The 439,110-nt window shown below is 41.0% G+C and overlaps 1 protein-coding gene and 1 long non-coding RNA gene across 2 annotated transcripts; both read right to left on the bottom strand.

Moving 5' to 3' along the window:
* Positions 1 to 70,763: 70,763 nt before the first annotated feature.
* Positions 70,764 to 82,318, bottom strand: LOC140125700 (uncharacterized). Its single transcript, XR_011854700.1, has 3 exons — positions 82,242 to 82,318; positions 76,551 to 76,629; positions 70,764 to 70,952 (listed from the first exon to the last, which is right to left on the bottom strand). It is a non-coding gene; the product is annotated as an uncharacterized lncRNA (long non-coding RNA).
* A 117,487-nt stretch (positions 82,319 to 199,805) lies between these two features.
* SLCO3A1 (solute carrier organic anion transporter family member 3A1) lies at positions 199,806 to 434,978 on the bottom strand. The gene is made up of 10 exons (XM_072148553.1): positions 434,521 to 434,978; positions 410,439 to 410,904; positions 302,324 to 302,422; positions 300,303 to 300,566; positions 252,259 to 252,423; positions 250,099 to 250,297; positions 236,397 to 236,535; positions 231,527 to 231,702; positions 219,140 to 219,204; positions 199,806 to 206,351 (listed from the first exon to the last, which is right to left on the bottom strand). Exons 1-10 carry the CDS (start codon positions 434,689 to 434,691, stop codon positions 205,972 to 205,974), a joined length of 2,124 nt encoding a protein of 707 aa, XP_072004654.1. The 5' UTR covers positions 434,692 to 434,978; the 3' UTR covers positions 199,806 to 205,971.
* Positions 434,979 to 439,110: the final 4,132 nt, after the last annotated feature.

The following is a 439,110-nucleotide window of genomic DNA, read 5'->3' as shown; positions in this document are numbered from 1 at the left end:
TGATTTAATTGATGAGCCTGGGAAACTAGGTGTTTTCTGACCAATGTTAAATCTTACATTTTTTATGGCGGACGAAACGGAAACGCAACACAGAAGCAAAACGGAAGCGACACAATGACAAAACAGAAGGGATGAACAACTGACACACAATACACACACCAATAAGAAACAACCCTTAGGGCTTTTTCACACTGGTGATGTTTTTCTCATCTGTTATTCCATGATTTTTACTGAAGCCGTTTTTTAATGCGCATGTTCGGCGCATGCTTTTGATGCACAGAACTTGCATTGTAACTCTGACCCATTGTAGTCAATGGGGATCATTTACTAAGGGCCCGATTCGCGGTTTCTCGACGTGTTACCCGAATATTTCCGATTTGCGCCGATTTCCCCTGAATTGCCCCGGGATTTTGGCGCACGCGATCGGATTGTGGCACATCGGCGCCGGCATGCACGCAACGGAAATCGAGGGGCGTGGCCGAATGAAAACACAACGGATTCGGAAAAACCGCCGCATTTTAAAAAAAAATGTGTCGCGAAAATTGCACTTACCTTCACTCAGCCCGGCTCGGTGTATTCCAGTGCGTTCCGATGCTCTTCAGCGCAGCAGCGCCACCTGGTGGACGGCAGAGGAACTACCTTAATAAATCCCCTCCGGACCCGAATCCAGTGCAGAGAACGCGCCGCTGGATCGCGAATGGGCCGGGTAAGTAAATCTGCCCCAATGAGTTTTTTTAGACTTGCTTTCTTTTTCGCTCACACAAGCACATTTTTTTTAAACGCGCTTTTAAATCTCAGCATGTTCTACTTTTGCAAGTCACGCACATGGAAAACGCACCGTACAAGACTATGGAGATGCATCAAAAACGCATTGCACTCTGAGCCACATACAAGTGCAATGCGTTTTTCACGCATCAATTGCCATAGAAAAGATAGAGCTCAGTCCTGAGTCCTTTTCACGTACATTATCTGCGTGTGAAAAGCGCATTGAAAACATCAAAAAAGACTCATGAAAAACTGAGACACTGAACAAACTCTGACTGAAAACTGATTGAACTCTGATGAAAAATGTCAGTATTTCACTGACTAAACCCTGATCACACCCTGATCAAACTCTGACGTGATCTGCAAGGCGAGTGTGAAAGGGGTCTCACTGAGCCATTGTTCTCTATGGGTGTTTTCACATTTTAAGTGAAAACACAGTGGCCCACATTTACTAAAGCCGCTTGCACGTTCTTTTCAGTGCAAACTGCTTATATATAATAATAATTCTTTATTTATATAGCACACACAGATTACGCAGCGCTGCACAAGGCGCGCTGCACACACTGCACAACAGTATGGGGTGTTTTCCTGCTGATCGCGGGTGTTTACCTGCTGATCGCCGCCGGCAAAGCTGCCGGCAGCTGCAAAAGGATGGCGGCGCATGGGCGCGTCATCGGGGAGCGGCGATCTGTCGCCATGGTAGCCTCGGGTCTCACGAAGGCCTGAGGATACTTCAGGTTAACCCATGCATTACAATGTGCTGATAGTAGTATAGCAGTATATGATAGGATCTTACAGACAACCTACGGTTAAAGTACCCTAGGGAATTTGAAAAATTGTAAAAATAAAAAGAAAGTTTAAAAAAAAATATATAATAAAAAAACCTAAAAACTCAAATCACCCCCCTTTCCCTAGAACTGATATAAATATAAATTAACAATAAAAATCATACACATTAGGTATCGCCGTGTCCAAAAATGCCCGATCAATCAAAATATGATAACTGTTTTTCACTGCGTTTAACCGCGTAACGGAAAATCGAGTTCAAAGTCGAAAATGGCACTTTTTTGCCATTTAAAAAAAAAAATTCTATAAAAAGTGATCAAAAGGTCGCACAGTCCTAAAAATGATAGCATTGTAAATGTCATCAAAATCCGCAAAAAAAATTATTAGCACAAGAAGATGGCAAAATCCAAAAAAACTTTTTTGTACAGGAGGTTTAAATTTTTTTAAATGTATGAAAACATTATAAAATCTATTTAAATTTGTTATTAATCATACCGACGCAAAGAATAAAGTAGACGTGTCATTTGGGGCGTACAGTCAATTCTGTAAAATCCAAGCCCACAATTTCACTGCATTTGGAATTTTTTTCCTGCTTCCCAGTATAGGGCATGGAATATTAAATACCACCATTTTTAAGTGTAATTTGTTACGCAGAAAATAAGCCATCACACAGCTCTGTACATAGAAAAATAAAACAGTTACAGATTTTTGAAGGTGGGGAGTGAAAAATGAAAACGCAAAAACGAAAAAGGGCTGCGACGTTAAGGGGTTAATATGGTGCAATCTGCTCTGCCCGGGAAGTGTGTGCTAACGTTTTTTGGTGCACCTCTAACATAGAGTGTGCAACACAATTCTGTCAAGTGGCACTAATAAGTATGGCGCACGGACTAACTCTGCATCGGAACACCCCCTTATGTGCAGAATTTTTGTTGCACGGTGGACACAGTGCACCCGCGACACAATATTTGTCTCAAACACTTCTTAAATAAATGTGCAAGCAGTTTGTTTGCTCTTACAGTAGAGCCAGGCACTTAGGCCTCTTTCACACTTGCGTTGCAGATCACATCAGAGTCTGATCAGGGTGCAATCAGGGTTTGGTTAGTGAAAAACTGACAATTTTCATCAGTTCAATGAGATTTCAATTAGAGTTTGTTTGTGTTTCAGTTTTTCAAATATTTTTGGTGTATCCAATGGATTTTCAATGCGTTTTTCATGTGCAGATACGATTGTTAAAACGACTCAGGACTGTGGTCTATCTTTTCTATGGCAATTGATCAGTGAAAAACGCATTGCACTTGCACTTTAAAGAGTGCATCTCCAAGACTTGTATGGTGCATTTTTCACGTGCGTGGCTTGCAAAGCTAGAGCATGCTGAGAAATGCTGAAAAATATGCGCACATGCACAAAAAAAATGCAAGTCTGAAAAAAAACATTGATTACAATGGGTCTGAGTGCAATGCAAGTTCGCGCATGAAAAACGCAAGTGTGAAATCAGCCTTATTCTCCAAAGTGGTAGCCTCCTTGGGCTAGGACAGTGGGCCCTAATGCTGAGCCCCTCAATCTGTCACCTATCGGCATATTGTGTCCACACTAAACAATGGGAAATAACTGGATGTTGTTCCCTTCTTAAGCTAAGGTGTAAACAAGTAACAAGAAAGGAAAAACAAATAACACAAAGGGGACGTCAACAATCCGAGCCACAACTAGATAGTTCGTAAAGGAACAGAATCAAATAGATGAAATAATAGTCAAGGATGTAGCCAATATAAAAAATTCAGAATAACAAAGGATAGCAAAAGGATAAACAGGATGCTAGATACAAACTGTTTCACCACAGAGCTGAAATCAGAGAGCTCCAGGTGAGAGAGACAGAGCTCTGAAGGTGTGTGAGCCTTAACCTTTGCTGGTCCAGGTCAAGGGTTGCAGATTTCTAGTAGTACAGAAATAAAAAGCTGTTCAGACTGGTGACTGAATAACCACAAAAAGAATTCAGTGCCTTCTCAGTCGCACAGCAGTAGTCCAAGACACAGATATAAAGTGATTTGAAGTTTTTAAGAAAATATTGAAGCAAGATATAAAGGCAATTTACTAGAGAGTCTACATATATTTATATTTACCATTTGCATGGTGTTTTGTTTCTTTCTATGAGCAGTCGCAGCTGCTTCCTCCTCATGTTGTTCTAGCCTGGTCTGTCTTGGTTTTTCATCCTGGTGGACTCTTGTCCATTAAGTATAGAGCAACAACGTCTCCTGGCTATGGTTAATTGTCAATGAATTTGATGCCTGGTTGCATATCACCACACTATACCCCTAAAGATACCACAGTCACTTACAATCTAAAAATTATGTCCTTATGTTCAACACTAGCACGCCCTCATTTATTTATATGCAGCACCTGCACCCTGCATCAGTACTCCGCCCTATTGATTAATATGAGTAACAGCACTCCATAATTGAATACTATGTAGTACTGTATCCTCTCAGTAATTAATAAGTAGCACAGCATCCCCTCATTTATTAAATGTATAACAGCAGCTTCCCCATTAATTAGTATGTAGCACAGCAGCTTTCTAAATCATATAACGTTCAGCATTAAAGTTAATACATATTACAGTCCAGCAGCCCTCCTATTAATTAATATTAAGTTCAACAGCCCCTCCTAATAAATTTAGTAAATATATATGTAAATATAGGTTACAGAGGCCCTTTTATTAATACATATACTGCTCAGCAGCTCCCCTTAGTAATTGACATGCAGTAGAGTGCCCCTCTTCATCAGTACTAGAACAGAAGTCAGTCAGAAATACTAAGAAAAAAACCTAAACAATGAAATAATTACTTACCTCCCATGCCCCAGTGATCTCGGGCCTCCTCATCTGCTGAGGCTTCCAGAGAAGATGGCTGGTAGCATTGTGATATCATCAAATCACAGAGAGTGGTCAGGCAGATGTGTGTCTGCACTAATAATAAATTGTATGTGTGTTTTAAACACTCTCAGAAAGATTGATTCTCTTCCTCCATCACGGACCCACAATCTTCAGCCTGGCAGTTGCACCACCCCCCCTCCCTCAGACCCGGTCACAGTCGCACAAGCCCTGTGAATGCGATTGTTACACCCCTGGTCACAACACATACAATGTCATATCCAATCCTACCAGAGTCAACAACTTCTTGTCACACATCGATCTTGTCATCTCTTGCCACACATCGATGAAAAGTGGAAATGTATATTGTAATTGTGAGTTCTTTTGTTATTTTTTTAAGCTACATTGTAAGATGGATGAGAAAACTAATAGTCTTAAATTAATATTAGGACAGTTCCACAAGAATTAAAACAGTTATTAACACTGGAAACTGCCAAGAAGCAAATTCTTGAAGCATATGTAAATGCAGAAAGCATTAAACAGCAACATCATAAAGCATGCAACACCATCTGAAAGATAACATTTTAATGCCAAGCACAGAGCAAGTATCTTTTTTTGGATGCAGCATATTTGCTTTAAGATCAGTGTTGGGATTTGTGCCTTGTGTGTAGGACTATTTTAGTATAAAATGAAAAGCTTCTAATCTGCTGAGACACTTTTGAAGAGCTTTGTCATCCCTTTACACCAATACTAACCTTCATTCACCCCAAGTGGTGCAAATCTTGTCTTTATACTACCCTAAAATGGGTAAATGAAGACTGAAATCTACACTAGTTATGAACTCATGACCCGAGAGGCATAAACTGCAGGAGGAACAGCCTAATTTATGTAATGATGAGGTGTGCACTTCTTCCTAAAACAACTCCTCTTAGGCCACTCCACACTTGCGAGTGTGATGCAATAAACTCGCATCACACTCGCAACGCATTCTGCCCGGATCACACGGCCCGAATGCTGCAAACCGGGGCTGAAATGACATGCTAAGTTCCGTTCCGGTTTGCAGCGTTCGGGCCATACAGCATACGTTGCGTGTGTGATGCGAGTTCCTCACATCACTCACGCAAGTGTGGAACGGGCCTTAGTGTTGCAGGTGATATTAGGATTTGTGTCGTTAACTCTTTCTTTAAGATGGGGAAATGTAAAAAATTGTAATATTTGAGGTCTTGATGTTGAATACCCAACAATCTGTAACCCAAATGGCAACAGAGTTCTATGACCCTACATTTTTCATGTGCTCTGGACCTACTGCTCACCTGTTGCTCCACTCTCTGGGGGACATGTATCATAGTTTTTTCACGTTTCCTGAAGTTGTCCTACTTATTCATTGCAATGTATCTTAAGTTTTCCCCTTTGTGATACATGTGATGCGTTGCCTGTTTAGTCTCACTTTTGTGACTTTTTGTGGTGTGTGACTTTTTAGTCCCTAATAGGATTTTACCAAAAGTGGGTCTGGGCTGCACATGTATCCTAGCTTTACGGTTGGCACTTTTTCAAGTTTCCTGAAGTTGGCCAACTTAATCATTGTAATGTATCTTAAATTTTTCCCCTTTGTGATACATGTGATCAGTTGCCTGTTTAGTCTCACTTTTGACACTTTTTGGGGTGTGCAACTTTTAAGTCCCAAATAGTAGTTTACCAAAAGTAATTCTGAGTCTAGCATGCTGGGTTTTGCAACTTATTAGGTACAAGAATGGGACAATTCCAAGCCCAAACCTCTCACATGTTGATCAAACATCTGGGCTACAAAGATACATATGGCCACTGCATTACATCATTGAGGCTGCTAACTTTGGTACACTGCTTAATTCTGCGCCTAAAAAGTCGCAAACTGGAAAAAGTCGCACAAAAAGTCACCCAAAAAGTCTCTCAAAAAAAAAGGAAGCAGTAGGAGTGATACATGTCCTCCTCTGAGTAAAAGAGTAAAGAGCGGATCTAAACCTATAGGACATTATACACAGCCCATGTCTGCCATTTGTTTGAGGTCTCAGCCCCTAAATCTCCATTTATGAAAACCTGTCACACGTCCTGTTCTAAAATTGACTATAAAATAGATTTTCATTCTTAGAAAAATGAACTTGAAAAGAAATGAGTCTTAGTTTTGGTAAACTAAAAATAGGAAGAATATTATGGCACATTAACAGTAAAACTATATTTAATTTATAGTTTTTAAATCCAATAAATATTATGTGACTATATTAAATTTCAAAGACAAATTGCTGAACTATAAGCTAATGAGTTACGGTAACATCTACTGTCATGGCTCAGCATAGTTTCTTATTAATAATAAGAAGAAACCATCAATATTTTATCAGTAATTTACTCTACAGTCTACAAATGGATGAATAGTTGGCAGTATATGTATTATGTTAAAATGCATATCCAATAAAGTAATATATGTTTTCACATATGTTCTTTGTCTGAATTTTAGAGTTTTTCATTTATCGGATGGTTGAGATACTTTGAACTCCAGTGCGGTTCATACTTCAATAACTAGGAACAAAAACTTGCAACCAGAATTATCCTCTTTGTACTGTAGTGATAAAAGATATGGTCAAAGATTTGCAATAGAAATAAAAACCTTTTTTTTTTTTGCTTTTTTTAACCTTTGTGAACTAGTTAGTTTTGATGTTTGCTATAATGTTTATTCTCCTCTATGTGAATCTTTGAATCTGTGAAGGTTGCACAGTGACTTCTCAGCCTTAGAGAGTTAAATAGTAATTGATTGAAAACTGAGAGGCTGCAGGACAATTAAATGCAGGCAGTCTCTGAGTTTACAAGTCTACAAGATAGGTTCCTTGGGTTTGTACTTAAGTTGAATTTGTACGTAAGTCAGAACTGTAAATTTTATCATTGTAGCTGCAGACAAAATTTTATTTTGCCCCAATGCCAATTGAATTTTCAAAATGTTTTGCTGTAATGAGACCAAGGATTATCAGTATAACTTCATTACAGACACCTTACAGCTGATCATTGCAGCCTGGAACTAAAGTAAAGCATTCAGAGAGCTTCACCAAAGGTCACAGTGGGCAGAGGGGTCCGTCTGTAGCTAGTGGTCGTCTGTAAGTCAGGTGTCCTTAAGTAGGGGACCGTCTGTATATGTGACTATGGTTCTATTCACATTTTGTTGAATCCTCAAGACATATTGGGGCACATTTACTTACCCGGTCCGTTCGCGATCCAGCGGCGCATTCTCTGCACAGGATTCGGGTCCGGCCGGGATTTGTGAAGGTAGTTCCTCCGCCGTCCACCAGGTGGCGCTGCTGCGCTGAAAATCATCTCAACGCACCGGAATGCACCACCTCGGACCAGGTGAAGGTAAGCGCTTCCCGAGCGACACTTTTTCGGTTTTTAAATGTGGCGGTTTTTCCGAATACGTCGGGTTTTCGTTCGGCCACGCCCCCCGATTTCCGTCGCGCGCATGCCGGCGCCGATGCGCCACAATCCGATCGCGTGCGCCAAAAACCCGGGGCAATTCAGGTACAATTGGCGCAAATCGGAAATATTCGGGTAACACGTCGGGAAAACGCGAATCGGGCCCTTAGTAAATGACCCCCATTATGTTATCCTGGTAATGTAAGGTGTAGAAGAAGAAAGACTGTGGGGTCACCAGTAGGTATGGTCAACGCCTGAAGCACCAGGAAGCTAATTTGCATTAAATACATAGGACATTTTCTATTAAATGACAACTATGGGGGAAAAATATATAAATACCTTATATTTTCCATTCATGTGGTAATTTGGAATCTGGAAATCTTATATATTTTAATACACTGCAAACAAACCCATAATATATGGATGTATACATACAGACTGACTATTTCTAGAGTCAAGCAGGAGGTAAATCAAGAAATTCTTATTGGATTGTCTTTTCATCGCCATCAACAGAATACCAGGCCTGTTATCAGCGTCTCTACAAGGTTGTAAAGCTACAGAGATTGTGCATCAATTTATAATAAAAATCACTCGCTTTCCTAAAATAAGAGATTCCAGTCTTAGAAGCAAACTGGAAATGAATGTATATATATTCCATATTAAGTACACCGTTTCATCAACAAAGAACCCACGCTATAATTTATATGTGAACCTGCTGAGATTAATCATGGCTCCTGCAGCAATGTAACATTGAAGTGACACAGAAATATTGATCAGGTCATCTGTATGCCATCATTTCATACACCGCTCATCAGCAGCTAGCTAAAAAGTAACATAAAGCCCTATGAACAAGCATTATAAATACAACAGAAAATTCATATATCACTTAGAAATTCTCATTTGTTTTCACCATACCAAAAACAAATAGTTACAAATGTCTAATTGTCTACAGTATTGAAGACATTGTACAAACAATCCCTGATTGGATTTGGAAAGAAGTGTCTGGACTGTCTGTGATGGGGAGGGCAGAGCACCCAGCATGTGGTGAAGATAAAAGGCTGTGTAGGTTAGCTGAGGTTCTTCAAGCCTATTCCTGGCTAAGAGATTAGCTCAGATCTCTTACTGGGACCTGCTAAAAATTGTCTGGAAACATTCACCAGTTTGGAGGGGTGGTACCGCTCAGTATAGAATACAGCCAATGTGAAAACACAGCTGCGCTTTCACAGGAGCAGATAAAAGACAAATTATAATTGCAGCCATGTTTAGAGACCATTCTTTAATCTAAGATTGGGACAAAGCTCTCATGCCTCAAAACAAAGGAGCTAAATACATTATTCTCAGTGGAGGCAGCACCACTGCATGTTCAACGAAGAGGTTTTTATGAAAAGATATTTTGCATAGAAGCATGGTTATTTTCCCCCATTGTTTGGCTGTGTAGTTGCCAAGAACCACGCTTGATGCCCTTCTAGAACATCTGAAACAAATCATTCTCTAAATAGATAAAAGGAATTTATGCAGGCAGTCCATCGTGTCGTGTCCAAAATTCCTCCTCATTAAATATACAAAGTGCTTTTTACAGATACCTCCAGGTAAATGAGTAGCTTTACAGCTGTACAACTACTGGGTATCACTATATAACAGGACAATAGAAATTTGTCACATTTCTTATAGCAACTGGTATTACAGTGTGTTATTAAGTGCAAAGATGTATTTATATATCAACAAATTTCAGCATTTTAGGCTATTGTGCGTCAGATACTACAAATTTGCAACAATGTACAATAGAAACAGTAAACAGTAAAAAAGGTTATAAAAAGACATCAGTTTAAAGTATAAACTATAAAGTATATTTTGGTTGATGCAGAAAAGGCAAAAACCCTGCAAGACCCTATGTCAATTGGCCCAAAGAAGGGAAAAATTCCTTCCCGACCCTCAATTTGGTGGTCAGAATAACTCCCTACATCAACAGAAAATACTTAGAAAAAGTTTTATTCACATGCAATGTAATATTTTTTCTCTCCAGAAAGGCATCCAGGCCTCTCTTGAACATGTACATAGATGTGAATGAAGTAAGGGTTAGAAGGAGCACCATTACATTATCAACATTGTTAATTACTTACAGTTGGGTGGTCACTAGTGAACTCTAATAGCCTTTGTGGTCACAATGTAAGTAATTAATTGGTGCATTGGCGCATTGTGCATGCCAAAGCTCTGGACCGGTCATCTGGGGTTTAGCAAAGTACTCTTACAATAAGGCAACAACGAGAACAATGAAGAAAGAGTATAGACTTACTGTGCCTGCTCACATGGAGCATGAGATGGCGCCATATTTATAAAGGGCATACCTAATGCAGTAGTGGATAGTAATAAAAAGATCTCAAAGCCAACTATAAAGAGCATACCTGGATGCAAAAGTAGATAATGATAATGAAATACATCTAAGAACCAACTATATTCATGCATTTCTCATACCGCATTCAGGCACTAACTGGGACCTATATGTACCGTATATACTTGAGTATAAGCCTACCCGAGTATAAGCCGAGACCCCTAATTTTACCACCAAAAACTGGGAAAAACTACTGACTTGAGTATAAGCCGAGGGTGGGAAATGCATTGGTCAAACCCCCCCCAGAAGTATACAGCCTGCCATCCCCCAGTAGTATACAGCCTGCCAGCCCCCATGTAGTATTTAGCAGCCCCTAGTAGTATACAGCAAGCCCCTAGTAGTATACAGCAAGCCCCCATGTAGTATACAGCAGCCCCTATGTAGTATACAGCAAGCCCCATGTAGTATACAGCAAGCCCCTAGTAGTATACAGCAAGTCCCTAGTAGTATACAGCAAGCCCCTAGTAGTATACAGCAGCTCCTAGAAGTATACAGCAGCCCCTAGTAGTATACAGCAAGCCCCTAGTAGTATACAGCAGCCCCTAGTAGTATACAGCAAGCCCCTAGTAGTATACAGCAAGCCCCTAGTAGTATACAGCAGCCCCTAGTAGTATACAGCAGCCCCTAGTAGTATACAGCCAGCCTGCCCCCACGGCCCTTAAAAAAATAAACTTATATACTCACCCTTCGATGTCAGCACGGCTCCCCGATGTCCCCGATGTCAGTGCGTTCCTTCTTCTTTCTTCTCCGCAGCTCCTCTTCTCTCTTCTTTCTTTCGGCATGGACACGGCCATGTTTTCTTCTAGCATGTGCATACTATGACGCGGCCACGTATGCGAGTATGCGAGGCCACGAAGAAAACATGGACGCGTCCATGACAAGCAAGAATAGAGAAGAGGAGCCACGGAGAAGAAAGAAGACAGGACGCGCTGACATCGGGGACATCGGTAAGCCGTGCCGACATCGGGGAGCCGCGCTGACATCGGAGGGTGAGTATTTAAGTTAATTTTTCTAAGTGGGTAATTTTTTTTGGTAATAGACTCGTGTATAAGCCGAGGGGACGTTCTTCAGCACATATTTTGTGCTGAAAAACTCGGCTTATACACAAGTATATACGGTAATACACCAGACAGACCAGACAGTCTATTAGGAGTTCCAATTCATCACAATATGTAGAGGATATAATATACATTATTGTTCAAAGTAATGTCATTAAACCAATAATAAAGATGTTAGCTACAATACCATATGCTATATTTCAATATACTATAATATATATATGCTACAAAGTCGCTTCTGCCCGCCCGGCCAAACTGAGCAATCATGGGAGAAGAGCCTTGGAGAGAGAGGTAAAGAAGAACCCCAAGGTCACTGTGGCTGAGGTCCAGAGATGCAGTAGCGAGATGGGAGAAAGTTCCAAAAAGTCAACTATCACTGCAGCCCTCCAACAATCAGGCTTTACCCCCTCTGCTGCTAGTATGTATTTTTTACAATAAGGTACATTTTGGAACAGTGGGTTATTGTTTTAAATTGACTCATGTACTCAACTTTTTCAGCTTCAAAAATATCCCTTAATTGTTTCATTGTTAGGGTCAGGAAGTAAGAGTTCTCCTGACAGTTAAGGTCATCTTATAGGCAGTTGGAGACTTATAGTCATTGATGCTCTACCATGGTGATTCTGCGAAATATGCAAATACATTTTCAAGGATGGGACAGGGAATACCTTGAAAACGTATTTGCATACAGTGCTTCCCTTGTTCCCTGGATAAACTCGTAAATCGTGTGAGGTTAAAGGGAACCTGTCACCCCAATTTTTACAAATACAGCTAGTAGCAGGTTCTTATACAGTGTGTGCGGGCAGAGTGCATGTCTCTGCCAATGTCTTACATGCATACAATTGATTGGAGTGGAAGTCGAAGATCACTGTCATTGACTGTGGGCCTCCTCTATTCCCAGGCCTGATCTTGGTTGCACACCCTGCAACTGCCATCTTTATGTCCCAATGTGCAAATGATTGTACAATTTGGAGAACAAACAACATACATAATTTGAAAAACATTTTTGAATAAAGACACTTTCTGTGCCTTGTCTGAAACTTTGGTCACTTGGTAAGAAGCAATGACAATAGGAAAGGTAAAATAGATGTGGCACCAACATTTAGGCAAGCATCTGCTGGTGTGAAGCTAATTGTGCTAGGTTCATTCTGCAGCATGAGCCTCTAATATATATCTTCAATCTGTTCGTTAAGTATGTGGCTTTCTGCAGGATTCATTCACAGGTATAGGAAAGCCCCAAACACTTCCACATAGGATGAACTTGCAGACTGTTAACTGCCATGAACTAGTTTGATTTTGGGTATAGAAGACCTGATTGACCTGTCGTGTAAGTTTTCCATCCATTGTGGCCCGAATATAAAATGTGTTGTGTGCCAGTTTTCTTGTGTTCAAGGCATGAAAAAGTCACAAATCTATTCGCATGCCACAGATTTTGCAACTTTGGTGCCATGCATGTCCATTTTTTAAAAAGTGGCTGTCCACAAGGTCCACATGGTTACCATAGCCATTCAGATTTACTATAAATATATTTATGCAAATTAAGTAAGTCCGGTGTGTTGGGCCCTGGATGGCGCACAACACTCCAATCCACATTGAACTCAGTGGGGCACATTTACTTAGGCTTTGCGCCGCATGCACCACTTTTTTCGTACTGTGCCCTATCTTCAATGGGAAATGGCTTTCTCAAGTATTTAAGTAGTGGGTACCTTGCGATTGTGTCGCACACGACCCTTCATTTGGTGCAGCTGTGCTGGCTTCCATGCAACACAAATTAGGAGGCGTGCCGTCGAACAATCTGACTAATTTCAACTGAGCGCAGGATTTAACTTTCAAATTGTCGCAAGCCCTAGCCCTAACATGCACCACTAAAAAGATGGTGAACTCTGTCGGACCTGAGTGGGGAAGCGACGCATGCAGGATATCGGGCGCACAATCTTTCTATGAACTCTGGTGAGGGGGTAAGTAAATGTGCCCCAGTGTGTCACTTCATGATGCAGTTTTGCAATGGTCAAAACCCTTGGTGGGACAATGTTAAATACATGGCAATCCCACTGTGGCCCCAAAACATCAGGCTGTGGATTTTTACTATCTGTTCCTTTTGCAGAAATCTTTCATTTATTGCTCAAGCCTCTATTTTACAATAATTTCAATAAATTATTTTTAGGTGATGTAGTTGGTATTTTCCATGGTGATGGATTCCCTCGAGCTCTCATATTATTGTCAAGCTTCCCAGAAATGCCCCCAATTTGTCTCCTCCAAGGTGGCATTTTCACCAGCAGAATGAACTGCCTGCCAGCAATGCAAATGTATAGATAATTGAAAAGTGGACAGAACAGCATGAATCTCAACCGGTATTCTTAGAGAAATCATCACTTCATCTCTCTGCAAATTGGTGCCAAACACACTACATACAGCGCTCCCCCCCCCCCCTCACGCACTTTCTAAATAGAAGTGCTATTGAACTCGTTTCTGTCACCAAAATGTCATTATTGACAAACAAGGCCACAGATTTTTTTTTATTCAGCGAAAAGAGCAAAGCTATAGTCTAAACACCGGAGTAGCAGCCTACCCCTCATATGAAGAACTACTTCACCCGGGGTTTGTCTGCTAATTGGCTCTGTAGAAGAAAAATGGGTGCGAAATAGGGAAACAAGTGAAATATAATTTAATAGTTCTGAAATGCTTCCTATACCAAAAGGAAATCAAAATATATATATATATATATATATACACACTCACCGGCCACTTTATTAGGTACACCTGTCCAACTGCTGGTTAACACTTAATTTCTAATCAGCCAATCACATGGCGGCAACTCAGTGCATTTAGGCATGTAGACATGGTCAAGACAATCTCCTGCAGTTCAAACCGAGCATCAGTATGCGGAAGAAAGGTGATTTGCGTGCCTTTGAACGTGGCATGGTTGTTGGTGCCAGAAGGGCTGGTCTGAGTAATTCAGAAACTGCTGATCTACTGGGATTTTCACGCACAACCATCTCTAGGGTTTACAGAGAATGGTCCGAAAAAGAAAAAACATACAGTGAGCGGCAGTTCTGTGGGCGGAAATGTCTTGTTGATGCCAGAGGTCAGAGGAGAATGGGCAGACTGGTTCGAGCTGATAGAAAGGCAACAGTGACTCAAATCGCGACCCGTTACAACCAAGGTAGGCAGAAGAGCATCTCTGAATGCACAGTACGTCGAACTTTGAGGCAAATGGGCTACAGCAGCAGAAGACCACACCGGGTGCCACTCCTTTCAGCTAAGAACAGGAAACTGAGGCTACAATTTGCACAAGCTCATTGAAATTGGACAGTAGAAGATTGGAAAAACGTTGCCTGGTCTGAGGAGTCTCGATTTCTGCTGCAACATTCGGATGGTAGGGTCAGAATTTGGCGCCAACAACATGAAAGCATGGATCCATCCTGCCTTGTATCAACGTTTCAGGCTGGTGGTGGTGGTGTCATGGTGTGGGGAATATTTTCTTGGCACTCTTTGGGCCCCTTGGTACCAATTGAGCATCGTTGCAACGCCACAGCCTACATGAGTATTGTTGCTGACCATGTCCATCCCTTTATGACCACGATGTACCCAACATTTGATGGCTACTTTCAGCAGGATAATGCGCCATGTCATAAAGCTGGAATCATCTCAGACTGGTTTCTTGAACATGACAATGAGGTCACTGTACTCAAATGGCCTCCACAGTCACCAGATCTCAATCCAATAGAGCATCTTTGGGATGTGGTAGAACAGGAGATTCGCATCATGGATGTGCAGCCGACAAATCTGCGGCAACTTTGTGATGCCATCATGTCAATATGGACCAAAATCTCTGAGGAATGCTTCCAGCACCTTGTTGAATCTATGCCACGAAGAATTGAGGCAGTTCTGAAGGCAAAAGGGGGTCCAACCCGTTACTAGCATGGTGTACCTAATAAAGTGGTCAGTGAGTGTATATATATATATATATATAATATGGGATTGAACAAAATAGGTGCCTGCATCAGTGTAGCTACAGCATTCTCAAGGTATGTTTGGTTCATAGTGTAGTGAATGAAATCAAACGGTAGATTTCCTTTAAGGGTAAGTTTTTTTTACATAAACTCTATAGTTACCATATTGAGTAAGTCCATATACTAACTGTAATTAGGCAATTGTCCATTATAAAGTTAAAGGGGTATTGCCATTTGGATATTCACATTTCATTTAATTAATCTCCGGTACTGATATTTTTCTTCAATTTCATGTTATTAAAAATAAATTACCAGTGTGAAGATAAGTTCCCATTAATTTAGCCGTATTGTCTCTTAGCAACAAGATAGCTGTCCTTGGATACGACCCCCACATACACATTTGTATGCCCGATGCAACACAAAATTCTGCACTGAAGGGGGTGTTTGGGTGTACAGTTGTACCATGCAACACATTTATCATGCAGTGTCTGACAGAATTCTCTATGTTAAGCGTGCACCAAAAAAAATTGGTGCACTTTGTCGGAGAAGTGCATGGAGCGCCAGATTCATGAAGAGCATGAACTCATGAATCTGTTGCACCCTGCACACTTCACAGTTTGCACTGTTTTTGATAAATGTGGGCGATTAATCTTGGGGGAGCACTATCACTATGGCTTGGTATGTAAGTGATCTCCATTCTTTATATATTGCTAATCCTTCCTTCATTTATTAAAACCATGTGAATTTAGAGACCCCAGACACAGCATTACTAGAGATACACTACCGTCCTGCCAGTGATTGGCTCTAGAGGAGGCAGAACTCGCTACATGCTCTGAATGGGATCAGAATTCAGGCTTCTCTTTTTGAAAACCACATAATTATCAGGCTCTTATCAGGCTTAGGGAAATCTGAGTGTGAGATTGAGCTGGTTTTGTCTCCAGCTGGGGCTTCAGTGATGGATGGCTGAACCAGTCAGTGCTGTGGGCAGTGTCCATTAAGCCCCTTCTACACTGACGTTTTTAACGCGCGAGTTCTGCGTGTGCATTTGACGCGCAGAACTCGCATTGCACTCTGTCCCATTGTATTCAATGGGTCTTTCTCCATTAGCGTTGTTTTTAACGCGCGTGCTTGCGTTCGTTTTCACGCGCGTCAAAATCGCAGCATGCTCTATTTTTGCGTGTCACACGCGTTTTTCACGCCCCATTCAAGTCTATGGAGATGCATCAAGAACGCATTGCACTCACAATCATTGCAAGTGCAATGCGAGTGCAATGCGTTTTAAACGTAAGGGTTGCTAGGTGACCAGAATAACATTATTTCCCCTGCTCGCGATCGAGCATTTAATTAAAAAAACACAATGAAGAACAGTGAAGAATATAATAAAATCATTGTACACAGTGAACACAGTGACCACAGGATCATTTAAGATAAAAACACATTGCAGAACACAGTGCAGAATAGATTACAGATGTTCGGCACATCTGCTTACTTGTCGGGAGATACGCGCGGAACGTTGCGCCCAAAATAGCATGTGAAGAACAATATATATGTGTGAAGAACACATTGCAGATGTATTTAAACATCTGCAATGTGTTATTCACACACATATATATTGTTCTTCACATGCTATTTTGTTCGCCATAGATAGATTACAGATGTTCGGCACATCTGCTTACTTGTCGGGAGATACGCGCGGAACGGCGCGAACAAAATAGCATGTGAAGAACAATATATATGTGTGTGAAGAACACATTGCAGATGTTTAAATACATCTGCAATGTGTTCTTCACACATATATATTGTTCTTCACATGCTATTTTGGGCGCAACGTTCCGCGCGTATCTCCCGACAAGTAAGCAGATGTGCCGAACATCTGTAATCTATTCTGCACTGTGTTCTGCACTGTGTTTTTATCTTAAATGATCCTGTGGTCACTGTGTTCACTGTGTACAATGATTTTATTCTATTCTTCACTGTTCTTCACATCTGCTAACTTGTCGGGAGATAATATACGCGCGGAACAGTGAAAAATAGATCGCAGATGTTTGCAATTTATCAGAAGACATTATTTTTCAATTAAATAACACATTTTAATCCCAAACCATGGTCCCTTTGAAAAATGCTCGAGTCTCCCATTGAATCGCGCGTGAAAAATGCGCGAAAACGCAAAAAACCGCTAACAACACGCGCGTGAAAAACGCAAAAACGCTAATTACTCCAAGGAAAAATGAAACAAAAACGCATTGCACCCTGACGTGAAACGCAACGCTAGTGTGGAAGAGGCCTTACTCCCTTTATATTCTGTCCAGTCCTTTCAGGGTATGCTGGTTATTACAGTGCTTCTCCTTGCCTTTGCTTGTGCTATTGCTATCTTTGTTATTCTGTGTATCCAACTTCAGCTACGTTTAATCAACTATTCTATCACTTTTAATTATGAACTGTACAGTATAGTGTCTTCATCTCGGTTTTTACCCAGTTCTGTCTGACTCTGCTTGTCTGTATCTACCTGTTGTTTGGCCCTCAGTGTCATGTATCTTCTAGTATCACCCCGCTTTCCTTGTCTCAGACTTGTTTGTTATTGGCTTGAAACTTTACTAAGCATTAATGTTGGGCACCAGCCCGTTCTGTGCCAAAATAACAGGTGTATATCTGTGTCTAATAAATGCTGATTCACCAAAGATTTGTAGCTTGTATTACAGTGGATGTGCTGCAACATCTTTACTTATAGTATGTGCAGCATCCACAAATCTCCTGCATATCCTTCATGTGTGCATCTACCCCTTAGGGTACACTGGGTGGCAGCGAATTCCAAAGAATCCTACAGTAGAATTTTCTATGCAGACCATTTTGTCAGGAAAGGAACCTAACTTTGAAAATATCTAGATTATAGTTTTCACATGTCTGAATACCGCAGGAAAGAACAGGAAGAGAGAGGGGGGTGAATACAGTCTGTAATAAAACTCCAAAAAAATCTTTTCATGCAGAGAAAATGGATGTTAATCGTGCCCACACAGGTGTTACAAGAGGCCACCTCTACATTGTATCCATGTACTAAAGGAAACAAACGCCTGGGTGCAAGGGTTGCATGACACGAAATGACAGGAGTGCTATGTGCAGCAGACAATTATTTTCCGGTTTTCTATTTCACCCATCAAAATGTTCCCACGGAAACAAACATAATAGGAAAACCAAGACTGCATTTGAGCACTTTGGAGACAGCAATTTCAGTTGTCTGCACAAAATGCAGACGATCCTGTGATGCGTCTTCACCAGTAAAGTACAGTTCCATTAAAACGCAACATCTGAAATCTCAGTTTCATGTGAAAAGAAGCATTAGTCATTGCTCCGTATTATGTGTCAAGTTCACCTTTCTAGTTGGAAGCACTGAGTGGCACCTGGAGTTGTCCTACAGCATTGTGTATTTGTGATGAATACATCCTTTTAGGTAATGCCTTCATTCCGCAATGCCAGACAGTAATGGAAACACAAATAACACAGGCATTGTCTAGTGTTTTCTATTAGTGCTTTACTATAATGAGAAAACGAATCCTTGCAAATCTCCAGGCAATTCAGGAGGATTACTCTGTCCTGACTTTTTAAAAGTTCCCTTTGTGCTATTTTATGAGCGTGCGATTTCGGTAAAGCTGACAGTTATTGAAAACTCTCTGTGGAATTGGTGTATCATAATGAAGTGAAGGTCGGGGATATATGGGCACTGTTGTATCACTGGATGACTTTCCACCAACTTTTTAGTATAATTGCAAAAACAACAATGTAACTTTCAACAAACAACTATATACAACTCCGCTAGAGTAACTGATTTCATTGAGATCTCCAGTCATAAAATAAATTCATAACTGCCAATAACTGCTCAAAATTGATGTTTCGTAAGAAGTTATAGGAAGAGCCCCCTTTTCTCCTCAATGCTGGATCTTCCAGAGGAGTGGGGGTGGTAGTGAGGGGTCGGTGCTGGGAGGAGTAATAGAAAAGTGGATAGATACCAGAGCTATGTTTGCCGCCCTACATTATTTGAGTAGAACTTTTGGCAAGGTATTTTGCACTGCACTTAGTGCTTTTGAGAGTTTATGGGTGCTAACTGATGTATATGGTGTTCAGGGGCAGATTAAGGTTGCCATGGACCCTCGGCTGTGTTGTGGACCCCTAACGTCCCAGATAAAAGTGCTACAGTACAAGGCAGTTTTTTACACCTTTTTTTGGTGTAAAAAAAGGTGCAAAGCACCGATATGTGCCCTTTGCTACTCAATTTGTGCAAAAACAGGAAGTGTTAGTGCTCGACTCTCTAAAATGTCCTTATAACACAGTTCCACATGATACTCTCATCACGTCCATAGTAGGTTGAAAATTGAAGAGTTCTCCAGTAATTCCTCCTGTTCCTCTGTATATTTCCCGTATTGGGTTCCACTGCAGACCTCGTCCACCTCAAAGTGCCCGACGTCCAAAGGAAATCCTATGCTGGAAATCAGCATAATCCGCGTGCGTATTCCCGGGGTAAATAGTAAAAGTTCATTTATTCTCATGTAATCACAAACAAAAGTTTAAAATCACGAGTAACAAATCTAAAAGCTTCTAGCAAGCATCAAACACCTTGCCCGGCCTAGGTTTCACCTTTTTCGGCTTCTTCTGGAGACCCCGGGGATTGTGTTGCACGCGATCAGATTTTGGTTCATCGGTGCCGGCTTTCATGCAACAGAAATCGGGGGGCGGGCCATCGGACGATCAGATGGATTCGGACAAACCGCGGGATTTAACTTTGAATTTGTGTCGCAAGATCAAGCACTTACATGCACCGGGATGAAAAAGGTGAACTCTGGCGGACCTGATCGGGGAAGCGACAGATGCAGGATATCAGGCCCACAATCTTAGTGAATCGCAGCAGCTGTGCATTGGAGTCGGGGAACGCACCTCGGGGATCGTGCAGGGACGGGTAAGTAAATCTGCCCCAGTGTCTTAAATTTGCAGACTAGAAGAGATGAGAGCTCTCTGCAATTGGAACTATGGAAACTATCAGAAAGTGCAAACTTCCTGGGTTGACATCTTGCACTCTCCCCCTTCAGATCCTACATCCCCATTTAATGTCCTTTTTGATGAGCTTTCTATACACACCCATGAAACCCCTTATCTCGGCTTGGAAGCCTGCATGACAGAAGGTATGTTTGGTAAATAGTTTCTTCTTCATGTCTCTCCTTCATAATTACCCAACGGAGAACAATGGCTTAAACCTTTTGGTTCATTTGATGGGTGAGACATTTGGGATCTATTGATATGGTGGCTTCTACACCACTGGGGTGATTTGTAATTAATATGTATACTGAGGTTGGTAGATTAGGAAGCATTTGTGGCTGAAAATTCCCACAATACTTGCCATTTAAATCTGACTTCACATTAAATGTACTGTTCTTGCTGTTCCTACATTCATGGTATCCCATACATACTTGAATAGAGCAACATAGGAGACTTAAAGGGTAACTAATGCTTTCTTTCTTTTCTTACATACCATTTTCTGCATTTAGTTAATTTAAAGTGTGCACCAGTAGCTCCTCTTGTAAACTGACGTGATCTCAAAAGTAAAATAGAAAGCCATGGGTGCAGCACAGTTTTGGCAGCATCCCAGCAACCTGTCGACGAGCTACAGACTGTTTTATCAGCTTGCACTCCTTAGACAAACTCTAGAAAGCTGCAAATAGTGATGCATAGTTTGTGGATGGTTTCCAGGTGCAACCGTAGGGAAGTGGCCCTGCTTGACTGCTGACCTGCTGAGTGCCTCCATGGCTTTATGATGAACAGCTAAATCATGCTGAGAAGACTTGTTTTTAGAGATACATTGCCTAACTACAGGCAGCATGTTACCAGTCTGTCTTAGATAACTAAGCCGTTCAGTTAAAGGCCAAGGACAGAACAAGGACAAGGGAACCTAAAGTTTTTTTATTAAAGTTTACTAAAGTTTATTTCCAAAAAATAAATAAAAAGTCTGTCCCAAGTCTGTAGTGACATCTGGCTGTTGAGTATTTTGGAGTGGCCTGTGTGGCTGCCCACCACAACTGTGGTAGCATCCCCTGCAACTGGGATCGTGGCATGTGGTCACACAGGGAGAATGGAAACATTGGTAGAGTACAAGCCAGGATGGCTCCTGGCTTGTGCCCTGTAGCTGATTGCTGTTTGTGCTGGGGCAGAGCCTGAGTAATATACTCCCTGTTCTGCCACTACAAACAGCACATCTCCCAGTGCTGGCAAGGTACGTCACCATATGTCACCACTTACTTCAGCACCGTGGAGAGCCGCCATTGGAGAGCACAGCCACCGCACAGATATTTTTTATTTATTTATTTTTTTTGCAAATGGAGGATATAAGCAGAGGAGGAATTATAAAAAAGGGACATAAGGAGAGGGGGTCACTATTAACGGGGGGCATTAGGTAAGGGGGCCATTATAAATGTGGGCATTTTAAATGTGAGAGGGGACATTAAGTCTTTGAACTTTCACATTTTTTTTTGAAAAGCAAAGTCATAAAATTACCTCTATCCTCCATGGCCTACGTAACTTTAAATCTTGTGGACTTGCCGTTGCAGTGGTTTTTAACACCTGCCCTGCAGCAACAAATTGGCACTGTCACCCTATCACCCTCCCATCACCACCAAACGATTCATCAGCAGCAGGAGCTCCATGTCGCACAACTGGGTGCAACAGAGTGCCAGAACCAGGACTTGGCAGCCAGGAACACCAGAGATGGCTTCATTGGAGCACCTGAAATGTAAGTGATTTACAACCATTGCCTTGCCGCAAGTCAGTAGAAATGCTATACCAAGGCTTGAGCTTTAGTGCCTGTAGTTGACGAAAATGGAGCCACAGGCAGGATCTCTTCTGTCAAACCAAAGCACAAAAGGGGGAACAATCCATGTAAAAAATACTCCATATGGGCACATGAAAAAACTCGTGTAATGAAGACAGAAAAAACCATGTGCTATACCAAAATACAATCTTTATTAATGCGTAAACAAATCACACCAAAAAACATTAAAAACATTTAAAAAGGATCACAATTAGAGATGAGCGAGCACTAAAATGCTCGGGTACTCGTTATTCGAGACGAACTTTTCCTGATGCTCGAGTGCTCGTCTCGAATAACGAGCCCCATTGAAGTCAATGGGAGACTCGAGCATTTTTCAAGGGGACCAAGGCTCTGCACATGGAAGCTTGGCCAAACACCTGGAAACCTCAGAAAAGGATGGAAACACCACGGAAATGGACAGGAAACAGCAGGGGCAGCATGCATGGATGCCTCTGAGGCTGCTTAAACGCACCATTATGCCAAAATTATGGGCAACAGCATGGCCATGACAGAGTGACAGAATGAAGCTAGATAGCATCTAAAACATCCAATAATTGACCCTGACACTATAGGGGACGGCATGCAGAGGCAGCGGCAGCAGCGGCAGGCTAGAGAGTGGCATGGCGACATACCCTAAATGGACTCAGGCTTCAAACCAATGGGTGGCAGAGAGGAACCAAAGGAGGTGAGCAAGAAGCGCTCAAATAATATCGGTACATGATAAAAGTTTGCCAGTATATTTTGTGGATTACACAGCAGGGTGGCGACAAAGTTAACAACTTTGATGTGGAATCCATGAAAACAACCCAAATTTGTGCCTGACACACCTCGTTTGATAAGGGGACGATGTATGGAGGCAGCTATATGGACGACTTTTGGAGGTAGCAATGGAGACAACGTGTGGAGGCTGCTATGGAGACAATTTAATTTGGATAGTGCCTGTATGTGGCAGTCCAAAAAAGTTTTCAAACCAGAGGAGCAGGTAGGTGGCCCTCCAGAAAAATGAAATAGATTGAGTGCCTGTATGTGGCAGTCCAAAAAAGTTTTCAAACCAGAGGAGCAGGTAGGTGGCCCTCCAGAAAAATGAAATAGATTGAGTGCCTGTATGTGGCAGTCCAAAAAAGTTTTCAAACCAGAGGAGCAGGTAGGTGGCCCTCCAGAAAAATGGAATAGATTGAGTGCCTGTATGTGGCAGTCCAAAAAAGTTTTCAAACCAGAGGAGCAGGTAGGTGGCCCTCCAGAAAAATTGAATAGATTGAGTGCCTGTATGTGGCACTCCCAAAAATTGTTTAAAACAGAGGACCGGGTAGGTGGCCCTCCAGAAAAATTAAATGCATAAAGTACTATAGCTAGAGCCAGTGGGCCCTGTCAAAAAATAGCCAGTTTCCTCTGCTTTAGTGTACAAAGAGGAGGAGAAGGAGGACAATGAGGAGGAGGAGGAGTGCATAAATTATTCAGGTTGAGCTTCCTTCACCTGGTGGAGATTGGAAATTATGAGAAATCCAGGCTTTATTCATCTTAATAAGCGTCAGCCTGTCAGCGCTATCAGTCGACAGGCGTGTACGCTTATCGGTGATGATGCCACCAGCTGCACTGAAAACCCGCTCGGACAAGACGCTAGCGGCAGGGCAGGCAAGAACCTCCAAGGCGTACAGCGCCAGTTCGTGCCACATGTCCAGCTTTGAAACCCAGTAGTTGTAGGGAGCTGTGTGATCATTTAGGACGATGGTATGGTCAGCTACGTACTCCCTCACCATCTTTCTGTAAAGATCAGCCCTACTCTGCCGAGACTGGGGACAGGTGACAGTGTCTTGCTGGGGTGACATAAAGCTGGCAAAAGCCTTGTAAAGCGTACCCTTGCCAGTGCTGGACAAGCTGCCTGCTCGCCTACTCTCCCTCGCTACTTGTCCCGCAGAACTACGCACTCTGCCGCTAGCGCTGTCAGAAGGGAAATACTGTTTCAGCTTGTGCACCAGGGCCTGCTGGTATTCATGCATTCTCACACTCCTTTCCTCTCCAGGGATGAGAGTGGAAAGATTTTGCTTGTACCGTGGGTCCAGGAGAGTGAATACCCAGTAATCGGTGCTGGAATAAATTCTTTGAACGCTAGGGTCACGGTATAGCAGCCTAGCATGAAATCTGCCATATGCGCCAGAGTCCCAACGCGCAAGAATTCACTCCCCTCACTGGCCTGACTGTCCATTTCCTCCTCCTCCAACTCCTCTTCTTCTGCCCATACACGCTGAACAGTGAAGGACTGAACAATGGTCCCCTCTTCTGTCTCGTCAACATTCTCCTCCTCTTCCTCCTCATCCTCCTCCACCTCCTCTGATCACCACTGACCATCTGTGTTGACTCCTCAAAGTTACTCAGCACCTGACAGATATCAGACATCCACGTCCACTCCTCATTGTAGACTTGAGGAAGCTGACTGACCTGACTACCAGTTCTGGTGGAAGTTGACATCTGGCAGTCTACAATCGCTCTGCGCTGCTGGTAAACTCTGGATAACATGGTTAATGTTGAATTCCACCTCGTGGGCACGTCGCACAACAGTCGGTGAGCGGGCAGTTGGAGGCGGCTCTGCGCTGCCCTGAGAGTGGCAGCATCTGTGCTGGACTTCCTGAAATGCGCACAGATGCGGCGCACCTTCGTGAGCAAATCTGACAGATTGGGGTATGTCTTGAGGAAACGCTGAACTATCAGATTTAACACATGGGCCAGGCATGGCACATGTGTCAGTCTGCCGAGTTGCAGAGCCGCCACCAGGTTGCGGCCGTTGTCACACACAACCATGCCTGGCTTCAGGTTCAGCGGTGCCAGCCACAGATCAGTCTGCGCCGTGATGCCCTGTAATAGTTCTTGGGCGGTGTGCCTTTTATCGCCTAGGCTCAGCAGTTTGAGCACCGCCTGCTGTCGCTTAGCGACGGCACTGCTGCTGTGCCTAGAGCTAGCGACTGATGGCGCCATGCCCACGGATGGTAGTTCAGAGGAGGAGGTGGAGGAGGGGTGGGAGGAGGAGGAGGCATAGTAGGCCTTTGAGACCTGGACCGAGGTAGGCCCCGCAATCCTCGGCGTCGGCAGTATATGACCAGCCCCAGGGTCAGACTCGGTCCCAGCCTCCACCAAGTTAACCCAATGTGCCGTCAGCGATATATAGTGGCCCTGCCCGGCAGCACTCGTCCACGTGTCCGTGGTCAGGTGGACCTTGTCAGAAACGGCGTTGGTCAGGGCACGGATGATGTTGTCTGACACGTGCTGGTGCAGGGCTGGGACGGCACATCGGGAAAAGTAGTGGCGGCTGGGGACCGAATACCGAGGGGCGGCCGCCGCCATGAGGTTGCGAAAGGCCTCGGTCTCTACTAGCCTATAGGGCAGCATCTCCAGGCTAAGCAATCTGGAGATGTGGACATTAAGGGCTTGGGCGTGCGGGTGGGTTGCACTATATTTTCTTTTCCGCTCCAGCGTCTGGGGTATGGAGAGCTGAACGCTGGTGGATGCTGTGGAGGATCCTGGAGGCGACGATGGGGTTTTTGTGGCAGGGTCCTGGGCAGGGGGCTGACTATCAGCTGACACAGGGGAAGGAGCAGTGGTGTGCACGGCCGGAGGTGAACGGGCTTGGTGCCACTGATTCGGGTGTTTAGTATTCATATGCCTGCGCATACTGGTGGTAGTTAAGCTAGTAGTGGTGGAACCCCTGCTGATCCTGGTTTGGCAAAGGTTGCACACCACAGTCTGTCGGTCATCCGGTGTTTCCTTAAAGAACCTCCAGACTTCTGAAAATCTAGCCCTCGCCGCGGGAGCCCTCGCCACGTGACACATTTGGCGCTGATGCACCAGCTCTGGCCCTGCCTCTCCGTCTGGCCCCACCACTGCCTCTTCCAACCTGTTCTGGTCGAGGACTCTCCTCCGTCTCAGAAGCACTGTGTTCACCCGGCCTCTCAACCCAGCTTGGGTCTGTCACCTCATCATCCTCCGATCCCTCAGTCTGCTCCCCCCTCGGACTTCCTGCCCTGACAACAACTTCACCACTGTCTGACAACCGTGTCTCCTCATCGTCGGACACCTCTTTACACACTTCTGCCACTACGTCAAGAAGGTCATTATCACCCACAGACTGCGACTGGTGGAAAACCTGGGCATCGGAAAATTGCTCAGCAGCAACCGGACAAGTGGTTTGTGACTGTGGGAAGGGTCCAGAAAACAGTTCCTCAGAGTATGCCGGTTCAAATGCCAAATTTTCCTGGGAGGGGGCAGACTGGGGGGGAGGAGGCTGAGGTGCAGGAGCTGGAGGAGTGCTGATTTCGGTGACATGGGTGGACTGCGTGGAAGACTGACTGGTGGACAAATTGCTCGAAGCATTGTCGGCAATCCACGACATCACCTGTTCGCACTGTTCTGGCCTCAACAGTGCTCTATCACGAGTCCCAGTAACTTCAGACATGAACCTAGGGAGTGTAGCTCTGCTCCCTCATAAGCAGGTGGTGTCTCACCCCGCCCAGGACCACGGCCTCTGACCCCTGCAGTAGTTGGACGCCCACGTCCCCGCCCTCGTCCTCTACCCCTAGCCCTCGGGTTAAACATTTTGTTTTTTGGTTTTTTTGTGTTTTTTAGTTTTTAAAACCAAACGATGCTATCCTATTGCTATGGCTATTTTCTAGCCAACTATGAAAGCACACTGCTATGCCAGATAAGATGACGCTGAGTTATGAAAAAATAAACGTAAAATAAAAAATAAATGGCAGACTGTGCCTAATTGAAATCCAACCCCTAATAAATTATCCCACTTCGGTCTTTGCGATGGATATGTGCGTCACTAAGCGCTAAACACAGCGGTCGCAAGTCTCACTCCAAATTCCTCACAATTGGCTAGTATATGCACTGCAGCAAGGACAGCCACCAGCAGATCAACCAGAAATAAAATATATATAACGGTATTGTAGGCGTAAGTAAGCTGTTTGGATTCTCCTTTGGCTATTTTCTATCCAAGTATGAAAGCACACTGATGAGATGACGCTGAGTTATGAAAAAATAAACGTAAAATAAAAAGTAAATGGCAGACTGTGCCTAATTGAAATCCAACCCCTAATAAATTATCCCACTTCGGTCTTTGCGATGGATATGTGCGTCACTAAGCGCTAAACACAGCGGTCGCAAGTCTCACTCCAAATTCCTCACAATTGGCTAGTATATGCACTGCAGCAAGGACAGCCACCAGCAGATCAACCAGAAATAAAATATATATAACGGTATTGTAGGCGTAAGTAAGCCGTTTGGATTCTCCTTTGGCTATTTTCTATCCAAGTATGAAAGCACACTGATGAGATGACGCTGAGTTATGAAAAAATAAACGTAAAATAAAAAGTAAATGGCAGACTGTGCCTAATTGAAATCCAACCCCTAATAAATTATCCCACTTCGGTCTTTGCGATGGATATGTGCGTCACTAAGCGCTAAACACAGCGGTCGCAAGTCTCACTCCAAATTCCTCACAATTGGCTAGTATATGCACTGCAGCAAGGACAGCCACCAGCAGATCAACCAGAAATAAAATATATATAACGGTATTGTAGGCGTAAGTAAGCCGTTTGGATTCTCCTTTGGCTATTTTCTAGCCAAGTATGAAAGCACACTGATGAGATGACGCTGAGTTATGAAAAAATAAACGTAAAATAAAAAGGAAATGGCAGACTGTGCCTAATTGAAATCCAACCCCTAATAAATTATCCCACTTCGGTCTTTGCGATGGATATGTGCGTCACTAAGCGCTAAACACAGCGGTCGCAAGTCTCACTCCAAATTCCTCACAATTGGCTAGTATATGCACTGCAGCAAGGACAGCCACCAGCAGATCAACCAGAAATAAAATATATATAACGCTATTGTAGGCGTAAGTAAGCCGTTTGGATTCTCCTTTGGCTATTTTCTAGCCAAGTATGAAAGCACACTGATGAGATGACGCTGAGTTATGAAAAAATAAACGTAAAATAAAAAGGAAATGGCAGACTGTGCCTAATTGAAATCAAACCCCTAATAAATTTTCCCACTTTGGTGTTTGAGGTGGATATGTGTGTTACTAAGAGCTAAACACAACGGTAGCAAGTCCCCCTGCAAATTCCTCACAATATGGTACTAGCTGCACTGCTAGTGCCAGCAAGCCCAGCCACAAGCAAACAAAAAAAAAAAAGTATAACGTTATTGTAGCCCTAAGAAGGGCTGTTGGGTTCTTGGAGAATCACTCCTGCCTAACAGTAATCTACCTGCACACTAACGCTAACCCTGAGCAGCAGCAGCTCTCTCCCTAGCGGCATCCAGACACAGAATGATCCGAGCAGCGCGGGCAGCGGCTAGTCTATCCCAGGGTCACCTGATCTGGCCAGCCAACCACTGCTATCGACGTGTAAGGGTACCACGTCATGCTGGGTGGAGTGCAGAGTCTCCTGGCTTGTGATTGGCTCTGTTTCTGGCCGCCAAAAAGCAAAACGGCGGGAGCTGCCATTTTCTCGAGCGGGCGAAGTATTCGTCCGAGCAACGAGCAGTTTCGAGTACGCTAATGCTCGAACGAGCATCAAGCTCGGACGAGTATGTTCGCTCATCTCTAATCACAATCCTCCATCCAAAAACAAAGGGAGGGTAGGGTATATGTACCCATAAAGGCGACACCTCCCTATACAGCCCCCAACCCTTTAAACCTGTCCAGCTATTGTAATACAACAAGTGGAAAAAGAGTATCAGAGATAACAATGAAGTATGCTACCCTAATGTAGCAGGGCAACCAATGTATACAACCAGGTAGAGCAATAAACAATAATTACCAATAACCGCTGGGCTGGCAGGAAAAAGGGGGGGGAGAAGGGGCTGCAAGAGGCCCCATGCGTATCGCCACACACAGTGGCTTCCTCAGGGGTAACTGGTGTGATGCGTGACACCATATAAATACCTGTATAGGTGTAATCAACGGTGGCAGGTGTGGAGCGCTGTGATGGAAACATAGGCACTCGGCGTCCTCCCTGGTGTAGTGCGCATGCGCCATAGGCAAAGTGTCATGTGACCCATGTCGCGGCGTCCAGCGCCGCATTGATCTAATACAGAGGAAATAATTCCTACATGTGGAGCGCCCATGGTAAGTATATATATATGTGTCCCACCTAATTATTATGGCATTCTACATAAGAATATGTGAATATTAAAAGAGAAGGGAAGAAAACGAGGCAAATAATACAAATGGGTAGAGATACCTCCAAAGTGCAAAATGTAAGTATGGGTGGATAAATGAACAAGTGAAAAAACCAACCAACCAACATCAGCACAACACTGTTTCACCTCAATCACCGTTAGCGCCGCACCAGCACCCCTACTGTAGTGAACCCTATGCATGTCTGTCTGCCCTGTGTCTATTTAACACAATCATTTCCCCATGTAATGTCATTTGGTCATGCTAACCAGTATGATGCAGTATTTCAATGTCCTGTAACTATGTTTGTATGCAATTAAGTAACTAGCAATATGTAAGAATGTTCCTTTAATAGTGTATGTATGTAACTGTAACGTTAAGCCAATACCTTACAGTGTGTAACAATTGCCGGGACATTATGTACAAAAGAATTTCCCTCCAGGGGATCGATGAAGTACTATTGTATAGGAGAGGGGCTACTATAAATAAGGGGCGTAATGGGGGCTTATGGAGAGGGGGCACAATAAATGGAGGCATAAAGAGAGAGGGCACTATAAATGGGGCCATAATGGAAGGGGCATAAGGAGAAGGGGCATTAGTAAATAAGTTATTAGGAGAGGGGGCTTTATATATTGTGGCATAAGGGAAGGGGCATAAGGAGAAGGGGCATTATTAAAGGGGGCATAATGTAGGGGTATTATAAAAGGGGGCATTAAGAATAATGAGAGGACGAATTAGGTATTGGGTAGAACTAAGTATATTAGTCCTGTCCTTTAAAACTATTCCACATGGCCCCATGGGGAAAATAATTGTTAGCCCTATGGCCTAGGGAGAAAGTAGAAGTTGTTTATCACTTCTGCCTTCTCCTTTCTGCACTGCTATGCATTGCCGTTGGCTCCATAGACCCTGCTGTCACATGACCAAACTCAGTACAGCTCTGCCCAAGACATTTGACTCTCCCTTGGAGAGGAGAGGATTGTGGAGTGCTTACCCCATGCTATGTTCCGGTACAACCTAGTTGAGCACTTGGCCGTCTACAAAGGGGCCTACATTTAATATCTATCTGTTTGGGTATGACCACAATTGAAAAACAATGGAAAATCTATAATATATAACAACATTTATATTGTTATAGGTCAGTATCATCTGCACTGATTTGCTGCATTATCGTTCATGTTTAGTCTTAGGGCATATAACCTCAAATTTGATGAAGTATTTGATGTCTAATGGATAGAGGTCAATAAGATCAGTCAGTTATGTGATGTGGCCAATGCTTGGCTAAGTAGATTGAAAAAGGCAGAACGATTGGGTTCTTAAGGCTCAACAGCATGGTCATACTACAGTTCTTTTTCCAAAACACAATATAGACTATAAGATAATGTGACAAATCAGTGCACATAATTCTGACCTTTTGCTGAATTGAAAGGTATATATTTAATACGTTTTATGGATTTTCCATTAAATTGTAGTCAGTTTATATATATACAATTATAGTTTTGTCAGATATAAAATAAATGCATACAACATATCGAACCTGGCTCAAAGGAAAATGGATAATCATCACGCTGTGGTGATTTCCTCATCTCAAACAATTTATTGAAACAAAAGCCAACAACCTTAGTAGGTGCACCACCACAACTCAGCAAATCCCGAAGGTTTTAAATTGGATGAAGTTCTGTAGGTACCTCAGTCTCCAGGAGACATTGGGGCAGATTTATCAAGCTGTCTGAAAGTCAGAATATTTCTAGTTGCCCATGGCAACCAATCACAGCTCCCTTTTAAAATATTCATGAGCACTGATAAAATGAAAGCTGAGCTGTGATTGGTTGCCATTGGCAACTAGAAATATTCTGACTTTCAGACACTTGATAAATCTGCCCCATTGACTATTATTGCAACCTCATTTGGCTGGCGAATTGTCAACAATAAAGATGATTTTAGGTCTGTTTTGTTCAAGCAGTCACAAAATGAGAGTGTAAATGAGGTTATTCAAGTAATATGGGCTTTTAATTTTCAAAAAGTGTAGGGTGGTTTGGTATTGCATAGACACATCTGTCCAATCTGTAACACCATCACCAAAAGCTCATCTGGTGACAACAGTGTCTGATGCATAGCACTCTCCATGAAATCTCCAGCATCATTGGCAGTCATCATTAATGATCAGCATGAACTGACATTTATCCGTAAACAAGACACATTTAGGACTCGTACCTATGTAGTCAGTAAGTGTCTATAATAAATATGCATGTAATTGAACATATGCTTTGAAAATAATAAAACCAGAGAAAATTCCCATGCCCCAAACCCCACTTTTAGAAGTAAATTGAATGGGACATGATCATGTCTTTTTGGGAGTGCCATTCTGTGGGGCCAGAAAACAAATAAGAATTTTTTAAACCTTTACCATCTGGTAGCATAAGGAATATAGCAGACTCCACATATGGAATAAGTAATTGAGGTAGGGTGTTTCTTATTACTGAAGGTTGGGGAAAAGGGAGCAGATTGGTAACAGGTGATTCAAATGCATGACCGTACTATGGACATTGTCTTTGCTATGGAAAATGCTAAAGTGTGGCCACAGCTGGAATCTCTCTTTAGGTTTAAAAGCAAACTGTGTTTAAACCCTTGGTGCATTGAGAGGTACATGTACGTCAGGAAATGTGGTCCGTTGCCGCATATTGATGTATATATACGTCTCAGTAATCATTCGGGCTCTGCTACTGCGATCCCATCTGTTTAACCCTAGAGATGCCGTGATCATGGTGACCACGGCATCTATGTAGCAGTACTGGGTACTCACCCGGCAGGTCGGCATCCTTGTAGACTGCTTCCATGGCAGTCCTGAGGTCTGATGAAGGACCCCACGGCTGCCAGCAGTAAATGCCTGCTTGATTGTGCCTAAACGATGATCTAACAATGCTCCTATCAGCCTGACTATGTAATAAAACTACATAAGTAATGCAGTATATTACAATGAAAAAGTGATCAAATTACCACTTGTTTATGTCCCACCCTGGGAGAAAGTAAAAAAGACCAAATAAATTTTTTTAAAAAAAGCTAAAATAACCAGAAATTACTACGTATTTGGTATCACCACGTCAGTAATGACCTGTGCAATAAAATAAAATTGTTACTAAATGCTGTAAAAAAAATGTAAATAACATGCAAAAATTGCAATATTTTCACATCTTATCTCATAAGAAAAAACAATAAAAAGTGATAAAAAATGGCGATGGAAAAAACAAACAAATATCTCAACAAATGAGTTCCATATTCTGCAAAACAAGTCAACTATAAATAAGCTATATAAATGGGATATCACCGTAATCGTGGTGACCCATAGAACAAAGATAATAAAGCCCCTATATGTCCACATTACAAAAATATAAACATTTTATAGCCTAGAAAATATGACAATGACAAATCTGCTTTGAATGCCCAGCCGTGTGCCAATACAGCAGTTCACACATTTAGGGTATTAGCATGTTCATGAGAAATTGGGTATCAATCTTTGTGGAGCTTTTTGTCATTTAATCCATTGTGAATTAAATTTTTTTGGGCAAAAATGAATGTATTGTCCAAAAACAAATATAAAACCCCTGGTTTGGTTTCTCATACTTCAAGGGTATAGTTTGTATGTTGGGATAATTTATGGGGTTTTACCGTCTCAAAGTCACTTAAAAACTGAGTAGGTTGTAAATATAGGTTTCGGTAAATTTCACGAAAATGTGAAAATTTGCACCCACAATTGTAAGCCACATGACATCCTAGAAAAATGAGAGGATGCATAAAAACCATGCCAACAAAAAGCAGAGTTGGGTCAGTTGGGACATATTTTCCATAATTCATCATGTCTGTGTAAGTGATGGAATAGCCTTGCTAGGAAAATAACGCCAGGTGGTGGGGATGGTCCAGCGAGGAGCTGCATTCACACAGCGCTTCATATTCCCAGGAGAGTTCGGATTCCATAAATTTAAAAGGCATCATTTCAAAGAGTAGCGAACGCTGGCAAGTTTATCAGATCACTATCCAGGGAAGACTGCAGATACTGTAGAAGCAGACAGAGACTGCAAGACTTTCATCCACATCACCTCACATATTTCTGACATCTGAGCATTTGGCTTTATCTGATGCCGGTGGGAAATACTGTCCTGCCTGGTTGTGCTCTCCATGGAGTCTTATTTCAGATGGTATGATGTATTTGCATGTAGGAAATGTGCGCACTGCCTTAATGTGAATGTCCTCAGAAGAAAAAGAAGAAAGATCATAAAAAAATGCAAAGAGATTAACGACATCATAGCGCGATGTGCAGATGTTAGACAAGACAGTCCTAACAGTATTAAAATATGAGACATTGCATTAGTGACAGCTCATCTTGATGTGTAGCTGGATATTACAGTTAAAACTAGGATTAAGATCATTTAGAGTCTGATTTTTAGTCTTTCCATAATTTTTGAAGATGAATTTTCCGCCCACTTGTCAACGCTTCAAAAGTGAACAATGTATATTGTCTGACCACATGCTAAAAGAACATATTATTGGCTAATGCATTCTAATTATTACCTCTGGCAGTATTACCCTTAATATCTATTATTATTGTTATGGGAAGTGAGAAGGAAACTGTTCTAGAATTAAAACCATGAGAATATTGGGAGACAAATTAATTATAATTATTAACTTAGCAGATCAAGTCCTAGTCTTTTGCTAGCAATGCCGAAATCTTTGCTATAAAGCTATCTTGATTTCTGGTGTACTTTTATTAAGACTTATAGGAAGAATGGCGCTTTCTGAGATAAACCGGCTTGATTTATTTAGTGTACAACTCTTCTTGAATGAGGCACATCTCCTATCAAATCTATCAAATACACACCTGGTGCACAGGGGAACTCTGCTGACTCCAGAGAAGTAAGTAATAGTCAAAGGAAAACATACTCCAACACCATACTCCAGCATTTTGGATGAAACCCTTAAAGGGGACCTACCACCACGAATCTACCTATAAAGGTGGATCGGGTGGTAGGTGGATCAATAGGACGTGAGGATAGCCCTTTTAAAGGCTAATCCTCACGTCCCCGCACTGTTTTGTGAACTTATATAAAAGGTTTATGCTAATTTTGTTATGTGGCTACTGGGGCGTGGAGTAGCCGTGCAGCTGCGTGCCTTCGTCCGGCGATCCTGCCGTCTGCGCAGGCGCAGAACAGCAGGCCCACGCCTGTTTCGGAGCAGTGACCGCACAGGCACAGGCCTGCTGTTCTGCGCATGCGCAGACGGCAGGTTCGTCGGACGAGGGTGCGCAGCTGCAAGGAGCTGCGCACCGAAGATTGTGGGTAGAAGGGGTTAAGTGGCTACTGTGGCTACACGGCGCGGCTACTCCACGCCCCAGTAGCCGCATAACAAAATTAGCATAAACCTTTTATATAAGTTCACAAAACATTGCGGGGACGTGAGGATTAGCCCTTAAAAGGGCTATCCTCACGTCCTATTGATCCACCTACCACCCGATCTACCTTTATAGGTCGATTCGTGGTGGTAGGTTCCCTTTAAAGGGCTATTTCTGGAATTAGCATAATTCATGTACAAATGGGTCATTAAAATCTGAGCTAATATATAATTAGTTTCTATTTAAAATTTTGCTCCCTTTAGTAGAAAAATACAATGTAATGAAGAATGAAAACGCTACTGGCCCTTTAATCAGTCCTCTGACTGAAGATGGCCGCTGGTCACATGTCCACATCACATGTCCTGCTCCTGCCTGGGCAGGACATGTGATCATCACTATGTTTGGCTGTGGTCGGTTGGTTGCAGTGCATCCATTATTGCCAGTGTTGTGGTGAGACGTCATCTTGGTGAGGCAATGAGGGTCATTTACTAAGGGCCCGAATCGCATTTTACCGGCGGGTTACGCAAATTTTTCCATTTTGCGGCGATTTTCCCTGAATTGCCCTGGGATTTTGGCGCACGCGATCGGATTGTGGCGCATCGGCGCCGGCATGCACACGATGGAAATAGAGGGGCGTGGCCATACGCAAACCCGACAGATTCGGAAAAGCGGCCGCATTTTTAAAAAAAAGTGTCCCTGGACACGCACTTACCTTCACTTGGCCCGGCTTGGTGACCTCCAGTGCATTCAGCGCAGCAGCGACACCTGGTGGACGTCAGAGGAACTGCCTTAGGGAATCGCCAGAAGATCCGAATCCACCGCAGAAAATGCGCCGCTGGATTGCGAATGAACCGGGTAAATAAATGTGCCCCAATGTGCAGTGATGGTAGTTACACACATCATTACTATGGTAACAGAGCAAGACAATCTGTTACATCATCAATGGGAGCAGAGCATAAGAGGGAGGAAGGATCATGGAACTTGTATTTTCTAGTGGTGGCCATCTTGGAGATAACTCCTCCTACTTTAGAAAACCTATAACATTTTGTGAATCATAAAATCAAACTATTTAAGCTCCATTTTGTGACTAATGTCATTGAGTTTTGTTGTTATCATTTATTTATAGCATTATGGGTTTTTGTTTCAGACGTTCATATTCCCAGAATACCCCTTTAATGACTAATGGATGATTGTTATATAATGAAATAAGTTTTTGAAACCTAATGGTGCAGGAGTAAATTTTCTTTGAATATCAAATCTATGTCAGCTAATAGTTGCCCTCAATTTGTGCTATAATTTATGTTTTTATAGATTTATTTTTGTAACTTTCTGTTCCCCTATCTAACTACATAAATAACAGTATCATGGATGAACACCAGACAGTAGAATTAAAAAAGGATGTGAATTTAAAGGGATGTTCCCATTTCAGCAATTAATTGATATTGTCCATTAGATAATAAATATCTGACCGGAGTTTAAAAGCAGGTTTTTCAGCTACCCTTTACAGGGTATTCAGATCCAGTAGGATAATTTTGGGAAAAAGTCTCAAAATGTAATTTATAAAGCAGGTTCTCATTCAGACTCCAAATGCTATGCAGTATACATCCTCTATCCTCTAAAATAATAGAGGATTTGCTGTAGAAAATAACACAAACACATTTATCAGAAGTGTATGAGAGCAGAACGGTTCTGGTTGTACATTGCGACCAATCAGAGCTCAGTTTTCATTTTCTTATAGCTGTTTTTAAATGAAAATTGAGCTCTGATTGGTTTCCATTGGCAACTAGACTAGTTTTAACTCAGACACTTCTGAGAAATCTCCCCCCATATATTTATAGTGTGACCTGTATATAAAATAAGAATTTCCATCTTTGTTGTAGTATACTCACATCTCTGCATAATAAAATGAGAATACAAAATCAGTCATGCATGCAGTACATCGGTTATCAATGTTTCGCCTCCAATAAATCCCTCCTTCTGATTTATACAACCCACACACATTCTCTAAACATATACATATTCATAAAAAAGAGCTATAAAGCCTTTTAAGACAAAAAGAAAAGAAATTTATTTTCATTTTTTGCATAGTACTACAAGTCTGTTCCTTCTATAGCCTATCCGCCATAGTATCCAAACAGTCACGAGGCTCCTTCAGGCAAGTACAGTAAGAGGATCCGTTTTTCTTCCGATAATTATGCAGCATGGACTACACAAATACACCCAGTAGGCTTGTCTGAAAAAATTCCCTCAATACATTTTAAATCTACATAGACCAGACATTTCTATTGAACAGAAAATCCCCAAATCCACAAGAGTATAAGTAAAAGAAGGAACCCTGCATGGTATTAGAAGTCTAAATAAGGACTTGTTTTCCAAGTGAAATTTGGAAAGTTTTTCACAAAATCTTCACATTGGCTCTCAACGCCCTCTAAAGTGGCTGAAAAACCAGTTTTTTATATCCAGTCAGATATCTATTATCTTTTATCAAGTGGATTTTTGGAGCAGCCTGAAACTGCATCTCCATTTTTAAAGTTAGTAGGTACATGCAAATGCATATACCCTATATATATATATATTGTAAAAAAAATGTACAATGTTTGTAAAATGAAATGTTATAAAATTTTCCTATATACTGTATTTACTCGAGTATAAGCTGAATTTTTCAGCATAAAAAATGTTCTGAAAAACCAAACTCAGCCTATACTCGAGTCTATAAAGAAATACACTCAGTATTCACCTTTCACCAGGGCCTTTTTTTGCTTCCTTTGTGCCAGCAGCAACAGGAGTATACACTAGTAGCCAACTGACGTCATAGTTTGTAGTTTGTGCACAGTCAGCGGATGTCAGAATAGTGATTACTGAGTTTTAAATAGGCGGAGCAAATTGGGTGCAGAATTTTTTAATGCTGTAAAGATGTATGACATAGTTTATTGAATATTGTTTATTATATTGATTGATAGTTTATGCTATTTTCACCAAATATTTGTCTGAAATATCAAAGTGTACTCAATGGGGGAAACTTATAGATTTTTTAGGTCTATGTGTGACATTGTTTTGGCGCAGTTGTGGTACAATTGCTGTTTGGTGAATTTCCATTGTGCCAAATGAACATAGGACAGTGCAAAGTCACTGCTTGCACCAAATTCATTATTTGCATAGACTAGTTTTCACTATTGGACTGGATTCATGATTTAGCAGCCTTCTGTTTAGATGCAAATTTTGGGGCAAATTGACGCCAGTCCACTTGTTCCTTGACTTTTGATGTTTTTTTGCAACTTTTTATGTGACTGTCACAAACAACTCACAATCATAAGAACACTGGCAACAGATTTATCAAGGGCCAAAGCCACGTTAATGAATCTGACAGCAGCAGAGCTCCAAAGAAAGACATAGAACTGTCGTAAAGAGCCGCTCTGATGATAAATTACCCAAAATAAATTCAAATTGAATACAGTGATGTCAAAGTATAGCGACAATATGAAAAGTGATAAAAGAAAGAGGAACGGCAATAGATATCGGGACTGTGAATTATTTGCCATGTACTTACTGACTAAGCCTTAAAGATAACTTTATAAAAAGTTAAAAAAACGATTCGTTTCTGATTGTATAAACCAATACTTCTTCGATGACTTTGTATGTTTCACAAAAACTCCACGTTTTACCAAACACCATTGTCTATAACATCATGGAAATCTTCCTTCTTTTGAGCTCTCGAATTGTTCTTCAATTTCCAGATAAGATTTGTTTCTGCGGCTTAGCAGTACACTTTAAAAGGAATTCAAGTCTTCAAGTGGTTTTCTAGCAAACAAAATGAAGTAGACTTCTGAAAGACATGTGAAAGGTGATGCATTAATGTTTGTAAGTAAGCAGACATTCAGTCTGCGATATGACTTTGTAAGGTTTGCCGAGGATCTGATGATGAATAAGCCAGACGGATCCACTGCCGAGTTCAGCATTACACTAATCTCAAGCAGAAAAGCCACACATACTTTCTAATGCTAATAAATTGTAGTTTATGGGTTCAACTTACATTGACCCTCTTGCAGCAGGATATGGATATGTATTTTTGAGACCTGACTGTATTAACAATCTCACACAAGTTTTACATATTAAGAAATGTGATCAGACGATAGAACATTATGCTGTTTACTGCTTTGAAACATGTTACACAGTAGTATGGGAGCAAAAAATGTTATTAAAATTATATTTCTGTGCAAAATGCAGAGTTATGGTCCAAAAAAATGTGATGTGGATGCTTCGTCATTTGTTGGTTCTTTTTTCTACACTAGTTTTTTTCAATTTTCATAACTTAAAAGAATTTATCACAAAACTTTAACAGGGTTAGTATAAGAAACTAATAGAATCACTCATATGGTGCTTACCCAGGTAAACTTTTTGTAAAGCTGCTGTATTGGCCAGTCACATGACATGCCTTATGTAGGACTCAGGACTTCCTGTGATGTCCCATATCTTGCTTCCTTCCGGCAGATGCAGTAATGCATTCACACCCCTTTCCTCATAACTAGTGTTATGTGGACCTGAACCACAAAGTGCCATACTTTTCTGCCTTGGATCCCCCTAACCCCGAACTTCGGTTGTCGGGGTTCTGCCCACACCCCTACCTCTTGGACAAGCTAACGGTGGCATTTAAATCAAGGTTGCAACCTGATGATGTCATCGGGAGCAACGATCCTCCCAAACATGGCAGAGTGGCTATGGAAAAAACTATGACAACCTGCTAGAGGAAAGCTTTAGATTTCATTTGGTACTCATAGCTATGCTATAAAGAAAACCACCTATTGTCAACCAAACCAATGGAAACCAAAGTCTGGGAAATAATTCTTTATTTTATATAATTCTTTATTTATATAGCGCCTACAGATTACGCAGCGCTTCACAAAGCATGTCAAAGTGTTCCCTGTCCCCATGGGGCTCACAATCTAAACAACGTAACAGTATGTTTTGGAGTGTGGGAGGAAACCAGAGGACCCCCACAACAAACACGGAGAGAACATACAAACTCTTTGTAGATGTTGACCTGGGTGGGATCATTCCTAACTTCATAAAATCTTTCTAGCTTTAATAAATGTGTGCTTGTCTCTGCCTCTGTTTGTCTAACCTCCTTTTGTTTACTTTGATGTGGCATGACTACCAAAGGCACTTATTATACCATTAGATACAGTTGTGTCCTCAGAGACCAATAATTGACATGTCACATTACCATGAACATGTATCTTTTCCGGATGCAGACTGGAGCCTGAGACCTCAGTAATAAGTTTAGTATGCAATAACAAAGGTATGAATTGTAATTTATATTTGTAAATTGACACATTACGTCATGAGGGAAGCTCAGCAATTACCCATCCAACATAATCTAACGTAATATCATTTATTTCTTTATGGCTGAAAATAAAATATTAGATTCTTTGCAGAGCTAAGCACTACTTGTTTTGCTGAGAGCATGGAGGCCATTGAGAAGTCAGGCAACTATCGATTGAGCCATCTTCTTAAATCTCCAGGTCACATTAAATAAAATAGTGGTCAGTTTATATAGTGGTTGCTATTTTTAACTGCAATAAAAATGTTACTATAGCAGAGTTTTGTCCTCTAGACTAGGACTCAATGGCCCAACATCATTAAAAGATAGCCCAAAATATATTTTCACGCTGAAATGATGCATGTATTTTTATGATTTTCTATACTCAATATCTTATTTATTTTTATGTCTTGATGTAGTTGAACCAGGGCTTTTTTCTAGAATTGATTCTATTAAAAGTTAGTTTTCTGCATCTGTGTTCTTAACACAAGTCATTTTTGGCCATGCGCTGCTACCCATTAATTCAGCAGCAACCACTCTGTCAAATGTAATTCAATGGGGTTGCACACATGGCTGTGGTTTATAACGCCTATTAGTTAACTGACTGTCTGCCCCACAACTCTCAGAGAAGGTACTATTCCTGTCTGGGTTTGCAGTTCAGGCAGTATTTTCTACTATGATGGGCACAGGAGTGGTCCTTTGCAATCAAAACATTTTAACGTAAACTTTTATTGGGTAATGCAATAATTATATAGCCAAATATTTTTATTTCTAATTGGAGCAATTAACTTATTGGGGCATATTTATCATACGCTGCCACTCGTGCAACAGTGTATGATTGCCCCGCTGCTGTATTTTCACAGCGGCATACATCATAAGGCTTTCGTCTCATGACGTGAAGGTGGCGGAGAGGATAAAATATTCCCAAGTGGCGCAGAGGCCCTGATAAATATGCCCCATTGTGTCTGTTACAGTTTTTGTCCTGGTTTGCATAAAAAAGTGTATTTGCTGCTTTCACATGTATTTATTATGATCATGCAGCACAATTGTGTTGCGATTGCATTGTGTCTGACACTTCAGAATCCAAAGCACCTAAAGGGGTGCGGTAGTGTGTCTTCATAGATTGCAACACATTTATAGCTAAAATCTGACACAATTCTCTCACAGCAGCATTGAGCAAAGTGCACCAAGAAAAAATAGATGCAAGTGTGTGCACATCCTGCAAAGTGACTGGAATAAAAGTGTGTGCAACACTAATGTGGCACAACTTGCACAAAGGAAGTGCAAAGAAAACTAATGTACAGTGCTCCCTTTTCCCTGCAGCACCCTCACTCACCTGTCCATGATCTACTGACAATCTCCTCATTCCGGTGCACATGTCCACGGCCCCAAGATTGTGTGCGCCAGCGATCTGAGATTTAAAGGGCCAGCACACCAATAATTGGCACTGGCCGGCTGCCATACCTGTTTAAATCCCGGCCCTTTCCTGTGTCTCCTGCTGGATCTTCGTGCCTTGTGCCCTAGAGAATGCTTGTCCCATATGCTCCTTGTGTCTATTGTGATCTCCTGTTGTGAACTACGACCCCATGCTGTCTGTCCTGACCTTCCGCTAAGTTCCCCACTCTTATCCCATGCTGCCTGTCCTGACCTCCTGCCTGTCCCCAACTACAATTCTGCTATACAACTTTGTACTTTGCATTGGCCGCCACTGCGGACAAAATCGCGTCTGTAGAGCAACCCAGTAATACCATGCCGCAGTAAGTCCAACCCACTTTACTGCAGGCTCTGGTGAAAAATTATGGTCCGGTGGGTCCACTACCCCTGGTGCCTGACACTTGCGCCTCTTCTGTGTGTTTGCCCACTCTTGGTTTTGGCTGTAAATAACTGAAGACCTAACAGAGATGTAAACTGTCCCTAAGTGATTATTTGGACATGAACATCTCTTATTCCACTCCTTACCATAAGAAGTCAGCTGTTAGTTAAAGCCAGCACTTGATAACATCACCACATTCACTCAAGTGAATATTCTTGACTTTTGATGGTTATTTAGTAGGTTACACATAATCCCATTGTCCTCTCTGGAAATGAACAAGAATACATGTGGAAGTATGCCATTAAATGCATCTAATTTTAAGATGATGATTGAGACATTCACAGTTAGAGGTCACATGGATTTATTCCTTGAATCAATTTTACATAGATGTCCAATTTCCATATCTAACATTATGTTTAAAGATGCCACTGAGCTCCAATCCCAGCCTTCAGATGATTGAATACGGGTAAAAAAGTCTGATTCTTATAATATATGCTTCTTATTGAAGTGCATGAAAAGTCATTAAATCAAAACATAAATCACTTTGCCTACTAGTTGAAAGAAACTGTCCTTTTAACTTTAAGTGACAAGGTGTTTAGAAACCCCAAAGACGGCTTAAAGGAGTTGCCATGGCATGCATTTTAATGATAAGATTAGCTATTAATATGTGACAGATGCTCCCCTAAGATAAAAACATTGTTAAGAAATTCTGATCTTTCAGCCTGACTTAATATAGCAGAAAACCTGAAACGCTGGAGGCCAAGATAGAAAAGAAATAAGAAAAATGTAAAGCCCTCCCAGGAATATTCAGACCGATAAGGATTAAGCAGCTTAAACTGAGACCATGCTGATAAAAGTCAATTAGTGAAAAATAAAACCTGTGGTCTGCCTGTATTTACCTGCTCCATTGTCAGCAAATCACATCTACTTACATTGCTTGTTGTAATCCCGAACCACCAGCTACAAGCACATAGGAATGTCATGTACGACGCCTGGAATCTTTCTTGTATTAAATTACATAGAAATATGTTTAGTAACAAATGATGTGTTTTTATTCTAAATGATACTTGCCACTGACCTCAGATGACCTCTTGTCAAAATCAAAATTTATCCAATGTCAAAATGGAAACTTCAAAGGATGATTTGGTAATTATAAATGACAAAATTAGCTGTTCTAAAATTACAGCCGAGAATATTTCATGATCTATGATAAATAAGAACAGCAAAATGATAGAGACAATGACTAGCCATGGAGTAATAAAAATATCACAGTATATTACATCTACACTATATATTTAGAGTTTTTTTGGCTCCAATACTGTAATGTATTTTAATTCAAATTGGTCCACATAATTGTAAAAAATAAAAAATACTATAAAATAAATAATTTACAAAAAGTTAATATTAAAAATTCAAGTTGACTCGTCACAACCTCCCAGTTTACCAAATAGAAGATTTTAAATAGTTCATGTAAGTTACTTTTCCACTGCATTGTGGTTGGCTGCTTGGTTCTTTTTAATATGGTACCACATTATCATGTGTCAGAACAGCTTGGCTCCGATTGGTCATCACAAGCTGTGTAATCAAAGGGAGTATCGGGTGCATTTTGAACTTGAAAAGAAAACATAAAGTACCTGGTTAAAGTCAAATTGAAGTTCTGCTCTGCTTTCTTGATATGTGGAGTGAAGCCTCCTGTCTTTTACCTCATCAGCCAGATATTCCTGTCTACAAAATGGCTGCAGATGGAGGGTCATGTGATCTCTAACTGTCCATGAGTAATTGCCTGTTAGAGATCACATGACCCTCCATCTGCAGCCATTGTATGGATAGGAATATCTGGCTGGTAAAAGACAGGAGGCTTCACTTCACATATAAAGAAACACTAGAAATAACTATTAATAGTTGTATATTGGTAAATTACCTAATATCCTGCCATTCCACACTTATTACAAAATTACACACATATTACAAAAAACATAATCAAAAGGCAACCCCTTTGAAGGAAATTTACGCTCAAAGTCAAGCATGATAAACAATGGGCACTTACTCATAGACCCAGGGACTGTGAGTGTGGTATTCCTATATTCCTATATTTGTTATCCATGTTCACCTTTCTTCTAAAATCATCTTTTTCAATTATGCTAATGAGCCCAAAAGGCTCCTGGGAGTGTTACCCCTCTACAGAAATGAAGAAGGCCATGGATAACAAATATAAGAAGATTACTAAGAATACTTGAATCAACCTTATCTAAGTTTGACATACAGTTGTGTTGTCCTATATAATAGTTTATAAAATCACTTGTACAGTAATTTTTTTGGCTGGTGCATTTTTGGAGTTGTCTCCATTCCATTTTGTTTGCCTTGTTTATACTCTCTGCATCAGAAGTGCCTTGAAATCAAAGTTCCACATGACAGAGATACATTTTTTGTTCCCTTCACTCATCTGTAACACCAAATAAAAGGCTTAGTTGTTGAGACTGACTATCTTCAAACCAAATGTGTATCCAGAGAATGTTCTGTTTGCACTTGTCAAGTTAGTCGGCTTCGCAGGCTCTCTGACAGCTGAGTTGCACAGATACTTTTTACAAATTAATCTCCGCTGCATTTTCTATTACATCCCAATGCAAGTTCATCTCCTGCAAGTGTCATTTATGATGAGAATGCCATTGAGAAGTCGCAAAAATAATAATAAACTCATTTGCATTTTAATGAATTTTTAATTGAAGGCAAATCTGTTGTTTCGTTGTACAGACATAGTGTTGACTTTCTGGTCTGTGTTGTTGAGAACTGAGTGAGATCTTAATGTGATAAAACAGTGACAGCATTAACCTTAATGAGGTATGAAACATTCACTAGTAGGAAAGGGGGGAACAAGGAGGAAACAAGACACAGGCCAATTAATGGAAATAGATCTGCTACATTGCAGACATGGATCTACTTTTAATTTTTATAGATTCCTTCCGATACCCTGTGAATGTTAGAGATGAGAGAAGAGAATGCTACAGGAACATCACAAAATTAACTAGGTAAATATTGGATAGCATTGTAGAGGGCCTCATATCTCTGGGCACCATTTACATATTGTGCCAACACCAGTTCTGAATCACTGTAACGTGATAGCACAAGCTACAATGGCAAGATGCTCAATATCTCTCGAGTTGGAATGTAGCATATACAGTTTTTTGTGTTCTGCAAAGGAAGAGGACCAGGAAATCTTTTGAAATGCTATGATAGTCCTGTGAGTAGTATCCCATAAGTGCAGCGGGTGAGCCTGCTATGACTAAGGGCATTTGTATACACAAAACACGTAGGTTGACATAAGCACCACATGGATATCTCATTGTAAAACAGCAATGATAAAGAGGAAGATTTAAAGAAGATGATGATCTGCCACGGAAGCACTGTACCTTAATTACAGCCATTTTCTGATATGCTAAGTATAGAAGAGTCAATTTCTGAGTAGAAGAGTCATGTTTTCTCCCAGCTGCCAGTGAACCACACCTGAACCACAGCTCAGTGTCTATTCAAATCTCAGCCTGAGCAGACATGACATCCTCTCCCTGTCCTTATGAGACTGCTGTCCCTCTCACTGCATGGTGTATTAAGCAGTGAATACTGTGTGGGAAACTGCAGGTCTTCTCACCATTTCCAGTACCCTGTGATGGGCGGAGCCAAGCAGTTGTGGGCAAAGCTAATATAGACAAAGCCAGTAAAGGTTTGGTAAATGATTTTACTGGTAGGAGGAAGCAGATTTAAACTGGGTTGCCTATGCTACACTTTTCAACAAAAGCACAGTTGGGGGGTAAGTATGGTTTATTGTGCCTGTTTTTAATGACAGGTTCCCCTTAACACCAAAGCCCTTTTTTGTTTTTGTGTTTCCATTTTTCATATTCCATGCTGTGTACTGGAAAGTGGGGAAAAAATTCCAAATGCAGTGAAAATGGCGAAAAAATGCATCTTGTGGGTTTGGAATTTACAGCTTTCACCGGGTGCCCCAAATGACATGTCTACTTTATTCTTTGGGTCAGTGCGATCACGGGGATACCAAATTTGTATAGGTTTTATAATGTTTTCTTAAATTTACAAAAATGAAAACCTCCTGTACAAAAAAAAATTCTTTAATTTGCCATCTTCTGGTGCTAATAACTTTTTTTTGCAACTTCTGATGACATTTTCAATGCTACCATTTTAAGGACTGTACGGACTTTTGATCACTTTTTATTGAATTTTTAATATTTTTCAAAATGGCAAAAAAGTGGCATTTTCGACTTTGGGCAACATACAACAAATAGTTTTAATGTTTCCCACTTTATAATGTTTCCATATTACAAACCCTCTTTGACCAAGCCTGTCACAATCTGCTCTACTAATTTCCACTGTTTGCTGTTTTTTTCTTCATAAATCGCCTTACAAAGCTGAGTAGTATAAACCCAGTTATTAGCATAAACCCAAGAGCCTCTCTTATTTCCCTGCCAGTATATTTTTATAGGTTTTTACTTCTGTGTTTGAAATGGAATTTTTTTTTTTTTTTTTAAATAAATGATGTATTCAATTCCCAGTGGCTGTTTGAAACCATATGTATGACAGACCATAATTTACAGAGAGAAGTCACACTTTGGCATTTACAGAAAGGCCACAAAGTAAATGTCATAGGTTGGTATTACAATGCTGGAAACAAGCAATCTACATTTGCCATTTTTAAAGCATAAATATAGTTTTACATATGTCAGGCATGCAACCCAAAGTGAATATTATGTTGGTTTAAAGGGGTTGGCCACTCTTTTACATAAGTTGTCCATGTTCCTTTACTACTGTATCTTAATAAAAATCCCTGAATTTTCATCAAATGATTCAGCAGCCCTGCTACTTTCTTTTGTGCTGTCTGCAGACTCCCTGTGATTCTTTGTTTACATGTGTAAGCTCTGCTCAATAGGAGGAATCTGCAGGAGGAGATTGTGACTCAGGCCCCTTCCCCACTTGCGAGCACGGCCCGAACGCTGCACCGCGGGAGTGAACTGACATGCTGAGTTCACTCCCGCGGTGCAGCGTTCAGGCCGTGCGTTCCCGACAGCTTGCGTTGCGAGTGTGATGCGAGTTCATCGCATCACACTCGCAAGTGGGGAACGGGCCTCATCATGTTCCCTACCCCTCCCTTCTTCGTGTGCCTGTCAGTGAGGACGGACTGTAAGGGAAAGACACACAGTGGGAGATGCTATGAGGACAGGTTGGAGCAGTGAGAGAAAGAAAATTGTGTTTATAAGCAATTGGCAGCATGGTGAGAACAGGGAAAGGCTAAAACTATCAAAGGATGCAAAAGCACAGTTACATACACATACAGATTTCTCTGTTTTTGCCAGAATTCTGTCAAAATGTGTACCAAAATTGGACTGAAATGATTTGCACTCTATTTACAAAGAGCTTAAGTCAGTTTTTAGATACTGTTAGGGTAAGTAAAAATAAAAGGGCATGACCTCAAGAATTTTGAGGCACTTTTCTGATGTATTAATGCTTACTTATTGGAGGTTCAAGGTTACACCAGATAGTCTTAAACTACAACAAATGTATCATTAGCCAAATAATAATAGAAAAATAAATGAAAAGTCTCCTTAAGTAAGAAGATGCAAATATATATATATGCTGGGTGATAAATCTGGAATAGTGTAGATTACTTTGCACCTCCTTATCATCTTAGATTACACCATATAAATCATACTAAGATTCTGGTACACTTAACATCATTTTTGGGGCATGCCTTTTTTCTAATATAGCCATGCCATAAGATATGCACCTTATGAGAGTTTGTAGCAGGCAATTGACGGTCCAGCCAGGATTCTCGGTCCAAAAAACTTTCTTTATTTGAGCATAAATAGCAATAACAAATCCACTCAGAAAGACGGTGGTCGCCTACGCGTTTCAGACAGTCTACCTGTCCTTAATCATGGCTAACAAACAATGGAAAGACATACACTTTATACATGAATAAACCCCTCCCTAGGTCTCAACTCCCAATGAAAACTTAGTTCCGTTAACTCCTTCTTAGCGGAGGGAAAGGTATTGAACTGAATAAGGCATTAAACATTAACAATTGAAAACAATCCTGATAGATAAAGCATACAGATCGCGTTTGTGAAAAAGAAAATATATACATGTTCTTGACTTGTGTCAGGTGTTCACATAAGCAATTGCTTGTAGTTTCAGTGACCGTAATCACAATCACGTGATCGGTCATGTGGTGGGGGCTCGTCAAGGGTGTTGCGGTCATTGCTATGCAGCGGATGGGCGGTCTTGATGACGTAGTTGGAAGTCACATGACCCATCATGTGTCGGGAGCTCCCCTGTGACAGCCGGAGCCATCGCAGGACAGCATACGGTCCGCCAAGCCCGAACAGGAAAGTGCCATCATCTAGCTAGCCCATCGGAACAGGTAAGTGGTATTCCATGCAGGTCACAACGGCGGTGCAGCAGGGATCCAAATTTGTATAGTGAAATAATAGATATTGTTGTAAGGACGGGGGTTCCCATGCGGCACAGTGGAAGCGGCCCGATGGAATAGAGGTAATGAGACCTAGGGGTAGCATAGAAAAACAATATGTTAAAAATGCATTAGAATACAATACTCGAGGTTAAAATATACTCCCAAGAAACGGAGTATAGCAGACAAAATGACTGCATGACAGGTCTACAATTAAATTTAATCACACATATTGAGCAATAAGAGAACTAGAAAACACGTAAGAAGTGATAGTACAGGCTATGCACAACCCAAGTTGGCCATCAATTAGTAATGATACATTAGTTCACTTTTAAGATTGAGGCCTTGGGGAGAACAGGTCTCTAGTGAGAAAATCCAATATGCCTCCCTATTGGCTAGTCGTGTTTTGATGTTGCCCCCTCTGACGTTATTTTTCACTTTTTCAATTACATAAGTGTTCAATGTGTTGGTGTCACCTTGATGGATTCTAATGAAGTGCTGGGATGCACCAGACAGATTCCGACCTTGTGGGTTTAAAATGTCATGGAGGTGTTCCATAAAGCGAATTTTGAATTTACGGGAGGTCTGACCTATGTACATTAAGTTACAGGCTGTACAGTGGATAATGTAAATTACATTTGTGGTATTGCAGTTTGAAAATCCCTTAATCGGAAAGGTACGAGAGCCCTTACTATCAGTGAATTCTTTCTTTTTATTCCAGGCAAAGGTGCAGGTTGTGCATCTCGTGGCACCGCACCTGTAAAAACCCTGGGAACTCAGCCAAGTTGTCTTCGACTCTGTAGAGAATAGGGATGGAGACAAAAGATTACCTAGACTTACTCCTCTTCTGGAAACAATTCGACATCCTCTATCCAATATTTGTTCCAGAATAGGATCCGCTTTGAGTAGCGGTATATGATGTTGAACAATATTTGAGATGGCATTAAACTGTGGGCTGAACTGGAGAACAAGTGTGGGTAATTTATCCGGTGTTGTACTCAGTGTGTTGGAGGGTTGATTCGGGTGGATAAGGGAGTGTCTGTCTTTATTCTTAACCCTGCTATAGGCTCTGTCTAGGGTCCATTGTGGGTAACCCCTTTTTTTAAGCCTAGTATACACTTGTTTCGCTTCTGATTGGAAGAGGGCATCTGTACTGCAGTTTCTTTTGGCCCTAGTTAGTTCCCCAACTGGAATCCCCCGAATAATATGGAGCGGTGATGTGCCTGCCATACCACTCTTTGTTGAGTATCTTAATGATAACACATTAAATTTACGTTTTACTTTCACAGCACACCACAAGGAAATTTCATTCCTAGACCTACATCTCGTGGGCGCTGTGGATGAAATTGTTGTTTTTGACACGTACAGAAAACCTACAGCCGGCAATACGATACTACACGCCAAGTCCCAACACCCTTCACATACTATTCGGGGGATTCCAGTTGGGGAACTAACTAGGGCCAAAAGAAACTGCAGTACAGATGCCCTCTTCCAATCAGAAGCGAAACAAGTGTATACTAGGCTTAAAAAAAGGGGTTACCCACAATGGACCCTAGACAGAGCCTATAGCAGGGTTAAGAATAAAGACAGACACTCCCTTATCCACCCGAATCAACCCTCCAACACACTGAGTACAACACCGGATAAATTACCCACACTTGTTCTCCAGTTCAGCCCACAGTTTAATGCCATCTCAAATATTGTTCAACATCATATACCGCTACTCAAAGCGGATCCTATTCTGGAACAAATATTGGATAGAGGATGTCGAATTGTTTCCAGAAGAGGAGTAAGTCTAGGTAATCTTTTGTCTCCATCCCTATTCTCTACAGAGTCGAAGACAACTTGGCTGAGTTCCCAGGGTTTTTACAGGTGCGGTGCCACGAGATGCACAACCTGCACCTTTGCCTGGAATAAAAAGAAAGAATTCACTGATAGTAAGGGCTCTCGTACCTTTCCGATTAAGGGATTTTCAAACTGCAATACCACAAATGTAATTTACATTATCCACTGTACAGCCTGTAACTTAATGTACATAGGTCAGACCTCCCGTAAATTCAAAATTCGCTTTATGGAACACCTCCATGACATTTTAAACCCACAAGGTCGGAATCTGTCTGGTGCATCCCAGCACTTCATCAGAATCCATCAAGGTGACACCAACACATTGAACACTTATGTAATTGAAAAAGTGAAAAATAACGTCAGAGGGGGCAACATCAAAACACGACTAGCCAATAGGGAGGCATATTGGATTTTCTCACTAGAGACCTGTTCTCCCCAAGGCCTCAATCTTAAAAGTGAACTAATGTATCATTACTAATTGATGGCCAACTTGGGTTGTGCATAGCCTGTACTATCACTTCTTACGTGTTTTCTAGTTCTCTTATTGCTCAATATGTGTGATTAAATTTAATTGTAGACCTGTCATGCAGTCATTTTGTCTGCTATACTCCGTTTCTTGGGAGTATATTTTAACCTCGAGTATTGTATTCTAATGCATTTTTAACATATTGTTTTTCTATGCTACCCCTAGGTCTCATTACCTCTATTCCATCGGGCCGCTTCCACTGTGCCGCATGGGAACCCCCGTCCTTACAACAATATCTATTATTTCACTATACAAATTTGGATCCCTGCTGCACCGCCGTTGTGACCTGCATGGAATACCACTTACCTGTTCCGATGGGCTAGCTAGATGATGGCACTTTCCTGTTCGGGCTTGGCGGTCCGTATGCTGTCTTGCGATGGCTCCGGCTGTCACAGGGGAGCTCCCGACACATGATGGGTCATGTGACTTCCAACTACGTCATCAAGACCGCCCATCCGCTGCATAGCAATGACCGCAACACCCTTGACGAGCCCCCACCACATGACCGATCACGTGATTGTGATTACGGTCACTGAAACTACAAGCAATTGCTTATGTGAACACCTGACACAAGTCAAGAACATGTATATATTTTCTTTTTCACAAACGCGATCTGTATGCTTTATCTATCAGGATTGTTTTCAATTGTTAATGTTTAATGCCTTATTCAGTTCAATACCTTTCCCTCCGCTAAGAAGGAGTTAACGGAACTAAGTTTTCATTGGGAGTTGAGACCTAGGGAGGGGTTTATTCATGTATAAAGTGTATGTCTTTCCATTGTTTGTTAGCCATGATTAAGGACAGGTAGACTGTCTGAAACGCGTAGGCGACCACCGTCTTTCTGAGTGGATTTGTTATTGCTATTTATGCTCAAATAAAGAAAGTTTTTTGGACCGAGAATCCTGGCTGGACCGTCAATTGCCTGCTACAGTTTCTCTTATACCCCAACAGAGGGTTGGCCCGTGCCGGGTCCGGTCGCTCAAAAGGAAGGTGAGCTGGCATTTTTTTCCGCTATATGATGTTACCTTATGAGAGTTCCAGTGAACCAAAGACGCTCCCTACAAATGTGCCAATCACTTTATACAGATTAAAGGGAACATGTCACCACATTTTTACAAATACAGCTATATTAACTGACACCCTTCTTTGAGCTAAAAATTGTTTCCCTCATATACCCTTAGATCAACTTTATCTTATATTCCCTGGCTTCAGAGAAGGTTTGTCCTGCTCGACAGGCCCCTTCCATCTACACTTCCCTACATCCCATACTTCTTCTCAGCATGTCATATAACCAGGGTGACATAATCACATCAAACATTAGCAAACTGCAAAGGATGCATATATCTGATGGCAGGATCATGGCATGATTACAGCAAGCCTCTCTGGACTTCTACTCCGCCCCAGCGTCCTTGGAGGCTATTGTAATTTCATGTGATCAGTTACATACATGTGGTAGACTGTGTAAATGTAACAGGACCTTAGATGAAGTGGCCAATGATATAATAGAGCTCTAACTCAATGTTCCACATAGCAGCAGTTCTGTAACTGAGACCTGTCAATCAGGAACTAGGAGGCAGAGCAATACAAGTAACTCATGAATATGCAGTTTCATTGGACTCAAGTAGTGACATTGGACTCACGTCAAGTGAGTTGCATTTAAGTTTACAAACTGATTTTTTAACATTGCAGCCAAGAAAAGGAACCATTTAGGGACAAAGGCATTGCTTTTAATCATAGCTTTTAATGAAGTATTTATTTTGGGTGGGTTCATTTGCATGACAGGTTCTCTTTAAGGGGAATTTTGACATATCCAGAACTACTTCTCTGCAATTAGCAGACACTCCATGGGTAACAAACAAGATAGGTTTTGTAATTTTGTTCTTAAGTTGGGTTTGCCCAGGACCAAGGATCAATAATGCAAATTTATTGCAAACACCTTTGACAACTCTTTAAAGGGGTCTTCCCAAGAATTCAAGCTAGTGATGAGACCCCCACAGATGACGAATATGAGGGGCCCGATGGGGTCTTATGTACCTCAGTCAGACCCCTTGTTGTTCCATGAGAGCAAGCATGACCATTCTGCTCCATTAATTTCTATGGAGCTGACAGAGATTACCGAGCGGGGGATTGCAAGTTGATTGCAGTATTTGTAGCAGATGATTTGTTTAACAGTTACTTTTAAATCGCACAAGGGATCTTGTAAATATCAGTTTTTGAAGGTCTGAGCTTGTCCATATCCAATAGGTTTTATGGTATAAAATAATCCAGAACTGCTGCCTCATTTATTATAAGTGTGTCAAAAATAATACTCATAGTTTTTTGCAGTGTGCCAAATATATTAGGTCTGTGAGCCAAATTAATTTATTGCAGTGTACAAGCCAAAAGCTAGTCGAAAACAACACAGACATGTCCTACAACACAGCTAATAAATTCCATCCAGTATGACCTTGGTCCATTTGTGAAAAATTGTAAAGGGGTAAAGACTTGTAAATACTTTCACTTGATGTTGGTTGGACTTGTCAGAGTATGTGCTCAACTTTTAGCCACCGCTCTGTCATAGAGAGGTTCCTAAGTATTTTTTACTTAGATATACAACAACTTTAATGTACGTTACATTTATATTGATCTTCAATCAGGGGTTGATACGGCATTTCTGAGGCCAATTCTGTGCCAAATGGCAGGAGTCTATACAGACACAAGGCTGTTTATTTTCTGATCATTCGTTACTATGTGCCAGTGACACATTGTAATAGATCATCAGTAAAATACCCATATACTGCCATACTGTAGTATGGTAGTATATGGTAGGATCAATCAGAAAACCTAGGGTTAAAGTACCCTAGTGGTCTGAAAAATAGTGAAAAAATAAATAAATTAAAAAATGCATACACCCCCTTTCCCTAGAACTGATATACAAATAAATAAATGGTAAAAATCATAAACACGTTAGGTATCACCGCATCCCAAAATTTGTCAATACCTATCAAAATATAATAACGGTTATTCCCCAAGTAACCTCATAACGGTAACTAGCACCCAAAAGTCCAAAAAGACGATGTTTCACCATTTTGCAAAATACTAAATAATAAATGTAATAAAAAGTGATTAAAAAGCCGTACAGTACAGCCTCAAAATGGTTAGTAATGAAAACGTCACCCTGTCTTGCAAAAAATAACATATCACTGCCTACATCAAAGTATGAAATAGTTATTAGCACCAGAAGATAGCAAAATGAAAAAAGAAAAAAGAATTTTTTATATAAAATGTTTTCATACACATTTAAAACACAATAAAACTTTTAATAATTTGCTATCACTGTGACTGTACTGACCCAAAGAATAAGAGACATGTCATTTGGGGCACATAGTGAAAGCTGTTAAAAACCACAACAAAACACTGTAAATGCATTTCTTCACCAATTTCGATACATTTGAATTTTTGTGCCAACTTTCCTGTACACAGCATGGAATATTAAATAAAATCACTATAGATTGCAATTTGGTACACAGAAAACAAGCCCTCACTCGGGTCTTTATGTGGAAAAATAAAAAAGTTGTAGATTTGTGAAGGTGTGTAGTAAAAAATGAAAACGCATAAACGCAAAAAGACCTGGTCGATAAGGGGTTCATAACTAGAGATGAGCGAGCACTAAAATGCTTGGGTGCTCGTTATTCGAGACGAACTTTTCCAGATGCTCGAGTGCTCATCTCGAATAACGAGCCCCTTTGAAGTCAATGGGAGACCCGAGCATTTTTTTAATAAAACTGAACAGTAAAAGAACAGTGCAAAAAAAAAAATTCCAGATGTTTGCAGATGTTTTACTTGTAAGAACACATTGAAATAACACTATTCTTCACTTTGCAGGTGTTCGCGCGTGTCTCCCGCTAAGTTAGGAGATGTGCACGAACATCTGGAATGTGAAGAATAGTGTTCTTTCAATGTGTTCTGCACTTAAATGCTCCTGTGTTCACTGTTTTTAATGTTTTAATTCTATTCTTCACATTGCAGGTGTGCGCGCGTGTCTCCCGATAGGTTCGGAGATACGCGCGCACAGCTGCAAAGTGAAGAATAGAATTAAAACATTAAAAACAGTGAATACAGGAGCATTTAAGTGCAGAACACATTGAAAGAACAATATTCTTCACATTCCAGATGTTCCGAACATCTCCGAACCTAGCGGGAGACACGCGCGAACACCTGGAAAGTGAAGAATAGTGTTATTTCAATGTGTTCTTACAAGTAAAACATCTGCAAACATGTGTAATATTTTTTTTTTACAATAAAAATACTTTTATTCAATTTATTTTATTAATTTACTGCTCGATCTCGAGCCCGCGAGATACTCGTCCGAGTAACGAGCCAGTCCGAGTATGCTAATACTCGACCGAGCAGTATACTCGGACGAGTATACTCGCTCATCTCTATTCATAACCAATCTGGGAGAATTGTCTGCAATTCACTATAATGTGCCCTTCCCCTTTGTTAGGGAACTAAGAATTTGCACAGTGGGTAAAGCCAAGACTGTGTTCTTGACACAAGAGTAAGCAAAGCTCTGAACATGTTATTATTTCAGAATTTTGTGTCTTTTAAATTTAAATGTTGGCATAATATTCATTGATTCTATACCCCTAATATAGACAGAACGCAAGGAGGTTTGTGAGTACAACAATGACATACAATTCAATCTATAAGATCTATAAGTATGATTTCAACCACTTTCCTATTCCACGTTCCTTTTCTAAACCTAGAAAGACATTTACATGGGTAAAATAATAACATTTTAACCTTACATTAAATAGCGATAAGGTCTAATGCCTAGATGTATAGCTATATCGTACATCGGCAAATGCAACCATTCCTGTTAATGAATCTAAGCTGCAAACACAACCTATGGTTTTATTATATAGAATTGGTAAGATGAAGTTGAAAAATGTCCCTGAAGTACCTTAAAAAGCAGATCATTAATCATGAAGGTAAAAAATGTATATTACAGTGCACTGAATATTCATTTTGGTGATTTTATACCTCCTAACATCCATTTTCCAAAACCCCTTTTGACTATTCATTGCTGCATTTCAATTAATTAATAACTGTGTATTGCTTTACTTTTTATACCTATATTGTGTCATATTTTGCTTTTTTATCTTTTAGTCTATTGCTCCATTCCCTTTTTTTGCTTACTACCATCAGCAATCATCAGTCATCAGCATTTGGCCTCATAAAACACTACCAGTATATTGTTAAACCACGTAACACATTCTAGTTTTTGTATCTTGCATGGTTTAGTATGATGGCATGAGATGTAAGTTGGTTGCATGAAGTAAAGGAGGCGGAAAGTTTGAAAAATACTGAAACTGATACTGTAACATAACATGTTATTGTGCAAATAATACTAATACAATATAGTAACATAACACTGTATTATGCAAATAGTGCTAAGAGCGGTCCTTTTAAGGTATTACTATATGAAGCTGTAATTGCAAATAGTACTAAGATTCCTACTGTAAAGTACCCCTGAATTATGCAAATAGTACTAAGACTGATAGTGTAACGTAACACTGTATTATGCTAATAGTACTAAGACTGGTCTTTTAATATATTACCATATGATGCTGTAAATTCAAATAGTACTGAGACTGGTCCTTTAAAGGAGTATTCCCACAAAGACAAATTTCTTATAAGTACTCAGGATAACAAAATAACAGATTCTCTAATCCACTGTAATTAACAAAAATACAGCATTTCACAGATATAAGTCCAACTTGTCTCTATAAGTCCTGCTGTACACAATTTCAGTTTCCCCTAGACCTGTAACTTCTGACTTAGGGTCGGCAGCCATCTTGTATTTTTGTGTGAGAACGTGCAGATGAGATTTCTTTCTGTAGCCACGCCCCCTGCACGGAGTTCAGAGACACTGACTATTTACATCCTGTTAGCACATGGTGAGCAGAGAGAGGCTGCAAACTACATGCTACAAGGAGATAAGTTATCCAGGGCAAGGGGGATGCAGGCACATGTCTGTGAGATGTAGCAGAGCCCACAGTGTAACAGTGTAATGGTCTATCAACAGTGTAATGGTCTATTTAACACTGGCCCATTAAGGTATTGCTGTATAATGGGGTGAATGCAAACAGTACTGAGACTGATTCTTTACAGTATTGCTGTAAGGTGCTGTAAATGCAAAAAGTACTAAGACTGGTCCTTTAAGATATTGCTATATCATGCAGTAAATGCAAATAGTACTAAGATTGGCCCTGCACTACAGCAGCTTTGAGTAACATGTAGTTATTCAGAGTACCCGAAAAAGGGCAATTATTTCAGATTTATATCTGTCCCTTAACACAGCAGCCACCTAACTGTCCTGAAAAGGGCAATTGTCTGTCTGACTGACCCTATCTTAATCAGCAGTCTCCACCTATACCTACCCTCTCTGTAATGGCAGTGGATTATGTGACCCTCCCTGCCCAAGAATGTCATGGCTGTGATTTCTAAGGGGCTGAAAGCTGGTGGTTTGGCTGCTCAGCGGTCAATTAACCAGCTTGCCACATTTGTCCGAACACAAAATGAAAGCCTGAACAACTGCCTGAGGTTCGGTTCTAGGTTAATGGGTGCCAAACCCACAATTTTTAGTATGGTCCCGAACTTTGTACTTCAGGTCCGATTAACACTAGTGGGGAACCAAAAAAATTTGTGGGTACGATATTTCTGAGACTAGACTTGGGAGAATTTATCCCATGGCCAGAAAGTAGCATTAAAGCTGACTTCAACCTGCTTAACATCTCAATGTGACATGAATGAGACTACTTTCCAGTGCCGTAGGAAACAAATGACTGCTCTGGATGAGAATTAATAGAGTTCAGGGGTTGCATTTCTGTTTTTCTTATCACATTTCTAGAATTTCCTATTAATAAACCATTTCTGCTTCCTTAGTTTTACGCGTATAGTTAAAAATTAACTTGCCCTGTACAAAAGACATTTTGGGATTGGTTGTATTGATTTTTTCTGTACGGTACAGTATGCCCAGGCAATTTCCCATGTAAAGCTTGAAAGAAGGACAGTAATTAATTCCAGAACCTGACATGTAGGATGCTATTTTCAGTCCACAGCTGATGAAGAAAAAATAGAATTTTGCTCTTAATGGTTGCAATGTAGCGCTGAGCAGCTGCAGCTTCCTTCCTATCCACGGGGTAAAAATTATTAACACAGTTAGAAATTAAAGTTCTTTTCCATTTGTTCTATATACTGATGAGTTGTGGTGACATCCCAGGGAAAATACTATGTGGGTGTAAGAATTGGACGGTTAATGTTTAGTTACAGGAAACAGGAATCATCAGAAATTTACACAATAAACCAGTATGTACTAAAGAAAGACCTTCTAGATCATGGCTCAGTGTGGGGGCATCATCCCAAAAATCAACTTTGAAGTGCGATTTAAAGTGGTTGCATAAAGTCACATGATCATCTTTCATGCTTCCTCATATTCATTATGAGCAGAAGTGTAAATGGATAAACAAGTATGTTTAACAAATATATTTATATTGCACGGTGGCTGAGTGGGTAGCACTTCTGCCTTGCAGCACTGGAGTCCTGGGTTCTAGTCCCAATCAGGTCAACATCTGCAAAGAGTTTATATGTCCTCTCTGTGTTCGCGCGGGTTTCCTCTGGATTCCTCCCACACTCCAAAACATACTGGTAGGTTGTTTAGATTATGAGCCCCATGGGACAGGGACCGATTTGTCATGCTTTGTGCAGCGCTGCATAATCGGTGTGCGCTATATAAATAAAGAATTATTATTATACATATTCTTATTTTTTTTATTTTTTTTAAATATACACTTTGAACTGCATATGATGAAATACTTTGCTGCCATAACACCAATGCCGCTAAATTGGTGATTGGTGATTGGAAAGTGACACAGCAGTTGAAACCCTTTGATGATAGTGGCATGTTTGTCATAAAACAATAATTTAAAGTATTTCAGCTCTTTTCTATATGATTAAAAGGGATCTACCACCAGGATGAAGGACTGAATGCAAATTAGCTGGAGGGGCTCCTGGCTCCATAGGTATTAATGGAGCCAGGAGCCCTTCAGGCTTATTTGCATACAGTCTTTCATCCTGGTGGTAGATGTCCTTTAAAGCAGTAAAACATGAGCAGTAAAGATAAAACAAAATAAGCCACTTACTATATATTCCGATAAATAGGTGAAGTATGAGCTGTACTACGATACTGAACACTTTCTTGCAGGCTCTGCTGAAGCAGCATTTTCACTGCTCGCCTTTTGCTTTATCTATTTCAGAAAAAGGCAAGAAAATTATGTAGGATAGTTGAAATTTTATTAAAAAGACATAAAAATGTTGACAATGCAGAAGTGATATTTGCGGCTCACTTCTCTTGTTTATTTTAAAAGGGGTTCCATGTTAAAACACAATTCATTATGTAAAGACATGCAAAACATTTGTACAACACAACTAAATTCTCGTTAGTTATTTGGTTTCTCTGGAATTTATTTGATTTTAACTCATCTATAAAACAACACTTCTATTGTACAGATTCCTATTCTCATCTTTAATATGCTACTGGGTTCACCATTGTAGCTGTTGTATAGTTGGAGTGAAAAAGCCACAATGGTCAATTGGTTGCTGGTGGTATATTCAGTTTGCACTCATGACACCTCGAGGTGTAGCTTTACTCTTTCATGCCAGCCATCTTAAAGGAGAAGATCAGGGGACCATTAGGGTATCTACAGGGTCTTCAAGGATAGGAAGCAGAGAGGCTGTAGGTGACACCAGGAGATAGGGTATTAACCTGGCTACAACAATTTTTAGCTCAATCTGATTGAGCATTTGTAGGATGTAGTGGAAATAGTCAAAGACGTCATGGACGTCTCAGTTCCCACTTTACAGGGCTAGAAGAATCTACTGATCTTGTCTTGTCAGTCAACAAGGATCTATCACCATATCACTATATCAATATGTCATGTAATTGCCAATATCCTTTATATATTTAATATATTTAATATATATAATATATAATATATAATATAATATATAATATATTTAATTAATAATAATAATTCTTTATTTATATAGCGCACACAGATTACGCAGCGCTGCACAGAGTTTGCCAACGGGGCTCACAATCTAGTCAACCTATGTTTTGGAGTGTGGGAGGAAACCAAAGGACCCGGAGGAAACACACGAAAAACACAGAGAGATTTTTAAGCTGTTGAAAAGATATGGCCCAGGTAGATCTAATAAGAGGCCATAGAGTGTTTCAAGTTCTATGTTAACCCCTTCCCGACATTTGACGTAATAGTACTGCATCGCGGGAGGTGCGTTCCCGCAAAATGCAGTACTATTACGTTCTTATTCCTGAACGGAGCCGGCGCCAGAAGCTGCGGGTGTCGGCTATATGTTATAGCTGACACCCGCCTCTAACACCCGCGATCGGAGATTTCTCCGATCGCGGGTGTTAACCCCTAACACGCCGCGGTCGCGCAGACCGCGGTGTGTTAGAGGCATTTAAAGATATTTAAAGCTGAATCGGACCCCCCCCCCCCCCCGCGGCGCTTACCGGGGGGGGGGGGCGCTGCTCCGATCGCAGCCCCGGGACTGCCGGTGCCCGGGGCTGCGCGATCCTCCTCCCGGTGCCGGGTCCGTGCCTCCTGGCAGGACCCGGCTGTAAGACACTGGGCATGCGCAGCATCTGTATTGCACTGTGTAACCTGTAAAAAAGCTTGAACAAGTGATCAGAAGAAGCTTAGATGTCATTAACTGTAAAAAAAGGAAAAATAAATAAATAAAGGTTTTTTTACAATAAAAATAAATAATAAAAGAAAGTGAAAGTCCCCCCAAACACCACATTTCCCTTTACACAAGTAATAAAGTATAAAAAACCCCACTTATTTGGTATCGCCGCGTCCGTAACAATATGTACAATAAATCCTAATCATAATTGGACCCGCTCGGTGAACGTGGTAAAAAAAAAACCAAAAACTTGCCAAAAATTAAAACTTTTTATCAAATTGCTTTACAAAAAATGTTTTAAAAAGTGATCCGAAAAAGTTACAAGCACCAAAATGATAACAATAAAAAGAGCAACTCGTCATGCAAAAAATAAGCTTACAACCAGCTCCGTAAACCAAAAAATACTATAATTATGCCACTATAAAAATGGCAATACTAAAACAAATGCATTTTTTTCTATTCTAGTTTTCCTTCAATAAAATTGGACAAATAAAAATAAAACTATATAAATGAGGTATCACCGTAATCGTAGTGATACGTAGAATAAAGATAATATATTATTGTTATGCTACAGTGAACACCCCCCCAAAAAAAATGCTAAAAATCCAAAACAAGAATTGATGATTTTATTTTCCTCCACACGTAAAAAATTAATAAAATTGCTTCAATAAACTAAAATCCCACTAAAATTAAGGTTTTTTTTACAGTGCATCTCGTCTCGCAAAAAAAATAAGCCCTTATTTGTCTAAATTGCTTAAAAAATAATTAAAGATTGTATAGCCTATTCCCAACGAGCGTTGTTATAGAACGGTGCGGCGAGTAGTGACTTTCCAACACCGGTCAGGGTAAGACGGCGGCTGTTCACTGATCGGGGTAAGATGGCGGCTGTTCCTCACAGCCATCCATCCTGCCCCATGGACCAGAAGGGTTACGTCCCCCCCACACACCCCCAGTTTATTATCGCTGCTATTGGCTCATCAATTCAGACGAGCCAATAGCAGCGAATTTACTTATGACATCAGTAATACCGATCACCATGTCTGTAGACACGGTGATCGGGGCAGGGTGGCGGCTGTTCCTGACAGCCACCAATTTTGCCTTGCGGTCCAGAGGGGTTTTGTTGCCCCCCTCTGTCCATGTTTGCCACTATTGGCTGGTCGATTTGGTCCAGCCAAATGCAGCAATATTCGTCACAATGGGCATCGCTAGGGAGAATAAGAGCAACACTTGGCGATAATTTCCCTACTAAAACGAAGATTTGGTACAAAAGCACTGGCTGTGCACATTGTACAGATTACGCTGTACAACTCTTACGAGCTGTTCCAATGTGCAGGTCCTGCCGTATCATTTCTCCGTTTTCAAGAGGAAGATATAAGGAAACTAATATTGGGACAAGAAGGACGGAGCCCCAATACCTCTGGTTTAGATGTTCCTGTGTTTTGCCAGGACAGCATTTTCCCGGTGAATTCTGCTGCTTCTAAAGATAAGACTCAATAAAGAGTCTGTTCCAAAAGAGAAGTTAGGATGGACACTACATACTACTAAGAGACCTGCGACAACTCCAGAGTGACAAAAGTTTAGTTGGTCCCTTGATATATTCTACCTCCTTATACACTAGACATTCACAATTCACGCCCAACCTGTTGTGAATTAATTTCGGTAAAATGAATAATTGTAACAACTGTTATGTCCCGTTGCTCCCTATACCCCTCCACTATTTCATAAGGGGTGCCACATAACGGGCACTGAACTTTCCAGAAATAATTGAAATTTCCATCTTGGACTCCATTGCACATCATATTTGGAAACCACCTATATGTTCAAAATGCTCATTTCACCACGTGTATTACACTACACCACATATTACACCTTGCTATATTCCCCATGGGGTGTACATTCAACAATTAGGGTCACTTTTCGGGTTTTCCTCTGTTTTGGTACCACTACGGCTCTCCAAATGTATCCTGACACACGTGAAGGATTTCTGTCAAATTTGGCCTCTAAAAGACAAACATCCCTCTTTTCCTCTACTGTGCGCCCATAAAGCATTTTATATGCACATGTGGGGTACTTCTACACTCGGGAGAAGTAGTTTTACACCTTTTTGGGGGTTATTAAATATATTATCCCTTGTGGCTTACATAAATTAGGGGTAAAGTGACATTTATAGGAAAATTTTCACCTTTTTAATGATTCGGGCCTAATTGGATCATTCACCTGTAGGGGCAAATACATATATTACACATTGCAAAATTCTCTAAGGGGTGTGCGTTCAAAAATTAGGGTCACTTTTCGGATTCTTATCTGTTTTATACCACTAGGGTTCTCCAAATGCATGTCAAACATTTCTGTCAAATTTGGCTTCTAAAAGGCAAACATTCCCCTTTCCTTTTACTGTGCGCCCATACAACATTTTATATACACATGTGGGGTACTTCTACACTCGAGAGAAATAGGTTTACACATTTTGGGGGGTTATTACATTTTTTATCCCTTGTGGCTATATAAAATTAGGGGTACAATGACCTTTATAAAAAAATGTTCACCTTTTATCTGTTTAAGTCCTAATTAAATCAAACACCTTTACGGACAAATACACATATTACACCTTGCTAAATTCTCTAAGGGGTGTGGTTTCCAAAATGGTGACACTTGTTGGGGTTCCCCTCTGTTTTGGTACCACTACCGCTCTCTAAATGCATCCTGACATATGTAAAGGATGTCTGTCAAATTTGGCTTCTAAAAGGCCAACGCCCCTCTTTCCCTTCTGAGCTTCACTGCGTACCCATACAACATTTTATTTGCATGTGTGGGGCAATTTTATACTCGGGAGAAATGCTAGTACACATTTTTTGGGGTTGTTTCATCTTTAATGCCTTATGGGATACAAAAATTAGCCGTAAAAGTGACTTTTTTGGGAAAATGTTCACCTTTTTCCTTTTAGGGACCTAATTGAAGCAAACACCTGTAGGGGAAAATACACATATTACACCTTGCTAAATTCTCCAAAGGGTGCACTTTCCAAAATGGTGACACTTGTTGGGGTTCCCCTCTGTTTTGGTACCACTAGGGCTCTCCAAATGCATCCTGACACATGTAAAGGATGATTGTCAAATCTGGCTTCTAAAAGGCCAAAGCCCCTCTTTCCCTTCTGAGCCCTACTGTGCACCCAAACAACACTTTATATGCAAAAGTGGTGCAGTTCTGTGCTTAGGAGAAATAGTTTTACACATTTATGGGGTTGTTTCATCTTTTATCCCTTGTGGCTTACAAAAATTTGGGGTAAAAGTGACTTTTTTGAGAAAATTTTCACCTTTTTTCCCTTTTGGGGCCTAATTGAATCAAACACCTGTTGGGGAAAATACACAAATTACACGTTGCTAAACTCTCCAAGGGGTGTACTTTCCAAAATGGTGTCTCATGTTGGGGCTTTCCTCTGTTTTGGTACCACTATGGCTCTCCAAATGCATCTTGACACATGAAAACTTTTTCAGCCATATTTGCCCTGCAAAAACGAAACAACGCTCTTTCCATTCCAAGTGCCCCCCTGTGCCCGTACAGCAGGGTACAGTGACAAAATGGGTATTGGCATGCTCAGGAGGAATTGCCCTAAACATTGTAAAATGCATTTTCCTTTTTAACCCATTTTGAAGGTGCAAATTTTAGTGTTCAATGAATCTATAGTAAGATAAAATTACATTTCTGTAATTTCACTTTCATTTATCTTTCACCCTCATGAAACGCTCAAAGGGTTAACAAAATTCCCAAAGGTTGTTTTGAATATTTTGAGGGGTGTAGTTTCTAAAATGGTGTCATTTGTGGGGGGTTTCTGTCATGTGGGCCTTATAAAGTCACTTCTAACTAAATTGACCCTCCAAAAGTAGGTTTTGATGATTTTCGTGGAAATCTGAAAAATTGCACCTAAAGTTATAAGCCTCCTAACATCCAAAATAAAGGAAAAGATGTTTGAAAAATGTTGCCAAGTTAAAGCAGACATATGGAAAATGTTAGTTATCAAGTTATTTTAGTGATATGACCAACTTTCCAAAAAGTAGAAAATTTTGAATTTGGAAAACATTGTTTTTTTAAAAATTTTTGCCAAATTTCCATTTATTTCATAAATAAATATTAAATATATTGATTAAATTTCTCAACCAGCATGAAGTACAATGTGTCATGAAAAAACAATCTCAAAATCAACTGGATATGTTAAAGCGTTCCAAAGTTATAACCACTTAAATAGACACATGTCAGATTTTAAAAAATGGGCCGTGTCAGGAAGGTGAAAAGTGGCTTCAGCGTTAAGGGGTTAAAAATGTTTTTGTTCATGTGAAATTACTTGAAACTCAGTAACTAAAATTTTAGGGCTTATACAGTTCCAGACGAAATAAGAGCTCATTGGCCACCCCAGTTCCACACAGAAGGAACAGAGGGGGTGAACACACTAATAGGGATGGACGGTCAGTAATTAATGTCAAGATGAAAGAAATGTATTAACAGAAACATTGTGATATATGTCCGTCAATCTCACTCAAGTCTGGCCTGCGTGCCAAGGATGTTTGGCTCTTTGTGTCAATTCAATGTTAATGTGGACAATTTCCAATAAAAATGGTTTTAAAGAGAAAAAAGAAAAGATATGGCCCCACAACATTGATATGTCAATACGCTCTTGAAAACCAAGCAGATGTTCACCTTTAATTTTCTATGATGGTGTGTATTTGTGTATGTCATTAAATTAAATGTTGTCACCCCCTTGACTACCGTAGTTCGTAAGCCAAAAGGGGCATTATGTTTTGAGTGGTGGGATGTATTTAAAAAAAAATTACAAATACAGCAATAAAATATTGGATATACCAATCAGCATTCTGCCCTTGGTCCTCTTTAATATAGGGCACCATTAGAGGTTTTTTGGGTCCAAGCCTCCCAACGTCAGACCTGTTTGAGCAGAATATAAGGCTTTTATTGGATTCAAATTAACAATACACCTGCTTATTTACAGGTTAAATAAATCCCAAACCTTACCACTCAACATGAATAGATTGTCAAGTTTAACCTTTAAAAAGTCTCCATTGATCTCTGCCACCTTTATGTCTACAGAACCTTTGCTTAAGTGTGTAATTTCAGTGTAATTATTGTAATTCTCCAAGGTACAATGTTGTTAAAAATCATTGTCTACAATAAATTACAAAAAATAATCATACCAACAAGAGAATTGATGGGCATGATTGTAAAATGATAATGTATTTAATTAATGAATCAATTATCCTTCATTAACAGCACTAAGCTCCCTATGAAAATCTCCCAGCATGTAGCGTTCTTTGTTCTGATAATTTGGATCTTTCTGGGGAGTTAATAACATTTCACAATTATGGAAAGTAAAGTGTGAGGGGAAATACAGTCTCAGGTACCAATGAAGGTGAGGGGTGAGATAGCATTTGTCTCCTCCGGGGGACTCTATTTTACTTATTGGTCTATTACTACTCTGTTAGTAAGTCACTACATTAGTAGGTCATAGCATGAGGATGCTTGGTTTTCCTGTTACTCACAGAGAAGAGTCTTTACTTGTACCCACCAGCATTTTTATTGTGACTTTCAGTAGAGCCTGAAGAGATTCAAATTGTTAAAAAGTATAGATGCGTAAGTAAATACAGGCAGTCCCCAGGTTACATACAAGATAGTTTCTTTAGGTGTGTACTTAAAATGAATTTGTATGTAAGTCGGAACTGGAAAATTTTATAATTGTAAATCCAGAAAAAAAATGGTCCTTCTGAGTCATCTGCTACCGTTTTGTTTGTTTGGAGTCATTTCTGGACAATTACTTCATATGTAAGACATCAAGGGGTTAAATAATTGCAAGCAAGTGTCTATGATTTTTTTACAGAAGCGTTCTCAAATAGTTTCCTTTTACATTTGCCTTTATTGTAGTCTTTTTATGGTGCTAGTTTATCATATGCCTGTTTGATCCAGTAATTCTCTATAAACTTTACAGTACAGTTTTTAGTTCATTGTTATCTCTGCTTGTCGGATAAATTGACTCTTTAAAGTTTTGAGGTCATTGTATTCTTCTGCATCTGTGAGATACAAAATGCAGATTCGTCCACAGGAAGATGCCCGAGCAAAGGCTTTTAGCTTACTAGCGTTCTACCAAAGTGATTACTATTTATCTATGTTCCTGTTGTTACTCTCAACCGGTTTATTGAACTAATGCTTCTCCAATGACCTAAGTTTGCTCACTGACCATATCCCTGCACTACTCACTGTCCTAAATATTAGCAAATCATCTTTGCCAGCCACCAATAGTGCCAAAACACTCTGGTGGTACAATAGGTCTGTTACAATGACATTGCTTGCACCCTTGATCAAGAATAGCTATAGGGGATTTCTACAGCTGCAATTACAGGTAAGGAAGGTTTCACATTGGCATGTGTGTCTATTGCAGATCCGTTGCGTTTTGTCTCAGTTTTGCTTCGGTTTTTTTGTCTGTTTTACGTCAGTGTTGCTTCCTTTGTGTGAAAGAATCCTAAGTCTGGATCACTACCGAAGTCCTGTAAAAGTTAACAATGGTTTTGCTTTCCTAAATGTACACTAAAACTGTTCAAGATGATTACTCAAAAGTTTCTGTACCTTCTGGTGGTGAGGTCTTCTCAAAGAAATATACATAGGATATAAGGTGAAAATAAAATGTAAGGTCTTATACATTATTCTGTATATTTAACTGTCTGCTTGATATAATTCTGCAACAGTTTTGCTTTAACTACAGTAAAAGTCACAAAGTTTTTATTCTGAGCAGCAGAAATCAGCTTGGAGCTGAGCTGCACATTTACCAAACATTTACATATTCCTGTTCACAAACAAACTTCAATTTAGACACCATGCACAAAGGGCGCTAAATGGCAGTACCCTCTTTAATCATTGCCCTATTCATACACTAATCAAAGGAACATATGTAAGCGCCATGGGTAGTGTGAACACGCACTGCCAACAGATTCTCTCTCTAATTACTGCCCTGTTCAAATGCTAATTACTACAATGATCAAGGGACATTAGTGAAATCACTTGGACATCTGATCTCTACCATGGTGTCTTCACAAAGACTCTCCAAAGTAAAAATACTGCAACTGAGTCAGTCCCAATGATTAAACATCATTAAAAAGATTGTACCTGCTGTGAGTCTGGCTGTCCTGGAACAGTTGGCAGAAATTACAGGATTGCTGAGCATTGTACATTTGTGTATATATATATATATATATATATATATATATTCGTGTACTCACAAAGTATGGCTAAAAGTTCTATTCCCATGAAAGGTTTACCGATACATGATCTTTCAGCAATGACATGTTTAGAACTGATATCACTAATATGTATAGAAATATGGCCATGCACAGGGATAGAACGATCCTCTTGCCTTTGGTGTAAATTAGAGATGAGCGAGCACTAAAATGCTCGAGTGCTCGTTATTCGAGACGAACTTTTGCTGATGCTCGAGTGCTCGTCTCGAATAACGAGCCCCATTGAAGTCAATGGGAGACTCGAGCATTTTTCAAAGGGACCATGGTTCGGGAATAAAATGTGTTATTTAATTGAAAAAGAATGTCTTCTGATAAGTTATCAGATGTATACAAACATCTGCAATCTATTCTTCACTGTTCCGCGCGTATATTATCTCCCGACAAGTTAGCAGATGTGAAGAACAGTGAAGAATAGAATAAATACAGTGAACACAGGATCATTTAAGTGAAAAACACAGTGAAGAATAGATTGCAGATGTTCGGCACATCTGCTTACTTGTCGGGAGATTTGATGTCCCGGGATCCGCTGCTCTTCTTTCACTGAAGTCTCCCCGATCTCCGTTCGGCACCCCTATGTCTCCGTTCTGCTGCTCCCCGATGTCTACGTTCTGCTGCTCCCCTATGTCTCCGTTCTGCTGCTCCCCGATATCTCCGTTCTGCCGCCCCATGTCTCCGTTCTGCTGCTCCCCTATGTCTCCGTTCTGCTGCTCCCCTATTTTCGTTCTGCCGCCCCATGTCTCCGTTCTGCTGCTCCCCTATGTCTCCGTTCTGCTGCTCCCCGATGTCTCCGTTCTGCTGCTCCCCTATGTCTCCGTTCTGCTGCTCCCCGATGTCTCCGTTCTGCTGCTCCCCTATGTCTCCGTTCTGCCGCCCCATGTCTCCGTTCTGCTGCTCCCCGATGTCTCCGTTCTGCTGCTCCCCGATGTCTCCGTTCTGCTCCCCTATGTCTCCGTTCTGCTGCTCCCCGATGTCTCCGTTCTGCCGCCCCATGTCTCTGTTCTGCTGCTCCCCGATGTCTCCGTTCTGCTGCTCCCCGATGTCTCCGTTCTGCCGCCCCATGTCTCCGTTCTGCTGCTCCCCTATGTCTCCGTTCTGCTGCTCCCCTATGTCTCCGTTCTGCCGCCCCATGTCTCCGTTCTGCTGCTCCCCGATGTCTCCGTTCTGCTGCTCCCCGATGTCTCCGTTCTGCTGCTCCCCGATGTCTCTGTTCTGCTGCTCCCCGATGTCTCCGTTCTGCTGCTCCCCGATGTCTCCGTTCTGCTGCCCCATGTCTCCGTTCTGCTGCTCCCCTATGTCTCCGTTCTGCTGCTCCCCTATGTCTCCGTTCTGCCGCCCCATGTCTCCGTTCTGCTGCTCCCCGATGTCTCCGTTCTGCTGCTCCCCGATGTCTCCGTTCTGCTGCTCCCCGATGTCTCCGTTCTGCTGCTCCCCGATGTCTCCGTTCTGCTGCTCCCCGATGTCTCCGTTCTGCTGCTCCCCGATGTCTCTGTGCTGCTCACCGTGTTCTTCAATGTGTTCTTCACACATATATATTGTTCTTCACATACTATTTTGTTCGCACCGACAGCAGAACGGAGACATCGGGGAGCAGCAGAACGGAGACATAGGGGAGCAGCAGAACGGAGACATGGGGCGGCAGAACGGAGACATAGGGGAGCAGCAGAACGGAGACATAGGGGAGCAGCAGAACGGAGACATGGGGCGGCAGAACGGAGACATCGGGGAGCAGCAGAACGGAGACATCGGAGAGCAGCAGAACGGAGACATCGGGGAGCAGCAGAACGGAGATATGGGGCAGCAGAACGGAGACATCGGGGAGCAGCAGAACGGAGACATAGGGGAGCAGCAGAACTGAGACATCGGGGAGCAGCAGAACGGAGACATAGGAAGATACGGTCCAACAAAGATGAAGTCCGGCACGATTCACGTAGCTCGTGCGCCCGAGTTCCTGCATCCGTCGCTTCCCCGCTGAGGTCCGCCGGAGTTCACCTTCTTCTTCCCGGTGCTTGTAAGTGTGTGTCTTGCAACACAATTTGAAATGTTAAATCCCATGCGTATTCCGAATCTGTCGGGTTGTCCGACGGCCCGCCCCCCCGATTTGTTTCGCAAGGAAATCTGATCGCGTGCGCCAAAGTCCCCTGTTAAATGCGGCACAACTCGGAAATCACTGGGAAACCGGACGAAAATGTGCTCCGCAGACCCTTAGTAAATAAGCCCCATTGTGTCCATTTCTACAATTCATTTGTCCAAAATTGTTGAAAAGCTACTTTTGACTTACATTTTGCCTTGGAGTATTCTCAATTTCATAATTTAGAGGGGTCATTATGGCATGTATACCAGTTTCCTGGTGTAGAAGGAGTGTTGTTATTGCAATTTCTTGTGCATGACAGAAATTCCTTGGTGACATGTGGTCATGGAGGGGAGCGGTCTCCAGCAGAGTGGGCTGGCATGGGGCACTCCTGCCCTATGTCTGTGCAGTTTAAAAAAAAAAAAACAGGTTTTTACTCAAATCTATGCCAGGTCAAACCTGGCGTAGTTTTCTCCGCCAGCCAGAACAGCCGGCAAATACTTATATGTATTTGCCATGGTGGCCGGGTGGGTGGGGGATGGGGTATTGTCATGCAATGGTGAACAGAGCACCAGCTTATGATAAATCTCCCTCTTAGAACTTTCAAATTCCTCCCACTCCTTTTGCAGACTTGTACACTTGACTTTTAACCTAGATCTGTGCCATAAATGATACCCATTTACATCATATTTTTTACTATATGTCATATCAGTAACAGAGTGTTACACAGAATTGGATAAAAAGCAAAACATTGCAAATTGGTGATATCTGCACAGCTACTTGCTTATTGTTTTATATAGCTCACATTGTATTGCTTAGGCCCCTTCCACACTAGCGAGTGTGATGCGATGAACTCGCATCACACTCGCAACGCAAGCTGCCGGGAACGCACGGCCCGAACGCTGCACCGCGGGAGTGAACTGACATGCTGAGTTCACTCCCGCGGTGCAGCGTTCGGGCCGTGCATTCCCGGCAGCTTGCGTTGCGAGTGTGATGCGAGTTCATCGCATCACACTCGCTAGTGTGGAAGGGGCCTTAAAGTGGACCTTTCATTACTTCTATCTATTCCATCTCAATACATCCTATAGAATTGGCCATTTCACTGATTTCAACACATCTAGAACTTTCTCTGTTTCTCCAACCCATTTCAAAGCAATCAGTGAGATTATTTCAGTTCTTCACGATGGGTGGGGACATAGTATCTGCTGTGTCCAGGGTGACCTATCTGAAAGAAAAGAGACAAATTAGCATATTAGGTGCTGAAAGTACATTGAACTTATGTAAATTAGGCTCTTTGCTGACAGGTGGGTTCTCATGGAATAAACTGGATATCCTAAACTATTGACACTGATAACTGGGATAAAGAGATCTTTAAATTAATTACAACTGTATCCACTTTCCAGCCAACTTCAGGACTGGATAACACTGGACAGCAACATACGTATATAACCAGGTTATATATTCAGGTTCTTCTTCCGGATTCTGTTGAGTATTCCAGAATATAGGAGCACATCATTGTGACCCTGTCTCTGTCCCCAAATTCTCACAACAGGTTGTCTTTGAGATTCATTTCTGATGAGGGTTCATTCAATGTTTTTCCCTTAGGTGTATATTAGTGTACATTATATGATATTCAGGGTTGTTTTCCATTATATTCCACAAATAAGGGAGTGATTTCCAAGAATATACTTTCTTTTAATCTATTAATAGCCATCAAATAAGCGATCAATGTCTCTCATCTTTTCCAAGTACCTCACCTACTGTAAGCATCAATAACACTATTTTAGGTCATGCTGTCTACTGAACTGGTTAATGTATCATGACTCTACCATAGCTTGCAATGATTTCAGCAGCATGATCCTTATTTATAGCCTTCCAGCCTCAACAGCATGAAAAGTTTTTTTCTTCGTGTAGCCACTTCATTTGGTTTGTTAAGAGAAGACTTAGAGCAATCTGTCACTGTCTTTATGTTCGCTCTATAACTTCCCCATCGCTGCTTTACTCTAAACCCAACACTCATTAAACCTTTGTGATTTATGCCCTGATTTTCTGGCAATGTCACTGTTTGGCCCTGGAGCTCAGTTTCTTCTTATGATTACATGTATTTTGCTAAGGTTTTATTTTATTGATTTCTCCTAAGATGTATTAGCTCGCATTGTTACCTTTTATCATATCAGTGAAGAAATATGTTTCAATGTTACTCGTTGGCCCTGGTATTTATTTTTTAAAGTAAATCTTTATTTAACTTGTAATGAGATTGTTTCTGAGATTTACTCTAAGTCCCTATGTAGTATAGTCTACTTCCTAATAGCTAGGTCAAGATGACTGAAGGTTCATTTCCATGGCAATATCTGCAGTTTGTATTTTCCTTTTATATTTCTTTTACCCAAAAAAAGAAACTCACTACAGAAAACAGCCATCTGTTTGGGGGCTAGATGTGTATGACAGGTCCCTTTAAAGCCCCTTGTTAGCATCAAATGGAGGTAGGTTCCTTTAAATCAAAACCTAGCATTCAAGAAACCTTGTGGCATTACTTGACTTGGCTATGAGCCAAACTGGTAGATCATTTCTAAAAGGGAAAAAACTCCTAACTTCATACAGCTGTTTAGAGTTTTCTCCATATAAGTTCAGAGCTGGAAACTGCTTTGTGTAGGTGAGAGGTCAAAGAGATGGGTCTGGAAGAGTTTTGATGGTTTGGCTCATAGTCAAAATGATGTCATAAGATTTCTGACATGTCTGACTGCTTTCTTTCAAAAAGTTTGCTTAACTTTAAATCGTAATATCTAATTGGCAGTTGTAGCAGTAAGAAATAGTCATTAGATAATCCTGCTTCAACCTTACCCTCTGACAACCCATATCAACTTGTTGAGCAAAGTTGTTATTCTCCTAAAATAGGCCTCTTCTATCCATTTAGATGGAACCAAAAACAAATATGTTATTTTAGGTAAAATAACAGCTTTTATTAAAGATATATTTTCAGCTTTTGAGTGAGATAAATTTTTGGATTTCTTTTCCTTACACAAACCATATCAAATATTTGCTGAAAGTGGACAACCCCTTTAAGTGCCAGTGACCAAGCAGGGGGGAGACAGCACAACCTTGTCTTGTGCTTCTTGATAATGTGAACTTTTCTGAACTTTTCCCATTCATTTTCAGTCTAGCTTCCAGGTGTGCACACAATAAACATACAATTTTAAAGGGGTTCTCAGGAGGTGGAAAAACATGGCTGCAGTCTTCCAAAAACAGCACCACACCTGACCATGGTTAGTGCTGGTATTGCAGCTCAGCTGTATAGAAATGAATGGAGCTTAGTTGCAATACCACAAACTACCCATGGTCAGGAGAGGCGCTGTTTTTGGAAGACTGCAGCCATGTTTTTCCACCTCCAGAGAACCCCTTTAATATAATTTTCCCCATCCCAAACTGACCCATTACCATCCAAAGATAGACCCACTCTGTCAATGCTTTGACTGCATCCAGAAATAGAAAGGAGTAGGGGCCCTTCCAGGACAAACTGTATATTGCCCAGCACTTGAGTAGTGTCTTTTCCTGGAATAAATCCATTATGTATTATCTCACCCAAAACTTTTGCCAATCTCCCTAACAGCACTTACAATGTTAATGTCAGTGTTAAACAGGGAAATAGGCCAATGGAGTCCAGGGATCAACAAGGAATCAACAAGGGATCTTTATTAGAGATGAGCGAGTATACTCGTCCGAGCTTGATGCTCGTTCGAGTATTAAGGTACTCGAAACGGCTCGTTGCTCGGACAAGTATTTCCCCTGCTCGAGATCGAGCATTTAATTAAAAAAACACAGTGAAGAACAGTGAAGAATAGAATAAAAACAGTGAACACAGTGAACACAGGATCATTTAAGTGAAAAACACAGTGAAGAATAGATTAAAGATGTTCGGCACATCTGCTTACTTGTCGGGAGATACGCGCGGAACGGTGCGAACAAAATAGTATGTGAAGAACAATATATATGTGTGAAGAACACATTGAAGAACATGGGGAGCAGCACAGAGACACCGGGGAGCAGCACAAAGACACCGGGAAGCAGCACAGAGCCACTGGGACAGCAGCACGGAGAGACATCGGGGCAGCAGCACGGAGAGACATCGGGGCAGCAGCACGGAGAGACATCGGGGCAGCATCACGGAGAGACATCGGGGCAGCAGCACGGAGAGACATCGGGGCAGCAGCACGGAGAGACATCGGGGCAGCAGCACGGAGAGACATCGGGGCAGCAGCACGGAGAGACATCGGGGCAGCAGCACGGAGAGACATTGGGGCAGCAGCACGCTCGCTCATGTCTAATCTTTATCTGTTTTTTATTAGCATAATTGTTGCTGAAAAAAATCTAAACAGTATGGGAACCCATTTTTATCTTTTATAAAAATCAAATGGCAGACCATCTTTCCCAAGTGATGGGGTTTTTTTTATTCCCTTCAGAATCGCTTCTACCTCTCCAATTTGAATTTGATTATCTAACATACCGTATATACTCGAGTATAAGCCGACCCGAGTATAAGCCGAGACCCCTAATTTCAACACAAAAAACTGGAAAAACCTATTGACTCGAGTATAAGCCGAGGGTGGGAAATGCATTGGTTACAGCCTCCCAGTATATAGTCTGCCAGCCCCTGTAGCATACAGCCTGCCCAACCCCTGTAGTAGGAAAAAAAATAACACTGTACTCATCTTTCCGATGTCCCCCATAGGTCCTCTTCTGTCTCAGACAGAAGAGGACCTATGGGGGATGTCAGAAAGGTGAGTTTTGTCTTTATTTTTTTAGTTGACTCGCGTATAAGCCGAGTTAGAGTTTTTGAGCACAAATTTTGTGCTGAAAAACTAGGCTTATACTCGAGTATATAAGGTAATTCTTTTTTTGTCTGTCAGTTTGGTAAATTCTGTTGTATGAAAATGCTTAATAATTTTTTTGTTTATCATGTTAATATAAATAAAAATCAAGAAATTATTTTTCTATTATTGCTGGATTACTAGTAATTTTTCATCCTCAACCACTTCTATTCTAGAGGAGTCCTTCTGATTTTAAATAACAGTTCTTACTTTTATATGTTATTCACCACCTTCACAGTATTTCTCCTGAGCCCCCAAAAAATGTTATGCGTTATCTTTTCCTCCCTTCTATTATTCCTAGAGCAACAAACCAATAAGGATTTATCTTAATATTATATTTTTGTTTTGTTCCTTACCACCTAATTTTATAAATATAGAACTATGCTCAGAGATACATCCTACTGCAAAACTGACTTGCTCTATTAAATTCATACATTTGACTGAACATAAAACTAGATCAATTTGAGATACAGTTTTATGAGATTTACTATGGCAGGTATATAGGGTTATTTTTAGGGTTTTTACTCTCCATGAATACACCAATCCCATTTCAGTGCAAATTGTAGCTAGTGGGTTAATATTACCTTGATTTCTACTTCTACTAATTGGTGTGCAAACTTTATTTATATCATCTGTCACCATCAGTGGACAATTTTCCTTCCCTAAACAACCTCTCAAAAAGAACGGGCAAGAATGGAGTCAGGTTGTAAATAAACACCAATATAAATGCATTTTGTTCAATTTTACTATACAAAAATATAAATTTCCCTTACATTTCTCTATTTCTACAAATTGTAAACCCTTTCTACTTAATACACTAATCCCTCTGGATTAGGATGTATGGAATAAGTGATAATATTTAATCACCAAACACTTATTGGACCTATCCTTCGTACCCATATTTGAGTGCCAAACCCTAAATATCTTGTGTTAATTTCTTTAGTAAATCAATTACTTTTTATGTTTTTACTCTCAAAAAAATCTCAAAGCCCTCTTATATTCAAACATGCTATCCTAACTGGCATTCACTGTTTTACTATGTCACCTATACGGTTAAATAGTCTGACTGTGCACCTGAAAGCCCATTTCAAGGATGACATTGTTATCAACTGAAGTATAGTGCAGTTGTGACACAAAAGGGTCGCATGTGACACATATGTGGCATGGACACTTCTTAAATACCTTTGCAAGCAGTTTGCACATAAAAGAACTTCAAAGTCCAGAAAACTGGCACAAGGGCCTTTGTAAATGTGCCCCAAAACATTTTTCTCTATAGCAATTCCCATTCCTTCATTCCATACAACTGCCTCCGCCAGAGTAGAGAAAAAATAAGATATGATTTTATTATTATTATACTTTAAATCCTCTAAATCTCTATCAAAAGATATCTCGATATTTTGAACAAAGGGTCTAACATAGGACATTGTCTGCTGTCCTCCTTAAAAGGCTCCTTAAAAGCCGAGGAGCTCTTTCTACCACAAACATCTTGGATGGTACTATTCTCCAATAGTCTTTTTTAACCAGGCATAAATAAATCCCTCTGGGTAATTTTTTTTTTCTGTTCCCTCTAGGAACCCAATAATTCTCAAATAATATCTCCTGGACCTATCTTCTAAATCAATAACTTTGTCCTGAAGTAATATTTTCTCTTTCAGGGGCTGTAACACTTCATTCTGTAAGTGAATTATACTGTCCTCCATTGAACTGACTCTACCTTCCATCTCTATGCATCTCTCTGAAACTTTACTTAATTCTGCTCTTATTAGGGATTTATCTTTTCCTAATTTTCACACTTTTATACCTACTTCTTGATCAGATTCATTATGTTTTGTCCCATTTTTAGCCTTTCGCATAGGGTTTACAGATCTTCTTGCTTTAGGAGCCATTTTTGCTTCTTTTACAGTTAGAGAAGAGAAATAAAGAGGACAAAAAGGGGGAAAAAATTGGAATTAACTCACCTAGTCTGGTTCTTATGGTGTTTTGCAGAAATTGTTTATAAATCATTGAACCAGGGTAAACCAATTACATGTCCACAGTCTAAAAAATTGAGAAGGGAAAGACAAACCATGTAAAAATTTCGTTCAGGATTTCCTTATATATAGCTTTTTCAAATGCCAATAGTCTTTATGTATTATATAATAAAATATGCAGCTTTTAAATACTGTTTTTATTTTTGACACAACTTTCTGCTCATTCTTCCCTTTATCCGCAACATTCTACTTCTCCAGTCATCTGACATAGTCTCTGAGATCATACATTCCAGAAATAAATTTATTTTCATAAAACTTTTAATGAAGGAATATCCCTGAGATAATCCAGATGTCCTAAGACATGTTTAATTATTTTTCAAATATAAAAATAGTATAACCCTCAGCGATCACTAAAGAAAAGTGATTGTCCATAGGGCAATGTGCTGGATAAAACCTACTTCTCCTCTGAAACAAATTAGGTATCATCTTTTTCCTATAAGGAGCTGTAAGAAAATTTTCAATCATGAACTGAGAAATGTAAAATGAAGAAGTCATTAAACCTCTAAGCCACCCTGTGAAGATCAGATTTCTATTACAGCTAGATTCTCATTGAGAGATTCCTCATAACCTTCCCAGACAACAGTTGTCATCATCAATGCATTCCTCTGTCTATTTTATCTCCAATATGAAAGGGTCATAAAAAGGAAAAAAATTCCACTCACACAGGTAAAATGATATTCAATGTCCTCAGAGTCTTCCCTAAAGAAACCCCCGGAGCCATAAGCAAAGGGGGACATGACTTTGGCATGGGGGGACCCAGAACGCTGGAAGTTTTTATGTAGTTGTATTCATTTAATATAGGTGGGTTCTGCTTTGAGAGGGCAGAGTGTAGGGTAGGGTGGTACTATGAGAGGGTGGGACCCAGCAGTAGATATCACTTCCTGTCCTGGGTCTCTCTTCCTCTTTCTCTCACCAGAAGACCATGGAGAAACATGTCCCTCCCACCCGCCCTGTACCATTACTACTCTACAACTGTTTACCTACTTTATGTGTAATTAAGAAAACTTTATTGTACATTATTTGCTGGATCGTGACATTGTGTATTTTGTACCATGTAATATTGCTTTGTACTGCATAATGATGAGATAAAGTTGGTTTTATCCTTCTAAGCCCAGAGGAAGGGCGATCCTTCAGCCATGGGTTCCCTAGAGGTTTCCTCCACAGGGGGTTTTTCCTCTCCTGAGTGCTGTGGGATGACTCTTTGTGAGTCGGAGGTTAGCCAGTTTTTATGGTTGCCTGGACATTAATTCATATGTATATGTTCATGGCTTTAGTTTAAAAAAGAAACATACAAATGGAAACATATATTTATAAAAAAAAAAAAGGGAGTCAATTTTAAGTAATAAAGATTAGCAGGTTTTGCTATCTGTCACAGCTTTGAAAATGGCGGTGGAGGAGTTGGGTGGAAGTTGCAGGTGGACTTAATTTTAACTCATAGAGGATGTTAAACCTCATGGTGGTGAACAGGCTGAGCTTTGGAAGTGGCCAGCCTGAAGGATGTCTTAATGGTAATGTCATCCAGGGGCGGGCACGGTGGTGAAGCACAGGAGTGAGGATCTTCACAAGGGTCATTGGTGCCCCTTAAGTGGACTGGCTCTGCTAGAATGGCAAGCCAGAGCGTGCCGCCCCTTTATTGCTGCCTGGCCGGTGGGCTGTATGTCAGGCAGCTGGGGATCTCACAGTATAGGTGAATCCCATTCCTAGCAATTCACCCAACTCCTCCTTTAACTGTTTTAGTCTTGTGATTTAAATAAAGCTGTGGCCTATTTGACACCATACAATGAAGTGTTTTGTGTTTATTTATACCCGACACAGTGTTCCCCTTTTCTTTTGAGCTGTTATGACGAAGTGAGGGTCCATCCCATATCCAAAAGTCATGTCCTAGCACACAAAGAATCAATAAATCATTACATGCGCTGTATTGAGCCCATTAAAGCTCAAACTTTAATTTGACATTGTGGAATATAGTTTTTAACTCCATGGGAGTGCCAAAACTACAAAATTTTGCAGTAAAATTTTGAGAATTTTGTTGTTTTTAGAGATGTACAAATTTTGCCAATTTTGACCAATTTGCCAATTTCAGGTCAGAATTTTATCTTTTGATAAATAAGAGGTTGTGAAATATGTGACTGAACTCCTGGAGCCCAGTTACTTTTCCCCATCACAGAGGAATATCTGCAAAGACTGGGAACAACTCAAAAAGTAGTTGGATAGGGATCCAGGATAGAAGCCATGGTTGATGATTTGTCCTCGTGGTTCAGAGTAGTGATACAGATTCCAGAGAGCATCCACAATTCAGGGCCCTACCTTGAAGTCTAGGTGTGGGAGGACCCAGTCCCTCCGGGCCAAGTCAGGGCTGCAGATGGGTGGCTACTTTTTATTAGCCTCCCAGTATTTGCAGAAATTCTGTTGCAAGCAGGGCCATGCGCTAGAGCTCCAGGAGGTCAGAAAGGGCTTTCACAACCTTGTGGTCCCATCATGAAGTCCCACTCTTTTTCTCCTGTTAAATCTATGCTCAGGATGTCCCATTTCTCTCACCAAGTCCATGCTCAGGGACTTTTGGAAACTCGGTGAGGGATATGGGACCAGTTTTGGGCTCCATGGCAAGCCTGGGAAGTTGTGGAAGCACTATTCTGGGCTTCATGATTGATTTTCCAATTAGGATTGAACTCTGCTTTGTCAAATTTAATTCTGATATCTCTAGTTGTTATCATCATACAGAATTATACCGCTGAAGTTGTGATGGCGGGGGATGGCCTTACAATTTAAAGGTCTGCACAAACCATTAGTGGCTATTAAAAACCGATCAGGAGCAGGAGTAGAAGGCAGGCTAACAGCCTGTGGATCTCCAGCATGGAGGGCCTCTGGGAACTGCCCTGGTAGCCCTTCAGGCTCATTAACATGATTTTAAAAGTTTATTTTAGAAGGATGGCGATCATGGATAACAGATATAACAATATTACGACAGTCACTGTGCCAGGGTATAATAGTATGTGTCCCTGGTTTGCCCATGCTTGATTTTTATGGTAAATTTCCTTGAAATATCTCAGATTATGTTGGGAGAAGTTATTTCTATAGGTATTAAACCGCTTTCACACGTGTGTAAATGGCTGAATGCAACCTGTACCGCACCGTTGATACAGCAGGCTTCTCCTCCTCTCCAGTGCACTGCCGTGCGAGCACACATCATGTTAAAGGAGCCTTAGGACTTTAAAAAAAAAAAAAAACACCCCCAACATGTACAATATTGCTATTGGCATATTTGGGACAAGCTGGAGGTTTAGTGCCCTACCAATTACTAAAAGACATTGGCATTTTGCTAATTACCTTATATACTCGAGTATAAGCCTAGTTTTTCAACACAAAATTTGTGCTCAAAACCCTAACTCGGCTTATACTCGAGTCAACTAAAAAAATAACGTCAAAACTCACCTTTCTGACATCACCTGTAGGTCCTCTTCTGTCTGAGACAGTCTGAGACAGAAGAGGACCTATGGGGGACGTCGGAAAGATGAGTACAGTGTTATTTTTTTCCTACTACAGGGGCTGGGCAGGCTGTATGCTACAGGGGCTGGGCAGGCTGTATGCTACAGGGGCTGGCAAATTATATACTGGGAGGCCGTAACCAATGCATTTCCCACCCTCGGCTTATACTCGAGTCAATAGGTTTTCCCATTTTTTGTGTTGAAATTAGGGGGGTCGGCTTATACTCGGGTCGGCTTATACTCGAGTATATACGGTATGTTTTTAGGCAGCATTTCATGCCATGATAGCGTCAAATTAATGAACAATAACAATATCCATTATGAAGTCAAACTTTGACCTCATAATACTGTTGTCCAAACTTTGGGGTTTTATGGAAAAAAGATGGCTACTTTATATTAAACAAAAAGGGAAAAATCTACATAATATTGCTGAACTGCAACATGCAGCCTATAGACAAGAGCGGCTGAGTGTCTAGAAGAAATCAGCCATGTTTTGTTTACTCTAATCTCATATTTCCTATATAGAAGAGATTAAATTATTTTTGATGTGTATATTATTCTGAGGTGTTGGATAAACTACATATAAATTGGGCAGAACAACCTTCTTCCTTCTTTCTCTCGCTATATTTAGATTTTAGCTGATGTATTTGTATCTGCTTCAAGAAAGGTTGAGTGTAGTCGCTCTAAAGTTATTTAAGAAGACTTCCCCAGCATGGATGAAATGCCATTTCAGTTTTATCACACAGAATTTTAAAGTCACGCTTGTGTGCACAAGTAGAAATTGCTCTCTCCATGCCAATACAATTTAAATGAGCTTCCTCCCCTTGAGCTGACGATGAACAAATGTCTGTTTAAATGTCTGCTTCCATGAGCACAATTTACACTGTCACTGTCAGTTTTTGCCACCAATATGCTATTATTGCTAATTGTTGTGGTATTTCACTACAAATCGCATGGCTCTATTTCTTCCACACAAAGACAGTAACATCTGTTCGGCACTTGGTATGTATCACACAAGAGACTGGAGCTGTTTAACCATATTGTTTTAATTCAATTTAATTTGGCATTGACTTCTGGCACTGCGTGAAATAACACTACATTCTAAGGCCCCTTTCACACGAACGTATGAAAACACTGTATGCTACCCGTAGCTTACCGTTTTCATATGGGTAGCATACAGCCACATTCATTTCAGTGGGCAATACGGACATTCATTTACATGGTCGTATTGTCAACCAAATGGCATTGTTAGGGAGATGTAAAAAAAATAAAGTGCTATTTTCTCCAGTACCTTCATTCTGTATGCCCTATATAAGTCTATGGGTACATTTAAAATAAGTGTTGCATACGTGCCGCATATGGTTGTGCACCACATGCTGCTGTAAATATGTACAATATCCAGGGGGACCAGAACCGGTGGGAGTTGGATTCTGTCTGCCAACCAATAGAGAACCATCCATCAGACAGTCCAGTGTATTTTATATGGATACGTACAGATAAAGTGACATGTGCCTAAGAAAATACGGAAACGGATACTGTATGGATAAAGTGACATGTGCCCATACAGATGAAAAACGTCATATGTATAGTGATTCATATGGTACAGAAAAACAGGACTGGAGAAATCATATGTTTGCGTTAAAGGGGCCTTAGGGTGATAGTTCACCATATATTTACCTTGCTATACTCGTTACATCTTATGGCTATTGTCCTGCTTCAGTAGCTTGGGGTTTTGATCACATGCAGTTGCACTAAGATATCACTATGAAATTTTATATGGCAAGATGACCTCAGCAGCAATTTTAATATTATTAAAGTTTAACCCAATTTATGAATGAATGAATTAATTAATGAAGTTTAGAGCCACAAAAAAAAAAATATTAGGGAATTCCACAAAATAGCAATGCTATTATATGTCAGGTTCACATAGCATTTAAAATGGGCGGTCATCTGCCACCAAGTTCAATCCAAAAACAATACAATGGTATGTGTGCACATCCCATCATGGTTTCAGAATCATTTATGCTACAGCAGCTGTTCTACCACAAGGCATGCCTGTAACACATTCTCAAATTTAAAAAATGCAGTGTGAACACACCCATAGCGTCCAAGAGAAGAAGGTTTAAGCCCTTACTGATGCATGACATTTCTGTACGTCACACGTCGGCTGTGGGTGCTTGAAGAGGCAACACCCACGATTGGTGCCACTTTCTTTGCCATTCTGAAAAATATCAAAAATTCAATAAAAAGTGGCCATACAGTCCTAAAAATGGTAGCATTGAAAACATCATCAAATATCATCAAAAGTCGCAAACAAATGACACCCCCCACATCTCCGTACACCGAACTATGAAAAAGTTATTACCGCCAGAAAATGGCATAATGATGAATTTCTATTTTGTACCAGTATTTTCTAGAAATGTATGAAAACATAATGGGGCACATTTACAAAGAATGTGGAAAATGGCACTAAAAGTGCTCTGCCTGTGTATAACACTTGGTTCAACAGAATTATTAAGAACGCGTGCCAGAAATCATCTGTCACTTCCCTGCACTGGCTCGACAGAGCCTATCAACTTTATTGTGGTGCACCTTTAACATAGGGCGTGCAACAGACTTTGCATGTTAAATCAGGTGCACAGTTTGAGTGAGCGCCGGAACACCCCCTAAATTGTGCTGCATGGTGCCTAGTGCAGCTGTGAAACAGTGCGGTTGCGTGCAACACATTTGTGGTGTAGACACTTCTTAAATACCTGTGCAAGCAGTTTATACCTGAAAGAACGTGCAAAGTCCATCAGAAAACTGGCGAAAAGTCCTTAGTAAATTTGTTCATATAAAACCTACATAAATTTTGTATTCATGTGATTGTACCGACCCAAAGATTGTGTGGAGTATTCATGGAAAACCATAAAATCCAAGCCCACAAAAATGCACAAATGCATTTTTTCACCAATTTCATTACATTTGGAATTTTTTTCAGGCTTCCCAGTACATGGCATGGAATATTAAATACTGTCAGTATGAAGTGCAATTTGTTACGCATAAAACAAGCCCTGACACAACTCTTTACATTAAAAAAATAAATAAATAAAAATAAAAATGTTTTTTGGATTTTTGAAGGTGGGGAGTGAAAAATACAAAAACGAAATGGGGCCTGGTCATTAAGGGGTTACACTGCAGATTCCAGGCAAGAAAATCATGTAACATAAAACAAATGCTTTATTTAATGAGAATGAAAAACATCAAAGCGTCACTTTACAGTCAGCCTGACACATTTCAAACCCAACATGGCTCTTAATTGTAGAAAAAAAAAAATCTAGTACTATGAACCTTTGACTTGGAACAATGTAAGGTTGGAAACGCGACAGCTCACTGTATAGAGGGGCTTTGATGTTTTTAAGTCATTAAATACATTTTTTCATCTCACATGATTTCTTTGGGAAGCCTGTAAGCTGGACTTTAAACCTTTTTTCTTGGATCTTCTGCTGGCTCTGATATAGGACCAGTCAGCACTTACTAGGAGGAAGAAAAGTGAGCTGGAAAATATTTGAGATACTTTTTCCTAGCATACCCTTAAAGGTATTTAACAAAAATCATTGCCAAAACAAAAAAAAACTAAGTGGTTCAGGAGTTATCTCCTGAAAGCAGTCTACCATATGAAGCAAAGAACTACGGTTAGTAAGCAAAGTAGAACATGAGCTAATACCTGAAATGCTGGTTGTAACATTTGCTCTACCACTGTAAATTAGGAAATCTTAAAACAAATATCCAGTGATAAAACTTAATGTAGAGATTGCTGATACACAGAACCGAAAGTAAATAGACAAAAGGGCAGATTTTGCTATTTTGGAATAACAAAATGCTACATGACATATTACCTTATTTTGTGTCCAAGTTATTTTTTTATTTTTTTTTTTTTGCTCTCGGAAAATTGGCAGACTGGGACCAGAGAGAGAGAGAGACGCAAGCTGTGGGTTAGGGTCTAAAACTGAATCCACCAGAAGGTCCCTACCTAATTATTCGAAAAACCACTCTAGGCGGTGGCCAGTAACTGAATGACAGCCCCTGCTTAAGTGATAACAACAGAGGAGGACAAGATAAAATAATAAAATAAGTCAGAAACCTAGAAGACAATGAACAAGCCAAGGGGTGAGAAGATACCACATGTGAGCAGACAGAATAAATGCAAGTGTGAACTGTAAAAAGCACTTAGGTTAGATTCATAGGACCTTGTATGTGATGTCAGAATCCTGGTTTCAACACTGATAGGATAAAGATTCTGTCCTCCACTGCATCTTGTAGGCTGTAGATGATGGTGGCACAGATATTTCATGAAGTTTACAGAGTAGTAAACTTATATTATTTCTGTTGGTGTGTTGGCACAGTGGCAAAAAGTGATATGCTATTGTTTTTGGTGTTGCGTGCAAATCAATGGCATGAGAAGGTGTCTATTTCAGTCAATTCTTGTATTACCTATGGGATCTCTTTCTTAGAACTTTTATTGTGCCATAACTCTTGCAATAATATGAATAACTTGACAACTCCCTTTGTCCATGGGCTACATCCATATTGTACAGTCAGACACTGTTCATATTTCTCTAACTGCATCCAACAGTACTTAGTTATGAACCACAGCTAAATCGATATACTGTAAAATTAATAAATAGTTGTACAAAAACCCTTCATGAAGGGTACTTGGAATTATAGAGGAATTTGACAATAAGAACATCCAATTCTGTTATTTCTCAGGTAATGGAAAGATTACTTCTACACAACTCTACATAATGGGGCACATTTACTTACCCGGCCCATTCGCGATCCAGCGGCGCGTTCTCTGCACAGGATTCGGGTCCGGCTGGGATTTAAGATGGTAGTTCCTCCGCCGTCCACCAGGTGGCGCTGCAGCGCCGAAAATAATCTTAACGCCCCGGAATGCACCATCCCATAGAAGGTGAAGGTGAGCGCTCCCCAAGCGACACATTTTCGGTTTTTAAATGCGGCGGTTTTTCCGAATACGTCGGGTTTTCGTTCGGCCACGCCCCCCCCGATTTCTGTCGCGCGCATGCCGGCCCCGATGCGCCACAATCCGATCGCGTGCGCCAAAAACCCGGGGCAATTCATGTACAAGCGGCGCAAATCGGAAATATTCGGGTAACACGTCGGGAAAACGCGAATCGGGCCCTTAGTAAATGACCCCCAATGTGTTCAATCTGACTGTAGCTGTATTCTTTAATTTCATGAGGACAATGACAAATTATTTATAATGTCCTTTATTCCATGACACACACTGTTATGCAGCAAAATAACTTTGTTGTGTTAAATATTCTTGTAAGGAGTCACAGGGGTGGAGATGAGACTCTGGTGTTAGAGAATTTTAAGATAAACGACAGAACCAGTACATCATTATAAGATACCTTCCATAGCTGCCACCCAGTTATGATGTTTCTGGCCTATGAGACCCCAATGAAGCCAGGCAGCGACATCTCAGCATATCTCATTTAACCCAGATCATTCTTCACCCTAATACTAAATCTCTCAGAGATATGAAGGAGGCCGTAGGAGGGAAACAATCCAGCAACAGGACCAATATCTCCTTCTCCGTGCAAGGAAGAACAGAAAGAGAAGTACCAGAGCCCTGCAAAATGACCTCCAGCAGGCCACTAATATCCATGTGTCTGTTCAAACTGTCAGAAAGACTCTATGATAGTGGTATGAGAGCATGATGTCCACAAGTCAATGTTAGGCATTGACAACATGTCAACATCTGACACAAAAACCCATGATGATATAACTAAATGAATACAACAATACTCAATGTCATTAGTCACAAAATTGAGCTTAAATAATATGATTTTATGATTTATAAAGTTTATGGCCTCTCTAAAGTAGGTGGAGTTATCACTAAGATGGCCGCCACTGGAAACTACAAGTTCCATGATCCTTTAGTTCTCAGTAACTCCTCCTCCCTCTTATGCTCTGCTCCAGGTGTTGATGTAACAAACTTTCTTGCTCTGTTACCATAGTAATGATGTGTAACTGCCATCACCACAACACTGGCCATACTGGATGCACTGCAACCAACCAACCAACAACAGCCAAACATAGTGGTGATCACATGACCTGCCCAGGCAGGTACAGGACATGTGATGTGAACATGTGACCGGCGGCCATCTTCTGTCCTGCAACGGACCGCACGGAGGAAATTAATGGACTGATTAAAGGGCCAGTAGCATTTTAATTCTTCATTACTGTCTATGTCACCAGCATTTTCTGCTGAGGGGAGCAAAATTTTAAATAACAACTAATTACACATTAGCTTATATTTTGATTGCCCACTTGTATATGAATTATGCTGATTCCTGGAATACCCCTTTAAAGCCCAAAACTGTGCAGGGCAATTGGCATTTGCAAAAAGCACCTAAATTGGGAGATTCTACATTGGCACCAGTGCTCTTCACAAATTAGAGCAGGATCACACTGAGCACATATGACAGACGTTCCTAGAGTCTCGAGATCCCGTGGAAAATTCTGCTGCCTGCAACATCCTCCAGCTCAACCTGTTTGGCAGTGGGTCAGTGAAGGTGTGGGTAGGCATTTCTTTGGAGGGCCACACATTATTCCTGACTGCCATTAGGAAAGGGATCCTCAGACCCCATTGTAAGACCATATGCAGGTGCAAAGGGCCCTGGGTTGTATGACAAGACTAGGTCTTATGTGGCTGTATTGTGTTGGAAATTTCCAGGAGTTGACTAATGCTATAGGTCAGGTCTGGAGAACATACACCACCTCATCAGGAGCATGCCCAGTCATTGTATGGAGCCCACACACGCTACTGAGCCTTCTCTTGAGGAATTTCTTCTGAAGTTGGATCAGCCTAAAATTTGTTTTTCCACTTTGATTTTGAGTAACATTCCAAATGTTGACATTCATGGGATATTCAGTTTTATTGATCAATTTTGTGTTTAATTATTTTTAAAAAATAATTCAACTATGTTATGAATAAAAAATTGCAACTGCAATATTTCATGCATTGAAATGTGATATTTTAGTGTTAGAAGGACATCATTGTGAAGCAGTCATTGTCCGGTTAATAGGTGGTTGGTGGCAGTTTGTGGGCCTTATTCATTGGTTCCCATTGGTAATGTATTACACACCTGTTTTGGTAAAGGTAAAACAAATCTTGGTAAATCTAGACTTTTTTGCAAGCAGTAAAAGATTTTGCCAGATATGGATTTGTCCTTTTTCTTAAAACCAATCCTTGCATACGTTTGTTTTGAAATAGTACATACTCTTGGCTATTCCTAGCATGAAATGTGTTTAAATGTTGATTTTTACTTGCTGCCTAAATTACAAATGCTCAGTCTTATTCATTATGGCAACTGTGGGCATTCTGCAGACTTATTTCCTCAATTAAATGTGAGCATCTGAAAAGGCGGCCATAAAATCAGCGCATATTGTACAATCTATATTATTTGTGTACTTCCCTGTCAGTGTTCTGCTTTTTAACTCGGTAATGCTTGTTAACACATGTATTGTGAATTTGTAGTGAATGTGATTTGCTTTGCCTTTCGAGAAGATTTTTTCATCAGCATGAGTTCAGCAAAGCCAGTTCAGTATTGATGTGGTATGTACCTGTTTGCTATATAATGGATTATAAATCAAACCTGGCCAATGAAAATATCCAATTTATGGCTAACAAAATTGTGTCATTACTCAAGGCAACAACTGCTCCTCTTAAAGTGTCTTCATAGAGGTGCCACTAATCAAACGATACACTATCCTGATTTATAGTACTATATTTATATTGTGCACACAGATGCAATTGCAACCTTATAGGAATATACTTTAAGGTGGTATTGTCATCTTCTAAATGAATATGCCATCACTTTGTAACAGTAGACAAAGGAGCGGGGCTGTATTATATTCCATCACTTTATTAGTTGGGTATACCCAATGAAATTATAATTCAAGGGTGGTTAACCAGCCCTTTTTATGAAATTGGTAAATTTCGCTATCAATATCAATGAGGGTCCAGCTCTGTTCACATGTGGTCCCCCCGGATACTAGTGTTGCGTTTGAAAATGCAATGCTAGCACCATGTGTGAATGCGCCCAGAAACTACTTGGGGTTGTAGACCTTTCTGATACTGCTATCATTGTATCAGATTTACTAAAGCCTGCGCCCTACATGGGATTGTGGCTAAAAATCTCACATAACATATTCTAATTTACAATGTCACAGAAGAAAGTTTATGGGGCTTATTAACTAAGGGTCCGCGGATCACACATTTGTCAGATTTTCGAAATTTTGGGGATTTGCACCGCTGGGACAGGTATTTAACTCTGGATTGTGTCCCACGTGATGGGATTGTGGCGCTGTTTTTCATGCGACAACAATCGGAGGGCGGACCAACTGATTTGGACTGAGCACAGGATTTAAGATTCAATTTGCGTCACAAGATAATGCACCTACATATACCAGGAAGAAGAAGGTGAACTCTGTTGGACCTGAGCGGGGAGGCAACACATGCAGAATATTGGGCGCACTATCTTAGTGAATCACGGCAGATGTGCATTCAGGTCGGACAATGCACTTTCGGGGATCGCGCAGGACGGGTAAGTAAATGTGCCCCTATGTTTATCTTCCTCGTTCCATTAATACGGAACCAACTAAAGCATGTTCCACAAATGTGTATACTCTTGCCAAAGTAAAATTTGGCACTACTGGCACTATGTGTCAGTCTCCTTCACAGCAGAGGTGGCACAATGTTCTTCTGCTTTAAGAGAATAGAGTACCCCATTAACTCTTCTCCTGCCAGGCTGAGTACTATTGCTGTTCTGAGTGCTGGATGACAGCCTAGCTAAGTGGTCCCAAGCCAACAGTACAACAGTATAATACAGCTGTAGAACAGCACCCCCCCCCCCCACACACACACACACACATAAGGCTCCCTACTGTTGGGAAGCGACTGGATCTGATACCGACACAGTTGTGAGAGTGAGAAGTAGAGGGGTTGGCTAGAAAATGGAGGATCATGTACAAAAGTGGCATAGTCTGAGTGGGGGAAGGGAGACACTGCACTTCTCACCTATTCCTTTGCACAACTTTTTTCTCCTACTTTTCTCTGCTACTACTGACAGCATTTTCTAGATGCAATAGATGGTTGTATTAGGTTATCTGCACAACATTGCAGAATACCTGCAGATTTGCTGTGCAGAATTACCTTGTGGTAAATCCCTTTATGGCAATAAGGTTGATCTCCATCCACCGGACATGGCAGAATGGTCTAGGCATCCATATCAACAACAAGCCATTTGCCTTGTTTCGGCTTGCAGCTGGGGTAAAGAAACCCTCATAAGGGGTTATTTATCATGAGCTATCACTCTTTTGCCAGCCACAACCATGCACCATCCACCCCGCCTCAGCATCCCCCTTCCTGTCGCAATGGATACATCACAAGGCTCAGAACAGTTTTCAAAAGAATCTGCAGTGAATGTTCACAGGTTTAGAAAGTGCCCAGGCACAGGGCAGGAATGTGTAGAAGCATTAATAAATGTCCCCCATAGTGGTCATTAAGTGACATGACAAAATATTTTGTACTAATACATATTATTGATGCAAAAATTACCAGTTACAAACAAAGGTAATTTGTGTTCCAAGTATAATCTTTTATAGCACAGAAAAGTAAAATAATGGAACCAATCAATAGTCAAAAGAAACGCTAAAAAAAATTATATTTTTACATAGTAAAGAAATTTTATTTTATTTAAAAAAACTATAAACCATCTTTAGAAGTAAAAAATACTGCAAAAAAAATAAAAATAAAGTGGAGAGACTGTGAACCAGTTAAAAACAGAATGTCTATTCATCAAAGAAAATGTGATGGCCCCAGACTGATCTATTTGGACTAATGTTCATGCAAAAAAGACGTCCAACATCGCCTTTCAATGAATCTCTACATTACAGACAGTTCCTATTTTAATAAAACATTCTTTGGGATTTTGCTATTATATACGGGTTGCAAGTGAATTAAAAAGGTAGCCAGCTAGAGCAGTTACTAGGCAACACTATGCCCATTCTTATAACAGGTCTAAGCAGTGCCCTCATACAAGGGCTCACTAGTGTAATTTCCCTTAAGTAAAGAAAATTGAAAAAAAAAACATACAAAAAATGTAAATGACATTCTCAGAATGAGATAAAAAATATATATATATAATAGTTTACCATAAGTAACAAAATTTAAAACAAAAATGCATTTAAACTTAAACTTTCTTCAAATAATATATTGGGGCACATTTACTAAGGATTCGCACACCGTATTTCCGTTGTGTTTCCCAACTATTTCCATTTTGCGCCGCATTTTTGGCGCATGCGCCAACTTTCATGCAATACACATCGGGGGGCGTAGCTGTCGCACAACCTGACTGATTCGGACTAAGCACGGGATCTAAAATTCAAATTGTGTCGCAAGAAATGCACTCACATACACCGGGAAGAAGAAAGTGACCTGAGCGGGGCAGCGACACATGCAGGATCTCGGGCGCACAATCTTGTTGAATTGCGGCAGACTTCATTCTCGTCGGACAATGCACTTCGGGGATCGCGCAGGGATTGGGTAAATAAATGTGCCCCATTGTATCACATATAGAATTATTTACCATAAATAATGTAAAGAAAAAGAATTCAATACTAATATTATACATAAAGATGCATATATGTGTAGCAAATATACAAAATCCATTAGTCCAATATAAATTAAAGGCAAGTAGCCATCACACAGAATAAAAACTTTTAGAATAAAATGTAATGAAGCACCAACCTCCACACACAACAGAAATTGGCTATTGTTATGCAGATTTAATTGAGCTGGAGTCAACAATGATTAATATAAGCACAAGACAGAACGGGTCAGGCTTGAGTCCTGCTATTTTAAAGCAATTACAGCATTGTGTCCCTTTTTCATTTCAATATGTTAATGGAACAACTGGAATGGTAAGCTGTTGACCTGAAATACCTTGCCGGTGAAAAAAAACCTAATACTCTACAAGGCCGACACCACACAATATAAGTGGAAAATTTCCAACATGATTTATGTTTCACGCTATTGTATTGGCCCAAAAAGGGAAGATAGAACCATGGGTGTGTAGAAATATTTACTTGGATGCATTCGGAGCTACAATTTGGTGTAGAGATTGCGCGTAACACCATCCATTATATACTGTGATACATTATCTGCCAGGGTTCTTTGTATCTTTTAAATGCATGCTCTGTCTTTCCGATTCAGCAAGGCCCAGACCAATTTGATCGGACATATAATGTAACTGGTGTGGAGCAGCTATTTATAAAATGAGGACATATTCAGTGATGATCTGCAGTAAGTGAGCTTCACGGACTAGGGGAGGCTAGGAAAAATGTTCCTGCAAGAAACCACTTTGTAGGTCTGTGGTATTGAATTATATAGTTTTATATATTTTACAACCATATTAGAGATGAGTGAATCTATTCATTGGTTCGTGGATTAGGTATGAATCTGCCATTTCTTCCTGCACCAAATCTAATCCGCTCTGCTACAAATTAATCTTTCAATATGGTGGCTAGCTATTGCTATAATTCAGAGCTTTTCATGATAAATCAGACTAGAGGTACTATATACAAAACAAATGGAACAACTTTGGTTTGTACTGAATAGAATAAGGCCTGAATCGAATCTTATGAAAAATTCACAGAACCTGTCATCAAGAACAGGTACAATAAACCTTATTCATCCCCCCACTTGTGCCTTTGTTGAAAAGTACAGTGCATTAGTAAAATAGTAAAATCGTTCTCCAAAACTTTTCTGCCTTCCTTTAGGTTCGCCCTTCCCATCTTCACTTGGCTCCACCCATCACAGGATTTGTGAAATGGTGAGAAGATCTGCAGTTTCCCATGCAGTACTCACTGCTGTATATTCCATGAATTGAGAGGGGCAGCATTCTGGTAAGGACAGGAAGTGGACAGTGAGAGGACTTCCTGTCTGCTAAGGCTTAGGTCTGTAGAGACACTGAACTGTCAATCAAAAAAAGGAGTTGTGGTTAGCAGGCAGCATGGAAAAAACATGACTCTTCCATTCAGAAATTGACAAGATAATTTTATGTGATATGGCGAGTTTTACCCGCAGGTATTACTATTGTGAAGGTGTAAAATTTTGGTGACAAGTCTTTTGTAAGTGAATATTGGATGATTCGCTCATCTCTAATCCATAAATTTTATTTCAAAATTTACAGATTCCATTAGCGGTAGTTCCCTTGATATTCAAACAACAAATTTTCAGTCAAAATTTATGGCCAGTATTTAACTTGAAATTGTTTTAAGAGGATCTAAAAATATATATCATCACATATGTCTGTTGGTGCAAAAACCCATACAGTAATATAATATATTTCAAATATTTATGTAATCATAAATATAATATATTTAGGAAACAACAATTCTAAATAATTTTAACTATTCCACGGTGGCCCACTCCAAGCCAACTGACCCCCCTTCCCCCCGTCCTTCAAGCCCCTTCATGCCCCACTGGCGGATTTGGGCAAATAATCACAAGTGCTAGCAATACGCTAGCATTTTCGATTATTTCAGGGCCCCTACGCCCCTGATAAATATGCCCCCTTGTGTCAGGGGAAGCCCTGGGGGAAGTAGAGACTCCATATATGGACTGATGGTGGTATTACCCTGATGATGTGGTCACTTCTCTGCTGCTAACACAACACATCTACATAAAGGATTCACTGCCTTATGTCTGCTCTGTGGAAGTCATTCAGTACCGCAAGTAACAGAAACCTGGTATTGAACCATTCTGGCTGTTAAGTACTGAGATTTCGATGCATCGCACAACCCTTGTAAGGACATATTTGCCTTTCAGCAGAGGGCTAAAAACGCAATATGAACATAGCCTTACACAATTAAGTGAAAGGAGAACTGGTTGATTACATGCACCAACACTCCCATTACACGGGACTCTCTTATTGGTTATAGTGTCTAGAACAGTTCTGCTCTCAGAAACTTCTGTTTTAAATGTCCCCTAATTTTTTCAGTTTTGTTGAATATTTTTAGCATGTGAACTATCATCTATACTTTCTCTTGACTACAGCCCTGGCTCAGGACTCAAAGGTCAGAACATAACCTACTAATATCTAAAATTTAAGCATAATGTTGGGGGAGATTTATCAGAAGCGTCTGGGGTAAAACTGTTCTAGTTAACAGTGGAAACCAATAAGGGCTCAGCTTTAAATTGATAAACAACTTTGGGAAAATGAAAGCTAAGCTCTGATTGGTTAGGGTGCCTAGAACAGATCTGCTCTCAGACACTTCTGATACATCTCCGCTAATTTTTTTGTTTTGTTGAACATGTTTAACAAATATCCATAGCCATATACTGTGTAAGGTTTCCAATGAAGCTAGAAAGCTATGCAACAGTGGAAAAAAAGCTTTTTGTATAAAAGTGAATGCATGCTGTATGAAAATCATCAGAAGCTGAATATAATGAATAGGCAATAGTAGTATACAGTAGGGTTTGCTGGGTGTATGACGTCTGCATGCGGGAGATAAAGAAACATCTGGGATTGCAGAGTAAAGCATCTGTCGTAACATACTGAATGTATGAAACAGACTCGCTGTGCCGTGTGATGGACATCCCTTGTAGTAAGGAATCTTCTTCCCCACAGACTCCTGCTAATCACACAGATACGGGGAGCTCATTTCTGTAAAGAGCTAGTAACTGAAATAATAGTAAATTGTGTCGAGTGGGAAGAATAGAAATAACATGTAAAATGGAATGATCTTTCATTTTAAGAGACAATTGCATAAAGACTGTATTCCCTACATAGCAAATCCATCACTTTATTAAAAGAATAAATCCATATCCTGTACATACTGTACCATTGTGATGTCTAGTGTGAAAGCCAGTTTACAAAGAAGATAGAGATAGGCGAATTTTCCTAAATTCGATTCGACCCGGTTTACCGAATTTTCAGAAGAAAATTGTTTAGAACCGAATTGAATCGAAACAAATCACGACATGTGACATAACAATACGTCATATGCCGGGCATGGGTTCATGGAGAGGGCTCAAGGGCTGAGCCCTCTCTATAGCCGGTAAGTCTATGCTGCATATTGTAGCAAAGGCTTACCGGTAACACCTGCGGTCGGTGCTAGCATGGATCGCGGGTGTTAACCAGCAGATCAGGGCCGTCGGCTTCAAAAAATGGCGCAGCATGTGCGTTGCCATCTTGCCAAGGATCGTCGCTCCCCCGTGAAGTCATCGGGGAAATCTACCGAAAACCCAAGGCTGCCTTGGTTTAACCCCATTATTACAATGTGCAATTGTAATGAATAAAGAGGGGAATTCCCATATACTGCTATACTGTAATAGGGAAGTATATGATGGGATTGACCCATACACCAAACTATGCATACAGTGAGGAACACTATCGCCGTACAGTTGAGGAACACTACCGCCATACAGTAAGGAACACTACCCCCAAACAGTGAGAAACACTACCGCCATACACTGAGGAACAGTGCCCACATACAGTGAGGAACACTACTGCTTTACAGTGAGGGACACTACCTCCACACAGTGAGGAACTCTACCGCCATACAGTGAGGAACACTTCCTCCATACAATGAGGAACATTACTGTCATACAGTGAGGAACACTACCCCCATACAGTGAGGGACACCATCGCCATACAGTGAGGAACACTACCCCCATACAGTGAGGAACACTACCCCCATACAGTGAGGAACACTACCCCCATACAGTGAGGAACACTACCCCCATACAGTGAGGAACACTACCCCCATACAGTGAGGAACACTACCACTATACAGTGAAGGACACTTCCGCCATACAGTGAGGAACACTACCCCCATACAATGAGAAATACTACCGCCACACAGTGAGGGACACTACCTTCATACAGTTAGGAACACTACCCCTATACAGTGAGGGACACTACCGCTATACATTGAGGAACACTTCCTCCATACAATGAGGAACATTACCGTCATACAGTGAGGAACACTACCCCCATACAGTGAGGGACACTACCGCCATACAGTGAGGAACACTACCCCCATACAGTGAGGAACACTACCCCCATACAGTGAGGAACACTACCACAATACAGTGAAGGACACTTCCGCCATACAGTGAGGAACACTACCGCCATACAGTGAGGAACACTAGCCCCATACAGTGAGGAACACTACCCCCATACAATGAGGAATACTACCGCCACACAGTGAGGGACACTACCTTCATACAGTTAGGAACACTACCCCTATACAGTGAGGGACACTACCGCCATACAGTAAGGAACACTACCGCCATACACTGAGGAATAGAGCCATACAGTGAGGGACTCTACCTCCACACAGTGAGGAATACAGCCATTCAGTGAGGAACACTGCCCACATGCAGTGAGGAACACTACCTACATACAGTGAGGGACACTACCGCTATACAGTGAGGGACACTACCGCCATACAGTGAGGGACACTACCGCCATACAGTGAGGGACACTACCGCCATACAGTGAGGGACACTACCGCCATACAGTGAGGAACACTACCCCCATACAGTGAGGGACAATTAATATATGAGTATTGTCAGGCTTTTATCTTACCCTATTTTACTGTCTTTATATCTGCATAGTCATATGTCCAATTCCTCAGTTCACAATATTATGTCACATTTTCCTGTCACATTACCCATTGGATGCCAAATGTAACATCATCTGTGTATCATCCTATAAAGAGAACTCAACTGAAAGAAATATGACCTGGCTTTCTACGAGCAGTGCCCCCTATCATCATCATGTATTCTTCCAAAATATGTGTGGTCTGAATGAGGAAATTCTTCACATTTACATATTTTATCAATAATATTTTGTGCCACATAGGTACAGCCTCAAAGTCCAGTGTGCCATTGTCTGGTCCGAACTTCCACCCAGCAGCTCCATCCCAGGCTTGATTGAGCCCCTCCCATGAAACAGAGCAAGAGGGGGGACATGGACTTTACCACCTCACCCATCGTGAACTGAAATGTTAATTTGTCTGAATACATATTCATATATGACCAAGCAGCTGACTCCTTTTATGTGACTTGCAGTGAAATATACCAATCATTTCCATAATGTTCTAAGATATTTCTTGCTTGAGCTGAATGCAAGACAGTGGCCAGAAATCTGGAAATCGGAGCTAAACTTGCATCCAGATGTCCTTATTTGCAATAATAGAAGTAGAATTATGCAAAAAAAGGCCCTTTAATCCTTGCACATGTCATATGCTAATTACCTTTCTGAAATAAACTGATGCAGACATTGAAAGCCAGTGAAAATGCACCCGCATTTACTGCCCATTCATCAAAATTAAGAGTTAAAGGTTGTATTCACAAATTTTGAACAGTTCCAAATGTGTTTTGGGGCTAACCAGAAAACCTACTATTGGTCTGGGTGTTTTTTTAAATATAGAAGCAGTGATGGACTGAGGTTCCTGGGGAGATAAAATTCTGTGGGCCTTTAACATCTCCCACGAAATAGACTCTACTAGCTTACAAATTACATTGTCTACTGCTGTCACTGTCGGAGGAGGTTCAGGCTCTTGGCCAGCTCCAAAGGGTGTCAGTGATGAAATATTTAGGTGTTTGTATTAGTAAAGATCCGCAGGATTATATAGCTTTGAATGTCATACCTTTACTACGTAAGTTGAGATTAAAAGTTGATATCTGGAAGAAATTAAATTTGTCCGTAGCCTCAAGAGTAGTATTATGTAAAATGATATTTTTGCCACAAATTCTTTTTCTTTTTCAAAATTGTCCAGTGATAATACCCAAAGGTTGTTTTAAATGATTAGAAGTATAATAAGAGAATTAGTATGGGGAGGAAAAAGGGCACGGATAAGTTTAAAGAAATTGTATGCACCGGTGGAAGAAGGAGGGTTAGGCCTCCCTGATTTTAGGAAATACTTTCTGGCAACACAACTGCTAAATATAAGGGATTGTAATATAGAGAATATCTATTACACGTTAAGGGAAAGATATAATTATTTGAAAGGGCTTGGGGTATGGAGTTTGCTTGAGTCAAAGGTAATGGTTAAGGAGGAATTTAAAATGAACTTTACTTTATTTAAATAAATAATATTTTATACTAATCTGTATCACGACAGCTCTTGAATTGTTAAGGAAAGCTAAATTATGTAGTGATTCTGTAATGAAATGTATATATTCGCTGTGTTTATTGCTGTTATGGTAACTATTAATTTCATGTATTTTGTATATGATGATTTGTTTAAATAAAGTAAAAGGGGCCCGGGGAGACCAGGAGTGGAAGGAATGAGGGCCATAGCACTGATTTTTTAAACTCCAATGGGGTTTTGGATTGACCATAAAATGTAGGTCTCCACAACATGGAAAAATGGTCAAGTTTTTTTTTTACGGAATGTGCATTGGTTCCATTAAAAAGTAAGGCAATTCCCTCATTGACAGAAAAGGATGACACTCAGATGGTAACCAAGTTCTATTTATGACATACCGATGGTTGCCAAGATACACTCTAACAGTAAAATTTTAATAACAGACACAAGGATACAAAGGGCATGCAAATCTGCCGAGAATTGTCTCAGCAAAGGTCGTAGCAATTTAGCCTTTAGATTAAAACAAGGGCATCAATCCAGTCCGGCTGGATAGGATAATGAATGGTCTACTTGATTTCTTTCCACCTACTTGACAATAGAAACATAAACACTAGGCAGGGAATAAAGTGATTTTCAGGCAAAAAATCCTACTTGTCGTTTCATAAATAAGGCCACAGTGAAAACATAATAAACTAATATATCAACAATTAGCAGAGATTTTGAGTGGAAAAACCTTCTAACTGTATTGTGACAGCTCTGATGTACGTATTCCTTGATAATTATCTTATATTTTACAATATAATCAATACATCCACATTAAATCAGTAAGGAAAGTAGGAATCCTTCAGCACTGCCTTCAATAATCTAGCTACCAAATATATGAAAAACTGTTTATTACATTGATCTTGCTCCTCTCAAAAATGCAAAATAAAATCAATGGTATTTTTGATTAAATTCCAAGAAAAAGTTAAAAGATTCTTCAGGCTGTGGTCATTGCAATTAGTTTTATTCCATAGATTTGGTTTACAAGCTGCAGATTAAGCCCAAATCAAAAGCAAGGTAACCTATTTATCTGTATATTATGCTCATTTTTATTCACAGGAATGTTTTGCTGTTATTGAATATTAGCTGAAAAAAGAGTTTAATAATAGAGATTATTGTGTACAGAATGAAAGTAACATAAACATACCAGATTGCAAATGCTGCTATACAGATCCGATAATAGGGCTAATGTATGGTGTGCACCAGAAATGCTTTTTCCCTTGAAGGGGTTCCTTGTGTTGTTTGTACTTGTACTTGTAAGTGTGTGTGTGGGTGGGGGGAGGGGGGCAGGATATTAGGTAATTTACCAATATGCCTAATATCTATTACTAGTTCTGCACTGCTTTATTAATAAGTAACGTAAAGCCTCCTGCCTTTTTGAAAAAAAACTGGTATGATCCAAAATTATCAAGGCAAATTATTGCAGAACAAATAAATTGCGTGATGTTTTGGTAAAAATATATTTTGTAAAGTAGTGATGGGGGATAAGCTGTACCACCTGAGGGATCTGCTAGCGTTTAATAGGCTGGGCTGGTCACCCTGCTTTCATAAGAATGGCGCTCCTATGCACACCTGCTGTTAAATCAAAGAGCAGCACTGCTTCTAAAGAAGATATGGTGAGACACTGTGGGACACATTGGCCTGCCAGATTTAGGCTACATTCACATGAACGTATCAGGGACGTATATACAGCCAGAAAACTATTTCAGGTTAGGCTATATTCACACGAACGTATGGGGGACGTATATACGGCCGCCGTATATACGGCCGATATACGTCCCCCATACACTTCTATGGGCGCACGGCACCCTACGGGAGCGGTACGGTGCAGCACACGTGCGGCACCCTACCGTTCCGTACCCGGGAAAAAGATAGGACATGTCCTTTCTTTTCCCGTAATACGGCGCCATGCGCCATAGGTTGCTATGGAGAGGGGCGGGGGTGAGCTGCGCTCACCTCCTCGTCCTCTCCCCGTACACTGCCGTTGCCCGCTACGGTACGGTACGGGCGGGCAACGGCAGTGTGAATATAGCCTTACAGTTACAATGTACACTTCCCAGATTTAATTCCTGGTGCAAACGTATCAGCATTAGGCATACATAGGACATGTCCTATCTTTTTTCCCATGTACGGAGCGGTACAGTGCCACATGTGTATGGCATTGCATAGCTCCATGAGGCAATGGTCTATGGGAAACATAAGTATGGCTGCAAGTATGTGGCCATACATACGCCCCCCTACTGTCGTGTGAATGCGGCCTTACTACGAGATTCCATATATTGTAATGTTAAATACAGTATTACAGTATGAAATATTTTTTCACCTTCAGGTATAATGATTGATTCTCTATTAGAGGCAATCTCAGAATACTTTCTAATATTTAATAGAGTCTGCATTGTGAGATTTGTCTCTATTTACCTGAGAACCTTTGTAAAACAGAAGTTAATAATTTACCAGAATATAAGGATAACGTTATATTTTCTGTGTGTAAATAAAAAAATGACAAGGAAGGACTGAAGCGATCGAACAAAGAATCTTTGGACAAATCTGACATCTGTTCATGAAACTTGTCACAAAAATATTGGGGATCGGAGGACAATTATTTTTCTCAACACTAAGGTATCAGTATTGTTTTATGTTTTACTATATGTTAACATTATATAATAGTCAAAAATGGAAAAAAAAAATATGTAAAAGATTGAGTGAAGAATCCTTGGCCAAATGTTTGACAGCAGCACATGAGACATGTCACAGTATAATGCTCACATCAGAAGATGCTCTTTCCTGGAATCTCTGTATTTTCTGCTGTCTATAGCATTTTTCTATGTCAACTTTTTTTAGGCTTGGGCATAAATTCAAAGATGCTTTAATAAACAGCTTTTCAAGGCTGTAAGATTACAAGGTCATGGGAAATCCTCCATCACATTTCAGCTATTTCTGTTATGTTTCTGACATTCATGATGAAACTTGGTAACTTTATTTATGTGTATTTACAGATTTTCTTCTTTTGAGTAGATTATTAAGCATTATACAAACTCACAATATTTCCTAAGATCTAGTTCACATCTTCTGCATGATAAAGTAGGTTAAACTTCCACTCATCGCCGCCTTTTTTCTCTGTCCTATAACTGTAAACCTTTAAAAGGGTTGTTCCAGGTTTGATTGCCATCCCCTATTCAAAGACCTGCACGAGATCACGAATCATGAGAGTGGACCCCAGCAGTTTGCGAAAGTAGTCCTCCATTTTCACTAATTTAATTAAGCAGCAGTTACATTTAGCGTCCTGCCTCTTCATTAAATTCTATTGGTGAGCATAGAGCTGGGGTATCTCTAGAGCTCCCATTCCTATTCGATGAGAGTGCCAGATTACAGTGATCCCCTTGGAGCTATTGTATATATATCTTCCTCTCTCTATTATACCACCGGGATAGGGGATACCAATTACATTTGGGATAAACCCTTCAAAAAGTACTTGCCTGATTGTACATACAATCTGCCAGCATACAATCTGATGGTGATCTGGTGGTACCACGCAAGTCCAACCCGCTTTGAGGCGGGCTCTTTGCGGGTGCCTCTTAGATTCCACTCCCAGGTGTCGGCTTATGTCATTGTCCATGGTGGTTCAGTGAGTCCACTACCCCTGGAGCCCGACAAATTTGCTGTATAAGAGAGTGATGGAAATTGCTGGGTGCTGTGTCAGTAATTTCCAGCTCTCTAATAATAATGAATGGAGCTGATCTTGGCTTCCCGTTCATGGTAGAATGCCCTATTATACCTTGGTACACATTCTGTGAATATGAGGAGATCATTTGTTAGTGTGAACTGAGTATTTTAGAGCATGCAATGCAACGTTCACACAGGGAAATTCAAGGTGACTTTTAGTAATACATTTGTGTATTCAGGTGATACATGTATCATTTTTGTTAGTGTTTTATTATAGAACAACTAATAATATCCCAGATGAATAGAAGTTACAGGATATCGTATAATGACAATGTCATGATTTTACATGACCTCCTTTAAACAAAATGTTGAAGAATGAATTAGCAGGATGCTTCGTTTATTAGACCTTAGGTTAATGAAATTCCTTCTGCTTTAGTTTTGTGGTGACTCTAGGAAAATGAATTAAAAAAAATACAGATCTAAGAATTGCTTGTAAGGCATGGATGAACTGTATTGAATGTAACATATAGGTGGTGTTGATTTCAGTTCTAATGCTAGGGGATATGCCAAGCATATTGGATCCACATTTCCAAGTGGAAATATATTAAATTGGAATGCAACATTTCTAATACAGAATTCAATACATCTACCATATACAGGCAGTCCCCGGGTTATGTACAAGATAGGGTCCGGAGGTTTGTTCTTAAGTTGAATTTGTATGTAAGTCGAAACTGTATATTTTATAATTGTAGATCCAGACATAAAATTTTTTTAGCCCCAGTGACAATTGGAGTTTAAACATATTTTGCTGTAATGGGACCAAGGATTATCAATAAAGCTTCATTACAGACACCTTACAGCTGATCATTGCAGTCTGGGACTAAAGTCAAGCATTCAAAGAGCTTCACCAGAGGTCAGAGGGGTCTGTCTGTAACTATGGGATGTCTGTAAGTCGGGTGTCCTTAAGTAGGGGACCGCCTGTAGTACAATGGCATATAATACCTGTATCAACAGTTTATACATCAAGTCATCCACAAAGATTGTAGCAGTGACATCACATTGACGCCAAGCAGTGTCGGCAGCCTAATGCTAATGTCAAACTTGACAAAGACTCAACAATTGAAACGTGTTGGTAAGATGTTGTTTCCTTGTGTATTGCTGTGATATATGGCTTTTACTATTTGTTTCAATGAAGTAAGGGAATTTTGAAGACCGTGATGTGCCGGTTCTCCTTGCAGTTGTCCAACCGTTGTTCCAGGCCTGTGAACCAGTTCCTATGCACTGGGAGTCTTCTTTGAAATGTTTGGTAAGCTGAACTGACCTGTTTTCTGCAGCAAAGAGCTGGCCTCAAAAAAAATTCTACTGGGGCCACAGATAGGCTAAAGCAGTTACTTGCCGTTGGCATGCTGCCACCGCAGCAGCCTCTCTTACATTGACTTCACAGGCTTTTACAGTGCGGTATTATGTCCAAGTTATGAATGTCTATATCCGAAGCACACAGAATACAATACAATATTTTTTTTCTTTTATTATAAGACATGATGAGAAGGAATAAGCTGGAACAACATTTGTAAAATCTATAACAAAGTTTTCCTTTATTCTAGGCGCCGGAGCTGTGGGTGTTCTTGTCTTTTAGTCGTAAACTTAAAATAAAAGTATCAATGGCTCGAATGACATGAAGGATATAAAGTGGGGAAAACAACATCTTACACCCAGCGTCTACCAGAGGAGACTTTATGAAGGATTAAATATATTTGGAGGTATTTGGAGAACGGAGCAACCAGCGACTTACCTCACTGTTGGAGCATGGAGAAATGATATCAGGCTAATCTCCCTCTTAACACAATCTCCTCACTATTGTACAAGCACCAATGTCATTTGCTGTTTAACTTGCCCTTTACTTTTTTGTGCACTGCCCCAAGCAAACAGATCCTGTCTAAGAAAAAAATCATATTAATGATGTAAGGGGGAAAAGAACAGCAGGAGAAGTTTTAATTTTGTTAGTACAACATAAGAGGGCAATAAAATCACAGATGGCTTGTGATATAATAATCCAAACCTGCAGAAAGTAATTGTAATGAAAATATTAGTTGCTTTTTGACAGAGTGATTTGGGATTTATGTATGAAATGGATGGCGTAATAAAATCTATTATTGAAAAAAAACACAAAAAAGTAAATTAAAGTGATAAATTAATTGGAGCATGCGTCAAGTGTTTATAAAAAAAAATGGCAGCAAGACAATGGCTGTGTTTCAGATATGGTCCTCAAGGCAATCCTTATTTTCTGTCTGCCTCTGCTTCATACAGAATTATTCTGTCCTTTTTATCACAGTGTATACTTCTGTTCTTCTGCATAGACTAAAAGATGTTATCCAGAGATTTGAAAAAATAAAAAAATTCATTGCCTTTGAAGGAATGAATAGAGTTCCCTAGTTTGTACAGTGTACAGTGCCACGTCCAGGCACATGATTGAAAGCTGTTGGGTATGAGATGGCAAAGAAAGCCAAGTGCCAGCTCCAGACAAGAGAGCATAGTCCTGAAGCACAGCCACTCCCTCCTCCCCTCTGAAATCGAAGGGCACTGAATAGGCTTGGAAATTACAATGTAACCATGATGTGCCTGTTATTATCTGACACTGGGACAAATGAATAGCTCATTTTCTGTCTTGTGGTCACATGATGTGGGGTCAAGATACCATTGTAACCATTGTAACTAGCAACAAAATGGCTTCCAATAACCAACAGACCAAAACCAGTAATCAATGTCATATAACAATCTTGTTAGATCTGGTGCAAAACTGGACTGTATTCAAAAAACTTGAACTTACATTAGTAAATTGCTTGTAATTTGAGTTTATTTTCATAGGGTGCATCAAGGTTATCCTGGATAACAGCTCTAAGGCTGGCGATTCTAAAATGCCAGAAGAATCTACCATGGGGAATCTACTTTCTGAGCAATTTCCAATAGTAGATTCCTCATCCGGGAAGCAGCTGCATCCCGTTTTTCACATATCCATGGATTCAGCTGCTGTAGAAATAAAGTTTACTTCATAAATATGCAAATTAATTTCTAAGGCTACTGGGGGGGGGGGGCGTGTTTTAGCCCAAAACAGCTCTGGGGATTGCTGGCTACTCCATGCCCCCAATAACCACTACTGACCGCCTCTACTCTCCCGCATCTGGTATTCCGCCCATCTCCAGCATTATTTGTTCTGTGCACAAAGGCAGTATCTGCTGCCCCTGCTGAAGGGGAACTTTGCGTGTGGGCAGTAGCTCCCATTCATTTACTGATGGTGCACCGTCAGCGAGCTGTTGTACTTGCACACAGCTCAAATAATGTTGGAGATGGGCCAAATGTTAGAGACGGGAGGGTAGAGGCAAGGCATTGGTGGCTACTAGGGGCGTGGAGTAGCCTGAGACCCCCAGAGCTGTTTAAGGCTACTCCCGTCCCCAGTTACCTCAGATTTGCATATTGACAAATTAAACTTTATTTTTATGCAGTAGCTGCGTCCCTGGATTAGCGAAAAACAGGATGCAGCTTCTGCCCGGATGGGGAAGCTACCATGTGGTAGATGTCCATTAAGTACTTGTTTATTGAACTGCATGCTCTGAAATAGCCCAGAAAGGAGTATCTACAAGTCAGGGTTAATTGTTTTTGCCTCCATATTGCAGAATAGCTGGTAATTCTTTTAATTGGCATGCCTGTTCAGCTATGTAATAGATGAAAGAAAGTTCTTTTCCATATTGTTTTTGTCATACTCTGCCAACCCCTCCATATCAGAAATATAAGAAATAGATTACATTCTGTTTGCTCTATTGCCCTACTATACATATTGGGGGTCATTTACTAAGGGCCCAATTCTCGTTTTCCCGACGTGTTACCCAAATATTTCCGATAAGCGCCGTTTTTTCCTGAATTGCCCTGGGATTTTGGCGCACACAATCGTATTGTGCCGCATCGGCGCCGGCATGCACGCAACGGAAATTGGGGGCGGGGCCGAACGAAAACCCGACGGATTCGGAAAAACTGCCGAATTTTTTAAAAAAAAGTGTCGCTGGACACGCACTTTCCTGCACCCAGGGTAGGACGGTGAACTCCGATGCAATTCGATGGTCTTCAGCGCAGCAGCAGCGACACCTGGTGGGCTTCGGAGGAACTGCCTTAGTGAATCCCGTCCGGACCCGAATCCACCGCAGAGAACGCACCACTGGATCGTGAATGGACCGGCTAAGTAAATCTGCCCCATTATGGCCACATTTTTCACCTACTCTATTTGTAATACCATATTATGAGATTAACAGAGTAAATCCTGAAGATCCTGCACAAAAGTGGGTGACTGGGTAATACTTTGCCTCCCCCATGATGGCACCGCAAGGGGATATAAAACCAGATACTTAGCAGCTTATTACAGGTGCCTCAGTTTCCTTCCAATGAAAAAAATGTTATCTAAATATTATAGCCCTTTAAGAAAGCTTAGAAATGTATTCATATTATATCATTAAGCTGGGTACATAATATATCTTTTTAATAATCCAAATACCACTGGCAGTCATTACCCATATTCATTATGTTTATGGAATATTGAATGCTCCAAACAATACAAATCAGCTCCATTTTTGGCCCGTGTAGTAGTTCCAGAAACGTGGCGGCACAAAGCAGTATTACTTTTCACATCTTAACATATTATGACACTATAAAGACTAAGAGACTAAGGCTAAGAGTTTCTCAGAATTAGCTGACTGGCATAAATGTAACACTTCTATAACAGTTATGATAATGATTATGGTATGTTTTATATGTATGGCTACATTTACAGTGAGCTAATGCCCTGCTCAGTGAGGCAGAATTAGGCATAAGTAGCAATGTGATGTTGAAGGAGATTAAGGGTAATGTGAAAGACACTGAGACCAACATATATTATGTCTGATGGTAGCAAAATCTCTCCTAGATAAGGCAGTTCCACATTCACTACCCTGAAATACATGGAGCAGACGAAATCAGGGATTTTCTAATAGCCTTACATATGGTATGAAAATGTTAAAGCATTGTACAGAGAGAGTGTCAAGCCCATTAAGGTTATGCACAAAAGCAAAAAAAAGACTGACCCCAGACTTTATAGCGAAACCCACAGTGCACCAAAGCGCTCATTAGCACTATTAAATTAATAGTTATTTTTAATGGTAGCCTTATGATTCGGGACACTTCCCTATATTCAATTTATATGTGACCGGGAGCTGACAGATGCCATATACAGAGGGAAATGAAAGTATTCAAACCCCCTTTAAATTTTCACTCTTTGTTTCATTGCAGCCAAATGGTACGATCAAAAAAGGTCTTTTTTTGCTCATTAATGTACACTCTGCACACCATATTTACAGAAAAAAAAAATGAAATGTAGATATTTTGGTAATTTATTAACCCCTTACCGACATGTGATGTAATACTACATCATATGCCGGGTGCTTTTGCATGGAGAGGGCTCACACACCTGCGATCGATTTTGTACAGGAGGTTTTAATTTTTGTAAATGTATGAAAGCATTAAAAAATAAATACAAATTTGGTATCCCCGTAATTGTACCAACCCAAAGAATAAAGTAGACATGTCATTTGGTGCATACAGTGAAATCCGTAAAATCCAAGCCCTCAAGAATATGGCACAAATGTGTTTTTTTACCGATTTCACTGCATTTGGAATTTTTTTCCCGCTTCCCAGTACACAGCATGGAATATTAAATGCCAACATTTTGAAGGATAATTTGATACGCAGAAAATAAGCCATAACACAGCTCTGTATGTGGAAAAAAATAAAGTTATAGATTTCTGAAGGTGGGGAGGGAAAAATGAAAACGCTAAAACGAAAAAGGGGTTAAACAAGCAAAAATTACATGTATAAGTAAGGTCCAAAAGAATTATTGTTTGTCTTCTGCCAGGTGTGCACCATCAATAATGACTTATTATCTTATGTGTGTAAAGGGAAAGTAGAAGGGAATAGAGGGAAGATAAAATATAACTTTTACTCTTATTAATTAAAATCAGCACAATAGACGCTAAAATCTGAATACAGACTAATAGGAAGAAATGGAAGTGGTATCCTCCTACATGCAGATATAGACCCCTTATTCTTTATTGTTCTGCATGTAATCCCTTATACTGAGGGAGTGTAGGAGAGTATAGATTCTGGTTGTGAATGGGTTTAGTTTACACTTCTTTATTTGTAAATACAAGGCATAAACCATATTTCACATTATAGATCTAAATACAAAATCGTTACAACCTTGTATTTACAATTAAAGAAGTTATATTTTATCTGCCATCTATTCCCTTCTACTTTCCCTTTCCATACATAAGAGATTGAAAAAATTACATGGTCATAAGTATTCAGTCCCTTCGCTCAGTATTGAGTAGAAGCACCCTTTGAGCTAGTACAGCCAGGAGTCTACTTGGGAATGATACTACAAGTTTTTCACACCTGGATTTGGGGATCCTCTGCCTTTTCCTTGCAGATCCTCTCCAGTTCCCACAGGTTGGATGGTGAAGGTTGGTGGAAGCCATTTTAAAGTCTCTCCAGAGATGCTCAATTGGGTTTAGGTCAAGACTCTTGCCGCACCAGTCAAGAATGTTCACAGAGGTGTTCTGAAGCCACTACTTTCATATGTCTTGCATTGAGGAGAGGCTTCTGTCTGCATACTCTTCTATTGTATACTCTTCTACTGTCTGCATGCCATAAAGCCCCGACTGGTGGAGGTCTGCAGCGATACTTGACTTTGTAGATCTTTTTCCAGCCTCTTCCTACTGTATCTCTGGAGTTCAATCACAGTGATGTTGGGGTTCTTCTTTACCTCTCTCACAAAGGCTTTTTTCCCATGATTGCTTAGTTTGGCTGGACATTCAGGTAGTGCAAAAGTTGTGGTTGTCCCAAACGTCTTCCATTTAAGGATTATGGAGGCCACTATCTTCTCAGGAACCATGAGTGCTATAGAAAATTTTGTACCCTTGGTCAGATCTGTGACTTGCTACAATTCTGTCTCTGAGCTCCTTGGGCAATTCCTTAAACCTCATGATTCTCATGTGCTCTGATTTGCACTGTGAGCTGTGAGGTCTTATATAGAAATGTATGTGCCTTTCCTAATCAAGTCCAATCTTTTTAATTAAACACATCTGGTCTCCAATAAAGAAGTAGAACCATCCCAAGGAGAAAATGGACAGCATGTGAATTAAATATGAGTGTCACAGGAAAGGATCTAAATACTTATGACCATGTGATACTTCAGTTTTTCTTGTTTTTAAAACATTAGCAAAAATATCAACATTTTAGTTTATTTATCAATTGAATCAGAGATAATGCAGGAAGCATAGACAAATCAGGTGTACAATGTCTGATTAACATTCAAATTAGCTGAGTTTATTTGTATTCTGACAACACAGGGTGTCTCCGGGTGCATGGACCTCCTTTTGCAAGTGGTAGAGAATAAGTGCTCCTGGAGAACTTGAGTACTATCGCCCCTGTGTCAGGTGTTGTGATGTCAGACTATGAAAATTCTTCTACCAATTTGAATATTGGTCAAACATTGTGAACCTCCTTTTTTGACACTACAATAGCTTTAAATTGACTATACTGGTATCCTGGTCTTATAGTTATCCAAACAGGTATATTTTATCATACTGATGGGCCAGGGTACAATGGTTACATTGTGCACAAGGGTGTCATGGCCGCACCTGCGATCCTCGGTACACCCATGCCCTTCCATGTGGCGCAGCACCACCAGCCCGGACTTACCCCTCCAGTGCTCCTGCTTCCTGACTAGGCCACATCCAGTGGCGTAACTAGGAGAGTCTGGGCCCCACAGCAGATTTCTGCATGGGGCCCCCTTCTCCTTAAAAAAAATATATACATATTTGGCGCCAGGTGGCATATTCATGATTTTAATTGCAAATTCTTGCTTTGTGCAAGAATTCACAATTATGTCACTGCTTCTACACCAGAAAATTGGCATAGAAGCTGTGATAAATCTCCCCCATATAGAATTTATGTACATGATATACTTATACATAAAATATATACAAACCCTATATATACACATACATACAGTATAAACACACCATATACACACATACTGCATAAACATACATGTAGCATAGAAATCATGCATATAGTATATACACATCATACATCGTATACACACACACATATACAGCATATACAGACACACATACAGCATATACACATCACACATCATTTACTCACACAGATACAGACACACATACAGCATACACACATCATACATCATTTACACAGATACAGACACTCATACAGTATATACACATCATACATTATTTACACACAGATTTAGACATGCATACAGTATATACACATCATACATCATTTACACAGATACAGACATTCATACAGTATATACACATCATACATTATTTACACACAGATATAGACATGCATACAGTATATACACATCATACATCATTTACACAGATACAGACACTCATACAGTATATGCACACCATACATCACTTACACACACAGATATATACACAGATACAGTATATACACATCATACATCATTTACACAGATACAGACACACATACAGTATATACACATCATACATCATTTACACAGATACAGACACTCATACAGTATATACACACCATACATCACTTACACACACAGATACAGACACACATACAGTATATACACATCATACATCATTTACACGCAGATACAGACACGGATACAGTATATACACATCATACATCACTTACACACACAGATACAGACACTCATACAGTATATACACATCATACATCATTTACACACACAGATACAGATACACATACAGTATATACACATCATACATCATTTACACAGATACAGACACTCATACAGTATATACACACCATACATCATTTACACAGATACAGACACACATACAGCATATACACACCATACATCACTTACACACACAGATACAGACACACATACAGCATATACACATCATACATTATTTACACACAGATACAGACACTCATACAGTATATACACATCATACATTATTTACACACAGATACAGACACTCATACAGTATTTACACATCATACATCACTTACACACACAGATACAGACACTCATACAGTATATACACATCATACATCATTTACACACACAGATACAGATACACATACAGTATATACACATCATACATCATTTACACAGATACAGACACTCATACAGTATATACACATCATACATCATTTACACACAGATACAGACACACATACAGCATACACACATCATACATCATTTACACAGATACAGACACTCATACAGTATATACACATCATACATTATTTACACACAGATTTAGACATGCATACAGTATATACACATCATACATCATTTACACAGATACAGACATTCATACAGTATATACACATCATACATTATTTACACACAGATATAGACATGCATACAGTATATACACATCATACATCATTTACACAGATACAGACACTCATACAGTATATGCACACCATACATCACTTACACACACAGATATATACACAGATACAGTATATACACATCATACATCATTTACACAGATACAGACACACATACAGTATATACACATCATACATCATTTACACAGATACAGACACTCATACAGTATATACACACCATACATCACTTACACACACAGATACAGACACACATACAGTATATACACATCATACATCATTTACACGCAGATACAGACACGGATACAGTATATACACATCATACATCACTTACACACACAGATACAGACACTCATACAGTATATACACATCATACATCATTTACACACACAGATACAGATACACATACAGTATATACACATCATACATCATTTACACAGATACAGACACTCATACAGTATATACACACCATACATCATTTACACAGATACAGACACACATACAGCATATACACACCATACATCACTTACACACACAGATACAGACACACATACAGCATATACACATCATACATTATTTACACACAGATACAGACACTCATACAGTATATACACATCATACATTATTTACACACAGATACAGACACTCATACAGTATTTACACATCATACATCACTTACACACACAGATACAGACACTCATACAGTATATACACATCATACATCATTTACACACAGATACAGACACACATACAGTATATACACATCATACATCATTTACACAGATACAGACACTCATACAGTATATACACACCATACATCACTTACACACACAGATACAGACACACATACAGTATATACACATCATACATCATTTACACGCAGATACAGACACTGATACAGTATATACACATCATACATCACTTACACACACAGATACAGACACTCATACAGTATATACACATCATACATCATTTACACACACAGATACAGATACACATACAGTATATACACATCATACATCATTTACACACAGATATAGACATGCATACAGTATATACACATCATACATCATTTACACAGATACAGACACACATACAGCATATACACACCATACATCACTTACACACAGAGATACAGACTAGAGATGAGCGAACATACTCGTCCGAGCTTGATGCTCGATCGAGCATTAGCGTACTCGTAACTGCTCGTTGCTCGGACGAGTATTTCGCCCGCTCGAGAAAATGGCAGCTCCCGCCGTTTTGCTTTTTGGCGGCCAGAAACAGAGCCAATCACAAGCCAGGAGACTCTGCACTCCACCCAGCATGACGTGGTACCCTTACACGTCGACAGCAGTGGTTGGCTGGCCAGATCAGGTGACCCTGGGATAGACTAGCCGCTGCCCGCGCTGCTCGGATCATTCTCTGTCTGGATGCCACTAGGGAGAGAGCTGCTGCTGGTCAGGGAAAGCGTTAGGGTGTTCTATTAGCTTACTGTTAGGCAGGAGTGATTCTACAACAGCCCTTCTTAGGGCTACAATAACGTTATCCTTTTTTTTTTATTTGCTTGTGGCTGGGCTTGCTGGCACTAGTAGTGTGGTAGTAGTACCATATTGTGAGGAATTAGCAGGGGGACTTGCTACCGTTGTGTTTAGCTCTTAGTGACACACATATCCACCTCAAACACCAAAGTGGGAAAATTTATTAGGGGTTTGATTTCAATTAGGCACAGTCTGCCAGTTTCTTTTTATTTTACGTTTATTTTTTTCATAACTCAGCGTCATCTCATCTGGCATAGTAGTGTGCTTTAATACTTGGCTAGAAAATAGCCATAGGAGAATCCAAACGGCTTACTTACGCCTACAGTAGCGTTATATATATTTGATTTCTGGTTGATCTGCTGGTGGCTGTAGTTGTTGCAGTGCATCTACTAGCAAATTGTGAGCAATTTGGAGTGAGACTTGCGACCACTGTGTTTTGCACTTAGTGACGCACATATCCATCGCAAAGACCGAAGTGGGAAAATTTATTAGGGCCCGGGGTTGGATTTCAATTAGGCACAGTCTGCCATTTCCTTTTTTATTTTACGTTTATTTTTTTCATAACTCAGCGTCATCTCATCTGGCATAGTAGTGTGCTTTAATACTTGGCTAGAAAATAGCCATAGGAGAATCCAAACGGCTTACTTACGCCTACAGTAGCGTTATATATATTTGATTTCTGGTTGATCTGCTGGTGGCTGTAGTTGTTGCAGTGCATCTACTAGCAAATTGTGAGCAATTTGGAGTGAGACTTGCGACCACTGTGTTTTGCGCTTAGTGACGCACATATACATCGCAAAGACCGAAGTGGGAAAATTTATTAGGGCCCGGGGTTGGATTTCAATTAGGCACAGTCTGCCATTTCCTTTTTTATTTTACGTTTATTTTTTTCATAACTCAGCGTCATCTCATCTGGCATAGTAGTGTGCTTTAATACTTGGCTAGAAAATAGCCATAGGAGAATCCAAACGGCTTACTTACGCCTACAGTAGCGTTATATATATTTGATTTCTGGTTGATCTGCTGGTGGCTGTAGTTGTTACAGTGCATCTACTAGCAAATTGTGAGCAATTTGGAGTGAGACTTGCGACCACTGTGTTTTGCGCTTAGTGACGCACATATCCATCGCAAAGACCGAAGTGGGAAAATTTATTAGGGCCCGGGGTTGGATTTCAATTAGGCACAGTCTGCCATTTCCTTTTTTATTTTACGTTTATTTTTTTCATAACTCAGCGTCATATCATCTGGCATAGTAGTGTGCTTTAATACTTGGCTAGAAAATAGCCATAGGAGAATCCAAACGGCTTACTTACGCCTACAGTAGCGTTATATATATTTGATTTCTGGTTGATCTGCTGGTGGCTGTAGTTGTTGCAGTGCATCTACTAGCAAATTGTGAGCAATTTGGAGTGAGACTTGCGACCACTGTGTTTTGCGCTTAGTGACGCACATATCCATCGAAAAGACCGAAGTGGGAAAATTTATTAGGGCCCGGGGTTGGATTTCAATTAGGCACAGTCTGCCATTTCCTTTTTTATTTTACGTTTATTTTTTTCATAACTCAACGTCATCTCATCTGGCATAGTAGTGTGCTTTAATACTTGGCTAGAAAATAGCCATAGGAGAATCCAAACGGCTTACTTACGCCTACAGTAGCGTTATATATATTTGATTTCTGGTTGATCTGCTGGTGGCTGTAGTTGTTGCAGTGCATCTACTAGCAAATTGTGAGCAATTTGGAGTGAGACTTGCGACCACTGTGTTTTGCGCTTAGTGACGCACATATCCATCGCAAAGACCGAAGTGGGAAAATTTATTAGGGCCCGGGGTTGGATTTCAATTAGGCACAGTCTGCCATTTCCTTTTTTATTTTACGTTTATTTTTTTCATAACTCAGCGTCATCTCATCTGGCATAGCAGTGTGCTTTCATACTTGGCTAGAAAATAGCCATAGCAATAGGATAGCATCGTTTGGTTTTAAAAATTAAAAAACACACAAAAAAAAAAAAACACAAAAAAAAGATAAAAAAAAAATTTAAGTTATAACTCTCATTTTCAAAATGTTTAACCCGAGGGCTAGGGGTAGAGGACGAGGGCGGGGACGTGGGCGTCCAACTACTGCAGGGGTCAGAGGTGGTCCTGGGCGGGGTGAGACACCACCTGCTGATGAGGGAGCAGGGGAACGCCGCAGAGCTACACTCCCTAGGTTCATGTCTGAAGTTACTGGGACTCGTGGTAGAGCACTGTTGAGGCCAGAACAGTGCGAACAGGTGATGTCGTGGATTGCCGACAATGCTTCGAGCAATTTGTCCACCAGTCAGTCTTCCACGCAGTCCACACATGTCACCGAAATCGCCACTCCTCCAGCTCCTGCACCTCAGCCTCCTCCCCCCCAGTCTGCCCCCTCCCAGCAAAATTTGCCATTTGAACTGGCATACTCTGAGGAACTGTTTTCTGGACCCTTCCCACAGTCACAAACCACTTGTCCGGTTGCTGATGAGCAATTTTCCGATGCCCAGGTTTTCCACCAGTCGCAGTCTGTGGGTGATGATGACCTTCTTGACGTAGTGGAAGAAGTGTGTAAAGAGGTGTCCGACGATGAGGAGACACGGTTGTCAGACAGTGGGGAAGTTGTTGTCAGGGCAGGAAGTCCGAGGGGGGAGCAGACTGAGGGATCGGAGGATGATGAGGTGACAGACCCAAGCTGGGTTGAGAGGCCGGGTGAACACAGTGCTTCTGAGACGGAGGAGAGTCCTCGACCAGAACAGGTTGGAAGAGGCAGTGGTGGGGCCAGACGGAGAGGCAGGGCCAGAGCTGGTGCATCAGCGCCAAATGTGTCAACTAGTGAAGCTCCCGTGGCGAGGGCTCCTGCGGCGAGGGCTAGATTTTCAGAAGTCTGGAGGTTCTTTAAGGAAACACCGGATGACCGACGGACTGTGGTGTGCCACATTTGCCAAACCAGGATCAGCAGGGGTTCCACCACTACTAGCTTAACTACCACCAGTATGCGCAGGCATATGAATGCTAAACACCCCACTCAGTGGCAACAAGCGCGTTCACCTCCGGCCGTGCACACCACTGCTCCTTCCCCTGTGTCAGCTGATAGTCAGCCCCCTGCCCAGGACCCTGCCACAAAAACCCCATCGTCGCCTCCACGATCCTCCACAGCATCCACCAGCGTTCAGCTCTCCATACCCCAGACGCTGGAGCGGAAACGCAAATATAGTGCAACCCACCCGCACGCCCAAGCCCTTAATGTGCACATCTCCAGATTGCTAAGCCTGGAGATGCTGCCCTATAGGCTAGTAGAGACCGAGGCCTTTCGCAGCCTCATGGCGGCGGCCACCCCTCGGTATTCGGTCCCCAGCCGCCACTACTTTTCCCGATGTGCTGTCCCAGCCCTGCACCAGCACGTGTCAGACAACATAATCCGTGCCCTGACCAACGCCGTTTCTGACAAGGTCCACCTGACCACGGACACGTGGACGAGTGCTGCCGGGCAGGGCCACTATATATCGCTGACGGCACATTGGGTTAACTTGGTGGAGGCTGGGACCGAGTCTGACCCTGCGGCTGGTCATATACTGCCGACGCCGAGGATTGCGGGGCCTACCTCGGTCCAGGTGTTTCAGGCCTACTATGCCTCCTCCTCCTCCCACCCCTCCTCCACCTCCTCCTCCGAACGACCATCCGTGGGCATGGCGCCATCAGTCGGTAGCTCTAGGCACAGCAGCAGTGCAGTCGCTAAGCGACAGCAGGCGGTGCTGAAACTGCTGAGCCTAGGCGATAAAAGGCATACCGTCCAAGAACTATTACAGGGCATCACGGCGCAGACTGATCTGTGGCTGGCACCGCTGAACCTGAAGCCAGGCATGGTTGTGTGTGACAACGGCCGTAACCTGGTGGCGGCTCTGCAACTCGGCAGACTGACACATGTGCCATGCCTGGCCCATGTGTTAAATCTGATAGTTCAGCGTTTCCTCAAGACATACCCCAATCTGTCTGATTTGCTCACGAAGGTGCGCCGCATCTGTGCGCATTTCAGGAAGTCCAGCACAGATGCTGCCACTCTCAGGGCAGCGCAGCGCCGCCTCCAACTGCCCGCTCACCGACTGTTGTGCGACGTGCCCACGAGGTGGAATTCAACACTGACCATGTTATCCAGAGTTTACCAGCAGCGCCGAGCGATTGTAGACTGCCAGATGTCAACTTCCACCAGAACTGGTAGTCAGGTCAGTCAGCTTCCTCAAGTCTACAATGAGGAGTGGACGTGGATGTCTGATATCTGTCAGGTGCTGAGTAACTTTGAGGAGTCAACACAGATGGTCAGTGGCGATGCCGCCATCATCAGCCTCACCATCCCGCTGCTTGGCCTGTTGAAAAACTCTCTGGTCAGCATGAAGTCGGAAGCTTTGCGCTCCTCACAAGAGACGGGGGAAGAAGATTCCCTTGTTGATAGCCAAAGCACCCTTAGGTCTGTTTCTCAGCGCATATCGGAGGAGGTGGAGGAGGATGAGGAGGAAGAGGAGGAGAATGTTGGCGAGACACAAGAGGGGACCATTGTTGAGTCCTTCACTGTTGAGCGTGTATGGGCAGAAGAAGAGGAGTTGGAGGAGTTGGAGGAGGAGGAAATGGACAGTCAGGCCAGTGAGGGGAGTGAATTCTTACGCGTTGGTACTCTGGCGCATATGGCAGATTTCATGCTAGGCTGCCTATCCCGTGACCCTCGCGTTCAAAGAATTTATTCCAGCACCGATTACTGGGTGTTCACTCTCCTGGACCCACGGTACAAGCAAAATCTTTCCACTCTCATCCCTGGAGAGGAAAGGAGTGTGAGAATGCATGAATACCAGCAGGCCCTGGTGCACAAGCTGAAACAGTATTTCCCTTCTGACAGCGCTAGCGGCAGAGTGCGTAGTTCTGCGGGACAAGTAGCGAGGGAGAGTAGGCGAGCAGGCAGCTTGTCCAGCACTGGCAAGGGTACGCTTTACAAGGCTTTTGCCAGCTTTATGTCACCCCAGCAAGACACTGTCACCTGTCCCCAGTCTCGGCAGAGTAGGGCTGATCTTTACAGAAAGATGGTGAGGGAGTACGTAGCTGACCATACCATCGTCCTAAATGATCACACAGCTCCCTACAACTACTGGGTTTCAAAGCTGGACATGTAGCACGAACTGGCGCTGTACGCCTTGGAGGTTCTTGCCTGCCCTGCCGCTAGCGTCTTGTCCGAGCGGGTTTTCAGTGCAGCTGGTGGCATCATCACCGATAAGCGTACATGCCTGTCGACTGACAGCGCTGACAGGCTGACGCTTATCAAGATGAATAAAGCCTGGATTTCTCCTAATTTCCAATCTCCACCAGGTGAAGGAAGCTCAACCTGAATAATTTATCCACTCCTCCTTCTCCTCATTTTCCTCCTTCTCCTCCTCTTTGTACAGTAAAGCAGAGGAAACTGGCTATTTTTTTTACAGGGCCCACTGGCTCTAGCTATAGTACTTTATGCATTTAATTTTTATGGAGGGCCACCGACCCGGTCCTCTGTTTTAAACAATTTTTGGGAGTGCCACATACAGGCACTCAATCTATTCAATTTTTCTGGAGGGCCACCTACCTGCTCCTCTGGTTTGAAAACTTTTTTGGACTGCCACATACAGGCACTCAATCTATTCCATTTTTATGGAGGGCCACCTACCTGCTCCTCTGGTTTGAAAACTTTTTTGGACTGCCACATACAGGCACTCAATCTATTCCATTTTTATGGAGGGCCACCTACCTGCTCTTCTGGTTTGAAAACTTTTTTGGACTGCCACATACAGGCACTCAATCTATTCCATTTTTATGGAGGGCCACCTACCTGCTCCTCTGGTTTGAAAACTTTTTTGGACTGCCACATACAGGACATACAGGCACTCAATCTATTCCATTTTTATGGAGGGCCACCTACCTGCTCCTCTGGTTTGAAAACTTTTTTGGACTGCCACATACAGGCACTCAATCTATTCCATTTTACTGCAGGGCCACCTACCTGCTCCTCTGGTTTGAAAACTTTTTTGGACTGCCACATACAGGCACTCAATCTATTCCATTTTTCTGGAGGGCCACCTACCTGCTCCTCTGGTTTGAAAACTTTTTTGGACTGCCACATACAGGCACTATCCAAATTGAATTGTCTCCATAGCAGCCTCCACACGTTGTCTCCATTGCTACCTCCAAAAGTCGTCCATATAGCTGCCTCCATACATCGTCCCTTTATCAAACGAGGTGTGTCAGGCCGAAATTTGGGTTGTTTTCATGGATTCCACATCAAAGTTGTTAACTTTGTCGCCACCCTGCTGTGTTATCCACAAAATACACTGGCAAACTTTTACCATTTACGGATATTATTTCAGCGCTTCTTGCGCATCTGTTTACATTCCTCTCACCCGCCATATCCTAAACTTATAAGAACGCTACTACACTTGATCTTATACAAAAGGTTCTTAGAAGTGCTGTTTGGGGAGTAGCCTAGAGACAGGGGCTTGGATTGGCGAAAGCTCGCCTGGCAGCGGAGCGCCAGCTCCATGCCAAGAACCAACTAACATAGTTTTAACTGCAGCACCTTTAATCTACTACTAGTTCACTGCCTCCATACATGGCCGCCTTATCAAACGTGCTGTGTCAGGCAGAATTTTGGGTTGTTTTCATGGCTTCCACAACAAACTTGTTAACTTTGTCACCACCCTGCTGTGTAATCCTCAAAATATACTGGCAAACTTTTACCATTTACGGATATTATTTCAGCGCTTCTTGCGCATCTGTTTACATTCCCCTCACCCGCCATATTCCAAACTTATAAAAACGCTACTACACTTAACTTGGTGCAGGCTGGGACCGAGTCTGACCCTGGGGCTGGTCATATACTGCCGACGCAGAGGATTGCGGGGCCTACCTCGGTCCAGGTGTTTCAGGCCTACTATGCCTCCTCCTCCTCCCACCCCTCCTCCACCTCCTCCTCCTCCTCCGAATTACCATCCGTGGGCATGGCGCCATCAGTCGGTAGCTCTAGGCACAGCAGCAGTGCCGTCGCTAAGCGACAGCAGGCGGTGCTCAAACTGCTGAGCCTAGGTGATAAAAGGCACACCGCCCAAGAGCTATTACAGGGCATTCCGCATCAAACTTGTTAACTTTGTCGCCACCGTGCTGTGTAAGCCACAAAATATACTGGAAAACTTTTTTCATTTACGGATATTATTTCAGCGCTTCTTGCGCAGATGTTTACATTCCCCTCACCCGCCATATCCCAAACTTATAAGAACGCTACTACACTTGATCTTATACAAAAGGTTCTTAGAAGTGCTGTTTGGGGAGTAGCCTAGAGACAGGGGCTTGGATTGGCAAAAGCTCGCCTGGCAGCGGAGCGCCAGCTCCATGCCAAGATCCAACTAACATTGTTTTAACTGCAGCACCTTTAATCTACTACTAGTTCACTGCCTCCATACATGGTCCCCTTATCAAACGAGCTGTGTCAGGCAGAATTTTGGATTGTTTTCATGGCTTCCATGTTAACTTTGACGCCACCCTGCTGTGTAATCCACAAAATATACTGGCAAACTTTTATCATGTACCGATATTATTTGAGCGCTTCTTGCTCACCTCCTTTGGTTCCTCTCTGCCACCCATTGGTTTGAAGCCTGAGTCCATTTAGGGTATGTTGCCATGCCACTCTCTAGCCTGCCGCTGCTGCCGCTGCCTCTGCATGCCGTCCCCTATAGTGTCAGGGTCAATTATTGGATGTTTTAGATGCTATCTAGCCTCATTCGGTCACTCTGTCATGGCCATGCTGTTGCCCATAATTTTGGCATAATGGTGCGATTAAGCAGCCTCAGAGGCATCCATGCATGCTGCCCCTGCTGTTTCCTGTCCATTTCCGTGGTGTTTCCATCCTTTTCTGAGGTTCCCAGGTGTTTGGCCAAGCTTCCCTGTGCAGAGCCTTGGTCCCCTTGAAAAATGCTCGAGTCTCCCATTGACTTCAATGGGGCTCGTTACTCGAAACGAGCACTCGAGCATCGGGAAAAGTTCGTCTCGAATAACGAGTACCCGAGCATTTTAGTGCTCGCTCATCTCTAATACAGACACACATACAGCATATACACATCATACATCACTTACACACACAGATACAGACACACATACAGCATATACACATCATACATTATTTACACACAGATACAGACACTCATACAGTATATACACATCATACATTATTTACACACAGATACAGACACTCATACAGTATTTACACATCATACATTATTTACACACAGATACAGACACTCATACAGTATATACACATCATACATCACTTACACACACAGATACAGACACTCATACAGTATATACACATCATACATCATTTACACACAGATACAGACACACATACAGTATATACACATCATACACCATTTACACACACAGATACAGACACACAAACAGCATATACACATCATACATCATTTACACACACAGATACAGACACACAAACAGCATATACACATCATACATCATTTACACACAGATACATACAGTATATACACATCATACATCATTTACACACAGATACATACAGTATATACACATCATGTATCATTTACACACACAGATACAGACACAGATACAGTATATACACATCATACATCATTTACACACAGATACATTCAGTATATACACATCATGCATCATTTACACACAGATACATACAGTATATACACATCATACATAATTTACACACACATATACAGCATATACAGACACACACTTATAAATATACTTACCAGTTTCCTCTCTGCAGCCTCCTCCGATGATAGTTTGTGGTGCTGGGGAACTCCCTCCTCCTGGAGCCTGGTCTCTCTGCTCCTCACTATCCGGGAGCCCATAGTTCTCTGCCCGGCCTGTGCTGCATGCTGTCTCCCTGGGGCTGCTGCTTCCTCGAGGCCCCAGAGGCTCAGCAGCCCTGTACCTATGCAGTACAGCAGCACTGTGTGCATACAGTACAGCAGGGAGCAGCCCGGGCCTCGCTGCTGCTGTATGAGCACTGGCCGGGAGAACAGTACTCTAGGGAGAAGAGCCGGCTGCAAGAACTCACGGGGACTTCCGGCGTAGGGACCGCCGGACCTGTGCCAATGTATGTAGCAGGGCAGGGACCATCATCCACCTCTGCCTGAGGCTAGAGGTGGAGCACTCCCTTCTCTCTGTGGTGGATCCCAAAGTGAAGTTGCGGCAGAGTCAGGCACGGGAGCGCGGGCCCCTGGACCTCCCGGGCCCCGTAGCAAGCGCTACGGCTGTAGTTACGCCACTGGCCACATCCTCGCTCCAGGCTAGGGCCATCGTCCTCCTGATTGGAGCTTGTTACCCTTATAATCCGGCACCTCCCTTCCTTCCTGGCTGGATCTTCAGCATTCTTCATGGAACTTTCAAGGTTTCCATGCCTCACTTCCCACAGCGATTCCTGTTGAAGTGATTGCCCATCAGCGTTTCCAGACACTCCTGTCCTCCAGTGTTTCCAGGCGCCTCCGTGTTTACTGTATGTCTTCCAGCATTTCCAGATGCCTCTGTGTTCCCTGTGTTCCTCCAGCATTTCCAGACGCCTCCGTGTTTCCTGTCTACAGCATTCCCAAATGTTCCTGCTGGCTCCTGTGTTTCCAGCATTTCCAGATGCCTTCAAGCCACCAGCTCTCCTCCAAGGACCTCTCCGTTCCGGTCTGACTGGGTCCTGTGCCAGCTTCTGCCTGCTTGCCTGCCGTGAGTTCCAGGTCATCCTGTCAAGCTGTATACCTGCTGTCGTCCCAGGCTCGGACTGTGTCCTATATCCCTGTCATCCCTGGCTGCCACCTTGGGCCTAGTCGCACCCGTGGAAGGACCTGGTGGCACCTCTGGTGAAGACCAGTTGCCACTTAGGTCCTAAGTTGCGGCTAGTACTCTCTCCATCTTCCCTTAGAGACTTTTAGTTCTGTTGTCTGTGGACCAGGATCACTGCCCATATATACATCATAATAGTAGCAGTAATGTGTTGTACCCACACTTTGTATAAAGGATAGTAGCTGTAAGAAACAAACACAAAGAACACTTTTATTGCTACTGTATTCACTTTTGCAAAATCAGATTTCATGTTGGGACTGACTGGGGTTTCCAGTAGTCTCATGGGCTGTTCACTTTTTGCCCTACGGAGCAAACAACGCTGTATCCCAATCTACTCTAGGGAGATTAGTTGATAACACCTATGGCACATATAACCCAGTAGATGAATCAAGAAGTAATTATATATCTAGCTATCTGTCTATCTGTTATATTATTATATTTATAAATATAAGTACAACAGGTACATGCAAAATGTAATCATTTACATGTAGAAATAGTAATGATTTTCAGTGATACTTGCTGATTGTAGTTAAAATTAGCCAAATGCACATGCAGGCATAATATTGCCTATGGGGTTTACTAATGAAAGTGCAATGATGCTGACCTGACACTTATATAAAGCAAGTCCCACTGGTTTTCTGTCTGTTTACCAATTTCTGATATGAGCTTCCAAGCTAAGTGAATGATCTTCTTATCTAATTGAATGGCATTAAGTCAACACATTAGATGATAAATTCCCGAATTCAGCAATATCCATGTGTACATTGCCTTGTATTTCTATTTCTAGGAGTTGAGCGACTGCCTAGCATGTGTTAATAGAAGCTCCAAACACGATCCACATAATGTAGGCTTCTGTTATTTCTCTATGGGATTGAAACCTTATCTAGTGATATAAAAAATCGAGTTCCATTAGCGGGATAAATGAAAAGATGTGTCTAATCCTCCTGGGAGAAGTCTAACTTTTCAAATGAAATTTCTTAATGAGAAGAATCTTTTGTTTCGAGCTACTTATTATGAAAACGACTCGGCCCACATTTAAAATAAAATTACGGCGAGAGATGAAGACATCCCGACTCCTGCTGGCTTAACCACTAAAAGGCTGCACAATGAAATGCCATCCTCTCCGGCACCCGAGGCAGATCTGTATATCTGCACAAAGGGCTTATGTCTTGCAACTGAAATGAATCTATAAAGATTGATTTTGGAATGAAGTGCCACTGGTTTATTTGTTGGTAGGGTAGGCTTGGCAAAGCCGTATTCTTATTTACTGCTATGCCGAGTGGCTATGGCTTAGTGATAAGAGACCAGTTTGCTTTGATGCACAAATCGGTGGAAGCAGTCTGGAATTGAAGTTATGCAGAGACTAGGTATCAAGCTGGCTGTATTAACACCATGCAGGGCTGGTGATTTACTGCCTCCTACTTTAACATCTGCTGCAGAGTAAAGTTTTTATACGGTTTGATACATTTCATGCAGGGAAGCTAAAGAAAGATGTATATGTCACTATACCGTGTTTATCAAGCAACAACTCACTAAGGATGAGGACACACGGGACAGGTCAGGAGAAAACATCAGCAGTGGCTTTGTCGAAACTGTGTCCAAAAACTCTGGTAATTCTTATGGAGATTGCAATGTACATCATATCCTACTGATTTTACCCTTCGCTAAAGATAACATCTAAAGTGTAATTCTGCAGCTCAAGAAACTGCACTGCAGTTACATTGGCATGTGACTTATTAGAGGGATTTATCCATCAAAGAAAATTCTCAAATTTCAATCCCCTAGTGATTTTTACACATTAAATATCATTTTTAACTCCTTACTTTACAATTTTACTCAGTTTATTGCTGTTTTAGCTCCTATCACTCAGTGATGGTCTGTGTAAAATCCCAAGGTGTCTCTCTAAGCAGACACTTCATGATCCATCTAGTTCTGTGAGCTGACAATGTGGTTAGATACAGGTTTATATACACTTTTATTTACCTTCTGAACATTGCACTAGTATCAGACTCATAGCAAGAGAGAGGAGACAGATCTGAGATGATGAGATCGATGACATGCATTTAACATTGTCAGCACTTCTACATCTCAGCTACACACACTATCCTCATGCTATGATGTGTATATTCCGGAAGGAAGTTAGTGTTTGTGCCTCTGTGTGACAGCTGTCCTGGAATGCAGGGGGGAAGGGCCGCTGCATGGAGCAGAGGGTCCGAACCCAGGGGCAACTGAAATTGTGTACACCAGGACTGATAGAGACAGGTTGGAATTATATCTGTCAAATGCTATATTTTTGTTTATAACATTGAATTAGAGAATGTGTTATTTTGTTATCCTGAGTAAATTTAATAAACTTGTCTTTGAGGGAGTACCCCTTTAAGTGCACATTAAATCCCCAGCAAGAGTGATCCATGTCTTATATTGCAAATAAAAAAGGAGAACAGAGTAAGACAAAAAAGGTGCACATAGGGGCTCATTTACTCAAGGCTTTGCGCCGCACATCTGTCAGACTTTGCTCATTCTTCTAGGCTAAAATGGCTTGCACAGGTATTTAAGAAGGTGTTGCACGCGACCCTTTTGTGGCGCAGCTGCACTGGCCTTCATGCAACACAAATTTGTGGCCCCACTGATTCAGACCGACCGCAGTATTTAACTTGCAAATTGTGTTGCACTCCCTATGTTAAAGGTGCACTACAAAAAAGATGGTAACCTCTGTTGGGCCACTGTGGGGAAGCGACAAATTCATGATTTCTGGCGCAAGTTCTTAGTGAATCGCAGCACCCAGCATTATACACAGAAATAGCTCTTTTCCACAGCAGTAGCACAGTTTCCGGCTTTCTAAGTAGATATCCAGTATAGTACAGACCTGTTGCAACCACAGTTTATCGGCCCTTTTAATCATACAGAGGCTGCCTGTGGAGGACCCTATGTGAAACTCCAGGTTGGGTATTTAGTGCACTTAGGGCCGGTTGTAGACAAAGTGGGGCCCTGGGCAAAACAAAAAGTGGGGCCCAACATCTGTAAAGTGTTTGCATGGGTTTCCCCTGGGTTCTCCGATTTCCTCCCAGACTCCAAAAAATTACTGGTAGGCTGAATAGATTGTGAGCCCCATGGGCCCAGACGATGCATTTGCCAATTAACATTCAAAATTTCCTCTAAAATCCATAATACTTAATATAAAGAAAATATACTTTCCTAAAACAGTAAGATTTAAGGAGGTCATACATACCCCACACCGATATATTCACCAAAATATGCAGCAAAAGGAACCTTAAATCTACAGGGGACACCAAACAATTTTTGCAGAAAATTGCACTGAGCGTCACGCAGATCTATTATTTTATGCTTCCTTACAAAATGGTCACCCAAATAAATAACTATATATCCATAAACAAAGCTAATGACATAATAAAAGTCACGTTTAGATGGGCGCCAAACAATAACAGAACCCTCCACGCTTCATAAGAATTTGAGTGAGAACATAGGTGTAAATAATGGAGGATAGTGTGAAATAAAAACTTTATTCCAGAACATGTGCATGTTTTTGGTGTTACATATAACTTTATGGACATATTCTGGGTCGCGGTTGTTAATATATAACAGCAACATTAGGGGAAGAGGATTGAATGTTCATTGTATCAGTCAATTTTCGAGAAAAAAAAAATCTAGCATGAAATAAAAGGCAATGCGAGAGAAAGTGTGTTCTTAGATAGTTCTGCATAGAGAAGGGTTAAAAACAGGAATATTAGTTGATATTATCCCTTCTCAAAATGTGGTAACATATAAAGTTCATATTTCCATTATCTGTGAGGTGCAGCAGCTCCTGTGTCCAGCAAATTCTCCCTGTAGCTGTCGGCTAAGAATCTGGCGGGGGGGGGGGGGGGACACTTCAGGGGGCTGTATCTCTGGCTCTGTGACACATAGAACCTCACTTCTTTTTCCTACGAAAGAAGAGAGTCTCCTCCTCTTATGAATCTAAATATGTGTTTCTAATTGTCAGGAAAACCGAGCTATTAACTGTTAAACTGCCATCAGGAGTGATTTTTATATATAAAAATGGCACCTGATATTCTCACTTTAACCCCTTAAGGACGGAGGGTGTTTCGGCTAATTTCTCGCTCTCCAACTTCAAAAATCCATAACTTTTTCATTTTTACGTGTACAGACCTGTGTGAGGGCTTATTTTGTGCGTAACAAATTTTACTTTCCCGTAATGTTATTTATTTTAACATGCCGTGTACTGCGAAGCTGAAAAAAAATTCCAAATGTGGGAAAATTGAAAAAAAAACGCACGTTCTTGTGGGCTCAGTTTTTACGACTTTCACTTTTCGCTCCAAATAACATGCCTACTTTATTCTTTGGTGCGGTGCGATCGCGGTGATACCAAATTTATATAGGTTTTATTGTGTTTTAATACATTTTCAAAAATTAAACAAATGTGTACAAAAAAGAAAAAAAAATTTTTGCCATCTTCTGAGGCTAATAACTTTTTCATACTTTGGCGCACGGAGATGTGTGAGGGGTCATTTTTTGCGAAATGAGGCGACGTTTTCATTGCTACCATTTTGAGGTCTGTGCGACATTTTGATCATTTTTTATTTCATTTTTTATGTTATGTAAAAAGGTGTAAAAGTCGCATTTTGGACATTTGGGCGCCATTTCCTGCCTCGGAGATCACCGCCGCCCATAACCATTTTTATATTTTGATAGATCGTGCATTTTGGGACGCGGCGATACCTAATATGTCTGTGATTTTTACTGTTTGTTATGTTTTATATCCGTTCTAGGGAAAGGGGGGTAATTTGAACTTTTAAAATTTTATGAATTTTTTTTCTTTTTTAAACTTTATTTTTTCTTTTTTTTTTCACTATTTTTTAGACCATCTAGGGTACATTAACCCTAGATGGTCAGATCGCTCCTACCATATACTGCAATACTACAGTATTGCAATATATGGCATTTTTGCAGGTCATACATTACAATGAGCCACTGGCTCATTGTAACGAACCTGCATAAACCATGTAGCCTCGTGTCAAAAGAAGACCCGAGGCTACCATGGTAACCGATCACCGCCCCCCGATGACGTTCGAGGGCGTGGCGATCAAAAAAAGATGGCGGCGCCCGCGCGCTGCCGTCTTTTAAACGCCGCCGTCGACTTTGCCGGCGGCGTTTAGAGGGTTAATAGCCGCGATCGGTGCAAGCACCGCCCGCGGTTATTAGCGGTGGGGGTTTTGTGTAAAATGCAAAAACCCCCACCTCTGTATGAAGAGGACTCAGCCCGTGAGCCCTCTTCATACATCCCTTATACCTCTGCGCCGTAGAGCTACGGCGCAGAGCGTTAAGGGGTTAAACCTGAATATCTTTGGATCCATGGCACCTAGAAACAAAGTTCAAGATTCATTTGAAAGAAGAGATTCTGCCCTTTCAGCGGGCCCTGGGCAATTGCCCACTTTGCCTACCCATAGCGCCGGCCCTGAGTGCACTGCTTGTTCCCCAGCAGGAGACGTTGTTCGAGCACGAACCTGATGACCAGCCAAGTTTAGGCTTGAAATGTGTCTCCTTGAACTTCTTTAAACTATTTATTGTTGTATTGATCATTATATGTGATCCTAGATGATTTTATGTACAGTATATGTTTTTTATACAAAGTAGAATAAAAAAGATATTCCTTTTAACGGATTTGCTCCTGAGAAAGTGGATTTTTCCTCCACATCTCCCCTGCTGGGGAACAAGCAATCCATATGTAATTCTGGATTTCCCTCACGTGTTGAGAATTTCTGTCCTTGGTAGCTGTCATGTCTGTGGGAGGCTTCCATCTACTCTTACAGTTCCTTCTCCACAGTGAGTGCCGCATAAATGTAGAATGTGTATGTTATTAATTTGCCCTAATACGTTTATATGAGATAAGCCATTTTATCATAAAGATGAGGTATCCTGGCATATCTTATATGTCTCCAAGTCTCCTGGGACAAAAGCGCTGAGCTTAGACATACTCGTAGACTGTCAGCAGATGTGTTTTTTGAATACTATGCAATAGTTTTCTGTTAAAAGCTGTTTCAATAGTAGGGATGAATGGCCATCTTTATACTTCAGTATGGAGCTTTGAGTGCCAGAAATATGTTATGAAACAAAGTGGACATCCTCATCCAAATAAACTTACTGACTACAAAAAACTTTTAAATGAAAACCTGTGAGTCGTCTTTCCCTGGCCGAAAAAATAACTATTGGTGAATAACACACAGAAAGGAATGTCAGAAATACTGGTTAGGGGAAAAGAAGGCATATGGGAATATTTATCAGGGCCTCTGCACCACTTCAGTGGCATAGAAGTCCTGAAATAATCGCAAATGCTCACTTATTGCCAGCACTTGTGATTATTCTCCCCTATCCACCACCTGGAGAGGGGCACGGCTGACCAGGAGTGGGCCGGAGCGGGGTGTTAGTGTCCCCACGCCTGTGCACTGGCTGCATTTGTTGACTTTTCACACGTAGCCTGGCCTGGGCCTGGCGTAGACATAAACGCTGCGCAAGCCCCCCCCCCCCCCCCCCCGGATACATCAAGAGGCGGAATATATCCTCCATAGGCTTAGAATCCTTAAAAGCTTTTAACCTAAATTTTCTATTATAGAAAATAATAATAATAACTTCTGTCACAAGATGAAATAATCTGGATTTACAAAATGAAGTGACTAATTAGTCCTGGCAAAGTAAATTCAAGGAAACTAGAATGGGATCTGACTGAGTATATATTAATATGAGCACTGGATGCCTTCCAAATCCACAATCGTTTTAATCATGGTCACTGACCTTGATTGAGGTAACATAGTGAGAGCAACAGGGGTGTGAAAATTATGCTATGTTTTTTATTAGGAAATATATTTTTCAGAGCAATTGTTTACAAAACTTTTAATGTTTTAACCAGAATCCACATTGTTTTAGTCTCCTGAGATATACCTTACAGGGGTTTTTATCAAGTATTAAATGTTATTCTTTATCCTTGGGATAGATCCATAGGATCAAGTCTGAATACAGGAACCTGCCCCATTCTTGAAAATGGGGGTCCTGTTCTCACTAATTGATGGAGTGTCAGGTTGAGCATGGGCACTATCCCTCCATTCATACTATGAAAGCAACTAAAATTGCTGTGCAAATAACTTTGATATCTTTGGCACACTTATAGACAGTGAATGGGAGTGCTGGAGGTAGCTGACCGCTGCTCTCTGCTATTATATGACACTCCAGTGGTGAAACCTTGCTGAACCTACTGCTTCATTTAATTTTTGAGAATGGAATCCTGTTCTCGTGAGCATTTGGGGTCCCAGCTTGTTATCCCATATACTGTGTATAGTGGATAAAACAAATATTTGGTACAAGCCTACCTTTACTCCAGGCAAAGAAGATCAACCTTAAATTTGACCAAAGGGGTTCTCAGCCCTGGGCCATCCCTTGACACTAAGTTGACCTGAGCAACCAACTGTTTCTGCAGCATTAGGCATTTCACATGTTTGGATTTTGTGTATTGCGGGGCAAGGCCAATCTTCCAGGTTGAAGGATACTTTTTATAATGTCTCAGAATATTACCATTAATTAATGAGGACAATGTGGTTTTAATGGTCAACAACTAGATCAGCTTCTAACCAAAAAGGATTTTATGTAAACCAAATTATTTAAAGCCTAAGCAATGATGCATAAGTTATATACAATGGCAGCAACTGGACAAGTTGCTCTAGAAGTTTTCCTTTAGCAGCTCAGGATAATTGGCTCAGAAAACATTGCCCAGGATCAAGGGTGTCGCTAGGTCAAAAGATCCAGTGATTGCCTATTACTGAACGAGTGGGGGCTATTAGTGAGTGTGTGGGGGATATTTCTGAATGTAGGGGCTATTAGGTAGGAAATAGGTGCTAATACTATGTGTGAGGGGGCTAATAGTGAGTGTTAGGGGGGCTATTTGTGAGTGGCCATTAGTGAGTGTGGGGAGCTAATAGTGAGTTTGGGGGGGCTAATAGTGAGTGTGGCGGCTATTTGTGAGCGGGTGACTATAAGTAGATGTGGGTGGCTAATAGTGTGTTTGGGGCCTATTAGTGAGTGGGTGACTATTAGTAGATGTGGGTGGCTAATAGTGAGTTTGGGGGCTATTGGTAAATGTGGGGTCTATTAGTGATTGGATGGCTATATGTAAATACGTATATAAATATGTGAGTTTTAGGGGCTAATGCTAAGTGTGGGAGGTGGAGGGATATTTATGAGTTTGGTTAGGCTCTTCCTGACTGTGGGGTCTATTGAGTAATTGAGTATATGTGTCATTATTACACATATACAGACTTCTTAGATCAAGCCAAATTCCTGAGTGCGAGACTTTTGTCTAGGGACTATCCTCAATGGTCCATCAATAGGGCATTTAATATAGCCTCATCGAAGGACCGACAAAGTCTTTTAAAGAGCAAAAGTAGATCTACCATACGTAAAGTTCATAACCCCAAGGTCACCTTCTCCACCCAATACAGTGTGGACTTCCCCCACATTGTGAGTATTCTGAAAAGTAATCTACCCATTTTGTGTCAAGATGATAGACTGAATACCATACTCAAAAACGGCTGCAACTTTGTGTCCAAGAAAGGCCCCACCCTGGGCACGAGATTATCTCCTAGCCTTTTTCAAAATTATGCCAATAGTGATAGCAAAAATACTTGGTTAAGCACAAAAGGCTTCCACCATTGTGGCTCTACGAGATGTAACATATGCCCATATGCCATACAGACAAACTCTTTAGCACTTGATAGTGATGACAGACCACACATCATAAAAACGTTTATCAATTGTGATTCTAAATTTGTAGTCTATGTTATCAGATGTGAAATATGTGATGTATCCTATGTAGGATGCACCACAAGAAAATTGAAGACACGTATTGCAGAACACCTCCGGGATTGCTCCAAAAACATTGAAAGTAACATGTCGGGAGCATCCAGGCATTTTGCCACTATCCATACGGGGGATGTTTCTACTTTTCGTTTCTTTGGTCTTGAAAAAATTCATAAGGGCAAGAGAGGAGGCGACAGACATAAAATCCTTTTGAAACGAGAAGCCTTCTGGATTTTTAAATTGGGCACTAGGGCTCCTGGAGGTTTGAACCTGAGATCAGATCTTTCGTTTCTCTATTAGAGAACTTGACCATTTATTATTATTTTTTCAACTTATATTCTTCTCTTGCTGTTCTCCATATATCCTTACATATTTTTGGCAGACATTACAACACAACATTCTGTGACATTATCATTTTTTGTATGTCATTCCTTCTTTTGTTTTCTACACTAATAACTATTATCTCCCAAGGTTTTAGATTAACGTGTCTATTTTGCAAATGTTGTTATTATGTCATTTTTTTGATATTTAGGTAAATCACATACGTGTAGCACCGCCGCAGGAAGTCCACACCTCCGGTGAGGTCATTCGTCACGTGGGTGTTTTTTTCTCCCTACTTTGTCATGCTGACATCTAGGAGATCCACACAAGTGCGGCACCACCGCAGGAAGTTCACACCTCCGGTGACGTCACCTGTTACGTATGTGCACACACCCCCTCCACGGTGATTGGTGGTTTATGGTTTTAAATATTTTACCTGTGTATTGAAGTGTATGCCATGACTAAGAGCACAGACGTGCTCGAAACGCGTAGGCGATTTCACTACCACCCGTGATGTTTTAAAGAATCTTCAATAAAATTTCAACATTTTAAAAGGATGTGCCGTGTCTTCTCACCTTTTTGAAGTCCAAGAATTTCGCCCGCAGTCCAAGCGGCAGAACGCGATTGCACTCCCACACGTGCCAGCCACACGTGTTTGAATGTAACCTCCCGATGTGAATCGTTCCTAAGAAGCGTGATGAGCGGGTGAGCTGCATACAAACTTTTTTTACTATTCACATTTCTTGTTATTGGTCATTATTACATATCAGGCCACATTTAGGGTTCATTTTGAGGTATGTGGTACAATGTGAGGGCCACAAGAGAGGGATGCGATATAAAGTATGGTCCCCTACACTGTGTGGGGTCATAATTGGGGCTTAATTGTAAAATGAGTAAAAAGGGGTATATTACAAAGTGTGAAGGCAACAATTGGAACATTGTATACCAGGATAATGCTGTGTGTGGGGAGATTATTAAGTGAGAGTGTGAATAGAAGTGGACGCAAAAGAGAATTTAGTACATATGCATTGGAGGACGTGGCTCCAATCTTTTGTGACCCTATGCCCCTGCCTATGATACTAGTATATATGCACTCAAGAACAAATATGCTCTCATTCATTCTTTACAAAGTGATTAGAAGTCTTAACACACTGGACCTGTGGTCTGCATTATTATTTTTTGTCTGAAGTCTGGATTATTATTTGTCTTGTCTGGGACTGATTTACTGTTGTCTGACTGCAGGTGTCAGAACTGTCCAGTTCTGCTGTTTAAGTTCTTCTAGCTGAATACCACACCCAGGTGTACACTCCACATCTTGCTGCCTCTCTGGGATTGGAGTGTATCACAGGTGCCAATTGGAGTGATGGACAGCCGAACCAATCAGCTGCTGGGGCAGCGTCCATTTAAACTTACCTATGACTTTATTCAGTGCCTTCTGGTTCTTGGTGATCTGTATTGTCTACTGTGGTTTTGCTTTTGTACCTCACCACTCTATTGGTTTTGTCTGACTTTGTTATTTATCTGTCTTGTCCCTATTGCATGCTTTCCTCACTGTTCTGTCTACGTACACAGGGTAGGAAGCGGCAAGTTAGGGAGGGAGGTTGTGGGAAACACAGGGATTGCACCTCTTCCCCAGAGATATGGTCGACTAAAGTCACCTTTGAGAAGCCAATTCCAAACGTTCCTTTTAGATTTCAAAGAGAAGATTTTTATTGTATCATATCTAAAATTTAGTATGACACCAAAAGCATGCTTCAAAGTACAAGATATGGGCAGCTGAATTGACGTTCATCCTTCAGCCTTTAAAAGTGGCTCATGTCAGGTTCTCTTCAGCTCTTTTCAGCTGCTTTGCATATGACCTTGGAGGAGATTAATACAGGGAATTGAACAAGTTTTAACATAAAAGAGAACGTCCCTACCTAAGGATGCTGGTAGTTTAGCAAGATAAAAATTAAATTCTTGTGGATAGTTTAGTAAAGCACGTACCTGTCCCATAGTCCCGCAGATATGAATAAAGAAGAAACAATGCATTTGCCAGACCTGCCCCTTCAGGTAATCATTCTTGAAAAGTTCATGGACCCCCATTACTGTGGTTGTTTGGGGTCCGAACTGACAGACTCTAATTGATTAGCAATGTATTATCTGTCTAATGGTTAAGTGAAAACTTTCTAACTTGGTCAAAGCCACGTTAAGGTCTTGTGATGTGCGATGATATATGATAGTAAAAGGAGATACATCTTTAGGGATAAGTAGAACATAATTCAAAGACAATATACTGCACAGTTGAACTTTATAGCCATTATTATTCTTCCCTTTTTTTCCAATGCTTCTCTGGTCACAAAGTCAGAAAAAGCCAGCAGAGGGAAGACAGAGGTCACTTCTGAGAAACTTCCTTCCAGGTCATCTTAAAAGCTCTTTTTGGTTGCTTTCAGTCACTTGCTTGTGGCTCCTGCCTGCTTTTATTACATCATATTAATATTCTGAGCTGAAAATATATCTGCAGGGAGCCCGGAGGGAAATAAAGTGTGAATGCTTTAGCAAGTGATTGGGGTGGCTGTATTCATTCAGAAGGACACTCTGGTTTTATAGCTGATGTTGATTGCGTTACATTATTGGATAGATTTAGATTATAGCGTGTTATGAGCCCTAGGCAATATTCACACTATTGAAACAAATTAACCAAACATCTTTGCATCACATTTGAGATTGTGCAAAGAAAATAAACTTTGTCAATCTTACTCTGTTCACCGGATGAACGAGATTAACGCTGCGCTAAAACAGCTCTGAACTATTCAACTATCTGTCCTTCACTTCAGGAAATAGGATTGGCAAACAGCTGCTCATAAAATGCAATGTACACAGCTAATGGAAGACATAATGTCACTTAAAGGAGCGCCGCTGCTTTTTATACGTATGCAATGTTTCTACAAAACATTGGGTTTTAAGTACTTTTGAAAGGCAGCGTTATGGATTGTAGAGTAAACTAGCGCCCACACTTCTCATTAGGATGTGAAACAGAACAATGCTGGCTAATAATTTATGAAAAATGAGTCTTCCTTTCTTTCCTTCGCAAACAGAAATATTTCTCGATTCAAAGTAAAATAATGAAAAATAGCTTGCATTGGCTTCTATGGCTACATAAAACGGGTTTCAGACCTAAAAGATAATCAGCCAGTTAAACCATCAATTGTTGAGGTTTAGGGCTCCAAACATATTTAGCTCATTTCTGTCCAATACCGTCAGGAAGAGAAATCTTTGGGGAAAGTAATAATAATAATAATATATATTTCTATAGCATATTCATATTCTGTAGCGATTTGCAAATCATGGGGGACATATACAAAAAAAATAAGACATTACAGAGTACAAACAGTCATATGGAATAATAGGAGTGAGGGCCCTGATCACAAGAGCTTACAGTCTATGAGGATGAGGGAGTGACACAAGAGCTTACAGTCTATGAGGATGAGGGGGTGATACAAGAGCTTACAGTCTATGAGGATGAGGGAGGGGGGGCACAAGAGCTTACAGTCTATGAGGATAAGGGGGTGACACAAGAGCTAACAGTCTATGAGAATGAGGGGGTGACACAAGAGCTTACAGTCTATTAGGATGAGGGGTGACACAAGAGCTTACAGTCTATGAGGATGAGGGGGGACACAAGAGCTTACAGTCTATGAGGATGAGGGGGGTGACACAAGAGGTATAAGAGCTTATATACAGGCAGTTCCCAGGTTATGTACATGATAGATCCTTTAGGTTTGTTCTTAAGTTCAATTTGTATGCAAATCGGAACTAATATATTTTATAACTGTAACTCCAGACAAAAATTTTTTTGTCCCAGTGACAATTGGATTTATTACATTTTGTGCTGTTATGGGAATAAGGATTATGAATAAAGCTTCTTTACAAACACCTTACAGCTGATCATTGCAGCCTGGAACTAAAGTAATGCAACCAGAGAGCTTCACCAGAGGTCACATTGGGAAGTGAGGTCGCTCTAACTAGGGTTCATCTGTAAGTCGGAAGTCCTTAAATTGGAGACCACCTGTAAAAGTTCTGTCATTCTTTATAAGGGAACAAAATGAAATAATTTAATAAAAATGCTTCTGCTTGAACCAGCCCTCAGCCGCCATCTTATATACAAAGCCCAAGATCATTAGCCATGCGTTGGATGGGCAGAGTGATGGGTGAAGCTGAGAGCTGTATATTTTGCTAAACGGTACAGCTAGCCAGTAACCAGAATGCCAGAACTCACGTGAACCCATCTCATCAGACCCATAGTTACTTCATATCTGAATTCTGCTATTAAAAGCAACGGACAAATAGGAGATGAATATGTTTGGAGCCCTAAACCCCAGATGTATATAGGAATTCTGGAGGTTTAGTGGTCCCAAATTGGCTGACAGATCACCAACAATTGTTTTCCCTTGAAACATCCAAAAGATTACAATGAAATAGGTTCCAAGTTTATGCCTTGAAAATGTATAGAATACATGAAGATGAACACAACTTATTGTGATTTGGTAGCCAAGAGATTAATAAAGCCAGAGAGGTCTGGATCACCTAACGGGAAATAAGGCACATTATTATTTTTATTATGTTTAATCTGAGCCATGGGGGAAATGTATATTAATATATATGTGTGTGTATGTGTACATACCCCTTTAAGCCAAAGCTGTCTGTAGCTAAAGTGACTACAGACAATGGCAGGATGATGAATTCTCCCCACTAACTTATTACTCCTAAAACCCTTGTTGAGAGTTGTCAAATAAAAGCAAATGTGGTGACAGCATTGTGACATTGCTTGTCTGAAAATCTATATCCTTTTGGACTAATAGCATATTTCTTGAGTTTTAAGAACCCATTAGGCAAGGAAAAAAAATCACAAACGTGAAGTTTAGGACGTAAATGTCTCAAATATACTATGAAGACAGTGAGGAATTATTTAGTTTGCTAGTCCTGCTGCAATTCTGCATTTACAATAGTCCAGCTCTAATCATTTTACCAGTTGTCTAACACAGATCTATATTTTATTAACCAAATCCAGATGTGAAAGTTGAGACTTTTTTAAAAAGTTACAAAAAAAGTCGCAAATTCTAGTTCAAATCTTTGGCTCCCCCTTACCAGGCATAGAAATTAGCTTAAAATTGATTTACAGCTTTTGGGGACGTTTTTCTCTAAAGATTTTACACCACATGTATCAATAAGGAAAAACCACTAAAATACATTTGACCAGCAGAAATGCCAAGAAAAGTCCCAAAAACAGACAGAAAACTTAGTACACATGTGCCCCATTTTAAGTATTCCTGAGTAAGACTTTTCGTAATGAAATGAAAACTGGAGCTGAATGAGCTGTATATATCCTAAAGGAGCAGGCTTCATTTATAGACAGCCTAGCTTGAAAAATCAACTTTCCTTCCGTGCTCCCCCAGAGCAACTTACAATAGAAAATGAGGTAGTAGTTTGGGTTTGGAGGGCTAGATGTGCTTGACAGGTTGCCTATAATGCCAGCGATCAGTACCAGCATTGATCGTTGGCGTTATCAGTGGTGCCAGTTGAGCCGGATCCTAACCGACAAAATTCAGCAACAAAACAAACTTTGTAATTTGGGTACGCTCCTCTTTATCCTCAAAGAGTTCCTCCAGTTGCTGAGAATCTAATCGATCAGGATTGTGAAAGTGCTGCATTTACCATGGGTAGCAAGGCAGTAGATGTTCCCCTTTTCAGTAGGAAAATGTAAACTGTATCCAGCATCTGTCAGACAATACAAATACTTCAAGGCATCAATTGGTACAATAAAGTCGATGATTACTGGAGACTATCATGTATGGCTGAGGATAAAAGGTAGAACAACAAAGAAATGATACAGCACTGGGAGAAAGAATACTGAGCAGTGAGTAGGGACCAACATGCATTTTATCCATGAGGTCACTTTCATAATGGATGTACTGCTTAATGTATTTATTCACGATAGTGGATACAACATGCTTTATATATATATGTTCAAGGTGAGCACAAAAAGAACATTTTAGATAAATAAATGTTTTTAAAACTGCTTATATTCTGAACTCTATGATAAGTGCTATACAGTAGATCATTCTAGAGTAAAGACTAAACATTGTATAAGAATAAACAAATCAACTACAGTGTTTCTCAATCCAGAGATAATGCAAAACCATAAAGGAAAGACCCATATGTGGCAATAATGTGGGGGCCGGTAAACTCCCTTTTTGGGAAGTAATTATCATCTATCATTAGAGCAGTATGAATGGAACAGCATGGAAAATGTTCTACAGCACTAATTTCAAACGTTATTTAGGTCTCTATTTGCTAATGGGGTGGGAAACTTTTTGCAATCTTTGAGGTTTCCAACAGTCATCCAGTACCTCCACAGATCTACCAAATATCACCTATCCAGTGTATGATTGATAAATACTTTCAGCAAAATATATATTTTAAGGAGTTTACCACCTAATAATAATAATCTTTATTTATATTGCATCATCATTTTCCGTAGCACATTACAAATCATAGGGAACATATACAAATAAAATAAGACATTACAGAGTACAGCCATATGGAACAAAAGGAGTGATGGCCCTGCTCACAAGAGCTTACAATCTGAGGATTAGGGGGTGACACAATAGGTATAAGAGCTTGTATAATGGTCCAGAAATTCTTTACAAGAGAACAGATAAAATTATATATAAAGACAAAGTCAATGTAACTGCAGAGAAGGCTGGATCTGGGTATCTATCTGGTGTCAGATAACAGGAATGTGATAGAATTGTGCCTCCATTTGTAGCTGTCCTGTAAGATATTGCTGTCTGTGGACTGTGCCGACCCTATGCAATTGCTCTTGGAGGTAATTTGATAGGAGCACATTTGAAACTTTGGAGGTTGGGAATTGGTCTGTTAGTCCAGGGAAGGACATTCCAGAGAATTGGTGCAGCTCAGGAGAAGTCCTAAGTGAAATGTTTGAATTAAGGTAGAGGTCAATCTATGATCACTGGCAGATCAAAGAGCATGGGTTGGGTGATAGACTGAAATGAGAGAGGGGAACTAGGGAAGTGCAGCGATATACATAGCTTTGTGGTTGAGGGTGATTATTTTAAACTGTATTCAGAAGGAGATGGGCATCCAGTGCAGTGACTGACAGTCTGTAGTGTTTAATCTGAAAGACAAATCTGGCTCCTGCATTAAGAATAAGAGTGGAGAGGAGAGAGTTTAGTGAGTGGAAGACTGTTAAGTAGGGAGTGACAGAAGTATAGTTGAGAGCGAATCACAGTGACAATTACTATTTTAGAGGTTTCAATTGTAAGAAATGGGCAAAATCCAGAGAAGCAGACACTGAAGGTATGGTCAGAGAGAAAGGAGCCTAGACACTTCTTCCTCTGTGCTCAAAGGAAGAGAGTGAACAGGGTGAGGTACAGGATGAAGGGAATTAATGGACTGAGTGGATTGAGAAATTATATCCTGAGGAAAGCAATCAATGTTTTCTTTAAAGTAGGTGGCCAGATCTTCAGCCCCAAGACCCGTGACAGGTGGCGGCACCTTTGGTGTTAGTAAGGAGTAAGGAGTAAGGGCCTTTTGCGGTTGTTAGAGAGAGAGGATATTAGATTAGTGGAATAGACCTTTAGTGAAATTAAGCAACCAACAAATAGATTCGCTCATCACTAATCTGAATGTCAATCCCCACCAGACTGATATTGACGACTTATCCTATGGATAGGTCATCAATATCTAAAGGATGAGTCCCACCTCTAATTCCAATTAGACCTGATTAATGTCTCAGATTTTCAACAAATAAACAAGCAGGAGATACAGCATTTGGAAAAGTCCATTATCCGGCAATGTCCGTATTTATTTGCAGCTCCTGATCTTTTTATTAATTGGTAAAATTTCAGCAGCGGCTCAGGAGGCCAGTGAATTTACTGGTGACAAGAGCCTACGCTTCATCATTTGCCTCGTTAAACATGAATATGTTAGTTGGCAGACGATGGGGAGATTCCCATCGCCTGATGTAGTCCTCAAGTTCTCAAGATTTATAATGAACGAACTTGCTGTTGCTTAGCACCGCGGTGAATTAAACTCCCTTATCTCCTCATACCTAAAGTATAAAACCATGAATAGTTTATTTCTCCTTAAATATTAAACATGAAATGGTTAAAAGTAGAAAACCTGTCTTTCACAGGATTGTATTGTTAGACTCAATTCTACCATGTTATGACACAATTTATGTGACATTTTTACTTTGTTTCCTTCAGTGTTGTTTTTTGTTCTTTAGGATTTTACATTTTTAAGTTACAAGTCTATAGTGAAATCTGAAATGACATACGTAATGTTTTAATACTGTTGAACCTTAGAGACAGCTTGGAGTGAGAAGCATTTGCAGCATGCTACACATATCTCATTTTAAGGCATTTTTCTGCACAGGCTTCTTTATAAATTGAAAAAAACCCTGGATCAATGGTTGAACAAAAGGATATACATTTATAGGGAGTCTACCAGCCCTTTTGACCATACACAGCTACAGTGTTAGGTCGCAGCTCTGAAGATCTGTGTACTCATATAAAAATGATAATCCCATGTGGTGACAACTGACAAATCAAACAAAGAAAAGCATCCAAATCATCACTTTTTTTTCCCGTCACACTTTAAAATTGGAAAAAATGTGATCAAAAGGTCCTACAGTCCCCAAAAATAGCAATGGAAATGTAAGGTCAACCGCCCCCCAAAAAATTACATCTTACTCAGCTCAATAAACCAAAGTATGAAAAATTTCTAAACACAGTGAAATCGATGGAACAACGCATTTACGCCCCTTTATTCTTTAGGTCGGTATGATCACGGGGATACCTTATTTATACAGTTTTTATTATGTTTTAATAGATAGTAAACAAAAACAAACTTTTTTATTTCGCCATATTCTGAGGCTAATATTTTCCAGGTGTAATTTTTGTGGAACTAGGTGTAATTTCCACTGCAACCATTTAGAGGACTGTTATTTATTAGTTGCAAAATTGTGAAAGTGGGAAATATTACATTTTGGCGCTATTTTCTGTTAAGGGGTTCACCGCCAAAAATATTTTAATAGAACAGGCATTTTCGGATGCAGCCAAACCTAACATGTTTATAATTTGGGCCCTCTCTATAAACCCACAATATGCTGCACCATAGTAGCACGCCATGTGTCGGGAAGGGGTTAAAAGATAATAAACACAATAGGAACACTATAAATTTTCCTGCTTCCAAGTAGGAATATTAAATACTGACACTAGGAAGTACAATTTTTCCTGCACATAACAAGCCCTGCTACAAAAAAAAGGCAGATATACAATGCAAAAAATGCTAGTGACCAATGCCGCATTCACATGGCAGTCGAAAGTTAGAGCGTTGTTTCCCTCCTCCTCTCCAGCGTGCTACCATCTTCTTGGCGAGAGAGCTTGCCCGGCACTTATCAGTGTGAAAGGACCCTTAAAGTAACATCTAGCTGTTACTGCAAAAATGTTACAACAAAAAATATTCTACAACAAATCCCCAATGTATGAACGCTGAAACTTTAAGGCAACGCAACCATATTTATTCAATTACATTTTAAAATCTGTACATTTTAAAATCTGCAGAAACATCAAAACAAAAACAAAAGAAATCAAAGGACACAGCACACAGTACCACACAAAAATATGAATGCCGAAATTATCGAAATGTATGTGTTTCAATTTATGTCAAAACAAAAAAACAAAAGGGCCTAAAAATACATTCATGATGGATGTGATCTCAGTAGATAGACCCACGCTATTCACCTTTTAATTTCCTATCTTGTACCTAGGGCAGTGATGGCGAACCTTTTAGTGGCCGAGTGCCCAAACTGCAACCCCAAACCCCCCTTATTTATCGTGAGTTGCCAACCAAAAATTAAAGCAGTAACTTATTGCTCCCTGTTCAACAACTTTCAATCATATTGGCCTCCTGAGAACAGCAACACAGTAGAAAGATGGAAATTTTTCATAATTTTAGCTTCTTTCCAGTGTCCCTATGTACAGAGAAAATCGTGGGGCCGGCAGCAGGTCCTCCAAAGATAATTCGGCCCTGTCTGCACATTCTCCCTCTTCCTACAGTCCCTAGTAATGAAGTAAGTATCCAAATATGACTGAAAGCAACATATTTTAAGTTGCTTGGAACTGCAGGAAGATTCTTTGAGTTCTGTCTGGTGTGCTGGGGAGATGGCCCACAGAAAGGGCTCTGAGTGCCGCCTCTGGCACCAGTGCCATAGGTTCGCCACCACTGACCTAGGGGATAACTTGGGACAATCCCTTCCTCTGTAATCATTTGCAGTCCTCTCTGAGTAATAGCGACTGTTTCCACACACCTGCACACTTATCCCTTCCCCGTTACATGGAACTTGTGCTCTTCTTACTAGCAGCACAGCATTCAGCAGAAATTACCAAGAGAAAATCAGACTAGGACGGAGGATGATAAGAGCTGAAGTTAGTAGATTCTATATCATTTTGCAGCCATCATTGTGGTAATAGACCTAGCTGCTGCTACTTACTGTTCCCATCTGCACTGAACTTCCATGTAAGCTAAGCTAAGTACATTTCAATCCCTATTGCAAGCTTGTTGTTTTTCATAAAAAAAAAAATAAAAAAAAAAAATCTCATTGGTCAAATAGCCATATACTTTATGCTGGAACAATTTCTGCATTTGAATTGGAAATGGCATTAAAATAGCTGTAAATAAAACTGTGATAAGTCAAGGTCCATACAAGACTGTATGCTCCTGCATTTCCATCGCTGGCCATCACTCACTACAGTGAATCTTCATCTGTATTCCAGCTCTGCGTTACATATTGTGGGTTGAAAACTTCCAGTCATTGCAAGTCATATTGCACAGTAGGTTTTAATCCCAGCATGCAAATCACATTTACTTAAACTTGGACAACTCTACACAAAGCACCAGCATAGCTACCAATGACTCCATTGGACCACTGGCAGTCCCCAGGTAACGTACAAGATCTGTAGGTTTGTTCTTAAATAGGGGACCGCCTGTATTTGAAAAATTCTATTCCTCCCTATAATAAATGTCTATATGAGTATAATGAGTTAAATATGGTATATCAGCAAAACAATTGCTGTATTAGAATTTGTAAAATACCTGTCATGTGTGCATCATTGCCCTCCTCTATCCATGCTAATAGGTTTAGGATACTTGAGTTTTACTCCAATTGTCTTAACCGGCAGTCTGAACTGGGCTCTAGTGGCTGACTGACCTTTTATCTGCCACACCCATCACTCTAAAATCTGCCTTGATCGTGCAAGAGTTAACTCTGTGTGCCTCTGATTGCTTGCTCTACTCACCTCCGGCAGGGACTAGCCTCCCTATAAGTGTTTAGCACAGGCTACACTCTGCTGGTCAAAGGTCGGTCAAGCCTGTATTTGTCACTTCTCTTTTGGATTGCTATTTTGTAATTGTTTACTCCTGCTGTTGCTGACCAAGTTTGCACACACTGGGGCAGATTTACTTACCCAGTCCCGTCGCGATCCCACGATGCGTTGTCCGATGAGGATTCAGGTCCTATGTAGAGATGAGCGAACATACTCGTCCGAGCTTGATGCTCGTTCGAGCATTAGCGTACTCGAAACTGCTTGTTGCTCGGACGAATACTTCGCCCGCTCGAGAAAATGGCAGCTCCCGCCGTTTTGCTTTTTGGCGGCCAGAAACAGAGCCAATCACAAGCCAGGAGACTCTGCACTCCACCCAGCATGACATGGTACCCTTACACGTCGATAGCAGTGGTTGGCTGGCCAGATCAGGTGACCCTGGAATAGACTAGCCCCTGCCTGCGCTGCTCGGATCATTCTGTGTCTGGATGCCGCTAGGGAGAGAGCTGCTGCTGGTCAGGGAAAGCGTTAGGGTGTTCTATTAGAATAGTGTTAGGCAGGAGTGATTCTACAAGAACCCAACAGCCCTTCTTAGGGCTACAATAACGTTATACTTTTTTTTTTTTTATTTGCTTGTGGCTGGGCTTGCTGGCACTAGTAGTGCAGCTAGTACCATATTGTGAGGAATTTGCAGGGGGACTTGCTACCGTTGTGTTTAGCTCTTAGTGACACACATATCCACCTCAAACACCGAAGTGGGACAATTTATTAGGGGTTTGATTAGAATTAGGCAGAGTCTGCTGATTTTTTATTTTTTTTTACCTTTATTTCATTTTATAGCTCAAACTCATCTTGCAAAGCAGTGTGCTTTCAGTGTAGGCTACAAAATAGCCATAGGAGAACCCCAACGGCTTACTTAGGCCTACAATAGCGTTATATTTTCCTTTTTTTTGTTTGCTTGTGGCTGGGCTTGCTGGCATTAGTAGTGCAGCTAGTACCATATTGTGAGGAATTTGCAGGGAGACTTGCTACCGTTGTGTTTAGCTCTTAGTGACACGCATATCCACCTCAAACACCGAAGTGGGACAATTTATTAGGGGTTTGATTAGAATTAGGCAGAGTCTGCTGATTTTTTTTTTTTTTACCTTTATTTCATTTTATAGCTCAAACTCATCTTGCAAAGCAGTGTGCTTTCATTGTAGGCTACAAAATAGCCATAGGAGAACCCCAACGGCTTACTTAGGCCTACAATAGCGTTATATTTTCTTTTTTTTTGTTTGCTTGTGGCTGGGCTTGCTGGCATTAGTAGTGCAGCTAGTACCATATTGTGAGGAATTTGCTGGGAGACCTGGGACCGTTATGTTTAGCTCTTAGTGACACGCATATCCACCTCAAACACTGAAGTGGGACAATTTATTAGGGGTTTGATTAGAATTAGTCTGCTGATTTTTTTTTTTTTTTTTACCTTTTTTTCCAATTTATAGTTCAAAGTCATCAGGCACAGCACAAAATCCAGTTGTGTGCTGTCAGTGTAGGTTAGAAACTAGCCATAGCAATAGGATAGCATCGTTTTGTTAAAAAAAAAATAAAAAAAATTAAAAGTTTACACTTTAATTTGGAAAATGTTTAACCCGAGGGCTAGGGGTAGAGGACGTGGGCGTGGACGTGGGCGTCCAACTACTGCAGGGGTCAGAGGTCGTGGTCCTGGGCGGGGTGAGACACCACCTGCTGATGAGGGAGCAGGGGAACGCCGCAGAGCTACACTCCCTAGGTTCATCATGTCTCAAGTTCCTGGGACTCGTGGAAGAGCACTGTTGAGGCCAGAACAGTGCGAAGAGGTGATGTCGTGGATTGCGGACAATGCTTCTAGCCATTTGTCCCCCAGTCAGTCTTCCACGCAGTCCACCCATGTCACCGAAATCAGCACTCCTTCAGCTCCTCCACCTCAGCCTCCTTCCCCCCAGTCTGCCCCCTCCCAGCAAAATTTGGCATTTGAACCGGCATACTCTGAGGAACTGTTTTCTGGACCCTTCCCACAGTCACAAACCACTTGTCCGGTTGCTGCTGAGCTATTTTCCGATGCCCAGGTTTTCCACCAGTCTGTGGGTGATGATGACATTATTGACGTAGTGGAAGAAGTGTGTAAAGAGGTGTCGAATGATGAGGAGACACGGTTGTCAGACAGTGGTGAAGTTGTTGTCAGGGCAGGAAGTCCGTGGGGGGAGCAGACTGAGGGATCGGAGGATGATGAGGTGACAGACCCAAGCTGGGTTGATAGGCCGGGTGAACACAGTGCTTCTGAGACGGAGGCGAGTCCTATAGCAGAACAGGTTGGAAGAGGCAGTGGTGGGGCCAGACGGAGAGGCAGGGCCAGAGCTGGTGCATCAGCGCCGAATGTTGCCCGTAGTCAAGCTCCCGTGGCGAGGGCTAGATTTTGAGAAGTCTGGAGGTTCTTTAAAGAAACACCGGATGACCGACGGACTGTGGTGTGCAACCATTGCCAAACCAGGATCAGCAGGGGTTCCACCACTACTAGCTTAACTACCACCAGTATGCGCAGGCATATGAATGCTTAACACCCCACTCAATGGCACCAAGCCCGTTCACCTCCGGCCGGGCACACCACTGCTCCTTCCCCTGTGTCATCTGCTAGTCAGCCCCCTGCCCAGGACCACGGCCCACACACCTCCCGTGCAAAAACCCCATCTTCGCCTCCACGATCCTCCACAGCATCCACCAGCGTTCAGCTCTCCATACCCCAGACGCTGGAGCACAAAAGGAAGTATAGCGCAACCCACCCACACGCCCAAGCCCTCAACGTCCACATCTCCAAGTTGCTTAGCCTGGAGATGCTGCCCTATAGGCTGGTAGAGACCGAGGCCTTTCGAAACCTCATGGCGGCGGCGGCCCCTCGGTATTCGGTCCTTAGCCGCCACTACTTTTCCCGATGTGCCGTCCCAGCCCTGCACAAGCACGTGTCAGAGAACATCATCCGTGCCCTGACCAACGCCGTTTCTGACAAGGTCCACCTGACCACAGACACGTGGACGAGTGCTGCCGGGCAGGGCCACTATATATCGCTGACGGCACATTGATTTAACTTGGTGGAGGCTGGGACCGAGTCTGACCCTGGGGCTGCTCATATACTGCCGACGCCGAGGATTGCGGGGCCTACCTCGGTCCAGGTCTCAAAGGCCTACTATGCCTCCTCCTCCTCCCACCCCTCCTCCACCTCCTCCTCCTCCGAATTACCATCCGTGGGCATGGCGCCATCAGTCGGTAGCTCTAGGCACAGCAGCAGTGCCATCGCTAAGCGACAGCAGGCGGTGCTCAAACTACTGAGCCTAGGCGATAAAAGGCACACCGCCCAAGAGCTATTACAGGGCATCACGGCGCAGACTGATCTGTGGCTGGCACCGCTGAACCTGAAGCCAGGCATGGTTGTGTGTGACAACGGCCGTAACCTGGTGGCGGCTCTGCAACTCGGCAGACTGACACATGTGCCATGCCTGGCCCATGTGTTAAATCTCATAGTTCAGCGTTTCCTCAAGACATACCCCAATCTGTCTGATTTGCTCCCAAAGGTGCGCCGCATCTGTGCGCATTTCAGGAAGTCCAGCACAGATGCTGCCACTCTCAGGGCAACGCAGCGCCGCCTCCAACTGCCCGCTCACCGACTGTTGTGCGACGTGCCCACGAGGTGGAATTCAACATTAACCATGTTATCCAGAGTTTACCAGCAGCGCAGAGCGATTGTAGACTGCCAGATGTCAACTTCCACCAGAACTGGTAGTCAGGTCAGTCAGCTTCCTCAAGTCTACAATGAGGAGTGGACGTGGATGTCTGATATCTGTCAGGTGCTGAGTAACTTTGAGGAGTCAACACAGATGGTCAGTGGCGATGCCGCCATCATCAGCCTCACCATCCCGCTGCTTGGCCTGTTGAAAAACTCTCTGGTCAGCATGAAGTCGGAAGCTTTGCGCTCGTCACAAGAGATGGGGGAAGAAGATTCCCTTGTTGATAGCCAAAGCACCCTTAGGTCTGTTTCTCAGCGCATATCGGAGGAGGTGGAGGAGGATGAGGAGGAAGAGGAGGAGAATGTTGGCGAGACAGAAGAGGGGACCATTGTTGAGTCCTTCACTGTTCAGCGTGTATGGGCAGAAGAAGAGGAGTTGGAGGAGTTGGAGGAGGAGGAAATGGGCAGTCAGGCCAGTGAGGGGAGTGAATTCTTGCGCATTGGGACTCTGGCACATATGGCAGATTTCATGCTAGGCTGCCTATCCCGTGACCCTCGCGTTCAAAGAATTTTTTCCAGCACCGATTACTGGGTATTCACTCTCCTGGACCCACGGTACAAGCAAAATCTTTCCACTCTCATCCCTGGAGAGGAAAGGAGTGTGAGAATGCATGAATACCAGCAGGCCCTGGTCACAAGCTGAAACAGTATTTCCCTTCTGACAGTGCTAGCGGCAGAGGGCGTACTTCTGCGGGATAAGTAGCAAGGGAGAGTAGGCTAGCAGGCAGCTTTTCCAGCACTGGCAGGGGTACGCTTTACAAGGCCTTTGCCAGTTTTATGTCACCCCAGCAAGACACTGTCACCTGTCCCCAGTCTCGGCAGAGTAGGGCTGATCTTTACAGAAAGATGGTGAGGGAGTACGTAGCTGACCATACCATCGTCCTAAATGATCACACAGCTCCCTACAACTACTGGGTTTCAAAGCTGGACATGTGACACGAACTGGCGCTGTACGCCTTGGAGGTTCTTGCCTGCCCTGCCGCTAGCGTGTTGTCCGAGCGGGTTTTCAGTGCAGCTGGTGGCATCATCACCGATAAGCGTACACGCCTGTCGACTGACAGCGCTGACAGGCTGACGCTTATCAAGATGAATAAAGCCTGGATTTCTCCGGATTTTCATTCTCCACCAGGTGAAAGAAGCTCAACCTGAATAATGTATGCACTCCTCCTCCTCATTGTCCTCCTTCTCCTCCTCTTTGTACACTAAAGCATAGGAAACTGGCTATTTTTTGCCAGGGCCAACTGGCTCTAGCTATAGTACTCTATGTATTTAATTTTTCTGGAGGGCCACCTACCCGGTCCCCTGTTTTAAGCAATTTTTTGGACTGCCACATACAGGCACTATCCAAATTAAATTGTCTCCATAGCAGCCTCCACATGTCGTCCTTTTAGCTGGCTCCACACGTTGTCTCCATTGCTACCTCCACACGTCATCGCCATAGCTGCCTCCAAAAGTCGTCCATATAGCTGCCTCCATACAATGTCTCCTTATCAAACGAACTGTGTCAGGCAGCATTTTGGGTTGTTTTCATGGCTTCCACATCAAACTTGTTAACTTTGTCGCCACCCTGCTGTGTAATCCACAAAATATACTGGCAAACTTTTATCATTTACCGATATTATTTCAGCGCTTCTTGCGCATCTGTTTACATTCCCCTCACCCGTCATATCCCAAACTTATAAGAACGCTACTACACTTGATCTTATACAAAAGGTTCTTAGAAGTGCTGTTTGGGGAGTAGCCTAGAGACAGGGGCTTGGATTGGCGAAAGCTCGCCTGGCAGCGGAGCGCCAGCTCCATCTCAAGATCCAACTAACATAGTTTTAACTGCAGCACCTTTAATCTACTACTAGTTCACTGCCTCCATACATCGTCCCCTTATCAAACGAGCTGTGTCGGGCAGAATTTTGGGTTGTTTTCATGGCTTCCACATCAAACTTGTTAACTTTGTCGCCACCCTGCTGTGTAATCCACAAAATATACTGGCAAACTTTTATCATTTACCAATATTATTTCAGCGCTTCTTGCGCATCTGTTTACATTCCCCTCACCCGCCATATCCTAAACTTATAAGAACGCTACTACACTTGATCTTATACAAAAGGTTCTTAGAAGTGCTGTTTGGGGAGTAGCCTAGAGACAGCGGCTTGGATTGGCGAAAGCTTGCCTGGCAGCGGAGCGCCAGCTCCATCTCAAGATCCAACTAACATAGTTTTAACTGCAGCACCTTTAATCTACTGCTAGTTCACTGCCTCCATACATCGTCCCCTTATCAAACGAGCTGTGTCGGGCAGAATTTTGGGTTGTTTTCATGGCTTCCACATCAAACTTGTTAACTTTGTCGCCACCCTGCTGTGTAATCCACAAAATATACTGGCAAACTTTTATCATTTACCAATATTATTTCAGTGCTTCTTGCGCATCTGTTTACATTCCCCACACCCGCCATATCCTAAACTTATAAGAACGCTACTACACTTGATCTTATACGAAAGGTTCCTAGAAGTGCTCTTTGGGGAGTAGCCTAGAGACAGGGGCTTGGATTGGCGAAAGCTCGCCTGGCAGCGGAGCGCCAGCTCCATCTCAAGATCCAACTAACATAGTTTTAACTGCAGCACCTTTAATCTACTACTAGTTCACTGCCTCCATACATCGTCCCCTTATCAAACGAGCTGTGTCAGGCAGAATTTTCAGGTGTTTCACCAGATACATAGTGGAACTCGGCCCATCTGTCGCCGCCATGCTGGAGACCTGAAGTTGCAATCATAGCAGCGCAATATGGATGCCCCATACTGTCGCTCTTAATCATGGAACCATTTCCGTAAAAACAATTAAAAATAGAATCACTATGCTATTCCATTATTCCTAGGTGAAATATTCAAACGATCCGGCCTGATTTAAAAATTATAATTTTTTCAAAGTAAACGCTTCTGGCCCCCAGGCCCATTTTGGGTGGGGAGGAGCCGAGAGACAGGGGCTTGGACAGGCAAAAGCTCGCCTGGCAGTGGACCGCCAGCTCCATCCCAAGATTAGGCAGCCTCAGAGGCATCCATGCATGCTGCCCCTGCTGTTTCCTGTCCATTTTGCCTCCACGATCCTCCACAGCGTCCACCAATGTCTCATTTCAACTCTCTATACCCCAGACGCTGGAGCACGAGAGGATATGCAGCACATCATCCCCTTATCAAACGAGCTGTGTCAGGCAGAATTTTCAGGTGTTTCACTAGATACATAGTGGAACTCGGCCCATCTGTCGCCGCCATGCTGGAGACCTGAAGTTGCAATCATAGCAGCGCAATATGAATGCCCCATACTGTCGCTCTTAATCATGGAAGTCGTCTCCATGGCTGCCTCCACATGTCGTCCCCTTATCAAAAGAGCTGTGTCAGGCTCATTTTTCGGGTGTTTCACCAGATACGTTATGGAACTTGGTCACTATGTCGCCACCATGCTGTGTTATCGACTAAATATACCGTCAACCTTTTGTTCACATAGGAAATCATTTCACCTCCTTTGGTGAAACCTGAGTCCATTTAGGGTATGTCGCCATGAGACTCTCTAGCCTGCCACTGCTGCCGCTGCCTCTGCATGCCGTCCCCTATAGTGTCAGGGTCAATTATTGCATGTTTTAGATGTTATCTAGCCTCATTCGGTCACTCTGTCATGGCCATGCTGTTGCCCATAATTTTGGCATAATGGTGCGATTAAGCAGCCTCAGAGGCATCCATGCATGCTGCCCCTGCTGTTTCCTGTCCATTTCCGTGGTGTTTCCATCCTTTTCTGAGGTTCCCAGGTGTTTGGCCAAGCTTCCCTGTGCAGAGCCTTGGTCCCCTTGAAAAATGCTCGAGTCTCCCATTGACTTCAATGGGGCTCGTTATTCGAGACGAGCACTCGAGCATCGGGAAAAGTTCGTCTCGAATAATGAGTACCCGAGCATTTTAGTGCTCGCTCATCTCTAGTCCTGTGCGATTCACTAACATTGTGCGTCTGAGTTCCAGCATGTGTCGAGGTCTGCTGGAGTTCACCTGCTTCTTCCTGGTGCATGTAAGTGCTGATCTTGCGACACAAATCCTTTTTTAAATTCCGCGGGCTGTCCGAATCCGTCAGGTTGTGTGACGGCCACGCCCCCCAATTTCTATCGCGTGCAAGCCGGCGCTGATGTGTCAAAATCCAATCGCTTGCGCCAAAATCCCGGGGCAATTTGCCGCAACCCAGAAATTTTTGGGAAACCTGATGAAAGTGCGGCGTTCGGCCCCTTAGTAAATGAGCCACAATGCCTTATTTTGTTTATGACATAGGAGGGATGGTCTTCTAGTTCTCTACCCACTGGCTGGGAAATGGGTTTAGCTTCAGGGCCCAATGTCTGTGTCGTTTGTCTGTTCCCGGGTCTGCCTTACAATACCTTTATCATTGTTTTTATTACATACTGGTGCAAGAGATGTGACAATTTTATCTTTTTATCTCATATTTACAGATAACATCTCTTATCAGTTGTATGTATTACCACAAAATACAGTAATTGAAATACTTACTTTCAATAAGGTTTTTGGTGCAATTACCTCTTCTCTTAGAGATGGATATTTGAGCACAGTGTGAATATGACATGAAAAGCTTCCGCAGCGAAATAATTAATGGTAAGAAATTGATAAGATGAATGAAACCCACAGAAAGCACTAGTCTTTCTGTCACTTAATTCTTTGTAACTGGTGTCAGCAGGATTTGCTGCATCTAGTTGCTCACAGTTCTAATGAACCAACATGTCAATCTCAAAAGGTATTTGTTGCATAAGCTTTCGAGGTCTAGAAGGTTGTCAGATGTAATCACACTACCCTCTCAAAGATCAATAAAGCGGCAAACCAAATTGCGTCCTTTTTTTACTTGAAAGGTTTCTGGACCGTGGAATTAATGGTAGCTTGTATCCAAAATGACATCATACACTCCTTCTTGTTCCTCTGAATTTCTAATTATACTGGTAAAAATAAATAAATAACAAACAAGGACAATTTCCATTACGGAAATTCTATGTTTCTTCTGATCTAATTAAGCCACTAACAAGTAAAAAGAATTGCGCTTTTTATGCTCTTCTTAATAAAATGTTGTGGTTTGGTTTCTATGTTTTCTCACATTTAGTCATTTGTTATAGTGGTCAGTAAATATAAGCAGGAATAATGAAGAAGTAATAAGTAACATTTCTACTCCTTAAAATTGGTGTACAACACACTAGAATTAGAGGCAGGATCAGACTGGGACTTAAAAGCAGCCCTGGCAAACAAAGCTTACCAGGCCACATACAATATTGGATTCCATAAAAAAGATGGGGGTCAGTGTGTCTGCAGGGGGAGGAGGGGGCAGTGTGTCTGCAGGGGGAGGGGGGGGGTCAGTGTGTCTGCAGGGGGAGGGGGGGGTCAGTGTGTCTGCAGGGGGAGGGGGGGTCAGTGTGTCTGCAGGGGGAGGGGGGGTCAGTGTGTCTGCAGGGGGAGGGGGAAGTCAGTGTGTCTGCAGGGGGAGGGGGGGTCATTGTGTCTGCAGGGGGAGGGGGGTCAGTGTGTCCGCAGGGGGAGGGGTGGTCAGTGTGTCCGCAGGGGGAGGGGGGTGGTCAGTGTGTCTGCAGGGGAAGGGGGGTCAGTGTGTCCACAGGGGGGGTCAGTATGTCTGCAGGGGGTGGGGGGATAGTGTGGCCACTATAGGGAAGCCCACGAAGGGGCCCACTAAGGCTCTGTCGCCAAGGGGCCCACTAAAACCTGGAGCCAGCCCTGAGTAGCAGCCTATTTACAGACCTAAGATTACTGCTTAGGGAGTAACTGATTTATGGTACAGGTCAGGGCTTGAAAAATACAGAGAAGCCCACCAATTGAGCAACCCACTCATAAGCTAATAAGTGGCCAAGCAAATAAATCTCAAGAAAGGGCTCATCATCACCTATGTTCAAACTATTGCCATTCACTCATTTCTATATCTGAAATACACAGAGTGGGTGGCATTCAGTATTGGCTTTCTGACTTTTTTTTTTCTTCCTTACTGTTCCTGTTGCACTTTTTTTATTAAACAATTGTACTTTTCTGACACTCACAGCTTTTATGGGGGGTTTGGCACACCATTTGGGCACAGCTTTGAAATCACAACACTTTTCCTGCACTTGTTGTTTACCGTCAATTTGTTGGTGCATTTTGGTTCATCAATCCCCTGCGCCAAAATCTAATATCCCAGTATAAATTACCACACAATTTTTGTGCGAAAGACACAGACCCTGAGCCACAATTAATAAATGCCCCCCATTGTCTTTACAAGTCAATCACATCCAGCCATCTTTAATGTGCATATACACTCATGGAGAAGTGAACCATCTAAAAGTTATACTAATACCTCTGCTCTCTACTGTTCCTTATACTGGTTACCACATTTTTATAATGTTGGGAATGTCAGTACATTTCTTTACAACTTATTGCTTGGAGATTAAAACACTTATGGGATTTGCTATACTTTTTTTTTGCATTTTCGGGTTCCTTTCCTTTGCAAAGTGCCTAATGCTGCTATTTAGCAAATAGTTTAGCTTAAAATTAGCTCAACTTTAAATTCATGATTGAAGTAAGGAAAATTAAATGCCATCAACCAGCTCATATTTAATGCACTTAGCACACATTAGTAGCAAGCGGACCACAATATTGATGCATAAAGTCCCATGTCTAAAGGCTTAACTCTTAGCTCCTGGACCCCAATCCATATATTTTAAAAGGGACCCCACTTAGTATATGCCATTTATAATATTAGTTTATTCTTACAGTACAGTATGTAGCAGAAAAGTCTTTTGGCCCCCTTAGGCTTCAGGGCGGGATAGCAACCACAACCTTTGAACTTTCTATTACATCTTCCCAGTCCATCCTGTTCCATCGACAGAGAAAATTAATATTTCCATATATTAATCTAAAGGCAGGTGTTGAAAAACTAATTTTATCATTTTTGAAAAAAAGAATTTAAAGTTGTGTTTTATTAGTTCTGTATTATATTAAATTGCATAATGCTTGTTGACAGCTCCATCTGAATTAGACTTGGTGTACAGTGTAGTAAAGGAGAGGGAAAGTTTAAGGATCTCTTGTATCCAAAGACATCTCAATTACATGTGTTTGAGATTCTCACAATTCTGTCAGGCATAAACATCATTTCTAACAGCTTTTCTTACAAAAAGACCAGAGGACCCTTAAAATCTGGCAATTTAATTCTATTCATCTAGTCTAAAGAGGGCGACACTTTATCTCCTCTTGTCTCCAGCTTCGGAGATTGGCCAATGCAGTCTAAACCCTTATGCTATGCACATTAGCCGACTGACTTGTTGAAAGAGATATAATCATCTGATCAAAGCTCTTATTCTTGTTACACAATCTACGTCCCTTCTTCATCTCATTGCCGGCTGATTGAGGACATACGTTTGAATATGCTAGTGGATGTACTAGTGGCAATATGCAGGAAAATAAAAGATGAAAACAGAACCTGATGGTCACAAATCAAGTTAGTGGAGTGTCAAGAAGCTCAGTGGTAGAAAATCCCATCATACCATTCCCTGAGGAGATATCCAGAATCCTGCTTACAAATGAGGTCATTCTTTCTGTAAAAGCTATAGCTGTTATATTCAGACTTAAGGCCAGTTAACACTTAGCTACTATTGTAAATGCAACTTTAGGAATATTCCACTGGCAATATGGTTACATAAAAGATAAGTTCTTTAGGTTTGTTCTTTAATTAAAATAAGCATTTAAGTTGAACTGTATATTTTATAATTGCAGCTCCAGTTAAATTAGTTTGCTGTAATGGCACCAAGGATTATGAATAAATCTTCATTACAGACACCTTTCAGCCGATCATTGCACCCAGGACTAAAGTAAAGCATTCAGAGAACTTCCGTCTGTAACTTTAGGTCGTATGTAAGTCAGGTGTTCAAAAGTAGGGGACCTCCTGTGAATATACATTCAGTGAACCAAGCATGTTGTCTTAATATGTGGTTTTCTAAGCAATGTGTTGATCTAAGAAAAGTGTTTGGAAGCTTTAGTTTATTGTATACTAGCTGTAGCTCCTGACATTGCCCACAACAGTAAATAACTGCTCTTAGTGATAACAAAATGGAAATAAAAAATATTTTATCTGTTAGTCCATGTCACTGCCTGTCTGTCAGTCCATGTCACAGCCTGTCTGTCAGTCAGTCCCTGTCACATCCTGTCAGTCTCTCTGTCTCTACCCATCTTACCTCAGAGCTCATACTAATGACCTGTGGCAGAATAGCAACCAATCACGGATTGCAAGGTATAAGTGGAAATGGAGTTGAGGTGCGGTGCTATGACCCCTGGAGTGCAGATGGAAATGAGTGCTCATCTCTCCAGCGGGCGCACCCGCTTTTCCTCCTTTCCATCTGCACTCCAGCAGTCATAGCACCGCATCTCATCTCCATTTCCGTGCCTGATGAAGGTCTGAATTTAAAAGACCGAAACATTACTAAATAATAATTTTTGTTTGATTGCTATACTGTTTATTCTAGATTAAATAAATTCTCCTCAATTTTTGACCTAAAAGGAGTGCCAAGTTCTCTCTTTTCTATAAATATGGCGTAGTAGCCTACTTGTGCACCCATTTACTCCGAAACATCGAGTGATGAGTATTTTCTCCAATATAGAGCAACCAATCAAGGCTCAGCTTTTAAGTGCCACAGGAGCAGCAGACAATGGCTCCTATATATGGTGGTTAAAAAGTGGATTTTGGAAAGCGTGGGGTGAAAATTTTGGATCAAAACCAAGTCTAAGACGTTCCCTGAGTCACTGAGAACGGCTGTGCAAAATTTGGTGACTGTAAATACGACGGTGCAGATTCCTTTAGCGGACACACAATATATAAACATAGTATGTATGTATATTATTTTTACGCTACTTTACAAACTATAAAGACTGTGATTAGAGATGAGCGCGCACTAAAATGCTCGGGTACTCGTTATTCGAGACGAACTTTTCCCGATGCTCGAGTGCTCGTCTCGAATAACGAGCCCCATTGAAGTCAATGGGAGACTCGAGCATTTTTCAAGGGGACCAAGGCTCTGCACAGGGAAGCTTGGCCAAACACCTGGGAACCTCAGAAAAGGATGGAAACACCACGGAAATGGACAGGAAACAGCAGGGGCAGCATGCATGGATGCCTCTGAGGCTGCCTAATCGCACCATTATGCCAAAATTATGGGCAACAGCATGGCCATGACAGAGTGACAGAATGAAGCTAGATAGCATGTAAAACATCCAATAATTGACCCTGACACTATAGGGGACGGCATGCAGAGGCAGCGGCAGCAGCGGCAGGCTAGAGAGTGGCATGGCGACATACTCTAAATGGACTCAGGCTTCAAACCAATGGGTGGCAGAGAGGAACCAAAGGAGGTGAGCACGAAGCGCTCAAATAATATCGGTACATGATAAAAGTTTGCCAGTATATTTTGTGGATTACACAGCAGGGTGGCGACAAAGTTAACATGGAAGCCATGAAAACAACCCAAAATTCTGCCTGACACAGCTCGTTTGATAAGGGGACCATGTATGGAGGCAGTGAACTAGTAGTAGATTAAAGGTGCTGCAGTTAAAACTATGTTAGTTGGATCTTGGCATGGAGCTGGCGCTCCGCTGCCAGGCGAGCTTTCGCCAATCCAAGCCCCTGTCTCTAGGCTACTCCCCAAACAGCACTTCTAAGAACCTTTTGTATAAGATCAAGTGTAGTAGCGTTCTTATAAGTTTGGGATATGGCGGGTGAGGGGAATGTAAACAGATGCGCAAGAAGCGCATGATGCGCATGGAGCTGGCGCTCCGCTGCCAGGTGAGCTTTCGCCAATCCAAGCCCCTGTCTCTAGGCTACTCCCCAAACAGCACTTCTAAGAACCTTTTGTATAAGATCAAGTGTAGTAGCGTTCTTATAAGTTTAGGATATGGCGGGTGAGGGGAATGTAAACAGATGCGCAAGAAGCGCTGAAATAATATCGGTAAATGATAAAAGTTTGCAAGTATATTTTGTGGATTACACAGCAGGGTGGCGACAAAGTTAACAAGTTTGATGTGGAATGCCCTGTAATAGCTCTTGGGCGGTGTGCCTTTTATCGCCTAGGCTCAGCAATTTGAGCACCGCCTGCTGTCGCTTAGCGACGGCACTGCTGCTGTGCCTAGAGCTAGCGACTGATGGCGCCATGGCAACGGATGGTAATTCGGAGGAGGAGGAGGTGGAGGAGGGGTGGGAGGAGGAGGAGGTATACTAGACCTTTGAGACCTGGACCGAGGTAGGCCCCGCAATTCTCTGCGTCGGCAGTATATGACCAGCCCCAGGGTCAGACTCGGTCCCAGCCTGCACCAAGTTAAGTGTAGTAGCGTTCTTATAAGTTTGGGATATGGCGGGTGAGGGGAATGTAAACAGATGCGCAAGAAGCGCATGATGCGCATGGAGCTGGCGCTCCGCTGCCAGGCGAGCTTTCGCCAATCCAAGCCCCTGTCTCTAGGCTACTCCCCAAACAGCACTTCTAAGAACCTTTTGTATAAGATCAAGTGTAGTAGCGTTCTTATAAGTTTAGGATATGCCGGGTGAGGGGAATGTAAACAGATGCGCAAGAAGCGCTGAAATAATATTGGTAAATGATAAAATTTTGCCAGTATATTTTGTGGATAACACAGCAGGGTGGCGACAAAGTTAACAACTTTGATGTGGAATCCATGAAAACAACCCAAATTTCTGCCTGACACACCTCGTTTGATAAGGGGACGATGTATGGAGGCAGCTATATGGACGACTTTTGGAGGTAGCAATGGAGACAACGTGTGGAGGCTGCTATGGAGACAATTTAATTTGGATAGTGCCTGTAAGTGGCAGTCCAAAAAAGTTTTCAAACCAGAGGAGCAGGTAGGTGGCCCTCCAGAAAAATGAAATAGATTGAGTGCCTGTATGTGGCAGTCCAAAAAAGTTTTCAAACCAGAGGAGCGGGTAGGTGGCCCTCCAGAAAAATGAAATAGATTGAGTGCCTGTATGTGGCAGTCCAAAAAAGTTTTCAAACCAGAGGAGCAGGTAGGTGGCCCTCCAGTAAAATGGAATAGATTGAGTGCCTGTATGTGGCAGACGGCAGTCCAAAAAAGTTTTCAAACCAGAGGAGCGGGTAGGTGGCCCTCCAGAAAAATTGAATAGATTGAGTGCCTGTATGTGGCAGTCCAAAAAACTTTTCAAACCAGAGGAGCAGGTAGGTGGCCCTCCAGTAAAATGGAATAGATTGAGTGCCTGTATGTGGCAGTCCAAAAAAGTTTTCAAACCAGAGGAGCAGGTAGGTGGCCCTCCAGAAAAATTGAATAGATTGAGTGCCTGTATGTGGCACTCCCAAAAATTGTTTAAAACAGAGGACCGGGTAGGTGGCCCTCCAGAAAAATCAAATGCATAAAGTACTATAGCTAGAGCCAGTGGGCCCTGTCAAAAAATAGCCAGTTTCCTCTGCTTTACTGTACAAAGAGGAGGAGAAGGAGGAAAATGAGGAGGAGGAGGAGTGGATAAATTATTCAGGTTGAGCTTCATTCGACTGGTGGAGATTGGAAATTATGAGAAATCCAGGCTTTATCCATCTTAATAAGCGTCAGCCTGTCAGCGCTGTCAGTCGACAGGCGTGTACGCTTATCGGTGATGATGCCACCAGCTGCACTGAAAACCCGCTCGGACAAGACGCTAGCGGCAGGGCAGGCAAGAACCTCCAAGGCATACAGCGCCAGTTCGTGCCACATGTCCAGCTTTGAAACCCAGTAGTTGTAGGGAGCTGTGTGATCATTTAGGACGATGGTATGGTCAGCTACGTACTCCCTCACCATGTTTCTGTAAAGATCAGCCCTACTCTGCCGAGACTGGGGACAGGTGACAGTGTCTTGCTGGGGTGACATAAAGCTGGCAAAAGCCTTGTAAAGCGTACCCTTGCCAGTGCTGGACAAGCTGCCTGCTCGCCTACTCTCCCTCGCTACTTGTCCCGCAGAACTACGCACTCTGCCGCTAGCGCTGTCAGAAGGGAAATACTGTTTCAGCTTGTGAACCAGGGCCTGCTGGTATTCATGCATTCTCACACTCCTTTCCTCTCCAGGGATGAGAGTGGAAAGATTTTGCTTGTACCGTGGGTCCAGGAGAGTGAACACCCAGTAATCGGTGCTGGAATAAATTCTTTGAACGCGAGGGTCACGGGATAGGCAGCCTAGCATGAAATCTGCCATATGCGCCAGAGTACCAACGCGTAAGAATTCACTCCCCTCACTGGCCTGACTGTCCATTTCCTCCTCCTCCAACTCCTCCAACTCCTCTTCTTCTGCCCATACACGCTGAACAGTGAAGGACTCAACAATGGTCCCCTCTTGTGTCTCGCCAACATTCTCCTCCTCTTCCTCCTCATCCTCCTCCACCTCCACCTCCTCCGATATGCGCTGAGAAACAGACCTAAGGGTGCTTTGGCTATCAACAAGGGAATCTTCTTCCCCCGTCTCTTGTGACGAGCGCAAAGCTTCCGACTTCATGCTGATCAGAGAGTTTTTCAACAGGCCAAGCAGCGGGATGGTGAGGCTGATGATGGCGGCATCGCCACTGACCATCTGTGTTGACTCCTCAAAGTTACTCAGCACCTGACAGATATCAGACATCCACGTCCACTCCTCATTGTAGACTTGAGGAAGCTGACTGACCTGACTACCAGTTCTGGTGGAAGTTGACATCTGGCAGTCTACAATCGCTCGGCGCTGCTGGTAAACTCTGGATAACATGGTCAGTGTTGAATTCCACCTCGTGGGCACGTCGCACAACAGTCGGTGAGCGGGCAGTTGGAGGCGGCGCTGCGCTGCCCTGAGAGTGGCAGCATCTGTGCTGGACTTCCTGAAATGCGCACAGATGCGGCGCACCTTCGTGAGCAAATCAGACAGATTGGGGTATGTCTTGAGGAAACGCTGAACTATCAGATTTAACACATGGGCCAGGCATGGCACATGTGTCAGTCTGCCGAGTTGCAGAGCCGCCACCAGGTTACGGCCGTTGTCACACACAACCATGCCTGGCTTCAGGTTCAGCGGTGCCAGCCACAGATCAGTCTGCGCCGTGATGCCCTGTAATAGTTCTTGGGCGGTGTGCCTTTTATCGCCTAGGCTCAGCAGTTTGAGCACCGCCTGCTGTCGCTTAGCGACGGCACTGCTGCTGTGCCTAGAGCTACCGACTGATGGCGCCATGCCCACGGATGGTAGTTCGGAGGAGGAGGTGGAGGAGGGGTGGGAGGAGGAGGAGGCATAGTAGGCCTGAAACACCTGGACCGAGGTAGGCCCCGCAATCCTCGGCGTCGACAGTATATGACCAGCCGCAGGGTCAGACTCGGTCCCAGCCTCCACCAAGTTAACCCAATGTGCCGTCAGCGATATATAGTGGCCCTGCCCGGCAGCACTCGTCCACGTGTCCGTGGTCAGGTGGACCTTGTCAGAAACGGCATTGGTCAGGGCACGGATGATGTTGTCTGACACGTGCTGGTGCAGGGCTGGGACGGCACATCGGGAAAAGTAGTGGCGGCTGGGGCCGAATACCGAGGGGCGGCCGCCGCCATGAGGTTGCGAAAGGCCTCGGTCTCTACTAGCCTATAGGGCAGCATCTCCAGGCTAAGCAATCTGGAGATGTGGACATTAAGGGCTTGGGCGTGCGAGTGGAGTTGCACTATATTTGCGTTTCCGCTCCAGCGTCTGGGGTATGGAGAGCTGAACGCTGGTGGATGCTGTGGAGGATCGTGGAGGCGACGATGGGGTTTTTGTGGCAGGGTCCTGGGCAGGGGGCTGACTATCAGCTGACACAGGGGAAGGAGCAGTGGTGTGCACGGCCGGAGGTGAACGGGCTTGTTGCCACTGAGTGGGGTGTTTAGCATTCATATGCCTGCGCATACTGGTGGTAGTTAAGCTAGTAGTGGTGGAACCCCTGCTGATCCTGGTTTGGCAAATGTTGCACACCACAGTCCGTCGGTCATCCGGTGTTTCCTTAAAGAACCTCCAGACTTCTGAAAATCTAGCCCTCGCCGCAGGAGCCCTCGCCACGGGAGCTTCACTAGTTGACACATTTGGCGCTGATGCACCAGCTCTGGCCCTGCCTCTCCGTCTGGCCCCACCACTGCCTCTTCCAACCTGTTCTGGTCGAGGACTCTCCTCTGTCTCAGAAGCACTGTGTTCACCCGGCCTATCAACCCAGCTTGGGTCTGTCACCTCATCATCCTCCGATCCCTCAGTCTGCTCCCCCCTCGGACTTCCTGCCCTGACAACAACTTCCCCACTGTCTGACAACCGTGTCTCCTCATCGTCGGACACCTCTTTAGACACTTCTTCCACTACGTCAAGAAGGTCATCATCACCCACAGACTGCGACTGGTGGAAAACCTGGGCATCGGAAAATTGCTCAGCAGCAAACGGACAAGTGGTTTGTGAGTGTGGGAAGGGTCCAGAAAACAGTTCCTCATAGTATGCCGGTTCAAATGGCAAATTTTCCTGGGAGGGGGCAGACTGGGGGGGAGGAGGCTGAGGTGCAGGAGCTGGAGGAGTGCCGATTTCGGTGACATGGGTGGACTGCGTGGAAGACTGACTGGTGGACAAATTGCTCGAAGCATTGTCGGCAATCCAGGACATCACCTGTTCGCACTGTTCTGGCCTCAACAGTGCTCTACCACGAGTCCCAGTAACTTCAGACATGAACCTAGGGAGTGTAGCTCTGCGGCGTTCCCCTGCTCCCTCATAAGCAGGTGGTGTCTCACCCCGGCCAGGACCACGGCCTCTGACCCCTGCAGTAGTTGGACGCCCAGGTCCCCGCCCTCGTCCTCTACCCCTAGCCCTCGGGTTAAACATTTTTAAAATGAGAGTTATAACTTTAATTTTTTTTTAACTTTTTTTTGTGTTTTTTTTGTGTTTTTTAGTTTTTAAAACCAAACGATGCTATCCTATTGCTATGGCTATTTTCTAGCCAAGTATGAAAGCACACTACTATGCCAGATGAGATGACGCTGAGTTATTAAACAAAATAAACGTAAAATAAAAAAGGAAATGGCAGACTGTCCCTAATTGAAATCCAACCCCTAATAAATTTTCCCACTTCGGTCTTTGCAATGGATATGTGCGTCACTAAGCGCAAAACACAGCGGTCGCAAGTCTCACTACAAATTGCTCACAATTTGCTAGTAGATGCACTGCAGCAAGTACAGCCACCAGCAGATCAACCAGAAATCAAATATATATAACGCTACTGTAGGCGTAAGTAAGCCGTTTGGATTCTCCTATGGCTATTTTCTAGCCAAGTATGAAAGCACACTACTATGCCTGATGAGATGACGCTGAGTTATTAAACAAAATAAACGTAAAATAAAAAAGGAAATGGCAGACTGTGCCTAATTGAAATCCAACCCCTAATAAATTTTCCCACTTCGGTCTTTGCAATGGATATGTGCGTCACTAAGCGCAAAACACAGCGGTCGCAAGTCTCACTACAAATTGCTCACAATTTGCTAGTAGATGCACTGCAGCAAGTACAGCCACCAGCAGATCAACCAGAAATCAAATATATATAACGCTACTGTAGGCGTAAGTAAGCCGTTTGGATTCTCCTATGGTTATTTTCTAGCCAAGTATGAAAGCACACTACTATGCCAGATGAGATGACGCTGAGTTATTAAACAAAATAAACGTAAAATAAAAAAGGAAATGGCAGACTGTGCCTAATTGAAATCCAACCCCTAATAAATTTTCCCACTTCGGTCTTTGCAATGGATATGTGCGTCACTAAGCGCAAAACACAGCGGTCGCAAGTCTCACTACAAATTGCTCACAATTTGCTAGTAGATGCACTGCAGCAAGTACAGCCACCAGCAGATCAACCAGAAATCAAATATATATAACGCTACTGTAGGCGTAAGTAAGCCGTTTGGATTCTCCTATGGCTATTTTCTAGCCAAGTATGAAAGCACACTACTATGCCAGATGAGATGACGCTGAGTTATTAAACAAAATAATCGTAAAATAAAAAAGGAAATGGCAGACTGTGCCTAATTGAAATCCAACCCCTAATAAATTTTCCCACTTCGGTCTTTGCAATGGATATGTGCGTCACTAAGCGCAAAACACAGCGGTCGCAAGTCTCACTACAAATTGCTCACAATTTGCTAGTAGATGCACTGCAGCAAGTACAGCCACCAGCAGATCAACCAGAAATCAAATATATATAACGCTACTGTAGGCGTAAGTAAGCCGTTTGGATTCTCCTATGGCTATTTTCTAGCCAAGTATGAAAGCACACTACTATGCCAGATGAGATGACGCTGAGTTATTAAACAAAATAAACGTAAAATAAAAAAGGACAAATGGCAGACTGTGCCTAATTGAAATCCAACCCCTAATAAATTTCCCACTTCGGTCTTTGCAATGGATATGTGCGTCACTAAGCGCAAAACACAGCGGTCGCAAGTCTCACTACAAATTGCTCACAATTTGCTAGTAGATGCACTGCAGCAAGTACAGCCACCAGCAGATCAACCAGAAATCAAATATATATAACGCTACTGTAGGCGTAAGTAAGCCGTTTGGATTCTCCTATGGCTATTTTCTAGCCAAGTATGAAAGCACACTACTATGCCAGATGAGATGACGCTGAGTTATTAAACAAAATAAACGTAAAATAAAAAAGGAAATGGCAGACTGTGCCTAATTGAAATCCAACCCCTAATAAATTTTCCCACTTCGGTCTTTGCAATGGATATGTGCGTCACTAAGCGCAAAACACAGCGGTCGCAAGTCTCACTACAAATTGCTCACAATTTGCTAGTAGATGCACTGCAGCAAGTACAGCCACCAGCAGATCAACCAGAAATCAAATATATATAACGCTACTGTAGGCGTAAGTAAGCCGTTTGGATTCTCCTATGGCTATTTTCTAGCCAAGTATGAAAGCACACTACTATGCAAGATGAGATGACACTGAGTTATTAAAAAAATAAACGTAAAATAAAAAGTAAATGGCAGACTGTGCCTAATTGAAATCAAACCCCTAATAAATTTTCCCACTTTGGTGTTTGAGGTGGATATGTGTGTCACTAAGAGCTAAACACAACGGTAGCAAGTCCCCCTGCAAATTCCTCACAATATGGTACTAGCTGCAAATAAAAAAAAAAAAGTATAACGTTATTGTAGCCCTAAGAAGGGCTGTTGGGTTCTTGGAGAATCACTCCTGCCTAACAGTAAGCTAATAGAACACCCTAACGCTTTCCCTGACCAGCAGCAGCTCTCTCCCTAGCGGCATCCAGACACAGAATGATCCGAGCAGCGCGGGCAGCGGCTAGTCTATTCCAGGGTCACCTGATCTGGCCAGCCAACCACTGCTATTGACGTGTAAGGGTACCACGTCATGCTGGGTGGAGTGCAGAGTCTCCTGGCTTGTGATTGGCTCTGTTTCTGGCCGCCAAAAAGCAAAACGGCGGGAGCTGCCATTTTCTCGAGCGGGCGAAGTATTCGTCCGAGCAACGAGCAGTTTCGAGTACGCTAATGCTCGACCGAGCATCAAGCTCGGACAAGCATGTTCGCTCATCTCTAACTGTGATGGAGCACTTACAGCTCATTAGCATGATTATAAAAGTTGATTCTAAAAGGATATGGGTCATGGATAACAAATGCAAGAAGATTACCACAGTCACGGTGCCTGGATCTATGAGACACTGGATTTTGGAGACATATAGATATTTCCATACTATTTCCATATTATTTATGCAGAAAGCTTTTACATAAAAAAGGATATTAATAAAATAATATACTTTTAATTCCTCTTCTTGATTTGAACATGATTTTGTTTTTAGTGGCGGCTTTTAGCCACTAGGAAATTGATTAGTAGCTTCTACACCCGCTTATTGACATTATTATAGCATGCCATACTTCATTGGAGCTATGTGTACAGGTTATGGCTTCAATCCATCAACATGTACTGTATAATTTATTTACTGTTCTTAGTCAACTACTAATCTCAGCTTTTACATATGCATTTGCAGAAATATGTGAGATAATTAGGTAGGCCTTTTTCATGGGAATCATTTATGGCCTATTGGATAGACTGTGTCAATGGAAATAACATAAGAACATAAGTGACACATAGCTTTTAGCCGAACAGCATGGTTAGATGTTATTGACATCTCTGCAATGGGGATGTCCGCCTCTTGTTAAGGGACACCCTCTGGTGCCTAGTAGATGGAAATCACTACACACGGCATCTTGATCTAGCTCTCAGCAAGAGCTGTCTACAGCAATGACAGAACTGTCAGAGTTGGATGGATACTTAGCAGTCTATATAGACTCAATCTTTATAGTTAGCTGATGTTGTGCTATCAACCATTTGTCTTCTGCACAGAGGCACATACTTAACAAAATTTAGTTTTTATTGTGCAATGGAAACATTTCCACATTTAATTCCCAAAACCAGGGAAGTTAACCAAATTTAAAAATATATATATTTGTGTAGATGAGCGGATACAAACTTTAAATTCAAGTCCGGGGTTCAGCTGCACACTGCAAAACCTTAACATATGGCCGGATTGGTGGCTGTGCAGTCAATCACGCAAATTGAGGCCCCTAGCCACTAGCTGGGCTGTGATTGATCTGGGGGAGCTACTAGCCAATTTGCCGGTTTGGCTGCATGGCCACCAATCCGGCAATATGCCCTGATATGTCCTGGTAGAACTTGGTAAAGGGCTTTTTTTGCCTTAAAAACATATATGCTGTAAACTAAGAGAAATCCTGTTTACATTAACATAACCAAACATTCACTATGCCCTTTTTATTCCTTATTCATTTATACCAAAAATAAAACTGATCATTTGCTTCTGTTTAACCCCCTCAATTCGGTGCAGTGAAATTGCAGATAGGGTTTGGGTTCAAAACGCAACTGTGCATTATCAGAAAATGTGGTCAGGAAAAGTGGAGATTCCAAAGAGAGAAGGGGGCAGTCATCAATTTTGGCACATGGTCGTGTTTTTTGCACACAAATCGTCTGGGACTTTAGACTGGGATGTTAGATTTTGACTCAAGGACTTAATGAATTGGAGCACAACCAAAAATGGTCTGAGCTAACTTAACATTCATGAATGTGAAATAGAACTTTCTAGACCAGCTTTTGGCAGTTTTTACTGTTCACCAAATAGTGCACCAAAAAAGTGTCGGGAAACTAAAAGCTCAGAAAAAGTGTCAGAATTGCAAAGCTGCACCCAAATTATGCAACCAAAGAAAATTCTTGTAAAAGCAGCTATAATGTCGCTCCGACACTGAATAAATATGCTACGACGGGTGTAGCTAGGAAAAATAATCAGCCAGAAACCTGTCGGAAAGTCAATAATAGATTCCCCCTGAAGTGTCTTAGCTATAAAGAATGAGCAAAGAAGTGTGATGTTGCTTTGCTTTTAGAAAACATTTCAGGGGTTGGTCACACATAAGAAAGTTACAAGGGTTAGTACAAGATCCTAAAAGTATAAAACCCATATTGTACCTTCTCTGGGAAACTTGCTCTTACTGGCTGTCAGAGCTACAGGGTTGTGTGACACACTAGCAGTTGCTTTCAGGACTTCTAGTGTGTCCTATGTCTTGCACCCTTCTCATGGGTCTAGGTACAGTAAACCCATTATTGTATGCATGCTGTATGCATGTAAACACCAATTCCATGTCGCTTCTTGGTGTGGCGTGCAAAGAATATCCCCACCCATCCATGCACGCTTCATTGTTAAGCACCCCTCCCAGTCCTCTCTGCGGCCAGAGAGCCGGGTAACGTCAACCTGTCCTCCGCATATGACGGATCACATGGCTGTGATGTCAGTAAATGTCCTTTAGCCTACAAGTGGCCACAGTGTGTTCTGCTGAGCGGCAGCCTCTGCCTATGTGCTGCTGTAAGGTATGGCTGTCCGCACATCCTCTCATATCTTATTATAATCATAATTACCCTCCCAGCACTCTCTTGTGACAGCCGGCTACCACTTAGCACACTGTGGCCATTATTAGGCTAAAGTACCTTTACTGCCATCACGGCCATGTGATTAGTCACAGGCGTATCAGCCAATTACGTCACCTGGCTGTCTGGCTACAGAGAGGGCTGGGAGGGGTGCATAGCAATGAAGCGGGAGAGAGCATAAATTAGGTATCGGAGGAGCCAGGAGGCGCTCAGCCAACAGGACCCTGAGCACCTCCGGCTCATTTGAATATTTTTATAACCTTATTTTCTGGCTCTGAGAGAGGCCCCGGAGGAAGCTAAAAAACGTTCAATCATCCCCTGCAGGTAACGAGGGTGCATTATAGGACAGTCTTCCTCCGAGAAAATGGTGGTAGATATCCTTCACACATATATTATTTTGGAAAAGAAATAAAATATAACAAAACATATTGATATTGCTCTGTTTTTACAGCTCTATAGTTTTTACTGCATTTTACTCAACTTTGTTTACAACGATTTCAAAAGAAGTATGCAAAAATGATGGGCTAAAATGTGGAAAAAAAAATCAGCTTGGACTGTAAAGCCTGAAACAAGGCTTTGGTAGTTCACCCATAATGTACCTTCACAGATCTACTTTGCTCCTTCTGCGTCATGAGGTCACGAGACCCGCCAGCAGACTTCTGCCAATTTATAACCTACGCACACACTATATACTATATTACATATACTGACTATATGGTAACACTGTTTGAAGAAGTGTGCCTAGGGGTTTGGACTGCATTTTTTAAAATTTTCACTACAAATTACAAAATGGAAGTTAATGTACAGTTTATTTTAACCCCTGTCCCGGTGCATGGAGAGCCCTCTCCACAGCCGGTAAGTCTTTGCTGCATATTGCAGCAAATGCTTACCGGTAACACCCTGCTTTCAACAATCGCGGGTGCTTTCATGTCGATCGTATGGGCGCCGCCATCTTGCCGTGGATCGTCGCTCCCCGGTGACATTACGGGGACCGGCGATCTGTTGCCATGACAGCTTCGGGTCTCACGAAGGCCCAAATCTGTCTCGTTTTAACCCATTCTCGTTTTAACCTAGGGTTAAAGTAGTGGTGAAAAATAGTAAAAGTAAAAATAAAAAAAGTTTAAAAAAAATTATAATAAAAAAACCTAAAAATTGTAATCACCCCCTTTCCCTAGGACTGATATAAATATTAATAAACAGTAAAAATCATAAACACATTAAGTATTGCCGCGTCCGAAAATGCCTGATCTATCAAAATATAATAACCGTTTTTCACTGTGTTTAACCCCGTAACGAAAAATAGCGTCCAAAGTCCATTTTGAAAAATATAAAAAAAATTAAAAAGTGATCAAAAGGTCGCACAGTCCTAAAAATTAAAGCAATGAAAACGCCATCAAAAGTCCCAAAAATGACACCACCTACAGCTCCGTACACCAAAGTATGAAAAAGTTATTGGCGCCAGAATATGGCAAAATCCCCCCAAAAATTTTTGTACAGGAGGTTTTAATTTTTTAAATGTATGAACCCATTATAAAACCTATACAAATTTGGTATCCACATAATCGTAGCGACCCAAAGAATAAAGTAGATATGTCATTTGGTATGCACAGTGAAATCTGTAAATTCCAAGCTCACAAAAATAGTCGCAAATGTGTTGTTTCACCATTTTCACTGCATTTGGAATTTTTTTTTCCTGCTTTTCAGTACACGTCATGGAATATTAAATACAGTCACGACGAAGTGCAATTTGTTACGCAGAAAATAAGCCATCACAGAGCTCTTTAAGTGGAAAAATAAGAAAGTTATAGATTTTTGAAGGTGGTGAGTGAAAACTGGAAGAGAAAAAACTAAAAAAGGCCAAGTCGTTAAGGGGTTAAAAAATGTATTATGGTCGGAAGCATTAATATAGGGTATCATGGCTAATGTGCATAAAAATATTCATAGATTACTAGGTCTTTTACAAGCTACACACTTAATATAAATTAAAATATTACATTTTGCTTAATAACCACAAACCTTTTGCAGCAATATAAGAGTTTTACCACCTACATACTACAACCTCTAGTAACACTAGCGCTGTGTCACTTCTGTATAACACATAGAATATAAATATCACTATATAACAAGCATGTTAATCATTTTCTTTACAACATACTTGTAATACTTGAAGAAGGTCTTATCATCCTTGACTGATACACACATCGTGAACCAAGTCAAGCTAATTATGTTACTGAATCAATAAAACATCTTAGTTTTACTGTAATTATTTCTTGTTTTTAGGCTTTGCACTTAACACACAATATGTAACGTTAATTAGACTTGCACAGCACATAAATTTAATTGGCATTTACACACATAATATGTATATAAATATTTCTAATAAGGAGGAGGCTAATTATATGTAATAATGCAGACTGCGAGATTTACCTTCGACTTATGTAGTAAGGTGTTCCAGTTTACAGAAAAAATGTATTTAGGCAAAATGACATCGAAAGTGTAAAGCAAGTGTTCCATCTGATATGAAATTTGTATGTACAGGCGGTCCCCTACTTAAGAACACACGACTTACAGACTACCCCTAGTTACAAACAGTAATTTACTGTACTTTAGCCCTAGGCTACAATAAACAGCTATAACAGTTATTACAGGATTCTGTAATTAAGCTTTATTGCTAATCCTGGTTCTTATGACAACCCAACATTTTTAAAATCCAATTGTCACAGAGACAAAAAAAATTATGTCTAGAGTTACAGTTAAATAATATACAGTTCCGACTTGCATACAAATTCCAATGTTGTACGTAATTCGGGGACTGCCTGTATATGTATTATATTAAACTAGGTTAATTGAAAGAAGGAAACTAATAAAATAAAATAAACCAACAGAGAAAAGTCCTAATAATCGCCACCTTAGTTGCTGCCCTTTGTTCCTTGGTGTTTAGTGAATACAGACTCCACAAAAACCTAAAGAAAACAGATTAACTACACCAAAAAATATACAACCATCCAAAACTTAGGAATAAATATAGAAAATCCTTACTGAGGAAATATGGACCCATGGATACATCCAGATCCCTGAACAGAAACTGTAAAATAAATATGAGCCCCAGAATGAAAATTATTTCCCGAAAAAATACCAAAAAAACTGGATTCTTTAGAATTCAGACCCAAGATTAACTATGTAACTGAAAATAAATATAAGCCTTGCCTGCTGCCCCTACTCAGAAGGAACATAAACTAGACAAAGAGGAGGAGTCAAACCAAATCAAACAAAACCAATGGGGGGAATGGCAAGATGCAGGTCTCCATCTCACTCCTACGTATTACCCTGTTTCCCCTATAGGACATCCCCCGAAAATATGACCTAGTACAATTTTGTTCCATATAAGGCCTTCCCTGAAAATAAGACCTAGTGGCAGACATTGCTATCTACCCTCACGCCGTACATTAGTATTAGTAGATCTTTTAGATGCTGCAATAGGTTGTGACATTGCTTAAGAATTGCAGAATAAAATAATTGACTGTTGCAGGACAAATGTGCTACAAGCAGCTACATGGACATGAAGTGGTCATTTAAGGAAAGTGCTATTGATAAACATGAGAGATTGGGGCCAAATATTCCAATAGTTCAGAGTGTGGAGAGTTATAAGGATGTTTTAGAAGTAGATTTTTTGTTCACCAATAAATGTAAATTCTTGTTCATGGAAAAATAAGGCATCCCCTGAAAATAAGACCTAGTGCATCTATAGGGGCAAAAATTAATGTAAGACACTGGAGGTCATTTACTAAGGGCCCGATTCGCGATTTCCCGACGTGTTACCCGAATATTTCCAATTTGCGGCGATTTCCCCTGAAGTGCCCCGGGATTTTGGCGCACGCGATCAGATTGGGGCGCATCGGCGCTGGCATGCACGTGACGGAAATCGGGGGGCGTGGCCGAACGAAAACCCGACGGATTCGGAAAAACCGTTGCATTTAAAAAATATAATCTGTCGCGGAGCTGGCACTTACCTTCATTCAGCCCGGCTCGGTGAACTCCAGCGCGTTCCGATGCTTTTCAGCGCAGCGGCACCACCTGGTGGATGGCGGAGGAACTACCTTAATAAATCCCGGCCGGACCCGAATCCACCGCAGAGAACGCGCCGCTGGATCGCGAATGGACCGGGTAAGTAAATCTGCCCCACTGTCTTATTTTTGGGGAAACAGGGTATGTATAACAAGGCCGATTTACATTCATTTCACTTCGATGTTTTTGCAAGATGTCCCCCTGTTGGGATTGTTTATGTACAGAAAATAGACATAGAGAGCTTGATAAATTCCTCCCTGCAGTCTGCACACATCAGTGCCTTGAATGTTGCCTCTTAGTGGAACAATACATGTGGTCAAATTTGTATTATACTTAATGTAATATAATAGGGCAGCCTCTTGAAGTAGTGCAATCTGAAAAGATGGCCTTCAGATCATAAAAGCGTGTGCACGTCTTCTCTAAGTGAACTGTATTCACATGTTCCGAAGAACTATCACAACGCTGAAGTGTTTAATATTTTATCCAATTCGCTTTTCCATTTTGCTATCTGAAATATTTTATTTACTTTTCACAGATATGGCAATCCTTTTCATCAGCGCTTCTTTTCAAGGTAGACAAGGCCATCTCTAGAGCCTGGAAAAATAGCTGCTTTCATCTTGAATTCCACAGACATCTTAAATACACACAAAGATAGAAATGCACATTTTCAGCTAAGAGTAATTACTAGCAAAACCCAAATTAATGGTAATATTTTCTCGATTGAAATTGGATTTTAGGTGTCTATACATGGCATGGTCTAGTAGCCTGCATCATGCAATAATTGCTACAAATGTACAAGCTATTCGACAGTACCGGTGTGGTGCCACATTTAATGCAAAATACTCCATCTATGGACTCCCTGATGGGAATCCTTCTGGATTTTAAAACCAAAATAGACAATAAAATATTTTGAATAAATAATTCTTTATTCTGTAATCTGCCCATCACAAAGATTAGAAGATATTCACCTTCTTTGCATCTTTTACATTATGCTGATACTATGTAGGCTGCTATGCTAGCTCCATAGGATGCCGTACTTGAAGACATCATCTACTCTAGAAGTATTGATTGTAGGGGAAATTACTTACTGTAAAAAATGTCATGAGATGGAGCAAGACATATATGGATTGTCATAAAAACTTTTCATGTTTTATAAAGAGGCTTCATACGCTTCTATGGCATTCCTCATTATGGTCACCGCATAAAAAGGGGTAATTCAATGACTGTGTGCTGGGGCACCAAAGTAGATGACATGGTATCAATAAACTTCTTTGGGGAGATTTATCATTAGGCAGTCGTCTTGTGCCAGTCTTTAAACTGTTTTGCAGAACTGTGTTGCAGGTCCGATTGATCATAGTGGCTTGATAAATATGGCATATGAGGTGTTAAAAGGGGCTGGCCACTTTACATCATGTTGTTTGTAATCTGTGTATAAGTGTGTGTGGGGGGGGATATAAGGAAATTTACCAATATACATCTATCAAATGCTTTGCTCTACTCTCCTGAAATGTAAAGCAAAGCCTCCTAGTTCAGAAATGTCTTTTCTCACGTCAGCCAGACATTCCTGACCATAAAATAGCTGCAGATGGAGCGTCATGTGTCCAAAACCAATCTCCCTTCCAAGACCTTATGATAGTATTCCCCCAAATAAAGGAGTGATAAACCATGGAAACTAACTCATAGATCCAGGGACTATGTGTGGTATCTTTAGCCTCTTTTTTTGCAAAATCAACTTTTAAAATTATACTAATCCATCTTTCAGGGCTCTGAAGGCATTACCAAAGCCCCTCAGGTTGTTACAATAAGCAGTACATACAAACCAGAAAGTAAAATGAACTGGAAACAATCAAATAAGTGCATAGAAACTTGTAAAAGAGCCAACATCCCGACCCAAAATACACCATAATCTGTCAATAAGTACATCTTTATTTGTCACATAATATTATAAAACATAATTAAAATCATGTAACAAATCCAAACAAAATGTAGTTAAAAAAATCCCCCTGACACAGGTGGTAGACATGATCTGAGAGAATAATAGTAATAATAAAATATATATCAGTAAAATGCATGGGGAAAACAATATCAACCCAGGTCATATGTTTTCAAAGGCCAAAACTCAATTACAGTCATGATATCCTCAAATAGATGACCAAATACAAAACATAGTACTACAATAAAAATCCCTTATCCATGTATATCATTTTAGACCCCACACATATGCATGTTTATTGGTAAATTACCTTATATCCTGATCTCCCACACTTACACACAAATTACAAAAAATATGAGGTAAAGTGGTTTTCTTCCATAAGCTGTGATAATGAAATGTAATAATATGAAGGAATTAAGCAGCAACCAAAACAATGGAAAGAAAAGAAATTATAAAAAGACCAAATAAATCCACTGTTATTATTAAAAGTTATTATCCTGACCCCAGGGGCATTGCTAGGGTCACAAAAGATCTGGGGCACAGGCCCCAAAGCATACGTACCAAATTCTTAGTTGCGTCCTCTTTTGCACTCCCTAAACACCTGAAACAACTATACTTAAAAACAACTGTACAGCTACAGAAAACACAGTAGATATGCTGATCTGTTATATCCAGGGACTTCAGTAGTTGTTCTTCATGTTCTCCATTAAGCCCCCAATCACCATTTCTCTTCTTCCAACCAAGCGCTGTGCCTATGGAGATTACTACACTTATCTTATGATCTGCAGTTTTCTTTTGTCCCTAAAACGTTGTCCCCTAACAATGTTATCATTCTTCTACCCCTAAAGCTCTTCAACCAAAAAATGTGTTACAGCTACATACAATGTCCTCCTAAATTACTGATAATGCCCTCTAGTGTAACATGTTATAAAATCCACAGCTGTAAAACACAATTTCCAATTAAGCCACAATTATGGCAACAAACTTAACACCAGACCCCTTCCTTGTGCCCCTCACATTTAAATTAAGCACCCACATTGTGCCACCAACCTAATAATGATCCCTAAATGTGGCCTGACATGTAACAATGCCACCTACGCTCTATAATAGACCCCCACACAGTAAGTGCCCTCTATACTCCCTAATAACCCCCTACACACTTAGTAATATCCCCCACACTCAAGCTCCCACATTTAGTAATAGCCCCCCACACTTAATAATATGCTCTTATATGCTCACTAAAAGCCCCCACATTCAGTAATAGCCCCTCACTATTAGCCCTCAACACCCACTAATAGCCAGACAATCACTTAGAACCCCCACACTCAGTAGTAGCCCTCCACTTGCTAATGACACACTAAAAATAGCCCCCACACACAATAATAGCCCCCACATTCAGTAATATAGCTCTCCACTTTCTAATAACCCCCTAGACTCAAACGTAGCCTCCCACACCCAGCAGTAACCCCCCACACTCAAGCTCCCACATTAAATAATAGCCCCACACTTAATAATAGCCCTTCTATGCTCACTAATTGCCCCCACATTTAGTAATAGCCAACCACTTAGAACCTCCACATTCAAAAAAGATCATTTAGTAATGATAACACTAATAGCCCCCGCATTCAGAATTATATATAATATTAGTAATATTCACTTTCAAAAAGCCCCCCACACTCACTTATAACCTCCACAAACACACTCAGTAATATAACTAAATTATAGCCTCCCCTACTCACGGATAGCCTTCACTCCTACACTTTGGAATAGCCTTCACATGAATTAATGACCCCAAAACCCCATATGCAGACTGTATAATGAAAATATACGAGTTATACTTAACCCTCTTCACTCGTGATTTCCTCTTATCCTCCATCTGCAGGACGTGATGTGGTGACGTCACTACACAGCGCCTCCTGCTCCAGGCTGCTGTAGGGAGGCTGCTTGAAGCAGGAGACGCGATGTAGCAATGCCATCGCCTCCTGCACAGCAAACTACTACACAGAACTGCCGCATGTGCTCTGTAGTGGAGCAGGATGCTGACGGCACCCAGCTTCACTACAGTAATCATCTCTATCTGCATCCAGAGGATACAAATAGAGATGACAGTGGAGAAAGCCATCAGACAACATTCGGGGCACCAGATCTTTTGACCTAACTACGCCCCTGCCTGACCCTAAGGCACAGTAAGTATTGTATATACTTGGGTATAAGCCAAGTTTTTTAGCACAAAGAATTTGCTGAAAAACTCAAACTCGGCTTATACTTGAGTAAAAAGAAATAAAGTTAATACTCACCTTTCTGGTGCCCCCCCACGGGTCCTCTTTTTACTTCCGGGAGTGGAAAGTCCATGCACACCGGTTGCGCACACACTTTGACATCAGCCATCACACTATGACATCAGGCATCGAAAAGGTCAGCATTAACTATATTTTCTTAAGTGCTGGGCATACTGGGGGGTGGCTATATACTGGGGATGGCTCCCTGGCTATATACATGGGGCAGGGGCTGGCTGTATACTGGGGCAGGCTGGATATATACTAGGGGAAGGCTGGACAGGCATGGGCTGGCTATATACTGGGGGCAGGGGGATGGCCATATACAAGGGGCTGTGCAGAATAGGGAGCATAGGCTGGCTTTATACTGGGGACATGGGCTGGCTATATATTGGGGGGTTGCTGGCTGACTATATACTGGGGGAAGGCTATATAGTGGGGGCTGGCTGGTTCACAATTTACTGGGGGACATGGGCTGGCTATATACAGGGTGACAATATATACTGTGGGGCAGGTGGCTGGCTATATACTGGGGGACAGGAAGCTGGCTAGGTAGATAGACTTCGTGTAAACTTGCAAATGGCACACAAATACAGCAAGACACATAAACCAGTCCCCTCACAAAGCCTGCCATATTTCCTCCACCCGAGGGCTTATGCTATGATATTTTTATGTATTTTTTTTTGTTTTATGTACTACTTATTGATTGTTTGATTACTTTTATTGTTTAATTGTTTATACACATCCGCTTTTATGTAAATAACAGTATCTTATTTGTTGTGTGATAGTAATTATCCCTATTCCCCCTCTTTGACAATTGACTTATAAAAGGAGCAATATTGTGGCACCAACACTTCTTAAAATGGCGCACATGGTGCAGCAAGGGAAAGTTATTAATGAATATTCCTGATGTGTGCAGTTGTATAGGATGCAAACAATGAACCCATGTGTCATCCACAGTTGGAGTCCTCTTAAGCAGTGATGACAATTGAAAATACCTGCTCTGGGCACAAATATGAGCAGGATTAGGACCTTCTCTGTATTAAAGGTTTCGGGCAGTCGGCTCATGCACATAGTCTCATGAATGAGCCTAGAAAAGTGAATCTGAAAATGGCTAGCAAACATTCTCATTTCCCCATTGTGCAGGTAGCCTTAGTCAGATGCTTAATTTTGGACTTGTAGGGAAGAATTAAGTTCACCTGATGTTTCTAAAAATGGAGGTAATTTCCGACAGCTCCATTGAGATGTATGAAGCAGAACAGTCATGCGTCTGCTCCATTAATCTCCGAGAGCGACAAAGGGTCTCACTGAGGTACCTGGGACCATCAGACCCCTTGTTCTCGTGACCTGTGGGGGTCTCATCATTGCCCACATATTGGGGCACATTTACTTACCAGGTCTGAGGAGTTCACAGAACTGTCTGACGATAATGGCCTCTGCCACGATTCACAAGGATTGTGCACCTCATAGCCTACATGTGCCGCTTCACCGCTCAAGTCCGCCGATGTTCACCTCTTTCTTCCTAGTCCATGTAAGTGCATTGTCTTGCAACACAATTTGAAAGTTAAATCCCCCGCTCAGTCCGAATCAGTCGGATCGTCCGATGGCACGCCCCCCAATTTGTGTTGCATGGAAGCAGCGCAGCTGCGCCACAATCCCATCGTGTTTGACACAATCCCAGCGCAAACCTCTGTTAAATATCTGTCAAAGCCTTGCAATCCTCGAAAAAGTGAGCATCGCGACCCTTAGTAAATAAGCCCCATTGTGTCTATATTGAGGCAAACTGGGAAACTAAAATTATTGTGGAGAAGGAGTACAGCATTACTCATTAGTGTGTAAAAGTAGCAAATATCTGCTACTAGGACATCATAAAGAATATCCAGATAATATTACATTAAATTGTGTAATAATCTGCTGTATTTACAGAGAAAATCTAAATCTGTGAGTCAGATGTATATAAACTGTGCTTTCAACACATAAACCATGTGTGGCTTATAATATTATTTATTTTACAGTTGGGGGTAAATTATTTCAGATAAAATTACAAGTTCCTTTTCCCCAAACCTTTTAGTTTTGCTACAGTGAGCACAGTGGCTCTTCAGTGTAAAAATTGTCAAATATTCATCTAGAACAATGGATGCAACCGGAAGAAAAAACCATTCTGATTAAGTAACCAGCGTGACTTTATTTGTATAACTTTGGCGTTGCATAAGACCAGTCTCAGGCAGCCGTTATATGGCTGTATTTTACTATCTACAATATGTGGCTTCTCTTCTATTTTATCTATTAAACCTGCTGGAGTAACAAGTAAGTGAGATATTGGGGGCATTTCATATTTTTGGCGCTAGTTTTGTGGCATCCAATTTTAGCAGTGATTTGCACTGTGGTTATACATTGTGGTGAATGCCATTAATATATGTTTCACACTGGGGCTCATTTACTTACCCGGTCCAGTCGTGATCCCGCGACGCGTTGTCAGACGCTGATTCGGGTCTGCTGGTATTCACTAAGGTCGTGCGCCCGATATCCAGCAGTTCACCTTCTTCGTCCCGGTGCATGTAAGTGCTGATCTTGCGACACAAATTCTTTTTTAAATTCCGTGTTTTTTCCGAATCCGTCGGGTAGTCCGGCGGCCACGCCCCTGATTTCTGTCGCGTGAAAGCCGGCGCCGATGCGCCACAATCCGATTGCGTGCGCCAAAATCCCGTGGCAACTTGGGCAAATCGGAAATATTCAGGAAACCCGACGAAGGTGTGGCGTTCGGACTAGAGATGAGCGAGCACTAAAATGCTCGGGTACTCGTTATTCGAGACGAACTTTTCCCGATGCTCGAGTGCTCGTCTTGAATAACGAGCCCCATTGAAGTCAATGGGAGACTCGAGCATTTTTCAAGGGGACCAAGGCTCTGCACAGGGAAGCTTGGCCAAACACCTGGAAACCTCAGAAAAGGATGGAAACACCACGGAAATGGACAGGAAACAGCAGGGGCAGCATGCATGGATGCCTCTGAGGCTGCTTAAACGCACCATTATGCCAAAATTATGGGCAACAGCATGGCCATGACAAAGTGACAGAATGAAGCTAGATAGCATCTAAAACATCCAATAATTGACCCTGACACTATAGGGGACGGCATGCAGAGGCAGCGGCAGCAGCGGCAGGCTAGAGAGTGGCATGGCGACATACCCTAAATGGACTCAGGCTTCAAACCAATGGGTGGCAGAGAGGAACCAAAGGAGGTGAGCAAGAAGCGCTGAAATTATTTCTTCTGTGAACAAAAGGTTGACGGTATATTTAGTCGATAACACAGCATGGTGGCGACATAGTGACCAAGTTCCATAACGTATCTGGTGATACACCCGAAAAATGAGCCTGACACAGCTCGTTTGATAAGGGGACGACATTTGGAGGCAGCCATGGAGAGGACTTCCATGATTAAGAGCGACAGTATGGGGCATCCATATTGCACTTCTATGATTGCAACTGCAGGTCTCCAGCATGGCGGCGACAGACGCGCCGAGTTCCACTATGTATCTGGTGAAACACCTGAAAATTCTGCCTGACACAGCTCGTTTGATAAGGGGATGATGTGCTGCATATCCTCTCGTGCTCCAGCGTCTGGGGTATAGACAGTTGAAAGTTGCGCATGGAGACATTGGTGGACGCTGGGGAGGCGAAATGGACGGGAAACAGCAGGGACAGCATGCATGGATGCCTCTGAGGCTGCCTAATCTTGGGATGGAGCTGGCGGTCCGCTGCCAGACGAGCTTTCGCCTGTCCAAGCCCCTGTGTCTCGGCTCCTCCCCACCCAAAATGGGCCTGGGGGCCAGAAGCGTTTACTTTGAAAAAATTATAATTTTCAAAGCAGACGGGGTCGTTTGAATATTTCACCTAGGAATAATGGAATAGCATAGTGGTTCTATTTTTAAGGTAAGTGTAGTAGCGTTCTTATAAGTTTGGGATATGGCGGGTGAGGGGAATGTAAACAGATGCGCAAGAAGCGCTGAAATAATATCGGTAAATGGTAAAAGTTTGGCAGTATATTTTGTGTATTACACAGCAGGGTGGCGACAAAGTTAACAAGTTTGATGTGGAATGCCCTGTAATAGCTCTTGGGCGGTGTGCCTTTTATCGCCTAGGCTCAGCAGTTTGAGCACCGCCTGCTGTCGCTTAGCGACGGCACTGCTGCTGTGCCTAGAGCTACCGACTGATGGCGCCATGCCCACGGATGGTAATTCGGAGGAGGAGGAGGTGGAGGAGGGGTGGGAGGAGGAGGAGGAGGTATAGTAGGCCTTTGAGACCTGGACCGAGGTAGGCCCGCAATCCTCGGCGTCGGCAGTATATGACCAGCCCCAGGGTCAGACTCGGTCCCAGCCTCCACCAAGTTAAGTGTAGTAGCGTTCTTATAAGTTTGGGATATGGCGGGTGAGGGGAATGTAAACAGATGCGCAAGAAGCGCTGAAATAATATCGGTAAATGGTAAAAGTTTGGCAGTATATTTTGTGTATTACACAGCAGGGTGGCGACAAAGTTAACAAGTTTGATGTGGAATGCCCTGTAATGGCTCTTGGGCGGTGTGCCTTTTATCGCCTAGGCTCAGCAGTTTGAGCACCGCCTGCTGTCGCTTAGCGACGGCACTGCTGCTGTGCCTAGAGCTACCGACTGATGGCGCCATGCCCACGGATGGTAATTCGGAGGAGGAGGAGGTGGAGGAGGGGTGGGAGGAGGAGGAGGTATAGTAGGCCTTTGAGACCTGGACCGAGGTAGGCCCGCAATCCTCGGCGTCGGCAGTATATGACCAGCCCCAGGGTCAGACTCGGTCCCAGCCTCCACCAAGTTAAGTGTAGTAGCGTTCTTATAAGTTTGGGATATGGCGGGTGAGGGGAATGTAAACAGATGCGCAAGAAGCGCTGAAATAATATCGGTAAATGGTAAAAGTTTGGCAGTATATTTTGTGTATTACACAGCAGGGTGGCGACAAAGTTAACAAGTTTGATGTGGAATGCCCTGTAATGGCTCTTGGGCGGTGTGCCTTTTATCGCCTAGGCTCAGCAGTTTGAGCACCGCCTGCTGTCGCTTAGCGACGGCACTGCTGCTGTGCCTAGAGCTACCGACTGATGGCGCCATGCCCACGGATGGTAATTCGGAGGAGGAGGAGGTGGAGGAGGGGTGGGAGGAGGAGGAGGTATAGTAGGCCTTTGAGACCTGGACCGAGGTAGGCCCGCAATCCTCGGCGTCGGCAGTATATGACCAGCCCCAGGGTCAGACTCGGTCCCAGCCTCCACCAAGTTAAGTGTAGTAGCGTTCTTATAAGTTTGGGATATGGCGGGTGAGGGGAATGTAAACAGATGCGCAAGAAGCGCTGAAATAATATCGGTAAATGGTAAAAGTTTGGCAGTATATTTTGTGTATTACACAGCAGGGTGGCGACAAAGTTAACAAGTTTGATGTGGAATGCCCTGTAATGGCTCTTGGGCGGTGTGCCTTTTATCGCCTAGGCTCAGCAGTTTGAGCACCGCCTCCTGTCGCTTAGCGACGGCACTGCTGCTGTGCATAGAGCTACCGACTGATGGCGCCATGCCCACGGATGGTAATTCGGAGGAGGAGGAGGTGGAGGAGGGGTGGGAGGAGGACGAGGTATAGTAGGCCTTTGAGACCTGGACCGAGGTAGGCCCGCAATCCTCGGCGTCGGCAGTATATGACCAGCCCCAGGGTCAGACTCGGTCCCAGCCTCCACCAAGTTAAGTGTAGTAGCGTTCTTATAAGTTTGGGATATGGCGGGTGAGGGGAATGTAAACAGATGCGCAAGAAGCGCTGAAATAATATCGGTAAATGGTAAAAGTTTGGCAGTATATTTTGTGTATTACACAGCAGGGTGGCGACAAAGTTAACAAGTTTGATGTGGAATGCCCTGTAATAGCTCTTGGGCGGTGTGCCTTTTATCGCCTAGGCTCAGCAGTTTGAGCACCGCCTGCTGTCGCTTAGCGACGGCACTGCTGCTGTGCCTAGAGCTACCGACTGATGGCGCCATGCCCACGGATGGTAATTCGGAGGAGGAGGAGGTGGAGGAGGGGTGGGAGGAGGAGGAGGTATAGTAGGCCTTTGAGACCTGGACCGAGGTAGGCCCGCAATCCTCGGCGTCGGCAGTATATGACCAGCCCCAGGGTCAGACTCGGTCCCAGCCTCCACCAAGTTAAGTGTAGTAGCGTTCTTATAAGTTTGGGATATGGCGGGTGAGGGGAATGTAAACAGATGCGCAAGAAGCGCTGAAATAATATCGGTAAATGGTAAAAGTTTGGCAGTATATTTTGTGTATTACACAGCAGGGTGGCGACAAAGTTAACAAGTTTGATGTGGAATGCCCTGTAATAGCTCTTGGGCGGTGTGCCTTTTATCGCCTAGGCTCAGCAGTTTGAGCACCGCCTGCTGTCGCTTAGCGACGGCACTGCTGCTGTGCCTAGAGCTACCGACTGATGGCGCCATGCCCACGGATGGTAATTCGGAGGAGGAGGAGGTGGAGGAGGGGTGGGAGGAGGAGGAGGTATAGTAGGCCTTTGAGACCTGGACCGAGGTAGGCCCGCAATCCTCCGCGTCGGCAGTATATGACCAGCCCCAGGGTCAGACTCGGTCCCAGCCTCCACCAAGTTAAGTGTAGTAGCGTTCTTATAAGTTTGGGATATGGCGGGTGAGGGGAATGTAAACAGATGCGCAAGAAGCGCTGAAATAATATCGGTAAATGGTAAAAGTTTGGCAGTATATTTTGTGTATTACACAGCAGGGTGGCGACAAAGTTAACAAGTTTGATGTGGAATGCCCTGTAATAGCTCTTGGGCGGTGTGCCTTTTATCGCCTAGGCTCAGCAGTTTGAGCACCGACTGCTGTCGCTTAGCGACGGCACTGCTGCTGTGCCTAGAGCTACCGACTGATGGCGCCATGCCCACGGATGGTAATTCGGAGGAGGAGGAGGTGGAGGAGGGGTGGGAGGAGGAGGAGGTATAGTAGGCCTTTGAGACCTGGACCGAGGTAGGCCCCGCAATCCTCGGCGTCGGCAGTATATGACCAGCCCCAGTGTCAGACTCGGTTCCAGCCTCCACCAAGTTAAGTGTAGTAGCGTTCTTATAAGTTTGGGATATGGCGGGTGAGGGGAATGTAAACAGATGCGCAAGAAGCGCTGAAATAATATCGGTAAATGGTAAAAGTTTGGCAGTATATTTTGTGGATTACACAGCAGTGTAATCAACAGATGCGCAAGAAGCGCTGAAATAATATCGGTTAATCATAAAAGTTTGCCAGTATATTTTGTGGATAACACAGCAGGGTGGCGACAAAGTTAACAACTTTGATGTGGAATCCATGAAAACAACCCAAATTTCTGCCTGACACACCTCGTTTGATAAGGGGACGATGTATGGAGGCAGCTATATGGACGACTTTTGGAGGTAGCAATGGAGACAACGTGTGGAGGCTGCTATGGAGACAATTTAGTTTGGATAGTGCCTGTATGTGGCAGTCCAAAAAAGTTTTCAAACCAGAGGAGCAGGTAGGTGGCCCTCCAGAAAAATGAAATAGATTGAGTGCCTGTATGTGGCAGTCCAAAAAAGTTTTCAAACCAGAGGAGCAGGTAGGTGGCTCTCCAGAAAAATTGAATAGATTGAGTGCCTGTATGTGGCAGTCCCAAAAATTGTTTAAAACAGAGGACCGGGTAGGTGGCCCTCCAGAAAAATTAAATGCATAGAGCACTATAGCTAGAGCCAGTGGGCACTGTCAAAAAATAGCCAGTTTCCTCTGCTTTAGTGTACAAAGAGGAGGAGAAGGAGGAAAATGAGGAGGAGGAGTGCATAAATTATTCAGGTTGAGCTTCCTTCACCTGGTGGAGATTGGAAATTATGAGAAATCCAGGCTTTATTCATCTTAATAAGCATCAGCCTGTCAGCGCTGTCAGTCGACAGGCGTGTACGCTTATCGGTGATGATGCCACCAGCTGCACTGAAAACCCGCTCGGACAACACGCTAGCGGCAGGGCAGGCAAGAACCTCCAAGGCGTACAGCGCCAATTCGTGCCACATGTCCAGCTTTGAAACCCAGTAGTTGTAGGGAGCTGTGTGATCATTTAGGACGATGGTATGGTCAGCTACGTACTCCCTCACCATCTTTCTGTAAAGATCAGCCCTACTCTGCCGAGACTGGGGACAGGTGACAGTGTCTTGCTGGGGTGACATAAAGCTGGCAAAAGCCTTGTAAAGCGTACCCTTGCCAGTGCTGGACAAGCTGCCTGCTCGCCTACTCTCCCTCGCTACTTGTCCCGCAGAACTACGCACTCTGCCGCTAGCGCTGTCAGAAGGGAAATACTGTTTCAGCTTGTGCACCAGGGCCTGCTGGTATTCATGCATTCTCACACTCCTTTCCTCTCCAGGGATGAGAGTGGAAAGATTTTGCTTGTACCGTGGGTCCAGGAGAGTGAATACCCAGTAATCGGTGCTGGAATAAATTCTTTGAACGCGAGGGTCACGGGATAGGCAGCCTAGCATGAAATCTGCCATATGCGCCAGAGTCCCAACGCGCAAGAATTCATTCCCCTCACTGGCCTGACTGTCCATTTCCTCCTCCTCCAACTCCTCCAACTCCTCTTCTTCTGCCCATACACGCTGAACAGTGAAGGACTGAACAATGGTCCCCTCTTGTGTCTCGCCAACATTCTCCTCCTCTTCCTCCTCATCCTCCTCCACCTCCTCCGATATGCGCTGAGAAACAGACCTGATGGTGCTTTGGCTATCAACAAGGGAATCTTCTTCCCCCGTCTCTTGTGACGAGCGCAAAGCTTCCGACTTCATGCTGATCAGAGAGTTTTTCAACAGGCCAAGCAGCGGGATGGTGAGGCTGATGATGGCGGCATCGCCACTGACTATCTGTGTTGACTCCTCGAAGTTACTCAGCACCTGACAGATATCAGACATCCACGTCCACTCCTCATTGTAGACTTGAGGAAGCTGACTGACCTGACTACCAGTTCTGGTGGAAGTTGACATCTACAATCGCTCTGCGCTGCTGGTAAACTCTGGATAACATGGTTAATGTTGAATTCCACCTCGTGGGCACGTCGCACAACAGTCGGTGAGCAGGCAGTTGGAGGCGGCGCTGCGCTGCCCTGAGAGTGGCAGCATCTGTGCTGGACTTCCTGAAATGCGCACAGATGCGGCGCACCTTTGTGAGCAAATCAGACAGATTGGGGTATGTCTTGAGGAACCGCTGAACTATCAGATTTAACACATGGGCCAGGCATTGCACATGTGTCAGTCTGCCGAGTTGCAGAGCCGCCACCAGGTTACGGCCGTTGTCACACACAACCATGCCTGGCTTCAGGTTCAGCGGTGCCAGCCACAGATCAGTCTGCGCCGTGATGCCCTGTAATAGTTCTTGGGCGGTGTGCCTTTTATCGCCCAGGCTCAGCAGTTTGAGCACCGCCTGCTGTCGCTTAGCGACGGCACTGCTGCTGTGCCTAGAGCTAGCGACTGATGGCGCCATGCCCACGGATGATAGTTCGGAGGAGGAGGTGGAGGAGGGGTGGGAGGAGGAGGAGGCATAGTAGGCCTGAAAGACCTGGACCGAGGTAGGCCCCGCAATCGCAGGGTCAGACTCGGTCCCAGCCTCCACCAAGTTAACCCAATGTGCCGTCAGCGATATATAGTGGCCCTGCCCGGCAGCACTCGTCCACGTGTCCGTGGTCAGGTGGACCTTGTCAGAAACGGCGTTGGTCAGGGCACGGATGATGTTGTCTGACACGTGCTGGTGCAGGGCTGGGACGGCACATCGGGAAAAGTAGTGGCGGCTGGGGACCGAATACCGAGGGGCGGCCGCCGCCATGAGGTTGCGAAAGGCCTCGGTCTCTACCAGCCTATAGGGCAGCATCTCCAGGCTAAGCAATCTGGAGATGTGGACATTGAGGGCTTGGGCGTGCGGGTGGGTTGCACTATATTTCCTTTTCCGCTCCAGCGTCTGGGGTATGGAGAGCTGAACGCTGGTGGATGCTGTGGAGGATCGTGGAGGCGACGATGGGGTTTTTGGGCCAGGGTCCTGGGCAGGGGGCTGACTATCAGCTGACACAGGGGAAGGAGCAGTGGTGTGCACGGCCGGAGGTGAACGGGCTTGGTGCCACTGAGTGGGGTGTTTAGCATTCATATGCCTGCGCATACTGGTGGTAGTTAAGCTAGTAGTGGTGGAACCCCTGCTGATCCTGGTTTGGCAAATGTTGCACACCACAGTCCGTCGGTCATCCGGTGTTTCCTTAAAGAACCTCCAGACTTCTGAAAATCTAGCCCTCGCCGCGGGAGCCCTCGAGACAGGAGCTTCACTACGTGACACATTTGGCGCTGATGCACCAGCTCTGGCCCTGCCTCTCCGTCTGGCCCCACCACTGCCTCTTCCAACCTGTTCTGCTATAGGACTCGCCTCCGTCTCAGAAGCACTGTGTTCACCCGGCCTCTCAACCCAGCTTGGGTCTGTCACCTCATCATCCTCCGATCCCTCAGTCTGCTCCCCCCTCGGACTTCCTGCCCTGACAACAACTTCACCACTGTCTGACAACCATGTCTCCTCATCGTCGGACACCTCTTTACACACTTCTTCCACTACGTCAAGAAGGTCATCATCACCCACAGACTGCGACTGGTGGAAAACCTGGGCATCGGAAAATTGCTCAGCAGCAACCGGACAAGTGGTTTGTGACTGTGGGAAGGGTCCAGAAAACAGTTCCTCAGAGTATGCCGGTTCAAATGCCAAATTTTCCTGGGAGGGGGCAGACTGGGGGGGAGGAGGCTGAGGTGCAGGAGCTGGAGGAGTGCCGATTTCGGTGACTTGGGTGGACTGCGTGGAAGACTGACTGGTGGACAAATTGCTCGAAGCATTGTCAGCAATCCACGACATCACCTGTTCGCACTGTTCTGGCCTCAACAGTGCTCTACCACGAGTCCCAGTAACTTCAGACATGAACCTAGGGAGTGTAGCTCTGCGGCGTTCCCCTGCACGGCCTCTGACCCCTGCAGTAGTTGGACGCCCACGTCCCCGCCCTCGTCCTCTACCCCTAGCCCTCGGGTTAAACATTTTGAAAATGAAAGTTATAACTTTAATTTTATTTTTACTTTTTTTTGTGTTTTTTTTTGTTTTTTTTTTGTGTTTTTTAGTTTTTAAAACCAAACGATGCTATCCTATTGCTATGGCTATTTTCTAGCCAACTATGAAAGCACACTGCTATGCCAGATGAGATGACGCTGAGTTATCAAAAAATAAACGTAAAATAAAAAGAAACTGGCAGACTGTGCCTAATTGAAATCCAACCCCTAATAAATTGTCCCACTTCGGTCTTTGCGATGGATATGTGCGTCACTAAGCGCTAAACACAACGGTCGCAAGTCTCACTGCAAATTCCTCACAATATGGTAGTAGATGCACTACAGCAAGTACAGCCACCAGCAGATCAACCAGAAATAAAATATATAACGCTATTGTAGGCCTAAGTAAGCCGTTTGGATTCTCCTATGGCTATTTTCTAGCCAAGTATGAAAGCACACTGCTATGCCAGATGAGATGACGCTGAGTTATCAAAAAATAAACGTAAAATAAAAAGAAACTGGCAGACTGTGCCTAATTGAAATTAAACCCCTAATAAATTGTCCCACTTCGGTCTTTGCGATGGATATGTGCGTCACTAAGCGCTAAACACAACGGTCGCAAGTCTCACTGCAAATTCCTCACAATATGGTAGTAGATGCACTACAGCAAGGCCAGCCACCAGCAGATCAACCAGAAATAAAATATATAACGCTATTGTAGGCCTAAGTAAGCCGTTTGGATTTTCCTATGGCTATTTTCTAGCCAACTATGAAAGCACACTGCTATGCCAGATGAGATGACGCTGAGTTATCAAAAAATAAACGTAAAATAAAAAGAAACTGGCAGACTGTGCCTAATTGAAATCCAACCCCTAATAAATTGTCCCACTTTGGTGTTTGAGATGGATATGTGTGTCACTAAGAGCTAAACACAACGGTAGGAAGTCCCCCTGCAAATTCCTCACAATATGGTACTAGCTGCACTACTAGTGCCAGCAAGCCCAGCCACAAGCAAATAAAAAAAAAATGTATAACGTTATTGTAGCCCTAAGAAGGGCTGTTGGGTTCTTGTAGAATCACTCCTGCCTAACACTATTCTAATAGAACACCCTAACGCTGTCCCTGACCAGCAGCAGCTCTCTCCCTAGCGGCATCCAGACACAGAATGATCCGAGCAGCGCGGGCAGCGGCTAGTCTATCCCAGGGTCACCTGATCTGGCCAGCCAACCACTGCTATCGACGTGTAAGGGTACCACGTCATGCTGGGTGGAGTGCAGAGTCTCCTGGCTTGTGATTGGCTCAGTTTCTGGCCGCCAAAAAGCTAAACGGCGGGAGATGCCATTTTCTCGAGCGGGCGAAGTATTCGTCCGAGCAACGAGCAGTTTCGAGTACGCTAAATGCTCATCTCTAGTTCGGACCCTTAGTAAATGAGCCCCACTGTTTAAAGAACAAATGAGCATCAGAATTTAAAGTTTATTTTTGGACTTTTTTGCAGACACTCTACCAGATAACGGTCCAGCTAGGTGGCTGTAGTGTGCTGCCTGGAGGATAGACAGGCAGCACACTACAGCCACCTAGCTGGACCGTTATCTGCCGGTTGTATTATCTGTCTATTTTGGTCTGATGAAGGTTTTTATAACTGAAACGCGTTACCTAGACTTTTATTTTTATCACTGTTTGTTGTTTTATATAATAAAAGATTTTCTATACAGATTATTTCCAGCTATTTATCACTATTGTAGATATGATTTGGCCTATTAGCGCCCCACGATAGCTTCTTTCTCCTGTTTTTTCCGTTTTTTACTCCACTCTCTACACCGGCCTCTGTTAGAGGTCTCGGTATTTTGGAGCTGTGGGAGCTGCTTAGAACAAACCATCCATCTACACCTGCTATTGTCTTCAATTAGCCATACGATCCGGAACCCTTCCCCAGGGTGGGCTACAAACTGCACTGTAACAAGGTGCTTTCAGGTGAGCAGTACTCTCTTCTCTCACCAACCATTGATCCCAACAGTATTACACGAGGCGCCGTCCTCTCTTGTTGTTTTTTCGTTCTGTTTTCATCCTGTAGTCAGCAAAAATACATTGTGGAAAGTGTATATTAGAATACATGATTACTGTGAAAAGTCTATCAATTTCATTTCATTATTTTCCTGTTTGTTAACCTTTAGATTTCATTTGATTTTTGTGGTTACCCACTTTAATTTTGCAGCAAATTCATATGTTTAGGATTTATCAAAATATACTGTGAACAAAAAGTGTTTGATTTCTGAAACCCGATAAACACATTTCTTGAATTATACATGGATTAGTATTTTACTTACCTGCAGTTTACAGATAATGCAAAAAAAACCATAAACATGAATCCAACCAGCACAGGCTCCATTAACATACAGAGAACAGACACGAAAAAGTAAAGATTTATGTAGTTGTTACATCCACACTTAATAATACACAATTGAACAATTCTTATACATACCGTATATACTTGTGTATATAATGTGCTGAAAACCTCACCTCGGCAATTAAAAAAAATGTCCGGATGTCCGGATCGTTGGCTCGGCTCCCGATCTTCGGCACGGTTCCCGGCGGCTCCTCTTCTCTATTCTTTCTTCTCTAGCTGGCAGAGTCACGTCCATGCGATCTGCCGGTGGGCGCTCGCTATGATGACGTCATCAGTGGCGACACCGCCGCATCATACTGTCCGCCCACCGGCAGATCGCATAGATGCGACTCTGCCAGCTAGAGAAGAAAGAAGAGATCAGAGGTGCCGCCAGGAACTGCGCCGAAAATCGTGAGCCTAGCGCCAAAGATCGGGACAAGCGCCAAGGATCCGGACATCGGAGGGTGAGTATTAAGTTTTTTATTTTTTATGCGCTTGGCAGGGGGCTGGCTGTATACTACATGGGGGCTGGCTGTATACTACATGGGGGCTGGCTGTATACTACATGGGGGCTGGCTGTATACTACATGGGGCTGGCTGTATACTACATGGGGGCTGGCTAGCTGTATACTACACCCTCAGCTTATACTCGAGTCAATAGTTTTTCCCAGTTTTTGGTGGTAAAATTAGGGGTCTCGGCTTATACTCGGGTCGGCTTATACTCGAGTATATACAGGTATATTTTGTTTTGTGGGGGGGGGGGTTAAGTTTTTGGCCATGGCTGCGCAAATTTTATCTGAAAAGCCACACAAAAGTTTCAAATGTTTAAGCAACCACTTACCTGTGTCTGCTCTGGTTATTTGAGCAAAAATTTGCAATTTTTTCTAATGTCCACCTCTGGATTTTCATAATAAGTCAGGTGCAGCAGTGGAAAACTTGTGACAAACTGCAAAACGGGTGTAAAAGTTGTATATTTCGGCACAATTAGGTTTGGCAACAATAGGTTGGAAAAAGCGAGAAAAAAATGAAAAAGAGTTTAAAAAAATATACCCTCACTATGAGCCAGCCTTGTTTTTCACAGCTGCAGTGCACCAAAAATGGGCAAGAATAAAACCGGGTTGAGTTTTTTTTTTCAGGGGGATTAGTTTGAATCATCTGGATGAGGAAAGGGTGTGTATGAGCCCATAGTAATACATGGAGCAGTGAGACACCTGCAAAATCCTCAGTCGTATCACCAGAGGAAGCAATGATCATGTACATGATCCCTAAGGCTCTGATCAAATCTCCATTAGATCTTCAGTTATTGTTAGGCAAACCAGTGCAAATCTTTCTAACGATGAATGGCCAGCCTAAAGTCCTGATTTAAACCCAATAAAAACTCTGCGAAATCCTCTGTGACAAAGTTATGGCCAAGAAACTCTCAACAGTCACAAACCTGTGGAAGAGACTGGAAGAAGAATGGACCAAAATCCCACCACAGCAGTGTGTGAAAGCATTCAAAGCAAAGGCCTGTGCACTTTTGATTGGTGACTGATGTAACCTATTTTTCCACAATGTAGAGCAAGAGCTGTTTAGACTTAGTAACAGAACGGATGCCATACTGGTAAGGTTTTGGTACATAACTAAAGCAGTTTTAAACTAAAGTTTTAAAAGGGGTCTGGGCGTCTTACAGTTGCCTCCTTTTGAATGTCTAAGACTGACAGCCCTAAAAATGGACCTTGCCCTGGATGGATTTCATGGTCCAACCACACTGCAGAGATATATAATGTAAGGAGTCCCTTCTTCACCACAAAAACAGCAGCACTAAACTACAATGTAGCATTTAATGACATGACTGGCTTGACCCGTCTGTAATGTGAGTGAATACAGGGAACCACCCATTTTCTGTGATAACTAAGTGAATTTACTTCTGTTACATCATGTTAACCAATTCTGCATCTATATAATTATGATTATAGTTTGGTGCTACTGTATTGGGGAGGGAAGGGACACCTTACATTATATATCACTATGATCTGCAAAGTCCTGTCCTCTGCAGCATGGTCTTGGACAAATCATGGTCCATAATTTATGGACCACCCAAGTTCCCGTTCCTCCTTGTATACTCATTATATAATGGCGGCAACTATAACAAAGGCAACCCCTGTCAAAACTATCTTGTTCCAAGGACTATTATTATTATTATTAAGGACTACCCATTATTTTGTTGCAAAGTCTAAAGCAGTACTGACAGTGTGACTTTATGTTAGCAATTGAGCTTAATTAGACAAATGATAATTATGGAGTAGGCAGGGTACACCGCCAATTAACCCTTTTTAATTATTGCTAATAAACCATATTCCCTGGTGTGTTGTGAACTTTCCTTAGTGGTATAAATTGATGATTGGAAGGATTTAGAAGACAGTACAAAATTATATTGCAAGAAATACTCTACTAAAATTATTTTAATGTTTATCGAGTCATCAGAATTAATAAATTCAGTCTTGCCATATATGAATACTATGTTCATTTGTTTCTCTTGGTACTGATTTTTAATACAAGCTTATTGACTTTCACGTTGCATCTTACCATCTTACTGAAAAAATAGACGATTGTATCCAAAGCCACAAAGGAATAGAATATAACATCCAATTTAATATGCCGTACATACTGTGTGTTATGTTACTTGACTGTCAAGAGAGAGTGTTTTTGGAGATACAAAAATCCTGGAAAAATATCATGCGAGCACACTTGTAGCGCTCCGTCATTTAGATCTGCACAATTATCTTTCACTCTTGTGTTTAACTGCTCTGTTTTAATTAAAATGCATTAGTTGTGGATGCTATTTTCCAGTCTTCAGCTAATGGAATATTCAAGTGTTGCCTTAAAAATCATTAATTTTCGTAAAATAACAAGGCTTTTGTGCCCTCTCCCCCTTCTGGAGTAGAATTGCTAATAGCATCTTACTAGGTGTGCCACAATTAAGAGTTATCATCACATAGTATTCGGCACAAATAAAATAAACAACAGACAGGATACTTGTTAATGGCTTGGCCATTTTATATATTGGGTTAATATTCCTATTCCTATAAAACAGGTGAGACTGGGTCAGGAGGGAAATACAAAGCTAGTGAGTTAAAGAGAACACATAATTAATTACCTAGAATAAATATGATGAAATCATTTTAGAGCTACAGTATGTGATTCACCTTAGCAACACAGCAACTCAAATCTGGAGGTGAGAGGGTAATGGCAAGGATGATGGAGGTGATCTTCCAAACCATAGTTACATAGTTTCCTTCCAAAACCCTAGGGGTGATCAGACTGGATAAATCCTCATGCCCCGCTATCTTTTTGAAAACGTTATCGCCCTAATATGTAAATTTTGTAAAGCGACTACTGGGACGTGGAGTAGCCAGACATGAGGCTACACTTCACGGCTACTCCATGCCCCAGTAGCCTCTTTGCTCCTCCTACCCCGAGATCTTCGGCGCGCAGCTCCTCGTAGCTGCACGCCCTCATCCAAGAAGCCAGAGTTCTGTGCAGGCTGCACGGCCACAGCTCCGGAGCCAGAGCTACACTTTCATTGGGCCATGAAGCACGGATCATGCAGTTTCCTGCTTTAATGACTGAACCCATCTCCTGGGACAGGATTCTGAGCACCATATTAATATATGATGCACAAAGTTCCTGCTTCCACAAATCCAACACAGTAATCAAGGGGAATCAGGAACTAATATAAAATCATATATAAATATGGTCCCATCCCTAGGGGGGGATTTCATTCTTTGAAGAAGGACCCTGCACAATTTCCTGCGTAACTCAGTCACATCTCTCTCGGCTCCCTCATTACCCCATCCCTGAAGAATATGGAAGTTGATGAAGACATTGGTTGAGTCAAAAAATAAACATGATTTAATAATAACATTTTAAAACGGATTTACTAAAGATATTAGCTGTTGAAGACCTGATTATAGGTTCTTTTTAAAACTGAAATGTCACAGAACTTAGATAATGATAATCATATGCTGTTCCTAGATGTTTCACTATTCTCAAAACTATTCTGGAACAATACATCCAAAATGACCTGCAGCTAATGCTTAATCATTTTCATAATTCACTGCTACATTTCCCAGTATGACAAAGCCTGGGTTTATAAATATACAACCTATTGTATGTATATAAATATATACATATATGTATTTTTGTATACACAGTATAAAAGGCCCACGCTAAGTTCTTTCTGAAGTGTTTCTTTGAGAAAAAATGATTGCTTCTATAATATTTTAATGAATCTAAATCCAATAATACAGAAAATTAACACAAGCTAAAAACATACTGTATATTAAACACTATCCAAATAACAACCCACAAACTTCCTCAGCATCTAGCAAATCCTAGTATTAACCAGTGTCCTATGAAACAATTGGGCAGATTTACTTACCCGGTCCATTCGCGATCCAGCGGCACGTTCTGTGCGGTGGATTCGGGTCCGGCTGGGATTCACTAAGGCAGTTCCTCCAACGTCCACCAGGTGTCGATATCGCTATCGAGTAAATTAAATAGGAAGAAGAGGAATATGGACTTCGATTCTGCATGAATTCAATTCTGCAATAATCTCAGTTCCTGGGATTCATGGTGCCAAATTTCGGAGGTCAGGATTTCTTGGAAGCAGTAACCATCCTCCATGAGTCATTTCCAGAATAGCCTGGTACTTCAGTCTCTCAAAAAGTAGCAATCCTTGTAAAGTCCCGACTCACCCCGAACCAGAGATGCAGTTCTTTGAGATCATCTGCTAGGCAGTGCCCTTCCTGATAGTCTGAGAGCGGGAGGACCTGGTCTTTCTAAGCAGATGGCTTAGGGACTCTGGGGATGGAATTGACAAGAGAAATGAGGTGTTTCATTGTCGAATTTCTGCCAAGGCCAAGAGTCTCTCATAAAGTATCTGACCTCCTGGATCAGAAAATGCACACATGTCTAGAGAACATTTATGACATATTAATAGAATAAGGGGTGCACCCGGCACAAGGGGAGTTGAGCGTCTTGCTTCAGGCAGCACTATCTACAGCAAGATGGGGGGCACCATCAGGGGAGCAGTCACCCAATACAAAGCAGAACTTGATACTTAAAAATAGTAAGACATTGCATGAAGAACCCACATACTAAAAAAGTGACCTAATAAATTACTACTGGATGGCGTGGGGGAGGGATCGTTCTTCTCAGGCTGCATAACGTTCAGGCTCACCCCTGAATATATATATAAGGATAGGCCAAATATTCCCCTGATGGCAACACTTTTTTAGTGCAATTAAAGGCTTTAATATAGGTTGCTTTGTGCAGAAATATCCATTTTTATTTTTAACACTGTGATTTAACACAAATACAGCATTATAATCAATGGAAGATAGTGAACATTATACCTCTTCCTAGATGATCCCTGATCCAAATTAAAGAGAACCCGTCATGCAAAATAACCCCCCTAAACTAAATATATTTTCATAAACTGCCATTAGAGAGCATTGCCTCTATCCCTTCATTATCCCTCTACATGCCTGTAAACCTAAGCAATGAGGTCCTAAAGCTGTATGCAAATGACCTGTGAAAAGTCCAATGAAGCATTAGCATATTCAAGCTGTCCACTCTATTCATGAGTGGGAGGCACAGCCACACCCCCAGTGCTTGACTGACAGCCTGTATAATGATGTGCTTCCTGGTGCTGGTGGCCACATCCCCTACAGCCTGTGTGTGCATGTGTGTGTGTTTAGGAGAGATACAGCAGCTCCAGGCAGCCATGTTACAGCAGAACATGTCAGATTCATGTGTAGCTGATGTCTGTGTCTCACCCCTGTATATTAGGAGGATGCAGCATGTCAGCAGATGCAGCACACACACTATACAACACACACAGACATGAGCAGGGGGAGGGGTAACAGGGGTGACATCACTGCCTCTGACCATGTGACCAGCCTCATTTACATGATAAAGAATAGATGATTTTACAATGAATAATGTATGAAATAACTAGATAAAGGCTGGGATGGATCCTTGTGAGCTGCTTCAACAGGTAGTGGTGACAGGACTAGTGGCAGAGACCTGATGACAGGTGTCCTTTAAAGTCATCATATAATATTGGTTAGGCTTTAAATATTGTAGCATTGTATGAGATTCTTTACTGTAAGAACAGTAAGATTATTATAAGAAAACGCAGCGGAATCGTCTGAACAGTGGTCTATTCTCATCTAAGTACCTTTTTATGTGGAATTACACCTGAAAAGTTCCTAAGGATTAGAAGTGGAACGAAATCGTGGATCTGTCAAAGGACATTTAAAAGACACAAAAGATGCTCTGGTCAGATTGTTTTTACATACAAAAGAGAGTATAGCCCTTTCCCTCTTCCAATTATGTTACTATGAAAAGCCTATCTTCATTGGAACATACCCTAAAGCTCTCTTCTGCTTCTCCCCCGGACCTCTACTCCCATACCAGATGCCGGTGGTGACTGCCAGACTTGTTTCTGCAATCACTGCCGGCATCTGGTGTGGGTGTGGTGGTCCAGGGGAGAAGCAAAAGAGAGAAGAGTACCTGGACCGCCCCCTCATGAATATGCCAGAGCTTTAGGATATGTTCCGATAAAGATGGGCTTTTCAAGGTAACATAACTGGAAGAGGGCTAGGGGTATGCTTTCATTAGTATGTCCAGCTCGTTTGTTTTAATTAGCTGACAAGTGTCATTTAAAACTTATGTACCATGATCTGGATAAACATTTCTGTTACGGAATCCTTTTTAATTCAAACAGAACATGCAATCACTGCTTCATGCGGCTGTGATATTTTGGAGTGCGGCGACGATTGAAGGTGGGTAGCACTCTACTGCTGATATCTGCTCATAGCTCCCAATCCTCTCCACTGATCTGTGTCCATACATCTGCAGCAAGGCTGTCACTTTTATGCTGGTGTTTTATGTTATTATGGCTTATTGGTACCTATATACTTCCAGTAAACTATTATGTAGTTGACCACACTAACAAACCAGTTTCCACCCCATTTTATAAATGCTTGTTTTTTGTTAATTCTAGCTACAAATGTTATGGGATGTGTAATGGTGCATAATTATCACAGTTGTGTCAAATGACTGCTTCTATAACAGGCAAAGTAAATAAGATAAGATTTGGTTGCAATTTACATTTGTTATTTACTTTTGATTATGATGAGATGTAATATTTCATAACAAGCAAGTTTACTTTTGGCTAGATTTACATGACATATTCATAATGAGCCATGGAGCTATATGTGTGTGGCTAATAGACTTTCACTATAGGAGCAGGGTCAGAGTTGTTTTTGTCTCATAAAAAAAACTAGTGGGACGGCAAGAAGCAATCTATTGAAAAGAAATTAAAGGACACCTGTCATCAGGTCTATGTCACTTGTCCTGTCACTACTACCTGTTGGAGCAGCTCACAAGGATCCCATCCCAGCCTTTATCTAGTAATTTCATACATTAATCATTATAAAATTATCTATTCTTTATCATGTAAATGAGGCTGGTCACATGGTCAGAGGCAGTGATGTCACCACTGTTACCCCTCCCCTCTCCTCCCCCTGCTCATGTCTGTGTGTAATGTATAGTAAAGCATGGCTAGTGTGTGTATGTCATCTGCTGACATGCTGCATCCTCCTAATATACATGTGAGAGACACAGACATCAGCTACACATGAATCTGACATGTTCTGCTGTAACATGGCTGCCTGGAGCTGCTGTATCTCTCCTATACACACACACATGCACACACAGGCTGCAGGGGGCGTGGCCACCAGCACCAGGAAGCACATCATTATACAGGCTCACATCATTATACAGGCTGTCAGTCAAGCACTGGGGGTGTGGCTGTGCCTCCCACTCATGAATAGAGTGGACAGCTTGAATATGCTAATGCTTCATTGGACATTTCACAGGTCATTTGCATACAGCTTTAGGACCTCATTGCTTAGGTTCACAGGCATGTAGAGGGACAATGAAGGGATAGATGCAATGCTCTCTAATGGCAGTTTATGAAAATATATTTAGTTTAGGAGGGTTATTTTGTATGACGGGTTCTCTTTAAAGGTGTAAATAAATATAAAGTAATTTTAGAAATGATGTATATTTATAAGTATAATCATATTTATTTATAGTTTTATAGTAATAATTATAATTAAGTATAAACTACAAATAAAGAAAATCTAATTATTTACCATATATACTCGAGTATAAGCCTAGTTTTTCAGCACAAAAAATGTGCTGAAAACCCAAACTCTGCTTATACTCGAGTAAAAAAATATATCAAAAATCACCTTTCCGGCTTCCCCTGCTGCTGGCTATATACTGGGGCAGGGGGGATGGCTATATACTGGGGATATGGGCTAGCAGGCTATATACTGCGGGGCAGGTTCTGGCTATATACTATTGGGCAGGGTCCTGCAGGCTATATACTGGGGAGGCTCTGACCAATGCATTTCCCACCCTCAGCTTATATTCAAGTCAATAGATTTTCCCAGGTTTTTGTGGTAAAATTAGGGGCCCTGGCTTATACTTGGGTTGGCTTATATTGGAGTATATATGGTAATTACTCTGTATCTAAACAGTAAAATTGATACATGTCTTAATCTAAACTTACTGTACAAGTTCTGCCAGTATTGTGATGACTGCAATGTTTGTATTGAATATGAATAAGAACGCTGTTATGAATAAGACTGAGTGTTCGAAACGCGTCAACAGATGTGCTTCTTTTTACTATTTTTCTTTTTTCATGTACACATGATATGGATTAAAGTTTTTGTTTTATAAACTCTATTTCTTTCTGGAGTCCTGTGCTGGAATCAATTGCTTCACATCTATTTGGCTCACTTGGAACAGCCCAACTGTTATTCCAAGCTTGCAAGGACTATATCTACAGAAAAATCTGTAATCACTCGGTGAGCTGGAAACAAAAGTTTTTATACTGAATGTTCATACTTTGGCTAGGGATGAACGGACCCGCAATGTTCTGGTCCGTACCTAAAATTATGAATTCATATACATGAACACAAAAAGTCCAGGTTGAGGTCCGGGGTTCAGGTTTACCCCCTGCCATTAAAACCCATAATAAGTGCCATCCCTAATCGCAGGTATTAAATGTTTGAACTCTGTCAGAAAGTTGGCTTAGCTGAAACTGGCGAAGCCAAACCTCAAGGGTTCCACTCATCGATAACCTCAGCAAAAAGTACAATAATAATAATTAAGTGTCCTTGTGAATTTTATAACAGGAACAAGAAAGCATATTTCAACAATGGAATGAAGTATTCTTCAGGTGGTTAAGCACAGCTATACTTCAGTACGTGTCTGGATACTTGTTCTTCACCAGTAACGGTAATTCTACAGAAGATGTGTCTTATTGTATCTCCAATGCTTCCTTTGTCTTTTTTTCTGAATTCTTGTGTGGAAATTGGGAAAGTCACATATAATAATTATTTTAGTTTGGCCTGAAGCCTTATTTTATATATTTATAGTTTCTAATATGGAATAGGTGTCTTGGGAAAGGCTGCATATTTGATACAGTATTTGTTGGAATAAAATCAGTAAACTCCCTTTAACCTCCTAGTTTAAATGAGGTTGTTTCTTGCTTCCAAGTTGTAGATGTAATAGAGTATTCACAGTAGAACTGCAAAATAAAGAAACATCCTGCTTTATGATGTTCCTTGGCCAGTGGTGGCGGACCTATGGTTTTGATTTTAGTGCCAGAAGTGGCACTCAGAGCCCTTTCTGTGGGCACTCAGGCCTTCACCCCAGCACAGAATTTGCTAGATGTGACTAATGGCTTTTTCCTGCGGTCCAAGACAGCCATGGACATGCCCTGCTAAAGGGACACCTCCTTGGCTGCCAGGACTACACAAGAAGCAAGAAGGTGTGGACAGAGATGGATCATCATTGGAGCTCCTGCTCTGGGTCACCTAATTGTTTCTCTGCAGGGGAACCTGGAAGGAAGCTATAATTTCTCCATCTTCTTTTTGGTGCATTGGTGTCCTCAGGACGCCAATACGATTGAAACTTGTGATACAGCTGGGATCAATAGGTTACTGCTTAAATTGTCATGTTGGCACTTTGCGACATAAAAGTAGGTTTTGGTTGTAGGTTGGGCACTCTGTCTCTAAAAGGTTCGCAATCACTGTCCTAGGCCAATGTTCCCTGATGTTCCCAATGTCATTTTAGCACGTTATGCTTTTCCAATATAAGAATACCATACTCTATGTCTCGTGCCACCATTTAAATATCATAAAGAGTATATATGATTAGAAATGCTTTTGCTTATGTGTCAACAAGACTGAAAATAAGATAACATCTCCCATTAAATGTAACTCTTAACATATTGATTGCTTAATTGATTGTAGCATATGTAGTGTACATTATATTGGTTGCTCCAGGAGCTCATTAAAAATACAGACAAAATGGTGTCTGGCAGATGTTGTAAATCTTGTAACCTTGAATCCTATTTCCACCAAAATCACTTCCCTCTTCCTCCATTGTTGCCACATGCTTTTCAAAAGACAAATTCATGGCTTATCCGATCCAGGCAGGAATAGCAGTGCTCTGACTAAGAACATAACCTTGGTGAATAAACTACCTCATAAACATACAGATTAAACTGGGAAAATGTTAGTAATGGAATAGTACACAGAACTAATAATGTTGAAATCATAGTTTGATTATCTACAACATGTTGCCAACAGATTATAACACTAGGGGAGTTGTTAGATTCCCTTTAAGGTAGTTTGCATCTTAGAACATGAATATGTATGAGGATTTAAGACTTGATTATTGAAAACTGCTCAGTGCAGTCTTATTGGGTATCTTTCAACCCAATAAGAATTTTGAGACTTGTGTTGGATCATTTTGTTTATCACATCACCTGTGAACTGTTCCCGCAGATGCTCCATGACGCACACCTCTGTATACACCTCTGAATGAAACTGAGGCTTAAAACAACCTTCACTTATATTGAAACCATCAATATTAACCATTTCATGATCAGCCTGCTCTATTGACCAATCCAGAGTCCTGATTTTGATATTTTACTGTACCAGGATAAGGACTTGCTTTTTGTATGACAATTCATATTTGTGAATGGCACTACTTTGAGGTTCACATACCTTATAGATTAACTTATTTTCATTTTATAGCTATTTCTACATTGTCTTTTTTATGCCTTATGGCAAGAGGAAAGCAATTTCTCAAAGATATCCATAAAAAAATCTTGTTTAAAGTTGCCACACAAGCCACCTTGGAGACACCAAACATGTGGAAGAAGATGTTCTGGTCTGATAAAACTAAAATCAAACTTTTTGGCCACAATGGCAAATGTTATGTTTGACGTAAAAGCGGCAAAGCTCATCACTGAACACATCATCCCCACTGTCACACATGGTGGTGGCCGCATCATGGTTTGCGCTTTTCTTCAGCAGGGGCAGCAAAGATGGTTAAAATAGATGAGAAGATGGATGGAGGAGCCAAATACAGACCATTCTGGAAGAAAACCTGTTGGAGGCTGCAAAACTCTCCATCCAAATTTCGTTCCACTTCACAATTGTGTCCCACTTATTGTTGATTCATCATCAAAATATTACATACACTATGTAGTTAATGTAATGATGAAATCTAATGTATACCGTATTTATAAACATTGTCGAGATTATCAATGTGATCCATCTTGGTTTCGAAGACATTGTGAAGAATTTTTTGTTAGACCCAACTTCAAACTACCGTTGTAAAGTGGAAGAGTTTATTAACGTTTTGTTAGTATTGTGAAAGCAATAATGACCGGTTGTGCTTGCTACTATTCCATTAGGCTGTATGTATGTGCTCAAGTATTTCACATCCAGGTATGGGACACATTATAAAATGGTTTAGCACTGGAATGCTTAACAGTCAGAAAACCCCCAGATATAATAAGAACTTCTAAGTAGCCATTTGTCGTTATTTGCGTCAAATAAAACGGTATGAAAAAAATGGAGAATAAACAATAGAAACCTTGTATCTTTTTATGATTTTATAAGTTAGAAATATCCCAGAAAATATTCCTTGCAGGAAACAAGATATGTATCTGATGTATGAAATGAATACAAAAGAATTAAAAATGGCATCTGAGAACATATAAAAACATTTTGCAAATAAAAATGTCAAGTCATATCTTGTTCCAACATAAAAATAAACAATAGTCTTTTTTCATAAATTATAAAACATGGCCTGTAAACCCTTGCGATTCATATCCCTCTTCTGTTGGAATGCCTCGCCATATCCATTTATATTTCCCAGTTTTTAACATATGATCCGAGAAATAGGAGGGAACAACCGACACCTGAACTGTATTGGAAGTTCCTGAAGTTACATACAAATGTATCCGGAAAAATAAATGAAACATTTGCAATTACCTTGGATTTCCTGTATACAAATAGAATATTTAGGGTACAGTGATGGTGATGTGGAAAAAAAACACTCCATTTTTTTGCACAGCTTCCTTGGAAAAACTGTGGAAGTTACAATCACACAATCGACAAACCTGACCAGTTACAATTTAGAACAATATAAATATACATTATTGCTGTTTTTTTACAGGAGAATGTCACTCTTTGTCCATTCATACACATAATTTATCAAATATACATTTGGGAATTGAATCATCCACTTTAGGCAATGAACAGCGACACATTTCTAGCTACGAAACTCGAATAGGTCAACAATGGTTGTTTTGAAACTCTTCAAACTGAACAAATTCAGTTTATAGTGTTTAGTTAGTTAGTGTTTAGTTTTCTGCTGCCTTGTGATAAAAATTTCCAACCGGGTTGGATCGTAGATTCTTAAGTAAGTTTGTCCATAGTATTCCCACAGATATACCTGGAAGTCATCTAAAATCTAGTTATCCAGGGCTACCATATAAGGCAACGCTTTAATTCAGCCAATTCTATAGATAATGGGGTACATTTACTGTATTGTCCGTCTATAATGCAGCGCGCAGCGATTCACTAAGATTGTGCGTCAGAAATCATGAATCTGCCGGTTCCACACACTGATCCAACAGAGTTCACCATCTTTTTTGTGGTGCACCTTTAACATAGGGCGTGCGACACAATTTAATAGTTAAATACGGCACACGGTCCGAATCAGTTGGACCGTCCGACGGCGCATCCCCTAATTGTTGTCGCATGGAAGCCAGAGCAGCAGCGACACAAAAGGGTCGAGTGCGACACAATATCAGTGCAGACATTTCTTAAATATCTGTGCAAGCTGTTTTAGCCATGAAGAACATGCACGGTACGACAAAAGTGTTCAGAGCGACCCTTAGTAAATCTGCCCCAATGTATTAAGATGTGTCTTTTCCTCTAGGAAAATGTGTAACTATACAGTAAATGTTACACAAAGGCAAGCTTTACAAGACAATTTGTAAAATATGTTAATGTGCGGCCACCCAGTGGATTTTTTCAGTGGGGAACTTGTGCCCCATGGAAGATTATTTCTAGGGTCCCACTTCATTCAGCCCAACCCTCGTACTTCTCTTAGTTTCAATGTGTCTCCTTCCTGCTAGTAGTTGGGATTTCTTAATAGCAGGAGAGGAAAGACCTTAGAGTGGAGTAGAAGGAGGAGAACCAGTCATTCTAAGGGGCAAAGGGGGAGGATGCTGCTCCTCCTTTGTTTTCCCAAAACCATCTGTTATTTAAACAACAGGTCTGTGTGAACCTGCATCCCACCATGTGGATAGGTGATCAGTATGAAATAGGCAAAAGGAAAGCGACAACCCCTTAAAGTTCTGCACCACTTCATTGATATGTAAAGTGAAGCCTGATTCTTTTTTCCTCATCAGCCAGATATTACTGTCCATAAAATGGCTGCAGGTGGTGGGTCATGTGATCTCTAACTGTCCATGAACAATCAAGATAGTATTTATGAATATAAGATCAACATTGATTATTAATGGACATAAAAAGATCACATAACCCTCCATCTGCGGCCATTTTAAGGAATGTTTGGCTATTGAGGAAAAAAACAGAGGTGTAATCACATGTAACATGTAGCAGGTGTCCTTGCCCTACATTTACCAACAAGCATAGACATTTGATCACACTGTTGTACGGGGTCAGAATCGCTCACAAAACACCAGAGGGTCCACCACACCATTGAGCCTAGGTGGTCACACAATATTTTGTCCTTTTGCTCAAGAAGGCCAATCCAATGTTAATCAAATTTTGATCCCATGACTTCCTCATGTTTTTCTAGATCCCTCTCGATTATGACTTTCAATCAAACCAATTTTTGTTTATTACTAGACCTCATCACAAGGCAGCAGAAATGTAGATGTACAGTACATGTCACTTTAGATATTACTAAATGGAATTCTGTTCTTTAATTCCAAGACAGATACAGGTATTAGCTATGGAGAACACACCACTTATTAGAGAACAGTTAACATTATATTCAGAAACATTATTTCTCATTGCACCAGTGTCATCCTTTCATGTGTTATTATTGCCCAAATTACCAATTTAAGGCCTAGCAATGCAGCCATTTCTCTGTATAACACTATATAATAAGGCAACATAAAGCGAACCTGTCCCTAAGAATGTCAGTTTTAGCTGGTGACAAGTTACAATAGCCTAGGCTATGCTGATTTTTACATGCCTTTCTCAGCATCTGCAATCATTTCAGTAGTTTTTAATAGTTTATTTCACATTACCTGGCTCCCTGCCATCAGGCTGTGGTGAGTCTTGAGGGTGCTGGGCGGGCAGCTGGGTGGAGACCGACACAAGCTGCAGCTGCTGCCCCCCTCCCCTGATGCTGAAAGGGAGCCAGGTGATGTAAAATAAACTACTATAAAGCACTGAAATGATTCAGAATTCTGACAAAGGCATTTTAAAAATCAGCATAGCATAGCCTGGTGACGAGTTATCTTTAACAAAGGTTACATTTAAATCATCTGTGATTGTTGAAACATAACAAAAAAAACCTATTTGGCTCTTATCAGCCCCTAAATCCAGCTCTGTTGCACCCACTGTATACTGAGGCTTCTATAGACAATCAGTGTTCACAGCAGTCACATGCAATATTATTGCCCTCATGGATAGGAACCACAAGGCCAATAACTACGGTTGTCACATGCTACCGGTCAGTATACAAAGTGCGGGGATAGGCTGCAGATTTTCTTACCGAATTTAATGGAGATCCAAGTACGTAAATCCTATTGGTGAACACTGTAGGCCTAGCCCCAAGCAATACTGTATTTCAACCACTTGTTACTGCATTGTTCAATCACTTGCTTTGGCAGTCACATCATTGTGACATCACGTCATTGTTATGGACTAGGGGGAAACACAGTATATCCATGACTGCAGTGCCACATCAATTATATATTGTCCTACTGTTAGCTAGATGGATTTCAGCATAAACTTTTCAGAGTGAAAAGCAGATTTCAGGGAAAGAAAGGGAGATAAGAAGCTGATAAAATTTATTCTTGTAGTTACTTAGACAACTGATTTACGTAAACTTTGTTGAAAAAAACATTTAACAATAAATGCAGTAACATCCTAAGCCTTTATATTCATGGCAAAATATTCTTTAATGTATAAAGCTTGGAGGCTGACATTGCAATCTGAAATATCCATCTAATCTATGCAATTTCTTTTTAGATATACATTTAGTAAGACTTAGGGTTTGTGAATATTCTCATGGCTAGAATGTGAACCTATGCATGTCAGCTGTCATGTTATAGGTCTTCAATGCTGGTAAACAGGAATGTCCTCTTTTATGATGTCTCGTTATATTACATATTCTCCCCATTCCCTACTTCCTTTACAGCTACTGTAGATTGGCATCTCTTGGTCTTTATTGGACCAGAATGATACCCTCTTGTTCATTGTCTACATAACTGCTGAGCCAATCCCGTGCTTGAGCAGTGACATGCTGTGCTTTCATACATGATCACTGAGGCCAGGGATTGGTTCATGTGCACAATGAGAATGGGTTCTTTATCTAGTTTTCCACTAAACCTCTTCATTCAAATTTTTCCAGTGTAATATTACAATCTATTCCATGACTAGAAATACTGCAATGCGGCCAAAACTTTCCCTTTTAGGATTTTTTGAAGAGTCTGAAAACCTATGTAACACATAACACAGGATTTTATATTAAGTTGATCTTGGAAACAGTTAAAGCAAATGGAGAAGACAAAGAACATGGACATAGTTTCTGTTCAGCATTAAAGATGTTGTCTATATACTTTATATATATATACCCGTTGTGTCTTATGGTGATATTGTGCGTTTAGAAAAATGACTGCAAAGCTTTGCCTTTTTTACAAGCAATAGTGGATAGAGAAAGTGAACATATTTAAAGTGCTTCGTTTTCCATTATTGCAGAATCGTTCATCCTATTTGGTACATATTTAAGGGGCATATATGAAAACAGATGCACAACTGTACTGTAAACCATTACCGTATCCTCAATCAATGATTTTCCCTTTAATCCTTCTTAAGGCTGGCACCTTTATTATACTATTGTATTCTTATAGTAAAAAAGTTAGCACACCTACAGCTTATCTGAATCTTGGCATCCATCGGCATCTGATCTATCCATTTCCATCTTATTTAGTAGACTCCCAAAAGCACAACATGCTGCTTTGTTGGCATAATTCCATCCCTCACTGTGAATAGTATATGGTGAATAGATAATTCTGGTTTATTATTTTATAGGAAACATGCGGAGGCATAACTTGAAACTGTTGGGCCCCTATAAAAATTAGACTCCTTAACTTAAATGTTTTCTTTATAATATTAGGCTCCTCATATAGGGAAGAGACTTATTGGCACCTAAAGCTCCACCTAAAGCTCCTTGCATTATGTCTCTGGAAATATGTAACATGATCTTAAATGGAACATTAAGTAAAAATGCATGTAGTTGGGGAAAAAATGTCATAAAGGAGGATGCCTAATAGATATGTAATTCTTTATCCTACAAAGAAGAGAAATACTGTACTGCACTATTGTACTAGAAGAAGTGTAGCTTCATATATGCCTCACAGTAGGGTTTCCTTTTGGTAAGTTTTAAGAATTAATAAATACTAAGATCTATAGATATGCTGGGGGTTGGGGAAAAGATGAGTTGCAAGTACAAGACACTGTTTGCAGTTATATTCTACTGTATTTCTTGCTTGACCCCGGATAGGTAGACTAAGTATTACCGATCACTCTTCAGTAATTCATGAAACAGACCTTTCTTTGAGGATTTTTACGCTATACAAGTACTGTAGTCTGAAATCAGGCAGTACGAAGAAAGGTCGGAATCACGCTCTACTGAACAGGGAATCTATGAACCATTATTAATGGGATACAAGCTTCGGTGACAGTACAGGGTAAAATTTCAATCAATGATCTGGTAAGAGGAAATTTAAAAAAAAAAAAAAGGAAAAAAGTATGAATTTTGCAGTGCTCTCTTAATGTCTTGAAAGTCATTACATTGATTAGCATTTATTAAAGCTTGGGCCCGGTTGCCATTCACAGCGATGAGAGAGCTAATTTTGAAGAGTATTTAAAGGGTTCTGTCAGCCATTATCCAGCGAATGGGTTGCACTTGTATCGATCAAGACGCAGCAATGCATGATGCCTTTAGATTCAATGCTGGACTCTGGCCAGTTTTTAGTTTACGTGCCACTTCTGTGAGCCTCTTAGGCTCTCCAACAGACAAGTCAAAGGGACTTTATGAAGTTTCCACCATGCTGGAAGATCAGATGCTGAAGACCTGAGAACTAACAGCTGCATTTCCATCTGCTTTTTCTCCACATATCATTCTATAGTCCAATACGTACCATGTCCAAAGCAAAAAAAAACAAATTATATTTATATAGATATATATTTGTTTTCCTTTAAAAAATAAAGAATCTCTTATGTGGACAACAGCTAGAGTCAGTCCACCCATCTTTTACTATAAAACAGACTCCATGTTTTCACACCACTCATGGTCTTCCAGGTTATAGATGAATTTTGTCCTGTTCGTTTTATTTTGGGAGATAGTGTCCCGGCCAAGGTTATCTAAGGTCAATGTTGATGAAAAAAATTCACTTGTCGTGAGCCCTCCCTCATGATTTTTTATGTATCTCTTATAGTTTTTCCTTAGGCATTGCCATGTTGTGGTGTAAAGGATAAATGCTAACGACTTCAAGGTTATAGCGATGCTGACATACAGATATCTATAGGCCACATTATCATACAATGCACAGGCTCCCTGCTCGCCACAAAACGTGCTCCAAAATAGACAGGTGGAATCGATCCCAGCTCCAAAGATGAGAGGTGGAGGTATAAATCCTGAAAAACAGAAACAAATATTATTTCCTTAGTAAGAGATTTTATGAAAGATTTTATTGATCTATTGATGTAATCAATGGTGTGTGTAATCATGGTAGAGGAACCAATGCAAAATATCTTCAAAAAAGCTTCTTTTTAAAGGGAAGTCATGCTGTACATTCTATTCATTGAATAGAGCAGGCTAAGGCGCAGAATGATATATATATATATATATATATATATAGGATCATATAGGAAAAAAATATAAAACACAACACAATTGTTCCAAAACTGGGAGGGTAAAAAAAGTGAAAATAAAGTTTTAAAGATTAAAAATAAATAAAAAACACCACAATTGTGCCCTTTATAAGTAACTAAATAGTGGGTTAAAAAATAAAATACATTAAGAAAATACAAAATCGATATTGCTGCATCCGTACTGACTTTGGCTATGCAGATATTATGTTATTAAACCATGAAAAATGAAGGGTTTTAAAAACTTAAAACAAAAACCATTTCCAAAATTGTAATTTTAGAGCTTTTTACCTCACAAAAAATGGTAATAAAAAGTGATCAAAGGTCAGTTGGACCCTAAAATAGCACCAATTGACTAAAGAATAAAGTTGTAGATATAGTTATAGTTTTCAACAACAAGGTGTATTTATTTGCCAAAGTAGTAAAACATAAGCAAACCTGTACATGTTTGGTATGTACTTAATCAAACTTACCTACAAAATATTTTTTTTATGTAGGGTCTACCCTGTAAATGCTTTAATAAAAAAACAGAATAGTTCTTTTAAGCTGTTCCCCAGTAGAAAAGGGATGAAATATTATTTAGCATTATGCAATTTTACCCAAAAGATTAGGCTATAGGAAAGTGCAACTCTTACTGCGATCTAACAAGCCCTCATAAGCCCTTATATGTCAGGTTTTTTTTTTTTTTAAAAAAGGAGGCATTCTGGAATGAAAAAATGAGAAAAACTGTTATCTGTCCTGAAAGTCAAAATTGGCCCGCTTTTAAAGTGTTAAACACAGAAACATCAGGGATTAACTCCTTCCCGACAAACCGTGCTGTTATGGCGCGCGTTGGGAATGGATATATGGAAAGGGCTAACCCTACTTTGGCTAGAATTCATAAAAAATAAAGAAATAAAACCATAAACATATTGGGTATCACCACATCCCAAAATGTCTGATCTATCAAATTATAAAAACAGTTTTTATAGGTGGTGAACCCCGTAATGGAAAACAGAGCCTCATATGTCCATAAAGCCTTTTTTTGCCATTTTGCAACACACACCATTAAATAAAAAGTGATCAAAAGGTTGTATAGTCTCCAAAATGGTAGCAATGAAAAAGTCATCGCGTCCCACAAAAAATGACACCTTACCCAGCGTGGTACACCAAAGTATGAAAAAGCTATTGGCCTCAGAATATGCAAACTGAAGACATTTTATTTTGTACACAAGGTTTTAATTTTTTATACATTTATTAAAACACAGTAAAACCTATAATCTAGATTTGGTATCTACATGATCATATAGACCCAAGGAATACAGGGAAGGTATGATTTGGAGCACACAGTGAAAGCAGTAAAAACAAAGCCCACAAGAAAAAGGTGAAATTTTCTTTTTTTCCGTCAATTTCAACTCATTTGACATTTTTCTCTTGCTTCATTAAGGAGTTAAAATACATAATTACAATTGATGCTGAATCAATTATATCTCAATCTGTTCAACAAATCATGCTCTCTAACATGCTGCCTATAGATCAGGCTCCTCTAAATAAGTTTTCCCTCCACACACAAATCACACTGTGTGTACTACCACCAAAAACAGGAATACTGCTACATCTGTGACTCAGTCTATTGCTCTTCATCTGAGAAGGGGCTGAATTATATTCTAGTCTGAACAGCTCTCTATTTCTGGACTGCTAGAAATTTGTTACGCTTTCTTAGGACCAGTAAGGGTTAAGGTTCATACACCTTCAACGCTATGTCCCTCTCACCTGTCTGTTAGCTACTATTCAATGCTCTTACTATCCTGTGTTATTTTGTTTTTTTTTTACATTGTCTACGTCATCAACTATTCTCCCTTTTATTTGATTCTGTACTTTACTTGCTGTCTAATTGTAACTCAGATTTTTGACCTCCTCTTTGTGTTATTTGTCTGTTCCATGTTTACAACACCCAGTTATTAGCCATTGTTGACCCCAAAACAGGCAGTTGACAGTTTGGGGAGCTCAGATTGGAGTTTTTGTCCGTGTCCTGTCCTTACAAATACTTTCATTAGTTGTGTCCAGGTTGACTCACTATTTGGTGGCATTACCTCTCAAAGCTACTTGGTGTGCAGTCCTCTATATCCTCCCTTAATTTTGCATAGGACAAGATAGATTACTAAGCCTATGGCCTCCAATGACCCACACATGGGACTAAGAGCACCCATCAATTCTTATTCCCATAACTTTAGTTCTGTTATGTGACTAGAAACCAAGGTCCCACACCTTGCTCTATCATGGTCTATCATGGGAGTCCTGGCTAACAGAGTCCTATTCTCAGCACTCCACTCCCCAAAGAAGACAGGAATAGTCACCAATATGCAATGCTAAGCTCGGCATGATCTTTTCCTAAATACCCACAATGTCTTTATTCCACAGTCCATTAATTTTTGCACAACTGCCACTTTTACTGCTAAGCAAATAGGTTAATTTCCCAAAAGCCTGTACCTTCACTAGCTATATGCATACCCTGCAGAATTACAGCTATTGTGTTATAATGGCAAGCTCCACATCAACTTATTAAAATTGTTCTGCCTGTGGCTTAACATTGTAAAGCGGACAAGAGCCGTGCACAGCAATATGCAATTTATTATCCTTATAATCACTACTTGTAAAGATCACAATCTTAAATGACGGAGAGATCTAATTATTATATTGTCCATTGAACGATCAATGCGTGTTTTCTATTTACTTGTCAAGACCCTATATTTCGCCTTTAGCGAAAAACAAAACAGAGTTCTTCTTCAGAGATTCAGATCATACTACAAAGAGCCTCAGGGATCTCCATGAGACAGGTATTTGATGGGTAGAAAAATTAAAGAATTCCTTTGTTCATAAAAGGAGCTAAATTCAGTTCATAATCTGTTAAATATCGGAGGTCCCCAGAGTACATTTGTGGAAGTAGGTGACCTAGTTGTCATGACTGCCAGATACGGCAGCTAGTCCTGGTGTCTTCCCTGCCAAGTCTCATTAATATTCACTAAGTCTTTGTGATTTGGATTCAGTCTCACTAATTTCCATCTTCAGAGCTCATACTACGATTGCTTATGAGAGATGGCACTTTTTCAGAGTGTTGACCCATAGATAGAAACTCTCATAAAACTGTCTTTTTGGACACAGTTCTATTGTACATTTATTGTTGTCTCTAATCCAAGTTTGTATTTAAAATATTTTGGTACAAACCAATATATTGAGTGGGAACGTGTCATATTTGTCATGTAGTCTCATGTACAGGCAGCATGTTACAGAGCTGGAGAGGCTGGATACATTAATATCTAGCTTTGTGGGAAAAGATTTAGTATAACTCCCAGGCCTGTCATTGATCTGTAGACAGTGACAGATCAGTAGTACCGTATATACTCTTGTATAAGCCAAGTTTTTCAGCACAATGTGCTGAAAAACGTCCCCTCGGCTTATACACGTGTCACAAGTCACTTAAAAAATACTTAAAAAATAATAAAGTTATATACTCACCCTCCGGTGACCCCGATCTGCAGCGCTGCTACCCCGATGTCCGCGCGGGTCCTCTTCTGGCTTCCGCGCTCGTCTTCTGTCTTCTGTACATCACGCTGGGTGCCGCCATTGCGCGATGTACATAAGACGGGCGCGGAAGGCAGAAGAGGACAGCGCTGCAGAATGGGGCCATAGGAGGGTGAGTATATAAGTTTATTATTTTTTTTAATGCTGGGCTGGGCTGTATACTACTGGGGGCAGGCTGGGCTGTGCCGTATACTACTGGGGGCAGGCTGGGCTGTGCTGTATACTACTGGGGGCAGGCTGGCCTGTGCTTTATACTACTGGGGGCAGGCTGTATACTACTGGGGGCAGGCTGGGGTGGCTGTATACTACTGGGGGCAGACTGGGATGGCTGTATACTACTGGGGGCAGGCTGGGGTGGCTGTATACTACTGGGGGCAGGCTGTATACTATAGGGGGCTGGCTGGCTATATACTGGGCGGGGGGTCTGTGACCAATCCATTTCCCACCCTCGGCTTATACTCAAGACAATATGTTTTCCCAGTTTTGGTGGTAAAAGTAGGGGTCTCGGCTTATACTCGGGTCGGCTTATACTCGAGTATATACGGTAAATTCCCAAACACTGCAATACAGTATGTTTGCAGTATATGATATGAGCATTTATTATGCAGGGCTTGATAAAGCGCAGGAGTGCATTAAATAGCCCATTGCCATTAATTTGTGTTTGGTTTTACCTCCCTGTCCTATGGCTATCTATTCAATAAAGAAGATTGTGTGGTGAATGCCCCTAACATTATGTCATTTACTCTTACCAATTTAGTAAAAAAAAGTGCAAATCACCCTCCTTTTCTTACAACTAATTTAAAAATATTCAAATAAAATCATAAACATGCTAATTTGTTTTCCAAAATGGGATAAGGAAAACTTTTCATAATTATTTCCCAGAATCCTCAGTGGAGATACATGGCCTTTAATTCTCCAGCAACTATTTTTCCATAATGGGATATTCTCCATAAAGAAAAAAAAAATCACCCTGACCTGCATCCATGGCCACTCATCCAGCAAAACAATTTCCCTACACTGTGCTGACAAGATACAAAAACATTGAAACAGTGCTGTCTGCATTTGGGAATATGTTCCTTATAGAATAGATATACTGATTTGGATATTATCCTAATTTCACTGAGCTTTCTGAAAACGTCTTTCTTGATGTTGAGAGAGCTGCCTTTAAGGTAGCTCTGAGGAAGTTTTCCTTATCCCACCCTGGAACATGGATTTGCATTTGTAAGTGTGGACATGTTTGCAGTATGTGTAATTGAAAATTACTCTATACAAATGGAAGATTTTTAATCCAGCATTTATAGTTGATGAGAAGCCCAGGGGTTCAATGATCTAACAATTATCTCTTGCATCTCTATCAAATGCATAGGACACAACCTATTAAAAAAATACCACTTTAAAGGGAATCTGTCACCAGAAGGCTATATTTCAGTGGGAACTGGTTCCCTTAGACACTCTAACGTTGATAGCAGATATGGCTTATCATACCTTAGTGGTCTATAGTTTTTGTAATATTTGTAGATTACAGATTACAGGGCTCCCTGCCAGCAGTCCCTTCTAAAGTCCTGGGGTAGGCTGCATTTCAAAAAGTAATCTGTGCTTCCAAATTAGCATATTTCCTGCTCTCATCCCTGGCTCATCTATATTCATGACTTCCCCTTCCCACATCCTCCTTTCCTCTCATGATGTCCGTTGGTTCACAACATAAGCAAACTATGCGGTGAGCCTTCTATTCTTGTCATGTGGAGTGAGAAGCAAGGCGGTTTGCTGTGTCTCCAGGCTCACTGTGCATGCGCCCTGTCTCTATGCAGTGTAACTAGGCAGAGTGGAGGTACCCAAACTCGCTATGCGGTAACTAGAAATAGCAGAAATACTTAAACTTGCTATCCAGTTTGCGTACTCCTTCTCTGCCTAGTTAGACTCATTTCACACTACTGTCCCTTCCCTCCATTAAAAAAGTATAGAATGGAGGATTAACGGAGGTTTAACGTATCACTTAAAAATCCCATTGACATCAATGTTAATTTTTTGTCATCCGTTATATTTCGTTTTGGCAAGGATCCATTATCCATGTGTTATTTGGACAGAAAAATTACAGAGGCTGCAGTACTTTTCCTCTGCTTGTAAAGAATGTATGGATAACGCATCCATGCCAAACTGACCATAACTGATGACAAAAAATTTACATTGCTGTCAATGGGAATTTTAACTGATATGATTAACCTCCGGTAAACAGAGGGAACAAAGGGAAGGAAAGGCAGTGTCAATTTAGCTTTAGACTGCACAAGGACTAGACTTGTGTTCAGTAAGCCACGAGGTAAGCGAGCTGCCTCTCCACTCACATGCTCATTACAGGGATAGAAGGCTCACTGCACAGGCCCAAGGTTTGTTTGTGTGGTGAGTCGACGGATGTCATGAGGGAGAGGGATGAAGATGGAGGAAGTAGGAGGCGGAAGTTTTGAATATTCACAAGCCAGGGACTAGGGCAAGAAATGGCCTCCCCCCGGACTTTAGAAGGACCTGCTGGCAGAGAGCCAGGTAAACTTTACCTACGAATATTACAAGAACTATAAACTACTAAGGTATGATGAAACCATGGGGGAGATTTATTAATCTTTCTACTACAGAATTCTGTCACAGTTTGCACAAAAAAACTGTCTGCACCAAATTTATAAAGGGTTTGAGACAGTTTGCTGGCTCACCTACGACTAGATTGACAAATGGGGCATGGCCTGTAAAAAAGGGGCGTGGTCACACAGCAAAAAGGTCAGTGTGCCAAAAATACTGCTGACTGGACAGAATTTTGTCCTAATTTTCTGGTGTATAGTAAGTCAACTAACAGAAGGTGCAGAGTACAACTACACAGTCTTATACTAGGACAGATTTATCATCCAGCTCCAGACACTTATATAAATCTGGTGCAGAATAAGACTGTCTAGTCTAACTCTGCACTGTCTAACCCTAAGACAGTTTTTATAAATCTGCTCCCATGCCTGCTATCCATGTTAAAGTGTCTATGGGAACCTGAACCCACTGAAATATAAAGGTTCCCTTTAAATGTATAAAAATGCACCTTCTGCACCTTTTATTGTCCAATAAAAATTTTTGACCAGAACTTCCACAGATAATATAGAAGAACTTCGTTTAAATCTTAAGTTAAATACACAGCAACGGGCAACAGTCGGAATGAGACTAGGAATGGAAAATCTTGTGTGTTTCAGGTCTTGCAGGACCCCTTACATTACTGGTCTCTTTCATACTGTTGCGATTGACGTCTATGGCACCTGGTCCCATACCAGTGAGCACACATTGTTCTCGGCCAGTCGGGCACACGTTCGTGTTAATGTACCCTTAACCTGCAAATGGTCATTGTGGCAGAAAGGCAGGAGAACTTTATAGATCTAGCCATCAGTAAGCCTCTCAATTTATTTAGTGCCTGCCAACTAAACAAGTTGTCATATAATTGCATATTTACTTTGCAAGGAGTCATTAGTATAATTGTAATAGGTATTAAAGGAACGAGCAACAATTTACTTTCAAGCTGAAATATAATATTCAAGAGCTTAGAGCTTGTACAACTATTATTCTGCATCATTATGTTTTCCTATATGCTCTTGGTAACACATGTAAAATTATTGCTCAATTATAATAATTGCGAACATCACCCACAATGGAGAATGGATTACTTCCCAGTAATAAATTAAAGTTTGGGATATGTTAACGGACAAGTATTATTTTGTATTATTATGTACATTATTTTTGTTGTTAGGTAAAGCTTATTTATGGTGGGATACATGGGAAAACTATTATGGGATAATGCTAATCCTATAAACACAGGGCAGCTTTATCTGTTTAACTCCACTATAGCTACGTTATATTGTAAGTAGATTGTAGAGTTAGAATTATTGTTAGTAGTGTTTTTATGACATTAAATAGCAGTTTCTTGATGGGGTTTTCGGGCCTCCTCTACTACCATTAGCCAAAGTCATCTGAAATACCTTTTCTTTGAAGTGTGGTGTGTGTCAACTCCCAACACCCCGACTTGCTACTATTTCTAATAAGAACCAGTTTGGAAACTTCAGTGTGTTAATAGGTTAGTGGCAGCACCCATATAGCTACACATGTCATAATTAGTGTTGTGGATGATTTGCACAAGTCTGGTGAACATCCAATCTGTATTATTTTTTAATACCTTTAGTACAAAACATGACTACTCTTTGAGTGCTTTTGTCTCTTTTTTACTTACTCCTATATCCATAGGTGTCACACACGGGGGTGTGGGAGAGTCTCTTGAGGCTAAAGTCTGTGGACTCCCTGGACCTCCGCGGGGAATGATGGTACTAGCCGCAACCTGGGACCGGAATCTAAGTGGCCCCTGGTCTTCGCCAGAGCCCGCCGCCAATGAGGTAGCCAGCGCCAATGAGGAGGACGCTGGCCCTTTAAGTTCCTGGAGAGTTGCCGTGCGCACACCCTGTTGTGTATTGTCCTTCCTATGGATTTGTCATTCTTGTATAAGGAGCCAGAAAGGCCCATTTAAACACTTTACATTAACCTGATGGACACTTGACTCTAGGCAAATCTTAATCAACTTACAAGAATAATGCCCACATGTGTACTGTAATTGCAAATTTGTCTGCGGATATAAATTCTTATGTTATATGATTAAATATTCAAATAAGTAGATATAGCATATTTAAATAGTGATGAGTATGACATAAAACCACCACTAACCTCAACAGTCTTTTCCAAGAGGTTTTCTCACTAAATAGTTAAAAGGATTGGCTACTTTTTAATAAATCGTTCCATTAGACAAGTGTCTGCAAGTACATGTACCTGTGTCTTTGCCTCCTCTAAGAGCTTCAGCCTTTCCCTGTTCTGACCATGCTGCCCTCTGCATATATACACAACTTCCTGTTTCTGACTCCTTCAGTCCGTCTTAATAGCGTCACCCACTGTGCCTCTTTCTCTCACAGTCCATCTCACTGACCGACACAGGAAGAGAAGGATGAGTCATAATCTCCCGCTGCAGGACCCACCTATTCATCAGTGCTCTGTAATGCAAACACATATCTACAGGGAGTCTGCTGAGCACCGCTGAATCACTTAATGAACATTCAAGGATTATAATCAAGACACTAAAGGCACATAGGCAACTTATGTAAAAGAGTAGCCAACCCCCTTAACTTCTATCCACGGGATAAGGGAAGACTGATGGTCCCTATGGTCGACCACCAGTCAACATGAGTACGAGAGTCTGAGTGGCCCACAAGTGCATACCATAGACATTTACATGTAAACACACAGGAACATTTCAAAAACAGACTTCAAAATCATTAATGTTGTGGGGGGGGGGGAGGCGAGGGTTACTGCTTGTTGATGGCAACACTAGACCTATGGGAGCTGTTCGATTTATTATATATTTCGATAGTTTTCGGGATGAAGGACTTAAGGAACCTTTCAGTACGGCAATTAATTTGGCGGTAGCGCTTGCTGAATGTGCTGGATTATGACACCCAGGTATTTGTAATTCCTGACGTGTTCAATAGTATGGTCTTTGATGGTGACTGGTGTGAGAGCTGTTTTGTGTCTTCGTAGATCGATGATCAATTCCTTTGTTTTATCTGTATTAAGGACAAGGGTATTGTCCTTGCTCCATGCTACAAATGAATCGATTGTGTCCCTGTAGTGCACCTAATCTCCATCCCTAATATAGCTGACTATAACCGAGTCATCTGTGAATTTCTGAAGATGGTCCGAATTATGGCTAAAGTCAGAAGTGTACAGGGTAAAGAGGAACGGTGCTAGTGTGGCTCCTTTAGAACCCAATTTGCTATTTAGGCTAAGTACTACTGTACTGTAGATTAACTCCTCAAACTTACTGCTTGTGAATCACATGTGTAGAAAAAATTTCACCTTTTAAGAAGGCTTCAAGACATCCAAGTTTTTGCCTCCCAACTAGCTGTGTTTAGATTATAGAACTATGTTGCAAAAATGTGTTCACCAAACTGCCACAATGTTTGTTAATTATGTACAAGTATGAATAAGTATAGCCTCACTTTATATTTTGGTGCAATGTAGACATCCATTTTACTAACTATAGCAGTATATAGTGCAGCTTGTCCTAGTGTGACATTCCATGCTGATGTCACCTGGGATGTCAGTGCCATAAAAAGCCAACATTTGGAATACAACCCAAGGACTACCCATTGTAGAAAATCAGCCGGTGGATAGATTTTGAAAAGAGCGACTACTGTGTTCTCTTCTTATTCACTACATGAAAGGACATGGGTCAATGAAGAACACAAATAATTTCAAATAGAACATCAAAAATTGCAGATGAAAAAAGGAGCACATGTTGACCACTTCCCATCCCTAAATGTGTAAGCTTTACACAACACTAAAAACTATGAAATCAATATAGCAAAAAGTGAACATTGACTTAGCTACTTAATCATTATAAGAATAAAGTGAACAAACCTAATTCTAATCCTAGTTTCTGAGACTAGAAGTAGCTTTCTTTATGTTATTCAGCAACAACAAACTAGATCATTTACAAATCATTTATTGGTATATTAAATTTCAAAGAACTATAGCCCTGGGGTCAGGGCAGATTTACCTAAAATGGAACCAGTGAAATTCCATGGGCCCTAGAGCTCAGGGCAGACAAACATATTTTCATGGACTCGAAAATACCACAAGTATGGAGAACATGGGAGAAGAAGAATGCCAAGCCACATAATATAAACTGTGCTAATACATTTTGAAGCTATGGTGCATCATGGAGTAGTAGTCTGCCTTTCAGAGAGCAACTGTGCATTGGGGGGCCCAGGACATATCCCAGAAATGTGAAGCAGCCACTGCCTATTATGTAATAGTAACTAGTTGTTTCTACAAGTTTCAGGTGATCCAAAAACAGAAGCACAGTCTCTTAACGTAACTGATTTTGGTTAACTAAGGTGCCCCTTATGGGGTGCAGCAAAATGAGCAGCAAATATCCACCTTTTTAAGGTATCATGTGGATTCTGTGTGAGCAGATAAATATTTTAGAAGTTCCCTCATGCTGCTACTGAGGCTACTGAATAGCCCTGGCCTACAGGAATTGCATAAATACAATGGGGCACATTTACTTACCCGGTCCATTCGCGTTCCAGCGGCGGCTTCTCCGACGAGCGTTCAAGTCTTCCGGCGTTTCATGAAGGTCCTGCGCCCGATGTCCACCAGGTGGATATAAGTATGGAGCGTGCGACCAATTTTTTTTCAAAATGTGGTGGTTTTTCCGAATCCGTCGGATTTTTGTTCGACCACACCCCCCATTTTCGCCGCGTGCATGCCAGCGCCGATGCACCAAAATCTGATCGCATGCACCAAAATCCCGGGGCAATTCAGGGAAAATCGGCACAAATCGGAAATATTCGGGTAACACATCAGGAAAACACGAATCGGGCCCTTAGTAAATGACCCCCATACTGTACATATACTGCACAGAAACATACATGGTACTTATAGTCAATGTCACATTCCCCCTATCATGCCTTTCCTATCATGTGATGTGTGCTTTGCAATGTGACTAATGTCTTTTATTTCAGGAGGTCCAATACATGCAGCCTGCATATTTAATAGAACTTTCAATGTTTTAGGTTCTATTACAATAGAAATAAGCGCCAAAAGACCATTTTCTCATTCAGGGCAATTTGTTACAACCATTTAGCTCTTATTGCAACGTGTGTTGTTCCGTCAGAAAAAAGAACTATAAAACTCTACCATCTACCATCAAAATCCAGCGTGATAAACCATGGGCACTTACTCCAGGCATCCATATCTAGGCACCGTGACTGTCGTAATCTTCTTACATTCGCTACCCCTGTCCTACTTCCTTCTAAAATAAACTTAATGATCAAGTATGCTAATGGGCCTGAAGGGCTCCCTATAGCACTGATGGCAAACCTCTTAGACGCCGAGTGCCCAAACTACAACCAACACCCACATATTTTGTGCCAATTCGACAATTGAAGCAGTAACTTATTACTCACTGCTTTGTTACTTGTTTAAATTGTATAGGCAATTGAGGACAACAATACAGTAGAAATAAGGAGAAGAAGTTTGGATTATGATTGTAGCTTTCTTCTAGGGACCTGGGCTGCCTGGGACCACAAGAGGCCTTGAATCCTATCTGAAAAACTCTGCGCTGGGGTGATGGCGCAGGTGCCCAAAGAGAGGGCTCTAAATGCCACCTTGGGCACCTGTGCCATAGGTTCGCCACCACTGACCTAGAGTGTTACCAGAGCCCCGCTAGATTCACATGCTGTTACAGTGTGCAAAGAGAACTCCTCCACCCCTCGGCCCTGTGCTGAAACTTCCTCTGCTGCACTGAGATTACATCAGGCAAAGGGAGCGGGGAAGTGACAAGGGAGTATGAAGTTGGGGGAGCCTATAGTTAAACCATATAACGCTTGAATAATGTAACACTTATTTATTTTTGGAGAAGTGGATCTTTATATTTTCTAACTTTTTGTAAAGTTGATGAATCTTATCTGCAGTATACACAGATTCTCTATTACAGATGGCTACAGGCACTGCCGGACCAACTGGTCATAACTATTTTCTTTCCATAACAGAAAACTGCATGTGGTGAGATTAAATACGTTATAACAAAAACAGTCTGAAAAGTGCTTGCTGTTCTCTAGCTTCAGCAAATCCCTTGTAACTATAGACTGACAATGCAGTACAGTAACAGTCTAGCATCCTTGGATTACTTTCTGAAAAAGTCCCAATAGTAAAGGTTAGAATTAAACAGTGCATTCCACAAAACTCCCACTGACTTGGTCATGGAAGGCTATCACTATTGTATCCAATATAGTATTTGATTCATGGAATGTGTGTTTGATGGTGCACTATGCATCTTCTGTGTGCACAGAGGTCACAGGCTTTATGTACTGTTATAATAGACTATACAGTGTTACTGAACAGATATTACAGCTTCACATCCTGAGACTTACCGATCAAACGTAAAAGAAGAAACAGAACACCCAATGCATACGACTTCAGTTCCGGACTTACTGCCCTGTACAGTGGAAAGAAAAGAGTCGGTGAATAAAGAAAGGTAGATAGTTATGTAACCTATTCAAGATCAATGACATAGACGATGTCTCAGCAAGAAAAAGCTACATGTCACAAAGACAATAGACAATGCAATGCAATCTAAAGTGTAACAATACATAGAAGGAAAGCTATTGTAAGACTACAACTATATTGTAAGACTATAACTTTAGAGGTTTCTAAAAAGGTTAAGGTAGGTAGCACAAAGTAGCACAAAAACAATAGCTATATCAATGTAAAAAATTACTAAATCAATATTCTCAAATCAATTAATAAATCAATTAAGTTATATGACTTATTATAATTTTCCAATACACTTTTTGTATCAATGCCTCACAGTTTTCTAGATCTCTGCTTGCTATAATTCTATAGGAAACCTTATTGTTTACTTCCGGTGGCTAAAAACTGGTCTATGAGCATGTAAGGTCACACAGGTGCACAGCTCGTTATATCACAGAGTAATCAGAGCTCTGTGTGATAACAAGCCCTGTACCTGTGTGACATCATGTGACCAGGGACATGTACCTGTGTTTATCCAAAGTTAGTAAACAATTAAGCTCCCTTTAGAATGACAGCAAGCAGAGATCTAGAACACCGTGAGGAATTGATACAGAAATGACATTAGAACATTGTATAATACAAACAATAGAATTTATCTGCAGAAACTGGACAACATCTTTAATTAAATTTAATTAAAAGATAAATCCCCCTCCCATATTTGCCTGCATTTGGTAAAAGCTTTAAAAAACTACTTATAATAGGGGGAGTTAGATTGAGGGAGGTCAGTCAAGACAGGACAGAGAGGTCTAAGCTCCAGTCCTCCAAGAGTCCTGCTGCCTGCTTATCTCTGCATATCCTAAGGGATACGAGTCCCCTACGGTGAAGCAGCGACACAAAAGACCATATAAGGCACAAAATTGAAGATACAAGGGGATAGTCACAAAACGAGAACCAAAACAGGAAGACCAGAAGTAAAGACAACTGAGTAACACTCACACAGACTATAGAGCAGGTAAAGTGGACTTTTAAACGGCAAGGGACAAACATAACACAGGATCTTTTAAATGATGCCCCAATCTTAGCCTCGGGTTGTAGAAGCACAGTTCCACAGAATGGTGTGGTTAATTTAATCAACAACCCAGCAAGTAAACGACTGTGTACGCTGCTCAAAGAAGAATTTCAATGTCTTCTCAGTCTTACAGCATGGACCAAGGAAGATTCCAACACAGATATAACAATACTATAAAGAGTTTACATTGCAAAATTAGCACCGGCTGGCATGGTATAATATGTCATTATTGTATTTATGGACCAAGCAAGATAACTAGGACTAGGGTACGTTATATAACTTATAAGGATTTAGGCCCAAAACATATAATCCAGGATCAGGTTAGGATTACAATGGCAAATGATAGATAGATAAATAAAAATATAGAAAGAGATATATAGATGTGTGAATTTTTTACAATCTTGGATAATTGTTGGTAGAAGATGGTTGCTTTTTAACCCTAACAAGTTTGTTTTAAAGGAGTTTTTCATAAATAATTATTGGTAGCCTACCCTCAGGACACGGATTGTTCAGCTGTTCAGCGTTGCATTAACAGAACGTACCAAATTCTTCGACCATGGTACAAAAGGAATTTTTGCTCAGCTTTATTCTTGCGTGCTGTTTCTGGATTATCACAGTTTACTGTATATATTTATCTATAGACTATCTGTCTATCTACATAACAAAAGGACACCCTACTGGGGATAAATACAGTAAAGCAGAAGAACATTGATTATTATCACAATGCTTTAATTAATGGACCCTTCAGCGACACTTTGCTGCCAATCAGACTAGTGCTGTAACCTCTTCAAAAATCATTACTTGGATTTTAAAAGCGGCCGCCGCACATCTCAGAGATAATTACATCTGGAGCTGCATAATAAGTTCTGGAATTTAGCAGCATTGTTAACACTTGCTAATGGTGTCACCAGGAAATAAAAAGTGACTCATTATCATTGGACACTTTGGATGTTTTTCATAACTGTGCAAGAAAGCCATTTTGCGTAATAGTTAGAGATGAGCAGACCCGATGGTTGGGTTTTGTTCGGTAATCGGGTTTGGCTGCCTAACACAGACATATTGCTGGATTGGTGGCCAAAGAACTATCCCCCTAAAAAGTCATGTATATGTTCAAGTTCGGTTCAGGCAAGTTCGGGAAAACCCAAACCTGAAAGTTCAGTCTGGGATCAGATCCAAGTAAAGAACCTAAACCAAACACCAACCATTAACACCTGGGATCACCTGGGCCAATCCATTTTCCAAATCATTGTGGCTCCCTGTGACATCATCTGTTTAGATGGCACATGTGTTCCCTGACAATATTTATAGAGTTAACACCCACAATCAGTGCCAGCAACGATCACAGGTGTTATCAACAGGGAGGCGATAGGAGAGGGCTTGAGGCAAACCCAAACTTCTGCCTGAATTATAGGTTTGGGGTCCGCTCATAACAATTAGTGCCAAGGCTATTTAGTGCTAAGAGTAAAAGTGATTGATCATCCTTTCCCACAAATTTTTGTACCAGTGAGTGCATTGGTGGATCTCTACCATGGTAATAAACTTATACCACTGCTCACAACAGTAAGAATTAAGGAAACAATGTAATTTAAAGAATTTTGCTTGTGTTTGTAGAATTACATACTGAATATCTGAAGATTAAGCCAATTAAGATAAGTAATGAATGAAGCAAACAAAAAAGCACATTGTACTGAAATAATAAGATGTTAACTATAAAAGGCCACTTCAAGGTCACCTTAACTAAATGGCATAACCATAACCAGCAAAACCTTAGCTACGGTATTAACAACACAAAGGCTCCTCTTTCTTCCCCAGATAATCATCTCCTAAAACCAGACCCTCAAACATCTTCTCACTTTATATTAAACAAAACCAAAGAACTATGTTCTCTTAGCTTTGGGATAGCAAACCAATGAGACATGTTTTTTTTTAAATCACCTGTCTCTTATTCCCAAACCAGAACTTCTCTTCACTTTGGTCAATAGCCAACACACCTATCATTAACATATGGAATTATGTTGTCTTTCGGAAACCAACTTTTTTTCCTAAATACCTGCAAAGTGGGACATGAAGTTTGGCCCACAAACACAAGACAAGCTCTTCTCTGTTACATTTTCCCCTAAAATTTCCAACTTGATAACTTACTTGCACTTGATGCTGTCTTATCGCAGGTAAGCACCGGCACCAACACCTGAGATCAGAACAACTCTGATCCTGGGTATTTAACCCATTTTACCCAATGTAGTCAAACATGGGCCGTGGTCTCAATGTGGCTACAGAGGGAGAGATTGGCACATTGGCAACCTGTAGATACAATAGGGTTGCATGGCAGCCGGTTGTCCTCATAAGGGACTGACAGTAATTGGTAATACACTACAATACACCAATACACACAAAACACCCACCCCTTTAAAAAATATAAAGTAAAAACACACATATAGTATTTCCATACCCATACCATCCGAAGCTAGATAACTATAATACTATTTATCCAGTATGACACAAAAAAAAAAGAAAACAATGGGGTATCGGCATTTTTAATCATCAATCACAGAAACATTTGTTTTAAATGCAATCAAAAAGCTTTATGAGCCCTAAGATTGTACAAATAAAAACAACATATGGAAAACTAAGCCCTAACAATGAACCATTCAAATTCACCCAAAAGTTTTAAAATCCAATTGTCACAGAGACCAAAAAATTTCTCTCTCGGGGAGGGAGGGGGGGTTTACAATTATAAAATATACAAATTCAACTGAAGAACAAACCTACAGAACCACTTTATGTTCCACTATATATTTTTTTTAAATAATGGAGCAGATTTATCAAGCAGTTTGAGAGTCAGAATATTCCTAGTTGCCCATGACAACCAATTACAGATCAGCTTTCATTTTACCATTGCTCATAAATATTTAAAGGGGAGCTGTGATTGGTTGCCATGGGCAACTGGGTATATTCCTGGCAACTGACTTTCAGACAGCTTGATAAATCTGCCCCATTGTCTGATTTGCATTCTGTTTGCATTCTTTGTTAAATACACTTTAAAGTAAGGGTTGATAAAATTTTAACAATAGGGCATATGAAAACAAAATCTGTGCTATTAAAAACTACATTTTTGCCCACAAAATGCTATAGTGACTAAAAATAAAACCTATAGTTTGTAGAAGGCATCGATGAAAAAATTGAGATAAGGTGGAGAATAGGAGTTAAATACATGTTCAAAGAACACAATGATAATTAAAATATTTAAGAGGAAAAAAAATTAAATGTTAAAGAAATTGTTATTTTGTATCGTCTATTATACCTTGTGGGATACAAAACCAGGCACAATGATAATTCTCCCTCCAACTTTCCTTCTCTGTCTTCTCCGTTTCTTCAATATATCTTCCCTTACCTTCTCTGACCCTGTTGGCTAATGAATGCCTGTGCACTCTGGTTACTAAAATGATTGGTACAGTGGAGGGCCCTTCTTCCTCTCCCTTGAAATTGAAATCTATCTGTAAAATTCTTGTTCAAAATAAGAATTGATAAGAAGGAATCGGACATTCTTTTTAAACGAAATGTCTGAATAGATTCCTCTCAGCCCGTCCATGCCGCTAAAGTAGTAGCGCTCTCAGTAATGTGCACTCCAAGCATTCTCTGAAAGCCCAAGATACATGATCTTGGCTCACCTCCGTGTCTCTTAAAACTGTGGAGTGTTGGGAATTTGATAAGTGCCGTAATAACAACAACAATGAAACACAACACGGCATGCAGTGAATCCAATGTGAGCCATTGAAATCCTGAGTGAAATGTCAGCATGGGAGAGCTTTGTAGCCCTGACAAGGCTTTGTCATTGGAAATCTCTATTGAATCAGCACAGTTAATGTGATTTGAAATATTGTGTGGGCAGGTATACACCATTCTTCATAAAAGGAGATTTGCAGAGGCTTTCAATCCGAATGGGGGAGTGTGTCAGACCTCAACGCCCATGTAATCATCCTTCTTCCCTATAAAAGCAAATCAGTCTAGACCTTAGTTAATGATAGCGATCTTGTATCGTGTAGCAGTGTAGCATTACATTGGACTTAACTAGTGCCACACTGGAGAAACGCTACAGCTATAGTATATTCTATAGGTCAGTTCTGCTGTGACTTATAGGGCAGATTTTAGCATCTCTCATAATAATACACTTTTTTTATGTTGAGAATGAAAAGGCTGATAATGTGCCCATAGGCCAACAGAATCACAAGAGCAGAACTAATATTCTTGCCAAAATAGTAATCTAAATAATGTAATATATTTTATTTCTAGGCTTTATTAACAGGTCCTGCTGTTAACCATTATCAGCCTCTCTGTCAACTGTGAAATAACCGAATCTAAAAGGTTATTGGAGACATCAAGGACCATAATCTTTTGGAAGACAAATGTTCATTCAATAGTGGTGTAATGTGTCATTACACAGAGATAAAAAATGCCAAGTTCTGACCCTTGCTTTTCTACTGACCATCCGTTTGTCTTTTGATTCTGTACAGCATTGTCCTCTTGGTTTTGATCCATATTTGTAAGACCATTCTTCTGTGTTTGTCTGTGTTTGTCTTTGTGTATTCACTATGGCGCAGGAAGGGAATGTCAACCATTTGTCACTTACTTGCCTATACTACCCTAGAAAGTAAGTAGATACAGCTTAGTGGGTCTAGTTTTAAGGCTCACTGTCCGTGTCTTTCCTTACTTATTCCATCTTATTGTCCGATCACAAAGAGCAGCATTACCTTAAGCAAATAATAGCAAAGTTATGGACAGACCCATCAGTACATATTTTCCATTGCAGAACAAAGAAAGCAGAACAAAGAATGATGGATGACTAAATAAAACATATGACAGTATCTAAAATCCTATCTCTTCCATCCACTAGACAAATAGTTCTACCCAATTGGTCGTGATTTAAACCAACTAGTAGGGAAATCTAGTGAAGGTCTCAATCTATCCCAGATGGGGGAATGTCTGCATGCCCTCTTTACAATTCAGCCCTTATAATACTTATTGGAAGTAATAATTCTTACAATCCCACACATCAGCCTTCTACAATTTATACTATACACATTTCAGAAACACAACATGCCTTACATCATCTGAGACTTTTGTTTCTCCATTGAGTCAGTAAAAAAAATAAATCCCCCGACCCAATTTCATCATCATCCGTCCCTGCTTTGTTCATCGTCATGATCTTACACTATTCAGTATTGAACAAGTTTTTTCCCAATTTAATAACTGCATCATGTTGGAAACATACACGAGTCCCTCTTAGAACAAAGGATCTCAACCACAATAACAGACTTCCCAGTGGAGCTCTAACCTTTAAAAGAGTCCCCGCATTGATTCTTTTTAGATGTCTGTGCAGTCCACATTTCCCGAGGATGTGCATTTCTGTAACTATGTTAGAGCGGTAGAAGTAGCACAGTTTATCTTACAATGTTCCCCACAGGGCAAGAAATTCTTTTTAGTGTTATAAAAACATACACAGCCGCAACAGCATCATTCAGTGTCTCCTATCTCTAGTTCATTTTGATTAGTTCAATATAGGTGACAAGAAGAGACAAAATCATGTAGGGTCACAGGGAGCAAGATAAAGACATTCATTGACAATGAACCAATGACAACTCATAATGAAATAATATACCTACTATTATCTAGGTGTGTTATACACTATGTATACCACCTATACACACACTCAAGAAAAGTCACTAAAGTTAGACTTAAAGTATCAACCAGTCAGTAGAGATGAGCAAAGCTATTCATTTGTAGGTACGTACAGTTCTTCTCATTGTTATTGGCACCCTTGAAGTTTAAAGCATAACTGTAAAGTTACTGACAAAAAATAGTTTTAGCACAGCTGGAGAGAGCCAGAGACAACAAATCCAATGATACCGGTATCATGCTGCTGGCTTCTTCCTACCCTGAGATATATCAGATATATATAAAATTTGATTCAGATTCACCTAACTCTGATGTGGGTGGACACTTACTGATGTGACATCAGCTCATCCCACTGAAGCCAGAAGAGGACAGCAAGTTTGTAATTGGCCGATCTGAAGCATGTGATGAGTCACATGCTTGTGACATCCCTAAAGGTCCTTTGCATCAAACAAGTACTTACAAATGATGCTGCAACTGGTACTGGACGGCTTGGCCATATCACAGGTATCATGAAATCAAGAGATTTTATAGCAAAATGTTCTACCCAGTGTAAGAAAACTTGAGTCGAAGTACATTTCCATTGATTTCTAAAGATATTGTACAGTCAATGAAAAAATGAAGGGGTGGGCAGCACTCTAGATTTGTTAATATTCTGGCATTTTTCAGGCACTTTCCTTATTTACTTTGGATGAATCTTTTAAAAGGGTGGCTGAATAATATTGTCATTCTTTCCAGTCTTAGAGTCGAGATATATAAAAAATTCCAGGACAACACTGGTTTGGATCCAATAGATTCGAGCAACAGTTGACTGTTTTTAAAAACCTTTTACAAAGTGAATCTTTGATGATTCACCCATCCCTACGTAGTATGGTGACGTGATGCAAGAATACCTCTTCTGCTTTACGTAAACACCTGCTAAGCATAATATAATAAGTAGTTCATTTACAGGCTTGAAAAACACAGGTTCGTTCATATTTTTGAGAACAGAAACTAGCCACAACTGCTGCAGATTCTAAAAGCCGCAGCAAAACTCAGTTTATGTACCAACCTTTTATCACTGTATCAAATGCCTTGGAAAAGTCCAGATATACAACATCTACAGCCTACCCCAGGTCAAAACACCTCAAATATTTTCCCCACAACAGAAGTTAGACTCACTGGTCTGTAGCTTCCAGGATCGCTATTGAACCTTTTTTGTATATTGGTATATTTGCTATGCGCCATTCCTGTGGAACATAACCAGTCCTCAAGGAATCTTCAAATATTGAAAATAACGGTCTGTCTATCACCCAGTACCTGGGGGTGTATGCCATCTGGGCCTGGCCATATGTCTATCTTATTGGCTCTGAGACAGCGCCGTACCTCTTCCTATAGTAATAATAATTCCTTCATTTATATAGCATCAATATATTCTGCAGTGCTACACAGAGTTTTCCAAATCAGCCCTGGGTTAAACTGTTGACATTCCATAGAGAATTTACATTATTCTCATTGTGTCTTCCACCAGTCAAGAAGGTCCCATTCAATATATTGCCCCTTTCTTTATCTCCCTCCACCATTACCCCCAGGTTATTCATCAGAGGGCGCACACTCTTTAGTTTCTTATCATTTATATACTTAAAAAATAATTCGGGATTATTTTAGCTCTCCTTGGCAATATTTCTCTCAGCTTCTCAGAATTTATTTTTTATTATATTTCTGCAACACATAATCGCTACCTTCACATTTTAGAACCTTAAACGCTTCATTGTTCTTTCTTATTGCTCTCCTTACAGTACTAGTTAGCCATATTGGCTTTTTCTTGCTCCTCTTACGCTTTTTCCCATATGGTATGTGTTTCTCAAAGGGCTTTTTTAGATTATTTGTGAAAATGTCCCTCTACTAACCATCTTAGTAAAACATAATATAAAATCAATGATATTGTGTCACTATTATTCAGGTTCCCAAAATCTGTAATTTTTATACCGTGTCAGGCCTGTTGGTTAGGATAAGGTCCAGCAGTGCCCCCCGTCTTGTTGGCTTGAGGACTAATTGCGACAGGTAATTGTCTTTTGTTGTTGACAAAAACCTGCTACCTTTAAAGAACCTGCCCCCCAATCAATATAGGGGTACTTGAAGCCTTCCAAGATAAGAACTTTACCATGCTTTAAAGCCGTATCCATTTGACTTCCTCTGCTGCCCCCATTATATTTGAAGCCTTATAACAAAGCCCTATATTCAGGAGTTTATTAAAGGGAACCTGCCATCAGCAATTGGCTTAATAAAACACTACCGGAATATTGTCAAGCAGCGCAACACCATCTAGTTTTTGGGGTTTTTTCATGATCCTGTATGATATCATCCAGAAAATCAACTTTGAAGTGTGCTGTAAACTAGCTGTATATCGTCAAGAAGGGGAGGAGTTTAACACTGATGTCAAGGTGGGGAGATCTGAATGGCTCCTCATCCTCTGTGATAGAAATCAATTATTGGACTTCTGGTTATATCTGGAGATCTGGTTAGTGATGTCTCTGGATGCAGAACCATCAATTACAGTGAAGGGAACTTTCAGAGGAAGAGAGCTTGACTTCAGTGTTAAAATCTTTACCTCATTGATTTTATACAACCAATTTACATCTCACTTCAAAGTGGATGATGCCACCAGACTGAGTCATGAAAGAAACATGCTTGGCAACATGCTGGTAGTTGTTTACTTGGTCAATTGGTGCTGACAGGTTCCCATTAAATACTGTGAACTGCCCATAATAAGAAGATTTGGGTGTAGCTTTAGCCAAGTCCTTAGTTCTTCAACAAATTAAAGATCTGATCCTTCAATTAATGTTGTACTTTTATGACCCTGACAAAGGGACTGGAACAAAGGGATTTTCCTTCTACTCCAGTATTACTGTGCTGTTTTATAATCCTTGTTTGGCATATATGAGGCTTAATGTGTAATATAGTATGTGGTCACAGTTCATAATATCAAAAGCTAATTTCTATGTGGGCAATGGAGATGTAAAATGAAATAAAGTTGAAGCTCATGGATTTAGTAGCGCTGAGGGCTCTTAGATGGTTTAATTGCCACTGCAGGAATATATAAAATGTGTGTACTTAAGAAATACAGCTAAATGTAAAAGCCTTGGTTAACCAAGGTATATTTATGTAAGAGCTAAGGCTCTACACAGTCCTAGTGAACCATCATATTATGTCTTATGCGCATAATGCAGTTTAAAAAAAGTTTGTTCTCTCTGAATTCATATGTATTTTTTAGATATAACATCATCATTTCTTCAATGCATATTTTGACCCATTTGGTAAATTTGCCTAAAAGGGGGCAGATTGTTCCCAGTTGACCATGGTTGGCATTTAAATTCAAATGTCATCCATAGTCCACCCAGGAACAATCTGCCCCCTATTAGGCAAATTTACTAAATGGTTGGAAAACTTGTATATGGATACCAATCACACATCTTCTTCTTTCGATTATTTCGACAGAATAATAATAATAATTCTTTATTTATATAGCGCACACAGATTACGCAGCGCTGCACAGAGCTTTCCAAATCAGTTCCTGTCCCCAATGGGGCTCACAATCTAATCAACCGACCTGTATGTTTTGGCATGTGGGAGGAAACCGGAGGAAACCGACACAAACACGGAGAGAACATAAAAAACTCTTCAAAGAAGAATTACTTGGATTATGGATTATGTACAAAAATCTATACACTAGTCCTGCACAAGCACTTAATATTATAGCACGGCAGTTTGACAGTTTCTATTGAAATATGGAATGATTGATAATTGTAGTTTGTTCCACTTATAAGCCTCTGATCTTTAATCTACCAGTGAAATCAAGCATGATAAACCAGGAGCAATTAATCATAGATCTAGAATACTTCACCTTTCTAAAATCAACTTTGCAAATTATGATGATTAGCCAGAATTATTTCATGTGTGTTACCAGAGGCCATCCATGCTGCAGTTTTACAAGCTGTTCCATTGTACAGGAATACCCCCCCCCTCTGTGTGTGTGGCATTAAATCAGGCATGGGAAGGGGGATGTGCTGAGCAGGTGCAGGTGGGAAGGTGATACAGCCTGTGAAGACAGAGAATGGGAGCTCTGGTAAGGAGCCCCAGAGCCCTTATGGCTCATTAACATAGTTTTGAAAAGTTTATTTTAGAAGGATTGAGGCAATGGATAACAAATTACTACATCACAGTTATAAATCTGCATTTATGAATAAGTGCCCTGGATAATCCGTGCTTGATTTTGATGGTAGATTTCCTTTAAGAAAATTCACACTACATCTAGTTTAATCACGGATTGCAAAAAATTGTCCTGCTATCACAAACCACATCAGCAAATCTCATGTCACTATGAGCCAAAGATTAAACCTCCACCTTTATTACATTTTATATTGAAAAGGAAATTGTTCCAATAAATTCCACACATGAAAGAAAAAGACAAATATAAATACCAATCCATGTACAGGGGGCTCAAGCAACTACAAACAAATGTGCAATGAGGGCTCTCAACACAGATTTTTAAGGGGTTTTCTAAATTTCCTAAATATGGCATATTGTGTATAGTATAAAGTATCCCACCTCCCAGCTGTTATAGAAACCAATTGGCGCCCGATGGCATCAAGACCCACTGTTGTATAGATGCCAATGCAGTTAATGGCAGGTGTCCATTTACCCTGTTCAGAGGGTGATACAGCAGGCATGTGTGCCTGTTGGTTTTCTGAGCCTTTAAAAAAAAAAAAATCACACAAAACTCACAAAAGCTTCTAAAAAAGGTGTTTATTTGCACCAAAATTCTTCCATTGTGCTGCGATTTGCACCAAAAATGTAGACTTTTTTTATAAGGATTTTAAAGGAAATCTACCATTTGTTTTTATGCATTGTGAACCAAACATACATTGAGAATGCTGTAGCAACACTGATGCAGAAACTGTGGAAACTGGACTGTGGTTTTGCTCAAAAAACAATTATACCACATAATTGGGTGACACACATAAACACATTACTTCCACATACACAGGAGCTGTCTAAACTGTCCAGACAGGACTAATCAATCTAAGCTGGAGGACTCATACACAGCAGATGGGGGATGGTGCAGCAATTGATTACTTCTGCCTGTCAGGGACAACACAGTGGTGACGTATTCTCGGCTTATGCTGGGCAGGACAAGGCTGGAGCAGAGCATAATTAGGGTAAGAAGAGAGAACCGGGCAGCAAGATGAGCCACAGAGTCTCATTATCATAATGTTATTATTGTTTTTTCAGCAAAACCACTCTGCTCAGGGATTAAACAAGATATGTTTCTGCATCAGTGTCACTACAGCATTCTCAAGGTATGTTGGGTTCATAATGCATAACAGTAAATGGTAGATTTCCTTTAAAATTAACTTTGCTAGGTGAACGGAAAAGTCGCAAATTAGCAAATGAGCCAAAAAAGTTGAAAATATAACAGAAAAAAAGAGAAAAGCCTAAGATAAATGACCCCAATATTGCAAAGCAAGAAGATGATAATCTATTGTGATATAGATATGCAGTAGCTTACCTGATCAGGATGATAACAGATGGAGTTTGCGCCATTGCTCCAATCATGCTGCAAACACATATCACACACAGGAATGTGAGAAAAGCTTCCTGACATCCAGGACTGGGACATTTTCCAGGAATCACGGTATTATTCTCCGCAGGGACAGATGTGACACATAAACAGCCAGTCAAATTCTAGATAAAAACAGACCGGAGGTCAAGCAAGATGTTTTTTTTTTATTACATGCACCAATTTCTGGAAATATTATCCAATTCAGCTGCCAACTTGTAATTAATAGTACACAATATCCTATTCATTATCCTGGACATAATCTGTCTCCATGCCCACCGTCCGCACATGTAGGAAATACACGTTATTTACAATTATTTGTCTCATGCATGGGTGGAAGTAAGATAGATGCGTCGTCTCTCTAGAGATCGAAGGTTGGTAACAGTAGAAGCCGGCGAGTGGTGTCCTCCATCTTCCTGCAAGGAGACATCCTCATTTATATTATTCTTGTTCCTTTACTACAGAACAACACAAGTTTTTACAGAATATCTTTGGGTCAGCATGATAGTAATACAGCAACACTTATTGACAGCATATTCAAACTTCATCGACTTTACACATTTGGTGCCCGAACCTGCCAGAGATGACAAAATAATCCCAAAATAGATTGTTTTCTTATCTCATTAAAAACAGTCATGTCAATACTTACTCCATTTTTATCACCCCAATACCTCAGTTCACCCTTAGTTCCCTTACTCCTTATATAAAGAGGCCAGTAAAATTATTATGTACGAAAACAACTTTAATGGAATTCATTAAGAGTTTTTTTTAAACAAAAAAAAAAAAGAATAGCTGGAAAATCTGTGGATATTTTTGTGAGCAACCTTTGGATCAATGAATGTAAGAAATTGAAGTATTGTGTGAATTCTGCTTACCCTAGGGTCACATAGAATTAACATGTTGGGGAATTTCAGTCATGGAAAGGTCTCCTGCATATGAATGGTGTTTTTCTCTTGGTCCACCAAATGACCCAAAGTCCATTATCTGTGCCTATGTGTCACCGGCCACCGACAGTAGAATAGGACAGCCCAAACCATTAACATAGACAGGAATCGGACCTGCTCTATAATTTGCGGCTCAGGCAGTCTCATACATGGCCATGGAAACCATGCTGTGTGTATGAGCGCCAAATAATAAACATTCTCCTTGCTTCTCCTGACTCAGTTGGCGTGGAGATGGCACAAAGGTGGGAAAAAGTAATAATTCTTGGGTGTGTGCCATGATTAATGTCTAGTACATTCGCAAGTTTGAGCAACTTAGTGCGGCCCTAAAGCATAACTATCAGTTGAGATAATTTTTATATTGTGTGCAGGTAGATGTGGTGACGATTTTTGTAATATACTTCACTAATAAATTAGTAATAACAAAAAGCTACCTTCTCCCATAGAGATACGTATTTCATCATAAGTAATCAGGATAACAAAATAACACATTCTCTAATTCATTGCTATTAACAAAAATGCAGCATTTCACAGATATAATTCCAACCCTGTCAGCTCACAAAACTAGATGGATCATTATGTGTCTGCTTAGAGAGTCCCCACCCACACTCTGGAATCTTACACTGACCATCACCAAGTGATAGGAGCTAAAACAGCAATAAAACGGAGAAAAATTGTGAAGTAAAGGGTTAAAATGATCTTTATTGTGTAAACATTACTAGTGGATTGAGATTTGAGAATTTGCTGTCATGTCTTTAAGCTCTTCACTTTCAGCTTGTACTTTACAAAAAAAAAATGCTTATAGCATACTACAGCCAGGGAGAGAGTAGGAAGAGCTAACACTCCCAGCTGTGCAACATCCAGGGGATATACCCATCTTCAATCTGGTAGACTGATTTGTCATATAAATGTAGAAGTAACATTGTAACTAAGGGGCATTTTGCAATCTGTGTATTTAAAAATAAGCAGAATTTGTAGTGTATTAGAAAAAGTGCATTAGAAAAAATGTACACAACACTCCAACCCCCTCCCCCTCACCCCCGCCACACAAAATATCAAGAATCATATCAAATTATATATATATACCGTATATACTCGTGTATAAGCCGAGTTTTTCAGCACAAAAAATGTGCTGAAAAACGTCCCCTCAGCTTATACACAAGTCAATACTAATAAAAATAATTAAAAATGGACTAAAAAAAAAACTTATTTGCTCACCCTCCGGTGGCCCCGATGCGCAGCGCTACTGGGGGCAGTGCTGTATACTACTGGGGGCAGTGCTGTATACTACTGGGGGCAGTGCTGTATACTACTGGGGGCAGGCTGTATACTACTGGGGGTAGGCTGTATACTACTGGGGGCAGGCTGGGGTGGCTGTATACTACTGGGGGCAGGCTGGGGTGGCTGTATACTACTGGGGGCAGGCTGGGGTGGCTGTATACTACTGGGGGCAGGCTGTGGTGGCTGTATACTACTGGAAGCAGGCTGGGATGGCTGTATACTACTGGAGGCAGGCTGTATACTACTGGGAGCAGGCTGTATACTACGGGGGCAGGCTGTATACTACTGGGGGCAGGCTGTATACTACTGGGGGCACGCTTCGGCAGGCTGTATACTACTGGGGGCAGGCTGGGGCAGGCTGTATACTACTGGGGGCAAGCTGTATATTATAGGGGGCTGGCTGGCTATATACTGGGGGGGGGGGTCTGTGACCAATGCATTTCCCACCCTCGGCTTATACTCGAGTCAATAGGTTTTCCCAGTTTTTGGTGGTAAAATTAGGCGTCTCGGCTTATACTCGGGTCGGCTTATACTCGAGTATATACGGTATATATTAATAAAGTAAAAAGTGGGCAGCACTCAGTGGTTCCAATTTCAAATTAAAAATAAAGTGAACTTTATTGAAAAAGTGGCGACGTTTCGGTGTATAACACCTTCATCAAGCTTCATGGTCACCAGTTTTTCAAAAAAGTTCACCTCTTATTTTGAAATTGGAACCACGGGGTTCTGTCCACTTTTTACTTTATTTATCTACAAGAGGATCAAGTCAGAACCCTCCTTATTAGGAGTCTATAAGATTGTGCTGACTTGGACTTTTCTTCATCTCTTTCTCTCTCTATATATATATATATATATTTAATCTATTTGTGCATTAATAAATCTATTTATCATCTATCTATGAATCTATATCATATCTTTCATATTTATCATCTATCATCTGTCTGTATCCTATAAAATGTTCCTACAGTCCCATATTACAGATTACCATTACTGTGTGTAACTACAAAGTGTTACTATTGTAGAGGGCTAAAGGAGCCTCTTACTGACTGTGACTGTTCATAAAATAATTTTATTTTTGGGCCCACGTCCAGGGACCCACTTTGTCTAAAATTGGCCCTATCTCTTACACAAATCCAGTAGGAGGCACCACTACATACATACAAGTGAGCACTTGGGGATGCCACTTAGTCTAACCTTCTCTGGTCACGTTGTTGTGAGACCTCCTGCTGTATGACAATGCTAGGCCTCATTTGAATGTAATGTGTCAGCAGTTTCTACACGATAAAGGCATTGATGCTACAGATTGACCTGCCCATTCCACAGACCTGAAACCAATCGAGCACATCTGAGACATCGGGGTAGATTTACTTACCCGGTCCATTCGCGATCCAGCGGCGCATTCTCTGCGCTGGATTCGGGTTCGGCCGGGATTTAATAAGGTAGTTCCTCCGCCATCCACCAGGTGGCGCTGCTGCGCTAAAAAGCATCTGAACGTGCCGGAATTCACCGAGGCCGGTTGAGTGCAGGTAAGCGCGCCCCGAGCGACACATTTTCCGTTCTTAAATGCGGCGTTTTTTCCGAATACGTTGGGTTTTTCGTTCGGCCACGCCCCCCGATTTCCGTCGCGCGCATGCCGGTGCCGATGCGCCACAATCCGATCGCGTGCGCCAAAATCCCAGGGCAATTCAGGGAAAATCAGCGCAAATCGGAAATATTCGGGTAACACGTCGGGAAAACGCGAATCGGCCCCTTAGTAAATGACCCCCACCATGTCTCACTTGGAACTTATACAGAAAGTTTTAGGGGGTGTCATTTGACTTTGGACAGCAGAAAGGCCTGTTACAAACAAAGCACCAACCCTGAAAGTTAAAAAAAATTGTCTGCAATGACAAATGCAAGAAATAACAGCCAGAAATCATATTAGGCTCAGTATATCCTGGGTCTATGGTCAGATAGTAAAGGTTGAAGAAATGCAAATTTACAGCACAGGGACTCGAAACCTATATACATACAGTACTTAGATGTTTATTCAAAGCGGGTGTGAAAAAAATAGATATACTGTTGTGGTTGTAGCACATATCAAATATAAAATGCCTTATCTTGGCAGACAAAAAACTTTAACATAACCCAAAATTACTATATATCACAGGCTACAAACCGCCGCCGCTATAGCCCCTTGTCACTTTACTATTCCGCTCGCCTTTCAACATTTCTGTAAGGGAGGCAATAAGCAGCCAGTAAATTGTATCTGCGTTAGTGGATGAGAGAAATGTATGTGTGCCACGAAGGCAAACAGTCTGGTGTTAATGAATAGAAGATGAGAAAATTATCAATGAATCAGCATGCGTTTTATTCCCAGTCTGTAATTGTCTCAATAAGATGAAGACCTGGGTAGTGGGAAATTGCTTCCCGGGGGTTAACGCTGTGTTTAAAATAAGCTATCTGTTCAGTCGCACTTATCCTATATTCTAAGAATTCAAGATTGGAGATTACATCTGGAATCTGTGAACGGTGACAAGTAGCATATAAAGATATGTTACAGATATTACATCCACCTGTGCGATATATGATTTATAGAAACTGAACCGTAAACTTACTGCCTTCGTGCAGCCAGCGAAGCAAGCGGACATGTAGGTGATGCCATCAGTGCCACACACAGGGGTGAAGGAGTCATTCTGACACTCACAGCCAGTATTGCAGGGAGGTGGCTGATCCATGGAGGAACCTGTAGAAGAGCTGAATGAGAAGAATGGAAATCTAAATTTCACTTTACGCAATTAATTAAAACACAGATAATGGAAAAAAAAGTGGACTGATGGTTGTTTCCAAATATTGGTTTAATTAGAAAACATAAAGTCTCCAGGGGCCAATTAGAGGATTGGTTATTGCTGAATTTTCACAGTTTCATATGATGATTTTGTACTTGTGGTTGGTACTGGAACACAACAAACACTGAAGGCTACAGTCATTTATGAAGTAACATTGCTGAAACAACTACTGTATATACTGGCGTATAAGACTACTTTTTAACCCCTTAAAATAATGGCTACAGTGGGGGGTCGTCTTATACGCCGGATATACGGGGGCCGCACTGTGTGAGGTGTTTTTTTACCCTGTCAGCGCGTAGAGAGCCGCTTCCTGGGACCGCCGCGCATGCGCGGCAGTCCGCCTCTCACAGTCATTAGAAGAGGCTTAGTACGCATTGACGGGGCGGCGCGCTGTATGCTAATGCAGCCGCCCTGTCACAGCGGTCGGCGTCACAGAGCTGGGAGTCACAGGCAGCACTTACAGAAGCATGTCGGATCTTCATTAATATCGCAGCTTACAGTTATGATCACCAGGCACTTGCTCTCTTGTTTGTTTTGCAAAGTTTTAAGCAGACTTTTTTTTCATTTGGGAGAGGAGTAGTCTTATACAGTGAGTATATACCAAATTCTATATTTTTAGGGCAGAAGTTGGGGGTCGTCTTATACGCCCAGTCGTCTTATACGCCGGCATATACGGTATTTCTAAAAATTCTGCTCTATGCTGTTCTGCCTTCAAGTGAATGAAGAAATTGACAATGCTGTAGGTGGAACTCACCTTGTCAAATAGGCTGTGCCTTTACAATGTCTGACAGACTCTGTAGACTGGTCAGTTATCAATCAACAACTTTTTGAAAAGGAAAATCTAACACCTATTCATCCATTTTTATGCATTTTTAGGAAGCAGGAATAAAGCAGAGTACATGTGTGCTTAAAATTTTTACCAGAAATGACCTTTGACTACAGCACTAATTTAATTATAATTTTACAAAATATAAGAAAGTGATAATTGGCCAAATCTCTCTGTGTATTTAAACTATGGCTTCTTCTAAGTGTTTTACTGCAAGGCAGATCTCAAAGAGTCATAGAAAATCGGAAGAATCTCAAATGATTTGTTTTTGGCCACAATGATATATCCACAAATTATCACTAACATAATTGGGCACATTTACCAAAAGTGTTGAAAAAAATACATAGGGCCACTGCCAAAGTAACGAGATCCCTTGGTAGCAGCCTGTCTGTCATCAGTACTGGACTATAATATCGGTGGTTTGGGCAGTAGCCCAGGGCCTAAGCCTTCCTGGGGACCCTATGCCACCCAGACCACCGACCACATATTATACTTAGAAGGACCTCCACACTTGAAATTCTCATCTGTTTCTGCTCTCAATACACATGTATACAGAAGCCATTTCAGGACATTTGAAAGTCATCCAGAATCTGCAGATTGAATGCAGGCAAAAAGGACGCATCCTCCATTCCCCAAGAAGCTCAATTCTAGTACCATATGTAGGAAGTGAAATCTGGACTTTTAGGGGCGATAATATTCATACAGCCCAGTGCAAATGGCAGTTTTAAACAACCCCTGTCTGTCATTTGGTGATTGCAACCTGGGGCTGCTGCGGGGCCGGTCTGGTAGTGGTGGGGCCGGTCTGAAAATAATAAACCACTCATCTTTCCGACGCAGATCCGCTACTTTATCCAGTCCGGCCAGCTGCGCACAGATTATGATGTCGGCAAGCGGCTGATATCACTGTCTGTGAGCATCCGGAGCACATTGAGCTGTCACTGTGGGCAAGACTGAATAAAGTAGCGAAGCATGGGATAGGTGAGTACATGGTTTATTATTTGTATGTGCTTGGCAGGGGGCTGGCTGTATACTGAGGGGGAGGGCAGGTTGTATACCGAGGGGTAGGGAAGGCTTTATACCGAGGGGGAGGGCAGGCTGTATACTGAGGGGGGGGCTGGCTGGCTGTATACTGGGGGGGGGGGCATGCTGGCTGTATACTGGGGGGCAGGCTGGCTGTATACGGGGGGGACTGGCTGGCTGTATACTGGTGGGGCAGGCTGGCTATATACAGGGGGGATGGCTGGCTGTATACTGGGGGGCAGGCTGGCTGTATTCTGGGGGGCAGGCTGGCTGTATTCTGGGGGGGGGCAGGCTGGCTGTATTCTGGGGAGCTGGCTGTATACTGGGTGGACTAACTGGCTATATATTGGGGGGCATGCTGGCTGTATTCTGGGGGGCAGGCTGGCTGTATTTTGGGGGGACTGGGCTGGCTGACTGTATTCTGAGGGGCTGGCTGTATACTGGGGGGCTGACTGGCTATATACAGGGGCTGACTGGCTATATACAATGTGCTGACTCTCTATATACAGGCCCTGACTGGCGGTGTTATATGGCATATTGTACATAGGGGGCAGTATTATAGTAGTTATATTCTTGTACATAGGGGCAGTATTATTGTACAGGGCGGTCCCCTACTTAAGAACACTCGACTTAAATACGACCCCTAGTTACAAACGGACCTCTGGATATTGGTAATTTATTGTACTTTAGTCCTAGGCTACAATAAACAGCTATAACAGTTATCAAATGTGTCTGTAATTAAGCTTTAGTGTTAATATTGATTCTTATGACAACCCAACATTTTTAAAATCCAATTGTCACAAAGACCAAAAAAGTTCTGTCTGGGATTACAATGATAAAATATACTGATGGGTAGGCGTGGCCTGGCTATGTATAGGGCACACCGCCTCCACCACAACGCGGCCCTCATCCAGGGGTATAAGCCAGTACCTGGTCCCGCAGGCCTCCCAGGACACGCGGCCTACTCAGGAGGAGGACGGCGACCTGATTGATTTGTCGCTCCCGGCTGCCGCGCTCCAGATGCCGCCTCCTGACCCTCGTTCCGGACCTCCGGATCACGGCCCCCTTCCGTCGGGCTGTGCAGACTCCAGGTCCCCGGCGCGCGGAGCATGGCAGCCCCAAGATGGCGGACGGCACAGCTCTGATGCTCCTTCAGGCGCGGGACCCCGCTGTTCCGGCTCCACACACCGCCCGCTCCAGCAGCGACAGCACCGGCTCACCCAGGATGCCCACCAGCGGAGACCCGGCTCTCGTCCTGACTCCAGATCGGCCCGGAGACCCCCAGCACCGGCTCACCGATGTGACGGCGGCCCAGGAGGCCAGCGCTACAGGTACCTCCAGCCATAACCTATCGCCCTCTGGTCTCGCCACTCTAAAGTTGGGGATGAATGGCTCCTGCCTCACACCGGTACAGCGCAGCCCCACTCTGCAGCGGCCCACTCACCAAGCTACAGCCGCAGGTGAGCAACACCTCTCCCCTGCAGTCCGGGACTTTGACCCCATCCTGGTTCCACAGGAACAAAGGAGCCCCACTCGGGCTATGAGCCCCTGCCCCCAGTCTTCTGGGCTGCCCTCTTTAAGCTCAACAGGAGCCCCAACCCCAGAGCCGGCCCCACCTGCCACATGCCAGCAGTCTGCTTTGTATCCAGTGGTGGTGGTGCAGAAGGCCCCCTTGCTCCAAGCACTGGACCCAAAGGCCCCAGCGTTCTCCTATACGAGCTCAGACCCAGCCGAGTGTTCCCCGGAAGCCCCACCTGTCTCCCCTGATGCCTGGCCACAGAACAGGCTTCAGGACACCCAAGATAGTTTATCCATCCAGTCCCTCGACCGGTCACCTGCAATGGGGACACACACCTCTCCACAGCATTTTTCAAGTTACCAAAGTAACATAATAGAGGCGGGAGTGCTAGCGGACCTGCGTGCGCTCCGTAATCATATCAGAGCTATCCCAACGAGGGAGGATATGGAGAGCTACGTGGCTCGTCTTGAACAATCATACAGAGTGGAGATATCCAATTTGCGTGACGAGGTGCTTCAAATTGAGCAAAGAGTTACTACCACTGAATCCTCCCATCGCGCTGTTACAGAAAGGCTTGCAATCCACGATACGCAGATCTCGCTTCACTCCCAGCAACTACTAGCCCTCACAGAACAGATGGACGATGCTGAGAATAGGGGCCGCAGGAATAACATCAGAGTTCGGGGTGTGCCGGAATCCATTGATAACCAACAGATTGACGGGACTCTTAGAACCATATTCAACAATATTCTTGGGGTTCCTGAGGACTCCCCTGTAGAGCTCGATAGAGCCCACCGAACTCTCGGCCCTCGCTCAACTGACCCATCCCGGCCTTGGGACATTATCTGCAGAGTCCATAGATATCAATTGAAAGACCAAATCATGGCCAAAGCAAGGGAGGCAGGCAAAGTGCGCTTCCAGGGGTCGGATGTCCAACTGTTACCTGATTTGTCCCGCCTGACGCTACAGAAACGCAAGGCCCTTAAGCCACTCCTTGGCGTCTTACAGGACAGAAACATACCATACTCCTGGGGCTTTCCGTTTCGTCTCCAGGTTAGGCGAGACGGCATCCTGACGGTGCTCCGTCATCCCGGGGACCTCCCAGTGTTTCGTGCTGCTCTGAATCTGCCTGAGGTCTCCATTTCGGACTGGCCCTCTTTCCTCCCGACCGGTCCCTCTCCTCAACCACCGAGACAGCAGAGATTTCCTAGACGAAGAGCCAGGAGACACTCTCCGGATAGACGAGATGAGGGCGCCCAGGGCCCCCCCCACCCAAGATGAATATCTCCTGATCTAATCCGCACTCCGAGCTGTTCTTAAGGATCCCTTGGGCCCTTTTCTTTCCCTCACTTCAGTCGTTCTTGTTGGACTGGTCCCCAGTGGACTCCTGCAGTATCCTTTACAGTGTTTAGTAGTCATACACATTGTTACAGTTTTATAATGTTTAAGACTGACCTGACTACATCTAGGTCCACTTTGCAATGTTTTCATATTTAGGCATGGACACTTATACATGACTCCATTGGCGGTTCCTGGCCCCTGGGGGCGCCCTGCATAGACAGCGCGTCTCTCATTGGGCCCCACGACCAGCTGGACTGCTCGTGGTATAATTCGAACCCATTAGGCTCGTCCCTGTCGCTCGCGGCAGAGACAGACCCTTGTCCTTAGCGGCCCTTTAGGCTGCTTTATTTGTTTTCTTTGCTTTTTTCTATTTGTTTAATTGTTACCTTCTCTTCCTCCCCCTTCCTTCCTTGAGTCCTCCCCGTCACCTCCTTATCCTATTGTCTCCCAGTCGGTGTTTCCCCCAGTGATTGCCTGCCCAATTCGGACCTAAAGCTCATCTTCCTGTGGTTGTTCCCAACATGGCGCCTATCACCTGCTACTCCCTAAATGCCAGGGGCCTGAATATTCCCCAGAAGCGTAGCCAGGTCTTGTTCCGCATGCACAAGCTTCGGGCTGACCTTCTCTTCTTACAGGAGACCCACTTCCGCACCGATAGCGTTCCAGTGCTTAGGGACAGATATTACTCATCCTTGTTCCATAGCACTCATGCGGGGGCCAAATCGAGGGTGGTATCTATTGCTATCCATAAACGATTACTTCATGAAGTTATAGACTCCCAAACCGACCCAGAGGGCAGATTCATTTTTGTAAAAATAAGAATATGGGGCCAACTGCTCACACTGGCCTCGGTGTACCTTCCCAATAAAGACCAGATTAGAGCATGCCGCAAAATTCTGTCCCGATTACGGGATTTTTCAGAGGGCATAGTTGTTCTGGGGGGGGACTTCAATTTCCCGCTCGACCCCTCGGTCGACTGTTCAGTAGTGCGGCCTTCCCTGGCCCCAGCCCAAATGCGGAAATTACGGAAATCCCTTGGGGAATCACAACTGGTGGACGTCTGGAGAATCCTCCACCCACAATCCCGTGACTATACCTATTACTCCCCAGCGCACCGATCCTACAGCCGATTAGATATGTTTTTCCTAAGCCACCATGCCCTTACCTGGAAGCCGGAGGCCTCCATTGCCCCCTCCTTGTGGTCTGACCACGCGCCGATCTCTCTCGCTTTGGATATTCCGGGCCCTCGTGCCTCACCTTGGCGGTGGCGCCTTAACGACAATTTGCTAAAAGACTCTGTCGGTCTTGCTGACGTTCGCAAGCAGATTGCTGAGTTCTTCACTACCCATTCGGGACAGCAGCCGTCTCTCCCGGTACAGTGGGAGACCCTTAAGGGTATGCTCCAATTAGTATTTCTTAAGCATGGGGCCCGTCTGAAGCGAGAGAGATCGGCCAAAACACTGCTACTTCTGTCCAAAATAAGTGCCCTAGAATTGGATCACAAAAACGGAGGGTCCCAGGAGGTTCTGAATGAACTATTAAATACTCGAGAGGAGCTGAGGGAGTTACTGAATCAGAAATACTTAAGCTCCCGAGATAGGAATAAACGCTTCTTCTATGAATACTCCAATAAATGCGGGAAACCCCTCGCCAGATACCTCCACCCCCGCATGACTGGCACTTACATTCCACACGTTAAAGACCATGCGGACAGGTTGACTCATGACCCCAACAGCATTAACTCTGTTTTCCAGAAGTACTATAAGGAGCTATATAACCTTCAGGACCAGTTATCCGAACCGGCTGGGGCCAGGGAAATGGAGAGAATTCGGGCGTACGTTAAAGATACGGCCCTTCCCAGATTGACTAGTGAAGGCCGCGAAGGCCTAGAAGCGGACTTCTCTGAACAAGAGGTAATGGAGGCCATTAAAGCTACCCCAGCAGGTAAATCCCCTGGCCCTGACGGTTTCACCCCCCGCTTTTATAAGACCCTGAAGACTGAGATAGTCCCATTCCTGACACGTACGTTTAACTGTATCTCCTCTCAGGTCCCTCTCCCGCCCCAGTCACTACAGGCCTCCATATCCGTAATCCCCAAGCCTGGCAAAGACCATACCATTTGCTCCAACTACCGGCCAATATCCATCATTAATATGGACATAAAGATACTTTCCAAACTTATGGCCAATCGACTGGGACCCTTGCTTCCAGCTATCGTACACAATGACCAGGTCGGTTTCATCCAGGGGAGGGAAGCCCGCGATAACACTAACAAAACTCTGCTCCTCATTTCTAAGGCCAAGTCAACCAGGCAGCAGATGTGTTTGTTCTCGGTGGACGCAGAGAAGGCGTTTGACCGTGTGCACTGGGGTTTCCTCTGGGCTTCGTTGAGACAGTTGGGCATAGGTCCCCGTTTCCTGGGCTTGGTGCAGGCACTTTACTCTGCCCCCACGGCCCAGGTTCGAACCAACGGCATTATGTCGGACTCCTTCTACATTAAAAACGGCACCAGGCAGGGCTGTCCGTTATCTCCTCTCTTATATGTTATAGTCATGGAACATCTGGCTGTTGCCCTTCGTCGAAACCCCAGTGTACACGGTCTCCAGGTGGGATCTCGACAGTATGGCACTATACGCTGATGACCTTCTCCTCTATGTTTCCCAGCCCAGAATCACTCTCCCTAATGTCCTGGAAGAATTTAGGAAATTTGGTTCCCTTAGCAATTTTAAGGTCAACCTCTCCAAATCAGAAATCTTGAATGTCTCCCTCCCAGGGACTGAGGGGCTCCACCTGGCCTCTCAATTTCCCTTTAAATGGAAAAACTCTCATATTTGCTATTTGGGAATTAATATCTCGGCGGACCTATCATCACTGTATGCCCTAAATTACAAACCACTCCTAGACCGAACGGTTAGAGACCTCGGCCAACACCAAAGCCGCCACCTCTCCTGGTTCGGCCGCATAAACGTTCTTAAAATGGACACTATGCCCCCATTCCTGTATCTATATCAGATGCTACCGTTCCGACCCCCGAGCTCCTTTTTTACGACTTTACGTACGGCCTTTCGGAGGTTTATCTGGGGTGGCGGATCTAGCCGCATAAGTTTCTCTGTATTGACACGTACAAAAGCCAGGGGGGGGGTGGGACTTCCCGATCCAAGGTTATATCATACGGCGGCTATTATTCAAAGACTGGTTGACTGGACGTATAACGCTGACTCTAAACAGTGGGTTAAATTAGAACTTGATTTAACCTCCCCCACGTTACGTTATCTTCCCTGGATCCCAGCGGATTCTAGACCCTCGGACCTTAATCATTCTCTGTTTTCCCCATACTTCTTCTTTGCATGGGACAGGCTGATGAACATGAACACCCTGCTTAGGATGAGAGGCCCGCTAACCCCACTATTTCACAATCCTGCCTTCCCACCTGGCATGGGCAGGCAGAGGTTTCTCTGTTGGGAGGCTTCTTCCGACGTTCGCCTGGGTCAGATTGTCGAGGGCAATGCCGTCCCCACCCTGGGGTCCTTGCAGGCCTCCCATCCTGACTCCTCACTGTCCTGGCTAGAGCACAGGCAACTGACATCTTACGTAATGGCTGACCCAGAACACACCTCATTTGGATCGTCCCCCACGGCCCTGGAAGCATTATTTAGATTGTCCTCTCCACCATCACATGTACTTTCCACCATATACAGCTTATTGTTGGAAAATGCCACTTCTGATAGGCCAAACTACATTGGTGCATGGGAGGAAGCCCTCTCTGTCGAAATTACAGACGCTGAGTTAGACAAGGCCTTCCTATTCTCGCACAAGATGCCGCTGCCCTGCAGCGCTCAAGAGAAGAACTATAAAATATTGTCCAGATGGTATAGATGCCCCTCTCGGCTCCACAGAATTTTCCCCGAAGTCTCTGATGTGTGCTGGCGCTGCGGTGCGGAGGTGGGTACCTTACTCCATATCTGGTGGAGCTGTACAGCCCTTCAACCATTCTGGAACAAAATCTTTGACACTTATCATCAGGTCACTGGCAAGACGGCCACCCCTTCTCCTCAGATAGCTTTACTCTCGATTATTCCTGGTACTATCTCCTCCATCAAGAAGGGTCTCCTTCGTCACTTTTTGACTGCAGCCCGTTCAGTAATTCCCAGGCATTGGAAAAGCCCACAACCTCCTACGATAGTGGAGTGGGTTCAGGAGCTCGGTTTTATCCGGAGGATGGAGGAGTTGGTGGCCAACGATTCAGTAGACCCTAATAAGACGAACACAACTTGGGCCTCATGGGATGTTTTTCTGGACTCTCAGGGATTTCATGATCTCCTCCTGTCATAAACAAAACGTATAGTAGCTCCCACAACGTTCAAAAACCTACCCCTTATGTGTGTGTCCCCCCTCTTTCCTCCCCTTTCTTACCCCCCCCCCCAATTTCCCTTTTCTTTATATTCATGTGAGTGTTTTTATATTTATCTTTTATTAACTTGTTTATGTTATAGTAGTTACTTTGCCCGAGATGGCAACGGGGAGCTTTACTCCTTGCTGATTTACCCTTTAACTCTCCTCCCCATATGAGCAAATCATTGTTGCGTCTGACCCTGCGTGGTCGGGTTTATTATGCCATCTCCTGTTTGTACTGATTTTTGTAACCTTTTTCCAATAAATGTTGATTATACATAAAATATACTGATAAATAATGATAAATAATGACTTACATACAAATTCAACTTAAGAACAAACCTACAGACCCTATCGTGTATGTAACCCGGTGACTACCTGTAGTTATATTCTTGTACATAGGGGGCAGTATTATAGTAGTTAGATTCTTGTACATAGGGGCAGTATTACAGTAGTTAGATTCTTGTACATAGGGGGCAGTATTATAGTAGTTATATTCTTGTACATAGGGGGCAGTATTATAGTAGTTATATTCCTGTACATAGGGGGCAGTATTATAGTAGTTTTATTCTTGTACATAGTGGGCAGTAATATAGTAGTTATATTCTTGTACATAGGGGGTAGCATTATAGTAGTTATATTCTTGTACATAGGTGGAGTATTATAGTAGTTATATTCTTGTACATAGGGGATAGTATTATAGTAGTTATATTCTTGTACATAGGGGGCAGTATTATAGTAGTTATATTCCTGTACATAGGGGGCAGTATTATAGTAGTTTTATTCTTGTACATAGTGGGCAGTAATATAGTAGTTATATTCTTGTACATAGGGGGTAGCATTATAGTAGTTATATTCTTGTACATAGGTGGAGTATTATAGTAGTTATATTCTTGTACATAGGGGATAGTATTATAGTAGTTATATTCCTGTACATAGGGGGCAGTATTATAGTAGTTATATTCCTGTACATAGGGAGCAGTATTATAGTAGTTATATTCTTGTACATAGGGGCAGTATTACAGTAGTTAGATTCTTGTACATAGGGAGCAGTATTATAGTAGTTATATTCTTGCACATAGGGGGCAGTATTATAGTAGTTATAGTTTTGTACATAGGGGGCAGTATTATAGTAGTTTTATTCTTGTATAAGGGAATCAGTATGAGTCTTTCTCTGCATTGTACATGTTGATTTAGACCATCTATCAACAGTTTGTGTGGAGTTTAGTAACTCCACCTACATCACATGGTCACGCCTACTTGTTTTGACCCACCCACAGAATGGAAGTTTTTTTCCAGGGCCACTTTAAATTCCCAGCCTGCCCCTGATTGCAACATAACCACCAGGGTTGACAGTTTATGGGGGCAGCTGGTAAGGGGAAGGTGCATAATGGTTGCATCTTATCCAGGGACTCGCACTTGCAATGTTTAACTGTGATAGAATGCGAGGTTGTCTAGTTAGCAAGCTGAAGTGTAATAGTTATATGTTTCTTTTGCAGAGAGTACAAAATTCTGTATGAGTACCTCAGCCCTGGATTAGTGGTCTGCCAGCAAAAGACACAGAATCCAAAGTTGAGCCTCTGGATTATTCTGGGGAACCAACCAATAGGACATCCTGCAGCTCTCCAGGTGGCCCCAGCAGATATATTTATGATACAAATCCTTCTATAAACACCCTCTCTGGACAGTAAATTGCAGCCTGGATTACCACAGGATAGCTGAGCGCATAGAGATGATGGCTCTTAAAGGGACGCTAGAGAAATTAGTAAAGGCCCACTTGCAGATCATTACACAAGCACAACTCATATACCTGACCGCAAAGACGCACTGGACCAGCTCCATTTTATGTGGCCCAGGCAGTCGCCTCCTAGAAGGTTTTGGGGCCGTATGGTAGCTGCTGAAAAAACTGCTAGCACACAACCTGCAAACATGTCCATGTGGATGAGCTCTAAGACTGTCTAGTCTAACTTTACTCCAACTCTGTGCCAAAATTCTGGAACACTTTCCCCTGTGAATCCACACCTAATTTTGGATTGTTAGTGAGAGGAAACGTTAATTTTCTTAAGGGGTAGTCCGAATTTTTTTTTTTAAAAGGTAATACAGGAAACTGCCCACTATCGCTCGCCTTTAAATCATGTGCAACAAGTATATGCATTTCTAAAAAATCCTCTTCATATAAATGATATTAATCAACAAATCTGCCACATGTGAATTAAAATTATTCATTGTCTACATAAACATCTAATTGCAGCACAATTAGATTTTTATGTAGACAGTGAATTATTTTAATTACCAGTTTCTGTATTCCATTGTCATTTTATAAACCAACAGAAACAAACACATTTGTTTTTTCAACCAATCAATGAATGAACATAAAAGTGGCAATTTACCAAGTGCCATAGTAATGAAATGCCCCATGCAGCCAGCTCCCCCCCACTCATGATGATAAAATGCCCCATGTAGCCAGCCCCATGAAATTCCTTATGAACCCAGCCCCTCCCCCAGTTATAAAAAAATGCCCCATGCAGCCAGCAACCCCTACTGATAAAATGCCCCATGCAGCAAGCCCTCCACCCCCACTGATGACAAAATGCCCCATGCAGTCAGGTTCCAGTTAACTTGCATACTCACCTTCCTGCGGTCCCCGATTCTCCTGTCTCTGCGGCTCTTCTTTCCTCTCTTTGCACCACCATGCGCTCTGCCCTCCGGCGCACATTATGAAGTCACCAGCAGCCACATCATAATGTGAGCCAGCCGGCAGAGCGCACAGAGGCACCTCTTCCCACTGTCATAGCAGAGAGAAGAAAGAAGAGGAGCCACAGGGATGGGAGCATCGTGGAACCACACAATGCATCGGGAGCGTCGGAAGGTGAGTATGTAAGTTAATTTTTTTATAGACTCGTGTATAAGCCGAGGTGGCTTACTAGTAAGGATAAGGGTCTGTATACTATCGCCATCTAATTGTTCATGTTTAATGATTTCTAACTATAATGTTGCTTGAAAGAACTGGAGTTTTGAGACCCTCTTCATTAAATTATGGAACATTCCGGATTTCACCCAATTTAGTTTTCACCCTAAATTTAGTATTGAATACTGAATGTACCACACTCAGAGGTGTTCGGAGATATTTCCAAGACAAAGTTGCTGCACAATAATCAAATCAACTAATTCAATCTGCAACCACAAATCTCATCTGCACAAAGAAGGAAAGAAGCTACTGAGACGTGCCTACTACAACATGAGGGGAGATCACTTCTTATCAAGTTTTTTCAAGACTTTCTTCTACTAAGATGTTCCTCCACTGCATGGAAGATCAACCATTAAGCTTCAATAAATGTGAGTTTATAGTTGTAGAAGTTTACCCTTGTTTCCCTGTGCTTGACCCGCACCATAACATTACAGGCTGCCTCCCCTAACATCAGCCGGGGACCACTAATGGAGGACGCCCCAGGGAAAAAAATAGCATCTCTACTGCAGACAACTCCCTATACTACTGTTTACCCCTATGACCCTTGGGGCTGTGGCCTGGTTGAGATACGTTACTTCACCCTTTGGCTCTCCACCCCTGCCCTGACAACTCAATCTGGTGGCTGGATTGTTGCCTATTCCAGAGCCGAGGTTTGACTACAGTCTTTTCAACAATTCTTTGGGCAATTTTACAGACTTTGCAGATTTCTAAAGTACAGTTGTAATGTTACACCTGTATGTCATGAAAGGCAGTGCACTTCGCAAATAAAAACAGTAAACACAATAAAATATTAAATTAATTTAAATATCAAAAAATTAGGATACATTAATATTGTTATGTACAGGATGAAAAAGTAAGAATATACACGTGCAGGCAATACGGGTTAGTAAGTCATGCGGTGCTTCCAGCATTCAGGTTTCTATGATGGAACCTGGAGCAGGACATTACAGGAACCTTTATATACATCATAAACATCATTTTTGGCATCTAATAAAACTGAGAATAAAGAGGATAAATGCTGTGTTCTCTGTCTCACAGTTTGTTTATTCCAGACGTCTGCAGAAAAATAAAATCTACATAACTTGAGATGAATGAAGGTGGCGTGTCCAGACTGCAGCATGGAGGAGATTTATGTGCACCTAGCAATAAGTAGAGTAATTGTGTCAGTTTTACCTCTGCTATTTTACAAAGAAGGTCCTAAAACATTGGCTGTCTGCATTTAACAGCGTGTTATACAGGGCCTGTGTTCTATAGCAGTGTGGCCATAAAATGCTTTAGTGACAGCTGTTTCATCCAATGAATTAGATAAACTTGACCTTAATAAAACCATAAAAATGCATCACCGAGTCACCAATATAAAAGATAGATAATAAACATGCTGAGCCGTAATAGGGGGAGTACTCACAGGTTTCCATAGGGAACAGTCACTCCGGCTACTGGACCAGTGTCACAGCCCAGGAAGAGAAAGGACACATAGCATGCGGTGGAGATCAGGTTAACAAGCATCGCCATCCGAATCGCTCCAAGGGCAGAAAGACTTAATTTCTTCACAAGAAGTCCACCAAGAAAAATGCCCAAGCATGCACATGGTATTGCGGTCATTCCTAGAAAAAGTCAACACATTGTAACTATAACTTTATAGGGTCTGTTAAAATTTGTTAATTATTACTGTCATTCTACTTTGTCACTGAAACAAAACATCAAAAATGAAGGTGGTTATAGAACGTCTCATTATGGACACCAAAAGTGGTCTTTTGGATTTCGAAATATCTTCCTGAAATCTCATAAATGGCTTATTACACCTACAAGTAGAAAAAGGTTCATTGTACTCTGGTGGCGTCTTCATTGATGATATTTTTGGTGGAAAGGGACTGCTGTAGCCCCCTTTACACAACGGTAAGTGGGCACCTACTCTACAAGAGACAATCAAGTAAATCTACCACCAGGATCAAACATTGTAAACCAAGCACAATTACATTCTGGTGTGTGCTCACTTTGGCAGGATCCACTTCTCTTTTCACTTATTTTCTTTACAAAAAAAAGGTCTTACAAAACATGCAAATGAGTCAATGAAATGTCGAATAGCACCGAGAGCAGCATCTCTTAAATTGCCTGGGACTGCAGGAAGATTCAAGTATTTGGTGAACTGTTTTCGGGGCAATGGCCCGAATGTCTGTAGAAAGGGACTGCATATGCATTTTGGACAACATTTATTAAATCTTTTACACCTGGAAACAGGCATACATGCAGAATTGCCTGGAATTGCAAATAATGCCCCTTTTTGCCACTTGAGGCGGCGGTGCCAGGCAGTGCAGGGAGCCGGCGCTGGGTGTTGCTGACCAGTGCCTGCCTACTACTTATAGCATGAGTTAAGACTATGTTCAGGCTATGGCGCTATTCTACACCAGATTAATCCTGGTGTAGAAGTGCCCTAGCAGCTCATCGCCCAAACAGTGCCATCCAGATTTATCAGGAGACCAGAGCCTTGTGAAGATCCGCCACTTACCGGGGGGGATGGGTACAGCATTGTGGTCCTTTAACTCTAAGCCCCCTACTATCAATGGTAATTTCAACACAGACTGTATGACACATCCTTAACACATTGCTAGTGAGAAGAACATATCCTAACTGTTGGGGAAACAGTGAGTCAAAGCAGATAGATCCCCTCCTCGAAGCTTTTAGACAACAGCAAATTTACAGAAAGAGACCACAAAGAGAAGAACTGTTTGAAGATTACAACTAACATGATGGTCAGAATCAACATGTTATTTTTCAGGTATTTACACTAAGTTTTTTGAAATAGACATGCTTAAGGTAATTTTCTTCAATATGTAACATTTTTAGAAATACTGAAACCTCACTGTGTGGCCACCAAAATACATTGTTTTGCCAACACCATTTCTGCATCAAAATGTAATGCAGTAATACTGTAAAGAAACATATGTATTTACCTTCCCCTGTGTCATTCCTTCTATAAGATTTACAGACTTGCAGAATAGATGTAGTTATCTCAGCTTATCCCAGACTTGCACTTCATTAACTGCTGGCTGCATCTTCCATCTGTAACTTGTCGCTTCATTTTTCTTGCCCTGTGACTGATGGCTTGTCTACTTTATATTTTAATATAGAACTTACACAATGGATGAACGTTGAAATGAAATATCTAAGCAGCCAAATGACAAAATGTCACTGGAATATATCCAATTGACACCTAGACAAGTGTTTTTTTTTGCTAGATTTAGCAATACGGAGACGAGAAAGGCAAAGAAAGATCCCTTAATCTCGCTGTCTTGAAATATTCAATGCATTAGGGTCAGTCACCTAAATTAAGACATGGCTCCACTATTATGCATTTATTCTGGCACTATAGATGCTTTAGCACCATCACATTGTGTCACCAAGTCATTAAATATGATATTTCACAGTTATGGATCAATGACGAAGTGCCCTACAGGATTGTTATGACTGATTTCTTCTATATTGTAAATTCATGAGCTTTGTTGGAGGTCATTTACATTAGAGCATCCAGTGGTTGGCAGCCATCTTTAATTTTTCATTTTCTTACCTAGGAGCTGATTGGCTGATGAAGTTGTCAAATTGAATTGTTGTTCAAGATATTTTCCCAAGAATGCCGCAAAGCCAGCTACCACTGCAATCTCCATGCAAGCCGCGAGAACGATGCAGGTGAACACAGGATTGGATAACAAGTGCTTTGTGACTTTTGGAATGACTGAAATAGAATAAGACAGGTACAGTATGTTAAAAAATCTGCTTATTCTTCAGGTTTCCATATAGCCAACATACATTTCTATACAGAGTTAAAAATATTGTCGGATTTAGACAGTTTTGTTAGGAGGATCTATGAAAGACACGTTGACCAGAGGATGTCCCACTGCTAATGTCAAGGAAGAGATCCAGCATCATCTGCGGCACCTCCACAGGAGTAATAAAGTATTACATAATGGACAACATTTATCAAAATGAGTGCACTACTATGTGCAGTTGCTTTTGGAGTGTGCAGAGGGCACCAGATTCATCAAAACTGGAGCACGTTCTTCAAGAATCTGGCATCCCCTGCACTACTCTGGAAATATGAACCTTTTTTTTGGTGCACTTTGTTCATGCTGCAGAAATGTGGCGCATGTCAGACAGAATTGTGGAAGCACATCAAAAATAAATGTGGCGCAAACTACAACTTAGCACTAACACGTCTGTTTAGTTGCACATTTTTTCTGTATTGTCGGACACAGTGCAGCCACAACACAAAACTGGCGCAGACATTTTATAAATACATGTGCAAGCAGTTTGCACGTTCTTTTCAGTGAAAAGTCAGACAGAAAACTGGCGCAAACGCTTTAATAAATGTGGCCCACTGTCGTGTGAATAAATGGAAAAGCTGGTGTGGGTAAGCCAAAACTTTGAGAAACACATTTTGTAGACAATTTTATTAACTGATGAGGAATATTACTATTTAAAATGTTAGTCTAAGCAATTTTAGTTTGAAACTGTTCACCAGAATGTCCTATGTTCCCTTCCACCAGATGTTGCTGTCTCATCACATTGAATGAAATATGCTCACACATTTACACCACGACTCCATTTAAAGGAGCATGTACTGGTACACCTTCATAAATATGAACATGGTCAATTTCAACGCCACAAGCAATTGTGGACAACAGCCCAATTGACATTGGGGCATGAGCGCTGCTCATCCTACTGATATCCATTGAAAATGACTGTCTACGCCACAAATCCACCAGATATAGGACCTCTTGGCACATTCATGGCGCAGTGAGAACGGTGCATGCCCCACACTGTGCTGTGACATAGCCCTTGTTTTTGTGCAACTAACTGTGTTAGTGACACTTAATAAGGTGATTCTAAAAAGTCTGACCCCCAGCAATCAGAAACATATTCATTCTTCCCAACATCAGAACTGTATATGTGAAACAATATGTCTCAAAGCCAATTTCGGGCTGTAACTATACATTATTTTCAAAAATTTATTCCTATAGCAATAACCAAGAAGCTTTTATGTAGAGCCAGTTACAACTGACCCTAACCACCACTAGTAATCCTTTACCACTAACTACATAATGGACCAACATGCTATCTTTCCAAAGAAGTTCTTCAGAAAAGTTGTGGTTCGTAGTAGAGTAATACTAATAACTCAAGCCCCTTCATGGAACAAATTTCTCCTATAATAATGATTTTCTGTGCACAGAGGCGCTCGGGAGGGCACCAGATCTTTTAGACTCTCAATCAAGAAGCTCATCCACATGCTAGATGCTCCTTAACATCCAGCAGGAAACATGTAGATTCATGCGGTTAATTACAATGGCCTATAAAACAACACATTCAACATTAATCTGTTCAAAAATTGTAAAGGAAAAAAAGAACATACCCTTTGGACAGATTAAAACCTAGTAACAGAAGCAATTATAGCCAAAGGAAATGCTTCTTAAATTATTCACGGCAATAATGAGGTGTAATTATGTAAAGTTCCGACTTTTATTTTAACCTGACTGACTCTATTGTGTTTATTTCTATGAAAACAGTTATATCCTGACCCACAAGGTCGAGCATCAGGAAAACCACAATAGAGCTTGATAAATGATTGCTGCTGTTTCTTTCAGACCACGAAACCTTTTAACACCATTTTTTGTTTAAAACCTAAATATGTCCAATATTCTTTGCTGATTTTTTTTTCTAAAAGGGATTTTCCAGGTTCACAAAAAAACCCTTGAAGCGGGGGCAGGGTTAAAATAAAAAATACTCACCCTGCTGTTACACGGTTGCTCATGTGACTGAGCCTAGTGCTTGGCCATAACAATTATGGGAGGCTGAGCATCTCTGGCCTGACTAGGACCGTAAATAGATGAGGACAAAGAGCCAGGTCAGTTTTTTCTTTTTTTTTTTTTTTAACAAATTATGAATTTGTCCTGGCCTCTTGGGAGTTTTCTGTTATAGCAATCAGAGGTCCAATTACAATGCATAGACAAATCATAAAATTTGAGTTATCTCCCAGTACCACTAGGAGAGCTTACTGCATGTTGTTTTATTCTTGCATTCAATTTATGAATACTACATAGTATAGTTGGTGATAGTCCAGTACTCTCAATTTTTACAGCCAAATTTGGCCAATTTTACAAAAGTAGTTGTGTTTTGGAAGCCCTGGCAAAAAGTGTGTGGATGGTAATTTTTTTGTGACCAGAGCCAGGTAGCTTCTAGGAAGCAAATGAAATTATAAGATGTACCAAGAGAGGAATAGATTCTCATGATAAGGACATCGTTTTACCCTGATACAAATCCCTGGTCAGACCACACATGGAATATTGTGTACAGTTTTGGCCAAGAGTGTATAAAAAGGATATAGTAGAACTGGAACGGGTCATGAGGAGAGCAAAAATATCACAAATTATGGGGAAGACATTTGTTTAATTCTTAAAGGTTGGACTTCATGGACCTGCATCTTTTTCTGACCTTATATACTATGATACTATGAATATTTTGCATTTGGGGCTTCTTAGAGGTGTTCCAGAGAAGCTTTGCACTCAATTTTACTTAAACCCACTAGATAAAATTATTTGGGGTACTAAAATTATTTAGGTTATTAAGTTATTCCCTAGGAAAAACAGGCTACTAGTCTCCAAATTTCTATGTCTTCTGCTGTTTCTCTCAATTTTGAGCAGTTTTCCTAATTAGTTGGCACTTACATAACGGAGGGGGAGGATCTGCAAAAAATTCTGTTCTTGGAGGAATGTTATACAGACAAGGTAAAATTTTAGTCAATATTAATCTTTAGGGTAACCCGTCTACTGTGGCCAATGTGTTACACTATGTCCCGGTGGCCATAGTGAGTGGGTGTGGTAGAGTTGGTACTAATGTGTGACTTTACCTTTAACCAATGCTGAAATAAATGAAAGGTTGAAAAGCCACTGTATGTTAGTGAACAGGCCATGAATACGGTATACTGCAAATAATAACCCTTATAAGCAGTGTAGTCTAATTGTGTACATAAATTATTACGTGGTTATGTGGCTACTTTAAACAGGAAATTTCTCCAAATGGATCCTATATCAAATTTTCTACATCAGTAAACATCTTAATTATTTTAATGATTACACAGCTTGATCTGGAAGTCATCTTAATGTATGATCTCACTCCTTTGTCTTAATATGCACTGACTAATTTCGCACAGAATTAAATGTGATAATTAGAGATGAGCGAGTATACTCGTCCGAGTATACTGCTCGGTCGAGTATTAGCATACTCGGACCGGCTCGTTACTCGGACGAGTATCTCGCCGGCTCGAGTTCGAGCATTAAATTAATAAAAGACACAGAAGAACAGTGTTTACACTGTTCTTCAACACATAACACATGTTTCCAGATGTAATTGTAAGAATACATTAATAAAACACTATTCTTCACTTTACAGGTGTTCGCGCGTGTCTCCCGCTAAGTTCGGAGATGTGCGCCGAACATCAGCAATGTAAAGAATAGTGTTATTTGAATGTGTTCTGCAATGTGCACTTAAATGCTCGTGTTTTCACTGTTTTTATTCTATTCTTCACATTGCTGATGTTAGCGCGTATCTCCAAACTTAGCGGGAGACATGCGCGAACATCTGCAAAGTGAAGAATAGAATAAAAATAGTGCAAACTGTGAAAACAAGAGCATTTAAGTGCAGAACACATTCAAATAACACTATTCTTCACATTGTTGATGTGCGCGCACATCTCCGACATTATCGGAAGACTTGTGCTAACATCTGCAAAGTGAAGAATAGAATAAAAACAGTTAAAACAGTGAAAACAGTGAACACAGGACCATTTAATTGCAGAACACATTGAAAGAACACTATTCTTCACATCCAGATGTTCGGCGCACATCTCCTAACTTAGCGGGAGACACGCGCGAACACCTATAAAGTGAAGAATAGTGTTTTTTTAATGTATTCTTACAATTAAAACATCTGGAAACATGTGGAATGTGTTATTATTTACTGTTCTTTTAATGTGTTGTGTTAGTGAAAAAATGCTCGGGTCTCCCATTGACTTTAATGGGGCTCGTTATTCGGTACGAGCACTCGAGCATCGGGAAAAGTTCGTACCGAATAACGAGCACCCGAGCATTTTAGTGCTCGCTCATCTCTAGTGATAATCTATCTGTTTAACACTTATCCCAGTGAAGTGACGGTAAGGTCTCCGTGGCATCTGCACAGAATGTTAAAATGCGAGATGGAACAGATTTCCCTAATGGAGTCATTGCACTTAATATAATAGGAACACCGTAATGGTGAACAAGTTAAGAAATAGGAGACAAAGGCAATGTGTGTGTAATATATGAAAAGTCATTGTGAATATCGAGACATCCTTCAAAATTTAATGGGGCTGGCAACTCGGGGACACTGACATTGAACACTTTTATTATGAAGTGGAGATATACATAAAGTAGCCACTTGACTCTACAGTAAGTAGTATCAGGTTGCCCTGCAAAATTGATTGGCTGTTCCTGATACTCTCATTCAAGCCAACAGAAGGAGCCATGAGAGGTTGGTCAACTAATTGTTTAGAATAGCAACAGCAGGCGGCAGGACAACAGGTTGAGATATCCCCCTATAGATGCAGATCTTAGTGGATGGGTTATGAGAAACCCCATTAAGAACTTGTGTATGAATAATTGAGGCCAAGCTTTGCCTTATTTGTCTTCTGGAGCAACGGTGGTGAACCTATGGCACGGGTGCCATAGGTGGCACTCAGAGCTATCTCTGTGGGAACCCTGGCCTTTTCCCCCAACAAAGACAAGTTGAGTGACTCTAGACCTCCTCCTGCAGTCCAGGGTAACCCAGGATGTGCCACATTCAGTGCTATTTAAAGCAACGCTTCCTGGGACTTCAGAAGGGTCGGGGTGGTGTAGACAGGGCTTGAATGTTATTGGAGCTCCTGTCCTATGAGTCTTCCTGTTCTTGGGGGCCCTTGAGGGAAGTTACAATGATTATCCAAATTTATCCTAGTTTCTACTGTATTGGTGTCCTAAACATGCCAATACAATTGAAAGCTGTGGCAAAGGAGTGAGCAAAAAGTTGCTGATTAAATTGCCTTGTCGCAACTGTATGATGGTGGAGGCTCCTGTAGTACAGTCAAATGTTAAAAAGGAGGAGCCCTTTTTTGTCTGAGATACGTAATAAAAAATTGTCAACAAATCCTTTTAACTTTTTATATACTCTTTTTATATACTCTACATTTACTGTTCTTTTAATGTTTTCAGCCACATCCAATGAAAGGAAAGCTTAACCTAGAAAAAAAAAATCTTTATTTCAATGTTTTAAATCCCTTATAAAACAAAATTTGCAGATGATATTTCTGAAGCATAATGTCTATAAAAACAGAAAGCTCAGCAAGCAAATCCAAGGTCAAGGCCGTCTGAGTGCATGCACAATGAGATAGTTACATGACAGGGGATCAAAAGACAGAAAAACATTACTAAATGTTATGGGGGAGGGTGAAACAGGCACATTCTGAATAGAAGAGTTGCTGTTTTTGTATGAACAATCATTGTGTTGATGATATATAAATATATATAAAGAAAATCCAAGCAGCACAGAAATAGAGAAAGAAAATGCACGCACGCTGCGGGCTTCTGGTCCTCTAAAAATAGTATATAGAAAGGTAATAACAGCACTCCAGACTTAGAATTGTGCAAAAAGATACTGTATATACTCGAGTATAAGCCGACCCAAGTATAAGCCGAGGCCCCTAATTTTACCACATAAACCTGGTAAAACCTATATTTTTTTTTACTCGAGTATAAGCCGAGTTTGGGTTTTCAGCACATTTTTTTGTGCAGAAAAACTAGGCTTATACTCAAGTATATATGGTAAGTGAATTTATTCCATATTCAAAGCGACGTTTCAGCTCAGAGTGAGCCTTCCTCAAGCTAAATACATATAGTGAATATGTATTTAGTTTGAGGCTCACACTTTGAGGCGAAACGTTGCTTTGAATATGGAATAAATCCACTTATCTTTTTGCACACGTCTGGAGTGCTGTTATTACATTTCTATATATATATACAGGCGGTCCCCTACTTAAGAACACCCGACTTACATACGACCCCTAGTTACATAGGACCTCTGGATCTTGGTAATTTACTGTACTTTAGTCCTAGGCTACAATAAACAGCTATAACAGTTATAAATTCTGTCTGCAATAAAGCTTTAGTGTTAATCCTGGTTCTTATGACAACTCAACATTTTTAAAATACAATTGTGACAGAGACCCAAAAAATTCTGGCTGGGGCTACAATTATAAAGTATACAGTTCTAACTTACATACAAATTCAACTTAAAAACAAACCTACATAACCTATCTTGTATGTAACCCGGAGACTGGAATCATAATGAATCACGGTATGTGACGCAAAGGTACGTCACATGCCGGGTGCGGGTGCATGGAGAGGGTTCCGCCATACAGTGAGAAACACTTCCTCCATACACTGAAGAATACAGCCATACAGTGAGGAACACTACCGCCATACAGTGAGGAACACTACCACCATACAGTGAGGAACACTACACCCATACAGTGAGGAACACTACCTCCATACAGTGAGGGACACTACCTCAATACATTGATGGACACTACCCCCATAAAGTGAGGGACACTACCCCCATACAGTGAGGAACACTGGGGCAGGGTTAAAATAAAAAATACTCACCCTGCTGTTACACGGTTGCTCATGTGACTGAGCCTAGTGCTTGGCCATAACAATTATGGGAGGCTGAGCATCTCTGGCCTGACTAGGACCGTAAATAGATGAGGACAAAGAGCCAGGTCAGTTTTTTCTTTTTTTTTTTTTTTTAACAAATTATGAATTTGTCCTGGCCTCTTGGGAGTTTTCTGTTATAGCAATCAGAGGTCCAATTACAATGCATAGACAAATCATAAAATTTGAGTTATCTCCCAGTACCACTAGGAGAGCTTACTGCATGTTGTTTTATTCTTGCATTCAATTTATGAATACTACATAGTATAGTTGGTGATAGTCCAGTACTCTCAATTTTTACAGCCAAATTTGGCCAATTTTACAAAAGTAGTTGTGTTTTGGAAGCCCTGGCAAAAAGTGTGTGGATGGTAATTTTTTTGTGACCAGAGCCAGGTAGCTTCTAGGAAGCAAATGAAATTATAAGATGTACCAAGAGAGGAATAGATTCTCATGATAAGGACATCGTTTTACCCTGATACAAATCCCTGGTCAGACCACACATGGAATATTGTGTACAGTTTTGGCCAAGAGTGTATAAAAAGGATATAGTAGAACTGGAACGGGTCATGAGGAGAGCAAAAATATCACAAATTATGGGGAAGACATTTGTTTAATTCTTAAAGGTTGGACTTCATGGACCTGCATCTTTTTCTGACCTTATATACTATGATACTATGAATATTTTGCATTTGGGGCTTCTTAGAGGTGTTCCAGAGAAGCTTTGCACTCAATTTTACTTAAACCCACTAGATAAAATTATTTGGGGTACTAAAATTATTTAGGTTATTAAGTTATTCCCTAGGAAAAACAGGCTACTAGTCTCCAAATTTCTATGTCTTCTGCTGTTTCTCTCAATTTTGAGCAGTTTTCCTAATTAGTTGGCACTTACATAACGGAGGGGGAGGATCTGCAAAAAATTCTGTTCTTGGAGGAATGTTATACAGACAAGGTAAAATTTTAGTCAATATTAATCTTTAGGGTAACCCGTCTACTGTGGCCAATGTGTTACACTATGTCCCGGTGGCCATAGTGAGTGGGTGTGGTAGAGTTGGTACTAATGTGTGACTTTACCTTTAACCAATGCTGAAATAAATGAAAGGTTGAAAAGCCACTGTATGTTAGTGAACAGGCCATGAATACGGTATACTGCAAATAATAACCCTTATAAGCAGTGTAGTCTAATTGTGTACATAAATTATTACGTGGTTATGTGGCTACTTTAAACAGGAAATTTCTCCAAATGGATCCTATATCAAATTTTCTACATCAGTAAACATCTTAATTATTTTAATGATTACACAGCTTGATCTGGAAGTCATCTTAATGTATGATCTCACTCCTTTGTCTTAATATGCACTGACTAATTTCGCACAGAATTAAATGTGATAATTAGAGATGAGCGAGTATACTCGTCCGAGTATACTGCTCGGTCGAGTATTAGCATACTCGGACCGGCTCGTTACTCGGACGAGTATCTCGCCGGCTCGAGTTCGAGCATTAAATTAATAAAAGACACAGAAGAACAGTGTTTACACTGTTCTTCAACACATAACACATGTTTCCAGATGTAATTGTAAGAATACATTAATAAAACACTATTCTTCACTTTACAGGTGTTCGCGCGTGTCTCCCGCTAAGTTCGGAGATGTGCGCCGAACATCAGCAATGTAAAGAATAGTGTTATTTGAATGTGTTCTGCAATGTGCACTTAAATGCTCGTGTTTTCACTGTTTTTATTCTATTCTTCACATTGCTGATGTTAGCGCGTATCTCCAAACTTAGCGGGAGACATGCGCGAACATCTGCAAAGTGAAGAATAGAATAAAAATAGTGCAAACTGTGAAAACAAGAGCATTTAAGTGCAGAACACATTCAAATAACACTATTCTTCACATTGTTGATGTGCGCGCACATCTCCGACATTATCGGAAGACTTGTGCTAACATCTGCAAAGTGAAGAATAGAATAAAAACAGTTAAAACAGTGAAAACAGTGAACACAGGACCATTTAATTGCAGAACACATTGAAAGAACACTATTCTTCACATCCAGATGTTCGGCGCACATCTCCTAACTTAGCGGGAGACACGCGCGAACACCTATAAAGTGAAGAATAGTGTTTTTTTAATGTATTCTTACAATTAAAACATCTGGAAACATGTGGAATGTGTTATTATTTACTGTTCTTTTAATGTGTTGTGTTAGTGAAAAAATGCTCGGGTCTCCCATTGACTTTAATGGGGCTCGTTATTCGGTACGAGCACTCGAGCATCGGGAAAAGTTCGTACCGAATAACGAGCACCCGAGCATTTTAGTGCTCGCTCATCTCTAGTGATAATCTATCTGTTTAACACTTATCCCAGTGAAGTGACGGTAAGGTCTCCGTGGCATCTGCACAGAATGTTAAAATGCGAGATGGAACAGATTTCCCTAATGGAGTCATTGCACTTAATATAATAGGAACACCGTAATGGTGAACAAGTTAAGAAATAGGAGACAAAGGCAATGTGTGTGTAATATATGAAAAGTCATTGTGAATATCGAGACATCCTTCAAAATTTAATGGGGCTGGCAACTCGGGGACACTGACATTGAACACTTTTATTATGAAGTGGAGATATACATAAAGTAGCCACTTGACTCTACAGTAAGTAGTATCAGGTTGCCCTGCAAAATTGATTGGCTGTTCCTGATACTCTCATTCAAGCCAACAGAAGGAGCCATGAGAGGTTGGTCAACTAATTGTTTAGAATAGCAACAGCAGGCGGCAGGACAACAGGTTGAGATATCCCCCTATAGATGCAGATCTTAGTGGATGGGTTATGAGAAACCCCATTAAGAACTTGTGTATGAATAATTGAGGCCAAGCTTTGCCTTATTTGTCTTCTGGAGCAACGGTGGTGAACCTATGGCACGGGTGCCATAGGTGGCACTCAGAGCTATCTCTGTGGGAACCCTGGCCTTTTCCCCCAACAAAGACAAGTTGAGTGACTCTAGACCTCCTCCTGCAGTCCAGGGTAACCCAGGATGTGCCACATTCAGTGCTATTTAAAGCAACGCTTCCTGGGACTTCAGAAGGGTCGGGGTGGTGTAGACAGGGCTTGAATGTTATTGGAGCTCCTGTCCTATGAGTCTTCCTGTTCTTGGGGGCCCTTGAGGGAAGTTACAATGATTATCCAAATTTATCCTAGTTTCTACTGTATTGGTGTCCTAAACATGCCAATACAATTGAAAGCTGTGGCAAAGGAGTGAGCAAAAAGTTGCTGATTAAATTGCCTTGTCGCAACTGTATGATGGTGGAGGCTCCTGTAGTACAGTCAAATGTTAAAAAGGAGGAGCCCTTTTTTGTCTGAGATACGTAATAAAAAATTGTCAACAAATCCTTTTAACTTTTTATATACTCTTTTTATATACTCTACATTTACTGTTCTTTTAATGTTTTCAGCCACATCCAATGAAAGGAAAGCTTAACCTAGAAAAAAAAAATCTTTATTTCAATGTTTTAAATCCCTTATAAAACAAAATTTGCAGATGATATTTCTGAAGCATAATGTCTATAAAAACAGAAAGCTCAGCAAGCAAATCCAAGGTCAAGGCCGTCTGAGTGCATGCACAATGAGATAGTTACATGACAGGGGATCAAAAGACAGAAAAACATTACTAAATGTTATGGGGGAGGGTGAAACAGGCACATTCTGAATAGAAGAGTTGCTGTTTTTGTATGAACAATCATTGTGTTGATGATATATAAATATATATAAAGAAAATCCAAGCAGCACAGAAATAGAGAAAGAAAATGCACGCACGCTGCGGGCTTCTGGTCCTCTAAAAATAGTATATAGAAAGGTAATAACAGCACTCCAGACTTAGAATTGTGCAAAAAGATACTGTATATACTCGAGTATAAGCCGACCCAAGTATAAGCCGAGGCCCCTAATTTTACCACATAAACCTGGTAAAACCTATATTTTTTTTTACTCGAGTATAAGCCGAGTTTGGGTTTTCAGCACATTTTTTTGTGCAGAAAAACTAGGCTTATACTCAAGTATATATGGTAAGTGAATTTATTCCATATTCAAAGCGACGTTTCAGCTCAGAGTGAGCCTTCCTCAAGCTAAATACATATAGTGAATATGTATTTAGTTTGAGGCTCACACTTTGAGGCGAAACGTTGCTTTGAATATGGAATAAATCCACTTATCTTTTTGCACACGTCTGGAGTGCTGTTATTACATTTCTATATATATATACAGGCGGTCCCCTACTTAAGAACACCCGACTTACAGACGACCCCTAGTTACAAACGGACCTCTGGATCTTGGTAATTTACTGTACTTTAGTCCTAGGCTACAATAAACAGCTATAACAGTTATAAATTCTGTCTGCAATAAAGCTTTAGTGTTAATCCTGGTTCTTATGACAACTCAACATTTTTAAAATACAATTGTGACAGAGACCCAAAAAATTCTGGCTGGGGCTACAATTATAAAGTATACAGTTCTAACTTACATACAAATTCAACTTAAAAACAAACCTACATAACCTATCTTGTATGTAACCCGGAGACTGGAATCATAATGAATCACGGTATGTGACGCAAAGGTACGTCACATGCCGGGTGCGGGTGCATGGAGAGGGTTCCGCCATACAGTGAGAAACACTTCCTCCATACACTGAAGAATACAGCCATACAGTGAGGAACACTACCGCCATACAGTGAGGAACACTACCACCATACAGTGAGGAACACTACACCCATACAGTGAGGAACACTACCTCCATACAGTGAGGGACACTACCTCAATACATTGATGGACACTACCCCCATAAAGTGAGGGACACTACCCCCATACAGTGAGGAACACTGGGGCAGGGTTAAAATAAAAAATACTCACCCTGCTGTTACACGGTTGCTCATGTGACTGAGCCTAGTGCTTGGCCATAACAATTATGGGAGGCTGAGCATCTCTGGCCTGACTAGGACCGTAAATAGATGAGGACAAAGAGCCAGGTCAGTTTTTTCTTTTTTTTTTTTTTTTAACAAATTATGAATTTGTCCTGGCCTCTTGGGAGTTTTCTGTTATAGCAATCAGAGGTCCAATTACAATGCATAGACAAATCATAAAATTTGAGTTATCTCCCAGTACCACTAGGAGAGCTTACTGCATGTTGTTTTATTCTTGCATTCAATTTATGAATACTACATAGTATAGTTGGTGATAGTCCAGTACTCTCAATTTTTACAGCCAAATTTGGCCAATTTTACAAAAGTAGTTGTGTTTTGGAAGCCCTGGCAAAAAGTGTGTGGATGGTAATTTTTTTGTGACCAGAGCCAGGTAGCTTCTAGGAAGCAAATGAAATTATAAGATGTACCAAGAGAGGAATAGATTCTCATGATAAGGACATCGTTTTACCCTGATACAAATCCCTGGTCAGACCACACATGGAATATTGTGTACAGTTTTGGCCAAGAGTGTATAAAAAGGATATAGTAGAACTGGAACGGGTCATGAGGAGAGCAAAAATATCACAAATTATGGGGAAGACATTTGTTTAATTCTTAAAGGTTGGACTTCATGGACCTGCATCTTTTTCTGACCTTATATACTATGATACTATGAATATTTTGCATTTGGGGCTTCTTAGAGGTGTTCCAGAGAAGCTTTGCACTCAATTTTACTTAAACCCACTAGATAAAATTATTTGGGGTACTAAAATTATTTAGGTTATTAAGTTATTCCCTAGGAAAAACAGGCTACTAGTCTCCAAATTTCTATGTCTTCTGCTGTTTCTCTCAATTTTGAGCAGTTTTCCTAATTAGTTGGCACTTACATAACGGAGGGGGAGGATCTGCAAAAAATTCTGTTCTTGGAGGAATGTTATACAGACAAGGTAAAATTTTAGTCAATATTAATCTTTAGGGTAACCCGTCTACTGTGGCCAATGTGTTACACTATGTCCCGGTGGCCATAGTGAGTGGGTGTGGTAGAGTTGGTACTAATGTGTGACTTTACCTTTAACCAATGCTGAAATAAATGAAAGGTTGAAAAGCCACTGTATGTTAGTGAACAGGCCATGAATACGGTATACTGCAAATAATAACCCTTATAAGCAGTGTAGTCTAATTGTGTACATAAATTATTACGTGGTTATGTGGCTACTTTAAACAGGAAATTTCTCCAAATGGATCCTATATCAAATTTTCTACATCAGTAAACATCTTAATTATTTTAATGATTACACAGCTTGATCTGGAAGTCATCTTAATGTATGATCTCACTCCTTTGTCTTAATATGCACTGACTAATTTCGCACAGAATTAAATGTGATAATTAGAGATGAGCGAGTATACTCGTCCGAGTATACTGCTCGGTCGAGTATTAGCATACTCGGACCGGCTCGTTACTCGGACGAGTATCTCGCCGGCTCGAGTTCGAGCATTAAATTAATAAAAGACACAGAAGAACAGTGTTTACACTGTTCTTCAACACATAACACATGTTTCCAGATGTAATTGTAAGAATACATTAATAAAACACTATTCTTCACTTTACAGGTGTTCGCGCGTGTCTCCCGCTAAGTTCGGAGATGTGCGCCGAACATCAGCAATGTAAAGAATAGTGTTATTTGAATGTGTTCTGCAATGTGCACTTAAATGCTCGTGTTTTCACTGTTTTTATTCTATTCTTCACATTGCTGATGTTAGCGCGTATCTCCAAACTTAGCGGGAGACATGCGCGAACATCTGCAAAGTGAAGAATAGAATAAAAATAGTGCAAACTGTGAAAACAAGAGCATTTAAGTGCAGAACACATTCAAATAACACTATTCTTCACATTGTTGATGTGCGCGCACATCTCCGACATTATCGGAAGACTTGTGCTAACATCTGCAAAGTGAAGAATAGAATAAAAACAGTTAAAACAGTGAAAACAGTGAACACAGGACCATTTAATTGCAGAACACATTGAAAGAACACTATTCTTCACATCCAGATGTTCGGCGCACATCTCCTAACTTAGCGGGAGACACGCGCGAACACCTATAAAGTGAAGAATAGTGTTTTTTTAATGTATTCTTACAATTAAAACATCTGGAAACATGTGGAATGTGTTATTATTTACTGTTCTTTTAATGTGTTGTGTTAGTGAAAAAATGCTCGGGTCTCCCATTGACTTTAATGGGGCTCGTTATTCGGTACGAGCACTCGAGCATCGGGAAAAGTTCGTACCGAATAACGAGCACCCGAGCATTTTAGTGCTCGCTCATCTCTAGTGATAATCTATCTGTTTAACACTTATCCCAGTGAAGTGACGGTAAGGTCTCCGTGGCATCTGCACAGAATGTTAAAATGCGAGATGGAACAGATTTCCCTAATGGAGTCATTGCACTTAATATAATAGGAACACCGTAATGGTGAACAAGTTAAGAAATAGGAGACAAAGGCAATGTGTGTGTAATATATGAAAAGTCATTGTGAATATCGAGACATCCTTCAAAATTTAATGGGGCTGGCAACTCGGGGACACTGACATTGAACACTTTTATTATGAAGTGGAGATATACATAAAGTAGCCACTTGACTCTACAGTAAGTAGTATCAGGTTGCCCTGCAAAATTGATTGGCTGTTCCTGATACTCTCATTCAAGCCAACAGAAGGAGCCATGAGAGGTTGGTCAACTAATTGTTTAGAATAGCAACAGCAGGCGGCAGGACAACAGGTTGAGATATCCCCCTATAGATGCAGATCTTAGTGGATGGGTTATGAGAAACCCCATTAAGAACTTGTGTATGAATAATTGAGGCCAAGCTTTGCCTTATTTGTCTTCTGGAGCAACGGTGGTGAACCTATGGCACGGGTGCCATAGGTGGCACTCAGAGCTATCTCTGTGGGAACCCTGGCCTTTTCCCCCAACAAAGACAAGTTGAGTGACTCTAGACCTCCTCCTGCAGTCCAGGGTAACCCAGGATGTGCCACATTCAGTGCTATTTAAAGCAACGCTTCCTGGGACTTCAGAAGGGTCGGGGTGGTGTAGACAGGGCTTGAATGTTATTGGAGCTCCTGTCCTATGAGTCTTCCTGTTCTTGGGGGCCCTTGAGGGAAGTTACAATGATTATCCAAATTTATCCTAGTTTCTACTGTATTGGTGTCCTAAACATGCCAATACAATTGAAAGCTGTGGCAAAGGAGTGAGCAAAAAGTTGCTGATTAAATTGCCTTGTCGCAACTGTATGATGGTGGAGGCTCCTGTAGTACAGTCAAATGTTAAAAAGGAGGAGCCCTTTTTTGTCTGAGATACGTAATAAAAAATTGTCAACAAATCCTTTTAACTTTTTATATACTCTTTTTATATACTCTACATTTACTGTTCTTTTAATGTTTTCAGCCACATCCAATGAAAGGAAAGCTTAACCTAGAAAAAAAAAATCTTTATTTCAATGTTTTAAATCCCTTATAAAACAAAATTTGCAGATGATATTTCTGAAGCATAATGTCTATAAAAACAGAAAGCTCAGCAAGCAAATCCAAGGTCAAGGCCGTCTGAGTGCATGCACAATGAGATAGTTACATGACAGGGGATCAAAAGACAGAAAAACATTACTAAATGTTATGGGGGAGGGTGAAACAGGCACATTCTGAATAGAAGAGTTGCTGTTTTTGTATGAACAATCATTGTGTTGATGATATATAAATATATATAAAGAAAATCCAAGCAGCACAGAAATAGAGAAAGAAAATGCACGCACGCTGCGGGCTTCTGGTCCTCTAAAAATAGTATATAGAAAGGTAATAACAGCACTCCAGACTTAGAATTGTGCAAAAAGATACTGTATATACTCGAGTATAAGCCGACCCAAGTATAAGCCGAGGCCCCTAATTTTACCACATAAACCTGGTAAAACCTATATTTTTTTTTACTCGAGTATAAGCCGAGTTTGGGTTTTCAGCACATTTTTTTGTGCAGAAAAACTAGGCTTATACTCAAGTATATATGGTAAGTGAATTTATTCCATATTCAAAGCGACGTTTCAGCTCAGAGTGAGCCTTCCTCAAGCTAAATACATATAGTGAATATGTATTTAGTTTGAGGCTCACACTTTGAGGCGAAACGTTGCTTTGAATATGGAATAAATCCACTTATCTTTTTGCACACGTCTGGAGTGCTGTTATTACATTTCTATATATATATACAGGCGGTCCCCTACTTAAGAACACCCGACTTACAGACGACCCCTAGTTACAAACGGACCTCTGGATCTTGGTAATTTACTGTACTTTAGTCCTAGGCTACAATAAACAGCTATAACAGTTATAAATTCTGTCTGCAATAAAGCTTTAGTGTTAATCCTGGTTCTTATGACAACTCAACATTTTTAAAATACAATTGTGACAGAGACCCAAAAAATTCTGGCTGGGGCTACAATTATAAAGTATACAGTTCTAACTTACATACAAATTCAACTTAAAAACAAACCTACATAACCTATCTTGTATGTAACCCGGAGACTGGAATCATAATGAATCACGGTATGTGACGCAAAGGTACGTCACATGCCGGGTGCGGGTGCATGGAGAGGGTTCCGCCATACAGTGAGAAACACTTCCTCCATACACTGAAGAATACAGCCATACAGTGAGGAACACTACCGCCATACAGTGAGGAACACTACCACCATACAGTGAGGAACACTACACCCATACAGTGAGGAACACTACCTCCATACAGTGAGGGACACTACCTCAATACATTGATGGACACTACCCCCATAAAGTGAGGGACACTACCCCCATACAGTGAGGAACACTGGGGCAGGGTTAAAATAAAAAATACTCACCCTGCTGTTACACGGTTGCTCATGTGACTGAGCCTAGTGCTTGGCCATAACAATTATGGGAGGCTGAGCATCTCTGGCCTGACTAGGACCGTAAATAGATGAGGACAAAGAGCCAGGTCAGTTTTTTCTTTTTTTTTTTTTTTTAACAAATTATGAATTTGTCCTGGCCTCTTGGGAGTTTTCTGTTATAGCAATCAGAGGTCCAATTACAATGCATAGACAAATCATAAAATTTGAGTTATCTCCCAGTACCACTAGGAGAGCTTACTGCATGTTGTTTTATTCTTGCATTCAATTTATGAATACTACATAGTATAGTTGGTGATAGTCCAGTACTCTCAATTTTTACAGCCAAATTTGGCCAATTTTACAAAAGTAGTTGTGTTTTGGAAGCCCTGGCAAAAAGTGTGTGGATGGTAATTTTTTTGTGACCAGAGCCAGGTAGCTTCTAGGAAGCAAATGAAATTATAAGATGTACCAAGAGAGGAATAGATTCTCATGATAAGGACATCGTTTTACCCTGATACAAATCCCTGGTCAGACCACACATGGAATATTGTGTACAGTTTTGGCCAAGAGTGTATAAAAAGGATATAGTAGAACTGGAACGGGTCATGAGGAGAGCAAAAATATCACAAATTATGGGGAAGACATTTGTTTAATTCTTAAAGGTTGGACTTCATGGACCTGCATCTTTTTCTGACCTTATATACTATGATACTATGAATATTTTGCATTTGGGGCTTCTTAGAGGTGTTCCAGAGAAGCTTTGCACTCAATTTTACTTAAACCCACTAGATAAAATTATTTGGGGTACTAAAATTATTTAGGTTATTAAGTTATTCCCTAGGAAAAACAGGCTACTAGTCTCCAAATTTCTATGTCTTCTGCTGTTTCTCTCAATTTTGAGCAGTTTTCCTAATTAGTTGGCACTTACATAACGGAGGGGGAGGATCTGCAAAAAATTCTGTTCTTGGAGGAATGTTATACAGACAAGGTAAAATTTTAGTCAATATTAATCTTTAGGGTAACCCGTCTACTGTGGCCAATGTGTTACACTATGTCCCGGTGGCCATAGTGAGTGGGTGTGGTAGAGTTGGTACTAATGTGTGACTTTACCTTTAACCAATGCTGAAATAAATGAAAGGTTGAAAAGCCACTGTATGTTAGTGAACAGGCCATGAATACGGTATACTGCAAATAATAACCCTTATAAGCAGTGTAGTCTAATTGTGTACATAAATTATTACGTGGTTATGTGGCTACTTTAAACAGGAAATTTCTCCAAATGGATCCTATATCAAATTTTCTACATCAGTAAACATCTTAATTATTTTAATGATTACACAGCTTGATCTGGAAGTCATCTTAATGTATGATCTCACTCCTTTGTCTTAATATGCACTGACTAATTTCGCACAGAATTAAATGTGATAATTAGAGATGAGCGAGTATACTCGTCCGAGTATACTGCTCGGTCGAGTATTAGCATACTCGGACCGGCTCGTTACTCGGACGAGTATCTCGCCGGCTCGAGTTCGAGCATTAAATTAATAAAAGACACAGAAGAACAGTGTTTACACTGTTCTTCAACACATAACACATGTTTCCAGATGTAATTGTAAGAATACATTAATAAAACACTATTCTTCACTTTACAGGTGTTCGCGCGTGTCTCCCGCTAAGTTCGGAGATGTGCGCCGAACATCAGCAATGTAAAGAATAGTGTTATTTGAATGTGTTCTGCAATGTGCACTTAAATGCTCGTGTTTTCACTGTTTTTATTCTATTCTTCACATTGCTGATGTTAGCGCGTATCTCCAAACTTAGCGGGAGACATGCGCGAACATCTGCAAAGTGAAGAATAGAATAAAAATAGTGCAAACTGTGAAAACAAGAGCATTTAAGTGCAGAACACATTCAAATAACACTATTCTTCACATTGTTGATGTGCGCGCACATCTCCGACATTATCGGAAGACTTGTGCTAACATCTGCAAAGTGAAGAATAGAATAAAAACAGTTAAAACAGTGAAAACAGTGAACACAGGACCATTTAATTGCAGAACACATTGAAAGAACACTATTCTTCACATCCAGATGTTCGGCGCACATCTCCTAACTTAGCGGGAGACACGCGCGAACACCTATAAAGTGAAGAATAGTGTTTTTTTAATGTATTCTTACAATTAAAACATCTGGAAACATGTGGAATGTGTTATTATTTACTGTTCTTTTAATGTGTTGTGTTAGTGAAAAAATGCTCGGGTCTCCCATTGACTTTAATGGGGCTCGTTATTCGGTACGAGCACTCGAGCATCGGGAAAAGTTCGTACCGAATAACGAGCACCCGAGCATTTTAGTGCTCGCTCATCTCTAGTGATAATCTATCTGTTTAACACTTATCCCAGTGAAGTGACGGTAAGGTCTCCGTGGCATCTGCACAGAATGTTAAAATGCGAGATGGAACAGATTTCCCTAATGGAGTCATTGCACTTAATATAATAGGAACACCGTAATGGTGAACAAGTTAAGAAATAGGAGACAAAGGCAATGTGTGTGTAATATATGAAAAGTCATTGTGAATATCGAGACATCCTTCAAAATTTAATGGGGCTGGCAACTCGGGGACACTGACATTGAACACTTTTATTATGAAGTGGAGATATACATAAAGTAGCCACTTGACTCTACAGTAAGTAGTATCAGGTTGCCCTGCAAAATTGATTGGCTGTTCCTGATACTCTCATTCAAGCCAACAGAAGGAGCCATGAGAGGTTGGTCAACTAATTGTTTAGAATAGCAACAGCAGGCGGCAGGACAACAGGTTGAGATATCCCCCTATAGATGCAGATCTTAGTGGATGGGTTATGAGAAACCCCATTAAGAACTTGTGTATGAATAATTGAGGCCAAGCTTTGCCTTATTTGTCTTCTGGAGCAACGGTGGTGAACCTATGGCACGGGTGCCATAGGTGGCACTCAGAGCTATCTCTGTGGGAACCCTGGCCTTTTCCCCCAACAAAGACAAGTTGAGTGACTCTAGACCTCCTCCTGCAGTCCAGGGTAACCCAGGATGTGCCACATTCAGTGCTATTTAAAGCAACGCTTCCTGGGACTTCAGAAGGGTCGGGGTGGTGTAGACAGGGCTTGAATGTTATTGGAGCTCCTGTCCTATGAGTCTTCCTGTTCTTGGGGGCCCTTGAGGGAAGTTACAATGATTATCCAAATTTATCCTAGTTTCTACTGTATTGGTGTCCTAAACATGCCAATACAATTGAAAGCTGTGGCAAAGGAGTGAGCAAAAAGTTGCTGATTAAATTGCCTTGTCGCAACTGTATGATGGTGGAGGCTCCTGTAGTACAGTCAAATGTTAAAAAGGAGGAGCCCTTTTTTGTCTGAGATACGTAATAAAAAATTGTCAACAAATCCTTTTAACTTTTTATATACTCTTTTTATATACTCTACATTTACTGTTCTTTTAATGTTTTCAGCCACATCCAATGAAAGGAAAGCTTAACCTAGAAAAAAAAAATCTTTATTTCAATGTTTTAAATCCCTTATAAAACAAAATTTGCAGATGATATTTCTGAAGCATAATGTCTATAAAAACAGAAAGCTCAGCAAGCAAATCCAAGGTCAAGGCCGTCTGAGTGCATGCACAATGAGATAGTTACATGACAGGGGATCAAAAGACAGAAAAACATTACTAAATGTTATGGGGGAGGGTGAAACAGGCACATTCTGAATAGAAGAGTTGCTGTTTTTGTATGAACAATCATTGTGTTGATGATATATAAATATATATAAAGAAAATCCAAGCAGCACAGAAATAGAGAAAGAAAATGCACGCACGCTGCGGGCTTCTGGTCCTCTAAAAATAGTATATAGAAAGGTAATAACAGCACTCCAGACTTAGAATTGTGCAAAAAGATACTGTATATACTCGAGTATAAGCCGACCCAAGTATAAGCCGAGGCCCCTAATTTTACCACATAAACCTGGTAAAACCTATATTTTTTTTTACTCGAGTATAAGCCGAGTTTGGGTTTTCAGCACATTTTTTTGTGCAGAAAAACTAGGCTTATACTCAAGTATATATGGTAAGTGAATTTATTCCATATTCAAAGCGACGTTTCAGCTCAGAGTGAGCCTTCCTCAAGCTAAATACATATAGTGAATATGTATTTAGTTTGAGGCTCACACTTTGAGGCGAAACGTTGCTTTGAATATGGAATAAATCCACTTATCTTTTTGCACACGTCTGGAGTGCTGTTATTACATTTCTATATATATATACAGGCGGTCCCCTACTTAAGAACACCCGACTTACAGACGACCCCTAGTTACAAACGGACCTCTGGATCTTGGTAATTTACTGTACTTTAGTCCTAGGCTACAATAAACAGCTATAACAGTTATAAATTCTGTCTGCAATAAAGCTTTAGTGTTAATCCTGGTTCTTATGACAACTCAACATTTTTAAAATACAATTGTGACAGAGACCCAAAAAATTCTGGCTGGGGCTACAATTATAAAGTATACAGTTCTAACTTACATACAAATTCAACTTAAAAACAAACCTACATAACCTATCTTGTATGTAACCCGGAGACTGGAATCATAATGAATCACGGTATGTGACGCAAAGGTACGTCACATGCCGGGTGCGGGTGCATGGAGAGGGTTCCGCCATACAGTGAGAAACACTTCCTCCATACACTGAAGAATACAGCCATACAGTGAGGAACACTACCGCCATACAGTGAGGAACACTACCACCATACAGTGAGGAACACTACACCCATACAGTGAGGAACACTACCTCCATACAGTGAGGGACACTACCTCAATACATTGATGGACACTACCCCCATAAAGTGAGGGACACTACCCCCATACAGTGAGGAACACTGGGGCAGGGTTAAAATAAAAAATACTCACCCTGCTGTTACACGGTTGCTCATGTGACTGAGCCTAGTGCTTGGCCATAACAATTATGGGAGGCTGAGCATCTCTGGCCTGACTAGGACCGTAAATAGATGAGGACAAAGAGCCAGGTCAGTTTTTTCTTTTTTTTTTTTTTTTAACAAATTATGAATTTGTCCTGGCCTCTTGGGAGTTTTCTGTTATAGCAATCAGAGGTCCAATTACAATGCATAGACAAATCATAAAATTTGAGTTATCTCCCAGTACCACTAGGAGAGCTTACTGCATGTTGTTTTATTCTTGCATTCAATTTATGAATACTACATAGTATAGTTGGTGATAGTCCAGTACTCTCAATTTTTACAGCCAAATTTGGCCAATTTTACAAAAGTAGTTGTGTTTTGGAAGCCCTGGCAAAAAGTGTGTGGATGGTAATTTTTTTGTGACCAGAGCCAGGTAGCTTCTAGGAAGCAAATGAAATTATAAGATGTACCAAGAGAGGAATAGATTCTCATGATAAGGACATCGTTTTACCCTGATACAAATCCCTGGTCAGACCACACATGGAATATTGTGTACAGTTTTGGCCAAGAGTGTATAAAAAGGATATAGTAGAACTGGAACGGGTCATGAGGAGAGCAAAAATATCACAAATTATGGGGAAGACATTTGTTTAATTCTTAAAGGTTGGACTTCATGGACCTGCATCTTTTTCTGACCTTATATACTATGATACTATGAATATTTTGCATTTGGGGCTTCTTAGAGGTGTTCCAGAGAAGCTTTGCACTCAATTTTACTTAAACCCACTAGATAAAATTATTTGGGGTACTAAAATTATTTAGGTTATTAAGTTATTCCCTAGGAAAAACAGGCTACTAGTCTCCAAATTTCTATGTCTTCTGCTGTTTCTCTCAATTTTGAGCAGTTTTCCTAATTAGTTGGCACTTACATAACGGAGGGGGAGGATCTGCAAAAAATTCTGTTCTTGGAGGAATGTTATACAGACAAGGTAAAATTTTAGTCAATATTAATCTTTAGGGTAACCCGTCTACTGTGGCCAATGTGTTACACTATGTCCCGGTGGCCATAGTGAGTGGGTGTGGTAGAGTTGGTACTAATGTGTGACTTTACCTTTAACCAATGCTGAAATAAATGAAAGGTTGAAAAGCCACTGTATGTTAGTGAACAGGCCATGAATACGGTATACTGCAAATAATAACCCTTATAAGCAGTGTAGTCTAATTGTGTACATAAATTATTACGTGGTTATGTGGCTACTTTAAACAGGAAATTTCTCCAAATGGATCCTATATCAAATTTTCTACATCAGTAAACATCTTAATTATTTTAATGATTACACAGCTTGATCTGGAAGTCATCTTAATGTATGATCTCACTCCTTTGTCTTAATATGCACTGACTAATTTCGCACAGAATTAAATGTGATAATTAGAGATGAGCGAGTATACTCGTCCGAGTATACTGCTCGGTCGAGTATTAGCATACTCGGACCGGCTCGTTACTCGGACGAGTATCTCGCCGGCTCGAGTTCGAGCATTAAATTAATAAAAGACACAGAAGAACAGTGTTTACACTGTTCTTCAACACATAACACATGTTTCCAGATGTAATTGTAAGAATACATTAATAAAACACTATTCTTCACTTTACAGGTGTTCGCGCGTGTCTCCCGCTAAGTTCGGAGATGTGCGCCGAACATCAGCAATGTAAAGAATAGTGTTATTTGAATGTGTTCTGCAATGTGCACTTAAATGCTCGTGTTTTCACTGTTTTTATTCTATTCTTCACATTGCTGATGTTAGCGCGTATCTCCAAACTTAGCGGGAGACATGCGCGAACATCTGCAAAGTGAAGAATAGAATAAAAATAGTGCAAACTGTGAAAACAAGAGCATTTAAGTGCAGAACACATTCAAATAACACTATTCTTCACATTGTTGATGTGCGCGCACATCTCCGACATTATCGGAAGACTTGTGCTAACATCTGCAAAGTGAAGAATAGAATAAAAACAGTTAAAACAGTGAAAACAGTGAACACAGGACCATTTAATTGCAGAACACATTGAAAGAACACTATTCTTCACATCCAGATGTTCGGCGCACATCTCCTAACTTAGCGGGAGACACGCGCGAACACCTATAAAGTGAAGAATAGTGTTTTTTTAATGTATTCTTACAATTAAAACATCTGGAAACATGTGGAATGTGTTATTATTTACTGTTCTTTTAATGTGTTGTGTTAGTGAAAAAATGCTCGGGTCTCCCATTGACTTTAATGGGGCTCGTTATTCGGTACGAGCACTCGAGCATCGGGAAAAGTTCGTACCGAATAACGAGCACCCGAGCATTTTAGTGCTCGCTCATCTCTAGTGATAATCTATCTGTTTAACACTTATCCCAGTGAAGTGACGGTAAGGTCTCCGTGGCATCTGCACAGAATGTTAAAATGCGAGATGGAACAGATTTCCCTAATGGAGTCATTGCACTTAATATAATAGGAACACCGTAATGGTGAACAAGTTAAGAAATAGGAGACAAAGGCAATGTGTGTGTAATATATGAAAAGTCATTGTGAATATCGAGACATCCTTCAAAATTTAATGGGGCTGGCAACTCGGGGACACTGACATTGAACACTTTTATTATGAAGTGGAGATATACATAAAGTAGCCACTTGACTCTACAGTAAGTAGTATCAGGTTGCCCTGCAAAATTGATTGGCTGTTCCTGATACTCTCATTCAAGCCAACAGAAGGAGCCATGAGAGGTTGGTCAACTAATTGTTTAGAATAGCAACAGCAGGCGGCAGGACAACAGGTTGAGATATCCCCCTATAGATGCAGATCTTAGTGGATGGGTTATGAGAAACCCCATTAAGAACTTGTGTATGAATAATTGAGGCCAAGCTTTGCCTTATTTGTCTTCTGGAGCAACGGTGGTGAACCTATGGCACGGGTGCCATAGGTGGCACTCAGAGCTATCTCTGTGGGAACCCTGGCCTTTTCCCCCAACAAAGACAAGTTGAGTGACTCTAGACCTCCTCCTGCAGTCCAGGGTAACCCAGGATGTGCCACATTCAGTGCTATTTAAAGCAACGCTTCCTGGGACTTCAGAAGGGTCGGGGTGGTGTAGACAGGGCTTGAATGTTATTGGAGCTCCTGTCCTATGAGTCTTCCTGTTCTTGGGGGCCCTTGAGGGAAGTTACAATGATTATCCAAATTTATCCTAGTTTCTACTGTATTGGTGTCCTAAACATGCCAATACAATTGAAAGCTGTGGCAAAGGAGTGAGCAAAAAGTTGCTGATTAAATTGCCTTGTCGCAACTGTATGATGGTGGAGGCTCCTGTAGTACAGTCAAATGTTAAAAAGGAGGAGCCCTTTTTTGTCTGAGATACGTAATAAAAAATTGTCAACAAATCCTTTTAACTTTTTATATACTCTTTTTATATACTCTACATTTACTGTTCTTTTAATGTTTTCAGCCACATCCAATGAAAGGAAAGCTTAACCTAGAAAAAAAAAATCTTTATTTCAATGTTTTAAATCCCTTATAAAACAAAATTTGCAGATGATATTTCTGAAGCATAATGTCTATAAAAACAGAAAGCTCAGCAAGCAAATCCAAGGTCAAGGCCGTCTGAGTGCATGCACAATGAGATAGTTACATGACAGGGGATCAAAAGACAGAAAAACATTACTAAATGTTATGGGGGAGGGTGAAACAGGCACATTCTGAATAGAAGAGTTGCTGTTTTTGTATGAACAATCATTGTGTTGATGATATATAAATATATATAAAGAAAATCCAAGCAGCACAGAAATAGAGAAAGAAAATGCACGCACGCTGCGGGCTTCTGGTCCTCTAAAAATAGTATATAGAAAGGTAATAACAGCACTCCAGACTTAGAATTGTGCAAAAAGATACTGTATATACTCGAGTATAAGCCGACCCAAGTATAAGCCGAGGCCCCTAATTTTACCACATAAACCTGGTAAAACCTATATTTTTTTTTACTCGAGTATAAGCCGAGTTTGGGTTTTCAGCACATTTTTTTGTGCAGAAAAACTAGGCTTATACTCAAGTATATATGGTAAGTGAATTTATTCCATATTCAAAGCGACGTTTCAGCTCAGAGTGAGCCTTCCTCAAGCTAAATACATATAGTGAATATGTATTTAGTTTGAGGCTCACACTTTGAGGCGAAACGTTGCTTTGAATATGGAATAAATCCACTTATCTTTTTGCACACGTCTGGAGTGCTGTTATTACATTTCTATATATATATACAGGCGGTCCCCTACTTAAGAACACCCGACTTACAGACGACCCCTAGTTACAAACGGACCTCTGGATCTTGGTAATTTACTGTACTTTAGTCCTAGGCTACAATAAACAGCTATAACAGTTATAAATTCTGTCTGCAATAAAGCTTTAGTGTTAATCCTGGTTCTTATGACAACTCAACATTTTTAAAATACAATTGTGACAGAGACCCAAAAAATTCTGGCTGGGGCTACAATTATAAAGTATACAGTTCTAACTTACATACAAATTCAACTTAAAAACAAACCTACATAACCTATCTTGTATGTAACCCGGAGACTGGAATCATAATGAATCACGGTATGTGACGCAAAGGTACGTCACATGCCGGGTGCGGGTGCATGGAGAGGGTTCCGCCATACAGTGAGAAACACTTCCTCCATACACTGAAGAATACAGCCATACAGTGAGGAACACTACCGCCATACAGTGAGGAACACTACCACCATACAGTGAGGAACACTACACCCATACAGTGAGGAACACTACCTCCATACAGTGAGGGACACTACCTCAATACATTGATGGACACTACCCCCATAAAGTGAGGGACACTACCCCCATACAGTGAGGAACACTACCGCCATACAGTGAGGAACACTACCCCCAAACAGTGAGGAACACTACCCCCAAACAGTGAGGAACACTACCCCCATACAGTAAGGAATACTACCACCACACAGTGAGGAACACTACCCCCATACAGTGAGGAACACTACCCCCATACAGTGAGGAACACTACCCCCATACAGTGAGGAACACTACAGCCATACAGTGAGGAACACTACCGCCATACAGTGAGGAACACTACCACCACACAGTGAGGAACACTACCACCACACAGTGAGGAACACTACCCCCATACAGTGAGGAATACTACCCCCATACAGTGAGGAACACTACCGCCATACAGTGAGGAACACTACTGCCATACAGTGAGGGACACTACCGCCATACAGTGAGGGACACTACCGCCATACAGTGAGGAACACTACCGCCATACAGTGAGGAACACTACCACCATACAGTGAGGAACACTACCCCCATACAGTGAGGAACACTACTCCCATACAGTGAGAAACACTAGCCCCATACAGTGAGGAACACTACCCCCATACAGTGAGGAACACTACCGCCATACAGTGAGGAACACTACCGCCATACAGTGAGGAACACTACCGCCATACAGTGAGGAACACTAGCCCCATACAGTGAGGAACACTACCCCCATACAGTGAGGAACACTACCCCCATACAGTAAGGAACACTACCTCCGTACAGTGAGGGTCACTACCTCCATACAGTGAGGATCATTACCTCAATACAATTAAGAATACAGCCATACAGTGGGGAACACTACCGCCATACAGTGAGGAACACTACCGCCATACAGTGAGGAACACTACCCCCATACAGTGAGGAACACTACTCCCATACAGTGAGAAACACTAGCCCCATACAGTGAGGAACACTACCCCCATACAGTGAGGAACACTACCGCCATACAGTGAGGAACACTACCGCCATACAGTGAGGAACACTACCCCCATACAGTGAGGAACACTACCCCCATACAGTGAGGAACACTACCTCCGTACAGTGAGGGTCACTACCTCCATACAGTGAGGATCATTACCTCAATACAATTAAGAATACAGCCATACAGTGGGGAACACTACCGCCATACAGTGAGGAACACTACCGCCATACAGTGAGGAACACTACCCCCATACAGTGAGGAACACTACTCCCATACAGTGAGAAACACTAGCCCCATACAGTGAGGAACACTACCCCCATACAGTGAGGAACACTACCGCCATACAGTGAGGAACACTACCGCCATACAGTGAGGAACACTAACCCCATACAGTGAGGAACACTACCCCCATACAGTGAGGAACACTACTCCATACAGTGAGGCACACTAACCCCATACAGTGAGGAACACTACCCCCATACAGTGAGGAACACTACCGCCATACAGTGAGGAACACTACCGCCATACAGTGAGGAACATTACCGCCATACAGTGAGGAACACTACTGCCATACAGTGAGGAACACTACACCCATACAGTGAGGAACACTACCGCCATACAGTGAGGAATACTACCAACATACAGTGAGGGACACTACCGCTATACAGTGAGGGACACTACCCCCATACAGTGAGGGACACTACCCCCATACAGTGAGGGAAACTACCGCCATACAGTGAGGGACACTACCGCCATACAGTGAGGGACACTACCGCTATACAATGAGGCAGAGGCGGTGTCACCTGTGCCGAGGGGGGGGCCTGGGAGGTGGAGGCGGTGTCATGCGACGGGGGAATCTCTGCCGTGCAGAGAGATGGGCGAGGAAGCGGTCACCTGTGTCTGGGGGCAGCGTGCATCTCAGCCGGGGGGCGCGGGGGGTGCGATCTGGTGGGGGCCCCTAGGGGGGGGCAAGATGGTGGGGGCTTCGTGGCTCGAGCCCCAGGAGCCCCGCCTATGATCCTGCCCTGCCTACCATCATGTAAAATGACCTTCCTGATGACAAGTTCCCTTCTTTGATTATACAAGATTTTATATTAGAAATTTTGCAATGATGTTGCATTAATTTCAGTCAGTAACATAAAGCAGACATAATAAATAAGAAAAAAGTGTAAAAAATATATAATTGAAGGTTTTTTTTTAATATTATTATGGACAGAAAGCCCAGAGCAGGTTAATTGCAACAGCAGATTCCATGCTGAGATTGAACTAGGTCCTTCCATGAAAAATAAAATACTTTCAGCTTTCATCCCAACTTAGCCTACAATTGCTTCAGGAGTGTGGTGTGACCAATGTAAACCACTATCACATCTTGAAAGAGTAATATTCCTTTTGTGTTCCTTCGGGGGTTATTATAATGAGGACACAGACATCTTTATACTGCGGTCAAACAGACATGAGAATAAAGACATTAGAAGACATGGCTGACCAGACCCTCATTAGTCCCAGTGATAACCTGCTGATACCCAATGTCATTAGGTGATCGCCTGCTGACTGCCCTTCAAAATGCACCAGCATTAGTGTATGATGCACAAGTTCCGGTGAATATTAAACTAGAAATTAGCTAAAGGACAAGAAAAGGCATTTTAGAGGGCTACAGGAGGGATATTCATGCTTGTTATGCTGCAAACCACATAAATCTAATTTATTCATCTTCAAAAATAAGGATTCCGGTAATATACAGCTGGTGTTTAGTTTATGCTATATTTTACATTTATATTTTACACTACGCCACACGGAAATATAAGGAGATAGTTTGTTTTTTAGCTTATGCTATATTTTACATTTATATTTTACACTATGGGGCATGCAAAGTGAAGGCGTACAATGAGTATAGTACAATGGCTCCACTATGCGCCTGTGTGGGGGACGGGGAACACTGGATTAAGGTAAGTATAATTTTTTTTAATTTTATTAGCACACACATAGGAACTTGGTAAAGGAATTAGGGGCCAATCCTTTTCATAGTTTCATAGTTTCATATTTTATACGGTTGAAAAAAGACACTTGTCCATCAAGTTCAACCAAGGAAGGGTAGGGATTGGATGAGGAAAGGATTTAGGGGAAACAATTCTATATAACATAACAATCAATGTTATTTAGGTGTAAAAAGGCACCTAGACCCTTCTTGAAGCTCTCCACTATCCCTGCTGTGACCAGCGCCTGAGGCAGGCTATTCCACAGATTGACAGTTCTCATAGTAAAAAAGCCCTGTCGCCTCCGGTGATTAAACCTTGATTTCTCCAGACGGAGACAGTGCCCCCTCGTCTTTTGATTTGATTTAATCTGAAACAACTTATCACCATATTTTTTGTATGGACCATTCATATATTTATATAAATTAATCATGTCCCCTCGTAGTCGTCTCTTTTCCAGACTAAATAAATCTAGTTGTTTTAATCTTTCCTCATAACTAAGACCCTCCATACCCCTTATCATTTTTGTGGCTCTACGTTGAACCCTCTCCAACTCCAGGGCATCCTTTTTATGGACCGGTGCCCAGAACTGGACAGCATATTCCAGGTGTGGCCGAACCAGTGCCTTGTATAGTGGTAATATTACATCCCTATCACGAGAGTCCATACCACTTTTGATACAAGACAAGATCCTAAAGCTTTAGAGGCAGCTGATTGACATTGCATGCTGTTATTCAATTTATGATCTACTAGTACCCCCAGGTCCTTTTCAACAAGGGACTCTCCCAGATTTACTCCCCCAAGGACATATTTTGCCTTTGGATTATTGGCCCCCAGGTGCATAACCTTACATTTATCCACATTAAACCTCATTTGCCAAGTGGATGACCAAACATTCAGTTTGTCCAAGTCACCCTGCAGCCTATGAACATCCTCCACAGACTGTATTACACTACACAGTTTGGTGTCATCTGCAAAAATAGATACAGTGCTACTAATTCCTACCTCTATATCATTAATAAATATATTAAATAGTACACCACTCATAACTGGTGACCATTCCGAGTAGGAATCATTGACCACAACTCTTTGGATACGATCCTTCAGCCAGTTTTCAATCCAACTGCAAATTATTTCTGCCAAACCAATAGCCCTAATTTTACCCATCAGGCGTCTATGAGGAACAGTGTCAAATGCCTTTGCAAAGTCCAAGAACACAATATCCACAGCTGCTCCTCCATCCAGGCATCTGCTAACCTCTTCATAGAAGCAGATAAGGTTAGTTTGACAACTTCTATTCTTAGTAAACCCATGCTGGCTGTAACTTATTATTCTATTTGATGTCACATACTCCAGTATGTAGTCTTTTACTAACCCTTCCAATACTTTCCCCACAATGGAAGTTAAGCTTACAGGCCTGTAATTGCCTGGTGAAGTTCTAGAGCCCTTTTTATATATTGGCACCACATTTGCCTTGCGCCAGTCACTTGGCACCACACCAGACATTACGGAATCCCTGAAGATTTTATACAGTGGTACAGCAATAACCGAACTGAGTTCTTTAAGAATTCTGGGGTGTAACCCATCTGGTCCAGGAGCTTTGTACACATTAATTTTATTTAGCTTAGATTGGATAATGTCTACATTTATCCAGTCTAGTATATTACAGGGTCCATGACCCGCACTGGCACCACCCAAGTCAGAAGTTCTTTCTTCTATTGTATAAACGGAGCTAAAAAACCTATTAAGTAACTCCGCCTTCTCTTGTCTCCAGTCACCGATGCCCCATTTTAAGAATAAAGGGGTCCAACCTGTTCAGAACCATTTTTTTTTATTGATATACCTAAAAAATTTCTTGGGATTTGTTTTGCTATCTTTAGCTACCTGTCTTTCATTTTGTATTTTGGCTGATTTGAGTTCCTTTTTACACATTTTGGTAAGTTATTTGATTTTGATAATGAACAATTATATATATAGAACTGCTAAAGCAAAACTTAAATCAATACGGTAAATTAATAAATATATTTTTAGAATCTATTCAAAGTACAAGTTGGTAAATGTACAATCGCTGGGTGGCTGACAGTGGAGAGTCCCACCAATCACTAGAAATGGGTTCCCTGAGTTAATGAGACAGAAGTTCATATATACAGACAAAATGTTGTGCTTTGCTATGTCCAAAGGTTCCATAAAAGTAAATGGAACAGTGGTGAGCATGTGTGGTACAGCACCATTCACATAGGGAACATGGGGAGTACAGTTCTTGTGATTAGTGGAAGTCCTGGCAGTCTGACCCTTTTGGATCATACGCTAAAATGTAGTTGCTGACTTGGCATAAGATAGGGTTGAACTGGAGGCCAACTCAACATTGGACTTCATGGCTTATTTAAGGGGTATCCCCTGGAAGTCAAGATTCTTAAATATACTCAGGATAACAAACTAGCACATTCTCTAATTCACTGTTATTAACAAAAATACAGCATTTCACAGTTATAGTTCCAACCTGTCTCTATAAGTCCCGGTTTTTACAATTTTGTGTTCCCGGATCTAACTGTAAGCTCCTGACTATGGTCGGGCAAATTACTCTGGCATCAATAGCTTCTCTTGGAATCACAGGTAAGGACGTTATTCCTCGTAGTTGTGGTGCACCTGGACAGGCGAATACACGCCAAACGCACATAGAAGAAAATATCCCAGCACTCACTTCTTGCTTCGTTGCAATATGTTTATTAATCAGAAGTCATATATACAACTAGCTTCTCTTGTCTGCACACTGTAGTGCCTCCAGCCCCGCCCCCTGCATTACAATACCAGCTCCGACATAGTCACCTCCTGCTTGCAAGCAGCAGTGTGCAGAGACTTATTCTACAAGCTACAGACAAGACAAGATCCAGGGAAGGCATTGTAGTGCTGACTGTGGGTGTGTGAGGTAGCAGAGCTGAGTTTTTCATTGTTTCATATGAAATGAATTTTCCTAAACAATCAATCCATTAAAACTATATACCACATACACACTAATTCTACCATGGGAGTTACTAACAGATTTCACAAACTATGTGGACATACAAATCTGGCTTTACATTGGGCACCCCACTTCAAACATACAAGCCGAGCACACATATTTTGTTCCAAAGTATTTTTGGACCTATCCTATGAGACATGTGTTTAATAAGACACGGGGGGTTATTTACTAAAAGTTTTGGATTGCACTTTTTTCGAGATTTGCGCCGATGTGACAGGTGTTTAATTGGGGATTGTGTAGCATGTGAACGGATTGTGGCCCCGCGCGTTGGCTCTCATGCTACAAAAATCGGGGATGGGGGGGGGGGCGGGCTGTTGGACGATCCGACAGATTCGGACTGAGAGTGGGATTTAATTTTTAAATTTTGTCGCAAGATCAAGCACTTACGTACACCAGAAAGCGACACATGCAGGATATTGGGCGCACGTATATGTGCCTCAATGATGAGTTGGCCACTGAACCAGTTCAATCCCATCCTAAGACAGGAATTACATTATTAGCATTTGTGGAACATCCAAGAGGTGTTATTTAGGCGTCATGAAGACAACCGTTGTGGGAGCCATGATCTTGTGATAAATTGGCAGCCATATCACATGTCCTTTATGTGCACTTGCCTTTCTCTGTAAGGGTGGAGTGGTGAGCACAACTCATCCTTAATTCTCTCACACCCGGCTGTGTGCCAGGTTACGGCCCAGGCGGGCACATGTTCTCGATAGCCCTCGGGCATATATATATGTAGAGCTAATGGCTGCTCAAATGTAGCTGGCAGTCTGAATACAATAAAGTGTTTGTTGCCCCTTTAATTAGTGGGTTCTTTCCCCCCTCCTATATTTATGTTTGAGAGGGATATGTGCTGAGGATCTGGGCTAGTAACTTGGGTATGCTTAAATAGCCCACACAGCAGTCACTCAACCTCTTCTTCAGTGTTTTTTTCCTCCCTTTCTCTTTGATATAGTTTTTGTTTACTTTTGTCGCAGCTGTGGATTTTCAGGGGTATAACAGCGCCCTACATGCCCTTTGATAAGGCCGGAATATGGGGTGTTATTTAAAGAGGACCTGTCACCAGATTTTGACCACCCTGACTAACAATGCCTGCTGATAAAGATTACAAGTCATCCCCATATTAGCCACCAGTGGGGCCCTGTACCTTAATTAAAGACATTTTTCTGATATGCAAATTAGCTTTTCGGACTCATTTCTGACTCATCTCTCTCCTGGGCTTGCAGTGAACCATGCCCCATTATTCTGACTGACAGCTCTGTGTCTCTTCAAATCACTGCTCTGCCTCCTTGTACTTAACTACAAACTTTTAAAGCTCTTTGTACAGATGCAAAATTTTGTATCAATTTTTTATTACACGGGCCCTTGTGTTACATTCATGACATTTGTGACCACAGTTACATCATCACCAGTCCTTCAGCCTTCTAAGAATGGCAAACTGTACCCTATGTATGTGATTACATGAAATACCAGCAGCCTACAAGGAGCATAGAGAGGATTAGAAGTCCATGGAGGCTTCTGTGACTTCATGTGGTCAGATACATATACAGTTTGCTATTATTAAAGTACCTAATATGATGTCACTCTGGTCACATAACATGAACTGTGACCAGTAAGGAGGCATAAGGCTTGGGTAGGATTAGATTGGAGGGGCCGGATGAGCAGGGCACGCCCTCTTTGATGATACTACGTTGTATTAAAGGGGTCAATCCTGCTCCGGGTTAAAGAGCAATTATTATCTGAGCAGTCGTGTGCATGAGTAAAAATAAACAATATAAAATCTGCAGTATTGTGAAAAGAAAGAAGATAATAGGTTTGAGAACTTATTGTGGTGTGGTGGCAGCAGGGTTACTGTAGGTTACTGGGTTCCTAAAGATGGATTTTCAGGTTAGGGTCTAATGAGTTGGGTGAAGGAGTTCCAGGCTATGGGAGATACATGGATAGATAACTGTGAGAGAAGAAACAACAAGGGGGTTGTGTAAGCACTGGTGCGATTTGGGAGATTAGGTCAGACAAGGAAAAGATAAATTGTGGACAACTTGGTGCTGTATATATCAATGTCAACATGGATGCAATTTGTTGGGGGTGTAAGCCTGAGACAAAATGAGGACCATAAATGCATAAACTGGATGTACTACAGCTCTCTGAAAATGAATGAAGATATGAACATACAAAGATACTGTTTATATAATATGTATATTTATATTGTATATACATAAACGTGTAAAAATATTTGCAGTTCAGATATTTAGATCTTTGAAATGTTTCTCTTTGGAAACAATGATTTTATGTGTATGCATTAAGTGTGAGCACTTTTGCTGGAAATATCTGTTTTGTATGTATTATTGCTTTGCGTTGTTGTTATTTTTTATCCCCTAGAGACGGCAATGAAATGCAGAGTCCTTTGTGCATTGAAGCCGGAAAGTTTAAATCCCAGCAGGAGTAAAACATACACTTCTTTCCTGCACATAAAGAGGCACAGTGAGAAGTGGACTACACAGACAATAATCCCTCCATCTTTCAGTGTACTCCAGCCGCCTGCAACACAATAAGAAATAAGAACATAAATAAAACATCAAGGACGCTAGAATCTTCAGCCAAAATGTTTGTCTTCAAGAAGGCGGTGGTGAAGTGCTGCCAAATTCAGAACAATATTGAAAATGTTGTTTGCGGAGGGCAGTGCCCATAATTACCTAGGAAAAGGGCTGCCGCTTGTTTTCTGAGAGGCGCATTACAGACATATTTTTTACTAATGGTGAAAAGACGTGGGATGGTTTCTTTTGCTGTTTTATTTTTTAACAATTTTACACATTAATCTTATCGAAAACTATTAGTTGTCACTGCTAACAATAAATCGGTGAAAATTGTGAAGGAATAAAAGAAAAAATATTGTAGCCAGTATCCTTAACAAATCATCCCCTAAACAGATACAGGGGCACATTTACTTCCCCGGTCCTGTCGCGATCCCCGATCCGGACTGTCCGATGAGGATATCCTGCATGTGTTGCTTCCCCGCTGAGGTCCGCCGGAGTTCACATTCTTCTTCCCGGTATATGTGAGTGCATGTCTTGCGACACAATTAGAATTTTAAATCCCATGCTCAGTCCGAATCAGTCGGATTGTCCAATGGCCACGCCCCCGATTTGTGCCGCATGATAGTCAGCGCGATTGCGACAAAATCCGATCTCATGCGCCAAAAACCCCTGTTAAATGCGGCGCAAATCGAAAATGCGGTCTGCGGACCCTTAGTGATTACTAAAACTAGAAACTGTGGGGCACATTTACTAACAGTTTGGGGACGGCAGCCCAGGATCAACGGCAGCTAAGGGGCTCAAGGCCTCCCAAACCAGCCACTAAGTTTCTTACTGGCCTGTAGAGAAGAATCTCAAGCCCTGAAATCCTCATACATGTCCCTGCTCTCAACACAAATATGAACAAGAGCCTTTTCAGGACCTTTGAAGGTCCTCCAAAGGTCCTCAAAGTGAAAAACCGAAAGATGACAGAAAGGACCAAACCTCCTTTCCAAAGGGGCTTGATTCTGGTACCATAGGTAGAAAGTAGATGTGAAGCCAATAAAATAAAACATGCAGCCCATGGCCCCCCACTGTATTAATATGTCCATGCCAGTAACCACCAGGTTTATAGTAGTCAAATTAATGTTTTCCCTGTTACCAGCACTGACTTTTAGTCAATCCTTGTACAGAATGGCCTCCCTGTTAGAAATGGTGCCTGATTCACACTATTGTATCTTAGTGTCCTCAAGGTAAATTCCCAGTTTACTGATATTTATTGGGGTTTACTAACTGGGATAAATGGAGGTGTAGTGACCTCAGAGCTTAATTGATGGCACTAATTTGACTGAATCTTGAAGTAGGAAAAAATATACACGGGCTGAGCCCTCTCCAAGCCAGTGAGTGTCTGCTGCATATTGCAGCAAAAACCCACTGTTAACACCCACGGTCAGTGCTAGCAAATTTCTATAGGTTTTAAAATGTTTTCATACATTTACAAAAATTAAAACCAACTGTAGAAAAAAATCTTCATTTTTCTATGTTCTTTTTCATACTTCAGTGCATGGTGCCATTTTTTGCGACTTTTGATGATGTTTTCGATGCTATGATTTTGAGGACAGTATTGCCATTTGAACACTTTTTGTTGAATTTTTTAGTTTTTGCAAATTGGCAAAAAAGTGGCATAGCACCGACCGGTGTTAGGTATTGCCGCATCCCAAAATTTCCAATCTATCAAAATAACGGAAATAAAGGAAAATAGGAAAAAGTCGAAAATGCCACTTTTTTTTTTACTGAAAACAGTAAAATCCAAGCCCACAAGAAAATGGCAGATTTTTGGACCTCACACTGCTCTCTACATAGAAAAATAATATAGTTTTTTGAAGGTGAAATGAAAACGTAAAAACAAAAAAGGACCTGGTCGTTTAAGGGTTAAAAACAATCTTTTTTTTTTTTTTTAAACCTGCCTACAATAAGCGGAGTTGATAAGAGTAGAATCCTGTTAATGACAACACAATACATCTGCCCATTTGTTTCTTTACATTTAGGAAAAGCAATTATTAACATAATTAATGTATGTTTAATTAAGCCCATCAATGAATTTTATTTCTTGTCTACATTGTTACCCTTATATTGGGTATAATTATGACATATCCCAGCCTCTGCTTCAAAGGTACTGTGCATAATATAAAAAGAAAAACTTGAATAAAATCAGCTGAAAGGAAAAGCAAAGGTCTTCACAACAAGTATTACTGAAACGCTCTTAACAAAGACAGACGCACTTGTAAATGGATAGGAAAGTATCTGAAGAGCCGCTTCGTGGTATTAATTCAATTCAACAGAATTGGTGAGTGCAGGATCAGGAGGTGTTTCTGAATTTGGTTATTTATTATTAAGTCATTAAAAACCTGTCTGAAGTGTCCATTATGGAAGAAAACTGCATATTTTTTGTGTTTTTTTCAATACTTTTCAAATAAGTTTAAAAAGTAGATATAGAAAAGTAAAATACAGGCAGTTACATACAAAATAGGGTCTGAGGCTTGTTCTTAAGTTGAATTTGTATGTAAGTTGAAACTGTATATTTTATAATTGAAGTTCTAGAAAAAAAAAATTTTTGTCCCAGTGACAATTGGAGTTTCAAAATTTTTTGCTGGAATGGGACCAAGGATTATCAGTAAAGCTTCATTACTGACACCTTGCAGCTGATTATTGCAATCTGGGACTATGGTAATGCATCCAGAGAGCTTCACCAAAGGTCACAGTTGGTAGAGGGGTTTGTCTGTCCTTAAGTAGGGGACCGCCTGTACTGTGTAAAGACTATAAAATGCTCCTGTTATATTTTTATCTTTGCCTTTTTTTCTAGTATTTTGCCATTCGCTGTCCTAGAGGTCTTTTGAAAGCCCTAGAACAGTTAAAAATGTAGTAATCAGGAATGATGCCACCTACCATAAGTGCTGGTTAAAAATGTTATTTACCGTATATACTCGTGTATAAGCCGAGTTTTTCAGCACAAAAAATGTGCTGAAAAACGTCCCCTCGGCTTATACACGAGTCACTTACTTACTTTCTTTAAGTAAAAAATACTTTAAAAATAATGAACTTATATACTCACCCTCCTGTGGCCCTGATGTGCAGTGCTTCTCCCCCGATGTCCGCGCTGCTTGTCTTCAGGCTTCCGCGCCCATCTTCTTTCTTCTGCTGGGCACCACCATGTCTTTCCCCCGGGCGGCGCCTAGTATGATGTCAGCAGCGGCGCATCATACTAGGCGCCGGCCGGGAGAGAGCAATGGCGTCGCCCAGCAGAATAAAGAAGACGGGCGCGTAAGCCTGAAGACAAGCGGCGTGGACATCGGGGGAGCAGCGCTGCACATCGGGGCCACCGGAGGGTGAGTATATAAGTTTATTATTTTTTAATGCTGGGGGCAAGCTGTATACTACTGGGGACAGGCTGTATACCACTCAGGGCAGGCTGTATACCACTGGGGACAAACTGTATACTACTGAGGGCAGGCTGTATACTACTGGGGGCAGGCTGTATACTACTGGGGGCAGGCTGTATACCACTGGGGGCAGGCTGTATACCACTCAGGGCAAACTGTATACTACTGGGGGCAGGCTGTATACTACTGGGGGCAAACTGTATACTACTCGGGGCAGGCTGTATACTACTCGGGGCAGGCTGTATACTACTGGGGGCAGGCTGTATACTACTGGGGGCAAACTGTATACTACTGGGGGCAGGCTGTATACTACTGGGGGCAAGCTGTCTATTACTGGGGGCAAGCTGTATACTACTAAGGGCAGGCTGTATACTACTGGGGGCAGGCTGGGCTGGCTGTATACTATAGGGGTTGGTTGGCTATATACTGGGGGGTCTGTGACCAATGCATTTCCCACCCTCGGCTTACACTCGAGTCAATAGTTTTTCCCAGTTTTTGGTGGTAAAATTAGGGGTCTCGGCTTATACTCGGGTCGGCTTATACTCAAGTATATTCCTTCCAAAAAAAAAAAACAATGCAGAAAAGTGTGTTGTGTCTCAAGGAAATCCAAAAGAAACAAAAAACACCTAAAATGTAGATTTGTGAAGGATTCTGTAAAAGAGTTTTGATTGATGAACTCAAATAAAAAGCCAAAAAGAAAAGGATATTTTTGGCTCCATTGGTTCCCGTCACTTCAATAATCAGGTGCTCCATAATTGTTGCTGTTATGCTTTTATAAGAGCAGAAATCTAATTCAAAACTATTGCTCCTTATTTTTCTGTCCATATGGTTTTGGGCTTCTTAGGAATAATATGGGGTCATGGTGGAAGGAAATGAGGAAAGGGCCAATCTATTGAATGTCGCCTTCCCAACTGTCTTTACCCAGGAAAATCCCCTGGTGGAAGACACAATGAGGAATAATGTAAATTCTCTTTGTTTAACCCAGGAAGAGGTACGGCGCGGCCTCGCAACCACTAAGATAGATAAATCACTGGGGCCAGATGGCATACATCCCCAGGTTCTGCATGAACTATGTAATGTGATAGACAGACCGTTATTTTTAATATTTGAAGATTCACTTAGGACTGGTTATGTTCCACAGGACTGGCGCATAGCAAATGTGGTACCAATATACAAAAACGGATCAAAAAGCGATCCTGGACCTGAACTACAGACCTGTGAGTCTAACTTTTGTGGTGGGGAAAATATTTGAGGGGTTTGTTAGAGAGGCTGTCCTCGAATATCTCAGTGTGCATAACCTTATAAACCAGCGTCAGCATGGGTTTATGAGAGATCGGTCCTGTCAGACTAATCTGATTGGTTTCTACTAGGAGATAAGTTCAAGACTGGACCTGGGGTACGCTGTGAATGTTGTATATCTGGACTTTTCAAAGGCATTTGACACCGTGCCGCATAAAAGGTTGGTATATAAAATGAGACTGCTGGGAATAACGGAAAATCTGTGTATTTGGGTAAGTAATTGGCTTACTGATAGAAAACAGAGGGTCTTCAATAATGGCACATTCGCAGATTGGGTTGACGTTACCAGTGGACTCCCACAGGGGTCAGTATTGGGGCCACTTCTTTTTAATATTTTTATTAATGACCTTGTAGTGGGTTTACACAGTCAAGTTTCAATATTTGCAGATGATACTAAGCTGTGTAAAGTAATAAATACTGAGGCTGATAGTTTAGCATTACAGAGGGATTTGTGGAAGCTTGAGGAGTGGGCAGAGAAATGGTTGATGAGGTTTAATGTAGATAAATGTAAAGTTATGCACTTGGGCCATGGAAACAAAAAGTATAATTATGTTCTAAACAGTCAATTTCTTGGTAAAACTGGAGCTGAAAAGGACTTGGGGGTATTGGTGGATGGTAAACTTAATTTTAGTGACCAGAGCCAGGCGGCTGCTGCCAAAGCAAATAAAGTGCCGAAGCGGTGCCGGCACTTGCGGCAGCATCAGGATCGCGTGCACGGACGGCAACGTACCGCTCCGTACTCAGCGAAAAGATAGGACATGTCGTATCTTTCCCTGAGTTATGGTGCCATGCGCCGTGTATCTCTATGGAGAAGGGAGGGGTAAACCCTCCTCCTCCCCATGGCGCAGGACGTACGTCTGCCCGGGTACGGCCGGCGGACATATGTTCATGTAATTGCAGCATTCAGCCCCTTTCACACTTGCGTTTTTCACGTGCGTTTTCTACTTTTGATGCACAGAACTTGCATTGCACTCTGACCCATTGGGGGTCATTTACTAAGGGCCCGATTCACGTTTTCCCAACGCGTTACCCGAATATTTCCGATTTGCGCCGATTTTCCCTGAATTGCCACGGGATTTTGGAGCACGTGATTGGATTGTGGCGCATCGGCGCTGGCATGCACGCAACGGAAATCGGGGGCGTGGCCGAACGAAAACCCGACGGATTCGGAAAAAACGCTGCATTTAAAAAAAATGTGTTGCGAAAATTGCACTTACCTTCACTCAGCCCGGCTCGGTGTATTCCAGTCCGTTCCGATGAGAATGCGCCGCTCGATTGCGAATGGGCCGGGTAAGTAAATCTGCCCCATTGTAATCAATGGGTTTTTTCAGACTTGCATTCTTTTTCACGCACACACGCACAATTTTTTTAAATCTCAGCATGTTCTACTTTTGCAAGTCACGAGCATGAAAAACACACCATGCAAGGCAATGGAGATGTATCAAAAATGCATTGTACTCTGAGACACATGCAGGTCCAATGCAAGTGCAATGCAACTTTCACGCATCAATTGCCACAGCAAAGATAGAGCTCAGTCCTGAGTTCTTTTCACACAAGTCATCTGCATGTGAAAAATGCATTGAAATTGCACTGAAAATGCATTGAAAACGCGCATGAAAAACTGAGACACTGAACAAACTCTGACTGAAAACTGATTGCACTCTGGTGCAAAATGTCAGTTTTTCAATGACCAAACCCTGATCGCACCCTGATCAAACTCTGACGTGATCTGCAACGCAAGTGTGGAAGGGGCCTTAAACAGATGTTGTAGCATGTGCGTGGCAGTGGTCACAACCGGAAAACCGGCCCCTGTAAACAATTAGTCTGTCTGTAAGCAAACAGAGGCCGGCAGAGATGGGTGGTACCGCAGGTGAACAGGAGCGCTGGAAGAGTTGAGATTGTTGAAGATTTTTATTGTTATTATAGCCCTTTCTCCCCTCAAGACTTCTATAAATTTTTTAAAAGCCCAGACAACCCCTATAAAGTATGCAAAAATTTCACAGCACTCCATATATTTAGTGGGAACTGGTGCTAGAATAGGGTCCCAACCCCATAATCCAATAATAATAAAAACTCAGCATTCAATATGTCTTAATGCTTTAATGTTTTTGTTCCCATGTCAAACAATTCAACACATTTTTTTGTGATGTTTCAGTCCAGGATGGACATTTATCATATATAGATTGTCACCAGATTTTCTGTAGAAGGACTTACCCTACTTCTCATTTTTTAACCCCTTAACGACTTGGCCTTTTTTAGTTTTTTCACTTCCATTTTTCACACCACACCTTCAAAAATCTATAACTTTTTTATTTTTCCACATAAAGAGCTCTGTGATGGCTTATTTTCTGCGTAACAAATTGCACTTCGTAGTGACGGTATTTAATATTCCAAGGCGCGTACTGGGAAGCGGGAAAAAAAATTCCAAATGCAGTGAAAATGGTGAAAAAACACATTTGCAACGTTTTCTTGTGGGCTTGGATTTTACAGCTTTCACTGTGTGCCCCAAATGACAGGTCTACTTTATTCTTTGGGTTGCTACGATCACAGGGATACCACATTTGTACAGGTTTTATAATGTTTTCATACATTTAAAAAAATTAAAACCTCCTGTACAAAATTTTTTTTTTTGATTTTGCCATCTTCTGGCGCTAATAACTTTTTCATACTTTGGTGTACGAAGCTGTGGGTGGTGTCATTTTTTGCGACTTTTGATGGCGTTTTCATTGCTATCATTGTTAGGACTGTGCTACCTTTTGATCACTTTTTATTAATTTTTTTATATTTTCCAAAATGGCAAAAAAAATGTCATTTTTGACTTTGGACGCTATTTTCCGTTACGGGGTTAAACGCAGTGAAAAACCGTTATTATATTTTGATAGATCGGACATTTTCGGACGCGGTGATACCTAATGTTTTTATGATTTTTACTGTTTATTAATATTAATATCAGTTCTAGGGAAAGGGGGGTGATTTGAATTTTTAGGTTTTTTTAATATAATTTTTTTTTTTTAACTTTTTTTTACTTTTACTTTAACTATTTTTCAGACTCCCTAGGGTACTTTAACCCTAGGTTGTCTGATCGATCCTACCATATACTGCCATACTGCAATATGGCAGTATATGGGGATTTTACTCCTCATTCATTACAATGTGCTGATAGCACATTGAAATGAATGGGTTAAAACTAGACAGCTTCGGGCCTTCGTGAGGCCCGATGCTGTCATGGCAACGGATCACCGCTCCCCGTGACGTCATCGGGGAGCGTAGATCCGCGCCAAGATGGCGGCGCCCATGCGGCGCCATCTTTTTGAAGCCTCCGGCAGCATTGCCCGCAGCGATCGCGGTGAAAGCACCCGCGATCAGTGCTAGCACCGATCGCGGGTGTTACCGGTAAGCCTTTGCTGCAATATGCAGCAAAGACTTACCGGCTATGGAGAGGGCTCGGCCCGCGAGCCCTCTCCATGCACCGGGAAGGGGTTAAATGGGGCCTTGTGTTACATTCATGACACAAGGGATATGGCCTAACTTGCAGATCGGTGAGGGGGTCCGACTAAGGTAACTGGGAGCCCATCAGACCACTCATTTTCATGATCTGTGGGTAGGGCCTAACTTGATTTGTGGGAAAACCCATTTAAGACATATCGGGGCACATTTACTAACAACAGTGCAAAATGCACTAAATGCAGTTTTCCAGTGTAGTGTGTAGACGGCGCCAGATTCAGGATTTCTGGAACACGTTCTTCATTAATCTGGCGCTCCCTGCACTGCTCCAACAGATTGCACCACTTTTTTTGGTGCACCTTAACATGGGGCATACAGTACAACACAATTCTGTTTGACTTTGCATGTTAAATCTGGTGCATGGCCTGACTAGAATGTGCCACAAATGTGGTGCAATACCTGTGCAAGCAGTTTGCACTAAAAAGAATGTGCAAAGTCTGACCGAAAATGGGCCACGCCCCTTAATTAAAAATTTTCCACTCAATGGGGCACATTTACTAGAAATAACCCCTTTAAGGTGACATCGCTGGTCACTGTGCTACTGCCACTTATTACATTCTTAATACAAAGGATTCCACATTTTAGCGAATATATGTTGCAGGATGAATCTTCCCCATCAATATCTGCTAAAAGCATTTTTTTGTATATAATGAAGGATTTTTCTTTAAAAGGAATAATATAGCACAATAATGAGAGGTTCATCAAATCAGCAGATGCATTTTCACAATTTAGCGCACCTTCATAGTACTCTCATAGTTTACCTGCATTAGGCCACTTTCACTTATTTCACAAATGATTATTCCATTAACTCATTAGACAAGTTTAGCACATTATACAAGGTGCTGCATCTATCTTCCATAGAAGATTGAAAAAGCTGCGTGCTAGGATGACCTTTTACAGGAATCTTAGACCAGTTTTCCTTCGCTCTTCCATGATCCTTTGTGATTTCTCTGGGGCATCAGTTTAATTTTTCAAAAAGATACAGTGATTTCCTGAGAATTGCCCTGTTTTAGTATTGCTGTCCTCGACCCCAAATCACTTCCATTTTCACTTGGATATTTACAACTGTTTAACCTTTTTACTTGTTTTCACTTAAAGGAAACCTACCATTTGATTTGATGCATTATGAAGCAAACATACCTTGAGAATGCTGTAGCTACACTGATGCAGGATCATATCTTGGTTAATCCCTGAGCTGAGTGGTTTTGCTGATAAAACATATCTAACATTATGATAATGAAGCACTTCCCCTTCTATGGCTCCTTCAGCGCTCTATTCTGTGCTCCTCCTAGCATGTGAGATTTTCTCTGCAGAAGATACTATCACTTTTCTCCCTGCCAGACAGAATAATCAATTGCTGCACCATCCTCCAGCTGCTGTGTATGAGTGATCCAGCTCAGGCTGATTAGTCATGCTTGACTAACCTCCATTTGTAATTACAAGCTCAGTGTTGATCGAGGAAGCCATGCAGACCCAGCTTTCCCAAGGTCCTGAATGTTATAATTGTTTTTTCAGCAGCTCAGGGATTAACCAAGATATGATCCTGCATCGGTGTAGCTGAAATCAAATGGTAGGTTTCCTTTAAAATAAAATGCAGCAAGTTTATAAACTATTTTTGTGTTTGTCTCTTCAGCTGCAGTGCAAATGTATGTGTTGCTATGGTAACAGACTTCAAACAAACCTTGCAAGAGGATTCTGTACTTTGCACATATATCGACATTGCTGCAAAATGCATAAATCTCTCTAAATGCATCAATATGGTGCAGATCCTGTAGTCAGATACATTGGGCTCAGCAATCAGGATGCTTGGCAAGTTAGATACGTTTCTTTTCATCTCAGAACTCTCACAATATTAACATGTTGCCAACAGTGAAAACCTTCCAAGCATGAATGAGGGAAGCAGGATCTGCCACTGCTAGATGTTAATATATTAGTATATTATTACACATAATAATGTTATTCTGACATGGAATTGCAAGAAAACAAAACATATCCAAATCCAGTCCCCATGGCTTGCTGTGAACTGCATTACTGAGAATTAGTGTTTTATATAGCATCCAGACTTAACAGAATTATGTCACTTGTGTATCATTTTAAGGAGCAAGAATAGATGTTCTGCAGAGAAAAGATTCACTTTCTGTACTGGATTGGGCTTAAAGGAAATCTGCCATCAAAATTCATTATTATAAAACAGGAGTACTAACTCATAGATCCAGACACGTGAATATGGTAATATTTGTTATCCATGGCCTCCTTCTTTCAAAAATCTACTTTTAAAATTATGCTAATAAGCCTGTAGGGCTATGGGCGTGTTATAGAAGCTCCTCTGTGCTCTGGTTTCACCAGCTGTTGTTATACTGGAGACAAATGTCTCAGTCTCACCCTCCCCCTGCACTTCCTTTAATCTTAGCAGCAGTGTGCTCAAAGAGAGAGGGGAAAGTGCTTCTTTAGAATGTAACAGTCTTGCTTTCTCATTAGCATAATTCTTAAAGTTGATTTTAGAAGGAAGAAGGCAATGGATAACAAATATATATAAATATATATTACCACAGTTACGGTGCCTGGATCTATGAGTAAGTATTAGAGATGAGCGAGTATACTCGTCCGAGCTTGATGCTCGTTCGAGTATAAGCTTACTCGAAACGGCTTGTTGCTCGGACGAGTATCTCCCCTGCTCGAGATCGAGCATTTACTTAAGAAAACACAGTGAAGAACAGTGAAGAATACAATGAAAACAGTGAACACAGGATCATTTAAGTGAAGAACACAGTGAAGAACACATTGCAGATGTTTCCGTACATCTGCTAACTTATCCGAAGACACGCGTGCCAAACACAATGGGGCAAATTTACTTACCCGGTCCATTCGCGTTCCAGCGGCGGCTTCTCCGCTCTGGATTCGGGTCCGGCCGGGATTTAATAAGGTAGTTCTTCCGCCGTCCACCAGGTGGCGCTGCTGCGCTGAAAGTAAACTCATCGCGCCGGAATGCACCGAGCTGGACCAGGTGAAGGTAAGCGGTCCTTATGCGACACATTTTCGGTTTTTAAATGCGGCGGTTTTTCCGAATACGTCGGGTTTTCGTTCGGCCACGCCCCCCGATTTCCGTCGCGCGCATGCCAGCGCCGATACGCCACAATCCGATCGCGTGCGCCAAAATCCCGGGGCAATTTAAGTACAAGCGGCGCAAAACGGAAATATTCGGGTAACACGTCGGGAAAACGCGAATCGGGCCCTTAATAAATGACCCCCAATATATGTGGAGAACACATTGCAGATGCATGGAAACATCTGCAATGTGTTCTTCAAACATAATGTTCTTCACATACTATTGTGAAGAACACCGTTCTGCACGCGTGTCTTCGGATAAGTTAGCAGATGTACGGAAACATCTGCAATGTGTTTTTCACTGTGTTCTTTCAATGTATTCTTTCAGTGAAAACATCTGCAAACATCTGCAATGTGTTCTTCAGTGTTCTTTCAATGTGTTCTTTTAGTGAAAAATGTATGTACTTTGCACATTCTTTTAGGTGCAAACTGCTTGCACAGGTATTTAAGAAGAGCCTGCACCACAATTGCGACCATTTTGTGGCGCAGCTGTACACATGCGACACAAATTAGGGGGAGTTCCGCAGCTCAGTCGGACCGTGCGCCAGATTTAACATGTAAAGTCCAACAGAATTGTGTCGCATGTCCTATGTTAAAGGTGCACCAAAAAAAAGTTGTCGGGGCAGTGCAGTGAGTGCCAGATTAATGAAGAACATGCACCAGAAATCTGAAATCTGGCGCACCCTGCACACTACACTACACTGCATTTAGTGCATTTGACACTTTTCTTAGTAAATGCCCCATTGTTTTACAATGTTTAAAAAAAAGAAAGCCCACTGTTGGGCTAACATTTGCATGCCAACCATGTGATCCAGAAGATGAAGATCCTGTAAGTTAAATTACCCAAAATTTTGCATCCCCTTTATATAGAATTAGTATTGTCAAAATACTAGTCAAACGTCACCAAATCTGGAGATTAGGCTACATGCACATGGCAGGCATACATCGGCGCTGCAGAGAGGAGCAGGGGATGAGCACTGATCACCCCGTCCCTCTCCATAAGAATACACAGCGCACGCCATGGTATTCCGTAGAAAGTAGGACATATCCTATCATTCTATGGGCTACGGAACGGTACGGTGCCGCACATGTGCTGCACTGTACCGCTCCCATATGCCGCCGCAAGGCCATTGTATAGTATATACAAAGTATATACGTCCCCCATACGTTTGTGTGAATGTAGCCTAAATTTGTACAACTGATGGACAAACTGATGTAAAACTACATTTTAGGAGCTGCTTTATGAAGGGTTGTGGCTTATTAGACTGTTTTATACTTGACCTGACTTTCCAATCATTATGATTCTGGCTTTGTCCATTATGATGCTGCGAATGAGTCGGTACAATTATCTTAAAGTGCTGTAATGGATAATTTGAAAGATTAGATGCAGTTACCTCTAAGCTGCTGAAAGCAGGACATTCCTTCTTCTGACTCAGAAGAATGCCTTAGGACGCCGTTGCTTGGTTTGGGTCTCTCATATTCTCGGTCAGGCAACATAGTTTGCTCACTCTCTTCAGAATTATCCTTGCAAATAGAGAGAGACTGAGGAAATCCGAACATCAGAAGAGAAGAGAAGAAGAGTAAGGCACCACAGAGCAGAAACCCGGCCCACCATGCACCAATCCACCTTGGATCCTCAGGTGTTATTTCCAGCTTACCTAAAACACAACATAACACTACATTAGTACATATACTTGCACCATAACAAATCATAATATATCTGAAAATGATGTATTGTACTATAATGTAGCAGAAACTGTAGGCTCCATAAAGCACCTGCATGTAAGTTTCAGCACCTTGGACAAGGACACCTTCCCAAAGCACTGCTACATCATCGACAGACTAGCCTAAAAAAATCCAAGGCGATACTCAGTCTGGCTTGTAATTAGATAGCTCTTACAGTGTTATATACTGTATATATCTAAGTGCTAAAATTAGTTTGGAGAAAGACCTTTTATTTTAGAGTGTCCCTCTTCCATAAGTGCTTCAAGGATCAACCTGCATCCTGAAGTGCACACAAATCTCTGCATCAAGCTGCTTCTTTATTACTCTCCAGGAATTTGTTTTGGTATATGGGAAATATTGAACAGCTCACTGATGGGGGTGGATAACCAACACTTGTACCCATCAGCTGTGAATACTGAGAATGGAGCTGGAGGCAGTCGGTTCCATGCTGAATGTAGTGGTCATAAGCCAAAACTGCAGCCAAAGCTTCCATCAATATATATTTCTGGACAATATATTTCTTGAAAATTACAATACCACTACAGTATATCATCCCATAAAGATGTCAGGGAAATATTCAACAGATGATTTCTTTCTATAACCAGAATAACTTGCATCCATAAATTTTACATTTCCCCTTTCTGATTCATAACAAAAATTGAAAATATTTGGCCGTTGTTGGAATGAGGTTACATGGGCCCAGCACGAGTAATAACGCTGAGAGTCCACTCTTCATCAAAACAAGACATGTCTCATCTTATAATCTATAATAACAGTGATAAGAAATAACTTCTAGTATCAAGTCCATGTTAAATTCAACTAAGAAAAGAAAGTTTTGCGCTGAAATTTTGGCACAATATTTAAGACTAGAGGCTGTGTGCTCGAGTATTTTAGTGGACCACTGAATTTGCTCACGGAACTTTTCAATGTGCATCATTTTCTGCATGTTCCAAGAGCAAATGATCTTATAGGTAGTAAATCTAGAAGCTAAATCAGTCAAGGGGGCAGGACTTCAAAGTTTTCCCCGGTGGGTCAGAGGTACCATTGACCAAAGGGTTGGCACGACTTTTAATCTTCTTTGTGACCTATTGGGGAATGTGTCTTGCCTTCTATTGGCTCAATTCAGATCTTGGTTGAATAACGTTACAAATATAGGTGGTCCCTGCGTTAAGGACACTCGACTTACAGATGACCCCCTAGTTACAGATGGACCTCTCTGCTCACTGGTGAAGCTCTCTGGATGCTTTACTTTAGTCCCAGGCTGCATTTATCAGCTGTAAGCGGTCTGTAATGAAGCTTTATTGATAATCTTTGTTCCCATGACATCACAAAACTTGAAAATCCAAAAACATTGTTTTGTCTGGAGATACAATGATAAAATATACAGTTCCGACTTACATACAAATTCAACATAAGTACAAACCTAAAGAACCAATCTTATACATAACCCGGGGACGGCTTGTATTACTCACTTTGAATGTAGCAGGAGTCAGAATGTGATTATTGGAGAAAAGGAGGGAGAATTTCTTTAAATATATGTTTCCTATCTTACTTTTAATTTAGAATTAAAGGTGACTCTTCAGCAATCTTTGAAACATCTATGTTTCTGATATACATTTTTTTTTATCAAATAAATTATAGTTTACAAATCCTGTTAATGATTGGTTCTTTGTCATTTAAATGCACTTACTGGTGTCAGCAAGTAGAGCGTCAACATAAATCTTGGTACAGAAGGACCCCAGGATGAACCCACAGGCTGGCCCAAATACCAGCATGGCGAACAGGATACCTGCAACACAAGCAAAATATTTTTCTTTTAGTAATTAACATAAATTGTAGGCAGAATTCTTCCACAGAGAACAAAACCGCTGTGTGCACATGCTGAGATGGCGGAGCTCTGATGTACCAAGGAAAACAACCAAAATGCTTCATTATTGTTAAGACAATAACGCTTTTCAAATAGATTTTACCTAAAATGAAAATATTGTAGTCCTGGAAAAAAGATACTTATTGCCATTCTATATTTAATATGGAATCATTTCGCATTCTGCAAGATAAACACATCATTTAGTGATATGAGATTAAGTTCTGTATTCTTAGGAATAGGACTGTGTATAAAGATACCACGAAGAGAGAACGGTAAGACATTTTGCAGCGAGGTGTTCTTCTTGAGAGCTTTGCTGCCACCTTCTGTACTCAATGAAAATTGGCAATACAAGATTTTCTTATTACATAAGTACATTATACGGTTGATTTCCATAGAGGATATGTCTAGATATTGAACTGATGATGTCAAATAAAACAAATCATGGTGATTGGAATAACTCTGTGGGCAGGTTTCAGCCCCCTGATAACTCTGACAACTGATTGTGTTCCCGGGCAATTCTTTGCCAGGTCCTGTAGATCTGTGCTATAGCCTCCGCCAGTTCCTGAGAAAACTGGCATACATGCCCATGTGTTTAGGCAGTATCTGGCTGTACAAACATTATACTTTATTTGGTTTTAGTGGAGTCAATTCAAAGTTTCCATTATTGAGTAGACCCGAACCACCAAGTTCAGGTCCGTAAAGAACAATAGCAGTTCGGGTCCTCTGGACTCGAACCCAAACTATATCAGAAGTCTAGTTTCTGGTTCAGCTCAACACACTGGCAGTAATAATGGCACAGATCACACGTTAATTATTTAACCGGTTAAAGGGGTTATCCAGGTTTAAAAAATTTTTTAAAACCTGGGGAGGGCTATTTAAACATAATAAACATGTACTTACCTCCTCCTGTGCTGCCGATGTCCCGCGCCGCGGCCCGTCTTCTCCGTGCGCCGGTTTCAGTACAAGGGCGCACAGGGAGCTTCCGGCCGGCCGGAAGCTCCCATGCGCACCATCTCCCAGCGCTTACAACGCTGAGAGATAGGGACGGATGGGAGGAGCCGTCCACAACGCGGACCGGAAGCTCCCTGTGCGCGGCTTCCGTGCCCCTGTTTGTCTACAGGGGCACGGATTGAAGTGACCGCGGCGCGGGACATCGACGGCGCCGGAGGAGGTAAGTTCACGTTTATTATGTTTAACTATCCCTCCCCAGCCCGGCCATAAAAAATTTTTTAAACCCGGATAACCGCTTTAAGGACCCGGCCCTTTCCTGTTTTTTCATTTTTCACTCCCCACCTTCAAAATTCTATAACTTTTTTATTTTTACACGTAAAGAGCTGTGTGATGACTTGTTTTCTGCGTAACAAATTGCACTTCATAGTGATGGTATTAAATATTCCATGCCATGTACTCGGAAGCGGGAAGAAAGTTCCAAATGCAGTGAAAATGGTGAAAAAACGCATTTGCGCCATTTTCTTGTGGGCTTGGATATTACGTCTTTAACTGAGCGCCCCAAATGACATGTCTACTTTATTCTTTGGGTCGGTACGATTAAGGGGATACCAAATTTGTATAGGTTTTATAATGTTTTCATACATTTACAAAAATTAAAACCTAATGTACAAAAATTATTTTTTTGATTTTGCCAACTTCTGGCGCTAATAACTTTTTTATACTTTGGTGTATGGAGCTGTGGGTGGTGTCATTTTTGCAAAATTTGATAATATTTTCAATGATATCATTTTTAGGACTGTACGACCTTTTGATCACTTTTTATAGATTTTTTTATATTTTTCAAGTGGCAAAAAAGTGCCATTTTCGACTTTGGGGCGCTATTTTCCGTTACGGGGTTAAACTAATTGAAAAACTGTTATCATATTTTGATAGATCGGGCATTTTCGGATGCGTCGATACCTAATGTGTTTATGATTTTTACAGTTTATTTATATTTATGTCAGTTCTAGGGAAAGGGGGGTGATTTGAAATTTTATGTTTTTTTATTATTATTTTTTTTTTAACTTTTTTTTATTTTTATTTTTACTATTTTTCAGACTCCCTAGGGTACTTTAACCCTAGGTTGTCTGATCGATCCTATCATATACTGCCATACTATAGTATGGCAGTATATGGGGATTTTCCTCTTCATTCATTACAATGTGCTATCAGCACATTGTAATGAAGGGGTTAAAGCGAAATAGCCTCGGGTCTTGTGTCGCAAGATCAAGCACTTACATGCACCAGGAAGAACAGGTAACAACACATGCAGGATATCGGGTGCATGATCTTAGTGAATCGCGACACAGTGCATTATTGTCAAACAATGCACTTTCGGTGAACTCAGTGGACGGGGTAGGTAAATGTGCCCTGTCCTGTATTTGGGGAAACGTGGTGCATTAAATGGAGTCCTGCAGAATTAACCTTTATGTTACCATTGTTAAACCTACTAATATCCCTTGACTTTCATCATTCTGATATCCACCAAAAGAATGTATTGATGCCACATCCAATTTGATGTGAATTAATTTCAATGAGCATGAAGAAGAGTGTTAATCAGACGTAAGATTACTTGACACAATTCTAAAATGTTCACTCAAAGGTGTCTGAATAATGAAACATTGTAATCCCCATAATAAGGGTCAACTCGAGAGTACCATTTATGGAAGTTACTAAAGTGCGTTATGTTCCAAAGAAGCATCTTGTAAAGGACCATTACATATCTATAAGGGCAGAAATGCCTTTTGTAAGCATATTTGGATATGTACAATCTTCAATTACAAAGTGGTGGTGGATAGACGCAACTTAAGAAAACTCTGAATTTTCCTCACCTTTAAGCTGGTCTCTCATGTCTTTAACTTATACAGGGTTATATATAAGCACATTCAAGCACTGATTCCCTCATTCCTCTAATATATATGTATGTAAGGTCCTAGAGCAGTGATGGCGAACCTTTTAGAGACCGAGTGCCCAAACTACAACCAAGACCCACTTATTTATCGCAAAGTGCCAACACAGAAGTTTAATTTGTGATTTACACTCCCTCCTCTGTCACAGTTTTTTATTGATATCAGCACCCTGGGGAACACCAATAAAGCAGAAAATAGAAGAAATCTGGATGATCATTGTAGCTTTCCTCCAGAGTCCCATAAACAGGAAGAATTGTCAGGGCCGGAGCAGGAACTACAATGATAATCCAGATCTCTCCACACCTTCCCACTCCTCCTGTAGTCCCAGGTAGCGCTGTCACTTAGCTATGTGCACAGCAAGTCTTGGGCTGTCTGAGACTGCAGGAAGATACCTGGAGTCCTCTCTGGTGATGGCCTGAGTGCCCACAGAAAGGGCTCTGAGTGCCACCTCTGGCACCCGTGCCATAGGTTAGCCACCACTGTCCTAGAGGGTACTAGAAACAGAAATTATGTGTTGTGACAGATACCACTGGTGACCCATGTACACAGCTGACCTACACTCGGGTCCTTTGGCTTCTACTGAGATGTGTGAACTTTTGATAGGGATAAGAGAACACTGTGTATGGTTCTCTCTTTACCATCGAATATATGACAGACTTAGCAACCAAGGCACATAATATAGCCTATGGTGAAGATGTGAGCAGAGCCATAGAGGGGTATCATTGCAGCTACTTTCGTCTTCAAATTGTCTTAAAATTTCACGCCTGCCATTTTGCACCAAGTTTTCTCCTTTTTCCAATTACCTTGATTCTCCACTTTAGTCAAGTTACTTTACTTATCATGGGAATATGGGTATGGTAGACACATATGAACCAATATGGATATGGTAGACAGGTTTATGAAGTTTCGTACATTATGGGGCACATTTACTTACCCGGTCTTGTCGCGATCCACCGGTGCGTTCTCCGTCGAGGATTCGGGTCTTCCGGCGATTCACTAAGGTAGTGTGCCCGATGTCCACCAGTTGTCGCTGCTGCGCTAAAGTCCGCCGAGTTTTACCGGAGTTCACTATCCTATTCCTGGTGCAGGTAAGCACGTGTCAAGTTCGTGACACATTTTTTTTTTTAAATTCTGTGTTTTTTCCGAATCTGTCGGGTTTTCTGATGGCCACGCCCCCCGATTCCTGTCAAGTGAAAGCCTGCGCCGATGCGCCACAATCCGATCTTGTGCGCCAAAATCCCGGGGCAATTCAGGAAAAACCAGCGCAAATCGGAAAAATACGGGAAGCCCGACGAAAATGGCCCTTAGTAAATGACCCCCTATGTGTTACATTATATTATACTACACTTTTATAAATCTGATGCGCAAAAAACATGGTGAATGATACTGTCTGTGTGTCCCATAGTGAAATGTAGCAGGAGATCTGCTCCCCCCTCACCCGCCTCTTCAATAAAACACCTCATTACCTCATTATTCTGCAGATGGAGAGTAGCCAGAGTATGGTGGAATGGTACACTGTTACTCCATCTGCTCTCCCATATCACAAGAATATTATCTATCTTCTATCTATTATCTATCGATCTACATTATTCCAGGTTGATGTATTGCTAGCTTTATATATACAATTTTCCAATTGATTAATTCATGAAAAAGAAAAGAATGATCAGAGATAGACACATGGAACAACTGTTGTCAAAATCTCTTATTCCAGAAAGTAAAAGACATTGCATTAAAAGCAGCCATGTAATGAAATTTGGACCCTGAATCATATCCAAGTTGCCCGCGTACAATGTAAGTGAAATGTTCATTAGTAAAATCATCAGATGCCCTGCTTAATATGCAAGCGCCTTTGTGAGTCCCGTCTCTACTTCAGCATCATTAGAATATCATAAAAATGAAGCTCTTTTGATTTACATTCATACATATTCATAGCTGGAAATGGCTGTGTCAACAGTGCATGTGCCTGGAGCCTCCTTCATCTGGAGAGGTCGGTAATGGCGACAAATTTGTCTGTGAGCCATGAGGATGAGGCATGACATGCAATATCACTAATTTTATTACGCATCGGGCATTTAATAGTGGCAATACCGGTACAGGGGATGACTATATACATAATAAGGGAAGAGCCAAAGGAAACAATACAGTGTAAATGAAAGCTATACGTAACACAGCATTGACAGCCATTGTGCTGACTTCTGCCGCTTTGTATGATGTTGACTATAGGGATTTACTGTGAGATAAAGTACCAGCACAAGTAATTCCTCTGTATTACATTCCACTTTTGAAATGTAAAGTAAAGCCCCTGGTCCAGAAATGTCTTTGACCTCATCAGCCGTCATTCTTGTCCATACAATGAAGATGGAGGGTCCTGTGATCCAGCTCATGAGGTAAAAGACATTTCCGAACCAGGGGCTGTACCGTGCATTGCCATGATTCAGAACTTTTAACAGATGTATATTTATATGTATATATACAACAGGAGGTAAAGTGACCAACCCCTTTAAAACGAAATGTTTCAATTCTTTTCAGGAGCAACTACAGTTCATAGTAATGCACTTACCTGCCTCCAACTTTAAAGAGTTTTTCCAGGCTAAAGATAATGATAACCTATCCATAAGATAGGCCATTTATAGTAGATTTACTGGGGTCTGACACCTTACATTCCCAACTATCAGCCGCTGTTAGCTATTAATACACACTTAATAGAACAGTGGCAGAACCAAGTTACTGCAGCTTAGCCTTCTTTCAGGTGACCGAAAGTACCTATTTAATGAGAGAGGTCTCACACTTCATCACATTTAGGCCCCATCCACATGGCTGTCGTGCGGTCAAATATCCGGCACAAGTATACATCTCCATAGATGGCTATAGTGTCACGGCAGCGGTACAGTGCCACACAAGTGCAGCACCGTACCATTCCATACACAGGGAAAACATAACACATACTCTATATTTCCCCATATGTTCGGCTGGGCAGTGCTGTTTCTTATGGATAGGGGAGCTCACGCCTCCTCTCCTGGCTCCAACATGTAGTCACCCAAGCTATGGCCAGGTAAGCACACATTTTGCCACGTTTGTGTAAATGTACTCTAAATATGTATACATGCTCCTGATTTGTTAATCTACTGCTAACATTCTGGGATAGTGAGAAGAATACCACCTCCCAAGAACAATGGGAGGGGGGAGCTATTATACACTGCTATTATATACTGACGTTCACTCCGCTTTTCCGCACATGCCAGGTCCAGCCTAGCAAAGAATTGTACCCTAGCCTGTGTTAGTTCACTCACCAGCCCACTCCACTGAAAGCATAGCCCTTTCATCCTCTTCCATGCCCAGTTGGCGAGGGGGTGGCTTAGTGGGAAAAATAGTTGCAATTCCTGGTCGTGCACCAAGAATTGTGACCATTTCAGGGCCATAATTGCCATGTACACCATGATCTGCACATCTACAGGGTGACATGCCAGAATTAATAATAACTATTCCTTTATTTATATAGCGCACACAGATTACGCAGCGCTGTACAGAACTTGCCAAATCAGTCCCTGTCCCCATGGGGCTCACAATCTAATCAGCATCTAACCTAACAGTATGTTTTAGATTGTGAGAGGAAACTGGAGGACCTGGATGAAACCCACGCAAACACATAGAGAACATACAAACTCTTTTCAGATGTTGACCTGGAATTACTAAGAGATTACAACTTTTTAGTGATTCTCCTTGCTGGAATTGAAATCTACACCATAATTGAGCTGGCGTACATTGTAGCTATAACCTGTGTCAGAAAGGTTATAGTAAATTTGGCTGGTCAGATCATTCCTGTCCCACCAGGCTACTTTTTTTTTTTTAAAGTAGTGCACGTGTTGGAAAATGGGCAAAAACTAGAACATTTCATGGCACGCCGCGGCAACTGTGAATTTTTCATGTCTTGTACATAGAGGAATTGCAGGAATTGATCCCCCAGTTCATGGCATTAGAGATAGATGTGTTTTTCACTTACTGACATATTCCCTGACAAGGTGAGCAGCCATTTTAGGATTCAACAAGTAAGGTCTAAAAGGCAACTTGGGCAAGTAAGTTACTATATATTCCTAATGTATAGTCAAATATAGTTTTCTGGGTGGGGGTTATTTCACATTGACTGCCCTTTTGGTGGCAATGCCAGTGTGTATACCAGCTGACTAATGATATAAGCGCATATGCACAATGAGCAATGGTGACCTCCGAGGGTACAACCTCTGTATTTCTACAAAAGTGCAGTGTCACATCTAACTCCTGTACATAAAAATCTCCAATAATATTAAGCCTTCATTTATGATGCCGCTAATAGGCTCTTAAAAGCAGGAAACACCAGACGATGCCTCTTGTTTTCCCTTTAATGTACTCCTCACAGCATGTGGTATTTTCAGTTTGCTCATAAAACTCTTACAACCCATCTGAACACGTTGATTAAATTCCAGAATATGACCATTAACAGTACACTTTTATGATTTAGATGATGGAGAGCGGCCGCAAATCATAAGAAAACATTCCCTCAATTACCGAATGAAATAATAACATCTCCAGAGTTAATATATACCTGTTATCAGACAATCTGTATGTCTTATATATCCACAGTCCATGTTCTGGGACTGTTACTTAAGAACACTCAACTTACATACGACCCCTAGTTACAAACGGACCACTGGATATTGGTAATTTATTGTACTTTAGTTCTAGGCTACAATAAACAGCTATAACAGTTATCAAATGTGTCTGTAATGAAGATTTATTGTTAACCCCTTCCCACCGCAGCCCTTTTTCGTTTTTGTGTTTTCATTTTTCACTCCCCACATTCAAAAATCTGTAACTTTTTTATTTTTCCATGTACAGAGCTGTGTGACTTGATTTCTGCATAACAAATTACACTTCATAGTGATGGTATTTAATATTCCATGCCGTGTACTGGGAAGCGGGAAAAAATTAGTGCCGTTTTCTTGTGGGCTTGAACTTTACGGATTTCACTGTGCGCCCCAAATGACATGTCTACTTTATTCTTTGGCTCGGTACGATTACAGGGATTCCAAATTTGTATAGGTTTTATAATGTTTTCATACATTTAAAAAAATTAAAACCTTCTGTACAACATTTTTTTGGGGGATTTTGATGACGTTTACAATGTTATCAATTTTAGGGCTGTACGACCTTTTGATCACTTTTTATAGAATTTTAAATTCTTTTTTAAATGGCAAAAAAGTGCCATTTTCGACTTTGGGCGCGATTTTCCGTTACGGGGTTAAACGCAGTGAAAAACCATTATCATATTTTGATAGATCGGGCATTTTCGGAAGCGGCGATACCTAATGTGTATGATTTTTACAGTTTATTTATATTTATATCAGTTCTAGGGAAAGGGGGGTGATTTGAATTTTTAGGTTTTTTTTATTATAATTTTTTTTTTTTTACTATTTTTCAGACTCCCTAGGGTACTTTAACCCTAGGGTTTCTGTACGATCCTATCATATACTGCATGGGCGCCGCCATCTTGTCGTGGATCGCCGATGACATCACGGGGAGCGGCGATCCGTCACCATGGTAGCCTCGGGTGTTCTGAATACCCGAGGCTACTTCGTTTTAACCCATGCATTACAATGTGCTAATTGCACATTGTAATGCATGGGGAGTAAAATCCACATATACTGCCATACAGTAGTATGGCAGTATATGATAGGATGAATCAGACTACCTAGGGTTAGAGTACCCTAGGGAGTCTGAAAAATAGTAAAAGTAAAAATAAAAAAAAGTTTAAAAAAATAATAATAATAATAAAAACCTAAAAATTCAAATCACCCCCTTTCCCTAGAACTGATCTAAAAATAAATAAACAGTAAAAATCATAAACACATTAGGTATCGGCGCGTGTGAAAATGCCTGATCTATCAAAATATAATAAAGTTTTTTCACTGTGTTTAACCCAGTAACGGAAAATAGCGTCCAAAGTCGAAAATGGCATTTTTTGCCATTTTGAAAAATATAAAAAAATTCATTAAAAGTGATCAAAAGGTCGCACAGTCCCAAAAATTATAGCAATGAAAACGCCATCAAAATTTGCAAAAAATGACACTATCCACAGCTCCGTACACCAAAGTATGAAAAAGTTATTGGCGCCAGAAGATGGCAAAATGAAAAAAAAAAATTTTGTACAGGAGGTTTTAATTTTTTTAAATGTATGAAAACATTATAAAACCTATACAAATTTGGTATCCACGTGATCGTACCGACCCAAAGAATAAAGTAGTCATTTGGGACGCAGAGTGAAAGCTGCAAAATCCAAGCCCACAAGAAAACGTCGCAAATGTGGTTTTTCACCATTTTCACTGCATTTGGAATTTTTTTCCCGCTTCCCAGTACACGCCATGGAATATTAAATACCGTCACTATGAAGTGCAATTTGTTACGCAGAAAATAAGCCATAACACAGCTCTTTATGTGAAAAAACAAAAAAGTTATAGATTTTTGAAGTTGGTGAGTGAAAAATGGAAGTGAAAAAACTAAAAAAAGGCCAAGTCGTTAAGGGGTTAAGAACAAACAGACCCTACAGACCCTATCTTGTATGTAACCCGGGGACTGCCTCTATTATATTCCAAGTACGTCTGAGGAGAAGACCAGAAGTTGGCCCCATATGATCTGATACTCTATCCTGAAGATCAATGATCTTTTTTTTTTATTTTGGAGAAACCTCTTTAAAGGGGATGTGACCAAATTTGTAATTTTATTTCATATGTAAATGAACTCTGTTAAAAATGACAATCATCATCTGTATAATCTGAATGAGGGACTGGTGTAGATTATGCTCCAGTTAATTCTAAGTGGCTGAATACTGTCGCATTAGTATTGAGGTGAATGAAGCAGAGGGTCACATTGTTTGGACCCCCCGTTATCACAAACTTTTCCGTTTTCTTATGGATAGAGGATAACTTTGAGACAATGGGGGTCATTTACTAAGGGCCCGATTTGCGTTTTCCCGACGTGTTACCCGAATATTTCCGATTAGTGCTGATTTTCCCTGAAATGCCCCGGGTTTTTGGCGCACGCGATCGGCATGCACACGATAGAAATCGGGGGCGTGGCCAAACGAAAACCGACGGATTCGGAGAAACTGCGCATTAAAAAAAAAAAGAGTCGCCGGACACACGCTTACCTTCACCCACCAATGGATCGTGAGAAAAAGTTAAATCCAGCTCACCTCCAGCCTATGAGCATATTGGACACAGAACCAACCCTTCTGCTAGGGTAAACTTGTAATGAATAAAATCCAACCAAGCTCCAAAGGCTTCAAGCTTATTAGTTTGTCATTCCATATTTCCACAGTGCATTTCCAACAAAAACTAACATGTTTCATCATGTTGAATCATGAGAATGTAATAAACTTGAAGTCTTTGGAGCCTGGTTGGATCGTTGGAATTTTATTTGCTGAATGTGTTGGTCTATCTATCTATTTGGGGGCACGTTTGAGGGCTTCCTATCTACTGGGGGCATGTGCGGGGGCTACCTATCTACTGGGGGGCATGCGCAGGGACTACCTATCTATTGGGGGCATGTGTAGGGGCTACCTATCTACTGGGGTCATGTTAAGGGGCTACCTATCTACTGGGGGTATGTGCAGAGGCTACCTATCTACTGGGGGCATGGGCGGGAGCCTACATACAGTATATACTGTACATGTAGTGTTGCATTCTGTGCTTTGCTATATGAACAGACCCTTAATGATTTAGGGGCTTCTATGTGTAGTCAGTTCAGGGGGTGCAGTATGTATAATAAATTAGGGATAATGTACTCAGTATAATTAATTCCTAGGAACTATATGTAGAAGAATTAATTTATGAAGCACTTATATGTGATGTGGCTTGATAGTTTAAGATGGGAAACTAAAGTGTGATGGAGGGCAAAAATCTTATCAGTCAGGGGCCCAAAATTCCTACTGGCGGACTTGCAAACTGCATCTGTAAAGCAACTAAAACTTTAATTTCTTTGTCCTGCAAGCCTCATTATATAAGGAATATTGCCATGTTTTTACTCGGTTGGTAAATATATACAGTCTTATGGTAGAATTGCTATAGCAGGCGCACGTTATGAAGCTATAGGTTGATGGTCTAATATAGGATCAATGAAAAAGATATCATGTAAACGCTTGCCGTACAGCGCTTGCTTTTACTCATTTGTCCACTAGATGGAGCTCTAACACCACACTAATAATTGAAACTGCATTTTTAGCACAAATTTCACCTTGCCAAAATCAATAACCATAATAGAACCAGTTATATTTGAGATAGACATATGGCGGCTTTTCTATTATTCAAGTATAATAGGAGGCAGCATTCATAGGATGTTTAACCTATAGAAATCTTGAATTGCAGGAACAATCCCCATACATAACTTCTCTCTGACATAAAAAATCAAAGTCAAATAAAAATGATGAGCAAAATATGCAAATATGCAATAAAATACCATAGACGGTGTAATTTATTATTCATGGACAACTCTGCTGATGAAGTTGGAGCAGATTCACAAGGAAACTCGCAGCACCAGTGTGCATAATCTTAAAGCCTTGCTTGTCCCACATTCCTGGCTGGTGCAGGGCTGAAGGATTTTACATGTCTGTGTGAGTCTGTGGAGGGATTACAGAGATATATTTAACACATAGCGGAGCTTGTCATGTTTTGCTCAGTGTTATGACGACCATCTGTTAGGCCTGCGCACAGGGCAGGAGGGCACTATCAGTCCAATTTGGTAATCTTTATTATTCTGACCCTCTGATAAATTGTAATATGTTACTGAGAATCTGGCATATTGTTATAGAAAACAATATGGGTCACTTCTCGTAGTAAATACATATAGGGGCTCATTTACTAAGGGTCCGTCGGCCGCATTTTCGACGGGTTTCCCGACTATCTCCATTTTGCGCCGAATTTCCCCAGGATTTTGGCGCACGCTATCGAATTTTGGTGCATTGGCGCCGGAATTTAAAAAAGGATTTGTGTCGCAAGATCAGAACTTACATGCACCAGGAAGAAGCAGGTGAACTCCGGTGGACCTTGGTGCCGCAGCGACACATGCAGGAACTCGGGCGCACAACCTTATTGAATCACGCCAGACCCGAATCCTCGCCGGACAACGCACCGCGGGATCGTGATGGGACTGGGTAAGTAAATCTGCCCCATAGTCTCAAAAATATAACAATTCTTTAAGATATTTTTAGTTTCTGTGTGTCCCAACACTCAGACATTAACTAATAACTGCTAACAGTAGCAGAATACATAGAATAACCCTCAACCCACTTAGTAATACTGCTTCATGATGAAACCCCCACCGCTCTGGCACTGCCGCATACATCAGGAGGCTAAGCCTACCTGGCGTAGAAATATGCTTCAGATTCTGAACTTTCACTTGGGAAAGTTCGCTGGCTGCAGCGAGTGGACAGGCATTAGGGAGGAATGGCCTTCCATGCCCCCATGGTGTGGAACTATTGTAAAGGGGATAATACTTTATATAATTATACAGGCAATCCCCGGGTTACGTACAGGTTCTTTGGGGTTTTACTTAAGTTGACTTTGTATGTAAGTCGGAACTGTATATTTTATAATTGTAGTTCCAGACATTTTTTTTTTTTGCCCCAGTGACAATTGGAGTTTCAAAATTTTTTGCTGTAATTGGACCAAGGATTATCAATTAAACTTCATCACAGACACCTTACAGCTGATCCCTGCAGTCTGGGACTAAAGCATCCAGAGAGCTTAACCAAAAGGTCACAGGGGGCAGAGAGGTCCGTCTGTAACTAGGGATTGTCTGTAAGTCAAGTGTCCTTAAGTAGGCGACCGCCTGTATGCTCGAATACAAGCCAACCCAAGTATAAGCCGAGGTACCTAATCTTACCACCAAAAACTGGGAAAACCTATTGGGGGTCATTTACTAAGGACCCGAATCGCTTTTTTTCGTCGGGTTTCCCAAATTTTTCCGAATAGCGCCAAATTGCCCCGGGTTTTTGGCGCACGCGATCGGATTGTGGCGCTTTGGCGGGGGCATGCATGCGGCGGAAATCAGGGGCTTGGCCGCCTGAAAGCCCGACGGATTTGGAAAAATCGTAGTATTTTTTTAAAAAAAAGTGTCGCTTGACACGCACTTACCTGCACCAATAAATAGAAGGTGAACCCCGGTGAACTCCAGCGGACCTCGGCACAGCAGCGACACCTAGTGGATATCGGCGCACAGAACTCAGTGAATGCCGCCCGGACCCGAATCAGCGTCTGAGAACCCGCCGCTGGATCGCGATTGGACCAGGTAAGTAAATCTTCCCCATTGACTCAAGTATATGCTGAGGGTGGAAAATGAATTGGTCACAGCTTCTTCAGTATATAGCCTGCCAGTCCCCTGTAGTGTATACCCTGCCCCCAGTGGTATATAGCCAGCCTCTTCCCCCAGTAGTATATAGCCAGCCCCCTGTAGTATAAAGCCAGACAGCCCACTGTAGCATATAACTAGCTCCATGTAGTATATAGCCAGCCCCTTGTAGTATATAGCCAGCCCGTGTAATATAAAGCCAGCCAGCCCCCAGTAATATATAGCCTGCCAGTCCCTGTATTGTATAGTCTGACAGACCCTGTAGTATATAGCCTGCCAGACCCTGTAGTATATAGCCAGACCCCTTTTGTATATAGCCAGCCAGCCCCCGTTAGTATATAGGCAGCCCTGAGGAAAATGTAGCTGGTCAGCCTCCAGTATGCTCGGCACATAAAAACTGAGTACTCACTATTCCGACGCCCTGGGCAGCTCCTTCTTACTTCATGTACACCAGCACCAGCTCCAGGTCAGCGACAGGTCCGTATTAATGTGTCGGTCTTTAGACCAGTGTAGAGTACAACTAGACAGTTCTCTGCTGCACCAGATTAATCATTGTGTCTGATGCTGGATGATGAATCTGGTGCAGTATAAGACTGGTGAGTTGCAATTTGCACCTCCTATTAGTTGTTCTAGTTTGCTGCACCACAATATTAGGAGGAGTCGTAAAACAGCCTAAAAATGGTCTAAAACCTTTAGTAAATGTGGCTCATGGCATTTCAGGTGCACACTCCAGTATTCTGGTGTAGACAGATTGATACATCTCCTCCATTGTTTGTAATGTATAACCCATCTGGCTGCACTTCCCAAAATTAAGGTAATTAAATCTGCCCCAATGTATATGCAGATGTGCCAACTTCAACTTCTCGACTATATGACTAGTTGAGAGTTGAGCTTAACCCACTGCCATGAGATAGCGACAAGTTGATAAGGATAAAATATTGGAAGAACCCTTTAATTATTACCGCTATCCATCTACACGTGCAACATATTCACTTTGTCGCTAGAAATATTAGAGCGAATGTGCTCATCAGCAACCCCCCCCCCCCCCCACCGTGGAGACTCTAAGCCATTCATCAGCGCTCACGTTTGCTATGGAGTAGACACTGACTCAGGTGTAGTGGGAGCACTGTCTCCTATTGATTTGTTACGCTCCTTTAGTAAAGTCAGTGGAGCGGAGGGAATTTTAAAGCAATCCTGACAGATGTTTCCGAGTGCCTGCAGCTGTTAATTAATGAGGGGCAATATTGGAATGATTCACTTTAATGTTCAGTGCCTTTTATGACAGGATCACACAGATCCCAGCCCTGCAGATGCTTCAAGCGTGTAGAAGGGGCTTTTTTTATGAGGCATCTACATAGCACTTCCAGAATGGATTAGAGGCCAAGAGTGAGAATGCCAGCTTTGTTGTACATGCTTACGGCCCATCTTGCAGAAGATGTTGAATGTGCAGCTGAGGCCACAGTACAACGAAAAGATCTGGAGCTGCTATTCTGTCACTCCGACTGTAAGAATAGAATGGCTCAGCGAGTAGAATATTAGGACTGGTTATCACATGTACTTGTTGTATTACTATACATTAACTTTATTGATAATTGTTATATTGTAAGGCGATAGCTCTTAGTATGAGGCATGAGGTTCCTGACTTGTTCGGTGGATTTTATCCTAAAGTACAGAACCCACGTTGACAGGATCATTAAGATCCATGTTGCTTGGACTTTGGGTCAGTAGACACATTTTTGGAATGGGATTTGGAAATATTAGGCACTACATCTGTCTGATTGCAGTATGAGGCCTTAAATGGGCACTAACTTTCCAACAAACTTTACCAAAATCAATAGAAAAAGGAATATAATAATCTTATTTGAGAAAAGTGCTTTGAAAGGAAATCTACCACTAGGATGAAGGATTGTAAACCCAGCACACTGATGTACTGGTGTGTGCCCCCTCTGGCAGGATCTGCTCTTCTTTAAGCTTCTTATGCCATTGTTTTAAAGAAAAAAATGGCTTTAAATATTATGCAAAGGAGTCTGAGGGGCTCTAGGCTCCATAACCACCTAAGAAGCCAGGTGCCCCCCAGACTCATTTGCATGATTTGAAAAGCCTTTTTTTGTAAAAACCAGGACATAAGAATCTTAAAGAAGAGCAGATCCTGCCAGAGGGGGCACACACCAGTATGTCAGTGTGCTTGGTTTACAATCCTTCATCCTGGTGGTAGATGTCCTTTAACTTCTAATTTTTCTCTAACTTCCTCCCTATTATATTTCACTTTGAAATGATTGCTGAATTTCATCTTGCTAGCATCAAAAGGTCACTGGGGTACCAGATTACATAGAAGCGCTATAGACAGGGGAGGGGAGCGCTATAGAAAGCGGAGGGGTTGCAAATAGTCATAGCAGCTATGTCTGCATACAACAGCTCAAAAAGAACTAAAATAAAGACAGAGGGGGAGATATATCATTGCTTTTACGCAAGCTTTTTGCCATAGAAGCAATGATATAATCACAATTTCTTGCAGTGTGAAAAAATCCAGCAACTACACCACTTCCACTCCGTGTGGACATGGAGGGGTGCAGCTGCCCCCGGGGTGGGTGGGCATGGGACGTTTCTGTCCGGTGCCTGCCCAATTTTTAAAAATCAGCAACCATTTGATGATTTTTACTGAAAACTATGCCAGGTCGGACCTGGCGTAGTTTTGTCCGCAGGTTGCAATGGCCAACAGATTAATTATGAGGTGTAAGTCTCATGATGTATCCGCCGCAGTGGCACAAGGGGGGGAGGGTGGCTTTAACGTGCACCAGTGTTTGATCTACCCAAGAATCTACATAGGTAAAACTACTAAACAATGCAGAATACAAGTCATATAATGTGTTTGCATATTTCTCATTCACTGGAAATACATATTGTACTTTTAAATTATGTAAATGTTGTTTAAAAGACACAAATTTATCAGGATACTGATGATTTATGCCCATATGTCTTCTGCATCCTTAAATGGGTTTCCGGGATTAGTATTAATGATAAGCTATTCATAGCATACTGTGGGTGATCAATCTCTGAGAGGGGATTCTATGGATGGGTTATCAGTAAGTACAAACCAGAAAACCACTTTATCATGTGCTCATCGATAGGGATCTGCTCACATTGTACCTCCACATGCATCTGATGGCATACAAATCACATATAGTTACTACACAGAGGTTTGGACTTGCAGTAGCGACATGGGTCACAAATAGTGCCTTTAAGAACGCTTCATTTAAATTAAAGAATCAGTAGCATTTCAGTTCCATGAAATGTAAAGAAAAATTCCAAAAACATAAACCTTCTCTAGAGTGAAAAAAAGCTTGATTACTGGGGGTTCCCAATGCTATACCCCCTCCCCCAAATCAACAGGATGGTGATGCTCAACCAGAATAACCAAGTTTACACTTGGAGTTATGGAATTCTTGGAGCTGGATATAACCTCATATCTGTTTCTTTGCCTCTTGTTACCGGTTCATCATCAGTTTTTGGTTTCCATAGTCAGCGCCAGGGCTCTATGGCTTGAAATGCACATGATCAGTGATCTATGCTGGATGATAAGCGTCAACTCTAAATTGAACAATTTTTATTTGGTCTAATTTGGGTGGGTATCTTCAGAACTTGGATGTACTATCCAGATGCCATCCTCCAGGTTTTTCTATTTTTCTAAGTATGGAACTCTATATAGTTCTTGGTTAATGCATTACCAGTATGTGTCTACATGTCAATGAAAAAAAAGTCTTCACTATGATGATGGCTAAATCATATCTCAAGTATGTTCCAGGTACATTTATCATTTTACTTATTACATTCCCATCTTTTAGTTCACACGTCATCCTTATGAACTGTGTAATTTACAACCATTACAGCAGTTTAAAGCCAGAACAACCTTTTCCCGCCAAGTAATCCAAGGTACCTGGGGCGATGCATCACACTCTGCATCCATCTATTGACACCATATGTGAATGTTGGAAAAGCTTCAAGACCAGCAGCACTTTATCAACAGCTTATCGAGATGGGGTATTTTTTGTCAGAAAGATGGAGATTAATTGTTGCCATCTTAGCGCACGCTCATATTAATGAGTAAATAACAATGGCGCTCTTATCTGCTGTGTTAAGTAATTTGAAAACAGATCAGTGAACTATGGGGAGAATTAATCAAAGATGTGCTCCGCTTTACTCATGTAATTGATTGCCGGGATATTACAGTATTGCTCTTTTTTATTATTACTGATCTATTGCACAAATTTGCAGCTAGAAAATGTGTTATTTAACTGTCAGGGGATTTGACTAATGACATAAAGGAGCAGATAATGGACTGGGAGATAGAAATGTGAGGTTGTAATGAAACTCAAAGTGCACTTTTAAAGCACTGAGGGTTTGTAATTTTAAAGAAATAATATTTAACAAATTAATCTCCCTTGCCAATCATTGAGTATAGAAAAATGAATCAGACAATTATCACACTTCATGTTCTTAACTAAAGTGTAATCCATGGCCGGAATCCTGATTGTGAGACTAAGCATTATGGCCTACACCAATACTTTCACCTATAGTATCCTGGACTATTCTGGTCTCAAATGACAAAAAAAGTGTACAGTATATTTTTCCCCATGGGTGGTGTCTATTATTGCAGTTTATTTTTATTACTACCATTCAAGTCAATGCCACTGACTCACCTTATGCCATTCCAGACTCACCTTATGGACTAAGAGATACAGTTTCCCAACTTCTAGTTAATAGATAAAAACTATTTATATTATTCAATTACTGACATAAATGTATTTACTCAAAGAATATACTGTAGTAAATTGTATTAAATATACTGAAAAGTAAAAGGTTATAAAGTCACAACCAGAAAAACAATAGGAGAATTCTGTTTTTTTTTTTTGGATTGGGTGAAAGAGAGTTGCCAATACCATGTACATATAATCTATCATTAAAAAATAATAATAATGCAAAAAAAAGCAATCTTGATTAAATAATGGCAAAAAATGACTCCTGATATGAAATTGTAAAAATACAAGTGTCTGTTTTCTGGATTGGACTAAGTGGTGGTTGCTTGTTTCAGAAAGCAGAGACTTGGGAGCATTGAAATAGGACTTAGAAGACTGTGGTCACACAATGCAGTTTCTGCTACGATTTGGCCACAGAAACAAGTTGAAAACAATGAGAAGCAGAATTCTGTCAGATTTTGTAGTAGATGAAATCTATAGCTTTTATTAAATAAATATTTTTGGAGAAATATGTTGTCTGCTGCCTGAATGTTTTTGTAAACCTTCAGAAACCTCCCATTTCGCAAAAAATTAAAAAATAAGGTTCTCTTCTAAGACAGAAATTAAACAGATGGACAGGTTAGAGGAAGATCAGGATGCAACTGCAGTTTAGATGTGCAGAACTAGTTCAGTGAGATAGAAAAGAGGGGAAAAATAGGTGGTTACAGGGGAAGTGAGTACTAGATAGGTTCAGAGAGTGCAACACTTCTTACATCTCACCTACAAGAGCCCACCCAAGAAGAGAGAAGGAAAAATCTGACTGGATAAGAGAATCAACACTGCTCTTTAGAATCTTACTTGGAAGAGCCTGCCCACGCAGAAAGAGAGAGAGGCAGAAACATCTGATTGGATGCAAGAATACAAAAATGCTCTTACACCACACCTGGAGGAGCCCGCCCAAGCAGAAGGCATGAAAACAAGCAGAAACATCTGATTGGATCGGAGAGTACAACAATGCTGTTTCATCACACCTGGAAAAGTCTGGACATGCAAAAAGGATGACGACAAGCAGAAACATCTGATTGGATCTGAGAGTACAACATTGCTCTCATTTCACACACAGGGGAGCCCACAGGATGAAGAGAGGGAGAAACATCTGATTGCTTCAGAAAGTACAACAAAGCTTTTATATCACACCCGTAGGAGCCTGTCCAGGCAAAAAGGATTGAGTGAGGAAGAAACATCTAATTGGATCTGAGAGTACAACTATGCTCTTATATCACACCCATGCAGAACAGATGAAGAGAGGCGGAAACATCGACTACACAAAAGGAGAGCAGGCACCGCCACAATGTAAGCAAATAATGTATCCACGCATCCCAATAATTGATGCAACAATCAGAACAAGGAAAAAGTTGGATGCGTACAGGGAATCACATAACCAAAAAATCCATTTATTGAGAGGAGGAAACATCTGATTGGTTCACAAAGTAGAACAATGCTCTTATATCACACCCAGAGGGGCCTTCCCATGCAGAATAGATTAAAAGAGGAAGAAACATCTAATTGGATCTGAGAGTACAACAATGCTCTTATATCACATCTGGAGGGGCCCACCCATACGGAATGGGTGAAGAGAGGCAGAAACATCTGATTGGTTGAGAAAGTACAACAAAGCTCTTACATCACATCGCAAGAGCCCACCCAAGCAATAAAGCAGAAACACCTGATTGCCCATGCAGAAAGTATGAAGAGAGAAAAGATACCTTGACACAAACCAAAACAGAGGGAAAATACAAACTATGCAGGTTACACAAATTCTGACTCAACTGACCTTAAAGAAATATTGACTGCTGTCAAAGACTAGAATTTTATTTGTACACTATGTACATTATAATGATGAACTTTTCAACATAAAAACTGAACATATTGCACCGAAACATCAACCTGCTATGGTTTAAGAGAAAGAGAAGCCACTTCTGCAAACCATGAATCATGACATATCTTTTACGGCATGTGCTTTCACTAAATGAGAAAATCAGTGAAAGGCACAAGCCCAATGGCTGGAGAATATTTATGGCCAGGTAACTGCCTGACTGCACTTATTTACTAAGCTATATATTACACAGCCTAACAAATATGTGCAGCCATGCAGTCACCTGGCCTTTCGTCATATATGGCATTCTCTTAAATAGATTAGACATATAATATTACAGTTGAGAAAATGGAATACTGAAGATATGTAATATAATGTTATATATTTAATTTACTTCTTTTATATGTATATTTTCAGTGCTAGCATTCATTTATTTAAAAGCTAAGGGAATTGCATGACCTACAGCATACACAATATCTATCTTGCCTTTAAAGCAAACCTGTCACCTACTTTTGCCCCACCAAAGTACGTGCCCCCTCTGGTAGGGTATGAAATGTTCTTTCTAGAATTCCCCCCTTTATATGAAATATTAATTATTTACCCATAAAATATCACCTCCAAAGTCATGTGAAAATGAAAAGAAACCTGTTATCTATTGAAAGATATAAGTCAGGCTCAAAGGCATTCATTTAGAATCTTCTTTAGAAGCTTCTATAGAAGCTTGTATTTAAGAAGAAAATGTAATATTTTAAACCACATCAATTTTGTGGTTATGGGATCTACAGAAACCAAGATATAGGCAAGTAAATTCAGTCATGAGACTGCAAGCTGAAAATAAAGATCCAATTCTAAAATGTCTTTAAATCCCTGTAGCTTATAGAACCACAGACCTGATACAATTTGAGAGATGAGATTCTCCTCTTTAATCATACCAGAACGATGGTTCTAAGTATTATAATGGTCAATATACGGACATCTGAAAATGACACCACTTCTCCTTCCTCTCAGGCTGAGAGGCTAAAGGGGGAGTTTTACTTTAGATATCTGGGGTTATATGGTAACTAGAATCATGGTTTTATTATCAGATTAAAGAACAGAGTTTCATCTCATTGGTGAGCTAAAGTATCTGAGATACAGGGAGTTAAAGAAGAAGGCGGGTATTGGATTTCTATCTTCTGCATGCACTCTCAACTATAAATGTACAGTTCTGTAGATCATAGCACCACAAGTCATAAAAACAGCACCTAATGTGGTTTGAAAGATACATTTCTTTCTTTAATTTAATACCAGAACTATGGTTCTAGCTGCTATGGAACTCAATATTTATTGATGCTCTCCCTTCAGCATCTGGCAAAAGATGACAATATTCTGCTCAATTTTATATCACTGTGGAGGAGATTTTATAGATAAATGAGTGTTCTTTCACATAAAAGAGGAAATAATAGATATTTCATACCCTATCCTGCACCATACCTTACTTTAGGGTGCTTCTAGGTTTTGGGTGTAAAAGTAGGTGACAAGAACCCTTTAACAAGAATGTTGAACTCAATAATCTACACAGAAAAGAAGCTGGGTAAGATCTAAATACTCAACTATGCATTGAGACCGTAAAATGACAGAACCATATATTCGTTCTTATTTATTAAAGTGCATTGAACTTTAATAGTTCAAAACATTCATGATGTGCAGATTCCTTCCAACCTCCTTCCAACCTCAGTACCCACTACTACCCATAAGGTGAAATTATCTTGAGCATATTTTAGAAAGTTACTTCTTAGGAAAACAACTCTAAAAATAAACTTAAAATGTAACTGTAAACTTACAGACAAAAAATAGTTTTAGCACAGCTGGAGAGAGCCTGAGACAACAATTCCAATGATACCTGTATCATTTTTCTCTTATTGAATCATATTCAGTTATTCTCCCGAAGTGGGTGGGCACTTCCTGGTTATGACACTGAAGCCAGAACAGGACAGCATGTTTGTAATTGGCCGATCTGAAGCATATGATGAGTCAAATGCTTGTGGCCTCACTGAAGGTCATTTGTCAGAACACTAAGGACTTTCAAATGATGCAGGACAGCATGTTTGTAATTGGACGACCTGAAGCATGTGACGAGTCACATGCTTGTGACATCGCTACAGGTCCTACAGCCACTTTCAACAAGCCTCCTGTTGTCTATAGCTGTTCTATAAGTTTTCACATGGTTACCAGAGAGCTTGGCAAATGGAGATTAGCCTGAGGGGTAAGGTAAAACTTCTTCTAACTACTAAATACCTGAAGATAGCTAATTAGAGAAATTTAAAAAGTTGCTTATTTTTGCTTAGTGCTTAGAGTAAGGCAAAATTTTTATACTTTACATTTTTACTTTAAAGGACCTCTACCACCAGGATAAAGGCTTTGAATCCAAGAGCACTGACATACTGTACCCCCTCTGGCAGGATCTTCTTTTGGATTTGGCACCCCACACTGCCAAATGCACATATTACGGACATGTTCTTAGTACATGTTCCCCAATATCTGGTCATCAAACATTATAAAAAAAAATAATAAATTCCAACGACTAAGATAAATAAAAATAAAAATTAAATCCCTATATTCAGTATTTATTCACAGTCTATCAATATTTTTTAGCTGAACTTGCATTTATGTCTCCACATAATCAATGTATAAATATAATGACTAACACTGAAGTCATTTTCACTGATCTGTGAAGCGAAGGTAAGACAGCCCCGGAAACGTAAATGTATTTCTATTAAAAGCACTTGTATGTCAGAATAGATGAGATTGTTTACCATGGCATAATGAACCATATGTTTTTTTCTTACAGTCCATTGTTTCCTGTCAGAACAATGCTTGAGGCGCAGTAAGTGTTTGGATAGAACTGGTACACAATGCCGGCCATTCTCCCTCACGGAGGTGAACTTGCCAAATCTGCACTGCAAAGAGCGATCTCTGTCAGCTCCCTATATTTCATTCTGAACGTCACAGAAAAGAGAATGTAGAGATTTAAGAAGCAAGAAGGACTTTGATGTTCGCACATATTGACATTTCCATAATGGATACCAGAGGTTTCATCCCCATTTCAGACTATAGCAAAACTATTATCAATACCGTTATAAAAATGGCATGTCTGATGTTATTCGGATTTCACAAAGGCTCTGTACAATAATGCCCCGTAATCTCTAACTTTGCAAGTCTACAAGTATATTTAAGGAAATTTATTAGCAGAAAAAGGAAATATAAACTAGAGTCACTTTCAAGTTGCTATTCTCACCCTCTGTATCAGCGCTTAGATTTTTTTAATGTGGCCGCATTTCCCTAAAAATAAACTTTTAAAAATATGGTAGTTAACCCAAGGGGTAATGGGGGTCGTCTCATTCACATGCATGGCCCAGCCGTTCAGCCAGTGATGACATTTGGCTCTCGGCAATCCATTCTGAATCCCAGTTTTGACCGTGCATGCGGAGCCAGGCGACATCACAACCTAAATGACCCCCAGAGCCCCTCAGACTCATTACTATATTTTAAAAGTTCAATTTGTAAGTAACACTGGTTTATATTTCCTTAAAAGTTGTTAACACCTTACACACGGCATATAAGATGCTTCACCTGTGGATAATACCCCTCTATACTGCTTGGGGGATACTTTCCATGGAAGCCCTGGGATCTGCTGAGTACCCTGGGGCTGCCTCCTTATTGCAGTGCAGTGAATCAGACCATCACTTGTTTAAGTCCAAGTGTTTAATAAAGTAAATGAGTGTTAAAAAAGTGAAACATTTTTAAAATAAATTAATAATAAGTAAGTAAAGTAAAAGTAAAAATAGCACATTCCAATAAAAAAAATACCTACCAAAGTATAAAAAACACAAATACACAGAACCCCCCTCTATATTTGGTATCACCAAATCCGTAACAATCTTTACAATAAATATGAGTCATTAATGCACCCACACGGTGAACTGTGTATACAAAAAAAAAAAAACGAAAAACTGAAGAAGAAAATATACCCTACTAAAAAATTTTGTAAAAAGTGTTCAAAAATAGCTACAGGACTCAAAATGCCCTTGATGCCAAAAAAATAAGCCCACTTCACAGCTGAGCAGGTCCCTCAATTTGAAAATATGAAAATTGCACCTAGAGTTCTATGCCTCATAACATCCTAGAAAAAGGTTGCAAAGAAAAATGCCAACATAAAGGAGATATTTGATAGTCTGGATACACAACACTCCATATGGAACTTGTGGTGCTCAAGTAGGATACTTCTCCATTTTATATACAGTACAGTATAGGAATTCACTTAAGGTCTAACTAGCCAAAATGTCACATTATTATTGTGGATTGCTATCTTTGTGAACTAATATAATAAAAGAACATTCTAAACTATTATATATCGGGGTACCAAGTGAATTCTTATATTGGGGAAATGTTAGTTATACAGTTATTTGGGTGATATGATTATCTGGAAAGCAGATCATTTAGAATTTTGAGAATTGAGAATTTTTAGCAAAATTTCCATTTTGTTCATACCGTATTTTTCGGACTATAAGGCGCACCAGATTATAAGGCGCACCATCAATAAATGCTTTCTAAAACGCCTAGGTTCATCTATAAGGAACACTGGACTATAAGGTGCACCATTGATTTCTGAGAAAATCAAAGTATTTTTTAAATCACTCTCAGAATCACCTACATATGTAAAAGCGTTCCAAAGTTATAACTAATTATAGTGATACATGTCATTCTATAGGGACTGGTCATGAAGGTGAAAACTGTCTTTGGTGGGAAAGAGTTAATATGAGTAATATCCAGATTGATGTTCAACGTCTGTTCTATTACTGTATATAGTTATTTTACAAGCTGTTCCACGCTGAAAGGAGGAACTTTTCATCTCACTACCACTGACCACAAAGCATATTACAGTCCTACACACAGCAGCAGCATAGGCTCAACGGAGATTCACTGAATTGGTGGCTCTCTGCGTCACCATTGCACTCAACCCTGATCCCCGGTCAACTCAAATCTGTATCCTGAGGACATACATAGAGTTGCTGACTGGATATACCTCCTGCCGCCAAGAAAGATGGGACAAACCAAAAAATCCAGGACTGTAACATTAAAACCTGGACAGTTATGAGCTATGAAAATGTTATGACTTTTTACTTGACCAACAGATCAATCAAAAACCTCCATCAAAAATTAAAAATATATATTTCTTCCGTCTAAAAAGCAAATATGTGGAATTATAAATATTTAAAATGTAAGAACTTGATGGATTTGGCAAATAGTCACTTAATGTACTCCGCATTAAGAATTGGGCATCTTATACTAATACTTTTCAGACACACATAAAAAATTTGGCACATGGAATGCACTCCATTTCGGTGGCAGATTATATGGTTAAGTAAAACGGCTAAATCTTTGATTTCTCTGTTGTCAAACGGTTGTTTCACACGTAAAGTAAATTTCCCCAAACCATAAACTTGAAAGAGAATAAGAGAGTTCATAACAAACGGAAACTTTTTTGACAAACAAATAGAAAACAACATGAAGCTTCTCTTCTCCCAGGAACAGATATTTCATATCCCATATCACGGCAAAGCAGGGAAAGTGACATTCTTAGCAAACATTAGTAATCGGCTGTCATACCCATTTTTTCTGCTTTAGAACCAAATTGTTACAGTAACCCCGAAGTGCCACAAACTATGGTACATTTCATACAGGGAAGTGAAATGTGTTGGCAAGATACAGAGCATTTTGTCACCTGGTTTGCAATGAGAATAAAGCGGATTAAGGCGCAGGACAACATATTTCTGTAGAAGCACATTTATAGAGTATATGAGCAGAGCAAGCCCTTTACTAGCCTGTACTGTTGTCTTTTGGGCAATTATTAATATTCAGATGAAAGTTTCCTATAGAAAGTGTGAAGCAATTCATCTGTAAACTACATCCATTTCTTACAGTCTGAAACGCGTCGATCATAACCTGTGTCTAATGGACTGTATCTAACAAGATGCAATAAAATAATTTGAACCTTGCAGCTCACTTATTCGGTCTGGAGGGGGTTGCTGGATGGATGAACCTCACTATTGAAGAGTTGACAATATGGGCTTTAGAATGTATTGTCCATACTTTGTCATTGAAACGCAGGGTGCAGAGGGGAATATTAATAGTGGCAGCGCTGTACAAAGGGAAGCACTTTAAATCATTTGAGCAGATCAATTTGGTTTTCCAAAAGAGCAACTTCTTGCAGTATCTCTAAAGTAGAAATATTTTAAAGAACAGAGACAAACTGAGAGATTTGTCCTGCTCCCCTATCGCCAATTTATTCCTAGATAGAGGGAATACAATAAGAGGCATCCCAATGGTGTATAGGGTACTTAATGTTTCTCTAGGTCTGAAGAATAAAATTCTTCTCTAAATGGGAGCAGGATTTAAATATTGATATTGATTTCAAGCATTTAATTGGACAACTTGTTGTTCCCCTTGTATAAATCACATGGAACAAATAAAAAATGCACATGAGATGGTATTTTATCTGTAAAAAAATTAAATAAGAGGAAATTAGACACTTTTTATCGGAGTTGGTGGGATTGTGGGAAAATTGGGAATCTAGGCCAATGTGGTAGTTCTGTTCAAAAGTAGCACAATTTTGGCATTCGATTTCAAATTAATTTCTATAGTTTTAGAAGTTCGGTTTAATATCATTAATATTGCTATTAATTAATATTATTTATTAATATATTAATATTTATTAATATATCAATAAACTGATTTTGCCCTATTACATATAGAAGAATGGAAATTTTGGAAGAAATTCCCATTTGTAACTCCATTGAAAGCTTTTTTGTTCATTTCAGGTTGTTCCCCCAGATGTGATATGGTATTAAGAAGTTATTTTTGTGTGCAATTTCTTTATCTATCTGGTTTATAAAAACAAAAAATAGAGATGCTTCCTTCCTTCTTTCCCCCCTAGTTTGTGTATGTTGTCTTGTGATTCTGTATGGATGTGTTTGTTGGTTGTATGTATGATGTCTATATATGGGTTTTCAATTAGTTTGGTTATGTGTTAATTTCCTTTATGGGTTTGCACACACTTGGAGTGCGGGATAAACACTTTTATCTTGCTACATATGCCGGTACTACCCTATGATGTTCCCCTCATACACTTCATTTGTACCTGAGTTATGTGTAATTTGGTTTGTTGTTGCTTCTTTATACAATATCCATTCAAGCAATGTATGTGTCTTAATATGCTATTGTACTTATACCCGATGTTAACACCGGGTATTGAACTTAAAAACAAAACCTAGTTTGAATGTAAAAAGAAAAAAATGTAAGTCTTACCTTCTTAAGAACAATGGTGAATATGTGTTTGTTGTATCTACCTACCAATGGTCTCGGCATGATTTTTGCAACTGCAGGAGGATCAGGGTGAGTGAGTGATTTAAGCTGGTTATACAGCTTTTACACTTTACACCAGACACATTTTTGGACATTTATTATGAAAACAAATGTGAAAAAAAGGACTAGACAAAGCTCACCCTTCCTTGTGTCAAAAAATTCTTCCACCGTGGGGAAGGAAACTGCTTAGATTGTAGGAATATGTTCAGCAAAGTAAGAAATGTGATATTGGCACTTTTTTTGACTATGTAAAACAGATATATTTAAACAAAAAGGTTTTGGGCACACGGCCAGAAATTTAAATTTTTTGTTGGTTTTCCGACTTGCACACCATTTTTTCTGGGAAGTGCGTTTTTACGCCTCTGTCGAAAACAATTTAAACTGCCGCTCAATACACCAGTCTTAATTAATTCTCCCAATGAGTAAAATCACCAGGTGTTGGTTAAAAAACTACTTTGCAGATTCCTAGTGCCTTGGGGGACTTTGCACAGGTCCTAATAGGGTGACTCAGCTGCTAAAAATGGAAATTCAGCAGCTGTTTTTGTGAAAGCAGCCAGCACAAAAAAATGTCTAAAATGGGACTATCTCTGTGCCAACATTTAAACAACAATCACTGTAGAATTCCATTGTCAGTTTTAGTTATATCCATTATCTTGATACTGTAATGGGGAGACTATGAACAGACAGTGAGCTCTAATTCTGGACCCACCAGGTTCGCCATACCTATTTACTACTGTAGTACTACAGGTACTACAGGTTTCATCCTAGGTGGTGGCCAGTAACTGGGAGGCAATCGATCCCTGTGCCAAAGAGCGATACATGCAGACAAAGGTAGAGGTAATTAAGTAGAACCAATAGTTAGCACCCTAGGAAGGTTTGGCAGGACTCCAATGTGATCTCAGAGAGCCCAGGCCCAGCTGCCTATTTACGTCCTAGTTATGTGTTCCAAAATCTATTTAGTCCTAAATAGGCGGTGCTGGATCGTGATCTTAGGATGAATCATATTTAACCAAACTCACTAGCAGCAGCTAGTTCTGTGTTAGCATTCTGTGTATTGGGTATGGGCTATTACCATGTCCGTCAGAACCTGGCATTAATACACAATATTTAGTCCCCATGGTAAAAGTCTTGGGGACTTAACTATTGAATTATATCACTAAATAAAAATGTTTTTAATAATTAAAATTGTTTCCCTATCTCTTTCCCATCTATCAATATATTCTATGTCCTCCTAAATGGTGCCATTTTTCCCTCTCTATCAATACAAGTTACATACCTCTAAATGGTGGCATTAAAAAATTTAACCAAACCAGCAAAAAATAATCCGTTATATAGCTTTGATGTCCGACAATATAAAAAAATTATGCCTTTTGAAATTTGAGGTTGTAAAACAGGCTTGGTTGCTAAGGGTTAAACAGTGTTCACAATTAGACTGGCAGTAAGTGACGGTTTTTATCATACACATTATATATTACATGACTAGACTGGCTTGACAGATAGAGGCAAACAGATGTGAAAATGATGACAGCCAATTTCTGCTTGGTGTTCCATAGATGTAACCTGAGCACCAGGAATACGGTGCACTTGACTAATAGTGTCCAGCTGTACAGCTGCTACAGAACACATATTGAAAAGCGAGGCATTTAACCATACAATACTAAATTGTCTTCCATTATGATTTGTAAATGTTCCCAAAATGAAGGTAATTAACCCACGTGTCGACAGCCGGGATAATGAAATAACATCCACTGAATAGTGTCTGTGCGGCGAAGCCTCGACACGTGCCACCTCAAACTTCAACACAAAGCAATGGGCACCCAGCCAATGAGATGCTGGGGAAATTCAACGGCTGCTTGGATGCTGGCCTCATAAAGCATTCACTATCAAGTGTCATTAGCTTCCAGGGAAATAAGAAATTCTCAAATCAAAATGACTTCCCTGGACAAATAACGAATATGGATTACAAACACTGTGGGGCACATTTACTTACCCGGCCCATTCGCGATCCAGCGGCGCGTTCTCTGCACAGGATTCGGGTCCGGCTGGGATTTAAGATGGTAGTTCCTCCGCCGTCCACCAGGTGGCGCTGCAGCGCCGAAAATAATCTTAACGCCCCGGAATGCACCATCCCATAGAAGGTGAAGGTGAGCGCTCCCCAAGCGACACATTTTCGGTTTTTAAATGCGGCGGTTTTTCCGAATACGTCGGGTTTTCGTTCGGCCACGCCCCCCGATTTCTGTCGCGCGCATGCCGGCCCCGATGCGCCACAATCCGATCGCGTGCGCCAAAAACCCGGGGCAATTCATGTACAAGCGGCGCAAATCGGAAATATTCGGGTAACACGTCGGGAAAACGCGAATCAGGCCCTTAGTAAATGACCCCCTGTGTGTTTGCAGGCAATATGTGGCATGTAGTGATATAATGGGAACGTTTGCCTTTTAGTACCAATGGATATGATGTGACAGTCTAGGAAAAGCAGCTTGTAACAAAAAAAGTTTCTTCATGAACACAAAAAAATCGTAGTGGAGCACATTTACTATGAAAAGTGCAAACTGAACTGTGTAGGGTTCAGGAGGGGGCCAGATTCAGGATTTCTGGAGCACATTCTGCACGAATGCCTCCTGCAGTCCGACAGTGTGCACCACTCTTTTTTGGTGCACCTTTAACATGGAACGTGCAACACAATTCTGTTGGACTTTGCATGTTAAATCTGGCACATGGTCTGACTGAGCACCAGAACACCCCTTTCAGTGCAGAAATTTGCGCTGGACAATGACTAGTGCAGTGGCGCCACAAAATGACCACGTGTGACACAAATGTGGCACAGACATTTCTTTTAAATACCTGAGCAGTTTGCACAAGAAAGAACGTGCAAAGTCCGACAGAAAACTGGTGCATGGCCCCTAGTAAATGTCCCCCAATATTTAAAAAAATTTAGCAGACCAACTAATAATGGTGAAGTTTACCGTATATATTTATAAAATGGCCTCCAAAATGTAAGACATGGAATTAGATTGTCAACATGGGTAAATACTGCACTTGTATCTAAGTATAGATGCCCTATCAACATGCAAAATAGACCTTGGTAGTTCCCATTATATGGGCATGGAGGCTTCACTTCTGTTCCTGCCCTTCTTTACGGTATCTACCGTATATACTCGAGTATAAGCCGACCCGAGTATAAGCCGAGACCCCTAATTTTACCACAGAAAACTGGTAAAACCTATTGACTCAAGTATAAGCCGAGGGTGTAGTATACAGCCAGTCACCCCCCATGTAGTATACAGCCAGCCAGCCCCCATGTAGTATACAGCCAGCCAGCCCCACGTAGCATACAGCCTGCCCCCATGTAGCATACAGCCTGCCCCCATGTAGTATACAACCTGCCCCCATGTAGCATACAGCCTGCCCCCATGTAGTATACAACCTGCCCCCATGTAGTATACAGCCTGCCCCCATGTAGTATACAGCCAGCCCCATGTAGTATACAGCCTGCCCCCATGTAGCCTACAGCCTGCCCCCATGTAGCATACAGCCTGCCCCCATGTAGCATACAAATGAAAAAAATAAACTTAATACTCACCCTCCGGTGTCCCCGATGTTCGTCGCGGCTCCCGGCGGCTTCCGATCCCCATCGCGGCTCCCGGCGGCTTCTTCACTCTTCTATCTTCTCTGGCCGGGAGATCATGCCGTCATCAGCGGCGACAGCGCTGCATCAAAGTGTGCGACGCCCGGCAGATCGCATGGACGCGACTCTGCCGGCTAGAGAAGATAAAAGATAGAAGAGGAGACACGGGGAGCTGCGACAGGGATCGGGAGCCGCAACGAACATTGGGGACACCGGAGGGTGAGTATTAATTTTTTTTTTTTATCATTGACTCGTGTATAAGCCGAGGCGAGGTTTTTCAGCACATTTTTTGTGCTAAAAAAACTCGGCTTATACACGAGTATATACGGTATTCTCTGATCTCTGCTTCTCTGCTGGCTCTTATCTGCTTCTCTTCTGGCACCGGAAGCCACCCTCCGCCAATTTAAAAACAATGCATTATGCATCATCTCAAATTCTGGAAAGTTGGCTTCACCATTTTACTTTTTTACATAAGAAAAATAGGATGAAACCTTTTCAAATAAATGATGCATGCTATCTTTTTACACGACCTGAAGCCATTGCCTAATCCAAATTATTGCATGTTATAATGTCACTTGTGCGTTGTACATTATGTGAGTAATAGATTGTAGCAGTCTATAAATCAGTAAGCATAACTTAAACAATTACATAGTATTTTTATTCTAAAAACTGGATTACTCAGAAAATACCAAAATCAAGTGCAGGGGAGATCACTAGAAAGCCAGAGGTCTCATAGTCAGACAATCAAATGCAGTTCTCTTATTGGCTTCTATATAGGAGTATGAAAAATTCTTGTGGGTTTGTGTTTTATTGAGTATGTCACTAATAAGTTAAAGAGGACAACCAGTACATTAATATTGATGACCTATGCAGAGGCAGGATCATTAATATCAGATTTTAGCGCTTGAAGTGAACACCAATCAAATGGCGATTCTTCCAGAATCAACACAGAGTACAATGATGGACACAAATCTCCCTTCTCTGTGCGGTGGCCAGGCTGTGTTACTGCTGTAAAACTCCTACTTACTTGGGGCTGAGCTGAAGCTGCGGATCAGTGGGTAATGATGAGTGGACCTGTTCAGGTTCACTAATACCATAGGATTTATGGCGCATGTTCTTCATGAATCTGGCGCCCCCTGCACTGCTCCAACTTTTTTTTTGGTGCAACTTTAAAATGGGGCGTGCAACACATTTCTATCAGACTCCGCATGCCTGATATGTGACACGGACACTTCTTAAATACAGGTGCAAGCAGTTTGCACCTAAAATAGCATGCAAAGTCTGACCGGAGACTGGCACAGGGACTTTAATAAATCTGGCCCAGTTTCTCAGCCCTCCTCCTCCAATCTGTGAGCTCACCCGGGTTGTGGCCCACGTGTTCGTGTGCATGAGCCCTTAGACTGCAGCCTTAATCTTGCTAAATGGTATTCTTTTACCACAGGAAAGCATATAAAACTCATTAGTGGGAATGCTTTCAGATAGACCATTAGTGCACCAGACTAAATATTCCCCCTGCCGTCGTACACCAAATTTAGGGTGAGCCCACGCGTTCAGTTTTTCAGATGCAGTTTTTGAAGCCAAAGGCAGGTGTGGCAGGCAGGCCACCCCCCGGCCCCACCTCTCCAACGCTCCTGCTTCCCGACTAGGCCACGCACGTCCCTGCTCACTAGGGCACGCGCGTCGGCTCTCCTAGCCTTAAAGGGCCAGCGTCCTCCTGATTGGCGCTGGCTAATCCGGCTCAGCCCTTATAATCCGGCACCTCCCATCCTTCCTCGCCAGATCTTCAGCATTATTTCCTGTAAGTGAAAGCCCTATCTTCTGTGCCTAAAGGGAACTTCCGTGGTTTCCGTACCAAGCTTCCTAAGCTGTTCCTGAACTAGTGTGAGATAGTTTCCAGCATTCCCAGACGCTCCTGTGTCCTGTGTCTCCAGCGTTCCCAGACGCTCATGTGTCATGTGTGTCTCCAGCATTCCAGATGCTCCTGTGTCCTGCATGTCTCCAGCGTTCCAGACACCCCTGGTGGCTCCTTTATTCCCAGCGTCCCAGACGCCTCCAAGCCACCAGCTCTCCTCTGTTGGCCAGTCCGTTCCTGTCTATATGTGTCATGTACCAGCTCCTGCTTCCAAGCCGTACTCCTGTTGTCATCCCAGGCTTGGACTGTGGCCTACATTGCCTCCTGCTCCCTGATACCCTAGTGGCACCCAGCCGCAGCAAGACAATCCCACTTTGCTGCAGCTCTGGTGAAGACCAGGTGCCACTTAGACTCCGGTCCCGGGTGTCAGCTAGTACCATCATCTCCCGCGGTGGTCCAGAGGGTCCACAGACTCTTCTCATAGAGACTCTGACAGTTCGTCAGCTATCTATGATAGTGTGGATGATAATGGGTTGAGACAAATAACTGAAAGGTGCTTTTTCTCCTCCTACTTTTACTCAAGTCCTGGTTTGGACATCCAAAACTGCATCTAAAAACGTGTGGAAGCACCCTAAGAGGTTCCAAATTCAATGCTGAGCACCAGAAAGTCAACTCTTCCAGCTCAGCCCTGTGGGCCATGTTTTTTTTTTAATTGAGGCAGATATCTAGTGCATTTTTCTTAGTAACTCATTCCTGTCTCTTGTAGAATGGGGTTTTAACCTCATCTTTCTACTTTCTATATATGCAATGATGACCTATATACAAAGCTACTGTTTAATGCATGCAATATAAAGAGGTTTTTATATGTCTGTGATCATTCTGATGTCCCACAGACTTATGTTAGGTAGAATATTATAGATTCATATTAAATGAATAGCCTCCCTTGTAGCATCGGGGGAATATCACCTGCACATTTCTAGCCCCAATTTCCTTAGTAGACGGTGCTGACTACTCAGATATGTAAAGTCCCGCAAGGAACCATTTCAGCTTGGAATTCATAAGGGACTTCAGGAGTAAAGTACAAAGCACAAAGTGCAAAGAGGTTCATTAAATTCTCAAATTGGTTAGCGGGGAAAAGAACTTTCTTGTACATTGTTATAGCAATAATATTCAGCCTGAGTCTGCTCTCATTTGTCACAACCCCATGGCAGTGAATTAAAGAAGCTACTTATCTCTGTCAGGTTTTACTAGCTGCGATTTCACTGGACTCATCACTGCGCAGGAGATAAAACCTCAAGTATTCCAGTCTCTTTTATAATCATTAGTTTAGAAAGGGAGAAAAATATCATACAAAGCACATAAAGCTACAATAAAATACTTATAAGCCATAGAATTTATATGATGCATCGTAGCCCGAAATCTCAGTAACAACCTGAAGAAGGCTACCGGAGATTGTCAAGGTTAGAACTACAGGCGGAAAAGAAAAAAAAATGATGTATAAAATCTGTCTACATGTCCCCCATATAATAACTACAACCATTGCACAAATACATAGTTTACAACTTCATTGATGTTACGTTGCCTATTACTGTTCATAGAATTTAGTGCCATTAAGACTGGCACAAATTACATTAAATTTTTTATTAACTCCTTAAGGACTAGGCCATTTTTCTTTTTTGATTTTTCTTTTTCACTCACCGTCTATAAAAATCCATAACCTTTTTTATTTTTCCGTGTACTTCCTAGTAACATAATTTCATATTCCATGCCAGTTGCTAAAATTCCAATCCAAATTTGCGCGATTTTCTTGTGAGCAAAGTTTTTTTTAGCTTTCACCGTGCCTTGCAAATTACACCTCTACTTTATTCCTGGTGTCAGTACCATATCCAAACTACCAAATATATATATTTAGGTTATATTATGTTCTGATAGATTTTTAAAAAATTAAAACCTTTTGTACATAACAATTTCTTCATTTTGCCCTATTCTAATGCCAATAACTTTTTCATACTTTAATTTTCTTGCCGCATGAGATGACTTTTTATTGCTTCCATTTTGGAGACTGTAACCATAAATTACAAAGCCTTCCATAAACTTTGCCCTCTATATACCGGTAATCCCTGGTTAAGTACAAGGTTCTTTAGGTTTATTCTTGAGCTGGATGTGTATGTAAGTCAGAATATTATCTAATTGTAGCCCCAGACAAAATATTATTATGCCCCTGTGACTATGGGATTTACTAAATTGTGTTTTGACATTGGAACAAGGATTAACAATAAAGCTTCATTACAGACACCTTACAGCTGGTCATTGCAGTCTGGGACTAAAGTAAAGAATCCAGAGAGCTTCACCAGAGGTCACAGGGGGCAGAGAGGTCCGTCAGTAACTAGGGGTCAACTGTAAGTTGGGTGTCCTTTAGTTGGGGACTGCCTGTATATCATACATGTTACACCACTTTAAGACCACACTACCGAAGGAACAGTGGATTGGTACACTAGTTGGGGTTGTGTATTTCCACAGCACAAGTGTGTCAGCTGTGGGGGTGGCTTGTTGAATTACGGGACCGTTTCTGTGTCAAGTGAATGTGTCCCGATTTAATGTATGATTGTAACAATAAAGTGTTCAAGTAAATTGAGCTGTGCGCTTGTCTGTTAGATTCTGTCTTCTGGTTCTTACAGTATTCTAATCAACATCAAGGGCTCCCTGATTTATATTACTTGTAGGGTGGGTGTTTGCCCAAAGCACATACCAACATCAACCCCATCTGCATTGGAGTGAACCCCAGTAGCCTCTAGAGCAGTGGTTCTCAACCTTTGTAATGCTGTGACCCCACAATACAGTTACTCATGTTGCGGTGACCCCAAACCATGCGATTTGCGGTAAAAACACAATAAAATTGCGGCTCCAATGGCTTTAGGCGACCCCTGTGTTTGGTTGTTCGACCCCTGCTGGGTGCACGACCCACAGGTTGAGAACCGCTGCTCTCGAGAGTGGTCATGACCCTAATCTTATGATCTAATCATCTTGATCCTATAGGAAGGGACGTAGGGTCGCACCTTTATTGCTACTACTCTGTTTCACAATAAGAAAAAAACAATAAAACATTGTTATGTATAAGTAAATTGATAAGTTATGGATGAATGTATGCAATTCAGGAGAACCTGATGTTTTCAACTTTATCCATAAGAACATTTATAAGGTTTCATTTACACTTGAATTGGGGTCTCTCAACACCAAAGTGCTGGATATTTCTAATAATAGACACCGACGAAATGTAAGACCTCCCATTACCTATAATGGGGTGTGCAAGGCTTCCATTCAGGGGCTCCTCATTTTGCATGCAGGACTTATTCATCTGAGATTTTAGATGATATTCGCACATGTGAACTTAGCCTCAATCAAAAATGGAAAATCTAAATTTACTAAAGAGGAGAATTTGGAAACTAATATTCCAGAGATATTTGAAGTATTCCCATATACACACATAATGCAGGTGACAATATTTCAATAACAAGGGTAGGGTTCAGTACTTTAAAAATTCTTTGCAGGGTTATTATTAGATGAGTATAACAGAAGAGACTTACTAGTTACTCACTTCCCTAATATGATGATCAAAGCTTTTCCAAGCCAGAGCTCCACTTTAATGGGAACCATTAGGACTGAGGCATTATCTGCACAATGACACCTGCACCCTGGGAATCAGAGCCATGACAGGCTTCATTTCAGCTGTAGTTCATGGAATGGAACAGCTGGGAGATTTGCACGCGTAGATTGCTATAAATGAACTTTACGATCACACGGCAGCCTGAGAAATCATCCAGGCAGAAGGCTTGAGCACATCAGTCACAGGGAGCCCTTCTATGTAATATCACAGCTAATAAAGACGGATGAGGTGAAACATTCTAACGACTAATAATAATGAACAAATACAACATCAATTACAGGATTATGAGAAGAAATGTCCACCTTCAAGATCCAACACTATGACATGGACCACGGTGACAGGCAGCCATACATAGAACCAGGGTTAAATTTATGAGCGGATTATCTGGAGAGTTATCTGTCATTAATGCCAAGACAACACTTGGTTTTTCTCTTTTCATTATGGTAAAGCGATAATCTAGAGTTAAAAATATCCTTGATCTTGGCAGTCTATGCAAAAAAACGAGTGACAGGCCTAAGAATAGACTCTGAAGATAATATTATATCTGGCCAGAGTCGAGAAATTCCATTGTCACTGTATAAATAGATTCTGGGTCAAAGTGGACCTCTCCAACATACTGTAGTTTATAAAGACCCATGTCGTGTGACTGTATCCGTATAATACAGGATTGTTATCATTTACACGGATATTTTATGTATTATTTTTTAATTATTCTTCCGGCACTTTCTAGGACCCAGATGTCACTTGTATTTTACATATGAGGGAATTGTAAGAGACATTCACCGTCATTCTGGTTATTTTAATAGAAAGCGTGCTCTTGCTTTTGGGTAGGCAATTAGAATCATAAAAAGGTCAATGCACTAAATTACTGCTAAATATAGACTTCAAAGAGTCTGTAATACTACTAATGTATGAGTTATGACAACAAGAAATCCAAAGTGATGAAAATATAGGATAAAAAGCAGAAGAGAATGGGATTAAAGGGCTATTCCACCCATTACATATTTATATATATGCAGGCAATGTAAGGATGACAGTGGCACAGAACATTCGGAGCTGTGATGGTAAAATGGAAGTTGTTACATACTTTACATTTCTTTGTGTTCTGCACCACATTTAAAAATACAGTATGTGATTTATATGTCGCCTTTTATACACATCTAGAGTAGTTTTTAACTTCTTACTACGACACCTATAGATGTATAGGGGGGATATTTACCATTCGCCTCTTGATGTATCGAGCACGTGCAGGGTTGTGTGCAGCATTTATTCCATGCCAGGCCCTGCCTGGTTTAGAAATAAACGCAGCCAGCGACTTTTCATATGCCCACTCCCAGCCTGCCACAACCCCCCTTCTTGCCCCACGTGAAGGTAGCGGATTAGGGCAAATAATCACAAGTGCTAGCAATTATTGGGTTTCACATATCCTACTGATGAAACCTATAATAAAGGGAATAGACACTTATAGAAAATATTAACATGGTATGTAGAAGACCCTAATAAAGTCACTGATATCATACATACTCTGCTAAACTTACTGGTTCACTGTGAGTCATGTGACTACTGGGTGGTTCCCCTTACAACCACCCCAAGCCAGCAGGACATGGGAGATCATCCGAAGATTATGGCGCCCAGAGGCAAACAGGAAACTTTGTCAGATTAAGTATAATATTAGTAAGCCTATTAGGGTCTTATATATAACCTTATAAAATTTTCCTTAAAGAAAACCAGCCATGCAAATTAGCCAAACCAAAATAAATAATTAAAAACTATGATTGAAAAGCATCCTCCTTATTGTGAAATTGTTCCTCTCCATGGCTACAATGCTAAAAAATCAGTTTGTAAACTTATATGCAACTTGATGTGAGTCTATGACACTAAGTGAGTCCAATGAGACCCTGTATATACAGTGGTCACTCTATTGCCCTGCATTCTAGCTTCTGATTGACGGGTCTCACTGCTACAGGACATGCTGCTGTGTGGAACATTAGAGGGATTTTTCCACAAAGACAAGATTCTTAAATAATAAGTGCAACAAAATAACACATTCTTTAATTCACTGTTGTTAACAAAAATGCAGCATTTCACAGATATAATTCCAACCTGTCTCTATCAGTCTTGGTGTACACAATTTCAGTTGCCAGGGACCTGACTGTGAATCCTCTGACTTTAGAGTTGGAGGACATATTGGGGCATATTTACATACCCGGTCCAGTCGCGATCCAGTGGCGGGTTATCCGACACTGATTCGGGTCCGGCCAGGATTCACTAAGGTCTGTGCGCCGATATCCGCTAGGTGCCGCTTCTGCGTTGTCTTCTGGAGTTCACCTTCTATTTCTTGGTGCAGGTAAGTGCATGTCAAGCGACACTTTTTTAAAAAAAATTCTGCAGTTTTTCCGAATCCATCAGGTTTTCCGACGGCCACACCCCTGATTTCCGTGGCATGCAAGCTGGCGCGATTGCGCCTAAATCCGATCGCGCGCGCCAAAATCCCAGCGGAATTCGGAAACCGACGGGATACCCGACGGAATTGTGCAATTCGAACCCTTAGTAAATGAGCCCCATTGTCTCCCATCTGACACTGCACTGAGCTTCTCTCTGCTCTCTGCCTCCAGCCCCCAACCTTGCATTCCAGGATGAACTCACACAGAGACTTCCTGCCGGAAAGCAACACATCGTAAGGAGAGTAAAGCTACAAGCTACAGACAGATGAGGTCTTTATCCAGGGGAGGGGAAGGGAGGTACCGCAGATCTGGCAGTATGTTGTGACTGAGATGTAGCAGGGCTGAGAATGTAATTCTATGTTATGTGCATCTCATGGATCTCATGGATCTCATCTCTGATCTGTCTCATCTCTCTTTCTATGTGTCAAATACTAGTACAATGTTCAGAAGGTAAATGAAAGTGCAGATAAACCTGTACCCTAATAAGCTAACCACATTGTCAACACACAGCATCTCATAGCACAGAGGAATGTGTCTGCTTAGAGAGTCCCCGCCCACACTCTGGAATGTTACATTGACCAGCCTAGGGAGTGATAGGAGCTAAAACAGCAATAACACTGAGTGAAATAGTAAAGTAATGGGTTAAGTTTATCTTTATTGTGTAGACATTGGCAACCCCCTTTAAGAGATAGCTCTGTTACCTCATTGGTCATGTTACATCATGGCTTCATGTCATGTGACCAGGGTGATGTCATCTAAGGTCCTGTTACATTTGTAAAGCCATTAACTAGCTGACACCCTTCTTTTATCTAAAATTGTTTTGTTTACATCCCCACAAATCAACAAGAGTGTCTGAATCGCAAATCTGATATAAATGACCTATCCCAAAGATAGTCCATTAATATTTTAATCCCAGAAAACCCCATTTATTCAAATGCAAATCAAATTCAATGAAGTTGTTCTTAGGAACTAATCACACACCAGCTTTCATCGCCAGAGGTTTTATAAAGGAATAATATGGACAATATCCAGCAATCAGTTGCTATGGCTGTCCGCACACTTCCCTTTCTCTGTTTTTTATACAATTCCCATCTTCCCCATTCTCTGTGTGTTGAACCAAATAAACAAATCCTTCCATTGTGTCATGTAAACACTGCACACAGCATCTAATCAGAAAAGCAAATGAATAGACCTTGTCTGCAATGGGAAATCAAATAAATCTCCTCGCTCCCTTCCTGCCATTGATGGTGTACCTCCTCTCCACATTATCACTTCAACCTTCAGACATTGTCAGAATATCAGCTCTCTCCCAGACTAACCTTCTGACATTAAGAATTACAGCTATAGTGCAAATACCGTAACTGACTTATTCATCTGTGTGAAAATATTATATTACAGATATTAATAATGTATATTAATAATTATTATTATATAGTAAGTAGTCATTCGTTACAAGTATGTATTCAATACTCATGTGCAATGTGCAAGAAGTTAAAGGGGTATTCTCATCTGGTCATTCCCATTTAATTTAATCTTATATATATATATATATACACTCACCGGCCACTTTATTAGGTGCGAATCTCCCGTTCCACCACATCCCAAAGATGCTCTATTGGATTGAGATCTGGTGACTGTGGAGGCCATTTGAGTACAGTGACCTCATTGTCATGTTCAAGAAACCAGTCTGAGATGATTCCAGCTTTATGACATGGCGCATTATCCTGCTGAAAGTAGCCATCAGATGTTGGGTACATTGTGGTCATAAAGGGATGGACATGGTCAGCAACAATACTCAGGTAGGCTGTGGCGTTGCAACGATGCTCAATTGGTACCAAGGGGCCCAAAGAGTGCCAAGAAAATATTCCCCACACCATGACACCACCACCACCAGCCTGAACCGTTGATACAAGGCAGGATGGATCCATGCTTTCATATTGTTGACGCCAAATTCTGACCCTACCATCCGAATGTCGCAGCAGAAATCGAGACTCATCAGACCAGGCAACGTTTTTCCAATCTTCTACTGTCCAATTTCGATGAGCTTGTGCAAGTTGTAGCCTCAGTTTCCTGTTCTTAGCTGAAAGGAGTGGCACCCAGTGTCGTCTTCTGCTGCTGTAACCCATCTGCCTCAAAGTTCGATGTACTGTGCGTTCAGAGATGCTCTTCTGCCTACCTTGGTTGTAACAGGTGACGATTTGAGTCACTGTTGCCTTTCTATCAGCTCGAACCAGTCTGCCCATTCTCCTCTGACCTCTGGCATCAACAAGGCATTTCCGCCCACAGAACTGCCGCTCACTGGATGTTTTTCTTTTTCGGACCATTCTCTGCAAACCCTAGAGATGGTTGTGCGTGAAGATCCCAGTAGATCAGCAGTTTCTGAAATACTCAGACCAGCCCTTCTGGCACCAACAACCATGCCACATTCAAAGGCACTCAAATCACCTTTATTCCCCATACTGATGCTCGGTTTGAACTGTAGGAGATTGTCTTGACCATGTCTACATGCCTAAATGCACTGAGTTGCCGCCATGTGATTGGCTGATTAGAAATTATATTATAAAATGCAACTAAAGAAATGTGTACTTTAGTTGGATTTTTTAAAATTAACCCGTGTGAAGTTGATTTCCCATAAATGTCGCTATGTCCCTTAGAAATAAGATGGCAGTCCTTGGATATGGCCACACCACGCTCTGCCGGATATGGGCTTGCACAGTCTACTGAATAGCCTGACTACCTGAATTCAGCGGTCATTAGCACAGGAGGGCTGTGGGATAGACAGTAACTTTCAGCAACTTCATTTGCAAAAACTATTTGTTTCTTGGTGCAATTACTCCAGCAGCAGTGGCCATATCCAAGGGCAACAATCTTGATTCTAAGGGACCATATGACTGCTTTTATTGGAAATTCACACAGGTACATTTTTTAATAACTTCCAAATGCAGAAAGGTATGTATGACAAATAAATGAAATGTTAATGTCCAGATGACAGTAGGCCTTTAATGACTAACATCTACCATCAAAATCAAGCATAATAAACCAGGGACACTTATTCATAGATACATGAATCATAACTGCAGTAATCTTTTTATATTTGTTATCCATGGCTAAAATCAACTTAAAATTATGCTAAAGAGGTAGAAAGGGGCAATACCTGAGCACCTCTGTGCTGAAGCTTAACAGGCTGTTACACTGTTTATGGAGCACTCTGGTGACACCTTTCAGAGCCCTTCAGGCTCATTAGAATAATTAAAAAAGTTGCTTTTGGAAGGAAGGAAGGAAGGAGGCCACGGATAACAATCTCCACAGTTACAGTGCCTGGATCTATGAGTAAGTGTCCCTGGTTTATCAGGTTTGATTCTGATGGCAGTTTTCCTTTAATGACATGTTATTATACAGCTATAATGTAATGAAATAGCTATAATAATGAAATAGATGGATACAACACAGAGCAATATGCAGCAGTCTCATAGACAATGCACCACCAGAGTGCATTATTGTATTCATTCAGTATCAGTGGTGTTCCCAGTAGTTAGGCCCCACCAATCCAAGAAATAGGGGATTAGATAACTGGGCAAACCCCATTAAATCAGCAGTTGGCAAAGCAGTCTGTCGCCTTCTGCTGATGAAATATTAAAAACTTTCCCACTCACAAAACTTATACTGGATCCACAGAAATGGGGTACCAAAATGGGGGTCCAATTGTCAACTCTGTGAATGCACAGCTTCATTTACTTCTGTGATACTGAAGGACTTTACTATGCTATGACTCTTAGTGAATAGACCAATACTCTGGTTTGAATACACAGGGGAATCAAGGACCACCCTTATCAGACACATATCCCGCAGCTGTAGATACTATCGACCCTTTAAAGCACTACATGTAGAAAATGTATACATAACTTAAATTAAAGCCACAAATGTCTTCATTCCCCTCCTTCACTGCTCGGATCCTATCTGTCCCAATCCCTAGTGTCTAAGGTCACCAAACTTCCCACTCATCCCCTAATTCTGTATCTGGATTCAAGACAACTGCTGCAGAAGGAACATCCCATCAATATGAGTCCAAAAAATGGGCTGAATCTGGGACATGATGGATTGGATTTTAACCAAGGAAGGTTGTACAGTATTAATATAGCCCTAGCTAAAGCAAGAAACTACAGTCATTATTAAGATAAGGGATGTACAGTTGCAATTAGTTTGTTTTTCGTTTTGCTTTTGCTTTTTTAACCAAAAACGCACACAAAAATATAATATAATAATAATATAATAATACTTGCCTAAAGTTGCAAAAAAAAGTTTACATTTGTTTTACATAGCATTACTAAAAATACAATAAAAGACAAAAAATATTATTATTATTATTATTATTATTATAATGAAAATGCATTATACAGTTTCCATGATAATAGCTTTCGGCTTCTACCCAAGATCACCGGCGTAGGTACCACAAGGCTTGCAGCGAGCTCATCAGGTTTATTCTTGGTCGAGTTAAAAGCCACAAGTAAAGCAATTACTTAGCTGGTGACTAGTATAGTCGCTGGTTAATTAGCTTAAAGGAAAGCTCCACTTTCACATGATTTTACCGCACAAGTATTAAGGCTCCCTTGTGAATACTGTAAGCATATTTATCTAGCGAAAACTGCTTCAATGCCTGTGAACAGGTGATAAATGGAGGGAAAACTCCTACGAGATGACGGATGACAACTGTCAGCATCTAGAGGAAAGGCCGGACAACGAATGCCTATGCATCAGTAGCCTCATTCATTAAGAAACTTACAAAATACCTAGCATTTCTTTTCAAAATGGCTATTCTGAAAAATATACAACACAGCAGTGTAATATGGAGAGCTGTACACGGCACATTAAAATGTAGCACTGTGTACAACTTTTAATAGATGGATTTTATTATCTTAAAAGGTTTGTGATCAGCCCTGTAAAGGCTTTAAGGACTGGGGCATTTTTTGAGAATTTTCGGATGCAGTTATGTAAGGGCCATAACTTCTTTCTTTTGTGTGCTACCTTATGCATTTTTTCCCAATGCGGCCAAAAAGTCACAAAAAAACAGCATCCAAATAAGTTAAATCTGCCCCATAGACTTGGCTATTTTTAGTAATCCTATAGTGGCCATGCAAGTGCGGCAAAGTCTTCATTAAGCCTGATTATAGGAAAGGGTTCAAGGGTCAGAGTGCGATTTATCAGATAATTGAGAAGTACAGAACATTCTGTGGATATGTCACAAATATTAAACATATTCTCAAAACACTAGAAACCTGGCACCATCCCCTGTACAGGTTGTAACATCAAAGAGAGCATGGCACAGGTGATCATTGCAGAGTCTGGGACCCTGATGAGTATAGGCATCCTAGTGGTACTCTGATAAAATACATATATTACTGCAATATATTACTGAATCAGCCACATCAACTCTCACCTGATAAGGAAACTGGAGAGTATCCAAAGAATTAGCTGACCTGCGATGTAAGATGGGTCAACACTAATCTCTTCGAGGTCTTGTGAAGTCGTAGCCTCGGATCAATAATCACTTAATATTGAAGAAATTGCAGTATCTGGAGCAAACAACAGACAGTTCTTTATTTCTTATGTCTTCTTAGATTTGATATTTTAGGAATATTGGAGTTGGTGGTGTGGGGCGTTCCTGATACATGCCAGCACACTAGATTTCATGAGTGAAACTTTGCAAGCTTCACCAGGTGGGGTCCAACAATTGTTTGATGGCGCAGCCTCCCCACATGAGTGCTGGTGTAAGACCGGGGCTGGCACCAGCACTGGGCATGCCAGCGCAAGTGTCGGGACCCAGAGCTTTTGGGGGGGGGGGGTTGGCAACATAAGGCTTTACATAAGGAATCCATTTGGTGAGGGGCTGCATCTAATGAATCCATAGGGTGTGAGAGGGGCTTTATATAGAATAACCATAAGGGGGCTGTAAATTAAATAAACATGAGCGGGCTGTATATAAAATAACCATGAGGGGGCTGTATATAAAATAACCATGAGGGGGCTATTTGAGATGATAAACTAGGGAATATTTTAGGGAACAGGAGACTGTCTTAGTTTCTGCATTTTTAATGCCGCAGCAAGAGTTCACTGCAAAGGGACCCAGTGAGGCTCTGTCGTCCAGGGGCCTACTGAAACCTGGAGCCAACCTGCGTATAATAAATCTCCCCCTATAATTACGTTACTGGAATTATATTACCGGAGCTGCTATGCATACACCTTGTACATGTGCTTACAGGTCAGTGTATAATCATGGCAAATCCAAGAAACGTAATATTTCCTCTTCCATGCTCTGACCACAGCTAAATATAGATTTATAGTCTGTCCTCCTCCATTTCCCCATCCTCAATCTCACCAGCAGCCTGCTCTACATAGGTACGGCTGCTGAGGTAATTGCTCCATCCCTAACCTCAGTGACACAAAATTAAATATATGAAGCCTCAATCCCGACAGATCATCTTTTCTCTTATTTTTCTTTCTTTTTAAGCAACTCCTTCCAGAATGATCCCTGCAGTGTTAATAATATTCTGACCGCTGGCACAGGCAATGACCTTTTCTGTTTCATGGATGACCTTGTCCTTTTCCCATTCTCCAGGTTCATTATCAGGCCTTGAATAATGAGACAGAGTTCAATATTCAGAGGATGAGTCAGGCCTAGTTAGGTTTTTCTGTGACAGTGTGAAAGTCCACGCCGCAGTTGAAGAAAATTGAAGTGTCAGAAGAGAACAGCACATCCTAAATGTAACCAAACATATATAGAGGGTCCTGACAAATCAATGAAGACATTTATGGCGCAGGATGGATCAGACGTGCTACTATTATTGATGGGAAAAGAAGAGCAGAACATGATGTGATAATGACAGATACTAAAGATATTCGTTAGGGAATAACAGGCTTATCTATTGATTACCTGCTGCTATAAGGTGACAGAAGGAACATTCAGGATCACCACATGAATGACCCAAGCGTATGGTATCTTATATGGTGCATGTACAGACAAGCATTGCCATTGACCAAAATACAGGGTCCCTTTAGCAAAACTGAGAATGAGCCCCTCTCTAAAACATAATTCTTTCAGTAGCAGTTTTAAATAAGTAACTTTCTAATGTTACAGAAGAGAGATAAAAAAAAAAACGTAATGTCGCAGTACATTGATGATACATGCAGTTATGTCGCAATACAGTGACAATACACACAGTGATGACACAGTACAGGGATAATACATCCAGTGATGTTACAGTGCAGGGATAATACACACAGTGATGTCACAGTACAGGGATAATACATCCAGTGATGTTACAGTGCAGGGATAATACACACAGTGATGTCACAGTACAGGGATAATACATACAGTAATGTCACAGTACAGGGATAATACACACAGTGATGTCACAGTACAGGGATAATACACACAGTGATGTCACAGTACAGGGATAATACATCCAGTGATGTCTCAGTACAGGGATAATACATCCAGTGATGACACAGTACAGGGATAATAAATACAGTGATGTTACAGTACAGGGATAATACACACAGTGATGACACAGTACAGGGATAATAAATACAGTGATGTTACATTACAGGGATAATACACACAGCGATGTCATGTCACAATACAGGGATAATACACACAGTGATGTCACAGTACAGGGATAATACACACAGTGATGTCACAATACAGGGATAATACACACAGTGATGTCACAGTACAGGGATAATACATACAGTAATGTTACAATACAGGGATAATACACACAGTGATGTCACAGTACAGGGATAATACACACAGTGATGTCACGGTACAGGGATAATACACACAGTGATGTCACAGTACAGGGATAATACACACAGTGATGTTACAATACAGGGATAATACACACTGATGTCTCAGTACAGGGATAATACACACACTGATGTCTCAGTACAGGGATAATACACACAGTGATGTTACAATACAGGGATAATACACACAGTGATGTCACGGTACAGGGATAACACACACACAGTGACGTCGCAGTCCAGGGATAATACACACAGTGATGTCGCAGTACAGGGATAATACACACAGTGATGTCACAGTACAGGGATAATACACACAGTGATGTTACAATACAGGGATAATACACACTGATGTCTCAGTGCAGGGATAATACACACTGATGTCTCAGTACAGGGATAATACACACACTGATGTCTCAGTGCAGGGATAATACACACAGTGATGTCTCAGTACAGGGATAATACACACAGTGATGTTACAATACAGGGATAATACACACAGTGATGTCACGGTACAGGGATAATACACACAGTGATGTCACAGTACAGGGATAATACATACAGTCAATTCTTTATAAGAACACTCACCATCCCTTGCTGATCCACTGTGTTAAGTAATCACTCCGCATTGGAAGGATGTGCAAAGGACATGCTCCGCTGGCTTGCGGGAAGCAGACACATTTACAAAAAGAGGGCTATCCAGCATCATTCAATAAAACAAAAATCCTTTACTAGGACTTTCTATGACATCACAGAGTGGGAGCGCCGTTCATCAACACAAGATGGTGTCACCCACATGCTGTTGGGTGCCGTGATTGGGTGTGTCAATGGCACTGTATAATAGAGGCTGACACCTGCCCTGTCTGGAGATAGCATGAGCTCTCTCCATACAGCCCATATCACACAACAACATACTTTACTGAGTCTAAAGGTTAAACAAGGCATCTATGGCCTCATGCAGACAAACATATGCACACAAATATGCACACACATATGCACACACATATGCACACACATATGTACACACATATGTACACACGCTTATACAGCCGCATGCAGGAGAGAGGAGCACAGAATCACAGGGCCGGCAACATTGCAAGGCGAAATTCAGGACATGTCTTATATCTTCCGTGTGCGATCATGGAGCGGCGAGACTACGTGTGCTCACCGCACTGCGACGGACCCATAGGCGTCATTGGGGACTGTTATTGCATATATGTCCCCCATGTGTTCATTTGACTTTCAGGAAGCTGAGTGGGATAATAGTCAAGCCAGTAATTCTGTGCAAAGAAACACCCCACTGTCAAATTAGTCATCATTGTCCAGCAGTAATAACAGGGGAATGGCAAAACATGAGGGGGGCACATTTACTAAGGTCCCCGTGCGCCAGTTTTCTATCGAACTTTGCTCGTTCTTTTATATGCAAACTGCTTGCACAGGTATTTAAAAAGTGTCTGCACCACATAGGTGTCCCACGTGACCACTTTGTGGCACAGCTGCACTACTCTTCACACGACATCTTGGCATTGAAATGGCCGTTCCGGTGCATAGTCGGATTGTGCGTCACATTTAACATGCAAATTCCGACAGAAGTGTGTCACACATCCCATAATTTGGGTGCACCAAATAGAAAGTTGGTGGACTCTGTCGGGCTGTGCAGGGAGCACCAGATTCATGAAGAACGTGTGCCAGAAATCCTGAATCTGGTGCACCCTGCACATAGTACGCACTGCACTGTTCTTAGTAATTGTGCCGCCAGGTGTCAAGATTTTCACAAAGTGTTGCAGTATTTAAAAAAGAAAACAAGAATTGACTAAAAATGACATGTTAAGCATAATGACCGCGTCTCTTTATTAAAGTTATGTAACCCTCTAATAGACTTTACACTTACACCAAGGCTTCTGTTCGCTTTTAGGGAATTGAAATATTTATTGCTTACATTTACAAGCAAAGTCAGCCTTTGACCTAGTTTTGCTTGGTTTGTTACAATGTATCAGTCTAGGCAATACTACAGTATTTGAGGTAAATGGGAGTATCCAGCACTTCTCCTGTTCTGGACACCGGACTGTAGCTATTACCTGTACTGATAGATTATTTCACATTCTTATCTGTATGAGCAGCCCTGGGTCTGGGATCCTTTGTCCGGCTCCACATGTCCTACTTTTCTGTCAATCCACTAGAAATTGATAAACCAAAGATGGAATAAAATAAGAATTGCATTTTATCTGTAACTCATTGGGGACATATCTTTATTTCCGCTCATTTTTTTACTTTTGTTGTTTTTGCGACTTTTGCTGTAGTTTTTTAAGTACACCTTAGTCTGCACCTTGTGCAGTGCCTTTTGTATCTTTATTTTCCAGATATTCTGTGCGACTTTTCACTTATGTTTCACTTTTTTTTGCTTATTTTTGCTACTTTTAGACGCAAATCTGCACATGGTCCAAGTCAGGTGACAAGGAAGTATTTTTTTTCATGGACCCTGTTTTAACATGTAAATTGTAATTATTTCACATGATTTAAATGTTTAAACTTTTGCACATAAAACGGCTGTTTTTTTTTTAATTCATAAATTTTAGCATTCACATTTTATTGAATTTTTTTGGTTACTTCTAAGGGTCACACATGCATTTTCAAACACATCAAAACAGATTAGAAGAGCAGATTTGCCTAATTACATTGCTGTTAACATGGCATTTACAAATTGCACAAAATGTTAACGTGTGTGTTAACGTCTTGTTAAAAGATGCATTTTGTACACGCAATGTTGACAGCAATGTAATTAGGCAAATCTGCTCTTCTCAGATGTTGTGATGCGTGTGAAAATGCATGCGTTAATACCACATGTGACAGTCATCTCCCCTGGGTGTGACTAGAGTGCTTAAAAATGCAGATCATGGCCTCAAATCCAAAACTTATATTAGTGACCACTCCTGTATATAACCCCCTCACATGGCTTGTGTCCATGTGGATGTGAGACATTTACAACAAAAAGTCTCAAAAAAAGACAAAAGTTTCTCTTACCAGGACAGGAAAAACATGTATCACAAGAAAACAGACGTGATCATACATAAGGTGCCAAAAAGACCTTCCGAATGTCTCAATTATACACCAAAGAAAAATAACTAAGATACATGTCCACTATTGAATATATATAGTAAAGAGGAATCTATGTCACCTGAACTATTGCTGTAGAATTGTTGTATTATGGGGAATACAATGACCTCGACATGACATGTGAGATGGGACAGGTCCTCTCTGATATGAACACCACTCATGTGCTTTATGTTTCATAAGGGGCTACTGTTATTATTTTTAGGAATAATGAAAAGTTTCCAGATATGGCCTAATCCGCAGTATAACCTGTAAGAATATAACACATGTCACCATCTACTGCTGTAAAGGCATAGACAGCCAAGTGCAAATTGTTTGCTGCAGGCTCATTCCAAGGAACCGAAATCTAATATGAGAAAGATACGATATAGAGGAATTGCAGTGAGGACACATAAAATAAGGTGTATGGCAGCATTGGGAGTGGTATAAAGCACAGTTTATGTACTATAGAGGAATTCATGTTATATACAAGCATCTTCATTTCTGTTGTATTATGAGTTATGATTATGTTTTTGTAGTACAAATGTTATTGGGCGAGTAGCATTTGCTAGCCATAGGTTTGCTTTATTAAAAATCTACCATCAAAATTAACCACGATAAACCAGAGACACTTACTTAATCTTCTTATATTTGGTTATCCATGTCCTTCTTCCTTCTAAAATCAACTTATAAAATAATGCAAATGGACCAGAAGTAAGTACACAGGGAGCAGGTGGGAAGTGCTCATTGCATAGTGTAACAGCCTGGGAAGCTACAGAATAGAGGGGCTCTGGTATCAACCCCAGGACCCTTCTGGTTCATTACCATAGTATTAGAAGTTGAATTTAGAAGAAAGGAAGCCATGGATAACAAATATAAGAAGATTCCCACAGTCACAGTGCCTGGATCTATAAGCAAGTGTCCCTGGTTTATCAGGATGGATTTCCTTTAAGGAAGACCTGCTGTCAAAGGTGGTGACAACACAGAAGTCAGCAGTGGTGGATAGGATCTCCATTAGGTGATTGATCACTTCTCTAAAGTCTGGGGGGGGGATGTATTAAGACTAGCGCTTTGTGAGCTGGTATACATGATTGACGCACTGGACACACGACATGCCATAATTACTAAGAGCTTCCAATCAGAATTGAAATCTCCGCCAGTCCTGGGCCAGCATAGAGTTCAGCTATAACCTGCACCGGTAAATTTGGTTGGCTAAGTCATCCCTGTCGGACTTGTTCCCAGCCACATCTCATATGATACAATACAATACAACTTTATTGATCCGCTGGGGGGGGAGAGGGAATTCTTTGTACATAATGTTCCGGCGATTGTTATAAAGTTAGAGGCAAGCGTAACGTTACAGATATATAAATTCACTTTGAGGCACGTTATTAGAGGTTGCTAGTTCCTTGGTTGCATACAAACAGTTATAGGACAATGCATACATTACATACATTCCCGATGTGTTTCCAGGACCACATTAAGTGGTCCCTTCATCAGGGGGATGAATAGCATTGTGGCAATACTATTCATCCCCCTGCTGAAGGGTCCACTTAATGTGGTCCTGGAAACACATCGGGAATAAGTTTTTCATCTGGATCGGCAGGGTTTTTTTTTATTAGGGATAACCATGGACTGTCCTTGTTAGAACAAGACTTTGTGGATGAACCCTTCACACCACTCCCCCCCCCCCACTTCTTTTTTTGCTCTGTAGATCCAACCGTTTACTATATTATAACTACACTTTGGGGGACATGTATCACTCCTATTGTTTCCTTTTTTTTGTGCAATTATTTATGTGATTTTTTGCAGTTTGTGACTTTTTAGGTGGAGAATCAAGCAGTGCACCAAAGTGATCTGCCTCAAGGGTTTAATGCCGTGTGCCATATTTATCTTTGTAGCCCAGATAATTGTGCAAATAGTGCGACTTTTGGGCTTGGAATTGTCCATTCTTCTGCCTAGTAAGTCGCAAAACAGAGTATGCTAAACCCAAACTTACTTTTAGTAAACTATTACCATATATACTCGTGTATAAGCCGAGTTTTTCAGCACAAAAAATGTGCTGAAAAACCTCCCCTCGGCTCAATTTAAAAAAAAAACTTCCATACTCACCTTCCGGAGGCCCGATGGTCTGCGCGGCTTCTTCTAAAAGTGCCATCTAGTACTGTGGTTTTCCCTAGGAATTGCAACTTTTTCTTTTTTATGCCATAAAATCTAGTAAACAGGGCATGATACATGTTTATGGTTGAGATCAATGGGTCTATGAAGTAGTGTATATGTTCCAATGATGTTATGCTTCTTTCTTCTAATAGGTTTTTATATTTTTTTTTATCCAGTGTTACCAATTTATTTTAATGTTTCTAAGTAGCTTAAGCTCTTAGTCTTCAATTTTCAGTTCTGTGCACGACAACTCGGCAAGGTACTGTATTTCCACAGTGTATGAGCCATGTATGTTACCTGGTCACTAGGTGGCAGTGTTATTTATCTTTATATTCTCAGCTGTTGTCAGTTGTTTGTTTCCATGTTCTGTATGATGGCAGAATATATCTATCATTTCTCTATCATTCTCCATGAGGGACAGAAGCACCAAATATGTAATCAACTTCCATAAAAAGATGTCGGTGCAAATACTATGATCATAACGAACAGTCACGTATAGGGTAATATATGAGTGTAATGGGTGGAGGGATAGGGATCATGCTATAGTATCTATACATTGTACATTGAACTATCATTCATAGAATCATACATATTCATATATATATATATATATATATATATATATATATATATATATATATATATATATATATATCTTTCTACACTCTGCAGCTTAATGCAGTTATCTGATAAAGTGTGATTCTGCAGGTGGCTTTCACATTGTTTATATTGTTTCTTTCCCACATATTGGGAGCATATCCTCCTTTGTCCTCAAAACTGCCTTGAGACACATTGATCCATGAGATGTCATGCAGCCTGCTGGGTCATTGAAGGTGAATATGATGACGTCTATGGCCTGCTATGGGAATTTTATGCTGTGATTCTCCCTGGTCTAGCACAAAAGTACACTACCTATGTGATTCACTATAGGTAGCACTATATGTAGCATTTAGTTTTACATTGGCTTAGATTTGTGCTAAGTAAATAAACCATTGCCCTGTATGAGGTTGTGTTCTCGAATCCCTGGTCTCTTGCCCTGTTATGTGGGTATATATGATGTTTGAGTTACGCTGGGTTTACATCACGTTATTTGCCATACGTTGTAAGGACACGTCGGGGGGGGGTATAGCACATGGCATATGGATATTCCGCCCAGGGACCCCTCCTCCCCTCTGAATGTGGGGAAGGAGTGCACATAGGCAGCATGCGGAGATATATATGGGGGTGTTTCCCTAGTGATGTCACTGTCCTTATATGGATACTGGGTACTCCCCTCCTGCTGAGCGACTGCAATGCACTGCATCCGATCCCCATAAGCTTTTATTGCCTCCGCTGAATGCATACGTCGCTCAGCAGGATGGAGCAGGATGAAAAGAAGTAGCTTCCTAGGTCTTTCCATCCTGTCTATTTCAACAGATATGACATATAGTGATCAAAAATAAGCAAAAACTATATGTGGCCTTATGTTTACTTTTGCAGTTACACGTGAAGACTTTCTGTATTAATCTTGAACTTTTTGGATTTCTCTTTAGTATAACCTTTGGGTGTCTCTTCTGTCAAAACTAGATGATTCACCTCAGGGCTGGCGCCAGCAATGGGAATACCTGGGCAAGTGCTGGGGCCTAGTGCTGCTGGGGGGAGCCCACATAAGGCTGTACATAAGGAACCCATGGGGGTGAATGGGGCTGTCTCTAATGAATTCATAGGGGGTCAAGGGGGGCTGTATATAAAATAACCATGCGTGGCCCGTTTTGTATGATAAACAAGGGAATATATTAGATAACATGAGACTGTTTTAGTTTATAAATTTTCAATGCTGCCATGTGAGTTCACTGCAAAATCGCCCACTGAGGCTCTGTCGCCCAGGGGGCTACTTAAACTTCACGCCGGCCCTGATTCACCTAAACCATTGCTGATAAAATTAATCAGTGACCTCTAAAGAAGAGAGAATGTTTCAATATTGGTCTATTACTCCCTCTGGTCCTCTAAAACACTGATATGTTTTATACAATGGCCCTATCTTAATTCATTCATTTTCTACAAAGGTAAGGGCTAGTATCATAGTTGCAATTAGCATTAGGCATAACCCTAATTCTAACCCTAATGAAAAAAATGAATAAGAATATAAATGAGATTGTACCTTTCTATAAATTTAAATGTTTTAAGAATATCTACCACCAGAATCAAGGATTGTAAACCAAGCACACTGTCATACTGGTGTGTGTCCCCTATTATGCTTCGTACGCCCTTTTTTTAAGAATAAAGACTTTAAAAATGATGCAAATGAGCCTGAGGGGCTCCAGGCTCTATTAAATCATATGGAGTCCAAACCCCTTAGGCTCATTTGCATAATTTGTAAAAAACGGAGAGAAAAAAAAGGGAAAAGAAGAGCAGATCCTGCTAGAGGAGGCACACACCAGTATGTCTGTGTGATTGGTTTACAATCCTTCATCCTGGTGGCAGATGTCCTTTATGAAGAGGGGGGTTAAATGCCAATATATAGAACAATTGTAGCAACATTGGTTAATCCCAAGCAAATCAGAAGACATTTTTATGAGACTCAGTGCCAATATTTCCTCAGCTCTTGTGACCTCTCTGCTCGGTCATCTGGTCGAACCAGGGCCATAATATTTGGAAGGATTCACCCGTAAGAATAAAGAAAAATACCAACTATATTCCAACAAAACAATTATTTTGTACATAATTCTACCATTCTTGCCTTGCTTTGTTGAAGTAGATATGACCAAAGGCAATCTCTGCATGGATTTTATTTGTTCTCCTTGTATTTGCCTGGGTTCTCTCTCCCACACTTCAAAAACACTACTAATAAGTTTATCGGCTTCCTTGAAAATTGTCCCAAATATAAATGATGTACATCTACAGTATCTGTCAATAAGACCAACAGTGTAATCAACAATGAGAGAGACGATTTTGAACCTTATACCAATAAAATGGTAAAAATTACAAGATTTTGATTTTGAATTCTCCCTTTTGCTGTCCAACTCCACTCCATCGCTCCTCAATGGCTGGTAAACTATATTTTCAAATCTTACAAGAACAGATTTTGTACTGTAGACCTACATTTCTGTGGTTTATGACCCTTAGATAAATGCATGCTTTCAATGGTAGGCCATGACAAAAATTAATCTGACCATCTGTAAATGTGAAGAGCCATGAATACTGAGACATCAGCTGCCTGTCTACTCTCATTATCGATAAGAAAGCCTGAGGAACGCAGTGATTTCCCTGCACAGACACAGAACAATCCATCGCTGACAGAAGAAATACTTTCATTGGGTTATGTGGAACTTATTGACATCTCTCAACAGCTCCTCTTGCATTAACAAAATGTTAGTCAATACCTCACATTAATTTACATTGCACATCGCTCCTCAGGAGGGTTAACAAAGCCTTAGCTGCTTCCTAAAGGTTCACATACTGGAAGCATTATGATGGGAGGATTGCGTACAAACACATATACACTGAATATACAATATATCCTCCAGATTAAAATTATTCGTCCCTTGTAGAGATGAGCGAGCACTAAAATGCTCGGGTGCTCGTTACTCGAGCCGAACATTTCCCGATGCTCGAGTGCTCGTTTCGAGTAACGAGCCCCATTGAAATCAATGGGAGACCCGAGCATTTTTCAGTAAAATGACAAACTTAACGAGCACAGTGAAAGAACACAGTGCAGAACAGATTGCAGATGTTCGGGAACATCTGCGATCTGTTCCGGAGACACGCGTGCAGAACGGTGTTCTCCGCAATAGTATTTGAAGAACAATATGTGTGAAGAACAACTTGCAGATGTTTGGAAACATCTGCAAGTTGTTCTTCAAATACTATTGCGGAGAACACCGTTCTGCACGCATGTCTCCGGGACACCTGCGATCTGCTCCGGAGACACCCGTGCAGAACAGTGTTCTCCGCAATAGTATTTGAAGAACAATATGTGTAGAGAACAACTTGCAGATGTTGCCAAACATCTGCAATGTGTTCTTCACACATATTGTTCTTCAAATACTATTGCGGAGAACACCGTTCTGCACGCGTGTCTCCGGAACAGATCGCAGATGTTCGCGAACATCTGCAATCTGTTCTGCACTGTGTTATTTCACTGTTTTTTTTCAATTAAACAATTAAATTAAATGTTTTATGTGTATCTTTTTACTGTTCTTCACTTTTTTTTTTAATTAAATGCTCGTTATCGAGCAGGGCAAATACTCGCCCGAGCAACGAGCCGGTCCGAGTATGCTAATACTCGACCGAGCATCAAGCTCGGACGAATATACTCGCTCATCACTAGTCCCTTGCAATGAAAATGTACAGAACATCTAGGTTTCTTTCATATTCTTACAATAAAATACATTATGGTAATAACTTTATTTTAGGACATGAATGAGGCTGTTTATCGACTTTATAAAAAAGCACAGGAAGATACAGTAAAAGATAACAGTGTCACTGCACGTATTAGACACATTGATATTTTGACTAGTTGGGGACACAAGAAAGGAAGGAGATGTCAGAAGACTCTGGTTTACTATGCCAGCAGGAATAGTGTTGGAGGTGACACTTAGAGCCCTCCTTGTGGTCATACGAGCCATATCTCCAACACAGGGTTTGCCAGACAGGACTCAAGGCCACCTCCTTCTGTCCCAGGCAGACCAGGATATGCCACACTTAGTGCTGTTTTAAAACAGCATATCCTGGGTTGCCTGGGACTGCAGGATTATCCAAGAGGTGCGGACAGGGGGCTTTGGAGCTCTGTTCCTAATGATTCTTCAAAGTCCGAATTTCCCCTTCTTCAATGGTATTGGTAGGACATTGATACCCTTGACCGCTGTGGCAGCGGTCTGGGCACTCGATCTCTAAAAGGTTCACCATCCCTGGCTTAAGCTGGTCTTTCCTGTATAAGTTCCTGGGTGGCTTATGACAACCTCTTCTAAGGACCGGGACACAAAACCATACTGCAGAAGTCACAGGTAAGAAGTCTTACATATCAATGGAACTAAATACATTAAACATGAGTGCTTGGTGCACAATACTAAATTTTACCATGATAATTAATCTTTATAGACACAAAATACTGACCAAACTTAAAAGTACACAATTTTATATGTCTTTTTTTTCATTTTCTAAAACAATAAAAATGGGTTACAGGTACTCATTTACACACACTCATGGAAAACATATGACAGACTCACTATACAGAATTCTGCTTAAACCTATTCCGTCATGTAATAACTAAAAAGGCTTCAGGCTACTAAAGTTCGATGTTCTTATCATCTGTTTTTCCAGATTCAGAACTTATAATCTGTTTGACTGCTTCACCACAGCAAAAATATCCAGAGTTTTACTTCTTTAATCTTCTAATTTCTGACATTTGAGGGTCGCTGAGCAGAAAGTTAACTTTGGCCACATATCTGTCATAATGTCAGGAGCAATGCTCTGTCAACGCTTTTATAGATGACTTGGTGTATGATTTGCTGAAATCATTTTACACATCCCAAGGCCATAAACCCCTCAGTCCGAGCTGAGGCAGCTGCTCTCTTATTACAGAGGCTATGCTGCTCATTTCAGATGGACTTTACAGGACTCAGGCATCGATTTGGATGACTGGGAAAGGTTTAAAAACGTAAGAGTTTCTTTGTTTTCCAGTGATTTACTGTATGCTACTTGTTAAAGTGTCCTAATTAAACTGCTCATTCAGTCTAGGGAATGGGGGGCCATTTTTTTACACGTTTTCCGGCATCTTTATTAATGAAATATTAAATTTGTAAAACTGCCGGAAGAGCTCAGTCTGATGGCACCCAAGCGCCTCTCGGCTTTCATAACTTTAATATATGCACACCCTTGCTGCAAGCCTTCTCCTGCTGGCGGTAAGGGAACGAGGAGACGACACACGCCTTTAAATCTAGGTGTGATATCGGACCTGCTCATACAAATAGCAAGGAATTACTCAAAAGAAAGCAAAATGGAAGGAAGAATTAAATAATTGATAAACTTTTTCTTTATTTACTTGACTGACAGTTTTCACTATTGAAAATCACATGTACACTCACGTTTGGTTCACTCAATTGTCTATGCATTCTCAATAGGTTAATAAAAGTGAGTGACCAGTAGAAAACAGTCATGGCAAATCACTACCCATTGGAACAAACGAACATGTTGTATTTAATGGGAATATGTTTTGAGCGATTGAGGATTGTAGCTGGACCTGGAGTATTGTGGTGCACTAGTGTGTGACATCTCTTCACTGTACTGCTGCACAGTCCCCCCTCCTGAGTAAATGCTGCAACATTAAAATAGAAGCCTGCTACAGAAGTGACTCAAAGTAGAGGAGAGGGGTTCTGATGTCTTCAGGGATTACACAGATCTCCAAGGCTGATACCCAACACTGTACAAGTCCATATGTGGCTTAAATTGCTCTCAAAAGTATTGGTACTTTACACAGACTTTCCAGGAGAAACAGAAATATTTTCTATATGGCTGCTCCAGTACACATAGGAATCTTCCCAGTACCTTGCTGTTTCCGTCTAGACAATTCCTATGTTCTGCTCCACTCCACTTATTGCTTTCTATTTACACTCAATAAATGGCTCAAGATGCCCATTCAGCTAACCATTGGTTAAAGTGAGACCCGGCTTAAATATCTTTGTGACAGTGTGGACCTAGGAAATATCTGCGGCATTGGGTTCAGTTCAGGTGTTAACGGCCCAATACCCCCTCATATTATAAATATTAGCATTTTCTAGAAAACAATTTATTATGAAGCAATCATACCTTGAGAATTATGTAGCTACACTGATGCAGGATCATATCTTGGTTAATCCCTGAGTGGTTTTGCTGAAAAAACAATTATAACATTCAGGACCTTGGGAAAGCTGAGTCAGCATGGCTGCCTCGATCAACACATTACACAAGGGAGCTTGGAATTACAAATGGCGGTTTGTCAAGCATGACTAATCAACCTGAGCTGGATCACTCATACACAGCAGCTGGGGGATGGTGCAGCAATTGATTATTCTATCTGGCAGGGAGAAGAGTGATTGCATCATCATCTCCTGCAGAGAAAAACTCTCCTGCTAGGGGAAGCCTGGAAGCAAGCGCTGAAGGAGCCATAGAAGGGACAGAGCTTCATTATCATAATGTTATATCTGTTTTATCAACAAAACCCCTCAGCACAGGGATTAACCAAGATATGACCCTGCATCAGTACAGCTACAACATTCTCAAGGAATGTTTGCTTCATAATGCATCAAATCAAATGGTAGGTATCTTTTAACAGGGGATTGTGTCACACGCGGTCTGTATTTGTTGCAGCTGCGCTGGCTTTCATGCGACAGAGACTTGGGGGCGGGCCATCGGACCATCCAACTGATTCGAACTGAGTGCGGGATTTAACTTTCAAATTGTGTCCCAAGATCAAGCATTTACATTCACCAGGAAGAAGATGGTGAACTCCGGCGGACCTGAGCAGGGAACAGACACATTCATAATATCGGTGCACAATCTTTGTGAATCGTGGCACAGTACATTATCGTCGGACAATGCACTTTTTGTGAACTCCTCTGGATGGGTAGGTAAATGTGCCTGTGTTTCTTGAGAGTCAACAGCAATCCCTTACTGCCCTCTGAAAATTGCTACTACAGAGATACCACAAAGGATCAGTGACAAACAAAACAGGAGTGGCCTACAAGAGTGCCAGACAATCCTTCAGTTGGCCCAAACTACAACACAGAATAATGGGTCCACGGGATCCAGCGGAGGAAAAAAACTATTTTTAAGTGGAAGGAGCAATCACTTGTCCCCATGGACAATATTTTATAGAATAATTCACAAATATTATGGAATATAAGATCCTATTAATGATACATCCTACAGGGTAATTTTAAGGATTGATGGTGTGGCCCTTAAGCCCAGCATCTCTGGTACGCCCATAGGAAACCATTTCGACACCAGTCACACATTGCCACAAGTGAAAGCACCTAACATTTTGTACCTCTTGCACTGATAGTCTTCTCTGCACCTTCTCTGCCAGATATATCATCATCATGAAACCACAGACTATTTTCTCTTTTGGCATACCGTATATACTCGAGTATAAGCCGACCAGAGTATAAGCCGAGGCCCCTAATTTTACCACAAAAAAACTGGGAAAACCTATTGACCCGAGTATAAGCCGAGGGTGGGAAATGCATTGGTCACAGCCTCTCCAGTATGTAGCCAGCCAGCCCCTGCCCCAGTGTATATAGCTTGCCAGCCCCTGCCCCAGTGTATATAGCTTGCCAGCCCCTGCCCCAGTGTATATAGCTTGCCAGCCCCTGCCCCAGTGTATATAGCCTGCCAGCCCCTGCCCCAGGGTATATAGCCTGCCAGCCCCTGCCCCAGTGTATATAGCCAGCCAGCCCCTGCCCCAGTGTATATAGCTTGCCAGCCCCTGCCCCAGTGTATATAGCCTGCCAGCCCCTGCCCCAGTGTATATAACCTGCCAGCCCCTGCCCCAGTTTATATAGCCCCCCCCTTCCCCGTTGTGCAGCACAACAATATCGGATGGATCGCAAAGAAGATCTACGGGTGCCGCCAGAAAGGCGAGTTTTGATTTATTTATTTTTTTGACTCGAGTATAAGCCGAGTTTGGGTTTTTCAGCACATTTTTGTGCTGAAAAACTAGACTTATACTCGAGTATATAAGGTAATTTTGATATAATGCTTCTAAAAAACCTTGTACACAGCTGTTAGAGATTTCCATTGATAAGCATCTATCCATATTTGAAGACATTATAGTTCAGCAGACCAGACTCATTCATATAAGTAGTAGAAAAGCTACCCTCTGGCAGTGACTCTGATCAGCAATAATTAACATAGCTAATTTTATCCAGACTCACAGATCTCATTTGCATTCAAGCCGCTTGGTTAATTGATTTAGTTTTACAAATGTGTGACTTGGTATAGTTCTATCTGTAATACAGTCAGGAACATGCATCATCCGGTTACACATTTTTCAGTACCGGTACTCGAGCAGCTTACAACCCATGTGACATATACAATTAAATATAGCAAGAAATATAATAGTAAATGTGACAGAATTACAGGAAAGTTTTATCATTTACATACTAGTATTATGAATAATATCTTCTGCTTATCCAGTCATGCTTAAAGGGATATTCTAATCCAAAAACATTTATTGCCTGTCCTCATGATGGACAGAACCCAGGTAGCACTTCCCTTGATGAATGTTGAATTCATCATCTATCAATTCATTTGTCAAGCCCTTTGCTTTATATGCTGTAGATCCTAATATGTGTGGAGCAAAATCAACAGCTTTGAAAATGAATATTATTTCACAATATTCTGTGCAAATTCGTTGTGCTATATTGCGTTTATTTATCAATCTGTTCACAGCTTACATACTAAGGTTGCCACATTAAGCACGGGTTGTTGACAGTTTTTAGACACTTTTGCGATCAGCACAACAAAAGGAGCAACACTTTGGTAAAAGAAGATGCAACAAAAAAATTGCTGATGAATAGGAAGTGCAAAATAAAATAAAACAGTCTTATAATAAGCCAGATTTTTGTTGCAGATTTATTTTACAGTATTAGACTAAATGTGATATTAAGTCCGTAAATTATCCATTTGCTCACAATTAGTTAATTTACCATATACTTACATTTCTCCAACTGCATATTATTAAAAATGTTTACCTGTGTGAAGATAATTTCCCTAAAAAGTAGCCATGTAGTTCCTTAGAACTAAGATAGCTGTCCTTGGATGCAACCATTCCCACATTATGGCAGCAGGATGACTGTGGGATATGCAGTTACTTTCAGACATTTTAAAAGGAAAAACATATTTGTTTCTTTGTGAAATTCTTCGCGCAATGGTCATATCCAAGGACAGATAACCTGTTCCTAAGGGACAACATGACTACATTTTTAGGAAGTTAGTGTTACACCAGTACAATTTTATAACGTCCAATTGAAGATATGTATATATATATATGACAGATGAATTAAATTAAATGTCAATGCTCCAATGAGAATACCTCTAAACAAATTTGAGCAAAGGCGAAGATGCTACTTTTAGTCATGTATGACAGCTACAGTATCTGAGATTGCACATTCAGTATAGAACATCAGAAACTGAGCTATGGTGGATCTGTATTATGGATGCATTTATTGCCTCTTTATCAAGTGGTAATGATTGATTTAATGTTACATGAATGTTGATGGATTATTATTCATCAGCAACTAAAGTTACCCAGTCGTCCCTTTAATCTCCCTCCAAAGTGGCTAATGGCTGATCAAACCTTTCCCTTTATACATCCCTTTGTACAGTTACCTGTACTACTTGATAAGAAGGCTTACATTAAAAAAAATTGTAACAATTATTTTTAGGAGGGCTTTTAATCTTTGTTTTTATTACCAGGCCATATTAAAATGATATAATAAAGTGTACAATAATTCTGAATTTCTAGAAAATAGAAATATTGGTTCAATTTGTGTCACATTGAATAAAATCCATTGTTATCTCATTACTTTATACTGTAGGTTGGATGAAATACAATAGGATTTTGCTAAAAGAGCTCATTAAATTAATTAGGTAAAATGCAAAGGTCTCTTGTCTTTCTGTAAACAGCCCTATACTCAATCCATTAGTTAACTGTAATTCTCAATTATCCAGCTTAAAACACATTATCATTAGCGCTAATAATTGAGGTTCCACCGTATTAGTTTTATTTCACTCAACTACATTTGGATTCTACTAACATGATCATTATTTTCAACTGTTCTTATTGAGTCTCTTATATTTACATAAAACAACAACTAGTTCATAGTATTACAAGTGGATAAGACTGTAGATGGTGTTGTTCGTTATTGTGTCATCATTTTTCAAGGAGTGGTCAGAAGTCCATTCCATTCCTGATAGCCTCTGCAATGCCCATTCCTGATAGACCCTTCTTGTCCATAGGACCACCCATTCCTGATAGACCCTTCCTGTCCATAAGACCGCCCATTCCTGATAGACCCTTCCTGTCCATTCAACCGTCCATTCCTGATAGCCCCTTCCTGTCCATAGGACCGCCCATTCCTGATAGACCCTTCCTGTCCAAAGCACCAAACATTCCTGATAGACCCTTCCTGTCCATAGGACCCCCCCATTTCCTTTTCGGTAAGTAGCACTTATGTTTTAGTCATGCATCATAAAATACAGATACATTAGCCAATGCCTAGTGTTTTTCCTAGATTCCCTTCCAGAGAAAGTATTTGGAGGCTGCTGCTCATCTTTTCAGATTGCTACTTACAAGCCATGTTTGACAATATATTTGCTGAACACTTTGTATTGTGATAATAATGCTGCTTTCTCCATTCATTGATTAAAACTTCATGTAATGGTAACTTGATGATGGGGTCAACTTCTTTGAATGAGAATGAATCAAATTTAAAAATATTGCAAAGCCATCAGCCTACACGTCATGTCAAACTGAGAAAGAGTATGCTTGCTTTATTTATAATGACTATTGTATCTAATACCTGAACTATACTTAAATTTTGCCAAATATTAGTAAATCAGAAGTTAATGACAGACCAAAGAAGGAATATATTAAAGAGCTTACACCAGTTTTTGTTGGCCATTTGTCACAGAATTGTCACATTTGTGGATTTGTGCAAAAATTAGCAACTTCTTATTGGAATGCAACATCTTGCTTTATTTTCTGCTTCAGAAATCTTACTATACATTGATTGTCTGTTGAAGACAAATTGACAAAGTGCGACTTTCTGAAAACTGTGACTTTTTTAAAAGGTCACAATATTACAAATTCACAAAGTAAAAAAATCAGTGTAATACCACTCCAGTCCCCTAGGGAAGAATTGGAAGAAAAATCAAAATCATGTTTATCAACCTGTCTGAACCAGTTTCATAATTGTAATGTATAAAATACACCAAAAAGAGCACCAAACAGACCCCAAAAAGTGTAAAATACTGGATGATTGATAAATCTGGCCTAATATTCTTTTTTACAGATATATTGATCTTAATCAATTGTGGAAGCAATTTATGAAATACCAGGAAGTGTTCATACTGATAACAGGAAGTGCAGCCATATTGGTTGTCACCTGAATTATCTACCACAAATACAGTGTACAATATGTATAATTAGTAATTACATATTGGAGTCCATGTTATAAATGTGGACTATACAGTATGCATAGAAAATAACTCAAGACAACGTGAGCTACTTTATGATAGTTGTTTCATCAAAGCTTTTATGAAGCTGGAATACATCTGTGTGCATAAATCCTAAATATTATATACATTTTAAACTTTTCATATAGATTCAAAAAAACAAAAAAACAAGAACTACTACGGTAGCACAATGAATGCATGACATATGTGAGAAATGTACTATACACATGGGATGGATTTTAAATGAAGATTAAAGTCCCCTGAAATCTGCCGACACAAGGAAAAATTGACATATAGTCCTCCATAATGCAATACAACCCATAAATCTGTACATCCTCCTTCCTTCCTTTATTGGCATCTGGAGTTACATCAAATATAGACAGGACAACAGTAAAGCAAAACACCTTAATTAACCGATGCAGTATTTCAGTCTGTCAATTCTCTGACTACACTCAATAAAATCTCAGAGCAAGAAGCTCCTTCTAATCACATACAACTCTACAAAACAGATCATTGGCATATGAACGTAGAATATAGATGCCATAAAGAGGAGCAAAGAATAGCAGAGGAGGAAGTCGATCATAACAAATTGGGACCATATACTTAAAGGGGTTGTCCACTTTCTGCAAATATTTGAAATGGTTTATGCAAAGAAAAGTTATGCAATTTTCTAATATAGTCTCTGTGTCAATTCCACAATGTATTAAACTAAAGAGACTAAAACAGTCTCTGGCCATGTGATGTCACCCAGGTGCACGAGTCGTTATATCAGGGAGTAATCAGAGCTGTGTGTTATAATGAGCCGTGCACCTGTGTGACATCACATGACCAGGGATTGGTTCACAGGAAGTAAACAATGGCGCTTCCTATAGAATGGCAGTGAGCAGAAATCTAAAAAGCTGAACGAATCTATTCAGAAAGTATATTGGAAATTTTATAATGTTTCATTACACAAATAGTATCAGTTATTTGTTACAAGTGGAGAACCCCTTTAAGGATGTGACATAGAGAGTTACATAGGACACGTGCCACCAACACTACCTTTTAACAATGAACATAGTTTTGGGAGAGCATTAGAAAAAAGCTTTCGAGCTAGGATGATAGAAAAATAGAAAAGCAAAATATTAGGAAAATGGGGCAATCATTTCACCTTCTGTACCGTACAAGCTAAGATGTGAGGCAAAATAAATACCCCATTTTACCTATGCAATGGACTGGAGATAGCACCCAACAACCTTTCTTGTTTGGTCAGTATTACTGTGTTATGGTTTCTAGATAAAGAGATGGATTAGGTTGTTGGGTGGATGATACATAGAAAGATTAGATTTTTTAACAGTTTGGCCCACATTTAGTAAGGTCCTTGTGCCAGTTTTCAGTCTGACTTTGCACATTCTTTTCAGTGCAAACTGCTTGCACAGGTATTTAAGAAGTGTCTGCGCCACATGTTATATGCAACCGTTTTGTGTTGCGGCTGCACTATTCTTCATGCAACATAAAATTCTGCGCATAAAGGGGCGTTTATGTGTTGAGTTGTGCACCACACGTATCATGCAGTGTCCAACAGAACTGTGATGCACCAAAAAAAAAAAGTTGGTGCACTCTGTCTAAGCAGTGCAGAGGGTGCAAATAAGTTTTCCAAGGTGTTAAATGGAAAACAATGCCTCCTTTTGCTACCTTGAAAGGCAGCCCCCTTAACATCAAATATGACCTACAAGAAGTCTAAAAAAATGATGTGGAATTAAGCCAAACCAGTATATCTATTCCATAAGGAACAGACTCCTAACTGTAGACAGCGCTGTTTCAACCTGGTTGGGTCTCCTCCGTACAGCATAGGGAACTGGTTTGGCTGTGTTAGAGGCTTTTGAATAGGGTCAGACAGTAGGTGTTCTCCTTAAGGAGACATTGCCAATTAAGGCCACCTTAGAGGCGTGTGGCAATGTCTCCTTAAGGAGAACACCTACTGTCTGACCCCAGTGCAGAGGGTGAGTCAGGGCCGATTCTAGCATATTTGCTGCCTGAGGCGAATATTAAAATGCTGCCCCCCCCCCACTCCCTGTTAAGTAAATCCTTAAACTTTACTAACAATTAACAATCCTACAGACAGCTCCCTGACACTGTGTGACTGACTACAGGATCTGAGAGGCATTAGTGGCATCTAGTACCTTATAGATGACAATCTCTTCCATCAGTAGAACTTTATTCCGGGTTCTCCAATCCATGACGTATCACTGCTGAATTCACGCCAGATATCTTCAACTCCGTGCAGCATCTCCACCCGGCGTCCCTAAAAATACCACAGTCACTTACAGTATAAAGTCTCCTGGAAAACAACCCTGTGCTCCTAAATAATATATACCCCTCACAACACAACTGACCGCACTCTACCCTACATATAACACATCCCTTCATTATATAGGGATAAAATCTATATACATATAATATACTGTATCCCATATACAGCCCCACAGCTTAGTAATATACTGTATCCCATATACAGCCCCACAGCTTAGTAATATACTGTACCCGATATACAGCCCCCCCCAGCTTAGTAATATACTGTACCCCATATACAGCTCTCCAGCTTAGTAATATACTGTATCCCATATACAGCCCCCCCCAGCTTAGTAATATACTGTATCCTATATACAGCCCCCCAGCTTAGTAATATACTGTATCCCATATACATCCCCCCAGCTTAGTAATATACTGCATCCCATATACAGCCCCCCAGCTTAGTAATATACTGTATCCCATATACATCCCCCCAGCTTAGTAATATACTGTATCCCATATACAGCCCCCCAGCTTAGTAATATACTGTATCCCATATACAGCCCCCCAGCTTAGTAATATACTGTATCCCATATACAGCCCCCCAGCTTAGTGATATACTGTATCCCATATACATCCCCCCAGCTTAGTAATATACTGTATCCCACATACAGCTCCCCCAGCTTAGTAATATATTGTATCCCATATACAGCCCCCCAGCTTAGTAATATACTGTATCCCATATACATCCCCCCAGCTTAGTAATATACTGTATCCCATATACAGCCCCCCAGCTTAGTAATATACTGTATCCCATATACAGCCCCCCAGCTTAGTGATATACTGTATCCCATATACATCCCCCCAGCTTAGTGATATACTGTATCCCATATACAGCCCCCCAGCTTAGTAATATACTGTATCCCATATACAGCCCCCCAGCTTAGTAATATACTGTATCCCATATACAGCCCCCCCAGCTTAGTAATATACTGTATCCCATATACAGCCCCCCAGCTTAGTAATATACTGTATCCCATATACAGCCCCCCAGCTTAGTAATATACTGTATCCCATATACATCCCCCCAGCTTAGTGATATACTGTATCCCATATACAGCCCCCCAGCTTAGTAATATACTGTATCCCATATACATCCCCCCAGCTTAGTAATATACTGTATCCCATATACAGCCCCCCAGCTTAGTAATATACCGTATCCCATATACAGCCCCCCAGCTTAGTAATATACTGTATCCCATATACAGCCCCCCAGCTTAGTAATATACTGTATCCCATATACATCCCCCCAGCTTAGTAATATACTGTATCCCATATACAGCCCCCCAGCTTAGTAATATACTGTATCCCATATACAGCCCCCCAGCTTAGTAATATACTGTATCCCATATACATCCCCCCAGCTTAGTGATATACTGTATCCCATATACAGCCCCCCAGCTTAGTAATATACTGTATCCCATATACAGCCCCCCAGCTTAGTAATATACTGTATCCCATATACAGCCCCCCAGCTTAGTAATATACTGTATCCCATATACAGCCCCCCAGCTTAGTAATATACTGTATCCCATATACAGCCCCCCAGCTTAGTAATATACTGTATCCCATATACATCCCCCCAGCTTAGTGATATAGTGATATATAATATATACAGCACCCCCCAGTATAAAATGATTCTGGCCCCATATAATATATACTGAATCCCCCCCAGTATCAAATAATTATAGCCCCAAATAATATCTATAGCACCCCGCCAGTATAAAATAATTATAGCCCCAAATAATATCTATAGCATCCCCCCCAGTATAAAATAATTATAGCCCCAAATAATATCTATAGCATCCCCCCAGTATAAAATAATTATAGCCCCAAATAATATATATAGCATCTCCCCCAGTATAAAATAAGTATAGCCCCAAATAATATCTATAGCATCTCCCCCAGTATAAAATAATTATAGCCCCAAATCCCCAAATAAAATATACAGAACCCCCCCCGCCCCTAGTATAAAATAATTCTGGCCCCATATAATATCTATAGCATCCCCCTAGTATTAAACAATCATAGCCCCAAATAATATATATATAGCATTCCCCCCAGTATAAAATAATTACGGTATAGCCCCAAATAATATAAATATATATTGCATCCCCCCCAGTAATAAAGAAATAATTATAGCCCCAAATAAAATAGCATTCCATGATCCCCCCCCCCCAGTTTAAAATAATTCTGGCCCCATATGATATATATATAGCCCCCCCCCCCCCGCAGTATTAATTATTAGCCACAATTAATTAAATACATGAAAAATAATAAAAATCATACTCACCTGCAGGCAGCTGCTCCCTCGGCGCGGCTCCGGTGTTCACGCGGCTCTCCTGTGAGCCGCGGCTCCGCAGTGACACAGGCGGCGTGAGGTCGTGCCGCCTGTGTCACTGCTTAGAACGGAGCAACGCAGCTGCCGGAAAGGCGCTGCGTCGCTCCGCATATAAATCACGCCTGTGTCTTAAAGAGACAGGCGCGATTTATTTAGCTGGTGGGCGATTCGGGCGTTAATGGACGCCCGAATCGCCCACTTTAGAGCGGCGAATTTCGCCGCCCTTTACAGGGACCCGCATTCTGCCACCTGAAGCGAGATTTTCATCTCGCCTCATGGCAGATGCGGCCCTGGGGTGAGTGATTCATGAAGAACAAACCCTGAATCTGGCACCCTCTGCACACTACACAGTGCAGAGGGTGTAGTGTAAAGAGTTAAAAATCTTTATTGTGTAAAGATAAGGGGTTTGAAATTTGAGAATTTTCTTTCGTGGGCAAACCCCTTGAATGTCAGGAGTCTGTTGGACATTTGGTTAGTGAGGCTGCTGGACAGTATATATATGGTTTATAAGTATGGTGCTGTGTACATATGTTAGCTTATTTTCAAGTGTAATGTGCGAGATGGGGAGTGTCAGTTAAAGTTTTGGCATATGGAGCCATGGTGCACAGTTTGTAGCAGGACCCACTCGGGTCTTGTAATGCCACTGTATACAGCCTCCCCTGGCAATATTGCATGGTGCTCCATGTGCTATTTTCAAACCCATTCTGGCCCTTTGCTAAAAAGTTAATCACCAGAAAACTGTTTTAAGAATTAATTTCTGATTTACGGTATATGCATTTCCTGCACATAGTTTACACTGTTATAAGTAAATATGGTTCTTTGTCTATGGATTTTTGCCTGTGCTGGAGGAATCCTTTTCAAATCATTTTACTGCTGCGGATACCGGACGCATTTCTACTCACAATCACAATATCATTACCACAGGACCAGAGACTGACGGAGAGCAGAATATTCTTTCCTTTATTCTTGTTATCGAAAGACAGACAGACAGATAGATAGATAGATAGATAGATAGATAGATAGATAGATAGATAGATAGATAGATAGATAGATAGATAGATAGATAGATAGATGATTTCTTGGCATGGGTTCTCGATATAGGTAGTGAAGAGGCAGCAATCAAAAATGTGTAGAAAAGTGGTGTCCTACATACAGATAGATAGATAGATAGATAGATAGATAGATAGATAGATAGATAGATAGATAGATAGATCAGGTGGATAGATAGTTTTCTATTTTCCATTCTTCGCCCAGCTATGTATAATTACTGGGTCTAGTCTTAGTAAATTCTTTTCTGACAAGCAATATGCAATCCCTTAATAATTACACACATTAATTATGGCAGCAGAGGGATGCTTGCTATATACACTGAGCTATTCCCATGTGTCCTGTAATGTAAAATGAATGCTACTTATTAGCAGGGCAGGAGTAAAGCCTTAAAAGGAACCCGCTGTTATTTTTATTTTGAATTAGAAATGCAAACTGGCAATACTTCATGTGTTTTACAACCGCACAGAGCGCCCGGCGCATTACTGAGCTGTCACAATATTGCCATTTCAATGATCTCAATGTTCTACACTGAATAGCATCGCCTTCCACTTCGGGCCTTTTTCAAGTGCAACTGGCAATTTCCTATCCGTAGCATAAACATTCACAGCGAATATGAGAATGACAGCGCAGAGGATCTTCAGGCAGACATGACACTCAGCTCAATACTCTGTGATCTTCCCAAATAGTAAATATACGAGACGTTAACCAGTTGTCTTAATGTAAACTGGGAAAGAAGTGAAGGCTTAGATTGAAAGCAATGTGTGCACAATACTGCAATACTGGATTATCTCAGCATGGGCTCTTACTCTAAATACACTGCAGAGACTTCTATGATAGAAGGCTGTGCAATGACCCATTCAATAAGCTATGGGACTGCTTCTCTTTCCCCTTACACAAGTCATAAAGGCTGGATCTCACAAGGTTAATTGTATCCATCCAAAAGGTCTGTTGTCTAGAGATTTTTACTAAAATCCTTGTATGCAGTACTTCTATGTAGATTTACACTGTATATTTTACTGCATATGCCACAACCTCAGTGAAGAAAATAAAATTTATTAACAGAATTACTTGTTTTTTTTTTATGGAACAGTAATGTAATAATTTCATGAAAAAGAAAAGAAAGAAAGAATGGAGAAGTTAGTGGACATTTTATTAATGAGGGGAGAATGCTGGATATTTTATTAGTGAGGGGGTCTGCTGGACATTTTTATTAATGAGGGGAGGCTGTTGGATATTTTATTAGTGAGGTGGAACTGCTGGATATTTTATTAGTGAGCGAAGGCTGCTGGACATTTCTTTTACTGAGGTGAGGCAGCTGGGTATTTTATTAGTGAGGGAAGGCCGCTGCTGTACATTTTATTAATGAGAGGAAAATGATGGACATTTAATTAGTGAGGGGAGCCTGCTCCTGGGCATTTCATTAATTAGGGGAGCTGATTGGATGTTTTATTAATATGAGGAGGCTGCTGGGCATTTTATTCATAAGGGGTGATTTTTCTCTGATGTGTCTCATCTCTCTTTCTATGTGTCAGATACTAGTACAATGGTCAGAAGGTAAATGAAAGTGTATAAACCTGAACCCTGATTATCTAACTACATTGTCACCACACAGAACTACAGGGATCACTATGTGTCTGCTAAGAGAGTCCGCACCCACACTGTGGAATTCTATACTGACTACCACTGAGTGAAAAGCAATAAAACTGAGTAAAATTGTAGAGTAAAGAGTTAAAAATTATCTTTATTGTGTACAGATAAGGGGTTTGAAATTTGAGAATTTTCTTTCGTGGGCAAACCCCTTTAATGACAGGAGTCTGTTGGACATCTGGTTAATGAGGCTGCTGGACAGTATATATATGGTTTATAAGTATGGTGCTGTGTACATATGTTAGCTTATTTTCAAGTGTAATGTGCGAGATGGGGAGTGTCAGTTAGAGTTTTGGCATATGGGACCACGATGCACAGTTTGTAGCAGGGCCCACTCTGTAATGCCACTGTATACAGCCTCCCCTGGAATTATTGCATGGTGCTCCATGTGCTATTTTCAATCATATTCTGGCCATTTGCTAAAAAGTTAATCACCTGAAAACTGTTTTAAGAATCAATTTCTGATTTATATGCATTTCCTTCAAAGTCAGGCCAGGATGGATACTCATTTTCTCACATGGGCACATTTGCTGTGAGCAATAACCTGACAGCAAGCATAAAAGCACATGAGTAATGGTCATTGACCTGCTCCAAGGTGCCAAGTATAAGAGCATTAAAAACATCATGATATCGGCATATACTGCCAGTTTGTCTCTCAGTAAACTACTATGGAGTGGAATTTCTTTAGTCCAGCATTCAGTATTCCAGAAATACCTGTGGTTGACCACGGGGGAATATTCCCAATTTTGATTTTAAAATGATTTTCTAGCTGTTAAAGCATATATAATTTTAATATATAGATATAACAGAATGAGTGAGAATTATCACATGGGTTCACTTCAGATTTACTAAGCAGTAGCCATTGTTAAAGGGAACCTGTCATCAGAAATTGAACTAATTAACCATTACCAATAGGTTGTAAAGCAGCTTGACACCTTTCAGATTTCTTTCATGGGTTTGATGGCTCAGAGTGGTGGCATCATTAAGAAAATCATCTTTAAAGTGAGTTGTACATTGGTTGTAAAAAGTCGTGGAGTCCGAGAGCTCAGCATAGAAGTCAAGCTTTCTTCACCCCAGAATGAAGGAGGTCTGGTTAGTGATCTGGATGTAGGACCATCAATTATACACTGAAGAGGGCATTCTAAAGTGAGGAGAGCTTGACTTCAGTGTTAAACTCTCCACCTCCTTGACTTTATAAAACAAAATTACATGTCCCTTCAAAGTTAATTTTCTGGACAATGCCACCACGTTCGACCATGAAATAGACATGATCTAGAGGTTGTTTAGCTGCTTGATCACATACTGTTAGTGGTAGACTAGGTCAATTTCTGCTGACAGTGTCCCTTTAAATAGGTATTCTGTTATTTTTTTTAATTCTATAAATGGAGCAGCGCTTGTGAATTTTAGGTCTATTACAGTACTATCTGCAGCAAGACAAAAGGTTAAAGGGATATACAATACATTTTCTGGATTGGAAACCTAAATGAACTGAATGAAAACAAATATACCGTAATATTAAACTTATTAAAACAAAGTGTTCTCCTTAATCTGGCACCTCTATTATTATCTGCCATGGCACTGATAAGCAGTTAGGCAGAACTATATCTTTTTGCCAACTCTTTTTACTAGTTCTATAGTCTCAAAATATCACCAATAACCCTTTCCAGGACAAATGTATTTTCTAGAGGTCACCTGGACCCTGGAGCAATGGAAATATTCCTCTGTATTCTATGTCTATGAGATTACATGATTTGATGTGATAAATTACTGTCTGATTTAGGCCATGTACTAAAATGGTTTTGCAAAATAAAAAAAAAACCCTGTAATTATATTGATAATAACAAAAACAACATAGATTGCAGATGTGCAAGATGATGGTTTGTCTAATTTCTGCTCCTCTAACACTGCTGTTGATATACTGTAGAATATATTAGTGCATCAAATCTGACTTCATCACAGGTTTACTGACCCATACTTCATAAGATTCCTATGCTGCAGGTCATAGGACCAACAGTTTGCTTCATATGTGTGAAAAGGCCTTTAGGGGAGAAAACCTCTGTTCTTATGGTTACCTATTTAAACAAATATTAATTGAAGGGAACCTGTCACCACATTTTTCACAAATACATCTAGTGACAGTTTCCCATAAAGCTTTGTTATCTGAATGACACCCTTCTTTTAGCTAAAAATAATTTCCCTCACATCCCCATGAAAATAACTTTGTTAACTTAACTGGCATCTGATGGAGTGTGTCCTGCTTGGCTGTACCCTCCCATTTACTCCTCCCCATGTCCTATGCCTCCTTACCATTCAGCTTTTACTTTTCCCCAAGCCTCCATGGAGGCATGCTGTGATTTCATGTGATCAGATACATACATGAGGTAGATGTTAATGTTACTGGACCTTAGTTTACATCACCCTGGTCACATAACACTAAGAACTCAATGATTTAACAGAGCCTTTTTCGTAATGTTACAGCAAGAACCTTTGTAAAACATCTGACACAGTCTTTTTAAACCCTAATGCTAAGTAAACAGAACTATATATGTCTGTAGTTGAATACTGCCAGATGGTCCCTAAGTACTATTTCCATACAGCAGCATGCCCTAGCAGTGAGACCTATCAATCATGAAAGAGGAGGCACGAAAATCCAAGTAAAATGTAATATGCAGGACTCCAATTATAACATTGGACTCACCTCAAGTGAGTTGCATAATATCTTACAAACCTTTTTAACATTTTAGGGATAAGGTCAATGCTTTGTAATCATGTTTTTAAATTAAATATTTATTTTGGGTAGGAATGGCAGGTTCTCTTTAAATCAAGGTGGCAATTTAATAAATGGACAGTAGCTGGTACACTTTTCTCAAATTCTTGGAAGACCCCTTTAAATTTGGTCTACAAAAGTGTATTGCACTCATACTACAATTTTGAGAAATAGGTGCATCAGAGTAGTTGGGGTAGATATTGAACATATTCAAATACATGTAATATTAAAGGAAATGCTCAAGTAATTTTGTTTAAAAAGGATTTGTGGAACATTCCTCTAATATGTCATGGGATTAAGATAGTAAAAAATATATACTCGAGTATGAGTAGTTTTTCAGCACAAAAAAATGTGCTGAAACCCCAAACTCGGCTTATACTCGAGTAAAAAAATATATATCAAAACTCACCTTTCTGGCTTCTCACCTCTGCTGGCTTTATACTGGGGCAGGGGGCTGGCTATATATTGGGGCAAGGGGCTGGCTATATAATGGGGTATATGGGCTGGCAGGCTGTATACTGGGGGGCAGGTGCTGGCTATATACTATGGGGCAGGGTCCGGCAGGCTATATACTGGGGAGGCAGTGACCAATGCATTTCCCACCCTCGGCTTATACTGGAGTCAAATGTTTTCCCAGGCTTTTGTGGTAAAATTAGGGGTCTCGGCTTATACTTGAGTATATACAGTAATGTGCAATCATTGAACAAAAGAGAGGTATAATACAGCCATATGCATATGGTCCCAGGAATCCTCCAATGAACACCTCCCCTGATTGCTCAGTTCTATAAAGGTGATTTATACTGTGATTAAATCTGTAAATATACTGTATAAAAATACTACTAGATACAAAGGGATACAAAACTGCATCCGTAACAATTAAAACCATTGTATAAAAAGAAGAAATTACTAGATTACGCTGTTATTGGAGTCGTTCTTGAAAATGTATTTGCTGTCATCTTGAATTTCAGTCTATGTTTTGGAGGAAAGCTCTTTGCTGTAATGCGCTCCCCTTCTACTATGCCTGGTTGCTCTGATAGCTTTTAACCTTAATTGGTCCTGTCTTTTCGTAGCTGCTGAGCTTATACACCTGCTGGGTGTAAAATATGTTACCATCCTTTTTTGGCAACCTCCTTCTCTCTCTCTGAGCCATCTAACAGAATTGTATGTTGCCTCAGAGTCAGGACAATGTAAAATAAAACACTACAAGCTTCATTGAATCCAGTTTTATATGGTGTTTTATATAGTGGATAATATAAAAACTCAGTACATTTAGTTATGTATTAATTTTTAATATAGTTATGGTTATAAAAACAGGGATGTGTAAATGTCAGAGAGAAGTACAAAATGTATCTAGTAAAATAGATGGATGCATGGTACACAGTGGATGATGACCTGGCAGCGCTACCCTGGCAGGTAACACAAAGCTAGCCATTTGATCCCCCTCCTGAAAGACATGTAATAAACAGTGATGCTCTAAAACTGAACATGACTTAAAGAGGTATTCCTAGGATGACAAGATTCTTAAATATACTCACAGGATAACAAAATAGCACCTTCTTCAATTCAATGTTATTAACAAAAATACAGCATTTCACATATACAATCCAACCTGGATTTGATCTGTGTGAGCTGTATAAAAAATAAAGTAATTATAAAGGAACCTCTCTCTACCAGTCCTGGAGTATAAAGTTTTGGTTGCCCTGGATCTGACTATAAATTTTCTGACTTAGGGTCAGACAGGACATATTCTTCTCATAAATATTTTCTCCTTGCTGTGTCTCTACATCTCCCCTCCCTCTAACATTCCAAGACGAGCTCAGACACAGGCGCTTCCTGCCAGCAAGCAGCAGTTTGAGGAGATACAGGCAGCTAAGATCTTTATAATACGGGAATGAGTTGTAGCAGAGCTGATTGTGTGTCATTGTGTGTTATATCCATCTCATGGATCTCATTATCTCACTGCACTGTGGCATCAAAAGGGTACAGTCAAATTATAGATCACAAATTGAAATCAAGAAAATGCACTACCTCTCCCTTCATCAGGTGCTTAAAAAAACTATTAAAAAGAATTCAGAAATTTTAGAAATGAGGATCATAAAGATAAAAACATACATTGTAGTATATTATAGTAAGGGTAAAAAGTTACATAATGGTAAAGATAAAAATATTAATCAATATAAGGATAACATAACATGAGGATAACATCATCATCCTCATCAAAGAAGGAAGTGAAAATATCTTAAATTGTATTTGCTGTATTTAAATTGTGTTGTTCATTATATATTCTCTCCTAGATAGTTCATAATTAAATTTCTTCTCTAGTAGTTCATATATAAATGGATTAATAGACATACGTACATTACATGAATAAATAAATAATTATTATAGTGCTACAGGATAAAAAATCAATTTTCAGTACTTGTATAAATGAATATAGTAGGACTGCCAAATGTGGGTGAGTAGTAAAATATAATAAATAATTCAGAAATTACATTCGTATATTGGCAAAAAAAATTTTTTAGTATGTGATGTCCTCTTACTGAGATCGGGGTAGGTAGAGGCGCTCCTGTATGTAGAGGTGGAGATGGATGCCCAGAGTAACCATAAAGAGAAGAGGAGAATTGCTGGCGCTGTTGTCATCTGTTCAGACGGTCTGCATTGCTGTAGATGTTTTTGATGTTTTTTGGCATTAACTTTTAACCAGATGCCACCAATGCCATGCTGCATATTTCAAAGCGCCCCTCAGTATATAATTCTGTCACAGAGATCTGCCTGCCTTCATCTTGGCCTCTGTACTCATTATTTTGTTCAACATAATAAATCCTACATTTCTTTCCCAGTCCCTCTAATATTTTTCCTTACCACAGACCCAGTTTGCTATGTGTTGGAACAGTAATATTTCTGGTTCCCAGTGGCGGTATGGGGCTCCAGCAATGCTGCTATTAGGTTAAGCATATCAGCTCCAGCCAATCTAACATATTTATTGCCATTATTTGTCTTGGATTATTCTCTTTAATCCTATTCCCCTTACCCCTCCATGTTAGCTAGCATGTAAAATAATAATCATAACAAAAATCCATATGTGGTTCAAATACGGACAGTTCAATGTTTATGCTATAACAGAACACAATCCAAGTAGAGGTTAACTGCACAAAATTGCAGGGAGATTTCTTTCAGTAGAGTTATAGAATTAGAATTATAATAAATTGTAGTAGAATTTTGTATTATAGTACAAATTGAGTTTTGCTAAATCTCCCTGTGTCTGTGCCCTCTGCCCCTTGTGTCTACATTCCATTTCATTACGCATTAGTTAAAGTTTAGAATTCGAGCACATTTTGTAGAAAAAATTGGAGTACATGTCATTATACATTACATTCAGGCATTATTTAGTTGACCTTTATTTCATAAATTGCCTTGTGCATAGAAAAAACCTACAAACGTATATATGGCATGCATTCGTTTACCAGACAACACAAACAATTTTACAATTTCTATGCGATACGACTCCATTATGTGTAAATTCTTCCTGCTTCAACACCGGTTGCATATTTTTGGAAAAAAGGGCCAACATTGCCAAAAAATTGTGCTGCAACGTTAACCAACTCATAAAAGATAAAATTTATACTTGACAGTCTACAGATTTGCAAAATTCATCATCTCGCATTAGCTACTGTAATAAATCAGTCACATTTTACAGTCTAGTCTAAGTTAGTACTATCTGACTAAATTTAGTAAACTTGCTCCCTTGCTGCGGGTAGGAGTCAGGGCTTGTCTCTGTTTTCATGTCTGTGGTTCTGTGATTTCCACAGATGCCTCACAAAGCCATTGATTTCTATTGGTATTTTCACATTGGCTTGTATTTTCACTGATCCTTTGTCCTCGGAAAAATTATGAAACATGTCCAATTTTTTACAATTATTCGGATCACGGAAGGCAATATAAGTTTATGGGTCCGCAAAAAATTATTGATGAAACATCCGTTTATTTTCACTGATGAGGCTGGAAAACCAGGTGTGATGTTTTCAAAGCAATGTTAAAGTGTAACTGTAAAGCTATAGTGATTTTACCAAATTATTATATGTGATTCCCCCTTTGAAAACAAACAGAGTGATGCCTAATTTGTGCTGATAGCTCTTTTCTTTCCAAAGTTATGGCATTTTCTGTTCATAAAGTGTTTGACAAAAATCTTTCTCACCAGAGGGGAAGTGGGCAGAGACTAATATTTGTCTACGCCCTTAAGCTGAGACCAGTTAGCTTGCCCACAGTGGCCATGATGCCTTGTGTTCTCTCTCAAAGTAATTTATCATGTTTTATCATAATTAGTTTCCCACATGTAAATCCACTGATGGATGTATATGGTGACAGCCTGGCAGGTAGAAATCATAATTACACCAGTTACATGAAGTCTATAGTCTGTGCTGTGTGAGCAGTAAGGGTTAATAGCTTCTTTGTACAGAGCTGATACTGCCTACGACAAGTTGGGGGAAGGGAGCAGCATAAGGACAGGAGACAGACAGAGAAAGTTCTTTAGAATCACAGACTGGGATGGAGGGACTATTCTGTGGAGGAGACATCTGCATTCAGTGTTCTGTACACATCCAACTCTGCTACATTCACTGACACATGACCTCCTCCTCTGTGAGCGGGAAGCAGCATCTCCTTCCCTCCCATGAAACCCTCTGAGAACATAGTGTTAACAAGCTACAGTCTCATAGGGTTTATCAGCACTTGGAGAGTAGGCAGCCATTGCAGCACAGAGGCAATTTGAGGGGAATAGCAAAGTTGTTTTACATCCCAAGATCTATTGAATTGAGAACAAAAAAAAAACCTTTACAGTTACTCTTTAAACTTGCAGTTTCTTTTGGGCACACAGAGACAAATCGGATGCATCACAGAGAAAAACTGAAGAAAAACAGAGACACAATTTAAAAAAAGGCAACGGATGCACAACTGAAACTGAACATGTGAAAGAGCCCTAACTAATTGGTAAAGTGGTTTCTCGAGAAGGTGAGTGGTACAGTTACAGACTACATATATCTAAAGAATTTTTAATGTATTATATTGGATAGATGTAGATGAAGAGCAACGTATCTGTATTATTGTGGCTTGCAGGACAAAAATAACTAAATGACTTATTCTTACCTTTTCTATGAAGTTTCCTATAGATTAATTACAAGCAGAGATCTAGAAAACAGTGTGGAATTGATACAGAAAGTATATTGAAAAATTTGACCCAATTAGACCAAAATTTATTAGGAATATGTAGGTGTATGGAATACCAGTCAAAATACATTTACACTGAGAAATGGACTTGCCAATAATAATTTTGTCAAAAGACAGAGAAAATATAGTTTCTAACCAAGAGACCTAAACGATCTAGCTCTGGTCTCACATAATAGGGCACGAGAAAGAGTCAGGAAGAGCCTATTAAAAAATGTAACAATGTTCCAGACGTCTTTATAGAATTCCTATCAAGAAGACATAAAGCATTCACTTACAGGAACATCCAATCTAAAGCTTCTATTACACCTCTGAATGCCACAATAGTTGTGAATAGGAGCTGAATGCTGTCCTATCTGATAGTCCATTTACTCGGTGTCCTTGCAGATACAAATTGGAAGAGACGACATCTTTCCAGGAATTGTATTGGGATGGTGACATCTCCGGCGTCTCTATGACAAAGCCTGATCAGCAGAGACAAATGACTGTGCCAAGGTTAGAGAAAGGGATAGAGAGCAACAGGAGTTAAACTGAAATTAGACAGTGGATTAGGTGAGGATTATTATCCTTGACTTGGCTTTCTGCACAGCAGACAGATTACACCAGTGTACACTGGTAAATAATAGCAGAAGATCAATAATACCACTTCTGTCTCTTTCCCATAGAAAAGCAAGGATTATTACTTTACAATCTCTGACTTATTCTTCAGGAAATATATGCAGCAGAATATTGATAATGTAATTTGATGTTGACTACTAAACGCAGGCCTTGAGATTATTTTTCATTGGGTTTGCTGGGCTTTTTGGCATAAAAAAAGTTGCATTGAGGTTTTTTGTGACTACTACAAGGTCGCACAGGGCTATTTCTGCCACTTCACTATACGGGCTAGTGCAATGCCGTGCAAAGCCAGATTAATGAATTGTAACTTTTAAAGCATTTGGTGACTTTTTGAAAAAAAAAAAATCCCAAACAGCAAATAGAGCTTAAAAACATTTATTAAAGGGCCAAAAGCCACTTTAATGAATCTGAATAATAAATAGGACTGACTCAAGGAGCCTGCCTAAAGGTAAATAACTTCTGTATCCAATATCAATCCTTTAGAACCAGACTAAAGTAAGCAGCACCTAGCGCTATCTCAGATAACTATTATAATTTTTTAACCTCCTATGGGAGTGCAAGTACAGAGTATTTGTTATTTTCCTTTGAGTGTTCATTTATTTTTGTAATACTTCATCCCGCAAGGGGACACTGACAAGAAATAACTTGCTCTCTTGTATAATACAATGCGTATATTTATCACACACCGATGCGCAAGCGTATGAAAAAGCCTCATGATGTATCCACCAAAAACCTGCGGACATTCAGTGGTGAACTAGAAATAGGTGTACCTGTTAAATGGAATCTGTCATCAAGAAAAATAAACCTTAATCACCCCCCCCCCCCTATGGTGCCTTTGTTGAAAAATGCAGTGCAAGCATCTCAGCGTAAATCTGCCTCCTACTACCATTAAAATCTTTCCACGAATCTTTTTTCCCTTTGCCCACTACCACATGGCACTGCTTGGCTGCGTCCACTGTGAAAAGCTCATAAGATTTGCAGTTCCCCATACAGTGCTCACTGCTAAATTCAGTGATTGGGCCAGCATTCTGGTAAGGATACAGAGAGGATTTCCTATCTGATTGGGAGAGATGCTGAGCTGTCAGTCAAAATAAATAGGTGGAATTAACTGGCAGCCTAGAGAAAACATGACTTATCTCTTCTGAGGTTTACTCATGTCTACTCATTTGCATATCTGAAAAATGGCTTTAATTAAGGTTCAGTGCCTCAGTGGAAGATAATCTTAGGTGATGTGGGAGGCCATTTTACCCTTTACTAGCAGGTATTACTGGTGTGAGAGGTAAAATTTTGGTCCGTTTTAAGTAATGAAGAAACATAATTACAACCAGGGACCAAAAGACGTCTTCCTACGTCCACAGGACATGATAAGTAATTCAATCTATCAAATTAGACATATATCTGTTTTATGTCCAAAAAATGAAAGAAGATTTACTCAGGAAGCATGACAATAACAAGATAGATCTATGTGACATAAGCTAGTGCTGGAGAAAGGTAATATATGCAATGGTTACAGTATTTTTTTGCTGAAGTCTACTACTACTGCCAGCCAGCAGTAACCTGCTCTAGTTGCAAAATGCTGTAGAAAGCCTGTTACAGTCCGGGTCTTCCCCAGATTGTACTGTCAAACTGAGAAGAAGTATCAGCAGACTGAACAGTGTTCTAGTGGCTGACTGCAGATTAAAAATATCTAACCTGGTTCTCTGCAAATTTTGCTCTGAATCATCAAGGGGCTAACATGGTCACATACTCTGATACATATACTCTGTAAAAAAAACCCTATGTGTGCTATAGTTCATTGCCTGTTAAATGTTTTGTGCTAGGTCTCCTGTCTGTACTCAGTTTGGATTTCTCTGTATTTTTTATTTCTGACATTTGGCTTTTGTACTTGACTATCCTTTGTATCTGTGATTTTGTGCATGATTAGCTATCTCTGTTGTGACCCGGACTGTTGACCTCCCTTTGTGTTATTAGTTTGTCTGTCTTGTTGTGTGTCCATACTTTGGCAGATTGAGGGACTGTCTTTGTTGTTGTCCCATATCACCTAGGATGTGTGGAGGCAAGCAGTTGGGGGGCTGGAGTTTTAGGGTTCCCTGTCTTGTCTGTTGTCCCTTAGTCTACTGTCCCCATTATAGAGCCATCAGGTTTGTTGACTAAGTTGTACTAGACCTTTCCTGATACAGGAATATTAGATTTAATATATTAAAAATGCTGAAAACTTTTTTAAACAAATAAAAACATATGGTAAAGTAGTACTAGTAATTACATTACTAATTCGGACTTCAATCTTAGTGAATTGCGGCACAGTTCCTTATTGCTGGACAATGCACTTTGGGTGAACTCCATCGGACGGGTAAGTAAATGTGCCCATCTGTGTTTTAATAATAATAATTCCTTTAGTTATAAGGCGCACACAGATTACGCAGCGCTACACAGATCTCGCCAGCCCATTCATAAACATTTGCGTAGAGCTCCTAGAACCACACATATCTTGACTATTTTTGTGGGATAACACTTGTTGTGATGAGTGACATCACTTTCTCCTTGGCTCCCACCATGTAGACAATTATTTTTCTACATGTGGGGCCAATCAATATAAATTGAGCAACCGACTATGACAATAAGGTGACAGAGATTTCTATGTGTGAGTTACTCCTCTAGTAGCATGGAGCCATGACCCTATTTTCAAGTTGGCCGTGTAGCTATAGATGAGCGAGCACTAAAATGCTCGGGTGCTCGTTATTCGGTACGAACTTTTCCCGATGCTCGAGTGCTCGTACCGAATAACGAGCCCCATTAAAGTCAATGGGAGACCCGAGCATTTTTTCACTAACACAACACATTAAAAGAACAGTAAATAATAACACATTCCACATGTTTCCAGATGTTTTAATTGTAAGAATACATTAAAAAAACACTATTCTTCACTTTATAGGTGTTCGCGCGTGTCTCCCGCTAAGTTAGGAGATGTGCGCCGAACATCTGGATGTGAAGAATAGTGTTCTTTCAATGTGTTCTGCAATTAAATGGTCCTGTGTTCACTGTTTTCACTGTTTTAACTGTTTTTATTCTATTCTTCACTTTGCAGATGTTAGCACAAGTCTTCCGATAATGTCGGAGATGTGCGCGCACATCAACAATGTGAAGAATAGTGTTATTTGAATGTGTTCTGCACTTAAATGCTCTTGTTTTCACAGTTTGCACTATTTTTATTCTATTCTTCACTTTGCAGATGTTCGCGCATGTCTCCCGCTAAGTTTGGAGATACGCGCTAACATCAGCAATGTGAAGAATAGAATAAAAACAGTGAAAACACGAGCATTTAAGTGCACATTGCAGAACACATTCAAATAACACTATTCTTTACATTGCTGATGTTCGGCGCACATCTCCGAACTTAGCGGGAGACACGCGCGAACACCTGTAAAGTGAAGAATAGTGTTTTATTAATGTATTCTTACAATTACATCTGGAAACATGTGTTATGTGTTGAAGAACAGTGTAAACACTGTTCTTCTGTGTCTTTTATTAATTTAATGCTCGAACTCGAGCCGGCGAGATACTCGTCCGAGTAACGAGCCGGTCCGAGTATGCTAATACTCGACCGAGCAGTATACTCGGACGAGTATACTCGCTCATCTCTACTTGTAGCCTTATCCACTGAAATATATACAATCCGCCTTGCTTGGGTGATTTAAGTTCATATAATCTCTCGTGCAGTAAAATCAGAAGAACTGCTGTGAACAGAACAATCAAGTCTTGACAGAATAAGTGCAACTTTAATTTTCTTTTCATTTCCTGTCTCCCAGCATGACACGTTTGTCCACGATCAAAAACTCGGAGTGTTTTTTGTAATTAGAGTTATTTAAAACATGACACGGCAATAGCAAGACAATAATTATTGACGTAGAGATGTAAAAGTCACTCAAGTACTGCAAAACATACAGACAAGCCAAGACCTTTCATTTATGGAAGCAAAATCTATTCCACTTGTCTGTCTCATATATAACATATATATATATATATATAGGGCTGCTTTTCTTATATACCGGGGTAGCTCTTAGTTAAAGAACGTATGTTTCAGAAGAGAAAAGCTGGAACTCATAGAGAAGTGTGACCCAGTGTAATATCAAAAACTTACAAAACAGGGTCTTCTTCCCATATAGGTTGGGGTTTACCTGATATGTATTTTGGAAGAAAGCAAATATAAAGAGTGCCAGCTGCACAGTCCTAATTTATGTTGATCCCAGTCAACCAAAGTTGAAAATATAAGATGGGATTGGCGAAATTTTATACATTTTAAATAAGTTGATTAATCTACCCTATGCATGCAAATTCTTGGTACCTCACTGGCAATCCAGTCAGTTCAAATGATAATTGCTTGCGGTGGTGAGGAAGTAGCATGGGAGAGACTCAGGTAGGGAGAGGGCAATAAGTGAGGAGGAGGTTAGGAGGGATTGAGGAGAAGACAATTTGTGCCATTTGAACTGCCCCCCAAATTTCCCCGGGACTCACCACACGCTGCTGGCAAAGAGCCAGGTAATGTTAAAGAAACAATTAAGAAACTGTGGAATTATTCAGAAAGGTTCCCTTTAATACGTGCTACATTCCTTTGTGAACCTACCACCTTCTGTTATACATCATCTGATATATAGAGTTAGAGCCTACATCCAAACCTTGTTGTCCTCTTATCTTAAGCTCTTGATCCAGACAGTGAAAAATACAAAACGGTGAAACATATTTACCAAATTGTCCCACCATTACAGTGAGCACTTTAATAGGACCTGGGTGTACTCATATATAACCCAATCATGACCCTAAAAACTCTTTCCAACCCTTACTTTTATGCTAGAAGCAAATATGGTGGGTGCATAGATTGTCCAGATTGGTTGCGTCAAAGAAAGACTGTGGAGTTGTGGTGTTTTTTTAGCCAATGTTTTTAAAGAAGTCCTTTCTTCTATGGTGTCATGTTATTACTTATTATTAGAAAACATCAGAAATAAAAAAAATATTTTAAAAAATATCCAAGATTAATGATTAGAAATCTCCATCAATTAACACAACAGTCATCAAATACCCAGTCACGTCAACCAGTTATTCCTGCAAAAAGGACAGCAGCTGACATCTATTGTTACACCTGGTTATGCTGAGACCAAACAGCTTAAAAACCTTTGGTGGGGAAATTGAATCCCTGCAAATAATCAGTATCATAAAAAGGATAAAAGCCCTTGGGAGAAGAAACCAGATGGTGGCAGACGTGACTTATGGGGAATACATTGCTTACATCAAAACTCAGCAAATATGGCCTGTGATTGTATTATCACATTACGGAGGTGACGGCAAAGACTCTTGCAGAGACGTACAACACTCTTTTAGGGATCTGGCATAAAGACATGTAAGGCATAGGAGGATATCTGGTATAAGAGAGGCCTCACCTTCTATCATTTGTAATACAAGAATAGAAACACATTACAGAGTCAACTGGAGGGCACAAGCCGGATACATCTGAGGTTTTGCCGCTAGCCACTACTTACAGTCTAGATCAATAGAACTCATTTTACCTGGTGTGAATTCTACTTTCTGCTCTTCTTAAAGCCTTGTAAGAATCACTTAAGCTGACAGAATATTTATTAAAAAGCTTTGTCATCTGTTCCTCTGCAGAGAGTAGACTTTGCCATCCCTTTCATAGCGACGTCCGTTATGAAATGAATGAAAGTGAAGCGGATCACCCTTCAATACAGATCTCCAACTCTGGTAATTGTCCCCATCAACATAGCAGGGAAAAGAAAATTTTGTCTAGCACCAGGGGAGATTGATCATAGGCTTTTCTTCAGTCCATTTTAATTCTAACCAGAATTTTTAAAAAATGGCTGACCAGATCGGATATGCCCTGTAGGGCCTGAACATATTGCCGGATTGGCGGCCAAACTCCCTAGCTACCAGCTAAGTAGATAGAAAGCCTGGCCAATGACACATATACTGAACACAAACTGAATGGTCGGGTCTGCACTTCACTACCTACATGTTCAATCCTACTGACTCCAATATTGTTATAAGTTTTACCATATTCCTCATAAAATAATTCTGCAGAATACTTCCTCTGTATTTCAGTCCTTTATTTCTTAGTAGCTAGCACTCTAGGGGCCAGGGGCTCCAATCTGACTACATCTGTGTGATTTGTTGGGTTTGTATGTTCTCCTTATGTGTGAGTAAATCTCCTCTTGTCTCATATTCCAAAGAAGATGTGAAGATGGTGAATAGAAATGAGTGAATCTATTCATTGCTTTGTAGATTGGGTATGAATCTTTCAGGCATCGGATCGAATATGAATTTCTTCCAATTTGCTCTGTATGAATCTTTCAAAATGGCGACTTGCTACTGCTGTCATTCATTCCAGTACTGTCATCCATCCCAGTAAGGAGAGGGGTGGAGGGGAATTGTAAAAAAATAATGAAATGAGATTTTCATCAAAAAACCTGTGTTTTAGAGTTTAGAGTATAACTGAAGCAACAATGGTCCGGACCTGAACTAAATCTTTAAAAAAATCATCAAAGCTTCTACGAATCGAATTGGGGATCCCAGCTCTAGTCAGAACATATAGCGCCTCTTTAGAAAGTCGGCTCAAATAGGAGATGAAAATGCTCCAAGACATGTGCAATATAATCCCTAAGAAGCAATAAAAAAAACCAGTCAATCCTCTACGGACAAGTTATTGGAGATAAACACTCAACTGGTATTACCAATGGATCAATTTATTCATAGATTTTTCAGGAAGAATGACAATGGAAATTATAAGAAAAGATGCTCCCATATGTTTTTTTAACTATTTAATCATCTGTAAGTAAACATTTGCTTTGCTGGCAATATATTATTTAAGTCATATTCACATAGGCAGTGATGGTGAACCTATGGCACTGGTGCCAGAGGTGGCACTCAGAGCCCTTTCTGTGGGCACTCAGGCCATCAACCTAGGACAGAGTTCACCAAACAGGACCAAATCCATTAAATCTTCCTGCAGTCCTAGGCAACTTATGAGATGCTGTGCTCGGCACTATTTTACAGCGACACTTCATTGACTGTTTGGAACTGCTTGAAAAGTGAGAAAGTGTTAAAAGAAGTGCATTATCTTTGTGGTCCTCCTGCTGGACCCACCATTCTTCCTAAACAGAGAGACCCTGTAGAGAAGTTATAATGATAGTCTGAATTTGCGAACCTTCTTTCAACTGTATTGGTGACCTCAGGGGGCCGATACAATTAAAAGATATGGAAGACAGGTAACAATAAGTTACTGCTTAATATGGCACATTGGCACATCAGGGTAAATAAGTGGGTTTTGGTTGTAGTTTGGGCACTCGGTCTCTAAAAGGTTCGCCATCACTGACATAGTGGAAAGTAGGTGGAATGTCTAAAGCTCATTATAGCCTCCATTGTATTATATTATATCTATTCTATTATATACAGCTGCCTAATAGAAAAACTGCCTGTCTCCACGTAGTGGGTGAGACACGTTCCAGATTTGCTCATTACTTAACGTGGATGTTTCTTTCCCATATTTCTTTTACATCTACTTTTCTAGTAATTCACTGATAATGTATGAACTCAAAATATCCACTTGCTGCCTAAGATCCACACAGAGAGAAGCATGAATCCTATTTATTGACAGGCAAGCAAAACTCTACATCCACACAATTAATAGGGAAGCTGTAATACACTAATGGAGTAAAACCGCAGCACTTTATTTCATGCTACTTTACAACATTACTCTTCTGGGAAATGTTGGTCACAGATTAAGACTTTGAGCATAAAAAAAACAAGTTTTGTTTATTTAATTAGAAATGTATTAAAATAAACAGTTTTAATGGAAATGTGTTTTGCTGTGTTCACCACATTACCCAGAATGCTTAGTAAGTGCTGCAGAGAACAGTCGTAGAGCTAATGTGCTCTGGCCAAGAGAAATTGGTCTCAATGAACTTAGCTAAATGAAAAACCTATTATTTTCTACTTATTCTCTGTATATCATATAGTGCATCAGAGTATCCCTTGCTGAGGATCCATGGTGATTCAATATAATCAAGCAATAATTGTGTGTATAAAATGTCACAAACGGTGGGGGGTGTCCTACACCCCTGCCTATCAGATATACTATTTAGTTCTGTTTTAATTTCTTTTTAAATCATTGCTATCAGTGGGGGTGTTGTTTATTGCCCCCTACCTCATATTAAAAACCTATGCTATGACCATAAATATTTTGTATCTGGAAAACCTATTTAAACAACAAAAAAAAAGCTAAAAAGAAAATAAACAAACAATAAAAAAAAAATCAAACAAAGAATTCAAAGCAACATGTTGTAATGAAAAAGATATTGTATGTCTGAGGTTTTCTAGCAAAAATGATCCTCCTGGCTCTCATCCTATCCAAAAACCAGTGTAGAACAGAATGGGGTATCTACGCTAATTTGTTAGAATACATTTCTGTCTTGAATGTGTCCTCAAAACAAACCTATTGCATTCTTTAACCCCTTTGCGTCACAGACTTTTGTTCACTGTTTTTTCCCGACCTTCAAAAATGCCATGTAGAGGGAAGCTAGAAAGAAATCCATATTAAATTGGGCTTAGTTTTCATTGTGCGCTCCATTTTTATTCTTTTGTTTGGTACAATCACGGTGATATTGATTTTATATAGTTTTTTTTGCATTTTACTACATTTTAAAGAATTAAAACAATGTATTTTTTAAATTAGCATTAGATGGCAAACTTCAGTGGATGGAGCACTTTTTATTAAATAAAAGTGGCATTTTGGACATTTGGGGGCTATTTTCCATTATAGTATTCATGACCGGGGATGACCTTTTTTATATTTTGATAGATTGGGCATTTTGAGTCACAGCTATACCTAACATGTTTGGGATTATTTTTGCAAGTCATTGGGGCAGATTTTCTTACCCGGTCCATTCGCGATCCAGCGGCGCGTTCTCTGCACTGGATTCGGGTCCGGCCGGATTTATTAAGGTAGTTCCTCCGACGTCCACCAGGTGGCGCTGCTGCGCTGAAGTTCCCCGGAACGCACTGGAATACACCGAGCCGGGCTGAGTGAAGGTAAGTGCAAGCTCCGCGGCACATTTTTTTTAAAAAATGCGGCGGTTTTTCCAAATCCGTCAGGTTTTTGTTTGGCCACGCCCCCGATTTCCGTCACGTGTATGCCAGCGCCGATGCGCCACAATCCGATCACATGCGCCAAAATCCCGAGGCGATTCAGGGGAAATCGGCGCAAATCGGAAATATTCGGGTAACATGTCGGGGAAAACGCGAATCGGGCCCTTAGTAAATGACCCCCATTGGGTCTGGCTTTGTCCATCTGCTTTTTGGACCTTTTTTATGGCTTTTCTGCTAGTCAGATGTATCTAAGTAGTTTTTCCTTATTAATACATGTGACTTTGGTCTTAAGTGAATTTGCGATTTTTTAAAACAAAGGTGGCTAAAAGTCTCCAAAAGCCGCAATCAGTTCCAAGCGAATTTCTACGCTTGGTCCGGGGTACCCATAGAATTGTGCCAAAATTTGCTACTTTTTGCAACATTTTAAAAAAGTTGCAACCTTCACATCTGGATTCAGGTGATAACCTAGGGGAACCCTGCAGAAAACTAGACAATAGCGAACTTTGCAAAAAAAAGGCACAAAAAAGGTCGCACATGAGCACAAGCACCATGAAAAGTCTCAAAAATTAAAGAAAAGGGCAAGCCAAAACTTTGATACATGTGCCCCACTGTATGACTCAGCCCATGTCTCCAGCATCTACCTCCTTCCTCTCCAAAGGGAAGGGAAATGAGGGAAATATCGTAGACACCATATAGAGACTCACAATAATAACAGTCAGATAGAGACTCACAATAACACAAACACCTTTTGACTCACTGCGGCTCCTTGTAGGGTGCCAAGTAGGCTTACTAACTTCATTTTCTGGGGATATGATGTATGCATCTTATAGCTAAAAACAGTGTGGGCAATAGTTAGCATTGTGCTATGGGAATCTGTCATTAGGTTTATTAGTAAAAATCTGGTAACAAGTTCCCTTTAAGGCTTGTGCATAGAAGGTTTAACCCTGGGATTGACGTTGCGTTTAACTGTATAACAAATAGTATAAAACTACCTCCGAAAGGTGGTCTGGTGCAATGCGGTGCCACCCATTTCCATCGGTCTCTGTTCATATAGAGAATCTCAGTAATGACTCAATGTCAATAGTGTGTGTGCCTGGTACATCACTGCTACATCATGTGACATCACTGAGCTTACTCTGTAGTGACTGTTGGTGCCACTCTGCATCTAAGAAGTATACACTATTCGTTATGTTTATACCCCCAGGGGTCCATAATAAAGTCAAATGATAATCTAAACTCACATTTATTTATTTTCTAGTCCTAGAAATCTTAGCAAAAAAAAAGAGAAACATCAGTTATTGTCCAGGTCCACCACTAGTGATCTAAATAACCCTCTTCTCCACACATACTTCACCAGAACATGGGCAGTTTAAAAAGAATTCTCACGACTTTTAAACCATTGTACTGCAACTTCATCTGTATCTTCAAGACTGTATTGATGTGATTAATAAATGTGTTATGGATAATTGATTTAAGTGATTTTAGCCCATTTTCCCCCCTTCCAACTACAGACTTTTTCTGTTTTTGATCCTAATTCTCTGCCTTTCAAAAGCCATAGAGGGAGTTTATCACCACTGGGTCGTGATACAACCCACTGGCGCACAATGCAACCAATATAGTAAGATCCTCCACCAGATCCATGCCCCACCCGGCCCATTCCTTGACTCTCCCCTTTTGGGCCCTTTCGTTGTGGAGGTGTTAAAGTGGATATAAAAAAGGAAACTGCTATATATTTCACATATAGCCTTTATATTTCCCCATCAGCAGAGCTGTATGAGGACTTTGTAGAGTTTGTACTGCGACCATTTAACAGTAACCATTTAGAATTGAAAAAAAAATTGCTTAAGTAAAACTGGCACATTATTATAATGGAAATACTTTATTTATAAAGTTTTTTTTTTGCGGGATATATTCCCAAAGGAGAATGGCTTTGAAAAAAAATTACAAATGCAAAAGTCACCAATATGGCACCAATTAAAGGGGTTTGTAAAAGATTGTCTTTAATATTTCAAATATAGATTTCCGCTTTTATATCTTCACTTGTGACTTAAAATATCAAGCAAAAAAAAATAGGTTTGAATAAAACATTATCATTTAATCATTTCATTTCATTTAAGGAATGTTTTTTTTGTTATTGCCCTAGTAAGGAATTAATAAATGAATGCTAAATGTATCTGTAGAAACGAGTGTTATTGAACCTGCTATGTAATTGTGTCAGTCCATCACTGCACAATCTCTCATTCCCCTGAGGAAGGCTATAATAAAAAGAGTTAAATCCATTGTATTTGTTCAGCTTTGATGTTAAGCATCTCACATTTATCGGCTAATACCAGGACGCTGATAAGACAGAGAATATCTGTCTTCCTGATACCTTCTGTCCAGGAATATACATCTATGTAAATCCCTAGAAATGTGTTATCAAGGTCATATAGGCTTGAACACATAACCAAAATATTTGACCGTTCTTGCTGACCCACATAATAGTAAAATGTTAACTCATTGACAAGGCTATGCTCCTTTTACCTATTTCTTAAGATAAAACACAAGAAAATGCTTGTTCTAGACTCTGGGACCATGTGGTGGCCACATTTCACTGACCAAACACTCTGAAGGGGACTTTTAGCATCATAGTTGCAGTATACAAGGCCAAGGACAACAGCACAAAACAAGAGGCCATTCCAATAGGTGTAGAAGTTTCCTGGGGTAAAGGTCCTATAGTAATGCAGCTGTTAGGGAATGGACAATAAGATTGAAAGATAGGACAGGGACAGACAGTGAGCCCTAAAGGGAGACCCCCCAGATGTCCCTACCTAATTGCCCCTTCTACTTAAATGGTAGGTAATAAGTAGTCATTGTTCCTTTCCTGTGCCAAAGTAAAATCACAGAGACAAAAAATGGACATAACAAACACAGAAGAATAGTCATACAAATATGCATCAAAACCAAGAGGACAATGCAGTAATGAGTCAAGAGACAAATGGATAATCGGAAGACATGTTGGGGCAAAAATACAATATAGAGAAGTGCAGAAAATGTTTGCAAGCTCTGAAGAAAACTTATAGCAAGCACTGGGAAGTGGGCAGATGTCAGAGTGCCCACAGAGTGATTTAGCTGGCTGTATGACATCCCCAAAAAATGGGAAGAATGTGAGTGGAGTAGGCATCTCTCCATCACAGCTAGTTTAACAACAAAGTTAGCAGGAGACAGAGGCTGCATGCACATGTTCCATTTGGATTGCATTTAGAAATGTAATCCTACCGGAGCGGGGAGGGGTTCTCCTTAATTCATATGCATTTCCACTGCAAAGCATGCAATCAGTAAGGAGCACCACATGTTTTGCATTTATTACATATGGGGCTTGTTACCTATCTCATGCATTTCAGTCAAAGCGCATATGCAATCAGGCCAACACAATCCAACCAAAATGGAGAGGGCAATCCAACTGGAACGTGTGAACATGGACAAACGAGTGTGGTGGAAATCAATTAAGACAAGCAGGGATGAAATAATGCAGTGTTAGGAATAGTGTGGGAAAGAATGCAATCTAACTACACAGCAGCATATTGTACTTTAGAGAAACAGAGCAGCAGAGACAAACAGGTCAGTGCTGGGCAGTGTCGCTCTACCACTTGCATTGGTGTCTAAAGACACAGATGCAGATAATAGTACAGTACAGCGGCAGGTCCAACAACTCTTCTGCCACCCCCCTTCAGGGCTCTGCATCTGTCGCCTGAGGCGGGGTCTTCATCCAGATGTGGCCCTGTCCATGTGACACATTTTCCCACACAAACAAAATGTTGAAATCCTTGAATAGAATTTACTATATTTCTGATCATGTCCCTGTGATTACAACTGATGTCCATTAGACATTTCTGCAATGTAAAATGATGTTGTGACTGGAGTTTCAAACTACATGCACCCCCATGAGACACAAGCACTCTTAAAGATTGATGTTTTCTGTCTTTACAAGCAGCAAGTCAATGAAGTGCTACACAGTCAGTGATTGCCCTGAAACAATGTTCTGGCATTGGAATTGGTGATCCCAAGGGCTGAATGATCTTGAAGTTCACATAAACAAGGCAATGTTGAATGGTTTCAGTTAGTTTTAGCTTTCCTATCTAAACATAATAGCATAAAAGCATTGAATAAGCATAAAATGTTATTCTTTACATCTCTCTAAATGTATTTCATATCGGACTAACAGCTCCCATAAAAACACTGACTGACATTTCATCATAATTGTTACCGTAAGTTTATGTGCAGTATTATAAAAAAAAAACATGACAAATCAATAACCTAAAAGTCGTAATGAATCATGTTGAGGCTGTAAAGATTGAGGATGGGAATTTTCAACTACATATCCCCCAAGTGGTCTGATGCTCCTAACTATAATGTATTTTTATAGTACCATGGAGAATAACCTCCTAAGACTCATGAGCTCAGATGCAACCATAACCTCCGTACCTTCTCAAGTTATGCCCCTCTATCCAAAGTCAGACTGACCCAACTGCAGATCCTCTTATGGCCCCTGGGTTGATGATGTCATCGGGAGTGACAACCCTCCCCAAAATGGTGGTGCACAGGACCATTGGCATGTTAGTTCTGCAGTAATTTAAATGGCGCTTGTGACTTTTCCAGCAACATTTCAACTATGTTTTAAATGATCATGGGTGTTACTGGTTCTGATCCAGGTTTCGGTACCTGAACCTTGATCTGAACAGTTCATCACTAGTCATTTGTACTAAATGTTTTTCTGCCACTGACACTGATTTCTATGAGCATACAGCAAATTAGTAGATATGAATATAAGCACAGGAATATTTATTAGTATTAAAGGCAATGACAAATATTATCTAACCTGTGAAAAGACTCAAAATGTAACGAAGACTGGCAAACAAGAATAGTAATAGAGAGAAGGCCTTTCAAAGAAAGGATTCTGTACATTGTAACAGTTTACAGGCATCAAGCATGTTCAGATATTGGTGTACTGAAGCATCACTTTACAGCTTCACATGAAGCCTACTGTTGTAGCTGTTATCCTCAGAGCTGTAATTTGTCAGTAAATGAAGCATCAATCACTAAATGTATCGGAGCAGAGCAGGAGGCTTGAGGAGGTCTCCATCGTCATTCTGTTATCTCACATTCTCAGAAGATGTGCATTCAGCTAGCCACTTAGGGGCAATTATGAAAGCATTTTCCAAAAAGAAATGTTCCAGCAATAATTTATCTTGGAAATGGTACGCAGAGGACAAGAAAAATAATGTGTCAACAAAAACTTTTTTAAGATGCCTGAAAGCATCTAAAAAAAACAAGAAGGGGCATAGTTTGTCATGTCTACAAAAAAATATATATATTTATATACCATAGAGGTAGATTAGTTGGCAACTATTAGGCCCTTAAAGAATAGTGGCCAAGACCAGGTTGAAAGCAAGGTGGCCAATACAAGGATGGTAGCCAGGTGGCCAAGATCAAGTTGAAGGCAAGGTAGCCAAGGCCAGTTGGGAGTAAGGTGGCCAAATCCAGGATGGTAGCAAGGTGGCCAAAATCAGGTTAGGAGTAAGGTGGTCAATACCACGATGGTAGAAAGGTGGCCAAGATCAAGTTGGATGCAAGGTCGCCTATGCCAGGTTGAGAGCAAGGTGGCCAAAAACAGGTTGTGAGTATGGTGGCCAAGACTAGGTTGGGAGCATAATGTCCAAGATCAGGTTGGCATCCCCCTCTTTGCTATTCTTAAGATTAACTGTGTTGTGGGCTAATTTGTAGTTGAATAGTTTACTAAAAGTTCCTGGTTACTCCAACTTGTTACCATATAAGGGTCCTATTCTGAACTATGCTATGCCCCTCATCTTTTATGGCTATTTCAATCTATATTATGACTAGCAAACAGCGCCATTTCTGTACATTCACCAATACAGTGAAGGTGCCAATGAACAGAAACTGGTATTCACATCAGAGTATTCTCTAGAATGACATATTGCTGGCAAACAAGAAATTTATGGTTGAAAAACTTATCATTGTTATATAAATGGAAAAGCATAAAAGAGAAAACAGACATGTTTCAACAGGATACAAAATATAGGTGATAAGAGAAAAAAGAACAAAGGGGTATGAAAAAGTATGACTTTTACCTTCAAGAGAGGAATAGAAACAGAACAACTGGCACTACCCAATACACGGGCAGACAACAAAGCACAAGTCCAGCGGCAGCAGCTACACACGCGAGCCGTTACACAACAAGTCCCGCTACCAGGTGCTCGTAAAAGCTTGACAGCGATCAACAGTCCAGAATCAGGAAGTAAAAGGGCACTTTAAATGCCGTTTTACTTCCCAATTCATGACCTACCATCAAAATCCATCATGATAAACCAGGGATACTTACTCATAGATCCAGGCCCTGTGACTGTGGTAATCTACTCATATTTGTTACCCATGGCTTCCTTTCTTCTAAAATAATTATTTAAAATGATGTTATTTACCCTAAGGGGATCTGGAGGGGGAGGGGTCAGCGATTTCACTGGTTGTTACAATGAGCTAAGCTGGTCTCAGGTCTCCCCTACCCCAGCATTTCCTCCTGCTGCTATAATACACATGCAGAGTGAGGAGGGAGAGAGCAGGGGGAGGAGGAGATATGTTCTAGTCAGTCTAACAGTCTGTTACACTGTAGCACCGAGGGGCTCTGAAAACACCCACCACAGTCCCTCAGACTCATTAGCATAATTTAAAAGGTTGCCATGGCTAACAAATATAAGAAGATTATGGCAGTCATAGTGCCCGGATCTATGAGTAAGTGTCCCTGGCTTATTCATGCTTGATTTTGATGGCAGATTTCTTTTAAGAAGTATTTTAATCAGTATTTGTAACCAGTAATTGATCCTGCAATTAAGAAATACAACAATTTCCATTATATTATCTCTCTATGTAGGTAATGCTGAAGGAAAATATTTATGAGATCACACATAAGTACAGGCAGTCCTCAGGTTACATACAAGATAGGGTCTGTAGGTTTGTTCTTAAGTTGAATTTGTATGTAAGTCGGAACTGTATATTTTATCATTGTAATCCCAGACAGAACTTTTTTGGTCTTTGTGATAATTGGATTTTAAAAATGTTGTGTTGTCATAAGAATCAATATTAACACTAAATCTTCATTACAGACACCAGTGATAACTGTTACAGCTGATCATTGTAGCCTAGGACTAAAGTACAATAAATTACCAATATCCAGAGGTCTGTTTGTAACTAGGGGTCGTATGTAAGTCGAGTGTTCTTAAGTAGGGGACCGCCTGTATATCTAGAATTTTACCTCTACTTGTACTTCATGTATTGATATCCACCTGTGCTACAGGCTACATTTTACCTGGGCCAGAGTTAGATGATTTTTGGACACCAGTTGATGGTGGGCTCATATGATTATTATTGTACAATAATTTGTCGTAAAGGACACTGAACAAGCTCCTGTCCACTACACAGACGTTTGCATCAGCTTTTCATGGCATCTATATATTAATATCTGATATATTTTTACTGCTTAATATTATCTATTATCCATAGAATTATGGTCTCAAATTTCAATTTTGATTTTTGCAGAATGGTATCTCCTTAAAGGAAACATGTTAGCACATTTTCACATATACAGCTGGTGACAGGTTCCCATAGAGCCATATTAGCTATCTGACACTTTTCTTTAAACTAACATTTGTTTCCCTTGCATAAAAAAATCAACTTTATGTTATGTTACCAGGCATCAGAGAAGGCTTGTCCTGCAACCACTCCTTTCTACTCCTCCAATATCCCAGGCCTCTTCTCTACATGTCATGTGACCATAATGACATCATCAAAGGTCCTTTAGCCTCCTAACATTAGCAAACTGTACACCATGCATATATCTGATCACATGAGACCACGGCAGTCTCCATGGTCTTCTCCATGGATTTCTACTTCTCCCTATCCTCAATGGAGGTATGCTGTGTTTTCAGTTGATATGATACATGGGGGGGGGGAGATTAATCATACCCCACTGCTCCTGTGGCGGTGTATGATTGTGGCCATTCAACCCCCTTGTTGCAGTGATGCGGAGCGGAGGTCAGACCTGGCATAGTTTTGCGTAAACACCATCAAACAAAAGTTTTTGAAAAGAACGCAGGAACACCCCGTGCCCGTCCTCTCCACCACTGTCACGCCACTCTACACCCACAGGCCTTTTGATGATGTCATTCTGGTCACATGACTTTAACTGCCAAGTAATGTAACAGAGCTCTCCATACAGCAGGATATCATAACCTGTCAATTAGGAACAAGGAGGCAGGGCAATGCAAGAACATTTTAATATGCAGGACTCAATTAGTGTGATAGACAGTTAGTGAGTTGCATTTAAGTTTACAAACTGATTTTTTTAGCACTGCAGCCATGAAAAGGAACCATTTAGGGATAAGGGTAAATTGGCATGGCAGGTTCTCTTTTACACGAATAATTATGATAATTTTGTGTATACCTGCAATTTTTCTCCACATACAAAAAAGTATACTGTAGAATAAACAATCAAAGATAACCATAACCAGATAAACAGAACATGTGAACTATTTGAGTCTTCAATATCTTTTAACAAAGCATTGCTTCTTGGATTGTTTGGGTAAGAAAATGTAAAAAAAATGTGAAAGAAAATTGCAAATATTATAACATCTGAATGCTTCCCATTTATACACACTGTAGGCTTTGTTCATACGTTTCTGATGGATTCCATCTCTTTTTAAACTTATGAATAGTGATGAATAGTGATTAGTGGACCCTTCAAAATCCGAACATGGTCAAATATGACTTTTAAAGCCCTGTTTAGGTACCAGCACATTAAAATGACTCCGGTTGTTGATATGTGAAGTAAAGCCTCCTGTCTTTTACATCATCAGCCAGATATTCCTGTCCATGCATTTGAATATGTGTGAAACTTTTCCCTACACATGTGGTGTTCTGTGGACATGTGGTGTTCTGTGGACAACATTGAAAGGTCCAGTAACATTCAGTTTGGATGCTAAATGATGGGGCACATGTATCGTTTTTTTGGCTGCCACTTTTTCAGGTTTCCTGAAGTTGGCCTACTTAATCATTGTAATGTATCTTAAGTTTCACCCCTTTGTGATACATGTGATCAGTTGCCTGTTTAGTCTCACTTTTGCCACTTTTTCTGATGTGACATTTTTTAGTCCCGAATAGTAGTTCCCAAAAGTTAATCTTGGTCTAGCGTGCTCTGTTTTGGGACTTATTAGGTGGAAAAATGGGACTATTTCAGAGCCCAAAAGTCTCACAAGTTGAACAAACGCCTCAGCTACAAAGCTACATACGACAATCTGAATTAAATCCTTGAGGCAGTTAATTTTGGTACGCTGCTTGATTCTGCACCTAAAAAGTCTCAAACTACAAAAAGTGGCACAAAAAAGTAAAAGAAAGCAATAGGAGTGATACATGTGCCCCATTGAGTGTCATGCTCTGCTATGAGCATCACTAGTGTTGCAATGATGTGCATGGTCCTAGCTCCTACTCAGTCATCTTGCTAGTGTCTGGGGTTGAAGGCTAGAACCTTGCAATCACAGTGGTCTCCTGGTAAGAGGATTTTGTATGCGGAGATAGAATGTCACTAGAGCTTGAAGACCTACTAGTCCCATGAGCAAAGATTAGAGCCTGTGACTAAGGTCCACAACCCCTTGGAGGACACAAAGCCCTGACAATCCTTATGACACATTATATTGAACAGGAGTCATAGGACAGGTAGACAAGATCACATAGGTTATGGCATCGGATGGTATCGGTTGTCAGACCAATATCAATCTGATATTGTCACCTACCCTTGGTGATCAATTAGAATGTACAAGAATACTTCTAGAACAAAGTAACTAAAAAGTGACTGTAGCAATCTATATCTATAAGATGTACTGCAGTATCTGTAGGATGTACTCCATGTGGTCCTGAGAGATATAATGTAATTTAGATACAAAAATATAGAACTAATGTAGGTTACACTGTATGGAACATCATAAGACGTTGGAGTAAACTGATATAATGTATCCCATCAGTCTCAATAATGCTGCTTGCTCATGAGCAAGCACAGTCGAACTGGGACGCCTAGGGCCTACCAGTAACATTTGATCTAAGGGCCCACAACTGTACACCTGTAAGAAAAAATGTGAGGGTACCCCATCAAGCACTAATGCTTGACCTTGGTTTTTCCTATGGACCCCCACCACCACCAACGCCCTTGTCTTGTCTGTCTAGTTTTGTCACGTCTGTCTTCCCCTGTCTAACATAGCTATTTTACCAGCAAAATGGGTGCAGGAAATTCCTACTATGATTTCATTTTGTTTCAGATCATTCTTACATAACATTGTGATACTGTTATGCTGACGTGTTGAGGTCCTGCAAGACTACCCCTCATATATCTAAAGTAATTTTATTGTAATTGTTGTTTTTTTTCTTTCAATGAATGTGGATTAAACATAATGCTTGACCTTGGTGCCCACTTAGCTTAGCTATTCACCTGTGGGCCAGTCTGTGCCTGGCTCAAGAGATTTTCCGGACCATACCTTGTATCAGTGGATCGAAGTGACATGGTGATTTTAGTCCAGTGATATGAGGTTCAGTTCAGGAAAACTGTTCAGTCCACAGCATTTTTTTCTCAGGATGTACTCGCTCGTGGGTAAACAGCCTAAGAACCCATTCACACACTATATTCAAGTACAAGCACCATGGGCCACATTTACTAAAGGCTGTGGGCCTGTCAGACTTTTCACCTTCTTTCTAAAGCAAAAAATAATCCAAAAGACGTGGTCAATAACAAACTAATGACCCGTGATCACTTAATGTGCTTGAGGCAGAAAAATACATACAAAGAAGTGATCTAAAACTTAGCTTTTACTGAGAAATCTCATAAAATATACAAACGTAATGTGATACAAAATAGCTGCTGCTATGCAGAATCCTAGGTGCATGAACCCCATCTAGGAAAAAAGGACATATGCAAGACATGAGCTGGGTGGCCTAAATGGACAAAGTTTCACATGATCGGATAAAGACACCAGGCTCACCTTGGATGCTCAGCAGCATAAGTCATCAACACATACTATCCATCTTCCTTGAGCACGACAACTGTTCATTGGTTTTATCTCAGGAGAGAGGCGTCAGAGAGCTCGTCCAGAAAGAAGACACAACGTGTCTTTAGAGTGTGAAGAGGATTGGTGAGTACAAGCAGGGTAAGATAGGACTTACGGATGTCAAGAATGGGGTCAAAATAACAATGTCACTCTCCCTGATGCACCCTGAGTCCAACTTCTCTATTACCCTGAGAACCTAACCTCGGAGTCGTGGTCCTAATTAGCCACAACCCCGACAGGAACCTATCCCTGGCTGGATAGCCCTATGAAACAAGCCTACACAACCGGAATGGTTCCAGTAAGGGAATTAAAGAGAGTAAGTGTCTGGTATACAGTTATGGACAGTATTTCGTCCTATAGACATTTAATACACAACATAGGGATCAGGGCAACCGAATCCCAAAAGTAACATGGTGATTTTAGTCCACTGATATGAGGTCCAGTTCAGGAAAACTGTTCAGTACACAGAGCATTTTTTTCTCAGGATGCACTCGCTCGTGGGTAAACAGCCTAAGAACCCATTCACACAATGTATTCTAGTACAAGCACCATGGGCCACATTTACGTAAGGCTGTGGGCCTGTCAGACGTTTCACCTTCTTTCTAAAGCAAACTGCTTGCACTTGTATTTAAGAAGGGTCCTATTTATACATGGAAGACGGTGATCGTTTTCCTGCATTACATTATGTATGCCTGTGGTTTCGTTTTTAGCATTACGGCTAACTTTGTACTCCTCCAGTGCTAAAAAATGCTCCTCAAAAATACTATGAGGACTTTTTTTTACTATGTCTGAAATTTAGTGCGACCTCTGGTAGACACAATACCTTTCTTAAATAAAGGCAAGATCTGCATCTATAGTAACGTTGGCCAGTTCATCGGTAAGCCATTGTACAGTGATATTCTCTTATGTGCACAGTTTGCTTTGCAGACGCCAATGTATAGAAGACTTTTACAGTCTGTCTTCTCTAATAAAGGTCAATCAATGGTTAGAAGAGATTCTGAGCATTCTGTTACCAGCACTGGCGGGGTGTTATATACTGTACTGCATTTCAGCCTTTTCTTTCCTATTAAGTTACAGCTATCATCAGTGCAACCAACCATAGCAAAGAGAGATATATCAGAAGATCCTTGAAGAGCTGTATGCAATTTCATGTCACATTGCTCATCTACAGATAAGAATAATGAGGCGGCCTCCCTTGTGACCATGTTACTTCTAATACATGCTTGTAGTTCTCACTCTTCTTATGTGTTCAGCAATTTCCATGATCAAAAGGAAAATAATTCCATTAAGAGCAATGTACACAGATCAGGAAGGACATTTTCCTTTTTTTCCTCTCTATAATATATAGATAAGGGGCTGTCAGCTATAGGCAATATATGTATTGCCTACGTAATAAATATATATATACAGTAAAGTATGTCCTATCAGGGCATCTTAGACTGACATAGGGGTATTCATCATTGTGGATTCATCAATTACTTATAATCAATACCCAGCCTTCACTAAAGCAATGGACATCGACTAATGTCAGCATATTCACATGTGGCAGATTTATAACATTTTTCCGATTGAAAGTCAGTTTCATTCATCTGAACCAACGTGTGTGTGCCGCAAGCACATGAATTACTGCAAGACCTTTTAAATTACTTTAAAAGTCACAATTTCTAAAATGTATCTGTATACTTATTAGCCTTACAGGTTTTTAGACTGGTTGTTTACAAGGAAGTTTATTTTGACAAACCGGCTCTGTATATGTGCTTGATTTACATGTCGGAACATAGAATGTTTGAATTGAACTTAGCATCCCCCGTTCAGTTCAACATTCCTATGGTCGGACGGGCAAGTCCAGCAGATACAGATAGCAAATTTGTCACAACAAACTTGCTCATGTTCAACCAGCCTTAGGATGTGTTCACAGCTTCAATGAAAATTGTGTCAGGGGCATCTGACCCAAATTCATTAAAAATGCCAGACAAAATGGCAACGCATGGTGAATTACTTTGTAGAGTAAACTGTTGAAAATGAAGAGAACACAACAGATGTGAACCGATTGTCTCCCCATTAATATTAGCATAGATTGATCTTCATCTACACATACACAGTCACTATTGTGTTACAGGCTCCATTCGAAACCTCAACCTTCAGAAATGCTGAAAGGGCTATAGGTATCCATAATATGATCCAACAGTGATGTTGCTTTGTTTTCTGTTCCTATGAATGAAAACAAACACTAATATAATAATGAAGATATGAACAATGAGACCTGTTCTATGAGAAGGGGCTGCCTAAAACACTTTTACTTATAGATATGTGCTCTGCAGCTGATCTAAATGCATATGCATTGGTTCCTATATCAGGTTTGCTTGTTCATGACCCACTAACATCAATAATAGTGAATGTCAGGGAAAAAAGAAAAACATAAGGATCAGCATCTTAAGATCTTCTATAATATTCACAATTAGGGGCATTTATTAAGGTGGTGCAGGGTGGCGCTGGGCCCATTCTATATTTTTCAGTGGGATATAACTTTGTGGTGCAAGGGATTAATAAATTGGCGCATGTACTAAAATAATAATAATAATAATAATTCTTTATTTATATAGTGCCTACAGATTACACAGCGCTGCACAGTGCTTGCCAAATTGGCCCCTGTCCCCATGGGGCTCAAAATCTAAACAGCATACGAGTATGTTTTTGGAGTGTGGTAGGAAACCGGAGGACCCGGAGGAAACCCACGCAAACGCCAAGAGAACATACAAACTCTTTGCAGATGTTGACCCTGGGACTAGAACCCAGGTCCCCAGCACTGTTTAGAACTCCCTAGCTCAGCGTTATGCGCCACTAATTGCACCACAAAAGTCAGAAAAATAGAAGAGCCAAAATTTTGCACCCAAAAAAATCAAACAGGTTGAAAGTGTCGGAAGACACCAATATTGTGGCGTTGAAACAATATATGTAAATGTCCCCCATGACCTGTAAAGGGCTGCAGAATATGATTGCACTTTATAAAGAATTATTATATGTTAATTTTAAGGAATTTTTATATCTGTTAAAATAATGGACTTGGCATATTTTTTCAAAAATATATGTTATATATTTGTATACATCCAATATACACAGAGAGACATCGACCAAGGACAATAAAAATCTTTTGAAGTTGAAGATTCTGTCATTTTTATATACTATATATTTAGCCATTGTACGCTGTAATATTGTGCGCATTACTTAAATACACATGCAAGGACTGACATTATTTTTGTGTCAACATAATCAGAGACACTCTTCAGGCTATTTACAAAGTAAATATGTAGATACAACCTTATAATGATATTACTTTTAATTTGCAGGAGCCTTTTTGTAGCCGTACAAGCTGACTAATTGGAAGAAATTGCCTAACGCTGCAAAAAACAGTGTTTGCTTGTAGAGCGCGAGCATCAGCTTTTATAATCTTCCGGCACCAAGGAGAAAAATAAATAAATAACAAGAAGAAAATCTAAATCTTGCAGCAGATGGAATAATCTGAACAATCTTGAAACTGATTAAGATTCAGGTTAATGTTCGGTTTTTGTAATTTAACAAGTAACAGCAACAACTGAAGGGGAAAAAAAAAAGTGCATCTCTAAATTGGACATTATTTCGTGTTTAGCCGCCTGCTGCATTACAAAAAGCTTTCCCGGTTATATTAATTGTTTCATTCTTTAGGGAACAATGCTTATTAATAATTCCAAATGATGGAAATGCCTCTCATTCTGCACTTTGTAGAGAGAACAGCACCGCGCCTTATAAATACTAGAAGAGATAAATCAATTACAATAATGCTTCTTTATCCATTCAATACAGCAGCAGTCTGAATACTCACTTATCAGCTGCTGCTGCCTTTTATAGGCAGGAAGGATCAACATATTGACCAATTTAACACAGATCTACAGCAATGGTCAGGGTCACTTGGTCACCACCGGAAAAGGTACTTACTGTTAGGAATGAGCGGACTCATTCAGGCCTGGGAATGCTCATCTCATCAGCACCCGTGATTAGTACACCCGTGTTGGCAACATTTAAAGGGTTTACACCCACCATCAGTACCTGGTGTTTACGGAAGGGGGTGACCCCAAGTACCAATTCCAGGGCCCCAAACTCGCAATGGACCTGAACATTTGTGGTTTGGGTGCACTTTTCCCTATTTAATTTCTTTGAGATCTCCATTTCCTGGTTTTATATAAGCCAGCGCTGTCATACTCAATTTCATTGACAGCCAGATCAGCCCCAGGTCGCTTTCAAATGGATGATGATACTTGTAAAAATGAAAAGTTTTCTTTTAATCAGAAACAGTCGCCTTCCACCGTAGCAGTAACAGTAGTCTCTAATAAAGATTCAGTCATAGCTGAAGACCTTATGGGCTACATGTGAATTGGGCCCACTCTGTTTATGCTTGTAATTGGTGATAAAAGCTTTATCATAGGACCCATGTTGGTCTAGCCTGCACAAAACAGTATGGTTCTCACTTAAAGGAATCCTCTTTCAGCTGATCACCCAAGATCCTGCTTACAGACAGCCGATTTTGCCAGGAGGCGGCATCGGAGGTATTTATTGCAATGAATTGCCATATTTGTAATCCAATGACAGCTAAAGTACACCAAAAATGTAACCATACAATAGTTTTCTACTCAGATTCATAAAGTTGCTGTTGCCTAATAAGGATAGATACAGATGGTCAAGTTCTGCAACAGATTGCAGGTGCTTTGAAATTTATGAAAAATATCTGCACAGATTCGCAGAGGATATCTCCTCTCCCATAAGGAAATTGTCTCTGGAATCCATATACGATACTGGATGGATATATACATCACCATACATAATCCATTATAGAGAACTATAGGAACCGGCCACTTGACAGGTTTCATACATTTCTGCTATGTGTATCAGGCCTTGGACAGGACGAATAACAATGACCAACAACATATCTACATGGAGACTTGTTTTTTGCAAGACAAAGTGGGACCTTGTATTATTGACTTTTCACCTTTCGGGTCAGTACTACAATATCTGTCCTTTTCCGATACTCACGCCTTTTCTTTTTTTCTGTACACAATTTATGTGCAGCTTTCAAATCCAGACACTTTTCATGCGCTTCTAGTTTCCCAACACAGTTTTTGGCGCACACTTCGAGCTGCAAAAGACTGCTTTATGGAGTTCAATTTCACCCTCTTAAATTTAGAGACAGTTTGAAACCTTTTCAGTTGTGCAACAATTCATTAACCCCTTGCGCCACAATCTAACATCCCAGTGTAAATAATTTTGGGGTTGAAACAGGAAATCACGATTGCAGCAGTTAGCATTGGTAGTCAGTCACACAACAAAGCCAGCAACCTGCAGTATATGGTTATATGTACCATGGATATCATGGTGCCGTTCAGTATACCATCTTTATAGTCACTACTACAGTATAAGACATTTAGCCTAATAAAATGAATGCACTCCACACGTTGCCGTCCTGAGCTAGATAAGAACTAAGAGTGAAAAGTCAAACAGAGCTGAAGGGGTTTTAGTTATTAATATCGCTAGAACCTTTCATTCAAGAATCTGGTACATTTCCTGGGTTTGCTATATATCTGTAGACAGCAACTATGTAAAGCAAAATCAATAAGACCAGTGAGCAGCAATGTTTCTGGTAATTATTGTCATCATCTGTAATGAACAATTGATTAATAAAAGTTAATAAACCTGTGTGATATACCAAAGGTGGAGTGAGAAAGCCTTAATTTCTTATGTCCATCCTTGCAGTAGATTGGTGCTTTTTCAGTTTCAGTACAAATAAATTGTGTTTTTCTGGCACAGAAAATTTCTTTTATGATCTTTTTAAATGCCTGATTGTAGGTGACCTTAAAGGGAACCTGTCATCAACAATTGAGCTTATAAACCAATACCAGAATATTGTCAATCATTGTAACACCTTCTTGTTTATTTCATGGTCCTGTGTGGTGGCATCATCCAGAAAATCATCTTTGAAGTAAGATGTAAATTGGTTTTAGAAAGTCAAGGAGTTGGAGAATTTAACACAAGTCACAAAGCTCTAAACTCCTCCTCCTCTGTGATTGGAATCTGGTAAATGATGTCTCTTGATGCAGGACCATCAATTACAGTGAAATGAACTTTCTGAGGAAGAAAGAGCTTGACTTCAGTGTTAAAATCTCCACCTCCTTGACTTTATACAACCAATTTACATCTCACTCCAAAGCGGATTTTTTCAATGACTCAAACAAGCTCATTTTCTAATGTCCATCCTTGCAGTAGATTGGTGCTTTTTCATTTGGTAGTTTTAAATAATTGACTAAAGTAAAAATCAGTTTCAGTACAAATAAATTCTGGCACAGAAAAAAATCTTTTATGATCTTTTTAAACGCCTGATTGTAAGGGATCTTAAAGGGAACCTGTCATCAGCAATTGAACTTATAAACCACTACAAGAATATTGTCAAGCATTGTAAGCTAGCACCGGGGCTCCGCCATCTTGCCTATGATCGTCGCTCCCCGTGACGTCATCGGTGAGCGGCGATCCGTTGCCATGACAGCCTCGGGTCTTCCGAAGACCCGAGGCTGTTTCGTTTTAACCCCTTCATTACAATGTGCTGATAGCACATTGTAATGAATGAGGAGTAAAATCCCCATATAATACCATACTGCCCTTTAAAGATAGAACATCAATATTCTGAATCTGGAAAACTACTATGAATCAGGATAACTTACAGCAGCTCTATTTCACATTAAGAAAACATGAAAAAAAACTAAGTATAAAAAATATAATGTGAATGTAAATCCCATTATTCTGTAAGGTATTTCACAGCATATATTTGCAATACATGAAATCATAGGCAATGCCGATTTTACTTTTTTGATAGAACAGACATTTATGACTAGGATGGGAATATTACATATTAAAGTTCTGACAATCTTATATATTAGGCACTGCATTAACTAACCATCATTCAGCCCCCAAGATCCGTATGTATGTTCAGTGGCTGCCTATCCTCTTAAAGGGTAGTTGGGGCTGTGAGAGGTTCAAATGATTGGAAACAGAGCTGCAATGCTCCAGTACAATCACAACGGAGTGAGCAGGAGGAGTTTCCATGCATAGGAATGGTATTTTAGGCCTTCAGAAACAATTGACTGTTGGTAGTTACATTGCATCGGACATCCACCAACTTAATACTTATGTCTTTTTCTATGGATAGGTCTTCAATAAAAACCTCACCCTCCAAAGGCCCTGTTGACCTATTTGGGAACAAAATATTCTGCGATGCTAGAATCCAACTGATCTATCCTAAAGGCCTATGGCAATTAGAATGAGATAATACTATTTTATGACCATTCATCAGCATATTCTTATTTTAGATTTGGCAACAAAAAGAGCACCTTCTTGATGAGAAGACGAAATGAGACTTTTCACCTTTCCAGCTTCCTCCTGGAATTGTTATTATTTCTACAAAGCACATTGTTGTAAATCAAAGTATCTCATTGGATTGTTAATACAATTCTACTAAAAGTTTTAAACTGTACCTATATATAGGGAGGAATCCTTCCGTCTCACATGGTCATCAATGTATGATACTCCAAGTGGCTGCACAGGTGTAGCACCAATTCCCAAGAGGACCTGTGCTCCAATAAGAAGCAAGTACATCATGTTGGTAGTAGCAGTATTTCTGCATATTATATCCGGATCAGGAACATCTTCACTAGAAGAACCATTGGCATTACAAAAATCTCTTCCTTCTGCTCCCCATCGAATCTCACCAGCTTCATATTCATATTGGTGTGTGAGAAATTCAGGCAAAGCGGAAAGAAAAGCCCCCAAGGCCATTACAATTCCTCCACATCCAATTAAGCGAGGTCTGTGTCCCCTGGCTCCAAAGTAACTAACAAACAGTATAAGAGCCAAGTTCCCAATCTCAAAGCTGCTGGCAATGACTCCTACATCAGCACTCTGCAGGTTGAACCTTCGTTCCAGAGTTGTCAGAACACTAACCTAGAAAGAAATGGAAGATATTATTAAATCCTGTCAACACACTCTTCATTTATCATGTAAACACAACATCATGTTTCACCTTCAAGTTTAAAATGTGTAAAGCTTGTGTTCTAGGGTTGTCCTTGCTATTGTTATCAGGCTGCAAACTTAGGTGGCCATTTGGACGACACTGAGAGAAGTCCTCTAATCACCCAGCAACCTTCAATTCTGGGATCTTTCCATTGGAATTTACTAAACTTGAAACATTAGGGGCTACTCCAGATCTCCCAAAGCCTTTCACCCAGGTCTATGTTCTTCTGCTATTGCAGGGTTGTGGACCCTTTGATAAGGCTCTCCTGTGCTGGAAAGAGATATCTCGGGTCTTTCTGATGATGATTGGAGAGTGGTTGAACTTTATTTATTTGACCCAAAATAAATTCCTGCACTGTTTATATAACCATATGACAACATTATACCCCTGTGAGACTACCTTGCATGGGTGTGATGTTTAATGACTCTTGTTTCCTACCTCAAGCTGCTACTGGATCTTTTGTACACCATGTATGGACTTGTCTGAGAGCTAATGTATTTTGATCAAAAGTGCTGGAATTTCTTAATAAACACTTTGGCTTCCCCCAGCTTATGTCTCCGAAGGTCTGTCTCCTGGGAATTATCAATGAAGTAATTTACGGTCCCTATGACAAGATCTTTTCTCAGCTTGTTCTAGAATATGCTTATAAGGCGGTTGTAATGTCATGGAAGGATCAGGATCCCCCCCATAGAAATGATGGATTTTGCTAATTAATACATTTATTCCTCATACCCTACGGTCTACACCAACAGATGTTGCCCTCAAAACTCATCCGGTCAAGGTGCTTTGAAACTCCTTGTACTGCTATGTAATTAACCTGGGTATCTAATTTCCTTTTGGTGTTGAGAGCGTTAGGTAGGGAGGCAGTGTTTTGTGTGTATGAGCTCTTTTTCATTTTTTTTTTAAATTAAAGGGGTATTGCGGGAATATGAAAGTCTGATACAAAAACTCATGATGCTATAAATAAATGAATATGACAAAACTCAATGTCATTAGTCAGTAAATGGAGCTTAAATAGTTTGATTTTATGATTCACTACATTTTGTGGCCTCTCTAAAGTAGGCAGATTTATCACCAAGATGGCTGCCACTGGAAACTACAAGTCCCATGATCCTTTAGTTCTCAGTAACTCCTCCTACCTCTTATTTTCTGCTCCCAATGATGATGTAACAGACTGTCTTGCTCTGTTACCATAGTAATGATGTGTAACTGCTATCATGGCACATCACCAAAACACTGGCCATACTGGATGCACGACAACCAACCTACTATAGCCAAACATAGTGCTGATCACATGACCTGCCCAGGCAGGTGCAGGCCATGTGATAAGGACATGTGACCAGACTAGAGTCTTTCCACTGCAGTAGTATTTTAATTCTTCCTTACAGTGTATGTCAGAAGCATTTTTCTGCTAAGGGGAGCAAAATTTTAAATAACAACTAATTACATATTAGCTTATATTTTACTGACTCATTTGTATGTGAATTATGCTGATTCCTGGAATACCGCTTTAATAACTATTTTTTCCTAAAGTATTTAGACTTACAGTATTGCCGGACTGTTGGCCAAACCGGCAAGAGGATGCCCCAAACAACTAGCCATGGCTATTATTGGGTGTCTCCATAGCTAATCATTGACATGGCTAGTTGCTAGGGGTGTTCATTTGCCAAATTGGCTGTTTGGTTGCCAATCCAGCAATATGTCAGGGTCAGGTTGCCGAACCCGAAAGTCAAACGCAAACTTGTACATCCGGTCCACTCATCTCTATTTGTGGACAATGACATAGTTGGTAAGCAAGACTTATCAGCTGAGATATTTTAGGTTGCAAGAATTGTGTAATTCCCTCAGGTAGGGACAAGGTGGTGAAAACACTGCAACTTCTCGGGACTTTATTATGCTGCACCTTTAAATCAATACAGTCTATAGCAAAAGTGACTTTAAAAAGTCCCCTGACAAATACTCCTGGTTAATTTATTTAAAGATCAGCATATTGTTGGGTCCTTCCTTAGGCTGAGCCAAGAAAATGTTGTTATTAACAGTTTGACTACAACATATAAAGCCAGAATATTAAATATGAATACCAAATATCTATTTTATTAAACATATTTTTATACAGTATAATGTGTTCGGTTTTGATCATATCTGATATAGAACATTTGTCTGAACAGATGAAATAAATATTGTGATCCTTCTGCTATGGCAGATGTCTACTACGTGTGGAATGTGGCAGGGCAGTGAGCTTTCCATTATACCTCACCATTTAACTCAGAACCTAAAGTATTATACAACTACAGCATAACATTCACTGATGATCCCCTCCCCAGGCCACCACCATGAAAAATACTATCAGAGTTTAATATGGGAAACAAATTTATAATCAAACTTATCGCTATTGCTTTAGTCCTAAACACAAGAGCTCAATGTCTCCTCCACAACCCCCTCGACAATGGCAGATTTATTTAAAGGTTAATTTTCATGGTGCCCCATTTACTGCCCAATGGTGAAGCTTTCTGTGTGGTGACAGGGGAGAGGGTTCTTTAGACATGGTCACACTGAAAAGTCATGGAGTTGCAAATTAAAGGGGAATTTCGGGATGAAAATTGTGATCAACTATCTCTCAAATAGATCATCAAAATTAGAAGGTTGGAGGGCTGACACCTCATATCCCTATTAATAATCCGCTGTAATGCACAGCAGCGCTCCTGTGAGTGTAGCTTCTTCTCCTTAGGTCCATTAAGTCAGGCTCCTTGGTTCCAAGGCTAGGATGCAGTTCCATTCAAGTTAACGTACCTCCCAAACATTTTGGATTGGGCCGAACAGGTCTATATTTTTGGGTGCGTCTCAGGTATCGTGACTTATGTCCCAGGCTCCAATTATATCTACAGCTTACAGCTATGAGTGCTGGGGTAAAGCTGTCAGCTCCACCATTGTTCCTCTCCCATTGCTGTGTTTGGTAAAGAAAAGGGGGCCCAATAGCAGTAGAAAAGACAGAAGAACAGAGGACTCATACGGAGGAACACTGGAAAGTTGAGGGTCTAACTGTTTTGATTTTTATCTACAGCAAAAAGGAAAAGGAGGGTGTGCATACATGAGGGAGGAACTGCATGAAGGGGCATGGTAGGTGGGCAGAGTGGGGCTAGCAAAAATGGAGCATTTTTTGGGAGGGGGCAACAGAAAATCAGACAGTGTGAAGGACACAGTAAGGGGACATTATACCATGTGGGGGCCACATTACACATTGTTGGGACAGTAAGGGGGATCTAACTTTTTTTTGGCACCCCGGAGGTGGAGTTAGAGACAAGTCAAAAGCTGATGAATTGAAACCTTCACCACCTCAAAAGTTGGAAGGTATGAAGTCATGGGGCCAACTACAATAACAAGTACAATGTTTATAGTACTGTGTTCGGTGTACAATTATGGCACTATCAAATCAAACTCCTTTATAATAATAATCTTTATTTATATAGCACCAACATATTCCGCAGCACTTTACCAATCATAGGACACACATGATACAATATACAAATAAAATAAGACATTACAGAGTACAAACAGTAATATGGAACAGTGGGGGGGGGGGGTGCACTGCTTGCAAGAGTTTACAGTCTCTGAAATTTGAATTCTATACATGCGCTGATACTATGAAGATAGTACTATATACTCAACCTATACTGAATCCTATACTGCAGCAAAGAATAGTTTGTTCTTTCAATTAATCCATCATCTTTTTTACCTCCTAACTTAAAGGGGTTTGCCCATGAAAGAAAGTTTTAAAATTTTAATTCCCATTGTGAGGTTTACACAATAAAGATAATTTTTACCCCTCTACACAGGGGTAAATTTTACACAGTTTTATTGCTGTTTTAGCTCCTAACATCCTAGCTTCTGAACATTCTGCTAGTATCTGACACATAGTGATGAGGGATAAGATCCATGACATGGAAATAACACACAATGACACACTTCAGCTCTGCTACATTTAAGCTATAACACACCTGGATAAAGACCTTATCTTATTTGTAGCTTGTAGTGTAAACTCTGCACATTGTTTCCCGGCAGGAAGGAACTCTGGATGCAGAGTTCACTGCAGTGTGCAGAAAGGAGAAGCTGTTCATGAGAAGAATCTTCCCTGCATGACCATAGTCAGAAGATTTACTGTCGGATCCTGGGGCAACCGAAATTGTATACACCAGGACTGAGAGAGGCAGGTTGGAATTATGTATCTGAAATGCTCTATTTTGTTAATAACATCAAATCTGAGAATGTGTTATTTTGTTATCTTAAAGGGGTTAACACTATAAAGATCATTTTAACCCTTTACTTTACAATTTTACTCAGTGTTATTACTATTTTAGCTCCTATTACTCACTAGGCTGGTCAGTGTAAAATTCCAGGGTGTGAGCAGGGCCTCTCTAAGCAGACACATTATGACCCATCTAGTTCTGTGGGGTGACAATGTGGTTACATTATCAGGTTACAGGTGTAAATATGCTCATCGGAGATGCATAAGATGCATGATGCCTTTTACTCGTTGGCTGACAAAGAGGCTGCAGACTTTTACATTTTGAGCTCTGCTCCATCTCACAGATATGTGCCTGCCTCCCTCTTACCCCAGATCACTAATCTCCTTGTAGCTTGTAGTTTGCAGCCTCCCTCTCTGCTCACCATGTGCTGGCAGCTTGTGAATCAGTGAGAGTCTCTGAGCTCCGTGCAGGGGGTGCGGCTGCAGACACACAGCAGAGACAGACAGAAACTTAGCAGCACAATCTCACACAGAAATCCAAGATAACAGCCCGACCCAAAGTCAGAAGTTACAGGGTCGTGTCTAGGGGAAACTGAAATTATGTACAGCAGGACTGATAGAGACAGGTTGGACTTATATCTGTGACATGCTGCATTTTTGTTAATAACAGTGAATTAGAGAAAGTGTTATTTTGCTATCCTGAGTACATATAAGAAACTTCTCCTCGTGGGAATACCCCGTTAACCCCTTACCGACATGTGATGTAGTATTACGTCACATGCCAGGTGCGGGTGCATGGAGAGGGCTCACGAGCTGAGCCCTCTCCATAGCCGGTAAGTTTTTTGCTGCATATTGCGCGTGTTTTCCCGCTGATCACCGACGGCAAAGCATGGACGCCGCCATCTTTCCAAGGATCGTTGCGATCCATCACTATGGTAGCCGCAGCTCTTCCGAAGACCCGAGGCTACTTCGGGTTAATCCATGCATTACAATGTCATCAGCACATTGTAATCAGAACATTGTAATGAATAGGGACTAAATTCCACATATACTGCCATACTGTAGTATGGCAGTATATGATAGGATCATACAGACAACCTAGGGTTAAAGTACCCTAGGGAGTCTGAAAATAGTAAAAATTAAAAAAAAAGTAAAAAAATAAAATTATAATAAAAAAGCTAAGAACTCAAATCACCCCCCTTTCCCTAGAACTAATATAAATATAAATAAACAGTAAAAATCATAAACACATTAGGTATCGCCGCATCCGAAAATGCCCGATCTATAAAAATACGACAACGTTTTTTCACTGCGTTTAACCCTGTAATGGAAAATCACTCCCAAAGTCGAAAATGGCACTTTTTTGCCATTTAAAAAAATAAATTTAAATTTTATAAAAAGTGATCAAAAGGTTTCACAGTGATAAAAATGATAACATTGTAAACGTGATCGAAATCCCCAAAAAAGACACCCCCCAAAGCTCCGTACACCAAAGTATAAAAAAGTTATTAGCCCCAGAAGACAGCAAAATCCCCCAAAAAATTTTTGTACAGATGGTTTTAATTTTTTTAAATGTATGAAAACATTATAAAACCTATATAAATTTGGTATCCCCATAATCGTACCAACCCAAAGAATAAAATAGACATGTCATTTGGGGCATACAGCGAAATCTGTAAAATCAAAGCCCACAAGAAAACGGTACAAATGCGTTTTTTTTACCAATTTCACTGCATTTGGAATTTTTTTCCCGCTTCCCAGTACACGGCATGGAATATTAAATACCACCATTTTGAAGTGTAATTTATTACGCAGAAAGCCATCAAGCAGCTCTGTACATGGAAAAATTAAAAAAGTTATAGATTTTTGAAGGTGAAAAATGAAACCGCAAAAACGAAAAAGGGCTGCGGTGGGAAAGGGTTAAGTATATTTAAGAATCTTGTCTTTGTGGGAAAAACTGTAATAAAAAGTCTTAATAGAAACCATATCAGCACTGCTGCAAATGACTGATTGATCTTCCAGTGTTAAGTAGATAGGAAACAAGTAGCAGATGTAAACTGTGATAGATCAGAAATCCACTCATTAAGGCAGATAAAAGGGAACATTAGAATTCAGCAGGGCTCAGAACCCTTAGCATCAATCTCCTGTCACTTCTTGTTTATTTGCCAGTATTACTCTGAAAATGATTGTGTGCTCCCGATCCTCACATCATTCATTATTACGTTACACTAGGGAGGGCTCCGCGCCGCACACTGTACAGGAAAAGAGGGCTTGTTTTAACAAGTGCTCACTAAGGGACACGAGCGCGGGACAATGTGCTGAATCATGTGCTCTTCACTGCCACAGCATGAAGGACACTAGAGTCTTCCCACTGCAGAGAAAGCTGTGATCCTAGGACTAGCTGCAGAAGCCAGGCAGGGAGAAGGGAAGAGAACCTGCCGCACTCTATAAAAGTCCAAATTAACAAGAACAAGTCCCTGACTTCTACAAGATAACATAAATATTATATTACACTAGCGCACTGTTACTTCTGCTCGATTGATGTTGTCCTGTGCCATTTCACTAATGTCTCTAAAGAAAATCGCATTTTAACATGAATTAAAATTGGTAGGCTAGATAATAAAAAAAATAATAAAACTCTAAAATGAATCACCTTTGGAAAAAAAGTAATACCCATCTGAAATTAAATAGGACCTAAAAGGAGTTAAAATAAACCTACTGGCACAACTATATACAATACACAGCTGTATGGTTCCGGCGCCATATACTGGGGCTCATGAATACAGTATACAGGCAGTCCCCGGGTTACATACAAGATAGGGTCTGTAGGTTTGTTCTTAAGTTGAGTTTGTACTGTATATTTTTATCATTGTAACCCCAGCCAGAACTTTTTTGGTCTCTGTGACAATTGGATTTTAAAAATGTTGGGTTGTCATAAGAATCAATATTAACACTAAAGCTTCATTACAGACACCTGCGATAACTGTTATAGCTGATTATTGTAGCCTGGGACTAAAGTAGAATAAATTACCAAAATCCAGAGGTCCGTTTGTAACTAGGGGTCGTATGTAAGTCGAGTGTTCTTAAGTAGGGGACCGCCTGTACATATAATTATGAGACCAATGTATTCTTTGATTCTGTTAGCCAAGCAGCACTAAATCTAGTTGTAGGCTACATTACATAAAGCAGTTTACCATCGAAAATCTGTATCACATTACATTTCACTATTGACGATTCCAATTTCATTAACAATAATTCACAATGATAAAATTTTATCCAATTTTCAGGCAAAAGATTTCCTGTTTTCTGCATCTTCTGCCCTTACTACTAGCCTCCTTGTTGGTCAGTTCATTACAAAGGACTGAGGTCCTTATTTCTCTCTCCTACTTTATTCCATTCTACGCTACGGTAACAGATGACAGCCACTGTCGCCTTAGCAGCTGACGGTGGACAATTGGTCCCTATTTAGCATAGCAACCTACATTTTTAAATATTGACAAACGTACAAAGCGTGAAAAAAGTACAAAAATCGTTTGTTCCCATTATCTACATGGGAGTAGCCCGTCCTCTAGGATCAAAGTCCACTTATTTCATATGTAATTTAGTGATTATCACAGGAAGTAAACAAGGTATTTTTAGCCATGCGTATCACGTCACAGATAATGACAAGCTCCATGATATTCACAGGAGGTGGTGACGACTTTGATCAAGTGTAATAGAAAAGCATGCATACTAATCTCATTAGTATTAAAACCCTTATGCTCTCTCTATTCTGAGATCTAACCACAATGATATGGTGCCACACAGGTAGTAACGTCAGAGCACTCAGATTTTCTTTCATTGTCCAAAGAAAGGTCAATTTATTTCTGTACATATCAAACCTGTTGCTTTAAGAGGTAGAACCCCTGAGAGTAAAGAAAGGTAGAGTGTGTTGGATTTGGTAATATGCGTTGTACGGTAAGACAGTATAGAACTAATAAAAATGTGAATATCATTATCCTACTTTTTAAAGAGAACCTTTAACTAGGGTTTAACCCACTAAACTACTAGCCTGCTCAGGTCGGGTAACAAATGTCCTTTCTAGAATTACCTCTTTTATCTCATCTTATATTCACGTGAGATGAGTCAAGTTTAGTGGTTACAGGGCAATGTCAATTCAAATGCCCCTATCTTCTGTTTAATAGCACATGGAAATATGCTTTTTATTTCATATTGAAGATAAAAATCTCACCTTTCATATCCCATCAGGCTTATGGTTTTGTGAGCTCCAGAACCAGAGAGACAGGCAGCTAAAGACATAGTTGGAAATGCACGCTGCAGATAAAGATCCAGTCCCTGCCTATCTATAACTGGCTGTACGTCTTGTTATTTAGTGCCAGAACCGCAAGCTTGATGGGATCTGAAAGATGAGATTCTTATCTTTAGTATGAACAGAAGATGAAATAAAGACTAAACTTTACTCATCTTATGTGAAATTGGGATGAGAAGAGTCACATTTGCCTGACTTTGGGGAAGATTTTTGATAGGTAAATGGATGAGATTTCAGACACAGACTTCCATAGAAGAATTTATCTTAACTTAACTCTCTGGTTAAAAAAATCATATCCTTTATTCATATGTATATATAAAAAAACTTCAACACTCAACGGAAAAGGAAACTTCTGACACATTTCAGGGAAATGGTTGCCCTTAGTCTTAGACCTAGCGGCTCATTTACTAAGGGTCGCCCTGCTCACTTTCGTCGAACTTTGCACCTTTTTCGGGGATTGCACATGGACAGGTATTTAACAGGTGTCTGCACTGGGATTTTGGTGCACATGATCGGTTTTTAGTGCAGCTGTGCTGGCTTCCATGCAACACAAATTGGGGGGCATGCCATCGGACGATCCGAATGATTCAGACTGAACGCAGGGTTTGACTTTTAAATTGTGTCGTAAGCCAATACACTTACATGCACCACTTAAATGATGGTGAAATTTGATGGTGAGCGGGGAAGCAACAGGTGCAGAATATCGGGGGCACAATCTCAGTGGCGGCACATTGCATAATCGTCAGACAATGCACTTTCGGTGAACTCCAGCGGACGGGTAAGTAGAAGTAAATAAGCCCCCCTAAATTAGCCCCCTTCTTCTTTAGCATATGTTCACCAGGTGTTATTGTATGTTCACCAGGTGTTATTGTATGTTCACCCGGTGTTATTGTACCGCCATTTTATCCAAATGGAAAGTTTTCAACAGAATTTGAAGAAATAAATAGGTTAGGTAAATATAAGTGACCTTTTTTATAAGGATGAGAGGAACTGAACGGCAAAGTTCAGGTTAGTACCGAACTTTGCCGAATCAGGCCCCCCAGTCCCAGGTCCGGGATTGGGTTTAGCTCAAGCCCCCCACCAGTAACACCCATGATCGGTGCTGGCACTGTTCTCAGGTGTCAACTGTTTAAATGCTGACTGCAAAGTCACTGGCAACATTTAAATTGATCTTGTCTGCCACCATTTTAGGGAGGATGGATGCTCCTCTGGAGCCATTTAGAAAGTTTCCATCTCACCCCGAGTGCTTTATACACCTCCAAGCTGCTCCATACCCCCTTGTCATATCGAATATGACAATGTTATACAGAATCGCTGATTTATTCAAAGCTGGGTCATTTTCTCATAACCCACATTTAGGTGTTACACACAATAGACCTTGTAAAAAACTGTTGCAGAGGTATGAGAAAGAAAGTTCATCTTTCCTCTACTAATGAACAACTCAGAACTGGAAAATGTAAATTACTCAATAAGCTTTTTTTTTTGTAAATGAGGACATTGGTTTTATGTTTGTTTTGTATTAAGCTAACAATGAGAAGGGATTTAATATTCTAGAATTCTACCGGCCTCAAGGGGACTTACTGGCAAGGCTGCTCCAAGTAGATGTAGCTCTCAGTAATGAGACCATACAACAACGTGAAATGGAACAGCTGTTCTGTATCACATCCACTAAATGAAGTTGACCTTAAGAAGACTTGTAATGGTTTTTACATGACACTTTGTTACATGCTCTTGCGCTATGTGCTAATAATGACAACTGCACCCTCATAACAGCACCCGGCATCCATGAGTTTCTCCTGCTGTGAAGGGCTTTACAAACCATTATCTAGTGTGATGCAAAACCCATCAGTAAAACAGCAACATCTGTCTAAAGAGTTATTGAAATGTAAAAATACCATGCAATGCAAAAGGATTCAATTCAACAACATTTAGTGATGTCTAATCTTCAGGGCTTGTGTTTCCATGGACGATAATCGACATCCCACTATGATGTTAAAGAAAATCATGGTGCATTAAGACTTGGTAGTCATGTTTTTATTATAGGACCATAGTCCCCTGAGGAAGCAGCAGTTCAAAGCTCAGTTAAAGAAATATGGTTGACCCATGGTCTGTATTTCATGGACTGATTAAGAAGGTCTGAAGTTGGCTTCATTTCATCATAGCTGCCAGTGATGTGGTATTTACTTAAAGGGACTCTACCATCACAAATCACTTCAATACAAGTAAATTCAGCATTGCATAGGGAACATTATAACATCCCCAAATATATATTTCATGTTTATAAACCATCTATTATTTTAGATCAAATCTAGTTTTAGATATATGCAAATTAGCTTAAGGCTGTGGTTGCAACAGCTTTCTTCAACTATGCCAATTGTCAATGTGTAAAAGACTTGATTTGATGCTGGCCAATATAGAAAGGTATAGAATGATGAAGCATATCGATAAAAACCTGCATTTTCTCTTAAACAAAAAATTGCTGAAAAACAGGATTGGTATATGTGAAAACCTTGTAAAGTACCCTATGCAATGCTGTTTTTACTTGTGAAGTTAGGAAGTGGTAGACTCCCTTTAAAAAAGTGCAAAACTACAAAATTTCTTGACAGATATAAGAAATAATTAATGTTTTGCCAACTTATCAGAACATTTACCTTTGATGATTGACGAATATTTCACATTTCAACATCAACTCCATAACTGCTGTATGATGTGAACGGTGCCCACAACAGCAAAAGATTCCTGTGCCGATGCAGGTAACAACCAACATGGAAAAAGAAAAGGCGATGATCCGCCACTCATTTAAAAAAGTAAATTAAAAAAACCTTTATTTCATTCCTTCTTTAAAATGATAGATAGAAACATGGAGGAGAAAAAATCTTAGGGCACAGGTGCTCCTAGTCTAAAAAATGGTAGCAGACCTACACGTTTCGTACGCATTGTGGTCCTTCCATGGTCTATCTGCTACCATTATTTAGGAAACGTATAAAAGACTAAAAGTGCCGGATCATCGCCTTTTCTTTTTCTATATTTTTGTGCTCATCTGCAACACCAGATGGGTTACTTCTACTGTATAACACATTGACATTCTTGACAACAATGTACAATGAGAACTTATTGAAGTATTTACATTATTACATTTAGAATAGTTAAAGTGGTTTGCCCATTAAAGAAAATTCTCAAATTTCAATCCCCTAGTGATGTTTACAAAAAACATTTTTAACCCATTACTTTACAAATTTACTCAGTTTTTTGCTGTTTTAGCTTCTACCACTCATTGATGGTCAGTTTAAAATTTCAGAGTGTGAGCAAGGACTCTCTAAGAAGAAATTTCATAATTCCTCTGTGCTACGAGGTGTTGTGTGATGACAATGAGCTTAGATTATCATTGTACAGGTTTATATACACTTTCATTCAGCTTTTGAACATTCACTAGTATCTGACACAGAGAATGAGACAAATCAGAGATGAGAGATGATGAGATCCACGAGATGCATATAACACACACTTAGATTCTCTGCTATGTTACATCTCAGCCATAACATACACTGTCAGATCTGCTGTGCCTCCCTCCCCCTCCCCTGGATAAAAACCTTATCTGCCTGTAGCTTGTAGCTTTCTTCATGCAAGAGGAGGGGGGGGGCTGGAGGCAGAGAGCAGCTCAGTGCAGCGTCATCCTGGAGAACTATATGTCCTCCGGATTCTAAAGGCAGAAGATTAACAGTCGGATATTGGGGCAATCAAAACTGTGTAAACCAGGGCTGATAGAGATAGGTTGGACTTATATCTGTGAAATGCTGTATTTTTTATTAATGACATTGAATAACGGAATGTGGTATTTTGTTGTCCTGAGTATATTTAAGAATCTTGTCTTTGTGGGAACCCCCCTTTAAATGAAGATGTATGTCCTTCAAATCCAAACCATCTGTAAAGTCTAGGCTGAGGTGAATGAGGGACAAAGTTTTATAAAATTACAGAAATGTTGTTCTTCTGTACTTTATAGCTTGGGATTATTTTAAAAATAGAAACACTGCTAATAATACAACAGCATCTTCTATATAAGTAACAGCCCCAAACAGAACCGGGGAACAGAATGCAGGACTATCATCTAATTTGTGCGGTCGCACATCGATGTTGGGTGCTGTTGGGGATTAGGGTTCCCACCCCAATAATATCAAAGTATAAGTAAATCCAAGCACTCCGTATGGGTTTTTGATGCCAGAAAGTGATATTTTATTTACACAGAAGTGATCAAAAGGTGTGACGTTTCGACCTACACTCAGGTCTTTGTCAAACACGATCAGGGTGGAGATCAGGGCTTGGCTGGCTGTGCTGGCGAGCATCAGGTATTGACACTATGTGTCTGTAGGCGGTATGCTGGAGGACTACTCAGAGGGTTATTCTATATGTTTAAGGTAACAACCTACCCCACTACCAGATCTTATGGCAGAATATCACATGAATAAAATGAATAAAGTCCATATAAACTACATGATTTATGGAAGGTTTTACAGATGTACCATAAAAATCCATCTTGATAAACCAGGGGCACTTTCTCATAGATCCTGGCACCGTGACTGTGGTAATCTTCCCTTATTTGTTATCCTTTGCCTCCTTCCATGTAAAATCAACCTTTTAAATGATGCCAATGACCCAGAAGAAGGTACTGAGGGAGCAAGTGGGATGTGGGAAGTGATCCTTGCACATAGTAACAGCCTGACTGCCCCCTCTGTTAACCCCGTCTAACTCCCCCCCCCCCCTGTTCCCTCAGCACTTTTGCAGTGAGCACATCCTACTGTAATCTCAGTGCTAAGGGAGGAGGGGGAATATTGAGACAATGTAACAGATTGTAAAACCAGATCACAGAGAGAACAGGTAGCTCCTCTGACTCATTCGCATAATTATAACAGTTGATTTTAGAGGAGGGAGGCCATGGTTAACACACCTTAGAAGATTACTACTTTTCCGATGCTTGCATCTATGAGTAAGTGTCACTGGTTTATCGATGCTCGATTTTGATTTCCTTTAAAGGTATCAAATAGGCCCCTATACAAATCGAAGAGTGAAGAATAATGCCATATGCATGTGTCATCCTTGTTGAATCATCCACAGCTTGTAGTCTAGTCTATTTGTTGAACAATTTCCAATGACATGAATAAGGGAACAAGTCACACTTACGCCATCTGTGTTATGAAATGGTGACAAAACTACGGTTCCAGAAGATTTAATTAATAAAATAGCCAAACACGAGACTCGCTGTACATTCTTGCTGTGGTACCAAATTAACCAAAGAAACTTCTAGGAATGAATTCACATGCAGCAGATTTGTTCCACATGAGTTCTGTGCACGGGAATGGGGGTGTTCTTGATGGCAAGAACAATGATTTCTGCAAATGTTATTTTGAAAATTGGGTCATCAGGTTGGGGCCACACAAGGCATTTTTACCACTGGTTACTGAGGTAAAACTAGTGCATTTGGATTTACATAGTTTCTACAGATTGTTTGCAGTGGAGATTTCATGGCAGAAATGTTCTATTATGGAAGCAGAAACTCAAGGTTATAGGCAGACCTAATTGCTTGAATAGCTCAATAAATGGTAAAGTATGTCTCCCTCTTTCTCTCCACTTGTTATAGCAGTCTGTATTCTGCTCATGCACAGTTTATTTAGTATTAAGGCTCCCTGCACATGACTGTTCTTTGCAGTCTGTGACTCATAAGCATGTGAGCTCGACTCATGCGCCAATGACAATAGTAAAACACTGCATGAGTTGCAAACAGGAATAATACCGGCTCCAAAATTTGCATCTCAGAAAATTGGCTTATACACCGGACTGTGAAAAACCATGGCCATGTGTGATAGCCATTCCTGTTCATTAGGGCCATGACTGGGGTTCAACAGAAAGACATATATACATAGGTATATCTGCTAGAGCAGTGATGGCAAACCTTCTAGACGCTGAGTGCCCAAACTACAACCAACACCCACATATTTTTTGCAAAGTGCCGATTCAACAATTGCAGCAGTAACTTACTACTCCCTGCTCTGTTACATGTTTAAATTGTATAGGCACCTGAGGACAACAATACAGTAGAAAGAAGGAGAAGAAGTTTGGATTAGGATTGTAGCTTTCTTCTAGGGTCCTGGGCTGCCTGGGACCGCAAGAGGCCTTAAGTCCTGTCTGGTGAACTTTGTGCTGGGGTGATGGCGCAGGTGCCCAAAGAGAGGTTTCTGAGTGCCCCCTTGGGCACCCGTGCCATAGGTTCGCCACCACTGTGCTAGAGGGTATAGCAGCTTAATAAGTATGTCTAGTCCTTGTATAACCCCAGCCCAACAGATTCTATGTTACACACTATTCATATGTATGACATAGTAGGAAAAAGTTTTTACAGCTGCCAAAATGTTTGCAATGAATCTACTACAAGTGAGTATGCCCTAAGGCCCTTGGGCCACAAAGCCTCAGTTGGCCCCTTAGCAGTGAGCTCATCTGGCGGCAAAAAAAATTCAGTAACTAAAACAGTCACCTGTTCCATAAAAATATTCCCTAGTTTATCAACCCCATTTTTATTTATATAAAGCCCCTTTATAGTCTAATTATATACAGCACCTTCATGGGTTATATCATATACAGCTCCCTTGTAGGTTATATTATATACAATCCCCCTCAACACCCATACATTCATTATTTACAGCCTCCCTCACCCCCATAGACTCATTATATACAGTCCCCTTCACCCCTATAAATTAATTATATACAGCCCCCCTTAAACCCCAAGGATTTGTTGTATACAGACACCAATGTATTCATGATATACAGCCCCTTCTCCCCCCTTAAATTTATGATATACAGCCCCCCTTACCTCCTATACATTCATTATATACATCCTCCCTCATCCCCAATGGACAAAGTGTGATCAGTAAAAAAGAAAAAAGAAAATACTACTCAGTCCTTGTTGTGGGTCCGGCTCATGGCCCGGCCTAATGCATCCTATGACAATATATTGATAACATTATTAGTAATGATACTTTTACTTGTGGTCACCAGTTATACAGAGGTTCTTTTATGAGATTTGCTACAGAATTTTCTGCGGATGAAAATGACTTCCATCTATCTGAATGGAATTGTTTCTGTACATGGATTGATGCAAACCCTATTCAGATGACGGGGACAGTAGCAGAAATGTCTACAATAAATCTGCCATGTGGGAATATAACCTTCCCTATGCTAGAGCTATCTTTTGTGTGCTACAGTTTGGATGTATTTCATGCTGTCAGTAGTTTAGCAGATGAGGAAGGTATCTTATATAGGACATGCTGGACATTATAGAGATCTATGACAGACTTGACTGGTTACTTGAGGTACTTGGATGACATAAGTGAGAGAGTTCCTATCTTACGGGCATCAGGAAAGCCCATAAGGCTTATAGCTGTGAGCACACGGCACGGGGTCTGCTCCTGCTCAGCATGCTAATGTCAGGGATCTGTTCTGCATACTCCTTTAAAGGAAATGTATGAAAGAATCCAAGATCTGTGATCATTACAGCAGCAGAAAGCCATCAGCAGATTCAGCTCACTGCAATAATTTATCACTCCACTCCGAGATGATTGCTTATAGATTATTTGTGAGAACAAGCAAAACAAATCTGGTGATATTTGCCAAATATAAACATAAAATGAAATTACTTTCCATCCAAACCCTGGCATGTAATGCTTTGTTTCTAGAAGCGGTGGCTGTAATTAAATTAAAGTCCTTTTTTTGAGTTAACATGCGTCTGGCACAATGTAGAGCCATGTGCTTCCAATATTCATAGGACCATATCAGGAGGGGGGGGGGGACAGATAAGTTACTACCATATGGAAAGTCCTATTTGATTTACTGATGTTTGGCGATGTCTTTTTATAGCCCTTTTCTATATAGAATCACAAAGGGACTCTTAAAGGGAATCTGTCATTAAAGGAAACCTACCACTACAACCACCAATCTATTAAGGTAGATCAGGGTAATATGGAAATTTTCTAAAGAGGCTACTGGGGCATGGAGTAGCTGGACCTGAGGCTACGCCGTGCAGCTACTCTACGCCCCAGTAGCCTCTTTGATCCTCCTACCCAGACATCTTCAGTGCACAGCTCCTTGTAACAAAGTCCGAGTTCTGCGCATGCGCAAAACACAGGCTGCGCGATCTTGGCTCCGAAGCTGGAGCTGCTGTGCACGTGCAGAACTCGGGCTTCATGGACGAATGAGTGAAGCTCCTTGTAGCTGCGTGCTGAAGATGTATGTGTAGGAGGATCAAAGAGGCTACTGGGGCGTGGAGTAGCTGCACTGTGTAGCTTCAGCTCCAGCTACTCCGCGCCCCAGTAGCCTCTTTAAAAAATTTGCATATCACTCAGATTAAGGATTAGCAAAATTAGAAGAGAGTAAAGGATTAACCCTAAAAAGGGCTATTCTTACATACGTTAGATACACCTACCGCCGGATCTACCTTAATAGGTAGATCCGTAGTGGTAGGTTTCCTTTAAGAACAGGCACAATAAAACTTACTCATCCCCAACCCCCATTGACCCCTTGTTGAAAAGTGCGGTGCAGGCCTCCCAGCTTAAATCTGCTCCTTCCGACCAGTAAAATTGTTCCCTAAACTTTTGCTGCCAGTCTTATGTTGGCTCCACCCACTGGTGTATGGCTCCACTCACCGCTTAGACCCGCCTACAACAGAGTGCATGAAATGGTGACAAGATCTTCAGAAATTGACTCATGTCTACTCATTTGCATTTTAGAAAAATGCAGAAAAATGACTGCAATTAATGAATTAAGGTACAGTGCCTCAGTGGCATATAATTTTAGGTGATATGGGAAGGACCTGTACCAGCAGGTATTACTGGTGTGAAGGGTAAAATTCCAGTGACAAGTCTCTTTAAAGATTGGAAGCTGAAGACTTAGTTAACCATTGCAATGGTTAAATTCACACAATGCAGGAAGACAAACTATAGGTCACTTTACACTGCAGATTTTAGTTTCAGCCTTGTTGAGGTTTTGTAAAATGTCATCCACTAAGCTGCTACTGTAAAGCGCAGCACATGTGACCCCAGCCTAAGGCTTTATTTGGATGTCAGTATTCTGGTCAGTATTTTACATCAGTATTTGTAAGCTAAAACTAGAGATGAGAAAATCACCCAAGATTCAATGCGTAGAAGCTTTGTAGAATCCAAAACCGGGTAAGAAGTGTTATTAGCACATGTGACTTATTTACATATTTTTTAAAGTTGCATGAAAAAAAGATTATGAAGACAGATAAAAATACTCACTGTTCAGATGGACAAGTGAGTGATGTGGATTAATAGTGTAACATTTTCATGATTGATTTTGTTTAATCACATAGTTGTCATAAAAAGCTCCTTTCTGGTTTTATAATTTTTTTTACATTTTTTTTATTGCACCTTGGCACTCCCCCTTTCCTAATCTCTGGGATGAACTACAATAGTAAATAGCTGCCATTTAAAATGATTTCTCCAAAGAAAATTATGACATTTCTCAACCTTATTATGTTACACAGTTTACGGCCAGATCCCAGCAGTGAGTCAGAGGGGGCGTGTCCTGCTCAGTCCCTCCCCTCATTTCTACTCCTCTCCATGCCCAATGCCTCTTTCTGATCTTGTTATGTGACCAGGATGATGTCATCTAAGGTCCTTTACTTATTAACATTTGCAAAATCTACCCCATGTATGTATCTGGATCACATGAAATCACAACATGTCTCCATAGACTTCTTCTCTTTCCCAAGCCTTCATGGAGGCATGCTGTGATTTCATGGGATCAGATATATTCTGTACATGGGGTGGATTTTGCAAATGTTATTGGGTTAAGGACCTTAGATGAAATCACCCTGGTCACATGACATGAAGTTCTGAATGGTGAGTAGGAGGCATAGAGCATGGGGAGGAGTAGAAGTAAGTGAGGATAGGAGAGGCTGCTGGACTCAGCTGAGGAGGACACACACCCTTTGATGCATTCCGGGAAACTAGCTGTATGGCAGGTAAGTTAGCAAAGTTGATTTTATGGGGATGTGAGGGAAACGATTTTTAGGTAAAAGAAGGGTGACATTTAGTTAATGGCTCTATGGGAACCGGTCATTTGCTGTATTTGTGCAAAATCTAAAATACTGCAATATGGAATGCAACAAAAAAAATGAAACTTCGCTGCTATAACTTGCCGCTATTATCTTTTATAACACTCCTACGTCACCTGTTACATGGCTTCATTTTGGTCTAGGCAAAAGTTTTAGGATGTGTTCATTCTACATATAAACCTACTGTTTATGAGACCTGGAGATAACTAAGGAGAAACTTCCGGGAGAATTTGAGAATTCTATTAGTGGCGTCTTTGTCCTTCACATAAGGGAAATTGCACTTTTCCCATCTGGCCTTGTCTCCTGGTGGAGAAGTCATGTGATATGTTAGAAATGAGTGGTGTGACAAACTTGGAGAAATGTGATAGCCTACAGATATATACACACACAGCGTACATACAAATATATATATAAAAGAGCTTGCACATTAAATATTTACATGTGTCCATGAATCATTGATATATTTAGCGCTGTATGTAACTAGCACATGATTGCTTTTACAGCACTTTGGATAGTTACTTATGCAATTTAGAGAACAGCGAAAGCTTTCTTAAAATAGAGTATAGAATCTACCTACCTGTACCATACAAATTACCGGAGGCATTCAGAAACAAATGTTACATTTGTTAATGTTTATATCATAAAAACCTGATATACATCTTACATGCTGCTCATTTCATCTCTGCAACAGCTATATGTCCATCGCACCATGAATTTCTATGGCAAATAAAATTGTATTTTCTTTGCACCTAATTCTTCACCTATGACACTTTGCAGAGGTGCTGAGTGTCTGCCATAGCATTCAATCCCGACTAGTTCAGTAGAAGGTTTTGTGCAGACATATGCTTCCAACCTATAATTTAACACCAATGAAGCCATACAGTCACATAGATCATCTTGCCCATAAGGTCCCATCATAATAAAATATACTGCTTAATAGTTTCTGACAAAGCAAACTAGTCCAATATACATATCTAAGGGTTGAGCAGTTGGCCAATTCTCTCATAAGTAAAAACAGCATTGTGTTTAGCACTTTATTAACTTTTCAGAAAATTTAGATGTCGCCCAGTTCACATTATTATTAAAATCCACCATAAAAAATAGTTATAGAAACAATGAAGATGGGTGCTCTGACAGGCAAGGGCAATAGCCTTGTTGCATTAAGAAAAACTGAATTTTCTATAAAATGACAGATCGCTGTGAAATAGCCAAGGAGGGGATTTATCAGGGATTGTTCTGGCTCAAGGCATGTAATTTCCCACTTTACACCAGCTACATGCCAAGTAGGCCTGCAGCAGCGTGGATTTGGCAGTGCCGGGCCTTGGAGTGGGCCAGTGTGTGGTGTGACGCCCCATGGTGGCGGATTAGCTATAGTTCCTGACACAGGCATGGAATTGATCTGGCTGCACTCAGTTTATCTGGAGCCTCTTAGTATATCCAGAAGGATGTGTGGGGCCAGGAGCAGGAGATGATGCACACTACAGGGTGATTTGGTAGCTGGTGGATGCCCTTTAAATATATGACTAAAAGTGCGCCAAGTCCAATATAAAAACAAGATGGACTAAGAATTCCAGTATTTATATATAACAGTATAATGGAATTTTATGTTCTATGATCTGGGAAGAGAAACTGCTACAAAATTAACTTCTGTATGAACTAAGAGTTTGCTAACAAATTTCTTGATACTAACTTAACTTTTTCTTTTGTGTCATTGTCTTTCCTATACAAGCAGGGTCAGCTCCAGGTTTCAGTAGGCCCCTGGGCGACAGAGCCTATGTGAGCCCCTTTACAGTGAACTCAAGCGCCAACATTCAAAATTCAAAAACTAAAACAGTCTCCTGTTTCCTAAAATATTCCCTAGTTTATCATACCAAATAGCCCCCTCATGGTTATTTTATATATAGCCCCCTCACACCCCTAGGGATTCATTAGATACAGCCCCTCTCACCCCCATGGATTCCTTATGTACAGCCTTATGTCCCCAGTACTGGTGCCGGGGTCTACACATCACTGTGTGTCACTGTTTTGCCTGTTGAGCAGCAGCAATATATTTATGTATGTCCACAAAAGAAAATTTATGTCACCTGAAAAGACACGGAAAAGGCACACTAAAATACTATGCTAAACTCTTTTACATAGTCTGTTTTTTAAGGTTCAAAAAAAAAATTATGTGGAACATAAGTGGATTTGTCAGAATACTGACAGTGTGGTCTGAACTGCACTGTACTCTTTGTTATTAAAACAGTTCTGAATGCGGAGCCAGAATGTTACACAGCAGCCAAGTGTTCCATCTCCATGCTGTAGCTTCACGGGCTGTTACACTGTGCAGGAGAACATCGGCTGCCCAACTCCCTCAGCACTTCCCCCTCTGCCTCCTGTATCCTACACAGTGGGAGGGGGGAAATGTTCATGTGTAGTGTAACAGCTGAAATTACAACACAGAGGGCTATGGCCTCTTTTAATTTTAAAAGTTGATTTTAGACAAAGGAGGGCATGGATACCAAATCTAAGAATATTACCACAGTCACAGTGCCTGGATCTATGAGTAAGTGCCCCTGGTTCATCATGCTTTATTTTGCAGGTAGATTTCCTATAACCATAGTGTCTTCAACTGGTCAAATAAAACTCAAAATCCAATGGAAGTACTTTTAAAAAGCGGCCCCTATTTCTAGGTTAGCTTCCTTTAAATTACAAATTTAACAACATTTTGTATAGCAGTATCCCAAATACTTGAATCTTTTCTGTTCCTCAAATTCAGGTATACTAGCAACATTATCGGGTTCATTTATAGTGTATGCACCCTAACTGCAGGTGACTGGATACCTATTACATGTATATACTATAGATAGTTTACCTTGCCTCATTCCAACAAAAAGTCTGACTCCTCTAACAAACTTCACAATGAGGCTGCAGATTTATTGTGCAATTACTAAACCGGCCATTTAGCTACAGTAAGCGATTCTTCTCACTTGGCAAAATTTTGCAGATCATAAATGGAGCCCTTAAATGCATTCCCTTTAACACTTTCCTTTAAATTGAGAAGCATTAAAAGGTGAAAAGGCTCATTAAGTATACATGGCCAACAAAGAGTTACTAGTAAGGATTTTATCTGTGGATTGTATAGCCTGGACGGATATCATGGATAAATTAAAATAATCAGTGTCTTTGTATCTATGTATGGTCACGGTATATATTAACCATTATATATGGATAGTAATATTGCTATGTGATGACATATATATTGGACATGAAGGGTCAGACAGAGTTTATAACTACATAATACGAATGAAGACATAAGAGCTCTTTGCATAGTCTACCTTCACTACTAAACATAATGCAGAGGACCAAGTGCTCGGACATGGGCACCATTCATCAAATAATAGGTTTTATAGGATTGATATGACTGAAGCAGTCCAACCCAGAGTATTTGAGGTTTCTCCCAGGATAGGGTCATATGCAGACCTTGCCAGATGTAGAAGAATTGGCTCTTTATGCCCAGCAAAATGCAATATGGTCAAAGAGGTTAGCTTTAGAATGAGGTTAGGTTAGAATGACCTAGCATTGTTTCAGGTCATTTTGGCATGGCTACGTGATATAGATGCAGCAAGCGGCAGCCCTATAAGTCATAGATGTTTCTGCCATGTAGATCTCTTGATAGGCTTTAACTTGACAGATAGCTGATATCCGCAGGCGACTTGTCATTGGAGATTGTTTGATACTTTTGCCTGATGGACACGAAGCCTTAGCATGATAAAATCCGACTCATGCTTATTCCAATAAACTAAAAGTTTATCTACCTTTAACTACATGTATATCAAAATCTTGAGAAACAGACATTAAGATATCGGCCATAATTCATTTCCAATATTCCAGTGTCTACAGTGACCCATTTGGTCAAAAATCAATGACCGCAATAATAATAACTAGATACTGTACAAACTAATCCGATCTGATCTAATAAAGTTTTCCATCACACAGTAAGCAACGACATGAAGAATAAGACCGTGGCCATAGCATGTTGTTAGATCAGTAGGACTGTCTTCCTATCCAAGGCACCTTAAGACAGGTACATGCAGTTATACTGGGATATGTGGTTTTTATTAGAAGGGGTTCATGCCAGCCAAAAATATCTACAGGCATCAGTGCCAGCATCCTTCATTCCTTGACAGCAGCATTCCTGTTAAGCCCCCTTGCCATATAAGTTATTGCATAATTGAGACCACTATGCAGAAAGGGGCCATGTCCCATGACTGCAAATATTTCATTGCCATCAGTGTGCACTTTACAGGAGAAATGACAATCTCCGAAAGCTCAGCTGCTGCTGGCGCAGTTTTTCACCTGTTCATGAGAAGTGCAACTTGTATGCAGCAAAGAACTTCATGTCCTGTTTAAAGGGCTGAAGACTAGTGGAGAAAAGTGGATACAGATATACACATTGGTGAACTCCTCATACAAGCAGTGACATACATACAGTTCATCTATATATACACCTATGTACATGTCTATTCATACACATAGTCCAATGTATTGCATGACGCCAATATCCTATCCATACTACATCACACTATACCCTGTAGTGCTGGCTCTTCTCCACCTAGCAGGTCTGACAGCCAATAAGAGATATGAGGATCTTCCAGGGTTCCTTACACTGCATAGCCATCTGCAGATACTTCCATATAAATTGCAAGTAACTCCCCTTGCCTATTGCAGTGGATGCTGGCAGCCAACCCATCCTTATGCGTCTCTTTTCTAACCAGAGTAATAGTTGCTTGCCCCAAGTCCCCCTGTCCCTATGCAGCACTAAGAAACCTGAAGCCAGAGTATTAAGTGTACACAGCGACCTGACCTGGCGTGTATGCATCAGGTACTCTACTCACCAGGTAAGCTCCTACAGTGCCCTGTGCCAGCATCAGGGCACACTCAGACACTAGGAAGATCTTGATGTTTAAGAAGCAAGATGCCTTCTTTTTCTTCTTTTTCCTCTGAGCTTCATCTCCTTGCACATCAGCAGTCCTGGCACTGGAGCCCCTGCTCTTTTTAGCCTGCATTGTCCCTGCTGTGATGATGACCTCTTGTCTTTTGCTTGAATGTTTAGGATAAGCAGCAGCCTGGCACAAGCCTCTGGTGTCTCCTTGGTTTTTAATGATCTGAAGCTGCTGCTGCTGTTGCTGCTGCTCCTCCACACTCCTCCTCCTCCTCCTTCTTTGCAATCACAAGAGCCAACCCCAGTGCCTGCTTCTTCTGCAGCTCTCCTGTGCTAGGAAGGCAGCAGGCTGGGATAGGGGGAGAGCTAGTCCTCCACATAACATACACACTGTAGTCCCAGGCAAATGGCTGCAGGCCACACTTGCCTGCTCCTATTATTAACTGGCAGGCTCACTGCTGACCTCTAGTGGACGCCAGGTGAACAAGTAGCACCTTGCCCTAGAGATGCTACAATTCCCAGAGAATATGCTACAGACTATTCTCACTGCTCAGTAAACACATTGTTTTTGTTATTGTTATTATAGATACTAAGTTACTAAGAAGAACCAAATCCCTTGAACAGTTAGAGACATTATCTAGATATATTTAATTGTGTGATTGTTTGAAGTAAACTCTAATAATTTGTTTAAAGGACATCTCCCATTAGTGTTACTGGCCAGCATTAGATGCTTGTTTCATTATGAACTAATCAGAACTGTGTTTAGTGTGTATATGCTACGAAAATTACTTTTTAAAAATATGTAAATGAGCCGCAGGTGCTCAGGCTTATGTAGCCTGAGCACCTCTCGGCATCGCCAGATTTTAATTTATGCATGCCCACCTACTGTAATCCTACCTCCTGCTGCTCCTGGCCAAGGAGCTAGGAGCCGGCCGGTGAGGTCAAAGGTCAGGGGCATGGAGAGAGCAGGGCATGTAGGAGAAAGGATTACAGTGGGGCACATAGATACATGTCATCCTGAGCACCTCCGGCTCATTTACACATTTTTTAAAAGTTCTTTTCATACCAAATATGCCCTTTCTTTATGCACTTAAAGCAGTTTCAATTAGTGCATAAAGAAACGAGCCTGTAATGCTTTACACCTACCATTAGTCAGACTGATGACACATGTCCTTTAATATTTTATTTTTCTGTTGGTTATAGAAATAGTTAAATAATTATGATTTCCTCTTATCCGTTTTTTCTTTGTCTGATTTTACAGTAGACGTTGTGACACTTAAGAGATTATCCTATAGACAACCCGTTTTTCATGGACAGCACTCTTATGACATCGGAGTGTTGCTGTGCTGACCCAGGGGCAAGTCTGTGAATATGGTCGTGACTGGTCCGTGTTTCATGTGCACCGAGTTGCGCTTTTTAATTATTATTAATATCAACAATAAATAAAGATTTATTTGTACAGTAATGTTTATCTATATATCAATTCTTATTTCCTGATTCACATTTATTGCATTTATTCAAACATTATTATGACCTGTCTTTTCCAGTTTTTTGAAAATGGTCTTGACTGGGTCATTACTGGGCCTATTTTAAAGGAACTGATAGATCTTCGCACATAAAATGAAGCTAAAATATCAATGAGGGGGCGTGCATATTTTATCTTTAGACAGAGCCAGGAGCTTGTCTAGCGGAGGCCTGAGCGCCTGCGTCTCATTTGCATAAAGTTATAAAGACATATAGTCAGTGTAGCAGACAAGCCAGAACGTACCAGGATGGCTTGCACTTAACCATTAAAGTATTAAGCATTCCTTTGGTGACCGTCTACCACCCCTAAATGTGGTGGTAGATGTCCTTTAATAAAATGATAAAATGACTCTTAGCCCCAGTTTGCTTCTCTGTTAGCTGTTCGATAGTGATGAGCGTGTCCCATTGAAAGTCTGGTTCAGCCGAGTCCGGCCACCCTGAATCTTAAAATCCAGTTTGGGTCCAGGTTTGGGTAACGATCATGGGTCTTAACTGTTTAGATGCACATATACTGCAATTTCAACACCCCTGCCAATGCAAAGGCAAAGTGGTTGCTGCGAATAGAGCCCTCTCCTTGTCAAGATCTATCTGGTGAGCCTGCGCAACTCATCCAGAAGCTACTGCTAGGAGAACTGAGTAATTGCAGCTGTAGCCACTGCCTAGTAAGGCAAGAGTTAACAATACATAATGCTATTGTCTAATGATGTTCTTGTAAAGCAAGCTGGAAGCTGATTGGAGAAGTGCTCACACTTGACCAAGGGAGTATATGAACCAGTGGTGGGCAGGAGAACCTGGTCTTGGAATCCAGTCAGTAGATATAGAAGCAGGTCCTGTGTGTGTCTCCCTGGAGAGCTGCTCTCCAGACCCATTACCAGGAACAACAGGTACCTCATGCTGCTGCCTGATACCTGAGGGCAAATCAGGAGACTTAAAGGGAACCCGTCACCACTATTTTCACAAATACAGGTAGTGGCAGGTTCCTATAGAGCTCTAGTAACTATCTGACACCCTGCTTGTAGCTAAAAGTAGTTCCCCTCAGATCCCCATAAAATCAGAGTTATAATCTTGCCTGGTATCTATGCAGCTTTGGAGCGAGTCCACGGGTGCGTGGCCTAATGTCATATGACCAGGGTGACATCATCAAAGGTCCTTAAGCTACTTAATATGAAAACTGTACCCCATGTACATATCTGACCTTATAAAACAATCACCGCAGCCTCCATGGACTTCTACTCCTCTGCATGCAGGCTGCTGTGATTTCATGTGATAAAATATGCTGTGATTTCATGACATATATGTTTAGTGTACAGTTCCTAATGCTACAAAAGCTATAGGACCTGCGATGATGTCACCCTGGTCACATGACATTATAGCAGCATACAGAGATAGGGATGGGGAGGAGCTGCTGGATTCAGCCCGAGGAGGCCACGCCCACCTGGACTCGCTGTAGCCATGCTTAGTTACCAGATAAAACTATTAAGTTGAATATATGGGGATCTCAGGGGAATATTTTTTAGCTACAAGCAGGGTGTCAGATAGTTACTACAGCTCTATAGGAACCTGTCACTACCTGTATTTGTGAAAATAGTGGTGACGGGTTCCTTTTAAGCCCCAGAGCAGAGTTCCCCATCTGGACTCAACTCCATCTCTACCAGCCCAGCCTGCAGTTCCTACCAGGCTGAGAGTAACCTTCCTGCGGAGCAGCTGTTTCCCACCAGCTCACCAGCTTGCTGAAATCTGCTGTTATCGTTTTGGTTATTGCCTGCTATTGAATAAAGAACTGTAAGTTAATATGCACTTCATTGCCTCCTTCTGATCCCTGGATATGGCTGTCTACCACCATGGGCTTCCTCATCCATTACCCAGGGATTCATCCTACAGACACCTCAGGGCTTGCCCAAGAGAGAAACCAGTACATCAGCCTCTCCCTCCATATTTCTTGAACACGCCACCTGCTGGAGACCTGCCAGGGTGTAGGACAGCCCTCCGGTCCCCATACCAAGCACCGTGACATCAGCGTGCCTAGGTCGCAACCACCAGCCACTCCAGTATTCTGGGCCCTGGCTTATTCCACACCCCAAGAAAATGCTAGGCCCCGGTGGGGGATGTTGCACAATCTTGTCCACAGCATCAAACATATGATCAAAGCTTACACTTTCACTTTGCTACATTGAGGGGAAATTACAGTGAAGGGGTCATGTAGTGCTTCAATGCAGCATGTTAAAAGAAACATCCTGGTGTTACAAAGGGTGAATTATGTAGCCCTATAGCCACCATTTTTTCCCACCTGCCTTTGCCATCCCTGGTTGAACCTGGTTGAATATGGATGTGATTACTAAGGTTTTTCACAGCGGCGGCTTCAGGTCCCATTTCTGAGATAGGTCATTTATGATTATTAAGGGGAAATTGAATGTGGATCCATTTTGTTTTATTTTGTTTTGTTTTTATTTTGTTTTGTTTCATTTTGTTTTCCAGACTTTCCCCTGCTGCATGCATTATTCCTTCAGTGTGATATGTTAACATTACATTGGTGAATATACCTGTACTGTGATGTCACTATGTGTATTATCCCAGGACTATATCATTATCAGTTTGAGTATTATCCCTGTACTCTGACATTGCTGTATTTTCACTGTACAGAGACATCAGTATGCATTACCTCTGTACTGTGACATCACTGTGTGTGTATTATCCCTGAACTGTGACATCACTGTGTGTGTATTATCCCTGTACTGTGACATCACTGTATGTTTTATCCCTGTAGTATGATTTCACTGTGTGCATTATTATGTGAACAAACATACATGCAGTATCATGCACGTCCTGAATCTCTAACGCACACGCCACAGCATTTAGGAGATTGTCTAAGCAGGATTTCATCAATGGAGTCCAATGGCGACTCACAAGGGAATGGGGACGAAAATCATTTTACAGGGTGAGACTATGACTTGCTGCTTGATGATGATGCCCACATGACTCTGGGTACTTTCCTGGCAAGGAGCCAAGTAGATTTTTAATC

This window comes from Engystomops pustulosus, chromosome 4 (assembly GCF_040894005.1).
Source record: "Engystomops pustulosus chromosome 4, aEngPut4.maternal, whole genome shotgun sequence".
NCBI classification, from domain to species: domain Eukaryota; kingdom Metazoa; phylum Chordata; class Amphibia; order Anura; family Leptodactylidae; genus Engystomops; species Engystomops pustulosus.
The sequence above is the reverse complement of the archived record's forward strand: the minus strand, read 5'-3'. Positions and strand labels throughout refer to the sequence as shown.

Excerpts from the sequence above, each read along its gene's own strand:
- SLCO3A1 (XM_072148553.1), bottom strand. The coding sequence starts at position 434,691 with ATGCAGGCTAAAAAGAGCAGGGGCTCCAGTGCCAGGACTGCTGATGTG. Across the intron at positions 250,298-252,258 it reads ATCAGCCAATCAGCTCCTAG|GAATGACCGCAATACCATGT; the intron begins GTAAGAAAATGA and ends GACTTTTTCTAG. Across the intron at positions 206,352-219,139 it reads TCTTCTTTTACGTTTGATCG|GATTTATACCTCCACCTCTC; the intron begins GTAAGTCTCAGG and ends TCTGTTTTTCAG.